This window comes from Saimiri boliviensis, chromosome 8, assembly GCF_048565385.1.
Source record: "Saimiri boliviensis isolate mSaiBol1 chromosome 8, mSaiBol1.pri, whole genome shotgun sequence".
Taxonomy (NCBI): Eukaryota; Metazoa; Chordata; class Mammalia; order Primates; family Cebidae; genus Saimiri; species Saimiri boliviensis.
The window spans coordinates 35,605,688-36,065,031 of NC_133456.1; the positions used below are offsets into that span (position 1 = coordinate 35,605,688).

The following is a 459,344-nucleotide window of genomic DNA, read 5'->3' on the forward strand; positions in this document are numbered from 1 at the left end:
AATTAACTTTTGCTGAATAATGAAAATACTTTTGAAGTTATTTTAGTAAGAGGGAGTCTTAATTTGTGTCTCTTTTGTTTTCTGTTTTTTTGTGTGTGTTTTTTTTAGATAGTGTCTCGCTCTGTCATCTAGGCTGGAGTGCAATGGCACAATCTAAGCCTCAGCCTCCCGAGTAGCTGGGATTATAGGTGCCTGCCATTACACCTGGCTAATTTTCTGTATTTTTTGTAGAGATGGGGTTTCACCATGTTGGCCAGGCTGGTCATGAATTACTGTCTCTTATGGGCTGAATTCTGCCCTGCCCCCCAAATTTATATGTTGAAGTTTTAAGCTCCAGTACCTCAGAATGTGACCTTATTTAAATATGGGGTCGAGGCAATTAAGTTAAAGTGAGGCCATCAGGGTGGGCCTAATCCAGTATTACTAGTATCTTTACGAAATGAGGAAATCTGGACACAAAGGCATAAAGGGAAGATGTGAAAAGGCACAGTGAAAAGATGGCCACCCAGAAGCCCAGAAGACAGGCCTACAACAGATGTTTCCCTCGAGTGCTGGAGCTATTGGTCCTCCTCAGAGCCTTAGGCTTCATCTGGGTTTTCTTTATCAGAGTTGTCGGTATCAAACTGAGAGGAGAGGAAACGATGAAATTTAAGACCCTAGCATGTCCAACCAACTAATGAGAAGGTGGAACAAAAACACAGAGCCATTGGACCTTGATTACTCTCATGATTTATTAATATTCAGGTTGAAAAAGGAGCCTTAGAGCCGCAGGTTACGCTAATTGGCACATTTGCTTTATTTATTTATTTTTAAAACAAACTGGGATTTTTGAATTTTTTTCCTTTTTGTTCATTCCATCACATTGAAAAGGAGAAAAACAAAAATGGTTTTGAATTCACTCAATATTTTGGACTCCTCAGATGAATGGAACATTGCACACACACTTGGAACAGAGAGAGATAGAGAGGAAAGTGGACTCCCACAGGGCCACACGCACCAGATCAAAAAACTTGGATACAGTGCAAGAATTTCCCAAATGATTGAATCATCATTACCAAAACTCGCCATAACAACACCAAGAAACAAAAAATGTTTAAGCCACACTGTTTGACTTGGGATCTTTCCTGCTTTTTTTTTTTTTTTAAATGTTTGCCACACAGAGAGAAAGAGGGCTAGTGGGTGGGAAAGGACAGACTCACAGATGTGAGCAGGACAGGAGGGGCTTCAGAGTGGAGCTGAGAAGAGGGTGGGAAGAGACAGGGCTCAGGAGAGAGGAGAGGGGACGTGGAAAGCCATTTCTTAGAGTTCAGGCATGTTCTTGGTCAGCCTCAGGTTCCTCTTCTTTACCCTCATCCTGCCGGGCACTTTCCTTAGGTTTGGTTTCATCTACAGCTTCTGAGAAAGAAAACAAGATGGAGGGCGGGGGGGTAGGGTGGGAAAGGAGAGTTAGTATTTGCCTTATCTGCTCATACAATGGTGCAATGTATTTTTTCTTTTTATGTCATTACATAAGAGCATTAAGATTAAAAGAGATTATTATTACCCCAGTTAATATAAGTTCCAGGTTCAGAAGGGTTTACCTCAAGGAAGCTGTTCGTGGCACCTATGGAAGAACTTAGGAGCAAACGTATGTGATTGACAAGGAGTCCACTTAACAGAAGTTACTGTGACTTTAATCTCTCAGCCTTACAATCAAGGTATCCACATACAGGATCTTTACACAGGGAATCAACAATAATCTTGCATTTCTGTTCTATTAGTGTCAGAAGAATTGTGGCAGATAATTTATGTGGACCATCGAGCATCCATTCCAAGTTTCTTAGCACTTGTTTCTAGTACTGGAAAGTAAAATGGTTGAATTCTCAGCTCCTGTGGGACAGTGCTAGTCAATTAGACAGAGATAGAAGTCCTTAGAGAGGGCAGAGTTGGGTTTTGCCCTTCACATTCTCCTGTTCCTGATGACTTGGATCTCAAATAATACATGGCACTGTAGCAGCTGTCTTGTGACTATGAAGACAAAAACTATACACTAAGGATGGTGGGACAAAAAGGAAAAATCATCACTGAGTGACTGTAGCACTCCTAGATACCTTTCCCTCAGAGACGAGTCACTAGCTTTTTTAAAGCACTGTAATATACTAGTTTTCAGTTTCTTGCAGCCAAGCATTCCAACTGAATACACTTATCCATAGGGAAAGTACCACTTTGCTTAACAAGGAGGATATCATGTCTTTTTGAAGAATAATTTTCCCCTGGTTTCCCGACAAAATTCAATCAACTGATTTTATGCTACATGATAGTTTACTAATGTGCCAGCTTGTGGAAAAAGAATTCAATTGCTCTGAAATAATTCCTGTTGCTGAACAATCAACTCCCCATGTCAGGGTCCCCCAAGATCACCCTTATGTTCAGCGATTCGCTAGGAGGACTCATGGGACTCAGCATTCAGTTTACTTCATAGCTAAAATCAGTGAAAGAACATACATCAAAGTAAGCAAAGAAAAAAGTTGCACGTAGGGTGAAGTTTGGAGGAAACCAAACATGTTTCTAAGAGTCTTCTCCCCATGGAGTCACCCAGGATGTGCTTAATTCTTTCAGCAGCAAATTACCGTAACACATAGAAGATGTCATCTATTAGGGAAGTTTACGTGAGTTTGCACTGGTAGTTGGTCACATAGGCACCCTCTACCTAGAAGATACAAAATCCAGATTCCCAGAAGGAAAACAGATGTTCAGCCTAAACCACATTGTCTGTACAATGATTTTAGGCACCTGGAACCACTCTTATCAGTTAAGGAATGAGAATCTTCTCAAAATCCAAGTTCCCAGATGCCAGACAGTGGTCAACTTTACAAACAGGCCTTTCAAGGACAAAAGTTCCAGGCCTACTATATCAACTGTTTTTTTGTTTTTTCTCAACCCCTGATACCAACAATGCCTGTGTCTTAAAATGAAGCTATTGTTATTGCTTGTGCTCATCTTAACACCTACTAGGTGGTTATTATTCTTGGAAAGGTAAACTGGAGTCAGTGGAATTTTGTTAGGCTAACAAATTTGTATTTAATTTGAAGATAATAGATATACTTTGAAAGCACTTGAGTGAGGAACATAATAAGCTATGTTTTGAGGAGATTAAACTAGGAATACCAAATAAAATGGATTTGCTCTACATGGAAGTTGAGATTCGAGAAATGGGGTCATTAAGGAGATCATTAAAAGAACTCATTGCTGGGTGCGGTGGCTCATGCCTGTAATCCCAGCACTTTGAGAGGCTGAAGTGGGTAGATCATGAGGTCAGGAGTTCGAAACCAGCCTGACTAACATGATGAAACCCCATTTCTACTAAAAATACAAAAATTAGCCAGGTGTGGTGGCGCATGCCTGTAATCCCAGCTACTCAGGAGGCTGAGGCAGGAGAATCACTTGAACCCATGAGGGGGTGGTTGCAGTGAATTGAGATCACACCACTGCACTCCAGCCTGGGCAACAAAGCCAGACTCCATCTAAAAAAAATTAATAAATAAAAAAGAACTCATCAAAATGTATGTCTCTTTTAATTCAGCAAGCTACATATTTACATTCAGACAAAGCTGAACATTGATACCCACCATTATTAAACACATTTCTGGAATTTCTTCTCTGAAACACCTAACCAAAAACATTCTTTTAAAGCTCTTCAGCAGCAGAAAATGCTTATTTTTTGAAAGTAGATTAGGTTTTTAGAATCTAACTAGACTAGTCTGGTAAATTAAAGTAAGAAGCTACTATGGGTAATTTTACTTTATTAATACTCACTTTTGACCAAGGTTTTAAAGTCTGACGTATGTTGTAGGGTTCATAACTCACCATAAGCTATTCTTAAAATACAGTTATTCTAGTGATGCTACCTACTACTACTCATAAGGTTTTTTCAAGGCTGTAGCTTTCCAAGGTGGCTATTATTACCTCTTGAACAACAGTGCACCTATTCAAGTTTTGCTTGAAACTAACTCAATTCCGATCATTATAATACTCTATGTATCAGCAGTATTCCTCAGGAATTATAAAAATTTTGGTGTGCTAATGAGTTATTTAATTTTCTACCAGAAGAAAGATTCCAGGTTTATTTCAGTGAAGTCCTTCAAAAAAAAAAAAAAAATCAAAATTTCTTCTGGAGAGTTTGCTTATTTCCCTAAACCTGCTCAAACATTTGTATATTTTAAGTACGTCCAAGGTGGTTTCCCATCCTTATCAGTTACAAGAAGCAATGTTTTTAGCACCCTTTTCAAACTGCAAGAGAAGTGTAATACTGATTTACACAACCCAGAAACATACAGAAAGATAGCAGTTATAGAAGCAAGAGAAAACTTCAAATCTCCTACCAAAATAAAGACAAAGGAGTTATTATTATACATGATTTGAGGGAAATTCAGAAATGAGAAAAAAGGGAAGTAGACTGAGAAAGGTGAGAACTGCATGTTTGTTGAATAAAGGGAACAAAACTCAAAAAAGCAGAAATGAAAACTGGAAACTTCCAATGGTTCTGAGATGTAGCTGCACTTTCTGGCCCTTGTTGGAATACAATCGAGTTAAATCTTCCCAAATTCTCCCACTTTCTCTTATCATCCACTGCCTCGTCCTAGGATGAAAGATGAAATTTGGCACAGATCTGTTTATTATGACAGGAAATTATTGCTGCCTTTTCCCTATTAAGAGAACTTCAATATGTATTCATTTTCTCAAATGTTTGAGGTATTTTAAATGTATGTTATAATTAATATATTTCTGCAATAAATTGTTACTGGACACCTGCACTGTGCCAGGCATTCTTCTAGGTACTGAGAAAAAAAAAAAAAGCAAAATCCTTGCTCTCCTTAAAGCCTTTCATAATATATCTTTAAAAGACAAGAATGTTAGAAATGAATGGACTCCTTAAGATCATCCAGTCACTAAACCATAAACTCCTCAAGGGTAACAGCCATACCTACTTCAGCTCAACTTTGAATCCCATGTCTAGTAGAGAACCTAATTCAGGAAAGACCCCAGTCAATATTTGTTAGGTGAAAGAATGACTTCACAGCCTCATTTTACAGGATCTGCATAAAGGATCTTCCCCTAAATCATATTGTTTACTTATGACCAAGCCAGAACTGAAACTTAGGTCTATTTGTTTAGGTTTTACGATTGTATCAGGTAGCCAAACTCATTTTATCAATTCAGCACTTGAAATTAAGTAGCTAGAGTCCACAGGCTTTTAGTGACTTAAAAAAACTTGAGATTAAAAATTGTTGGCTCCAAAGTATAGAATAAAAAACATAAAACTAGAAGTGATGAAGTTCGATTAGATGGCTAAAAAAGGAAATGTCAGTTAGCTGGAACATATAAAATTGTATATGTATGTATGCATATATATATATATGTCTGAGATTAATTTTTGATATTATTGAATATTAAGCAAAATGCTTTGTTTTAAGTGAAGGGATAATTAGTTGGCAGAAAAAAAGTGGGTCAAGTCAATGAATACAGTGAAAGTTTTATAGGCCACCAAGAAATTATGGGGAGGAAAACAAAATATGAACCGAGGAAACAATGTAAAATATCAATCTTCAACAACCTCCAAAGTGAGATAAACTAAGAACTCATGATAACTTTTTAAAAATTCTGTATCCAAATTAAGGAAACAATAGTCAGATGTGAACCATATGCCTGCTCCAGCTAGTTCTACTTTGGTAGGAGACTGCACATGAGTATGGGAAAAGTTTTAACCTCTAACAAAGAAGAACTTAGAATCCAAGTTTTATATAAATGGGTCTATTTAAGCCTGAATGCCAGAGGGAACATCTTGATATTGCTAGCTTATTCTCCCACTGATGTCAACCCTTGATAAGTCATTGTAGTGATAAATCATGTTGACCATTTACTTTATGTCTACATTTTCTTACCTGTTCTATTCAGCCACTTAAAAAAAAAACTGCCTGGAAAGAATTATTAATTACAACTTGCCTGGTCCTTTGTATAAAGTATTTAGCTATAGTCAACATTTTCAAGCTCTTACTATGTGCTCAGACCAGTGCTAAGTATACTTGTACCACTGCATTTAATTCTCACATCTACCTTAATCACCCCATTTCACAGCTGGAAAAGCCAAGACACAGGGAGATTGAATAGTTTATCTAAGGCCACACTGTAAATTCCAGCCTAGGACAGAGTTATCTCAGTACCTCTTACTTTAGTTGCTTTTCCCGGTTTTGCCTTTGCCTAAAAAGAATGGGTGATATCAGAGTGATAACTAAGGCACGGAGTCCAGTCCACAGGTATGTAGGCCTGAAGCCTACAACATTTAAAAACTGTCCCATTAAAAGCAGCTAAAAATGAAGGAAAGAATCCTGATTAGTCTTCCGTAATGTAAAATCTGGCCTTGGCACTTTCCAGCACTGATTACATGATTTGTTAATGCTAGAGATGAGTTAATATGCAATCTTTAGTATTTTGTGCAAAATCTTTGATCATCATGGTGAGTGTCAGAGACAAATGAATGGCCGAGGCCAGCCGATCACTCCAATTACCATGATCCAGTAAGAGTAAACAATCACAGTCCTCATCTGGCAGATCAACCTCCCTCTGAGACAGTTATTACTTAGGAAGAAGCTATAGAGGCTAAAAGATTGAAGTTTTCAACACCAAGTGGCATTTAACAAGTGAGTAGAAGCAATGACCTGGAGCTGGCAAATGAGGAAAGCCTGGAAGTGCGAGTGTGACTGCTGAAATCAAGCAAGGGAAAGCATAGAATATGCTTGATCTTTTTCAGTTTGCCTCTGAACAGCATTTTTACTTGTATTCAACATGAAAACTTAATATTAGTACTGTTATTTTGTTTAAGACATTACAGGAAAAACAAAATTAAATGAGCCACAGTATTATGGACTAAATGTTTCTGTTCCTTCAAAATTAATATGCTGAAATTCTAACCCCCTAAGGTGATGGCATTAGGAGCAGGAATCTTTGGGAGGTGGTTAAATCATGAGGGTAGAGCACTCATGATTGGGATTAGTGTCTTTATGAAACAGACAACAGAAGGCTAGCTAGTCTCTTCCACTATGTGAGGACACAGCAAGGTACTGAGAAAGCTGGCCCTTCCCAGACACTGAATTTGGCTGTTGTTTATAAGCCCCTTAGTTTATGGTATTTTATTATAACAGCCAAAGACACTCGGGCTCTGTGTGTGTGTGTGTGTGCGCGCATGTGTGTATGTATGTAGTGACCAATGAATGATTTTCCTAAAACTATTACTATTATCTACCAGTGATGGCTTCTCCCCAAATCCTTCTTTACCAGGGAAAAATCAATCCCCCAAATACAATTCTATTATAAAACAGAATGTGTCTAAACAAACTGATGATATGTTTTAGTTTTAGGTTTAGTTTTAGTAATTTAGGCTTTTTTTCCTTTAGGAGAAAAAAGTGTTTTTAAGACATAAATTTTTCAAATGGGACATGGTCATATTTTTAGGAGTAAACAACTTTATTTATATGAGAGGCTTAAGCTAGAGGCTCAAAAACTTGATTAAATTATTTGATTTACCCTCCTGATATGCCACATTTTAGTCTCAAAAGTTATATTCAGTCATTTGGACAGATAATGTTAGAATTTGATAGAAAGCTGTAACCTGCCCATGCCATGGCATTTTAGCCTTGACAAAAACATTGCTCCTCCAAGCCCAAAGACTGTTTAGAGATTATCATGCTCACTGGCAGCCTCCATGAATTTTGTCATTTCTGTGTTAACTTAAAAAGAGAAAGTTAACATCATCAATAGTAAATTCATACATTCTTGATGTGTCCTAGTTCAAGGATCCTTCAAAAGGAAAGAAAAAAAGTGTTCATTTATTCATTGATATAATTCACTGGATGCAGTGAAAGGAATTGAGTCTTACTATGTCGACACACTGTTCCACGAACTGCAAATATAGCAGTGGTGTCATAATAATGAAAACGCAAAACAAAAACCTCTATGTTCTTCCAATTTATATGCTAGCAAATTACTGTAATAATGTGTTGCTTATTGGAGAAAGAGTGGTGAAGGAAAGAGTAGCTAGACAAGAAGCACTCAGCCGTAATGGGCATAATTCATCCTGGGTCAGTTCTCTTAGATTTGCAAAGCTGACTAACTTGAATCAATCTCAAAAGTTTTGAAAAATGAAAAACCATAGTCGTTTCCATATTCTTGATCCACAACCACGATTCCTAAGAAAGATCAAAACCACACTAAGACAGCAATAAAGATCTAAGTTATCTCTGCATGTATTTGCAACAACGCAATGGTAGCTTTAAAAGACTCAGATTAGGGTGGACAATTTCACAATCGTCCTTGAAAGATGTATGCCAAACTTGCTCTCTGATTCTTGCTAAAATAGAGTCTGGAAGCAGTTCTTGCCTTTATGCACTCCGTTCATTTCCTCGAAAGGGTGAGAATAGCATGTCTGTGCATTCTGTTGGTGAGCAAATACCAGGAGCATATGCAGCAGCGGCTGCTTGTGCGCTCAGCCAGGCAGCCTGGTTGCAATGCTGCTGGAGGGATGGCGATGTTCCCAGCTGCCATTGCCTATGCTGAGCTCTAATGGCCCTGTTTTCTGGCTCCAGTCCAGGCCCCTCCACAGCCCTACATTACTGAAATTAGGTTGAGTGGATTTCCGAGTAAAACATTACCTCTTGGGACCTGCCCAGCTCTCCCCAGCCTTGTCAACATTGATTAAATAGAAGCTGCTATCATCCTGGGGCCATGCCCACAATTACTCTACCAATCACCAATGGGCTGGGTGTTTGCTTCCTTTCCCTTTTTATTTTCATCTTTCTTGAATATTAAGCATCATCACCTCAAACGCTCAAAGGAAAGTAATAATAATAATTAAAAAAAAAAAAAAAACCTTTGGCAGCTAACTCACACATGGTCCTTTTGTTTCTCACAGTCTTTTTCTTTAGCTATATACCAGATGTCCATCTAAAGACTGGATCATGGCTTTCCGTGGTCACTGTGATCCACATTTTGTTAATTTCATCACCACGTTTCACATTTTAAGTTTCTTCTAAAACATTGAGCCAGTATATTTCATTTTGATGTGAGGAGAATTATGCAAATAACAACTATGTCCCCATTCCTTCCTTATTTTCAAAGCATCTGAAAGAGAGAATGACCCCTTTGCTAATAACACTATATACTTAAGGATTTCAAAGAGTAACCAAGAAGAAATATCAGACAGCATGATGGGGTTCCAGTGATACATGACTAGTTTTCCCCTCAAGTTTAGGCCTAAGACCAAGCTGATTCCTACTCTATCCTTGACTCTGCCACTAACTAGTCATATGACCTCAGAGAAGATGCTTTTCCTGTCTTTGCCTCAGTTTCCCAATCTACAGATGATGTGCATATAATGCCTGCCCTACCCTATCGTAAGTTGTTTGGAGTTTGAAGGGAGGTATTTGAAACCGCTTTACAAACTTTAAAGCGAAAAATGTAGTTTGTCAGGATAGTAATCCAATTTATGGGGGTGTGAGATTTTCTGAATTTTAATTTAAACTTCAGGAAATGAAAGATTTGGGAAATCCACTCAACCTAATTCTAGCTGCCAAGTTTAATAATCTCATCCCAAGAGGAAAAAAGCAGTTCTTTCTCTACCCCAAAAAAAACTTATTTTCCGGACAGATGACTAAGAGACCTTCTCCTCTAGAATATTTTTGTAAAGTCTGACTCTGATGAGAAAATAAGGATATGAGTGACTAATTAAACAGCACTACTCAGAAAATAAAGATATGAGTGACTATTAATTAAAGACAGCTACTCTTATAAAAGCTAGGACAGAGTATAATATTTCTAACCTATAGAACAAAAGACAGTGTTTTTATCTAAATGGAGAAAAAACCCAGAGATATTTTTCAAAAATTAAAATTAAAGTCAAAGAAGGTACAAATTGACTAGCCTTGAAAACTTTTTAAAACATTATTTATAAAGAATGTCTACCAAATCATCAAAAATTCGTGTCCTATCTTCTTCTCCAGATGCAGAAACATCAATATTTATAATTTACCTGGCTTGCCTACTTGTCCTCAATAATTCTTGGAATAAGATGAAGAAAATATATTAAGTTAAATGATGTTAACTTTATTTCTTACCATTATTACAATGAATAAGTCAACTTCTAAAAGTTAAAAATTAAAGCAGAATTTAGCAGTATTCTCACTTTAGTGTAACAGTCAGATAAAGTCACTCCTTCATCCCTGCTCCCGGCTAAATTACATGCTGAGCTAGCAGTTGAATCTGTAGGTCTACTGAGGCATTGCTTCAGCTTGTTTGGGATTGGGGGGGAAGGAGTAGAATATAGAGTCAGCCTAAAGATAAACACTGGTGGCCCTATGGAACTGAGAAATTATGAGAAATGCCATGTTGGGAATAGAAAAGTAATGTGATAATGAGTGTTGTTAACTAATAGTGATGATCAGAAACATTTCAACCTAGGAATTTTGGTTTTCCTCCTTTCCGTAGGATTATGTGTGTATGTATGTGCATGTGTGTCTATGTGTGTATGTATTTAGAACGTAAAAATCCTATGTGCATCCAAACTTTATCAAAGACTTCTAAAGACTTAAGTTTCGGGAATTCTGTTCTCTTAGCATTTTCAAATTCTTATCAACTTGCCATAAAATAATTGCAAGTGGTCATTATCACAGTTGCAGTGCTAGCTCACAGCACTTTGCCTTCAAATAATTTCCTGAATTCTTTTTGAAATAAGGACTATTCTATTCTCCCAGGGTAATTCCAAATACACACACACACACACACACACACACACACACACACACACACACACAAAATGATGGTGAAGAATTTATAGTTTTAAGAACTTTGACATATGATAGAACAATGGAATCCTAAATCTTGAAAAACCATAAGAGATACTTTAACTAACATCCAATTTTTTTGATAAGAAAATTGAAGCTGTAAGAGATTAGGTAATTTCTCTATGGTCATAAAATTGAAAAGGCAGCATCGAAATCCAGGACTCCTAACTCACAGCATAGTACTCTTTCTTTTATCGTATGATACTTTCCTAGGAGACAGGTGCAGATGACATTCAAAACCCAAAAACGTGCTTTATTTTTATGCCTTGACAGACTGGATTCACTGAGACAATGAAGCTGATAATTTGCTTTAATTATTTTACCAAATGTAAGAATGGAAAATAAGGGGGAAAAAAAAGACAAAACAAAACAGAAGCTTTATGTTCTTAAATAATTTGAGTGGACATAAATCATAAAACCTAGGTTTCATTTTGGTAAGTTTCATTTTTTAACAGAATTTCATCATTAACTACTTTCTTTGACCCAGGGCCCAGTTTTCACTATGAAGGGACATTAAATAATGAAAATTTTTGCTACAAACTATAACCATGGACGAAAGCAAGAGGCTGAAGAGCTAATTGGTCTCAATAAAAAGAGTTTATGGATCCTGAAAATTTGATTCAAAACAATTTTTTTTTTTGAGACAGAGTTTGCTGTCTCCCAGGCTGGAGTGCAGTGGCATGATCTCAGCTCACTGAAACCTCCACCTCCTGGGTTCAAGCAATTCTCCTGCCTCAGCCTCCTAGCTGGGACTACAGGTGTCCGCCACCACACCAGGCTAATTTTCATATTTTTAGTAGAGATGGAGTTTCACCATACTGGCCAGGCTGATCTCGAACTCCTGACCTTGTGATCCACCCACCTCAACCTCCCAAAGTTCTGGGATTAGAGTAAGCCACCACATCTGGCTGTTTCAAAACAATTTTTAATGGAATTTTTTAAAGATTTCAACTGAACCAAATTATAAAACAGAGACCAGAATAAGCAGAACCATCTGACTAAAATTCAACTACAGAAGTACTTTTTTATACTAATTAATGAATCAGAAAAACATTGTGTTGTCTCCCTCTTTAAATACTTTACAAATCAGTTTTAAAATCTACAAATACATTTTAACTATTTTAGTTAAAATGTCTAAATTATCTCCAAATAAAATTTGAATTTAACATTTATTACACTTAGGTCAAACTTCTCAATTTCCACAGTAAAAACTAGGTCAAGGTATAGCCTATAATATTTACAGGAAAAAAAAGAATAGGTGAATAATTTTTCTAGGTTGACTTAGAATGTGATTTCCTAGAAAGCAATCTTTTGGGATACTTTTATTTTATATGGTAACCATAAGTGATCTACATTGCTTGGCACATTATAGGGAATCAGCATTTTAAACTGTAGTTCTCAAACCATACACATGAATCCGTGGGAGCCACAGTTAACCCACAGGAGTGCCAATATATATTTTTAAATTTGAGGGAAACTATCTGTTGGATACTGTGCGATATACTATTATTAAGCTCTTTGAACCTAACTACCTAATAAGCAGAGGTTTAGGGGTGCCACGAAAATGTTATTGAGCCATAAACTGAATACGGTTGAAAATGTCTGTTTAAAATTAACATTAAAATTAATTGTGCATATATATATATATATTCATGTACACTTGCAAAATGCAGTAAAAACTGAGAATTGTTTGAGATTTTAATCTGCTATAAAGAACAGTGACAATATAACTGATTATTCAGTAATACATTTTTTCATATTAGCATTTTAAAAAGTTACTTAGTCAATGTTTGTATATCACCTTGAAATGAAAAAGTGCTTTGTGATTTGGTTCATTAGTATATATTCTTTGACATGGGACTTAGAGTGAAATAAGCAAATTTATGTTATTGTTTTAGAACATGATCAATTTACCAACCTTTAATTCTAGGAGGTCAATGTTAATTGCATGTACTTAAATGTGTTCAACACTCTCAAAAGAAGTTTACAACAAACACATCAGTAATGTCAACTCTGCATCTCCCTGTTTCACTCCACAGGATCATAGCTGAGAAGAATCCCAGCTAAGTGAAAATCTGAGCTGGGATTTCAGCCTCCAGCCTTCACAAACTCAATTGCCTAAAAGGCCAGGCAAACAACATTAATGTGAAAATCTAGCCAAGGGTAAAATTGGCAGTGAGGTCTGTGGGGAACTAGAGAGTGCAGATTTTGCCTAAAGGCATTAAAAAATGCTAAAGAACTCTCCCTGGAAAAAAGAAGAGAAAGCAGGGTGTCTGGAGTAAGACATGTAAATTTGTGGACTCTGACTTAAAATGAAAGAGGTTTCCTTTAATCAAAATAAAAGGCAGTCTCCTACCTGCCTACAAGAAATAACTGTAAATCTGGGGTTCTGAATGACAGTACTGCTTTTTCTATTTTACTAAATTCAAACTACCCACATTTAAGATTTTTTAGTGAAGTAAAAATAAATAATACCTATTTCAGATTTTATAAATGTCACACCAAAGCAAAACGAGATCGCAAAATAAAAATAAATAAAATAAAAAGCAAGTTCTCAATATTATCTGTTCCCTCACTTGCCACTCAAATATTCTCTACATCTCTATATCCCTCCACACGCCTTTCAGATGTCTTACATTTCTTGTAGTAGATGCTGCTGGTGCCCCTCTCAGATCTTCTTTACCAGGTCTATGCTCCCATCCCCCAGCTGCTGTAGGTGTTGGCTGCTAACAGCCCACAGCTGCCACTTGGGTAGGGGCTATAAAATAGGAGCCATCTCAACCAAAGGTTCCTGAGGGGTCAGGCCCCTCTAGCTACCTTGACTCCAGTCTGGCACTCTTGCTTTTGGACAAAATCACCTCTGTGGTGCAATTTGTGCTTCAGAGCTCTCTACTGGATCAGGCTGAGACCATACTTCCCCCGAACTCTCATCTTTGCCTGGTTTCTTCCTCTGCCCTATCCTCTTTTTTCACTCTCTTATAGGTTTCCACCAATAAATTATATGCACAAGAGTTCCCTTCTTGGGCTCTGATTCTGGAGATTTGGACCAAAGATATCTCTTTAACCGAAAATTAAAAACTGGCGGTGGGAGGCAGACCAGCCAATGATTTCAGTGAAGTATATAGTAAATCTTCAAGGTTGACCCATTTGGATTTATATACTTATAATTCCTATGACCCAGCTCAACTATGTTTTCAACCTCCAAACCTACACCAAACAGAATTCAGCACTTCATTCTTATATGGAAATTATATCCTTTGTATTATATCATAGTTTGTGGTATCTTTTTAGTCTTCTTCAGTTGACTGTGAACTGACTTATCAAAAGAAAAGTGTACATTTGTTGGTATTTTAACTCTACAAAGGCAGAGTTTTTTTTTTTTTTTTTTTTTTTTTTTTCTGGAGACAGTTTTTTGCTCTTGTTTCCCAGGCTGGAGTGCAATGGCACGATCTCAGCTCACTGCAACCTCTGCCTCCCAGGTTCAAGCAATTCTCCTGCCTCAGCCTCCCAAGCAGCTGGGATTACAGGAATGCGCCACCATGCCCAGCTAATTTTGTAGTTTTAGTAGAGAACAGGGTTTCACCATGTTGGTGAGGCTGTTCTCGAACTCCCGACCTCAGGTGATCCGCTCGCCTAAGCCTCCCAAAGTGCTGGGATTACAGGCGTGAGCCACTGCGCCTGGCCCAGGCAGAGATTATTTTTATTTTGTCCACCATTGAACACCAAGTACCTAGAAAAATGCCTGGAAAGTATGTTTCTAGGTACTTGGGATATATGTATGTGTATATGTGTGTGTGTGTGTGTGTGTGTGTGTGTGTGTGTGTGTGTGTGTCTGTGTGAGTATACATATATACATGTATATCCCAATATATCTATCTTGAATGCTTTGTGACATGTAGATGTCACAAAAGTAATTGAACTAACCTCAATTACCTCAGGCAGAAAAACTGTTTTCCTATATTGTTACCATGATCAAAGGAAATAGCAGAAGTTTGTAAATTTAAAAATACTGGATTATAAAAAGGAACCCCAATACTATTCTGTTTCAAAGCCATGAAAATCATTATCCCATCATTCTCTATTTATTGCTAACTTTAATTTTACATCCATCTTCTAATTGTATAGCCAAGGATTCATATATAAAGAAAAACAAAGTAAGAAATAGATATCTTCTACTATAAGCATAACTATTTTTACATGCACAGAATAGTAGTTAAGAAAATTGATTCTAGAGCCAGAGTGTTTACATTTAAATTCTGTCTCTCAGGCTGAGTGTAGTGGCTCATGCCACTATAATCTCAGCACTTTGGGAGGCTGAGGCAGGAGGATCACTTGAGCCTAGGAGTTCAAGACCAGCCTAAATAATATAGGGTGACCCGGCCTCTACAAATAATTTAAAAATTAGTTGGGCATGGTGGCACTTGCCTGTGGTCCCAGCTACTTGGGAGTCTGAGGTAAGAGGATCACTTGAGCCTCGGAGGTCAGGCTGCAGTGAGCCACTGTACTCCAGCCTTGGTGACAGAGCAAGAGCCTGTCTCAAATAAAAACAAATAAATAACAAATAAATAAATACATTCTACTTCTGACACTATGACCTTGAGTAAATCCGGGATCTAACATTGGTTAATGTTTACCATGTGCCAAACATTGTGCTAAGAGGTTTCACATATAGGTAATCAACATGCATCTTTGCTGCTTTTCCATTTTTTTCATAAGTAAAATAGGAATAGGACTATTTCCCTCATTAATTTTTGATGAGCATTAAATGACAATAAAAATTTTAAAATGCCACTTCTTTGCTCACATGAATGCCTAATAAGTGAGTTATCTTCTCCCTTTTCCTCTCTAATTTATGCTTATCCACTCTTAACTCACAGCTAAAGACAACCATCTTCAAATATCTTGACAAAGGAAGAGAAGAGTCTGGGACTTGTAAAGTTTCTGCTTGTGGAATGAAAAAAATAGTTTTTTGTAAAAGGCTTTGAAATCAGGGACCAAGGTCCAAAAATGATCACAAAGGCAAAGGTGACCATTGGCCAAACTTGAAGGGCAGCAAAGAAGTCACGATTCAGTGATCCAAGAATCAAGGCTACTAAGCAGTTTCAAGGGCAAAGACTTTTCTGATATTGATGGTACTTAAAAGCAGAACAGCCTTCTCTATTTTGCATCTAAAGAGTATCAGTCAGTTAATTCAAAACAACAAAACAAAACAAAACAAAACAAAAACCTTATCTTGGAGCTTAGCTTCATTTGTAGAAAAACTGTTTACCATACTGAATGAGTGAAAAGCCAAGTCACAACCTACCTCCAGCTGTGTAGTAAATCTTGCATCCAATAGTTAAGTTACAGAGATGATGGCAATTCTCCAGGATTAAGACATTCCATCCAACTCCAAGAAAAATTATCTTGTTCAATCATAATGCTGGAATCCTATATTTGAAAGGAACCCTAAGACTTCTTTTTAATAATTAATCCCTTAAGTTTCAGGAAAATGATAAGATGCAATGAGATTTTTCAGCTTTCTTGTGAAAAAGTTCTTCTAATTTCCAGGAAGTATTGAATTTATTTGGGGACAGGCATATGTTGAAGGAGAAATCTCCAAGAAGACTGTTCTGATGGGGTTATTCTTTCTACTTATGCAAAACACTCTGTCATTCCTAGGCCTTCTCAAATAGGAAATCCCAGCAGACTTTGAAGAATAAAGAGTCGTAATAGAGTAGGAAGTGGCTGTTCTCTTGATTTCTAGGCAAAGAAATGTTGTACTACTTTTTTTTTTTTTCTTGAGATGGAGTCTCGCTCTGTCGCCAGGCTGGAATGCAGTGGCACATCTAGGCTCACTGCAACCTCTGACTCATGGGTTAAAGTGATTATCCTGCTTCAGCCTCCTGAGTAGCTGGGACGACAGGCATGTGACACCACAACCAGCTAATTTTCGTATTTTTAGTAGAGACAGGGTTTCACCATGTTGGCCAGAATGGTCTTAATCTCTTGACATCATAATCCACCTGCCCCAACCTCCCAAAGTGCTGGGATTACAGGTGTGAGCCACTATACCAGGCTCCAAATGTCATACTTCTTTCGGAATCTTGTTCAAATATGATTGGAGTTAGTACCCACCCCCAACCCCCACAAAGAATTTTCTATAATTCTTCCTGCTGCATTTTGGAGGAAGTTAATAATTTTCAAAAAAATTATATCTCATGTATTTGATGTTAATTATTTAGGTCCATACTTAAGAGGTAAAGAAAAATTAAACAAGCTAATTACGTTTGTTGGTAATTTTTTTATTGAATCTACTTTCTTAGCTTTTCCTTCTCATGGTTTTTCATATTCGCTGAACTCGATTGCTTAGGCATTATACCAACCTTTTCATAAGTTTGGGTTTTTTATGTTTAGGTATTTCTATTATACCCTTCATTTTCAACAGTGTCACCCGAGATCTCATCTAGTGAGATCAGTCATGAAAGTGTTAATGTAGTCATTCGTGTCTGTCAGACTTTGAGAAAGTTAAAGAACTATCTTTCAGTTATACTGATTTCCATTTAAAATTTTGATAAATTATTTTAAATGTTTTAATATATAATGAGTTAATATTCCTTATTATAAAGTTGGTATTTCCAATATTTACCTTTAAAAGCAGAAGCAGATCTAGGTTTGCCAAATCACACGATCTGATATTTGATTAAATGATTTAATTACCTGACACAAGGGTTAAAACACAGAAACTAAAGCCAGACATAATTTTAGCTCTGTAAGGGTAACACCAATAGTGACTACAGCTACCTAAAAGTATTTCCTATTTATATTTATTTCTTGGGTAACATTTAAATTTTTAAAATAAAAGCACTGCATTTATGACTCATATTCATTCAACTCATGCTTTGCCATGGTTTGCCATGATGTGTTTGGGTAGTACTTGAGATTAGCCAGACAATTATTTATCTTTGTTGTTTAATTTTCCCTTATGGCTGTATCTACACAGCACAAAGTAAACTAGAGACTTGGCAGTTGTCTTGTTAATTTTATCAAAGCAAATGGCTAAATCACATAAATCAGGACAAAAATACAAAATCTGTATATATTGTCACAGACTCAGCTTGTAGTTGTTCATAAAATTACAAAGTAGTGGAAGCTGAAGGAGACCTTAGAGATGATCTGATTTCAGTTCCTTATTCTCTACAAGAAAAGCTAAAGATGAAGAGTTTTTGTGACTTGTCCAAAGACACACAGCTAATTAGAATTCAGTGATTCTCCATTAGACCACATTGCCTTTCTTAGCCTTTGGGAAGGAGAGTATTATACTGTTTGATTTTAATTTGCATCTCTTCCCAGAGTCCTAAATGTACTGTCTTGCTCTACTCCTCTCTCCTTTTTTCTTCCCTCCCTCCATTCTTATTTTCCTTTAAGAAATGCAAGGTAATTCAATATAATTTTGCTTTAAGGTCTACCAAAAGTAATTTTAGATACTCTGGAGGCTTGCAGAATCATACCTAAGGTTTACTATTTTATTGAATTCCAACATGTTATATGTTCAAATTGTGGGAGGTAAAGTGGATATTTTTTGTAGAGAGGAAAAAATTAGAGACATTTAAAATTAGTAACTTAGGTTGAATAGTTAACATCGATTATCGTAGGTTTCATAGACTAAATGCCTTAGGAGTTACTGGAGAATGAAAATCCAGAGAAGCTAAAATTATTACAAATGCTATCATAGCTAAGAATTTAAGAGATCGTTTCGCTATCCTGAGGAAGAGGAAATAGAAGTGTAGCTAATTCCTCCCATCTACCACCCCCTTCACCTCCAGTGCCAGCAAAATGTTAAAAAAAAAAACCCAACTGTGAAGGTTTAACTCAGCTTGAGAGTTAATTTTTCAAATATTATTGTAACAAAAAGGCCTTATAAAGGGTATTTGTATTATATGCTTGCATGTGTGTAAATAAATGCAATCTCCATCTCTTACTGGGACAATTCATTTTGCAGTCATTGTGAGCTTTGGCTTCCTGGGGCCTGTCAAATTATGGTGCTGCCTTTGAGTAAAAAATCACTTTAGGAATCAATAGCACTCACTGGAACACAACCAGAACTACGCTTAAAAAGTGATATTAGTATTCGAACTGATTTTTCATTTTTTAGTCAAAGATCTCCAAGCTCTTTACTTATTTTTAGTGGCAAAGAGTGTTATAGATTTGACTCTTTGGGAATACTGAAACAATAAACAGTTAAAGAACAAAGAGTCATGAGAACAAAGAGTCATGAGTCATGGAGAGCCCATATTTTTAGAGGATAGCACTATAGAGTCATGTACGCTCTGCCTATCATATAATGCAGCCATTTGAAAAATCATCCCTCGCTTTTCTCAACCCAATGTTTCCTCTCCAATAAAGCCATTTTCCAAGACATACTTTACACCTAGAAACTACCTCCTATTATATATCTTATTTCAAAATCCTATTTATTTGAAAGTAATCAGAATACATACAGAAACTGCAGAGTAGAAAGGGGCTGTGGCAATCCTCTAGCAATTTCCCATCTAATACAGGAATCCCCTATAATACACCAGGCAGATGGACAGCCTCTACTTTAACAGCATTCCAGCTCTCCTGTAAATTATTCCCAATATTCAGCTGAAATTTACTCTAAGTTTTTAAGGAGTTCTGTCTTCCGGAATAACACAGAACAAATATATATCAAATATAGTCTCGTGCACAAGATAGCTGTTCAAAAAGGCCAAAATAGCTTCTTTCTTCATAAAGTTACAAACATGTCATTTTCCTCTTCGATCATCAAAGTTCACTAAATAATAAACAGGAATTGTGCCATCTTTTCCTGACCTCCTCTCCTTCCTTATTTCTCTGTGAACTGAGTTTTGGCTTTGCTGTTTCTAATAATGTTCTCCTTGATTATATATATGTACATATATTCCCAATCTTAAGGCCTTTTCTCATTTACCATTGTTCTTTATCGTTCCTTAAGTACTCGTTGACTGTTGACCTTTACCTGAGCACTGTACTCCAGGAAACAGCAACAATTAGGAAAGTACCTTAACCTTTTGCTTTCTCAAATCCCCCGCTCCAGGAAATGTACTCCAGGAAATGACTAACCTTGAAGAACACCCTTCTCCATATGACTTGTGTCAACTCTTTCTCAGGACTCCCATAAGACTCAGGGATGATCTCCTCCTTTACCTGTAACAAGGGCAAATACAGACCTTTCCTCTTTTGCCTGAACCTGCTGACAAAATCAGATAGAGATCCTCTAACTTTCCATCCTTTGTCTCATGAATGTTTACCTGGAATTAGAATTGTTTTTCCCTTTGAAATGAGCTATACACAGAGAGAAACCAATCCTCTTTAGTTGACTGGACTTCCCCTGATTGCAAAATAACACAAAATCAACTCACCTATAATTTGCCTACTCCTTCCTATGAAAGTCTAATGGAAAACCACCCTGCCAAGACATGATCTTGGAGCCTGGAGTCTCTATTGCAATAGATTAAGTAAAATCATCCCTTTAACTGTTGGTGCATTTTGCCTTTGACGCCTTCTTAAAATATTCCTTTTTTTTTGAGATAGAGTCTCTGTTGCCCAGGTTGGAGTGCAGTGATGCAATCTCAGCTCACTGCAACCTCCGTCTCTCAGATTTAAGTGATCCTCCTGCCTTAGCCTCCTGAGTAGCTGGGATTAAAGGCATACACCATCATTGCCTGGCTAATTGTTGTACTTTTAGTAGAGACGGGGTTTCACCATGTTGGTCAGGTTGGTCTCGAACTCCTGACCTCATGATCCACCTGCCTCAGCCTCACAAAATGCTGGGATTACAGGCATAAGCCACCGATCCCAGCCAAAATATTCCTTTTTCTTATCTTCAATGAACACTATGTTCTGGATTTACTTCTGCTGTTTTCTAGCTTTTCTTTTGCCATTCTGGGTCTAGTTTTCTCTTTCTGTCCCCTAACATGACCACAATCCAAGATTCAAGTCTACATTATCCTTGTAGACTCTGTATCAGAAAACTCATTCCCTCTAATGACTTCAATCCTGACCTCTATCCAGGTAACCACCTGATTTATATTACCATTGTCTTATCATTAATCCTTAAACATCACTGTAAGCATATTACTTTCTTTATTGTTAAATCTTAACTACTTGTCTCATATTCATCAATTTCCAAATTCTACTTCCAAATATTTATCTACAATCTTGACTCCACTCCTGGCTCCCATCCTACATCTTTATATGAGACATCACCTGACCATTATCACTAGAATTGTAACCAGACTGGCCTTACCATTCTCTCAGTGGTCCAAATTTAAAATCCTCTCTCTCCACATGCACCTATGTCTGTTGATTCTTCTTTCTCAGAGGCACATCTCTCTAATTGAGGCCACAAAATGGAAAGAAAAGATTTAAAAACAAGAACTGTACTAATACAATTGATTTTAAATATATCAGACTCAAAGAGAATTGAGTCTAGCAATACTACTACAGTTTGGGCATGGCACCAGTAATAGCCAATGGGAAGAAGCACAGGTGGATGGGGGTAAAAAAAATGTCTGAGGTTTATGATTAAGGGAAATAGTAAAATAGAAGGTCGATAGCAGAAGTAGTCAACAAACATTGGAGAGTGGTAGAACACAGCAACTAGGAAAGTCCAATGTAAATCGACCATGGACATTTGGGGAAATCTGTCAGCCAATAATAGAGCCTCCTAATTACAGGTCCAATAACAAGATTACCGTATCTAAGAGAATAAATGAGAATAAGGCTGGGCCTTAGTCTTGGAGAAACCAGAATCTAAAAGAGAGGATAGGAATGTAGGTAACGTAAACCAAGCAGCAGTCTAGTTAATGGAACTGTTCCCAAGTAAGAAATCAATTATTTGTGGGTATCAGTTGACTTGATGGTGAGTCAATTGTGTGTAGGGCTCTTAAAATGACCTTACCCCAGGAACAACAATGATATTGATTCCAAAGCCAGGTACAGAACTCACGTGAAAGAGAGGTGGTGAGTGGTGAGTGATCTCACAGTGGGTCCCAGAGGATATACGACAGTACCTCAAGCTGGCATTTCAGGGGGTGGTAGAGAAGATACTAATACCTGAACAAGAACAGCCATATCTTAATCATTCTGTTCCCAAGGTAGACCTCTTCACGACTTCTTCTCTGTTGTGGATAGTGGTGGCTAAAATAGTCACCTAAAGCTGACAGATGATGATATGGAAGGGAGAAGAGATGGTTGCTGCCCTAACAAATTATCTGACACCATTGAGTCTGAAATAAGGAACATAACTTTCCCTGATATTTAAGTGAAAATGTACTAAATTTAAACATTCTATCATAGTCTTACTGTCATTTGACTGGGTCACATTTGATCTCTGCTGTTGGTCTGTTCTACATGTCCTTGTCATCACTGCTAACTCAGGTAATAAATTTCTCGAAGAGTAGTAAGGAGAATTATAAACTCATCTGTGCCCTGAGGCATCTTGTATAATTATTGAGACCAAAAAAAAAAATAAATAAATAAAAATAGGAAAATACTAGAAATAGAAAAAATAGAGTTAATCTTGTTTTTTACATTAGGTTTTTATGAGGTTTCAGAGGGAGAATTAGTGAATTCAGGAAAGTGTAGCAATAAATTGGGGGTAAAGATGGTATAGAAAATATATGTGGGAGAAAATGAGAAATAGACTTTTTCACTACAGTTAACTTCAGTGTACATAAATAGAGAGAAATTCTATGAAGCATCAACCACTTACAGCCAAGACTAAAGGGAACACATGTGTGGTTGAGTACAGGTGGGTTTATCCTATTTATTCTATGCCATGAAGAATCATGAGGTGTCTCACAAGAAGGGACTAGAAAGGGCTTTATTTGGGCAGGTGTTAGGTGATGTGGAGGTGGTTTTAGGGAAACAGAACCTTGCTCTGGATTGGAATGCTGTCACAAAACAGGAATAATTTTATAATTAGGCATCTCAATAAATATAATCTAGCAAGAGGGAGGAGTAAAGTAAGCCTCATTCATATTAGCCAGGCTGAAGAAATATTCAGGCATTTTGTGGTTTGGACAATGTTCATATTTAGTCTGCTTTCAGGCATGATTATTGCGGTGGTCTTGTTTTGTCCTGAGCCATCACACAAAGTGCCCTTGTCTGATGTTGGTGTTCTGCAAATTGTTTATATTAACAGGAGAACACTAAGGCTAACTTGTGAGCTCCAGGCCAGTTCCTGCCTGTCGGAGGCTGCTTTTCTTTTTCTCAAGAGAAATAAGGAACAGTTAAACTCGACTTTTCCAGATCCGAGGTGTCATTTGAGGCCCTTTCTTCTACTTTCCTGTACCCACTTCATAGTTTCCCATCTAGTAATACTATAGGCATGTAATTCCCCTGAGCAACATAGAAAGAGAAATTACATTGATTGCCCAGACACAGCGAAAAAAATTTTAACTCAACCCAGTGCCATCAGCTCAAGCTCTATCCTGAAAATGCTTTTACTGGCTCTTAAAGATGCATATGATTCCCAATGGGCTAGTGGCACTGTTTTCTAATGTAAAATATTTTAATTAAATAAAATCCTTCTTAAGGAAGAAAGAGCAAGCCAGATCAGAATCTGTCACCTCAGTTGTCTTCTCACTGCACTGATACGACAAGACAGCAAGTTGGGGGTTTTCACCCTCTCTCATCCCCTCCTTTCTTTAATGGCCTGTCAAAAGGAAACTCCATCCAGTGTTGGCATTAATGCCTGCTGTAAATAAAAAGGAAATGGGAGGAAAGAGGAGGAGGGAAAAGAGGGGGTGTTTGATAGAAGCTAGATTTGCAGCTCAATTGCAAGGCATCTCTCAGAGTGTCTAGACACCAGCTGCCTGGTTACCATGGAAACCCACTAACTTTGGCTGATGGGCTGAGTAGTAACGACTCTCAGGAGATCTGGGTGGGAGCATGGTGGTGGGGGAAGAGGAAGGTTGGGAGCGATGGCACAGAGGATGTTAGAGCAATATCAGAGAGAACAAGTAAAAACAAAATTGTCTTTGTGAGAGAGTGGCATTAACCCTGTTACTGTTTCTCTCATGCACATCACACATGTGGTGACAAGGTACAAATCTGTCTTACTCAGCAGGTGTCAGGATGCAGGATGCTCAGGATGAATATCTGAGGTGGAATGATTGCATTCTCATTAACCTCCCGCCCATGCCAAACTACTTCCTCAGTAAACCAAACCTGTCCACGGTAAACAGACAGAATCAACAATTGTCTGACTAAGAGCAGGAGTAAGGAATTTCAATCCACAAGAATGGCTGCCACGTTTACAAGTACTCAGCAGTAAAGACAAAACACAGTCCTTGATTCCTAAGGTATCCTCCTTCCTGCTCCTCCCATTTTCTCTTGTCATATGTAAGGGTTGAGCACTGATGGAGGATGGTGGTGGGAATGCTGAGGCTGTGAGTAAGAAATGAAGGATTACCAGTTTAGGGCCAAGTTATTATGTGTACAAACGTATTTTGTTCTCTTACTTATAAACAGATTCCCATTATCAGGGGTTCTGGTCCATAGATTTTAAAGTTTTATAGTTGCTTGCTGTCATCCTGATCCCTTCCCACTTTCCTCTGGGACTGGGATTTTTGAGGTAGCACTGACACCTTCACACTCTCATCTCTCTCATCACTTAATTATGTGCTCATTTCCACCTTTTACCCACACCTTTCTAAGTTTCACCACACAAAAACATACCCCACAGACACAGGAAGCAGCCTTTTCTCACCAAAGATTGTCTACAGCTATACAAACTAGATTTGTTTGTCTCAGTGTCTTGCCTTTATTCTTACCGACCACAGTAAGAATCTAAGAGAAGACCTACTGGTTTGACTGGAGTTATCTGAGTCACAAAACTGTTTTCTAGTGCAAAGCTAATGGATGACATGAGACTTAATCCTTGGACTCTGATCATGACCAATAGAACTGGTTATGTCACACACACACACACACACACACACACACACACACACACATTCTGTGAATTTTTATTCAGTGGTTCCTTTGAAGAATTGCTCCCATATCAAAAAATGTCCTGATCACGTTGATTTATAAGCAATATGTAAGCAAATTTAACACACTAAAAAAGGGTTACTAATAGGTAAATGCTGAGTTAACTATAATTTATGGTAAGCGGAAAATTTTAATCCACCAGAGACTCTTTGTTAGACATTAAAGTTTCTATGACTTTGATTTGATGATTCAACACGAAAGAAAGGCAGCTCACTTCTAAGCAAAAGTGTGTTTTGCCATCTACTTCCAGTCTGGGCAGAATTCCCAGTGGTTTTAAATTTGCTAAAACGGTACTCTGCTTTTAGAGACATATCCTTTGCACTGAAAGATGAAACAATTTCTTCCTAGTGTCCTGGACTCCATGTATGGAGGGCTTTTGAAGCAGTGAGGTCATAACAAGGAGCTGGTGCCCTGATACCACAGACACAACCCAGTTATGGTCCCTGTCCAGTGGCCACCATCTTCTGGTCACTACAAGGATGGTACTACACATGAGAAGTATATGAGTCACCAAAGAATGTACAGAGACAAAGGAAGGTGAGGAAACATGTGCTTAGGTGGTAGAGAGGAAGTTTCTTCAGAATTGCCTATTTAATATATATGCTTGGTATCTCCTTCACTTATTGAATGAGTTGATATTTATTGAGCATTTACTGATTGTTCTAGTTGCTGAAAACACAACAGTGTACGAAATAATAACAAAACCAAAAATACCCTGTCTTCATGAAGTATATATTGTTATTATAAATAAATAAATGTAATGTATAACATAGTAGATGGCAGTCAGAGCTATGGAGATGACAAAATTGGCGGAGTGCGATGGCTCATGCCTGTAATCGCAGCATTTTGGGAGGCTGAGGTGGATGGATCAGTTGAAGTCAGGAGTTCGAGACCAGCCTGATCAATATGGTGAAGCCCTTTCTCCACTAAAAGTACAAAAATTAGCCAGGCGTGGTGGTGGGCACCTGTAGTCCCAACTACTTGGGAGGCTGAGGCAGGAGAATTGCTTGAACCCAGAAGGTAGAGGTTGCAGTGAGTTGAGATGGCACCACTGCACTCCAGCCTGGGCACGAAGAGCGAGACTCCATCTAAAAAAAAAAACAAAACCAAAACCAAAAACCAACCAAACAAACAAAACCCAAAAATAACAAAATTGGGAAAGAGAAGAGAAAATGCTGGGATGCGGGTGGGGTGACAATATTAAACGAAGAGAAAGTTGCTTTGAGAAGGTGATATCTGAACAGAGAGCTGAAGAATGTTAGAGAGAGAACTCTATAAATTTCTACAGGAGGAAGGTTTTGAGGCAGAGGGAACAGTAAGTTGTAAATGCTCCAGATATGAGCACACCTATTTGTTGGGGGAGCAGCAAGGAAATCAGTGTTTCTAGAATGGACCAAGAAATGGAGAGTAACAGGAAAGGAAATCTGAGTGGTGACCTAGTGGATATGCTGATAACATGGAGCTCTGAGGTCACTTTAAGGATTTGACTTTTACCGAAGTGAGATGGGTGTTAAAAAAAAGCGAGATGTGCTGAGATTCTGGATGTATGTTGAAGGTGGTGCCAATAAGATTTGCTCATAAATTTAATGTTGTCAAGGGGAGAAAAAAAGAGGAATTATTCAAAGGCATATGGCCTAAGTATCGGGAAATGATGGACTTGTCATTTCCTGAGACGGGAAAGACTGGAGAAGGAGTAGGTTCAGAGAAAAAAAGACAATAGTTTGGCTTTCAAGAGATTTAGTTTAAGGTACCTATTCGATAACCAAGTAGGGATGTAGAGTAAGCATTTGTCTGCAGTGGGTAGAGAGGTCTGAGCTATAAATGGGATATTAGGGCTTACCATATGGTAAACAGTATTTAAAGCCGTTAGCTTGGGGAGATCACCAAAGGCACAAATGTAGATAAAAAAGAGAATGTGGAAAATAAAAAGAAAAGGACAAACAAGAACTGAGCTGTGGGGTATCTCAATATTTAAAAATCAGGGAAATAAAAAAGGAAGGGCAAAAGAAACTGAATGGGACTAGCCAGTGGGTTAGCAAAAATAATCAGAATAGGTAACATCCTGGAAGAGCAGTAATGAAAATGTTTCAAAGAGTAGAAAGTGATCAACTATGTGATGCTGTTAGTAGGTCAAAGAAGATGAGGCCTTAGAATTGGCCATTGGGTTTTGGCAATGTGGAGGTCATTTGTGAGTTTGGCTAAAGTTGTTTCACTGGATGGGGGGTGCGGGTAGTGGGTAGGAGGTAGATGTGATTGTTGTGGATTAAAAGCAGAATAGGAAGAAACAAATTGGAGTGAGTATAGACAACTTTGGAGCCAGACTGCCTGAGTTTGAATGTGTTTCACAAATGTGATACCTCAGGCATATTATGTGTTCTCTGTTCTTTGATTTCTCCATCTATAAACTGGGGCATACTACTTACCTCACATGGTTCTTGTATATATATGATACATATAAAATGCTTAGATTATATGCTTAGTATTAAATAAAATAGTCCTTATTGTCACTTCTCTTAATTCTTAAAAAGTTGGAGTGCTTGGAAACAAGTTATATTTTCACTTCCGGAGACTAAAATAATAAAAAATGTTATTTGAGCAACTATGATGAAAATTCTGGAATTGTTGGTCTACTTTAACAGTGCTTTGTGGCAGATTTGCATTGAAACACCTCAAGGGTGTGTCACATTCCATTTTCCACTTAGTATAAGATTCCAGTTTTAAAAGGCATAGCCTAAGGATCCAGAGTATTTAATGCATTTAAGATTTTCCAAGCACTAATATTCTTAAACTCTGAAAGATCCTAAAATTTTTCTTTTTTGATCACACTGAACTTCTGTGGTAAGTGCTTTACGTAAAGCACTTTGAAATCTGTAATACTCAAAGGTGTTAAGGCACTGATATTTCCATGATGTAAAAATAGTTCATCTGATATTTTGTCAAACACAAGTCTTTATCAACTAACACTTTGGCCTACAATAAAAATTCACATTTGTATAATGATCCCAAAGTATTTTATGACCATGATTACTATACTTCTAATGTTGTATGTTTTATTATATCCCAAACCTTTCCCAATCGGAAATCCAATAATGACATGGATAGCAATTGTTAATCAAAACATTTGATAAACCAGAATGTTTCCTTCCCTAGTTACATTGGATAGCACAACATTTACTGTAAATGCGCTGTTCCTTTTCTATCTTGAGGATACCCATGTTGAATAATAAACAATAATTACACAAAGGGAGCAGAAATGAGACTCTGATATACTTATACTCACTAGCTCTGTGGCCTAAGGTAAGTCATTTAGGTTCTCTTGCTTCTGTTTTCTTATTTGTAAAAAAGGGCAATGATACCCCCTCATCATAGGATCATTGTGAAGCTTAAACAAGAAACTCCATGTGGAGCTTTTAGCAGAAAGCCTGGCACAAGATAAGTAAATGTTATCTGTGTTTTTATCATCATCAGTATTGTTGTTGCTATTGTAACTATTTTATGGCGAGGGCCTAATAAGTGAAGCCAGAGGAAAGACTGAGTAATTCAAAGCTACAAATATGCATTAGGTTGGTTTCACGTTTTAATTAAGGCTTGAGTTAATATTAGAAATATAGAGTCACCATTGTCTTTGTGAGGAAGCCTCGATTAATTATAGAAGCTCGATAAACATACAGGGCATGTGATATATTCATATGGATTTATTCCAGATAGATGGCTTTGAGGTGGAGCTGGAAAAAGAAGCTTTGCTTCAATTTCTGGGTTGCCTGTAACAGTAGCAGCAGCCACTCAGGGCTTCAAGAGACGGGTCTCACAGCTTCCTGAATGACTGCCCCCCTCCCCCTGCAAGTGATGGGGAAAAATGGCTGCTGTCTCACCACACATCTCCTCTTCCCATGTCCTCCACCCTCTGCCAGCCCACCAGGCACGTGCCAACAATGAGCTGCCTGCCTCACTGGGATGCTCAGCTCCATTAATAAGCCCTGGAAGGCTGATAATTGGGGATTCGTGGAGCCTACAGTCTTTCAATAAGCCAGGTTGTTATGGAAACCAGAGGCAGACCTCCATGTCCATATTATTGATCCTAAACAAAATAAAATAAAAGTGGGGAGTTGGAAAGAATCATTTCAATCCATCCTCTCCCCTGCCCCTCCCAGCCCCCATCATTTTATTTTCGAAGTTCACTACCAATTTTCACACAAGAGAATTCACAACTCTTTTCTCTTTTGATTTCCTTCTCAGCACTCCCCCACCCCTTTCTTAATTAAAGCAGAATGTTTTGTCACCTCTAGCAGAAAAATCAGCTGAGCAGGGTACCAAAGGAACACCAGAGTAGACACTCTAAATCGAATTTAACACCATAGCGGTAATGCTGTTTATTTGAGCCAAGAAAATCAGCAATGAATATCAATGTGCTTTCCTCATCATTAAAGTAATAATAAATAATAATTGAATAGGATTTTTAAAATGGTCTCAGAGTCTCCCCGTGGCTCTCAATACGTATTTTTCTGTAGCAAGACGGCCAAGCCACCACCCACGATGAATCCCACGATGCATATAGGCACCCTGTGTGTTGAAAACAGGGCCCAGCTCTCAAACCGTCAGAGAAAAGGGCGTCATTTCCTTGGACTACTTTTAAAATTTAGCTGACAATCTTTGTACGATAAAAATCCAATTACTCCTTTTGGTTAATAAACTCAGGCATGATGCCAGGAAGACACCTAACTGGGAGGCCTAGAGAGAGCAGCACTAAATGAATCCAGCCTAGAGGCTGCCATGGGCCCAGAATCGCCACATTGGTCTCGATGCTGAAAAGACCAGGACACTATTGTTTCTTGCTGAACTTCCCATCTCATCCCAGCAGAGGGCACCAGTGTAATTCTGTTCCCAGCTGTGGCGGCTGCATGGAAGGCAGTCACGTCACTCTCCAGGAAGAACTGACCCCAGACAAACTGCATAGCAGTGCAACAGGAACAACTATTGTGATTGGGTCCTATTTTGAAGTTAATCCTAAATCAATTTTTATTTTTTGGTCTTTCAGATATGACCAAAAACTCAGTCTAGAATTAGATTGTTAAGTTTCTTTAACAAATAAGCCGAAAGTATTAATAGTCTTTGAACTGAATTCCTAAGTGTGGATTGTGCTTTGTGTACATCAGAGTCATTCTGGGAGCAAAACTAATGTGGTGAAGTAAAAACTTTAACCACCTGCTATTTGCTGTTGGACCAAGACTGAAAACTTCTGACCACTTCAAGGTCCAACATGCCCTACCTTCTCCTCACTAACACAAACTACTAAGGCCAGTATCCAGTATCCTCACCAATGCTTCATCACAATGCTCATTTCTTTTATTCAGACCCTATCCGCTATCCTGGTCTCTGAATTCTTTTGCCACAACTATAGACTGCAGTTTGCAAGCAGTCACAAACTTACCTTGTTCTATACTGTCCTGAGTCTTTTTTGTTTCTGTTTTAAGAGCCTTATTTTTCTTCCCATTTAGACTGTAACATCCATGACAATAGATGTCACTTTTATAATCAACATCCCTCACAATGCCTGTGTAGTATGAAAATTAAACGTATTAATAAGTACAAATTAATTGAATGACAGTAGATTACAGCCCTTGTGACATCTGGGTTTATCTCCTCTATTCTGATGCTAACTCATTGTGGGACCATGGACAGATCATGCAACCTGAATCCCAGAACATGCTTCATTGTTCATTAAAACACAGGCAGGCACAACTTCTCCTGGAGATTGTTCAAGCACAATGGATCATAATATTTTTGTGCAGTGGTCCCAGTAGAGTATCTGATGAAAGACAGGGTCATTTTGCCAAGGATATCATCCATATGCACACACAGTATATATAACACGTTGCAGATAATCTTAGGAGATTAAAGGACCCTCCTAAACCCTATCCAGTTCTCAGGCCTAGGCAATTTTTAAGTTTCCTTTTAGGTCTAAAACTGTAGGATTGAAATCCAAGATGTGACAAGTTGTAGCTGGTATCTACCTGGAAAGAGTGTGTTAGCTATTTCCCTTAAGGTATCCCAAGCTTTTCTACTGAATCCCTAGATTGCAGTTTCTGAGGGACCAATTACATGAAGCCCAAATTAATAGTAACATCACTACCTGGTGGCCTTGGCTGATTTCCAGGCTCAATCATTACTGATAATGTAAGGACTTGGTAATGTTGCTAAGCTACAAGGTAGGCCAAATAGAATAGTCTCTGACTCCCAGAAGAGACTGCAAATCATTATGTGTCTCTCTTGCTGGCCATACATCATGTCCTATTTGCACGTTTAATTTCCATCATAAAATCAGTTGTAGTATCAAAGAAAAAAAAAGTTTCCCAAAAGCTTCAGCTGAACATAACAGGAACAATGGTGACTCTCTATTAGGTACTTACCATGTGTTCAATAAAATACCAAAACGGACCTTTTTTACACATGATCTACTTAATACCAACAACCACCAAGTTCAGCAATGAGGATCTTTTATTTCACAATGACAAAGCTTGTGTTGAGTTAATGGTTCTTGCTGGTTAGGGACTGGGCCATTGATTCAAACATAGATAGGTCCAATTCCAAGACCTCTCTGATATTTCTCCTGTGCTACAGGCCTCCAAGGGAGAAACTTGGCTAAATTAATGGTTGTTGCAATTCTATTTTTGCAGTATCCGTTGAATAATACATTTGTTGTATAATACAAAATAATACTTTGAAATACTTTACTTTGGGTCACCAAGAAGCCATTGTTCTCTTTATTTGCTGGATGAAATAATTTCCTCCGCTAACTATTTCACCTATAGGAAGAGGACAGATTATCCATGCTTTTACCATCTTCGATATAAAGATTTGTCCAGAGCGTCTTCGTATGGGGAGAGGAGAGTATGAGGATGAAGAGTGATTATTTCAGATTATCAGAAGAAAACTAAGGCAAAATGATATTAATTGAGGATCTACTCTACCTGGTTCTTTAAATAAATATGTTACTTCATTAAATCCTCACCCACAACTGCTTAAGGGAAACATTTTAATCTCCATCTTATAGACGAAGACGCTGAAGATTATACAAATCATTAAAATCATGCAGTGAGGAACCTGGCATTGAACCTAGAACTGCCCAGTTCCAAGATTGTTTCTTTATGAGGTGTTCAAAGTAAAAAATGTTTCTGAAACATGCCTTGTAATCCGAAACTTAGTATCAAAATAGGTCTACATTTACCATTGTGAGACAATAAAACTCAATCCTTTTCTTTTCCTGTCTGGAAGCAAGCAGAGACCAGTGCTGGCTGGGGACTGATGCTGCAGAAGGGCTCAGACAATCATGGTCAGGGTGTGTAAGGGGGTCTCCCCTAGGGGAGCAGTGCCCCATCTGCTACTTAGATCTGCTCAAAGACAGAAAATCCATTTGCTAAGGAACCCTTTAACTCCTGCTGTTTGTGAAGCTGAGAACAGACAGTGCTAGTGCTGGAAGATCCCGTAAAACGATCTTCTTTTACCAGCAAGGAAGGTAAATTGGCCTTGGCCACAGCCAGAGAGCGTGTCAGAAGCAGAGCTACTGGAAAACCACGTCCATCTCTTAGTACTCAGCTCAGTCTTCAGGGTCTCTCCAGTCCTGATACTCACTTTTTTGCCTATTATCCTCTTCCTCTTTTCTACCCGCTCTTCTTTCTCCACTTTGCCCTTGCTTAGTCTTTCCGCCTCCTCTGATCAATTTCTGGTCCCCTTCTGCTTTTTCTCCCCCTATACTTTTTCTCCACTTTCTACCCCCTTATTCTTGCCTTCTACTCTCCCTTTTCTGTATAGGAAGTGAAGAATCTCTATCCACAACCCCACCTTGTTCCTCCAAAGGGCCCACCTTCCTTTTTCACATTCTGACCAATTTTCCCTCTGAATCAAATATCCTCATTCAGACTCAGAGTGTCTGGGAGCCTGGGAGATACTTAGAAATAGGTCATGGAAAAGAAGTTGCTGATGTGTAAAATTCCAAAGAACTGGGCTGCAAGCAATAAAAATGGACACTTGCCTGAAAAAGTCTCAGCTTTTCTTGTGGGGTTTCAAATTTGAAAACCTAAATGCTTCTTTTCCTTTCAAGCTGTTTATGACAAGAAATCTCTCCATAGGTGAAATCCATATTATTGGCCAGTCAGTGGATGTCTATTGAGAGCCTTCTATATGCTGTGCTCTATTCTGAGCACTGGGGCTACTGTGCACCCTTCAAGGAAAGAAAAGTCTACTGAGAAGGAGAGGAACTGAAACAACACAGGTAAACACAGTCGTTTTAGGCACTAACAATGCTACAGAGAAAATAAATTAGGTAATGTGATATAATTGATGGCATTGGTAGGGGTGGTGCCATTCTGACCAAGTAGGGAATTCTTCTCTGTGTAAGGGACATTCAAATGGAGACCTGAGTCCTAAGAAGCAAGGGCTAAGAGGTGACCAAGGGAAGTTCAAGGAAGAAAGCAAGTGCAAAGGCCCTGGGACAGGAGTAAGCTGTATGCACTCAAGAGACCTTAAGAGAGCTATTAGGGCTAGAGAGTAGAGAAGAAGGGCAGAGTAGAAGGACATGTTATCAGAAAGCTAAGATGTGAGATCACACGAGGCCTCATAGACTGTGGAAGTAAGTTAGATTGTATTCAGGTTGCAGAAAGTAGGCAAGCATTGGGAGGTTTCATGTAGGGCTGATATGAACAAGCATAAATTCATAGCTTTGTATGAGTGTTTTTTAGAATAGTCTACTTGAATTTATAAGGAGTCAAAGCCCCCTCAAACCTAAGCGTAAAATGAGCATGGCATTATGGGACCTATCCCTTTTACTTAGCTGAGTTGTGTCTCGTTGGGATGTTAATCACCGAAGAGGCATTTAGGATGTCAGTTTGTGAAGTCAAATAAAAAACTGGCCCCATTGCCCACGCATGCTTCCCTTTGGGGCATTTGCTTCGACATAGGCACAAACAGCTATTGTCCACTAGAGCTAAGAAGTGGGAGAAAGAAAGGTGACAGATTTTTTTTTTAAATTTTTGAGAGTGATTTTGGGATTTAACCTTCTAGAAATGTTATTTTTGTCGGTATTTCAAATTGTATAGACAGAAATTTTTAAGTAGTATCCCATCAGAAGGAATGCATTATTTATACAATTACGTTGCACATTGGAGTAGAACTAAAAAATATTACAGGCAAGCTAATAAAACAAGCATTATTAGCTTGTTTTTTTAAGTTAAACAGCCAGCACCCATGGATATAATAATTTTAATAATTTGGGGCCAGGTGCAGTGGCTTGTGCCTATAATCCCAACACTTTGGGAGGCCGAAGTGGGTGTATCACTTGAGGCCAGGAGTTCGAGACCTGGCGAAACCAGCATGGTGAACCCCCATCTCTACTAAAAATCCAAAAATTTAGCTGGGCTTGGTGGCACATGCCTGTACTCCCAGCTACTCAGGAGGCTGAGGCAGGAGAATTGGTTGAAATTGGGAGGTGGATGTTGCAGCGAGCCAGGATTGCGCCACTACACTCCAGCCTCGGTGATAGAGCGAGACTTCATCTCAAAAATAAATAAATAAATAAATAAATAATTTGGTTAGTAACCCTGGGTGAGTCATTCAAATTATATTTGTTTATGATTTGCACTTCACGTTAAATTTTAGAATTTGAGCAGTATCTGTTTGTCAAATAAACAATTCAAGCTAAGTACAGAGTAGATGCCTACCTGAAAAGATGAGTTTTGAATTATGTTGAGTTTTAATCTTACCAAGGTTCAAGATATTTTGAATTTGGTCTTAAGTTTAAAACAGTAAATTTCAATTATTATTAGTTAAAATGTCAAATCAAAGTTTAACCAAGATCAGAAAATAGTTTGGTAGATGTATAGGGGATTATGATAGGACCCTACCCCTTGTTAACCTGGCCTCTGCAAAACAACCCCAGTTCCCAGAAACTGCTGCTGAGGTGCTGCTCAATGGGGCTGCAGCAACACAACTCAAAGTTCACAGACTGAGGGCTTTAGAAAATAATTTTTCCTTGGGATTATTATCTGTAAAATATCATTTAGAAAATAAATTTTGCATGGTTTTAATACCATAGGAACTAATATTAAATGGAACAGAGCTTAGTTACCTAAAACCATATTTAGAGGTTATTCAGACCAGTCCTATCTGTGATTAAACAATAGGACCATAATATGAATCAATTTTCTGTTGACATTATAAGCAATACACACAATCTACTATATCATCAATATGGGTACAGTTATCCATACTCATTGTGAAGGCCAGCTTACAATAAATGAGATTGACTGGCATTGACTATTTTGTTGCTGTCCACATGCAGACAATAAGTAGCTGAGAAATTTCTTAAATTTGCATTTTTCAAACTATACTTCAGGGCTCAGAAATGATCCATTTCGAGGGTAGGGAGAGATGCAGAAAAAGAGGATTTCTGGTCATCTTCAGTCATCTCCACTTTCCCCTATCATTCTCAAGCAAAGCAGCTTTGCTTTGGGGTTTTGTATATATATTTTAAACTCATTTGAGCAAATAGTGCCTAGGCTAACAATTTTGAAAATGTCTGCCTTCAACAATTACTCACTCATCTTATTCTACCTCTGTGAAGACATTCTTCCACAATGTTCCTCCCAGCACTAAAAACATTCTTCTCACTAAAAATTAGTATGAGGGAAGGAAATAGTCAACTCTTCCTCTGCATTAAATGTTAAATGGTTGCAAATCAATCTGAACCCTGAATTAATCTCTGAAAAACCAGCTGAGAAGAACTATTGCCTTCATCAACATGTCTATTTTTAAATTTTCCCTCTTTTCTGATGAAAGAACATAATAATTTTCAAACTATGTTAATCATGAGAAAGAGGTTTTAGGAAAATTCTAAAATTTAATATTTTGGGTTCCAAGATTTGAGAATTTTACATCTGATAATTACTTTTAACTCATGTTTAAAGTCCTTAAGTATCCATTTTATTATAACTTTGCAAATGTAAGAAATTATGCACTTTTTTAAAAAAAAAGATTAAAAGCCTGTCAATGCATTAAAAAGATAGATACAGCTCAGATCAAATTTTGAAGACAATGTACACATTCCTTCAGCAGCAATTGTTTTTCTAATCCAACACAAGAATACGAATTCTAAACTTTATTTTTTTCCTTAACTTTAGCAAGTGTACAATGCTCAACAGGAAAGACCGCAAATGTTGAAAATACTTCTCATTCCATGTACATATATATGCACATAACTATGAGATTTTACAAATGGATATTTATATGCTTCTATAAAGATACATTATTTGGAAGTTAATAATTACTATTCCTAGTATTTTAGAATTATCAAAATAAAATTAATCAAATTGCTAAAAATACAATGATTTGGGGTATGCTGGAGCTGACTAACGTTGGCTGCTGAGAGTAACATCTTAGCACCTCTTCCCAACTGCTTATTTGGAAGTAACATGTTGGTAGTCTGAAATCAGCGAGGATGGAATTATTTATATCATAACAATTGGCAAAAACTACAAATAAAGGCTTTTAGAGTCTTCTTTTATTTTTTGAAGGGCCAGTTTACCAGCATGCCACTGCAAATAACTGATAAAATCATAAAGAATGGTTTACATCTTTGTGGCAAGAAAAAGAAAACTAACTTGTATCTTCCAATAAAGGCCAGGTTCTCCTATGAATCTATTATAATTAAACCACCAGTATCAAAGGAGGAGACAGGAAGAAATCAAAAATCTTCCATCCCCGGTTTTCATTCTAAAAGGATTTGATTACACTAACGGGGAGAATGCTAAAACCACATTACTGAACTCTGCACTTTCTTAGCCCTTTAAACTGGAATAGAATTTCACAAAGTGGGGAATTTTTTTCTGTCTTTTTACCAGATACATGAGGGTTAAGTTGCAGTTTTTGTGTGGGGAAGAATCCCTTCACCCTCCCAGCGCAATATCCCTTATGGTCTGTAGTCTGAATAGCTCACAGCCCGTACACAAATTACGTTTATGCTAAGGAGTGGGAAAGCCTGTTTATTGGTCAGTGTCCCAAAACTGTTGGTTTGGGAACACATTAACAATTCACCTTATAGTGGGGCAACAGCAGGTTCAGTAGACTCTTACACATCTTGCAAAGATTACTTAATTGTGTCATATGAGGAAAAGAAGCCAAGGAACCTGGCAGACCATTTCTTCTCTGGGTGTTCCTGTCACACACTGGCAAGGGCCACCCACAGGTCATTCATGTGGCTGGAGTGAAATTAATCACCTGCTTTCAGTAAAGAGCAGCCTTGACCTCCTCTAGTTCTCAATATGTTTCTGAGTATAATGCCATACGCTTACACTGGTCTATGAAGACCTAAATGGTTTGAATTCTGGCAACTTCAGGGATGACTTACGGGCCTGAGTGACAACCAAACTCTCCAGTGAGCTCCTATATTCATTCTCCTAGGTCAGTTTAGGATTTTTTCTGCTGCATAATATTAATACTCAAATTATTGTCATAGATTCAGGAAATTCAATAATAAACACCACAGATATGGAGCTACTTTTTCCACTGAAGGTTAAATAGCTGCTGCAGAATTATAACCTGAGTCAATTTATTTGTATGTGTGTGTTAATTTGTAGGAAAGGTGGTTTCTCCAGTTTTTAAATAAATGATATCCCTTTTCATTGGATATATTTTATCCTTTAAGGTTCAACTGAAGCAACCTCTACACCAAGAACTCTTCCTGGATAATATTCCCCTAATTAGCCAAACCAGGATATTTAGGCACTATTAATTTCATCTTACATAGCTTTAGCCCCAACTCCTAGCTCTCCCCAATCCATTGTGGATTCACAAACACGTCCTGGTTACGTGACCAGCCAAGAAAGGAACATTACTCTTCACACACACCCTCAGAGAGACAAGGGGTGTTCCTGGAGCCATTCTTTACTTCTTTTTGGCCTGAAGGGTGAAGAAAATGTGGAACTTACCATTCTTCCAGATTTTCTTACAGCCTAAACTCTTGGGTAGCCCTTTCCCTACATATCGAGTGTGTGTGTGTGTTTGTGTGTGTGTGTTTACATATGTGTCTGGAAATTGGCAGAATGGTATACTTCAGGCATGGATACAGTGCTTAAACATATCTAAATTATATTCTTCACTTATACACCAGGAAAGGGAACACTTTTGTCAAGGCCGTAGAAATGTTCATTTTCACTTTATCTGAGAGACACACACATTCATCATGCACCAGTAAGAAGGGACTATTTTAGGTAAGTGGCTTCTGGTTTCTATTCCAAATTCCAAAAGATTCTAATAACTTCTACTGGAAAAACAAAACAAAACAGAAAAAAAAAGGCTTTCGAAAGTTATTTCACTGTATATGTGCCACCACAAAAGAACATTTATATTGAGTGTGATTTACAAAGAAAGGCAAAAAGCCTTCCTGGAATATTTTCTTCCCCTGAAGATATCTTAAGAACTGGACAAGGAAAATGTGGCACATATACACCATGGAATACTATGCAGCCATAAAATACTATGAGTCTGTGTCCTTTGTAGGGACATGGATGAATCTGGAAACCATTTTTCTCAGCAAACTGACATAAGAACAGAAAATCAAACACCACATGTTCTCACTCATAGGTGGGTGTTGAACAACAAGAACACTTGGACATAGGGATGGGAGCATCACATACTGGGTTCCGTTCAGTGGGGCTAGGGGAGGCCTGCAGGGGGAGGGGAAGTTGGGGAGGGATAACGTGGTGAGAAATGTCAGATATAGGTGACAGGGGGATGGAGGCAGCAAACCACCTTGCCATGTAAGTACCTATGCAACAACCCTGCATGATCTGCACATGTACCCCAGAACCTAAAGTACAATTAAAAAAAAAAAAAAAAAGAACTACAGTTTCCCTTCCGTGTCTCTACTAAAAATACAAAAATTAGCTGGGTATGGTGGTGGCTGCCTATAATCCCAGGTACTCAGGAGGCTGAGGCAGGAGAATCACTAGAATCCAGGAGGCAGAGGTTACAGTGAGCCAAGATTGCAGCACTGGACTCCAGCTTGGGCAACAGTGAGACTCCAACTCAAAACAAACAAACAAACAAAAGTTAACAATTGCTCTCTAATTTGCCTCTTCTATTATGTTCTTTAATATTTTAGTTATAGAGATACCAGATGCTTTGGAAATGCACTTGCCAAATGGGGGTAAACTAAAGAAGAATATTAAACAGGATACTAATTCTGATAAGTTAAACTTAGGGTAGCAATCGCCTACAATAAAATGACTTTCATCTGATTGAGATATGAAAATTTCAATTTCTAATTTTCAGATCCTCCTGGCATAACTGATGTATTTGATGGAGTCAGTAATATGCCTGTTAAGAACAATCAATTTCAACTGATCTTTATAGCTCTCTCAGGTCTAATAAAACAGTCCTTGGAGCATTTTTGAAATACGAATCTAAGACTCAGAACTAGTTTAATATCCCCAATAATTCTGGGGTGATGGGGCTGTGAGAGAATTATGATCAGGCATTAGGATAGTTACTGGATACCCATCTGTAAATGCAATCCCTAATAATTCCCAGAAAAGGGTCTGGAATATCCAATTATCCAAAGAAGAGTGATGTTCTTATATTATAACACATTGTTGGGGTCCTTAGACATTTCTCTTCTCTTTGTTTCTTCTGGAATAGCACTTGGATAAGTGTCAGGGTTCAACATTGCTAGCTGTCAACAATGATTCAGTGCCATAGTTACTCTAAAGGTAAGGTTTCTCCTTGTAAAAAGGGAAGGGAAAATTACACTTCTACATTACTACCACAGAGTGGTTATGATGATTAAATGAAACAATCCCCACAGAGAACTCAGCACAGGGCCTGGCAGTTAATAAATGCTCATTAAGTGCTACCTATTATTGGTCTTTTATATTTTAACCTTTGAAATAAAACCTTAAAAACCAACTATAGTAGTCCCTTTTCCTAAGGATGAGATAAATGAGGTCCAGAGAAGCAATGACTCACCTAAAATCACATCTGGTTGGTAGAAATACTGAGCCTAGAACCCTGGTCTCTTTATTTCAGTTCAAAGTTCTTTTCCCTGCATTGTATTACAGGGCAAGTAGAACAGAGAATATCCTAGTAATGTCCTGGTTGGTATTTCCAATAGCATCAGAGCATCACAACAGCTAAGATAAAAAGAAAGTACAGAAACTGAGATGAAACATAACACCTTAATAGAGAGGAAGAACTGTAGGGCCACAGTTAAGGTGAGGATTTAGACTTCTGTCAGTTAGACCTTTGTTTTGTCATTGAGTGTACTTGTGGGCAGAATACCCATCTACTTGGTCTCTATTCTTGGAATATAAAAATAGAAAGAAAAATATTATCAAATGACATTGGGATGTTGTAAAGAAAAGCCAATAAAAATGATTACTCTAGCAATATAAAAGTGCTCCATAAAAGCTCCATAAAAGCTTAATAATCAACAGTATTTAAGAGGTATACCACTGAGTATCTGACAGGGTGCCCATGTTTTATAAATAGCATTTATGGACTTCTGCAACCAAAATTTTTATTCTTTCTGAGCTGTGTATAAATTTAGGAAGTGGTTGAAACCACATTTCAAATCAAAACTGCTCAGGAGTCACCCTGCCAAATGGGTGTAAATATCCTTGGAAAATCTCACATCTAACACACAGGTTAGTAGAAGTGGACCTATCTTTTAGAAAGCTGAAAAATAGTTGATTATCTTGGGCCTCAGGGAAAATATTGTTCTGGGAAACATAAACAATTTTTTTTTAATCCAGAAATATGAGCTTGGCATTTCATTGTCTTGCATGCAATCATTCTGGAAATTATAAATTTTGCACCTATTAATTTTGTTAATAATTTGAGTATTAGGACACACATTATATAAAACATTTTTATAGTAAGCAGCAGACTGCATCTTGGCCCCTGAAGCACTGCTTCATATATATTTTGTCCAAAGTGCATTGGCATAGAGAAGGACCCCATACCTATTTTCAGAATTTAATTGAGATTATAAATATGAGTGTTTTCAATGTCATTCCCTGAATCTCATGCTACCCCCCACTACCAAGTAAGAATTCATTAAGGTCAAAAGACCATATCTTATTTTTGTTTTGTTTTGGTTTGGTTTTTCTGAGACAGGGTCTTACTCTGTCACCCAGGCTGCAGTGTCACACAATGATAGCTCCCTGCAGCCTTGACCTCCTGGGCTCTCGTGATTCTCCCGACTCAACCTCCAGAGTAGCTGGGACCACAGGCACACACCACCACACTCTACTAATTTTTAAATTATTTGTAGAGATGGGGTCTCCTTCTGTTGCTCAGGGTGGTCTCAAACTCCTCAACTCAAGTCCTCCTTCCTCGGTCTCTCGAAGTGCTGAGATTACAGGCGTGAGCCACCACACTTAACCAAAGGACTATATCTTACTTATCTTTGTGACCCCAATACCTAGCACAGAAGAAAGTCAATATAAAGGGAAGGGAAAAAAAAGGAAGAATCAAAAAAAAGGAGAGAGAAAGGGTAAGAAGGAGGGAGGAAGGATAAAAAAAGAGGAGGAAGAGAGGTAGGGAGACACTAAGTTAATTTTTCTATTCAGAGAACAGCAAGAGGAAACTCCTTTCTCTTTTCTTGATTATTACTGATGGCAACAATTTGCAAGATGTACTGAGACCTTAAAAATAAAATGCAGCCAATATCAACATACAGAACATCTAAAGTCACTCAGAGCAGCTACACTTCCTACTAGCATCATTTAAGGACCCTGTGGCAGCCACCCAATGAATATCACTGATTGATAGCCTTCTGAAGAGGTTACCTTGGTAGTGCCACGACACTGAATATGACCACAGCACCATCCTCTACTGGGGAAAATCAATTGGCTACCATAGAGAAGAGGAGACACAAAACAGAATTCCTTCACTGAGCATCAATGAGCACAGTGACACTACTCAGCAGGAGATCCCAAGGACATAATCACTAAAGGGGGCTTGAAAGTTCTCTACTCACAGCTGAATGGGGCAGTGTCCCACAGATGTTTTAAACATTCCTCTTCCTCTAAAGGAACCATTATCAGAGGTGCACTGAAATGTTTTGGTCCCAGGCACGTAAAGAGTTGGGCAGGCAGAGTGGCAAAGTAGGGAGAGGGTGACATACTTGGAGAATTTAAAACAATGACAATAATCAACCAACTTCAAAGGTCAAAATGCAAATGACATCCACCCATAACAAACAAGTTGGCAGTAAATAGTAAAAAGAAGGAAAATAAATGACATTTATAATTCATGAAACATTTCCATAGATATTAAAGTAATAATCATATCTGATCTAAAATGTTTAAGCCTGGTATTGACAGAAATTATTTTCTTAGATTCTCTCTTTGTACATATTTTGTCCCTTAACCCTATTGCACCCTCTTAGAGTGTTTCTCTATGACCCTCCAGGCAGCCATAGAAACCTAAAGCAACCCATGATAGCTACCCATTTCCAAATAGTACAGTCCAGCGGAAAATGCTGCCACTTTAACTCAGATTAAAATGAAATACAGTGGAAGATAGAGGAAATGCCGTATAGGGCACCTGGGAATTTGGACCTGATATGATGTGATAGATCTCCTTGTCATCTCTACCTTCTGTGATCCCATGAGATTCATCCCAGCAGGGTAATTTGTGCTTGTCACATAGAGTAGCCAAGGCTAATAGATACCTCAATCCAGAAAGAAAAGACGGGCAGCATTTCAGAATCTAACCAAAAGGACAATACCTATCCAACTCTAAGAAACAATGTAAATTGCACTTTGTGATTACCTTCAAGTTGAACTTCACCTATGCTTTCAATCACCTTTGAATGCACATAATAAAGTCTGATTAATTAAGATATTTTTCAGTCAGTTTGTAACATTTAGGGCAGAGAAGATTGCTGCTTGTTTTCACTGACCAGACACATTTTTAATCAAATAAATGAATAGAGTAAGCAAAGCTGCAGGAGAAATATATAAATGAATGAACAAGTTATTATCTAAATTAATAATTTTATATTATTAATATAAAATTAATAAACTTAAATTTTATAAACTTATATCCAATATTTGATATTTGTTGACCACTTACTACATATTTCATTAATTCATTTGGAGTTATCATACCCTGAAAAATAATAAAACTTAATTTATTTTAAAATACTTTTAAAATACATATCAGACTTTTTTTTTTTTTTTTTTTTTGAGACGGAGTTTCACTCTTGTTACCCAGGTTGGAGTGCAATCGCGCGATCTCGGCTCACCGCAACCTCTGCCTCCTGGGTTCAGGCAATTCTCCTGCCTCAGCCTCCTGAGTAGCTGGGATTACAGGCACACGCCACCATGCCCAGCTAATTTTTTGTATTTTTAGTAGAGACGGGGTTTCACCATGTTGACCAGGATGGTCTCGATCTCTTGACCTCGTGATCCACCCGTCTCGGCCTCCCAAAGAGCTGGGATTATAGGCTTGAGCCACCGTGCCCGGCCCTATATCAGACTTTTTACTGATTCAAGAAGTCCTTCTTTCTATCAATCCAAATCACTTGTGTATACCTAAAATCACATAAGTTTTCTGTTTCTCACAACTTTAGCAGTCCCAGTTTAAAAATATGGTCTGTGCCATGTCAGATATGTTCTGTATGTAAAAGCATGAATAATTTCTAAGATTTAGGAAATGACACATTAGGTAACTTGTCTATATGCAAAGTGATTTCCAGACATCATATCTGAGGCTCAAACCTTAAACCTAAAGAAAAGTAGCTAAGTTTTGCTTTGCTGAGTAAATTAAAACCCACATCCCACTTTTTAACATATGCCTTACCTTTTCCAGGGAAAAATTCCCATCTTCTAAACCTCAGTGTCTGGCCCCTGGGACAGTTGTGTGGTTAGAATAAAGATTCAAAATGAATCACTGGTAAAAAGAAGCATGTGATTTATCCAGAGCTGGAATATGCTAATAACAATGTTAATTAATGTAATCTGGCATCTTAGTCACAGAATTTTAGAGATAAGATGAAAGAAGAAGACCTAAAATATCTAGAATAGTCACCTGCCATATTGTGGTATCTAATTTTGGAGAAACGTATATCAAGGTAAATGTCCAATCATCACTTTCTCAATCTGACACTCAGATGCTAAACCATTTCTCAGACCACTCTCATGGAGTAGGTTTTCTCCCAGGGAGCACACTGTGGTTCAGTCCATATTTGAACCCTTGGATGACAAACATCATTGGTTAAACCCAGGTGCTTGTAAAGGAGTAAATCCAATCTTTTAAATGGACACAGATGAAACTTTATCTTTGGGGATCATTGGTTAAACCCAGGTGCTTCTAAAGGAGTAAACTCAATTTTTTAAATGGACACAGAAGAAACTTTATCTTTGAGGATCATTGAGTATTTATGAATACTTGAGGCTGGGTCATATTAGACTAGAGAAAGATCATGGAAACTGTTGGCCTCCTTTACCACTGTGGATGTATTGGGGTGAGAGAGGGATCTAGTCTCTAGGAATGAAGCTCCGTTACATTTATTTTGCTGTGGGAATATTCTATTCCAAATCTGCACAATTGAGCCATAATAGTGAAAACACTCCAACTTTCAAGTTACAGCTCCAAACTGAAGAGAATCCAGTACCTTTTTGTAATCATAGGAACCCTCAATTATTTATGCATATTGTAGAAAGTTGTGTCTTCAATAATAAAATGATTATTTATGTTTGACTTCACAGCATGTTCTGTATTGGGGGTTTTTCTTTTGTTTTTGGCAACATCAACAGACTTATTTTCCTAATTATGTTTGACCCCAATTAATGTAACAATTAACATTCTCTGAGGATACCCACATATACACACACTACTCACCAACTGATGGTGGAGAGAATGCCCAGAAACATATTGTGAGATAGGGAAGGGTGGTCTGAGATTATACTTTTGCTGCCAGCAATTCATACACTAGATAATCTGGATCAAGAAGAGGTTGGCTGTATTTATACCAGGCATTTTCTAGAGCCAAATAATCACATTAGCTAATTCCCATCCATAAAATATATGTATCGTCAGTAATTATGTATTAAACTAAGTCTATCAGCACACAAAATACTTTTTTAGAGCAGTTTTATCTAGTTCGACTGTATATATCAATCCAATTAAGATAACTGCCAGATTTTTCTAGTACTGGCTGCTACATAGACCTGCTTGAGTTCTCTCTCAGGCTTGGAGATACTTGGGCATGTAACCTTAGCTCTTAGTCCTGTCACTTTGGGAAAGTAAGCCAAGCATCCCTTGATTTCTGGAAAACACCTTCTAAACTGTTTTCTCTCCCTTGATAACCCAGGCGGCCCGACTTTTTGAATAGCAACTGCCCTCCCCATCCGCCCACTGCATCTAACCCTCGAGGTTGCTCACCTATCTTCTCTTCGGCTTGGCTGCTCTCCCCAGTCTCCGTTGGAGGCTGGGCTGTTGCCTTGGCAGTAGCATCCTCTGCAGCAGGGGTGGTGGCAGCAGCAGCAGTGACAGCAGCAGGCACATCGGCTTGTTTAGGCTCCTCCTTGGCTGGGGCATCTTCGGCCTTGGAGGACGGCGAGTTATCAGTGGAAGCTTTAGTGGCACTTTCTGTCTCAGCTGAGCCGGCCTTCTCCTCTGAGGATGCAGGAGCCTGGGGGGCTGCCTGCTCTGTGGCAGCATCACCCTCCCCCTTCTTCTCCTCAGGAGTTTCTCCTGCTTTGCCGGTCTCATCAGGCTTGGAGCCACTGGGTGGGGCTGCTTCGGTAGTAGTGGGGCCTTCTCCTTTCTTCTCTACCCCATCGGCCACAGGGGCTTCATCCTTCTTCTTACTAGCATCAGCCTCAGCAGCTTGGGCATCATCCTTCTTCTCTCCTTTGAGCTTTTTCCTTGTTATGTGTCCACGGAAGCTAGCCTGAATTTTGGTTGCGGCCTTATGAGCTTTATCTTCTGGTTTGATACCATCTTGTTCAATCTTTTGGTCCTCATCATTTTTTTCAACCTTTATGGAGAAAAGAGGGGAAAACAGGAGAGGGCTCTAGTGATGTTCTCCTCCTTTAAATCTCAGCATTCAACAATATTTATTGAGTAATTAATTTTGTGTCAGACGTTGTTTTGGTAGTTAAGAATTCAAGCCTCCTCTTTCTCCCACAATATGGGAAAAGTACTGTCCTTTGGAACCTTCCAGAATCACTGGCTTTTTTTTTTTTTTTTGAGACAGAGTCTCAATCTGTCACCCAGGATAGAGTGCAATGGCATGATGTTGGCTCACAGCAACCTCTGCTTCCCAGTTCGAGCAATTCTCCTGCCTCAACCTTCCCAGTAGCTGGGATTACAGGCGTGTGCCACCATACCCAGCTAATTTTTATATTTTCAGTAGAGACGGGGTTTCACCATGTTGGCCAGGCTGGTCTCAAACTCCTGACCTCAGGTGATCCGCCCACCTCTGCCTCCCAAAGTGTTGGAATTACAGGCTTGAACCACCTCGCCTGGCCACTGGCATGATTTCATATGTATTTCCTTTCCCCAGCTCAGTGTTGCTCCATGTCAAACTTAAACCAACAATTTTTAAAGACATACTTTGACAACTCAAATCACATTTACAGGCTGGGTGCAGTGGTTTACACCTGTAATCCAAGCACTTTGAGAAGTGAAGGGAAAAGGATCACTTGAGCCCAGGAGTTCGAGACCATCCCTGGCAACATAGTGAGACTCCATCTCTACAAAATATTTTAAAATTAGCCAGGTACAGTGCATGCACCTGTGGTTCTGGCTACTTTGGAGGCTGAAGCAGGAGGCTCATTTGAGCCTGGGAGGTCGAGGCTGCAGTGAGCTGCTGTTGTGTCACTGCACTTCAGCCTTGGTAACAGAGTGAGACCCTGTCTCAAAAAAGCAAACAAGCCAGAAACAAAAACAAAAAACAATTCACATTCACCCCAGGTTTTTATTAAAGAGCTCTGAAAGATATAGGGATTTCAGGGTTTTTGAGGAGGATTTTGTATAAAGTTTTATGGTTTTAAAAAGATATTATGCAAAAGACTAGCTTCCCCCAAGTTTTAAGCCTGATAAGGAAATTAATAAATGCAAGACAAAAAGTATAGTAAAAGTTTAAACCATAAATCCTATCAGAATTTTATGCAAAATGTAAATGAGTTCCAAGTCTTTAAGGGATTTGTTTAGAATGTGACAACTTACAATGCTGGTCACAAAATAATGTTTAACTTTCTCCTGCATGTGATCCAACATTAGTAATAAACATACCAAGCATTCAAAATCTGAATAAAAAAAGACCATTATTCTTGAATTTTAAAAAATGATGGAAACCCTGTTTCTCTTTTTGAAAAAGCAACATATATTCACTAAGTCACAATTCCGTATTTCCAAAGCAACTGGGAACCTAAAATGTGTTTACATTATCATCAATAGAGCCATCTTAGTACTAAAGACAAGAGACTAGCATAGAGATTTATACCTTTTGATGGCAACATTTGTAGCATAATATACACTGCAAATGATAATTTCCCACATGAAAATTAAATCAGAGGATAGGAACAGCAGGTATAGTTACAGAAAGAATTGTGTAGGCAAGTACACAAAATTCTATCCAGTTCCATTATTAACTATGGTGCCCCTACATGGCTACTGATAGTCTCCGTTTTAAAATCTCTTTAACTTTTGAGCATTGAACTTTTGCTCACTTTTGTGAACACCGTTCTAGGGGAAATAACAGCAGTGAACAACACAGCAACTTTCTCTCAAGAGGCCACTAATAAAAGTGTGTTTATCATGTAACATGTTCTATGCCTGGTCTCATTCTTGACCTTTGCTCCAGTTTAGGAGGTAAACTAATACAGGACAACTCAAGACAAGTTTTCCACCTGTCAAACCAGCTTCTGCTAATCATGATGTGGGACTGTTAGACATTCCTTGGACAAGCATACAGACCTCTTGCTGCACAGGACCATCAACATACCAGTGATACACAAAAGTATTTTTGAAAATGAGCTACATGTAAGAGTAAAGGCAGGTTTGATAATTTTCTCAGTAAAATTCAAGTCAATTTTTTCCTTCTTCCTTAGTTAACCATGCATGCATACACACAAAGATTAAAGGAGTATGTTAAAAGCACTTGGGAGATGCCCATCCTGTTCCCTCCTCCACTGCTCAGTTGTCTGATGCACTACCACCTTCTCCCTATCCTGCTGTTCTTGCTGACTCCTACTCAGAGGAGCATAGCCCAGGCTGAGACACGGGAGCAGCTGTCCCTGCTAGGAGCTCTCTCCTCAGGAATGGAAGCATAACCCTGTAAAATTAACAGTTGTGAATGGAGCATGGAGCCAAGATGTTGGTAATTTATTTTACTCTACCTTGAGGATTCTGAATGAAGCACCATCTTATATTGTAGGACACCTGCACTTGGGGTATTGATGCCAACTGGTTCTTTAAAACAAATACTGCTCTTTGTGAAACTAGACAAATCAATTGTTTCAGAAGGGGTAGGTGTGCACAAAAGACTCTAGTGACTCAAGAAAGCTAAAATTTTAGAGCTCTGTCTTTTCTTCATGAACGCAAAGCATAGGGGGATGAAACTCTTGAAGAGCTGAAAATCACAAAAAGAAAGAAGATGGGAGTCTACATGTATAAAGAAATAAACCACATGGGTAAAGAAAGGGCCATCAATTCTCTCTCTCTCTCTCTCTCTCTCTCTCTCTCTCTCTCTCTCTCTCTCTCGATTTCTTAGAGCATCTGTAACTTTGATTTTCTAAATGATCAGAATTTAAGCTTCTGAACACAGTATCTACGTTAAAATGACTTTTTAGAAAGGATGAGACTAGACTAGGGTACCAAGATTATGAGACAAATCTCACCTGAACCCAGAAGTATAAGAAATTCAAGGGAAGCCGGAGTAAGCAGAAAGGGGGAGAACCATGAAAAACAAGAATTAGGAGTGAGAATTAAAGCCAGGCTTACAAGAGCCAGGTACCCAAATAAGTGACTACACCCAAAGAGATGCTCAAAGTACTCCACAGGCATGTAGCTCACCTTGGAGACACTGCTGGACTTCATCATTATAGATTTAAGAAAACTAAATTTTAGAGATTAGTTGGAAAAAAAGAAGACAATACAAGCTTTTCCAGATACAGTGTTAAAGAGATAGCACACAGGGAAAGGAAAGGAGAAGAAAGGGAAAGGGAGGGCAGGGGAGATGAGGAAACGAAAGAGGGGAGGGGAGGAAAGAAACAAGGCTAAAAAGAGGTCAGACTTCAGTGATTGAACAGAGACACCCAGAAATAAAAATATTTCAAGTTAAAACTGGGTGTGAAGCTAGATAGCACGGGATTGTGTTTGTGTGTCTTTCTTTTGTACTTTCAATTGAATTTATTAATATTCCTTAAATTACAGATTATTTCCTGGTAAAATTCTTTTCACAATACAGTACTAAAGGTAAGTGGACTGGGAGTGTATTTTGTTAAGAAAAGGAGAAAGAAAATATTTCCCAAAACTGGCTATGTGGAGTAGCCCCAAGTTCTGAGAACACTTTGACCCTTTCCCCATTAGAAATAGAAGAGCTTACTTAAGACAAAGGACATTCAAGCTCAGAAACCAAAGACCACTCAGCACATTCACAACAATACTTTCACTTTCTAAAAGGGACAGCTCTGGCCCTGAAAAGTTAAGTGACTTGCCTAAATTCATACAGCAAGTGAGGGAGGCAGCAGCCCAGTTTGTGACCTCAATTCTTCTCCCTTCCCATCTACATCCAAGTCCAATGTTATTGCATCGCTGACCTGGAATAGGTTGGACTTACTTGTAGCAGATAGTCCATAAGGCCTCATGTCAGCATTCTTGTTCATTTATTCATTTAAAAATACTTAGTGCCTATGTTAAGCACTATACAAATGCTACTGAATGGAAGGATACTGAGTCTACCCACATAGAATCCTTTTGAAAATACACTTAAATCACATCATAGTAATTTAACAATCAGTAACTTCCCAGGAATTTGCAGTAGACATCTTATCTTACACTCATCTTTCCAAGGAAGGCTCACATTCTAAAACTGTGAGTTACAGATGGAATGTCTGAAAAGGGAAACCTGGCATCTAATGGCTAAGAAGTCAGCTCATAAATGTCACTAAAGATAGATTTATTTTTTTAAACTAAGTCTTGCCACAAATACTCTTTGTAATAAACTTTAATGTTTCTGAGGGAATTTCAAAATTATTTCATTTTTATATGAAATTGTTGATATCTGTGAATTAAGAGGACATTCTAATGCAGTACATTGTAGATAGGAAGGGTATCATTACAAGTTATCATAGCTTTTCAGGAATCTTTATTGCTGTGGCTTATTATGTTCTACTGATTGGTTTGAGAGCTCTGCAATTTATGAAGTGTTAAAGGAAGCCAAGAAATAGGACATCCCTGCTATTTAAACAAACATTCAAATCTCAGATGAGTATTGCTTGGAAAATGAAGAGTACCATTACATTAACTTGTTGACACTAATAAAATTTCTAAATTCATTAGATGAATGAACAATAATTTTAACTGATATTTAAGAGTTACCAATAAGAAAACCAAATATAAGAAGTAATTACTTAAATATCCAACATTGTCACTCTGGTCTTCTTTTCCTTTGGGGAAAGGAGGAATGGACAACTTAAGATTTATTCTACAATGTCCAAACATTTGCATTAAATATGTTACAAAAGAGCTCTAGGCAAAAATCCATGAATGGCTCACTTTCAGAACTAAAAATAACATCATCCATTCATCTGGGACACCTCAATGCATTTCACTTTTCCCAGTTATCATAGGAACGCCTCAACCTTCCAGGCAAATTAAAACTTGGCCCTGTATCTACTTCTGCTAGCTATAAATAGTACTATTATAATATTTAATTTTTTTAAAAAACAGGATTTAATTTTAAATGCATTACAAATCATCGATGTACACAAATTCTTCTTTCTGAGAATATGTTTCGTAAAGCAAAATATAGCCCATTTGATCAAGCAAAGTTATTTTTGAGAACAAACTTGAAAGGTTGTAGATATCCTAAACAATGTTTTTTTAAACATGCTACAGTTTCCATGCCTATCAGAATCTTGTACAGCCTATGAAGGAACCAGGATAAAATGTTGATAAATATAAATGAAATCTAGGAATTACCTACTATGGCTCACTTTATTTTTTATTAATAAACTATTGAGGTGAAATTCACGTAAAATTTCACTGTTTTTCAGCATCATTGATATTATGGCAATTGACTTTAGGGAAAACTGGCAAGTATTAAAGTAGTTCACAGTGGAGCTTCTGTACTTTCTTTAAATCTAGACAAAGATCAAAAATACAGTAAAATAACCCTTATGGAGGAGAGAGAGGACTGTGGGCCAGCCTTCTCCAGTTCTATAGATGGAATGTCTCTGCAGGTTTCTGTCCAAGTGCAAGGAAGAAAGTGCCATTTAAAAAGATGAATAAGCACAGCTGGGATATACCAGATCCCTCAACATGCAGTCGGGTTTGAAGACCTAACTAAGGGTATGAGGGGAATGGGGAGCAGGATGCACAGAGAAGCAATGAAACTGTGTAAGAAAACAAAATATCTCATACTATAAACTGTGGTAGTATGTTAACTTTTCACATAAGAACTGGTGATCAAAAGATGGGTCTTCAGTCCACTTTCATGTGTTGTTTATTCAGCATGTACAGCTTACTTGTTTCCAACACAGCATGAGGTGGTATCTTCAACATGGTATAAAGCATTATCAGGTTAGAACTCAGCTTCTAGTAGAAAAAGTTATGTTTTATTTTATTTTGTACATTTATAACCCTATTATATCCCACAAAGACATAGAAGAGGCGAAGAACATACTGCAATTGATGCCTTCAAACAGATAAAAGTCAGCCTTTGAGAAATACCTTGTCTGTTTTACTTACAACTGAATGTCCAGTTTCTAGAATGGTATCTGTTACAAAGTAGATGCTCAATTAATATTTGTTGGAGGAATACAAATTGGAGCATTTCTATTAGTGCTATTTCAGAAAGATGATGATAGGTGAAGAAATCTGGATTTTATTTTGTCAATTTTTGTTAAAACCCTTCACTTCTCAGTGGTGGAATTCAAGAGCATCTGACTACAACAGGTATTTGGTTCCCCAGTTACAGAAATTCATAAGCAGAAGTTTAACAAGGAGAGAAATATCAAAACTGCAGAAACACCATTGATCATAATAATAAACAAGCACTTGAGAATAACAATATATCTAAGATAAAGACAACTTACTCATATTTATTTATCTATTGACTTGTTAAGAGTCATATCAATAAAATTATTTTCCTCTCTCTCTCTTTGCCTGTGTGTGTGTGTGTGTGTGTGTGTGTATGCATGCGTGTGCATGCGCTTTTTCTTTTTTTTTAGACAGGGTCTTGCTCTGTCACCCAGGCTGGAGTGCAGTGGCACTATCTCAGATCACTGTTGCAGCCTCAACCTACCAAGCTGAACCAATCCTTCTATTTTGGCCTCTCAAGTGGCTGGGACTACAGGCATGTGCCATCACATCCAGTTAATTTTTGTATTTTTTGTAGAGAAGGACAACACTTCACCACGGCCTGTATGCTTTTTCACTAGAAAAGCTTGTGAAAATATTCATGGGAGATTGCTGTAGAATTGCTTCCCTCTATTTGTATTTAATCTGTGTATTGCTCTCCAAGGCTTAAGGGGAGTCGTCTGGGAATAACTAGTTCCTTAGTTATTCAAGGAAGGAAGTCTCCTTCCCTAAACTGGGGTTGGAAGAGCCCAGTGTTGCCATGAGGCCCATTATTTATGCTGGTCATGAACCAAGGCACAAGCCAGACAGAATAACTTGACTAAACTCGTCTAGAAAACTTTTGGGTATAGCAGACATAGTTAGGTATAAGTTACCTAACTGAATCAAAGGTCAAAATCACTGACATTCAGGAAAATACCTATAGGAAGTCAGCCCTGGGAGGAAGCATCTCTATTTTTGAGCAGTGGGAGCAAATCCTCTGATGAACACTGCCACTGCCAAAGTGTATGTTGACCCCCTCAAGAAGTGACATGCTCAAAGGACAGAAGGGCTGGCAAAGTGAGGGGGACACTAGATTCTGCTCTCAGAGAGGTTTATATGCCTTCAGCAGCCACTGTGAGCTAGGAAAAAAAGGGTGGAACTCCCCACCACTCAGCTAAAAAGGCTATCACAGACCAGTACGTAAGAGGGACTGCGAGGCTTCTTCTGCTAGCAACTGAAGAGAGAAGAGTTGCAGGCAACCAATGCATCAAGAAAAAGTCAGAAAGGCAGTCTACCAGCAGACAACCCCCAGGACCACCACCAGAGGTGAGTCTTTTCCAGTTGAAAGGCCCCAGGAGCAAACCACATGCCAAGCTCCTGAAGACGGTCAGAGCTTGAAATGTGACCAGGAGGAAGAGAGCCCCAGAGCCCAGGGAACTTAGCATAAAACAATCTTCCTTCCAGATAAGACACTGCAAAGTGTCTCTTGTTGGACACTCAAAAATGCGAGATGCAATAAAATAAGTATTTACTTAAATTACTATAGTTTTCCTACTATAACAAATAAGATTGTTGATCTTTTTTTTAATTAAACCCCCTTCATAAGTTACAGTCCGAGTCAGTAGGTACTTGAGACATTTTGTTCAATGAATAAATGAGTGAGAGACTTTTCTCACCCACTGTACCACACACCCTTCTTCAAATATTGTCACTCTTAGTCCACTTCTCTGTCTTTTCCCTCTTAGTTCTCATGACCATCTGCCATATGTTTTTATTTTATTATTAAATGAATCTTCCCTTGGACTATAAACAATCTGAGAGCAGAACTTTATCTGTTTTTTTTTTTTTTACAATCTTCTAAGCTTCCGTGGCTAAAATCATGCTGGCACATAGTTGATACTAAAAAATATATATATTTTTAGTTGTTGTATGTCCACATGCCATCTGTATTGCTGCTCAGAGAGTGTGTAAATGGGCAGTACTCAGCTCACTGGCTGGGTGTCCTCGCTCCAGGTCACTAATGCTGGAGCCTTCATCAAGTCACTCTCCAGAAGTCATCTTCCTCTATCTTCTTACATATGTAAGTGCACAATATATACATTTAGTATTTCAATTCAGTCTTCATGATGATCATGTGAGGAACAAACCACTGTACCTGTTTTATAATCAGCACAGATGAGGAACCAGAAAGGAGCCCCGTGTCATCCAGCCTCTCAGTGACAAAGCCCATGCTTAGCCCTGCTCCTACAGAGGTCAATATTCCCTGGTGCTTAAGAGCATGGGCTGTGGAGTTAGACATCTGTAAGTTTGAATTCCAGCTCTGCCACTTACTTGGCAGATCCTGACCTGGTGCAAGTCAGCTTTAGGTTCCTTATCTGTAGGATGGGGGAATAACAGAACTATTCCATTGGGCTAATACAAGAATCAAATGAGTTAATGTACATAAAGCACACAGCACAGTCCCTGACACATTGTACATACTCTGAAAGGGGTGGTTCCTGCCATTATTCTCATCATAATTATTGCCATCATCATTATTCTCTCAGAGTAATTTCTACAGCATCATGACACTATATTAAGCCATATTAATGAGAAAGATACCAGAGGAGATTTGGTCACAAGACAGTATTCATCCTGATGGTTGTAGGTATCTTTACTCAGAGAGTGGAAAAGCTGTTTCTTAACTCTACAGTACTACTGAGCTATCTATCCTCAGAGAGATAAGCAGAAAACCGTGCAAAATGTGTCATAATACTCAACTCTGTTCTTTCCTATCTTGCGAAGGGGGAAGATCTGTTTACGCTGTCAAAGTTAAATCACAGTCCCACTCTACTATCACCTGACATACAGCAACTGATTCCTTCTCAGTCTTGTCTACATTATCCATCACCAAAATCTTCACCTAGTACAGCAGCTTGGTGATAGAAATTCATTGAAACTAGAAATCCATTCATTCCCAAAATATGTGCTCTTCACCTGACATCCCCCAAACACACACACACACACACACACACACACACACACACACACAAACGCATTTAGCTACTATTTCATATACAGTATCAGTCCCATTGATCCAACTATATCCCTCACGCATCTAGTAAAACAATTGTCTCTGCAGGTTCTGAGAGCTACTCTACGGGCTTATGTGTGGTAATACTCAGGCCTGGTAAAAGTTGTAAATGAAGCTGCCAGACATTTTCTAAGGAACTAGCTTAGCAGCATCTGGTACTGAGGGTCCTCATAATTTAAAATTGCCAAGTGTATCCAGTGCGCCTCCGTTGGATATTAGTAAAACCCAAATATTATGTACCTAGCATATAGTAAGGATACACAATACGATGTCATCAGAATGCATGCTAAAAGTCTAGTTGGTGGGAGATAGAAGGAATTTAAGATACCATTTGCCAAAGGATGGGGTTGGGGGAAATGACAGTGGCTTAAATTTATGCATTACAGGTTATGAAGTACTTTCTACTTAAAAATGTTCCTCAGAGAATTATAATGATGTCGGCTAAGCAAGTGTTCTATTCCCTTTAAAAAATAAGGAACCACGGATTGTGGAAAGCCCCACAATTAGTAGAATGGGCCTTAAACTTAGCTCTCCAACCTCTTATATTTTAAGGAAACTAACAGAAAATTCAATCTAAGAATTCAACACTAAACACTCAAAAAGTATTATTGAATAAATGGCAATCCTAATATCAGTTCTAGGATTAATTGAAGTAGTTTTAATAACATTGATCTATATTTCAGATATTCTGAAGGGGGTATCTCCAAAATCTTTGTGTAGGAGGCATTAGGGGAAAGAACATGTTGGCAAGGGAGAGCTGAGTGATTTTTCTTGAAACTACTTGTATAGCAAGCATATTGCTTTTTTGAAGTATACCTATTTATCTGAGGGGTCTGATGCGATGATCAGCAGTAATTTGCACACACCTTAACATTCTATATTAGTCACCAGGTAACTGATTATCTTTACAGAACAGTATTTGAGAAATCTTAAAAAACAAAACAAAACAAAACAAAACAAAACAAAAACAAGCAAATACATTTCTCCCTGATTCTAGGAGGTATGTTGTTGTATTCTTCCATGTGTAGAAAAAAACAACTGAATGTCTTTTTTGGGGACTGGGGTGGAAGGGGATGGCATCAGGTACAGGGCATGTGGTTTGAGCATGCATAGATTTCCATTTTAATTAGATTTCTATCCCCAAGCTGCTGGGTAGTTTAAGGACAAATATGCAGGACCCTAGAAAAATCTGTAACTGTTAACTCTCTGGATCTAAGTTTGTTCTTGTTGCTCATGTTGCTATTGTCCATTGTTCTTATTTTCTTGACATCCTCTTCTTTTTTGGCACTGAGTTCTCTCTCGAAGATCAGTCATTGACACATATTGATTACTTGTTACGTGGCATGGTTTGTGGGTCAAAAGATCTGAGTTTGAGTCCTGGCTCATGCACTGCTTGAATGTATAGCCTGGGATAAATTACTTAATTTCCCTGAGTTTCAGTTTTCTCATCCCCCATATTATGAATCCTAGTACCTACTGTACAGATTTTTTTGAGGATGAAAAAAAATAGTATTTGTAAAATGTCTGGAAGAAGACAATACAAATGAAGTGAGAATTGCTACTTTCTGGAGACCGGGGAGTGAGTGAATTATATGGTAAAAATATTTTATAGTTTTCTTTTCTCTGATAGCTCCATAAAGGGATGTTTCAGGGCTATTTGCACTTTAAAAAAGTACCTCCCCCCAACACATATAAAAAAGCAACCTTTAAAAGCAATGACATAAAATACCTCCATATCCTTGGAGAACATAATACTAACAACAAATTTTAAAATTATATGCCCAGCACTCTTCTAAGCACTTTATTATATTTTTATATATATATATATATATATATATATCCCCAAATATATTTATTATTTATAGTTTGTATATTAACTAAGTTCTAGGACCAAAACTATACAATGGGTACTATTATCTTATAGATTAAAAGACTAAGTAGAGAGACATTAATTAAGTAATTAAGTAATTTGCTCAAAGTCATACAGCTAGTAAGTGGCAGAGCCAGGGTTTGAACCTAAAATACTTGTATAGATTACATGTGAGGTAAAATTACCCTAGGAAGCCAGAAAGTCAAGAAGCCAAGTGAATGATGAGTAGGTTGATTTGCTCTCTGAGGTTTTTCCTCAAGCCTGCCAGGCAAGGTATAAAGTGGAGTTCAGGGTGGAATAATTCAGGGCAGGACTTTGTCATCACCAATGTCTGCTGATGCTGGCCTAGTTCACTGTCTAAAAGACTAGGCTGAAGAGCTGTCACTCCAATTTTATCTTCCTGTTTTGAGATTTCTTTACAATAGAAAAGTAGAAATAAAATTTTTAAGCACGGGCTGAGGTGTTATGACCTCGTCACCCAGGTGACACGGTGACTCATTTTCCTTGTGAAGATTTTGACAGGGAAAATTCACACTTGAGATGTTGAAAACATCCCAGAACCCAGAAATATAAGACAGCAGGAAAAGCAATACTGGGAGAAGAGGGAAGAAGAGGGCATCAGGTCAGGAATTACAGCTATTTAATAAATGAGAAAAGCAATGGATCGACTAGAGTCAGCCTTACGCATGCTTATCAGAAGGACGGGGTTAAGCAGGTGGTAAAGAGAAGGTTCTGCGATTTATTCCTGAGTGTATGGATTTAAATTCAGCCTGAGTTCCTGAATTAAACATTGCTTTTTACTTGAACCAACTATTTCTGTTCCTTTTTTCATAATTGTAGTGAGGTATATAAGGAAATCCATCTAGAACTGTTTCATGCATGCTGTACAAGTTGCTCTGAATCTAATGATACTCAAAAAATACCATATTATTTATGCAGCATAGATAGTGGTGGAAAATGTTCTTTAGGTTTGATGACTGTGTGGTTCATGGTACAAAGCACCAGCACACCTCCCACTTTGTGGTTCTATGGGGGAGAAACACTGAATTCTTTGGCGCCATCAAAGAGAGAAAATTCTCTTTGTTTTGGAAACCAGGCAAGCAAATTTTATAACTCCTGAATTAACTCATATAAACCTGCATTCAGGGAATAATAATAATAATCTAATCTTTGAATGAAGGAAATTGGCTAAATTTGGGTAAAAATAGGAAGATATTGTCTAATTCTGCTGTCTTGAGGTCAATGAAAACAACTTTCTACTTGACATATACACCATTATGAGATGTGTCATAACCCTCTCATAAGTGATGTCACATGACTCAAAGGGATGTACAGAGCACTGAGTTAGCATAATTCCAACAATAGGGAGCTTAACAGATGTGTTGCTGCATGAAAAGTGCTAGAGACTTTCCTGAGTTCAAGAGGTCATGTAACCACTCTTACCAGGATTCTGATTCATCAGAAACCAAGGATTCCCCATATTACTGTATCAGCTCCAAATTACACCCAAGACTAGGAATAAATGATTCCTAGAAAAATCCAGTAGCCAACTATCCCTGTGGTTTGCAATTTGACAGTTCCTAGGTGGAAAATTTCCTAATTTCTCCCCAAGCCAAATTTGCAAGTCAGACACATCAAAGCCCAGTGAGCTGAACAAACCAAAGTTGCCTGGTACCTCTGCAGCCTTTGGTAAATGAGTATACATCTGTGTGACTATGCCATGATAGAGAAGCACCCAAGAAACATACAACAGAAGGTTTAAATCACTCCAGAGAATCATGGCAATAAGAGAGGTGGCTGGTGGCAATAGTGCAGTGGGTATGCAGGGAGGACCTAGATGAAGATTCTCCTCTTATCAAATGTGAGAAGTTCTACCTAGGAGTACTATTCTCATATTTTAAGGTTTAAAACTGACAATAAAAGCTAACGCTATAACATTCAATTTAAGAAGCTCTCTTCCTTAGTCTGTTTTCCACTCTGTGCAGTCTATTTTATCAAAGTAAGCTAAAATAGAATTATGGTTTCAGTGCAATATGCCCTTCCACTTCCCTCCCCCGCCCCCACCAAAAACAAACTTTAGATATTCCAATTTCTTATCAAGCTAAGAAGATATGCATTGCTTTGGCATTTGAGAAATTCATGAAATGGTCCCAATCTGCCCTTCCTAGTTATCTTACGAGCCTGCCTTGTGGTTTGCAATTTGACAGCTCCTAGGTTAAAAAAAAAAATTCCCTAGTTTCTCCCCAAGCCAAGCTTGCAATTCAAAGTCATACCAAAGCCCAGTGGGCTTGACAAACTAAAGCCAAGTCAAACCACACAGTTCATAAGCTCCACACTTCCCAAGTTCAATGTCCTTATTTACGATGTAACTTTCCTCAAACACCTCTCTGCCTTAAGTGTCTGCTAAAACCCTATACATTCTTCAGGACTCATCCCAATCCCCACCTCCTTGGTTTTTCTTGCATTGCTCCACTTGGACAGTCCAGGAATCAGCAACCTTTCTTTCTACAAAGGGTCAGATAGTAAATAATGTTCATTTTCCGGGCCATATGGTCTCTAAGTAATTACTCAACTATGTCACGATAATGTGATATAAGTTACAGATGATATGTAAATTAATAAGTGCAGCAATATTCCAAATATAACCTTACTTACCGACAGTAAAATTTGAATTTCATGTAATTTTAAGGTGTCACAAAATATTGTGTTTTGTTTTAATTTTGTTTCAATCATTTAAAACTGTAAAAGCCATTCTTGCCCTACAGGCCATAGTTTGTCAGCCTCTGGGAGAGTTTGACTTCATGTCAACCTCCCATTACATCCATAGTTGTATTTCTTTTTGTATTATAATTATTGGTGTGCTTACTTCTCAAAGCCTTCTCAAAGAAGTAAGTACTTACTTACTTCTCAAAGCCTCCACTATTCTGTAAACTCTTTCAAAGCAGTAATACTGTATTATTAATAATAATAGAGGCTAGCATTTATTGATCACTTTTTGCTAGGCACTGAACTAAGTATTTTACACGGAAAATCCAATAACAAATGGATATTATAGTTATAATGTATAAAATAGGTATACAATATAAAATAGTTTTACAGATAAACTAATACTTGGGTGGTTCCATACTTAATACATGGTAAAGCTAGGATTTGACTGATCCCAGAGTCCAACCTTTCTACCTCTCTGCGATGTGCCTCTGTATCACTGCTTCCTATATTAAGGTCTTAATCAATGCCTGATGAGTGTATATTATAGTTTGAACTAAATTTTGTTTCTTTCCTTGACAACAGACTATGAGAACGATTAAAAATGTGCTCACAAGGCAACTTCAAGAGCCATGGTGGAGACACTTCCAAAGCAGGCAAGCTGCAGAAAACCGAGAAATGGATGACGCTGAAGTTTGCCTGCCTTAGAAGAACCTCTGCCCTGTTATATCTTAGTGGCTTGCTCAACTCAGATGCTGCACAAAGGCACTTAGAACTGAATCTAGGCGTCACATGCAGAAGTGCAGGACAGAAGAGAGTGGTGAAAAAAACGCAGAAAAAACTTGCTGAGCTCCAGTAGAAAGGCCAGGCTGGTGAGCTAGCAACATGCCAGCTGCACTCCCAGCTGCAAGGGAGTGCAATGAGCTGCAGCTGGGAGGACACTTGTGGTGGGAAAGAGTTTTTTTAAACCATCTGAGTTGAGTAGATTGCTTATGTGTGAAAGAAATGTTTTGTGAAACCAAGTTAAATGATGTTAAATCACTAGACAAAGGATTACACCCTCCAGCTCAAGACACCTGACTCTAGGGACTATTTCTAACAATCTCAGATCTGGATGAAGACAAGGCAGTGAAAAGTACCCAGATTAGCTAAGGGAGCACAGTGACCTGGCAACAGAAACAAAAAGGGCTTCTTAAATCCCCAGGGCTTCTGCCTCAGCAAGAATGAAAGACAAGGAAGAAAGATGCTGTCTACAGCCTAGCCGTTCCAAACATGGACCAGTAACATCTGGATCACTAAGGGGAGTTTGGGCTGGCAATGCAGACTGTCACCCAGCCCCAGGCCCACTGAGCCAGGATCTGCCTTTTAACAAATCTTTTGCACATTTAAATATGAAATATACTAGCCCACAACACTCACACTAAACACTCCTGAGAAACTTACAGTTCTTTTTGAATATGTTTAAATAAAAGGACAGTTTCAGAGGTGCTCTGTTATAAAATTCACAGAAATAATTAGCAGCCAAGTAAGCAATAAAAGCCAAGGATTAATAATTAGGAGGCCAGGGCTATAGACCTCACATATCCCAACCTGACTCCAAAGTGTCTTCACTTTTCTGGGCCTGTTTCTTTGTCTGCACATTTAAGGGAGCTGACTAGGAGATTTAAGACAAACATTCAAAGTTAAGTTTGAATTATGTGCAAATGTATGTATGTTCTGTTTCCCTATTTCCCTAGAAAAGAAACATCTGAGAAGTTATCTGTCATCTTATTCTAGTATCTGGAGTGGACAGTGTCTCCCCCACATTATGGCCTGTATTGTCACTTACCTTCTAAAATTTTACATATATATGTATATGTACATCATGAGGATCACCAAATTGAGATAGCACCAAACTTCTCTGCTGGCCAGCCTCTCATGTGGCAAGACCCTTGACTCTGCACAGTTCAGGATGACTTGACCTGTATGCTTCCGTGAACTGCTAAATAAATCACCTCTACAGGAAAGCAGACACTATCCTTAGGCACCTAATTCCTACCCTCTCAGAATACAGTAACAAACCCTTCATGATTCAGCAAAAAGCTAAACATTCCCCCAAAACCTCTGCAATGAAAAAGTGAAGGATTCGAAATTTGTGAAGGATACTTCACAAATTTTAAAGCCAAGTTTTCAGCTGTGTTGAAAATTTGAATGGAACTTACTATCCTAGTTGTGGGGGAGGGGGCTGCTACAAATAAATAATCACTGTTATCCTCTATCACAGTTGGTTTCCGCCTATTTAAGAAAAAGAGGTCAGAAAACACAGAGGGAAGGTTTTAATTCTCATAAGCTTCCTACACTCCTCACTGGCAAATGCATTATTGTCTCTCTACAGCTCGTCTATACTCCTTGGTCTCTTTAGTCATCAGCTCCTAGGGATGGGGACCCATTCTGACCCTAAGAAGCTTGCTGCCTGACACCTTGCCCTTCTTCTCTTTTCTTTTTAGATTTTATTTTAATTTTTGGCTCCCCTTTCATGTGGACCCGAAGCCACTTACAGCCTGTGACAAAGCCCATCACATCGCTGTGTTCAGTGTTCATTCACATTATTGAATGAATGAACAAATGCATGCTGGTGCCATGTGTTTCCAAGCGAAGAGGAAACCTCACACCAAGTCTAAATTTGGCAACGTCTACAGTCATCTCACTTCTTTCCACCTGCTTCATTTACGCTCTTCCCCGCCAAAAAAGAAACTTGTGTGCAGTTGTCTATAGAATCTACATTTCATACTGAGAAATGGAAAGTTCAAATTAAAAAGCCTAGAAAACTTTTTAAAAATAGTAAACATAATGAAGGGCCATTGTTTTCCAAATGGAGTCTCTGGCCTTGACTCCTTAGATGTTTTTCTTTCCTGTGCTGTATTCTAAAGACAGGGCATTGCTGTTTAGTTCCCAAAGGTCCCTTTTGCTGACATAAAGAAACCTTCTTGCCGGCTGCTCTTCCTCTCCCCTGGCCCAGATAGAGAAAGAGGACAAACAGGTCGAGGGGTGCTAAAGTGCTCTTTGCCGCCTCCAAGCAAGGAAAAACTGGGCGGGGCGAGAAGGTTACTTTTAAGTGACCCAGCTTTCGCTCCTCTTCCCCAGCCGCTGCGTAACCTTGGCTGACCCAGGACTGCTCAGTCCCCGGAAGCAGGCTGCGGTTGCTGCTGCGGGCGGGAGGGGCAGCCGAGCGGGCCCAGAAGGGCGGAGGAGGGAGCCTCACGCATCGCCCCTGGGTGCCCTCCTCCCGCGGAAAGACCTGGGGCCTGGGCTGAGGCTTTTGCTCGCCAAGCCCCTGCAAGAAGGAATTATCCCCCAAACAAGAGATTGTGGAGATTGGTTAAAAGGGAACTCCCGGGTGTTCCGGGGAGCAAGAGGCCTTCCCAGAGGTCTGTGGAATTGGAGGAGCGGCCCCACGGACCGCGATCGCCGGGTGGCTGCCTCTGGGGGGCTCTAGGAGCCGCGGACGGAGGCCGCGCCACGCCCAGCAGTCCCCAGGGTCCTAGCCGCCTCGGCCCCGCCCGCAGCCCGGTCCGTGGCCCGTGCGGTGCGGGCGCAGAGAGCGGCTGAGTGACGGCAGCTGAGGAGAAACAAAGAGATGAGATCACACTGCAGAGCCGCCGAGGGAACGCCTAAAGAAGGCAGAAAATGAGACACGAAGAGGGGCTGATGGAGTCAGAACGCAGAGGGCGGGGCCGGAAGGCCAAGGCAGAGAAACGAAGCCCTGATCTGGAGAAGGGAAACCAGGCAGTTTGTAAGCCCAAGCGTAAGAAAAGAAGTGGGGAGACAGAAGACAAGCCAGAACCAGCCCTGCTTTGGGAGGAGGGGGTGTAGTTTGCTTCAGCCCTTTCCTCTGCTGCCCGTCACGTTGTTCTCCAAACTCCCACGATTTGTGTCAGTTCTTTAAATTGTATTTTGTTTTGTTTGAGTTTGGGGTCTAAGTATGGGCTTCAGGGTATCCCTGAATCGGTATCCCTGTAGTAGTATGCAGTGTATTTGGTTTATATGATTATTTCACTGTTGAATGTTCATAGCTTTTCTATATGTCGAAGGTATTTAACACCCAAAAGAAGGTTAACTGTTAGTAGGCTGCACCACTGTGGAAAAGAAACAAACAAACAAACAAACAAAAAAACGGAAAACACCGAACATGGAAATGTTACCAGGGATAAGGAATTTAGTAATACCTTGTGTCTTTGGTTAATCAGATTAATACCTGTCATCTAATCAAAATAAACATTTTTGGCTGAGTACATGACTCACGCCTGTAATCTCAGAACTTTGGAAGGCCGAGGTGGGGAGGATTGCTTGAGCTCAGGAGTTCGAGATCAGCCTGGACAACACAGGGCAATCGAATAGTGTCTACAAAATATATTATTTTATATATTATTAATATATGTTTTTTGTGTGTGTGTGTGTGCACGCGCGCGCGCGTGTGCCAGGCGTGGTGGCTCACACCTGTGATCCCATCTACTCAGGAGGCTGAGCTGGGAGAATCTCTTGAATCCAGGAGGTCAAGTCTGCAGTGAGCCATGATGATGCCACTGCACTCTAGCCTGGGCGACAGAGTGGAGACCCTTTCTCAAAAAACAAACAAGGAAAGATAAACATTTTGAAGGCAAGAGGCCAAAGGCAAGTAAGTTTTTATTTGAGGGAAGACCGAAGATTGGATTATGGAAGACCAAGGGGTAGGGAGAAAAGCCCACCAGGCACTGCCCCAAGGCATGGGCTCCAGAGAAAAAGGACTCCTGGGCCTTTTTTTGGTTTGCCTGGGGCTCCTTGAGGCAAGACACCAAAGGAGCAAGGCTGAATCTCATTATATAAGATTATTAACTAGAAAAGACTAGTTTGTTCTAGGGCCATATATGGCTTCTCGGCCTTTTGGCTAAGATCAAGTGTTCTAGGGCCATACTTGTACTGGTTAGCTTCTCACTCAACTGTAAGTTGATTAAGGGCAGTGACCTTATCTGGTTTGTCATTTTAATAGCAGCTCCTAGCATAGTCTGTGGGACTTAATAGGAACTGAATAAATATTTGCAAAAGAAATTAATGGATTACCAAGTGAGAGGTAGTCGTCTCCCTACCTCCCCCCGTGAACCGATCAATACCCAAGAGGCCCTGGATCGGTTTCACCATCTGGTGGTAACTATGAGCAATAGGCAAAATCTCACCCAGTGTTTCTTTATTCTGCTCGGGGGTGAACACACACCCAAGCAGTCTTTCTCCTTAGACCTAATCAACTCACCTCTCCTACACTTCCACTTTAGCTCATCACCTGCTTACATAAGCCAGTCATTTCCTCTTTTATTCTCTTTTTATCTGTTTTCTCTTTGCCCTTCCACCCCATGGTGTTTCTTCCAACCTTTGCCCATCATAAGAAATCATTTTATCCATTCATCTTTTCATTTATCTTGAAAATCTCATTATGACACAAAAGTACCTTATACAAAAGAGTTTTGCTATAATTTTTATTCTCAGTACTATGGGGGGGGGCAGCATAATACCTGTAGACTAGAAAGGGGAAATTATATATATACACAAATCTGTGTGTATATAGTTTTTTATGTTAACATTTTTTTCAAATAAAATTATACATGAAGAAATGGTTCTACTACACTCCAAAGCCCAGTAACATTATTTTCTTCTATGTCTCCATTGCAAATATATAGAATTTCAGTTATATTTTGGATCAATCTGAGTTTTACAGACAAGTCTGGAAATTTTATGTTATTTCTGTGGGGAAGGTGTTTTATGTTTCAAGTTTAACAATTCACCTTTGAAATACAAACCATTTTTTACTAGAAAATTGCTTTTTAAATAAACTTCTCTAAGGGGCTGCTCCACTGATACTAATACTTTTACTTTCTCTATTATTACAAAATTGAAGTTCAGATAGATTACATAATTTTCTCCCAACCAAATTTTGTATTAGCGGAAAAAGTGCTCTTTTACCTAGATCAGGGGTTCCCCACCCTCGAATATGTATTTATACCAGAAAGCCTTGGTTAACTCTGACTCATAACTTTCAGAGATGCTGATTGAGGGAACCTGGTGTAAAGAGCCCAAACTGCATTTTAGTAAATGTGCTAGTGGGCTTCATCTGTAGTCCTTAGACCTGAACCACAGTCCTATCTGGAAACAGCTTCTCTGATTTGTATCAAGCAATTCAGAATTTTCTATTTCTACCCCATTACCTCTGTACTTTTGTGTCAAGTTGATACCCAGCAGCCGCTATCCCACACAAATGACCAAGAATTCTTATTCTAAATCCTGGCATACAGGGACCCACTGCACATAAGATGCAAGGCCTAGAAGAAACCATTATACCATGTCATTTCATGGCCACTGAAACTGAGACCAAGAGAGTGAGTCAGTCAGTGATAGAGCTGGGGCCACCCTCATCACCTCCTGTGCTTTTGTTTAAGTTCCCAGGGCACAGAGTATAAGAAGTCTGAATTTTGGACAAAGTAGATAACTGAATTAGATCATTTGTGTCAAAGGGATGTTTTGGCCTAAGGCATGTGGCAGGTCTCAATTTATTATCCTCCATGCCAGGCCTGAAAAATTCAGATGAGCAGACTAGATTGTTCCTGTTGTATTTCAATCATTCTAGCATGCTTTGGTCCTCCTGGGTAATTCGTGTGGAATTATAAAAGCATAGCTTGACAAAAACAGATTATGCTTTTCTGTCCCAGAAGCAAAATTCCCAAGTTTTGCATAATGTCATTGAATATTATAATATGCAATGTAAATGCAAATTAACTTTCAGTGTTTTATCACATTTGCTAAGTTATGAAATACATATTGGTCTTATGCAAAGTTTTGGTACACGTGAAGGTATAACAGCCCAGTTCAGGAGAAATCCTATCCTTTAGGCAGACACTAGATCCCTGTATATAATATTCTGCACATACTATTTGACATAATTTAAGAGAATTGTACAGAGAGAAGACAGTGAAACTTATAGTGATGTAAATATTTGCAATAACAGACCTGTTCAGCAGCTATTCTAATACAATAAGCTGACTTTAGTATTGTGTTTTAATTTTCAGGGATAATACTGATCACCATATAGTCACATAAATATATGTCCTGAAGAAAAGCAAGTATCTACAACAAAATAAAATTATTAGTAAAAAGGATTTCACCTAATTCTTGTGTCCAAGGTAACATTGGCTTTTTAAATAAGGAGCCATTGACCCGAGTTTCAGGAACCCTGATCTCTGCCAGACCCTGTGGCAATGAGTTTAGAAATATTCTGGTGTTCACAGATCAAAGGTTTGACTACCTTCATGCAACCTAACCTCACTGAAGTTTAGTTTATATCTAAGTTACACAGATCTCAGAGGTGTATGGGGCATGAGAAGTTTCCTAATCCTACCCTCTACTTAATACATATTTCTTGCCTGGAAAACTTTATAACTGATGATTTGTTACTACTTTCTTTGGATGTGGAGATTTGTCCAGTATCACTAGAAATTTTTAAATATACCATACTATCTGAATCATTTCCTAGATGTTTCTGGACTTCCCTGCTAGATGCTCTCCACCTCTGAATTTCCATATTCTTTAAATGTCACCTCACTCAGTAATAGACACTAATGAGACCTCTGCACAGAATGTTACAGCTGCACTGCACTGTGTACATTTCTGGAAAATGGACTTGGTATTATTTTCCCCCAAGAAACCACCAATTTACACATCTGTTCTTTGTAGCAGTGGATATAATTATCATGATGCTGTTTACAGGAACATGACCCTCTGAAGGGGCACTGGCTAAACATCTGTAAACATCTGAAACACATTGTGTTTCTTTCTCAAGCAATTTGAGCAATTTTTGCTGGAGGAGTAAAAAAGCCATCTTTTGCCCAGCCAACGTTCAGCAGGATTCGCCTTTCCGAAAGTGTGACTGTGTGTGATTTGTTATGCCCCAGGAAGGCAGATTTACTGAAGCACTCTTTCCACTCAGGAACATACTGTTCAATTAAAAGAGAACTTAAAAAAAAAAAAAAAAAAAAAAAGACTGCTAAGAGAGGTGAACTGAAGTAGCATTGGGTCTGCTCATCTTTTCCTCAGATCTTCCTGGGATGAGCTGGGCTCTTCAGGAAGGACCATTTGTATTTTCTAAGTATCTTTCTTCAGAGAAGAGTTTTTCAGATAAACTCTTCTCCTTTGCTATTTCATCTACTGGATAAGTGGACAAGCATGTGACTTGCTTAAGTTTATATTGACATTGAATAGCGTAGTCAATATTTGAATCATTTGGTACTTCATTCTGAGCACCAGGCAATTCTGTTTCATACATATTGCAGCCAACTGACAAATAAAAGTGAAAAACAGTGGAATTATGGAAGCATTTTTTACACCACAGCAGAAAACTTCAAATCTGTGAGAGTCAATTGTGTTGAATTTTTCAGCTTTAAAAAAGGCAGAATTATCCTATCACAGAAGGAATGCATAAATGCCCATAGACAGTAGATTTGGTGTTGGGGCAGTGGGAAGGGGAGGTGTGGAGACTAATATTTCCTCCCTACTCTTGATCCACGTATTGTAGAAAATGTCCTTTAGGGCTATTATTATTTTTTTTTTTTAAATTTCAAATGTTAAGTATCTGAAAAGTGATACATGAATCTATCTTTCATAGGAAAATTTATTAAATATGAGCAAGGCAAAATGTTATTTTTAATATAATAGCAATACCTACATTTGGATGGAATTATTCAAACTTCAGGGCCAGTGCAGAGTGGGGGCTTCAGAGATAAGGCCCAGAGGCAAGATTAGAAAACCTAACATAGGACCAGGATAAGGAAACAGGTGGCACGTTTCTAAACAAAGGATGTGAACTAGATGGTCAAGTCTTTTTCAACTCATTAATTCTAAGAATATGGAAACTTGGTCTTAGGAGAAATAAAGTTTAGGAGGCAGAGGTTATCCTTGGTGAAATAATGGTATTTCACTCCACCACACAAAGTGGGGTCAGACACCATTCTTCAAAAACTTTTTGTAGTCTCCTTTGACATTGGAAAAAGTTCCTTATTTATTTATTTATGACAGAGTCTCACTCTGTTGCCCAGGCTGGAGTGCAGTGGCACGATCTCAACTCACTGTAACCTCCAACTCCTAGGTTGAAGCAGTTCTCGTAGCCTCCTGAGTAGTTGGAATTACAGGCACACACCACCACACCCAACTAATCATTTTGTAATTTCAGTAGAGCCAGGGTTTCACCATGTTGACCAAGCTGGTCTCAAACTTCTGACCTAACATCATCTGCTTGCCTCAGCCTCCCAAAGTGCTGGGATTACAGGTATCAGCCACCGCGTCCAGCCCAGTACTTCATATTGTGGGCAAAAACAATAAAAACGTGTATTCCCTGTTGTCAGTATTCTCCCAAATGATGTATAGAAACCCAGTCTTAAAAGTTTTAGCTCAGCCTTACCACTCATTTGAGTGTCTGCTTAGTCTGACCTAACTAGATCCTTCATCTTGTGTCATAATTTCTTTGGCTGGTAACTTCCTCTTTTAGAAGTTCTGAATAGCAGAACACATTCAGATGCAAAGGTGTATAAAACTGTACAGAATCCACTGTTAGTAAGTTACAGAAATTCTCCTGTCAGTACATTTAGTAGCTACTATTTTGTCTCAAAATGGTGGTCCAAATCAAAATTATACTTCCTATCTCTTCATTTTCATCAAAATGTCAACCCTTCCAAAAATTACCACAGTGAGAAGTATATGCAAAATATTAAGAATTTAGCTGAAACATCTTAACAAAAATCATTTATTAAACACTGCATAGGAGGCTGGGTGCAGAGGCTCATGCCTGTAATCCTAGTGCTTTGCGAGGCTGAGGTGAGAGGATCACTTGAGCTTAGGAATTTGAGACCAGCCTGGGCAACAGTGAGACCCTGTCTCTACAAAAAAGTTTTTAAAAATTAGCTGGGCATATTGGCACATAACTGTAGTCTCAGCCACTCAGGGGGCTGAAGTGGGAGAATTGCTTGATCCCAGAAGTTGGGGCTGCAGTGAGTTACGATGGTGCTACCACTGCTCTTTAGCCTGGACAACAGAGCAAGACGGTCAGAAAAAAGAAGAAAGCTGGAAAAGAATCATCCGGCATACAGAGATGTAGAAAATTATTTTCCTCAAAATAATCACTGTTTAAATATGGTAACAACAAATTAAAGAATTAAATAAATAAAAGATCATATCTTCAGAATTAAATGGGTGGTACAGTTTACATGTGGAGGAATTCAAAGGGAAAGATGGATTTTGGAGAAAAATGATGGACTCAGTTTCAGTGATAAAGGTTTGGAAGGGACAAGACACCCAGTAAGCAATTAGAAGCAGCTCAGTACAGGAAATATAAACTTGAGTGTCTTTTATGAGAAGGTGATAGTTGAAGCTATGAAGGTGGAAGAGAATTCTAATGAAGAGAATTAAAAATAAAAGATTAGAAAAACTAAGATCTTGTTTCATGTATCACCTCTATTTAGAAGACAGAGGAGAAATTAAGCCAGCTTAAAGGAGGGGAGTAACAACTGAAAAGGGCCAGAACCAGAGCCAAGAGTAGACAGTATCCTAAGAAGGCGTGTTATGCAGAGGCTGAGAAAGGTCTTTGCAAATGCAAATTACAAGGCCTCCAGGGACTTCAGGGAAAGCACTTTAAGAACAGTGGGGGAGGGAAGGAAAAACAGATTACATGTGTTTAAGAAAAGCATGGGCCAAAAAAAAAAAAAAAAAAAAAAAATGGAGAAAATTACTATATTATTTTGAGGTGTTTATCAGGAAAAGGAAGTAGAGAAACTAAAACCTTCGTTTCTATGTTGGTAAATAAAATGGAATGCAGCAAGAGAAAAGAAAAATATATAAATGTACACATGAACTGGGTTTAGGATATATTTTCTCTTGATGCCAAGGTTAAGCATCAAGAGAGGGTTCAACCTTGACTCACTCTCACTCTAGATAATTGGTAGTAAAATTTATCTTGCCAAACAAACAAACCCAAGCAACAAATTAAAAACAAATGATATACTTTTGAAATACTAACTTAACTTTTCAAACAACAGATCTTTCGTATGTGCATGACTGTGCATGCATGTGCGTGTGTGAGAGCGATAGCGGAAAACTTGACTTCACTTAGCAAGAAACTCATAATGTTGCAGAACCCCTCATTTATTCACAGAACCCCACCTCTAATGAGCATGCTTCATTTACTGAGGGCCTCCTGGCATAGGGGTTCCAAATAATAAATGTTTCTCAGTGTGACAGAACTGGATTTTACTTTCTTTTTTATTTTATTTTATTTTATTTTATTTCAGGCAGAGTCTCTCAAAAGGTGGAGTGCAGTGGTATGATCACAGCTCATTGTGGCCTCCATCTCCTGGGTTTAAATAAACCTCCCACATCAGCCTCCTAAGTAGCTGGGACTACAGAGGTGTGCCACAATACTCAGTTAATTTTTTGATTTTTTTTTTTTTAAATAAAGACAAGGTCTCACTTTCAAGGCTAGTGTGGAACATGTGGGCTCAAAAAAATCCTCCCACTTTGGCCTCTCAAAGTGCTGCGATGGCAGACGTGAGCCACCATGCCTGGCCAGATTGTACTTTCTTCCACACACTTGTTCTTTCTCCTTTACTTTTTAGAGATGGTAATTTTTTTTTTTTTTTTTTTTTTTTTTTTTTAACAGAGTCTCACTCTGTTGCCAGACTGGAGTGCAGCGGCAGGATCTCAGCTCACTGCAATCTCTGCCTCCTAGTTTCAAGCGATTCTCCTGACTCAGCCCCTCGAGTAGGAGTAGCTAGGACTATAGACATGCGCCACCATGCCCAGCTAATTTTTATAAGAAATGGTGACTTTTTAAAGTCATAGTCATATATCAAAGTTATGCTACGAGAGATGGTTAGGTTACCAAGAAAGGGCCTGTGGATCTTCCACATGTGCAGATTCTAGTGCTGACTAGTGTCTGCAGGTTCTAGTGCTGACTCTTTAGGGTAGAGCTCAGAGCAATGCACAGAACCATAAAGATCTATGTCCCACCTCAAGTCGAGGATGGAACTGGGATTGGGGAGAAGGAGGAACAGAGGAATAGGAAATGGTATGGGAGGGAAAGAGAAAAGAAAGTGGGCTCACAGAGAAAAGGGGATCACAGATAACTACGCAAAGTAAACTCTTAATGGACTGAAAGGTAATTCAGTAGAAAAAAAATACATGGTTTACATTCTTCTGAAACTTCATGTGTGCACATAAGGTTTTCTTTGGGGTTGTAGATATACTACAATGCTTTCCCTGATATTTATTTTGGACCTAACCAAGAGGGTCACTCTGGTGTATGCTGGGATGACTTGCACTCTTTGCATTAGAAATGCACCCAGTGAAGGGAGCCCAGTGATGAATTTGAAGAGACAAATAGCCACAGGATGAGAGACAACGCAGCTTTCTGCTAGGTTCCTAAGTTAGTCGAAGTTTTCAGGATGGCTCCGCCTCCAACAAGGCACTCTCGCCTGGACATTTGCAAGCATCAGAATCATCTGCAGACCTTGTGAATGAAGTGTCTCCTCCAGAGATTATTTTAAAAACCTTCTCCGGGCGACACTAAGTCAGGTGATCCACAGAACACTTGGGAAAATGCTGCCTAATTCATTCTTGTCACTTAGTAAACTCCCCTGAAGTTTACTAAGGGGAAAGTTTTTGCTTTCCCGTTTTTACTCTGAACAGCCAACTAAAGTTCTTAACTGAAGGAAAAGAAGAGGGGAGGGTTTCAGGATTTTAAATTTTTTTTTTTATTTTAGAGACAGGGTCTCACTATGTTGCTCAGACTGGTCTTGAACTCTTGGCCTCAAGCAATTCTGCTTCACCTTACCAAGTCGCTGGGATTAAAGGTGGGAGTCATCACATGCAGCATCCAAATTCAGGATTTAAACAGGATCCCTTGAATATAAACAATCCCATTTCAATACATTTCTTGTCTTCTTTTTCCTATCTGTTTCAAAGCTGTATCATTTCTCCACAAGGAACTCTGCTGAGACCTAAACATTTGAACTTACCCCTTCTTTAATGTCACATTGATTTCTTCTGTTAGCCTTTCAGTCTTTCCTTCTTGATTATTACCTCTGCTTTAACACAGGTATCTCCCCACCTTGAGAAATAGCACCCTTTTATTACAATCTCATTTCTCTTTCTCCATTTGACACTGTTATGGTTTGAATGTGTCTTTTCAAAATTCAAGTTGAAACTTAATCCCTAACGCAATTGTATTAAGAGATGGGGCCTTTAAGAGGTGATTAGGTCAAGAGGTGTCAGCAAGTGTCCTCATAAAAAGGCTTGAGAAAGTGAATTTGTTTCTTGTTGCCCCTCTGCCACGTGAGGAGGCAGTGGCAAAGCACCATCTTGGAGACAGAGACCAGGCCCTCCCTAGATACCAAACCTGCTGGTGCCTGGATCTTGGACTTCCCAGTGTACAGAACTGTGAGAAATAAATTTCTATTACTAATAACCAATCTATGATTTTTTTTTTTTTGTAACAGCAAGAATTCTCTGAGAGAAATACTGAATCTCCAGATTTGTGGTCTATGCCAGTTATCTGTATTTCTTCCACTTCAATCCTCCTCTAAGCCTCTAACCTTTGGCTTTCATCCTCAAGACTCTACTAAACTACCCACTCAGAGGTTATCAACGGTCTCTTTATTCCTATATTCAATGCTCTACTCTCCATTCTCATCCTTTTTAACCACTCTAATTTAAAATAGTACTGACCATTTATTTTAAAGCTCTCTTTTTGTTGGTTTCCCTGATTCCATATGCTTTTACTAACCACTCTTTCTGTTTCTCTTAATGAAGTATCTTCCGCCATTGAAGGGTGAGTAAGCCCTTGTCTCAGCTCTTTTTTTTTCTTACCCTTCCTCAACTAACGCCATGAAGATGAATAAGCTCTCAATCAGCCTTTGAGTTATTTGCCCCCTGTGCCTCTGCTTCCACTTCTGGACCTCCAATTAGTCACTTCTTTCTGGATGTTTTCCTCAGGCTGGCCATGCTGAAAAGAAAAATCGTTGTCTTCCTCACCAAATGAGCTCTTTTATCAATTCTGCCAATAGCCCAACCATTCCAGTAAATCTAAACTAGAAATTTTATAATCATATTTATTTCTCCACCCATGATAGGGTAAGATAGGGGGATTCACCTGGCTTAAAGGGTGCCATGGGTTTGAAAGGGAAAAATGGAGTTCAATGCTGAAGATGGTGTCCAAAGCTAGAGAATAGAGTAGGAGAAAGATCCCAGTAGACAGAGGATTCCCAATCTCAGAGGCTAAGAAAGCATATCTGATAGGATCTACCTGAAGTACTCAGAGGCAGAAAAGAAGAGATATAGAATCAGCATTCCAAGACTTATGGAAGTAAAAAGGGAATCCAAGTTCATCTGCTGAAGGGCCTAGAGTAACTGCATAAAAGAAAGACTACTTCCATGATGAGCCTTGTCATGCCGTCATACAGCCTAGACTGCAAGACAATTGGTTAGCCAAATTGAAAGGACCATGGACCATATGTATTGGCAGAGACTTTTCTTCATGTGTCATAGGCACTGAAAATGACCCATTTTTCTTCAAAATATCTGCAATCCATTTTGCATTTAAATTTAATTATGAACACGCTAGTCCATGGTTTCATTTTCTCATCTACATATGTGTTTTAAATGATAACCTCTTAACTTGCCTTCTGCCTCCAGTCTCCCATGCAATCCTGTATGCACAGGTGCATAAATGCTTATTATGTCACATTACTCCCCTAGCCAAAAGCTGCTAATGGCACAAAGTTCTTGCCATATCAGGCCTTTTTTTTTTGGCTATGGTTCATCTTATATGCTCATTTCCCTCTCCCCCCACCCCCTCAATTCTTATCATCAAACACTCTCCACTGTTTTTAAAGATGGTCCTCTCAAGGCTCCATGACCATGCCCCATGTCATCCCACTTTGCTGGAATGCCTTCTACTCTCCCTTCATACTGAGTACTTTCCTAGTATTTTCTCCCCTCCTTAAAGCTTTCAGTTTCCTCTGCCTTATAATACTTGTATATAAGTATTATGAGCTCTTATAATACTTGTATATTTTAATTACAGACTACTTTGTTTTGTTATTTTTATGACTGTTATTCCTTAATTTGTATACAATTCTTAAATATCAGCCTTCTTTCTCCTCTGTTTTAGTTCCCACTGCTTAAAAAATAAATAAATAAATAAATAAACTGGGCAACAGTAGTTAACGACAGAAATTTATTTCTCACCATTCCAGAGGATGAGAAGTCTAAGATGAAAGTGCCTTCAGATTTGGTGCCTGGTGAGGGCCTGCATTCTGTATAACAGAGCAAGACTTCTCATGTTCTCACATGGCAGAAGGGTCAAGGAGGCTCTATGAAGTCTCTTTAAAAGGGCACCAATCCCATTCTTGAGGCCTTCACTCTGATGACCTAATCACCTTTCAAATACCCCACCTCCTAATACTGAGAATTAGGATTTCAATAGAGGAAATGCGAGGGGAACAATCATAGCGCCTTCCTTGGTGGGGTTTGTATCCCTCTACCTCCACCACAATGCCCCATACCACCTCTAATGGACTTCAGTTCATTGTAGGGGTTCAGGAAATACATTTTTGTTGTTTAGTTTCCTGAAAAGAGATACTTAATATATGAAGTACAGTGAGAAGAGGGTTTCTGACACACATTTTATATTAAGACTCATTTGCAATATGGTACCAAATTACAAATGAGTCTTAATGGGGAGTTCTCTTGTGGTTGGGGCCCATTCTAATTCTAATTCTGTCTTCTCCATAAGAAATGACAATCTACTAACTTAGAGAACTGCAAGTATTTCTGAGGATTTATGTGTAATTCAAGATATCTGAAGGACTTTCCCTCTTTTGTCTCAGATTAATTCTGCTTTCCTCTATTTCTTCAGTATGATTTGAAGTTCTCTCTCTCTCTCTCTCCCCCTCTCTCTCTTGTTAGAATCCTTCTAAACCCCCACCTATCCTATTAGGCAATATTACCAATTGCCTATCAGGCAATTATCCCTGAGTCCTTGCCATATCACCAAGACTCAATGTGCAAAGTTTAAATGCTACAATCTTGAGGTCTTCTCCTTCAGCTTCTATTCTTGACCAAAAGGCACTGGTTAATTGAGCCTTTCTTGGATCCAATAAATAGAAAAAAATCTCTAGCACAGTAATAATTAGTTGTATAATAAGCAAAGCAAACCTAGGAGATGACAGCTTTGGAAGTTTCCACTGTGCATATAAACAGTTGGCATAAGCAGAGTTGCTTGCAGGAAAAAAAAAAAAATCTTTATAGGTCACAAATGTTGGACAGATTGGTGGCCTAGGCCAGACAATCTGTTTATCTAAGGCTGACTTACCCTTGGCACTGAGTTTCTGGATCCTGACAGTGAAAGAATAATAGGAGACTCTTAGATCATGGTTTAAGAATAATCTTGGGAAGAGGCATAATCCAATATGGTTTGGTTATAGAGGTATATTTTAAATTTTAAAGTTAGTCCAACACTTAATTTTTTAAAATTATTATTAAACTAAAGTTCGGATAACTGGTAATTGACCACTACCTTAAACCCAAACTAGAAATCTCAAAAATCCCTAAAATTCCAGAGTTAAGAGGTTTGTGTCTGCATATGTTTGCATGCTACACTACTTTTTATTTTGTGAGACCTAGAAATGCCTTATGTCTTGCCATAGCCAATGCTGAAAAGCCTCAAGGAAAATTTTTCTGGGGATATTTCTAGGCATTTTACAAATGTAAGAATTTCATTTTAATTCTTAAGATTTATTGCAATGCTTGATTAGTCTATGCAAACAAAACAAAACTGAGTTAAGTTTTCATTTAATAAAAAGAAAGAGTCTTCTAAAATAAATTAAGAGGTTTGGAGATTTTTAGATTTTTTTTGTTGTTGTTGTTGTTACCAAGATACTAGTATTTACTGGGTTATAAGTATGAAAATTTAGTATTTAGCTTCCATATCTGGATAAGCATAGAAAATGGCCGGGTGAAGTTTGACAGAAGCCACAACAAGAAAGCCACAGTGAAGTTTGACAGAAGCCAAAACAAGAAAATAATGTAAAAGAGTTCACTAAGTTAAGTGTTCAGCACTTCTACATTGATTCTTCTTTGGTCTCTGCATCTGACTTTTTGAATAATGAGGGGTAGACAAGAGTTAGTTGGGCCTCACTACTTTTTAAGTGAAAGCTAATTTGCTTTCATTCATTTGAGGAGTGTTCTATTAAATGACTAGCACTAATACAAAAATATTGGAGATACTACACCAAAGCCTGAACTCCAACCTAGCAAGGATGTCATGGAAAATAATTAATCCTGTAAAGGGAATATACATATCTGATTCATATATTTAGCCTATATCCCTTAATTTATAGTAGGGAATAAATAAAGATTTCCTAATGAATAAATGAATAACTCATAGATAAGATGACTTCTAAAATTTCTTCTAACTCTTGTGATACCATGAAAGCAATAGATGATCTATCTATAAGCCAAAATAATATAGGAGCCAAACAACAGATACACTTTAAAGTTTTTCTCCCTGGAGAAAGATAAAAGATTGAATAGCTTCTTTAGGCTCCCTGCCTCAACGAGACTGTTAGATGCATTCAGACCTGCTGAAGTTACCTTACATTAGCAAAGCTATGAGCTCACTTCTATCTGGCATAAAAACTCTGATGATCCAGCTTTGAGAATGCCAGGGGCATTGGGTTTTGATTTGAGATCAGGTTATAACCACAAAACTCAGTGTCTGACATTGTGCCACTTGCCATTACACATTTTATCCTTCAATTCCCACAAATCAAATTTTCTTCTGGAATGTTTTCAGAGATTCATTTTTTTATAAATTTGTCTATTTATAAGTCATTGATGCTGTGAAAAGAAATATGCAGCATTTTAACCACAACCACAACTGTATGCTGTGTGGATTCGCAGCATACTCAGTAACCATAAGGATTTTTCTTTTTGCCTTGAAACTTAAATCTTTTCTAGAAGATCTTGCTATTTTTATCTTGGAATGTTTTTGCCATGTTGACTCTTGGAAGATTAACAGTGAATGCAAATAGGGCGTGGAATGGATGTTCTATCTTATTCAGTGCTTAGAATGCTTCATGGTGACTGACTTATTTGCTATAGGTTTGTTATCCTTTTTTCAACCAGTGTTTGAACTCTTCCTACTCTCAACCATTCATCACCCTGATAGTCTTTTCCAAAGACTATCAGGTAAATACAATAATCAGTCAAAGCCAGATGGTGCCAGTGGCGAAGCAAGCATTTCCTTCACAGTACTTGCAACAAATAATAATACAGCTACACTTGACAATTTAATGAATATAAGTTTACCACAGCAGGAAAATCCTCTCCAAATATTTAAACAATTAAAACATAAAAGGAGAAATAAATGTGCATTTTGTAGTGGTGAGCAAGATCAAATTCTTCTTTCATCACTCTTGGAAATCCACTGCATCACATACCTTAGACTGACAGCTAGACTGAAAGAAATATATGGGTTGCTGCTGGTTCAGATTAAGGAACATAAATCAGGAAGGATGTGGATCCAGGTGGAAATGGATACCTTAGCTGTAGCATGTGTTTAGCTTATTTTTATAATCATATCTGAATAGAATTTAAGTGCATTCTTTTATTTCTTCACTAAATATTTATTGAGTATCTGATATGTATCAGGCACTGTACTAAGTTCCAGGAAATATAAGTCACTAAAAGAGTAATGGAGCCCTCATGGAGTTTACATACCACAGGTGCCAGCAGATTATAATAAATCTCAATGTATCTTAAGTAGATACAAGGGCTAGAGAAAATAAAATGAAAGAGAACAAAAGGGACAGATAAGGAGTGTTAGGTGGGGTGCTGTTCTGCATAGGGTTAATGAGAGATCTTCTCCTTGATTACATTTAAACAGGTGAGTTTGAGTAGAATCCATGAGTAAGGGAGCGACTCATGAGAATATGTTGCAACAAAGTATTTCAGGTAGACAGAACGGTGAGTGCAAAGCTCCCAGGCTATTGCAATAATGCAGGCGAAAAATATTAGCAGGCGAAAAATATTGGGCTTGATTTCTGAGTACAGGGTTCCATCAGTAAGATTTTTCAGTGCAAGCCATAGAACATAAAATGGATTAGGATAATATCAGAGCTCACAGTGTTAATGGCACAGCTAGAGAACCAGGCTCAAAAATTAGGCAGGAACCAAGTGAAGGTGGATCCAGGAAACACAGCCAAGGCAAAATCACCAACTGCTTAGAACATGGGTCCATAGATACCATAGTCATAGACCCTAGATACCACCATCACTGAGGATAATTTGTAATTGTCATTGCATCTTTATGTCATTCCTTGAAGATTCAAAGTGGCTGAGTCTAGTTATTGAGATGTCTACATTTCACATCCTTGCAAATGGTGAGCCTCTCTGCTTTCTAAGTAGAGGCAGCCTGAAATTTTTATTTATCCTTTATTAGCCATAACTGTAAGATAAGGCTAATTATGTCTGAGTTCTAAGATTGCAAGAAACAACTTATATTAGCATTAAAGAGTGTTGAGAGCATACGACATGCAAAGTTTAAGTCAGTGGCATTAAAAACTCATTTCTCAGTTAACCAATTGTATGCTTATTTAACTTCAGATGTGTATGTATATATTCACACAAACACACACATATACCTCCAACTCAGAAACTAGTCCTTTAAGAATCACTATAAAATGTTATTTAGATATTTGATTAGATTAATATAGATACAATATCATCATCAACAACAGCATCAAAAACAATGAGTAATAACTAATGTTAAGTGCTTACTATGTGGCAGGCATAGTTATAAGTATTGTAGGTGTATTAACACATTCAATTCTTAAAAATCCTTTGGAGCTGTGGTACTTAAGTCTTTAGATCTATGGATGATCTATTATTTATAAAATGTATTCCCCAAACCTCCAAGGCGTGTTGATAGTCATATTTACAGAAGAAGAAACATTAGTGTAAGACTATACTGGGAAACACTCTTGAACAACTAGGAAAATACTACCCGAGATTAAGTAAAATTATTTAAGAGCACATTCTAGAATACAGACTTTTAAACTGGCATACATATTTCTACTACACTCTACTATGAGCTAATTTAGGGTAAAGAGTATTACTTTAAAAAACAAAATTCTGTATTTTCAGTACCCAGCATAGTTCTTGGCTCGTGGTAGATTATTAACAAATGTTTGTTGAATGAATAAAGAATTTTCATATAATATTAGAGGAAATATTGTCTCTAAAATTGATCTTAAAGATAAGGCCTAACTGAAAAATAAGATAAATTAGAACCAGAAGGTGGAAAAACAGAAAAATAACTTCTAAGTCTTTTTTTGTAAAAGAAAGACTGGTTTATTGCTGAATCACATAAATGCTGAGTTAACTTTAGAAAGATCAGGCATATGTACATCTAGAAATTGGGAGTATGGTCTTCTTTTACCCCTCTGAAAAGAGTTGCACTGACATGGGAAGAAACTCCATCTTAGCCTTTTCAAGTTAAATGGCCTAAGCACAGAACCTCCTAACATCTGCAGCAGGAAAGATTGGCTGTAGATCAGTGTTTCAAAAACTGCTCCCCAGGCTTCATTAGGGTTTTGGAGAGAGGACGGAGCTGACCAGACAGACCTCTGGGCCACCAAACTCTGCTTTGGCCACAACACCTTTTTATCTGTTTTATATTATTGGATTCTGAGAAATATTTCAATCTGGGTCAAAAAGATTCTGTGGTTAAATAAATACAAGATAAAAAAAAAAAAAAAAAAAAAAAAAAAAAAAACAGGCCAGGCACAGTGGCTCACGCCTGTAATTCAAGCACTTTGGGAGGTCGAGGCGGGCGGATCACAAGGTCAGGAGTTTGAGACCAGCTTGGTCAAGATGGTGAAACTCCATCTCTACTAAAAATATAAAAATTAACTGGGCATGGTGGCACACACCTGTAATCCCAGCTACTTGGGAGGCTGAGGCAGGAGAATCGCTTGAACCCGGGAGGCAGAGGTTGCAATGAGCTGAGATTGTACCACTGCACTCCAGCCTGGACATACAGCAAGACTCCATCTCCGAGAAGAAGAAGAAGAAAAAAAAAACAACTAGGTAATTCCTAACTCTCTTTAGCTCTACTAGTCAATGATAATTATCACCATCAGATATAAAGACAAAGAAGGTGACAACTTTTCCGAGGTTAAATAAAAATTTAGTAGCTTTTACTGTAGACCCAGTATGTGTAAACATTACATACTGCCTTGTGAAATCTAAAACAGAGGAAACCTCAGGAATGAGCCTTTTGGCAGTCTCTAGGGAAACAGGAAAGCACTGTGTCTGTGTGTGTGTGTGTGTGTGTGTACAATATATGCATAAAGCATATAAATACACTATATATAAATGCGTGTGTGTGTGTATATATATACACACACATACACACTCCTGTGTATGTATACACATACACACACATACTTCTATGTGTATGTACACACATACACACACACACACGCACACACATACACTATGTGAGAAAAGGGGAATTACTAAGGAGGTTACTATAGTGAATGCCATATGGAACCAGACAGGGAATGAAGAAATGTTTAAAATGATTTTATGAAGAAGGTGATTTTTCAACAGAATTTTTGAAGGCAGAATGTGGTTTGATAGAATGGAGGAAAAAGCATTTCAGGGCCAGGTGTGTTAGCACTCACCTGTAATCCCTGCACTTTGGAAGCCAAGGCAGGAGAATTGCTTGAGCCCCAGGAACTTGAGACCAGCCTGGGCAACACAGCAAAACCTCATTATTTAAAAAAAAAAAAAAAAAAAAAAAAAAAGGAATAAAGCAAGAAAGAGAGAAGGAGACACAGAGAGAAGTAGGGGGAGGAGAAAGAAATAAAGAAAAAAGAAAAGAAAAGAAAATGACAAAAGAGAATGTATTTCAGGTAGAGAAAATAGTACCAGCTTTATTGTTAGGTGGCAAAAAAAGCTCATAGAGAGTACCCAGAAAACATCATTATTCCTTAATTTCCAATTTTCTTGTACCAACATGGGTCTGACCTGTTAACCCTTCATTAGAATCCAAAGGAAACTCCCTTAGTTCCAGAAAACTTGGAAGAAATTTGGTTTAATCAGAGTAACCCAGACTTGTTGGCTATTCTTGGAATATCATGTAATTACTGGCAATTTAAATGTACAGAGTGAACTAACACTACAGTGTCTCTGGGTGTCCATCAAGTGAGGGGTCCAGAGCCTTGAGGTGGAAATTGTTTTCCACTCTGTCAATACATAATTTTGTTAAGAAAACAGCCTAATGGAAAAGCCTGTGAAAACTGGAAGCAAAGGAATCTATGGCCAGATAAATGGAACAGAAAATGAATTCTCTCCTAGAAAAGGCTCCAGGTGGTTTTACCCATGACTGATGTGTCTCTCAAAATTCTACCATATCCCACCAAATCAATCTCTTCAATATTGAATACTTGCCTGTTTAACCTACTTTCTCAGCAGCCCAAACTATTCATGTATCTTCTTTACCTTTGACATAATTACCAAAATTTTTAAAGTACAATGGAAAAAAGTGACTTTTTTTTTTCAGCTAAAGTATACTTCACCTTGCTTTCCTTATGACTATCCATTCTCTAAACAGAAAAATTATATTCTTTTGGTCCTTCCTAAATTTTATTTTTGAAGGAACACTATTCCAATCTACAACTGAAATGTATTTCCAAAGTTTATTTTCCAAGTTACCAATTTGAAACTTAGACTATCAGTTCCTGAAAAAAAATAAATCCAAGAATGTATTCAAGCTTCCCATCCAGACCCTAAAATGGCATATTCAATTTCTAAGTTATTTAGCTTCAATTCAAAAAGATCTAGTTACCTAATGAGCATGGACCATTCTTTTTCCTTCTTGATTCTCTTAAATAGCCTTGCAACAAGGACAGATTTAATTGGAGATATTTTTCCCTCGCCAGAATTCTAAGGGGAAGCCCATTCCTTCCCAGCTCCATTCCCCAGGAGTTACATTTTTGTGTGTAAGAGATACAAATTAGATGTTGGGAAGTCATTCATTTTCTGGCCATTTGTTCTTTTATTTTCCTATAGGAAAATCTACTAGCATTTTTCCTGTTTATCAGTTTGGGACTAGATATAAAAACATCAGACAAATGTCCATAATAAAGGGGGGGGGCAAGAAAAAATAGCAACAACTAAGCATTATTGTACATAGTTATTTAACTAGAGAAAGTAAGAGACAGTGTACATGCAACTATAAATCGTATCATTGACAAAGGGGAAGATCTGAAACCTCGCCAGGATTCCTGTGGGAACAGTATCAGAAAATGTAAGCTTTAGATGTGAGGAAAAGCTAAATGTTTAACATCAAGCTCAGGAAGCAGAATAATTGGCTAAAAAGATATAGCTGTATATTTTACAGAGACTACTCATCCTTAGCCCAGATAATAAGAAGTTTATAGTGTCAAGGATGGCTATCTTTCAGACGATACTAAAGTATCTCTCTATAAAATGGTGGCTGTTATTTGCTGAAGCAACCAGCTGGTATCACTTGGGTGAAATCCAAGACTGTATGGTCTTAGCGCTGTGTGAAATATCTATTAGCTGCCCAATTATGGACTGTGCCAGAAGTGAACAGTTTCCATGACTGATCAGTGTGAGCTGGCCAACCTTTGCCTAAGTCCTAACCAAATTTTGCCATCTCATACTACTCACTGGACATTGATACTTGTTAATTCTTGCAGGCTCCATTTATTCTACTTGAATTTAATGAGAACCCATAGTGTGCAAAGCATTCAACTAGAGCTATACATGGACAAAAAATGAAACGTAACTCCTACCTGAAAGGAACTCTTGGTATAGCAAAAGATACAGACATACATGAATACATATAATAAAGTCTGTTGAATGTTGTAGTAGAGGTATGTACTTGACATAATGAAGGCATAAAGGGGAGGATAATTGTATCAGACTGCAGGATCAGAGAGTCTACAAAAAGAAGAAAACAACTCCAGCCGCATCATGGAAATAAACAGGAAATGTGTCATGTAGAAAAGGAAAGGGAGGAAGACATTATAGACAAAAGGAACAGTGTTTAGAAAGGGAGAAAGGATGAAATAATATGGGCCATTCATTGAAATAACACAATTGCAATAGAGTCTGGGATGTGAAGAGGGGTGGATTTTAAAGTTTGAAGAGATAGGCAGTGACCAGAATATTGAAAAGTAAATACTTAAAAAAAAAAAGATTTAGAGCAATACCAAAATGAAAAAAACAAATTGTACTTGGGCATCACTAAGGTGGGAAGGTTTCTCAAGTAAAGAGCCAGTGAAAGAGCATTCGCTGCACAGGGGGCAACACATGCAAAGGCCTTGAAGAGTGGCCATGCTTTATGTTTTACTAACTAAAAAGAGGCCAACAGACTTGGTGACCAAGAGGAGCATGCTGTTAAGTAGAAGCTAGAAAAGGAGGCAAAGCCTGGATAATGTAGGATTTTATAGGCCTTGTAATAAGTTTGGTTTTGATTCTAAGTGAAATAGGATGCCATCAAAGATTTTTAAATAGGGGAGACACACAATCTTATACATGCTTTTCAAAAGACCACTCTGACTGCTGAGGGAAGGATTGTAAAGGATTGAGGGTAGAAAAAGGTGATTATAGGGGGAGGCTATTGTATTAGTCTCCATGAAAAATGGTTGGGTTAATGCTGACTGGAGATGGAGTGGATAGAGTCAACACATAGTTCTCTCTTTTGTTTATTTTGTCACTTATATTTTTAGTATGCCCCCATCTTGCATGAATGACACATTTTTGTAAGGAGGAAAGAAAGGAAGGAATGAAAAGCTTTTTTTATGTATTTGGTTTTTACTTACAGAAACCAGAGAAAGAATAGTAGCATGTAATAAAAAAAAGAAGATACAAGGAAGAAATTAAGGGTTCTGTTTCTGAATTACATGAGTGGATGAGAAAGAAGAAGAGATTTGGGATTAAGACATGGTGACTTCCTTTTAAGGCCTGTTGAGATTGAGGTTCCTGTGGGTCAGAAAGGAGTTCCAGTAGAGAGTAAGATAAAAAGCTCTAGAGCCTAGGAAGTAGGTTTGGATGGAGAGCCTGGAGAATTTGTGACTCACTAGTCCACAAATTAGATTATTCATGGAGCTTGTGTCGAGTAAGAATATGCAAGAACAAGGATAAAATGCTGAAAATTACCAACTTTTCAGAGGTTGGTAGAAAAAAGAAGCCAAGCAGGGGAAAAAAGTGCAACCAAAGGTGTAGGTGGGAAAAGCCAGCAGAAACAAACGTTATGAAAGCCAAGAAAATAAAGAGATTCAAGAGGCAAGGAATGTTTCATGATGTCAAATGTCACAGAGAGGTAATGTATGATAGTTCTGCTTGTCTTTCTGAGAGATTATTTGGCTTGTTCATTCCCTCAGATTCTAATGCAGAGCTCATCACAGAGTAAATATCAAATCAATATGTGTTTCTTGCACTATACCGGATATCTTACCTTCAAAGGGTTTGCAAACTAGTTGAGGGAATCAGGTACGTAAAAACGCAAACAGATGGTTAAGGCTCTGTTTGATTAATGACAAGGGAACTGGACAGGTAATATGTGCTACAAAGGATCTAAGAGGCAGAACAGTTCACAGAGAACTGTGTTAGTCAGGAAAGCCCTCACAAATGCGATAAGTTTTGATTCAGTGCTTGGAGTTTGGCCAACATTGAGCTAGGCCCAAAAGGGAACTTTTCAAGCAGTGGCAATGACAATGAACAAAAGTATAGGAAAACTAATTTATACTAAGTCTGGCTGGGACAGAATATTCAAGTAAAAGAGGCATTTTGCTATAGAACATGCTTGTTAAAAGTTGGAAAGCCTTAGAGATGATTTCATTCAATACTTTCGCGTTTTATGTAAAAGGAAATGACAACTAAGAGAGAGACTAAATTTATTTAAATTCACAAGCCCAGTCAATGCCAGAGCCAGTAGGAGATAAGACAAGAATGGAAGATTGGTAACAGATTCTAAGGAGCCTTGAAACACAACCATAAATAAATGAATTAACCTTGTAAACAAAGAAAAGCCATTGAAATTTGGGGAAAGAGGGAATTAAATGTAAGATTAGTCAGCAGGCAGCAGTAGAGGTGATACTGAAAATAGAGAATTTTGGTAACTGTCCAGCCTTTTTTCACCTGGTTTCTCATCTGAACCATAAAACATGAAAATGAGTTACTATTTTCTCTTTTTCCAAGGATGGTGTATAACTGGTACCCATGTAGATGTGTAAGAGAGGGATTAACTCATTACATACATACGGACATTAGGGCCATAGGGATTAGGGGTTGGGTTTGGCTCTCTTCTGGAATGCTGGTTAAGAAAGGCTGGCAGAAGATGAAAAGAGCATATGTGAAAGACATTACAAAAAGAATTTGGTAACTGATAGTTTGACTTTTATAAGGGAAGGAGAGTAATCAATTATTTCTGTTATAAGCTGGGAAACAGAATGTGCTGGAATCTCTAAAAGATATTGTTCAAGAGTGGGGGAGTAGAAAGTCTAATTTGCAAAGAAGATAATTAGTTTAACATGACACTTTTTGAGGTAGCCACAGAGAATAAAGAGAAACATAATATTTTTAATACCTTGGATAATGGGAAAGTTAATTTTTTTATTGGTATTCCTATGGTTATTATGGTTTGATTCTTTACAGATGGAGTTTTGCTATATATTCAAGTTGAGTAAAAGTAACAATTCGGGTAAGATGTGATTAACAAAATAGACTTAAGTATGTATACAAACCAATCAGTTTTCAATGACAATGGAATGATAATATAGGAGAACAGCAGAAATTTCCTTCTGCTAAGTGAAGATAAAAACTGAATTGGGTCCTAAGTGTAGTTATGCATATTTAAGCATACTAGTGTTCACGCTTTGTTTTTTTTTTTTTTTTTTTCACCTAGTCCTGCAGAGTACTTCTTGAAGTTTTTCTGAATACTGTTTCTCTTGGGCTTATTGTGTTTTCCAGATGATATTCAGAAGTAAGGTCTGAGCCATCTGTGGTCATTAATGATCCCATGACAGTTTTTACTAGAAGGTTATGGCCCAATTCCAAACAGTAATTTTATTTTATTACTAGTTTCCTTCTCCCTTTTTAATTATAGAAATTCTCATGTCCTCCTCTATACTGGCTTCACTCAAGAGGCGTAAGGTATAAAGTTTAAGATGGAAGTAAGAATGTGTAAGCAAAGAAGGCTTGTCCTTAGGTTTTCTATGCAGTTCTCCAGTTAATTGTCCATTATTATGGATGCACATATCTGGCTGAGTTATCAAATAGCTATCACCTTGTGTCTTTCAACCAAAGGCAATCAAAGCCCTGAGGCACACTGAATTAAGAGGATTACTGTGAAAGACTTATTGAAATGAATATTTAATACCAACCTGAGTTCTCCAGAGTAACTTTTCCAGGTGATAGAGAAAACAATTTCCTTCTCTTTCATTAGGGTAAACAAGTCCTTGAGAGTTAAGAAAATTGGCGTTTCTTTAAGTAAAACAGTATCATTCTCCCTTTGCTTTTGAAACATCTCAGAAATGTTAGAAATACTGATTCACTAAAACTTAGATTTGAAATAAAAATTCTCCAAGTGCCTAGCTGAAAAGAAAATGGGGGGAGTTTAAGATGGATCACTTATGATGTCTCTTATTCCTTCCCACCTCTCAAATAGAATACTACTTTTTAAAAGTGATTTAAAGAGAAAAGACTGAAATGCAATGTCCACACAAAACATAACTCAATGCTTATTCCTTTCCCTGCTGGAATGTTAGTAGGAGTATGGACAACCAAAGTGGGCTACCCTCAGTACAACATGGACCTATAAATATAACCGAAAGTTAATTATTTAGAAACTGGAAAGTTTTTACTTTCATTTATTTATTTTTGAGGCAGGGTCTCACTCTGACACCCAAGCTGGAGTGCAGTGATACAATCACAGCTCACTGCAGCCTGTACCTCCCAGGCTGAAGCAATCCTTCCACATCAGCCTTCAGAGTAGCTGGGACTACAGGTATGTACCATCACACTCAGCTGATTTTTTTATTTTTGTAGAAACAAGGTCTCACTATGTTTCTCAGGTTGGTCTGGAACTCCTAAGTAATGTTCCAGCCTCAGCCTCCTAAAGTGCTGGGATTACAAACATGTGCACCATGCCCATTTTTTGTCTTGCTTTCCTTTTTAGGTAATAAGGAGACAATTGCCTCTATTAAAATTTGTGTAGAACTACAGAATACATCCCTTGGAAACAACTTTTATAGGAACTAATTTGGCCATTAAGAGGAATTTAATTCTCAGCTTATATTCCAAGCAGATACATTGGTTTCAAAATCAAGTAAGAATGAGAAGAGAATATGCATCTTCACAGTTTCCAGTCAAGCCCAGTTATGCTAGGAAGTTCTGCAGCCACTTTAAAAAAGCAACCAATTTCTGAGTTTGCTTAGCCTTTGGAGATCATTTTATTTATTTTTTTCTTTGCCTCATCTAGCTTTTTATCTAGTCATTAATGGAAAGATATTAGGGTCCTTCCAACTTTCATTTAAAAATTACATTTTTGAATAGTTATTGGAACTAGAATTATAAATAATGGATATAAGGCTAATGACCAATATTCTACATTTAGAGCAAACTGGTGCATATGGAGACAACAGCTCAATATTTTACAACGTGCCAATTTGCTAAAAATAGATAAATATGGAAATAATTGCTGGAATTAATTCAAGAACATTCAAAATGAGATGACTAATATCAAGGAATAGCATTTCTGTAATGTAAATCCAGTTGAGCTGTTTTATACCCATTATTGTCCAATCTTTTTGCAGAAACTAGATCTTACAACCTGAAAAAGAGAAGTTAAAGCAAAGCTACACCATTCTAAATTAGCAAGAATTTATTGTAGCTAGTATTCCTCCTAGACAGGTGGTAACTGCCGGAGTTAAGCCTCAGGAGGATGGTAAAAACCCAGTGTCTGTCGTCTCTAAGTATGAAGATTTCCTCTGACCTTTCTTTTTCAGGTGTATAAACTCATAGGTTCAGTAATCTGTGTGGTTACTACCTCCTTTTAGAACCATCAGTGATAATAACTCTACCAATAATATGTAATACAGACCAAATCGAAAATAACCAAAAGGAAAAATGAACAGTCCACTGCATTTGAGATAAGTCCTTCCTGACTTGGGTAGCTAACCTACTGTGGACAAATAGGTACATATGCAGGAGACTAATTCTCAACCAACTTACTCTCTCTGTAGATTTACAAGTGTGGGCTTCCCATAATTGTCTCTATACTATGTTACCCAGATCTTTTTCCCAGTCAGAGACATTGGCCCTGTGGCAGTAACTAGCTGACCCAAACAGAACCAATAAAATTTATTCATCCTCATTCTCTCTGTCTCTCTACCTCTGTTTCTCTCTCCCTTTGTCTCTCTCTCAGCTCTCTTTCTCTCTCATTATTTAGAATTTAGAATTGTAGCTTGGGTTGTTAATAACTGAGTCTTTTTTGAAGCAGGGACCTAGAAAGAGTTTATGAATTCCTATTACTGAAATTCTACCCTGGTTCCCATATGCTTGGTTGTTCAACTTATTAATTTCATATGATCTCTACATTTTTTCCCAATAAATTCCTTTTATAGACTCTTAAAGTTGGTTTTGGATACTTGTTCCCAATCAAAAAACTCATATATAATGGAAGTAGTGTGTCCTGAAGCAGAAGAGGGAGAAAGGAATATAGCTAAAGTGAAAGATTAAAGGTGATATTCACCATTAACCAGCTATAAATATAATTAAATGAATCATTATTTCATTCTGGACACCAGTTTATTTTCAAATTTCTAGTTAACATACCTTTCTATTGCAGTCTACATGAGCCCTTTGTATAAAAGTATTTTGGCAAAATATGTATGATACTAACTTTTTATGCTAAACTTTTGGCTTCTAGGAAAAATAGAATCTCTTAGAGTAATTTGATTCAATTATTATACATTAAAATATTTCTAAATGTTATCCATATATTTAGAAACTCAGTTTCTTTGGTTTGTATGATTCTATTGCTTATATGAGACTCTGATAACTTTTGTTGTTATAAATTGGTAATTTATCTCAGGCATAACCAGGGACACAGGAGAACTACAATGTCCTTTGTGGAGACCCTGAGGGCTCAGAAGATTACGGCATTTAGAGTTGAGTTTGGAAAGGTTTAGGATTGCATATCATCTCTCTAATCAAGGTTCATTCTTGCGGTGTTGAGGAACCCAGATGTAGTTGTGGAAATGGTGATCAACTTATCATCTTTGAAATGTGCTTTCCCCAATCAAGCTGTATCTACATTTTCAATCTCCCAACCAGCTCTGCATTTTCTCTCGACTCTTCTGCCTGACTGGGCCCTCATGTGATGGATGTGAGCACAGCATGCCTGTTTATCTTAGTGCTGAAAACTCAGTTTGGAAGTGAAGTGGGGGTGGGGATGGAAGGGTAGCGGCAAACTTAGCAAATGGAGAAGAAAAGAGATCTAAGTGTGAAGAAAAGACTATAAAAGAAAAAGATAAAGAGAAACAGTGGGTATCGCTAATGCATTTGAAGTGATCCTTTGGGTTTTATGACACTTTGAATATTGGCTTAACTAAATTCAGCCACTTAAGTTTTCAAAGGACATAATAAAGACATACTACACTCTCATCTCTTAGCATGGTTAATATTTACTCTGGGCTGGGTGAAGTGGCTCACGCCTGTAATCCCAACACTTTGAGAGGCCAAGGTGGGCTGATCACTTGAGCTCAGTAGTTCGAGACCAGCCTTGGAAACATGGCGATACCTTGTGTCTACTGAAAATACAAAAATGAGCCAGGCATGGTGGCATGTACCTGCAGTCCCAGCTACTTGGGAGGCTGAGACAGGATAATTTCTTGAACCTGGGAGGCAGAGGTTGCAGTGAGTTGAGATGGCACCACTGCACTCCAGTCTGGGTGACAGAACAAGACTACATCTCAAAACAAACAAACAAGTACTCTGAAGAGAAGAGGAGTGGTGGAAATGGAGAATGTGTGTATTTTATACAGAGAGCAAGGGTACTTCTTGTTTGCTCAGAGCCATGAATACTTTAGGGCTTGATCTATGAAATTCCTCAATTAATAATACCTTACATTTCAAAAACACATTTTATTGTTATCTCTTTAATTGAGACACACCAACCTAGTTTGCAAAAAAAAAAAAAAAAAAAAAAGGCAAGGATTTGGAGGATTATTTTTATGTGCCCACTACACAGACAGAGACCAGGCTCAGAAAGGTTAAATTACTTACCCAAGATCACATGACAAGCAACTGGCAGAACCAGGTCTAGAACCCAGGAAAAGGGTCTATTTCACTACAAAGACATGAAACAGGACATTAAACAAACAACATCTAAGAAAATAAGATCTGTAAATAATTAAGGACAGGAAATCAGGAAGATCACATTCCCATGCTAAACCCTAATGAAGTGAGTGCAAGTGTGTCTCTCGGATCTAAACAGACAGGAAAGGGAACTGAACTTTGACTACATCAATCTTGTGAGGGGGACCAATAGAGTTGAGCTTGCATTTACACAAAGCCCACTCTGAATAGGTACACAGAAGTGGTCATCTGTCCCAAAACATCTCCTCCCCTAATGGCCCATCATGATTATTCCTCCCTTCTTACATTTGTTCCTTCAACAAATATTTATTGAGAATCTAAAATGTGCCAGACATAGCTTAAAATACCTGTTTTGCCTAAAAATACTTATTTGGAAAGTTTGAAGAAGCACACCTTGTCTTAAAGTTCTCCTTCCATAGCCTCACCCACTAAACACTAGCTTGAGCTGGTATTGCTTAATCAGAAAAACTCTACCTGAGTCTGAGGGGAGGAGAAAAGAATGGAAAAACTCAATGCCAAAAAGATTGGGAACAGTGAGCAAGACATCCAGTGAGGGTATGGCAATTGACAAATACTACTGAACTTTATCAGTTGAAGACAAACTTTACTTATAAATTATTTAGGCTTTCTGCTGTTCTCCTGGACACCCCAATTTAGTCAGAGAAAATATTACTACTTAGAATCTGGCAAGAGTATTTTCATGGAAAACAGTGGTTGCAATTTGTTCCATGCTGGGCACAATAGGCATATTTCAGAAATCAAATCCCTTCAGTCTATTTAAACCTAAGAAAAATCCAATTCATCTGACACTAACATTCGTTTAACAGTCATTTGAGGTACTACTTACCATTCACCCTCCCTGTACCTCCAATCATGCTTTCTCTTTGTGAAATATTATTATGTGGATACTTCAGAGGGAAGAAAAGAAATCGAAATGAAGGTAAAATTAATTTTTGAGCACACACCCCTAAGCATAGGCCAGCACTACAGGTATTTTTTAAAAAAATAATCTTGCGGCTGTTAGTTGATTTATTTCATGGATCACACAGATGGATTTATGGTCTATCTGTAATAGTTGTGAAGCAAAGCAGTGAGTTCAAGTACTTGGAGCCTCAAAGGAAGAGCATGTGAAGATCCAAGGCTATGGTAACCAGAAAGGGTGGGGCTGTAATGCTGGCTGTTGGAGGAGGAGGACATGGAGGGGAGATAGTACCAGCTATGGGAGTTCAGAGAAATGCAGTCTATAAATGGGTTCATTTTGTGTCACTTTTATTAAAAACTGGTGGCTTTCATGTCTATAAGTCAAAAACAAGAATCACTGATAATCATTTCCACTTTAAAATTTCATGCCAACACATTTTTAGAAAAATCTAGTTATTCTATCCATTTAGATATGCTACAGCCTGTGAAAAGACTATAAACCTGTTTCCATATTTATTTAGCAAACAGGTTATTCAGGGTTAACCTCAGTCATTTCATGTACCAAGTATTATGGTAGAGATAGAACAAGAATTCTGTTTGCATCCTTTTCCCCAAGCAGCTCAGAGTGTGGACACCAGAATGTGAAAAAATGAATGTTAAATAGTGCAATAAGTGATCATAAAGATAGTACAACATACAGCACGGGCAAAAGAAGGTGGAAGAAAACTTAATTAGGAAAGTTAAGAATGGCTTCAAAGAGCTAACTCTTGCAGGGAATGGGAGAACAGTTCAGGCCGAGAGGCAAGTATAATGTGGGCAGAGTAGAGTACAAGCAAGGCACCAAGGCCTGAAATCTTGCTATGGTACCACCAGGTTAAAAAAAAGGGGGGTGTTTGAGTTTGGCACTAGGAAGGTAAGCAAAACTAGATGGTGTCATGCTGAATCATTTATATTTTAACAAGGAAAATAACACAATCAAATTTGCATTGTGTAAAGATACACAGTGTTATTTGCAAGGTAAACCAAAGAACAATGTGGTGGTAGAACCCCATGTAGAAAGTTATTGCTTTTGTAGAGATGACTAGTCATGAAAAGTCTGAGCCAAGCAGAGGATTTATTCAATCTTTTAAAAGAATCAAAGGATTTAGAAACTGGATATGGGAGTTGAAAGAAAGTACATTCAAGATTACTCTCAGGTTCCTAGAGCTCTGAGGCTGTATGGACAGTGTCAGAGCAATAAGTGTAGTGAGGAAGATCAAGTGTGATACAAAACAGAAGACACCGAGTTTGGTTTTGTGTATCATAAACCTAGACCAAGATAACTATGCATCAGAAGCTAAAAATAGACATCTGGTCCTCAGATCTGGCAATCACACAGGTGGCTAAAGCTTTGGACATGGATGACATGAGGAGATCACCTAGCATTAATGAGTCAAATGAGAAGAGAGGAATGAATCAAGATCATGATCCAGGTTATCATGGATTTTGTGGGGTGGGTGAAGAGAGCAAGGGAAGCTTATAAGGAGACTGAGCAGGGTCTTATCAGAGACGGAGAACAAAGAGAGCTGTTACTACCATGCAAGCCTAGTAAGGGGACAGTTTCAGGAAGACGGATGGACAACACAAGATGCCAAAGAGACATCAAATAAGATGTAAAATGAAAGGTCACTGGTTGAGGTGCCCTTTCACAATATGTTTTTCAGTAAAATTATGAAAACAAAAGCCAAATTAAACTAGATGGAATAGTGAATGGGGAGTGAAGAAGAGGAGAAAGTGAGTGTAGAGAGTACTTGGAACTCTGTTCTAAAGGGAGAGTGAGAGAGAGCACTATAGAGATGGGGACACAGAGTCAGGAGAGAATCCTTTAAGATAGATGAGGCAAAAGCATATTCGTAAGCTATAAAGAAAGGAGCCAGTGCAGCACAGGAAGATGAAATCTCAAGACAGACAGGGGCATGAGGGAGTGGGGTTCTGGGAGGGAAGGAGCAAGAGCACAAGCAAAAGGCTCAACTAAGACTAGAAGGAACTCATCTTTAACTGGGAAAGGTAGACTTAGCAGGCACTAGATCATCCTGAAAAACTGGAGGCTCTAAGACAAGCCTCACATTGCAAAACTTGGGGAGAAAAAATTTCTTATGCTTGTATTGATCTTTTTTTTCACATCAAGTATGTTTAAGCCCTACAAAAATCCTTACGGTGAGATCTTTTCATTTGTGTTTGGTTTTTGGTTTTTACTCTTTAATTCTACAGGAAACTGAAGCCCAACATGATGTGATTCATTCAAGATCACAGTCAGTAAGTGGCCTCCACTAAGGACTCACAGTGTAGTATTCTTCCCCACACTTCTGAAAATGTTATGAAGATTTAATTACAAAGGTACAAAAGCCACCTGACCACAGTTCAGAAATTCAAAAGGGAGAATTCCTGTATAAAATCACTTCTTTAGTTTACAACAGACACTGTTTGCTTGTCCTAATGCATTTATTAAAACTCATAGGGATGTGAATAGTTAAATACTGCTGTACCTTCTCTTGAGATGAGCTGGTTATGTGCATTTTTTGAACTATTAACAGAGGAAGACTTGTCTTACTTTATCAATATGATTGGTTAATATATATGCTATATTCTTGCCTGAAAGAACCTCAGCACCCTTCCTCATGGGGCCAGGTTAAAGTCTGAAGTCTGTGGATTAATTCAGCCCGAGGCATAACACTGACAATTTCCCTACGACAGAAGCAAAGGAGACCCCAAGCCACTGTCCCTCTTGGTGAACAGGAGTACTGCCCTTTAGCATGAAACATTAAAGGTTTCTGTAGTTTTGCCAGCTTAGCAAGAAAAAAAAGTAACTCTGCATTTTCTTATTCCAGTTGCCTCAACATGGGTTGGTAAGGGAGGGGGCTGGGGAAGAGAGTTACAGAGACTCTGTCAACAGGAGAAATCAGGGCTCATTGTATATGGGCCCTGGCACGAGTTAGAAGGAATTACAGAGTACTAGACTCACCATGAATTTTCTAAGGTTCTCTGCAAGTCCAGATAATTTGGCAAAAAAAGAAAAGGAAAGAAAAGAAAAGTGCCCCTCAAGTATTTTTTTCTGTTTAAATTTGCAAACCTGTGGTGAAAAACACTATTGAAAAAAAATATATAAGAAACTTCAATTACACTAAGTAAAATGTCTCAGCTTAATTAATTCATTAAGTCCCTGGGTGACACTGGGTGTGGCTCAGAGAGCTTTGGGAGGAATCCCATTTATCACTAGGAAGAATCGCCTGCACCAAGCAGCAAGGCAGCATCCTTCCACACTTTCCCAGCACTGCAGGAAAAGGCACAGGGAGGTCGGAATTCTAAATCACAGATCACACTCTCAGAGATAACATTTATTTGTTGCATGAGGTAAAAAGCTGATTTTGGCTTGAATAGGGGGCTGGGGAGTAGAGGGACTACTTGCTTGCATGATATTCTTTACACTTCAATTACAAACTAAAGTCATTCTTTTTTCAACAAAAGAAACACCTCATAGTTTTCTTGCTTTGCAGACAGATCATACCTTGCCAAGTTTTTAATCATTTGGAATCCACATGGCAATTAAGCTACTGAAAGTAAGCCTGAAGATATTTGAAAATCATAAGGCAGTACAATCTTATGGATTCTTTTATTTTATTCCTCCATTGCCCGCTCCTTTACCATATTCTCATCTCCACACCACCCTCATTCTCTTCTTCCTGCTATAATAATCTATAGTGGTAACTAATGGCTAATATAGGGATCATTCATGCTTTTTTTCTCATCCACTGGCAATGTATTCCAACTTAGAAATCCAAGGTTGCTTCTTTATGCTGCTCAAGTGGAAGAGGAAGGAAGTGCAAGCCCTTCAGCCCCCTCCCACATTTCTGCTGGATTTTATGGGTGTGGCAGAGTTCAGACCTTTGCAGGTTTTTGCCCTTGTTTTACTCCCTGTTAAGTATTAGGATAATGAATAGATGCCAGCAGAAGATTGGACACCACGGGATTTTGTCATAAATGGTACAGAATTTCATCCACAGGCAGGAAACCTGCGTGAAACTTAAGTACTCATGCTACATAAATGCCACTCAGTGTAGTGTGAGCCCACGCCCTGAATACACCATTTCCTTTAGTCTGATTGAATGGTATCCTAAATACTGGCTAATGTGAATGATACACGACAGTGGTATATAAGAAACATGATCATTTCACATGGGAGTACACATTATGAAATGCATGAGCAAAATAAGGACAATTTTTATACCTTTCATTTTCTCTTTTGAATACAAATGATGCTAAAACACAGGGAAGCATGTAGAAACCACACTTACACATGCAACTGTAGCATATGAAGTATGTGGATGCTGTACACATTTACATGTGAATTTCTACCACTCTAAACACACAATTTCAGCTTCATCGCTTTGCACATCAGTGTGAATGCTTGGGGTGGTTGGTGAGATAGAACCCCAGGGAAGGCAGCTGTCTTCATTTTGGAAAGGGAATTCCTTTAGCCCTAATTCCCTTTCTAAAAATCATACATGGTTTCCTTTATTAAAGGAGATGTATGTATACTTGTCTGTGTACATACAGGGTGGGAACAAGTTATAAACCTGAATATTTTTCTTTCCAAAATTAAAGCTTTTTAAGTGAATAGCTTTGGCTTACTTAGTGCTCTACCTTCCTAAATTTTATTTCCCCAGCTCACCAGTGAAGTAACCTCAGGACTTTTCTTTGACAGTGTTCTTAACCCAGACACCTGTATTTATTACATTTATATATTAAAATGAAGGAAGACAAGGAGAGAAAATGCCCTGGTTTGAAAAAAAGAGCCAATGGAAGCATCCATCTCTGTAACCATAGGGCAGTTTCAGAAGATGCTGCAAACACCCCCTCCTCACAATCCCCCACTATCCGACTTTTCCCCAAATAGCCCCATACAATCCAGGATGGCTGCTACCTTATTTATTTATTTATTTATGCATGCCAAACCTCTACACCCACTGTTCTTACATTCTGCTTCTGTCTCCCTTCCCCTTCCTGTTCCTTCTCCTTCATCCTCACTCCCCACCCTTCCTTCCAGGGCGCTGGCTAAACGTGCTAAGCTGGCAGGCTGCTTCTTCTCCACTCTCTTCCACCCCATTCGAATTCAGGGAATGTATTACAAATTGCCCAATTTCCAATACCTGCACTGAAAATAATACCCAAATTCTATCTCTTGCACTCCACCCCTAAGGCAACCAGTCTGCAAAAGGCTTCTTTGACCAAGATTGCCCCCACCACATCCCCACCTCCGCCACAGGCACGCACACGCACACACTCACCCATATCCCACACCCATTTTTCTCCTTAACCTTCGCCAAAATCACTCAAATGCATTCCAACAAATGTTTGAAAGCTTCTTTTGGAGACTGTCATGGCATGGTTGGTTGCTGCGGAATACCACACTCGTCATTCCTTCCCACTGTCACCCCAATCAAGTTTCTAAAATGTCTTTCAAGAAATAAGCGAGCAATTGGAAATGGCTGTAAAACCTGGGCAGTGGGGGAGGGAAGGAGGGGCTCTGATTCTTGCTAATCTTGGATGTGTCCCTCTTCCTGATGAAAATGAGTCACCATACTTATTATCCAGGATGTTAGCCCTTCTCTGGTCACTGACAATCCCAGGAAAGAAGCAAGGGAAGGGGAGAAGAGAAAAGACCTGGTTTCCAACAGGTAATACCGGGCTGTCTTTCCCATCCCAACGGCGCTCCTAGGGGCGTGGTCCACCCTCTCCTCCGACCAGCTGGTGCACAATCGGCTGCTGATCTTAGGAAGGGGATTTTCCCCTTCTACACGGCCAGTTTCTCCACCCCACCCCACCCCCAGCCCTAGTTGTCTTAGGTTCTCTTAAAAAAATCTATCAAATCATAGTTTCATTCATTCATTGAAAAATAAATAAATAAATAAAACCTGCACGTTTTTCCATAAATACCTGCGCCCCTTCGAAGCTCATGCATGTACAAAATCAGGCATCTTCCGCAGCACATGTGAGAAAATTGTATGTCAGGGAGGCAATACTCAGTTCTCAATATTATTTTCTCAACCCCGCTTTTTGCAAATAATATAAAGAATTGCCTCCCCATCTTGTAGGTAGAGCTCACATCATCTTCCCCACACCCCTTTCTACATCCACACCCTCAAGACCAGAGACCTCTAATGCTGAGCATTCACTAATAAGCTATATATATATATATATATATATATATATAGCCAAATAGGCATAATTTTTCTACCCTCACCCTAATTAGTAGTGGCATTCCAAAACCACAGCATGAAAGACAGAAAAGAATAAAAGCTGGGATGCAACCGTCAGTTACCATATGCTAAGGAAGCACGAGCACCATGGTCAAAGCAGAAGCAGTAAAAAAAAAAAAAAAAAAAAAAAAAAAAAAAAAAAAAAAAAAAAAAAAAAAAAACCTGTTTGCCTTTACAGGGAAATACTGTACTCTGGTTATTTCACAACAGCAAGAAGTAAAAATCTTTAGCTCTACCTGTTTGGTTCTTCTCATACAGCACAGCATGGTTGTCTCGTCCCTTGCCTTCTTCCTGCCTTCTCTCCTTTCCTTCTCTCTCTTTCTTATTCCCCCCCTCTCCACCTCTTTTCTGCTCGCTTGCTCACTCGCTCTCTCGCGCTAGCGCGCTCTCTCTCTCTCCCTCCCTCTCTCTCCCTCACACACACCAGGGCAGTTAGCAGCAACTGTAAGGTCCACAGCTATTGCTCAACGCACATGCTCTCTCTCTCTCTCTCTCTCTCTCTCTCTCTCTCTCGTGCTCTCTCTCCACTGCCTCTCTCCTCTTCCCTCGCTTCTCCTTTTTTCTCCCTTCCCCCAATATCTATCTATCTTTTTCTTCCCTCTCTCCGTCTCTTTCTCGGAATTGTTCGCTAGCTTTCAGTGACTAATCACTTCCCCTAGCCCCTACCCCCATTCTAGACAGTCACCCCCTCCCAGTCCCCTGCCAGCTTCATGAATATTTAAACACCTCCAATCTGGACCCAATTACCCACCGACTTTTCCATTGCATTGAGAGGGTAATGGGGTGGGGGCAGAGAAGCATATTCCAGTCAATCCAGGAGATATGATAGAGCATGTTTTAGGGAAGAGGGGCTTGAGGAATCCGTTTATTCCTTTAGGAACTCTTTTCCTCTTTTCCCAGTATTATAAAAGCAAAGAACAGGTATTTCTCAAGAGGAATTGTAGTCAGTCCTACACAATATAAGTCATATCTGCCATTACATTTTATGCATAGTTAATAATTGTGGAGGTTTATTTTCCTCAAAAAATGAAATAATATGTAACTATCATACACTGTTTATATATTCTCATTATACATATAACCTAAAATAAATACACACAATGCTTAGATATGCACAAGCATATTTTATGTATGTTCCAATATCCTGGGAAAACCCACATAAATACATTGCATTTTAAACATTCTAAGCACTTGAGCTCAGAAATAATAAATAATATTTAAGAATTGGCATCCACATCTCAAATCACATGGTAGGTTTTTTTTTCTTAATGCACATCTACCTGTTTGTAAATTGTGTTTTGTTTTTTTTTTTCTAATTTTACTGAAAAAGCTGAGCACATTCAAACAGGTCTGTGTAATACTGACGGTGATCAAAATGATATTTTACAATTTGGGCATGAGGGATTAAAGTAAATTCATCTGAGATGAGAAGAAAAGATATGTTAGGAAACATACCTCTTGAATTCCTTCTACAGTCTTTCATAATTTTGGAGGAGGAACACATGACTCTTAAAGTGTGTATAGCACAATTTTTAGTTATTTATTGTTGAATGAGTTGGAGTATGTTACTGAAGCTCCTTGTACCTAATTTTCTCATCTTTAAAATGGAGATAATAATGCCAACTTTGCCAACATGTTTTGAGAACTAAATGATATAACGCATGCAAAGCACAACACAGCCTCACTGAGTGTATAGTAGCTTTACTCCAGAGACTGTACTTTTCTGAAACTCGGGTGACATTTGCAAGTGAATATCTCAAAGAAGTTTTCAAACTATTTCTTGTTGTTCATTAGTGATGACAGACACCCCTATTAAACAACTCATATTCTTCATAATCCCTCCTAGACATAAACCTAGCTAATAAGTCACCACTAGACAGCTTAATATTAGGCCTATTTCAGGATCACTGAGCTCAGTAAGTGCTTAGTACATTTTAACAAAGTTTAAGGTATATCTGTTTCAAAATGGATTATCTCAGAAAACTACCTGGGGATGATGATGATACCCAGGAGGTGATGATTAAAATCAGCTTTAATTATTCCTCAGGACTGTCTTCCTGAGAATGGCATGCTTCAGATCCAGCTGACTTGGTCTTTCATTCTTCTCAGTTTCCTACCTAGTTTTCATATTTTATGGTTAAAAAACAGAATTAGTTTCTGAGTTTAATAATTTTTTAATGTTACAATGAGCCCAGTTTTGAAAGCACAGCTGCTTCAGAACAGCCCTCTATGATTTTAAGTGATAGAAGAGGACAAAGAGTGGGTGAGAAATGACTCCTACAAGAAACATTCCAGGTGCAAATTAGGAACACACTACTTAGCCTGTGAGTGGCTAAAAATAGTGAAGGGAGGGGGCAGGGAAGGTGGGGATTTGGGATGATGGAGAAGGAATCACTCCTTTTGGTGTTTAGACAGGGTAACTCCATTGGTAAGACCATTTCATTAGCTGTGTGGCCAAACTGAAAGTAGAGGGTGGGACTAACTCCTTTCCCTTTCAGTGTACTCTCTGTAGCCCTCCTATTTATATTTTTTCTCCTTTATTTTTGGGAAGGAACCTTGGAAACAAAGTGGCATAATGAAGTTAAACAAACTAGGGCTTAAAACTGAGCACAAACATTGATGAAATTTGTGACTACATATGTGAAACCACCCAGCTCAGAATCAGCTTCTTCATCAGTTTACATGCATTATTTTACCTAATGCTCAAAATGAGATAGGCACAAGCAGTAATCCCATTTTGATGGGGATGTTAAAGCTAAGGGAAGTTAAGTGCCTTGACTAAGTCACAGAACTAATAAGTAGCAAAGCTAGGACTTTAAAAGGCTCTTAACCACTAGGCTACATCAATCACCACTCAATAGGCCTCTACTCTTCATTACTTCTTGTCCTTAGGAGATTAAACTACATAGTGGAAGTTTCAATGTTGAAATGAAATCAGCAAGATCCATCTTTTAGACCCAACTCTTACCTCAAGAGCCATGGAGAATGAGCTGATATCTTTATACAATAGAGAGCCCTCCATGTATTTCTGATGAGATGTCTGCCCCTTCAACTACCCTCAGGTGTCTCAGTGTGTAAGGTTCTCACAATTTTGGATGCCTTCCTCTGGATCTACTACACTCTGTCAATGAACCTTTAAAAATTACCTCCCAATTTAATTACATGGAATCAATTATAATGCATCTTTTTCTCTAAGTAATGGCAGTTATGGGTGGCAAAAGAATAAGGAAAAGCATAAACTGATCTGAGCTTTGCAAAATAATAATAATAATAATAATAATAATAATAATAATAAAGTAACTGATGTCCCAATTTTTGCCAAGCAACTACACAATAGACAGACTAATCCTTGTATCCTTATAACTAATCCTAGAAAATGTATAGGCTTAAACCCCATGACTAACTCTTTTATGATTTTAGATTAGCAAATGAACTTATGAGAATATCAATTAACTTCCTGACTATAGGATATACAATAATGTTCTACAAAAAGATGAAGAGTGGTGGAGGCCAGGTCTCAGTTCCACTCTCAGACCTCTTTGAACTTTTTACTAAAGCAATACTGCTTGTATAATAAACCCAGAAGTTGCTGGCCTTTACTAAGGGCTCTGTCAAATAGTCTACCATTTTAGGATTATGGCTGGTACTTGAGAGAAGACAATGCCATCAATTCAGGTAAAAAATATGTTAGTATTATTTCTCCCTTATTTTTTCTTTTATTTTATTCTATTTTATTCTGAGACAGGGTTTCACTCTGTCACTAAGGCTGGTGTGCAGTGGTACAATCACAGCTCATTACAACCTTGAACTCCTGGGCTCAAGCAATCTTCTACCTCAGCCTTCTGAGTAACTAGAACTACAAGTACACATCACCACTTCTGGCTAATTTTTTAAACCTTTAATTTTTGTAGACACAAGTTCTCATTATGTTACCTAGGCTGTTCTCAAACTGCTGGCTTCAAGCAATCCTCTAACCTCGGCCTCCTATCTTACTGTTTCAGTGCTTAACCCAAGCCTTTTACTTGCTGCATTAGTTTTCTAGCTTTATTGTAACAAAATAGCACAGACTGAGTGGTTTAAAAAAGAGAAATGTAATTTCTCACAGTTCTGAAGACTGGAAGTCCAAGATCGAGGTGCTGGCAGAGTTGGTTTCTTCTGAGAGTCCTAAAGGAAGGTTCTTTCCAAACCTCTTTCCTGGGCTGGCCACCCTTTGCTGCCCCTGCACATGGCATGTGTGTGCATGTGCACCCCTGCTGTCTGTCCCTGTGTGTCCGAAGCTCCCCTTCATAAGGACACCAATCAAATTGGATTAGGGCCCACAGCTACGACCTCCTTTCACCTTTTCTCTTTAAAGGGTCACATTAAAGATCTACAAATACAGTCACAACTTAAGGTACTGGGAGTTAGGTTTCAACCTACGAATTTGCAAATAGGGGGACGTAATTCAACCCAACACCTGCTTTCTCTGTTCATACTTGCTGTCTTCATACACTTAATCTATAGTTTCTATGTTGCAAATATCATCCTGCCCTTAAGGAAAGTCACACATACATGAAAAGCAAAGCAAACACTGTGTGCACAAAATATGATTCAATGTCAAATGTGTTTGATAAGAATTCAGAAGAGGAAATAAATCACTGTAGACTGAGATAAGCCTTTCGTTTCATGATTAGGATTTGAATGAATAGAGAAAACATATGAGTTTTAGACAGGGGAAGGGGATCACCTTAGAAAAGACAAAATGCACAAATAATCACTGCATGATCAAGGGACTGGCAGGATACAGAAGTGGGGAAATTGTAAAGGGTACTGGTAAGAGACAATCTTGAAAAGGTAGGTTAAAGCCAGATTAAGAGGGATCTTCAAGATCAGGCTAAGGGGATATGCTAGTTTTCTATGCCTGCTGGAACAAATTTGGTGGCTTAAAACAACAGAAAATGATTTACTCACATTTCTGGAAACCTGAAGTCTGAAATCAGTTGGCAGAGTTTGTTCCCTCTGGAGGCTCTGAGGGAGGATACATTCCAGATCTTTCTTTTAGCTTCTGGTGGCTGTGGTCAATCTTTGGTGTTGCTTGTTTTAAAGAAGCATCACTCTAATCTCTGCCTTCTTCATGAGACCGTCCCCTCTCTGTGTCCCTGTGTCTTTCCCTTTCTTTCTTTCTTTTTTTTTTTTTTTTTTGAGACAGATCTTGCTCTGTCATCTGGGCTGCAGTGCAATGACGGTCTTGGCTCACTGCAACTTCTGCCTCCCAAGTTCAAGTGATTCTCCTGCCCCAGCCTCCTGAGTAGCTGAGACTATAAGCGTGTGCCACCACGGCTGGCTAAGTTTTGAATTTTTAGTAGAGTAGTGGTTTCGCCATGTTGGACAGCCTGGACTCAAATTCCTGACCTCAGGTGATCCACCTTAGGTGGATCCAACTTCGGCCTCCCAAAGCGCTGGGATTACTGGCATGAGCCACCACAGCTGGCCGTATCTTTCCCTTTTCTTAGAAATACATCTGTCATCAAATTTAGGGCCCTCCCTAAATCCAAGATGATCTTGAGATCCTCAACTTCATTACAAATTACATCTGCAAAGACTTTTTCCCCAAGTAAGTTCACATTCAGAGGTACCAGGAATTAGGACTTGGATGTAGCTTTTTGGGAGATGCAAGTCACCCCACTACAATAATTAGACCTAAGATCTGTGGATGGGGACATTTTAAAGAATGCCTGTGGTAATGTTGTATAGCAGCTGTCCCCAAACTACGGCCCGCGGGCCACATGCGGCTCCCTGAGGCCATTTATCAGGCTCCCCGCCGCACTTCAGGAAGGGGCACCTCTTTCACTGGTGGTCAGTGAGAGGAGCACAGTATGTGGCGGCCCTCCAACGGTCTGAGGGACAGTGAACTGGCCCCCTGTGTAAAAAGTTTGGGGACGCCTGTGTATGAAATGGTGAGAAAGATATATTGGGGCCCTGTAAGAAAAACAGAATTGTTGGCCGGGCATGGTGGCTTATGCCTGTGATTAAAGCACTTTGGAGGCCAAGGCGGGCGGATCATCTGAGGCCGGGAGTTCAAGACCAGCCTAACCAACATGGTGAAACTACATCTTTAAAAATAATAATAATAATAAAAATAAAAGAAAAACAGAATTGTTCTAATGCCTATATCTTGGAGGAACAGTGGAAGAAAAAGTGAACTATCACCTGTTAAGTGCCTAATATGTTCCCTATACCACAAATTTTGTGCTTTACATATTTTGTTTCCTTTATCTCACAGGAGAGTATCTAGGAGGAAGATAAGAATGGAAAAACCAAAAGTTGTACAGAGATTGAACCTAGACAGCCTGGAAAATGAGAATTATAAAAGTCAGAAAGGGACCTGGTTTTGTGAGAAAGGTGATGAGTCAAGCTTGAAAGTGTTCCTTTTATGAAAGCTTCGACATGTTCAAGTACAATACAGGATCAGATGGTAAGAAACAAGAGTTAGAATTGTCTTTCTATGGATCATTGTTGGAGCCATCAAAGGGAATTCATTTTGTGAGCTACAGTGTGCTACAGATAAGAGGACCAAAGAATAAACTTGGAGAAATGTTCAGGATTCAGGAACTTAAAGACAGGCTCAAGAAAAGAAGCCATCAAGAAGGTAAACTAGAGGTAACAATAGCCTAAAAAAATGCTTGAGAAAGTTTCCTTGCCTTTATCCTCTTAAAATGTCATTTATAAATTCAATTGACTTGTCATTATTTAAATACCTGCATAAGTAAGTAAACCAGGTGTCATTTTTATAAGTATCCATAGTGAGAACTATTTAAAGAGTGACACACCTCTTTCCAGAGGAAGGGAACATTCTACATTGTGCTGTCTCAAGATGTTATTTTTAAACATCCTGAATGGAAACACTGAAAATCAAAAACTGTAACAATAGCTGGTCAGAAAACGATATATCATCAAGACTCAAGATTTAAAGTAGGACAACATAAAGGTGCACTGACATTAAACTAACACCGTCTTACCTAAAAAGTAACAAAACAAAACAAAGAACAATCCAAATCAAAATCTTTACTTTTCAGTATTGGGATTCATACAGCACTTGTTTTCCATACCTTCTCAGTTATAGTGGGGCATTTTCTACAGCAGATGCCTCATGTGCATCTACCAGGTGAAGAAGAAACAGCAGTAGAAATCACAAAATTAGATCCTTGTCTACACAAATCAGGCTGCAGCAATAATTATATCTAAGAGTGTATTGGGAAATCTTCAATATTCCTGTGGAATTTTAAATACTTTTTAACAGTATTCATGGCTCAGATGACCTTGGTTTGGGACACATTTCTCAAGGTTTGTTAGCACCATACCACCCCTAAATGTGGATTCTTCATGTTTGCCCTGCTCCATGGCTTGGCACCCAGTAGTACAACATTAAATAAAATCTCTCTCAAATAGAAACTTTAGAACTAGGTATTCAACTACTTGCTGTGAATACACACAGATGGCTCATAGATCTCAATCTCAAACTAAATCTCAACTTGGCCTCTTGGCTGCCAGTGCTTATTCCTCTCCCTGTATTCCCAGTATTAGTAAGGTGCCCCATGATTCATCATTCACCCTAGTCAGCATCACCTCCTCCTTCTCCATAACAACCACCACTCCACAACCAACCGGTTTTCATTTCCTCCTAAATGTTCTGCCCATCTTTATCTCTGAAATATTCTTTTTTAAGTCTTTCTTCTTCAATTCCTCTAACGCAGGCCTTCAGCATTTCTGGCCAAGACTATTGCAATAACATTCTAATTGGTTTTGCTATTTTTGTATTTACCCACCATTTAGTTCTACCTTCCACACTGCACCCAGATGGATCTATCTAAAATGAAAATCAAACAACACTCTTCCCATCCTAAAATCCCTCTGTGGATCCCCGTGCCATAATTAGTCAGTCCCAAACTTTCAGTGCGTAAAAGAATCGCCTGGGGAACTTGCTAAAAATGCAGATTCTCTGAACCTCTTTAACAGATCATTGAACTCGGTAGACGGGAGGAATGCTTAGAATCTGCAATGTGTATAGTCATTCCTTTGGGATAAGGTTGGCACAGTGATCCTTGGATCACACTTCGAGAAAGAATGGTCTGAGGAGCAAAGCTCAAGCTCGAACTCATGACTTCTGTCACTGTTCTGGCTGTATTTTCTACCTCTCCCCATTTTACACTTTATAATATAATAAAGAAATTGTTCAATGAACACCCCATCTTGTTTCCATTCTTGAAGCCGTTCTGTTTCATATGCTTAGAAAAATTTACCCACTTCATATGAGTCTTGAAAACTCAGTAACCAGATAAATAGTAAATTTCTCTGAGCAGCATTCTCTGAACTCCCAGAAGACACTTGCTCACCTCCTCTGGGTCCCATAGCACTCAGGATACAGTATTTTATTGGCACTTACCATACTAATTTATTTACTGTCCTCACTCAGATGTAAGTTTTTGGTTTGCAGGGGCTGTCTCTTATTCATCTTTTTACTCCTAGCACCTGGCCTCGTGGCTGGCACATAACAGGTACTCAGCAAATATTTTCTGACCGGACCTGGATTGTTGCTCTGAGATGATGCTGCGAGGCAGAGCCTGCCAAAAGCTTCCAGGCAGACACGGCTGCATCTGGTTCCAAGGAGAGGCTTGCCTCTATGATATGATGTCACCATATTAATTAGGCTGATAGCATTTCAGTATGGCCTCAGTGCCAGGATTCACCCTGCTTCCTGTAGGCAGACAAGATTTCTGAAGCCAAGATCTGGATGATTTAAGGGACCCTCCAAATCTCCACCCATCTTTCCAGACTTGTCTCAAGTCCTTTCAGAGTTCCCCCTTCCAGCATACCATGGAAGCCACCTGAATTTCTGAATAGCCAATATTCTAGAACAAAGAAATTTTAGTGAGGGAGCCCTGCGCTGGTGGCACTGAAAGAGGAGATTTTCATCTATTTAGCTGATAAGCTAAGACTTAACTTGTCATTCAGCTCTCCAGAGGAAGTTTAAGATTGTCTGAATGAACAAGTCTAACTCAGTGGCTTACTAGTGCGTTAAGCAACAAAGGTAAAAAATTCCATTAAATTACACCAACACATCATCGCAGGCTGAAATCAAAGCATTCCATTGGACTTTGTTTTTGAAGTAGCCACAGAACTTTTTGCATACCTCTTTTCTATTCCCCCTTCAGTATTGTGACAGTTTGTTTACAAGCGTATACCCTGCCTAAAATGCACATTTCTGTATGGCAAGCACCATGTCTCAGTTTTTAAATTTGTTTTAAATTTAAACAACTTAAACACCAATTTGTTGTTGCTTCCAGGAGGAATATATACGGGCCTTATGAGGCTTAAAGAGTATATGATTTGGAGGGGCCCTTCTTTAATAAAAAGAATACAAGTTAACGTAGAATAAGGAAAGAAATCACATTGTATATTTTTAAACACTGATATCTATCACAAACATCACAACATTCAGAAAAATAAATGTAGTATTTTCTTTTTTAATTTAATTTAATTTTGTGTTCTGGGATACATGTGCAGGACGTTCAGGTTTGTTATGTGCCATGGTGGTTTGCTGTGCCTATCACTCCATCACCTAGGTATTAAACTCTGCATGCATTAGCTATTTATCCTGATGCTCTCCCTCCCCCACAATCCCCCTGACAGGCTCCAGTGTGTGTTGTTCTCCTCCCTGTTTCCATGTGTTCTCATTGTTCAGCTCCCAATTATAAGTGAGAACATGCGGTGTTTGGTTTTTCTGTTTCTGCATCAGTTTTCTGAGGATAAAGGCTTTCAGCTCCATCTATATCCCTGCAAAGAACATTATCTCATTCCTTTTTATTGCTGCATAGTATTCCATGTTATATATGTGCCATATTTTTTTTAATCTAGTCTATCATTGATGGGCATTTATGTTGATTCCATGTCTTTGCTATTGTGAATAGTGCTGCAATGAACATACACATGCATGTATCTTTATAATAGCATGATATATATTCCTTTGGTTATATGCCCAGTAATGGGATTGCTGTGTCAAATGGTATTTCTGGTTCTAGGTCTTTTAGGAATCACCAGACTATCTTCCACAATGGTTGAACTGAACTAATTTACATTCCCACCAAGTGTGTAAAAGTGTTCCTATTTATCTACAACGTCACCAGCATCTGTTGTTTCTTGACATTTTAATAATTGCCATTCTGACTGGCGTGTGATGGTATCTCATTGTGGTTTCAATTTGCATTTCCCTAATGATCAGTGATGTTGAGCTTTTTTCATATGTTTATTGGCCACATAAATGTCTTCTTTTGAGAAGTGTCAGTTCCTGTATTTTGCCCACTTTTTAATGGGGTCATTTGTTATTGTTTTTTTTTTCTTGTAAATGTAAATAAGTTCTTTGTAGATTCTGGCTTTTAGCCCTTTGTCAGATGAACAGAATGCAAAAATTTTCTCCCATTTTGTAGGCTGTCTACTCTGATGGTAGTTTCTTTTGCTGTAAAAAAGCTCTTTAGTTTAATTAGAACTCATTTGTCAATTTTTGCTTTTGTTGCAATTGCTTTTGGCAATTACATCATTAAATCTTTTCCTGTGCCTATATCCTGAATGATACTGCTTAGATTATCTTCTAGTATAGTTTCGAGTTTTACATTAAGTCTTTAATCTGTGTTAAGTCAATTTTTGTATAAGGTGTAAAGAAGGGGTCCAGTTTCAAACTTTTTGCATATGGCTAGCCAGTTTTCCCAGTCCAATTTATTAACTGTCTCTGTTTGCAGATGACATGATCCTATATCTAGAAAACCCCATCCTGTCAGCACAAAGTTTCTTAAGCTGATAAGCAACTTTGTGAAAGTCTCAGGATACAAAATCAATGTGCAAAAATCACTAGCATTCCTATATACCAACAACAGACAAGCAGAGAACCATATCATGAATGAACTCCCATTCACAATTCTTACAAAGAGATTAAAATACCTAGGAATACAGCTAACAAGGGAAGTGAAGGCCCTCTTCATGGAGAACTACAAATCACTGCTCAAGGAAATCAGGACACACAAATGGGAAAACATTCCATGCTCATGGATAGGAAGAATCAATATGATGAAAATGGCCATAATGCCCAATGTAAAATGGCCATACTGCTGAAAGTAATTTATGGATTCAGTGCTATTCCCATTAAACTATAATACCATTGACATTCTTCACAGAATCAGAAAAAAAAACTACTTTAAAATTCATGTGGAACCAAAAAAGATACCATATAGCTAAGATAATCTTAAGCAAAAAGAACAAAGCTGGCGGCATTACACTACCTGACTTCAAACTATACTCCAAGGTTACAGTAATATGGTGCTGGTACAAAAACAGACACATAGACCAATGGACACAATAGAGATCTTAGAAACAAGACCACACATCTACAACCATCTGATCTTTGACAAACCTGACAAAAACAAGCAATGGGAAAAGGAATTCCTATTTAATAAATGTCATATTTTCTAATAACTGCCTAGTACATCTCTGTAATAATTTTTTTTTTTTTTTTGCATTTTAGCTGTCTGCTCTTTGATAACTTCTTTAGGTGAAAATGACTTTGTAATATAATTTTTTAAGAAAGAATGAAAAGATAATCTAGTGTTTCCTCTAAAATAGTTAGATTTGGTTTTTACCACTGAGAGTTGGGAGGTTTAAAACAGACTTCATATACTGATATATTTGTTGTGTGGGGTACTAGCAGTAAAACAAAAACACAGGAATTCTGAGAAATACTATTTCAAACAATTGCTATTGAAAGAGAAAAATATGTATATTTATAGTTGTATACACAGCATTATCAGACTTATTTCTGACAAAAATAACTTTGATTTTAATCAGACTTTGGTAAGAACTAAATCTCTCCCTCACAATTTTACACAGGTAATGATCAGAAGAATTTCTCCCAGACCAGCTTCTGCTTCATACATTTCAAACCTTGATTCTCAACTTTACTATGTGTTTCCGGTGCCAGGTGACATATGACATGCTTATATTGTAATTCAACCTCTGGTCTGCCCTTCTGGTCACAATGCCCAGTGTGTTGGCACACTGCATTCCTTGAAGCCATTCCTACACCAGGATGGCTGGCAATAACTTAATTCTAAAAAGTCCCTAGTTGCAACATCAGTATATCCCATTAAACCCAATCTGCATGTAATACCAATACAATTCCTCATGTTAGCTGATTTCCTAAATTTCCCACAGCCATCCAACACAACCTAACCTGAGGGGAAATACTGCAGAGAGGAAGTTTAAATAGAAAGAGAAAGCAGTCTTAATGGATTGCTATCAAACATTTTTGCTATTTTAAATCTTATACAAAAGCAGAACCATGGACACATGGTCCATCCGAGTGAGGAGCTCTGAAGCTTAGGCCACATTAAATTCTTGGTTAATGTGATTCTGGCCTCCTGGATTGAATACAGAGCTACTGAATCTTCAATAAACAATTATGAAAGAAAAACAGGAGGGAGGGAGAAAAGAAGAGATGATGAAGAAAAAAAACAGAGAATAAGGGAAAAAAGGAGCGAGGAAGGCTGTTTTAACTAAATTTCAGACCCTGATTTTCAGAATACCCATTTGTTTCAATCTGCTATTATTATTTTGTTCTACACAAACATAGCTAGATTTCTCACCATGTCCACTCATATCTTGCATTTGTCCCATTCTAAATTTTCCTCTGGAATGCACATGGTTTGGATAAATGATAAAACACAGCCTTTCTGGTGGGCTTTAAACATGAAGCTCTCCATTAACTCCATTAAATGCTAACTGTCCTCACATAGGGTATCAGAGAGGTGTCTTTCATCAAAGCCCATATCCCTAAACCCATCACCTTTTATCTTCTCTTGTCTTATAATACCTCTTTTACTATAACACCTTATGATACCTGCTTTTCAAATACACCATGTTCTACAGACTGGGGAAGTGTTGGGAGGTTTTATATACTATATAACTTACAGTTGTGTGGTAAAAGAAATTTCAGATATATAGCATCATTTTACTTAATTTGCTTTCTTGGCTTGAGGCACAGATACATTTCACTGATTTCAACCCTCATTAAAAGAGGGAAGTTCGTTCTGTAATTTAATCCTTTGGGTTATTGTTGTCTTTCCCCACCCTTCTATAATTCGGTCAAGCCCAAAACTGAGCTTTTTTACTTAACAACCTTGGTCTTTTTAATGCCTGAAATCCATCTATCCTTCTCCTTTAAATTAAAGTTCTTCATAGTGAAGTATCTGAAACACACCTAGAATGTGTCTAATGTACCCCATCTACAGAATTTTCTTGAATAAACTTCTCCATTTTCTCTCCTTAAAGCACTGGGATAAACATTTCCGATAATCCTCATTCGATCTTCCTATAAATTGTTTCTAGTACCTATTAGTTACTCCAAAATTCTTTTGCTGGTTTTTAGTTCTCTACTTCCAAGTTCTCTACAACACGTTATCTATTCCTTTTTATCTAAAAATCCCAGCCTTCTCTAAAATTCAACCAAAAGTTGCACCATTGAGACGTTTCAAAAATTTTTTTGGATTAAAGTGTCCCTCACTGAACTTCTAAGACAATGTTAGCATCTATTAATTATCCCAAGCTATCTGCAACTGCACTATATAGCTGATTCTTGAAAAACATGGGTTTGAACTGCATGGGTTCACTTATACACAGATTTTCTTCCACCTTTGCCACCCCTGAGAGAGCAAGACTGTTGCTCCCTCTTCTTTATTTTCCTCAGCCTATTCAGCATGAAGATGATGGGGATAATGATGATCCATCCTACCTAACGAAAACTAAATGTATTTTCTCTTTCTTCAGATTTTTAAATAAAATTTTCTTTTCTCTAGCTTACTTTGTCTACAATATATACTACATATACAAAATATGTGTTAATCGACAGTTCATATTATTGATAAAGCTTTTCGTCAACTGAAGGGTATTAGCAATTAAGTTTTGAGGGAGCCAAAAGTTGTACTAGAATTTTCAACCAGGTGGGAAGTCAGCACTCCTAACCCCAATGTTGTTCAAGGATGAACTGTATTTCCAACCATACCATGGTCTCCCTAGTCCACATATGAATGTTAAGTACAAGAAGGTGATTTTATACATACATTAGATTATATTTTAAATTTACTTCTTTAGACTACACAGCATTGAAAGGTTAGAATTTTTGAAGTTGGAGCTCAAAAATATCTTCTTGTCTGCCTTCCTGCCACTAGTTACTCTGAAGTTTTACTTTCTCTTTTAATCAAGGAAGTCTCTCATTACTTTTGTCATTCTCATTCCTAATATCTGATATATTAGGAGTATCTTTCCTTCATGATAGCAAATTGTCATCTTTTGGACCTCCATCAGAGTGAACGTGTTTAATAGTCTGAATGACAATGAGGATACGGGCTCTCCCTCTTAATAAGCTTTGAAAAATTAACTTCACAGAAATGTATCCCTGCTTAACTTCAGTCATTTAAATTGCATGTGCTGAACTTCAAAGATTCCAGATTAGACAACACCTATAAGATCATCTGCACAGCTCCCCATTTGATGTTACCAAATGTTAAAACATCCTGTGCTTAAAGGAAAGCGTGTTACTTCCAAAGCTTTTCATTTTTAGCTTTTGGCAACTGTTGGGATTTTTTGCTATAAAAACTGGCATTTGTCTCCCTATAAGGTTCACCTGTTTAGTCCTGTTTGGATGCCTTGGGGCATATCTCTTTCACATCTTATTTCAGCAAGTAGTTTAATACAAATCCTGCATCCTCCCCAAGTCTTCGGATGCTACACATCTCTTGAACTAGTCTTCATTTTACAAGATTTTGAGTCTCCTCATTTTTGTTACTCTTCTATCTTCTTTCAACACATTATAATTTATTTATATCCTTGAAAATGTAGGATCCATAACTAATAATTATATTTGAAGTGAGAAAGGATGATATGGGAAAAGTGAATAAATCACTGCCATAATTAATATTAAATATTAAATAATATATCATAGAACTTTAAGAGCTGTGTTCTCTCTCTCTCTCTCTGTGTATGTGTGTGTGTTTGTGTCTCACCATCATACCAATTAATTGTGAAATTATTAAGTGGTGTGTGCTGCTAAATGTTTAACAACTGGCTTTCAGGGGGAAGGAGAAGATATTATTGGCAACATTTTTCAATTTCCCTGATGTCAACACCCCCACCGTTGACATATTTCAAGCCATGAATGTGGCATCATTAAATGCAGGCTGGAAAATGATGCACAGCATAACATTATACAGTACTTCTACCAAACAGATAAAATAGACATAAATAATCTCAAGGGCATAGATAATAGTAAAATAAAATAATTAGGAAGTGATGTATTTTCAGTATTTCTTATCATTGTTTTAATATAACTGATTTTGTGTTCATATAATTTAATTTGTAATAATTGTTTACCAACTGGCTTGCAAAATTTCTGAAAACTTAGCAATTGGCTCACAAAAAAATGACCATATTGCCAAAAGCAATCTACAAAGTCAATGCAATTCCCATCAAAATACCAGCACCATTTTCCACAGAAGTAGAGAAAACAATCCTAATATTCACATGGAACCAAAAAAAGAGCCTCATAGACAAAGCAAGACTAAGTAAAAAGAACAAATCTGGAGATATTACATTACCTGACTTCAAACTGTACTATAAGTCCATAGTAACCAAAATAGCATGGTACTGGTATAAAAATGGCATATACACCAATGGAACAGAATAGAGAACCCAGAAATAAAGCCAAATATTTACAGTCAACTGACAAACAAAAACATAAAGTGGGGAAAGGACACCCAATTTAACAAATGGTGCTGGAATAATTGGCTAGCCACGTGTAGAAGAACAAAACAGTATCCTCATTTCTCACCTTATACAAAAATCAACTCAAGATGAATCAAAGACTTTTAAACCTAAGCCCTGAAACCATAAAAATTCTAGAAGATAACATTTGAAAAACCCTTTTAGACACTGATTCAGGCAAAGACATCATGACCAAGAACCCAAAAACAAATGTAGCAAAAACAAAGATAAACAGATGGGACCTAAACTAAAAATCTTCTGCACAGCAAAATAAATAATCAAAGGAGTAAACAGACAACCCACAGGGTGGGAGAAAATCTTTGCAATCTATATATGTGATATCCAGAACCTACAAGCAACTAGAACAAATCAGCAAGAAAAAAAGAATCCCATCAAAAAGTAGGATAAGGACATGAACAGACAATTTTCAAAAGAAAATATATAGATGGCCAACAAACATATCAAAAAAATGCTCAATATCACTGATTATCAAGAAAATGCAAATCAAAACTACAATGTGATTCTACCTCACTCTTGCAAGAATGGTCATAAGAAAAAAATCAAAAAATGAGATGTTGGCATGGATGTGGTGAAAAGGAAACATCTTTACACTATTGCTGGGAATGTAAACTAGTACAACCACTATGGAAAACAGTGTGGAGATTCTACACTGTTTAAGAACTAAAAGTAGATCTACCACTTGATCCAGAAATCCTGCTCCTGGGTATCTTCCCAGAGGAAAAGAAGTCATTATATCAAAAAGATACGTGCATATGCATGTTTATAGCAGCACAATTTGCAATTGCAAAAATATGGAATCAGTCCAAATGCCCAATGAACGAGTGAATAAAGAAAATGTGGTATGCCATGGAATACTACTTAAGTCATAAAAAGAACAAAATAATGGCAATTGCAGCAACGTAGATTAATTGGAGACCATTATTCTAAGTGAAGTAACTCAGGAATGGAAAACCAAACATCATACATTCTCACTCATAATTGGGAGCTAAGCTATGAGGATGCAAGAGCATAAGAATGATACAATCGACTTTGGAAACTCAGGGTGAAGGCCAGAGCAGGGGGTGAGGAATAAGATACTACACATTGGGTACACTATACACTGCTTGGGTAATGGGTGCACCAGAATCTCAGAAATCACCACTAAAATGCTTATTCACATTACCAAACACCACCTGTTCCTCAAAAACCTATTGAAATAAATAATTTTTTAAAAACAACAACAACAACAAAAACCAACTGGCTCACAAAAGCCACCATTAATTTACTCCAACTAGAATATCAAAACATTTGTTTACACCATTCTGAAGTTTGCAGTTCTACTGTAGTTTTGTTTCATTTTTTTCACCAGGGTAAAATAATGGAAATGTATTCTTGTTTATTTTTATCTTCTTTGATAAAACCAATCATTTCACTCTGTCAATATTCTTCAGATCTTAATTCTGTCAGTCCAGATCTCTATCATCTTTACCCCTTCTGTCTGGTACACATTTAATGAGCAAGACTTACATTTTTCTACCCAAGGCATTGAATTATTTTTTTAAAATATACCTTACAGGACAGAGCCAAGGATAGAATCCTTGGTCAGGCAAACAGAATCCTCCCTCCACACAAACATCAAATCATTAATCAGCATTGATTCAATAAGGTATTTTGCCTACTCAATTGCCTTTGCATCTAGTCCAAATTTCTTTTCTCACCTTGTGCATAAGACTCTGAAGAAATTATTTACCCAGTCCATGACTGAGTCCAGAATCCCTCACTTACTTCTTTATTATGTCAGAGAAAAAGGTTCCCCTATGCAAAGCTGATCACACTCTCTAGGATGCATCAATTATGCCTCCTCACTTCTCTCTTTGCAACCTGCCTCTTATTCTACCTCTACTCTCTAGCATATAAACATAACATGTAAGCTGTGGCTGAAAATATTTTTTTTCCTCCATTCTGCCTCTTCTCCCATTTAGCATATTGCAGATTTCAGGTTTTTCCACTCTCCTTGGGCTTCCTATTCCATCTGTCCCCCTTTAGTCTCAGCAGATGACTAATACCATGACCCTGCTCCATCTACAAAGTGGATGCATTCAGGCAGGGACTCCACCCATTTGCTGCTTTGCCACCTTCAGACTTATCAGCACCCGAACCTGGCCAAGTGGAGGTGGAAGTTTCCCTTCCATATTTGGAATATCATCTCCTCTCAGTAATTCATCAAAGACATTGGTTCTCCTATTCCTTCTCTTATATCATCACCCTTTTCTTCTCAACGGAATATTTAACCTCATACTTTAGATGGCTCTAGCCTCTCTCCTCTCTTTATAAGTAAAATATTATCCTTCAACTCTAGTTCTCCATTTTACTGTACCCCTTTGTCCACCATCTGCACTTGTTCCCCTCTTCTTCAATTTTCAGCTTTCAGCAATTTGCCTTTTGAGTTCACCACTCCACTGGGTCACCAGGAAGTTCACAGCTGCAACACACACACACAAATACATGCATATGTATGCCCTTTTTATTTCTTACCTTATATGGCTTCTCTGAAGCTTCAAGACTAACCACTCTTGTTTTGTTTGGCTTTGTCTTTAATTTTCTCTTACCTTTGTTTCAATGACATCTTACTCTCCTAATTTTCTTTCTCCATCACTGGATGCCTTCCCTTTCTTTTTGTCAGGTTTGTCTTCCTCAGTCTCCACTTGCCTGGGCATTCTCAGCAATGCCCACAGCTTCCACCACCACCACATCTTTGGGTATGACTCTAATTCTCTATTTTCAGCCTAGACCTTGTTGGAATTTTGCTTCAAATGTAGATCTCCATATGCATGATTCATTCTCTGAAAATGAACATCTTTTCTTCCCCCTGCATCCTCTCACCAAAATATGCACCTCTTCCTGCAATCCTTATTCTTGTTTATAGGACTACCACTCACCCACTTGCCCAGGCCAGAAATATCCTGGAAACCTCTCTCTTCCTCTTCACCCACGTTCAATAAGTCACGAAATCTTCTAGATATCAATACTTTACATTTTTTTGTAAGATTTTTATAATGGTAGTTTTCCAGTTACTTCCCCTGCCTGCAGTCTCTCACTTCATTAATCTTTCCTCTACTTACAACCAGAATCATCTTTCTAAAACAAGATCATGGTCCTCGTCTACTTAATACCCCACAGTGGCTCTCAGTTCACGTCAGGGACATGTCTAAATGCCTCAACATCACATAACCTGTCTGCCTACCTTTCCAATGACATCCCTAAATACCTAATTTACTGCATTTTCTAAATAATCTATGTCTTAATTATTTCTATGTCTTTATACACACTGATTTCAATTCACAGAATGATTTTCCTGATTGTTTAGTGATGGAATTCTCATTTTGTCCAAGTAACAGCTAAAATAGACTATCCTCTGTGAAAAATGACATCCCTTGTATCACCATTTCTTATATGTTACATTTATTTCTTGTACAGGCCACTGTCAAGCATTTATCATGTGTTGACAGTAATTATTTGCCTGCCTAGTTTCATCATTAGATGGGAACTAAAAAAGTAACACATTTGTTAAAGGAAGAAATTAAATTGTATTTATCTTCGTACTTCTTAGTACATGGCCTATCACATCTTAGGTAACTCAGCAAATCTTCACTGAATGAACGACTTTCCTTCATTTAATACGTTATAACCCATTCAAAGAAAGAAATGTAGAAGCTAGCATGATTTGTTCTTGGTGAACAGAGGCTGGTACTTTGGGATTAGTACTTTTTTTTTTTTTAATCTATTCTCAAAACATAATTTCAATATTCAGCTCTATATTAAGGAACCAATAATAAATTCATTCATTTTATGAATAAACACTTTTCTCATTTTAATTTTTTGAAAACAGAAATAAAATTTGCTTAAACCCAACTCCCCTGCCCCAGAAATGCTACTATAAATACTCTACCATTTATATAAGACTCATCACTGTTGGGTAAAATTTTTTGGAGTGTATGTATGTATGTGCAAAAGCAGGCACAGAAGGGAGGTATCAGGAAGGCTTTAGAGCAATAAGTAACTGAACCCAATTAATAATGACTTAAAAAATAAGAATTGAAGCAGGGCACAATGCGATGCACCTGCAGTCTCAGCTACTCAAGAGTCTGAGACGGGAGTATCGTTTAAGCCCAGGAGTTTGAGTCTAGTCTGGGCAACAGAGCAAGACCTTGTCTCTAAAAAATACAAAATAAAGGCCGGGCGCGGTGGCTCAAGCCTGTAATCCCAGCACTTTGGGAGGCCGAGGCGGGTGGATCACGAGGTCGAGAGATCGAGACCATCCTGGTCAACATGGTGAAACCCCGTCTCTACTAAAAATACAAAAAATTAGCTGGGCATGGTGGCGCGTGCCTGTAATCCCAGCTACTCAGGAGGCTGAGGCAGGAGAATTGCCTGAACCCAGGAGGCAGAGGTTGCGGTGAGCCGAGATCGCGCCATTGCACTCCAGCCTGGGTAACAAGAGCGAAACTCCGTCTCAAAAAAAAAAAAAAAAAAAAAAATACAAAATAAAAATAAGAGTTGAAAGTTATTCTATAATAAGAAGCATGGTGGGAAGTAATTGCTTGCTTTCATTCATCTCATGGATGGTGTCATTAGGGACCCAGCTCTTTACTTTTGTATTGCTTGGACATCATTAACCATTGTGTGTGTGTGTGTGTGTGTGTGTGTGTGTGTGTGTGTGTGTGTGCCTTCCCCCCTCTGCCTTCCTCCCATCCAATGGGAGTTGTCTCTCATGATAAAATGGCTGCTGCAGCTCCAGGTACTACAGGTGCTTTTTAAGCAGGTAAGAGAGGAAGGGGTAGTACTAATACATGGATGGCCCTTTTGTAAGATAGCAGCAGCTTCCCCAGAATCCTCCCAGCAGACTGCCCTGTGCCGCACTTGTCAGAACTGAGTTGAACGATCATACCTGGACAGCAGGGTTGGTTGGAAAAGTAAGTATCTTGCTTTTCTCCCCACTGGGTTCATAATTGAAGAAAAGTAAGAGAGAGGGGTTTGGAAAACAGCTCCTGTCTGCCATCGGGGATAAGATCAAGTATCACTTTCTAATCATTGCTTTGTTTCCCAGTTAGAATTGTTTTTCATCTTATATTATTCCAGTGCTTTCTTAATTCAAAATTTTTATGGAACTTGTCTCTCAATAGTTTGGACATGGATTCTACTGTTTTTCTCACCTGTGCAATATCTATTTGAATAACATTTTCCCCTGATATATTTGCTGGCCTTTTTATAGCCCAAACACTAATATTTTCTACCTGTCTTTCAAGCAGTTTAGGTCCATTTATATTATTTTGTCTTCAATAAGTTAAATTTCAATATAATTTACAAATTTCACTGTTTGCTGCATATTCCCATCTAGATCATGAATATAATACTAAATATAACTAAATCAGAATGTGTAATATTGACCTTTACGTCATCCTAATGGGAACATTTCTCACCAATTTTATGAATGCTCATTTTACAATTTTTTCACATTTCTAAACGAAACATTAAGCCTTTCTGTAGAATAAATGAGGATCAAAACCAAATCAAGCTTTTGGCATTGTGCTCCAACACCCTTTATTTTGTAGTTCAGATAACTGAGACTGAAAAATTAAAAATGACTAGTTAGTGTTTGAAATAATGCTAGAAACTGGATTCTGGGGCCCCAGTTTGATGTTACTTCTACTAGGTTGTGGTATGAGTGGGTTTGGTTTGAGAAAGATGTCAGATATTAGAAGCATCAGACCAGTGGAGCAGAAGCCAAGAAAATGGAACTGTAATATTAGTTCCTGAAATGGCAAGAACAAAGCCCTGCTGAAAAACACAGAGCAAGCTCAGGCATGGTTCAGGCAATCTTGGACACTAGGTCCAATGTGGTAGGACAGAGCACAGCAGTGGGTGAGCCCTTGGGAGCCAGGCAGGTGGCAGTTATGGTTCTGGGAGATATGCCCATATGTTGCAGAATCCCCTCCAGAAGGATGAGTTTAGGCAAAGCTCCAGTTCCTGGGGTGGAACGCTGACAGGTGCCAGGTGGGGTCCAGGCTCTAGCCAGATGTACTACAGTGCAGAATTGGGCTCTGGGCATAGGGAGAGGGGTGCCTGTCTCAGGATAACTGGTCACAAGCCAAAAAGAAATAAGTTAAGCAGAGTAACATAACACAGCCAGGGCTAATTATCAGGGGGAGTACTCTAACATGGGTTACAAAGACACCTACAATTCACCCTAAAATTACAGTTTTTGGGCCAAACAGGCAGGAAAATACAGTAAGGCATGAAAAAACCCTAGCAATCACAGCTAAAATGTCAGGCCTCCAGTCTAGGTATCTAGATTTATTTCAAGACCTCGCCAGTCTCAGTAAGCACTGCCTCAGTAAGCACTGCCTCAGAATGGGAGACAGAGCTTGAAGCTCTCTTGAATGCAGTTGGGAGATCAGGACACCATAATATGCAGTTGCTGAAATCTAATTTACACTTAATGTTTGACCTAAAATTATACTGTGGGTGGAGGATGGAAAAAGACATGCCGGGATCTACTAAATCTCAATTTAATGATTCCACAGTGAAAGTTTTATCTTATAGACTTTTTGTTTTTCAAAGTATCTTAGTTGTAGGTGCTATTTTAAAATTCTTTATCTACAATGTGCTTATGGATTTATGTCTTAATATAGTTGTATTATCAGTTTATGTTCATTTCAGACCTTCTATAGCAGCAACTTAGTTTTCTGAGACTTTTTAAAAAATAAAGGCAGCATAAAAACAGCTAGAAGGACAGTATATGGATTGTAAGAATATATCCATTGAAGATGGAGAGGATGGCTGGCAGTCAGGCTTCTCCACGGTCAATGCAATTGGGTCATTAAGGTGACCAAGATCACCAGACCATGAAACACTTGGTCCAACCATTTCATCCATCTTAATGACCAAATCCAACCAACTGCTCAATGATACAATCAATTGCTCAGTAACTATCCATTATAATGGCAGAAAACAAAACAAAACAAATTGGCAGTGTTCTGGTCAGTTCAGTAAAGCTACACAGACAAGATTGCCAAGCATATGCTGGCTCCTAGTTTTTATGCCTTTTGTGGTTCAGATGCATTTCCCTCATTCCAATTTTTTAAGAAATACTCAAACCCCTAAGTTTTAATCTTCAACCTTGCTTATTACCATTAGTTTCTGTTTATTTTGCTTTTCTTAGTTTATTCTATTAGGACAGATTTTTAAAGCAATTGGTACTTTTTTTTTTTTTTTTAGTCAGCTTTCATTTTATATCCCTACTTATTTATCATGCCTTATTAGAAAACTTATTTTCTTCTGTTTCAGTTTTCTCTGCTACATTTTTATGAGCCTTCAGATTTGCTTATTTCTCTTCGAAACCATTAACTCAAGCAAAATATTAGTATAAATTACATATTTTACATATTAGCAAACATATAATAAATGCATCTGATGTTTATCCATTTACCTAAATGTACTCAGCTTAAATATATACCCACCTAAGTATTTTTGGATTAGCTGTAAACCACATCCAAATACTTAACCATCTATTCTAGATATGCCATTTCACATATTGCAAGTGGATTGGTCTGTTTTTTTCCTCATGAATTCTACCTAACTGTATAACCAGCTTTAATATTGCATATCTTTTTATAGCGCTAAGATTCCCCTGCTTTATCATGGCTTTGTACTCAACTTTTGTAGGCTGAGTGTACACAATACTTCATCAGCCAGAAGTTAAATGTTTGGTAAACTAATAGTTGTCTTTTTGTGTGAATTTGGGGGAAAAATTAACTTTATTCTGATTTAATGAAATGATTAGAATTGACTAAATGCTTAGTACATGTAGTCACAGAAAATAATTTTGTAAAACTTTTTTTTTCTGAAAACACCTCTGACTCAAGAGAATGTTTTATATCAAAAATATACCTTTCTTTCTTTAGAAAGAAAATCAGATCAGAATTATCTCCATTTTCTGTTAGCTTTCTTTCTTATAACCTGATAACTTTTTGAGTGCTGCACTATTGGTGTCTGTGTGTGTGTGAATGCATATGTGTGGGTGCATTTTTAATGGCAGTTATCATAGTTAAAACAGTAGCCATAGGGACTCACTGCAACCATGTTAGTACAGATGCAGTTGCCTCATGTTATGCTACGGGAATGGATGGTAGGTCAGATAAAGTCATTGTCAACCAATTGGAACAGGAAACTGATTATAAGGATTAATGATGGGCAGATGTGGATGTGATGGGGTCAGGGTGGGCAGCTGTTACCAAGGGTGCTTGAAGTCAGAGAGAGAAAGTTCCAGGCAAGGCGGTCAGATGGGTGCACAGCTCTGGATGTATAAGACAGCAGTTGAGACAGAATCAACCCATGGTCTGGATAGATTCCTAAAAGTAGCTTTAACACATTGGACAGCCTGAGAAGACTTTTAGTCTTGAAATCTCAGACTTCTGGGTTGTTTCTTCGAGAACAGTGGTCCCCAACCGTTTTGGCACCAGGGACAGGTTTTGTGGAAGACAATTTTTTCCATGGAGAGGGTTGGGGGAGGATGGTTCCAGGATGCAATTGTTCCACCTTAGATCATCAAGCATTGGTTATATTCTCATAAGAAGTGTGCGGTCTAGATCCCTCACATGTGCAATTCCTGACAGGGTTAGCACTCCTATGAGAATCTAATGCCCCCACTGATTTGACAGGAGGTGGAGCTTAGGTGGTCATGCTGGCTCCCCCATGCTCATTTCCTGCTGTGCTGTGAATTCCTAACAGGTCACAGAACAGTACTCATCCATAGTCCTGGGGTTGAGGACCCCTGTTCTAGAGAGCAGAACTCCAATTAGTTTAGTCGACCCAAACTCTTGTCCCTACATAGATTTCCTCTTACAATGAGTATACATTAACTAAAGAATCACATCCATAATCTAAAAGACTATTCTCATGGTAGTGAGTAAGTCTCATGAGATCTGATGGTTTTATAATGAGAAACCCCTTTCTCTTGGGTTTCATTCTCTCTTACCTGCCACCAACCTAGGCTGTGCCTGTCTCCTTCTGCCATGATTGTGAGGCCTCCCCAGCCACATGGAATTGAGTCCATTAAACCTCTCATTCTTTATAAATTAAGGGTATTTCTTTATCAGCAGCATGAGAACAGACTAACACAAGAATTATCTGAAGAGTTTAAAATTAGCTACCATGGCTTCTTCTTACAGATACGTATTAGATACCATTTTCATGCTGCTGATAAAGACATACCCAAGACAGGGAAGAAAAAGAGGTTTAATTGGACTTCCAGTTCCACATGACTTTGTCTATGCAAACCAACTTTCTTAGTTTGCTTGGGCTGCTCTAACAAAAGATCATAGACTGAGTGGATACAACAACAAATACTTATTTTTCACATGTGAGGCTGACTGTAATATCCAAGATCCAGGTTCCAGCATGGTCAGATTGTTGGCAAGGCTTCTCCTCCTGGCTTGCAGATGGTTGCCTTCTCACATAGCCTCTCATAGCAGAGGGGGGGAAAGGTATGGTCTTTTCTTCTTATTATTATTAGGTCACTAATTCCATCTGGGAGACCCCACACTTATAACCTCGTCTAAATCTAATTACCTTCCATAGGCCCAAACTCCAAATTCCATCACATTGCAGGTTAGAGTTTCAACATATGAATTCTGGGTGTGACACACGTACTCAACCCATAATACCAATCACTCTGGAGCCCACTCCCCAATTACCTCCTTTATGAAGATTTCACCTGTCATTCACTGCCCTAATCAACCCAGGGATAAATATGAGGCAACACAGGACAGTTCCTACACCCCAGAGCCCACTAAAATAATTCTGATTCTGCAATCCTAAACCTGCTTAGCCTAATTAGCCTGCCTCACTCATTTCTTACCGTGAAAACCATAAAAGCTTTTGCCCATGCTTTACCCTCACTTCTTTTGCTTCCCGAGAGAACCTAGTGCTTCCTCATGTGTCCCTGCATAGCATGGCATGCCATCTCCTCTTGACAACTGTGGGTAACCAACTGTCTTTTTAAGACATCGCTGTTGTCTTTCATTTATACTTGAATTAAAATATACACACACATATATCCCAAGTGTACTGTAAGACATTCAATGCCATTTGCTTTACATTTTTGTAGGTAATTGCTATGTTAATTATTTGTTACTATGTAATAGTGATTCCAAACCCAATGGCTTAAAACATTAATAATTTATTGACAGATACAGGCGAGGGGACGGGAGGCAGAAAACCACACTGCCATGTGTGTACCTATGCAACAATCTTGCATGTTCTTCACATGTACCCCAAAACCTAAAATGCAATAATATATATATATATATAAAACAAAAACAAAAACATTAATAATTTATTATTTCTCTCAATTCTGTGGGTTGACTGGTTCAGCTGAGCATTCTTTGGCTTCATATAATACAGATGAGGTCAGTTAAGTGGCTGCATTCAGCTGGGAGTAAGATGGGGCTGGGTGCCCAAGTGGTGGTCCTTCAGGGGTCCTCTCTACTTGTCTTCTCATATTCATCCTCAAAATTGAGCTTCTTTAAAATGTGGTAGCTGGCTTCCAAAAGCAAATGTTGCAAAAGAGAGTTCAATCTGCAAATATTGGGCCTCTGCTTGAATCATGCTTACTAATATCTCATTTTCCAAACTATTGGCTTCCAACTTCATGTGGGTAGGAACTACTGAAGGGCTGAATATCAAGAGGTGTGAGTCCTTGGGGGCCCCCAGTGTTGTTACAGTCTACCACACTGCTATATGTAATGCTATTACAAGTTTCTTTTTGCTTTGGGGGATAGCCCATGGACAATAGCAGAAAATGTATACACGCAAGGATGTAGTGAAGACAGAAGACCTGAGAAACAAGGATGTAGACAAAACAACCTTAGCAGCTTGATTTTTTTTTTAACTACTCAGCTGCAGATTTTGGCATCCTAAAGATTCATTTTGCTAGAAGGTATCTTCATTTAGGATTATTTGGCATTGCACTGCCAGTAAGCTTTTATTTAATTGATATCCCTATCACTATTACATAGGCCTACTGTGGCTATTTTTTGGACCACAAGATTTTCCTTCTAGTTATAAAAATGTTTTTCATTATTGTAATTTGTTTCTGTTCCCTTTTCCTACATAGATTCCTCTTGTTACATTGACATTCTGAGAAGAGATAGTCCTCAGCAATTAGCCACAGGGAAACATGTACTACTTATGGCAATCTGCTCTTGCTTATTTCCTGTCTTGCTAATTTTGTGAAGTTGGTTATTTATGAAGAGTCACTTGATTACAGAAATAACTTGCCTAAGCCTAGAACTGTGGTAAAGATTTGGACAATTAAGGTCATCTACATGAGTCTGAATCATTGAGATGAAGAGAGGAAAATTCAGGCTACCATCTGATTATCAAACATCTAGATACTTGGGGATAGCTTTAGAGTTTTAAGTCACATAGTAAAAGTCAAACTGAGAGTTGCTTTATTGAGATAATGAAAAATAGCAGGGCCTCTGTTCATGAGACAACTCACTCCGGAGGTAGTCCTGAGCCAGGCCTCTCTCAAATATAATTACTACTATAATCTGTACATCAACCTCTGCTTACACCTTCTATTTACCATGCATTGTCACTTCTGTGTCTCAGATTAATTTATATAACCTCTGTCTTGAAGTCCTCTGCAAGTTTTACAAAGTAGGATCCACCAATAACATGCATGGAAATTACTATAATTGTCATTTTAAAATATAGATCCCTGGACCTTGCTTCAGATTTGTAACATCAGAGTTTCTTAGGTTTGAATTCTGTAAGCTGCATTTTTGCTTTCGTATATACTAAAGTTCGAGAATCACCATTCCAAGGGAAAAGACAAAAATCAGGCCTGAAACCCAACATGAGTGAAGTAATGTCTATGTTTGGCATTGAGAGGAGGGACAAGATCTGGTCTTGGCAAAATCCAGAACTGAGACTTGTCTATGAGACCTCCTTGTCTCCCTTTCATATTTGCTCCCTTTTATTCTTCAGTAGTTCACCAGTATTGTCATTTGTCTTGCTTCTACTTTGAGGTAGGCACTGGGTCTTGGGCTTCACTAAATTCTGTGGGATAAGCAACAGTTTCATCCCTCCATTTCGCAAGTGAGGATAATGAGATCATGGTATTTGTTTAAGACCAAGAGCTAAGAAAAAGTAGAGCTGCAATTTAAACTGAAATCTGTTCCCTAGTCACCTCCTTGAGAAACTAATTCACATCAGCTTGTTAGGGGGATTAGGTTTTCAGGTCCTTGAGTGCCCCCCCATTTGCCCTCTGGCTATCCCCCATTTTCCAGGCCCTTCAATGCCAGCATCCCTCAGAAGCACCTTTCTTTTTTCTTTTTAAGCCACTCTGCAGCTTCTTGTGTGTGAGTATTTCCCAATACTTTAAAGATTAGAGGATCCCTTCCTCAGCCCTCTCTGGAATGTTCGTAGGCAAAATGAAGCCTCTTCTGTTATACAACTAGCTAAATTATCTTCCAGGAAAAAAAAAATCAGTACAGGGGGTCTTTTTGCAGAAACCTGTCTTGTTCATCCATGACTCCAAAAAGCACAAACTCCATGTCTATGTTTCAATCATTGTTCTGGCTCCAGCACCTAGAAGAGTGGTGTACCAGGACTCACTAAGTATTAATTGAATAAATGAATGAGTAAATCCATTTTAATTTTATGGTTCTCACCAGAAACTCAGAAGGTAGAATATCTTAGATCTGGATTTAAAGTTCTAGGAAGGGAAAGTTGACCTCCTAGACAGGACAGCCCTTATCCTATGCATTTACTTTAGTGAGCAACAAACTGTAGCTGTAACCTAATGTGTGGTCAAGGAATTGAAATTTCAGTTGTTTCACTAGGAATATTTGGCCAAATGTTGATGGGTGTCTGCATTAAAGCTGAGCGTGCTCTCTCTCTTTCTCTCTCTCTCCATATATATACATAAAATAGATATATATTTTATATATACATAATTTATATATATAGGGAAAGAATATATATGTATTGTTTCCCTTATTAAACAAAATGTTTATTGAGCACCTACTGTGTACCAGGCACAGTTCTAGGCACTGGGAAATACGTAAGTTAAAAAAACAAAATTCTTAGCTTTCATGGAGTTTATTATATTCTGTTTGGGGAGTGGGAATGAGGTAGCAGTTGGTAAAATGGAAGCAGGGACTGTGACTAGTCTGGTTAACAGAAAAGAACAGAAGAACAAACACTCAGACCATACATTGAGGAGGGAGGAAAAACCACTTGAGCATGATATGAGAGTTGCACAGTGCATGGTCCTTTCTGCACAGGGCTATTGCTCCAAAAAGGGGTGGGCTCTTGGGGATGAGCTTGGTCTGAGGGGGAAAAAAATGATGCCCGGAAGGTAGTTACCATGGTGATACTCTCCAGGTTCCCCTCCTCCTCTCTCCCCAATCCCCTCTTCCTCTGTAGCCTGCATTTCTATGCTGAAAATGCAAGGGTAGAAAGGCTGTTTCCTGCTCACTGTGAAGCTTGTAGTACAGGTTGTGCTGCTTTGAATGCTACAGAAATCCTGAGCTTGTGCATCAGATTCTACTGTGGAATCAGTGACACATGCAGGCAGAGAGACTGTGCCTGCCATGTCCTGGGCTAGTGGGGTGCATGAGGTGACACTGCTGGGGAAAACTATGCTTCATCTTGCTCCCTCTCCTGGGTCCAGCTGGCCCTGCCTTATCTGGGCCTCGGTGACACAGAAAAGTTTTTGTTCCTCAAAAGTCAGGAACATTTTCCATTTTGAGACCCAAATGTGCTTATTTGGGCAATCTCAAACAGAATCGGCCTGGGCTCTCCTTCCTTCTCTAATGCATATGTCTCTGAGATTAATCTGAAAATTTGGGTTTTTGTGTTCACCTATTCTGTGAAAAGAACTGGGATTTAGAGTCCCCGAATTATCATTTTGTCTTCTTCCAGAAAATATCTTGACCTACTCCTGCTTGAAGGACTGGTGTACTTTTATCAGTGTCTCACTCTTTCTTTCCCCATAAAATGCAAATGGTCAAGGGAAAGTTAAACTATTAAATTCTTAACACGTGTTCATGAATTAATTTCTCAGGTAAGTGACAAGAGAATTGAGAATAAGAAAACTGCTAGGATAGGTAAAAAGTATATATGGGTGCAAAGAGTTGGGGAATGGAAGCAAGAGATTGAAGATAGAATAAAAACAAGCATGATTCACTTACAGAGACACAGACATGGACACAACCTGAGATCACCAAAGTCAAACTTCTCTTTTGCTATTCTTGCTTGGGACATGCCCAAAGTATGGCATTTCAACAGTAAGCTGAAGGGATAAGTACTCGAGCTCTGGAGTTAGAGAAAATGGGTTCTGACCCTAATTCATTTCTTTGTATCTATATTACCTGCTACAAGTTGTTGAATTTTTCTGACCCTTAATTTCCTCATCTGTAAAAAGGGATAACTCTTATTTCTTGGGAATGTTGTGAAGATTAAACAAGATGATGCATACTGAGTGATTGGCACAGTGCCTAATACATAATAAATCAAATTAAAGGACAGTGAGCTTCAGTATACATTTGGGAGGACTCTCAGCTTTTAGGAAAGAAGTCAGAGGACCCCCAAGTTTCTTCCATCACCTCTGTTGCATTATTTTTCTGGAAGGGATTAGGGAGGGAGTGGCAAGATAGAATAGATGCTTGTCCCTTTGCTATTCACATTGGCCTAACCAGAATCAGCAAAGATTTCTTCAAACTGGGCAGCACTGAGGTATTTACTTCATCATGGAGTGCCTTCCTTCTCTAGCTACTGCTTCTCTAGCCAGCATGCAATCAGCGTGATAGTTCTTGCTGGGGCCCTGTGCTCCAGGAGATGTTAGGGTGAGGACAGGGCAGCCTTGTGGGAGAGGCTTTCTCCGTGCCAGTCCATGCTTTCTTCTAGCTGGGAAATGCTGACACTCCAAGAATAAATATAACACCCCTCCCCATTCAGACTGTTCTCTTCTTCCTGCTTCCACACAATATGCAGGCACATATCCCCTGAGGTTCTATTTCTAAATTTCATTTCACCTTTTGCTCTCAGCCTCAGGCTTTTGCTAGAGAATTTTGGAGAATAAGAGCAGAATTTGGATTCACCTTCTTAAACAGAAGCCAAGATTCCCAGAATCAGCTCCTGGCTCCCCAGGCTCCCTAGCTTTGGCTTCAGATTTTGTCCTCAAGTGGCCTGGTTCATTGACCAGGGAACTTCCATTGAATCCATGGCAATGAAGAGAATGTGTGGCAGCCCCATTGGGCTTTGAGCAGGAAGAGAGCAGTTGAAGCAATAATTCCTCAGCTTGTTACCAAGGGTGGCTAATGGATTAATCAGTGACTTCGTAGCAAGCCTTGAATATTAGTGTGAAATTAGCTTGGATAAATACCCAAGGCTGGAATGTGCATGTTCATGCATACATGAAGGAAAGGGATTTACTGAGCCTCCTGAGAAATGCTCTTTTTTCCAAGGCTTAACTTCTCCACTCACTTCTGCTCTGCTCCACCCCTAGCAAGGTCCTTGGTTTTTAACCCCATGCTGACCCCAAGTGTAAATCTGGTCCCCATGCTGACCCCAAGTGTAAAGCAGGGTTTTTGCTCTTGTCCGTTGGTAGAGAATGGTCACTCAATCATTTGGCATCTTCCATAATAATTGATGAGAAAAATGATTATGTGGGAACTGTAGAATATAGTTGCTCAAGCCTGAAATCTCTTCAGGACAATTACTTTTATGCAAATAACTAATGTAAAGCTGAGTTTCCTTCTCAATAAAATGTTGATAGCAGCATCTACCTCAGAAGGTTGCAGAAGGGTTAACTAAGCTAATGAATAAAAAGTGCCAGCACAATGCCTGGCACATAATAAGTACTTAATAAATGGTAGATGCTATTAATAATCCTCTACGTCTTTATAGCACTTAATTATTTTCAAAGGACTTTCACGCAGTCTCACATGAATCTCCTAACCAACCCATGAGGCATAAGATGCAAAGTACATAGTATTATCCTCATTTTTACAATTAGAAAATTAAGTTAGCACAGGATTAAGTGTCATAGCTGTAATCAATGAGAATCCATTCCTGTCCCACACCCTTTCCACCACTGCACAGCAGCTTAAGAAACCAGACTAGGAGAAGTTCACTATTTACATCAGAAAAAGCGGGAGACCTGAATTATAACACGTGCTTCTCATCAAATAACAGTCTCTCTGAGTCTAGCTTTTGCATTTGTGATGGTAGAGGGCTCTTTTCAGGGCTGATAATCTGTTGTCTTCAATTCTCTCTTAATAATGGGGCTGGGTCCAGAGATACGCAGTAAGGAGAGATGGTACTTCTCACTGGTCCTCATCCTTTACCACTCCCATGACCCTGATAATCTATTGCCTGTATCACAGCTACTTCTGTGGATGTATTATCTCCTCAAATACAGCGGAGTTCTAGGAGAGCAGGAGAACAACTTTATTTGATTGTGCTTCCCCTAAAGTAGCTAGCACAATACTTTCCACATAGTTAGGACTCAGTAACTACTTGTTGATTGACGATTTTATAGTCTGGAGCTCTAATTCAGGGCCTGTGTGAAGGTCAGCCTCATTATCCTATCAAGTATTTGGCATTTTTAAGATTCTAATCATTTTAGTTTGAAAACTGTAGCTTTAAATGCTGTGTGTGATGTTGTGTGAGGAGCTGTGTGTCATGTATTTGCATTGCAAAGTTACCGTTTTCTTAATATGTTAACAAAGTCTGTGGAGAGAGGTTTTGAGTTTATATAAATAGGCTGTTTCTTTTCAAACTTTCACCCATTGATGATTATAGCACCTATTGATGATTGATGATTCTTAACTGATTACCATGGATGACTAATGGTTTTATCAAGAGGGCAGAAGAGGAACAGATTTCTATAACCTAATGTACTGTTTAAAAAATGTCAGCTACTCCACAGGTCCAGAGATACCCATCATAATCCTTGTTAGTGAGAAGAACGAAAACTTTCTGGTATATACCAGCATTAGTGTTTCAAGATATTGGTTAAAAATGTGCTGCTGAAACATGTACTAGACAAAGCAAAGAACACCCTCAGTTAGGGGTAGCTGACAATCACTTGTTATATGTGAGGCCAGGGATTGCAAAGAGGAGACACATTGCCACCCTCCATCAGGGCTTTTTACTGCACGGTACTCAAGTAGCTTCACAATCTTTTGGATCACGAAGTCTTAAGCAGCCATAATAAATGAACTGAAATTGACATGCCAGATCAAATCTATTTGGCATCTCTGATGTGGGGAACACATTTATAAGGAAAATCAACTATATCAATGGCATTTCACCCCTGATGTAGACTTGGATTTCAAAGCAAATCACTTTGCAACTTTCAAACAAATTAGGTAACTTTCTCTGGACTATGATCATCAGTAATTGAGGACCTGGATCATTCTATATTTTGTAGGCAACTTGTCTTTTCTTTACAATTGAATTTCAGCATGACAGCAAAGTTGAACCGTCAACTAATGGGAAGACGGTATACAAAAATAATAAACTACTTGAAGGAATACAAACAGTATATGTTAAAGAAAGTTAATACATGATATAATAAGACATCAATATGTAACTCATAATGTATATTTAATTTAATTTTGATTCTAGCCCTGGAGAACTGTAAAACAATTCACCCAGAAATTTTTTAAAAGATAAAATTTATGTACAGTTTCTGTTTTTCAGTGTTTGGCTTGTCATCAAAGACCTTTGCAAAAAACTGTACTCCATTTTGCTTGGCACCCATATCATTCAATATTTCATTGTTTTGCTTTCCCTTTAAATTCCTTAACTTTCATAATGGTGATTTTTTGTGTTCCTAATTCTGAAAGCATATCATAAATCAGTCATATAACATGACTGCAAAGATATATGTAAAATCCTTTTTCCAAATAATTTCCATCTAACAACTTCCTTCTACATAAGAACTTCTTTTGAATCCTGGGACTGAACATTAACTTAGAAATTAAGTTTATTTATTTACTTCTTAATTACAAATTTCCATGTTGGCCTCTGTCAAAACCTAGTGACAAAAATGCTTCAAATATCATTTTGAAAATACATTCAAACAGAATACACATAAGTCTAAAAAACTTTTTAACTCATTATTCTGAAACAATTTCCAACACAAAAAAGTTTCAAGAATAATAAAAGTAGCTTTTGCATTTTATTAATTCTGATTTACCAATTGTTAACATTTCACCACATTTCCCTTTTCCCTCTTAAAGTATTTGAAATTAAGTTGTATAAATCATGCCCTTTTACTCCTAAATACTTTGATATTTCTTAAGAATAAGAACATGTTTTTACATAAACATAGTGCAATTATTTAATTGCAAATATCTGATATTTATTCAGTACTTTTATTATAAGATTCACTGTATGACCTTTCACTATTAGGGTGATCCTTCTTGTCCCATTTAGAACCCCATTTTATTTTAAGGGTTTTCTTTTCTCCCTTCTTGTTTACTTTTGTATTTCCTTACTGTCAGTATGAACTCATTGGTTCTTATTCAATGGCAATGGATTATAATAAATTACCATAATTATGCATTTCAATGCATTAATCATCACAGAAGTGATCAGAGAGAGGGTTTTCAATTTGGCCTTTTTAAGAGGTCTCCGTCTTTTGTTTAAAAAAAAAAAATCACTTCTTTACTTTGTAGTACTGTAAGATATTCTAAGTTCATCTTGTATTTTCTCTGCCCCAAACCTAGAACCAGTCCTGTGGTTTTTTTTGTTGTTGTTGTGTTTTTGTTGTTGTTGTTGTTATTGTTTTTCAATTAAGGAATGGTATTTACAAACCCAAATCTAGACATAAAATTAGATTTTAAAAGTTATTTAGTGTTTCTTCTGTTGTGGCTAAGTGCCAGTTTGGACAAATTTTATTGTCCATAGAGTCAAACAGTGGGTGAGCTATATTGGCAGACCTAGTATTATAAATCTTAACAAAAATGCAAAATACTACCATCTTTCTTCTATTTTAAGATACTAAGATGCACCATAATTTTAATAATAGCTTCTTGGAGAGCGGAAAGGGGTAAAAAACTCTATGTTAAATGTTCATATTGATTATAACGCATCTACTAGTTTCAAAAACATCAAGATGTGAAGAAATTTGCATCTAAGAATCAAGAAAATAAGCAATTTGTTTCAAAGAAAATCGTATCATGTAGAATCATTCAAATAATTTAAGGAAAGCATTGAATAATATTATAAATAGAATTGTTTATGTTAATTCTTTCTCTTTTACCCTTAACCATTCTTATATACTTGCTAGGTTGTAATAAAAATTTAGAGGACAGGTCAAAAGAAGCTATTTTATTTTTTAAAGATACATGAATGATAAGAAGAAGTTACAGCCAGGTCTACCCCTCAACAGTTGAGCTTAAAGAAGATATTACTAGAAACATGTTGATTTGTTTCATATTTTCTCACGTGTCTACATTGTAATAGGTCTGTTGTATCATCTCAATGACTTGGAAAACCAAACATATTTTAATAATAATAATAAGAATACTTTACATATGACTATGACTTAATGTTAAACACATTACAAAGGCAATCTTATTAAGAGTAGCATGGTGTACTAACTAATTAGAATTTTATTGCCTAGGACAAGTTACTAGATGTGTACCCTTAGGCAAATTATTTATCCTCTCTAGGCCTCAGTTTTCTCATCTGTCAAAGCAAGGTAATATCCTAAAGGAAACATATCCAAAAAGGTCATTGTGAGGATAAAATGAGAGAATTCAGGAAAAATGCACAGACCAGTAGAGTGCTTCGTATCCAGTAAGCCTCTCAGTCACTGTCAGGTAATGAAAAGTAGTTCAAAGACAGGGGTTTGTATGATTCTAATATCTCAAATGAATATTTTCTTTTTACATCCCTTATAAGACAATTTAGTACATTTTTCTATTTAAGAACCCAAATAGGGTCAATAGTGTAATGGCCCAACAGGTTCGCCTTGCCCACTGCCTAGACAGAGCTGATTTATCAAGGCAGGGAAATTGCAATAGAGAATTTAATTCACACAGAGCTGGCTTTAAAGAAGACTGGAGTTTTATTATTACTCAAATCAGTTTCACAGAGAATTCAGGGATCAGAGTTTTAGAGTTTTTAAGGATAATTAGGGGGACAGGGGACAGTGAGTTAGGAGTGCTGATAGGTTAGGTCAGTGATGAAATCATAGGGAGTTGAACCTGTCCTCTTGCACTGAGTCAGTTCCCATGTGGGGACCACAATACCAGATGAGCCAGTTTACATATCTGTGTGATGCCAGCTGATCCATTGCATATAGGGTTTGCAAAATAGCTCATGCACTTATCTTAGGTTTTACAACAGTGGTGTTACCCACAGGAGCAATTTGGAGAGGTTCAGAAATTTGCAGCCTCCAGCTGCATGCTTCCTAAACCATAATTTCTAATCTTGTGGCTAATTTGTTAGTCCTTCAAAGGCAGTCTAGTCCCCAGGCAGGAAGGGAGTTTGTTTTGGGAAAGGGCTGTTATCATCTCTGTTTCAAAGTTAAACTATAAACTAAGTTCCTCCCAAAGTTAGTTAGGCCTATGCCCAGGGGTGAACAAGGACAGCTTGGAGGTTAGAAGCAAGATGGAGTCAGTTAAGTCAGATATCTTCCACGGTCATAATTTTCTCAGTTATACTTTTTGAAAAGACAGTTTGAACAGGAAGAATCCTCTGAAGTTCTAAGTTAGGAATATGAATTAGGAAGCTGCAACAAGGTGAACAAGTACACCTAGCTGTTGTGGTTTAATTATCCAGCTCTTTGTTTTACTCACCACCAGCAGGTACTAGGCTGACAAACCTATCCTGTGTTCTCATCTATTACTGTCCCATCTACAGGAAAACAATGATTCACATAAGCCATTGGTTTAAAAGATTGAGCAAACATTTTTGAGACTCAGATAAGCAGAGGAAAGAAAAAAAGGGAACATACCCAAAAGGTTTAGATTGCCCTGTCTCTCTCTCATGTTGTGTCATTCCGGCTGACTCAAATTCTGTCATAGTGCTACTCATAAACAGTCTTGAGGGTACTTAACCCAGGATAATATAGCACAGATGATTAACATCAAAGAAAGAAGAGAAGACATTCTTCTTCGTCCATGATAAGGGATTCACCATTTCCCTTTTAATTCTTTAATTGGCCTTTCTAATTAAAGGGATTTGCTACTTTATTTGGCAGTAGTTGGCTGTGATCTGTGTGATTTCTGCAACACTAAGCTAGACTGTTTGCATCTTAAAGGAATTCTGGGGACTCCCTACCCTTTCTGGGATTTCTTTGATGCTCTGCGAGGGTTTTAGAGAACTGAGGTCAAGGATGATCCATTAGCATGCAGAAGGAAACTGGGAATCCACAGCTTATTTCACAGCAATTACATCACTCACTCTGGCTCAATTCCCAGATTGTCAAGTGAAGCAGTGGATGAAGCAATAAGTGTAATCAGGTTGTCACAGGTCCCCTTTCATTTGCACAGCTCTTGTCCTAGGAAGTTTTAACATTGGTTTTTTCCAAAGTTTTCACCTAACTAAAAGCTGACAAAAAAAAATTGTTTGGAAAATATTATAGCATGTGGGGGTATGTGGGAAATCAGCATGAAATATAGTTTACTAGGGGTTGTACTATAATGCTTCTTAAATGCATAAGGTTAGAACAGAAAATGTAATTATACCATCATCATAAGAAGCAATTTGTAACAATTAACTCTTCAGGGAGGCCTGTTTCCACCTTCTCTGTGGAAGCTGCAGAAGTTTTTATTTTCCAAGGGACCAAACTCACAAATGGTCAAAGTCTTTTTAAAACTGGGGAGCCAACAGCATTGAGTTTTGCACTTTACTGCTCAGGCATTTCTGCTATGTTAACGCCCATCCTGTCCCCACTTTCCCCGACCCTTATCACCTAGTATTCACTAAAGTTAGACTCAGAAGTATCTCAATTTCCAATTTTCTCTCATGCTTTGTACAGAAGCGTAATGCTTTGTAGAAGCTGGACCTGTGGCTTCCTTGTCCCCTCTAGCTACCAGTTTACTGACCATGATCTGTTTGACCTTTTGCTATCAGCCTATATCCCTTCTGCCTCAGGGGTTTTCATGGCTATTCCTGGTCTGAGATTTTCATCTTTGAGTTCAGTGGCTTACCAAAGATCTAATTCAGCAGACTGTCTGCCTCTGGCTCCTTAATTAGCTCCCGGGAGGCTTTTCTTGAAAGTCTTTCTGGATCATTTTGAAAGGGGCATTTCCTGTGTCTAAAGCTGCCTCCCCATCAGGAGGTATAGCTTAAAGCTTGGCTTACTCACCCCAGACACAGATCACAAGGCCCCTGATTATAAAAACATGCTATGAGAGGGATCAAGGATGAAATAATTTCTCTCTTTATGCCTTTGTTTCCTCAAAGGATGTTATTTGTCTACCTATTATATTTAATAAACTGAAAAGTCTACAGTGATTAATGTATTTTCATTCCGGCCTTAGAAGCAATGTACCTTCCAGAGCAATGGTTCTTTAACTTCATTGTTCATAAGAAGCACCTCGAGAGCCTATTAAAAACAAGACACTCAAGCTCCATAACTTGGATGTTATGATTCCACTATCTCAGTATAGAAGTTGTAGATGGTGGCTGGAGAATCTGTTTTCTTTTGTTTTATTTGAAACAGAGTCCAGGCTGGAATGCAGTGGCTCTATCACAGGCTCACTGCAGCCCTGACGTCCTGGGCTGAAGTGATCCTCTCACCTCAGCCCCGAAAGTAGCTGTGACTAGAGGCACATGCTACCACACCAGGCTAATTGTTAAAATTTTTTTGTAGGGAAGGGGTTTTACTATGTTGCCCAGGCTGGAGAATCTGTGTTTTGAATAAGCACTCCAGAGAACTGACACGGATCCTGTGGATTCCTAAGTGAACACAACTCTATAAAAGAGATATTTCAAGCTTATATCACCACTCTCAGGTACACAGTTCTGGAAAACAGTAGACAAAACATGGCCTATATGTTTGGTTTTCCTAAATAAAAGGTGGAACTTGTGTTCTATCTGTATAGTTTATTCTCACCAAAATACTCATATTGCTTTATATCCTTTTACCTTCCTTTCCTTTGTCACTGAATTGAGCGTTGTGTGCCTCTATTTCAGAGATGGAGACGAAGTTACAAACCATCAGTTGATCTACCACCCATTCCACAGCAAGCTGTAGCAAGTTCAGGTCTCCAGCAAGTAAACCCATCATGTTCACAACATAACAAGATAGAATTCTTTTTTAACATCGGAAAATACAGTGGCCTCCCCAAGCTCCTCTGCACATAGATTACTCAATGACGCAGAAATAAGAAACCATTTAACTTTCTCAGGTTCACCAAGCTATGGGTGTTGCCTAGGAATCTGAAAATTTTAAAAGGTCTCCAGAGAAGGATGCTTCTGGGAACCACTGTTACGGGGGAGGAATGTATAGAGGGTACGAAAGAGAGTAAGGTGAGTCTCCCCACCTGCAAGTCCCATCACGCTGTTCAACTTGGGTCCGTTAAACTTTTCGCTCATGTCTATTCTTATTCTTTTCCTACACCTAAACCTTTATTGTTTTTATTTCCCTTTAGAAATAAGCTTTCTTGTTTTTATTTCCCATTAGAAAAATATTCAGGGCACAATTATCTCTGTCTATTTGGAGCAACGATTGCTATCTTTCCATATGTGATTGCCCAAGTTCATTTATCTCCAGTATGAATGAAGCCTGTGGATTCTCTGGTGTTATCTAAATTATTCTGGTGTTAAAAGATGTACTTGGGATTATAGAAAATTGTCAATAAGATAAATATGCATGTATATGTAAATGTATGTGAGTATGTGCCTGTGTGTATGTGTGTGTGTGTGTGTGTGTTTGTGTGTATTTTGAGATGGAGCTTGCTTTGTCACCCAGGCTTGAGTGCAGTGGTGCCATCACTGCTAGCCAACTGCAACCTCCAACTCCAGGGCTCACATGATCATCCCACTTTGGCCTCCTGAGTAGCTAGAACTACAGGTATGTGCCACCATGCCCAGATAATTTTTGTACTTTTTGTTAGGACGAGGTTTTGCCATGTTGCTCAGGTTGGTCTCAAACTCTTGGGCCCAAGTAAACCACCAGCCTAGGTCTCCCACAGTGCTGGAATTATAGCTGGGAGCCACAGCTTATGGCCAAATATGCATATGTTAAATAGATGTTATGAACCTATATATAATAGATACAGATTTCAAAAATCTTTTGAAAGGTACATTTGCCATCAGTTCTTTTATTGCAACCCTTTCTACCACCTTCAACTTCAAATATTATATAAAGCTTTTCTCAAAACAATTTCTAACAGAAACACAAGGATTTATTTTCTCATCCCAGTCAGAGAAATGCTTTGTAGATGGCCATGTCTGACTCATGTCAGGCATTCTAAAACTCTGGAGAGAAGAAGTGAAAAAAAAAATCTCCATGTATCTTCATCTACATAATCTCTGCTTGCAAGACTGGTTCACAGTAAAACCATGAAGAGCACCAACATTCTACTGGGCTCCAACTTCTCTTCCTCTTGGCTCTGCTAATATTTTCCTGTTAACAATTCCTTTGGTCTATCTCAAGCATCAGCATCCTCTACCTTGATGAAAGCATGTATTTTTGTTTTTTTTCTAGAGTGTAAATGATCACTTGAGGAGAATTGGAAAGTCCTTGATAAATGTAAAAAGGTTTCAAAATCTATAGACCCTCCTCCAGTTCCTGCTTTTCCCTATGCTAGGTCTTAAGCATGGAAAAATTGTGTGACCTTGCTCATCCTCAGTTTCTTCAGCTATAAAATGAGGTTAAAAATAGTGCCTCCCTCAAAGGGGTGTTATAATGGATAAATGAGAGAGGCACACAAAATGCTTAATATAGCATGGGCTCATAATAAGTATTCGTTAAAGGTTTAATAATTATTATTGGCCGGGTGCGGTGGCTCAAGCCTGTAATCCCAGCACTTTGGGAGGCTGAGGCGGGTGGATCACGAGGTCAAGAGATCGAGACCATTCTGGTCAACATGGTGAAACCCCGTCTCTACTAAAAATACAAAAAATTAGCTGGGCGTGGTGGCGCGTGCCTGTAATCCCAGCTACTCAGGAGGCTGAGGCCGGAGAATTGCCTGAACCCAGGAGGCGGAGATTGCAGTGAGCTGAGATCGCACCATTGCACTCCAGCCTGGGTAACAAGAGCGAAACTCCGTCTCAAAAAAAAAAAGTTATTATTATTATTATTTGTCTTGGGAGCATCTGTGTTTTCATTATCAGAACTTTGAGAAAAAGAAATAAAACTTTTTATTAAGATTATCAACAAGCAAATGAATGAGGATTTGTCAGGGATGCGGCAGGGGGTGGGGGGGGTTAGCTCATTAAATGTTCTTGCTTGATATAATACTTTCAGCTTTTTTTCTTTTTTTGACAGATTCTGGCTCCATCACCCAGGTTGGAGTGCAGTGGTGCAATCTCAGGTCACTGCAACCTCCACCTCTAGGGTTCAAGCCATTCTCTTGCCTCAGCTTCCTGAGGAGCTGGGATTATAGGAATGTGCCACCATGCCCGGCTAATTTTTGGTGCTTTTAGTAGAGATGGGGTTTTGTTATGTTGGCCAGGCTGGTCTTGAACTCCTGGCCTCCAGTGACCCGCCTGCCTCAGCCTCCCAAAGTGCTGGGGTTACAGGCGTGAGCCAGCATGCCCAGGCACTGCTACCTTGGTAGTCTGGCGGCTGAATGTCTCAGGAAGTCATTGTTTCATTCAGGGGTATTTGTTCAGCAAAACTGTATTGTGCATACGCTATGTGAACTATATGTCAATAAAATAAGTTAAACACACACACATAACTATACTGTGCACTCTTCTATATGCAGAGTACTGAGATAAGTGCAAAGGATATTAAGGTAAAGAAAGCACAGTTCCTGCCCCCTGAATGTGAATGGGAAATCATCAGAGCTTTGATCGTATCTTCACTCCCCGTCTAATACATCTCTAGAACACACTTCAGCACTCAGAGAATGTGCCTAAATGAGTCAGTGCTGAAGATGGTACACAAGGTCCCCTGCTCTGAATCACCTAACAGTCCTCTAGCCACCATGGGAGTCAAGAGATGTCCTTTCTCATTTCACTTCCTTTCCTTGTCCAGCCTCGTCTCAGAGTGATCCCTGTCAAGAGTCTCCTCAATAAGAGATTGGGAAGTGGTTATTACGGCAATGGAGATGGTAAGGACCAGATGATTAAAATGGGATTTCCACAAGTGCCATGGCAGGTTGGAGGAGTGGCATGAAAAGCAAAATTGTAAATTTCCTGTCACTTTGAGTTTGAAACTTCACACAGTACAACTCCATTGCTACAATGCTGTAGAGTGCTCCAGCTAACATTTCCTAGACAGTGTGAAGCCACTTCTACCTCTTTTCTCCCATCCCTCAGGGCTTAGAAATGCTGAAGTATGAGTAGAAGTTTTCCATTGCTTTACCATTTTTTTTTCCCCAAGAAAGGAAAATGCTAATTTCCAGGCAAGATAAAATAAAAAACAGTTTGAGTAAAACAGCCAGGTCAGCAAAGAATAGTTTTGAACCAGAAATTATTCTGGCTTTATGAAGCGGAAATTAAACAAAAAAAAGATGATGACTCCTTGGCCAGAATGAGATGTCGTTTTTTCAGTAGCAGGGGAATGTTCTGTTATATAGCAGAGGAGCCTTGAGCTGAGAGTTAGTTGAGAAGCATGTGTCTTATCCTAGCTGTCATTGGTTTCTGTGATCCTAGATAAGCTGTATTACCTCGCTTGCCTCAAACACATCATCTAGAAAAGAAAACAATATAATCTTTAAGGTCTCTTCCATCTTAGACACATCACTGGTCTGTGAAATGTGACAGAGAAAGACTCTGTCTCAAAAAAAAAATAAAAGAATATAACATTACAGCTCATGGAGCTAATTAAATTACTTGGTGGTCTCATCACAATATAGACATGCAGTTATGACAGAATGTTGGACACATACTTCAAACTCTAAATCTTGCCTTTTCAAACCCTGAGCCTCAACGATTCCTAAGACTGGCATTAAATTTCTCCCAGTCAGTTATTGTGTTGGTAGCTCACAAATTAATTTTCTATACATTATTTTATGTAACTTTTATCACTACCCTGGGAGGGATTATCTTTCCATTTTACAGATAAGAAAAAAAAATGATCTCAAAGAAGTGAAATACTCTATCTTCTGCAGATGACAAGTGGCATAACTGGGATTCAGACAAAGATTTTTTTTTCCTGTTAGCTCTCTTATGCTATGTCTTTGTGGTAATACTGGTTAATGTGGAAAGAGCTATGAAGCCTTGGTTAAATAAACCTTCAGGTTGAAATACTTTTGTCATCTGTTAACTGAGGCCCTGCCCACATGGCTTCTAATAGAACTAATTAGCTGCCACCCATCCATACGAGACACTGACCGTGAAAGACCTAGAGACATTACTTTAATAATACCACTATGTGAGATCATGGCTAATTATTCTTGTCCTCTTCTATTTCTCATCTTGTTAATGCATTATCACCATTTGTGCATTACCCAAGCCAAAACCTCCAGGCATCTTTCACTTCTTTTATCTTATCTGCTATGTCTAACAGACCACTACATCTTGTACATTTTTTTCCTTGGAAATATGTTAAATCCATCTCTCTCACCTATCCCACTGTCCATTCCCGGGGTCAGCTCAAATCACCTGATCTCCTTGACTCAAGCTCTACTGTCCCTAGTTCATTTAGAACCCACAAACAATTATTTTTTGGAATAATAACTTTATGCAACTCCTGTTCCTAAGAACCTTTAATCCATAGCCACCATGACCCCTGACCTCTAAATGAGACTCTATAGCATGGCATTAACATCCTTCCTCAATGAGCTTCCAACTTAAGTGTTCTGGCCTTATCTCTTCCTTCTCCCTAATATTTACCTTATACTTAGTCCCCAGGTCCCCTCAGGAAATAAGATATAAAATAAGAGTAAAATCAAATGGTCTAATTCTAGAATCATCAACATTTAAATGTTAATTGAAAGAAGAGGAATCAGTGGAACTGAGATAAAGCAGCCTCACAAGTAAAAGGTCCTGGATTCATTAAACAACAGTGTGTAAGGTCTTTTTCAGAAAAGATCTGAACATAGCTGAAATGTTCTTGGTAGGAAAGCAGGAACTTCAGAGGGCACAAAGGAGCAAGAACAGGAGGAAATGGATCCAAAAATGGAAGGGGCTGAACTGAGCAAAAATGGGAGAGTCAGAACAGACAGCTCAGTACATCTCAGGGATAGGAAAGGAACAAAAGCACTGTGATTGGATCCCCCCTTAACACAAAAGTGTGGTTGCAATCTGACAACTTCCCATAAATAAATTATCCTCAACTGATGATTCATTCATTCAGCTAGTACTTTCTGTGTGCTTGGCACAAGAATAGGAAGTTCAGTTAAGCAATGGTGACCCAGAAATCTAAAAGGAAAAAGAAAAAGATAAAAGAAAAGAGAAGTTTGAAAAATTTCACAATCCTTAATATCAAGGAGCCTATGACCCAGGGTTTGGGACTGTCACATGTTTGGGACTGTTTTATGATTTTTATCATAAAACAATGATAAAGACAAACACAGGATTTGAGGGTAGATAGAGCCCTGAGGGAGCCAGGAAGTTTTCTTCTTATGGAAGACATTGTGGAACTGATTTCAGAAGCTTTAGCCTTAATTCAGTTCTTGGGAGTTTGACTAATTCACCTGTAGTAAAGAAGCTAAGAACTGACATCCTGTTACACTGACAGGTGGGGCTGAGAACCATCGTAACTGAGGTACTTAGGTTACTATAACTTTCTACTTTCAGTCTTTCTTTCAACATCTTCCACAGGAAGAAAATTTTCTGGATCCCTTGAGGCTCAATCTACCCCCAAATCCCATGTTTTCCTTTATGATTGTTATATTTACTTGACAGTCTCAAACACTGGGTCATAAGCTCCTTGAATATAAGGATCATGCAATTTTTCAAAGTTCTTCTCTTAGTCTAAAAGTATGGGCACATTCATAGTAACCTAAGTACCTCAATTATGATGGTTCTCAGCCCTACATGTCAGTGTAATAGGATGTCAGTCCTTACACTTCCTTACCTAGTCCTCTCCTCTCCTAGTGTCCAGGATGGTGCTGTTCAACCAGGATCCTTTGTCATTCTGGGCCTCTGCCTCTTCTCCCAGTCATTAGTGCTCTGGTCTTACCAGTTCTACTCAGTCTACAGACCTATTCCACATCTGCTGATTTCTTCTTGTGATCTGGGACATCTGACCTCCCTGGTGACTTCTGTAACCATCCCACTAACCTTGGAGTGAGACAGAAATGGGGCCAGAGGCTGCTCTTCTGTATAACATTTCATTGAAAGATGGAATGCACCCTTTTCTTTACTTTCCATAGCAGAGTAGACCCCAGGCTATGTCTTTTAATTGGACTTTATTGAAGTTCCTCGTTGACAGAAGGGACTCACAACCCATAGAGTAACATAGTTGCTCCTGGATGTGGTTGTGCTCAGAGCTCAAGGGCCAGTCACGGCACACCCAAAAATTCCTTAGGTAGTTCCTGATGAGCTATGAGGCTCCCTGCCTTCTAAGCTTTTCTGTGAGGTAGAGACCAACATAACCTCATCACCAGAAACCTACTCAAGCAAGTCTAAAATCTCTAGAACTCTGGTTCCAAAAGTTAGAAGGCTTCAAGAAAAAAACCTAGATTCAGTGAGATGTTTAGGTCCTACTTTCCAAGATCTCATTACCTCTCCAAAGGTCAGTTGTTGGGCAGGATGATTGCCAACAGGAATAATGACCTTGTCTAAGAGAATTATCACCTTCTACTCACTGGAGTGTGACCCTGTTCTCAGGTCCCAACACAGCAACACATCAGTAAAGATGATAATGATGATAATAGCAAATGGTTTTATTGTGCAAAGTGTGGGGTACCGTTCTGAGCACTTAAAGTTATTAATTAATCCTCAAGGAGATCTCAACAGGTATGTACAATTATCCATCCCTTTTAAAGATAAAGAAACTGGGGCACAAAGTAGTCAAGTGACTTGCCTAAAATCACACAGCTTGTAAGTGGCAAAGTTGTACTCAAATCCAGGCAGTCTGGTTCCAGAACTTACACTGTTACTCAGTGCATCATACTGGCTTACATCCACAGGAAATACATTTCCTAAATTCTGAATGGTTCATGTTTTTTAACTTGAGATTTAATTTACATACCCTATTATTAACCCATTTTAAATGTTTAGAGGTTTTCAGTATATTTTCCAAGCTGCATGACCATCATCACAATCTAATTCTAGAATATTTTCATTACCCTCTCAAAAACACTCATATTCATTAAGGGTTACTCTTCATTTCTCCCCTGCCCCACATACCCTGTGGCAACTATCACTTTGTCTCTGCAGGTTTGCTTATCTGGTTATTTCATATAAAGGGAAACATACAAAATGTGGTCCTCTGGGACAGGCTTAATTCATATACTATAATATTTTCAAGATTTATCCATATTGAGCATACATCAGAACTTCATTACTTTTCACTGCTAAATTATATTCTTTTTACTGCTAAATTACATTCTACTGTATTCATATGCCACATTCTGTTTATCCATTCATCAGCAGGTAGACATGTGGATTGTTTCCAGTTTGAAGTTGATATGATTAGGCTTTGTGTCTCCACCAGAATCTCATCCTGAATTGTAATCCCCACATGTTAGGGGAGAAACCTTGTGGGAGCTGATTAGATCATGGGGTATTGGGGAGGAGGTTCCCCCATGCTGTACTTGTAACAGTGAGTGAGTTCTCACAAGATCTGATAGTATTATAAGGGGCTCTTCCCCTTCCACTCTGCATTTCTCTTTCCCTGCTGCCTTGTGAAGAAGGATGTGTTTGTTTCCCCTTCTGTCATGATGGTAAGTTTCCTGAGGCCCCACAGCCATGCTAAACTGTGACTCTATTGAACCCATTTCCTTTATAAATTACCCAGTGTCAGGTATTTCTTTATAGCCATGTGAAAATGAACTAATACAGGGGTATTATGAATAACACTGCTATGAACATTCATGTACAATATTTTGTGTGGCTATATGTTTTCATTTTTCTTGGGTGTATATCTATTAGAAGACTTACTGGTAACTCTGTGTTACCAATAATTACTGTTAACTCTATGCTCATTAGCTTTAAACTGTTCAAAATATAGGTCAACAGGGAGCACAATCTAGGTAAAATTTCCACTGGTTTGCTATTGTTACCTCCTTAAAATAATTTTTACAGTGAGAAGTAAAAAATTCAACATATTGGTCTTATTAGCTTCTGGGACTCAGCTCAATGACTCAGGAATCTAAGGACACATTCACACACACACCCACATGTGCACACTTTTGTATATACACATATCCAGCTATTTAAAGTGCAAAGTCAACTTCTATAATTGAAGGGAAATTGGGGATATAAAGTTTATGTATTAATAAGTAGACCTGGTAGGTTAACTATTTAGTCACATGTTTAATACGCTTTATACTCGTGTGCCTCCCACATTACCTGGCTCATTCCTTTAATTTTCCCTTATCTTTGTATTCCTGTGGCACCAGTGCCACCCTACAGCTTCAGGTCAGTGTTACTTTCCTCAAAGCCACCTGAATATGCCCCATGTTGGCTCCCTGAAATTCTGGTTAGCAAGTATCTCTTCCTCTGGAGATTTTCCTGAGGACTGAAAAATACAAGTTTGAAAATGACCTAGTGAAACTTTCAGGCATTTTGTGCAATGGTAGAGTCTTTGAGATAAACAAGGAATGAAAATTCCTCAGCTGGGCGCTGTGGCTCAAGCCTGTAATCCCAGCACTTTGGGAGGCCGAGGCGGGTGGATCACGAGGTCGAGAGATTGAGACCATCCTGGTCAACATGGTGAAACCCCGTCTCTATTAAAAGTGCAAAAAATTAGCTGGGCATGGTGGCGCGTGCCTGTAATCCCAGCTACTCAGGAGGCTGAGGCAGGAGAATTGCCTGAACCCAGGAGGCGGAGGTTGCGGTGAGCCGAGATCGCGCCATTGCACTCCAGCCTGGGTGACAAGAGCGAAACTCCGTCTCAAAAAAAAAAAAAAAAAAAAAAATTCCTCTCACAGCAATGATTTCCAGAGACCGGATGTCAGTTACACGTGATTTCCAAAGTCACCTCAAAATTTTAAAACATTGTTGGGTAGATGCCATGTGATCTTGGTGATTTATCTAAATTTAGTTCATCAAACAGGTTTTGGTTCTACATCTGTCTTGAGCTGCTACCTCTTCTTTTCTTCTTTCCAGTCTCCTTAAATCTTTGAGTTCTAGGCTGTTCACATTAAGGATTTCTTTCCCAATAGAAATCTCCAAGAAATTTCTGGGTGAGACAGAAACATGTTGCACCACTAAAAGACTAATGATTTCCTGGTTGCTGGGTCTATCTTTTTTAAATTTTTACTTTTTAAAAATGCTACATATTCATGGGATACATAGTAATGTTTTGATACATATAATATATGGTGATCGGAAAACAGTGATTGGCATATGCATCATCTCAAACATTTATTATTTCCTTGTGTTGGAAACACACCATTTTCTCCTTCTAGTTATTCCAAAGTGTGTATTATTGCTAACTATAGTCATGTTATAGCAAAGAACACTAGAATGTGTTCCTCCTATTTAGCTGTAATTTTGTATCCTTTAGCAAATCTCTCCCCATCCCTCCTTTGCCACTATACTTCCCTGCCTCTAGTATCCTCTGTTCTACTTTTTTACTTCTGTGACAGCACCCTTTTTATTAGATTCGGCATATGAATGGGAACATGCAGTGTTTAACTTTTTATTCCTGGCTTATTTCACTTAACATAATGCCTTCCAATTCCATGCATGTGACTGTGAATGACAGGATTTCCTTCTTTTTTATGGCTGAATAGAATTCTATTGTGCGTATATACATACATATATGTCCATATATATATATATATATATATATGGACATATATGTATGTTACATACAATAGAATTATATATGTGTGTGTGTGTATATATATATACACACATATATATGTATATATATATATATATATATATATATGTATATATATGTTACATTTTCTTTATCTATTCATCTGTTCTCAGACACCTGGGCTGATTCCATATCTTGGCTACTGTAAATAGTATTGCAATAAACATGGGGGTGCAGATGTCTCTGACAGAATACTTTCCTTTCCTTTGGTTAAATTCCCAGTATTAGAATTGCTACATTATATGGTCATTCTATTTGTAGTTTTTTGAGTAACCTCCATACTGTTCTCCATAGTAGCTGTATTAGTTTGTTTACATTCCCACCAACAGTGTTCACATCTTTACCAGCATTTTTTTTTTGTTGTTGTTGTTGTTGTTGTGTGTACTGCTGTTGTCTGTTTGAAAACAGCCATCCTAACCGGGGTGAGATGATATCTCACTGTGGTTTTGATTTGCATCTCCTTGACGATTAATAATGTTAAGCATTTAAAACATATATTTCTTATCCATTTGTATGTCTTCTTTTGGGAAATATCTATTCAGATCGTTTGCCCATTTTAAGTAAGTTTTTTTTACACTTGAGATATTTGAGTTTCTTGTCTATTCTGGATACTAAATCCCTGTTGGATGAGTAGTGTGCATATATTTCCTCCTAGTCTATAGGTTATCTTTTCACTCTATTGATTATTTCCTTTGCTGTGCAAAAGCTTTTTAGTTTGATATAATCCTACCTTATTTTTGTCTTTGTTGCCTGTGCTTTTAAAGTCTTATTCATACAATGTTTTCCTACACCAATATTGTGTAGCATTTCCCATGTGTTTTCTTCTAGTATCATTCTATTTCTTCTAGTATATTTTCCTTCTTTTATCATTTCAGGTCTTATATCAGCCTTTGGTCCATCTTGACTTGATTTTTGTTTAGGGTGAGAGATAGGGATCTAATTTCATTCTTCTGCATTTTTAACCAGTTTTCCCAGCATCATTTATTAAACAGACTATCCTTTCCCTAGTGAGCATTCTTGGCACCTTTGTTAAAAAAAAATCAATTGGCTGAAAATATCTGGATTTCTGGGTTCTCTATTCTGTTCTATTGGTCTACATGTCTGTTTTATGACAGTATCCTGCTGTTTTGGTTACTATAGCTTTGTAGTACATTTTGAGGTCTGGTAGTGTGATACCTCCATCTTCATTATTTTCATTCAGGATTGCTTTGGCTCTTTGGGGTCTTTTGTGATTTACTACAAATTTTAGTATTTTTTTCTTCTATTTCTGGGAGGAATATAACTGGTATCTTGATAGAGACTGCCTTGAATCTATAGATTGCTTTGGGTAGTATTGTCATTTTAACAATATTAATTCTTCCAACTCTAAGCATAGGATGTCTTTCCATTTGTTTATATCCTCTTTAATTTCTTTTATCTGTATTAGTCTGCTCTCATGCTGTTGAGAAAAACATACCTCAGACTGAGTAACTTATAAAGAAAAAGAAGTTCCATTGGCTGGGAGGCTTCACAATCATGGCACAAGGTGACAGACATGTCTTACATGGTGGCAGGCAAGAGAGGAAATAAGAACCAAGTGAAAGGGGTTTCCCTTTATGAAACCATCAGATCTCATGGGACTTATTCACCACCATGAGAACAGGATGGGGGAAACTGCCCCATAATTCAATTATCTTCTACCAGGTCCCTCCTATAACACATGAGAATTATGGGAGCTACGATTTAAGAGGAGATTTGGGTGGCGACACAGCCAAACCATCTAACATCACTTTTTCTTTTTAATAGTTGAAGAGATTTATTCTGAGCCAAATATGAGTGACCATGGCCCATGACAAAGCCTTCAGGAGGTCCTGAGAACACATGCTTAAGGTGGTTGGTGTGCAGCTTGATTTCTTTTCTTTCCTTTAAAAAAAAAAAAAAAAAAAAAACAAGCTAACATCACTGTTTTTGTAGTTTTCCTTGAAGAGGTCTTTCACTTCTTCGGTTACATTTATTCTTGGTTATTTCTTTGCTTTTTGGTAGCTATTGTGAGTTGAATTACCTTCTTAATTTCTTTTTCAGCTAGTTTGTTGTTCATGAATAGAAGCATCACTAATTTTTATATATTAATTGTCTGTTCTGCAACTTTACTGAGGTTTTTTTTCAGTTTTAAGAGTTTTTTGGTAGAGCCTTTAGTTTTTTCTAGATATAAGATCATATCATCTGCAAACAGGAAGAGTTTGACTCCCGTTTTCCAGTTTGGATGTCCTTTATTTCTTTTTCTTGCCTAATTGCACTGGCTAGCACCTCCAGTTTTATGTTGAATAGGAGTGGTGAGAGTAGGGATCCTTATCTTGTTCTTGTTGTTAGAGGAAAAGCTTGCCCTTTCAGTAAGATGTTAGCTGTGGGTTTGCCATATATAATCTTTATTTTCTTGAGGTACTTTCCATCTATACCTAATTTATTGAGAACTTTTATCATGAATTGCGTAATGCTGAATTTTATAAAATAGTTTTTCTGCCTCTATTAAAATGATCATATAGTTTTTGTCCTTCATTCTATTTATGTGATGTATAATATTTATTGATTTGCATATATTGACCATCCGTGAATTCCTGGGATACATCTCACTTGGACATGGTTTATCATCTCTGATTTGTTGTGGATTCAGTTTGCTAGTATTTGGTTGAAGATTTTTGTGTCTCTGTTCCTCAAAGATATTGGTCTATAGTTTTCTTTTAAGGTTGCTTGATTTTGTCATCATGGTTATGCTAACCTTACAGAATGAGTTAGGAAAAATTCACTCTGCTTTAATTTTTTGGAGTGGTTTGAGAAAAATTGGTATTAATTCTTCCTTAAAAATTTAATAGAATTCAATAGTAAACATTGCTTTTTGATTATTTGACTTCTTTATCCACTTCTTAGCCGGCTCCTCTATTGAGTTTCTCACACTTGCTGTCTGCTTAGATATGTGGTTGTGATTCATTTAATTTATAAGCCACCATTATGCCCTGCCCTTCTTTTCTAGTACTGAGAGTCCAGTCTTCTTCATCACCCAACTGCTGATGGTCTATTGTTGTGTAGAAGCATCACTATCCTTTTGGTCTGTTCACCATTCTGTGGGCTCTCCCCTGGTCTCCTTGTTCAAATATCCTCCTTTATCCTCTGGTTCTATTGCTGTTGATGGTGCCAGCATGACCTAGAACATTTACTCCTATTTTATCAAGTATCTGACCTCTGCTCTGCATTAAAAGATACTTGACCAAGATGAATTCAATTCCATTCCCTTTTCTACTCTCTTTTCACTTGAACAAAATCCATATAGGTTACCACAAGAAAAAGAAAAAAGAGACAGAAAAGAAAATAGCAAAGGAATATCACAGGCAGCATTTTAAGATGATTTGAAAATTTTCAGTGAATCTGTGTAATGAACCATTGTTTGATTAAAAAGATACTGTTTCTCTAAATCTAGCATAACTTTTATTCACTGAATTAAATAAATATGAATACTATTTTTAAAAGGGAAATATCCAAGGGAAATAGAAGAAAAATAATTTAAGTCTATGATTGCCTAACATTTTAATATTAATAGACTGATTCTGAAAGCATTAGCAAACCTAGTTTTACATATGAGGCAGTATCAGATGTACTATCAGATAAACAATTGGAATGAGAGATTTACTCCATTTTGTTCAACATAGTTGCCCAATCCAGATATTAAACTAATCATGAATTTCACTGGGTTTTAAAATTAGATTGATTAGTCAAGTATTTTGACAATTATAAAACATAGGAGCTAAGATTCCTTTGCGTGTCAAGAACTGAAGTTTCATGTGCATTTCCTGATTTAATTCTAACAATAACAATATGAAGTAGATAGTATTATTATCACCATTTTCAAGATAGAAATGCTGTTGCCTGGATAAATTAATTTCCTCTCTCAAGGTCACTCATCTATTTTAAACTAGGTTTGTGATTCCTGCCCAGGCTACCTGACTCCAAAGCCAGTGCAATTAACCACTAAGTGCAGCAGTGAGAGAATTCTTTGATTCTCCTTTTTATTCTTCATGTTCCTATGCTATGTATTCTGACTTAACATGAAGGAAAACTACCTTTTTGATTTATTTGGGCTATGCTGCTTATGTCAATGGAGGAAGCAAAAGGTTAGGTCAGTGAGCATGTTCTTAAAATAAATAAAATGTCTTTTCCCAAGATATTTATTCCTCACTATCTGAGCTGGCTATTAGTACTGGGGAACAAAGAGCAGGTTATGTGTACATTTTCTAGTCTTCAGAAGGAACACATCACTCAGAATGTTCACATGCTATAATGTGGCCATTGTAAAATTTATCATTTTAAAATAATACTTCTCAGCATGCTTCATGATAACTATCACATGTTTAGTATACATGTTTAGTGTATTTTTCTTCAGTTGAATTGCCCATAGTAGACACCCTCTTTCCTTTGATAGTTTAGTAACAGCATCTTTGGCCAATCTGACTTCCTCACCTTTTCCTTTTCCTTTTTCCCCTTAACTTAATCTTGCTCATCTGTCTCTCAGACACCACTCAGCCCTCACCCTCACTATGTTTTGTCAGCATTTGTTTCTTCTGCATACTTTTTAGGCTAAACACATTCTCTTTCATGCCTTCTTTTCTTCTGAATCTATTCTCAGCATAAATTCAGCAAATGGTTGGATTCAAGTATTTTAAAAAGAAACCCATTTTGTTCTAAAATCTACTTTTTAGATGAATTAAACTAATTTTTTTCCTTGTCAAATTCTGACCTCCCTGCTCACCTGTTCCACTAACAAGTCCTCATGGTTTTGCTACCTGAATCTCCCTCTGTTTATCATGTTCACATAAAGCCCCTTTCACTCATTCCTGAGTGTCTAAGCCATCCCATCTTTGGCAGTAGGACCATCGGACCATCGGACCATCTCTGTTCCAACTGCCTTGTCCATCTAAAACTGTAGTAACCATTTCCATTTGTGTCTGTCCCTGCAGCCATCTTGTATGTTTTCCCTAAGTGGTACTCCCACCTCAGCTGACCTACCTTCCCTAGTTGCCCCCTTTACATTATCTTCTAGAAAAGAACACTGAGAGATGAGATCCATTCACAGTCTCTCCACGTTTTCTTGGCAGATCACAGGCATGATTTGTTTCAGAACATTCAAGGGATACAGAGTAGCTGTTGGATGTGGCTGCCCAAAGAGGACCACATGCCTGACATAAATCTAAAGAAAGTGTCCTGATTCTTGTTCTCTTGCCCTTTTCTTTAAGACTTTGTATTAACACTGAACAATTTTTTTCAATGTATTGCTCTGACACTGAACTGATGTATACAATCACCTGAAACTTCTACATATTAAGACTCACTATTAAGTTATGTGTGCAAAAGTAAGCTATTTTTAAAAGAAGGATGAATACTTTCCTTGCCAGTATTCATGCCAATAATTATATCGTAAAGCATTTTTCTATTAGGTTGATTTCTTTGTATAATGCATTTAGAAGGATTAGAATGAAAAGATTTGGTCAAGTTCATTATCCACTGCAGCCATTACCAGTAGTTTGCAACCAGCCCACACCAGTATCTCCAGGGACACAGTGGATTTCGGCTGCTGCATCACCAACCTGTTGCCAAGGAAACAAGAGAGGGCAAAAAAAAAAAAAAAAATCCTCAATGACATTCACGTTCAAGGCAGTCAAGATACCCCTGGAAAGGATGTCAGTAATGCTATGAAGGAAGCTGAACTAGGCTACTAATTGTAAATTCTAAGCTATCTCCTCTTATATCCAAGTATGCTGTCTGCTTAGATCTCAATCTTTCAGTCATTCTGTTTACCATCATATACTTCAGACGTCAGAATAGCAAGAGATATTTCCTAAAGAAAGGAAGAAGCAAAGGGAGAAAAGAGACAGAAGCTAGGGAGGAAACAAGTAATATTAAAGCAGTTAAATGGTGTAAGACACACTTCTAAGGCAAGTGAAGTTGTAAGCCCTCAGCAAAGTAGGGCTGGCATAAATTTCTCTATATTTGTAGGATTTTAAATGCGTTTATATTTGTGTAAAAACAATTGAGAATTTTCACACCCTTTTATGCCCATATTAGAATGTATAAACTTGGTCCAGCATTTTGAGTTTTCGATTTTCATTCAGGTACAAAATATGAAGGGCAGAACTTTTGTGCAACTGCTTCGTATGAGAGGCGTCCCTTTCCCTTCACAATATGCAGACAACAGTTTATTTAACTCATTCGTTTCATTAATGCTTGTAACTTTCAATGTTTGGGGATATATATGTAATAGTGTAGAAGAGTGTATAGATATGTAGCATACATCTTTGTGAAGACATTAATGAATCCATCACTGTGTATGCCAGTGGATATTGATGCCCTGCCCAGATACCCACACTGGGCCCTCCTTAGTGATCTATCCTGGGCTCTTGGTCAGTTTTGTTCTCTCCAGAAGCACTTAACCCACGCCTACCAACCTCCTTACCTCAGGCTCTTGTCCTTGTAGAATACAACTCTTTCAAATTCGTGGGGCTCAGAGTAATGTTCTCTGAAGATAGTAGCTGTGATATGTCCTACACCAGTGCTTCTCAGCCTTTCACTTACATATGAATCATTTAGATTCTGATTCAATAGTTCTGTGTTGTCCATAATCTCCCAGGTGATGCTGAAGATGATGGTCCAAGATAGTAGACTATACGTTTCCTGAAGATAGCAGCTGATTCTGATTAATGTCTAAGAGAGTGACTCTCTTACACTGAAACGTAAGAGATGGGAACGTGTTTTGCCACCACATGTAAACTTACTGAGACAAGAGCTTTTACCTCTATAAATTCCTGGAGCTCTAGAGTACTTGCACATGTATAATTACATATATAAATATTTGGCCAAATGAATTTTACTTCTTTTGCAGTCTCATATTGCCTGGTACAGTGTTAGGTCCATAGCAGAGTATCTATGCAATCCCCATATACGCAGTCTTAATTACTCTTTGCTCTACCCTAGCTCTTAGCACAGTGAATGGCCCATCAAAGGCACTCAATAAATACAAGTTGAGTAAATTAACAGATGTTAAGAATATTTATTGCATGGTTTCCCTTCATTCCCCTTCCATTCCTCTGCATCTACAAAGGAAATCTCGTAGATCAAAGCTTCTCCAATTCTAATGTGCACATAAATCACCTGGGGAGCTTGATAAAATGCAGATTCTGTCTTAGTAGATGTAGGATGAGGCTGGATGTCATAAGTGTGGGCAAGGCATCTCTAACTAGATCTCAGTTGATGCCCCAGGAGACTACAGATCACATTTTCAGTAGCAAGAGTATCTTCAAACCTCCCAAAGATGCAAGCTTCCATATTTAAGTTGAACCCTAACACTGAACTTCAGCACATATATTTCATAAAATGTTTTTAAAGATTCTTATTTTTCAGCCTCTTAGGTAAGAGACACTAAATCTGTATGCACCAAGATGAGAATTATATAGTCACTGAAATAACACCACCAACAACCAATCATCCACATCTGCTACATAAGTACTATTCAAGTTTAATTCTCCTCAGTCTTAGGTCTGATGAAAATATAGCCATAAATATAAGGGGGAAGCCTAGAAAGGTTGACATTTGAAGACCAACTAATGATGTTGCCACAAATTTTATGTGTATGACAAAGAAGCAATAACAACGCTGGGAGAAAATATACAGTTAGATTATCAATGAGAACGAAGGTTCCTAGCTATTGGAAAAGGAAAGAAAAAAATTTTCTAGTGCTGTGTGAGAGATCGGCTCAGCTCATTATTCATTTCTGAATTTGTCTTACTGCTGATACCAAAGAATGTTAAACTAACTGAACTGAGTGAAAGTCTTGGGACCAAGAATTTGAATGTAAATGTTTAGCCATAAGTTTGCTACAGAGTGGATAACAATTGAAAGATATATCTTGTTTTTAGATACTTTATTTCAGATGCAAATGTCTATAACTCACCATACCAAGCACTTAGAGAAATGTACTTATTAGCTGTCATTTGATGGCCTCTTATCTCCTCTGATAAAATAATCTTTTACAATTAGGGCTGCTGTCTATCCTTTAAATATTTTTAAATGCTAGTTGGAAAGCTCCATGCTATGCAAGGTAAGGCAGATAATAATAGGTGTTGCTGGTTATTAAGCAGTGCTAATGTTGTAGTCAAAAGTCAAAGGGCTCAATTTGGTCATAAAAGGATCTGATCTTTTATTTGTTGTCATTGCAGTAGAAACCATAGTATTCATCATTATTGCTACTATTCTGTAGAAAGATACTCATTTTGGAAGCTCTGAGTACATTTTCAGAATATGTAATCAAATTTACTCCACCCATTTGCAAATACCATAGAACATTTTTAATCTATTCAGGTAATGCTTTGATACTGAGTCTCATGCATGCCACTTTACACTGTGCCCAAGATGTAAATATACCATGACTATGTCTGACAGAATTTAATGGACTGTTGAGTAGAATAGATTTGGGAGTGATAAAAATTAGGTATGTCAGCCCCATTTTCCTCTCATATTCTTTATCTCTGGCCTTTAACCTCTTCCTGGTCTTCATCATCCCAAACTCCACTCTCCCATTAATGAAACTAGAGCTATGGGAGAGGAATTATGGATAAAAAGAAGCAAAAACAGGATTAGTGTATTAAGAGAGATGCTGCTGAAAGGAAAAGTGCAGGTGAGGGGAACAGCAAAAGGCAGGGAAATTTAAGGATTAGTGAAAAGGACATCTTGACTTTGAAGAATCAGAGTAGGAGAAAGAAAGTAATCTTGATAAAGAAAAAAATAAAGCCAGTTTTAATGTATCCCAAAAAGTCTCAAAACAGATTAAGACTTATAAGAAAAACAAAAACACAAGAGCAGGTTTTATTCTCTTTCACTCACTTTAACCTCAAAAACAAGTTCCTTGGGGATTTCAGTTATTGGATTAGTCATTATCCTAGACACTACTCATATTATAATTCTTGACAATTTCAATATCTATGTAGACAATCCTAATTCCTTCGCCTCTGTGCGTTGACCTTTTTTCAGTCATAGGCCTCTTCCTCTTAGACTGCTGTCATAATCACATTTATCTCTCCAGCTCATACCTCTAGAACCATGCCTGTAATGTTTTTTGGATATCACCAGATCATGTGACTTCCTCACTGCCTTTCACCTCTCTCAAGTCAATAGTGCCCTCCTTACACAGCATAATTCAATTGTCTATTGTTAGAATACATTCCTACAGTAGCAAACATTCTTTATTCCCTTTTCCCCCCTCTTTTTTTTGTAATACTAATAATTTTTTAAAAACTTCATCTCTTGTTAATTCTAACTCTGCACTTACTCTTTGCACTCCTGAGGTGAATACGGCTAGAGAAAAATACACAAAAAGCCTCACTATTATTCTCAAATAGCCCTTATTTCCCTGATCTGTTCATTCTCTTGCTCTCCAAGATGGTTATTTCATAACTTCTCCTCTGCCTAAAGCTTCTGCCACCTCCTATCCAATCTCTGTCTCATCTTACTACTTTGCTTTCCCTATTCACTGAGAAAACAGAAATAATCAGAAGAGAACTTCCGTAAGCTTGCATCACTGTGTTTAACTAACCTACTAAAGCCTGTGCCCATAAACTCTGCCTTTCTTTTCATCACTATGGTCCATATTCCTAAAATTAAACTTCCACTTGTACTTTAGGTAAAATATTTTCTTCTCTATTGAAAGATCTCATTTTTCCTTGCTATTAAATGATTCCTACCAGCCTAAAAAAGTGATGTTATTCCTTCAATTAAAAAAAATTTATTGGCCTTGCTTCCCTCTCTAACTACCTTCCTCTCTTAAATTCATTCCAAGAAGAGTTAGTTTTCTTATAAAAGAGACCCCAGAGAGCTCTCTTGTCCCTTCCACTATGTGAGGTCACAGAGGGAAAACAGCTGACTCTGAACCAGAAGAGGGCCCTCACCAGTCACCAAATCTGCCAGTGCCTAGATCTTGGACTTCTCAGCCTCCAGAACTGTGAGAGATAAATTTCTGTTATTTTTAAGCCACCTAGTTTATGGTATTTTGTTACAACAGCCTGAAAGATCAACAGTCTCTTAACTCTGACCTCCTTGTTTCATTCATTTTCCCACTATGTTTGATTCTCAACAGCAAAGTTATCATTTAAAAATACAAATCAGATGATATTACCCTGTTTATAACCTTCTGATTGCTTCTAATCTCATTCTAAATAAAAAGTCTATAATGTTTATAAGGCCCCTTGGTACTTCTTTGACTTTCTTACTATTTTCTGCATTGCTTTGCTCAACTATTCCTTCAATATTCCAGGCATATCTCACCGTAGGGCATTTATACTGTTTGTTTCTTCTGCATGGAACAGACCTCCTAGATAACAACATGATTTACTTTTTCACCTCTTTTTGGTCATATTTCCCATGCCATCTTCTTAGGATTTCTCCGGCCAATGTCAAATTGTAACTGCTGACCTCTCCATTTCCATCTCCTGCTTTTTTTTTTTCCCCCTTCATGGTATTTGTCATTATCTGATACTATTTATTATTTTTGCTTTGTTTATTATCCCTCCTCTAGGACATAAGTTCTATGAGAGCTGTGAATTTTTTCTACTTGGGAACTACTGTATGTCCAGAAATAAAATTCTAGGCCTCTAATGAGTATTTACCAAATAACAAAGTACAATTGTGGTATTTTTTTCTTGTGAGTAGCATGTAGTATAAGGAAAATCTTAACCCCAGATACTTTTGCAAGAAGATTCTAAGGTTATTAATCTAACAAAGCAATAAACTATCCTAATTAAGTTAGAACTATCCAGCTGGTTATCCAGCTGTTTTCATGGCTCACAGTAACCCATATTTTCAATCTTTCCCTTTAGTTACTAGATTGGGTTTAGGATCACTAGATTCCTGGTAACTAAAGCCTGGGTCAGAATTTCACTTTATAGGCTGAAAAACCGTAAGATCAAGGATTTCATTTATAAGTAGAAACCAGCAGAAAATGGGATCCAACATTAAAATTCCTTTTCAGTAAATTGTAATCAATTGAGTAAACAGTACCTGATTGAAATCAACCAATGCGATATCAGGTAATATATAGTAGTCACAAAAAACACAAATATGTTCAGTCCCTCAACACAAGAAATGCCTATGTGCTCAATTTATATTTGAATCTAACTTTCTTCTACATATATTTGGAAATAAAATATGTACATTGTATTTTGACTGAAAATACATAAATAATTTATGAGCATACCTACTCACTGTCAGGAATTTAGTCGGTTATCATTCTTCCTTCCTATTTTCATTGTTTGCAATGATTTTAATACTACTTGTGGAAAAAAGTAGCTCTGTGTTTGCGTCAGAATTTCAGCCAATACCAGTCAGGTGAGAGAGACTTTTGTTTGGCGTTGTTTTCAGTGAGAACCTTCTTCTTGCCTCTCCACTGATATTAGATTTGGACACTCATGTTAGTGTCCTAGAAAAGTAGCCTTAGTAACTACTTTATTTGTCCAAGGTAATGAACAGCAGTTTTCCAACTTTTTAACCTTCCTAGGTTGAAAAACAGCAGGAAGACTCTAGATTCACAGAGCTTCACATAAAATGAGAAGGAAGGGAAGATGGAAAGGAGATACTGGAATCTTTGAGGACAATTTTATCATGCTAAAAATTTCATTGAGATATTGATACTATTTATCTTAAGCAAATAGAATTTGGGCTCACGTGCATTTCTCTCTTGAGGGACTGAAAATATGTGTATTTTTAGTGGCAGCTGTGTATTTTTTAGTGACAGCTGATACATAATTGATTGATTCCAGTACAGTCAACTAGAAAATGAATTTTCATCTTATTAACATGATGCCCAAGTCCTGCCTCTCCATGTCTCCTTTACCTTAGCTCCTTGTGAGCTTGACCATTGTTTCAAGATGTCCTGAGGCAGAAGATACTTTTCCCACTCTTACTGTGGTCTGTCCTCTCCACTAGGCCACCCTGGACTTGGATCTCCCATACTCTACAGATCAGCCTTTTCCCCATAGCCTTTAACCTCAGCTTTCTTAGCCACTCTGCATTGTTCAGGAATTCAGCTGCATATGTGTGGAATAAAGTGGCTGAAGACAGCTTCAAGTATGATGTAAGAGGCAGGGGAGGCATGGGAGCCTTGGCTGGGCAGGAAGACTAGGGCAAGGATCCTGGTGCAGAGTTGGTCCAAGCCAAAGGTAATCCAAGAAAAGCAAGAAGAGGACTTACACCTTCAAAGTTTATGAGAGTCATCATTTTTTAGTAAGAAATGATGAATAACCAAAGAATGCTCTCAGAGAAAAGTGTTATGGAACATACATATATGAGTTCTAACAAGTAAGAAGAGACAAATTAAATTTCACTTGCCTGTTTAATTGTAATTGTGAGGGTTCACTGTGGTGTGCTCTGCTTCTAGAGGATGGTTAGCTTTCAGTGAGTTTTCTGGACATGTGTACTTGTTACAAACATTGTATTGAATTATTTCTCTCGTTTGTGAATATCTTGGCTAACATTACAGAAAATATCATTTCTAAGGAGAAACTGAGGTTTGTATATTTTTTTCTGTTTTTAAGATTGCGTGAAGGAATAAATGTCTGATTTTCTCTTGCAGTGCTGTATCATGTGGGTTTTTAAAAAAAACCTTCACACAGTATGAATGAAAAACCAGAATGTTAGAAACTTGCTAATAATATAGTACTAATCAGAGTTAATTATGTGTTGAATGAATAATTGGTATGTTAGATAAATAATATATATTAGTTTGAAATCAGTATCTATTCCAAAGACATCTTTTGAGCATGTCCTGTGTGTTAAGTGGTGGAGAACAAGAGAAGCATAAGATAGGGCCCTGCTATTGAGGGAAAACCCACCACGGTGATTCTTGGAGTTAGCTTATATAAGAATCACATGAATAACTGACTAAAGTAGAGATTCTCGGGATTCACCCAGAAAGATTCTGATGCAAAGAGAATGAGAATGAGCCAGGAATCTACATTTTTAATAAATATCTCAGGAGATTCTAATGTAAATGGTCTTATTATCATGCTTTGAGAAATGCAGGTCTAACAAGATAAACAAATATATGAACTGGCAAACTACAAAATGCAGTAAATGCTCTAGCAAAGAAGTCACCCTATCTAAAGAAGTCAGGGAAGGTCCCTTAAGAAAAAAACATTGGTGACAGGGTCCTGAAAGGTGAATCAGAGTTTTTCAGGTGCCAAAGAGGATGAAGAACATTTCAGATCTTGAGCAAAAGAAAAAAATGTGTGAGAAATGTGATGGTGGCATCTAAAGAATGGCATGAGACTCACTGTGAAAGGAACAATTCAGTGTATGGAGGGCAGCAGCAGAGTGAGGCCAGAAAATAGGTTGAATCCCAATTCAACATATTTGTATATTTAAAACTATAAGCTTCGGGTAATCAAATGGGACTTTTGAACAGGAGACAGAAAGAATCAAATTATGTCTGTGAGATAAATCTCTCTTTCTACATGGTAAAAGGTGAACTGGAGAGATAAGAGCCTGGTGGCCAGTAGAAAAACACAAAATTGTGGCAATAATTCATCAAGTGGATTACCTTCAAACCCTGAAATGACACCAACACCCACCCATTTGCTCATGCCAGATACTTACGAGTCATTTCTGATTCCTTCATTTTTCCCAACTACCACACACCAACCAAGAAAATCAAGTCCTATCACTTATATTGAAACATTTATGTTAAATCTACCAGCTTCCATTCACATCTGCTGCCATCAGATAGGTCAGTTTACACATCCCTCGTCTGAACTCCAACAGCCTCTTAAGGGATCACCAATTCCACTTTCCTCTTAGTGGTAAGAGAAATAATAAAGAAGTGAATTATATTACATCAATCCCTTGCTTAGAATAATTCAGTTCCTTCCAAATCTATCTAGAAGGGAATCCAAATTATTTTTCAGGACTTCAAGATCCTGCATCATCATACTATTATGTTTTTCTCCAAACTAATATCACAGTACTCTCTCCCAAGTTCACTTTCATCCAGTCACAAAGGTAAGCAATATTTTTCTACCTCAGCACCTTAGCTTATGCTATTCCCTTCACCTACGATAGTCTTTCTCTGAAGACTCTCACAAAGCTGTTTTATGTTTATCATTTAATTTATGCCCAAATGTGCCTTCCACAGAGTCCATTCTGACCATCCTATTCTAGTAGCAGATTTCCTATATTCTTATTCTTCTCCCCTTATTTGTTTTATGCATGAAAACTGTTATAATGTGTAATCATTTTCATTCATTTTCTTGTTCAGTTGTTTTTTGTCTGTCTCCTCCACTAGACTATAATCTCCATAAGGGCAAAGACCATGTCTTTTTTATGTATTCTTGAATTCCCCAGGATAATGCTTAGAAAAGAGTAAATGCTCATTATATATTTATTAAAGGAATAAATGAATGAATGGATTATTGTGATATGATGCAGAGATAGAGTCATTACCACATTTATGACAGTTGAAGTTTCAGAAGTCGGTGAGATCACAAAGCATGTGGATCTAAGAGGACTATGGACAAAATATAAAAAGAAAATTATAATATTTATGGAGTAAACAGAAAAAAAGGGGTTTGCTAAAGAGGGAGGCTGTCAGTGGCTTGAGAAAAGAGGGAGGACTGATAGAAGATAAGGGGGTGGCTGCAACATGCCACATGCTCTGCTGGATCCCCAGCACCCAGCACAATGCCTAGAGTTTAGTTTAGTAGGTACTCCCCGAACATTTGCCCATCTATGAGATGAAAGATAAAAAATAAGGATAGAGTCAACAATACCAAATGCTCAGAGGAAAGCAAGAAAGGTGAGGTGTTAGTAATTAAAGGTTACCAGCCACTTTAACAAGAACATTTACTTTCTAGCATACTATAAAGTTAATTTGCATAATCTGTTTATTTCTTTTGTTTGCTTCCTCTGCTAGAATGTACACCCCATGAAGTCAGGAAATCTTTCATTGTTTACTAATGTTTCCAAGCTCCCAGAATTATTTCTGAAACAGGCATGGAGATGAGTATTGGACTTTTCTTTAAAGCCTCAGTGTATATACAAAGAGAATTGTTTTTAAGAACCCTTATTTCTTCAGTGAGCATGGATAATAAGAACATCACCATATTATCAAATCAGCCCATTGTTCTACCAGTGAATCTGTTGGATATTAAATGATTCTAAGACTTGTGCTCAATCATCCCCACAGATTTACTGTGTGATCTTGAGATAGGTTTAAATGTCAGCAGCCATTATTTATTGTTCAATCTGCTCAATGGAAGTCAGTCCTTTAAATCTTTTTATGCAATGACAATAGCGAAGACCAGAAGGCCCTATTTTGCCTTTATCATTATGGCACACATCCCTTCCTGCTCACTGAAGCTACTGTAGATAACATTTTCTCCCCCATCTCCACTCTCCCAATTTATATAAGGCTAAAAGAGACTGAAGTTTTATGCAAATCAAGGGTTCACTACCCCAGAGAAACCTACAACCAACTTTTCTAATCAATGTGACTAGTCTCAACAATTGGCAGATTATTATATTGGCAAATATAATTATTATATTGGCAAATATAATTTATTCATGTTTAAATTTAGTCTATGCTTCTAAAGGCTCTATTTTCTTTCTTCACATTTTCCTTGAGCTTTTCTGAGAAACAGATCTGTTTTTATTTCCTGGACTCAATAGAGAAATATGAAATTGCCTTTTTTCATGTGTCTGGTGGTTGAATACTCTTGTAGTTCTGAATATGTTTTTCAATTACTTTAAAAAAATTAACTCTAAAATTGGACAAAGTTTTAAATTGACTCATGTTGATTTATATTTCTCAATGTTGAGGAAAATACTATTTGCTACTAGACTAAGAAGGTTTGGGATAGCAAAGGAGAGGGAAGGCAAGTGAGCTAGATGGTGTGAAGAAATAGTGAGTAAAAGGATGAGGAGTGATGGATGCACGAGAAATTTAGAAAATACTTTGGAGGGAGAAATAACTGCCTGTGAGAGTGCTTGTACAGAGAGGTTGAATATTTTAAGACTAATCATTTATACATCTGATTTTTGAATAACAGGTGTGTGTCATATATTTAGATGTCAAAAAACTGTTGCTACAAGTGGCACCAGAGCCAAAAGGATTGCAGTTATCAGGACATCAATTCATCAGGACTGCAGAGGAGAGGAGGCATATGTTCTGACTACTCTCCATTGATTGGTCAGCTGCTGTTTCCATAGCAATCCATGTACAACTCAGATATTTTTCCCCGTCTGCATTACCTCCATTACATAGCAAACAACATCAAGATTAATAAACAGACACATTTGGTGAATGTAATAAGATACTGCAGCCATTGTTCTTGTGGCTGATTTTCTAGCTGTAGAATAGTTATAGTATATATCACATCCCAATCACTGATGAAGCAGCAAAGGCACCTTATATTCTGTCATATTGTTGGGAAAAATTACCTCTATCTATATAGCTTCTTGGACCATACCCATATGTTTATGAAAATAATGGGGTGTGCTTTAAGCTGGAAAGAGTGAATCCACTAGGGTTTCTTCAAATTTCTTCATTTACATGTATATTTAGATTTGCATGTAGAATGAGTACATTTATTTAAGGTGTGGCTATCATCTAAACAGTTCCTTGAGACTATTTAAAACTATTCCTCTGTATTGTAAATCTGAAAAAGTAATGATTGCTAGTCCTCAGAAGCTTTAACTAGAAAGGTACTTTTCATCCAAATAGTTTGTTTCACTGTTCTTGTCTCTAAACGCAACCAAAAATTTCTGAGTCCTCATTGTAGTGGAATTTGTTGCTGTAGTTGAAGTGACCATCTGCTTTCTATTTACTCTGCTTTTGAAAACAGTACTTGGTTTACCTATGGGTAAGTTATTTCATCGTTACTCTGAGGTCATGTACTTTGAGGTTGCTAACTCCATTTCCAGCTCCAGGGGTGAGTAATAGTTTAGCTCAGAAGTGGCCTATCAGGGTCTCATGTTCTCCTAGTAATGGAGCCAAGAATGGGGCCAAGGCCAAGCCAAGAGGCAGGACCAGAGTTAATTTGAAACTTTTGTCTGAGCAACTGGAAAACAGGCAAGAATCATCTTGTGGACTTTGGTCTGAGAGAATGAATCTGGAGCAGCTAGAGAGAGAGAACCTGACTGGGAAAGAAGCCATACAGAGGAGAGCAGAAACAAGAGATAGAGAGAAAGATGTAAAATAGGAATCACAGTTGTATTTTCTTCATAGAATGCTGTGAAAGTTAAATGAGTTAATTATACAAAGTACTTAACAGTTCCTGACATGTAGAAAGTGTTCAAGAAATGTTTACTATTATTGATATTAACATTGTTTAAACCCTTGGGTCAAACTGTACCTAGAGTCAGGCCTTATCCTTGGTCTTTTAAGTTATATGGACCAAAAAATTTCTCCTACCTCATCCCCTAGGTTTATATTGGGTTTCTGGCTTTTGTAAAAAGTTTCTGTTTTTTTTTTTTTTTTCTTTCTCTCTCCGTGTGTGTGTGTGTGTGTGTGTGTGTGTGTGTGTGTAACATATATAATGCTATATATATTATACATATGTAAGAAAGGAATATACATTAATCTGAATTTACATTCTTTACCCAGCTATTCTACTTACAGGCATATATCTAAAATGTGAATAAAATAACATTTATGCACAAACACAGTCATTGTAGTGTTAAATATAATGACAAAAAAGCTCCAACTCCTAATTCGTCAAACACATAACAGAGAAGATGAAGTACCTAACGTCTCTCTATAGAATCATATATTGTGCTGTCATTAAAGTTATGGCCAGTAACTATTTTTTTTTTTTTTTTTTTTTTTTTTTTTAGACGGAGTTTCGCTCTTGTTACCCAGGCTGGAGTGCAATGGCGCGATCTCGGCTCACCGCAACCTCCGCCTCCTGGGTTCAGGCAATTCTCCTGCCTCAGCCTCCTGAGTAGCTGGGATTACAGGCACGCACCACCACGCCCAGCTAGTTTTTTGTATTTTTAGTAGAGACAGGGTTTCACCATGTTGACCAGGATGGTCTTGATCTCTCGACCTCGTGATCCACCCGCCTCGGCCTCCCAAAGTGCTGGGATTACAGGCTTGAGCCACCGCGCCCGGCAGTAACTATTTTTAATATGTTGACTAATGATGTTATGTTAAATGAAAAAAAAAAAAAAAAAAAAAGGAACACACAGCATGTATTTACAGTATGTGTGCATGATCACAAATATATGAAATAATTATATTAAAAATTCTGTTTTCTCTGTCTTGGGACTATGATTGACTTGTTTTCATTTTACTTTTCAGCACTTTATAAATTATATATAATAAGCACTTAGTATCTTATTTTTTAATCTATACATTTATAGATTTTACATAGTCCAAAAATAGATTTGCTATTATTTTAGATCTATATCTAGAAAAGGGAATTTTGACAAATGAAGAAATATACAGAACATTTTGAAATGTTCTCTAACTTCATCATTTTTATGGATTTTATTGGAAGTTCAGTCTGAGAAGTTGTAGATTACTCAACATCTCAGTATTTGGCAGACATTTAAGACTCAGAAGACATGGATGTGAATCATATTTCAGTTTTTTCATTTCTATTATAAAATTTTTTTCTGTATGCAGTGAAGAGTGGATGCACAGATCTAAATTTGCATCTGGTTTCCATAGTAACTGCTTTTCGGCTTTTAACATTAGGCACCACCTGTTGTTCTATGGACAAACCTCCAAAAAGCATCATATATTATGGAGGAAAAAAAGGATACACATACCTGTCTAAAAATAGCACTTCTCTAGTGTACTGTTTCTCACTGATAGCCACAGGGTATCATACCTGAAATATCTAACACACTATCATGTACCTTTTAACCATGTTTGTACATACAGCAACTGCAGTTTATAAATCTAAAATATTAAATGTTTACTTTTATACATTGTTATGCCAATACAAATCTCTCAATCAAGCATAACAGAACATTAAATAGCTGCAGAACTATGCTGTGTATTTTATGTGATGCTTGAAGATTCTGAAAATTACAACATAGTTAAAACTCACACAAGCTCTTTGGTTTTCTAGATTTGTACAAGAAAACACACACAGAGTCACACTTCTAAATATATCAGGTTATTTTAGAAATTGTGCAAACCCTTTTTCTCTGATTCATTTTTAGTCTTTACTGCTTGCAAGCAAACCAGCTGTTGGGGAAGACTAAAGGGTTTTCCTTAATTAAGATGATTTCTCATTGCTCTGATTTAAAGACCCTAAATTATGATAGCAGGAGTCTCCTTCCCTAAAAAGACTTGTTTTGCAAAGGGCAAAAATAATTTTTAGAGACTGGTTTACTTAGGTTTTATCATCCCTTAGATATATGTGATTAAACATTTTTTTCCTAGACATTATATTCAACCTGAATGTGATTAAACTTTTAAAGTCAGTTAGAAAAAAAACTAAAAAAACTTGAAATGCATTTTGAAAAAAAAAAAAATTATCAGCTGCTCAATGGTTTATAGAATATATTGTAAAAGAATGTGGCTCACAGTCTAAAACAATCAATTGAAACAGCATTATTTTAGCTGTAAATTGAGTATATGTATCATTTTTTATTCCTCTATTTGCTTCCCAACATGTGATTTTTTCTATCATCAGGTTGTTAACCCAGTTTCCTATTAATCCAACATCTAGGTCCGGAATTCTGACCAGGTCCTGTCAGTCTTAACCTCTTAACTTCTGACGTTCATGTTGCTTTTGTAAATGCACAATTCTCCTCCCCACCATGCCTTTTCTCCTCTTTCCTCTCCATTGTGAGGCACTGGAAAAAAGGTTATTTTTGAAGGCTAACAGGCCTAGTTCAAGTCCCAGCTTCACATGTATGTTAGTCCATTTTCTGCTACTTATAAAAGAGTACCTGAAACTGGGTAATTAATAAAGAAAAGAAATTTATTTCTTACAGTTATGGAGGCTGTGAAGTCCATGGTCAAGGGGCTGCATCTTGTGACGGCCTTCTTGCTGGTGGGGACTCTGCAGATTCCCAAGTTAACAAAGGACATCACATAGCAAGGGGGCTGATTGTGCTAGCTCATTTTTCTCTTCTCCTTCTTATCAAGTCACTAATCTTATTCCTGTGATAACCCATTAATCCATTAACTAATGAATGGATTAATCCATTTATAAGGGCAGAGCCCTCATGACCCAATTACTTCTTAAAGGCCCACCTCTCAGTACTACCACATTGGAGATTAAATTTCAACATGAATTTTGAAGGGGACAAATATTCAAACCATAGCAACATGCATTAGCCAGATGACTTGTCTGAGCTTCAAGTTTCTCTGAAGACAGAGGTAACAAGACAAATTTCACATAGTAAAGTGAGGATGAAATATAGCAAAGCATGTATTACTAAACATGATTCTTAGGAGGCACTCACTACTTTTATTTCCCTGATCCTTCTTCACTCCAAGGTTTTCCAAGAACCTCAATTGGAGGTTAAGGCAGTCAGTTCCTGGTACCGCTAAAAAAACCAGCAATTTTCCCTTCTATACACCTACTACATGGCCTTTGTCCTTATCTCCACTTTCTTATTACCCACAGAGGTAAAGCAGCAGGGTAACCCCAAGGCTTCAGAGAAATGAAATGCATTTCCTTCTCATAAACTGTTATAGCCTGCTGGTTCAAACCATGGTAAAGCAGAATATAACTTCCAGATCCCTGAAAAGAAGCAATCAAAATAGGATTAAAGGAGATGATATTTGCAAAGTGCTTAGCACAGTGCCCAACACACAGTAAATGCTCAGCAAATGTTATCTCTTCCCATAGATTATTTTTGGAATGAATGGCTAAATAGTCAGTAAGGGCACCACAAGATGTTTAGTTGAACAGTATTAAATGAACTAGTAATAACGGTGACCATGAGTATGAAACCAATTTCTGGTTATACAAGAATTCGCAGAGATGAAATTTGAGGTGAAATATAGAGGGTAGGATATCTCACTTCTCTCAAGACAGAGTGGTTGATTAAATTGAGATAGAAACCACAGCACTTTTACTTCATTCACAGCTGAAGTCAATATAGAATGACTCCCCAAAAACATTTCATCTTGGATTTTAGAAATATGATTCTGGAACATAATAATCTCTAATGTGAACAAGAGTGAGAGATCAAACTGTTCTGAACTTTTCATGATAACATCAACACTCTGCCAACTTTACCATTAAAACAGAGGAAAAAAATAGATTAAAAAGAAAAAGCTATATTGTTGGTCTGAAGGCTGTAATGATGAAAGTTACTCATTCCACCCCAAATCCTCCCACTGTAGTTTGAAGAAATATTAGTGACGAGAAAAATATCATAGCTTGTTTAGAATGATAACATTTGACTGAGCATGGTGGTTCATGCCTGTAATCTTCCAGCACTATGGGAAGCTGAGGCAGGCAGATCTCTTAAGCTCAGGAGCTCCAGATGAGCCTGGGCAACAGGGAGAAACCCTGTCTCTACAAAAAAAAAAAAAAAAAAAAAAAAAAAACCAGCAAAAATTGGCCGGGCATGGTGGTACATACCTGTATCCCCAGCTACTCAGGAGGTAGAGACTGAGGATTGATTGAGTCCAGGAGTTTGAGGCTGCAGTGAGCCACGAGTGTACCACTGCACTCCAGCCTGGGTAATGGGAGTAAGACCTTGTCTAAAATACAAAAAACAAACAAACAAACAAACAAAAAAACCAACAACAAAAAAGAAAGGATGATAACATTTTCAATGTCAGAAACATCATAAAGATACTCCATATTAGAGACTCTTAATCTGGAGTGCATGGGATAAATTTGGGGAAGTGTCTGAACCCCATGAAATTATGTACCAAATTGTGTGGTGTGTAGCATGTGTGAAGGGAAGGGGGTGTGGATATGGGGGGTGTATATATGTGGAAAGAAATAATTTATTTGTTGAAACTCTAAAACAGTAGATGTGGCAATCAGGGCATTGATTTTGCTTTTTCTCTAGATAAGACTATGGCTGAGCTGATATCATTTGCTTCAAGAATAAATAACCAATTTTCTGTAAAAAAAATTCTTAACTGGAAGCTCACAGGCTGTTAGTGTAAGATCATCAATGGAGGTAAGAGTCTTGAATATAAAAGACAATGGTAAAGCAAGAATTCTCCTCAAGTGAGATCCTAATTTGCATATGTAGTGTCATTGGCCCTTCTTAGAAACCTAGGCCCAAGAGAAACTACATTAGGATTGATTGTACCTACTTCTGCTTTGAGTGGCCATGTCATTTCTCAAATATTTTGTATTTTGGGGAAAATAAATTAGAAATCCAATCTAGCTTTGCAGAGGATGTCTGCCTGTGTACGGTCACTTTTTGCTAATCTGTAATACTGCAACATGCATAAATCTAAGAAGAGAATTTGTAGCTTTTATCAGATTCTCAAATAGCACTTGACCCAAAGGGCTTAAGAACCATCTAGCTATATGAATAAAATAATTTTACAGATATGAAAAGTGGAATCTTAGAGAAGTTAGGAGAGTTCCCTCAGAACAATTGGCGGAACCATGACTAGAAAATAATTCTATCTAGTCCCACTTCATCATTTTTGCCATAAAACCCTAGGAGAAACTAAGAACTTTAGAGGACTCATGGGTGATCAGGTGAGTTAATGTTATCACATCACTCTAAATCACGCGTCAGAAGATATTCCATGAGTTGTGTTTCTCCTTTTTCTTAGTCTTTGTTTCAGAAAGAACATGATACACCAGGGCAATCAGATAACTAGAAAACAGTCAAAGCACCAGGGACCCACAGAATCTTACACAAATATATAACCATATGAATATAGTTGAAGAACCTCTGCTGTTACTCAGAGAATAAACTCTAGGCATAAACACTAAAATTTCTCCCTCTTGATTTTAGCTGTACCATGGAATGGCTTCCACAGCCAAGACTATTCTAGTGAACTTGTGCTTCCATCTCCAAAGGTCTTGTCATTTTTATCTCTAATGAGATTAACCCACTAAACTATTTCTGGGAGTATTCCAGGGAAGGTCACTTATCACACTAACAGAACTTTTAACTCAAACAGCATCTCAGCCCAATGGTTTTTTTTGAGGTCTCTTCTTCTAACATCCTACTCTTGGTTTTGGTATCCTCTATATTTGCTTTTCTTCCTCTGATATCATCACCTCTTTCTGCTTGGGTCCATCTTTCTTGCTTCCTGTGATTACCCAACTTTCTTCACAGATTAGACAAGTATCTGACTGGGGTAACTAAATCACTACCTTGATAAAGAAATTTCTTGAGCTATTAATCAGCATGGCAACAAAAAGGGTTTTCTGGAATATAATATCAGGCATCCTATTCTAAAGTCAGACAAATGGCCCATTTTGCACGTGCTCATGTCATACAGAGTCACAGCAGGATATCTGTAGAAACACAAGGCAACTCTCTATGAAGTAAAATTCTAATGGGCAAAATATTCTGAACATTGTAAACTTCCCCTTAGTAACCCATTCTATCAGTAACAACATATAAATAATGTTTTGAGTACCTACTGTATGTCAGACATTGTGCAAGTTTCTTTAAATACATTTTCTTATTTAATTATCACAATTATATATCACAAGTGCCATAATCCTCCAAATTTTACAGATGTGGAAACCTATTTAGAGAGTTTAAGTAGGTACTAAGGGACAAAGTAAACTCAATCCAGGTCAGTAGGCTTCCACAGATGTTTTAATCATTATGCATATCACACACATACATTTAAATATCTTATATGTATCATTAGTCCCGGTTTTAACCACTTCTTGGTGTTAACAAATTCCATTTTATGACTATAGCACACACTGTTTCTGTGTGTCTTTCATGAAAGGAGTACTTTCAAATTAATAATGCAATTGATCTGGGTTAGGATTTGGTGAGTGAGTCTACATTCATCTTACCACTCCAGGAGACCCAAAATCTAATCAGTAGGAGTCCCACAAAAAGAAAAAAGGAGATGGTAAGAAATAATTTTTAAAGAAGTGATAAAAGATCATTTTCTAGAATGAAAGGACATGATTCTCAAGGCCACTGAATTCCAGGCATAGCAATTTTTAAAAAGATACGTCTTGTCATGGAAATTCCAAACATTAGGAGTAAAAACAAGATCTTCAAAGTTTCCAGAGAGAAAAACAGGTTACATGGAAAAGAACTTCAAAATTCTTAGCAGACACATGCAAGTATCTAAAAGATAATGAAGACTTGCCTTCTACATTTTGAGTGAGACATGTTTGACCTGGAATTCTTTCTAGAGCTTCTAGAGGATATACTTCACCAAAATGGGAGATAAAACCAAGAATGAAGAACACATGAAACCCAGGAGACAAGAAATGCAATAGTATAGAGGCAAAGGTAATCCCCAGGGTAACTGGCAAGGGAAGGCTCAGCATGATGATTTTGCAGCAGACCTAGGAGCAACAAATGTAATTGCAGTAGGAAGAGAGAGGACTCCAGGAGACATATCACCAGGAAAAAAAAATAGAAGTGATGGGAAATATGACAGGTTTAAACACATGGACAATTGAGAGATATTTAATAGAGCCATTGGGGGAGTGTGGGAAAACTTAGCCAGTAGACATCTTAGCATATAAAATATATCTTATATATATGGTTTCTTTTTTTACATATATTTATATATAATCACATATATATAAATATATACATGAGGCAATTGATGGCTTCAGAAAAACAAAAACATTGTATATAGGTAAAAGTGTGATAGTTTATTAGCACAACTATAAGCCATATTCATAAAGTCATAATAATAAAAATGCTAAATATGAACTAAACAAAATTAAGAAATGTGCAATACTTGAATGAACAAACAAATTTTATGAATAGAATAAAATAAGTCTTCAGTAAGGAGAGATATGCCATGTTCCTGGATAAGGAGACTGGGTTTTATTTAGATGATATATCTCCCAAATGCATCTATAAGTGCAATGCTATCCTAAACAAAATGCCAAAGTGATATTTTGAATGTAAATTTGTCAGTTGTTTCTAAATTTCCAAAAAGTAAATACATAAGAATTGCATTTAGGGTGCCTGCTCTCTAAAATATAAAAATTTACCATAAAGTGTTAGTGATTTTGGCATCAGTCAAACACACACAAAAAAGAGCCAGGGTCAAATATGGAAATTAAATGATTCATAATTAGGGTATTTAAAAGCAGAAGGGGACATACTAAATTAATAAAAGTGAAAAGAATTTTAGAGCAAACTGCTAAAGAATAGCCAATGCTAATAGAGAGAAACAGGCACTCTCATACAGTGAGGGGACAGTGCTGCAACTTGGCAATATCTATCCATGTAATTACCCTTTGACCTTGCAAAGATCATTGCTGAGGATTATTACTACAAAATATAACAAATATGGGAATTTCAGCACAAAATATTTTATTTCAGTTAAAGACTTAAAGTGGCAAAAACCTGATAGGAAGTGATCTCCAAGAAATATTTTTAAGTAAAAAAGTAAAGTGCAGAACAATATGTACACCATAGAGGCATATCTTGCTTTGTGTGCTTCACTTTACTATGCTTCGCAGTTATTGGATTTTTTATAAATTGCAGATTTGTGGCAACCCTGCATCAAGCAAGTCTATTGGCACCATTCTTTTCAATAGCAGGTACTCACCTCGTGAACCTGTGTCACATTTTAATAATTCCTGCAATATTTCAAACTTTCTCATTATTGTTATATCTGCTATGGTGACCTGTGATCAGTGAACTTTCATGCTACTTTGCAATTGTTTTGGGGCACCACGAGCAGCGCCCACAAAAGACACTGCATTTAACTGCACTGTTATGTGTGTTCTGACTGCTCACTTGACCTGCCGTTCTCCCATCTCTGTCTCCTCAGGCCACCCTTTTCCCTAAGATGCAATGATATTGAAATTAGGCCACTTAATAACCCTACAATAGTCTTTAAGTGTTCATGTGAAAAGAAGAGTCAGATCTCTCACTTTAAATCAAAAACAAGACATGATTAAGCTTAGTGAGCAAAGCATGTCAAAAGGACAGATAGCCTGAAAGCGAGGGCTTTTGTACCAGTTAGCCAAGTTGTAGAGGTAAATGAAAAGTTCTTGACGGAAATTAAAGGTACTACTTGAGTGAACACAGGAATGATAATGAAGTGAAACAGCTTTCTTGTTTATATGAAGAAAGTTTTACCAGTCTGGACAGGAGATCAAATAAGCCATGACATTTCCTTAAGCCAAAGTCTAATAACCCAGAGGAAGGCCCTAACTCTCTTCAATTCTATAAAGGCTGAGAAAAGTGAAGAAACTGCAGAAGAAAAGTTTAAGGCTAGCAGGGGTTGGTTCATGAGGTTTAAGGAAAAAAGCCACCTCCGTAACATAAAGATAAAGCAAGCGCTAATGGAGAAGCTACAGCAAGTTATCTGAATCCAGCTGATCTAAAGATCTAATATCATTGATCAAGATGGCTACAGCAGCCGGACGTAGTGGCTCACATCTATAATACCGGCATTTTGGGAGGCCAAGGCAGGTGGATCATGGGATCAAAAGTTTGAGACTAGCCTGGCCAACATAGTGAAACCCATCTCTACTTAAAACACACAAAAAATTAGCTAGGCATAGTGATGGGTGCCTGTAATCCCAGCTACTCGGGAGGCCAATGAAGGAAAATCACTTGAATCTGGGAGGCAGAAGTTGCAGTGAGCTGAGATCCTGCCACTGTACTCCAGCCTGGGTGACAGTGCAAGACTCCTTCCGGGGGGAAAAAAAAAAAGATGGCTACAGTAAACAGCAGATTTTCAATGTAGATAAAACAGACTTACATAACATTGGAAGAAGATGCCATCTAGGACTTTCATAGCTAGAGAGGAGAAATCAATGCCTGGCTTCAAGGCTTCAAAGGACACGCTGCCTTATATCAGGGACTAATGTAGCCAGCGACTTTAAGTGGAAGCCAATGCTCATTCACCATTCTGAAAATCCTAGGTCCCTTAAGAATGATGTTAAATCTACTCTGTGTTCTATAAATTGAACAACAAAACATGAATAACAGCACATCTGTTTACAGCATGTTTTGCTGAATATTTAAAACCTGCTATTGAGATCTATTTTTCGGAAAGATTCCTTTCAAAATATTACTCCTCATTGACAATGCACCCGCTCATCCAAGAGCTCTGATAGATATATTAATGGAAATTAATGTTGTTTTCATTGTTGCTAATGCAACATACTTTCTACAGTCCATGGATCAAGCAGTCATTTGGACCTTCAGGTCTTATTAAAGAAATACATTTCATAAGACTATAGCTGCTATAGATAGTGATTACCATAATGGATATGGGCAAAGTAAATTGTAATATTCTGGAAAGGATTTACCATTCTAGATCCCATTGAAAACATTGATGATTCATGAGAAAAGATGAAGATATCAACATGAACAAGAGATTGGAAGAAGTTGATTCCAGCCCTTATGGATAGCTTTGTGGAGTTCAAGACTTCAGTGAAGAAAGTTAACTGCAGATGTGGTGGAAATAGCAAGAGAACTAGAATTAAAAGCAGAGGCTGAAGATGTGACTGAATTGCTGCAATCTTATGAACAACTTAAACAGATGAGGCATTGCTTCTTATTGTTGAGCAAAGAAAATGGTTTCTAGAAATAGAATCTGCTCCTGTTGAAGATGCTGTGAACGTTTGGAAATGACACAAAAGATTCAGATATTACATAAGTTTAGTTGGTTAGGCAGTGACAGGGTTTGAGAGGATATACTCCAAATCTGAAAGAAATTCTGTGAGCAGAATGCTATCAAACAGTATTGCATGATATAGACAACTATTTAATGAAAGGAAGAGGCAATTGGTGTAGCAAATCTTTTTCTTCAGTAACCACCATCCTGATCAGTCAGCAGTCACCAACATGAAGACAAAACCCTCCATCAACAAAAAGATTATGTCTTGCTGAAAGTTTAGATGATTGGTAGCATATTTAGCAGTATTTTAAAATAAGGTATTTACTTTTCTTTGGACATAGTGCTTTACACATTTAATAGACTACATTATAGTATAAACATAACTTTTAAATGCACTCGAAAACTAAAAACTTCACAGGACTCTATTTGTTTTGTTGCAGTGATCCAAGCCCATGGAACCAAATCTATGATATCTCTGCGCTGTACCTGTACTACTATTTATAGGGAAAAAAAAGAGGCCAATTATCGGTGTACATGTGCATGTGAATGTAACTGGAAGTGTATACACAAACTCTCTCTATATAATTTGTTTGTCTATGTGTAAGGTATCCTTGGATACTGGTTACATTGGCTTCTCCAAGCTAAGGGGATGATGGATAGCTGGGCGACAAATTTGGGATAAAACCTTTCACATGTACTCTTTTGTGGCTCTTGAATTTTAACCATAATGCCATATGTAAGCCAACCTATTTTAAATATTAAAATAAAATTAATATATGATGGGATTTTTATCATTGATTTTGAGGTTAGAGTTGGCTAGTTCTTTGGTATCCTAGTTAAGCATCACTGGTAGGAAGCATTTCCTGACACAGCTGCTAGGCAGAATTAATACATGCCTTCTTTCATGGCACTTTAGACATTATTCTTTTATCACCTTTTTAATATTGTGTTATAGTTATCTATGTATAATTTTGTCTCTTCTGTTATAGTGTGAGGGCCTCTGTAGGACAGAGATAGATAGATATTCATAGATGCATTGTACTCATTAACTTATTCACTGAGTGCTAGACAAGGTGTTTATTCAACCATGTATCTTTGGTACTTGGCCTGGTCATTGACATATAAGAATTCAATGTACTGCTTTTGAATAAATGTATGAATAAAAGAAAAATGTGAGTTCAGCAATTTATTGTAAGATTCAGTATGATAATTCCATCAAATCAGTATCGTCCATAATCTTGAGGACTTCCAAAAAATACAAACCCTTCTTGCCTCAAAAATTAACCTGCAATTACGTTAACACAAATTTCAAATCTTTTGTTAAAAAAAACTCTTAATCTACCTGCATGCAGACAGGTTAAATATATTCATCCAGACACAGAGGAGACCCTAAAGTTTATTCAAATACTACTTTATTACTTTCCTTCCTGGTATATTTGCAAGTACTATAATTAAATGAAACAGAATAAACTGACATAAGCAATTAACATTTTTTAGTGTAAAATACCTTATAATTACAAATATCATGCATCACTTGGGCAAAACCTTTCCCACAATAACCCTGGAAAGTAAGAGGTGTTGATAGAGATAAGAAGATAAATGCAGCATAATTCCTACCAAGTTAAACAACCTGTCAATGCACAACTAGATTTAACCCAAATGTATCTGTGCTCTAAAGCCACAGTGTAATTAGTTTCCTCTCTCAAATTAAAAAATATATTTAGACTGAAAGAGAAGAGGTCATAGAAAAACACTGGTAATCTCCAAAGCAAACACCTCTGATAAGAGAAGATGTGTTGTTAGAAGTACTGAGTCTAGTCCTAACTGACACATACACAGGTAGGGACTGACTACCTGTGTGATGTTTGGTATTTTACTTGAAAACCATGGTTGTGAGTGGCTTTTCACAGAATTCCTGGGATCTATGATAAAGAAGATTTGTTAAAACACAAACATTCTGAAGGAGTCAAATGGTCTCGCAGCTTCCTTTCCAGAGCTCTGTATTTGCCACTGTATCTTACTACAATTTCATGAATTTATCCCTCCTCCCCTAAGAGTGCTTCTCAAGGAGATACATTATCAATTTTTGTTTTTAATCCCCAGTGCTTAACCTAGTCCTATGCAGATAATTGTACTTAATAAATATGTAGACCAAAGAATACAGTTCTTATTCAAAGTCAGTATGATATAGTAGAAAGTAGTTTGCCCTTGGCTCTGCCCCTAAGAAGTATATTCATCTAACACATGTCACAATAAATCCAGTTTCAATTTATTCTTCTAAAAACTGAGTGGGTCAGTAGTTGACTTCTCGTAATATTTTTGGTTTTAAAATTCTGTGATTTTATGTAAGTGTGACTATTGGAGCAGGAGAGAGACAGAGTCACGACGGATCAACAAAGAAATAAAATATAAAAAATAAATATAAATAAAATATATAAAGTAAAATATAAAACAGTAAGCTTATATTAAATCCTTACTATGCACCAGAAACTGTGCTGTGTGTCTTTACTTTCATTTTTCTTATGTACTCTTCACAACAGCCCTGTGATTTAGAAACTATTATAATCTCATTTCATGCATGGAGAAGTTGAGATACAGGAAGGTAAGTAACTTGGATGAGTTCACAAAGCTAGATTGACTAAGGAGTTTGGGCTTTTTAACCACAACACTATTTGTACTCTACATAATTACAGTCCCCAAAAGATGGCTGGATTTATACCAACCTGCAAAAGGTGATCTAGCCTGTCGCATGTAAGTACTTATGATAGATTCATAATTGATTATGCATCAGGAAATCTAATTTCTGTAACTGTATAATATCCTTCTCTTCCCTTTTCCCAAGACTTTGGAAGGACATAAATACTTAATCCTCTAGTTCTTTTTATCAAACTCACTGCATACTCAGATATGGGCAGCTCTGGGTGGGCTTAGTCAGCTCTAAGTATAGGTCTACAGTCAGGATGGATGAATTCAATATAATCCTTTCCATTAATACATCACTCTCATTTAAAATTGCCAAAAGTGTTTAACATAACAGAGCTTTCCTAAACTTTGTGACTAAACCTTATATAGTCTTTGAATCATCATAGCATATATGGATTTTTCTGTTTCATAAATCCACTGCTATTGGGAGGCCTACCTAGCTTAGGTACTGTAAAATATACCAAGAAAGTCACAGTCCCTGCTTTCAGTAAATTCACATCCTGCAATGACTTGTACATATGTGTGCAACTGAAACATATGTGTTGATTGAACAGGGAAATTATTCTGTAAAGTGGCAGTACTAGAACACAAATATAGATCTCTCTGTAGCTAGAGCTTAGACTTTATACGTGTGTATGTGTGTGTGTGTGTGTGTGTGTGTGTGTGTGTGTGTATGTTCTACATGTAGCTTATTGGTTGAGAAGTTCCTTGATATCAAGGACTGGATTATGTACTCTGTAATGAGGTCATAGTGTCATATACAGAGCAGAACTCAGTAAATGTTGTGGATGGTAGTATGGAATAAAATCAAACTAAACAGTGATATTAAAGAAAAATGATATTTCCCTACATAATGCACTAAAAAGAACATGGCATCATTTCAGTAGAATTCTTGCAAAGAAAGCATGACAGTGACCTGAAACTAGTCATGAGGAAACATCAGGCAGACCCAGGTCGAGAGTCATTCTGAAGATTATCGGTGTGCAACGGAACTTTCTGCATTGATGAAGATGTCCTATGTTTTTAGCTGCACTGTCAAATTTGATAACCACATGTCAAATGTGGCCACTGAACACTTAAACATTGCTGGTATGACTGAGAAGTGGAATTTCAAATTTTATTTTAATTAAATTTTATTTTAATTAGGTTATTTCACTTAACCACATGTGCTTAGCGGCTACCATATTAGCCCAGCAATAGACCCTCAACTATCTGTTGAGAACATGAAAACAAGGGAATAGTGAAGAACCCTTCACAGGTTGGAAGAGACCAAAGAGACATGACAAGTAAATACACTGAGTTTCCAGATGAGATCCTGGAGCAGAAGGAAAAACAAGTCATTGCTGGAACAGTTTGAAAATTGAGTAACATCTATGTTTTAGACAGAAGTGTGGTATTACTATTTCTTGACCTTAAGAGTAAGAAAGTATCCTTGGTTTTGGTAATGGGAGAATTCTGGGGTGACAGGAAATACCATTTGCAGTTTACTCTCAAATGGTTCATAGAAGACTAGTATTAAAAGAAAAGAGCAATAAATACAGTATGAATTTATATTACATAAGGATAATTCTGTATTACATGAAAAGAAAGCTTATTTGGAAGACTTTGTTTCAAAGGGTAGAGATAATTTTTATTTTATTTACTTAATTAATTAAATAATTAATTTTGAGACAGGATCTAGCTCTGTCACCCAGGCTGGAGTGCAGGGGTGGGATCTCAGCTCTCTGCAACCATTGTCTCTCGGGTTCAAGTGATTCTCCTGCCTCAGCCTCCTAAGTAGCTGCAATTACAAGCATGCATCACTGAACCCAGCTAATTTTTGCATTCTTACTAAAGATGGGTTTTCACCATGTTGGCCAGGCTGGTCTCAAACTCCTAGCCTCAAGTGATTGGCCCACCTTGGACTCCCAAAGTGCTGAGATTACGAACATGAGTAACTGCGCCCACCCAGGAATGATTTTTAAAAATGAAGATAGTGTAAAAGGCTATTTGTGTCAGTGAAAACAGTATCCCTAAATAAACTTCAGGAGCCTCAAACAAAAATCATGGTAAATCTCCAGTTCTTTGTCTAGCAACCTCACTCATCCTGTGCTTGAACACTTCTAGAAACAAATAAATCATTACCCTCTCTGAGGAAGCTCATGCTGTCATCAGACAGATTTAGCCTTTAGAAAATTATTCTGTATTTTACAACAAAGTCTATCTACATAAATTCCTCCAGCTTCACTCCCTTAGTCATATTTCTTCTCTTTAAGGCCATAAAAAACAAGTCCAATCCCTGTTCATCTTCTATGGCATGGTTTTCTGTATATTTTAATACAATGGACTCTTCCCTAAGCTAAATATCATAAATCTCCACTTTTTTTGAATCTTTTCAACTTAAGTTTTCCAAACATGTAAAGATTTTTCTCCATCTTTCTTCAAGTATGGTAAGCCTACAAGAGCCCAACATTCTTTGTATCATCTGACCGGGATAATATGAGTTCTGCTTTGGCAGAATTCTTCCACTGAGCTTAACCATAGCTAAGAGTGCTCTTGCTTGAGCTGTCTTGCACATCATTGTGGGTACTCGGTTTTTACAACTCAAATGTAGTAACTTAAACTTTATCACTGTTGCCTGAATTTTCTTTGAGTCCAATAATCACTCCAGCTTGCAGGGATTCTTTTGGGTCCTGACTTGACATAAAAAATATTTTATATCCCTCCTAGCTTTATATCATTTTTAATTGTAATTAGATTAGTTGTTAAGTGGTTATTATTAAAATTTAGTTATAATAATTACTGTAAAATAAATTAGAAAATGATTTATGTTAAGAGATAAATCACAAAGGAAAATAAAATGCATTATAAAAATTACTGAAAAGATAAGGGTTTGTATGAGAGAAATGAAGAGAAAGGAGTTAGAACATGTCAAAGAGAGAATCATAAAGTAAGCAATTGGTAAAACATAACAGAACAAGAATTTTACTTGTGAATTAAAAGTCACTACTCCAGAAAGACACAGGCATAATTTCACCTAAATCCTAATGTATTTAATAACCAGGGCTATTTTGCTTCTTTCTATTTCAGAAGATATTGGGACATGCCATCCAAAGTTGGTGTGCTTGAGCTATGTTGTAAATAAGGTCTTAAATCTGCTAAAAATTTTTTAATGATTTCCGCTATCATCTAAGAGAGAACCCATGGTAAGGAAAGTAACACTCTCTACATCTAGCTCAGGTGCTTTAATATCTTTCACCCTTCTTTGCATGGAGAATTATATAATATATACACATAATATATATTTTATATATTAATTATATTATTATATATATTATGTATGTCATATATATAATTTCTATGCACCCTTCCTTCCTTCACTTGAAAAACCCCTTTGCTCAGGTTTAGTTAAGGCACCGCTTACTTTCAAAATGACTATGTTTCCTCCTCTTGACCTCCATTTATTTGCCATGTGTATCTATTTTGTCCATATGATCGAAAGAGGACATCCCTTATAATTACTTCCTTGTCTCTATAAGCTACTGCAGAAGGCTAACAGAGAATTATCAGGCATATAGTAGATAGCTAATCTATATGTGTTGAATGAATGAAGAAGGAATATAGAATATCAAGTCCCCAGGCAGAGCAGCTGCCCTGAGAGATCGAGATGACTGGCTTACTCCTAATAGATCTTCAGAGGGAAAGCACTGAAAGTGGATAGAGGGAAGATACAGAAGCTAGGCTGAAGGGAGAGGAAGCTGGGAATCCTGTGCAGAGCAAGTGTGCACCAGGATTCATTCCTGGCCCCCAACAATTCTTGGGGAAGGAGTGAGTTGAACTGGCAAGGAGTAACTTGCTTTTGCCAAAGGCCTCTAGAATTCCAGCAGAAGGAGACCTTTCAACCACCATGAACACTTGAGTTGGTGAGGAGAACTGCTTAGAGGAGCAGGGGCAGCATGTAAGGCTTTGCAAAGCCCAGGGGATTTGTCGTGGGAGCATCTATAAGGAAGCATGGCTAGGGATGCCCATCCCTCCAAACTCTACTTGCTTCCAGAGGAGACTTTAGACCTAGGGGAACTTCGACTTGAACTCTGCAGGGCAATGCTGTCCATCAGATGGGGCTGGTCTGACCTGAGCATCCTTTGATCTACTGGCCTCTCCCAGGGCCCGAGTCTGGCCAAGCGTGCTGACAATGCAGATGCAGATGCCCTGGGGGCCCATATCATAGCTCCTGTACTGGCAGACTGTGCCTGACCGAAAGAGAACTCCAGCAGAGTGCCCCCCACAGCCATGCACCAACTCATCTGATCACTCTCCACCTGGAGCTTGTCCTGGGCCCACTGCTAGCCCTCACATTGCTTTGCCAGCACTTGTGTGTAACTGTGGATTTTGCCTTCCCTAACCCACCAGCATTCATGGGTATGTGCTCTCTGCCTGATTCCCCTTTCCACCTTCCCACCATTGCACTCTACTCTCCCTCCCTTGCCTTACCACCATTGCATTCAAGCCTTGGAGGGCACAGAGTCCACCAGCCCCACCCCCACTAATGTCCTGCCCCTGTACCAACACTGCAACCAGAATGAAACTAGGCAAGGAGAACAGCATCCCTCCCCAACCCTGACTAGCCACCCCAACCTGGGTAAACATGCACAAATGGCACATTCAGATCTGCTCCTGCCAGCGCTGTGCCCCTGTGCTAACACGACCACCAGTGCAATTAGGGGCACAGTCACCAGTGGGACACCTCTGACCCCCAACTGTACTGACTCTGTCAGTGCTGTGAATGCCCATAGGGAGGCTGACACTCTGGCACCTGCTTTCACTCTGCCACAGCTGACAAGCATAAGCCCTGTAGCACTGCTGCTGCTGGAATGTGTGAATGAGGATAGATCCTGCTGCCACTGCCCTACAAAATGCTTTAGCTGGCAACACCCACTAGAGTGTAGAGACCAGAAGTCTGGGAGCACCTAGACCTTCACCTCTAGTGAAGTGGGTTCCTAACCCTGAAGAACCAGAGAACAAATTCAGGACCAGTGTAAGTCTCCCAGAGTTAAAGCACACTGTCCAGAAATTGGGAGCTGAGCCTTGGCTCCCTAAAATGCCCAGAAATAAATGCAGTTGGCTGAACCCACCTTGTACTACAATCAAATCCTCAAAGGCATAAAATAAAATGAAAGAAGAAATAAAAAAACCATCCAAAGAACAGCAACTTCAAAGATTGAAGGAACACTAGTTCACAAAGATAAGAAAGACCCCTGACAACTCAAAAAGCCAGAGTGCCCTCTTTCCTCCAAATGGCTGTGCTAGCTCTCCAGCAAGGATTCTGAACTGGGCTCAGATGGCTGAAATGACAGAAATAGAATTTAGGACCAGGAACAGAGGTCATTGAGATGCAGGAGTACATTGAAACCCAATCCCAGGAAGCTAAAAATCACAATAAAATGATATAGAAACTGACAAAATACTAAATATAGAAAAGAATGTAACCAACATGATAGAGCTGAAAACACATTATAAAAATTTTATAATGCAATTGCAAGTATTTCTAACAGAATAGACCAAGCAGAGGAAAGACTCTCAGAGCTGGAAGACTGGCTTTCTAAAATACAAGAGTCAGACAAAAATAGTGAGAAAAAGAATGAAAAAAACCTCTAAGCAATATGGAATTATGTAAAGAGACCAAATCTGTAACTCACTGGTGTCCATGGAAGAGATGGGGAGAATGGAAGCCACCTGGAAAACATATTTCAGGATGTCTATCATCCATAAGAACTTTCCCTACTTAGCTAGAGAGGCCAACATTCAAATTCAGGAAATTAAAAGAAATCCAGTAAGATACTTTACAAGAAGACTATCTCCAAGACACAAAATCATCAAATTCTCCAAGGATGAAATTAAAGAAAAAATGTTAATGGCAACTAGAAAGAAAGGTTAGGTTACCTACAAAGGGCATCCCAACAGACTATCAGCAGACCTTTCAGCAGAAATCCTACAAGCCAGAAGAGATTGGGGGCCAAGATTCAACATTCTTAAAGAAAAGAAATTCCAATGCCAAATTTAACATCTGGCCAAACTAAGCTTCACAAGCAAAGGATAAATAAGATCCTTTTCAGACAAGCAAATGCTGAGGGAATTTGTTATCACCAGAACTGCATTACAAGAGCTCCCAAAGGAAACACTAAATAGGGAAAGGAAAGCCATTACCAGCTACTATAAAAACACACTGGAGTACACAGACCAGTGACACTATAAAGCAACCACATAAACAAGTCTGCAAAATAACCAGTTAACATCATGATGACAGGATCAAATCCACACATACCAATACTAACCTTAAATGTAAATGGGCTAAATGCCCCAATTAAAAAAACAAAGAGTGGCAAGCTGGATAAAGAACCAAGACCTATTGGTATGCTGTCTTCAGGAGACTCATCTCACATGCAGTGACAAACATGGGCTCCAAATAAAGGAATGGAGAAAAATCTACCAAGCAATTGAAAAACAGGAAAAAAAAAAAGCAGGGGTTGCAATCCTAGTATGTGATAAAACCTCTAAGCAATATAGGAATATGTAAAGAGACCAAATCTGTAACTCATTGGTATCCTTAAAACCAACAAAGATCAAAAAGGACAAAGAAGGGCATTACATTATGCTAAAGGGTTCAATTCAACAAAAAGATCTAACTATCCTAAATAAGTATGCAACAAACAGAGGAGCACCCAGATTCTTAAAGCAAGTTTTTTCTTGGAGACCTTCAAAGAGACTTAGACTTACACATAATAATAGTGGGAGACTTTAACAATCCACTGACAATATGAGACACATCACTGATTATGGAAACTACAATTCAAGATGAGATTTGGGTGTGGACACAGCCAAACCATATCAGGTAACACTTCATACCAGTCAGAATGGGCATTATTAAAAAGTCAAAAAATAACAGATGCTAGCAAGGTTGCAGAGAAAAGAGAATGCCTATACACTACTGACGGTAGTCTAAATTAGTTCAACCATTCTGGAAAGCAGTGTGGCAACTCCTCAAAGACCTAAAAACAGAACTACCATTAAATCCAGCAGTCCCATTATTGGGTATATACCCAAAGGTACATAAATTGTTCTATCACAAAGATACATGCACACATATGTTTATTGCAACACTATTCACAATAGCAAAGACATGAGATCAACCTAAATGCTCATCAGTGATAGACTGGATAAAGAAAGCATGGTACATATGCACCATGGAATACTATGCAGACATAAAAAAGAATAAGACTGTGTCTCTTGCAGGAACATGGATGGAACTGGAGGCCATTATTCTTAGCAAACTAATGCAGGAATAGAAAACCAAATATCACATGCTCTCACTCATAAGTGGGAGCTAAATGATGATAATACATGGACATACAGAGGGGAAAAACTGACACTGGTGTCTACCAAAGGGTGGGGGATAACAGGAGGGACAGGATCAGGAAAAGTAGCTAATGGATATTAGGCTTAATACCTGGGTGACAAAATAATATGTACAACAAACTCCATGATACAGGTTTGTCTATGTAACAAACCTGCACATGTATCCCTGAACTTAAAAGGTTTTTAAAAAGGAATATTGAGTCTGGAATCAAGTTATTGTATTATTTAGGACTCTTTAATTGCCAGTGTGAGACACCAAATCAAATTAGTGCAAACATAAAAAAAGTGAGAAGGGTATAGATTTGTAGAGGTGAAAAAGTATCTCTAAGAAAACTTGAGAAAGAGAGGAAACCTGATCCCTGCAAGATCTGAGATTAGGACCTAAAAGGATATGAAGACACTTTTATTCTCTTTTATTTCTACTTTTTTCCAGATTATCTGTTGTGTTCTTTATCATTGAAGAATAGCTTTTCTCATCCACATAACAGCTTTTGTATTTACATCTAAGGGTTTCAGCTGCATATTATGGCTGTCTCACAATCTTTCTATTCCAATTCCAAATTGAGAAGGAATTGTGATTGATCCAGGCTGAGTCAGGTATCACCATTGTCCAGTCAGTCAAGATCAGGAAAAAGGTGATATTGTGGTGCAATATGACTGGTGGCCAGGCATTCTCAGAATGAGGGAGTGGCTCCACTGAGCAAGCACCTGAATATGAGGAGGCATCTGAATGAGTATGATCTACTACAGGCTATCAAGTCTTCAAAGAATGCAGGGAACTGCAGCAAAAAGGAAAGTTTTGGTTAAAAACTTGGATTTAAAAAAAATTCTTTGGCAATTTTAAGTTGAAACAGTGATAAAAATTACCTTTATTTCTTCTTTTTTTAAATCATGGGTGATCTGGGAAAGATCTATCTTGAATATTCACTTATTAACTCAGATAATTATAAATTATGTGTGAAAGATGATGTGCCTACTTATAAGCACTTGGTCTCTGAGATTCTCATGGGACGGGCATGTGGATGTGGGGCAGATACCTATTTTTTAACATTTATTATAAGTCAGGCAGTCAATGTATTTTAACTCATTAAATGGTCATTTTAACCGTAGGTGAAAACATTTTCTTCATTTTACAGATAAAGGCTCTGAAGCTTTGAGACTAAGTAAATTGCTAAGGATCACACAGCTTATCAAACAGCAGAGTGAGACTTGGAATCCAGATCTGCTGGACTAAAACCTGTGCCCCTAAACCATCCCACAGTGCTTCCTTGCAGGCAGATACAAGCCAGGACAGAGCTTAAAATGGTCATTCTAGTCAGCGCCAAACAGTTTAGAGTTGAGTTGTTCTGTAAATGCTTTTGTGTTTGTCAGGTCTTCACATGAAGGATATAAATTTTTTAAGGGTAGTGATGGCGTTATAAATTTCTCTTGCCTCCTTCGACAGCATCTCATGTAGCTCTGGATACTGAAGAGGCCTTACTGAATACTTAGACTGATCAATGATTTGATCCCTGGTGATAACTGCATAGCATCTTAACATTGGAGTTGTAATCCTCATGAATCTTTTATTTAGAAACCTTCACCTCCTTGGATACAGTGGCAGGTACAACATAGGAGAAGATGGAGCATGTAATAATAGTAGCTAAACAACCAGTTTTATTCTCCAAACTTACCACCTCCCAGTCTCTGAATCTTTATCCTTTTTCATGTCATGCAGAGTCATTATAGGGAATGCCAAGAAGCAGTGCTTAGCTGCGTTTTCCAGAGGCTTGGGACAGCCCTAAGCTATATTGTCAGTGCTCCTACCACAGATATTCACTATTCTTTCCCATATAATTTGTTAGAACCCAGCCATGACTGAGCTGCAGTCTGACATTTGACCAATTCAAGTCTGCTGACCCCATACCTCTGCCCAGAAGCAACTGATGACTATTGCCTACGGAATTAGAAAAGTGATTTGAAGAGATCATCAGATTCACGTGAGTGTTATTGATAGCCAACATATTTTTCCAACAACAAAAATCATTCAAAATTGTCACCTGGACCAATTTCCCCCCATGATTTCTTAAAAATCATAATGCTACCATTACTAATAGCTATTATTTGTCTTATCTGCTATGGGGGGGCTTGCTAAATCATTTAAATATATTGACTTATTGAAGACTAAAGCCTGCTTCCTTAAAAAAATAATTCTCTGGGTTGCCTTAAAGTCTGTGCAAAGGAGTATAGAGGGAAACAAAGAAGGTAGGATAGAGACAACCTGTGCAGCTTAGAGATGAAACTGCTTAAAAGCCCCCAGATAATCCACACATCCTTGAACTTTTTATTTTGTTAGGACCCAGAGGCTCCTGTAAACAGCAGCTTACCTAACAACTAGGACTGTACCTGTCTTGTTTACTATTATATCCCCAGTGCCTGAAATACAGTAGCTGTTTAAAAAAATGTGTAGAATGCATAAATAAATAATTCATTAAATTAATGACTCCATGAAAGGTCTTCCTCCCATAGAGAAAACATGGGTGATATCTTAAGCTACCAATCTGAGGAATAAAGAGAAGTAACTGTAGCATTGCCTGTATCCCATTGCCTGTATCCCATGATTAGAGAGTGTCTGCTTTAAAATAGTAAATGTCTGTCTACTAGCAAAGTCGTATTAGAACTAATCATTCAGAACTTAGAGAGAATCTGGTTATCAATCCCTTTCTGCCCAGGCTGCTAGCTGAAACATGACTAGGGCCAGAGAACTCTAGGGGAGAGGGGAAGGTAGGCATGAAATTCTACGGTTCCAAGAAAAATCAGGGACAGATGTTCTGCCTGAACCATTATACTGTTACTCACTAAAGTAGGGCCCTAAGCTATAGCCGGTCCTGGGAGAATGTAAAGGCCCAGCGTGCATGAGTTGGCTCTCCAGAGGTAGAGCTGAAAGCATAACCCTCAGCTGTCCCACTGCAAATAGGGTTTCAGGCAAGCAGAATTGATCCAAAAGGAATTTCTGCCAAGAGCTGCTGTCACAGTAGCAGACAGCAGCCACTGAAAGGTCACCCAGGAGAGAATGGCTGACATCCTTTTACACCAGAGATACCCATTCTCTTTTTAACATAGCAAAATAGAGAAAACAAGAGATAACTGATAAACTACAATTCTCTCAGAAAAAAAAAAGATAATGACAATTTCCTGCTTAATAAGTTCATGAGGCAAGGGAAAGGAAGGAAGATCATGTTTTAAACAGTTTTTTGCATCTTGATTCAGATTCCGATATCTTTATCGGATAGCGAGAAGTAGGCAGACACTACAAATACCTAAGGCAGAGATTGCTAAATGTTCTCTAAATTGTGATTTTCTTTTTGATCTTGGTCCCCAGACAGACTTGAATTTTTTAGCCTTTTTTACATTCATTCTCACAAATAGTATGAATGGAAGGGATATGTGCCACTTTCAGAGTGAAGGCATTTTAAGAAGCAAATGAACTACTTCTATCCTCTCTTTCCTACTTGTATGTATCCATGGAAGATGGTAAAGCCCTAAAAAATGGCAGAGCCACAATATAGAAGAAGCCTGGTTCCCTGAATCACCACATGGAGAAAGCCATTTGCTGACAGGAAGTACCAATCTTGAACATTTGAGTGAACAAGAAATATGCTTTCATTGTGTGGAGCTACTATGCAATTTAGATGTACTAGTTAAAACAGACAAGTTCATCTTAACTAATATATACCCCAAAATACACCTTCCAGACTTACGACAATAGATGACTGAGTGAAGTTTAATGAGACAAAACCCTTGGTGCAGAAGATCTATGATCTCATTTAACAAGATCATACATGATATGAAAGATGGTCAACATCAACAAGAGTCATTTTCTCAAGTTACATTCCCTCTTCACAAGAGTACTTTGGAGACTCATTGCTGGTATCATCAGGGTTCCGGAAGTAAGTGCAATGAAGGAAACACTCAAGGTAATATAAGCACCTATAACAGGGATGTGATTACATTGCCAACAAGTAATTGCTCTAGGATGAGCTGGAAAACTGAGTTTCTAAGTTTACAAACCCAAGAATAAGACCCCAGGGTTTAAATGGAAAGCAAAAACATGGAGAACTTCAGCATAGTCAAGCTACATCTGCCTCTAGCCTTTTGATCATATCAGATGTTCACAAAGAAGAGGATGTTATATTGGAAAAAAATCGTGACTAACTGCTGGTCAACTTCCAGTCCATTTATATAAATTAGGTAGGAAACCAAATTCCTTTACATATTCAAAAATAATCTACCTGTAAAATCAAAAAAGTAGTTTCTTTTAGGGTTCTGGAGCATGAAGTAAAGGGCTGGACTTTGAGGAACTGCTAAAATCATTAAAAAATTATTGCAATATCATTTCAGGGGTTGTTTCCAATTTAGGATTTTGATCACCATAATAAATTCTCAAAAGTATGAATGGAATGAGGGCTGATGAGCTATTTCAGAATTTCAAAATGCTCTAATAAAATCCATCTATCTATAGAAGATTGTGTAGCACTTACCATTTGAAACACTATGTTCTTCGATTTGATAGGAAATATATTGTCTAGTGTGGCAGCAATGCTGGCTATCTTACATCTATCAGATAATCAGATCAACCATTTTAGATGTCTTAAATTAAAATATACTAGAAACACATTAATTGTTATTTAACAAATGTTAGATCAAACCTTTTAAAATATGGGACCATTATTTTTAAAACCACAATAAAAGACCTTTTGTAGAGAAAAAGGTTAACCAGCATCAAAGGTTAGAACTGTCATTCAGCTGCCATTTTATTTTATTTTCTGTTTTTTCAAGACAGGGTCTCACTCTGTTTCCCAGGCTGCAGTGTAATGGCACAATATCGGCTCACTGCAACGTCCCCCTCCAGGATTCAAGCAATCCTCTCAGCCTCCCAGGTAGCTGGGATTATAAGAGTGTGCCACTATTCCTGGCTAATCTTTGTATTTTTAGTAGAGACGGGGTTTCACCATGTTGCCCAGGCTGGTGTCAAACTCAACTGATCTGTCCTTGTCGCTCTCCCAAAATGCTGGGATTACAGGCATGAGCCACTGCACCTGGCTGAGGTGCCACTTTAGATTCAAAGAAAATACATAAATGTCCTCAGCATAGACTACCTTCAATACCTCATTCTATCTATCTTTGAAATGGAAGCTTCTTCAACATCTGTCTTTTTAGAGAGTATTCTAGGGAGATTGGTAAGGAAGCCTATAGAAAAGTAGATAGTAGGAAGAAAAGAACAGTGGTAGGGAGAAAGAGAAGTGTGTGTGTGTGTGTGTGTGTGTGTGTGTGTGTGTGTGTGTGTGTGTGATGTATGTAAAACCAAAAGACAAACAGGCTATCATGGATGTGCACCTCTCCCGCTCCCACTATGGAAATAAATGAAGACCACCCAGACCACCCAAATGAGAACAAGTAGAGGCCATTTATTCAGAGCTTGCTACATAACAAGAGATTCAGCCACCATCTCTGGGGTCTGGTAGAGACTCAAAGGCAGGCAGAGGAGTAAGAAAGCTTTATAATGAAAAAAAGGAAAGGTTTCAGGTATGTTCTGATCTGAGGCAAGCTGGATGCAGCCTAATTAGAAGTGAGGTGTTTTGGGGAGCATATTTGGCTTTCTCTCCTTGGTCCTGAGTTGGAAGTGGTAGAAATTGGTGGGGTGCAGGGAAAGGGAGGCAAAAATTAGGGAAGATGGTAGTCATTCACCACTTCCTGCCTGTTCTGAGTTGATTGCTGCAGAAGTTGTGGTTTGGCTTCCTGCGCAGTGTTCGCTGCAGAGGTTGTAGATCAGGGTTCTATTGTCATATGTGATCTGGCCATTGTCCATTTGTATATGGCCTCTCACCCCTCCTCCACCTTGCCTCTCATACAAATATACTAAAACCCAGTTTTAGGACAGAGGTTTTATTTTTTTCTTCACCTTCTACCACTTACTGTTTCTACCTCCTCCCTGTTTCTTGCCTCCAGCATTTTACATTCAATCCCCACAGCCTGGCTAGTCCCGTACCTTCACCAAACTATGTAAATACTATCCTCACATCATGGGCAGCTTAAGTTCCATTTCTGTCATTAAGTTTCCTTGGGCAACATTTGCTTCAAGAAATTTTACTTTTCTTTAAACTCTTGCTTCATTTAGAATTTGTGCCACATCATTAAGCACTTGATTATAACATGTTTTTAACTCATTTTCATTAATTTGTGCATGTTAATCTTTTGTCCCCAACAAAATTATAAATTTGAAGGCTAGTATTATAGCTTATGCTTTGTCTTATATTTCACAATAGTTTGCAGTGCTGAGTTCATGTAGTAAATACTCAGTAGATAGTTGCTAATTGAATATTTTCTATTCAATTGAAGGGATAAATTAGAACTGATTCATAATTGTATCCATTGCCATTCTGGATACTGATTTTACCTACAATCTTTACAATTTTCTTTTTTAAAAACTGTATTTAGTATTTTTTAGATGGAGTCTCACTCTGTCACCCAAGCTGGAGTGCAGTAGCATGATCTCAGCTGACTGCAACCTCTGCCTCCTGGGTTGAAGAGATTCTCCTGCCCCAGCCTCCCAAGTAGCTGAGAGATTAAAGGTGCCTGCCATTACTCCTGGCTATTTTTTTTAAAGTTTTTTGTTTGTTTGTTTGTTTTAGTAGACATGGGGGTTTCACCATGTTGGCCATCCTGGTCTGGAACTCCCAACCTTAGGTGATCCACCTGCCTCAGCTTCCCAAAGTGCTGGTTTTACAGGCATGAGACACTGCATCTAGCCCTAATTTTCTTGAAATTGGAAGAATTGGCATATTAAAATTTCAGAACCCAAAAGGGTTTCTCTCACACCCAGTGAAAAGGAGGAAGGATTCCAGTGATTCTTTTTCAAATTGTAAACCCTGTTTAGCAACAGTGAACCTTCTGAACATTCATGAGATGCATATTGGGTTTTCCAACAGAAAGACAATGGAGTCCTAGAGGTCAAAAGAAAATATGAAGGGTCAAATGGATCCCTGAACATCCCTGGAAGCATCAGAGCTGTGGTGGAAGAAATGAGAATTCAGATGAAGAGCTATATAAACTAGACAGTTTCCTAATAAGAATTCACATATTTTCTGAGAGGGCTTCACATAAATTAAGAATAGCAACTGGAGTAGAATCAAAGAGAAGTTGTGAATATCTTTTCATCCAAAACCAATACAAAGATATATATGGCACATATCTTAGTGTGTGAACGATGCAGCTATGTGTCTACGTACGGGAGACTATTCATTGATGCAGCTTTATCTAGATGGGAGAGAGCTAGTGGTATACTGGAGCAACTCATACCAGCTCACAGAAATCAATCATTTCAATTTTCAAAAATTTTGCTAGCTAGTTGTTAAAGCATTGATAGCTTGAAATCAGCCATGTTGAGAATACTTACACCAGGCAACTTAGCAAACTCTACAAATTAGTGTTTTTCTTTTCAAAGCACACTAATGGCAGAAGAGTGGGGTTATCTATCTTCCCTTCCATAGATTACCATCAGGAAAGAGGTGGTGATGACCTGTCAAATTCTGTATCCTTTAATTTTCAAAAAGAGTTCTTTACAGTCAGAAGTATATGATATTAGAGTTGAATAAGACTTTGAGAAACTGAAGTCCAGAAACAAGAAATACCTTGCCCAAGGTATGTATCTTGCCCAATCACATAGGAAGGCTGAAGAAACACCCAGATTTTCTTACCCTCACCTATTACTTTCAGGAAATGTAGTGTCTGATTATTCACAATGCTATACTCTTCTCCTTCCTTCCCCTCACATCAAGGAAAGGTCCTGCTGGTAAGGCCAGATCACTCTCTTTTGTCAGAGCCCAGCTCATAAAATGCTATTAAGTAAATTACTGATGACCTAATTCCCAGCTGCAGGACACATTCCATTAGAGGCAGGCTGTCTGCCAAGAAGTGTCAGAGATGACTGGATGGCAGGAGTGATTGAAACCATCCTGCCTGGGATGGCTGGGCCTCTGAGAGTGTAGTTCATGGTAGGGAGGAGGTGCTCTTAGTCTCCAACATCAGTTCTATGCTTTTTTCTGGGAACTGAATTCATCAGCTGCAAAGAGAACTTTCACAAAATAACAAGGATCACCATTGCAGGAACAATGGTAGATAATACCTCCTCTATTACAGATGTCTAGAATGACAAGCAAATTTAACCACTATCATCTATGGCACCAACTTGCAAAAGCTATCCACACCATTTCTTCTTTCTTCCTTGCTTTGTCAGGCTGTCCACTTCTCCTACGTCTGTTTTATTTTCTTAAAGCACAATGAGTTCCTAGTTGATAGTACAGTGGAGAAGAGTAGAAATAGTATGATCTATTTATTTTATTTTAAATTCACCTTATATTCACAAATAAGAATTGGGTATTTGTGGGGAAAGTATATTACATATAAAAAGTAGATAGGTCCCACGCAGGCCATTTTTTAGCTGATATTTACTTAGATTGATAAAACGGTTAAATCAGATAAAACACTTTGCATGCTGCAAATAAACAATATAAATGTAAAAATACAATACATTTAGATGTTAAATGGAAAAGTATTTAAATTTGAAAGGAACTTTGGATTCAGTCAGCTTTTATAGGTATAAGAAATGATGTAGCAGAACTATCACTGGGCTAGCAGTAAGAAACCTGGGCTCTAACCTTGCCTTTGTCTTTAACTGACTGTGGTATTAGAAAAGTCACTCATTTCCTCCTGGCTCTTGCTTTCTTATCTGTGAAATGAAAAGTGGACTGGATGACCACAGATACTTTTTAGCTCTAAAAGGTTTCTGTCTCAAAATAAGATGAGAATAAACTAGAGGATCAACATTTTGAACTGTATCCGCACCCAAATCTCATGTCAAATTGCAATTCCCAGTGTTGGAGGTGGGGCCTGGTAGGCAGTGACTGGATTGTGGGAGCAGATTTCCGCCTTGGTAATGTGTCATAATGGTGAGTTCTCGTGAGATCTGGTTGTTCAAAAGTGTGTAGCACCTCCCCCTGACCTTGCTGTCTTTCTCTGGCTCTAGCCATATTACATGTCTCATTCCCTCTTTGCCTTCTGCCATGATCGTAAACTTCCTGAGGCCTCCTCAGAAGCAGAAGCTCCCATGCTTCCTGTACAACCTGTGGAACTGTGAGCCAATTAAACCTCTTTTCTTTATAAATTACCCAGTCTCAAGTATTTCTTTATGGCCGTGCAAGAATGAATTAATACAGAAAATTGGTACAAGGAGTGGGGCATTGCTATAAAGATACCTGAAAATGTGGAGGTGATTTTGGAGCTGGGTAATGAGCAGAGTTTGGAAGAGTGTGAAAGGCTCAGAAGAAAGGAAGATAAGAAAAAATTCTGAATTTTCTGGAGACTTGTTGAATGGCTGTGACCCAAATGCTGATAGTGATATGAACAATGAAGTCCAGGCTGAGGAAGTCTTGGATGGAAATGAGAAACTTATCAAGAACTGGAATAAAGATAACTTTTGATGTGCTTTAGCAAACAGCCTGGCTGCACTATGCCCCTGCCCTAGGGATCTGTGGAACTTTGCACTTCAGAGTGATGATTTAGGGTATGTGGCAGAAGAAATTTCTAAGCAGCAAATTGTTCAAGATGTGACCTGGCTAATAACATATGCTCATATGCATGAGTCAATAAATGATGTAAAGTTGAAACTTACATTAAAAGGGAAGCAGAGCATGAAAGTTTAGAACATTTGCAGCCTAGCCATGTGGTAGAAAAGAAAAGCCCATTTTCAGGGGAGGAATTCAAGCAAATTACAGGAATTACAGAAGTAAAATGGAACCACGTACTAATAGCCAAGACTATGGGGAAAAGACCTCAAAGACATTTCAGAGACCTTTATAGCAGCACCTCCCATAACATGTCCAGAGGCCTAGGAAGGAAGAGTGGTTTCATAGACCAGGCCTATGAATGTAAGAATAATAAAAAAATAAAAATAAAATAAGTTGACTCTTGGCTTTCTGCCCCTTTTTATTTAAAAACTGCTAATATTCTGCTTTATTGCCAAAACTCTGGGAAGATGCTTTTTATTATAGGTATATTCCTCAGCCAACTTGAAAACAAGACTTTATTAACTAATATCTCAATGACATGGAAACTATGACTAGTTTGAGCATATATGGCTTCTTTTTCCTGTCTTTTCTAGAAATAATTGCCCTCCTTTAATTTCATTACTGTCTGATATCTTCCATTCAAAGGCCAAGAATTAGCCTTTGGCCTCTGTGTCCTTTAATGTATTCATATCTCCTAATTTTCTAACGAAAACTTGGTAACTCATGACCGAGCAACATGCACTAAATTCAGACCAAAAGTGTTACATAGTTCAAAAATTTCTTCGACATTTGTGATGGAGCTGTCACTCATCTCTTAATTCTTACATGCTATCACCGTGAAAATGAGCCCCAAATGGCACAAATATCTTCTTTATTTCAGCCCTATCTCAACTACAAAAGAATCTCAATTCCCTTCATATATCTATGGTTCTTACTCAGCCTAAACCCAAGTACATTTTAAAGCATTATTTCTCAAAATTCTACCTTCTGGGTTTATTTTTAAATGAAACCATGAAAGCTTGAACCTCTAATATCAAAATAAAATGGGTTAGGCAAGTGGTAAAAATGGAATAGAGGCCAATCCAAAGTTTCTTATGAATTGCAGCAATAGCAATACATTGTTAGACAGGGAAAAAATAGGAAAATTAGCTTGTTATGCCACTTGACAGACAATTTTACAGAACTGAAACTTTATATTAAATAGGCAATGGGTTAAATTTTTTCTATTCTACCCCTGCAGAACTTTTCCCTGTACTTCTCTGCATTGATTATAAAAGTCTAGACCTCAGAGACATCTAATATGAACTGCTTTTTCCCCCTCTATCTAATTAATTGCACTTTCCTTGGAGTTCCCATGATACATATTACCTGCTGCCAGGCACCATGAGTCATTTGTGAGCATATCCGCCTCCCCAACAGAGTGTATGCACCTTGAAGGCAAAGAACATCTCACTCATTTTGCACACACTTAGCCCCAAGTAGCCCTCTTCAAGTGTTTATTCAATTGAATTGCTTTCACTTTGTAAGATTAGCAGGCATTCTGATGGCTTATAATGGCTTTTTCTTTTTTCAGAGACTTCCTTTTTTGGTGCAAACTCCACGTGACCCACAGTCATCCAGGGCAGTAAGTAATGTTCCAGTGATTATAGCAGAAAGCTGAGATTCTACCAGAGCTCTGGGAGTTGCAGGGGTGATAAGCAGAATCACATGCTTAATATTTTAAAGAAGTGGCATGAACCTTTCATGGAGGTTTCTGCCATCGATCCCTTCCGAAGATTCAGTCACTCAGACACATTTAACATTCGCTAGGTCAGACGTTTATTCAAGCTGACGTCATCTGAACCCTACTGCAATTCAATCTTAGCATACATTCTGCCCAACCTCCTCCTACTCCCTCAACCTCCTGCTAGAATGTCAGCCAATAAACAGCAGTTAATCCAGACCCCAGAGCTTTTAGAATCTGTCTTTCCAGAGCGTCTATTTAGTTATGTTGCAGGTGAAAGGGTCGAGAGTGAAAGATAGAGGTGTGGCCACTCCCATAGCAGCGATGAATCTTTAAGATTTGAGACTCTGGGCAAAGCAAGAACTCTCTCTTGCTTTTTGGAAACGAAACCGAGCAGCACTGTCAGCCAGGAGGAGCCAGACACGTGAAAAGGAATTCCTAGTTGCCTACCCCTTACTCCCGGATGTCAGAAAGGAGTCGGATATTTCTCACGCACGAAATAAACACCTCTCTGCCCCCTGCTGCCTCCTCTGATTTCTCCTTCGAGATGACTGAGTAACCCAGCTGGATTTTTCTAGTCCCCTAAGGCCATAAACACCCGCCGGCTCACTTCCACCATCCACCTCTCTCCTGTTCCCTTCCTCTTGCTTCCCCTTCCCCCACTTTCCCTCATTTAAATACAAACACTTAGGTTTCCCTTGAGCTGCGGAGCTGCCATTGACACCGCAGGGTCTCCATGGAAACCAGGAGGCTCGCAGCGGGCTCCTGCAACCACAGCACCGGATTCCCAGGCAGAGGTGCGGCTCAGTCCAGAGGAGCTGCTGGAGCTCCTTCTCCTTATTAAATGTGAATCTGGGAAGGAGGAGAGAGCGTTTAGCCGGAGAGGGCATGCGACGAGGTAGAAACAGAAAAGGCTAAGGGAACAGATTATCTACTAAGAATGTTTGGTTTTAGCCTAGGATCATTCAGAGGAGTAGTCCAGACACTCCAGGGTCAAGGTCCTCTCCCTCTCAATTTTTCATACACTCAACAGAGCTCAGCTTACTGTGGAGATTATAAATTGGGGGAGCCAGTTTCCAGTGTTGAGTTACAATGAAGCAGCTGCCACGCCCTGGACTACAGCAAAACATTCTTCCAGAAAGCACTTAAAATGGGCAAGAGAACCACACCTTTGCACTCATCTTGTTTGCCTAGCCATTTTACATGTTACTTCATTTTATCTTCATGAACGTGGCATTATGGCCCCCATTTCATAGACAAGGATGCACATGAGAGGGGGGTTTATAGTTACTCTGTCCATAGCTTTACACCTAATGTCTTGAAGAAAACTCTGCACCTCCATAGTAGGAGTCTATTTTTTCTTCTCATCCTCATTCTTCTTAGGCGGTCACTCTCTGACCTTCTCCCAACTTCTTTCAAACATGGTTATAAAAAAATTCCTCTTAAAATAGGTCATAAGGTCCCCATTCCAGAAGTAAGGCCTTGCCCTATTCCTGGAAGCAAAGAAGAATTTGAATTAAAAGGACTTCCTGAATTTCCTCCATTTTATTACCATTAGAACATGGGTTTTTGTTCTCCAATCACACTTCTGTAAGGCTGTCCATAAAAATACACAGTTTTCTCTGGGGTCTTTGGGTCTTCATTTATGATGCCTGCCATGTCACATAAAGCTTTGGTTAAATAAATTTGTTATGCTTTTCTCTTGTTAATCTGTCTTTGTTATGGGAGTGTCAGCTGTAACCCTTTGATGAGTGAAGAAAATACATTACTTTCTGTCCCTTACAATTTCTTTGATTCACATATGAAAGATTCTTGTACTAGTTTCCTACTGGTGCAATACAAATTATCAAAAACTTTTTGGCTTAAAACAACACAAATTTATATTTACCTTACAGTTCTGAAAGGATGTCAGAAGTCTCACTGGTCTAAAACCAAGGTGTCTCCAGTGCTGTGCTGTGTTCCTTCTGGATGCTCTTAGATAAGAATCAGTTTCTTGCCTTTTGTAGCTCTTTGGGGCCACTGACATTTCTCGGCTCACAGTACTCTTTCTTCTTTTCCTGCTCCCTTCTTTAAAGGATCTTTGTGATTACACAGGGCACATCTGAATGATCCAAAGACAATCTCTCCATCTCAAAATCCTTAATTTAATCACAGTTGCAAAGTACTGTTTGCAGGAGGGTCAGGACATTTACAGTTCCAGGAGACTAGGAAAGAAGGAATTATTCTACCTACCACAAACCTCATGTCTTTTATAATCTTAAAAATAATGACACTTTCAAAATCTTTGTCTCTCCTAAACTGTCACTCAATTTCTCTCTTTCCTATCACAGTAAAATGTTTGTTGTTGTTGCTGTTTACAAACAAACAAAAAAATCCATTCTCGCTGTTTCCTTAACCACCATTTATTTCCATAACTACTGTTAATTAGCCTCCCACTATAATTTACTTTACTTTACTTTTTTTTTATTGCATTTTAGGTTTTGGGGTACATGTGAAGAACATGCAAGATTGTTGCATAGGTACACACATGGCAGTGTGGTTTGCTGCCTTCCTTCCCCTCACCTGTATCTGTCATTTCTCCCCGTGCTATCTCTTCCCACCTCCCCACCCCCTCGTCCCTCCCTCATTTCCCCCAAACAGACCCCAGTGTGTAGTGCTCCCCTCCCTGTGTCCATGTGTTCTCATTGTTCAACACCCGCCTATGAGTGAGAACATGCAGTGTTTGATTTTCTGCTCTTGTGTCAGTTGGCTGAGAATGATGGTTTCCAGGTTCATCCATGTCCCTACAAAGGACACGAACTCATCATTTTTGATGGCTGCGTAATATTCCATGGTGTATATGTACCACATTTTCCCTATCCAGTCTATCATTGATGGGTGGACTTCAAACTATACTACAAGGCTACAGTAATCAAAACAGCATGGTACTGGTACCAAAACAGAGATATAGACCAATGGAACAGAACAGAGGCCTCAGAGGAAATACAACATATCTACAACCATCCGATCTTCAACAAACCTGACAAAAACAAGCAATGGGGAAAGGATTCCCTGTTTAATAAATGGTGTTGGGAAAACTGGCTAGCCATGTGCAGAAAGCAGAAACAGGACCCCTTCCTGACACCTTACACCAAAATTAACTCCAGATGGATTAAAGACTTAAACATCAGACCTAATATCATAAAAACCCTAGAAGAAAATCTAGGCAAAACCATTCAGGACATAGGTGTAGGCAAAGACTTCATGACCAAAACGCCAAAAGCAATGGCAACAAAAGCCAAAATAGACAAATGGGACCTAATCAAACTCCACAGCTTCTGCACAGCAAAAGAAACAGTCAGTAGAATGAATCGGCAACCAACAGAATGGGAAAAAATTTTTGCAGCGTACCCATCTGACAAGGGGCTGATATCCAGAATTTGCAAAGAACTAAAACAGATCTACAAGAAAAAAACAAACAAGCCCATTCAAAAATGGGCTAAGGCTTTACAAAAGAAGACAAACAGGAGGCCAGCAAACATATGAAAAAATGCTCATCATCACTGGTCATTAGAGAAATGCAAATCAAAACCACATTGAGATGCCATCTCACACCAGTAAGAATGGCAATCATTTTGAGGGATTAAAAAATCTGGAGACAACAGATGCTGGAGAAGATGTGGAGAAATAGGAACACTTTTACACTGTTGGTGGGAGTGTAAATTAATTTACTTTTCTCTCCATCATACAAAAACTCTTCTGTCAAAGTTCAAAATTACTTTCAAATTGCCAATTTCGTAGACATTTACCAGACCATTCTTACTCTTACTTGTTAGGAGCCTTTGACTTTGTTGAACATTTTTTTCTTTACGAAATTCTCTCTTTTCTTGGATTCCAAGACAATACTCCTATTTATGGTCCCCCCCACCCCCCACCAACTCTCTTCTTAAATCTTTGACTTCTACTCAATCCTTTTTGTGGACTTTTTTCATCTTCCTGTCCTTAAACACAAATGTTTTCTACAGTATTACTACTTAAAGTGTGGTTTGCATACTTGCAGCATCAGTATCACCTGGAAGCTTGCTGGAAATTATGACGATTAGATCCCACTCCAAGTTTACTGAATCAGAACCTGTATTTTGACAGGATACTTGGGTGATTTGCACACACCCTAAAGCTTGAGAAACACCAGTCTTGAATTTCATACTTGATTCTTTAATATACTCCCTGAAAGGTCTGTTCTACCAAACCATCTCTGGTCTCAAATTTATATCTTCAGCCTATACAACCTTTTCAGGTTTAACTCATATATGGAGCTACCCATCAGATACTGCAACCTCCACCTCCCAGGTTCAAGCAATTTTCCTGCCTCAGCCTCCCAAGTAGCTGGGATTACAGGTGCCTGCCACCATGCCTAGCTAATTTTTGCATTTTTAATAGAGACAGGGTTTCACCATGTTGGTCAGGCTGGTCTTGAACTCCTGACCTCAAGTGATCCACCCACCTTGGCCTCCCAGAGTGCTGGGATTACAGTCGTGAGCCACCGCGCCCAGTTTATAGCAATGTTTTGAAACTGTTTCCTTGTCTACAGCAAAAGTTCCCTGAGATGGTGATTTTTTTTCTTATTTTTACCACTTTACATAATGCTTAGCCCATAATAGGCACTCAGTAAATGTTTTATGAATTAATAAATAAAATCAGTTAATCAATTAATCAAACAGCAGCCCTTGAGTCTCAGATTACAGAGCCATAAAAGTAAGAACCCCTGGACCCACTCACACCACTCAGCTTTCCACTGGCCACTTAAAATGACAGAGATCCTCAAGTCAGTGTTTAAAAGAGCACCTGAATATTGAAATAAATTCCACTGTGTAATGATACTTTCTCTGATTGTTGGAAGACTAAAGGACAGAAATATAAATGAGTGCTGCAATGATTATAATTCAGCACCTTAACTTTACATGTAAACATGTTTAAAATGTAAGAATGTGCACAATTTATAGTTACATGCTTTTAAGAGAATGGTAGGTGGGTTTCCTGTGACTGCTCATCCTAACCACTGGTTGCCTGTTCACAATCAGAAATGTGTGGCTTTCTGCATAAATAAAGACGGCCGTCACTACAGCTATCTCTCTAAAGCGGAGTACACCTCTAGTCTATGAAGCTACCATAGGATCTGCTGAGACTCACTGAGAAAAGTGCTTTTCCTCTCATGTCTGGACAAGGCAGTTCTTGGTTTCTGTGAGGAGCTTCAGGCTGCCATGGCAACTCTCAGTCCTTTCTTTACTCTCTCTGTGTGCTATTCTAGCAGGAGAGGTAGAAAGCTGTAATCTTTTCCACTTCCCGTTTGTTCCTCCCCTTTTTTCTGTACTTGGTCTAGGATGGCAAGAGTTTAACACTAAATTCTGCTGTGATTATTAATTCCTTGTGAGTCTGGTTCTGTGCAAACTGCAATGGTAAGTGGTAAAAATCACCTGGATTCTAGCTTTTTCCCTAGAAAGATGATGTTAACTCTTAATCAGAACAACACACAGTTCTAGCCCTGGCTCTTCTAGTCAAAAAGGAGAATGGGAGAAAAGGAGTCTATATGGTGGAGAGAAACTAACTGGGTAAACATCAAGTACTAGGATGAGCTTACTGGCATGCTTAATCCATTTCAATTCAAAATCAGTGGGGTCATAGGAGACCCTACAGCAGAAGTTCTCAAACAGGTCTGTATGTTAGAACCTACATCACAGGCTTTTAGAAACACAGATACTCTACTCCAAACCATACTAGATCCAAACAGGAGGTGACCCTGTATGGTCAGCACCAGAAAAAGCAGACCAACAAAGTGCCTGGAATGAAATTCTTTGAGGGATAAAAAGCAAACAAAGGCTGGTTGGAAAAACTAAAGTAGGATGTCAGGACAGAGAAAAAGGAAGTGGATTGTTTTACCAGTATCATAAAATCAAGACGTAAGAAGCCAAAAGTAGAATAAAAAGTGAATGAGGCCTTCAAACTGAGTTAGAATGTCGATAGCAATGTTGTACATACCACATACCCCAATACTGAGGCTTACTTGCTCCTCTTTCTAATGCTGCAGTGTTTTTAATTGTAATATACAATATGCTGCTTTTTGAATTGCAATTTACTCATTTATTTGTTTAAATCCCAAGGGGCTAATACTTCTTTACAACGAGAAGATTGTCAAAAAAAGGTTGAATGAGATATTTAACAATCAATGCTTTGGGTGCTGTACATGATAATGTGGCAATAACCAAAGGTCAAAAGTCCAAAATATTTACAGAAAATGAAAAAGCCAACACTAATCCTTGTCATGTAAGAATGAGATGCCTCTATACATTCTTATTAAAACCAACATGCCCACTTCTGGAAGATACTGACTATATTTGGGTTACTGTTTTGGAGACCTGAAGTCAATATTAACTTTCTTTCATTCTATCAAGAGTATCAGTAGTAACTAGAGGTATCAGTGACTTGATAATTTTATGGTAAATAATGTACAATCGTTATTCCAATTTTAAATTCATTCAGTCATTCAACAAACATTTTATTTGAGCAAGGAACTGTTCTGGTTGCAGTGAGCCAAGATCACGCCCTTGCACTACAGCCTGGGCAACAGAGACTCTGCAAACACAGAAACAAACAAACATTTGAGGTTAAAATGATCATCGTGTTTGTGTGTGTTATGGATAGATTGTGATTTTATGATCTTTTTTTAAGTGAGAAAGTATCATATATGATACATGTGAAAGTAAATATGAATATTTATGGATATTAATTTATAACAAATATAGCTTACAGGAGGTGGTATATGTCAAGTACTGTGAAGGATTCATGATTTTGCCCTACTTGCAAAATAATATGTTAGTCCACATAGTTTTATGGATGCTGACAGAAGATATGAAACTCCTGGTTCAGAGACAAAGAACTTTACTACTGACAGTACAGTAGGTAGCATGAGATTCATGTTTGTGTCAGCTCCTCATGTCCTCTAAGACTCTCAAAGGTGACATAGGTAGCTTTAGAGGAATGCTGTGGGTTAGACATAGTTGGTTTTTGTCAAAGCTGAGGAAATTTGAGCTTAGAACACCACAGCTTTTTATAGTGGGCGGCACGCAATCTACCCAATCTTTGACCTAAAGGGAGGCTGTATTAGTCTGTGCTTATGCTGCTAATAAAAGACAGACCTGATACTGGGTAAAACTTTTACAAAAAAAGAGCTTTAATGGAGTCACAGTTCCATATGGCTGGGGAGGACTTACGATCATGATAGAAGGCAAAGAAGAAAGATACGTTTCACATGATAGCAGGCAAGAGAGCATGTTCAGGGGATCTGCCCTTTATAAAACCATCAGATCTCATGAGACTTATTCACTACCACAAGAACAGTAGGGGAAAACCACCTGCATAATTCAATTATCTCCACTTGGCCCTGTCCTTGACATGTGTGGATTATTACAATTCAAGGTGAGATTGGGGTTGGGAACAAATGATATCATTCTGCACCTGACCCCTCCTAAATCTCGTGTCCTCACATTTAAAAACAGTCATGCCTTCCCAACAGTCCCCCAAAGTCTTAATTCATTTCAGTATTAACTAAAAGGCCACAGTCCAGCCTCATCTTAGACAAGGCAAGTCCCTTCCACTATGACCCTGTAAAACTGAAAAGAAGTTAGTTACTTCCTAGACACAATGGGAGCACAGGCATTGGGTAAATACAACCATTCCAAATGGAAGAAATTGACCAAAACTAAGGGGATACAGGTGCCATGCAAGTCCAAAATCTAATAAGGCAGTCATTAAACCTTAAAGTTCCAAAATGATCTCCTTTGACTCCATGTTTCACGTCCAGGTCATGCTGGTGGGCTTCCATGACCTTGGGCACCTCCATCCCTATGGCTTTGCAGGGTACACTCCTCACACTCTCCTGCTCCCTGGCTGCTTTCACAGGCTGGCACTGAGTGTCTGTAGCTTTTCCAGGTGCAAGGTGCAAGCTGTCAGTGGATCTACCATTCTGGGATCTGGAGAATGGTGGCCCTCTTCTCATAGCTCTACTGGGCAGTTTCCCAGTAGGGATTCTGTATGGGGTTACAACCTCACATTTCCCTTCTACACTGCCCTAGTATTTGTTTTCCCTAGGGGATCCGCCCCTGCAGCACATCTCTGCCTGAACATCCAGGTGTTTCTATATATCATCTAAAATCTAGGCAGAGGTTCCTAAAACTCAATTCTTATCTTCTGAGCACCCACAGAAGCAACACCACATAGAAGCTTCCAAGACTTGAGGTTTGTACCCTCTGAAGCTATGGCCTGAGTTGTATGTTGGCTCCTTTTAACCATGGCTGGAGCAGCTGGGATGCAGAGCACCAAGTCTCAAGGCTGTCTACAGCAGGGGGGCTCTGGACCCAGTCCAGGAATTCATTTTTTCTTCCTAGCCCTCTGGGACTGTGATGGGAGGTCCTGCTGAGAAGGTCTCTGATATGTCCTGGAGACATTTTCCCCATTGTCTTGGTGATTGAAATTCCATTCCTTGTAACTTATGCAAATTTCTGCAGCTGGCTTGAATCTTTCCCCAGAAAATGGGTTTTTCTATTCTACTGAATCATCAGGCTGCAAATTTTTAAAACTTTTATGCTCTGCTTTCTCTTGAATGCTTTGCTGCTTAGAATTTTCCTTTGCCAGATATCCTAAATCATCTCTCTCAAGTTTGAAGCTCCATACAACTCTAGGGCAAGGGCAAAATGTTACCAGTTGCTTTGCATAGCAAGAGTCATCTTTACTCTAGTTTTCAACAAGTTCCTCATCTCCATGTAAGACTACCTTGGCCTGGACTTTATATTCCATATCACTATCAGCATTTTGGTCAAAGCCATTCAACCATTCTCTAGGAATTTCCAAACTTTCCCACAACTTCCTGTCTCTGAGTCCTCCAAGTCTGTAGGAAGTTCCAAACTTTCCCACATTTTCCTGTCTTCTTCTGAGCCCTCCAAACTGTTCCACCCTCTGCCTGTTACTTAGTTCCAAATTCACTTCCACATTTTTGGGTATCTTTAGAGCAGCACCCCACTCTACCAGTACAAATTTACTGTATTGTTCTATTCTCACACTGCGAATAAAGACATACCAGAGACTGAGTAATTTGTAGAGAACAAGGGGTTTAATGGACTCACCATTTCACATGGCTGGGGAGGCCTCACAATCATGGAAGAATGCAAAGGAGGAGAAAGGCACATCTTACATGGTTGCAGGCAGGAGAGTTTGTGCAGGGGAACTCCCCCTTATAAAACCATTAGATCTCTTGAGACTTATTCACTACTATGAGAACAGTATGGGAGAAACCACCCCTATGATTCAATTATCTCTACCTGGCCCTGCCCTTGACACATGGGGATTATTACAATTCAAGGTGAGATTTGGGTGGGGACACAAACCATATCAGAGGCATTATTTTTATTATAAAGGACAGCAAACAATTTTGCTCTTTGCTTAGGAGCAAGACACTATGTTTTCCAAGGCTGTTTGCTATATAAACATCCTTGAAAAAGAGAGTCTAGAACAAAAATCTATCGGTTATTCTGCTCTCAAGATGTACAGTAACTCAAGGGATTCATGGAGAACTATTTTCCAATAGTATAATAATACAGGAGTGTTCACTTTGATGTGTAAAGAAGAGGGCAATTAAAAGGAAGAGGAAATTGAGAAAAGCAGATACCAAAAAATAAACACAGCAAAAATAAGAAATCGTAGGTTTAATTAAGCAAGACGAGGAGCTAGAGAAATGCAGGCAGAATGGTCGACCTATGCTTAAATCATGGAGAGAAAATAACTCAAAGGCTTTCTGTGGAAAACAGAAAATATAAGAAACTTTTTAGAGAATATAGAGATTATCTGAAAGGGCATCCTCAGGTTGCAGTGGCAGCTTGAAAAGACGTTATTTTTTTCTAAAGTTACGTTGCTAAGAAATAGTACCTAGAAAATCTGGGAATAAATTAGGGTAAAAAGGTAAAAAGAAAATTCAAGTTTATCTATGTGGCTATTACAAAGGTAGAGGCTAACACTGCTATTCTCTGCTTGTAATGTGACGACTTACAGAAAATGGGGGTGTTGGATGATCACCACTGTCCAGCTTTTTGGAGAAATTTCAAACTGGATTTTTTTAATCCTACCCTGTTTTAGGATCTTGGGAATTTCCCTTTCATGTCATTATAGCTCTTCTGTTTGAGGGGCTAATGGGTGTTCTAAGGTATTGAAAGCGGGAGGAATTATTATATGAGGGTAATAGTAGTTTTAACATAACTCAAAATCCTTAGGGGCTTAACCCAATAAAGTCCATTTGTCATTCACAAAATCCATTTCTAATGCCTCTGGTCAGGGGATATTTTAGTCAGTTTTGCTGCATTCTTATAGAAACGCCAAATCCTAGAGGCTGACAACAACAGACTATATTATATAGTGGTGGCTGCAGATGTTTTGTCTCTGCTTGATTCCATTTGGCTCTGCTCCAAGTGTCTTTTTATTCCTGGGTCCAGAATAAAGAAGAAATATCTCTGTGAGATGTGCCATTTTCATAGGAGGAGGCAGGAGCAAAAGAACTGGCAGACTTTCAGAGTGCCTTCCAAAGCTTCTGGAAGGTGATAGCAAGTATCATGTATGCTCACATTGCATTAGCTCAAGCACATCATACAGCTGAGCTTGATATCAGTAGGCTGGGGTTCTTCCAGGGAAGTGAATATACTTGTAAGCTATAATATAACTTATAATGGGTTATTGTCTTGGAAAACATTTCTTCAAACTGTTACCCAGGGATCTTTCCTCCATCTTAGGGTGCAACGATTGTCTAGGGTCTCTCCGAGAAGAAAGATAAAAGTAGTGAGTAGGAAACCTTCTAGAAAACAATAGACATGAGGTGTATGAATGGGTGGGGGGAGGAAGAGTCCTAATGCAAAAGGAAGTTCAAAATATATATATATGAAAGGAGAGAAGAGGTACCAGTGAAAACACGGCTTAGCATTTGATAACCATTACCATGCTGTGCTGAGGGTTGGGCCACTCAAGAAACTCGGGAATTTTTCTGAACATTAGACAGGAAGGAGGAACTTGCAGTATGTTTTTCTGTTTCTAACAGTTCACCAGCTACTCCAGGCAAGATTGAGTAGAGAGAGTTCCTTTCCTTTTCCTCAAGTCATTCAGTGAGGCTCTCTTAGTTGAAGCCCATTCTTCTAGTTCCCTCAACTGCATGGCCAGGTACACCTGTTTCCTTTACTCTGTAATCCCGAGTGATTCTGCTCTTAAATGAACTTTTAACTTCATATTTACTAAATGGCTAGAGTTGCCACAGTAGAGATGGAAAAGTAAGGAAACACAGTAAGCCAGGGAATCACGGTTTCTGAAAGAAGAATTTCCCCTTTATTTTTAGATAGAAGTCAATAGAATAAGCTAAACTGAAGGCAAGTGACAGGCCAAAGGCACCTGGGAAACCATCAGTCTTTTAGGTTACTCTTTCTCTGGCTGGAGTTCTACGTCCTAATTCATTATATGGGTAAATAAGAGGAATGTGTAGCTAGATTAAGATTTAAATATGCAATAGGATCTTGAGGAAATTCTTTACTCACCAGAGTCCCATTTTTATTTGTTCCCCAGTCCCTAACGAACTTCCAGCATCCCATGATTATACTCCAAGCATACAAAGGTTCATTATTCATCTATTTATTTGTTTATTAAGCTCACTTCAACATCCCAGCTTTAAATTGAGAGCCCAAAGCTGTTTAAACATCTCCATTATGTTAGTAAAATCATAGTGCTTTCAGGAACCACAGGGAAAGCTACATGCAATTGGACCTCGCACTTTAACTGAAATTACATGTGTGCATCAATGAATAAAAGAACGCCATGGTGACTAAAAGCATTGCTCATCATGTTCCCTCAATTCTTTATACCTTTTCTCCAAAAATTACTCTGTTGATTATTTGGCTATTTAAATGTCATTGCTATTCTAGCCATAAATGAGTTTTTGACATTCTGAATAAACAGTTGGCTTGTGTGCTCCAAATGGGAGAGGGAATGTCAAGAAGATGCTCCTGAGAGTGACAGAGGGCATGGGAGGACATGGTACATGAGACCACCTGAGTCATTTTTGTGAAAGGGTTGAAAGCAACAGCTTTATCTCTATTGTAATGGATAAACTCCACATCTCAGTGGCTTTGTAGTAGGGCATAAAATCCAAATGGCTGCAGAGAGGGACCCTCTTGTTTGGTAGGCTGCCTTATGAGTAGTTCATATAAGGGGACCTAGACTCTATCTGTCTTGGGGCACTTTCTTTCTCTAGAGTCCCAGGTTCCTCCATATTCAGTCTATGGATGAGGAAAGAGATAGTAGGGGATCCTAAGCCAGGCCTGGAAAATGGCATCAATCACTTATTTCCATATTCCATTGGCCACAACTCACTGCATGACCCACCTAACTGGAGGTAGGGGATGTCTGGGAAACACAATTTAGGTTAATGATCAAAATAAGTTGGATAGGAATGTAATGAACAGGACAGTTTTTGCAACCAGTCCTAAAATTAAGAATGCATTCATTCTTACTTTGGTTCTTCAGTATTTATAAATTATTGCTGAACACCTTTTCTTCCAACTTTCTGGGTAAAGCTGCTGCCTGAAAAGATTCTACAGTACTTACAGACCCCGAAGGCCAGGTCTGTCTCCTACTCACTCACCCGTGTCCCCTGCCCAACATGGTAAAGGTATTGCTGGTGACAGTGAAGTATTTCTTTGAGTGGGTGAGGGGTAGTCAACCTATTATAAAATGTTGCTTGGGCCTCTCAATTTATAATAGTACCACTGTCCACTTTTCTAGCTTCATCCACTTCCATGGTATACCAGAGCTAATTTATTTCTGTTTTCTAAGCCTACAATTGTAAGCTTATTTTGAACACCAGTGCCCATCCTCAGGATTTCCTGACCCTCTATGGGCAAGACTGCATTCCCATTTGAGGATATAAAATAGGTTTAAAAATAGCATTTCTGTCTCCACCTATAATTTTTAAGAGAACAAATATAGGAATATTCTTGTGTGAGATAAAATTGATGTTTATCCTTTGCCCCAAGCATCCTCTTTATTTTTAATTACTTCCTTCCTCCCACTGTTTTCCAGACTATCTGAACTGTATCAGTCCCAGGCATATGGAAAAGTGGGTACCACCGGATGGCTATTGTCAGTCAGGAAACAGCTACCATTCACTGTTTGCTAATGATCATATTTGATATGATAAAGTGGATATAAATATTAAATTTGAACCATCTAGGCATCATCTCAGATTTTAAAAACAGGCATGAGAACTGACAGCTTTGAATAAACCTCTTTCTTTCTATTTTCTGTTGTTCTGACATATTCACATTCCACTAAATAAGAGTGAGCACCACCACCCACCCACTCACCAGGCGTTCACTTTATATATAGCTATAGATATTCAATGCAAAACAAAGAATAAATGGATTCACGTAACATAGCATTTGTTGGGGGGGGGCGGGGTTTGAGGAAAGCAGGGGCTTAACTTTCTGTTTAATATTTGGTCCTGGTCTTGGTTCTACAAAGTTTTCTCTTAGCTAAGGCACTATACATGCTTGCATTTTGGCTACTTGTTCATTCATTCACTTGTGCATTCAATATTTATTGTTTACTATATGAATACCTGGGGCTATGCTAAGTTCTAGGGATGCAAAGTGGAATGATCTTGTTCTTGCATAAAAAGCTCAAAGTTTCATGGGTACTATTATAGAAGCATACAATAGTAATTGTTATGTCTGGGGAAGAAGGAGAGTGCTGAGTGTTTGTAGCCCTGAATGATTCTTTAAAGATGTGGTATTATCCAGCCAGGAGACTTTATTTTACATGCTTTTGTACTGAGTGCTCATCATGGTCTGGCCACACTGGGAAACTATAAATGTGATGAGACTAAAGCTGCAGAGGTTTTAGGCTTTGAGTTTTAGAAGGCCTTAGATTTTGTATATGGATTTTGGCCTTCATATCTGAAGATTTTGTGAGTAGAGAGTCATAGGATGGTTTCTTGGAACAACTTTCTTACTCACGGTCATGGTGGGGAACATAAAAAATTACATAGATTCAGAGATTATGTCAGTATTTGGCAACTCTTTTATTTGTTCATTCTTGGGTCCTTAACTTTATAAAATGAGGCATTTCAAATAGTCAGGGTTATTCACTTCCATTTGTGTTCTCACCCTGAAGACATTCCACATTTTAATTACGGTGAGAGAAAACATTACACTTAGCTGAAAGTTCTATTCTCCATTTTTTTTTTCACTCCTTGGGTATCGTGAAGTCTCTGAAATCAAAGCTCTTAGTGCTTAATTTGAGACATCTGGGAAATATAGTCCCCTGGAAAAGAGATAGGATGTCAAGGCATGTGCCTTGGATTCTCTGTAGACATCAAAATGTAGAACATGAAAAGGGAAATCATGGAAGGCCTTCACTTTGCATGCTTCCAAGAGTGTGGGCCTAGTATTTTAAATCGGTTACACTTGGTTCCAACCACAGTGTGACTCCCTGCTTGCTTTCAAGTTCTAGTTATAACTTACTGACTTCAACCACTGACCACCAACCACTCTCATCTCAAGAAATTCTTGCTCAATAGTCACCTAATTCTTGCCTAGATAAGTTAGTCTTTAGGATGGATACATTTTACATGCAACATCTGGAATACAATAATTTGCTGTGACCCGCTAAGAATGCCCACTCCCTTCTCCTTTCCCTGCTGCCTTCACTCAGATGCTCCAGTAGTCCTGAAAAAAATTAAAGCTTACAGCACAGCCTAGCATGGACCTGTTTTCTTTGCTGTCCACAAAAGGTCCATGATCTGCTCTCAAACCCCCAAGTCCTCCAGTGATATTGGGCATGGAGGACCTTCCCTGTCATATTCCCACTGTGGGTGTTCTGAACTATACCAATGAGAACTGGCTGGGTTGGTTTCCTCTCAGAAGTCAGAATCCACTGGCCTCACCAGCTGTCCAACAGCCTGTAGCCAAGTACAACAGCAGCTGACTCCAAGAAAGCCTAAATAGCTGTGTTCAAGGCCTTTCATTCTTGTTTTACTTTTGTTTCATATCAGTTCCTATGGATAGGTGGGTGGAAGGAAATATTTGGCAGGAAATAGCCACAGTTTATTCTTTTCCTTTACCTTGAGTAGTCTTTAACCATTTTGCGGACTGTTCAGTTTTTAATAGAGTTTCTCTAGAATGGAAAGTTCACTGAGAAACCCCAGCCCACACTAATGCCAGGTAGAATTATTAACAATTCCCATGTTTAAAGCTCCTTGTGCTAATATTCTCTGAGCCAGTTCTCCAGTGCAGGGTATACAGAGGTCACCTCTTACTAACCTCACAGACATTCCAGAGGGTGACTTGCCCAGCTTTTCAGTTCTCTTGTCCAAAGATTTGTTCAACAATGCTTAGACGTTAAGAACAAAGACCAAAATGTTAATTTAGTTTTGGAAAGTTGATGACCTCAACCCCTGGGAGTGGGAGGCTGGTGGCTCTGAGACATGTCATTTGCCTTCAGAACTTCTTAACCTCATGAATCTGGTATTTTTGAAGCATTATAATGCTATTCCCTAGTTAAGGTTTACATGACTCCTCACTAGCACCCTCACGAAATCTCAACTTGCTAACTGCAATAAGGTCCTTCTCCCTGACTATATTTACTACATCATCTAAGGTCCAGGGCTCTCCTGTAAAAATGAAGTCATCCTTTTTTAAGATGAATGAAGAGGGATGGATTTGTGGATCATGTTTCATGAACCTCTTAGGGAAACAATTAGAGTTAACAAACTGGGGTACCTTATAAAAATTACGTCAAAGTCACTATCCTGCTCATATATTAGCCACAAGAAACATATTTCTTGTATGATTCTACTTATGACCTTATGATGCCTGTTATCTTCTAGTCTTAATTATAAATTGAAGATTACGCTGACATCTGAAGCACCAAGGAAGAGTTTCTTTCTGTCCTTTTAAACCATTCTGTTGGCAATAAAGTGTCACATAGTATTAAGAGTGGTATGGAAAAAATACTTTGCTCTATCTGTGCTAGTGTGCCTCTGATGTAACTTAAGCCTCATCCAGACTAACATGTAAGATTATGATGAATGGTGGCTACATAAAATAACATTATCCATCTCCTACCTGCCCAGGTCAGGTTCCTCACAGCTACTCCCAAGCCAAAACTCCTTGCAAATTCCTTGACTGGTATCCAGGGGCTATTACTGGAGTTAGGGCTGTCCCTGAAGATGTTGCAAAGAAAAGTTCTTGGTGCAGATGAAGAGGCAGATCCACTCTTAACCTGAAGGCTCTCCCATAGGAAGACAGTCTTTTTGTGGAAAGAATTCTAATTCAACAAGGTTTTTAGGGGTTTCCACAGTGCCTTTCACAGCAACTCATCAACTTCAAGCCTCTTCTATCTCTTTTTAACAATGTTTATGCATGTTCTCAACAAATAATTTTTTAACACCTGGTATATGGAAGATATCATTCTAGACCAATGGTTCTCAAACATTAACTTGCACCAGAATTGCCTGGGGGGCTTCTTAAAACACAAGTTGCCAGAATCTCTAATTCAGTAGAGAGGGGTTGGACCCAGTAATCTGTGTTTATGACAAGTTCCTAAGTAATAAACATGCTGGTCTGGAGCATACCTTGAGAACCGCTGTTCTAGCTATTACAAAGAAAGAAACAAGATACACACAGAGAGATTGCTATTCTCCTAAAAATGACATTCTTTTCTATTCTGTCACAATAGCTTTCTTGGAGGATTAAAACTATAAACAGTCCAAACCATTAGCATGAGGAAAGTTGGCTTTCTTTCCTTCAGTGCAGGATGGACTGTATCTTCAAAAAGTATAATTGCTTGGTCTCCATTCCCTAGGAGATGAAATGGTTTCATCCTTTCCTACAGAGTGAGTCAAATCACTTTTTATAGTGGTATCAAGCAAAAGTTTAATCATCATTTTAAAAATAGATAAACATTTCCTTTTACATGGGTTTTTCAAGGAATTCTATTGTGAAGAGTGGATTGGAAAAAATAAGAAAGATGGGAAAATAAATTAGGAGACAATTATAGTAGGCTTGATGAATAAAAGAACAAATTCTGAGATAATACAATAATAATGCATATTGGTATTGGGATGTAGGGGCAGATAAAAGAGGGTATAGAAGTTGAAGCAACTAGACTTGGAGCTTATCTAAACTATGATGTGAACATGAGGATGATATCAGCAGTGATTCCTAGATTTTTGTGCAGGAAGTCAGTCACTAACATAACCAATCACTAATTACTAAAATCAGTAGTACTTGAAGGAAAACAAAATTGGGGAGAAGAAAGTGAATTCAGTTTTAGAGATTCCTTAGGACTTCCAGGTGGAAAAGCTCTATTGGGCAGTTGTAGTTAAAGAAGTAGAGATCAGGGTGAGTTCCAGGCTGCAGAACCACAGTTTAGACACAATCGTTTCAGAATATAAGTAGTGGCGGGGACACCCAGGATTAGAAAGCCAAGGTCATAACCGTGACACATCAATCCTAAATGAGTGGACAAAAGAAAATAATTCCACAGAGAAGACTGGAAAGAAATATCATAGAAGGAGAACCAAAAGGAAAAATTTCAGAAGCCAAAGAGAAGCCTTTTTCATTTTTTTTTGAGAAAGAGTCTCACTCTGTCACCAGGCTGGAGTGCAGTGGTGTGATCTTGACTCACTGCAACCTCCACCTCCCGGGTCTAAGCGAATCTCCTATCTATCTGTAAAAAGGCAAGTAAGTCATCTCTAACTTTTTAAAGAAGTAGGAGGCAAAGTAGTTTCCTGAGATGGAAAGGAGACTCAATAAACAGTTTGTAGAGAAAAAAGAGGTTTGGAGAAATCACTGTGAGAAATGGAAGATTCTGCCAGGGACACATGACAAAATTCAGAGTAGTGCTGAGAACCTGTGATGGCCCTAGCCCATAAATGCGTAATGATATCTTAGTCTCAACAGCATTCAATAGTCCAAATGTGGAGTGGAGATGCAAAATTGAGAGGTAATTCAATGGGTGATTTGCATCATCAGAATGACCACAGAGGTAGGAAATTGAGAATGCTGGCAAAAAAGGAACTAAATGATGGACTATGGAGTCTAGAATATTCCAAAAGTAAACAAAACCATGGATGGAATGATGGACTTAGAGAAAAGGCAGGGTTCAAAGTGTTGGAAAGTGAGAAGCTAAGAATTTAAGAGATAAGAACAATGTTCTGTAGCTGGTCCATTTATTTACTTTATATTTCTATAACATGGTTTAAGTATTATCTAATATTAATATATTGAATTCATACAACAACCATATGAATAATTATAATCATACCTCAAAATATAGATATCTCAACTTAAAAATAAATTAGAATTATACCCCAATTAAATCTGATGTGTGAGAAATGTAGTTGCCTGTGGTCACGCAGATATTAAATGGTAGAGCTTGGATTTAAACCCAGGCAATTTAGCCATAGAGGTTGTAACCAAGACTTCATGTTGCTTCCCCATTGACATCTTAGATTTTAGAGTTGCTCTAGGCCAATATTTTCAATCTTGGCTGCACCTTGGATTTTTTAGCCAGGCTGCTCTCAGAATTAAGAATCTCTGGGAAGGGAGTCCAGGAAGCAGTGTATAATAAAGCTCCCCTGGTGACTGCAATGCAAAGACTAAGTTGAGAACACTAATCTAAACCTAAATGAAGAGGCATCACAGGATCAATATGACCATATTGCTGGATAAATAAAAGTGGAGGAAACCAGAGTTGAAACACTAACAGGAAAATGCTAGTACCCAGGTAGGATCTAGTAGAATTGAGAACCTCTAAGGACAATTCAATTGTATACTAATTAAGCATTGGAAGTAAGACAAAAATCAAAATGATACTATCCCTAGAGAATAGTGATGAAATTAATGCCCTGTAGAAGAAAAACTTCAGTAAAATTACATTTAAAGGAGTTTACTTGAGCAATGAACGATTTGTAAATCGGGCAGCCCCCAGCCAGAGTAAGCTCAGAGACTTCAATGCAGCCACGTGGTGGAAGATTTATGGAGAGAAAAAGGAAAGTGATGTACAGAAAACAGAATCGAGATACAGAAATAACTGGATTGGGTACAGCTCAGTGTTTGCCTTATTTGAACATGGTTGGCCAAAACTCAGTGATTGGCACAAGTGTAGGCTATAGTCCATTTACACCTCCATTTGTTATAGTTCATGTTGCACAGAAAACCTTTAGGCTGAACTTAAAATATGCAAGGAGGCAGTTTAGGCTTGGTCACCTTCTAAAATCTGAGAGATTACCAAAACATTAGTCATTAATGTCACTATCACCATTGGTCTTGAAACCCACTGGGAAACAGTAGAACAGTGAGCTTTGCAAGATAGGAACAAAGACTGAGTAGAGGTTTACCTCCTTATGCTGGAGTGGTCTGTTTACAGGAGAAAAACAAAACCTGGCCTGCTCTAGGATCTCTGTGTTTCCTAAGTTTTAGTTTGATTATGTCACATTTAGCATGACTGAATCCATTTTGGTTTGGTCTGCTGGGGCCTAGTGCATGCACTCAATCCAAAACAATGGCTTCACATAATTTTGTTTAAAAATTCCCCCTTATTGGTAAGGTTCTCACTTAGGTGAGAGTGCGACCTTAAGGTTGTAGCACTACTCTCAGTTACTATCATTTTGGGTTTCTGGTCTCAGCATGTCATTCATAGATTACTGTGTCCTCATGATCATGCATTTCTTTCAGTTCTTGCCATTCCAGTTGAAGAGAGACCATTTGACATTCTAGAGATAGATGGCTTTATGAAGACACGTAAAACTTTTGAGACAATACAGCCCACCAGGGATACTACTATTATGACTATCAGGAGGATAGTACCAAGAGTTTGGAATATGCTCCTTACCCGGGGTCCCCAATAAGCCAAACCACCTAAAGTCAAATAGATCAAAAATTGAGCTATATGAAGATTCTACTCACTTAGCAGTCTCTTTGTTAATTTCCTACAACTGAATCTCTATAACCTACATTTGATGTATTTCTATTTCTCCATAGGCTGCAAGTGCTGGCACCTGCACAGATACTTTTCTATTTAGTCAATCTTGAAATCCTGACCTCAGGTGATCCACCCACCTCAGCCTCCCAAAGTGCTAGGATTACAGGCATGAGCCACCGCACCCATCTGTTTGGTCAATTCTATTATTTAGCATTAACCTTCACTAAAGAAATTAAAGTCTGTTGTGTAACCACAGTGTTTACAGTAGAATCCGCAATAGAGAGTATCATGAGGGATATATTTCTAATCATTGTTTCTTTTCTTTCAAATCACAGAAAAAGGAGCTATCGAATGATGACCTTCTAGAAGAGTGAAGGCCTCCTGGAAATGTTCTCTTTAACCCAGGATGTGAGTTAAGAGGAGTGAACAACGTTCTGTTTCTGACTGACTATGAGGCAACGTATGTACCATTAACATTTCTCACCTATATTGGGTCTTCATCTTTCATCTATTAAGCTATAAGATTATCCATGTATAAGGCTGGCTGCAAAATCCTTTATAAATAAAATTATACTCCATAAGAACACACAACAGAGTCCCTTTTCACTAATATTGTTCATAGAGGGATAAGCAAGGGAAAAATATTCAAAGATAAGAGTCTCATGATAGTAGAGAAGTCTTGATACGTGATCTTGGAAAAAGCCCTTCCCATCAAGGAAGCCATCTTTTTCTGGGGAGAAGCTTCCCTAGTTAGCTTTACCTTAAGGGTTCCAATGGGTGTACAATTCCAAGAGTGTGGAGGGACCCTTCTCAGTTGTGAGATTATGAACCCAAGGTTCACGTCTTGAAGTTTTGCTGCAGCGTGTAGGGCAAGGGCAGTCTCTCTCTAATGGTCTCAGAAAATCTAATCTTTGGGTTCTAGATTGTGAAAAGGTTGATGGTCCTCAGTCAGTGAACCATAAAAAGCTTTCTTTACCTCATGAAAATGCACTGTGGCATAATAATCTAGTGCTATAATATCAGTCCTCTTGCAAGGGAAATCTGTAATACAGAAAACATGCACTAAAAATGACAATTGAATGAAATTCCTCTATAAATGTTTAAATGGCCCATCAGATAGCTGTGCGTACCTGAAGATTTGATCATCTTCCCAGGAATATGGGTTTGACATACCAAACATTGGTCATAAATTATTTTAGCAATTTAGAAGTCACCACACCAATATATATTTAATTTGGATCACTTAATCTTTTCTATGATGTGTTATAAAATGAAGAACTTTTAATAACAAAAGCTTTAAAGACTTAGGAAGAACAAGGAGGTCATCCTGGTTCTCCATGAGTCTATATTTAGTTAACAATAGACTTATGTCCTTTTGAATATCAGTAGTTTCTCCAATTTGGGTACATAGCACTGATAATGGATGGGTTATCACAGATAATTTGACTTAGACCACGGAGATCATTCAAATTGTATATCTAAACCACTTCAGTATTGGCTGACTTAGCATGAAAATCTGGCAAAATGTTTTCTTGATATTCAAGTAATTTTTGTTCTACATGGGTCAGCAATTTTACAAAGCAGTCTTTTCATTAAATTTCCAGGAATTCTTACCCAGTCTATATGATATGATTCTAAAGTCATCTCCTTTCCATTCTTTCATGAACCTCCTAAAAGACACCATATTCTAGGATTTTGTGTGCTTGTGTAGTTTTCAGAAACTTCATCAGCATTAAGCAGTTAACTGTGGAAACTATTTTGAATAGTCATAGTTAAAGACACAATTGACAAGGAAATTTAGTTGTTTCTGTGGTTTACAATAATTTAACATAATAACCATTATTATGATTGATAGCATATAGCCAGACATATTAGAATTTTAGAAATCTCATAGAATTCTGGAACATATATTAACATTATTCACTAACATATACCTGAAGAAAGTTAAACATTATTTTTTATTTTGACAATGCTTTCCATGTAATTTAACATGTCAAATAATCCTGTTTACCTCTCTTTTGGATGCTTCAGGGGCCCTCTGTAGCATCCCAAAGTTAGAGATCAGAAAGGACAATTTTAAAGCTAAAACTTGATTTTGGGAAGCCTATCAAATTTAAAGGTTTAAAATGCTTGATATTATGAAATAGAATTCAAGGTCACCATAAGTCATTCATTTAGCCAAAATGATGACTCAAAAATTTTAAAAATGCAAAAAAGCCTTTTGCTCACTGACAGAGGGAAGACTTAGCTTCCCTAACCATCTATCTTTTATCTTTCCCTTCTTTTTTTTGTTAGTTTATTCAAAAGGCAAACAAAAATCTTTCATTATCCTTTAATATTACATGAAAATCTTGTTCGAGAGAGAAAGACAAATTTTACCCTTGCATTAATGTACTATTAATGTCAACCTTAATCTTTAATAAAAACTTACAGACAAATCAATCCAATCTTAATCAGTTTGACCATAAGATGAGATTCTCATAAACCTTTTATAACCCTTTACAAATTTTTGTTAAGGAGCAAATCAGTGCTCAAAGAAAAACCTGTTGTGCTTTTATTCTAATGTTCAATTTATAGAAAAACTGAATAACACCTCTTTAAACTTAGCCCTAGTTCTACACAGAATTTTTTACAGGATTGATTTTTCACAAATCTTTTACAATTTGCTCAGTTTTATCCTATCTAATTTAAAACAATCCTTGAACCCTCTAAACTAAGCAAAAATTTACATTCCCATGCCTTCTTATAATCCTTTACTAAAAGCACATTTTATTTTCCTTACGCACCTTGCAAGTAAAATTGTTTCTTTAGTAGTTTCAAGTACATGTTATGTTGTTAACTCTTAGCATCTTTTGGTGAAAAATCTGGTTAGCAAGCGACTTTAAGTATGTACTGAGTTTAGAGCCTAGGACACCAGACAGAAGTGCAAATAAGGTCTGACTCTTTCCAGCATAGCTAGGGACATGGCTAATTCCACATGTCCCCAGGCCTTACCTAACTGTAAACAGGCGAGTCGAACAAGTTGAACAATGTTCAAAAGCCAAAGAAGCAGTTTATGACCTTAAAGCATTTAGCAAACCTAGTATCTGACCTGCCTAATTTAGACCAAATGTCTTCATTTTGCCAATAATCTTTAAAGCTGTTTTTATTTCCCAAAAATTACTAAAGCCATGTCAACTAAAAAGCATTACAGTTTTTATTTTTCTAACAAAATATTTAAGTGCTTATTTTTCTTTAAGCCAATTAATTAGAACTCTTTATATAAACATAACACATACATAACTCCAAAGACAGACAGAAGATCCAGTAGTTTTAGGATTCTTCATTTGCCAGTTTGTTAATTGGTTTACTGGCTTTAGGGTGGACTCTTAGAGCAACTGGGCTAGGAAAACATGTATTTTATAGGGCCCAATAAGCAAGCACAGCTGGAAAGCAAAAACAGATCCCCAAAATTAAGGGTTCCATTTTTATATTGCATCCTGGATCCCTAAAAAGAGGAAAATGTTATGGGAGAAGATGGTACAATGCTTTTACCATGCATTTTATTGCAAAGCCACCCAAAGTTGATCAGCCCACTTTGTGATTAAGCCATCCCCCATGGGAGTGTGAGTGGTGACATTTGGCTTCTAGGTGGCCAAGAGCATGCCTCTTTGATCCAAAGGTGCAAAGAATCAAGTATTCCTTCATAACTATCATTAGCCATCCTTAACAGTGTATTTCCTCCCCCTGGTTATATGCACCAAAGCTCTCTCATTACGCAAAGTAATTTCTGATTCCCTTAAAACTCAAAACCATCAGACAACACAATGCAAAACAGAACAGAGCCTTAGATTTTGAGTGGGATCTATCCACTTTTAATTCCCGGAGTTTCATGAGGAAAACAGGGGTTTTTCCCAAAACAGGATCTATAGTCCCTCCTCTGTTTTATCCTAGGCTAATAGAAGATATCTTAAGTCCTCTCATGCATGCATTAAGAGTAGTAAAACATAATGGAGAAAAACAATTCAGTCAGATGAGAAGAAAAAGTCTTTTTCCCAGGAAAACAAGATTTAAGAAGAGAAAAACATAAAGACCTTTTTAAAATATATGTATAGCTTGGATATTCACTTTTAATTAAGCTGACTTTTAACCATAGTGCTCTCTGGAAAAAAAAAAAAGCCTTTTTAAATTTGTTATTACTCTATTTTAGCCAGGGCAAATGACCAATATTTCTGGCTTTTAAACTTGACTAAAGCTAATCACACAGGTGAAAGTGAGAAGCCTCAATGAAGGTTATAACTTAACTACAAGTGTATCAGGTATTTTTAAAGAGGTAGTTAGCAGTTTTAGAAGATCTATAACCTCCAAAGGTAGCTCACAGAAAGAAAAATTCAAGATGGTTCATGGAGGGGAAGAGAATCAACAAATGGTAAAGATCATGCAGATAGCAAACCAGAAAGGATTCATTCTTAAAGCCAGAAATTGAACCCTGAACCCAGGCCATCACTGTGAAAAGACAAAACCTTAGCTACTAAGCTACAGCACTGGGCAGTTTCCATTGCTCTTCCCAGGAGCCTAGAGCACTCACTTTTGTGCTTGCAATGGATTTTAATGATCAAGATAATTTTTACAGCTAACTATAAAATGAATCTCCAAATTCCTGTTCCCCAGATGGCAGAAACAAACAGAAAGTACCACCACGTGGTTATAATGCCAAGCTCCCAAGGACATAAAACAAGATGGAGACCTCATCCAGTTTTTTGTTTGTTTCAGGGACCTCTACAGCAAAGTTTGTTACTGACCAGTTTGCTGGACCATCTTGAACAGAAAGCTTTTGTGGTCCTAAGCCCATGTTCTATCCTAAGGTATCCCACTTCATGATAGAGCAACACAGAAAGACAAATTCATAGCACAAAGCACACCAGATTCGCTACAGCTTAAGACTAGTCTCATTAATCCTTTTTTCCATTAATTAAAACTTTGCAAAAGTTAATGACTTTTTACTGTTCCCACATCTGGTTTGCGCAGAGAGACAGCAACAGAGACAGCAGCATTGCCTGTGGCAGGGTGGGGAAGGAAGACCTCAGAGAGGCCAGAGAAAGACCCATCCATTGCAGCAATATTGAATCAAAAGTTTAGGCGGCCACTTGTTGGTTGCAAAGGGATCTTTTCCAGCAGTCCCATCAGCTCTCAAGTTTTTCCCCTTGGGGAGAAAAAGTTCTCCAGGTTCTGTGGTCCTGTACATGCTTAATCCTGCCATATATTGCTGTCAGCAAAGAGCCCAAGGCAGATTAATGTAAAAAGAATAGGGGTTAACATCCCGTAATGTCAAATCCATTTTTAACCAAGAGGGACTTTACTGAGGCGAGGGCTTCTAACCCAATTCCATCCTTTACCAAGGTAAAATGTACACCACTACTTACCCAAAGTCAGCCCAATAGGTGCTTCAGTCTATTTCCTTTGGATCAGGATAGTAACTAAGCTAAAAAGTTAGCAGATTTAACTGCTTTAATCAATTAGTCACTTAGGCTTTTTATTTTCCTTTCGTCAGTCTTTAAATAAAGACTAAAATCTTTTTAGAAACTTCTGCATATCAGTAGGTATCCCTAGATGAGACTAATTTGGGAGTACTCATTTTCAAATGCACTTTAGTTCACTGTTTCTTTTGGAATGTCCCATTGTAAGATATCTTTAGTAAGATTTTGCCATTTCTGTAAGACTTTGCTCCTTTTAGGGCCTAACACTTACTCATGTATAAGCTAGAAGGAACTCAGTTTTTCAGAAATTAAGGATCCCATTTTTGCCTCAGATATTGGCTTTGTTCTCAGGTTCCCTTGATTAAGATAACCTATGACTTTTTCCTACCTAAATAAGCAAGAAAAATAAAATGAATGGATAGAACACCAAAACCCCCCTGAGTTTCCAAAAGCTACATTTTATACCCCCTGCAATATTACCATTTACTCCCAGTTTCTTTCTTCCCCCAGTCAGATGCAAGAGGTTTCTAACTGGATCCAAGGCAGTTAATTACTGGATCAAATCAATCCTGAAGCCAGTCCAGTTTCTGCTGCGACTTCCAAATCCAATTTGGATCAGAAATTTGTTCAAAGAAACTCAGAAAGCTCAAAACACAAATCTGTGGAGCTCCAAAATCTGAGAGAGAACTTACCATGATCCCCAGCTGCTTTGAGAGATCGATGAACACAAACGGGTTCTGCAGGTAACTCACTTCATCACTCTGTGCTCCTGTGGGCCGTTAGAAGCTCTACTTCAGATCCCATATCTGATGCCATCTGATAAAAGAAAAAACTTCAGCTGAATTAAATCTAATTAATTGAGCAATGAATGATTTGCAAATTGGGCAATAGGCTTAGAGACTCCAGTGCAACTACATGGTGGAAGAATATTTATGGACAGAAAAAGGAAAGTGACCTACAGAAAACAGAAGTGAGATACAAAAACAGGTGGATTGGTTACAGCTCTGTTTGCCTTGTTTGAACATAGTTTGAACAATTGTCTACATTTGATTGGCCAAAACTCAAGGCACAAGTGTAGGCTACGTTCTGTTTACATCTTCACTTATTATAGTACACAATGTACAGAGAAACCATTATGCTGAACGTAAAGGAGGCAAGGAGGTAGTTTAGGCTAAACTTGATTTAACATGCCCGACTTCCAGGTTCTGTCCCTCAGTATAGTAGAGGCATTTATCCCCAGGCATTCAAAAATGTTACATCTGTCGGAATACTTTTAGGTGTGCAAATACTTCTAACCTTTTATCAACATTTCTCCTAAATACTACTTGTGAAAGTACTAGAGCCAATGGAAATAATATGTAGGAAAGAACAGTACATAAGCTTCCAGAACTATGACTATAATCCAGGGGTGTAAGGAGAGGAAAATCCTGGCATGGCTACTGAGAAATAAAGCTGGAAAGTAGATTAGCCAAATCAGAACAGGTAGTTAGAGGACTCTGAAAAAGATATTTTCATAAAGAAAATTGATTCTTTGTAACAAGCAGTATACACAGGAAATTTGGGGATAAAGTAAGATTATATGGTTATTTTAACAACAACAAAAAATAAAAACAATTAGAAATTTTAAAAGAAGCCTATATGAAAGTATAAAAGTCATAGTACATATCTGAAGTAAACAAAAATGAGACAGGATTTTGACCTACTGATGTTCCTCCAAGAAATATTCTTCTTTAGGAGGAATTTCTTTGGCTTTTGACCTAAAGAAAACATTACCTTCTCCACAGGTCCATTCATACTGCTTCTCTTCGGTGAATAATATTTATACAATGTATGTAATTCCAATTTTTACAATTAATCATCCCCACAACCAAAGAATAGATGTATATAAGGAACACTTATATTTTACCTTGCATGGTAAAGAGTCAAAAATAGTGTCTATAATAGACCTAGGTAGGTAGGTAACTATTACATAGACAGATGGATAGATAATTTGATAGATATTATAGATGATAGATAGATAGAAAATAGAGCTGATATGGCTTTAAAACTACTGTTTAAATTTATAAAGGTAACCAATTGAAAAGCTAAAAAAATTAAAATGTGCACCAAGAAGGGAGGGAACAGGATATTATCAAGGTGCTAAACTCTTCATCTTTTATAGTTAATAGGTAACACATAAATCTTTAAAGTTGCTAAAAAAATAGCCGAGATATATTATTTCTAGTAATGCAGATTACTAATAGAAATCTAAAAACAAAAGTGTCCACAAGTGTCTTTGAAGTGACACTATGGGAGAGGAAAAGAGGTTATTTTTATTTCATGCCTATATATGATTCTTGGATTTTTATTACCACTGCTTTTATAATTTAAAAAAACAGTTAAGATGGGCTCTAAAGTGAAATTTTTTTTCTACATAGACTACACCCAGTTTCCACAGTTGTCAGATGATCCTAGATAACCAATGTGTAGAAAATCCATAAGCCTCATTATAGCCAGGAGCTTCCACATTCTCTCCATTGTCACAATAGCTTATTTCTGTATCCACCACCAGCAAAATATAATTGATTTTTACATCTTTTTTCCCTGGCCACATACTGGGGGGTTCCAATGAGCAGCAAAAAGACCAAAAGGTAAGCTACTGTAGAAATGGGGAAAAAAAAATCTAAAGAGCTCACTGATTCTCCGACTTGAAAATAAGCCTCTGAATAATTGGGAACTGCATCAGGAAAGGAATGACTACCATAATTCAGACTTCTTCATACAATTGGAAGGAAGGATTCCTTTATGAATCCAGTAGGAAATTAATATGGCCTATCACATGATGAAGCTAATTTTAAGGTCAGTATTAGGGTATATATAATACAAAATTTTATTATCATCTCTAATAAAGTTCCAATGGCCAAGTGTGGGGAAAAACTTAGGAGGTGAACTATGGGTGCACTGTATCATGGGTGGAGCTCAAATGTACTTTTATGACTGAAGCGTAGGTGAGATTGGTAAGTGAATTCACAAACACTGTTACCATCTAAACCGTGGGTAATCGCTGATTCAGATCTTTGTATAGAACAAGTACCAAATGCCTCTCACTCACATTGCATCTAATGGTTTGGTGATCAACTGAATGGAGTGTTATGGGAAGGAACAAGAACTCCTACTGGCTAATGTTAAGAGTGCAGACAGGGAAAGCATACCTTCCCATCTGCTGCCTCTGGCACTCATTAATCACGCTGGCATTTAAGAAATGGCAGGGCAGGTGCAAGAGCAAGAGCTGGTGGGAAAGGGAAGTTATAATAAGGAAGAAAAGGAAAGAAGGATTTGTTTTCCTGAACAACCATGTTATGTGCTATGAGAAAGGAATGAAGGAAAGTGTGCCTGGCCCAATGATGAATACACCTGTGGCAAGAATATATTTGTATTTCCCAAGTTCCTGCCTCCACCCCAGAACCAGGGGAGACAAGTATATGAAAATTTTAGACAAATGTTTTTATCCCTGCTTCTAGTTATTCATGATTCAGAAATGTTGAGTTCTAATCTCAGAACAACCTACTATGGGATCAAGTACACTTTAAAAAAAAATAATTAAAGAATGGCTATATCTGGCTTTAATTTTCTCTTACTCCAAAAAAATCTCCAAACACCAGACTATCTGAGTTGATACCAAGCTCTGGAAAATCTTATTTCAGGCTAGAGTGGTGAAGTTTTTCTAGAATAATTATTGGAGTTTATATAATTTAAAACTAGAGGGAAAGAAAAATTTTTTTGATGACAAAAAGAACAATAAGGATGAGCACTGAATTTGAAGCCAGGTGGCTTTTCTCAGTACTGCTACTCTCTATAATCATTATCTCTCTGAGTATGAATTTTCTCATCCAATTTTATATTTTAAAAGATAGACTAGGCAATGTATTTCCTTACATCTCTAAGACTACATAGTAGTGTGTGTGTGTGTGTGTTTTGAAGGATAATTTCTTAAATCCCTTAATGCAGAGAGCTGAAATGTTGGAAATGTGGGTTAAAAGTGGATTCACCATAGATTATTTAATGAACAAAATAGAGAGGAGGACATGGCTGAGACTGCAGGTTTAGCTTGCAAAGCTAAGATAGAATCAGTAATTGAATAATGCATAACTTTTTTTTTTTTTTTTTTTTTTTTTTTTTTAAGACGGAGTTTCGCTCTTGTTACCCAGGCTGGAGTGCAATGGCGCGATCTCGGCTCACCGCAACCTCCGCCTCCTGGGTTCAGGCAATTCTCCTGCCTCAGCCTCCTGAGTAGCTGGGATTACAGGCACGTGCCACCATGCCCAGCTAATTTTTTTGTATTTTTAGTAGAGATGGGGTTTCACCATGTTGACCAGGATGGTCTCAATATCTTGACCTTGTAATCCACCTACCTTGGCCTCCCAAAGTGCTGGGATTACAGGCTTGAGCCACCACGCCTGGCCAACTGTAACTTTCTTAATCCAATTATAGTTCCAACTTTCCTATTCCTTTGCAGTAAAGAGAAATAGTCATGAAACTATTTCTATTACAACAGTTTTCTATTGCAATAGAAAACTGCAGGAAACAACACAAGATAGTGGTGTTTGAAAAGATACAAAAGGGGGAAAGACCTTGAGTCTTGGTGTCACATCCTTTGGAGAAGAAATTAACACAGTACAGAAAGCAGTGGCAATAAAAACTTCTACCAATAATCTAGGGAAATTTCTTTTGGCAGAGTGAAAGACGGGAAAAGTGGAACAGAAAGAGAGAAAGAGAAGCTGTTTCATCTTAATTTATTAATTAGAAAAAAAAAAGAGCAGAGGATGGAAGATTCCGAGCTTAAAATCTTTGACCAGAAGAATCATTATCTACCCTGGCCCCAACACAACTGCTATAGCTTCATTTCCAATTATTTACTACAACATGGTACTTTAAAACTTAGACTTTACCTGTGATCCACAAAAATTAGAAAGCATAGCCTCATTTCCAATTATTTATGACAACACAGTACTTTAAAACTTAGACCTTACCTGTGATCCACAAAAATTAGAAACTTCTGTTTAAATTACTCGTTTATTTTTCCTATTTCTTCTCCTACATTAGTTAGATTTTCCTTGCTCTTCTTGCCACATGAACCAAAAAAGATCTTACACTTGAGAGTCTAACATTATTTTGAACAGGTTTAAATTCTAATATAATATAATGAAATATATATTGTATCTCAAGAAATGCCCTATATAGAAATGTCACCAAAATCTCTACATTAAGAGAGACCTGAGTTGAATTATCAAAAAGGATGTACTTCAAGTTTTAAAGAATGTATATAGAACTCTCTTCCATATAACAACCTGCGGGATAGACTGGATAGCTTCCTCTGAAAAGATCAATTAGTTTGGGTAATTGTTTTGGCAGTTAATACTATGCTCTTTTAGGTCATCATTTTTAGTAGTCTTAAAGCTAATAAATCTTAAGCTATGATTTAAAGCTTTTCAGTTAAATTTCATATGTTTATATCTCACTTCCCCTATTAAGTTCATTGAGAGCAAAGGCCACTTACGCTTTCTTGTGTTAAAGAGCTCTGTACCTTGCCTTAATAGGTGCTGAACCACTAAATGAGTACTTAGGTTGGCTGACCTGTAAGTTATCTAACAACACAGGAATTCTGATTTTATCACTCTGGTGATTCCTTAATTTGATGTGTTCACATTATTAGGTCTGAATATCAAACTTGTGAAACAGCTTTAATGAACAAATGAGACTCATTTCTAGTAAACATTTTCTACTTATATGTCAACAGACAGTAAGTAGCAAAGGCCTTGAAAATATTTTCTCTTATGTAACATTGTTTACTTTATCAAAATGTTTAACAAACATGCTATTGCAGATGTTAATAAAACCGTAAATCCATGTGTTCAAATTAATACACTGTAAATTAGAAGTGGCAGAATTAACTACTTTTACTAAAATATAAATAACTGAATCAAAGGCAAGAGCATTATAATACTAATGATAAATAAGACGTTTACTCCATTTTCAATGTAGACTAGAAATTTTCAGTTTTTGAGAGCAGTGGGAGCTTTTCAAAACAAAATGTATAGAAATACCTTCAAGTAAAATTGATAAATATATGTCATTAATGTGAAAGGATTTCATAGTATCATATTTGCAACACTAACTTATAAATTCATTAATAAGCCCAAGACATTTTATGAAGACCAAAAATTAAAATTAGTAACTATAAAATCTTAGTCTCAACAATATAGTTTATTTCCATACTGTATTTTGGGTATGTGGTAGTAGGAAAAATATAACTCAAAGACTAAGAAGTAACAGTGAACAACAGAATATTTTCTTAAGGATTGTTGCTTCATCAGGATATTTCTCAATTAAACCCAATTAGAAACTTGAAAGGAGAGCAGATGAGAATATCTTTTATGTAGGAGAATAACTAATACCAACTGAACAACAGGATTATCCTGAAATGAGCTGAATGATCATTCAGTCTTAATAATCCCACTACCGTAACAACTTTAAAAACATTTGCTAAAATACAGGGCACATAATGAGGGTGTAAGTCTGACTGAAACTGACCATCAGTGAGGAGGGTTCAATCAAACATAATTGAATGGGATGGTTCAAATCTGTAATGGCTGAATTAAAAAATTACTCTCTCAGAGGCAGTGAAAATTACTTGTCATTAACTGCTAGGGAAGAGACAGTGCTCTTATACAACCAAAAGGTAGGCGCAACAAGGAAAGCTCCAGCAAGAACAAGCACATGACAGGTTGTTTCTGACCTTTTCCAAAGGGCGTTTATGTCATATTCTCTTTTGGTTTCTGCTGAAGATTTAAAAACAGATCCCAATGTAAATGATTTTGTTGCACTTCCATCTACAGACCAAGAATTTCTCAGCAAATAGAAGTTCCATTAAAAACGTATTGCATGGCACTTTCATGATGATTTAGGAAATGAATGGGCATTGCAAATTCTTATTTTGGACAGGAAAATTGATTCACAAAAAATGCTCTTATATTCCCATCACTAAATGTTTAAGATATTGTATAAAGTTTGCTAACTTCAAAAACATCCTAGATATTTGTGATGAATGTGAAAGGACAACAGTTGTTTTCAATTGTTTTCTAACCAATTTACATGATTTGCCCTTATTAATTTGCAGGTTTCTAAGACACATATTCTTTTTAAAACTCATTTATTTCTTATCATACCTTATATCTTATCTTATGAATTCAAAAGTTATTTTCTGTGGTTCCTGGCTCTGGGAGCAGACGTGTATGTGTGCTTGTGTGTGTGTGTGTGTGTACCATAGGGATGTGGTTGTATAGAAAAGGTGTAACTTTATTGTCACCCTTGTATTCTGCCCTTGGTTTCACTGGCTATGGAAGTTCAATGCTGACTCCTAAAATCAAAAGTGTTAACGGATTTTGCAGACGCCCCTTCCTCTTAAGTGCTGGGGATCTTCTGCCTGAAGTTCCCTTGACAGTACAAATGCATCTGCCCAAGCTGGTATCTTTTTTTTCCATTAACCCTAGGCCTATTGGTTAAGGTCTCCTAGCTTTTACAAACAACTCTTTCAGGCAGCATAGGTAAAAACACTATGCAAATTTCCCTAGAGTATACATACCAGTCTATGGAAAATAGTTGCACAACTTTGGCTCATCAAACCCAGCATGCAATCTCTCCCAGACACAGCTATCTCTATTTGCCTTTTGTGAGAGCAAGCAGTTCCAGATACGGTCTCTTGCTTGTGTCAAACACAAGTTCACCATGCTTCAAACTGTAGGAAAATCACTTAAGGCCTTTGGTTGGTCCCATTGATATCTCTTGCACTTACAATGAGGGGACAAAGCCCCATATTCCACCTTGGGCAGGGTAGAGGTGGTGAATTGACACGACTCGAACAACTCTCTAGGGAAAAATCTTTCTCAAACTCCCAAATTCCCTTTTCTTAACCTCTGTATTTTTTTTTTTAAATAAGCTAAAGGTATATAGTCAGCTAAGGATCATAAGACCAGTATTTTCAAGCCACCTTTGCAAACCCTTCAAGTATGATTCATCCTCTCACTTTGAACTATGAATTTGGAATTTGGCAACTTTGTTTTACTCCTGACCATTTGGGGACTCAGTGTAAACAATGAGCTTAAAAGAGATTCATTTTAACATATTGCTATATGTAAAGGTCTTTTCCACGATGATTTCCAAATCTACAAATAGTACGTAATGTTTTTCATACTCAATTGTTTGTACCCATGTGACTTCTAAACCAGAAACAGAACCTGCACCAAAGCAACGTGCCTGAGCCTTGCTTGGCCTTTAAATGAGCTCTGCAGACATGGGTGGCAGAGATGTGCAGGTATAGATTTTTTTAAAAAAAAGATTATTAAAGTTTGTCTCATCTATGTTATGTTAAACAAAGCTCAAATATATGCACAGTAATGACAGAAGATCATTATTCTGAGGATTTGCATAAAATCCAGGTCATCTCATAACATAAATAATGGGTGCAGTGTCCAATACATTAACTTATATAACATGTTTGTGTGTATTTGGTATAATTTACTATAAGATTACAGTTTTATAATTAAAAATACATTTAAAAGATCAAAATATAATGAGACATTTTTAAAAAAGGTACAGAGGAGAAGATGATGGTTCCTGGTTACTTTTATTTAACTGTTATTTTAAAATCTGCTAAGCTCTTTTCTGCATTTTTATTATCAGCATAAATAAAGAGTATTTGCTAAATTGGTATGGTAGCATCCCTAACATTACAAAAGTTGAGGTCTATAATTGTGTGAGTATATTAAAAATAAAGTACTGATATAGAGAAAATTTTTATTATTTGATTTGTGATATACATATTTGATAATGTGCCTACCACTACAACTTGTCTTTAAGTCCTATGAAATACAGACATATTTATAGGGGTCCCAACCAGTGGACAGATCAAGCAAAGCTGAACCATTCTGAAGCTGGTTTATTAAAGGAAGAGTAAAGATGGGGAGAGGTCTGAACCTTGGGAAAGGCCTTTTCTCCCAGTATTTATCCCAGACCCAGATCATCAATTAGAGTTTCACTCAGGTTAAAAAGTACAAATAATTTCAGGAATTGTTAAAGTCTAACATTTAATAATTCAATGTGAATTAGTGTAATTGAGTACTTAAACAAGAATGAAATGAACTGCATTCTGAATCTCCCTTTCCAATATGTTAAACCCCTACCCCACTGGATTAAAGTGAGAAGATAAAACAGCTTATTCAAAATAACTGAACAGTAGCCACCTGTTATTATATTCATTCATTTCCTGAGATAATTTAGCAGCCATTTATCCACTCAATTCAAGAGTTTACTTTCAAATTTTATCCCTACTAGGAGAAGAAAAAGACTAAGGTTCACCCACATTTGCAGCCATCATGAGGCTAGAAATTTAATGGGTTATTGGAGCTTGTGGGGAGCTAGTTTGTATTGTGAAATTAGCTTCCTTCAAGGCTGATTACAGAACCATTCCTGCTCCCATCCCATCTCCTGCCCTCCCTCCTCCACCCAACACATACACAAAAATCACAACTTTTTCTTAAGCTTTTATCTAATCATCATATTAGTGGCTTTGAAAATAAATTAACTTGCTGATTTACCAGGGCTATAAAAGAAATCAAGTATGAAATAATCTTTTTGAATCTACAGACAGATGTACAAATGTGTGTCTGAGTATGTATGTGGCAGCGGGGATGAAGGGTGGAATTCTGTGTAAGTTTGTTGTATTTTTCATTCAAAAGAAACATTAAGGGGATAGAGGAAAGTAGATTTGACTCCTGGGAATGAAAGCAACTCTGAAAACTGGGAGTGAGACAAATGCAAATTTGATTAACCAAACAGATTTTTTCCAGGTTTAATTATTTTAGAGGACCATATAAAATGCTGATATGGCATTTTTATCTTGCAAGCCCCCTTTGGAGCCTCTGCCATCAAAAAAGAGGCCCAATTCCAGATTTCTACCTTAAAAAGCTGGAAGTGGCAGGATTGTCATTTGTATTTTATCTCATGGATATTACTTACTGCTAAACAGCTTATGCAAAAATAAAACGACAGTGAGTTAGGGGGCGACAGGAAGAAGGAACTCACTTGTTTTGAGTGCCTGTAGTGAACCAGCTACTACGTTGGTATTTTGCATGCATGTTATCCTTTATCTTGGAATTCTTAGACTGATACAGAGCATGAATGATTCAACTAACTATGTATTAGCAATAATAATCTACAAGTGATAGTAGACATGAAAGCCTTTATGATCTTAACATTTAACATCCAGGGCAGGTCCTGCGTGGCTAATTAATAACTAAGGTCATTCTGACACGGTGAGGGCAAGTGCCTTATCACAGGTCATGGGGATTATCGCAGGTCATATATGCTGTCTCTTACCACGCACTAAATCTGTGCAAGAGCACATAATTTCCATCTTTGAAACCTTTATGTTCATTTAAAATCAACACAGTAATAATGTTTCTCTCAAAAGTAGATAATCTTACGCCAGCTTTTGTCTTACTCCTACATTTTCTACTATTTGAGTATAATTTTACTGACTTTTTATATGATATGAGGTGTCAGATTAAAAATATACTCACACATAGTTTATAAAGTCTGGCTAGAATGGCAGAATTTATGTTAAGACACTGAGCACAGTGGAGCATGCTCAGAGGGATGGAAATGGCTGATGTGTGGAAGCTGAACATAGCAGAAAAAGGATGCAGGAAGTTATTCACATGATTTAAATCAAGGAAAAGCCTTTAACTTGATAAAATAGGATTATTTTCTCCAATATAAAAGTATGATCCAATGTTGTGTTGTGTTGTAGCGATTGTGAAAAATTGTATTTCAACTTGATAATACGGTAGACGGGAAAATAAATTTGAGGAATTATGAGAATAAGGAAAGACTTCCTTTTAATACCAATGTCATATTTAATTTTTTTTTATTTTTTATTTTTGAGACAGAGTTTCACTCTTGTTACCCAGGCTGGAGTGCAATGGCACTATCTCGGCTCACCGCAACCTCCGCCTCCTGGGTTCAGGCAATTCTCCTGCCTCAGCCTCCTGAGTAGCTGGGATTACAGGCACGTGCCACCATGCCCAGCTAATTTTTTTGTATTTTTAGTAGAGACGGGGTTTCACTATGTTGACCGGGATGGTCTCGATCTCTTGACCTCGTGATCCACCCGCCTCGGCCTCCCAAAGTGCTGGGATTACAGGCTTGAGCCACCGCGCCCGGCCATACTTAATATTTTTATATCAGTTCATGCTAAATGAAAAAAAACTGTGGAAAACAAAAAAAAAGAAAGAGATTTAGGGATGGAACTAAGACTAATCATAGTCCTGAGAGCTCGTTATTAGTAGTGTAATAACAGAAACAAATGTTTGCATTGGAAAGGTGGAAACAAAGTCCAGCATTGCAAAGTGCAAAGTCAAAGTGGGTGGGGGTAGGAGGGGAGAAATGCGACCATCCTGAAGATGTTAATTTGGTGGCTATGTTAGGGAGGTTTAATTTAATTTAATTTAATTTGATTATTTTTGCTTAGACTTAGGCGAAGAAGATGAAAAGAAAAAAATTTTTTTTTTTGAGACGGAGTTTTGCTCTTGTTGCCCAGGCTGGAGTGAAGTGGCACGATCTCGGCTGACGGCAACATCTGCCTCCCAGGTTCAAACAATTCTCCTGCCTCAGCCTCCCGAGTAGCTGGGATTACAGGCACCCACCACCACGCCTGGCTAATTTTTTGTATTTTTGGTGGAGACAGGGTTTCACTATGTTGGCCAGGCTGGTCTCAAACTCCTGACCTCAGGCAATCCACCCGCCTTGGCCTCCCAAAGTGCTGGGATTACAGGCGTAAGCCACCACACCCAGCTGAAAAAAATTTTGAAAATATCATTTCTGAATGATGTCCTCTGAGGGTTGGGAGAAACTGGGGGGACTCAGTGCTTTAAATTGTGACACTATAACACTGGCATTCTTTCTCCACGAGTGCTGACGAATGGTCAGCTCCTACCTCAGCATTTCCAGGGACTGTCACATTGCTGTTGTGGTTATTAGAAAACTCCTCCAGAAACTGAGTTACAGTTTTTCCCTCTCACTTCCTATTATTAATCTTCATTCTGTCTTCCAGAGCTACACAGAATAATTGCAATCCTTTTCCACGGGAACAACCCAAACAACCTTGGAGAGAAAAGTCAAGACAAAAGAGCAAAGTGATGGGATTGTCATTATTAAGGAAGGACTGTGAGGTAATTTCTCTAACTTTGAAAGGGAAAACTGAGAAAGATGCCTAATGGAGGGAGAGGGAGCAGAAAACTAAGTCAATTTCCAAATGAAGAGAAAGTACAATAAAATAATGAGCAAAGTAGTATTCTTATAAATATAAATTGGAAGAACAGAAGTCGTTCCTAGCATGAAGGTTGTAGAAAATAATGCTTGGAATCTAATTGGAGAGACAGGAAAATAGATAATAAGCATGCATAATAATATGCACTGAAACTAAAATCAAACTACAGTAGATCATTGTCATTAAATTATGATTCATGTGGTTACTGTTGTACTTTTAGTTTTTGGAGTATAAAAAGTTGGGCTAAACTGCATTCAAGCTTCATTCTGTAGAAGGAAAACAATGAAGAGAAATTAGGCAACACTAGCAGCACCTCCAGGATAAACGTAAACCAGTGTGGCCTCTATAATCTTCACTTTATGGTATCATACCTTTGTGTATGTAATCTCCTAATCCTTGAGTGCGGGTAAGACCTGTGACATTTTTCTGATTGATAGAATATAGAAAATGTAATAGGAAGTATGTAATTATGTTATGTAAGATTGGTATGCCTGTCTTGCTGGAAGACTCACTTTACCCTGGCTTTGAAGAAGCAAGCTACCATGTTGTGAACTGCTCCCTGGGATCCTCAGCCTAGCAGTTCACATGCCACTGAATGCTGTCCACAACCATATGAGCAAGCAAACAGATCCTTCTTAGGTTGAGTCTCAGCTGAGACCACAACCTGGCTGGCACCTTGGTGGCATCCTTCCATAGAATCCTGCTAGGCCAGATCGGGATTCCTGACCTACAGAATCTGTGAGATGATAAATGTGCATTGCTTCAGCTTCAATGTATGTAGGCTGTTGTAATATTATCACATAACAATGGGTAAATAATATTGCCAGCGTAATGCTTTTCAGGCAGAAGAGCCATAGGAAGAGTAGGTAAGTATTGACAACTACACTGTGATTTTCCCATGCAGAGAGTTGTACCTCATTCTGGACTACACTAATCTGGACTTCTGCAGGAAACTTTAGACAGGTCTTTTACTATTAATACCAAATATATGACGTATTAATGCATATCTTTGTGCTGATCTGGCATATGGAATTTTCCTACTTATAAATGTTCCTTCTGAGAATGGGCTATATCATGGACAGTCTCTCTTTTATTAAATTTTGAAATCCAGCTGCTTGGGATGGTTTCTACTCTTTTTTATCAAGCTTCAAAGGACTGGAAAAGAAGTGGGCAGTAAAAATGAAATCTTTTCTTCCTGTATGGAGAGCAGAAACAACTTGTCTATCACCTGTAGTTTTCTTAGAAGCTTCAGGGTAGGGAAAAATAAGTTAAAAAGAAATTGAGTTCCAGTTGCTTCTCATCTCACACCCATGACCGTGGAAGCCTCAAAAGAACTGAGGGATAAAAAGAATAACTCTTTATTAAAGCAATAATTTCAGGAGATTGAAATAAAATATAGTAAACAATATTTAGATTTGTTCTCATTTTTCTTTAACCCACAGAAATTATTATTGGTAAAATATCACCACTAACGCAGAGAGAAAAACTGTTATTAATTGAGCTTATAGTTTAGTGTTTGCTTGCATAATGATCTGCATTAATGCATTCCTCTCTATGATAGAGACTACTTCATTCTGTCTGTAAATTCAGTTTTTTATGGGCATCCCGCACCTGAGTTTAAACGTAAAAGCAGTCCCACCACAGCTCCATCTCTTAATCTCAACCCTAATTTCAATCAAATGAGGTTTACTAGTTCTGCTGTGACTCTGGCCTTCCTTTGTATGCAAGGACTTGTTCTCTTTCTTGTTTCTTCTCACCTTCTTTACTGTCAAGTTCCTATCTTCAGTCTTCTAGGAAAGTAATATTCCCTGTTAGCTAACAGAGGCCATTTGGGAGCCTGGAATCATTACCCTGGACTCTAATGCAGGCTGATTCCCCAGTCCTCACTGCTGGCTCTTCCCAGTGACTTCTGCTCTGCCTGCCTCCTCCTTGCTGTCAGCTGTTAGACCACTAACCATCTGCCCCTAGGGTTCTCTCTAGTTGAAGCTCTCCCTAGATTGCCCAACCAGGAAATCACCACGCTTCTAGGGTGTGTGCTCATTCATACATTGCAAGTTATTCAGAGAAATCAAGCAATTCATTTCACAGCACTATTGAAAACATATAAATCCCAAATAATTTCAGATTGACTAGAGAAATTATTTTAGGTAAAGAGTGCCTCACAGAACTTAAACCATTCTCCATTAAGAAGCAGCATGATGTAGTAGAAAATTCAGTGGCTTTGAAGTCAGAACTGGATTTCAGTTTAGGCTTTCTCGTTTACTACTGGGTCTTGGCTTCATCATATTTTTTTCCCCTGAGCCTCAGTTGCATACGAGGTCAGATAATAGTTTCTACCCCTTTTACCTGAAATGTGAAAATAAAATCAATTGTATATAAGTGCTATGTGAAAGAAAGTATAAATTTTCTGTAGAATAAATTAGTCTTACTAAGAGTGATGAGTAGTATGTTGAAACAGTGTGAGTCATTCTTTCCAGTCTTTTTCTTCAGTAGTTATAACTGAGATATAATTTACATGTTGTAGAATTTTCCTGTATAATTATTAGTATAATTTATAGGGTTGTATAATTATCACCAGAATCTACATTTAGAGCATTTTAATCATGCCCAAGATACACCATGTCCATGAGCAGTAATGTTCTAGTCCCCACCCTCCTACTTCCAGCCCTAGGTGAGCAATAGTGTACTTTCTGTCTCTGTATCTACCTGTTGTGGACCTATTCTGGATATGTGGTTTCTGTGACTGGCTTCTTTCATTTAGAATAATGTTGTTGTCATTTGTTTTTTGTTTGTCTATATTGTAGACATAAAATATAACTTGAAAATATAGTTTGTCTATATTGTAGCATGTCTCAGTACTCTTTCTTTAAGTTATTTTTAAAATCATGGTAAAATACCTATGACATAATATTGAATGTTTTAACCATACTTAAAAATACAGTTCAGTGGTATTAAGTACACCCATATTGCTGTGAAATCATTACCTACATATATCTCCAGAACTTTCTAATCTTGCAAATCTGAAACTTTGTACACATTAAATAATAACTACTGATTTCTTCTTTCCCATAAGTCCCTAGTAATCACCATTCTATTTTCTGCCCCTATGAATTTGACTACTCTGTGTACCTCATCAAAGTGAAATTGCACAGTTTGCCTTTTCCCAACTGACTTATTTCACTTACATCCGAATTTTCTGCTTTTTAAAGGCTGAATAATATTCCATTGTGTGCTTATAGCATATTTTGTTTATTCATTCATCCATCAATGGGCACTTGAGTTACTTCACATTTTAGCTATTGTGAATAATGTTGCTTTTAATATGGGTGTAAGAATAACTCTTTGAGACCCTGTTTTCAATTCTTTTCAGTATATGCCCTGAAGTGGAACTGCTGAATCATATGGTAATTCTATTTTTTTATTTTTTGAGGAACTACAAAACTGTTTTTTTAAGTAGCTATATTATTTTATATTTTTAACAAAAATGCACAAGTGTTCTGATTTGTCTATATCCTCACCAATATTTATTGTTTTCTGTTTTTTGTTGTTGTCATTGTTATTTTGTTAGGATGGCTACTGCCATCCTAATCTGTATGAGGTGGTATATCATTGAGGTTTTGATTTTCATTCCCCTAATGATTTAACACAGGTTCAATAATAACATCTTTTCATGTGTTTGCTGGTCCTTTGTCTATCTTTTCTTTAAGAAATGTCTATTCAATTTATTTGCCCATTTTTGAACTGTTTTTGTTGTTGTTGTTGTTGTTATTTCTTTTGAGTTATCTGGTACTTCATTCCTAATTACTTCTTGCAGTTACTGAATTTATTGTCTGAACTCTGTTTCTTTTCAGAACTCAACAAGGCTACATATAAAGATTGGACAGAAGCACCAACTAAAGAGAATGAGTAACCCCAGAATGGGACTGACTTCTCTGTATTTCACCGGTTTTAATAAATGAATTTAGGTATTTTGTTTTCATTCTTTTTTTCTAACTCCTTTTTTGTGAATTACTTACCAACCTACTAAGAGATGCTCATTAGCTTAGAGATTGTCACTTTATCCTTCTATTTGTAATAAAAATGGAAAATATCAAAACTAAGATCAATTAATGAGCTAGTAATTATAAAAAATAATCTTTTAAAGTAATTTATGAAAATATTTTAGAAGCTAACAAAGGGGCAGGTGTTTAGATCTATATCTTATGTTCCTAAACAACTTAAATGACCTGTAACTGACACTGAAAAGAAGCCATAGGAGTCTTGCATTCCATATTTCTCCATATTTCAATATTTTCCCACAACTCTACATATTTCATGACTCCGGGACTTTCATACTGATCTCTACTTGTTGTTTTTAGCAATTGAGACTGAATTGGGTCATGATCCTCCTTACCTTTCAACCAGTGAAGACTTCAAGTTCCCTCACGCAAATTACAGAATGAATTCTAGATATATACTATGAGGAAGAGAAGGTCATCTTTTTATTTAAAAAAGCAAGCAAAATCTTACTGACTCAAAGTATGAGAGGGAAGGACAACGTGAGTTAATATACATTTGTGAATTGTACTGCATAAGGAAACCAAGTTTTATTGATTTCAATTGTCCACTGAGTCTCAAATTTAGGAACATATTGTTAAGCACGGACCAGACTGAGATGAATAAATTAAAAATTGAAGAATGTTTTATGATGAACATATCAAACCCCAGCATACGCAGTTTTGGTTTCTCTTAATTTCTCAATTATATTTATTTATAAGTAAGCTGCCCTCTCAATTCTTTTAAATGGGTAAATCATCTTTTCAGCTGAGTGTTTATTCTTGTCATTTTGCTCCCCAGTTTACTCTTTTTATGAAGAAGAAAGATAAATTTTCCTAGCTGCAGTCCGGTTCATGGAGAGTTAGACTTATTGACTTCTAAGATCCCTTGTAATACTGAGACACTGTAAGTACAGTGCGGCAAAAATTAACGAATTTCTACTGGTACTCACAATCTGAGTTAAAATATTCTTTCGTATTTGCTATGACTAAACATTTCTTCAGCACCTATTTGTGCCATTTAGAGCAAAGATTGGGAAACTTTTAAAATAAAGGTTGTTAAAGCAAACTAAAGATGGCCTAAGAAGGACTCTGTACTTCTATATTTGATGCCTTGTGGATGAACTGCCACCTAACTTCACAGGCAGACAAGATTGAAAACAGAGTATGCGTCTGTAACAATAGCTGACTCTTGGCCAATCCCAGCAGTGGTACTTCAACCACTGCTACACTGCTGAATGTTCAAACTGTGTTCAAATAAGGCAAATGTCAACTGGTAACAATCCAGCTGTTTGTGGACCTCACTTCCAAGCACTGTATGTCACTTCCCTTTTTTTGTCCATAAATTTGTTCTGACCACAAGGCATCCCTGGAGTCTCTCTGAACCTGCTGTAATTCTAGGGCCTGCCTGATTTGCAAATCGTTCATTGTTCAATTAAACTCCTTTAAGTTTAATTAGGCTGAATTATTATTTTTTTTCTTTCTTTTTTTTTTTTTTTGAGACAGAGTTTCGCTCTTGTTGCCCAGGCTGGAGTGCAATGGCGCGATCTCGGCTCACCGCAACCTCCGCCTCCTGGGGTCAGGCAATTCTCCTGCCTCAGCCTCCTGAGTAGCTGGGATTAGAGGCACGCACCACCATGCCCAGCTAATTTTTTGTATTTTTAGTAGAGACGGGGTTTCACCATGTTGACCAGGATGGTCTCGATCTCTTGACCTCGTGATCCACCCGCCTCGGCCTCCCAAAGTGCTGGGATTACAGGCTTGAGCCACCGCGCCCGGCCTATTTTTTTTCTTTTTACAAGGTCCAGTGAGTAACTATTTTAGGCTTTGTGTGCCATATAGTCTTTGTACAATTACTCAATTCTGCTAGTATAGGAGGAAAGCAGCCATAGAAAAAGCATAAAGAAAGGGTGTGTCTGTGTTCCAACAAAACTTTATTTACTAAAACAGATGATGAGCTAGATTTGTCTGGCAGGCCATAGTTGGTCTATCTCCACTCTAGAGGGATAGCCTACATAGAAAGGGAGATGCATTTCTGGAGATGGAAGTACTGAGTCAGCACTAGCCAAAGAAGAGTAAGAATAGATCATTATAATTTAGTTTCTGTGGAGATAGGGTCTCTTCATCTTTCATTACATATTGCTCCTGAAGTCTCTTCAAGCCTTCATGCAGTTTCTTCCAACTGTCTTACATATAATTCTTGATTGATTCTACAAGATTACAGAGACATTTATGATATTTTCATAATGCCAAAGTTCTCCTAAGGACTCCCAAACACCTCTGTCCTTGCTTATGATCATTTCCTTGAAGATTCTGTAAAACCTGTATGTTACAATTCAGTGTAATTGTTCTAGGGTTGTTGCAAAGGAAGTCTATCTAGGGCAAAGTTTTTTGTCAGCAATGAGAGTCTAAAACTATTTCCTAGAAGACCAAATAACAGCAGAGGGACAGGCCACAACTGAGAAAACAGGCAACAACTGAGAAAAAAAAATTTACCTGAGAATAATACAGAAGAGTCATTAATTGAGAATATTTGCAACGCAATGTGCTAACTTCATTAGCCAAGAGTATACAGAACATGACTGCTATGCTAGCCCTCAGTGGCCAAGAGTGAATGAAGCCATAAAGCATATATGTATATATAAATATATGCACTGTGCTGAATGAACTATTATGTCTATACCATTTTTGGAAATTATTTCAGCAATATTTGGTGTTAGGTCAGCATTATGCAGAGGTAAAAGGAACATATATTTTGTGAAAATCATCTAATAGAGAACAAAATCTATATTCATGGAACTTGTAATACAGAAGACTTTAAAATGGGGATAATATACTCAAATATATAAATATCTATTTAATACTTCAGCAATTTGTGGTCAGCTAGAATATAACCATTTTTAGAAAGAACCAGGTAATGTGTAGATATGCAGATCCATTTTCAGAAATGGGGCTAGATTTGAGATGTAGTATGCAGCATGGTGATAAATCTTACCCAATTTTCAGATAGGGCGATTTAGGTGACATAGATCAGAGATCAATGTATGTCCCTAGAATCCTGTAGTACTGTTCAACAAAAGCAATTAAACAGCTATAGACTATAGTTGGTTTTACTGTAGGGAGGATGGATGGATGGAAGGAAGGATGATGGATGGATGGATGGATGGATGGATGGATCCAGTTAGGTATTTTTTCCACTGAGACATACCTAAAGCACAAAAACACAGTGGGGGACTTAACAAGAAGAGGGGAGAACTCAACATAATGAACTAATACGTGCAGATTACTTGTACAATGATATTACTAAGATTCCAAAGTTAGCCTCTACAATGTGGTCATTTCATCACATTTAAGATGAAACCTCAAAGGTCCTGAAGGAAGCTAAAACTTATAAAAATTGCTTTGAACTTCTGAAAATAAAACAAGAAAACATATTTCAAACTCTGGAAGGAGTGTTACAAACTGTTCACTAGTCCTAATTTTAAAGAATAATAATGTGGAAGCAAGCTTATCCTGGTGCCCTTATCCAGGCCAAGAACAGTATATAACAGGGCAACAGATCTCCAACCAGCATACTCACCTTGGAACACATAAGACTTGATTTGTCAGCCCTTCTTTTCCATGGTTTTGCTTACATTTCCTCTCTTATAGTCCTTTGTACTGTTTTGGAAACAATATTCGCTGAATATGTATTCAACATCTGTCTTGGCATTTCCCTCCAAACCCACTTCCTCTCTCTTTCTCCCTCTTCCTCATTTTCCTTAATTTTCCCTTTCCATTTCTACTTTCTTTCTGTGTTTTTTTGTTTTGTTTGAGGCTGGAGTGCAGTGGCATGATCACAGACCACTGCAGCCTTGACCTCCTGGGCTCAAGCAATTTTCCCACCTCAGCTGGGACTACAGCTGCTCATTTTTCTGTCTCCCTTGCCCTTCTCTGTAAGTCTTTCTTTTTTTCCCTAGCTTTAAGGCTAAATAAAGAAACTGAAGTATATTTCTAATTATTTCTTGCAGTTACTGAATTTATTGTCTGAACTCTGTTTCTAATTTTGAAGTAAATGATGTTACATGTGTGTATGTATACATACATACATACAGACACAACTACACATACAGTCATTATCTATGTTATTTAGTGTTGTATACGTTCATATTATATTGTTGCTTAACAACAGGAATACATTCTGAAGGGTGGTATATTACGAGTTGATTTTGTCATTTTGTGAACATCATAGAGCTACACCAGGCGTCCCCAAACTTTTTACACAGGGGGCCAGTTCACTGTCCCTCAGACCGTTGGAGGGCCGCCACATGCTGTGCTCCTCTCACTGACCACCAATGAAAGAGGTGCCCCTTTCCAAAGTGCAGCGGGGGGCCAGATAATGGCCTCAGGTGGCCACATGCGGCTTGTGGGCCATAGTTTGGGGACGCCTGACCTACACAGACCTAGATGGTATACTCTACTATACACCTAGGCTATATGGTATAACCTATTGTTCCTAGTCTACAAGTCTATATAGCATGTTTAGATTAGAATCTATGTTTAGATTCTACATATCTAAACATAGAGAAGGTATAGGGAAAATACAGTATTGTAATCTTGTAAGACTGCCATCATATATGTAGTCTGTCATTGACTAAAGCATCATTATGCAGTGCACAACTGTGTATAAAAATGTTATGTTTTTCTTTCAAAACAAAGGCAACAAATGGAGTTAATTTTATGTACAGGGCATTCCTTTGTGGCTTTTTTTTCATATTGTTTCTTCCTGTGATTCCTCCCCTAACATGGCATCTTAGCTATTCAGAAATAACACCTTGACCTATGAATCTGCTCCTGACCTTTCAAAGATCAATACATCTCTACATTAGCCATTTTTTAATCTTTGAAATGAATGGAAACTGATGACAAACTTTCCCTTTGCAAACACAAGCATTTTGGGAAGGTAAGAGGAAAGAACTGTTCAGTCTTACATTTTGCACAATTAAGCAATCTGTCACCTTGGCACAGCACACCAGGAAAATATATACCTCTGAATGGTTCTTTTCTAATGTCATTATCTACTCCAGCCACACAGCATCCAAATACCTCCTCCAACAGGAGAGCCCAGGCCCCTTCACGTAGTATAGAGCTCTATGACATTACAACACTTGTTATCTCACAACCTATTTCTGGGCTCATTTATATGCATGCAAAAGAGGGTTTCTGTCCTCTGGAGAGCTGGCAGGCACCCTGTGGTCTGATTCCTCTTGTCCCTGAACATTAGACACTCTGTTGCCAATGAAAAGCCGCCAGAGAAATCATGTAGATCGACAGTCTTAGAAATTCCACTTTTATCTCAGTCGATTAGCATGTTTTTTTTCTTCCTACTGTCAGTACAGAAAGACGACAAGTTAAGGAAAATGTAAAGTTAATGCTGACGGAAAGGCAACTTAGAAATAGACAATTATACAACTCAGTTTTCGGGAGCAAAAAGACACATTTCTACCACTAGTTTCTCTCCCACAGAAGACTATAGAAGTTCCAGCAAATATTGCTGGAGAGTGAAATTCTCTTACATGAATCTCACCTTTCTATTGTCTTTGATTAAGAAATAGGGGGTGTGTAATACTAGAACACTTTAATTTCTCTTTTCAGTGCTAAAGCTCTTAAGCTACGGACCCATGGTAATTGCCCTTGCATTCCTGCCTGAATACTCCCTGCTGTGTTCTTACCCCTTTTGTGTTATTGAATTCTTTCTCAAGTGTCACCAATGAGTTCTTGTTTATCAGATTCAGTCTCTCCTCAGTTTACATCCTTCTGACCTCATTATGGTTTTTGACACTGTTGAGCACCTGCTTCTTCTTTCTTAGTCTTCTCTTGGTTTCCATGACACTGCACTCTTTTGTTCTCCAACCTTGGCAAATGATTCTTCTTTGTTTTTGTTGCTGGCTCTTCTTCCTCCTCCCACAACTATAGATTTCCTCCAAAGCTATGATCTCAGCCTTCTACTCTTCTTCATTAACAGTTATTCCATCTTCTCATCTTCAAACCATCCACATATGTGTGTGTGTGTGTGTGTGTATGTTGTGTGTGTGTATATATATATATATTTGTATATTATGTGCTGTATGTATCTATATACATAGTGTGTGTATATATATAGATATCTATATCTATATCTATCTATCTATCTATCTATAGATACACACTCCAATCACCAACTCCAGCGCTGCTCATCCAAACTACAGTATCTTAATTCAAACTGCCTAACAGAGCCACTAACATCTAAAATTCACCTTAATGTCAATGTGCTTAAAGATTGCCTGCTGACTTTCCCTTCTCTTCTCCCATTTGGTGCACTGTAATGTATAATTTCATGTTTTGCCTTGGCTGGGCTTAGGAACAACCAGACAACTAGTAAAATATTATTTTGCGGTATGTTTGTGAGCGTTTTAGAAGAGATTATCATTTGATTCAGTATATTAAGTGAAGAAGATCAGCCTCACCAAATATGGGCAGGCACTGTCCAATCTGTTGAGAAACTGAATAGAATAAAGAGGCAGAAGAAGAGTGAATTTGCTCTCTTCTGGAGCTAGGATATCTGTCTTCTGCTTTCCTGGGATACTGGTCTTCCAGGCTCTTGGGCCTTAGGACTTGGACTCAGATTTGCACTATTGGCTCCCCTGGTTTTCAGGCCTTTGGGTTCGCTCTGGAACTATCCCCAGCTTCCCTGATCCTCCAGTTTCAGGCAGCAGATAGTGAGACTTCTCAGGCTCAATCATCACATGAGCCAATCCCTCATAATAAATCTCTTCCCATATATCCATATATCTCTTATTGGTTCTGTTTCTCTGGAGAACCCTGAGTGACACATGTACTTTATGTCTCCCCCAAACACCATCCCCCAAAGGCAACCTACCAAACAATCTCTACTACATCCTGCAAATTACTGCCTTAGTTTGAGGAATTCTATGACACTCTGATGCCAGCTTTATAAATTCGAACTCTGGGGGGCTACTCCTAAGGCTCTCCACATACGATGTTAATCTATCTAATCTTGATTTCCATGACTCTTCAATATGGGCCATCATTGCTGATCAAGAAAGTCTCTTCAATATGCATATTTAAGAGACATTGGTAAGGCCACTCCACCAACCTCTACGTCAGTTCTGATTCTCCAGCTTTTGTTTTCTCTTTAGGAGGAACTACTTTGCCTAGTCAACATATCTATTGCCCGATTCTAATTTCTCATAAGACAGACAGTTGTGTGACAACCAAGTATCACCTGGCAATAATCAGCAGTTTTCTAGAGAGTCACTGTTTACCAGTGTTAAGAACTTAGCCTTAAGATTCAGTCAGGGTTGTGTTGAAACCCTTGTTCTGTTATTTACTTGTGGTGTGATGTTGGGCAAGTGACTTAACCTCTCTAGGTACCTGTTTTCTCATTTGTAAAATGAGACTGATATACTACCTATCACAAAGGTTATTGGGAGGAATACATGAAATAACGCATGTATTTCCCTTAGAAATAACCCCTTAGCACATAGCTCACCCCTTAGTAAGTGCTAAACAATGTTAGCAATTATCATCTCAAATGCATCTGTCTTCACTCTCTTTAACCCAATTTTATAATTCGTTTATTTGACAGATCAATTCTTTGTGGGACTGAACATAAAAACAGCGTTCACTGGAGACTGAAAACGTACAAATGCTGGATGGATATTATGAATTGCTGGAGACTGAAGGGTTATACAGGAGCAGGATGGCAGGCAGATGCTGGCACCATAGGGTAGGCTCTGTCTCTATTTTGCTGGTCATTATATCTAAGGTGGGCACAGTGATTCAAAAATGGTCAGCTCCTCATGCATATGTATTGAATGAACTACAAAGAATCCCTAAATTTGAAATTTGAATTAAAACTTAATTCCTCTAATTAATACATTTAGGGCTTCTAATTAATACATTTCTGCTAAGCCAAGGGGAGTCCCTTGAGAAACTGGTCCAGAGTTCTTTCTCATTGTGGATCACAAAAAGCTTCTCCCATTGGGTGACTGAGAAGATGGGAGGAGTCGCTGGGTTTGTGTTTAGAAAATTCAATCGCTAGCTTGGCTTCTGACTTATACTGCATATTGTTAAAAGGTACTGCTTGAAAATAGTCCAGCAGTAATGCTTTATGAATGACTGCTAGTTTCAACTAGTTTCTTAGAGAGAATATGATGCAACCACAGAAATGCATGTAATCAACCTTAAATGATTCTATAACATTTCTTTCCATCAAAGTATCTTCAACATCAAAATTTAGATAACAAGATATTCTCATTGCTTTTCTGATTATATGGAAGCAGTACTTCCTTAGTATCCTCTACATATCTTTCTGGATGCTTCTTCCACATCTTAAAGGTAACTATTTTTTTCTCTGTCTCACTCTTAAACACAGTTCTCAGGGTGACAAAAATAAAAGCCACATAAGAAATTGCCCTTGTCCAACATATTTTAGGGTTCAACATTACACTTCTTTTTTTACTCTCATATTCTTCCTTTGCTAACATCTCCCATGTTCGGCAAGAGATGAACAAAAGCAGTTATCTGATTATCATAGTAAAACCCACACATATTGAGGTATAAATGTCCAAGAGGCTCAGGATTCTCAGAGAGGCTTTTAAAATATGAGCCAATTAACACACTTGAATCTCTGACTTTTGAGCAGTTAGAATCTCAGATTTGGATATTTCAAGTAATCCTCAACAGTCAAATGACTCTTTGAAACTTTATTACAAGGAGGGAGTTTATCACTGACAATGCTATCTATGAAAGGCAAACCAATTAATTTTTCTCAGTATCATTGTAGTGATCCATTTAGTGGTGGGTGGTCACTATCAGTAAGCTACCCCTCCTCCTACATGCCATCCTATTTTTGTCAGTTCAGTTTCCTAAATGCTTCCATTTACAGAGAATTTTTCAAGGTACTGTCATACATGATTATGAAAAAACAATAAGAAGACACAATCTCTTCCTTCAAGAAGGATTAGTCAGTTTTCCATTCTAATTGTTCTAGGATGGGGATGAAGAAACACATTTTGAAAGGGTCCTGATTACAAATATTTCAGACATTGTTGGCCAAGAGGCAAAATCAAGGGTATGATGTAGGTACTTACATAACAAGAGAGAAAACAAATTTTTGCACATATTTTATTCATGAAATAAAAACTTCATTTATGAACACTGAAATGAGAATTTCAGTGATGATACTATGTGTCACTAAATATTCTTTTTATTTTTTTCCCAACCATGTAAAAATGTAAAACCATTCTTAGCTTGTGCACTATACAAAAACAGACTGAAAAGGGTGAATGGGGGTGGGGCATGGTGGTAGGAGTGCTGGATTTGGCTACAGTTTGTCAAAGTCTGATTTAGGAAATGCTTTAGGTTGCCCAAATTTATTAATCAAAGTTCATATCTTCCAAAAGAAATAAAATTTGCTGCCAAATATCTTAGAATTGGGCATCTGTGATATGCTAGGTTCAGTAAGTAATATACATGGTATATTGGTCAGGATTCTCTTTAGTGGTTGCAAATCACAAAAGGCGAAATTAAATCAGCAGAAGTGAAAAAGGATATGTATACTGGTATAAATAAAAGGAGCAATGGTGGAGCTGATGTTAGGGATGATTTCAAGTGAACCTGAGGCACTCACTGTCAGGATATTATATCCCTGTCTCCTTTCAGCTTTTCTCTGAGTATAGATTTCATTCTCTGCCACTGCAAAACAGTCTCCTCTACGCAGTGGAGAATACAGCTACAGGCAGCTTTAGGCTCACATTATGACAACTCAACCCATCTCAAGAGGATGGTTTTTCCACCCCTGCTTCAGTATATCAAATCCCATACAGGATAGCTGTAGCAAGTGCCATCAGCACTTCATCCATAATTCCTTGAGGTTAGATCCAGCTTCAATGCACATGTCTCCAACTGAACCATAACTCCCAACACCCAGCACCTGCATCGCTTTGTTGGAGGACTTGCCCTCAGACAGCTGGAACCAGCTGAGCCTGCACATACAGATTGCTAGAAAGGCCTGAAAATCTATGTCTCTGGAAGGTAGTCTTTAAACAACGACTGACAGTTAGGGAAATACATTCTGTCCCCTGCATCCAAAAGTGAGGGACAGCCTACACAGTTTTCACAGCTTTCCTATGGTATTGAGCCAAAAGTATCTTTGCAGAAAAGAGTTAACATAGCAAGACTGAAAATGCTAGCCTTAGAAAGGTCTGCTTGCAAGATTAGCCCTTGGCGGGCATCTGGGAACTTTTATTTTAGGAAGATTTCCACCATTCTCTGATAAAAGTCTCTTTTCCTAAATTATTTGTACAAATAATGTGATTTATGCTGAACACTTGCTTTCTTTTGGGGAGCTTGAAATTTTTGTACATGCTTGGCAGAGTGGTCCCTATGTGACCTTAATAAAAGCCTTGACTCTCAACTTCTAATGAGCTTCCTTTTTTGGCAACATTTCATAAGCAGTCACAATTTGTTTACTGGAAAAATTAAGAGTGTCCTGTGTAACTCCACAGGAAGAGGACCCTTGAAAGCTTATGCCTTGCTTCCTGTGAACTTCACTCTATGTGTCCTTTCTCTTTGCTGATTTTGCTTTGTAGCCTTTCACTTTAATAAACCATCACCGTAAGTACAACTACATGTTGAATTCTGTGAGTCCTCCTTGTGAGTCACTGAATCTAGGGGTAGTTTGGGGGACTCTCCAATATAGCACCCATCATAGGCCAATTCTTAACACTGCACCCTCGCATGGCTTTCCCAGGACTACTTCCTTCCGCCCCAACTTTTCTCTAGATTTTTCTTGAGAACATTTCCTATTATGTCACTTTTACATGACTCCCCATCTTAACATCCACTTTTGGGAAACCACATCTAAGATTAATTCTGATTGTTCCAAGTCTCAACTAATTACTGTGATCAGGAAAATGAGGTTCTATGACTGCCAAAATCTTTTCCATATGCTCTTAACTGTAGCCAGGATGAAAAGGACCTTGCACCAGAAGGTGGGGGAAGGAAGGGCAAGTGCTGGACTAACACAAATAATAGCTGAACCACAGGCAATATGGTCATCTTCCCAAATATAATGGCTTATTGGCTAACATAACATAATATTCTCAAGGGAATAGTCTCACCTGATAATTAATAGCTTTCTTGTCCCTTACTGGCTTTCTTTTTCACAGAGTGAGATCATATTATTTCACAAAGACTACAATATATGAAATTAGAGAAAAAACTAAAGCCTTATTGAAATGAAATGAAGGCATCTTGTAAACCTTGCTAATACATACATGACTTTCTTCCCATATACGAGCTTTTTAGCACCTAACTCAACTGGGAAAATGATCTATTATTTGCACCACAAAATTTCAGTGGAAACTCTGAATGTTAAAACCATAAAATACAAAGATATTATATTTACTTTATCAAACTAAAATTTCATTATGAGTTTATTAATATTTGTGTTTTAAAAAAAAACCCTCAGGAGGTGGAGTTTCATGTGTGCCCCATGAATCCCAAATCCATAAGCATTTTCTCAGTAGGTGTTTCTCTCCTATCCTTCAACAATTCACTCCTGAAGCATCTGCCTCTTGTTTTGGTTTTTCTTAAGAAAGATTTCTTTTATTCTTTTGTGAAAAAATCTTATAAGAATGCATTCACACTGAAAACATTCCAAAAGATATAGATATGTGCAAAATGAAAAATCGAAGTAATTCATAATCTCACCTACCAGAGATAAGCATTGTTAAGGCCTTTTAATGACTATGCATTTACTTACAAAGAAAGGATCATACTAACACCATCTTCTGATTCACTTTTTTACATTTAAAAATAAGTTAAAAATATCTGCTTAGGTCATAATATCCAGAAATCCACCTCATTTTTTATGATGACCACATAGTATTCCATGTTATCACCATCACCATTCATTTAATTATTTATCTATTAATTGTGGCATTTAGGTTGTTTCAGATTTTTTACCACCCAAACAATCATGCAGTAAAACATCATAGTACATATTTATTTATAAATTTGTGAGAGGTTACTGTAGGGAAAATTTCTGCAAGTTGATTGGCTAAATCAAAACATGTATTTTTAAATTTTTAAAAATAATTTTAAAATTGATTCAACAGAGACCAGACCCATTTTAATCCCCTGAGTAGTATATCAGAGTACCAGTTTCCCTGTACTTTCATCAGCATTAAACATATTTTAGGTCTCTAAAAACTTTTTCAACCTTGTAAGAAAAATATAGTTTTAAGTACATAGTTTGATAATTAGTGGCTTTAAGCATCTTTTCAACTATTTGTTGGTCATTAATATGTCTACCTTAATATGTTATTTTTCATGTAATTTTTCAATTTAAAATTATACTGAGCACTTTTTGCTAACAGAAGGACTTTATACATTTTGGATATTAACCCTTATAGTTCATACAGGATACAATATTTTTCTATTTTTATTCCTCCTTTAGTGTTTAATGCAAAAATTTTAAATTTAAGATTCTAAAATGTTTGTTATCTAATTTGTTCATTTTACTCTTATTGCTTTTCATTTTGTTGCCATGTCAATAAAGTTCTATCCCATCTCCATATTACAAAAATATTTTTCTATCTTTATTAAATCTGGTACAATGCATGCATCTTTCTCTTTGTATCACTTTACTTCTTCTTTGAAGCTTCACCTTTAAAATATTGTTCCTTATCATCAAATTCCACTTAATCATCACTTAATCTAGCTAAGAATATTTTTTTCCTTTCATCTTTACTCAAAGCCAATCCTCCATTCTCATAAATTCCTTATCTGAATTTCACCCAATTTACCTAATTGGTTCCTTTCTATCCATCTAAAGCTTAAGGGAATCAGTGTGCTTTTCAAGTACGGATTCATTAGTTACAGGCAGAGGATAAATTCTGCCCTTTTTACATAATGCTTTTCTTTCCAACTAAATTAATGCGGACAATGTTCTCTGCTGTATCACCCCAAAATTTCAATTTGCGCACGTCTCTTATGATTCCCTTTTAATAAATCAGTTATGCAAAAAAACTGAAGCACTGTCTTCCATCTCCTCTCTTCTCTTCACATCAATTGGGTTCCCACTCTTGGCTTTCTTACATTTATTGATAGCATCTAGTGGCCTAGTGTATTCGTTTCCCGAGTCTGCCATAACAAAGTATCACAAACTAGGTGGCTTAAACAACAGAGACTTATTTTCTCATAGTTATAGAATCTAGAATCCAAGATCAAGGTGTCAGTAGTGTTGGTTCCTTCCGAGGGCTATGAGGTGGAAATCTGTTCCATGCTTGTCTCCTGGCTTTTGGTGGATGGCTAACCATCTGTAGCATGCCTACATCCTAGAAATGTATTGACCCTCCTAAATTACAGCTGATAAACTTTCAGTTACTCTTCATTAACTATAAATAAAATGCAGTTGGTTTACCTGGTATTCAGTCATTGATTGGCCTTGGCTTCCCTGAAAATCAAAGCCTTAGACAAGGACTAGGATTCCTGTAATTTATTTTTGGAAGACATCTTAAAGAACATAACTGTGATCTAAGAAAAATGAAACCAGAAAGGAGGAAATGCCAATTCAAATTGTGTTACTGAGCAGGTTACTTACTGCTGTGGGCAACTGAGGCTTGATCCAGGCCTCTTGAGGACTCCGAGAAAGTCCATGGAGAACAGGCCCTAGAAATGTCTATCTGATAGGCAAAAGAAATGAGCATTTATCTATAAGCTCCTAACCCCCCCACCATTCCCTGTTGGTCAAAGGTTGCCCCATATATTTGTGTCAGAATGGTTGAGCAGGTTCTACAGAAGTCCTGTGAAGCCTAGGAACCCCAGATCAGAAAGTGACAGAAATGTGGTGCAGCTAATTTAAGGTGCCTTTAGGTTATAACTTTGTGCAGCTGGTTGCTGTAGCAATGTCTGGAGTACACAGGTGGGCCATTAAGACGGAGGTATTAGGGGTATCCAGCACAAGTGGGAAGAAATACAGGCTTTGCCTTGAAATCAGAGTTATGTATCTCTACAGCCTGTGTTTGTAATCTGCATGGAGACCACAGATGAAGCCACTGGAGAGGCCCTTTCCAGCACAGAAAAATGATTGCCACTTTCCTGGGGCAAAATTTGGAAAATTTTCTTGCCTAATGACAAAATTGAACATACAGAACACAGAATATGTTCCGTATGTTCAGGTTTGTTTTTATTACTGAGACAGAAAATACGTACGATGAGCCTGGAGCATCTTATAGTGCCAGTAAGTGAGGAAATGCTCAAGAAACAAAACAAAACAAACAAAAAGTCAACACATTGATGAGGGTATGTACAGGAGACAACTCAGGAGCCAGCTAAAACCTCCCAACAGCCAAAGCTGGAACAATTTGAAGTAATAAAGTAATATTAGACTACAACACAAAGTATAAAACAAATATTCATAAGTTCTTAGTGATATGAATAAATTATTGAATAATTCAATAAATAGGGGAGAAGGAGCAAATCTCCCTTCTAAAAGAACTCAAAATTACTAATGTCACTACTCTGCTCTCAAGGAGGCGCTCCATAAATCCTCACTCCCTAAGTGTGGGCTGCACATGGTGACTTCTTTTCAAATAGTACAGTATGGCAAGGAAGTGGGAAGCAACTTTATAGTAGACAAACTTGAAAAACAATACCTCAGCTAGGTGAACAAGGTCAGTAACAACGATAAATCATAATGATCCTATAAACCTTTGATATGATGCAATGAAAATAGTACTTTTTCTCTGAGGTTTTTTCCCAAAGACCCATAACCCCATGTTAAGCATTAACAGAACACCAGACAAATTCCAGTAGAGCGAATCCCATCAAACACTTAACCAGTTCTCAAAAACTGTCAGCGTCATAAAAGGAAAAACAAACAAACAAAAGCAAAGAAAATCTGGGAAACTGTTGCAGCCAAGAGGAGCCTAAGGAGACATGAAAACTATGATATGTGGATCTGATTCTTGAACAGAAAAAGACGTTTGGTAAAAGCTAAGGAAAGCTGAGTAAACTATGGACTTTAGGTAATAATAATGTATCTGCACTGGTTTATTAATTGTGACGAAAGTGCCATACTAATCATGTGAAACGTTAATAGGAGAAATCTGAGTTCAGGATACATGAAAAATCTCTGTACAATCTTGTTAATTTCTCTGTATATCTAAAACTATTCTTCAAACTAAAATCTACTTTAAAAATCTGGTTTGAGAACTAAATCTATTCCAACATGGATGATATAAAATGGAAAAAAATGATAAAATATTTTGGGAGGAAAAAAGAAGAAAATCTAGTTTTGCTAATTTTATAACCACTGAGAAAAAGATGTTGGACGATGACAGAACAAGACTGTAGTTCTGTATATGGAGAGTCAAAAACGACACAGAAAGATGTGAAGAACGGAAGGGAATTAGCAGGTGAAAAAACATTTCAGATGGAATATAACACAGAAAACTGATCTGGAGACCAGTTTGCCTGAAAAATAGTGCTACACAGTAAAGAAAACAGAAATACATTTGGACCCAACTACACAATTCTTTGAGTAACTAATTCAGAAGTTTGCTACTTTATCAAAAAGTAGTGTATTTATTCTGCATAACAATGCTATTTGTGACTAAATTTAAATCATTTTATTTTTTACTCAAATTTGGGACTTATTGAGCAGAGAGTTGTGCCTTTGATTAGACAAGATAAATAAAACATTTTGGAGTAATTTACAGAGATTGCTTCCATATCCAAAGTTATAGGTTAAACAACTGCTTCTTAAGTTTTAGAGCTAAAAAATAAATTTCGCATGCTAATATAAAAATACATAAGCTGTGTGGCTAGTAATATATCTCTTATTTAGCTATCTTTACTCTGCTGCAAGAGCATGATGCTTTTTTAATGAAAAATCAAGCATAGCAAAGTGTTATCCAGATTTCTCTTACTCCAACAAAAATCAGAAAATAAAAAAGCAAATAATTTCAAAATATTTACATAATATCTTTAAAAAGTTATCACAGAGGTAACCATACAGTGACTCAAAACAGGACATTCAAAATTACATTTGTATAAAACATCTATTTAGAGTCAAAAAGAGCTGAGTTTTAAACTTCTCATCTGTCATCTACTATCTACGTGGCCTTGAGTGAGTTATGTCACATATCTGAACTCCATTTTATCTTCTGTAAATTGGTAACAATAGATTTTTTTTCTCAGTTTTCTCATTAATTTTAAATAAGAATATAGTTATGTGATACATCTCAATCTCTTGCTCATAGTAAGCCCCAGTAAATGGAAGGTATTATTATTTAAAAATAATAATAACAAGGCACTTCATTAATGTTCTAAAACAGTATTTATTGTTTTTCACAATACTCTTCTATACATAAGTATAAATAACCTTCTTGAAAACTGAATGGATAAAGACATGTTCAGGTTTTATAAGCACCACTTAGTAAAGCTCCAAGTTTCTGAATTCTTTAGCCAGCATTCTTGGACAAACTTGTTTTCAGTTGGTCATTATGATAAAGCATACAACACTATTTTTTCCTATCTCATCCTAAAACTAAGATGCTGCTGCCTCTGCATTGCAGGATATTGGGTAGTGTGAAGTGCAATTAATGAAAGAAAATTTAAATGCCCATTGATTCCAAAAATATAAGGTGATAATTCAAGCCCAAACTTGTTTTCAAACTGTGGCACCTCAGAAATCATGAAATCATGAGCAGTGCAAATGAGAGGACATCATATCAGATGAACCCCACAGTCTTTGCCTTTTTAAAAAAAAAGTCCAGTGAAAGACCAAGTTTCCAGAACCTATGAAAAACAATGGCTTATTAATAAGAGGAGCAACTATGAGACCAGGTTTATCTAAGCCCTCTCAACCTGCATGCCTTTTTTGGGGCTTTTGAAATTCAGATTTTATTCATCAAATACTCAGAAGATTTTTCTCCCTCTAAAGCAATGACAAGGCTTGTGTGAGCATCACTGGAAATGGACATTTAAATTTTTAGTTGCAGAGTATCAGTCATACATTAATCTTAGAAATGTTTGGTATCATGGCTATACAGGTGATGATGCCTGAATACAAACATAGAAAAGGAAGAAAGGCTAAACATAATGGAAGAATAAGTCCTGTGTTAACTAAAGGAGTATTAGGAGGGAAAGAAATAAAGAAAAAAAATGGAAACATAAAATAACTGTTTTTAGAACCAATTTTTAAAATGCAACAATAAGAATATGTAACAGAAGGCTTGACATTGTCTGAGTACATGATTCCATACATGTTGTGCTTGAGGCATAATATACCAGAGGGAAAAAAGACAGTAAGAAAAGAACATGCGTGAAGGGAGAATACATTTTTAAAATTGAAGCAATAAATTACCTGGGATTTCCCTGGAGACCTGTAAATAGGAAACTGAAAGCATTTCCTTCTATTTATTTTATAAGTACAATAAACTTTATCAGCTTTTAGTATTGGAAACTTGTGCAATATTTATAGGCTACTTACATTCAATGTTATTCAGGAGATAGTCTCAGGAGGCTAATGAAAAAGAAAATTGGGGTAAGGTTAGGGGTCTTTTTCCCTTCTGTCCAACAATCAGAATTTATCGTAAAGATTTATCAGTTTGCTTCCTGGCCCATTCACCAGGGCCAACATAAAGTGCCCTGTCTAGCCTGTGATATAATTGGGTTAGCCACAGACATACAGCTTCCTGGCTCTATAGAAGGTCATTAGAGACAGATTTCTTGCACCAACATACTAACAGGTGTCCTCTATGTCTGCAATGAAGAGAAATGAATAAAGGAAAGACTGAACAAACAAGAGACTTCAGGTGGCTCTGTGTCACACATAGCCAGATCAATGGAGAAAGGTTCTTTGTAAAGCCATCATTTAACAGAAACCTTCAATCACTTGTCAATGACATCAGCTTGAGATGGCACACACCGGACCTTAAGAGCAGTCGGGGTGTAGAGTTAGAAGTGGTTAAGAACAGTTTATTCGGTATTTAAATTAATTTACATAATGCAAATTTCAAGTTTGTTGATCAAGGTCCATAAACAAAATTTTGGCACTCTCAAACTACAGAAATGAAAGTGTCTTTTAATTTCTGGTGTGTCAAAAATGTTCTTCCCATTTATGTACCTTTCATAGATTCCTCAGACCTTCCATGGGTTAAAGGGTGGTGGCTCCTTCCATTCCTGAACCTTTATAGAAGTTTGTACAGATTGGCCTGCTTTCATATTTTCATCCATTGGCCCTATCTTGCCATTGCCATCAATTTAGCAAATTTTGCTCACAATTTTGTCACAAGCTGTTTCTCATAGTTTTATAGGTAAAGATTAATCTTTTAATAAATTTAGAATACTAAGAACAAATACAAGCAACCTTTGCTATAACATTTTATATAATTGCTAGGAATTTATAAAAATAATTCAAAACCAGCCAGGTGCAATGGCTCATGCTTGTAATCCCAGCACTTTGGGAGGCTGACATGGGTGGATGATTTGAGGTCAGGAGTTTAAGACCAGCCTGACGAACACAGTGAAACCCTGTCTCTACTAAAAAAAACAAAAATTAGCCAGGCGTGGTGGCAGGCACCTGTGATCCCAGCTACTTTGGAGGCTGAAGCAGAAGAATCACTTGAACCTGGGAAAGGATTGCAGTGAGCCAAGATCGAGCCATTGCACTCCAGCCTGGGCAACAAAGTGAGACTTCGTCTCAAATAATAATAATAATTCTTCAAAGCCAACACTTTAAAATCTTAAATCCTTTGACAGACTGCTTTGGAATATTAAAACATAAAGAAACTCTTTTATAAGCGTTAAGTAATGAATATGTTCTACAAATTCAAACCAGACACAATTACAAGGGGAAACTGAGACAGAAGTCTTACTTGATATTATTATACAAACATCTGGCAAGGGCACCAAGTACCAAAAGCCTACAAGCAATGGTCAACTTTAGCCAGTTGATGTGTGTAGGAATAAAGACCACATATGAAAATTGCATAAGTCATTGGATTTCATAACTATATCTCTTTATAGTTTTCTAAATCTCACATCCCTAAGTAAAGAGAGGCTGCACAGTCAGCCAAACTATAATAATAATCCCTAATATTTTAGGAGGCAATGACAAAGTCTACACAGTACTCTTTCATGGCACTTACAACTGTAATGAGAAATAGATATTTAATGACGTTTGCTTTGATCTTGTTCTTGCTTTTTTTGTTGTTTTCATGCTATTATTTTATCTTGGGTAAACAATTGCACAAATCCCACAGTGCCCACTTAAACAACCTGAGAGACAGTGAGATTGGGAGACTATGTTATGCCTTCCACCCCTATGGTCCCATTTTAAGGTAAGATTTCCAATCTCTAGTCCATTCCAGATTTCCAACTCTCTAAGAAAATAGAATCTGAATTGGAATTTGGATCAGCTGTTTTGCAGATTATTGAACTTGGTAGAGAATTTTGTTTATATGCTGCCAGTCCTGGGAAGTCCATGGAGTCTAGTGTCATTCAAATTCTCACTAGGATGAACGCTCCAGGAGAGCAGGGAATTTTATACTTTGTTCAGTACTGTGTTCCCAGTGTCTTATGCTCAGTGAATATTTGTTCAACAAATTAATAAACCCTGTGAACTTTCTTGGAGTCTGCAAGAATATTTCATTACATCTCAGGTTTTCTGGGAATTCTGAAAAGCACCCAACACCCTGCGATGGCTGAACTGGAAAGGAAATGTTGGCGTCCAACACTATTTCACAGGGTCAGTTGCAGGCATTATAAAGAATATCATACCAATATTATAGGTCCTTGGAAATAATAAACTGTACATTTAATGCATTATGAAATTTTAGTCCATGTATCGTTTTTGTTCTCTTTGTCTTTTGGCTAGGCCCAAGAACAAAGGGTAAAATTTAGCAAATAACACGGAATAACAAGGCATGTGAAAATTAGTTCAATTATTTTTTACATGACAAACATTATCAAATATAAACAGTAAAGATGGTTTTAATGAAGCATTTTTTTGAGTGCTTATTCAAATTTCCCCTGTAAAGAATTTTTTTAACCATTGTTAGAGACCACTTTTACTAAAATTCCAATAGGCTGGGTCAAATTCCAACAAAATCAAATGTCACTAACACAAAACATACAGCAGTGTAACTGAACAAAGAAAACTTGTTTGGAACTGATTTTCCAAAATAACTATTATTATACTTAGCCATTAGCCATTTTATCTATCTGATGTTCTATTTCTATTGAAATGACAGCTAGTCACTGAATTCTTCTCAATATTACCTTGTGACTATTCTCAACCTGAGAGGCTATCATGTTTTTATCTATAAACAGAGGCACTATTCAATGACAACCTTCAATTGTTCATAAATCACATGTGAAGAACCTTAAAGCATCCTCAAAACAACTTCTGTGTCCTGAAACAAACCAGCCCATAGTAATCTAGCCAAGTGACACAAAAACACCATGTTAAAGCACAAACAATCACAACCTTAAAGCACACCTCATTTCAAGGAGAACTGATCTTCTAGATATTTGTTCTTTCTAGCACAACTTATGACTTATGAGCGTTCCATACTGCTGGACACATCCTGGTGGAAAATGAACCCTCAATAATATGTAGGTCTGCATGTGCTCTCTTGCACCAGTTTCAAATGTTATGCCATAAACTCTGAATTGGTGGAAGTGTAAATGCTTTCTTTCCATACCTGTATGCACAAATTTCTTTGTCATCACTATTGATGGTCTGTATATCTATGCTCTGTTTACTCTGTACAAATAACTATGCATAAACAAGAAATACATATAATAGAGTTACGGCTTTATGACCTTCAAAATCAGCAGAGTATCATCAGATCTGAATATTATCTGATAATCTAATATGGAAACAAGAATTGTTTTTAAAAGTCCATCACCTATCTGTTTATCCATTTAGTTGGTCAAAAAGTACAGAGATAAGCCTGTTTAGGTTTACAAAGTTTAAGATAGTCAAATTTCCAGCAACATAAAAAAGCAGATTAAGGAGGAGTCCTAATGTAAACAGTGTTTAATTGTAATGAGGCTGACTAAATAAACCTGATAAATTCAATGAAAAAGTTAAATACCTGTTTATTTGATGTGAACCAGCAATTTAGAAGCAAATAGATGTATGTCTAACTTTTTTCTAATAACTTAAAATTTGCATGTATGAATCCAAACATTTGGCTTCCTGACCGCATATTAGCATTTTAATGTCTATGGCTAGCTTTATGCAGAAATGGTCTAAGCAAGAGTGAAGACTCCAAAATGAAGGAACCATAACTTTAAGGCCCAAGTGAATTCAGAGGAAACTGATTACAGGGCATATGCTTATCCTTGTTCTGCCCACCCAATGAGATCTCAGTACAGTTCCTCCCATCAGAGCCCCCAAGCCACATGTTATGCTTTGTCATGAAACCTGTAGTGCTTTAAGCATTCTCATTTTAATCTCAGGAAATAAATGGGATCCTATCGAGGGTTTGAAAATCTGAGATTATTTTGACAGAGAAATTGCAAATGCAGCTCCTAAGTTGCATTCTGGAAGAGAAAACCCACGGGCCAACTGTGTATGACTCAGTACATTTTATTAAGCAAAATTTCCCTTTCATCTATATTTGATTAAATAAGAATCCAAACAGCTGTACCCTTTGTTGGCACAGATAAGCTGCCATATTGCTTTATCCTCAATCTCTATGGTCCCAGGAAATCACTTTATCTAATCATTGATTCCATCTACTTTCATTCAGCATTTTAAAAATGTTGATTAGAATTGCCAAACTAACTTTTTCAATTGCTCCAAGAAGTATTTGCCACATTCTCTAGCAGAAGAAAGACATTTTAGAAACCAGTGAGTAGATTGTGAAGGCTCAGGCATTCGTCACCATTTTTTACTTATTATTTGTGAAATATCTGGTACTTAGTGCAGGGATAGAGTTTACAAAATGTATAGATCTTAGCCAAGAAGCTAATGACCTATGTCAGACAGACAGAGCAATTTATTCATAAAATACATCTGCAAAAAGAAGGATCTCAAAACTTAGGTTGGAATGGTGCCTTGGATTCTTTTCAATTTGGAAAGGGTGGTGGAGGAACAATTTTAATGATAAAGCATCAATGAGGCAATTTGCCAAGGAAGTGACAAATTGAGTTCTCCAGAAAAATTGGAAATTCTTTTATGACTTTATGCATTTATGTGATTTGAAGAATTTATGACATCTTGTCCGATGATATGGTGATTATATCATATCTCCCTGCCCTGCTTCAAAGAAACACACATTACATGTGGACTTTCTGAAAATCAGGGACCAGTGCTTATTTCTCTCAGAGTACATTATACATAGCATATGTTCAGTAAGTTCTTGTTAAGTGAATAAATGAATAAAAGCTTAGTTAATTGGAGGATAATACGTATTCAGAGAGACATGGTAAGTCCCTGAAAATCAAAAAACATTTTGGTAAGGAGATGAGTTTGAGCAAGCAGAATTAGATAGCCTGTGAACAGAAAACTAACAAACAGAGCCCCATAAAGTACAGTGTAAGAATATGTTGCTCTATGCCTTAAAGTGTAACTTCTCTTGCCGTATTTTTGAGAGATTTCAACAAAAATGTAAATCACTTTTCAGTAATTATGTTGACACTGGCTTTGAGATCTTTACAAAGAGCTGGCATTGGACATAAAAACATTATTTTATTTAGGTCAGATATATGCAAATTAATTTGCATTATGCAATGTTTCTGATTTCAAAGATTATATAAAGATACTTACATAACGAAAAAAATGTTTCCACATTTTCAGACTTTGATAAGGATAGTACTGTATATGGTTAACCCTGGGCAGATTATGAGCAATAAGAGCCAAATTGGAGATGAGTGAGGAGCAGAGGAACTACGATGGAAGAAAGGACACACACTTACTTGGTTTGGATGTTTGTCCTCTACAATTATCATGTTACAATGTGATCCCCAACGTTAGAGGTGGGGTCCTAGTGGGAGATGTTTGGGTAATGGAGGAAAGAGGTCCCTCATGAATGGCTTGGTATCCACATCGCAGTAATGAGTGAGATCTTGTTCTTTTAGTTTAAGTGACAGCCAGTAGTTTAAAAGTGCAGTGGCTCCCATAGGTAATCCTAGCACTTGAGAAAACTGAGGTGAGAGAATCGCTTGAGCCTGGGAGTTTAGGCCCAGCCTGTACAACATGGTAAAACCCTGCTTCTACAAAATATGCAAAAATTAGCCAAGTGTGGTGACATGCACCAGTGGAGTGCTGGTTCACTGTTACTCAGGAGGCTGAGATGGGAGGATCTCTTGAGCCCAGGAGGCAGAGGTTGCAGTGAGCTGAGATCATGGCACTGCACTCCAGCCTGGACAACAGAGTGAGATCCCATCTCAAAAACAAAAACAGAAAAGAGGCTAGCACCTCTTCCTATGTCTCTTCCTCCCTCTCTCGCCCTGTAACATGGCCTGCTGCCCCTTTGCCTTCTGCCATGAGCAAAGGCTTCCTGAGGCCTCACCAGAAGCCAAGAAGATGCTGGTGCCATACTTGTACAGCCTGCAGAACTGACAGCCAAATTGATCTCCTTTCTTTATACTTTTTCCAGTCTCAGGTATTCCTTTACAGCAATGCAAAATGGATACATACACACATACCCAATGGAACAAATATGGAACTAAATTTTCTGTCATCTCAGTGGTTCTTTATGGTATCTCTGCATATAGAAATTGAGCTTCATGAGCTCAGATGTGTGTCTTGGTCACATGGTTAACTCCTCTGGGCTGTACTAACACCACCAGGTTCCCATGTACTCACTGAATGTCAACATTAGGCATACTTCAATTCTTTTCTGGAGTGAACTCACGTATTAGGCTGTAGAGGTGCACTTGCCTATAATATTATTCCCATATCCAGAACAGAACAGAAAGAATGAGCAGCCTAAATAATCCAGCTTGATTGGATATACAGAGGAGACCATGATGAGAACTGGAATGTCCATTGGTGGGAGGCAAGGTAAAGCCGGACTGATTTGCCTGGGACCATCACTGGCTGAGCAAACCTATTGGTAATTCATTTTGCCTATTTTGGGGAGTAACACTCTTCAGAACTCTGGAGTTGAACCCCAAATATGTCTTTCCACCTCTCCAGCTAATTTAAGTCCAACAGGTACCTTAATAGTATGTCAAGTGAATCTTGACTTAATGAAATACTAAATTCAGGTTTCTCCTCAACACAATTCTGACTAGAAATAAAATAACACTGTAACCACAGAAACACTCATTCAATGAATGGTCATGGGAGAAATGACAACACAATGCCATTTTAAAAGGAAAAAAGGGAGAATTCCTGCAAATTTGATTTTTTTCTCAACAAAAATGGCACTACAATGTGCCTTTAAGAAAGGAAGATTTAGATTTTTTTTTCTCTTTCTACAAGTACACATTTTCTCTTTTACTCATTCATCAAATATTTTTTGAATGCCAGCCATATTCCAGGTACTGTTCTAGGCACTGCAGTAAACAAAGCAGATTGAGTATCTGTTGTCTAATGAGGAAACACAAATAAAGATACCTTACATGTTAAAAAAGTGTGAGATGTAAATGAGAATAAAATGGAGAAAGGAGATAGAGCATGATGATAATGTCGAAAGAATGAAATTTATTATGACCAACAAAGACCTCCATGAAAAGGTGACAATTGTGCTGAGACCCAAAGGAAGTGAGGAAACAGAGCAGATTTCTCATATGGAACAAGAGAATAGCCTGGGCAAAGGCTCTGCAGTGGGAATGCTTTGGGCAATGGAGCAAAAGTGAAGAATACTGAAATAGAGTAAAGGAGGGCGAGAAAGTTGGGTGACAGGAGTGGGGTAGGATAGTGGGATCAGATCATGAAGGAATGCATGGTGTTATAGAAGGACTTGTAGTTTGAGTGAGAAAGGAATCCTTTGGAGGTCTTGACCAGAAGAATAATATGATGTGTCATGAGTTTTAGAAGGATTACACTAGCTGTAATATGGACATGAAATCATATTGGGGATTACATGAAAAACAGGGAGACCAATTAAGGAGACTATCATGATAATCCAGACAGAAGAAGATAGTGACTTGGGCCAGGATGGTAATAATAAAAAAGGAAGGAAGGGAAGGAGGGAGGGAGCGAGGTTTTCAATATATTTTGAAGGCAGACCTGACAGGATTTGCTGATGAGATGAATGAGAGTGGCTAGTATAGTGCATATGAATAAATAAATATTAATCAAGTAAAACAGTCAAATCCAATTTGCTTTTTTTTTTTTTACCCAGAGAAATTTGAGTTTAGAGAAGTAAAAGTACTACTTCTTTTCCTAACAATTATAACATTTTAGATTTACATAGCAGTCCTTTCCATGGTGGTTTTGTTGTTGGTTTGATTGTTTGTTTGTTTTGTCTTTTGTTTGTTTGCTTGCTTTTGAGACAAGGTCTTACTCTTGACAGGCTGGGGTGCAGTAGCACAATCACAGCTCACTGCAACCTCCATTTCCTAGGCTCAAGCCATCCTCCAACCTTGACCTCCCAAAATGCTAGTATTATAGGCATGAGCCACCACACTTGGCCTGATGGTGTTTTTGATGATCTTTTGATATGTCAATGTGTCTAGGCTACAGTCTCGTTATTCAGTAAAACAATAATCTAAGTGTTATTGTGATGGTATCTTACGGATGTGATTAAAGCCCATAATAAATTGACTTTAAATAAGTGAGATTATCCATTTGGGTAGGCCTGACTCTATTAGTTGGTTTTTACTTTTTTTTTTTTGAGACAGAGTCTAGCTCTGTCTCCCAGGCTGGAGGCTGGAGTGCAGTCAGCTCACTGCAACCTCTGCCTCCTGGGTTCAAGTGATTGTTGTGCCTCAGCCTCCTGAGAAGCTGGGACTACAGGCACATACCACCATGCCCAGCTAATTTTTATATTTTTTGTAGAGACAGGGTTTTGCCATGTTGGCCAGGCTGGTCTCTAACTCCTAACCTCAGGTGATCCGCCTTGCCTCAGCCTCCCAAAGTGCTGGGATTACAGTCATGAACCACCACACCTGGCCCCGACTCTATTAATTGAAAGGTCTCAAGAGCAGAGCTGAGGATCTTCTCTGATTAAGAAGGTGTTCTGCAGTGAGGGTCTTCCCTGATGAAGAATGTATTCTGCCTGTGGACAGCAGCTTCAACACATGCCTGAGAGTTCTTATCCTGTTCTTTCTAACATCCTGCCCTATAAATTTCAGACTTGCTGAGCCAGCCTCCACAATCACATAAGCCAATTCCTTTTGCAATAAATCTCTTAATGTAATATCCTACTGGTTCTACTCTGTTTGAACGCTGGCTGATGCAGAGCTGAGTTAAATTCTTCCAGTTTAAGTTACCAAAAGGAAATAAGTTATAAGTCACCTGTTAGAGCTCTCACTAATTCTTGTGGTCTACTCCTTTGTTTAGACATATATAAAACATATGGTTGGAAAGAAAATTCAGCCATATCCATACAAATAAGATGATTGGTAATATGTTTATGCAATAACAGAATCATAGGATTAGAATACATTTTTAGAAACTGGCAATAATTAGGCAATTTGTTAGTCTGGTTGTGTTTGAGACAGTCACCTTAATAACAGATGGCATAATTAGTATAGATTTTATGAATTATATCTCATGGACCATTTGCCTCCCTTCTCCCACAATGTAGGCTGTATAGGGAATAGCGGTCAGGAGGTAGAGGAGGAAGCCTACGCAGGTACAATGGCCAGATGATTCAATGGAGAGAGCATTGATTGGGAGAAAGAAAACTTGAGTTTTTACCTTGGCTTCTATTTTAGTTAGGTTCTCTTAATCACAAAGAACAATGTCTCATTCAGGTTATCTGAAGAAGAAAGACGTTTGTTATAACAACTGAGATACTGATTGGACCTGGAAGTGGAACTAGAGAGAGGGTAGTTTCAGAGAGCCTTCCTTCATACCTGCTACCTTTTGATGAACTATATGAATCTGTCTCTCACTGGGCCTCTGCATCTTTGCCCATCTACTTCAACCTCCTCTCCAAGCCACTTGGATTTGTTGGACCTGAGTTTAAATTACAGCCTGTGCTTTCATTGCCTAGGCTCAACCTCATGCATGGTTGACTACACAGTCTCTTTCAATTCTTCTTCCACTGCTAATTCTGCCATTTTCACATTTCCTAAATCAAATTTTCAAGAAAAGGGAGAGAGAGAATCTGTTTGTTCCAAATACAAAGAAAGTGGTTGTTAAAGGTTAAGTGTGAAAGGTCATAACATAGGTTATTGGCCACCCACAAAGGCTGTGGTTGAAGTAGAGGAAGGAGGACAGCTAAAATGTGACATCCATAGTCAAAAGCTACTGTTATCTAACCTTTCTGTGCATCAGCACCTTGACATGCCTGCCTCTCTTGGTTCCGCAAAATTTTAAGGGGACTTTTCTGATCTCCTGCCTATCTTTCCCTCTATCCTTGTAGCTACTTTTTTCCCACCCACTCTTATATATCAGTATTAAAAGGGTTACATCCTGGTTTTTATTCTCTTTTAGAGACTCCCTGGAAGAACTCTGTGTAATCAAAAGAAGTCATTGGAATAGGTAAAGCTGAGGAGGACGGATAAGGATATTCCAAGTAGGTAGCATGTTCAAAAGCCTGGAAGCAGGGAGAGTTTTCCTTTTACCTTAGGAGAAGTCTGTTTAGAAATTTAGGCAGATATTTGCATGCAGTTGGTTTATTAGGAAGTTCCAGAACAACACTTATAAAAGAAGCAGGACCGGGTAAAGAGAGAAATTGACACAGACCTATGAGATCTCTGGAGCTCAGACCTATAAGAGGTGTGGAGCTGGGATATCCCTTCAGATTTGTCCACATCAAAACAAGAAGGCTTGACTTGTGTAGTCCTGCATCAACAAGTCATTGGATTGGACTATTCTGGGGAAGGGGTGTAGACTTGGACAAGTTAGGTCTCTTTGACCAAGGATAATTTCCAGTGACTGCATTAGCTATAGACTGCCAGAAGCCAACAGTTTGGCAGCTGGGGGAGGAATGCATTAGTTCTGAAGAGGAAATCTGAGTGTTATACCACAGCATCCAATCCAATATAAGCCAATCCTTGCATCCCTTGGATTCACATGATTTTAATAAGTTTATTCAATCTAGGAAGAGTTCCTTCAAGTTTCTGGTTGATCTCTTTTTCTGGGAAACTTTTCAAAAGAAAGATGAGCAGCATAAACTATATAGCTGTTGCCAATATAGCTGGTTTTACAGCTGAAATTCAAACTCATTTTCTCCCTCCTCTACAACCTATTCCAGATGATTTTCACCCCAATTTAGCACCTCTGATGATCTAGATGGCTCACTTGGTGGGGTTACACAGACAGTCATCCCTGAGTGCCTGGGCTTCTGGTAACCACACCATACTGTGGCTGCAGTACTTGTCCATTTCCTGACAAAATCAGGAAAGTATCAAGAGATGATCCAGCAGATAACCTGACAACCAAACTTATTATTTCCAGACCCCATTGTGTAGCCCTAAATCCTCCTAATGGCCAGGATCAATTACCTCTGCCAATATTTTCTTTTATTGCTTACTGGACTCTTGACATGAAGAAACTCAAATGACCCTATAGTAGCCATAGCTTAAAGTTTAATGGGACTCGTACTGGGCCCCTGGTAAAACAATTTCCCCTTTAGAATCCAGAACTTAGTTTAGAATCCACAGAACCAAAACATGCATTGTTGAAACATTTCTCAATTGAGTCACTCACTGGGAGTAATGATAAGTAGCGCCATCCTGGACCCACTGGAGAATAGAATTATAAAAGGGTCTTTGATTCAGGGTATATATTACATCCTGAAAGATAATGCCCCATCTGTGCAAGGTATCATCTGCAAGCCAGTACCTAAGCTGTTCTTTCAAAAGTCAGTTCCATCATCTTTCAGACCTGCAACTTCCAAGTGGTACAGAATGTAACATACTCAATAGATACATGGTTATGTGTACACTGCTACAACATTATTCCTTGGTCTGAGGCTATGTTACACCATATACGGTGTGGGTAGATATTCTATATTTCTGTAAACCTTCTGATGGTGCTGGCTGAGGCCTTGTGGTAGTAAAAGGAAACTCATTCCAGAGTATGTGCCTTTTCCAGTCAAGATGGATCACTACCTTTCCCAGGATAGAAAGGTTCCAGTATAATCAACTTGACACCAAGTGGCTGGTTGGTTTCCCTGAGGGATTTTCCTGTATCAGAGACTCAGTAATGATCTCTTTTGCTAGCAATTTGGGGAATCAGCAGCTAGATGGAGTTGGAGAACAATACCTAAATCAGCCTTGGTTAGTGAAGACAAATGCCACTGAGTCCATCCCTTGGCAATGATGAGTCTCTTCATGCATCCATTAGGCCAGCACTGTGGAGGCCAATCAGATGCTGATGACATCAACTGGATGAGTCATGTTGTCTGTTTAATGCCTCATTCTTGGTGAATGTTTCCTAGTGGGTACTGCCATGAGATGCAAAGATTTTCAAACTTCCAACCTACAGCCACAAGCAGAGGCATATGCCTCTTTCCCAGATCTTTTTTTGTATGATCTTTCTATCTCTCTTCATCTTAGCCCTCATCCAATCAGCCAAACAAGAGGTTACTTCCTGTAAGTTCCTATTTATTCTTATCTCCTGAAACTCATTTTCTTCCTCCTGTACAACCTATTCCAGATGATTTTCACCCTAATTTCGCACCTCTGATAGTCTAGATGGCTTACCTGGTGGGGTTACCCAGACAGTCATTTCCGAGTGCCTAGGCTTCTGGTAAACACACCATACTGTGGCTGCTGTACTTGTGTACACTGCTAAAACATTGTTCTTTGGTCTGAGGCTATGTTACACCATATATGGTGTGGGTAGATATTCTATAATATTTCTGTAAACCTCCAGCCATAAAAATGGCTGTAACCATCTGACACTCTAAACATTGAAAGGGTTATTCCTCATTGCTGTCTCTCAGGAACACCATCAGAAGGTTTACAGAAATATTATAGAATATTTATTCACACCAAAAGTGGAACTGTAGGGTAGCAGCAGTGCTTTCTCAGCTTAGACCCCCATACAGAGCCAACCCATTCATGAACCAGGCTTAAAATTTTCTTACTTTGTCACTGGTCAAAAGGGACCCCTATGTGGCTATAGGGAAAGGCAACAGTATAGAAAGGAGCTTAGGGAAAGGTGATGGTATAACGGGGGTGAGCTTAGGAAAGGTGACAGTAGAACAGTGGTAGGTTATCTGGAGGTCTGTGTCCTCTGAAACGCACTTGTGTCTTTTGGCTCTGCTGATTCCCAATCCCTGATATATCACTTCAATATAACAATGGATTGCCATTGGTTCATCTTAACCCTATGATTTGTTAGAGGTTGGAAATACCATAAGTTAGGATGGGCAGTTCTGGCTGCATGGTCAATTGATGTCCCACATTTTCTGTCTACCAAGTTCCAGTGGCAAATTATGTAACAGAGCCCTTTTTTCGCTAGAAGTCTCAATCGAAGTTCGAAATCTTTTGTGTCACTTGACGAATGAGTTGAAACGGTATTTTCAAGTATGTAATATGCTGTCCCTAGAACCCAAAGAAGGCTTAAAACAGTGTTGCTTCTTTCTTAGGGGTGGACAATATGAGATGCGTTAGACTGTCCTTTTCTTTAGAAAAGATGTTCTGGCATGTCCCAAATGTCTACATTCCTAAAAACAGATACATCAGGTCTTTGAATCTTCATTAGATGTATCTCCCGTTCTTTGGAGTACATGTATGTGTCTTACCAAAACCTCCAATGTACTTGCCATTTATTCCTCATTCAATCCAATTAACATGATGTCATTGAGACAATGAACAAAGATAATGTTCTACAGGGAATAGAGCCTTAGTTAACATAGCACAGGGCAAAACCATTATATGCTGCCCACTTAATGTGGACACACACTACTTCTGATTCTTCTTTCTGAAAAGGATGGAAAATAAAATGCATTTTTCAGATCAATGACCACATGTCATGGATGAGGCTGTGTTAATGTGTTCTAGCAAAGACACTGCAGTACAGCAGCTGTAATTAGGGATGCTACTCCCCTGATAACTGCAAAGATCTACCTGTTTGTTTGTTTGTTTGTTTGCTTGTTGGTAGAATCTAGACTGGTGATTTGAATGGAGGATATGGTACCACTAATTAATCCATCTGATTGCTCCCAGATATGACTGTAATCTTTACGGTAAAGGAATATGCCAGTCTAAAGGCCAAAGAACAAATACAGCAGTTGTACCAACAAGTATGCTTATTTCAATTTTACATTTAAGGATCAGAGAAATAATCATCTATTGAGTCCATAGACCTAGTGAACTCATTGTGAAATGAAACTGGGGCAAGGCTCCACTTATCAATTAGTCCCTATATCCTACGTTGAGGGCTCATGGTGTTTCAGATCTCTGGATATCAACACCAACTTAGACTCTGTATAACACTACTCAAAATGACTGAATATTTCCACTTTTCCAGGGCACAACTATCCAAGGAGACATAGGCACATTGAGGAAAGACTGAAGGAGTCATTATCACATGCGTTTAACATGGGGTTGCAAGTGTATTTTTCATAGAAAACCGATCTCTCCACTAAGCAGTACGATCTGAGACTGAGAACTGACTCAGTTTCCAGAAATTGGACAAGGGATTTTGACTTTTTACTGAGGTAAGTGCCCTCAACTTCCTGACTATTTACCTTTGATTTCTTTGACCACATTCATGAGGTATATTCTTGTTGACTGCCCATAGGCACACTAAGTTCCATTAACCATCTCCATGGACTGTTACTCAGACTGATCATTTATTATCGTAATAGTGATCATCTTGCAACCAATAGTTAAATGCTACTACATGACCTCTGTTATTTTGGCATCCTCTTCATTGCTAACATGATTCCCAGTTCTATAAAAGCATCTTCTGCTGTCAATTCTGGTCTACAGAAGCCATCCACCACTGAGCTTCTCATTTATGCTAGTTCCCCTCTCAGCAGTACATTCTTCTTCTTTTTTCCTTTTCTTTTCTTTTCTTTTTTCTTTTTTTTTTTTGGGGGGGGGACAGAGTCTCACTCTATTACTCAGGCTGGAGTGCAGTGGTGCAATTTTGGCTCACTGTAGTCTTAAACTCTTAGGCTCAAGTCATCCTTCTACCTCAGCCTCCCACATAGCTAGGACTATAGACATGCATCACTAGGCCCAGCTAATTTTTATGTTTTTGGGTTTTTTTTTTCTTTGTAGAGATGGGGTCCCACTATGTTTCCCAGGCTGGTCTCAAACTCCTGGCCTCATCTGTACAATCTATATTACTCTGGTAAATGGAGTACCCTATGGACCCTTAAGAAACATGGTTAGCAGATGAGTTCACTGCTTTATGTAGTAGAGCCACTCTAGCATTACCATTCCCCTGAACCTTTTGATCCTTTCTTTTACTGTGTGTTATGGAAGTTCTGATGGTTTTAGTAAGAGCCATATCTTTTTCCAAGCTTCTAAGAGTCACTTCAATAGCCTATTAGCACTGTCAATTGGATCAGTGACAAGATACTAAAATGCTCTGTCAATAGAGCGTGTTATATAAATTTGTTCTCCTTTATTGAAATTTATGTTGTAACCCCACCCCCCCACTCCTTGATCCAGGACCTCAGGATCAATTTTTTTTTTTTTTTTTTTTTTTTTGAGACAGTCTTACTCCGTTGCCAGGCACCAGGCTGGAGTGATCTTGGCTCACTGCAACCTCCGCCTCCTGAGTAGCTGGGACTACAGGCGCACATCACCATGTCCAGCTAAGTTTTGTATTTTTAGTAGAGCGGGGTTTCACCATGTTGGCCAGGATGGTCTCAATCTTTTGACCTTGTGATCCACCTGCCTTGGCCTCCCAAAGTATTGCGATTACAGGAGTGAGCCACTGTGCCCAGCTAGGGTCAATTCTTATGTATTTTCTCCCAGTTTCTGCTGATACATGTTGGCTAGGTCCCACAGCTTTAGGATGTAGTTCCTTTTCTCCACTAGTAGACAACCAAACACTTAGCCAATTATGTGTTTACTAGTTATTGATCTAATAATCAGGAAGAAAAGTGGAAATAGGCAGTGGGTAAAGGAAAAGAGAAATGTAGCATATATTATCTTATAATATTGCAAGAAAAGGGGGAGAGAGAGCTTCTAGCAGGAAGGAATAAAGTACTCCTGTGAGTTCAGAGGAAACTAAGGATTCGAGATTTTCAAATACATGAACTCAGTTGACCCCATCCCAAGTCTCAGAGCTTCACTCCTTTCCAATTAAGGTCCTGACCTTGATGAATCAGATTTGTCAGAGCTGACATATCCTTCTTCTCTGGAGCTCTGCTATACTTTAAACCTTTTTCTGGGTTTGGTCCTCAGGGTTTCTATGCTTAGGCCTTCTGGCTTTCACAGTTTGCTCTATGTGGTAGATTAATCAATCTCGGTTCTTCATTGCTTTTCTCTAATGACATCACAGCACTCAGCCAAAGCCATCTGAATCCACAATCTTTAAAATTACTTATTTCCTAGAACTTTTCAAATGTTTGAAGCAGTACACCCATCAGTACATTTCTTCTCAGTATTCCATCTCAGTTTGCTATTGATGAAAGATTTAACATTTGCTACAGCATTCCATGAGCTATCAAAATTCACCTACCACCAGTAATGAGGTTCTCACCGCCAGCCCGCAAAAGGGTAATACAGCTCCTAAATCTCATTTTAGAGTCACTGCCTAGCACCACTTTGGTACCCACTGTTTTAGGTCAGACTTCTCAGGAAACAGACTGTGGGGTATAGATTTGAATGCATATTTATAGAGAAGACTCTTGGAAAGAAAGCCACTTGTCAGAGTGAAGGGAGCAGAATAAGGTGAAGAAAAAACAGCAGTGCAGTTCCAACAGAGGACCCAGCCAATTCTATGGGAGAAGCTCTTGAGCTGCAGTGGCCTCAGAGTTGTCCTCTTGGACCAAAAGGGACTGGGCCTTACACACTGCACCAATCAGTCATGTGTAACAGGCTGTTCCCAGAGGGTGTAACTTTGTGCCTTGTACCTCCTTCTGGTGGAGGGCAATTCTCCCAGAAATTCTCAGCTATAAGTGGGCAACAACTAATAATCCTGGCAGGTGTGGAAATGTATGCCTCGATATGAAAAGATGGATGTATGTGGGGTACAATGAGATCTACTACTGTATATGTTTTGCTGAGCTATCAGTAGTTCGGCAGAGCCCAAGTATAGAGTAAGAGAGGGAGAGAGTTACAGGATGAACCAGATGGGTAAGGCCAGACCAGGAAGGGGTTTTGCTTACAATGGCAACCTCCAAAGGGTAGTAATGCCCAGTAGGCACTTCAACATACATATATGGAATTCAAGAGAAGCACTTGATACAGAATTACCTTAGGCCTAAGACATAAAACTGAGAGTCATTAGGGAAAGCCAGGTTACCAGAGCTTGAATTCCAGCTCCACTCATACTAGAGACAGGACCATGCCAAACTACTTAGAGTTATTTGAACCTCAGTTTCTTCATCCGTAAAACCCTAAAAAGGGTTGTTATGAGGAATAAATGAGATGATTCATACAATGCACTTAAATACAGCATGGCACATTGAAAGCATCCAATAAATTTTATGTTTTATTATCACTGGCATATAAATAGGGATTGAGAGGCAAATGAAAGAATTATGGAGAATTTGTAAAAGAAAAAGAAAAAAGATGGCAGAGTATCATTAGTGATATATCAGGGAGTAAGAGTGAACTAGAGATCTGGAAAAAGGAATAAAACATAAACAACAACAACTAGAGACAAGACTTCTTCCCTGTCTCTTGGCCCTTTTTAATCCTTTTCCTGAATGTGTCCACCTCTATGTCTAAGAGGCACTTGAACTTTATTCATCATAAATCTGAATTCATTGTCTTTCCCCAGAATTGTATTACTTCCCCGGTATTCTCATACTTGGTGAATGAATACACCACTACCCTCCTGGCACTCAGGCCAGCTCCAAATTTACCTTTAGTGCTCTTCCTAGAACCTAAGAATTATAAGTTATTTTTTTCTCTCTCTCAGTTAACCACCAGTGCATGTTATGCCACCTATATAATATCTTACCTTCTGTCACCTTTAACATTGGGCATTAAGTAGTTTCTTTGCCTCTACCTTTCCAGAACCTTTATCTGCCCATTACTGAAAATATCTTTTTTAAAAATATGCATTATACACACACACACACACACACACACACACACACACACACACACACAAATCATGTCATGCCCATGCTCATAATCCTTCAGTGGCTTTCTATTGAGTCAAATTTGTGACTTGCAAGGTCCTTGATGATTTGCCACACCTACCTATGAAGCTTCATTCTTGCCATCACTTCAGTCACCAAATGTTCCAGACACATGGAACTACTTCAGGTCCTCAAACAAATTACAGTTCCTCAATCTTGATCTCATCTTTGTAGCCTTGAGGAAGCAACATTCCTTATACATGCAACACTCTTTTTACCCTCTGATCTATTTGGCAAAATCTTACTCATCTTTTCAATCCCTCCTTCAATTCAATTTCCAAACAGACAGACTTGCATTTCCCCTCTTATTACATACATAGTACAATTGTCATTTTATTCTTTCCTTACCCAACAGCAGTTTTAAAAAAATTGTTTTTCCTTATAAAAAAAGGAATACAAGATCATTGTAGAACATTTAGAACTTCCTGTTTAAACAATAACCATTAGCCATTTGTGGCTACTGAGCCCTTAAAATGCAGCTACTCTAAATTGAAAATATACATTTGATTTATTTTTCCTCTAAGTTCTGGGATACATGTGCAGAACATGCAGGTTTTTTACATAGGTATACATGCCATGGTGGTTTGCTGCATCTATCAACCCATCATCTACATTTTAAGACTCACATGCATTAAGTATTTGTCTTAATGCTCTTCCTCCCCTTTCCCCTCAACCCCTACGAGGCTCCAGCGTGTGATGTTTCCCTCCTTGTGTCCATGTGTTCTCATTGTCCAACTCTGGTTTTCTGCCCTGTGTTAGTTTGCTGAGAATGATGACTTCCAGCTTCATCCATGTCCATGCAAAGAACATAAACTCATTCTTTTTTGTTGCTACATAGTATTTCATGGTGTATATGTGCCACATTTTCTTTATCCAGTCTATTATTGATGGGCATTTGAGTTGATTTCAAGTCTTTACTATTGTAAATAGTGCTACAATAGACATACATGTGCATGTATCTTTATAATAGAATGATTTATAATCCTTTGGGTATATACCCAGTAATGGGATTGCTGGGTCTAATGGTATTTCTGGTTCTAGATTCTTGAGGAGTCTAGGATTCCATGGTACATGTATACCTATGTAACAAACCTGCAAATTCTGCACATATATCCCAGAACTTAAGAGTAAAATAATTATAAAAAAGAAATCAGATGTGTATTTTGAATTCAGAGTAGCTGCATTATAAGGGCTCAATAGCCACATTGGCTAATGGTTACTGTTTCGACAGAAAGTTGTAAATGTGATTGTGGAAGACAAAACACTGTCTTCCACAAAGGCTGAACTAATTTGCACTCCCACCAACAGTGTAAACGCGTTCCTATTTCTCCATAGCCTCACCACCCTCTGTTGTTTCCTGACTTTTTAATAATTGCCATTCCAACTGGCATGCGATATTACCTCATTGAATATACATCTGATTTCAAAGACAATATGAATAAAAGGAATGTAAACAACTGATTACTAGAGTTTATGTTGATTACATGCTTAAATAACATTTTGGATATATTGGGTTAAATAAAATATAAAATTAAATATACTTTTACTTTTAAAATGTTGCTACTAGAAAAAGTTAACCTGTTTTATGTGGCTTACATTATATTTCTATTGGACACTCCTGATATAGAATATTAAAATTTCTCAGATAAATATAATTTACAATTCTACCACTTAGGAATAATTATTATTAATATTGTGGTATATGTATTTCCAGTAGTTTTTTGGTTGTTGTTATACTATACATACTGTTTTATACATTTTTTATTTCATATATGATTTAATGTCTTTCTATGTCATTGCAAAATCTTGTATAACAATAGTATGTCACTGCATGCTGAGTATTTAACCAGTAACTGTAGTTTCTAAAAATGTTTTCATGTGGTCACTTATACTGTATATGCTTCATTTTCTATATTCCTGAGTAGACTATGAGCCCCCAGTGGGCAGGAATTGTCTTGTTTACTTGTATATCTGAAGCATATTCCAATAAATATACAATAAATGAAAGAATGAATCAACAAATCAATGACTACATTGCAAGAATATCATGTAATTACAATTTGATCATATATGTTAAATATTACTATTATGAAAAGAGACATCCACTCCTGTGTGTTGTGATTAAGATCATTTTTTTATTTAAAGAATAATGTTTCCCTTAAGCATATTGCTGCACTGTGTAAGTTTACGTATCACAGCTGTACCAGTAATTGTCTGACAAACAATAGAAGCTTATAGGAGAAGTAAATAGATCAGTGCAGAACTGGAAAACAATGTATATCATCTCTATTGGAAGTGAGCAATGGTATGAAATTAGTAGAAAAGTAATTACACTGAGAGTTTAGTACCGTAGAGATGAACCTTGCCCTGTTGCCCCCCAAAAAGAGCCCACAGCATATACCAGTGAAAATAAATAGTTTTGGGTGATGAAAAGAAGAGAGTTTGGATGGGAAATCAAGAGGCTGTGTCTGGAACATTTTAAGGGCAATTGACTGGTGACTCAGCACTGTGACCCCAGTGACTGCTAAGATCCTGAAACATAGTGGTATGGCATTAAAATGTATTGTTTGAATGAATAAATAAGTATACCATTAAATGGATTTTAAGTCTCATGTGACAGGGACCAAGTCTTCCTTGCTCAGCACAGGATCCCAGTATTTAGCACAGTGCATAAACATTATAGGTGCTTAATATAATTGGTAGAATAGTGAGTGAATGAAGGAAACAAGTAAAGATAAAGAGAGGAAGGGGGAAGGAGGAGGAAGGATATAAAAGAGAGGAGGAAAGGAAGATGGTTTTGTATTAAGCCATAATAAAACCCTGGATTAAAGTTTGAGATACAAACCTGTAATTTAACTAGCTGTATTCTGTTTTTACCATGGGATTATCTCAGTTTGGTGGAATAACTTGCACGCTAAAAAAGAGCTGAATGAGTATGTGTTCAGAGTGGCCTTATATGAGAAGGGTTGGTATAGTGGTGTAGAAGAAGAATTACAAAAGGTCAAACTTGTGCAGTCTGCTAATCAGTTAATCTGTTCATTATGCAAGGTGATTACTATGTTAAGTAAATATTCTTTTTTAAAGACTTTTTTTTAGCTGTTTTAGATTTACACCAAAATTAAGAAGATGATAAAGAGATATCCCATATAATCTCTGCCCCCACACACGCAGAGCCTCCCACATTATTAACATGAATATTCTTTTGTTTGCTGTTTTATTTGACATCAGTTAGGCTCACAGTTCCCTAACAATGTGGTGGAGTTCTCTGGGGCACACTCATAAATTCCTATCAGCACTGAAGAGGTATTTTATCTTTTCGATGGTATCATTGCTTTGCAAGGCTAGGTGATGAAAAGCAAGGCCATGTAAAAAAAATCAATGTGGAATAAGACATGAGGGTGTTAATGTCCAATCTGAATGCCAGGATTGCAAAGCTATGCAATGGAATCACACATCCCATTGGTAAGCAATTGTGTTTACTTAATAAATAAATTTTTAAAACTTTTTCTTTCAATTTATGTGTATTAATTTTAAGCAGCCACTAAGTTGCTAAGACATAAAAATTTTTTAAGTTAATTTTGGTCTAACTAGCTAATAAATTTTTATTGGCAAGAGGCATCATGAAAAACATACTAATATTGGCAAGGGGTTTCATGAAAAACATGCTAACACACAAGAGAGTTTAGCTCTTTCTGTGGTACCAGAGTCAAAGGAGAGCTCCTCAATAAAAATGATAGGGAAATAATTTAAAATGATTTTAATAGAGATATGCTTTGATTATTAAGGTATCTGTTTAAAAAAATGCAAAAGAAAAAGAGGAACTTTTTGGTTGGGCATGGTGTCTCAAGCCCGTAATCCCAGCACTTTGGAAGGCCGAGGTGGGTGGATCACTTGAGGCCAGGAGTTTGAGACCAGCCTGATCAACATGGTGAAACCTTGTCTCTACTAAAAACACAAAAAATTACCAGGTGTGGTGGTGCATGCCTGTAATCCCAGCTACTAGGGAGGCTGAGGCACGAGAATCACCTGAACCCAGGAGGCGGAGGTTGCAGTGAGCCAAAATCATACCACTGCATTGCAGTCTGGGCAACAGAGCAAGACTCTGTCTTTAAAAAAAAGAGGATTAAAAAAATTATTATACTTTAAGTTCTGGGGTACATGTGCAGAACATGCAGGTTTGTTACATAGGTACACATGTGCCATGGTGGACTGCTGCATCCATCACCCCATCATCTATATTAGGTATTTCTCCTAATGCTATCCCTCCCCAATTTCCCACCCCCTGTTATCCCTCCCCTAGGTCACCCGGCCCCCAACATAAGAACAGAAAAAGAGGATTTTTATGCTACTCCATTACATGCATTCCCCTCTTTGCATCCATCTTCTCCTTTCTTGTAATTTTCTACTCCATATTTTACCTGTTTTGGTGCTTGTATTGTTGTTTTTGTGGGTAGAGTTCTGCTTTATCTACCTGAGTATTCACTTGGCATTTAGTACTTAGGCCATGTTCATAGGATGAGAAAAGACCAAGGAATAACTTAATAATGGTCTCTGGCCTAAGAGACTGACATTTATACCAGAAACCATGGCCAACTGCCCTTCATTTATTGTGAGGGCAAACCAAGAAAACACAGATGTACAGGATTACTTGAACGAATTGGTTGGGATAAAACAAGGTCCTTAGTGCCAGAACAGCTTACTTGAGAAGATTTTGTTTTGGACAGTTTCAGCAGTCACCACCTCCTGGTGGCGAAAAGACCAGGTGCTCATTCTAAGCTCTCTGAAAAATTCTAAACCTTTACATGGCCTGCCAAACAATTCCAACATTGTTATCCAGCCAACCAAAGGATTGATCCAGGACTGACAACATGAATATCCCTATTTAACCTTTAAATATGCCCATGAAGTGTGTGTGTGTGTGTGTGTGTGTGTGTGTGTGTGTGTGTGTGTGCCTTTACTGCATCACTATTTGTCTTTTATGGTTGGAAAATGGAAAGCTGCACTGTGAATGCCTCAACAGAAGTTCCACAGTAGGATAAGCCAGGGCATGCAATTCAGATCCTTATACTCCTCATGCCACAGGGCTCCGTATCCACCACATTGATTACCTACTAGGAAAAGAAAAGGCCACTGATGTATAATGATAATCCTGCAACAGAGGAAAGGAACATCAGGGTCATCTTTCTGAGGTTGTTGCTCAAGGGTCAGGCCCCAGGTGTTGAGAAGAGCAGGTACTACAAGGTTTATTGAGAAGAATGTGACAGGGATGCATTACCAGGTGACAGCATGATGGGGTGGAAGACGGGACTGAACCTGGCCCTGAGGTCAGCCTCAGGGTGAAGGAGGCACTATGTTTGACTCTGTGGTGGGGGTGGAGAACTTTTGGTCACTTCTCTCTGGAGTGAAGAAACAATAGCTAATCAGCTTCCAGTCTAAGGCAGCAGCCTTCTTCTCTCAGGTCTGATCAGTTCCTTAAGCTTCCTTTGTTCTTGTAGCCGCTTTTTATATAAATGTTATTTCAAAAGAAAGTGTGGCCCCTAGTGCTGTGGGGGTAAAGAATACACTTACCAAAAAGAGGGAGATTGGCTATAGGCGGAAGGGGAGAAGAAGGGAAGGAGGAGAGGTGTAACTGGCAGCAACTGTCAAACAGAAAGATCTACCTGTTTGCTGAGAAGGGGGAAAGGAAGCAAGGTAAATGCAGAGCTTGCTAAATATAAATGTTAAATGCAAACTTGAACTATAGAGTAGTGAAAATAGTCCCTAATAAAAATTGGTAAATGCTCTAAGTCAGGGCTTTCTTCCCTCCCGGAAGAACCAAGTGTTAAAACATTTAGGAGCATACCACTGATAAGAAACCTTTGGAGAATTTATCAATTTGTGGTCCTATCTAAGATTCTATCAAAGATTCTAATCTAATAGGTTTGAAGTGAGATAAAGCACTACACATAATTGGCTGACTAACTATGTGATACTATTGTGAGCGGTCCAAGGTTTGTACTTTGAGAAACACCATTCTACGTGGTCAGTGCTCATCCCAACTTTAGCCCCCAGGAGCATCTGTAGGGCAAATATTAAGTTAATGCAAAAGTGATGTGGGTTTTGCCATTACTTTCAATGGCAAAAAGCACAATCACTTTTGTACCAATTTGATAAATAGATATTTGTGTGGTGGATCCAAATAAGAAACTGGGATAACAATAGTATTACCAGTGTGGACACTCCTTTTCCCTTGAGAATTTCTTCTAACCTAAGAATCTACAGGAGACAACAAAAAAAGTAGTGTTGCACATTGCAGAACTAAGCAGATATAGTTTACTGGCTGTTAAGTATAAATGCCAGTTACAAATAATATATCAAATTCAACTACTATATGGTATATGTCCTCACTACCCCTATCCCACTTATTAAGAATACTTGAATCCTTAAAGAGAGGTGGTTGGGGAAGTATCCTCTTAGGGTTCTTGTACAAAATATCTTTTAATTTTATGATTTTTTTACATCAAGTCTTATTTCTGACCTTGTTATTGAAGTCTGAAGCCAAGTGCTATAGGGAGTACAGACTAAGGAGCCAGACTGACATGGTATTGAACTTTGCCTTCACAGTTTAATAATCATGTAATTTTAGGAAATCTACATAATGTCTTTCAGCCTTAGTTTCTTCATAAGATGGTACTATTTTTGAAGGAATGATCTAAGGATAATAATTAATAAATATTAAGTTACTGGCCCAGTCTATGAGCAATCAATAAAAGCTGATTATTATTCTGCCACCTAGTAGCAGAGCTGATAGACTTTTTGCAGGCCACTTACAGTCTAGATATAATTTCTCCAAATCAAGTACCTGATGTACAAAATATCTGTCTCAATCATGCAAAGTGAAGTAATTCTTTCATTGCACTTGCTATTTCTATTCCAAATGCCTATTGCACAAATCCAAGCAATATGACAAATTTTAAGAGCTGTGACTCATACACCCAACCCCAACTCAACCCAACCAATGAATGCCTATTTCATGCTGTGGTGAGAGGGTTTTACGCAGAAAAGAATATCTTAGGAGCCAACTGCTTCCTGGAGTATTTATACTTATTACTCTAAAGCCTTTCTTTCTCTTATTGGTCCTATCTATAGATCCCTGTTCTACTAAGTACCAGTCTGCTTTAGGTTCTGAATTGACACTAACTAAAGATTATCTATCTCAGTGTCTTAATAAGTATCTAGGGATTACACTCCTTTTCCCATAGCCAGATGTATTTATACCTATTTTAACAGAACTGTATTGAACACCTATTAGGTATAAAGAGAGCTTGCTAAATATGTTAGCTGCAAGCTTGATAGCTTGTCTCTATCCACTGATAGAGACAGACATGAAGAGTGCTAGCATAAAGGAATAAACCAAATTTAAAGACTGGGAGAATCGGACTGAGTGTGGGCTGAGAATGAAGACACTGATCTAAAGCCAACCCTCACCTGGACTATTGCAAAAAATACCCAACTGGTCTCCCAGCTTTGCTATTATTCTCTACAGTCCATTTTCCACTCCTAAGTTAGAGTTATCCTTTTAAAATGTAAGTTAGATTATGTTAGTTCTGTTAAAAGCACTCTGAGAGTTTTCCATCTTATTCGGAGAAATACCCAAAGTCTTTATGATGACCTATAATACTCCTTACTCAGCTGATTTCCTCTACTACTTGCTTCCCCTTCACTGACTGTGCTCTTGGTCTTTTGCATTTATTACGGAGGTTCCTCAAACAAAACACTATGATTTGAATGTATGTGTTTCTCCAAAATTAATATGCTGTAACTTAAACCCCAATATGATAGTATTAAGAGGTGGGGCCTTTAGTAGCTCATTAAGTCATGAGAGCAGAGCACTCATGAATGGGATTAGTGCCCTTATAAGAGGGCCAGAGGGGACTAGCTAAGCCCCTTTGCTCTTCTGTCCATCCTGCCATGTAAGGACACACCATTCAACCTCTTAGGAGGATGCAGCAACATGGCACCATCTTGGGAGCAGAGACCAGGCACTCGCCAGACACCGAACCTGCCAAAGCCTTGATCTTGGACTTCACAGGCTCCAAAACTATGAGAAGTAATTTTCTATTATTTATAAATTACCCAGTTTGTGATATTTTCCTATAGCAGCATGAGTGAACTGAGACACACAGTAATGGTGCCCCTACTTTAGGGTCTTAGCAATTGGTGGTCTCTGCCTGAGATGCTCTCCATCAGATATCCACATGGTTGGCTCCCTCACTTCCTTCAGCACTCCAATTACAAATCACTCATTCAAGGGCCTTCCATACTCACCAGTCACTCTCTATCCCTCACTCTCCTTTGTTTTTATTTTTTATTTTTATTTTTTTGTTGTTGTTGTTATTTTTATCTCTGTACTTATCTCATGGAACATGCAATCTAATAAAGAAAGACATTCAATAAAATGAATAAACGATCAAACAAATAAATAACATATAAGATGACAATAAGGGGCTTTTTCAAGTTTGTTCATTTCTAGTGCACAGAAGCATGCCCAGATAATACTAGGTGCTTGATGCATACATTTAAATAAATAAAGGAATGGTAACTTCTCCATCCCACTCTCTTATCCTTTCACTCACAGCATCACTGAGACCAAGTCTTTTTGATAAGACTTGACTGAAGACCTGGATAACGAAGAGACCATAAACTTACTACAGCAGTGGATTCTCTCAGCACCAGACACTCACACCCAACCTCAGGGTCCCTTCTGCCCAAGTCCTGGCTAATGTCTATGTTACATGGCCCAATTGGCCACAACCCAGTTATTTCCATCTTTCAAGCTCATGGCCAATTCTCTAGACTCAGAAATAGGAAAAAAATTACTTCATCACCCAATTCCAAGGTTTCTTCACTAAATTCATCTCTAGGTTAGCTTTGCTCCAAGATGACTGAAAAAGTGCATATCCATTTCTCTCAGGGAAACAGCTTCTTCTGATTCTAGAGATAGAGTCCAACTTCATATTCCCCCAAAGGAAAAAATGTCTCAATAATCTGACAATGTGTTTCTCATCTGCATAATTTAGTATTAAATAAAATAATGCTAAGGCACTAATAATATAGGCCAGGGTTTATGTGCCAAGCACAAGCTGCTTCTTTCACAGTGTTTCCTTGGTGGGAGTCAGGGAGAAGCGATGGCTATCCAGGCCACATATCCCTCTAGTCCTGTTCTTCTAAGCAACTACTGAAGGACAGACACACGCAATTCCATGAGAACATGTGATAACGTATAGGCATAGGGAAGTTTAAGGAAAATTTCTCTAATGGAAATCATCTAGAGGAGTGAATTCTATAAAAGATGGCCTCAGTTTACATTACTCTACAGAAATCCTACCATTTCAGATCTTCCCTGGTTACACAAAATGTTCACATGGACATAAACCTGAAAGGGATGCTAAACCATTCTTCATGAAACAGAGGATAGTCTACTTCAAGGTTAATTACCATTTTATCCTAGAAGGCAGAACTGCTGGTAATTTTTTTAACATGAGGTTTTATTTTTTTTAACCTTCAAAAAATGCTAACATTTATTCTATACCCTATTACAGGTATCATACCAAATCCTAGCCCTAGACCACTCTTCTCACTTTCCAGAAGTACCTGGAATTGCCACACCCCTGAACTCATTCTTGAATCAATTACCATGGTCAGAGGGAAGTTGCTCTCATAATAAGCTAAGTCCTAGGTGCTCCACATCTAGAGGTCATGGCTGTGCACTCTCTAAACTAAGATTAGTAACAATGAGGTGACCATTGCCCAGAAAGTTAAAGTAATTTTTTTTTGTAATTGATTCATCATAATTCATTGAGCACTTACTATTTTCCTAGTGCTCTTGCGGGTGGTGGAAATATCATAGTAAACAACACATACAAAAATCCCTTCAATTGTAACAAAAATGCCCAAGATTTCGAATCCACAAAATTAACTTACGACTCTATTTTGAGTAATATACCTGTTTTCTGGAAATAGGGTATGTACCCAGGTTGACTCCTTTTCATTCAACAAAAGAGAATAACCACTCAGCACAACCGCCAGTTCTTTTCATTTGTAAGTTTTGCATGATGTGACTCTTCTGCTGCAACAAGCTACAATCACCCAGAGTAATCATAACGTTTCCCCTGAACTCAGAGGATGTCAGCTGTTTGTCTACGTCCCCTATCCAAGCACACGCATGCATAAAAAGGAGACTGAGGGCAGAAGCATGGATGACAGGGTCATAGCTTCCCCTAGACACCAGAGAAACTTAGCTCATGCCCTTCTGACAGAGGAGTATTCATTGCATTTTAATATAATGCTCTCCTCAGATATTTCATTTTCAGGCTACTGCAGACAAATGAGGCATCAGAAGAAAGAATGCTTATGGGATTTTGGGGTTGATTAAAAGTAAGAGAAAGGTAGCTAATAAACATTTCCCTTCCAAGGCAATATAAAAACACCCACATTGAAGATAAATAGCTTGCCTGAGAAAACACAAAGTCAAAATGAAGTATAAATAATTGATTTTTAGTAAGGTAAGAACTAACATTCCAGTTTTACTCCCATCCCATGCTCTCTAATTTCAACTACAATTTAATAGTCTCTTTCATGCCTATAAGTCTGCCCTTCAAACACCACCCAATACTTTCATTTTATCTTCCTTTCTCATTCTCATTCTCTCCCTTCTTATTTTCTCTTCTTCTCTTTCATCTTTTCTCCCCTTCTGGTTCTCTTTCTCTCACTCTCTTGCGCCCCTCTTTTTTCTCTCCTTTTTGCTTTATGCTGTATCCTAGCAACAACCATTTCAATTAAAAGAGGATGGGAAGGGCCACCAATGTTGCCAAGGTTACCAGTATTTCCTGCTGCCACCAAAGGAAGTAACCTGTGAGCTGATCACAATGCAATCACATGCTATGATAGACACCATCCTTAGCTACTCGGCTTTTCTGCTCAGCATCTGGAGATAATGAGCCTTTCACATCAAAAAGTTTTACTGAACGGTATCCCGGTGTCATAGAGTTATCATTAAGTGAGAAACAACTCTGTAGCCCAGATGCTTATAGAAAAAACTAGGAAATATAAAAATGGTAATCATGACAATTGGATGTTGACATCGTTTCAATGGGCAGTGATTCTATTCATTTTGATATACTGTCAGATTTCCAATATAAACAGCCATGTGGTTGACCAGCACAACCCATACATACTAAAATAATGCCTCAATATCAGATACATTTCCTTGTAAAAAAATACAATAACCATAGCAATTTGTACTGTTAAAGCAAACTAAATATGGCCTGAGAAGGACTCCATACTTCCATATTTGAGTCCTTGTGAATGAACTGCCACCTAACTTAATAGGCAGACAAGTTAGAAATATGCACCTGTAAAAATAGCAGAGTCTTGGTCAATCCCAGCAACTGTACTTCAACCACTCAGACACGACCAAGGGTTCAAATTGTGTTCAAATAAGGCAAATGCCAAGCTGTAACCAATCCAGTTGTTTCTGTACTTCACTTCTGATTTCTGTACATCACTTCCCTTTTTTAATCTGTAAATTTCTTCAGACCACGAGGCATCCCTGGAGTCTCTCTGAATGTGCTGTGATTCTGGGAGCTGCCCAATTTGCAAATTGTTCATTGATAAATTAAACTCCTTTAAATTTAATTTGGCTGAAGTTTTCTTTTAACAGTATATGTATGCCTTCATCACTTAGGTGTAATGCCTAATTTAAAAGGTGAAAATATTTTATACAATTTCTCTACATTATTATCATCATAATAAATTAGATTTCATTCAGAAGGATCTGTTTTGTTCACCATAAAAATACAGCCATTAGTATTCAGGAATTAATTCAAAGACTGCCCGACTGCAGGCTTAGAGCACACACATGGGGCCCAGAAGGCTTATGGCCAGCCTTCATGCATGGCCCCAGTTCTGCACTCATTCCCCAGACCAATCAGGTTCAAAAGTTTACAATTTTCCTCTAGCCTAGCACCTTACATTGGCATAATATCTTTAAAAACCCTCAGATCTCCTTATTTTGTCCCCACAGTGGCTCTCTAAGAACATATTTTCCACATTTTATAGTTGACCAAATGGAAATTCAGGGAGTTAGAGTGACTTAGGTAGTACAGAACCTGGCTCCAGACGTTCTGACTCCCAGTCATCCCTAGCTCATTGCACAGCACCTTCCTTTCACCAGGCACTGAGGCAATGGTACTCACACACAGCATCTTTCCCTTCCCTATTTCCCCTACATCTTTACAAGTTTCTCCTGGGGACATTTCCTAAATAAACCACTTGCCCATGAATCCTCCTCTCAGTTTGCTTCTGAGAACCTGGGATACAGCATCAGGGTGCTCTTTCTTCCTGGCCCCAGCTTTCACTATTTCCTCCCCTTAACCCTTCTTGCCTGGGATTGGTAACAATTCTCACTGTTGCTCTTTTCCAGTTGTGTTAGTAGTCTTTGTGGTTCCTTTTACTCTGCTTACACTGACTTTACAAGTAGTTCTTTAATTAAAATCCCATGAAATACTTTAGTTGGTTTTTATTTCATGTAGATACTATGACTAAGAAGGTCCTCTAAATGATATCACCAATTTCGCTCTTGCTTCCCGTCAACCCATTCTTCGTAAGGTAGCTGGAGTGATATTTTAGAAATCTAAATTAGATCACCACACTCCCTACTTAAAAACCATCAGCGATTTCTCACCATGCACAGATAATGTCCACATTCCCCACAGTGAGACAGGTTTTTCATGCTACAGCTGCTATTTCAGCCTCAATTCTGACTAATTCCTTTCTGATATACTGCAGCAGTACCAAACTACATCTAATTCCTGACACAGACCAGACTGTATCTCACCTCTGTGTTTTAGCTCAATTCATTCTGCTGCCAAAGTGTGGCATGCACTGTGCTCCTCCAAATGTCACTAACTGATTCCTCTCGTTCAAGCGAGTGTCATCTCTCCAGGAAGCCTGTGAGCTCCTGGAGGATAGGAATTGCTCATTTCTTAACTGTTATACTTTTAGTTTCAGCTGACACAGAATATAAAACTTGTCGAATGAATGGCCATTCAAGGAGTGGAAATAGCTACTACTATGCTAATGCACTTTGACATACCCTTATTATTGGAGATATATTTGAAAAATGAGCCCATAATGTAACAACTGCTATTTACTTGTGCCAACTCTATACCAGATGCTTGACACTTACTGTGTGTTATTATTTAATATTACAAACAAGGTATTATACTGTTTTTAAAAGAGGGTAAAATAAGGCTCTATAAAATAAGAAATATTCCTGGGTTTCACAGTTAATAAGGAGTGAATTTGGGATTTGAACTGTCATGTTTGTCTTCATTCCAAGGACCATGCTCTCTCCTTCGGGGGGAAGCTGCTGTGTCATAATGGAAAACAGTATTTCTGACCTCATATGGGCAAAGCTCTAACTCAACTTCAATTTCCAGGTTCCTGGTCATAAGAAGGATTTCACTGGTTTCATATATCCATGTTTATATTACATTCACAAAATTTAGCTGCATAATCAATACTTTATGTGTGCACCTGTTTCTGTCTTTTCTTTCTTTCTTTTTTCTTTTACAGGAGGTGGCATTTTGTTCTGGTGCACCTCATCTGAAAAGATGGTAAAACTAGAGATAGCCAGGTATTTACATGGGAAAAAGAAATCCTTAATATATACTATATATAATAAAATACTCATGGAACATTACTTCCCTGCAAGAGCTACTATTGCAGCCTGGATTCCTGTGAATGTGGTTCAGTAGTTCTCTTTAGACTCAGCAAGACCCTGATCACATGTTGATCATACACAAAGAGGCAGATTCAAACAATTAAAGCTGTGATTTGCTTTTGCTAGCCTCAGAACTTGGTAAGTCGATGGTAGCATTCGTTAAGGTAGTATTTTATAAGCAAAAGTGAATTACCCGTAGTTATTGACTAATAATAAATTAGAGTGGTTATATTCACCACAAAAAGAAGGTCTACAAATAGTAGATCGTATTATAGCATGCAAAACAGAAAGTTTGAATCAGGTTACACAAAACCACCAAATGGACAACTCAAGAAGACACATTTGCCTCTCTTTGACATATGCCCAGTTCTGAAGCTTGGTTCCAGAGTCTCTTTCACTACTTTAGGATATGGCCTCCACCACAGCAATATTGCTCTTCTCTGCACACTTCCACCTGAATTGAGGAAGCAAATTGTCTCCATTTTACCCAGGACTTTGCTAGTTTTAGCACTGGAAGTCCCACATAGTAACTGTAGTAGGCAGAATAATGGCTCCCCAAAGATGTCCATGTCCTAATCTCAGGACCAGCATGTCTATTACCTTAAATGGCAAAAGAGACTTTGCAAATGCCATTATATTAAGAATCTTGAGATGGAAAGATTATCCTGGATTATCCTGGGTCCTATCTAATTACACAGGTCCTTAAAATTGAAGAAACTTTTCCAGCTATGGTCAGAGGTAAATGTGACTCCAAAAGAATGTTCACAGAAATAGAGGAAGGTGGCCTCTGGAAGCTGGAAAAGTCAAAGAAATGGATTATTCTCTAGAGTTTCCTAGAAGCAATGCAGCCCTACTGACCACAGCCCCGTGCAATCTACATCGGACTTTTTACCCACAGAACTGTACAATCATAAATGTGTGGTTGTTTAGGCAACTGAGTTTGAGGTAATTTGTTATGACGGCAATAGAAAACAAATGCAATAATCAACTCATCCTGATCAGCTGAGGACTGTTCCACTTTTGAAACTGAAAATCCCACATCCTGGGAACCCTCGAGTCCTGGAAAATCCAATACAATTGACCAACCTCCAATTTTTGTCCTGTAGCATTGAGCTCTAGAATTCCCCATTGGATTCCAGGTATTTTTCAAGTGAAACTACATACTTGGCTACCTAGAAGATAACGCAAGCAGTGGCTCTCAAACATTAAGGTATATCACAGACTCCTGGAGGACTTGTTAAAACATAATGTTGGGGCCAGGCGCGGTGGCTCATGCTTATAATCCCAGCACTTTGGGAGGCTGAAGCAGGCAGATCACCTGAGGAGTTAAGAGACCAGTCTGGTCAACATGGTGAAACCTCGTCTCTACTAAAGATACAAAATTAGCTGGGCATAGTGGTGGTTCCTCTAATCCCAGCTATTCGGGAGGCTGAGGTGGAAGAATTGCTTGGACTCTAGAGGTGGAGGCTGCAGTGAGCTGAGCTGGTTATCACTGCGTTCCAGCCTGGGCAACAAAGTAAAACACCATCTCAAAAAATAATAATAATAAAAATAAAAACAGATTGTTGGGTCTATCCCCAGAGTTTCTCAAGCAGGAGGTCAGGAATGAAGCATAAGAATACGCATTTCTAACATGTCCTCAGGAGATGCTGATGTGCTGTCTAGGGTCCTAGAGACAAAATATTCTGGGACAACACTGAATAGAAGTTCACCTGTTCATGTATATCCCAGACATAGGTAAAAATGAGATGGGTTTGTGGCCAAGTACCAATGATCAGACCTCAACCAAACTGCAGTAAAGAACATACTCTGAAATCTCCCCCAAGATCTGCTAGAACATGTGGTAAGGGTTCCAATCCCATTCCTGCCTTTTACAAGTTTTGGGCCCCTGGGCAAGTTATTACTGTGTCAAGTCTCAGAACTAGAGCTAATCCATGTAAAATACCTTGCATGGTGTCTGGCAAAGGACATATGCTCAATAAATGACAGCCATGCATGAAGCCAAGTCTTTTCAAAATATCACTTACACAGCTCTTACAATCTAATGAGAACGTGAGAGAGAAAGGTGGATGTTTGCCTTTCAACCTTGATGTGAGGTTTTGCTTGTAACATCTGAGCTCAGCAGTATCTCTGCACATGCTAATGGCACCAATTTCCTGAATTCTCCTGATTTTTAAAAAATTCATAAACATGTTGGAAGCACCCCTTATTTACAAATGTCCAAGTTAAATGCCATGTTCTCTTTTAAATCTAGGATTCATTCACTTAATTCTGTGTTTCACAAATATGTATTAAGGACCTACACAGTGTGCCAGACATTATTATAGGTACTTGGCATTGTAGCAGATAAGAAAACACAAAATATGTCTGTTTTTTACAAAATGTATGTTTCAGGAATGTGAAACAGAAAAGAAAATATGTGGAGGGGGGAAAAAGGAGAATAAGAATTTCAGTAATGACGATTACTATGACAAAATAAAACTGGCAGGGGATTAATTTATATTAAACAAGTGGCCAGGTGCAGTGGCACACACCTATAATTCCAGCACTTTGGGAGGTTGAGGCAGGGAAGGGACTGCTTGAGCCCAGGAGTTCAAGACCAGCCTGGGCAACATAATGAGACCCCACCTCTACAAAAAAAAAAAAAAAGAAAGAAGGAAAGAAAGAAAGAAAGAAAAATTTAGCCAGGTATGGGCATAGCAGCATACACCTGCAGTCCAAGCTACTCTGGAGGCCGAGGTGGCAGTGTTTCTTGGGCCAGGGAGGTTGAGGTTGCAGTGAGCCATGATCATGCCATTAAACTACAGCCTGGGCAACAGAACAAGACAGGTGTTCTCAAACAATAAAAAACAAAAACAGGTGTTCAGAGAAGTCCTCTATAAGGAGGTGACATTTGAGTTGGGATCTGAATAACTGGGGAGAAATGATTGCAAACAGAGGAACAGCTCATATAAGTTAAGAAGCATGAGCTTGGTACATAAAAAGAGTAGTAAAAGAAAGGATAATGGGGCTGGATCGTAGAGAGCAGTGAGGAGAATATGAGACAGCAGGATTCTGTGGTCTATGGTGGTGTAGATCTTGGGTTAACTTAGTTCCTAGATTCTGACTCAGTGGAAAGCCTTATAAAGCAAAAAACAAAAAACAAACAAACAAAAAAACCCAAAAACTGATTTTTAAGGTCCATTTTTCATGCATGGGTAGTTTCTTAGGTCTGTTATTCTGATACCCAATCTGGCTTCTGCTTATTGTAGACATTTGTTGTTATTGTGAGTCCAACATCCCTTTTCCTTTTCTTCTAGCTAATAATTCTCTTCTGATTGTCACCATTTGGTTGACTGGAGTGAGGTTCTAATCAGTATTCCTGTACCCAAACAGAGGATAAATAATCTAGGCAAAACCAATCAGAAACTCTTCCTGGGGATTTTCTGACCTTTTTCATTACCTTTTTCATACGTAATGACACTTTAAAGATAAAATTCAGAGGCAACTTGTAACCATGGTTCAGCCTTAAGGGGAGAGCAGTTCTCAAACAGTGAAAAAGGAAAAAGGAGCAGAGATAAAAGATTGGGAGGTGGAGACAGACAAATAGACCTGAGGTTTTCATTTTCCTAAGTGAAGGCTGCTGGACCAACTCTACTCCTGAAACTTTCACAGTTTGGTTCCCTAACCACCTGCCAAAAAAAATTCCTCTATGGTTTAAGGTAGCTTGAGTTGGACTTCTGTAATTTCACACAAGTCCTGACTGGTACACAGTTCATGTCTCCATCTTAAACCTGAGTGCTTCCTGATTCCTGTCTTCCTTCCCCAGTCTTTGCTCACAGTCTCCTCAGATACCAAGCATCTACCTAATACAGTTTCTCCCAGGCTTGGAAAGGGAAATGGCATAGTCATTAAGGACCTGAATTTAAAAAAGCAGATTTATGGCCAAACTCCAGCTCACTTCAGCCTAACTACTAGCCTAAGCCAAATTACTTAGCCAGTCTGAATCTGAGTTCCTTAACCTGGAAGGAAATGGAAATTTAAATAAGAGTGCTTACCCAAAAGTAAGTGACATCTTCCTAAGCTGGGAAGGGACTTAAATGAGATCATGAAAGTAAGGCACTCGGCACCATGCTTGGCACATAGTCAATCTTCTATAAAAGGCAGGCTTCAATACAACTCATCATTTTATTTATTTATTTATGAGGTGGAGTTTTGCTCTTTCACCCAGGCTGGAGTGCAGTGGCGCAATCTCGGCTCACTGCAACCCCCAGCTTCTGGTTTCAAGCTATTCTCTTGCCTCAGCCTTCCAAGTAGCTGAGACAATAGGAACTTGACACCACACCTGGCTAATTTTTGTATTTTTAGTAGAGACAGGGTTTCACCATGTTGGGCAAACTGGTCTGGAACGCCTGACCTTGTGATCCACCTGCTTTGGCCTCCAAAGTGTTGGGATTACAGGTGTGAGCCACTGTGCCCAGCCACAACTCAGCATTTCAATATTGCCATAATTTCCTTTTAGCATTTGTTTTCTATGACTGGCCAAATGAAACTAAATTGCTTCATTCTACACTTCCTTTCCCATCCCAAACTTTACTACTGACTAGCTCTTAATCCATCACAGACTTACAAAAATCATCACACACACACACACACACACACACACACACACACACACACACACAATTAGGCTGTGTGCCCATGAAGAGCTAAATAAAACTGAGGTGTGTGATCCCAGTGCGGATGCTGTGTGCTTCAGATCATCAGCGCTGATTGCAGTATATTGTGTCACTGCTATGACATGAGAAAGTATGAGATTGGCTGCACACAGTTTTACAAGCTGATAGGTTTTTGGAACTCAAATATGATGCTATTCTACTATTGGGAGTGTTGACAGGATAACATACGCAAAGCATTTGGTTTCCTTGGAAGACAGGTATGAGCAAAATACAAAGTAGGATTAATTATTGATTATCTGTGGGAATGAGAAATGGGGAAGCAAAGATGCATACTTCTCTTTTGGCACATTTTACATTCTGCCTTCTACTGCAATTATTGCAATTGTATTGCAAATGGACATTAAGCTTCTCACGAATAGGGACTTTGCCTTATAAATTGTTCTAGCTCCTATAATTCCTAGTAAATAGGAGGTTTTCAACAAATGTTGGTTAAATGAATGTTGAATAAATAATTGGAATACATGGTTAATAAGAAAACATTTATTCACACATGGTACAATAAAGAATAAGTAAGAAAGACAGAAGTGTTATTTTGTGAAATGAGAACAGGCTTTGGGTTTAAATATAAGCTCTCCCATTGATCAGTTTTAAAAATCTAGGTTGATACTTATTTTAGATCTTTTCCTTTTCATCTAAAGAATGGGAACCTACTTGATACTTCGTGTAAGAATTAAACATAGTAATGCCTGGAATGACTCAAAAAATAATAAAATTATTAGTAGAATCCTAGTGCTTCAACTTATACCAATGGTGATTCTGTTTGTTTCCCTATAGCAGACCAGGTTACCTCTCTGAACTGCCTTGATAAGATGCTTCCTTAAAATAGCCTGTTCCCCTCAGTTACAAGTGGAGAATGTTGCTTCTTAAAGCATTTTTTTCCCTCTTTTAAAAAATGTAATTAAATCAACATCACAGGCCAAGTAAGAAAAAAAGATTTCACACTTACTGTACTACAACTGGGCATATCTTCTACTTTGGTCAGGCATTCCAGATGGCTGCTGCATTCCTTTGGCTGTTCCTTTGCTTGAGGTTTTTCAGAAATTGAGTTTTCGTTTTTTGCTTTTTTTTTTTTTTTTAAAGAGGCACCAAAGACCCTTGATGCAACATGGCAGGTGTTCTTTAAATTTATCTCTTAGTTAAAAAATGCATAGGAGACAAATCTGCCTGTGGGTACAACTCAAGAAGAAACTTATTTCTTCTTATACTAACCAGAATTATAGCACAGAAAATTTACTGACAAATTGCTCACTAGGCCCAGCAAACTCCCAACTATTCAACAGTCTTTTTGTTTTGACTTATGAAAGTATACAAGTGTTACCACTCCCACCCTCCATGAAGAATACTCCCTACAACCAACAAACCATCTAGTTCTTTACTCAAGGCCAATTTCAGGGAATTTCTTATGGCCTCTGGATGGAAACTTCAGGGCATGGGTAGGTAGACAGATAAGGGACATAAAGCTTCTAGCAGCCTAGACTCAGTATAGCTCATAAAACCCAATCATACATCAGTAGAAGGTCAACCTTTTCAGTAAAATGTATTTTCTTCTCATCATTATAATAAAAAATTCACTTCCATTAGCCTTGAATTATCACACAAAATTTTCCTAACAATCTTAGTGCCCTAGGTACTAGGTAGGCTTCAAGGAAGAAAGAAACCTGACTACTCTATAAATAAAATACAGAACAGTAGACTCAATCTGGATGAAATGAGAAAGAGGATTGTGGATTCCACCTCTAGATCAATTCCTCAAAAATCACTCCCCCTTAAGCAAACAACTGGCCAACAGACAAACTAAGAGAATACACTTGTTGCCTGGTTTTCGTTTTGTCTTCATAACAATGTTTTATGAAATGTTCAAGTTGTCTCTGACCTAGCTCCCTTCTGCTGCAGCTGGAGGCAGCAGAGAACAGAATTATTTGGAAGCCTTCATGGGCTGCTGCAGTGATGAACGGCATTCTCATACTATGGTGACCTAAGCTACCAGTCCCTGGCACAATGATCATGGGCACAACTAGTCCAATCTTAGCAACAGGTATCTTTTTCTAGGCAGTCTGTGGGCAACACTGCCTTCCAGTTCAGTCATCTCCCCCTCTCAGGCTCTCAAAGCTCATCTAATGTCTTCTGACTACTCAACACAGTATCCACCTCCAACCAACCCTCCTGCCATACCTGTCCAGTTCTCTAGGCCACTTCCTCCATCCTTCTTTATTTCTTCTATTCCTTGGAACCTCACCATCTGGTTTTCACGGTAAAACTAGGTAAACTGATAAACAAAAGGTATTTATCTACCCAGGAGGTATATTCATATTTTTGTTAGTGGCTTATGGAAGAATAGCCTTTGAATACTAAAATAATAAGTAGTTCCCACTTACAGTGCCTCTACTACACAGCAGTCTCCAAGAAGCAGTTTATATTCATTATTTGCATTCTTTACCACAGTCATACAAGGGATGCATTATTTGCAATTTTACAGAATGAGGAAACCCAAGCAATCTTCCTGAAGTCCTAGATCCAGTAATGCACAAAGCTAGAATGTGATAATGGGCCTATCTGGTTCACTCTGATTGTGCATCTCTAATGTGGGACTAACTCCTCAACATAATACACAACAATCACAGAGCACTTTCAGCATCGTAACAGGAGAGCCATTTCTGTTTAAATGGGGCTGTCAATGACCTTCACATCACAACTAGTCATAGTTTCCTTTATCCACCAATGCATATAGGCAGCTGTGCCCATCAGAAAGACCCTGATCATTTTACTGATCGACCATCCCAAGGTAAGCTGATCTAAAAGAAGTCTCCTGATCTCATTTCCTTGCAGGGCCTCTCTGCTTTATCCAGTTCAGAAGTGGGGTTTCTTTTTTTTAAATTTATATTTTATTTATTTATTTTGAGGTGGAGTTTTGTTCTTATTGTGCAATGGCGTGCTCTCAGCTCACTGCAACCTCCGCCTTCCAGGTTCAAGTGATTCTCCTGCCTCAGCCTCCTGAGTAGCGGGGATTATAGGCACCCATGACCACGCCCAGCTGATTTTTGTATTTTTAGTAGAGATGGGGTTCCACCATGTTGATGTTACCAATGCTGGTCTTGAACTCCTGACCTCAGGTGATCTACTGATGTGGGGATTTCAAAAGACAGTTCATAAAAGAGGAGTCTTTGGAGGGAGTTGAAAGGAAGAGTTCGATTGAAGCTAAAGACCACTGTTGAATGAAAGGTGAAGCTTTTCATGACCATGGCAATGGAACCCCAGAAAGCCCAGCTTGGTCTATTGAGGAAAAAAGGGACAAGATGGGTAAGAATGTAGGCTCTGTGAATACTCAAGAAGAAAAAGGTGTGGACCAAGAATAGCAGAGCAGTGTATTCAGAAATGTTTAATCTATATAATCTGCAAAGCTGAAAAAGCTGGAAGTTCAGCCTGGTTAGGTTATCCATTTATTTGTGACTCTAGAGTCTCACATCTTTAATAAAGCAGAGCTTATTGTACCCAAGACAATAAACATGAAAGTGGACAATGTACTCTGTTGACAATGTACTCTTAAAAGTACAGGAGAAAGAAGAGGACCACAACAATTCAAGGACTTTGGGTCCTTAATAGCTTTCCCTTTAGCTTTACTCCATCTTCTCATCCTTCATACATACATACACACTCTCTATATCCATCCCACCCTAAACAGCTGCAATTTATTGAGTACATTTTTGACAGAAGGCTCTGGGCTTGGCAACTGTCAGGAATACAAAGGTCCACAAGACATAGCTTTGGTTCTTAAGAAGCTTACACTTTAGCAGTATTTCCTAGTCCCAGAGATTCACAGAACTGTGAGTAAAGGCCTTTCAGTTGAATTGTATCAAAATCATTTTGAACTTTTGCAAGTCTCTTTAAAAAGCAATCTCTTTTCAAGGGTTCCACTGCAAAATCTACACCTAAAAATAGCAGTCACTAACATTCTGGGGCCATTTGCCCTAATGATCCCCCTCAGATGTATTCTTTACCTTAACCTTAGAAAGAGGCATTGTCACCCCTGTTTCAGATGGGTAAATTGAGGCCTTAAAATATTAAATAAGCATTGGCAAGGTTGGCACTCATACTGAGGTCTGAATCCAAAGCCCACGTTAATATCTACTCCTCTCTACCACCTCCTTCTTGCTTTCTACCAGAATGTGGTACAATGGTACAAAGCAGACACCCTGTTCTTCCTCTAAAATCACAGTTAGTAGAAGGATAGATGGGACAATCTGTTTCTCCCTCATACTCTTATAATCAAGTAGGGGAAATGTTGGTCCTTAATACATCAAATGAAATGCTAATTAAGAGTATTGCCAAGAATTGCAAAGAGGATAGACGTCTACGTTCTACAGGAAATAGCAAAATAGATCCCTGAAGCAGGTAAAGTTGCCATCTGGAAAATAATATAGAATTTTAGATAGCTGTCACAGCAATGGGGAAGGCAGCAGAATACAGTTTATTGAGTTTCAGTTCTGCCGCTTACTAGTCATGTGACCTGGGACAAGTCAAGGTCTTTCAGAATCTGTCTTGTCATCTGTGAAATGGCCATCATAATGCCTGTCTCAAGGCCTGTTGTAGAACTCAATAGAATTACAAATGCAAATCAATTTAAAAACTGCAAGTGCTCTTGCAAAATAAGTTATTTTAAGCTTTATGTTATTTCTAGTTCCATGGAGATCTCCCTTAAGTAAAATTACACATCCCTATTCTGTGTATCTCCCTGTCTTATGCTGTGCCATTTTCTCGGAAAGCCACAATTTTCAGTGTTTAAGAATCAAATACGATTTCTTTGTGATAAATCATTCAAACAAGTGGGTAAAAAAAGAGACCTGCATGCTCTAGTCAACGGCTCATGGCATGTGGGACTGACACTCACAGCAGCACCTTCTCACTGTGGGCTTCAGGAATCCTGAGCTGGATGGCAGGCAAATCCTGCTGTTTCCTTCTGGTTTTCTTCTCTGCAGGCTTGCATCAATGGAAAGCAAACTCTTCTCCACTTGCCTGAGGGAGGAGATGCCTAATTACCATGTTTCTGATTTCCCTCTGGCAGGCTGGCGCCAGGGCCTGAACTCAGCTCTCCCCAAATTCTCCAGGGACACATGCTCCTGGAAAGTTTAATCCATCGCCCTTCCCCCACGACACACACACACACACACACACACACACACACACACACACACGAGAACACAGAGGGACAGTGGCTGTCATCATCAACCCCACCTAGCACAACACCATCACTCTGAGACCAGGATGAAGACAGGAAGCAGTGGATGACTGGCAACTGCCATGTAGTGCACAGAATACCTCATAGGGCTTTGACCATGGCTGTTTTAAATACTCCACTCACATGGATATTCCACCACTGCATTGACAATTTTCCTCTGTGAGCAGATCCTGATTTTCTTACGTCTTCTTCTTATATGTAGTGAGCTTGCCTTGGAGGAAAAAGTATCCCTCCCCCATCCGGTATGGTATTACTAACTAAAGCTGTTTCCAGTCTTCATTCTCTGCCCTCTTCTTCTATTGCTTGGAGAAACTATACAGTGAAAACTCAGAAAATATTTCATGCCCCTTAGGAGAAAGCAATTTGAATGATTTAGCAGGGAAATCACTTCAAAAGCATCTGTTTCCACCCACCTCCTCTACCAGCCTGAGAAGCCAGAAAATGAAGCCATATTCTACAGTACAAATACCATCAAGGAGTAAATCAGCACCCCAGAGACTGCAACAAGGGGCACTCTATTGCATAAATACCCAGCCACAACCTGCTCAATGCAGCTGGTTTAACCAGATCACAGGGTTTTCCTCTGGACTTCTAACCCTAAGGGCTGCCTTTACTCTCATGGCCAGTCTGCAGCATATCGGTCAATTTCATGTATATGGTTTCCAGTCCTCTTTCACTAAATGGATGATGTTGACCCTGCTGAATGAGAGGCTCCAAACCAGTATTGGGCATTTGCTATTGGCATCACATAAAGCTATAGCTTGGTTGGTTCTAACCACATACTACATTGCCTATCTGGTATTATTTTTTCTTTCCTCCTTCTTTTATTCCTTTCTCTCTTCTTTGCCACCCTCCTTTTTTTCCTTAGAAAAGGTGGGAGTTAGGAAGTGGTGGAAGAGATGAGGAAGTGTAAGTACACTTAGCTGTGACCTGTTTCTTTCAGATCACTGGCTCCACTTAGTCTTTAAAACAGGACAAATCTTGAGTTCCCTTTATAAAAGATTGTGCATTTCGGTCCCTGGGAGAGTGGGAAAGTGGTCCAAGCACCAACAGTATTAGCATTACCTGGGCACTTGCTTAAAATGAAGAATCTCAGTACCCACCCTGACACACTGAACCCAGGGTCTGCAGTTTAACAAGATTCCCAGGTGATTAAAATGAAAGTAAAGGTTTGAGAAGCACTGGCCTATCATATGGTAAAACAGTACATTCACCTGCCAAGATTTTTCCTTCATTAAGTTACGTGGAACAACCTCTGCTACTGTGTGTGTAAAATTACCAAGTTCAGTGGGTCCACTGATCGTATATACACAGGATTATGCATGGGCTCAGTGAGCTCCAGGAGGCTGAAATGTAAATAATTGAAACACTGGGAGAGGCCATAGCTCCCCTTGCCCTAGAAGTCAGTGCTGTCCAGTGGCTCAGCTACAGCTGAAAAAGGCTGCCTCAAGTCTGGATCTCATCAGCTGCTCCAAGATAGCCTTTACGCTCCTGCTGACTCTGGCACAATGGAAACAATCCTGGACCAGGAAACAACAGAATTTTCATCTTAACCTGACTCCATGACTTTAGACAAGTTACTAAACTGACCCTCAGGCTCCTCATCTGTGCAGTAAGACTTAATACAAGCTTATCCTACTGCATAAGCTAGTTATGAGAATCAAACAAAATCACAAACACTACACAAACCAAAGAGGAGCCTTCAACTGACATTTATTATTGTTAATTGGCATAACATTATAGAATTGTGAAAGGAAAATCAAATCGTGGGACCCCCAAACTCACTACTCCAAAGGAAAAAGTTAAGCTTGGAAACTAAGTCACGGAAAAAATTTCCTTTGCTTTTGTTCCTAAACAGACAGCTACAAGATAGAAGGCCACATGTCTCCCCAGGTGGCCTCCTTCACCGTGACAATGTAAATTAACAGTCTGTCTTCACACGTATGGGACAAAGACGAGAACTCATCCTTCCACCCACCCAGGAAAAATATGTAATAGACTGTTCCTCTACTCACTCCTTTCACATGTAACACGTTAATTCAGTGAGTGCTAGTCAAAGCCTCACAGGAATGTGACCATTTATATCACTACCTACCTTCCCTTTCCCTTTTCACCTTTTGCCTGCTCTTTACCCTTTAAATATTCAAGTCCTCAAAATCCTCTTTGTAAAAAGTGGGAGCTCCAGATGGTACTATGGCTTATGTCTCGTTTTCCTAGGCACAGCCTCAGTGTTAATAAAATAAACCTCTAATTGATTGAGACTTGCCTCAGTCATTTTCTTTGGTTTATAGAATAGAGGTAGCTTCAGATTGGAAGGGAGTTAATAGGTTCATTTTCTTCCTTAACCAAGGATCCCTTTTTGCTATTAAAAAATCACAACTCAATTCTATGATCTCCAAAAAAGGGAAAAAATGGTCATAAAAGAATGGATGGATGGATAAATGGGTGAATGGATGGATGGACGGATGGATCAATGGGTGGATGAATGGACAGGTGAATGGATGGATTGACAGATGGACAAACAAATATTTTATGAGCATGGAGCCTGTGTTGTTTTCACATACATTATACTGATGCCCAATACAGTATGACAGCACACAGACATCCTGTGGTAGAAACCAATTATTTCACCTCAGGAATTCTTCCAGCTATTGGGAGTGATACTGCATAAAGCCCTCAATTGTCAGCCTCCGTTGGAGATTGTTTAAGCTAAAGAGAGCCACTTTGTTCCAGGCTTCATCCAATAACTGCTCCACACAAAGATATTAAGGCCCAGCCTACTTTCCCAGCTCAGGACAGCTCTGAAAATTCATCAGTGTCTTCCACTGAGACTGTGTCATAGCTTTACTTGTTCCTCTGCTCAATCCTGCTTCATTCCCTTCTATTTCATAGGGCTTGATCCCAGAAGCAGTTCCTAATAAACTACCTCCTTGCTAATCTTCATCTCAGAGCTTGCTTCCCAGGAAACCAACTTATGACATATCCTTATATGAATTTTTTTTATGTGATGTGCCTCTCTTGTCAAACACTTGCATTCACCGAACACCCTCATGGTGACTCACAGAGGAACAGAGACAATGGGAGCTGTAAGGGAACTCAGGGAGCATTTTATCCAACCACTTCATTTAATAGAAAATATTCTGAATTTAAGTAATTTACCCAAGATCACTTTCATTGTTAATGGCAGAGCTAAAACCAAACTCCAGGTCTTCTGACTCATAATCCAGTATTTTTTCTATTACACAATGATATTTTCCCAGAAATAAAAGGTCTTTGTGCACACTCGAGGAAGAATGTAACACTCTACATCAACTTACAAAGTCAAAGAACAAATCATTCAATAAAAAAAATCTGCCTACCATGGTTTTTTGTTTATTTTCAAAAGCAGACATGTCTAATATTTTGAAATACTTCTGGTTTCCTATTCTTCATTAGTATAAATAAATAGATACATCAGCTTGGTTGGGCCAACCTCCATTTTTTATGACACATTTGAGTTAGAAAACACATTAAGATAGAATCAACAGGATCTGTGCTGAGATCCTTGGAGGGCCTGCTGTAGTTCAACACAAACTTTAAAATGCTTCAAATAATTTTTGTGTATTATCATCCTCATCCTAGGCAAAATGATCATAATTTAGATCCTGAGTTAAGACACAGAGCAGTCCAGGAAGATTAACATTGAAGGCTCCAAGTGGGAGATGAAGAAAAGTGGAGACATTTACTGTTCTTCTTAGCTTATAAATAGGGCATGACAACTTTTCTTTTTGTAGCAAATCTTATGATTTCTCCTCTATATTCCCATAACACCTTGTATGGATCTTGATTTTGCGACCACAATGGATTTTTATTATCCTTTATCTCCCTCACTAAACTAAGATTTCTTTGCACTGTGCTTCGTCACTTTGTTATGGGTGGAAGAGATCAAGTTTTCCCAAGTTACTGGCAGCATATCCATCCAAGTCTGTAGCAACTTAAGTCCTTGTCCCTTCAGAAGAAAGATATCAACTGAGAAATCAAAAAAAAAAAAAAAAAAAAAAAAAAAAGACTGAGACAAGTTCCAAAGCAAGAATGGAAGTTTATTAAAAAGCCCTTAGAACAGGAAAGAAAGAAAAGAACCGTTGGAAAAGAGCTAAGTGGGCACCTGAAAGTCAAAGACAGAGAAGAAGAAGAAAGAAAGGTCCGGGGGCTTTAAGCTTGATCCTAGGACTTTGCCTCTTTCCCATGATTCTTCCCTTAGGGCGGGCATCCTGCTTGAGCTGTGCTTTCCTTAACCTTTAGAACTGAGCACAGGCAGGGTGTTTAGGACGTTATATGCATGCTCATCTAAGGCTTTCTTCCCTTTTCCGGTGGTGTGTACGGGAACATCATACTTCACCACTTTTGTCTCTTAACTTGCATGCTCAGGAAGTGGCTGTTCCCTTGGGACTGAATTCAAATAACATTTTGACATTCACAGGTAGGAACCATGAGGAAATGGCCTCTCCCTGGTGCTGCCAAATTATAATTTTTAGAGAGGCAATGTGATAATTGCTTAACCATCACCTGACATTGCTGGTGGGGTATAGGGGAGAGGTCCCTCCTGCCCGGCTCATTCCTATCTACCTGTCACAACTCATTATGAACGAATCAGTGCCTAAGTCTCATTAGCAGTGATTAAATGTTTGCCAAATGCATGAATAGTTGGACGCATGACCAATGTTGTGGTCTCCTCATTCTTTCCTCAAAATATCTTGCCCATAGAAGCCTGCCTTTTGTAGGGCCTGGGAATTCCTCATGGGAATCAGGAGCAGAGAAAAATGTTAAGAATTATTTGATGTTATTGCAACACATTTTACATATTAGAAAAAGATGAGAGAGGACTGAAGAGATAGAAGAATTGTGAACTTATGATTGTGACCTTATGCTATCAAAAGATTGCATGTTGTGTGGGGTCAATGCTTCAGAGAAGTGAGCAGGATCCCAAAGTATATGAGTCCACAATTTTCTCACCTCCCCTAGGTAAGCATTCTCAGTTCTTATGTTTTAAACCTCTTCCTTTGAAACCTACAAATATTCCTTCTGGTCTAAACCTCAGGATAAAACTGGAGAAACAGAGCCCCAAATCACATGCATAGGCCTCAATCTACAGAGTAAGGGCCTTCAGCCACTAATCCTTCTACATATGTAAAATGGGAGGGAGCACAACTGGGATGCCTACCTCAAGTCTTATTAAACTGGGAGCTAATCTGATCAAAGGCCCAGCTTAACTGAGGCCAACTGTATTTCCTCAGGGTGTTTGCTGTCCCTGAGGAGGAGAGGAGTCAAGACACAGATCAGAAATACAGTATAAGTGCTTTCACTGAGGCATGCCTATATTTGCAAGTCAATTCAGAAAGAGAAAAAAGAAGACGGAACCGGCTACCAGTCTGAAGCTAAATGCCATGGGGTCACTGGGTTCCTTAGCAGGAGTGACTGTTCAAAGGAACAGGGGGGTCATGGATCTACGGCAGGGTAAGAAGCATCAAATGTATTCTCCGTCACTGTGGAGAAAAAGGGGCCTCCTGGGAAATAGGGAAGATTGCATCACCAATTTGATTAGCAGAAAGAGCCAGCAAGGACTAGCTGGGGTAATCCTATGCACTGCAATTTTTTAAAAACACCTCTATCATGTACTGTTGTTGCTTCTGATGCTGCTTATTAAACAGGCTATCAAATCCAAGCAGGGAGGCACTGGATAATCAGAAATATCATCATCCTCGTTGTATTATTGTTTTTGTTATGTTAACTAGGTTCTAGAAATGTGCTTTGCATAAAAATATTTTTTATTGCTAGGATTAATGAGATACTTCTGAGGAGCTCAAAGCATGGAATTACCAGCAGGTCACTGAAGGTACAGCTCAGAACACAGGCAGGCTTAATATACAGCAGAGGCCAGGCACCCCAAGAGAGCATGAGCCCTCAGCATTAGAAAAATTAGGAATTATGCAACTGGAAGATGAAAGAGAAGTAATAGAGAATTACCCACAAGCCTACATTTGGATTAATTTAATGTGAGAAACAATTTAGAAATGATTTGTACTCAGACTGTCATTTGATAAAGAATTAAGTGGCATAACTTGATTACCTGGTTATTAAATCCAAGAGATGAAACATTATGCATACCAGATCAAATGTATATCTGATCATAAAACTGGAGAGACCAGTGTTAAAAAGCTCTCTGCCTGGGATAGCGTAGGGCTGTAAACTACACCTTAACTCTATCCTATGGAGCCAAAATGGCATAAACTACAATAATCTCTCTTTACTTGGGCAGGATATGATACATGAAGTTTCCAGAATGTATACCTAAATAAGACAAAACAAGTATAATAACCTTAGTTATGCCTAACATCTTAGTGATGCTTTATATTCTTCAAAATGGTTTTGTGGACTCTTTAATCTTGCAGTAAGTAAGACCAGTATGGCAGTATTATGATGTCCATTTTGCCATTTTACCTCTTTTCCCTTAACTGTCACATTAATTAGTGAGAAAAACTAAATAGGCAAGCTTAGGGAGAAGATTGGCCAATTTATTCCATGGCATTAGTTTCATGATAACGGAAAGTTCAGAATTCTATTTTAGACATGTGCTTCTGATATCCAGACTAGATTCTATGCACAATGGAGAGTCTGTCCACCATGATAGTTCATCCTGGGAAATAAGGAGTCTCAGGACATCTGTCTACTATCACCATTGATCAGTTCAGACAGATAGCTGCAATTAAATACAGCCACAGGAACCAAAGAGGATCACGAGTGTTTCAGTCCAGGAGTCAAAATACAACCAAAGGAAATTTGTACCATGTTGAATCAGTCCAAATGGAGCACATTAGCCTTCATCAGTGAGCTTTTGCAAAAGCAAAATGACAGTCCTGATGAAAAGATAGGGAGGTTCAAGGGGAAGGAACAAAGGTTCCCTAACCCTATTTCTATTTTATGTGCCACAAAATAGAATTAATTTCTAGAACAAACAATTTAAAGGGTCATCAGCCTTTAGACCACCCAATATGACTCCTGTTATCTTTGAAAAGATCTCTAAAACTTGCTGAACATGGTGGCATGTGCCCGTAGTCCTAGATACTTACAAGGCTGAAGCAGGAAGATCCCTTGAGTCCAAAAGTTTGAGTCCAGTCTGGGTAACATAGCAAGATTTCATCTCTTAAAAAGTCTCTGACACTCTTCTGATAAATTTAATCAATATTAATTTTTTTTTTTTTGAGATAGTGTCTCACTCTGTGCCCAGGCTGTAGTGCAGTGGTGTAATCATGGCTCACCGTAGCCTCAATCTCCTAGGCTCAAGCAGTCCTCCCACATTGGCTTCTGGGTCATATGGTAAGCCTCTCTTTAATAGATAATAGATTTCCAGACCATCATTGGGATTTCAGACTTTTAACTTTATATTCAAATGCCAATTCTGAGAGTAAAACAAAATAATGTTACACTATGAGTATCTTTTGTCTTTTCAACATTTTGAGAGATGTATGAAATAGAGGAATAAAATTTTAGCAGTTCACAATCTTTCTGTTAAATGACTAATTGAGGCAAGAATTGGAATAGAACACTAAATGAGCTGTAGAGTATCATAAAATGCAGCAAAGTTTGAAGAAGCAAAAACAGTGGTAGGGAAACATTTCAGGTGAAGGAGAGCTAGATGGAGAAGAATGGATCTATGATGGCTGAGCTGTCCAGTCACACAGGCCCCTCAAGAAGTAGTATTTACAGTAACAAAGTCACGAAAATAACAGTTCAGGCCCACAGATGTGGGGAATAATATTGATAAAGTATTGTCAAAGTAGGCATAATTCTTCACTATGGTAAGAGAAATGCTAAAGTATGAGGATGCTATGCAGATATCACTTCTGTATTTCCTGGCTTGAAAGCTGTAAAATTTCCAACCATGATAATGCCTATTAATGGGAGGTTGGAAGTTAAATAAACATAATTTGAGTAAGCCAATTCTCTGGCATGCTTTCTGTAATGGGTAAAAGCTAACTGAAATGATTAGTCATTGTAGAAATAAGGCATTGATCAGATAATAATAATACTTGTCTTCCAAACATCATTTATATAACATGAAGCACTTCACGAAAGCAATCGAAGATATGTCAGTTAGTCCTCTTAGCGGCCCTGAAAGGCAAGAAATATATTATTGTCCTAACGTTGTAAATGAGATGCCTGTGGCCCAGGGGAATTCAATAATTTGTTTATTATTTTACCTCTACTGGAGAAATTCAAACTAGAATATACGTCTCTTGGTTCCCCACCCAAATCTCTCACTTAATCCAGTGTTAATTGTATTTTAATGCCTAGAAAAAGAATTGACCTTGAGAAAGTTGTGAGTTTAGTGACTTCTAAACATCAATTTTGGCCAACGTCCTCTTTAGCTTTCATATCCCCTTAGGGGTAATCCCTCTCACTCAGCCCCTACCCCATTCACCATCTGACCTGCCATGCTTTCTGAAAATTGCAACTGTGTTTTTACCTTTGGAGTAACCAAATTCAATTATAGTTTCTGCCTTTGTGTTTCCTCAGCCTTTTTTCCTGCACAAATTGATGGTGACAGCAGCGATACCAATTCAATTATATACCATCTTCTGGTTCCCAGTAATGATTCTGAGTAGGTCAACAGAGACCAGCTAGGCACTAGAATGACCATGAATTAAAAGGAACTGATAAGAAGTCAAAGCCTGAATTAGAAACCCATTTTCACTTATTGAGAAAATTTAAGACAACCTCTCCAATAAAATAAGCAGGGTAAATTATGGAAAGAGAAATACGCTGGTCAATTTATGCAAGAAGATTTCTAGAAAGGATTAGAGAGCTTTACAATTATACTATCTAGATGAGCAAAACAAGAGGGATACCAAATCAAGCAGCATCCTATCAAATGACTGGGTCTTACAACAAACGTCATAGAAGAGTCAAACACATTTGGCATTTGAGTTTATTTAACAGATATTTATGTATTGAGCTCTTACCATGCAGCAAGCTGTTGTACGTTAGAGAGTGGGTACTGCAAAGATCAAAATAACAAAGCCCCTCCCTGCATGGTAGTTACATTCCAAGGAAGAAGACAGATGGGATTGTAAATGCTATGAAGAAAAAGAAAGAAAGATAAAAAGACTGTTATAATATGACAGGTACATGCTATTTAAGTAGAGTGGTCAATGAGGGCCTCTCTGAGAAGTTGACATTTTAAAAAATGAACAAATAGAAGCACAAACATAGGAAACACTACCTTATTCCTTGAGGACCAAACAGTAATGAAATTTAATTATTTGGTTTCTGTGTATATATATATTACTAGCACAGACTTTAAAGTTGACAATTTTTACAACTCTCACTCATCCTGGAAATGACTCTAAAACACTAAACAAATAATTGTTGTCTCTCAAATGCTAAAATAAATCCACTACAAAATGGAGCTAGTTTACCAAATTAAGTGATTTTTTTTAGCATCCATGATAATCCTTTAGAAAATTACATTCTAAATAATCTTCCTCTGCCTCTTGCTCCACAACACGTTACCTGGTTGTCTGCTCTTGGTCAGCTACCTATCTTTTTGCTTTTTATAAGCTACTTTTCATGGATTTTCATATTGTTTTACATAGAAAAAAGCCTAAACAAGCAACAATTTGCTATTTTTTCTAAATCAGACTTGATTTACATTTAATAAACCAGCTTGTACTACAGATTTAAGTCAATCCAACAAATAGTTGTGGTAAGACACTACTAGCAAAATAATGCATTAAGAACCAATGGGAGGAAAAAATTCACAAAACACTATCCTTGCACTTAGACAACACACAATGTAGCTCAGTAAATAAGCACACAAATAACTACAGCATGAGGAAATACTGGGGTTCTGTCTCAAAGAAAAGAGAATTTCTTCAAGTTGAAAGAGGTGTAAATGAGGAACATAATTTTAGGGAGGAGGTGAGATTTGAGATGAGTCTTAAAAGCAGGGTAGGATTTCAAACTAGAAATAAGAACCAGAAGCCATTTCAGACCAAAGGAATATTATAAATATATTAATGAAGGTAGAAAGAGGTAAGGCATGTGTAAAGAAGGGCAAATACTCTGGCTTGGTTTAAATGCAGGTCATTCAAAGGAAAGCAGTGAGGAATAAATAAAATAGTGATTAATAGACTAGGGCATAATAGAGAACCTGCCATGCTGGGAGGCAGAGAAAGCCGCCAAGGTGTTTTAAGTTGGAAATGTCTTTAAGTGTGTCTACTATGGATGAGAAAGAAGTAGACATGAGACGAGAGACCAGCTAGGAATGTATTTTGCAGGTATGAGGAGAGGTAACAAAAGTCTGAAGTAGAAGAATGGCATTGGGAACAATAATTTTTGAAGAGAAAAACAAGTTGTGATGGCTGAATTAATGGGTTTTGGCAACTAATTAAATGTAAGGCAAGATAGGAAGAAAAAAGTAAATGTATACTAAAGGAAGTCATCTGCTGATGACTGAGTCACCTTGGCTCACCACAATCTCCACCTTTTGGGTTCAAGCAATTCTCCTGCCTCAGCCTCCTGAGTAGCAAGGATTTTAGGCATAAGCCAACATGCCTGGCTTATTTTTTTGTTTTAAGTAGAGACAGGGTTTTACCATGCTGGCCAGGATGATCTTGATTCTCTTGACCTCAGGTGATCTGCCCACCTTGGCCTCCCAAAGTGCTAGGTTTACAGGCGTGAGACACTGCACCTGGCCAGGAGATTCTGTAATGACAGTGGATGCATAATTGAAACAACCCACCATGCCTTATAGACTGGAGAGGGAGGCATGTGAGGTCAGAGCAGAGCTTACAGAAAAGATGAGTTGAGGGCCTGGAGGTCATAGGGACAAGGAACAGGTCATGCAAATGAAATGAAAGGAAAAGAAGGATCGGAGTTGAAATCTGGAGCTCAAGATCATGAGTATGTGACAATTTTGAATGAAATAACAAGACTTGAAGAAACAAAAGTATGGTGTATGGTGCCAAGGCATTTATTATAAAGTCCCAACCACATGAATGGCTAAGTCTTGCAAAGGACTAAACCATGAGAAATGTGCTAGACAAAAATAAATAAACAACAATTGTGAGTCACATATTGAACTTGGAGGTGAAAGGTTTCCTAGCTATGAGTAGATTTCTTAAAAGGAAAGAAAGAACAGAGTATAATCAAATGGAAGAAACTTAATGAAGATGATGTTGCTATAGGAGAGTAAACTGAAAAGTAGCCACAGGGAAGCAAGGCTTGACTGATCTCTTCTCCTGGTCATAAGAGACAGGGAGTTAAAAACTGGCCAGTTTCTATCAGGGAGAGTTGGAAGAGAAGTGGTATCCCTTAGAAAATGCCAAATGGCTAAGACTTTGAGGAAAGATTTGAAGACAAAGAGAAATTTATCCACAAAGGACAGAGGGGAAGGAATTGGTTGAGAGATGGATAGAACATTTTTATTTTATTTTATTATTTTATTTTATTTTTAAGAGACAGGGTCTCTCTCTATCTCCCCGGCTGGAATGCAGTGGCACAATCACAGCTCACTGCAACCTTAAACTCCTGGGCTCAACAATTCTCCCACCTCAGCCTTCCAAGTACATGGGACTGCAGGTGTACACCATCATGCCCAGCTAATTTTTAAATTTTGAGATAGAGTTTCACTCTTGTTACCCAGGCTGGAGTGCAATGGCACGATCTTGGCTCACCGCAACCTCCGCTTCCCGGGTTCAGGCAATTCTCCTGTCTCAGCCTCCTGAGTAGCTGGGATTACAGGCGTGCACCACCATGCCCAGCTAATTTTTTGTATTTTTAGTAGAGACAGGGTTTCACCATGTTGACCAGGATGGTCTCGATCTCTCGACCTCGTGATCCGCCCGCCTCGGCCTCCCAAAGTGCTGGGATTACAGGCTTGAGCCACCGCACCCGGCCAATTTTTAAATTTTTTGTAGAGACAGGATCTCCCTATATTGCCCAGGCTGGTTTTGAACTCCTGGGTTCAGGAAATTATCTTACTTCAGCCTCCCAAAGTGCTGGGGTTATAGACATGAGCCACTGCTCCTGGCCTAAAAGGGCCTTTTAGATGCCCACTGCTGAACTGAATAGGGAGGCAGATTTAGGGAGGAGGATTTGCATACAAGCTTGGTGCAGAACAAAAATTAGAGGAGCAGGATTAGGAAGTAGGCAAAAGGAACTTCTTAGCAACAGAGGAGGATAGGTGCCAAGTAAGCAGTGATTAATGTAGGCAATTGTAGAACTAAGTAGCCCCAGCTTTCTAATAAAAGAAGTGAAGCAATGGAGAAAGGAAAACTGATGTTTTATAAACTTGCCTCTCTTAAGTGGTTCATCACAATGATAGAAATTCATACCTCTTGCTGAGATAGAAAGATATATGTTTTTTTAAGAATCTGAAGAGAGCCACACAGCTATTTGATGAATCAAGTGACTATGTTAAACAGGGACAAGACAACCATTCAGAGCCTCACTTCAGAAACCTCACTTTCAAATTACTTCACTATAATGTTTTTCTTCACTGACCTTATCACATCTAGCATTTTATTTACATTTATTTGTTTGTTCATTATCTGTGTTTCCCCACCTCACCCCCCAACCCAAAACAAGCTAAGTGAGGTCAGGAACTTTGATTAATTCACAGCTGAATCCCAGCACCTAGAATGGTACCTAGGAAACAATCGTTGGTTGTGATACATAAACAAATTAGACATAGCCCCTGCATAAAAGGTCTTGTAGATTAGAAGAAGAAACAGGTAAAAATATATATATATTACTATAGAGGCATAAAAGAGAACATAATCAATTCTGCCTAAGTAGGGATTATCCTGGAAGACGTTGCAAATTAGTGAAACTGGTCTACCAAATTTAGTGCTCTTATCCCAAGAGACATAAGCCAATTCATAGATGTGAAAATAAAACTTGGAAACTTGTGGTTATTTTTTATTTCTATTTCTGTATAGATTTTATAATGTATATATAAGTCATATATATATATAATAGTACAAGTATATAACTGTGAATAAACAAACATACCTAAATTTTGATTGCATACTCTTAATTTTTGGCTTATGAGGTACAAAACTGAAATGACTAGTCAGCACTGTATGAAGAAACTAGAGCCTTAAACTGCATCTTGAAGGATAACAAAGACTATCTCTTCCAGAATGATGAGGCATTCTAGAGTGAAGGTAACAGCATGGATCTATGAAAATCCAAGGGAATACTGGGAACCCAATGAGCACAGGGATTTAATAGGAAATAAACTTAAGAGCAATTCTTTTGAAAAAGGGAAATTACCAATAGAGCTATAAGTAAAGAAATGGTAAGATGAGATTTTCATTTAGATTATTCACCTCAATGGCAGATGAATTTGAGGGGTAAAAAACTGGAGATGTGAACACCAGTTAGGGATTATTTTAGTAATTTGAGTCAGAGATTAGAGTCTAAACAAGAGCTGGGTTAAAAGGCATGGAGAAAAGGAGACAGATTTGGAACATAGTTTGAGGTAAAATCAGTAAGTCTGGGTATAATTAGATAGGGGTTTTATATTGCTCAGGTTAAGTTCAACTGTGAGAACAGAAGCCTGAAAAAAACTAGTACACAAGAAGGAAATGTACTTCTCTCCATATAAAAGAAGTCAGGCTAGGACTGCCTCTACTCTCACTGGGGACGCAGCTTCTTCCATCTCTTCGTTGTGTCTTCCCTGATGTGGTGCTTACTCTTCACAATCAAAAATGGCTACTGGAGTCTGAATCACTGTCTTCATGTTACAGGAAGAAGAATGAAGGAAGGGATAAACTACTCCGCCCCTCGTCATTAGAGAAGATGTCCTAGAACACTTCTGCCTACATTTCAGTGGCCAAAACTGAGACACATAGTCAAGCCTAGTTGTGAGGTAGGCTAGGAAACACAGGCTTTATTCCAAGTACCCTAATAAACATTTTGGTCCTTTATTATAAAGAAGAGGAGAATAGCTCTTGGAAGACAACTACCACTCTTGACAAGGAGTAAAGAAAAGTAAGAATCATAGATAAATTCCAAGTTTCTAATTCAAGTGACTGCATAGATGGCAGCGACACCAAGTGATTGACAGACTGTAAAAGTAGGGAGTTTAGGGGAAACAGTGATATTTCATTTTTTGAATGTTGAGTTTGCAGTACAAGACATGCAAGTAGAAATGTTTCACTAGGAATTAAACAGCAGGCAATGACTTAGATATTGTTAATACATGAGCTGGGATTACCAAGAAAAAATGTTCAGAATTAGAACTGTGAGCTAAGGATAGAATCCTGGTTGATGGGCAAAGTGGGAAGAGGTTAGCAGTATTACAAGGAAAGGAATCTATGAAGAAGCCAAAGAAGCAATAATAAAAGTTTTGAGGAAAATATGTTGTACATATTCAAAAAAGAGAATAAGCCACTCTGTGAAATGAAGCAGAAAAGTAAAATAAAATATAAGCCCTGACAGAAAAATTAGCCATATACTCTTAGAGCTGGAAGTCACTGGGCAGTACTGAGATAATTTTCATAGGAATAGAGCAGGCAGAAGCTAGATGGGGTATATAATCAGAGCTGAGGAGGTGGGAATAATAACTAAAACCAGCACTTGCAAACTTTAATGGGCATGCTTATTTCCTGGGCATCTGGTTAAAAATGCAAACTAAAAGGAAGGACTCAAGAGTCTTCATTTTTTATCATTCTTAATGATTCCCCTGATGCTGATCTGCAAACCACATTATGGGAAGCAAGGTTGTGGGCCAGTGATTCTGTAACATTAATTTGCATCAAAATCACCTGGAGGACTTACTAAACCAGATTTCTGTATACCACTCCTAGAGGGTCTGGTTAAGTAGGTCCATTGGCGTGGGACCTGGGAATTTGCATTTCTAAAAAGGTCCCAGGGGATGCTGCTGCTACTGGATGGGGGACTACACATGGAGAACCGCTGTTATGACTTCTTCTTTTGGTTAACAGATCAAAAAAGGCTGGACTACAGCTAGAGAGATGGTATCAAGAGAGGGGAGGGTTTGTTGGTATTTCTACCTTCATTTTATTGTTGGTAATAGCAGTGCCAATGCATTCACACTCTCATCGGATGAAACACAAACATCCACTACAAGCTAGTCTGATACACATTCTCAAGTTTTCTCCCTCCATATTTTCCGTACGTTAGCCTACATTATAGACATACTGCAATTCAGCCAACCATCTGTACCGAGTTTCACAGTCTGTGCATGAAATCAGTATGTAATACAAAGAAATTAAAATATTCTAGTATCTCTAGCCAACAGCCTCCTCATCATAAAGGTATATTTTCTTCTTAATTGGAAAAATCAGCCTACTCCACTCAATCTCTTATTTGTTTTTGAAGTCAAAATTATTGGGTTACCTACTGATTACCAGAACTGGCCAATTAGTCTGATTATCTCATCACATATTTTTAACTTCTCCAGCTGTGAGAGTTACTTTTTATGTTGACTCTTTCAATGAAGAACTCCCCAAGCTGAGATAAATGATGAGTAAAGTGTTAATTGCCCACCAGCAATTTAACCTGAATACTTATTTAGAGTGGTATGAGTGGTACAACTGAGCCATGGAGTAGAATTTAGGGAATATATCGTGGTGCTATATTTTGAGGCTCTGAGGAAGTCCATAGCTCCAGGCACATAAAATTGGTGCTAATTTCAAATTGAATCCTCTTACTGTTGTGGTATATATTCATATGAAAATGGATGCAATTACTTTGGGAAAATGCTAAATGTTACTCCTAAACAAAGATTTACTGGTGTTTGGAAGTTTTTATTAGAGGGGTAGTAATGAGAACAACAAGCCAGCAAAGAAATAGGATATAAAAATGAATAAGATGAGCCTCCTGCACAAGAATGTATAATCTAACATTGCCCCTTATTCCTACCTCCTCAGGGAAAGACAGTGATATAGATGAGCTGTTTGTGTTTTTCCATAGTTACCTTCTATACTCGGAGAGCAGCAGGGTAGATGATATGTCAAAGAAACATCACAGTTCCAGTTTCTTCCATACGGTCTACTTGTCTTCAATGGACAAAGTGGTTATGTTCTGAAAAGTCACCAAAATAGAGAGCACTTAACCTGTTATCTTAAGTCTAATGTGAGCCACTTCTTTCACCATGGCCCCTTCAGGCTATATTCTTTGATTAAAAAAAAAAAAAAGTCACCTTAGAAGTTCCAGGGGAAAAGAAGGTTACTCTTAAGGATAGGTTGGAAAGCTCAAAGTGTCTCTACCATTGAGACCATGCCCCCATTAGCAAGATAGCTGGCAGCCATCCTATGTCTATTTCAAAACCTGCCTTCTCTCTAGGCCTCCTACCTGTTCCCTCCAGCTTGCTCTCTGATCAGTGAGATTCTCCCTGTCTTTTTGTAAAGGTCATGAAATTCTAACAGCTGCAAAACATACTGAAGGGGGATTAACTAGCTTGATTCCTACCTACTGGCTCAAATACATGACTCAGAATGAGAATCCCAGATTAGTACCACAGATTATCATCCCAGACACTAGGAAATCCAGACACCTCTGTAACCTCTCTTGGAAAACGGCTACTAATATCATTTTTCCAAAGCTCTTGGGAAGAAAAAAAAGTCAATCATAAAGTACTCAAAATTCCCTCATGGAGGTGTTCAATTTCAGTCATGAGAGTTGTAAAGACAACTGCAAGGACCAAAATCCATTCAGTTACACAATGTCTCTTAGTTTTTAGAGAATACAGTTAAGATCAATGTAGCAAGAGACTGCATGTGGACCAACTATCCACCATAGCCGCCCCTCTACCCCGACACAAACACACACACACACAATTTGCTAAATTGACTAACTGAAATAAACACATAAACCAAAGCTGGTTTCTAGTGGTTTAGACAAGTCTATGAGCAAGAGTGGAGCAGGCAATTTGAAGTTTAGTGTAGACAGGAAGAGTTTGAGAGTAGCAGCATGTTTATTTGTTCCTAAATAGAAACACAGATAGCTAGTCCAAGCAAGAACTTCCTCCACAGAAAGAAACTGCAAATAATCCAATCCCTGGCTGCCAACTTGAGCTTATTTTAGGCAGAGTAAGTGGCAACAGCCTGCCTGGCCAGTCCAGGAGAATTTAGAGGTGCTCCTCCCACACACCAAGCACTCATTAGCATGTCTACTCAGTTTCTTAACCATGTAACAACTGCAAACAGACAATAGTGGGAAACTGTCACAGAGAAGGGGAAAAAAGTACTGGAAAATGCTGTTAATTAAGAAAAGATGGAGGGGGATGATTTCTTTAGAAAGAAATGGAACTCTTGGACAGCAGAAAAGGTTTAACAACAGTTTTGAGGGAAAGTAACTCCAGGACAAGGAATCATAGCAAAATATAATACTTGCTCACAAAGTTACCACCATAGTCACTTGTTCCACAAGCATTTATTGAGCACTTACTGGGTACAATGCACCAAGCTGAGTTATATGAGTGGGAATAGATATACAATCAGATAACTCCTACCCTTAGGCAATTAGCATTTACTTGTGAGGCTAAAATACTTGTATAGACAACAGCTGTGCAAAATCATGAGTTGCAGACACTTCTGAAATGAAATACAGTATATCAGGTTCAGAACGCTCGTCTTACCAGACACATTTCTAGGTGAGTTTGAGAGGATGACAACTTAAAATGCCACCCTTGATTTTAAGGAAGGAAAGGAACGCAGTCTATAGAGTCAGGATGATTGCCTTTTGTTCACTTTCCTTAAAACCTAATGGCTCAGGAAAGCATCTCTAAATTTACCGGCAGCTCACCTGCAGCAGAGAGAGAGTTCAGAGCCACTGTCTGGAATGGAGGTATCAGAAACCTTAGGGGATGGAAACTTGAAAACAGCCAAACAAGCCAGATAAAAGCCAACTCAAAGCAAACAGAATCATGAAAGCACGGCAAAAAAACAAAAAACAAAAAACAAAAAACAAAAAAACAAAAAAAAAAACAATACAGAAGTAAAAATAAGATAACATTTTATGAGAAATGGAGACTAACCATTTATAATTTAATTATTATTACCGTTGATCATGACCCTATGAGATGCCAATAGGAATTTCATTTAATGGAAGTAACAGACTTGAACAGGTTCACAAACTTACTGTAGAGCAGAGATAGCACATTGCACAATCAGAGTTTAAACTTACCAGTGAGCTAACCACTATGCAATAGGGACTCCCACTATGTGGAACCTGCAAATAGCAAAAGAAATGGGTTCCTGAGATTCCATCCTATGCCCGTGTTTCTTCTCTTACCATAGGTTTTAGGTTGGGCCATGTGTATCAAGCTTCTGTATAGGCAATGAATAGCACAGAATCTAAGCGAATGCCATATTCAACTGACAACACACAGCGACACTGCTGTGTGCCATCATTTTCTCACCACTCAATTCCATTATGTCCCTCTTCTGGAAGTGTCATGTAGAGTCTTTGTTCTTTTAGGTAGGCTAGGATGACCTGAGGAAAATTAAGCTCAGCAATCACAGAATGCCCTAATAGGCAGAGACCAGGCTCACACCTTCAAAAACAAAGTCCTTTCTTCAGAGCTGCATCAGCTCATCCAGCCCATAGCTGCCTGCTCCTTTTGTCTCTGCAGGAAAGAAATCAGGATCCAGGGCTCAGGCAGACCCTCAGTTCATGTGAATGGGCAGCCAGGAATTTGGGGTGAGAAGTACAGCATTCAAATGGCGCACAATGGTCAATGACTAACTTCAACCAGCTAAAGAAACAAAGTTAAGCACTGAGTACAGAGCATAATGAAAAATATCCTAGTTTCTCGCATTTCTTATGGCTGACTCTGAAGTGGATCTGCTTAGTGTGTGGGTGTGTATACATGTTAATTGTTTGGAGCAAATCCAGGAACTGTGGTTCAGTTTACTATTTCATTGTTGCTTTTAATCTCCATGCTGAGCTTACCTTCTAACACATCCAGTGAGTGTACCTAAGCAGGAGGCCAAGGAGGGTGCCAATGGAGCAGGGATGTGCTTAATGCAGATGCCATTAATAAATCACTGATAGTTAAGATACAGATTGGCTGATGGGCAGCAGATGGGAAGGAGGTACATCAAATTGCTTTTCTCATATAGATTATTGGATTAACAAGGAAGCAGCAGGCAAGTGGCAAACTGGTGTAACAAATTACTATCATAAAAAAAATTGAACTTATCCCAGAATGGTAATAAGGCTTTGTCGGCCATTAGCCCTCTGGAGAGGTGCTTGAAGCGGGAATGTCCCTCTGAGATGGTAATACAGAGAACACTCTCCATTTTCCTCCTCCATTATTGTACCTAAGTACATCCTGGTGAGGGCTGGGGGATGGGAAGAAAGCCGAACTGCAGAGGCTAATTAATTAATTAATGTGCCTATTAGCAGGCTCTTGCCCAGCCCAATAAGTGATAAGTGAAGGTGTCTATCACAACATTCTGGCAACGAGTTCTGCTTGCAACCAATACAGCTTCATTTTTTTTGTGCTCTCCTTTCTTCATCCAACTTTTTATTTTGAAAAAATTTGAAAGGTACAGAAAAGTTGCTCTAGTAATGCCATGAATACTTGATACTATTAGCCTAGACTCACAAATTGTTAGTATTCTGTTACATTTTCTTTCTTTCATTTTGGTGCACTATTAAGTCGTCTCCTGAGAACAAGGTCTTTCTACTACATATCCACAACAGAACAGATCATTTTCAGGAAATTTTAACCTTGATTTGTACCATGCCATGTAATATACATTCCACATTCAAATTCCCCAACTTGTCCCAATAATGTCTATTATAACTTTTGAAAATCCAAAATCAATCAAGAATTATGCACTGCATTCAGTTGTCATGTCTCTAGTAATTTTAAATCTAGAACTGTGTCTAGCCTTTTCTTTCTTTCTTTTTTTTTTTTTAACATTTAAGACATTGGTGTTTTTGAGGAATCAGTTTCTTTAGTTGACTAGTGTAGTTTCTTTTGTTGTTTAAACAATTTCTTAGCTTTTGTGTTCTCCATATTGTTTCCTTTCACAAATGTTTGCATATATGTAGGCGTGTATTCTTAGTTGTTCTTCTTTCTTACAAAAATTGTACCTTACTATTTGTTTTGCAGACTGTTTCTCCATTTGGATTTATTTAATTGCTTCTTCATGACTAGAATGAAGTTAAACATTTTTGGCAGAATGTTATGTCCTTTGTAGTGCATCACATCAGGTGGTATACGTTGCCAGTTTGTCAAACTTGGTGATTGTAAGTATAATCATTTAGTTAAGGTGATGCTGCCAGATTTCTCCATTGTAAATGCACCATGTCCCCTCTGAAATTAATACATAGCTAATTAATTAAATGATTATAAAGACCAATATTTTATACAATAGTTTTAGTATGCTTTGATGAGTTTGTTTGAATTATTACAACTGTGATTGACAGACTTAGAAATTTATCATTTTACATTCTTTCTACATTTATGATTTGCTTTGCTTCTAAAGAGATGAAGTTTCCTTTCTTCTCTCCATTCACCACCTTTGTTTTTGGTACCATTATGGGCTCACTCACAGTTTTAAAAGCAAATCTATGACTAGGAATCATTCGATTCATTCCTGCCATTATTTGTTTTGATACTGCATTTGTCTCAAATTTGGCCAGTGGAAGTCCTTTCAATCTGACTTGTTTGTTTTTGACATTTTCCTATCAGTGTTTGAGCACAGCTTTACTTTTTGGTGCAACTCAATGCTCAGGCTCACCTTGAACTTTATTAGCCCATACTTAACATCAAATAGTTTTCCAGGGGTCCTTGGTTCCTTTGGGAAATGGTAGTTAGAAACCAAGATCAGGATAATAGGTACATTCATTGCTACTGAGTGTGACTGCTTCTAAACTTTTTCAGTGTAACCAGCAAGTAAATATGTTTTCATAAAGTCATGAGTTCATACACATACCCCCAATTATAATCCAATACAACAGAGTTCTCTTTCTCTCTTTCCGTATTTGTTTCTTATTCTCCTAAAATAAAAGCTCCATTCCCTCAAAACACCAGAATACCTGCTCATTTGTTTACTTCCTACAGTGCATACAAAATAATTTAAAACCATTTTACTACCAACAACAGTTTCTTTTTTTCTTTAGAAAATATCTCACTGAAGGTGAAATGCAGTTAGTATAGTATCTAAAATTTACTTGAATTAATTATGGGTTTGCTTTTTGTGTTCATATTATCAATTTGATCTGAAATTTGAGGCACGTTTTTCTATTTGTATTCAATTTTGGGAATGAATACTTACTAAATTAATTTTTATTATGTAAAATATTAATATAGTTTTAAAATAAAAGCTATATTGAAAGGTAAACTTAGAAAAGTATCATTCCCTTTATTATTGCTTCTACCTTATAGCTACCCATCCTTAATAATAAACCTATTTAGTTTCTGTGTTATCCATATTGTGTTTGTCTATAAGTATGTGTGTATTCTTATTTCTTATTCTTTCTTACAAAAATTATACCATACTATTTGCACATTGATTTTTAAATCAATTTGATATTTTGATAATAGAAGCTGCTTTCTAAATTTTCTAGTTCTATTTTATTCAACTTATTAGGGAACAAAATAAAATCTCATCTCTAGGTAAAATGAGTGGCTAATGCAGAAAAAAAAAGGAGTAAAGAATATGAAAAAGGTAGATGGTGTCAGCTTTGTAACTGACACAGGGATTTATGTGCCAATATCTCAATGAATGTATTTCTAAGTGTGTTTCAAATGAGCTTGAATCAGATAGAGGTGCTCATTAAAAATTCTTATTTCAAGACCCCACTCCCAAGCTAGTAGATGGAGCTAGGGAACCTCCATGTTAAAACTCAGGTAATTCCATGGACCTTCAGAGGAGCTTGTTATAAGTGGAATAAGTGACTGGGAAAGCCACAAGAAAGACTTATTATCCATGATCAATTATTTTAACCTGAGCAATTATTTAACCTAATCAATTATTTTAACCTATTGCTTTTCCTCTGAGAGCACGGATTTTTGTTTTGTAATAAAAAAGTTCGTTTCTTTGGACATCAGTTCTGAACCCATGTCCTCTGCCCGGGTAAGTCTGGTGGAAAAACTCTCAATCCATCTCAGATCTTTGAGATAAATCAAATTACATGGCATATTAGAACGATGTGGTTCCTTCTCTATGCTCCAAATATCAGGGTAGTTTCCAAGGAATACAACAGTCATCCAAATGTTCATAGTAGCCCAGTTGTTGCTACATTTTCACCACTGAAAACACATGTCATCTCAGGGAAATAGGCAGGAGGAGGTAATTTTAAGGGTCATAAAATTCCTAACATTTCCATTGCTTTTCCCATATTCCCTAACTCTTTCATGTACTCCAAAGATATTGTGATTTGAAGATGCTCCAGGACATACTGCCCAATCTAAAATTAATTGTTTTATAATATTACACAAGATATTCTTGGTGGGACAGTAGGCAGAATAAATCATCTAGTTCACTTCGAAGCTATGAACATTAAGATGCAGAAAAACAGTAGGCATGAGAGGACAGCTGGCTGGATCAGCTTCTTGACATTAGGAGGGCCCTTCACAGCAATATGAAGTAGGTAAGCCTTGCCTTTAACAATCTCCTCATTTTCAGTAGCCAGTGTTTATCAAGTACCTAGTACAAGCAAGAACTCTGCTATGTGCTTTACTTACTTTAGCTCATGTAATCTTTACAACAACTCCATGAATCAGGTACTTTTATCATCTGTCTGTTTTAAGTATATAAATCCCAATTTAAAGATGTTGTTACTTGCCCAATTCACATAGCAAAGCAAGAGTCAAGTGTATATTGCTCTAACCAGAATCTGAGCCCTTAATTCCTATGCAACCAGAAAACTTTTTTTGTGAGTACCAACCTAGGTGCTCAGTGTCTTGGCCTGTCGACTGCCTGCCCAAGAATCTCCATCTAACATCAACAAGATCTATCCCTCAAATTCCAAAGAGGCAAAATTCAGGAAACTTGTATATTATCTTAGCCACACCACCATACTTTGTGAGGGGTTAGTATTATCATTGTGCAAAAACAACAGAAATGGGTAAAAATTTACATACACACACACATATATTTCTGAGGTCTCTGTCATTTCCCGATAGCCTATAATCCAAAAGCCAAATGCCTGATTCATATATTCACACTGAAACTTAAAAAATTTTTGTTTTTCCCTCTCTATTGTTTAAATGTTACAATGTTACAACCCTTTTTTCATTCCCAGCAGCATTTCAATTCCAAAAGAGATCAATGTATTAACCAAAGAAGTGAATCTTTAAAGTGGAAATTTCCAGGCAGAGGATCCAGTGATTGTTGGAAAGATGCTGTATCCTGATTACGTTTCTTTCCCCATTTAAGGATGATTGTGTTCAGAGAATGCTCTCTGAGATAAGGCTAGATAAAGTGGGAACGGGGCCCAGCTCTCCGAAACAGGGTTGGCAGAAATAAGGTGAGAAAACAGGGCCCACGAGCCAACTGGCGTGCATGGCAGAGGTCCCGCCCATGCGGCAGAGATTAGGGAGAACCACAGAAACCATATGGGAGAGAAACCCTGGCAGAAGCAGGATTGCATATCAGAATCCTCTGTGCATGGGGGTAAATCCCCAGAGCTGCAATATAATGGAGGTTTCCAGAACTCCTGTCTTCCAGTACAGAGGGACAGAAACTCCTTTGCACTGCACCCCCGACAAACTGACTAATGAAGCAAGAACCACTACTCTTTCCCTCTACCTTACCCTGGGTAACCTCTCCTGATTCAAGGACCCTTCAACCAGCAGTGGACTGACTAGTAATGACCTGTGTTTCTCTTCTACCCAATTGTAAGCTGATGAGGATAGGATAAACATTATTATATTTTGGTATTCCTCACAGCTTGTTGCTCTTCTACAGAGTAGGTACTGACTGCATGATGTATCAAAGGAAGAATAAAGAATGAAGCCAAGTGTCCAACTTGGAGAAATCCAATTGTGAAATGGATGACTATGTAACCCTGGTTCTTTTTAATATTTTTTTCAATTCATTCAGTTATTCAACAAATACATCAGGCACCCTACTGGCAGCTCGGGAGGCAGTACTAAACAAGGCAGATACAAAATCCTTCCCTCTTGGAGTTGATTACCTATTGTAGGAAGGCAGGAAATTAACATGCAAGCAGGTAAGTAAGAATCCTAGACAGTGATAATTGTTATGTGTAAAATAAAACAGAGTAATTTGATACACAATGATTAAGATAAGGCAGAGGAAAGCACGTTAAGCATGGGAATCAAGGAAGGAGAATGAGGGAAGGCCTCTGAATAGGTGAAGAGGTAAGAAGTAATTCTGAGAATGCTAGACATGACCTCTTCGTAGGAGGGCCTCATTAATGCTTGGAAACTATTTCTAAATCTATCAACTACTTTTGGTAGTAGTTATAAAGGCAATACATACACTTGCTAAAGCATTTTTATAGCGTGGTAGCATATAAAAAAGGTAGTATCTACCTCTACACTCTACTATTCAAGGCGATACTCAACCATTTTCTTGTGTTTTTGTCTAAATTCTTACTTTTATTTTCTTTTTATTTTCTCAACTTTTGTTTTAGGTTTGGGGGGTACATGTGAAGGTTGTTTACATGGGCAAATGGCATGCTGCTGAGGTTTGGGGTATAAATGATCTAAGAAGCAACTCCTCCTATCACAGGCCTGAGGCCTAGAGGAAAAGAATGTTTCCAGGGTTCACAGCTCCCTACCCCCACTACCCTGTGCAGCCTCAGGACATTGCTCCCTGCATTCAAGCTGCTCCAGCTCCATCCTCAGCTGAAGGGCCCCAGATATAGCTTGGGCTGCTGCTTCAGAGGGTGCAAGTCATATGCCTTGACTGCTTTCATATGGTATTAAGCCCGTGGGCATGCAGCGTACAATAATGAAAGAGGTTTCACAGCTTCCACCTACATTTCAGAAGATGTATGAGAAAGCTTTGATGCCCAGACAGAAGCCTGCTGCTAGGGCAGAGCCCTCAGAGAGAACATTTACTAGGGTAGTGTGAAGGGAAAACATAGGATTGAATCCCTCATAGAGTCCCCACTGGGGCACTGCCTAGTGGAGCTGTGGGAAAGGGGCCACCGTCCTCCAGACCCAAGAAATTTAGATTCACCAGCAGCTTGCAACCTGCACCTGGAAAAGCTGCAGGCACTCGACTGCAACCTGTAAAACCAGCCATCCGGGCTACACTCTTCAGAGTCATAAGGATGGAGCTGCCCAAGGCCTTAAGGGGCCCACCTCTTGCACAACTGTGCACTGGATATGGGAGATGGAATCAAATAAGTTAATTTTGGAGCTTTAAAATTTGATGACTGCTCTGCTGGGTTTTTTTGTTGTTGTTGTTGTTGTTGGTTTGTGTTTTGTTTGTTTTGTTTTTGAGATGGAGTCTTGCTCTGTCACCCAGGCTGAATTGCAATGGTGCCATCACAACTAACTGCAACCTCCTCCTCCCAGGCTCAAACGATTCTCCTGCCTCAGTCTCCTAGGTAGGTAGGATTACAGGTGCCGGCCACTAAGCCTAGCTAATTTTTGTATCCTGCTGGGTTTTAAACTTACCTAGGGCCTGAACCCCTCCCTGTACTCCCTTTCTTTTGGCTGATTACTGCTTTTGGAATGAGAATGTTTATCCAATTCCTGAACCCCCACTGTATCTTGGAAGTAAATAACGTGTTTTGATTTTATAGGCTCACATAGAAGAAAATAAGTCTCAGATGAAACTTTGGACTTAGACTTAAGACTTTTGAATTAATGCTGGAAGGAGTTAGGATTTTAGGGGATTATTGTATTGGGAAGGTATAATTGTATTTTGCAATGTGAGAAAGACGTGAAATCGGGGAAGCAGGGATGGAAGGATATAGTTTGAATATCTGTCCCCACTTAAATCACATGTTGAATTGTAATTCCCAGTGTTGGAGGTGGGGCCTATTGGGAGGTGACTGTATCATGGGAGTAGATACTTCAGGGAACAGTGCTATCCTTGCAATAGTGAGTGAGTTCTCACAAGACCTGATTGTTTAAAAATGTGTAGTACCTCCCCTTACTTGCTCCTGCTCCCACCATGTGAAATGCCTGCTCCCCCTTCACCTTCCACAATGACTGTAAGTTTCCTGAGGGATCTCCAGAAGCAGCTGGCAAAAGATGCTAGCACTATGCTTCCTGTACAGGTATTTCTTTATAGCAATGCAAGAATGGACAAACACACATCTGTTTTTGCTGTTTTACTATAAAAATACGCAGCAATTAGTATCTTTCAACACAGATCTTTATAATAGAATGATTTATATTCCTTTGGGTGCCCAGTAATGGGATTGCTTGGATGAATAGTATTTCTGTATTTAGGTCTTTGAGAAATCACCACACTGTCTTCCGCATTGTCTAAACTCATTCACACTTCCACCAACAGAGTATAAGTGTTCTTGTGCATGCATATGTTCATTGCAGCACTATTCACAATAGCAAAGATGTGGAATCAAGATAAATGCCCATCACTGAGAGCCTGGATAAAGAAAATGTGGCACATATACACCATGGAATACTATACAGCCATAAAAAAGAATGAGATCATGTCCTTTGCAGGGATATGATGGAGCTAGAGGCAATTTTCCTTAGTAAACAAACACAGAAATACCACATTCTCACTTATAAGGGGAAGCTAAATGTTGAGAACACATGGACACACAGAGGGAACAGCACAAATTGGGGCCTATTGGAGGCTAGAGGGTGGAAGAAAGGAGAGAATCAGGAAAAATAACTAATGGGTACTAGGCTTAATATCTGGGTGATGAAATAATCTGTACAACAAACCCCCATTACATAAGTTTACCTATGTAACAAACCTGCACTTGTAGCACTAAACTTAAAATAAGTTTTTAAAAATTATATGCAATTGACAAATATATATATATCTTCATGCAAGAGTGAGTGCTTGTTTTTCTTGAACTTAATTACATTCAATACCTAATTTTAATCTATGCCAATCTTATCAAAGAAAAATGGCACTTTGTTAAAAATTTTATATTGTAATTGCCTAATTACAAGTAGGTTCAGAATAATTTTATACCTTTACTCACCACTTGTACTTGTCTATAAACTTCCTGTTGGTATTCTTTACCCTTTTACTATTACGCATTTGGTCTTTTTTTTTTTTAATTGATTTGCTGAAGGAAATAAACTCTTTTTCACAAATTTTGCAAGCATGTGTCTCTGTGGTTTTGATTTGAAATAATTTAATAGCATTTTCTGATTCAATAGTTTTAATTTGCATGTAGTAAAATTTACTCATCTTTTCCAATAAAGCTTCTCGGTTTCTTGTCATGATTATCAAATTATCAGCTCTAATCATATTTTCTTTTTTATTTCAACAATTATTTTAGCTTTGGGGGTACATGTGAAAGTTTGTTACCTAGGCATATTGCATGCTGATGAGGTTTCGGGTACAAATGAGTCTATTACCTAGACACTCAGTATTCTCAGAGTAAGCCCTTATCTTATTCACAACTCTAGTTTCTTTTTCCCTCCAATATTTTGAGTTTCATCTGCAAATTTATTCTGGTATATGTAGTAAGGTTATGATGTCAGTTTTTTTCCCTGATGAAACTGTCCTCATCACTTTTGAATATGCTATCAGTTCTACTAATTTTGAATTTCTCTTTTATAAAAGACTAAAGCACATACATCTATGTGACTCCATTTCTGGACTTGATATTCTATTCTACTGATTTATCTTGGTATTCTTCACTGATACCAAACTGTTTTGTTATTTTAGATACATAATCTCTTAATAGCTAATAGGAACTAAACTCTCAAATTTTTAAATTCTTTTAAAATTCTCTTCTTTCTTTAAGATCTGACTGGTCACTCATTCATGTTTATTACTATATTAGTCCATTTTTACACTGCTGATAAAGGCATACCCAAGACTGGGCAATTCGCGAAAGAAAGAAATTTGTTCGACTTATGGTTCCACATGGTTGGGGAGGCCTCACAATCATGGCAGAAGGTGAAAAGCATGTCTTACGTGGTGGCAGACAAGAGAAGAGAGCTTGTTGTGCAGGGAACCTCCCCTTTCTAAAAACTATCAGATCTTGTGAGACTTATTAATTATCATGAGAATAGCGGATAATTCTCACGATAATTGAATTCCCACGTGTTATGGGAGGGACCCAGTGGGAAGTAATTCAATAATCATGATTTAATTACTTCCTACTGGGTCCCTCCCATAACGCGTGGGAATTCAAGATGAAATCTGGGTGGGAGCACAGACAAACCGTATCAACGACTAATATTACTTTTTAAACATTATTTTCCACAAATATTCCTTGCTTTGTGTGAGTAGCTAAAATTTTAATTCAATTTTACTTTTATTTTACTAGGTAAAATTCAGCATTATTTTAAACTCTTACCCCAAATTTTTCTATTTAAAATAGGATTTAATTTAAAGTGGAATTGAACTGGGCTTCTAGAGTAAGCAAGTTTTTCATATTATACTATGTCTTTATAAGATGTTACCATTGGTGTAAAAAAAAAAAAAACTGGGTAAAAGGTACATGGGCTCTCTCTGCACTTTTTTCCTACAATTGCATATGAACCTACAATTATCTCAAAATTAAGTTTTTTTTTTTTTAAAAAAGAAACCTAGTACAATGTCTGATATATAATAGATGCTCAATAAATATTCCTTTCCTGCTTCATTCTCTGTCTCCCTTCAACATAGTATCTTACATGTATTCCTCAGTTTATGGGTAAGCACTCATAAATATGACTGTAAGGTAAATAAAGTTTAGCTTTGAGTTAAACTGTAAAATTGGTGTTATGCTCCCACATCTCCAGAAGATTGATTTGAAAAATAGCGATAGCAATTAAGAGAATGTGCACTAAATCATAATAACCAACTTCTGGATCATGGGAAATTTTCTAGCAGGGTTCTTTTGATCTTTGCAGGAATTCTTATTTTTAACCTTTTTTCTCACTTTGTAATTTCTCTACAAGCCATCAGTACCTTTTTCACTTCCCAAACTGTTAAGAAAGACTCTGTATATGTGAATGCCATGTAGCTTTTCTTCTATGTTTTTCATGAACAGAAAATCTTCATGCTTAGCATTTTCTGGGCAAGACTAGCTACTAACAGGGCTAGTCTCAAGAAAAACTGGGATGTAAATAAAACTTGCCTTGAATCCAAGCCTCATCTCCCTTTCCAATACTGCTTCTTCCTCAGCTCCCACAGAGTTCCTAGTTGGGGCTGAGGGAGACTACAGTTTCCTTGTGTTTCTACATTTATTTCTACATAAAAATACTTCAAGCTTTGAGCTGTTTTAAAACTGGTATTTCTCATATTGGCCAACAATAAGTTCAAATAGAGCACATTGCTCTAGATATAAAAATATGAAATATGAGCTTGTCCATCTCTGTCTTATTTGAATCCCTTCTAACCATTCTTGGTTCATTCAAAACAGCTCTTGGACCGTCATGTTCAGCATGTATTTCTTCACCTGCCAAACTGTCAAAACTTTTCTTCTGTCAGAAAATCTTGTTTCCAAAATAGTGTTTTTTGTCCAAAATATTCCATGTAAGACATAAAAACTTACATAAATGGAACCAGTATCAGTGTGAAAACAGCTGCTGTTAGCAACGATCTGGTAGGTTAATGGCCTTTCTACTATTATATGTATATCAAATTTTAAATGTTCTAACTAATGAAGAACATTGTTGTTCTATACTTCTAAAGGCTCAGAAGGAATAAGTAATAAATTTAGCAGACATGTACATTGGGAAATCCCTTTAGCATCGAACAGATAGGAGATTTATTCCTAACAAGATCAATAGTTGTTTCTGCTCCATCTCACAAAGTGATTTGGTCTTTGGTCAGAAAGAGACAGAACTGGAAAAGAAAAAAAAAAAAAAAACCCTAAGATTACTGAGTGCACAATAAGGCAAATGGCTAACAGAAGCAGTTCTCTAATGCTGACAAAAAGTTTATCAAGAGGTATCTTAGAGACAGTGATACAGAAAATAAAACCATAGGCTCCTAAAAGAAAAAGCCCCATGTACCTTTGACACTAAGCTAATCAAAGCTAAATCTCAATCAAATTTCAACAGTAAATTAGATTCAGATCCAGAAAAGCAATCAGATCAAAGCCTATGCACTGGGTCAGGAGTAGATTAACTACGCTTAACAACAGTTAAGAGAGTGTAGGAAAGGCACTGTTTTGTTTTATTAGCATTTGCTTCTATATAAAAAGACTTCAAGCCTTAAGCTGTTTTAAAGCTGTTACTTCTCATTCAAGCCAACAATAAGTTCAAGTTCTTATTACAGCACATTGTACTAGATATGAAAATATGAAGTACAAGGTTGTACATCTCTATCTCAATTAGCAAGGCCAACTCTTAAGCCCTAAGAAGACATGGAAAAATAAAATCATCTCAGAAATAAAAAACCTTGGTTTTAAATCACATCTTAGCTCCTAACTAACTATGCAATCATGAGCAATTTACTTAGACTATCATAGCCTATTCTGTAATTTGTAAAATGAATACTGTATTACTCAAAATAAGATTTGGGGAAAAATCAGAGATAATAGATGCAAAATAGCACGATGCCAGGCACACACACAGGCACGTAATGAATGGTCATGTTTTTATGGCCTTGGCACGTTTCAGCCCCTGATGGCCAGAAATTTGATTCTAAGTTCAGCTTCTCTGAGTTATAAATAAACATATTTTCCAAATTAATTCTAAAGCTTAAATGACGATGTTACGGAAAATGCCACAATTTATCATAAATGATCATCTGCTTTGCAACCAAAAAGACTAAATTCCTGCTGACTTAGTCATGGCTTCATGAGTTAGTCTTTCTTTGGTATTTTATCCAGGAATTCTAATTAATTCATTCAACAACCTACTATGGTTAAGGAACACATGAATTAATAAAATTATCCCTTAGTCCATTTTGTGTTGCTAAAACAGAATAACTGAGACTGAACATATATTTTAAAAACAAGGTTTATTTGGCTTATAATAAAACTAGTTGGAAAGTCTAAGATTGAGTAGCTGCATCTGGTGAGTACCTCATGCTGCTTCCACTCATGGCAAAGCAGAAGAGTCAGTGTGTGCAAAACGATCACATGGCAAGAGAGGAACCAAGAGAGAAACCAAGGAAGCCAGACACTTTATAAGAGCCTACTCTCATAGAAACTAATCCATTGTCAAGAGAGACTGAGAACTCACTCACCCCCATGGAAGACATTAATATATTTAGGATGCATCCAGCCTCCCCATGGCCTAGTCTCCTCCTACTGAGCCCCAACCCTCAACATCACCACGTTAGATATCAAATTTCAACAGGAGTTTTGGTGTGGACAAACTACATCCAATCCATGGTTTTCAAGTAGCTCATGAGAGTTTACAACTGATTTACCATAAAGAGAAAATTAATTACAGATATTGATTAAGACGTTTGCTTTCTATTAACAAATAAAAATAAAATTAAATAACTATGTACATATGTTTTAAAATAGATTCATATGTCTTACACTATGATTCTAGTTAAGAAAATAAATGCCATGCCAGTTATTTTAATAGAGACAACTTTATATAGGGATTCAGTTAAACAGGTGGTGGAACACTAGAAAACGGAAAGAAAGAACACTGTAGTAACAAAAGTAGTAACTGCAGAATTCAACTGCTGGCCATAGGGCTGGGATGACAAACAGAAATGACTGGGGTTATTAGAACAAAGAGCTTGGAGAAAGGATAGTCCCAGAGAGCTGAGACCCAGAATTCTGAGGAAGAGATGCTGTCTGGCTGATGCTTATGGCTCAGGAGCTCAAAGGAAAGTACGAGTGGAGTTGGTGCAGGCATCTGTGAGAAAGAGTGCTTGAGTATCAGATTATGGAGAAAAAAATTAGGAACTGAAATAAATGGTTTGCAGCCACTGCTGCTGAGGTGTAGAACCACTGCTGATAGTGACCCTAACAGAAAACCAACAGAAAGGAGCATGACCCTGTCTTTCCTTCTGCCTTTCGGACTCTCTCTAGTATCCTCTATCAGCAGCTCATCATGAAGCAGGCAGGCAAAGCAGCAATGTGGTCTACAGGGTCCCAGCCACAGCATAACAGAGAAGAATGTAGAATGGCAGGTTTGAGAAATAATAGCTTGATAACCAACTCACTACTTGTTTTTAACAAAATTTATTTAACCAGAAATTTTGCTCACAGGGGTCTTGGGCTAGAAGTTTTGGTCAACCTCAATAATGACATCTATTCATGTATCCATGGAGCTATGTGACAAAGGAGACATTTTAAAAAGACCGTCAAGAAAACTTGACTCTAAGACTTTCTCTACCTGTATCTGGCATTACATTTTTTAAAGAAATAAGTCATTTTTTTAACTGTTTGGAAGGAATCATAAAGATTACCTAATCTCATCCTTTTGTTTCATAGAATATTTTAGTAATTTTTATGTAGAAGTTCTTTACTATTGATATGCAACCTGTTTTGTTTTTTATGAAATATGATGGTTAGATCAAATGACCTTGATTCTGAGTCCAACTTATGGTTTCTCTATATTACCACTCTGCCAGCATCTCCCCTCCTAGCCATACCTAATCATTCAGTAAATATATCATTAAAATGTTAGGCATTGTACTAAGCCCTGGAAACAGAGTTTCTGTCTTTAGGAATATTATAATTTAGATGGAATATTACAGTTTAAATATTACAACTTAGAGACAGAAAGACACATAGCAAATTATAAGACACTGTGTAAGGTGTTCTGAGAAAGGTATGCAAGGTTATGAGGCAAGAAGGAGAAGGGGCATTTAATTCAAACTAAATGTGGAACTTGAGTTGAATCTTGAAGAAAAATGAGAATTAGCCAAGGAAAGGAGCAAACAGGAAGAAAAGGAAGAAATCAGGAGGCCATTTCCAGTACAAGGAATAATATGTGCAAAGGTTAGGACATAAGAAGAAACTATTTACCATCCCCACCAAGACAGGCCTAAAGCCAAGGAAGATTGCAATATGTGTCATGAATGCTTTCAGTTGCAATTAAGAAATTCCTAGATAACATTTTCAAAGCACTAGTACTTCACATGACAAGAAATCGGAAAGAAGGCAGTCCTGGAATTTGTTAATTAGGTAGTTTAGCAATTTCAGCAATCCTTCCTTGTGATTCTTTGTGGATGCCCCCTCTTTTGTGATTCTCTGACTTCTTTTTTTCATAGCACCTAGCATGATATTTTCAAGATCATGTTCAAAAGTGATGAGAAAGGGCAGAACTTTCTCCTTGTACATTTCTCTCCTTTTAATCATCTTTCCCAAAAGTCTTTGAAGTAGCCTGGGTATCCCAGAAATCAGAGCCTTGAGTAAGAAACTGCATGGAGGTAGCTTTTTTGGGGAATGTGAGAGGGAGACTGGAAGGGGTGACACCAGAGAAAAGAAAAAGGCAATTTATTGTTAAGCTAGCTACCACCATAGAGAATTGTGGCTTTGTCCCACAGAGGTCTTCTAAAATAACATATAGACTGAACTTCAGGGTTGGTTCAGACCAAGAAACAGAAGAAGGGAATTTCTGTCTGCCAGTCCTCCCCTCCATTAGATGAGTTGTCCTAGGGAAGTTAATTTTTGCACTTCCAGTATTATGGATGCATGATATGGCTGAGCACGTTTCCAAAGGTGTCCCACAGAAATCAGCTGATATGATCCAAACTAGAAAGCAATAAAGGCATGGAAACAAACTTTAGTGGGCTACATTTTGATACATATTTATTTGTTGTAGCAATGACAAAAGCAAAGAGATAGGCTGAGAGAATAAGAAGCAAGTCTGTGATTTCTAATACAGAACACATCACCCAAGCCAACTTTTACTCAGGCTCCACTAGTAAGGTCTATACCTTGGCTCATTATATAACTATAAAGGTGGTAGGGAGTAGGGATAAAAGAGAGCTGAAGATTTGCCATCCACGGTTTGGATCAATAGATAATACCTAAGACTAAAAAAAATAATTAAAAGATTAATTAAGCAAAATATAGGTGTGTTAGAGATACAGAAATAAATTACAAAAGAAAGAGCTAAAAGTATTGAAAAGAATTTGTCTATGTAGAGCAGGAAATGGGAATGCAGAACATTGTTAATGTTTTTATGTTGTAGTCTTTGACTTCTCAAACAAAGTTCATATTTTGATTTAAAAAATGAAATCTAGAAATCATATATGGAAACTACCAGACATATGAAACTTACATAATTCATACATTTTATGCCTTCAGATGTCATGGGTGGCCCTTGAAATGTTTGCTTGTTGATAGGAAGAGCAGAGTAAGGGAGCACTACTGGAGTGTAGTGCCTCATTTGTAGCAGAGTCAATAGATGCTTAAGAAAGAAATGGAAAGAGGGAAGGAAAAAAGGGAGAGCTGAGGAAAGATAACTCTTAGAAGAGAAAACTCTGACTAGCACTGCCATAATGACTAACTCACTCTATGGTTCAGTGGAAAGCTACCCAAACACAGTACAATCATCTTGGAGCTTCCAGTTTAGTCTAATTGTTATGTTCCTTTTTGTAGGTGGATAAAATTAAATAATGGTATAATTTTAGAGTCTAAAATGTCAAGGTTGCACTAGGTACGTTAAAGAGCTCCACTGATAAATACTTACTGTCCTAGACAACGGAATAGCAAACAATCATCCTTGCTAGATCTTATTTACTCCTCAAATGCTGCTATATAAACTCTTTAGTAATTATTAGGTGAAAAATGGAAAATATGACAATTCTCTCCAGTAAAAACAGTCACTGGATTTCTGAATTAAATATACTTGAATATAAACTCCTTTAAGACAATATGTTAAATATCATCTTTATGTCCCTAGTGCTTACTAGGATGTCTTGCATGTAGGAGGTACTTTATAAATTATGGCTGAAGTGAATTAAACTGCATTAAATAATGGAATTTATTTGGCATGGTTCCCAGTTACTCTAACCTATATTTACCCTTTCCTTTATTTATTTCTTACCCTTGTATGCATACTGGCAAGTTTTTTGAATCACTTATTGCAAAATTCTGTGATGAGGGAAAACAGAAAGAAGAAAAGGAAGGAGGAAGGTGAAGGGGAGAAAGAGAAGAAAAGGACAATGTGGAAGGAAGAGGATGGAATAAAAGGGAATTAAAGCTTTGAACCGGGTCTTTTAGAAAGACTTGGCAGTGGCCGGGCGCGGTGGCTCAAGCCTGTAATCCCAGCACTTTGGGAGGACGAGGCGGGTGGATCATGAGGTCGAGAGATCGAGACCATCCTGGTCAACATGGTGAAACCCCGTCCCTACTAAAAATACAAAAAATTAGCTGGGCATGGTGGCACGTGCCTGTAATCCCAGCTACTCAGGAGGCTGAGGCAGGAGAATTGCCTGAACCCAGGAGGTGGAGGTTGCGGTGAGCCGAGATCATGCCATTGCACTCCAGCCTGGGTAACAAGAGCGAAACTCCGTCTCAAAAAAAAAAAAAAAAAAAAAAAAAAAGAAAGAAAGACTTGGCAGTAAGAGAAAATGGAACAAGGGTGATTAAAATTGCTCTCTTAACGTTTCTCAACCCGTAGATTGAACCACACTATTTCTTTTCACTCTTACAACTTTTTCTTTTTTAAAATAACTTCTCAACACCTTCAAATTTTCCCCACCACTCCATATTCATTTTGAAAAATTTTTTCAGTGGAAAGATTTTTACCTAAAACATTTTTTCAAACCCAATTATATTCTTTAAATTTCAATATGGCTATGTCTCAATTTTCTGCCTTATTTTTCTTATTCTTAACACAAAATTGATATCAAAGAGGTTGGTGTATTAGTCATATTAGTCAGTTTTTTCACTGCCATCAAGAAATACCTGAGACTGGGTAATTTATAAAGGAAAGCAGTTTAATTGATTCACAGTTCCACGAGGCCAGGGAGGCCTCAGAAAGCTTACAATCATGGTAGAAGGTGAAGGGGGACCAGGCACCTTCTTCACAAGACAGCAGGAGGGAGAGTGCTGTGAAGGGTGATCATTCATACACTTATAAAACCATCAGCTCTCATGAGAACTCCTTCACTAACAAGAACAGAATGGGGAAACAGCCCCCATGATCCAATCACTTGTCCATAGGTCCTTCCCTCAATATGTCAGGATCATGGAGATTACAATTCAAGAAGAGATTTGGGTGGGAACACAGAGCCAAACCCTATCAGTTTGTTTAGGTACCATGAAAAACAAGGCTTTATTTTTCAAGAGTGATTGACTAGATTAAAATATTACAGGCTGGCATGATGGCTCAAACCTGTAATCCCAGGACTGTGGGAGGCTGACACAGGCAGATCACTTGAGGTCAGAAGTTCAAGACCAGCCTGTCCGACGTGATGATATCCCATCAATATTAAAAATATAAAGATTAACCAGGTGCAGTAGTGTGTACCTGTAGTCCCAGCTACTCAGGATGCTGAAGTGGGAGAACTGTTTGAACCTGGGGGGCAGAAGTTGCAGGGGGCTGAGATCATGTCACTGCACTCCAGCCTGGGCAACAGAGCAAGACTCTGTCTCAAAAAGAAAAAAATGTTATGGTCAGCAAAGTGAAACACAATTCAGCAATAAAATACTCGGAGCTAAAATGCTAGGTTTTAGATGATTGAAGCATATTACATTGAATTGGATTTTAATCTTTTTTCTATTTTTAATATTTGTCAATCTGTAGTAAAGAACTATTCAAATTTTGGTGGTACAAGTAGGATTGGGTCCTTGGAGAAATTCAAGTTGACAAAAACAAAAATGATTCCAAAATAGTGGAATGAATATAAATATGACATTCCAAATGGCTTGAAATTATGTTTTAAAAAAGAAAGGGGAAGAAACATATGAAAAGTTAATTAGTCTTTCAAATATTACTGGATAAGATAGGAGTGATGGTGGGTAATTATTTTGTGTTCCAATTGAGAAAATAACAAGTGGTAATAATCTTTAGTAGCAAGAAAAATGATATAAATTTGAAGGAATCTCTTCAAGGTGTGAAACTCTAGGCATATATATATATATATATGCCTAGTTATATATACACATATATGTGTATATACATCTATATAGATATAGATATATAGATATGCATGCTATATCAAAGCCATCAGGCCACTCTCAAATAAAAGGATATCTTCTGGTGAAATAGTGTCACAAATGTGGAAAGAACTAAACTTACTTTTGGGTCACAATTGTATTTTCATATTCCATAGTCTCTAAGAACTATATTAGCCTGTGGTTTTCTTATTTAGCCATGTTATAGAGAAATCTGCCTTTCTATAGACTGAGAAATGTCATCTTGATAAAGTAATCTTGGTATCCAGCTAAGTCATTACATACAGCTAAACAAGGCATAATTTTGGAACAGTGAATCTTATAAATCCAATCTCTTTCATTGTTAGGCTCTTAGCCAATTCATAGTCTAAGTTCTCATGGATACTCTGTCTTGCTAAGTTTCAGGCATAATTCCAGTCCGACAACTGGAATTACTGATAACTGAAGCTTGAGTTACATGTACCCTTGAGTTTTGTACCCAAGATATCTTTTAGTAAGCTTCCTTTTAGTCAGTTTTCTTACTTGGATCTTCCACCACAGACATTATCTTCCTACTCATACATAGAGATCACCATCATATTCACCTATTTTTATTCTTTTGTGTTTTAATGCTGGTTAGGCTTATGAAATTGGCATTCAAAAACCCAAAATTTTATCAGCATGCTTTAGATAATTCAACAGACAGGAGAACAACTTACAATCAATGGGAAAGTAGGAAAATTCATCAGAATGGCTGGCATTCTTCAAGTCTCCATCTTGGGCCCTCTTGTTTTCTATTTGTTTGTTTGTTTGTTTCCAGATTTAATGAGGTATAATTTAATTGATGAAATTGCACACATTTTGATATATGTATATATTATGAAATGATTACCACATTCAAGTTAGTTAACACATTCATCACCTCACATTTTACCAATTTTATGTTTTGTATTGAGAGCATTTAAGATGTACTCTTACAAATTTCAATTACACAATACAACATTATTAGCTATAGTTACCACGCTGTGCATTAGATTCCTAGAACTTATTCTCTATAATTGGCTATTTGTACATTTTGACCAACATCTCCTCATTCTTCCCATCCTCCAGACTCTGGCAACTTCCATTCTGCTGACTCTTTTCTGAGTTGGCACTTTTTAGATTGCACAGATAAGTGAGATCATACAATATTTATCTTTCTCTGGCTGACTTATTTCAGTTCGTAAGGTGCTCCAGGTTCATCTATGCTGCTGCAAATGGCAGGATTTCCTTCTATTTCATGCCTGAATAACATTACATTTTATATATATACACACACTCATTATATATATAACATTACTATACATATTATGTATATATTATATATAACATTACATCCTATATATAGTATAGTAATATTATACATAATATAATGTTGTATATAATATGTATGTGTGTATACATATGTTCATAACATTTTCTTTATTCATTAATTTATCAATGGCTACTTTGGTTGTTTTCATGTCTTGGTTATTCTGATAATGCTACCGTGAACATGGGAGTGAAGATATATTTTCAACATATGGATTTTGTTTCCTGCAGATATATACCCAGAAAGAAAATCAGCTCATATGGTAGTTATGTTTTTAATTTTTAAAGAAACTCCTATACTGTTATAAATAACATCAGTACCAACTTACACTCCCAATACCAATGCACAAAGACTCCCTTTTATCTACATCCTCCTAATAAGTTATTTCTTACTTATTAATAACAAGTGTGAGATGTTATCTTATGATGGCTTTGATTTGAATGTTCCTGATGATTAGTGATGTTGAGCACCTGTTTACATACCTGTTGACTATTTGTATGTCTTCTTTGGAAAAATGTCTGCATAGGTCTTTTGCCCATTTTAAAATCAAATTATTACCACTTTTACTATTGAGTTGCATGAGTTCCTTATATATTTTGGTTATTAGTCTCTCATCATATATATGGTTTGCAAATATTTTCTCTCAATCCATAGGTTGCCTTTTCATTTTGGTTTTATTTTCTGTATGAAGCTTTTAATTTTTTAAATTTTTTCATTGACGTCAAATATACAAATATAATTTACCATCTTTACCCTTTTAATTGTACAGTTTAGTGGTAGTATATATATTTATATTCCCTTTTTTTCTCCCTTCATCTCCCACTCCCTTCCCTTTCTGGGCCTCTGGTAACCACTAGTTTACTCTCTATCTTTGTGAAATTCATTTCTTTGTGAAATCCATTTTTTTTTTTTAGCTCTGACATATGAGTGAGAACATGTCATATTCATCTGTCAGTAACTGACATATTTTTTCAAATTTTATTTTAGATTCAGGGAGTACATAAGCAGGTTTGTTACAAGGGTATATTGTGTCATGCTGAGGTCTGGGGTAGGACTTAACCTGTCACACAAATAGTGGACATAGTACCTAACAATAGGTAGTTTTTCAATACTTGCCCCCCTCTTTCCTTTCCCCTCTTCTAGTCCCCAGTGTGTACTGTTCCCATCTTTATGTCCACATGTACCCAATGGTTAGCTCCCATTTATATGTGAGAACATCTGGTATTTGGTTTTCTGTTTCTGTGGTAATTAACTTAGGATATTGGCCTCCAGCTGTATTCATGTTGCTGCAAAGGATATTCTTCCATTCTTTTTTATGGCTGTGTAGTATGTAATGATGTATACATATCACATTTTCTTTATCCAATCCATCATCTGTTTACTCTGTTTATAGGTACTTCTGCTATGCAGAAGCTCTTTGGTATAATTAGGTCCCATCTGACAATTTTTGGTTTTGTTGTAATTATTTTTGAGAACTTAGCCAGGAATTCTCTGCCAAGGCCAATGTCAAGACAGGTATTTTCTTGGCTTTCTTCTAGGACTTTTTCCTTCAACTTTTATTCTAAGTTCCGGGGTACATATGCAGGATGTGCAGGTTTCTTACACAGGTAAAAGGGTGCCATGGTGGTTTCCTGCACAGATCAACTATTCACCCAGGTATTAAGCCAAGCATCCATTAGCTATTCTTCCTGATGCTTTCCCTCCCCCTAACCTCACCCCTGTCAGACCCCACTGTGTGTAGTTCCCCACCATTTGTCCATATTTTCTCATCATTCAGCTCCCACTTATAAGTGAGAATATGCAGTGGTTGGTTCTCTGTCCCTGCATTAGTTTGCTGAGGATAATGGCTTCCAGCTTCATCCATGTCCCTGCAAATGACATGATTTTGTTCCTTTTTATGGCTACATAGTATTCCATGGTGTGTATGTACCACATTTGCTTTATCCAGTCTATCACTGATGGACATTTGGGTTGATTCCATGTCTTTGCTATTGTGAATAACGTTGCAATGAACATATGCATACATGTGTCTTTATAATAAAATGATTTATATTCCTTTGGGCATATATTCAGTAGTGGGATTGCTGGGTCAAATGGCATTTCTGTTGCTAGATCTTTAAGGAATCACTACACTGTCTTCCACCATGGTTGAACTAATTTACACTCCTACCAACCACGTGAAAACATTCCTTTTTTTCCACAACCTTGGCAGCATCTGTCTTCTGAACTCTGTGTTTGAGCAATCCCATTGGCAGGGATGTGGTGCCACTGCCAAAACTTGTGTGATGGTCACTGTGAGCTTGACCCTTCTTTTTTGTTCATAATGGGCCTCAGGTGGTCTAGCCTTGCCAATTCCCTTCATGTTTCCCAGGCAGAAAGAAATAAATGAGCCTCCTGGAAATGATGTGGAATGCTGAGGAAGCTGAATGTCTGCCTTTGGTCATTTTTTTCTACTGATGAAAGAGTAGACCCAAGTGAAGCCTCTTGGTGTGGCATTGTGTTTGCCTGGAGGAGGAGCAATGTGGTCAAAGTGAAACTCTTGTTTTCCCCTATAATGTAGCTTTCCTCAATCTCAGTGGGCCAATGGGATTCTTACGCTTCACCCTTGGCTGAGGGATTTTCATAAAGTTATTCTTATCTGTGGATATTTGCCAGTTAGTATTTCTGTGAGGGAGACTGGAGGGAGCCATCTTGCTGATGTCACTCCCACTCGGATCCTCTATTTTTTCTACTCAAGTTACATGATTGATCTTTTCTGCTCTGATGGCCTTACTGTTTATTCAGTGTTCATTCTCAAATCTATATCTTCAAGTCATACTTATATCCTGCATTCCTGATTATAACAGTCAACTGTATATTTCTACCACATCTCAAATCCAACTTGTCCAAATTTAAGTGATTTAGCTCCATCATCTTCACCATTATTTGCTTCACCTCTGTGTCTTCTACCTAAAGAAGTGTTCTAGCCTTCTCTATCTAGTTTTTTAATGTAAAAACTTGGTATTCATGTTGCATTCCTTATTTTCTTTTTTCCCACCTATATAAAAATCATCAACATCTCTATCAATTTTACCTCCTTAATTGCTTTCAAATACATTTTCTTCTCCCCATCCTCAGCATTATTAATTTAAATAATTATTGCAACAGTCATCACTAGGACTCTCTGCCTTCAGATATGCCTATATAAATCCATTCATGTCCTGAAACCATTCATTCACTCAACAAATACTTTCTAGGGGCCTACTATATGTCTAGCTCTGCCTTTGTATCTGATCTTTATATTGAATTCAGTGTGAGACTCCTAAAATGCAAATTTAGTCAAATTATGGTCCTATTTCGAATATTTTCTTGTTTCTCCAGTGTCTAGGGTCTTTTTTTCTTTCTTTTTTTTTTAATTGTACTTTAGGTTCTGGAGTACATGTGCAGATCATGCAGGACTGTTGCACAGGTACATACATGGCAAGGTGGTTTGTTGCCTCCATCCCCCTGTCACCTATATCTGGCATTGTTCCCCATGTTATCTCTCCCCAACCTCCCCACCCCACTGCTCTCCCTCCCCTACCCCCGCAACAGACCCCAGTGCATGATGCTCCCCTCCCTGTGTCCATGTGTTCTCACTGTTCAACACCCACCTATGAGTGAGAACATGTGATGTTTGATTTTATGTTCTTTTGTCAGTTTGCTGAGAATGATGGTTTCCAGATTCATCCATCTCCCTACAAAGGACATGAACTCATTATTTTTATGGCTGCATAGTATTCCATGGTGCATATGTGCCACATTTTCCTTGTCCAATCTATCATCGATGGGCATTTGGGTTGGTTCCAGGTCTTTGCTATTGCAAACAGTGCCACAATAAATATATGTGTGTGTGTGTCTTTATAATAAAATGATTTATAATCCTTGGGTATATACCCAGTAATGGGATTGCCGGGTCAAATGGTATTTTTATATTTAGATCCTTGAGGAATCATCACACTGTCTTCCACAATGACTGAACCAATTTACACTGCCACCAACAGTGTAAAAATGTTCCTATTTCTCCACATCCTCTCCAGCATCTGTTGCCTCCAGATTTTTTAATGATCACCATTCTAACTGGCATGCAATGATATATAAATGCGGTTTTGTTTTGCATTTCTCTAATGACCAGTGATGATGGGCATTTTTTCTTATGTTTGTTGGCCTCATATATATCTTTTCAAAAGTGTCTCTTCATGTCCTTTGCCCACTTTTGAATGGGTTTGTTTGTTTTTTTAATTGTAAATCTGTTTTAGTTCTTTGTAGATTCTGGATGTTAGCCCTTTGTCAGATGGGTAGATTGCAAAAATTTTTTCCTATTCTATTGGTCGCCAGTTCACTCTGATGATTGTTTCTTTTGCTGTACAGAAGCTCTGGAGTTTAATTAGATCCCATTTGTCTATTTTGGCTTTTGTTGCCAATGCTTTTGGTGTTTTAGTCATGAAGTCTTTGTCTATGCGTATGTCCTGGATGGTTTTGCCTCGGTTTTCTTTGAGGGTTTTTATGGTGTTAGGTCTTATGGTTAAGTCTTTAATCCATCTGGAGTTAATTTTAGCATAAGGTGTCAGGAAAGGGTCTAGTTTCTGCTTTCTGCACATGGCTAGCCAGTTTTCCCAATATCATTTATTAAACAGGGAATCCTTTCCCCGTTGCTTGTTTTTGTCAGGTTTGTCAAAGTAGATGTGTGGTGTTGCCTCTTAGGCCTATGTTCTGTTCCATTGGTCTATATCTCTGTTTTGTATCAGTACCATGCTGTTTTGATTACTGCAGCCTTGTAGTATAGTTTTCAGTCAGGTAGCATGCTGTCTCCAGCTTGTTCTTTTTGCTTAGGCTTGTCTTGGTTATGTGGTCTCTCTTTTGGTTCCATATGAAGTTTAAGGTGGTTTTTTTCCATTTCTGTGAAGAAGGTCATTGGTAGCTTGATGGGGATAGCGTAGAATCTATAAATTACTTTGGGCAGTATGGCCATTTTCATAATATTGATTCTTCCTAACCATTAGCATGGAATGTTTTTCCATCTGTTTGTGTCCTCTCTTATTTCCTTGAGCAGTGGTTTGTAGTTCTCCTTGAAGAGGTCCTTTACATCTTTTGTTAGTTGTATTCCTAGGTATTTTGTTCTCTTTGTAGTAATTGTGAATGGGAGTTTGCTCTTGATTTGGCTCTCTGTTAGTCGGTTACTGGTGTATAGGAATGCTTGTGATTTCTGCACATTGATTTTGTATCCTGAGACTCTGCTGAAGTTGCTCATCAGTTTAAGGAGATTTTGGGCTGAGATGATGGGGTCTTCTAAATATACAATCATGTCATCTGCAAATAGACAGAGTTTGACTTCCTCCTTTCCTAAGTGAATACCCTTTATTTCTTTTTCTTGGCTGATAGCTCTGGCTAGAACTTCCAATACTATACCCTACACAGGGTATCCTTGTGTAGTGCCAGATTTCAAAAGGAATGCTTCCAGTTTTTGCCCATTCAGTATGATATGGCTGTAGGATTGTCATAAATAGCTTTTATTATTTTGCGATGTATTCCATCGATACCTAGTTTATTGAGAGTTTTTAGCATAAAGGGCTGTTGAATTTTGTCGAAGACCTCTGCATCTATTGAGATAATCATGTGGTTCTTGTCTTTGGTTCTGTTTTTGTGATGGATTACATTTATCGACTTGTGTATGTTGAACCAGCCTTGCATCCCCGGGATGAAGTGTACTTGACCATGATGGATAAGCTTTTTGATTTGCTGTTGCAATCGGTTTGCCAGTATTTTATTGAAGAATTTTGCATCTATGTACACCATGAATATTGACCTGAAGTTTTCTTTTTTTGTTGAGTCTCTGCTGGGTTTTGGTATCAGGATGATGTTGGTCTCATAAAATGATCTGGGAGGGATTCCCTCTTTTTGTATTCTTTGGGATAGTTTCAGAAGGAGTGGTACCAGCTCCTCTTTGTCTGGTATAATTTGGCTGTGAACCTTTCAGGACCTGATGTTTTTTGGTTAGTAGGCTATTACTTGCTACCTCAACTTCAGCCCTTGTTATTGATCTATTCAGGGTTTCAACTTCTTCCTGGTTTAGGCTTGGGAGGGTGCAAGTGTCCAGGAATTTATCCATTTCTTCCAGGTTTACTGGTTGACATGCATAGAGTTGTTTGTAGTAATCTCTGATGGTAGTTTGCATTTCTGTGGAATCAGCAGTGATATCCCCTTTATCATTTTTTATTACAGCTATTCGAGTCTTCTCTCTTTTCTTTTTTATTAATCTGGCTAGTGGTCTATTTTGTTGATCTGCTGAAAAAAAAAAACAGCTTCTGGATTTATTGATTTTTTTGAAGGGTTTTTTGTGTCTCTGTCTCCTTCAGTTCTGCTCTGATCTTAGTTATTTCTTGTCTTCCACCAGCTTTTGAGTTTTTTTGATCTTGCTCCTCTAGCTCTTTCAATTTTGATGATAGAGTGTCAATTTTACATCTTTCCCTACTTCTCATGTGGGCATTTATTGCTACAAACTTTTCTCTATTCCAGTGTCTAGAGTCTTTAGAATAAAATTGAAACTCCACAATGCAGTTTACTGGGCCGATGTATTATGGCCCCTTGTCCTTGTTATCTACCTTGTCCTTGTTATTTTTTCACATTCCCCTTTATCCCTATTCTGACTCTGTTTTTCCACCAATCCTTAGCCATTTGCAATTCCTCCACTGATCCAAGGTTCTGATCACCTCCTGGCATGGAGGTTCTGGCTACTGCTCAGAATGCCCATTTCTTCCACTTCAATGCCTAATTCACAGTTGTCCTTCAATACTCACTGGTGATATTTTCTCCTCTGAATATCTTTCTTCGACTTTTCCTACTGCCCTATCTAACTTAGGCACTTCTCATCTACTTGCTCCCATATGTCCAGTAATTTTTTGGTGGTTGATCTCATGTGTCAACTTGACAGAGCTAAGGAATGCCCAGATAGCTGGAAAAAACATGATTTGTTTATTTGAGGGTGTTTTAAGAAGAGATTTGCATTTGAATTGATAGACTGAATAAATAAGATCACCCTAACCAACATTAGCAAGCATCATTCAATCCATTGAGGATCTAGCCAAATAGAACAAAAGCTTGAGAAAGGGCAAATTCTCTCTTTCTCTCTTTGTGATCTGGGTCATCCATTTTCTCCCGCTTTTGCATATTATAATTCCTGGTTCTAAGGCCTTTGAACTCACCAGGAACCCCCATACTTCCTGGTTCTCAGGCATTCAGTTCTCCTAGTTCTCAGGCTTTCAGAGTCAGACTGAATTATACCACTGGTATTTTTGGCTCTGAAGCTTGCAGACACCATATCATGCAATTCTTGACTGCTATAATCACATGAGCCAATTTTCATAATAAGTCTCCTCTTATATATCTGTATATATCCTGTTGGTTATGTTTCTCTGGAGAACTCTGAATAATACAATTTACCTCTGATATATCCCTTTTACCAGCTATTTGTATTTGTCAGTTTGCATGCCTATCAATTCCCCCTAGATAGGGAGCTCAATATTGGAGCATGCTTTATTTGCTTTAGCATCCCTGGTGCTTAGCACACTGTAGATGCTTAATAAATATTTATTTGTTGAATTGTTGGATAGTTGGAAGGATGTCTTTAAAAGGAGATTGTGAACATACCTCTTCTCTTTAAAAGGGAAAATGCAGCTTTTGGGGATAGTTTTATAACAGTGAGAGATGTGAGCAAAAGTAGACAGAGAAAATGAAGCCATTGAGATTTCTTGCATTTTTTAATTTAAAAGGAAGTCACAATGTTCTTGTGAAAGAGGAGGTAGAGAGAAGGGAGGTCTAAAATAATCAGAAAATTCAAGGCATGGATGTTGTTATAGCCTGGGGGGTAGATGATATTGATGTTGTTATTGCTTCATATATATTGAGAATGAAAGCAAGTGATTAAGTTACCAGGTTATGATAGGTGCCCCCCAGGAAACTGACTATAGTTTCTGCTATATTAAGTTGGCATAGCTGAGCACAATGAAGCTGTTTTTTACTTCCTGCCATGACTAACAATTTGCTTTTAACATTCTGAAGACTGCCATTCCATAGAGGCACCTGATTAAGTGAGCAATAAACAAAATGAGATAATGATACAGCATGCAAATGAGTCACTAAGAATTTAACCAAACCACAGTTCAAACCTTAGGAAAATTATTTGTGACAACCCATATTTATGAGGAAATGGGGAGGGATAGGAAATGCAATATAATAATCAGTGTTCAATGTGATTGTGTTATTTTAGACAGGAAAGTCTTACTAAGGGTATCAGAAATTTCATCACATTCAGCATAATGTCAGTCTACCCTGTCTATTTTAGTCAGTTGATTCTGTAAGGCTCTAAAACCATGGAGCTGAAATAGGCTTCTGAGATATCCTGATCCAATTCTCTCATTTCATAGGTGAGGAAACCAAAGCCTAAAAAATACTTAAAAAAGTGTTTACTTGAAAAATAATCTTCTTATATTTCAAACAGTCCAATCTTAGTTGAGCCAGATAGGACAGCCCAGTTTACAAAACCTCTCAACTCAGGAGTCACTGTTTTCTTTGGCAACACCACAAAGGCTACATTTCCAAGCCACCACTTTCATCTGACAGTCATTATATATATATATATATATATATAATCAGATTAAATAATGAGATGCCCCAGGTGTATTCACATGTGTGGGTGTACAAATCAGTATGTTTAATATAGATAGTTATTTTTCTTGTCCTTGAGGAAGTCTTTACCTTCAATGCCTTAACCTGGTTAGCTTTTGTTACTTAGAATGAATGGCCGAAAGAAAAAAAAACTTTGAAGATAAATACATGAATCTGTGAGGGCCACAGTGAAATTAACTCTAGCATGAAATCTTCAGAAAACTAAATAATAGCCTTTCCATAACTTCTGAGAAACAGCTACAATCTAAACAAAGAATATATTGGGGTCAGAAATAAATGTATGAGGTTATTAAAATAATTTCTTTCATGTTCTTCTTCTCTTGGACTGTGGCAATATACTTTCAGGTAACTGAGAAACAGATGCCAATTTCTTAACTTTCTTCATCTTTTTAAAAATGTAGTCTGAGGAGAAGAATCCAGGCTGACTCTTGCTAGATTAGCACACCCAGGAAATCAAATGTCTAGAGTTAATGGAATATACAAAGTTCATCCTGACTGGCAATGAGGTTCAGGAAGCTGCTCAAGCCAGAAAAGGCAATTTGAACTTCAGATTCCACTGTCTGTCCAGGTAGTTTTCTTTTCTGCTGAATCCAGAGAATTCTTTCCAATTTTGGCAAACACAGTTTGTAGTATGGACTTCTGCCCAGGAAAGCTGGATGGCTACCAACTCCTGCCTCACAGAGAGCCATCTATAGTTCTGAGAAGCTGTAGCTCAGTCATTGATATAGTTTGGATGTTTGGCCCCTTCTCATCTCAAGTGGAAATGAGATACCCAATGTTGGGGGTGACGCCTGGTGGGAGGTGTTTAAGTCTTTGGGGCACATCCCACATAAATGGCTTGGTGATTTCCTTACAATAATGAGTAAGTCCTCACTTTAATAATTAATATGAAATCATACTGTTTAAAAGAGTCTGGGACCTCTTCCCTCTCACTTGCTTCATCTCTCACTATCTGACACTCCAGCCCCTCCTTCACTGCCCACCATGACTGTAAGCTTCCTGAGGCCCTCACTAGAAGCAGATGCTGGCACCATGTTTCCTGTGCAGCCTGCAGAACTGCAAGCCAAAATAAATCTCTTTTCTTTTTAAATTACTTAGCCTCATGCATTTCTTTATAGCAATGCACAATGGCCTAATACAGTCATGAAACCCACAAAGTAAAGTTGGAAAGAAAGTTTCACATGAAGAAAACTATTCCTGAAAAAAGTTACCAATGGCATGTCTAAAAAATATGGACTACCAGGTGACTTTGACAAGCTGGATCAATTCAAAAAAATCACTGGGGAGAGGACAAGGTAGGGTGGTACAGGGAGAGGTGAGATTTGCCTTGATTACCTCCTAGCTCTGCCATTTTGTCATTACTTATTTTTGATAATGTGATAAAATTTTTTTTAAAGTTTATTAAGCTTCAATTATATCCACAGTGTGCTAGACACAGCATGCAGCTCTAAAGAGGTATAAAAATAAATGCCACACTCAGAAACCTTATTATATAGTTGGATAAAAAAGACAAGAAGGCAAGCAAAGAAGAATGTGATAAATACCAAATGAATTCTACAGAATAAAGGTAAGTGTTTTATTGGCTGAGATAACTTATGGGAGACTGAGTGTTTCAAGAAGAGAACCATAGTACTTGAGCTGGAATTGAAAGAAAGTGTGGTAGAGATGTCAGTTGCCACTCAATAGCTGTTCTCTTCTTTTTCCTAAGAAAGCTGATTCTCTCTCTCTCTGTATAAACACACACACACACACACACACACACACACACGCGCACACACACACGTATATATACATTCCATGCTCATGGTTAGGAATAATTAATATTGTGGAAATGACCATACTGCCTAAAGTAATTTATAGATTTCTCTCTATATAGTACAAAATTATATAATCATACATTATATGTATAATTATATATAATGTATGATTATATAATTATATATTATATATAATTCTCTTTATATATAGTATTGTATACTCAGCTATATAGAGAGATTATTTTATATTATAGTCTATATAGTGTATACACACACATACGCACGCACGCACGCGCGCACACACACAGTAGAAATGGAATCTCTTTATGTTGCCCAGGCTGGTCTTGAACTGTTGGGCTCAAGTGATCCTCCTGCCTTGGCTTCCTGGTGTGCTGGTATGAACCACTGCAACTAGCCACTCTGATTCTATTTGTATGGCAAACAAATTAAAAACATTTCCCAATATACCATAAACCTAGCAATGGCCATATGATTAGGTTTTGGCCAGTAATATGTAAGCAAAAGCGTTGTGTGGACAAATGGAAAGCCTCCTTAAAAAGACATAAATCAGAAGGCAGAGGCACCAGTTTTATACTTTAACGCTCTCTTTTTTGACCTGGAACTTTAATGTGATGTCTGAGCTGTAGCAGCCATTTTGAATCAGATGGTAATCTGAAGGATAGAAATCACATTCTAGGATAGTGAAGAAATCTAAGAGTGAGCAAACCTAATGGCCATGGAAAGGTGAAAAGGTTTACGAATATGCTTGCTCCACAAAAGTACAAAATTCAACAAAATTGTCTAAAATAATCATTTTGGAGTCAATGGAAATTGGCCACAGACCAAAATTCAGTTGAGAGCCATTTATTACAAAGATTTTTAACTTATTTATTAAGGTAAAAACAGTGATGATCTGTGGCTTTTGCCTCTAGGGTCATTCTCATTCCACCACCACTTGTACCCTTCTTTTTGCACCCTACCTCCTATTTTTTTCAACCAAGAATGTTATTTTTACCCCTAAGGATCTGGCAAAAGAAACTATCAACTTTTCTGACAAAGGAAATTGACTTCATCTAGGTCAGTGGGCAAAAATCCATGACAGCACTGACAGTAAGCAGCAAACTTGAAAGGAAACAAAACCCATAGCTCTGAAAACCTGTGGCTTCAATCTCATTTCACATAAGCAATGTCCAGATAGAAACAAAATGAGGAGATTATGAACATGAGAGGGCCAGAGAAGGGCTAAATAAGCTCTCCACATCCCTGGTTGATTAAAAAACTATACACACACAGAGATCTAAGGAAGTCAAGATGAAAGTGAAAGCCAAGATAAAATTGAGAGCTAGCTGAACTTTGCATGTTCATGTAATGCTTCCCAAAGCACACACAGAGGCTCAAGTTGTTTAAGAACAAATACTGTGCCAAACATTAGCTGAATGTAAAGCTGTGCAGATGATAGAACAAGCACTAAAATAGCCAGATTTAACGCAACAATAACAACAAACAAAAATAGCAAAAAAACACCAAAGTTTAAGTCTGGAAAAGTTACTTACCATAAAACACTTAGGCCCAGCATGGGTAGCATGCAACTGTAGTCTAAGGTACTGGGGAGGCTGAGGTAAGAGGACTGCTTGAGCCCAGGAATGTAAGTTCAGCTTGGGCAACATGGTAAGACTCCATCTCTAAAAAATAAAAAATCAATCAATCAAAAAGAATGATCAGGAAAAAAGTCAGAAGCCAAAGTTCCTAGAAGGCACGATGTAAATATTTCAAATTTAAACAATTAAAAAAAATACCAACACATCTTATTTTTTGGCAATTAACCTTATTGCACTTGGCAGATACACCACTTTTTAAAAATTGAAGGTTTGTGGCAACCTTGAGTTAAACAAGTCTATTGGCACCATTTTTTCCATAGCATGTGCTCACTTTGCATCTCTATGTCATATTCTGGTGATTCTCTCAACAGTGCAAACTTTTTCATTATTATCTTATCTGTTATGTTCATCTCTGACTGGTGATCTTTGATGTTACCATTGTAATGTTCCACGCACCAAAAATCACACCCATATAAGACAAGGAACTTAATAAATGTGTGCATTCTGACTGTTCTGCCAACAGTTCTGACTGTTCCCTATCTCTCTCCCTCTCCCCAAGCTTCCTTATCCCTTGAGATGTAACAATACTGAGAGCGTATCTATAATAACTCTACAATAGCCTGTAAGTGTCCAACCGAATGGAAGAGTACATCTCTCACTTTAAATAAAAAGTGGAAAATGATTAGGCATAGTGAGGAAGGCATGTCAAAAGCTGAGACAGACCAAATGATAGGCCTCTTGCAACAGTTAGCTAAGTTGTGAATGCAAAGGAAAAGCTCTTGAAGGAAATTAAAAGTGATACTCCAGTGAACACGTGAATGATAAGAAAGCAAAACAGGCTTGTTACTGATATGGAGAAGGTTTTAGCAGTCTGCAGAGAAGACTAAACTAGCCATATTTCCTTAAGCCGAAGACTACTTCAGAGCAAGGCCTTAACTCTCTTCAATTCAGTGAATGCTGACAGAGGTGAGGAAACTGCAGAATAAATGTTTCAAATTGCAGGGGTTAGTTTATAAGGTTTAAGGAAAGAAGCCCAACATAAAAGTACACGAGTAAGGAGCACAGGCTGATGTAGAAACTGCAGTAAGTTATCTAGAATATCTACTTGAGATAACTTATAAAGGTGGCTACACTAAACAACAAATTTTCCATGTAGATAAAACAGCCTTACACAGTATTAGAAGAAGATGCTATCGAAGACATTCATAGCTAAAGATTTGACTGGCTTCAAAGCTCTAAATGACAAGTTGACTCTCTTGATAGGTGCAAATGCAGCTGGTGGTGACTTTAAGTTGGAGCTAATGCTCGCTTACTATTCTGAAAATCCTAGGGCCCTTAGGAATAATGTTACATCTACTCTATCTGTGCTCTATATATGGAACAAAACCCAGATGACAGCACATCTGTTTACAACATGGTTTGCTGAATATTTAAAAGCCATTGTTGAGAACTATTACTCAGAAAAAAATTCCTTTCAAATTACTACTGCTCATTGAAAATGTACCTAGTCACCCAAGAGCTCTGCTGGAGATGTATAGAAGATTAATATTTCATGCCTACTAACACAACATTCATTCTGCAACCCATGGATCGAAGAGAATATTTTCACTCTCAAGACATATTATTTACGAAATACACTTTGTAAGGCCTTAGCTGCCATAGATAGTCATTCCTCTGATAGATCTAGGCAATGTAAATTGAAAACTTTCTGAGAAGGACTCACCATTCTAGATGTCATTAAGAACATTTGCAATTCATAAGAGAAGGTCAAAATATCAAAAATAAGAAAAGGTTGAAAGAAGTTGATTTTAACTCTCATGGATGACTTTAAGGGATGTGAGACTTCATTGGAGGAAGTAACTTCAAATTTGGTAGAAATTGTAATAAACTAGAATAAGATATATGAAGCCTGAAGATGTGACTAACTTGTTGCATTCTTGTAATATTAATAAAATTTGAACAGATGATGAGTTGCTCCTTATGGATAAGCAATGGAAGTGAGTTTTTTTTTAAGATGAAATCTACTCATGAAGATACTATAAACATTTCTGAAATAACAACCAAGGATTTTAGAATATTATCAGGTTGGTGCAAAAGTAATTGCGTTTTGCCATTATTTTCAATGGCAAAACCCACAATTACTTTTGCACCAAGCTAATACATAAACTTTGTTGATAATGTAGTAGTAGTATTTGAAAGGATTATATCTAATTTTGATTAAAGTGTTATGGATAAACTGCTATCAAACAGCATTGCATGTTATAGAAATCTTTTGTGGAAAGAGGAGCCAATTGAAGAAGCAAACTTCATTGTTGTCTTATTGTAAAAAACTTCCACAGTCACTCCAATATTCAGCAACCACTTCTCTGATAAGTCAGCAGCCATTATCATTGAGGCAAGACCCTTCACCAGCAAAAATATTATGACTCTCTGAAGGCTCAGATGCCTATTAGCATTTTTAAGCAATAAAGCACTTTTCAGTTAAAGTATGTATATTCTTTTTTTTAAAGACATAACGCTGTTGTACATATAATGGACTACATTATAGTATAAACATAACTTTTTAAAATTTGTAAATTAATTTTTATGGGTACATAGTAGGCATATATATTTATGGAGTTCAAGAAATGTTTTGATACAGGTATGCAATATCAAATAAACACATCATAAAGAATGGGTTATCTATCCCCTTCAAGCATTTATCCATTGATTTGCAGACAATCCAATTGCATTTTAAAGTTCTTTTAAAATGTACAATTATTATTGACTATAGTCACCTGTTGTGCTATCAGGTAGTTGGTTTTATTTATTCTTTCTATTGTACCCATTAATGATCTCCACATACTTCTCAACTCCCCACTACCCGTTCCAGCCTCTAGTAACTATCCTTCTACTCTGTATGTTCATGAGTTCCAGTGTTTTCATTTTTAGATCCCACCAATAAGTGAAAACATTCAATGTTTTTCTGTATCTGGATTATTTCACTTAACATAATGATCTCAAGTTCCATCCATGTTGTTGCAAATGATGGGATCCCATTATTTTTTACTGCTGAACAGTACTCCATTGTTTATATGTACCACATTTTTCTCTCTCCATTCATTTGCTGATAGACACTTAGATTGCTTCCAAATCTTAGCTATTGTGAACAGCATTGCAACAAACACAGAAGTGTAGCTATCTCTTCAATAAACCGATTTCCTTTCTTTTGGGTATATCCCCAGCACCGGGATTGCTGGATCATATGGTAGCTCAATTTGTAGTTTTTTTGAGGAACTTCTAAACTGTTCTCCATAATGGTTGTACTAATTTACATCCCCAACAACAGTATACAATGGTTCCCTTTTTTCTACAACCTTGCCAGCATTTGTCATTTCCTGTTTTTTAAAAAGTCATTTTAACTCGGGTGAGATAATATCTCATTGTAGTTTTAATCTGCATTTTTCTGATGATCAGTGATGTTGAGCAGCTTTTCATGTACCACTTTGCCATTTGCATATCTTCTTTTGAGAAATGTCTATTAAAATCTTTTGCCCATCTTTTGTTCAGATTATTAGATTTTTTCCTATAAAGTTGTTTGAGCTCCTTGTATATTCTGGTTATTAATCCCTTCTCATGTGGGTAGTTTGAAAATATTTTCTCCCACTTCACTTTGTTGATTGTATCCTTTGTTGTGCAGAAGCTTTTTAACTTGATGTGATCCCATTCTTCCATTCTTACTTTGGTTGCCTGTGCTTGTGGGGTGTACCTCAAGAAATTTTTGTCCTGAACAATGTCCTGGAGATTTTTCCAAACATTTTCTTTTGGTCTTTTCACGGTTTGAGGTCTTAGATTTAATTCTTCACTCATTTTGATTTGATTTTTGTATACAGCAAGAGACAGGAGTCTAGTTCCTTTCTTCTGCATATAGATATCCAGTTTTCCCAGCACCAATTATTTAAAAGACTCTTTTCTCTAGCATATGTTCTTGGCACCTTTGTCAAAAATGAGTTCACTGTAGGTGTGTGGATTTCTTTCGGCATTCTCTATTCCATTTCACTGATTATGTGTCAGCTTTTATGCTAGTACTATGCTGTTTTGGTTAGTATACCTCTGTAATATAATTTGAAGTCAGGTAATGTGATTCTTCCAGTTTTGCCCTTTTTGCTTAGGATAGCTTTGACTATTCTGGGTCATTTGTGGTTATATAAGTTTTAAGATTGTTTCTTTTATATCTTTGAAGAATGTCATTGGCATTTTGATAGAGATTGCATTGAATCTGTAGATTGCTTTGGGTAACATGGACCTTTTAACAATATTGGTTCTTCCAATTCATGAACACAGAATATGTTTCCATTTCTTTTTTTTTTTTTTTTTTCGAGACGCTTAGTACGTTACATTTAATATCCTGATACTTCTAGGAAAGTTACTGAGTGAAGTAGTTCCAAAATATTAAAGAACATATATGTTTCCATTTCTTAGTGTCTTCTTCAATTTCTTTCATCAGTGTTTTTATAGGGTTAATTATAGAGATCTCACTTCTTTGGTTAATTCCTAAGTATTTAATGTTGTGTATGGCTACTGTAAATGATATTACTTTTTTAAATTTTCTTTTTCACATTGGTGACTCTTGGCATCTAGAAATGTTACTGAATTTTGTATATTAATTTTGTATGCTGGCACTTTGATAAGTTCACTTATCAGTTCTAATAGTTTTCTTGTAAGTATTTAGGTTTTTCCAAATACAAAATTATATCATCTGAAAATAAGGGTAATTTGACCCCTTCCTTTCCAACCTGGATGCCCTTTATATTATTCTCTCGTCTGCTTACTCTAGCTAGAACTTCCATTACTCTGCTGAATAACAGTGGGGACAGTGGACATCCTTGTTGTGTTCCAGAGAGAAAAGACTTTCAGTTTTTCCCATTCATTATGATACTATCTGTGGGTCTGTCATATATGTCTTTTATTAAAACATAACTTTTACATGCACTGGGAAAAATATTTGTTATGAGTCACTTTATTGTGATATTCCCTTTATTCTGGTGGTCTGGAACCAATCCTGCAATATCTGCAAGGTATATGCCTGTATATATTTTCAAAATAGCAAAGCTTACTTCTCAAGGCGCCAAAAGAGTCAATAAAAAACTGACTCTAAATAGACCCAGATACAGGATTTAGCAAACAACATGTGTCAAAAAGCTATTATAAATATATACAAAGAATTAAAAAGAACTATGTTCATAATATATGACAGTGACTTGACAAATAGGAAATTCAGTACAGAAACAGAGTGTATATAAAAGAAGCAAGTCATGCTTGTGGATATGTAAAATAGTGTGGCCATTTTGGAAACAGTTTGGGAGTTCCTTAAAAGGTGAAACAGAATTATCACATGACAAAGCTTTTCTGTTCTTAGGTGTATGTCTACACAAAAACTTATTTACAAATATTGTTAGCAACATTATTCATCATAGTTAAAAAGTAGAAACAATGCAAATGTTCATTAATTAATGGATAAACAAAATATGGTATATTGATACATTTTTCAACAATAAAAGGAAATTAAGTACTGCCAACATGCTGTAACATAGATGAACCTTGAAAACATTGTGCTAAGAAAAAGAAGTCACCCATAACATAAACAAATGAACAATGTCCAGAATGAACAATCTATAGAGACAAAAAGTAGATTCATGATTGTATAGAGTTTGGAAGAGCTGTTAAGGAATGACTGCTTAACAATATTGGATTGATTTTGATATAATAAAAATTTCTAAAATTGATTGCAGTAATGGCTGTCCAACTTTGTGAGTATATTAAATACCATAGAATTGTGCACTTTAAATGAGTGAGCTATAGTATGTAAATTATATTTCAATAAAACTTGCCAACGAAGGCTCAAATGGAAATTCTAAAATTGAAAAGTAAAACAATAAATGAAAACTGATTAGATGGGCTTAACAGCAAATTTGAGATGACAAAAGAATCAATGAACTTGAGGAGAAATTAATGGAAAAAACAGTGAATAAAGAATGAAAAAAAATAAAAAGCATACAAAATCTGTGGGATGACAGCAATCATGTCAATATATATGTAAAAGGTTAATCCCAGAGGGGTAAATGCAAAGAAATCTGAAACTTGAAATAACACACTTAAACTTAAGAGAGACTGAGAGAGGAAAAACTGTTTATTAAATATAGGAACAAGGACATATGATCACTCTCTCATCAGAAAGAATCAAGGCCAGAAGAGAGTGGAATGGTATACTGAAAGGCTTAAAGTAAAACAAACAAAAACACTTGCTGGCAAGAATTCTATATCCATCAAAACTATTATTCAAAAACAAATGCAAAATGAACTTATTTCTAAATACTTACTTTTTGAAAATAATTTGCTATTAAGAGATTTTTACTATGAGAAAAAAAATTAAAAAGTTTTTTAGGCTGAATGAAAATTGTACCAATTTCTTGAATCCACATGAAGAAATAAGAGGCATCAGATACGCGGGCAAATTTTTTTAAGTATAAAAATATTTTTATCTATCCTCTTATTTTCTCTAAAATGCATTAACACTGAATAAAGCAATAAATATAAAACTGCTTATATGGAGGTACAGTAATAGCAAAAATCAAAGAGAAGAATAACATAGGACTACACTGGGACAAAACTATTATATTTTACCAGAATTGGCCTGAAATAGATTGTAATAATCTATTGTATTGCCTGGAACAATTACCAAGAAAATAACTTTTAAAAGATAGTTAATAATGAACGGAGGAATCTAATAGTATACACAAATAATATCTAGCACAGAAGAAGGGAGAAAGTGATGAATAGAGAATTAAAAGAAACATAAGACATTAAAAGAAATGGTAAGAAATAAAAAGAAAAATGGTAGATGCAAATACGACATATCCATAGCTACGTTAAATATGAATGAACAGAACATCCCAATCAAAAGGTTAAATTGTTAGGCTAGGTTAAAAAATCAAAACCAAAGTACATGTTTTCTATAACAGACACATTTAGATTTAAAGACAAAAGAGAAACAGTTAAATGATGGGAAAAGTTATATAATGCAAACCATAAATATAAGAAAGCTGGAATGGCTAAATTAATAGCAGACAAAGTAGAATTTAAGACCAGAAACATTACTAAAGACAGACAAATAAGGAAATTTAGTAATAAAAAAAGATTCAATACTTCAGTAATAAATGAAATTATAAATGTACCTAACAAAATCTCATGATTACAAAGCAAAAATGTCAGAATTAAATGGATAAATGGCCAATTCCATAATTATATAGTTGGAGATTTCAATACTACTTTCAGTAACTCATCGAACAACTATAAATATAATTAGTAAGGATATAGAAGACTTGAATAACAGTATCATACTTCTTGACATTTATAGACTCTATATCCAAGAACAGCAGTGCACACATTATTATGCAGCCCAAATAAAACACTCTCAGACCAAATGTTAGGCCACAAAAAAACTCAATTAATTTAAAGGATTGAAATTATACAAAATATGTTATTTACTATAGTAAATTTAAATTAGAAACTAGCTACAGAAATACATCTAGAAAATCACCAAATATTTGAAAATTAACACATTTCTAAGTGGCCAATAAGTCAAAGAAGAAATCATAAGGAGAACTAGAAAATTTCTTGAACTGAATGGAAATAAAAACACAAATGACAAAACGTATGGAATTATTCTGTGCCAAGTGCTTAAAAGATGACTAAGTACATGAAGAGACGAATGCCACTGAAAGAAAAGTTTAGTGTTACTCACAGTTCCCTTAAATGAGATTCATGGCTTGCTAGAAATGACTACAGAAGGAACATTAAGTTTTGGTCAGGAAGTAGAAGAAGAAATGAAGGAGGGGATTGCATTCGGTCAGAGCCTTTCTTGGGGTTTCTGCAGGAAATGCAAGGTAAGGAAAGGTGAACGATCTAGGATTGGCTCATTTGAATATTTTGGTGAACTCTCAACCCTAGAGGTAGTCCCTGGTTGCCCTGTGCCTGGCCTTGGGATGATTAAAGTAGAGAAATATTGTCTCCAGAGATGTTAGGGCACATAGAAAGCATATAGTTCCAGATAGGTTAGTTTTCACATTAAGGGCATGATCCAAGCCTAGCCCTTGCTATTTCTAGAACTAAGATAGCCCTACTGAGGAGCAGTATCTTTCCAACTACAAAGATTTTTTTAAGATGTGAAAGCATCATAATATACAGAAAATTAAAAGGATATACTATGCAGTCATGTAGCTAATTTTTGCTTAAAGAAAAATGTATAGTGGTAAAGCATTATATTGGAAAGAAAGATTTTAACATTTTCCACTGTAAGAATATAGAAAACAAGAGAAAAATTAAACCAAAATGAAGTAGATTGTAGAAAATAATAGAGATCAGAACAGAAACCAATTATGCAGAAAACAAAAAAAAGGGGAAAGAAACAGTTAAACTAAAATATTATTCTTTTATTAACAAAATTGATGATAAAATTTTAGCCACTCTGACAAGAAAAACAGAAAAAAGAAACAAATGACCAAAATCAGGAATAAAAAAGAAAACAACACTAGAGAACCTATAGAAATTCAAAGGATGAGATAGGAATATTATAACTAACTTCATGACGACATGCATAAAGTCATGCCAATGCAAACATAGCTGGCATTACCTCACTTAATACCTTTGGATTTCAATTCTAATTTCTAAATTAAACAAGAAATGTATATTTAATATCCTATAAATATAATTTTAGGAATCTTAAGTTTTTTGGTCATTATTTCTCCTAGCAAGATCTCTGCCTCTTGCACTTTAAGTGATGGGAAGACTAAGGACTAGAGCACCAGAGTCTTGTTTTCTTCTTGTTTTATCTCCCATAAGTAAGGAAACAACCAGGAGTCTCAAAAGTTCGCAGACCCTTTAAAATCCAAATGCAAGGATGTAACTTCCCTTCTGACTCAGGTAACACAAGTTCCAGGAAGATGATGAAGCTTTCTAATACATAAGAGTTCTCACTCATTAAAGACATTCACCATTTATAAACTCATTTTTTTCCTCATCTTACAGTTGCTATAATGTAGCCCCACAGATAAGCTAGAGCTTAATTCTCTGAGGTATACTTATACAGAAGATACCAGCATATGAAAGGAGCACAAGAATAAGTAGAGAATCTGCAACCTTTCGAAATTAAAAGACCAGACCCATGGTTTCCTAAACTGCGGTGTTAATCAAACACAAAAGATTTATCAAAATAGAGAACAAGTATTTATTTGTTTTCAATGTAAAATTAAAATTTCCTCCTCCATTATCATTTAATATGAGAAAACATTTTAACATTAAAAATAAGGCACAGTCTCATAATAATCATAAATTTAATTCACTTTACAGATAAAAAATTCACATATTATTCATATTTTTTACTTCAATACAGATGCAGCAACAATGCTTTTATAGATCAGGAGAACATAAATGTTGGGATTGCTCCAGATTTTAGAAATTTTATTCCAGAGCAATAATTTCCCAAGATGATTTTCAGTGGTACATGAAATAATCTTGGGTGATGTCTTACTTTGTTTTGTGTTGCTTTAAAGGAGTATCTGAGGCTGGATAATTTATAAAGAAAAAGTATTTATTTGGCTCATAATTCTATAGCTGGAAAGTTCAAGATTGGAAATCTGCATCTGGTGAAGAGTTCCCAGACTGTTGCCCAGACTGTTCCTACTCATGGTATAAGGTAAAGGAGAGCCAATGTGTGCAGAGATCACATGGCAGCAACGGAAACAAGAAAGGACGTGGAAAGTGCCAGCCTTCTTTAAACAACCAACTCTAAGAGGAAATGACATAATAAGAACTCACTCACCTTTGAGGGAGGGCATTAATCTATTCATCCATAAGGAATTCCGCCTTATGACCCAAAAAACTCCCATTAGGCACTACATCCAACATTTCCCTCAAATTTCAGCATGAGGTTGGAAAGGAGTAAGTATCCAAACCAGTTGGTGTATGAAAAATGTTCATACATGGCTAGACAAGGCAATAAAAATGTCATACCATGGCTAGACAATGCAATAAATATCATTGAATCATATAATGAAAAAGTTGTGGGTCTTCTAAATTTTTTATTTTTATTTGTTTGTTTGTTTATTTATAAGTCTCTCTTTATAGCCCTCACAGAGTTAGGTTTTTATCAATGTGCATTCATCAGTTGTAATAAATACATCACATTAATTCACGTTGTTAACAATAGGGGAAACTGTGGGAGGTGAGAACTACATGGAAACTCTCTGCTCAACTTTTTGGTAAATCTAAAACTGCCATAAAAATAATCTATTTTAAAAATTTTGTTTAAGTAAAAGAGTCACACAAACACAAATTTAAATGTTTAATAACTCTCCTCCCATTTTCTCCCAAATTCACTCCAGGTTCATTTTTAAATCCCCACCTCTCTACTGACATTGCCCTTATCAAGGTCACCTAAGACCTGTCTTGTTACATTTAATTCTCAGTCCTCATCTTACCTGACTTACTGATAGCATTAGACACATTAATGCTATACTCCTTTGTATACTCCTTTGCCTGGCTTCCAGCCCAACACAGTCACCTGATTTTTCTCCCTCTGCTCTGGCCCCTCCTGTTTAGCCCTTGCTGGTTCTTTTTTCTCTGACCTCTTAATGTTGGAGGGCCCCAGAGGTTAGGCTTTTTGACTTCCTCTCTTCATATATCTCATTTCTTTGGAGATTTCATTTACTCCAATGACTTTATATTTAAGTTATATGCTGGTGACTGTCGATTTTTTATCTTTAGATTCAGTCTAAACTCAGACTAACTATTAAACATCTTCCACCACTCAGGGTTCTCCAGAGAAAAACCAGCAAGAATAAATCACTTTGTATTGGGATTTACAGACAAGGTGCAGTGGCTCACGTCTGTAATCCCAGCACTTTGGGAGGCCGAGGTGGGCGGATGACCTGAGGTCAGGAGTTCGAGACTACCCTAGACAAGATGGCAAAACCCCATCTCTATAACAAATACAAAAAATTAGCCAGGTAGGTGTTGTGGCTCGTGCCTCTAGTCTTGGCTACTTGGGAGGCTGAGACAGGAGAATCACTTGAACCTGAGAGGTAGAGGTTGCAGTGAGCTGAGATGGGGCCATGGCACTTCAGTCTGGGTGACAGAGTGAGATTCTGTCTTCAAAAAAAGAAATAAAGAAGGGAGGGAGGGAGGGAAGGAGGGAAGGAAGGAAAGAGAGAAAGAAACAAACTTGCAGACCCAGGAGAGCTGATGGTGCAATTCCAGTCTGCAGGAGGTCTTCTGGAGAATTAATACCCCCTTTTTGAGGAGGACAGTGTTTTTGTTCCATTCAGGCCTTCAGTTGATTGGAAGGGGCCAAACATATTTGGAGGCCAATCTACTTTACTCAAGGTTCACTAATTTAAATGTTATTTTCATCCAAAAACACCCTACATGTTGGCATGGGAGATTAACCATCACACATCTCAAATACAATTTGACTATATATGTTCCACCTGTTTTTTTCCCCCAATTCAGTTAATGTGAACTTTTTTCCACTTGCTCAGCCCAAAAACCATGGAGTCGTTCTTGGTTTGTCCTTTCCTTCACACCTCACATCCAGCTTTTCTTCTCACAATCACCACTGGTCCATGCTATTACTAACTCTTACTGAGTATAGCAAATGCCTCTTATAGCAAATGCCTGTTAACTATCCTAGCCTTTTTCTCTTAACCTCCTCCTCAGTATATATTACTGTTTGTCAAGCAATATTGTGCTGAAAAATTACCTTGGGATCTTATTGGAGGCAGATTCTAATTTAACATATCTGAGATGGGTTCTAAAAGTCTTCATTTCCAACATTGCTCTAGAAAATGTTGACACTCCTGGCTCACAGACTACACTATGAATAGCAGAAGTCAGGTGATACCTTATTTTAAGTTTTATTTCATCTTTAATTTTGTTAATTACCATTTCTTGCAACAATTATAATGCTCCAACAATGATAAATGATCTAAGCTCTCCCCTTATCTCTTTCACCTTTATCTTCTACTATTCCTCCCTTCAGCCAAACTAGTCTTGTCAGTGTCCCTCAAATAGGTCTTTATACTAGCTCTTCTCTCTGTCTGGGAGGTTCTTTTCCTGAGAGCTCCCTCTCATTTGAGTCCTGGCTGAATTGTCACACCATCAGTTGAGTCCTACCCTAGCCACCCTGTTTTGAATTGTAAGCATTCTCTACCCTAGCACTTTCCATCCTCTTTGCCCAACTTTATTTTTCTCTACAGTACCTTATCACCTTTACCATACTCCATAATTTACTTGCTCATTAGCTGTGCTGTCTTTCTCTCTCCGCAAAGTATATGCTCCCTGATGCATTAATTTTTGTCTGTATGCTCACTACCACACATCCCTGTCACTTACAAGTATCTTGCGCATGGTATTTAGTAATCATGTATTAAATATGTGACTTTTAAAAAGTAAATGAATTACAAATGCTTATTCCAGGACATGAGACTGTATCTCCAAAAATAAAAAATTTATCTTAACGAAGCTTCAAAAGAAACTGATTCAAATGAAAGTCCTCATATAAGCTATATCTAAATTTAGATATGAATTGATTTTGATTCAGAAAGATAAGCCACCAATGTAGTGAAGTGCAATGCAATGTAAACAGTGTGAGCTTGATCTTATTAAAATAAACTCTGAATAGAAAAAGAGAAAGGAAGAAATATTAAAGGTTAGCAGTGGCGAGTCATGAGTAATACATACTCCTGTATTTTTTTATTTTTAAATAAAAACAAATTCATATTAAAATTTTAATCTATACAATATAATTGTATTTTTCTACAATGTCAAATTTTAAATGCATAGTTTCATTGATGTGTGCTAAAATGGAAATAATGCATTTACCCATCTTTTTTGTTGCAAATCTCAGAATCCATCTATATATTTCAAGCAGAAGATAAATTGATTGAAGAGGAATTTCATAGAATATCCGAAAGCTCACAGCCAGAAAACCAGACTGAAGCTCAGCTCTGAGGTTGATTAGCCTAGACTAAGAGCCGGGTCACTCTGTTTTTTTCCCTGAAGATGTGACCTACCCACAGCAGGGTGCACTGAGACAGCACAGTTCTCACAGGACAGGAGACCCAGAAAGCTACCATAGGAGCAGCTTACCACTACCTCTGACTCCCCATGTCCCTCCACCACGTTCCACCAATCCTGCCAGGGAGGGAGATTTCAAGCAGCACCTTCTTCTTAGGTCCTATGCCTGTGTCTAAAGGCAAGGGAGCTAGGAGAGAGACTTATGGGACTCTAATACAAAAATATTTAAAAAGTATTTAAGAGTTATTAAGCACCACAATTATGACAAAGTTCTGCTCTGTGTCCCAGACTCAGCCCAAAGACCCTTAACACTGTTAGGTCTCTGGACTCAAAGCAGTGGCGTCCTAGAAAATGCTTAATGACTGTGTCTTTGGGTAGGGGGACACCTGTTTCCCAGCATTTGCTAGTTTCTGTGCTGTAAGTAATCGCACCAGAGCTGGTCGCTAGCTATCAACATGGCATCACTGAACACGGAGATGCACAGTAGCCCACATAGTATCTCCACCATACAAATAAGTCTAAGTTTCTTTAAAAGCAGAGCAAATAAAATCTTGTAAAAACAAGTAGGAACTGATAAGTTTGAAGTATTCATCAACTTTGCTTTAGTATAATTTACTTAAAGTTGAAAGTTATCTTAATCTGTTCAGACTGCTAAAAAGACGGTGGCTAATGAACAATAGAAATGTATCTCACAGTTCTGGGTGCTGGGAAATCCAAGATCAAAGTGTTGGCAGATCCTGTATTTGTGGAGGGCTTTCTTTCAGGTTAGCAAATGGTGCCTTTAGCTGTGTCCTCACACAGCAGAAGAGACAAGGGAGTTTTCTGGAGTCTCTTTTATAAGGTCACAGATCCCATTCATGAGGGCTCCACTTTCATTACCTAATCACCTCTCAAAGACTCCACCTTCAAATACTCTCAGATTGACGATTAGGTTTCAGTAAAGGAATGTGGGGAGTGAGGAACAAAAACATCAATCTATAGTAAAAGAATGTACAATTTAATTTTTAATAATAAATGTTTAACAACCAACTCTCAGGACTTTTGAGTGCTTAAGAATTGATTCTCAAGAGCTAAACAGCCAACTTTGGCACACCACAGGCTCAAAGTAGATGATATTATTATCTTCTTACATAGCTGATACCTTTAGTCTTGATTTAAAAAACGATACAGGTCTGGTTTCTCTAAAATAATGAGATACCTTTTGATTAAAGATAAATATTCCTAATGTATTGTTTTATAAGGGAAATGGAATTCACATTAACTTCTTTGAATTCTCATTGTCATGGGGCAACTGCCTTTATTTTTGAATGTCTAATCTAGGGCTTCTTCTTAAATCTTCAGCTATGGAAGCCTCACTCAGTCACACCTGTGACTGAGAGTCTATTTTGCCTATTAAGGTCTCCACCTAATCAGAGATACACATAAACCAGTTAGGTTTTCACTTTTGGGTAATTGATCACTGTATTTAATCTCTCAAAGTAAGGCTGTGCATACGGGAGACTTCTGTTGCTGGGTTAGAGTCTTTTATCCCCCTTAGTATCCTCTTATCCATTTCCCACTGCAGACATCACTCATTCAAAAAAAAGAATTCTGAGCCTTTCATGTCCTAATGCAGCCCCAATGAGAAGTCCCTTCTCTGTGTTCCCACAGAAACCTACACTTATCTTTACTATAACACTGAGCAGGACACTGATCATAATTTTTTTTTTTTTTTGGAGACACAATTTCACTCTGTTGCCCAGACTGGAGGGTAGTTGCATGATCTTGGCTCACTGCAACTTCTACCTTTTGGTTCAAGCAATTCTTGTGCCTTAGCCCCCCTCAGTAGCTGGGGTTACAGGCACTCGCCACAATGCCCAGCTAATTTTTATATTATTAGTAGAAACAGGAGCTGGGATTACAGGCACTTGCCACAATGCCCAGCTAATTTTTATATTATTAGTAGAGACAGGGTTTCACCATGTTGGCCAGGCTGGTCTCAAACACCTGGCCTCAAGTTGCTTTGGCCTCCTCAAGTGCTGGGATTCCAGGTGGGAGCCATAGCACCTGGCCAATTTTTGGAGACTATTATTTTACCTGTCTGCTTTTACAATCACTTTAAGGGCAGGGATCCTGCTTTCCTGTCTTTAAATTCCCAGCTTGGTACAGTATTACAGATGCAATAGATAGTTCATTCGTTTATTCATTCGCTTACTCCACACACATTGAACATTTACTATATGTCAGACACTGTTTTGGGTGACAGAGATGTAACAGTGAAACAAATCCTGCAATTACAGAGCCAATATTATAAAGAAAGTATGAGTAACATAAACTATGTTGGATGATAATAGGTGCTAAGAAGAAAAAATTAAAATTATAGTTTTTAAAAGTTAAATTAATAAGGGAAGGTTATGGGGCAGTGGCGGTGGGTTTTAAGTAGGATTGTTGAAGAAGAGCTCATTAATAAGTCGACACAAAAAAGACAAGACTGAGGTGAGGAGGCTAATATGAATAGCCAAATACCACTAGATCCCTCTCTATGTTCACAGGGCAATATAAAATGGGATCTTTCTTGGCTGTTTCAGACATAGGCTTGTTGGATTCTAGCAGGCTCCAAGCACCACCAACCTCCAGGGCAGTTGCTATCTCCACTGCCTCCAATGTGTGGACATTGAAGTTTCCTTTCTCTTCCTCCTACTTTTCCATTGAAACCTTAGTTCCTCTCACTCCTCTCTGACTCGTCGGCTTTTTTTTTCTTGGTCACATTTCTGTGTTCTGACTCTCTCAATTCTAATCACTGAGGATTTACTTCCTGTGTGGCCAACAAAATGCTAAGTGAGAGGAAAGATTTCAAAAAAGCACAAGGCCCTTGAAAACCTTTTGTCTAAATCCAAACAAAGGACAAACAAGTCCCTTCCCTCCACAAATGTCTGTGATGATGTCTTACTATCTATAAAGTAATCTCTATTTAACAAAGACAATACACAAGATCAAATAAAAGGGAATGTATATGACAAACATCGAATTGGGAGAAGTTTTATTATCAATGCCTGTATCTTCTAATTATTTCTTAAATTCAGGTGTTAAAAAGGACTTTTTAAGTAAACAGGTAGTAACTGGATATACATTAGGCATGTACTCAAAGCATTTGTATTTATATTTTAGTGAAATACTCACCTCTCTTTGATATCACACTGTAACAATCATATGGAGGCTGAAACAAAACTGGGTTTTTGTTGTTAAGCAGTGAAAAGTTTATTTCTATTGATTTTAAAAGAACATGCAAATTTGTCCAAATATTATTTTTTTAATTTGTTCATATGTTTCTAATTTAAAGAACGCAGCGTTTTGCAAACAGAGCTGTATGAGAAAGAGTACTTCTAGCATCTTGGTTTGGTTACAAAGAAAGAAGGGAAAGTTTAGCAACTAAACACATGCTTGCTGCCAGGTACTGCGGCAGGTAATTTCTGATATGTTACCTTATTTAACATATGCCATCTCACAATATGCACCCAAGAAAGGGTGGAAGGAAGGTAGTATTACTAGCCTCATTTTACATAAAATGAAATTTAGTTACTGAGAGTTTGAATAAATGTTCCAGTGAGACATAGCTTGTGAATGGCAGACGGGATTCTAATCAAGGTGTGTCTGACTCTAAGAGCCATGGTTTTTCCACTCTCCATGCTTCTCTCAGATAGGAGCATTATGCTGATGAGGCCAAGTTCATGAGGTCAATCAACCCCTTATGATGGCTTTAGGCCAGGCTATCCCCATTTCTCCATATTCAGGTTAGATTTTCACAGATCAAAACTATCATCAAAAAATATATCAGAAGAGAATGTATAAACTGAATGGATAGAAAGCCATCTTGACCACTGGATAAACAAGGCTGAACACATGTATTATTGATAATGGGCTATTAATGCCATCTCTGTTGTGTTCAAAGACTACAACAACCTGGCCTTTCTTTTCTCATAAATCTATGTCACTCCTCATTCTTTAAACGACAGGATGTTATCATTCACCATGTCAAAAAAAGGGAGTTAAGGATTCCAGCTGTCTAGATCAGGAGAGAAAATGGTCAGATGCATTTTGACTAATCATAACCTTCTTAGTGGAAGAATAACCAGCCAAAAATTACATGTCTGCTAATTCACTGCTTCCCTTTCACTGGGGAATCATGGTTATGAAACCTGAACTCCAGTCTTGAACACTGCTGCATTAGCTGTAGAAAATAATACGCTGTGTGTGTTTATTCTGATACCTGGATACACACATCGCAAGGATTGGAGTGGTTAATTAATAACATAAATTGAAGGAGTTCTAGGGCTCCTGTAGGGGAGATAAAATGAATCTGAAATCCAACAAACAATAAATCAGTGGCCCTCAATCTGTGCTGTAGTTTATCTGGCTGCCAAATTTTGATCAATATGTAAAACTTATTTTTATAGCAACTGAGTAAACACATGGATTAGTAATATGTGTCAAATGGACTATTGAGGTGGGTAGATTTTAACACATTTTGGAAAAAGAGTTACATTTAATGCCAAATGAAAGATAAGAGATACATCATTAAGTCAAGTCTGCTCCAAAGACAGCGTTTTTTTACTGGAATATGTAGAAACTCTATTTTGTGAGTGTGTAAGACAGTAAGAGCAGTGACCTGTACCAATATCCAATCAAGGGCTGTTCCTAAAAAGGAACAAAGGTAGAGCTTAGGAGTGATAGGAATAAATCCAGAACCTGCTTCTAGGGACTTGGCTTTATTTATTTATACATCCATTAAATCTATCAACAAATGTTACTGAGTACTTACTAAATGTGGTAAACAGTTCTAGGGAACTACTTCAAAGGGGACCAGTGACAGATAGAAAAACACTAGTAGTCAATGACTACAGAGCTCAACCAGGGCCTTAATTCAAATGCAAAGAGCATCATAATGCAGTTCCAGCTCAATGTGTGTTTCTCTCTCACCTATAGAGGACCCACTGGGGACCTGCAACATCTTTTAACTTTTAATTGCTGGTGAGCCTCTGGCAAGTGTGGCTTTCCCAAATGAACTGAAGAAGTATCTATTGCTTTCAGTTTTGTCCAGAAAAGTGCTCCATTCAATGGCAAACCTCTTTAATTGGGCTTTTACCAGGTCCTTCCCTCAAAGCAGGGATGACTACTGGAAAGAGAATCAGTGTGGGTTTTAGAGAGTGCTGACACGTGTTTCTGAAAATGAATAGAGGGGATGGCTTCTTTTGATATCATCAAAAAGCACTTGCTAGAATGAATTTGATATGGATCAGCCACAAGGGCTGTTATTGATGGATGACACAAATGAGTCTGTAGCAGCAGCTAAGCCTATTGATTCTATCTCCTGCATATTTTGATTTTTTTTTTTTTTTTTTTGAGACGGAGTTTTGCTCTTGTTGCCCAGGCTGGAGTGCAATGGCGCGATCTCAGCTCAGCGCAACCTCTGCCTCCTGGGTTCAGGCAATTTTCCTGCCTCAGCCTCTTTAGCAGCTGGGATTCCAGGCATGTGCCATCATGCCCAGCTAATTTTTTTGTATTTTTAGTAGAGACGGGGTTTCACCATGTTGACCAGGATGGTCTCTATCTCTTGACCTCGTGATCCACCCGCCTCAGCCTCCCAAAGTGCTGGGATCACAAGCTTGAGCCACCGCACCTGGCCTCTCCTGCATATTTTGAAAGTGCTATATGGCCAGTAGTCCAAGCCTTTGTCTCTGTGCAGGGAATTTGGGAGAAAATCGACTACTGCAGAAAATGAATGTGCATTTGCTCACTTTACTGCTACAAGTACATTAGTTTCCTACAGCTGCCACAGGAAAGTATCATATGCAGCATGACTTAAACAATCGAAATCTCTTGTCTGGAGTTCTGGGGATAAAAGTCCAAGATCAGGGTGTTGTCAGGGTTCCTCCCTTCTGATGGCTATGAGAGAGAATCTGTTCCATGCCTCTTGCCCAATGTCTGGTGGTTTGCTGCCTATCTTTGGTGTTAATTGGCTTGTAGAAGCATCACCCAGATCTCTGATTTCATCTTCAAATGATGCTCTTCCCATGTGCATGTCTATGTCCAAATTATCCATTTGTATAAGGCCTGGTTATTGGCTTGTGAACACCCTACACAGTCTAAACTTCTGTCAGCTAATTACATCTACAAGGACTCTGTTTCTCATTTGGTCACTTCAACATTCAAATTTGGGGGAGATGTGATTCAAGTTATAAAATTTGGGCTGGGCACGGTGGCTTATGCCTGTAATTTCAGCAAGAGAGGAGGCTGAGGTGGGTGGATCACAAGGTCAGGTGTTCGAGACCAGTCTGGCCAACATAGTAAAACCCTGTCTCTACAAAAATATAATATATTAGCCGGGTGCGGTGGTGTGCACCTGTAGTCCCCGCTACTTGGGAGGCTGAGACAGGAGAGTTGTGTGAAACTGGGAGGCAGAGGCTGCAGTGAGCCAAGATCACATCATTGTACTCCAGCCCGGGTGACAGTGTGAGACTCCATCTCAAAAGCACAAATAAGCAAACAAACAAACAAACAAAAATTTGGGAAGGCATAGACAAGGCCTATATCCTGTTTCACGGAATGAACATATTATCTAGTGTAGAACAATCCCAGAAGCCAACCAATACTGGTATTCCATAGAGAAGTCTCATTTGCAAAACTGAAAATGTGCTCCTTTCCAACTTTGTCAACTCTGTCTTGTGGCCTTTTATCTAGCTAGTTGATTTATTTATTAAGGCTTATAAAAAAATAGGTCACTGAGGTGGAGTACTTTGCTTTAATCAAAGTAAAATTTCTATTACACCCTATTTTTCACATTGGTCCTATTGTGTACCATAGGCATAAATAAAAAGTACAGAAAATATTTTTAAACATATTTCTCATAAAAATTTGTATTAAAACAATAACAAAATAATCACAAAAGTCTAGTAAATTTTAAAGAAAATACTAAAATGAATCTTTAAAATAATGCCTGATACCCTGTGAGGAGATCCATCCGCCCCACATAGACATGCCCTTAGCAATTTGGTTGAGATTGGTACTAGCTTGTATCTATACTAACATTTCTTCCTTTGCATTCAAGATAAATATTCTATTTTAAAAATTTTACTCCATAGTTTGAACTTAGTAGTTCTGCCTGATAAGACCTGTATAGTTAGAATAGTCCAGGTTGAGGAGACAATAAGATCAAATTTGGGAGTTGAAATGTTTGATCCTTGCTTATCATTGGAGCTCAGCCTAAAATCTAGAACATGTAGTTGTCTAGCAACCAACTAATGTCCTATAATGATCTACAAATTGATGCCTGTGCTGAATTAATGTTCTAGTCCAAACCCAAAGCTTTATATAGTTAATTAAAAGCTAATGTCCTCATTTGTAGCTGCTGGGGAGGCTCAACAAGTGTGGTCTGCATGTGTTAAGTGTTGAATATTTATTAGACATAATGTCTAACACAAAGTAGGAGGAACTGGACCATCCATCTGTTGATGACTATGTAAATAAACCGGTGGTTTGGAACTGCTCAATCCATAAGTGAGTTCAGAAGAGCTTATGTCTGCTATACCATCCACCTGAACTGCCTAAATCTACACTGTGCTCTCCCAGTTCATGCCTTTTTTCTTTACCTGAGCAGAATTTCTGTTATTGCCAAGTCCAGACTACTCCCAGTCCAGCAGGTGTAGCCCAGACTGCTTATTCTATTCTCTGTCAATCACTTTAGTTTATCATAAAGTTTGCGGGAAAAAAATGAACCTTTGATATCTATCAGGCTTTTTTGAGACACTAAAATAAGGGTAAGCTTAAAATACACTAAATGTACTAAATGTTGAGAAATTTATGTTTGCTTTAATTTCTGCTCACATAACTACTCGCATACAGGAGTAATCCTGACATCCTCCTTTGTTTTCTTTTTGGTTTTGTTTTTAATCTCTTTTTTAAAGATATTGCTAATTTAAGAAAATTTTCTAAATATCTATAACTAAAACAGTTAAGTGACTGGTAAATTGTTAAGCTGACATTCTAACCATCCATTATGAATTTAGGAGTTTGCCAAATTCTGAGGGTAATAAAAGAGAAGTATTCTAAGCAATTCTTTTCCTCCATCACCAAGGAACCCACTTTCTTATTAAATGTCACAAACATAGAAACATTTCTTTAAAGAAGTAGGATTCCTAGTTGTATTCCTTTTCTAACCAGTTTTCATAATAAACCACTCCTTTCACAGCAATAACACAGAACTTGGTTCTATTATTATTTCCATAATAGCCTTATTTACTTTTGTCTGCTCTGATATAGTATTCTTAAGGTTAAAAGCAGTGTCTTCTTGTTTGTGCCATGTGGACCTAGACTGAGTGAACATACTGGCCATAACATAGTAGATACTCAATGAATATCTGAGAATAAATAAATGTAACTTGATATTCTCTCATCCAGTTCCCAGGTCTACTAACACACATCCGTGGTGCCTCGAGACACACCTAAGGACATCTCCTTGGCCACTAAATAAAGACATTAATGGCCTAGGCTCATATCAACATTCTGCCTTTTTAGTAACCTCAGCAAACCAACCAACTTAGATATCTAAAAAGCCCATCAGCAAAAACAAGTATATTTTTGGGAGCTTTATACATTGGCATTGTCCAACAGGACTTTCTGCCATGATGTACGTGGTCTGCACTGTCCAATACAGTAGCCACTGACTATATGTAGCTAGTATGATTGAGGAACTAAATGTTTCATTTTATTTAATTGCAGTTAATGTAACTTTAAATAGCCACATGTGGCTAGCAATTATCACATTGCACAGCACGGTACTACATGGTTCAAAATGTGAATGGACATTAAATCCCTCCCAGTGTGTTACCATAGTTGGTAACACAATCTGGCTTCCTGACTTGTGGTGTTTGGTCTGTATTTCTAGTATGTTTCTTTGCTTAATGACACAGAAGTAGACAAAGAGTGAATCCAAGTCTAGCTTTATTATGGGAAATTTTCATTCCATAACCAGAATTTAACATTAAATGTACCATACCAATTTCCCTTCTTTCCTGATGCCATTAAATAACACCCTTAATTTGATAGCAGCTTTTCCGGAAAAAATAAAGAAAAAAAGAAAGAAAATTTTGACTTTTTTCAATATGACATTTTAAATTTCAGAAACATGATATGAAAAAACTGTGCATCACAATTTTAAGATAGAAAATTACTCAGGCTTCTGATGTAGAAAACACTGATAATCCCACTTTTGTCTATTGTTGTATCTAAAACTGTGAGTTGCAACAGGCACTAAATTCCTGAATAGAGGTATGTGTTCCTTTCTGGAAAACAATAATGTTTTCAAACTATGTGTGTTTCAAAAACATAGGCTTTTTAAGTTTTAAATTGCTCACTTTATTAAATGTGTTGATTTTTCAAACTCAGAATTTTGGGAAGCACTGATGTTACTCTCTTTCTCCTCATCCTTTTAAACCTCTCATACTCTCCTTCACTAAGTCCCTACATTACCTCCATTTACACAAGTGTATTTTTGCTATTAACTGCATAATTTAATAAGAGCTTTGTTCTTTGCTTTTAAGTTGATAATTCTTTCTTTCTAAAAACAACTAGCTGAGCACAGTGGTGCATGTGAGGATCTCTTGAGCAAAGGAGTTCCAGGTTAGCCTGGGCAACATAGTGAGATTTCATCTCAAAATAAATGAATAATTTAACTGCTTTTTAATCCATATCATTGCCAATTAATTTTGTATTTTACCTCAGTAGCCTACACTTTTTTAAAAAAACGTGTCTTAAAAAGTTCTTTTATAGTGAAGTATTATAGTGTAAAAATTTATACTTTGCAAATTTAGAAAGAAGACAATTTACTTCACTAGAGTAATAATTTGCCAAGGCAAGAAAGATATTTTTTAGGCATGGCAGAGCATCTTATGATTTTCTTAACTGATTCCTTAGTCTAAATAAAAGTACCAAAAGTTACATCTGGCAATGAAGCTGTGATCTCCTAAATAAAGGAAATAATAACACTAGTAATAAAATAATAACATACCTGCTATGTGTCCCAGGAACTCGACTAGAAATATGACATATATTATCCCATTTAATCTTAATTATCTCTTTCATTATCTCCCTTTCTCTCACACAACACACACAAAATGCACACACTGCCAAAAGATGGAAAAACTTCAAATGCCCTTCAACTGATGAATGGGTAAATAAAATGAAGACGTGTCCATACACTGGAATGTCATTTAACAATAGAGAAGAATTAAGTTCCAATACTAATGGACCTTGAACACATAGTGATGAGTGAAAGAAGCCAGTCACAAGAGACATTTTGGCAATTATAAATAAAGCTGCCATGATATATGTGTATGAGTTTTATATAAACATGTTTTTATTTCTTTTGGATATACACCTGGGAGTAAAATTTCTCAGTCATATGGTAACTCTATGTTTAACACTTTGAGGACCATTTAAACTGTTTTACAAATGCACCATTTTACGTTCCACATGTATAAGGGTTCCAATTTCTCCATCAATAGAACCTCTTCTTCCATCTTACACATCTTCCAGTTTAGTAAAGGGGCATCTCACACAAACATAAAACCCAGGAAAGGTTTTCCTAAGGTTAATTTGTATTGGTGTTGAATTTTCTAGAATGTAAAAGGGAAATGTAAAGAAGAGTTCACTGTAGCTGATAATTGAGCTGTTTGCATCCTGGTCTCTTGGCTTGGAGAACATCTTATCTAAATACCAATCTGAGGTTCTTTCTCAATTCCAGATAACCAACTAGAAGTGTCTATTTCATTGAATTTCATGCACCTATCATTGCATATGATTTCCTTTTGCCTAGAAAAGGACATTAGTTTTGGTTTCCAGGCTAAGCATGATCATTAACAACCAAGTGTAAAGTGTTTCATTCATGGACTGGCACATAGAAAATGTTCAAAATGTATATAATTATTAAAGTCATTGATTTTTTTCTAATATACAAAATATAACAAAAACTGCTGGTCATTAACAATGCTGGAAGACTGCATTTCTTTCATGGTCTAACCAAAAGATGCTCTTCCTATTTAAATTTTCTGAAATTCTGAAATTTCAACCATGATCTCCATGTTTGCCTATAAAAACAAACGAGCAAACATCTCCAAAAACTGCAATATTTTCTGTACATTATAAGGCTATGTAACCTCTAAAACTTCGAATTTTTTTTTATTTAAATGATACAGTATATTCCATGGAGCGTAGCAATGTGCTAAATACACATTAGGAACTTAGGAGGTACTTACTCAATGAAGGAGAAAAGGAATGACGAAAAAGTAAAGGAAAAAGGAGGCAGGGATGAAGGAAAGTTAACTAAGAATTTTTAAAATGCTCCTGTAATATAGAAGAATAGTTATTCATTAGAGGATAAGAATATGCAGAAAGCCAGGATCTGCATAAATTAAGTACCTCCAAAATGTGTTGTGTAATACCATAATATGTAAGGCTTTGTGAGTATTTGCCTACTTATGACTAGAGATGATTCTAGTTGAGCTTAAGTAAACTGGTAGATAGATGTCTCAATGACTAGACAGAAACTTGGGATCTAAAAGAATGATATATTATTGTTTGCTCTAGCGGGAAAACTTACAGGAGAAGATTGGGCACCAAAATTAAACATATAAGTATAAGAAGGTTGTTAATGCCAAATGGGTTAAAGAAAAATAATGTTCTAAAAATTGAAGCCCCTGATATTTGGCTGAAAAATATGACTTTGCCAACTAAATTGAAATTCCCAGAGATTAATCTGAGAGGTTTCAACAGCCATTGCCTTCAGTCTTTAGAAAGTTCTCACCATTAAGTTTAAGCTGTGTAAAGAGAAAAATATACATAGAGGCACAATGATTAAGGGGTTAAGAGACATGAGAGTAGAAGCTGGTTATCTTAAACACTGGAACTACAAAGCAGATACCATGTGATAGTAGGTGCAGCAGAACAAGCTTTTCCCCCAAATAGCAGATGCCCACATCCTTTTGGCCACTCTTCTCTTCTATCAACCTTCCTTCATCTAGAATTCAAATTGGAAATAGTTTTATCAGCCAATCTGTATTAGGTGTTACATTTACTCCCAAGTGTATTTGTATCTTATTTAGGTCTAGTACCTCCTGGCCAAAATAAATGATGCTCTACTGGTATGCTCCAATTTGTCAGTGGCAGTCAGACAAGGGATATATTTTGGGTAGATGGGGAGAAAAGCATGAGGGAGGCAGAGAAGAGGACCTCATTAGTTCCTAAGAGCATACAGCATATAGTTAGTTACCTCCACCACCATTTGCTAAGTAAACATCTGATTAGAAAGGGGAAAAAAGATGCATATTAAGCTGATATTGAAGCTATCAATTCATTGTATTTTGTAGACATGGTCTAATTTTAAAGGACTAAGGACAATTTAGGAAGGATAGAATACAGACAGATGGTCCAGAAGAATACATGATATGAATTAGTTTCTGGAGATAGGCATAGAAAACATAGAATTGAGTCCAAGTGTGGCACAAAGTTTGTATAATTCATTTTTTCTTTTATGTTTTCTTATCTATAATATTAAAACTATTTTTAAAAGTAAGATCATATTATTCATGCATATGTAGAATGAAAATGGACTCAGAATTTTTATGAAGGAACCAGTATGAATAACCAATTGAACAAAGAGCTCCGTGTTGTTATACATTGTAGTTAGATAAGGAATGCATAATTTACCAATGCAAAACGAGTAAAATTGACCTATATCCAGAGTAATAATCCATTTTATTCTACTGGATGCATTTCTGTGGTCAGGAATTATTAGCAAAGACAATAGTTAGGGCACTATTGGGAAAAACTCAAAACCATTTTTCCTCTGCTCACATACCAAGAAAACAACAGTCAACATAGAAGACTTCTTTGACCCCAAAGTATTAGGGGATATCTCCCCACCATCAAGGGAGCAATCAACTCTGTAGCAGACACCAACTGGGTGTCCTTCAATTTAATTGACACTATCTATCTGGTGATAGTGTCAGATCCCACAGGTTGATGATCCAGTCCCCAAGATTGCCTCCTCTCTCCAGCTTCAGACCAAGAACTTCTGACCAAGCAGCTTTAAGTAGAGGTTCCCATGACTCCTATTTTGGGTTTGATTAATTTGCTAGAGTTGTTTACAGAACTCAAGGAAACGCTAGCAGTTTATTATAAAAGATTTTACAAAGAATACAGATGAAGAGATGTATAGGGCTAGGTATATGAATAGGGGCATGGAGCTTCCATGCTTTCCCCAGGCACATCACTCTCCAGGAACCTCGATTTTTTTCAGCTATTCAGAAGCCCTCTGAAGTCAGTCCTTTGGGGTTTTATGGATGCCTTATTAAATAGGCATGACTGATTAAACCATTGGTCATTGGTGATCAACTTAACCTTCAGGCCTGAAAAAGGTGGTGGGGCAGAAAGTCCCAACTCTCTAATCCTGCCTTAATTTTTCTGGGTACCATCCCCTATCCTGAAGCTGCAAGGGGCTGCCAGCTACCAGTGAATCATCAGTATACAAAAGGACGTCACTTTGAAGATTCTAAGGATTTTAGGAGTTTAATGTCAGGAAACAGGATTGAAGATCAAATATATATTTCACAATACAACAGGCACCCACCAAATTTTTGTCCTTCACAATTTTTCTTTATAAAATATTGGATGATCTCTTAGTCCCCTTCTAACTCTTACATTCCATTAGTTTTCACAATCAATAAAGAGAAAAGCAGAAAAAAGAAAAAAGGATAAGAGAGACAATGAATTGAAAAGTCTGAAAAAAAAACTTATACACTGGCAATCTAGTCTTGTCACCAATAACCTTCCTCCTGTCTCACATTCCAGAATTGTGTGCTTATTATTAATAGATACCATACCAGTTTAAACAGAATGAGGGAAAAACATAAATCACAAAAGACTCTAAATTTATTATACCCGTGGATAAATGGCAAAGCCTTCATTGTACATTCACTGGATGCCAATGAAATACCATGATCCTTGGTTGAAGTAAAATTTGTTCTTGGTTAGACTGACAAGGGTAATTAATGCTTCTACAGAAAAACCCTGATCCAGTTACTTTATGTCACATGAAAGAAAATTCCCCTATCCAATCCTCCCTCATCTCTGGTTAATATTAAGTTATGAATCACACAATGACAGCCCTGCAGAGACAGGGGGCTGAGCTAACCCTGGAACACAAAACACACAGCCAGTACCGCAGGAAATAGCACATTTACCCTCCCAGGGCAGAGCTTCATAGGTTATGGCTCAAGAAAAGGATACCAAGGGGTCTTCTTAGGACACTGGTTATATTAGTATCTGTGTTATTTAGTCAGGTATATTCCCTCTCCTACATGCGCGCACAACAACTTTTTTTCACTCTTTCATCAGGTCAAGTCATTCAGAAGCAAGTGACACTACTAGAGTTGTGGCTGAAAGGAACAATCAAATGGAGCACACACAGGAGTCACTCAAATTAGAATGTCTAAATTTGTTAACATTTATCGAACACTTCTTCTATGTCAGACACTTTACATTCATTACGTTACTTAATCCATCCAACAAGGCCATGAGGTGGGCTCTGATATTATTCCGTCTTGTAGGTGAAGATGAATTCAGTAATTAGCCTAAAGTCCCATAGCAAAGTCAGGGCTTTAATAATAGCAAAGTCAGGGCTTGAACCTGGATCTAGTTGATACCAGACTACATAGTCTTACATAGCCTCAACCCAGCAGTCCTCCCAACTGACCCCTAATTATACTCTCAGGCAGGTAAAGAGTGGTTCTACTTCCCTCAGAAAGATGAAATACAGTTTTTCTTTAATACTTCCCCATGCTGAGCATGACCAGACCCCCTCTCCAGGCTGTGGTAGTTTAGATCCAGAGGACATAAGAGTGCAGGGAGAAAACAAAAGAGACCAAGACTGCATAGAAGAGGTAGTTTTGCACATCCAGTTCACTGCTACTTTGTTTTTGTTTTTTATTTTTCAATGAGCCCTCCCTAATGAAGTGAGAGAAGCAGGATTTGCTTATTACCAAAATTTGTTCTGGGCAGTAAGGATTTCCTTGAACATAATAAGTAAACCCAATTTGATCTGAGAGTTCTTTTCAAGACCTCTCAACCCTCATCTATTAGAGTTCCATAAATCCCATTATTAGAATTTCTGTCTATAAAAATTATTTTCTCAAAGACAAGCATTACCAGGAAATGAAGTTATATCAGAATTGGGAGAAAGATGAATCTCACTAACATCCTTTACTAATTGGGTAAGTTCCTGATCTCCTTTGAGCCCACTTTCCCATTTGTGAAAGGTAACCCAGTGCTCAAGAATAGTTGGTTGATTACACTTCCACTTTTCAACGCAAACTTGCCCCAAATCACCACCATTTTATTGTGATTTCATTTAAAAAATAATCTTTGTTTTCAATATACCTTGGAAAAATGGTTGTGCTGGGGAAAAAAAGCAAAGAGAGAGATCCAAAAACTAAAAGACTAAACATTAAAAAGAGGGCATGAAAAGCACCAAAGATAGAGTTTCACCAAATCACAAAATCATCTCAAGATGCAAGTCCTTTTCTTTAAAACCTACATCACAGTTGGTAAACACCTAAGTATGGGAAAGGACATTAATATAAAGGATGTGACAATATGAAAGGACACTAAAGCAATATGTGTATTGCCAGGGTAAAAATCTTTTCTCTGATGGTGCAATATTGCCTTAAGGCTTTATACACATCTTAAACACAACAGATCTTCAGGAGTGCACAGAGCCCTAGGGCAATATTATGTTCAAGTAGTCATTACTGTATCTTTAAACTGTACAAAATGGAGATACTGCATTCATATTTCATTTGTTGCTCACTTACAGGAAACAACCCCTGCCACATCAACCAACTAGAAGAAAAACATAGCTGTGTGTCAACAGACTAACCACTAGCTCATAATATTGTTTAAGGCTCAAAAAGGAATGTAGGAGTAATTACGTACCATTGACCCTTCCAGCCCTCTTTAATACCAATGTCACTCCCACACACACATGCTCATGCCCAGTATTTTTTGTAAACTTAACAAAAGAGTAGAAGATATGACTAAACTATGTGTACAACTGTATAGCATTCACTTATCTGTTAATTAAGGCTGGTGTCTTGCATTGTAGGATCCCCAGGAATTCCCCAAGGCCTCACCTGTCACTAGTTCTGCATCATTTCTCTTCTACTGCTCAGTATCTTTTCTCCCTGTTGCCCATATTGGAAATAAATTTCAAAATAATTTTAATGGATGAGTCTATTTTGGTTGTGCTTCAAAGACCTTCTAGGAACAAAGCCCATAGAGAAAGAACATTACTAGAATGATTCCACATTTAGCTGAGAGATCTATGGACTCCCAATTGAGAAAAATGGACTAAACATCACAATGAATATTTATTGAGAACTCACAGGTATGTTAATGTGGGCTTTTTGTTATTTTCCTGGGCAGTCACACTTCAGACAGATACAAAGGCATCTTTTTTTTTTCTTTTGAGGAAAAGGATGCAGGAGTAGACGTCAAAAAGACAAGAATTCTGCTCAGAATCTGATAGATTCTGTTTGAACGTCCTTTGAGTTCTTTTCTCTGAACAGGATTTACCTGACTGCTTCAAAGGGTTATGATGAGAATCAAGAGAGTTCATGTAAAGAAAAGTACATAAAGCCATTATATTATACAATAAATACATTCTGAGACTTTAATTAATCAAGGTGAATATCACTACTGCAGTTGATTCCTCCTACCTTATAAAACCTACAACAGCAGTGAGTAACAATAACAACAGTAAGCACAAAATAAATGTTTAAATAAAGCTTTCACAATCTGTGTGGTTAGCTATGCTCACTCACCAACAGTGTGTCACCATTGCCCTTCAATCTCTCAGCACACATGACTCAAATTCATGCTTCAGCAAAAGCACAACAAATATAATTTTTCAGTATTGTTTATTAACATCAGAAAGTGTAATGTGAAACCCCCCTATGTCAAACAGCTAAAGTATGATGGCAGAGTGGGTATTTCAATGACAGGTGTAATTAACACAAAATGCCAAAACCTTTTCCAAGTTACTTTCTCCTGGCCTATCAATTTTTGTTCATCTCACAAGTGTGGCATAGCATAAGAGTACTTGGAGAACAGGGAGTGTTTCCTACCCACATCCACATTTCCAAGGCAAGAAGGTTAAGTATCCTATTATTGGAAACATGTTAAAACTATTGAAAGTAAATAAAACAATATAAGCTGTGGTTAAATGTATTTAAATGGAGGCATCGAAAATATAGAAGAAAAATAAAATAGATATTAAAATTTTTAAGAAAAATAGTTAAAATAGAAAAAAAATAAAATGCAAAATTTTGTTTTATGTTAATATAATAACTGCCAATAACACTTTAATCACTCCCTTTCCACCTCATTGATATTTCTCATGCTGTCTATACTATTGTTGATACATGCCAACATTCATCATTTTGCCTCACTTGTGGCATAGACTCATCTTAGGGTAGCTGGACATCTCACAATAATAAGAATTTCTCTGATAACTAGAACCAGTATAGTCATGGATCCATAAGCTATGTTTATTGTATGAGTATAGTCCTTAGTTTGATTGATTCAAGGTGGATTCCTATTCCTAAATTCTCTCCCAGAAATTTATATTTTTGAACTGTGAAACAAATTACTTTAAGCCAAGCATTGGTGCTGTGGAAAAATTACTATTAACTGAGGTCTCTTGAGCTTCCCCAGGATTTACTCTTTCCAAAGGCTAGTTTTTCAATTCTTCCTGGGAATCTATAAGATAATCTAGCATATGTCCAATGAGTTCCATTTTAACTTCTTATTTATGATTGACCTAGCTACTTGCAATCAAAATGATTTTAATCTGGAAATTCTTACACAAGTTTATTTTTTCTTTTTCATTGTAGTAGACAGAATTCTAAAATGGCCTCCAAGATTCTACTTCTTAATGTGCACAACCTATATAATTCCCTCCCCTTGAGCGGAGGCAGAACCTGTGAATATAATGGAATAGCGCTTCTATTATTAGGTTACTAACAAGTTGATTTCAGGTTAATAAAAAAGAGGATTGTTTTGGTGGGCCTAACTCAATTAGGTGAGTTTCTGAGGATGATGAGATTCTTTTTGAATTTATAAAGATTTGGATAAACATGTGACAGGTAACTGTAGGCAGCCTCTATGAACTGAGAGTGGTCCCTAGCTAGGCACCAGCAGAAGTGTGGGGACCTCAGTCCTAAACTACAACAACAGCGTTCTGCCAAGCACCACCTAAGCTTGAAAGAAGACTCCAAGCTCTAGGAAGGAAAGCAATTCAGTTAACACATTGATTTTTGCCTCATGAGACTCTGAAAAAAGACCCAGCTAACCTGTGCCTACATTCCTGACTTATGAAAATTGTGTTAACTAATTTGTGCTGTTTTAAGCCACAAATTTTGTGGGAATTTGTTATGCTGCAATAGAAAATTGATAGAGTTATCCGATTTTGTCAAGATTACTTGTGGCTTCCCCCCACCATCTTTGAAATTATTTGCAAATTGTCACAGCTCTTAGTGGCTATTTCACTGGAGAAATCTCTTAATTCCTGCTCCCTATTTTCTATCCCTTTCTCCCATTTTTCCTATCAACACCTCTGCCCAAACCTGGTTCAGCATTCCTGAGAGTTTGGACAAACAGGCAAGCATAGGAGAACTAACCAATTATAGTTCGGAACCTTGGACAGCATTTCTCCCCATGATGGCCTATTGATCCCTCCCTTGACACCTGTGCTTTCCATCCATGGCACCCTTGAGCACATGAATTCAATTATTTTGTCTGTCATTCTTCCAGTTTGGTGCTATATTTCCTAAGCACCTAAAGTCAGTAACCAGTGGAAGAATAAAATTTCTACACAGGTCAATGTTTGCTTTTGTCCCTCATTTATATCCCCTTTCTCCAAGAAACTGTCTATACTATTCTAGACTGCCTAATTCCTCTAACATACCATGTTTCACAGTATTTGCATATGCTTCATACAGTTCACATAGATTATGTTAACTTCCCTATCCCTATCTAATGTTCTTTCTTTCTAATACGATTATGATTAACCTAAATGAAGGAATTGTATTTTGTACATTAATACAACCTTAACTATTGATCAATATATTTGTATTGGTTGAAGAGGCCATGGAAAATACCATCAACTTTAGTCTTGGAAAAAAATACTTTTAAAATTGATGAGAATGGATTATCACCCTCTGGTGCATACTGCCCATGTAAGAATCTTCTACCCTGAATGTAGGCAGAACCTGTGACTATAATAAAAATTAAGACACCAAACTGATTTCATGGCAAATTCATTTATCAAATTTTACCTTAGACCAGGCCTAAAAAGAGAAAATCTAGATTTGAGGAAATAAGAGGATAAAACTCATGGACATTAACCAGTTTTATGCCCAAGCTTTCTCAAAAATCAAAATAATATGAGAACTACAGAGACAAAGGGTTATATCAGAGACAAAGCTACCTGAGGCCCCTTTCTGTTTCTCAGGTGACAAAGTTCCTGAGGACCCTCCTTAATTAAAGTGGTGTGTTGGCCAGCAGTCAGCATGAGGCAAGGAGCCAAAGAGATCAAAGTATTCAAAACAAGAGTCTCCAAAGATTTTACCTACTGCCATGCAGGAAGGGCCACATAAGTGTCTAGAAATAACCTATGCTTCCATGCAAGGCAATAATTATGCTTCTTGACAAGGAACATTAAACAGACTCATTGCAAGGGTTCTGGGCACCAAAAGTCTTGCTTCTGTGATTCCTATATTTCAGATTGTGCAGCTTAAAAAAAAAGTCTAAACCTGCACTGCAAGAACTAGGAATTTTCTATTTCCATCAATTTAGGGGCTTTTGGAGGACAGTCATGGCCATACTCTAATACACCTTTAAAGAAGTCAGTTCTTTTGTAGCTATATAGTCTTCTGGGTATTGACCAAAAGAAAATAAATAGAAAATTGTCTCTGAAAGAAAGCAATATATGTAAACACATAATTATAATAAAACATGAGAAAGTGACACAATAAAAATATGAATAAATTGCTTTGGTAGAACAGAAAAAAAGGAACTAATTCTCACTGGGGAAGGTTTTAAGTTGTAAGATAAATTCCAACAAATTGGAAAGTCATGCAAACTGATGTTTAAACATTTAGATATTTGTACAAATAACACAAAGCAGAAAACAAAAACCAAAAATTTCTGAACTGAGACAGTTAATGTGGGGGAAGAACTCAGAGCTCAGTAAAAAGACTTCATGTGCCAAGCACTTACGAAAAACACTGAGGGTAAAGAGTCATTGTTACTGAGTTTGGAGTCACACGGCATTGCCTCTCTTTCCCCAGATCTTCTTCCATGTTTTATGCTCTATGGGATCAACTTTGAATGGTGCTTTGTTTACATGTCTGCCTGGGATAACATTGATCCAAGCAGATACCAACACAGAGTTACGGAGGGAACCACACTGAGTCAGCACTGGGAAACAAAGACCAACAAAGGTACAATGGAAGTCATCATGTGCGGAGGTACAATGGAAGTCATCATGTGCGGGAAGTATATGGGCATAGGTGTGTGGTGAAAGATATCAGCATGGTGAGTCAATGCCTGGGGACAGTATGGACACAGGGAAGGTGGGTACATATACAGAGAAGACAGAGGAAAAGGGATCAGTGTGTGGAAATTAATGGAAGAGAGACAAACTAAAGTGCAGATGGTAAGTTACAGAATACAGAAGGAGAAAGAGAAAGAGAAATAAACAGAATCCAAGAAGTAGATGTTAGCAGAGGCTTAAAAACAGAGAAAGAGGTAAGGATACGGGGCAGAGATGGACAGATTACTCACAATGCCAGCTCAGTAGAGTAGAACTTCACTGGTTGCCTTTCAGTTTCACAAGACTGTCCATTCAGCATATTCTATGGAACGCCATGCCCTAGAAATATATTTTCAGGGCAAGAAAAAGCTGCTTTCTTTCCTTCTACCTTGCCTTTCCAATGTCAGGTTTCAGCAATACTCCTCTGTATTACATGTACACATGATAAGTAATCTATTATGACCATTCCAATCTATTTTTAAAATTTCATGATTTTATGACAAGGAAATTGAGAATTATAAAGGGAAATGTTTAGCCAATTATTTAAAGGCAACATGCCAAATGGGAAGAGAAGCACATTAATTATACTCCTGTGATCCAGCTACGATCCCAATTAAAATAGCCAAGAGCTGGGCAGGCAGTATCTCTGGCTACATTTAGCTAACAGCCCATTTCTACTTTACATTTCCAGCCCAGTCTATAAAGCCAATGAGAAATGTAATAGCAGCAGCATCAGGACTCCTGAAAGCAGCCACAACATATTGCTGTGGTCAAACCTAAGAGATCTTTCTGGTCTTTGAAGACCTGCCACAGGGGAGGTGGATACCGAGCAGCACGCCTTCTTGCTAACAAGAAGAAATTTACTCCAGTATAAAGAGAGAGGGACAACAGAAAAAATAATGTTTTCCCCTTCTGATTGCAATTTCTGTAGTCACCTTCTCTCCCAAGCCCTTATTAGGAAAGTCTGTCTGCTTTCTCCAAATACTATAAATTCATAGTCTTCCAATTATATGAACCTATCTACAAGGGCAGTTTGGCCCAAGATCCTACTTGGAGTGAAAACTCATCAAATAGAAAAGAAAAATAGCCCCATTATCAGAAAGAAAAAATGGTATTTCTTCATTTGGTAATTACATTTATGATAACATATATGCTAATTCTTCCCTAGATGAGCAGTTCCAAGCTGGAGGAGAGTGACAGGAGGCTGGGGTGGACTCTGGGTGAGTAAAACAGACCCAAGAGAGCTCTGAAAAAATTACAACCCATGGTGAATCTAAAGCTTAGAGCCAAGCAAAACCTTAATCCAAAGAAGCTAGGAAGAGAAGCATACATAAAAGAGGAAGCAAAATAGGAACCAAGAAAGTAGGGCCCATCCTAGGATACTTCCTGCGTACAAGAGGGGGATTCAGGGCCTTCCTGCAGAGCTCATCGTACTCATCCACCTGAGCAGAGGGAGCTCTAAGAGTAAGACTATGTGGCACCACATCCCTGACGAGTAATTTTCTAGACATTCCTGAAGTTCTTGCAATAGTCAAAATCTCACAACTTTACTAAGCAACCCATTTCAATGCTGGACATCTTCAGTTACCAGAAAAGATGATCACAAGACCTGATTCAGGAATTTCTGCCTTCTATCACCCCACTATCTCTTAATGTCACATCAGTCTTTCTGCAGCAGCAGACCTCACCTCTACTTCACACACTTCTTCCTTCAGTCCAAGCCCTTTGTAACGTTCTTGGTTTGAGTTTTTTAAGTACACTACTGCTGGACTTGTGCTTTCCTTGACTGTTTTCCTTGGTGCCTGACACTCTTTTCGTATTCATTTTTGATGCTCTTCCTGCTGTCTTCACGTGGGTCTATCAATAAACTGAGTTTTTAGGTTCTTCCTGTGCAGCCACTTTAATTTCTAAGTAGATCTCTATTTTTTTCTTTTCTAAATTATTCACCATTGTATTTGGAATTGTACTTATTTTTCAAACATCCAACTTTTTGAGCCACAGGATAGTATATTATTAGAGTGTTTACTGTGGAAGCAAAGATAACATATCACAGTGAAAAGACACACTATAGATCCTGAGGTGCACAGAGGGCATGGATTGATGTCCATATGAATACTACAATAGACATCCCCTTCTAGACACCCCTTCAGGAGAGTTATTGCATAGATCAGGAGAACAACAGCACCACATGGGAAGTGGATGCTAAGCTGGGCCCACTCACTGGCTAAGTGGTTTGTTTCTGTTGACCAGGCTTTCATCATGAGTGATTCTAATTATTGCTTCAACAAAATCATAAATCTCAATAAATCATGAATATTGGGTGGTTTTACAGTAGCTAAAATCACAGATGTCAAATTGACAAATGTTAAAAGCCTAAGGCAGGAATCAAAACACAAATGTTTATAGGAGCCATACAGGAAATGAGCAACTCAAGATGAATGGAAGACAATAGTGAGTTGCAAAAACTACATTTAATTGGGAAGAGATGAAATAACAGGCAGAGCAAACATTGATATAGCACCTATTTTGAACCAGGCATGGTTTGAGGAGATTTAGAGATACTGATTTATTTAATTCACACACAAAAAAAACTGTATCACACAGTTCCCTTGTTATCCTCTAATTTAAACGTAATTTACAAGTAGAAAAGCTAAAACACAATGAATTTAAAATATGAGCACATACCCCATATAAGTGGGGCATCTGCTACTCAAGTCCAACTAATTGTTGTCTTTAATATCAGGGATTCAATGTTGTCAAATTTGATTTTATAGAGAAGCTCGGAATTCAAATCTGTGTATTAAATCTTAGTTTAAGATTATGACTTGTAATATTTAAATATATCAGCCATGCATGGTCAAATATTTCCTGCACTAAGCCAAGGACACTAGTTTGTGTTTCTAGTATATAGTTAGTACACCTTTATAGAGATCTTCCATAAGAATGGCATCTCTGCAGTTAACACTTTCTGCATTTCCTTTCTGGAAAACTCAGGAATAACAAGATAAAGGATTCCTTAGTGATACATACACAAAATAAATGGAATTTCTAGCCCATAAGTCCTTTGAGTAGATGCACACACCCCACTGTTGCTATATAAGACCACAGTTTCTTAATTCCAGAATGGCAGAAAAAAACTATGTGTAGAGCTGGTAAAAGTAAATCCAACAGCTAAAAAGCATCTTCTGGCCAGGTGCAGTGGCTCACGCCTGTAATCCCAGGACATTAGGAGGCTAAGGCAGGCAGATCATGAGGTCAGGAGTTTGAGACCAGTCTGGCCAACATAGTAAAACCCATCTCTACTAAAAATAAAAAAAACATTAGCCAGGTCTGGTGGCGTGTGCCTGTAATCCTAGCTACTTAGGAGGCTGAGGCAGGAGAATCACGTGAGCCCACAAGGCCCAGTCCAGGTGACAGTGCGAGACTCTGTCTCAAAAAAAAAAAAAAAAAAAAAATGCATCTTCTATAACCCAGGATTCCCTGGGTTCGACCCTTTTATAGGGTAGGCCCTCGTACTGGGCTTGCTTGCCTGCTAAGAATTGGCTATCGGGGGGTCAGAAACCTGTAATATGTTTGACTAATAGTATTTTGAGGCATTTTTGTACACACTACGTTTTCTTATTTCTCTTTTGGTTTTCTCTGGGTTCTTCAGCAATGTTTATTTTCTAAAATTAATCTGGTCTTGGCTTTAAAAAGGCAAAGAGCATGATTTCCCTAATACTTGTGTTATGAAGAAAGGGAGAGCAGGAGCATCAACAGAAATAAAAATAAAAGAACCTCAAGGGTCTCTATACCTATCCTTTGAAAACCAAGGAAAAACCGGTTAAAGAAGATAGAAACAAGATTTATCATCTATCTCCTCAATTTTTTTTTATTTTTAGCACCTTCTTTAAGTCTTCATATTCACAACCTCATTCAGAACCTTATCTTTTCCATTTCATTATCTCCTCGCTGGCCTCCCAGACTCCAAGCCTCACCAGCATTTTCTAATCCATTCATCATGCTTTGGTACGAGCTCACTGAAAAATTATTTTATTGCTGACCAAGTTAAGGTACAGTATCATTGTCTTACTTAAAACATTTTTTTTTCTTTTTTTTTGGAGACGGAGTTTCGCTCTTGTTACCCAGGCTGGAGTGCAATAGCGCGATCTCAGCTCACCTCCTCCTCCTGGGTTCAGGCAATTCTCCTGCCTCAGTCTCTTGAGTAGCTGGGATTACAGGCGCACGCCACCATGCCCAGACCAGGATAGTCTCGATCTCTTGACTTCGTGATCCACCCGCCTCGGCCTCCCAAAGTGCTGGGATTACAGGCTTGAGCCACTACACCCGGCCTACTTAAAACATTTAATGCTAAAACGGCAACTCAAACACTATTAAAATAATCCTTTAACATTTTCTATGAGGTCAATATTACCCTGATATCAAAACCAGGCAAAACTATCACAAGATATAAAAGTACAGACCAATATCCCTCATATATATAGATGCAAAAATTATCTGTAACAAAATATTATTAGCAAACTGAGTTCAACATATAAATAGGATTATATACCACAATGTGGGTTTACCCCAGAAGAAAGGTTGCTTCAATGTATAAAAAGCAATCAATACAGCACATGAATCAAATACGGGCCAAAACTGTATTATTATCTCAATGGACAATGAAAAAGCATCTGTCAAAATCCAACAACTTTGCATGATATAAATGTAAATTAGGAATAGAAGATAACTTCTTTAACTTGATAAAGGACAACTATGAAACACTCACAGCTAACATTATACTTGGTGAAAAACTGAATGTCTTACTCTAACATAAGGGAGACAGGGCTATACACTCTTGCTACTACTATTCAACATTGTACTGGATATTTTAGCTAGGAAAACTAGGCAAGAAAAGGAAGTAAGATCCCAGCACTTTAGGAGGCCAAGGTGGGAGGATCATAACGTCAGGAGATCGAGACCAGCATGGCCAACATGGTAAAAACCCATCTGTACTAAAAGTACTACAATTAGGTAGATGTAGTGGTACGCACCTATAGTCCCAGCTACTCAGAAGTCTGAGGCAGGAGAATCACTGGAACCTGGGAGGTGGAGGTTGCAGTGAGCTGAGATTGCACCACTGCACTCCAGCCTGGAGACAGAGCAAGACTCAAAAGAAAGAAAAAGAGAGAGAGAAATTGAGAGAGAGAGAGAGAGAGAGACAGAGAAAGAGAAAGAGAGAGAGAGAGAGAGAGAGAGAAGGAAGGAGGGAAGGAAGGAAGGAAGGAAAGAAGGAAGAAAGGAAGGAAGGTAAGTTGAGAGGCAGCCAGATTGGAAATGAAAAAGTAAAACCATGTTTTTAGATGACATGATCTTGTACATAGAACATTCCAAGGAATCCATTAAAAACTATGAAAACTAACAAATGACTTTGGTAATGTTGCTAGATACAAGATAAATATGTAAAAAATTAAGTGTATCTTTATACACTAGCAATGAGCAGTCTGAAAAAAAAGTTGAGCAGACCAATTTTGAAATGGCATCAAAAAATACTTAGGAATAAATTTAACAAAAGAAGTACAGGACTTCTACACTGAAAACTATAAAAACTAATAACTATAAAACATTGTTGAAAGAAATTAAAGAAAAACTAAATAAATGTACAGATAGCCCATGGATCAAAAGACTTCATGTCGTTAAAATGGCAATAAAGTTTCCAAACTGATCCACAGATTCAACAAAATACCTATAAAAATTCAGCTGTCTTTTATGCATAAATTGAAAATGGATCCTAAAATTTATATGAAAATGCAAGTAAAAAGTTTTAAAATGATCAGAGAACTCATGCTTCCAACTTCAAAAGTTACTATAAAGCTATAATAATCAAGATAATGTGGTACTGAAATAAGGTGAGATATATAGATCAATGGAATTGAATTCAGATTCCATTTTAGAAAGCCTTCAATTTATGGCCAGCTGATTTTTAACAAGGGTGTGAAGATCATTTAATAGTGCAAGAATAGCCTTCAACAAATAGTATTGGGACAACTGGCTATGTACTTGCAAAAGAATGAAGCTGGAACCCTGCCTCATTCCATTTACAAAATTAATTCAAAATGAGTGAAAGGCCTAAATGTAAGATCTAAAACTACTCTTAGAACAAAACATAGGAGTAATTCTTTGTGACCTTGGGTTATGCAATGATTTCATGGATATGGCACCTAAAGTACAAGTGGTGAAAGAAAAAAACAGATAAATTGAACTTCATCAGAATTTAAAACTCTTCTGTTTCAAAGGACATCCTCAAGAAAGCAAAACATCAACCCATGAAATGGGAGAAAATATTTGTAAATATACACATCTGATAAGGGACTTGTATCCAGAATATGTGATTACTCTGTAACTCTATAATTAAAATGACATATAGACCAGGCATGGTGGCTCACACCTGTATTCCCAGCACTTTGGGAGGCCAAGGTGGGCAGAACCCTTGAGCCCAGGAATTCAAGACCAGCCTGGGCAATCTGGCAAAACCCTGTCTCTATAAAAAAACACAAAATTAGCTGGGTGTGTGGTGGCTCACACATGTAGTTCTAGCTACTCCTTAGACTGAGGTGGGCGGATTACCTGAGCTCAGGGAGGTCGAGGCTGCAGTAAGCCATGCTTCCATCACTGCACTCCAGCCTGAGTGACAGTGAGACTCTGTCTCAAAAAAAGAAAATAATGTATAATTTAATTTAAAATGGTGTTTCAGACTACATTTTGTAGCTCCCAATATTATATTTTGCAGGCTTAATGTCTTATGTCACTTTATTTGGAGATATGTAGTATAATTAGGTGATTAAGGTTAAGTGATGTCAGAAGGGTGGAGTCCTAATCCAATACGATTTCCTAACAGGAAGAGATTTGAGGTCCATGGGCAGAGACCAAGTGAGGGCATGGTGACAAGCAGTTATCCGCAAGCCAAAGAGAAAGGTCTCAGGAGAAACAAAACCTGCCGACACCTCAATCTTAGACTTCCAACATCCAGAACTGTGAGAAGATAAATTTCTTTTATTTAATCCACTCAGTCTGTGGTTTTTTATAATATGTCTGGCAGACTAACACAAATGAATTTGAATAAACATACAAATGACCAATAAGTATGTAAAAATCTCAAGATCAGTAATGATCAGGGGAGCACAAATCGCAACCACAATAAAATACCACTTTACACTCACTGGGATAGTTGAAATAAAAAAGATGCTAAAGTGTGTTTCTAAAAATACAGAAAAATTGGAATCCTCATTTATTGCTGGTGGAAATGTAAAATGGTGCAGCCACTTGAGAAAGGAGTGTGGCAGTTCCTCAAAAATTAAACATAAAGTTATCCATAAAACCCAGTAATTCCTCTTCTAGCTATATACCCAAAACAAATATAAATATAGGCTCACACAAAACTTGTATACATATGTTCATAGCAGCAGAATTTGTAATAGCCAAAAAGCCAAACTCAAATATCAAGCAATTGATAAATGAATTTAAAGGTGTAGTACCTCTGTGAAATGTAACATTATTCAGCCATAAAAGAAATCAAGTGCTGATACATGCTACAACATGGATGAACCTGGAAAACATTATGTTGAGTAAAAGAAACTTGTCACAAAATATCACATATTGTAAAATTCCATTTATATAAAATGTAGTGATTATGTTCCATAGAGACAGAAGTAAATTGGTGATTGCTAGGGGATGGGGATGGGGTAAATGATGGGCAAGTATTAATGGGTACAGAGTGTTTTGGAGAATAATAGATATTCTGAAATCACATTGTGGTGACATTGCATAACTCTGTGACTATAGCAAAAACCGCTGGATGAACACTAAAAGATAAATCATCAATAAATCTCAATAAAGCTATTACTTTTAAATGATGCTTTGGCATCTCCCCTTTGCCTGCAGAGTTAAGTCCAGGCTCCTTCATTGGACCTCTTTAATCTAACTTTACTTATTTTTCCAGGGTTGTTCCCCACTGCTTCAATATCCTCATCTATTTTCTTTTAACTGAAGGTACTCTGTTTCTTATCTCCCTGGAAATTCATGCTCATTCTTTTATACCAAGCTCAAGGGTCACTTCCTGTCTAGTTTCCCAATCAGCATATTTGATTATTCTCCAGTTTGTGCCTCTGGTGTATATTTTACATATTTCTGAGCACTTAGGTTTTTTCCAAAGAATACTAGGAAATATTTCCTGTGGTAGTAAAACAAATCTTGGGATTTTAAAAAATAGTTAAAGTCCACCATTTAAAAAATCATGATATGTTTAAAATTAAATGAAATACCATGGTGTCTCCCATTTATTGACAGTGGGCTACAAATGATCAGTTCATGATATGATGGTAACTTACCTCCACAATAAGAATGGAGAGAATGAGCTTTAATGGAAGGAATGGAAATAAATCTGTCAGAGACTACTTGATTTTATGAAAACATCATAAACTTCATTGAGAAAGTGCACATGCCACTGAGTAGAGAGAAGTGTGTATAAGCTGAAAAAATGTTGGAAAACTAGGACATAAAAAAATGGCAAATAACATGTAGTTTTAAGAGTTTTGTTCCATCACTCTCTTTTGGTTCCTGCAGATGCTGATGCAACAACCCCTGATCATATGTTGCTTTGCCATACTCTTAAGTTCAAATAAATGAGTAATTTCCATGTTTCCATTTTATACAAAGTTTATTGCACTTCTTTAGTGTTTCATTATGTTTGCCACATCTTTTAGGAAAAGGATGTACACTACAAAACCTAAATTTTTGGTATGACAGGTTGATAATGTAAAACTCATTGCTTTTGTGTCAGTACATTTTTATATTTACATTTAATTTTAGGTAAATGATGAGGGAGAACATATTAATACATTTTTCAATGGAATTAAATGAAAATCTTTCAAGATATAAATAATGAAGTATGAGTGGTTGAGTATATGGAAAATAAGGTAGTGATTAATATAGGAGAAATCAAAATGAAGAATAGTAATAAAGTTTATTTTTCTTGTTTTTCTTTTAAAGTAAGAATTTGAAAATTGTTTTTTAGGCAAGAAAAAGAAATAAAGGGTATCCAAATTGGAAAGGAAAAAATCAAATTGTCTCTATTTGCAGATGACATGATTGTATATCTGGAAGACCCCATCATCTCAGCCCAAAATCTCCTGAAACTGATAAACAACTTCAGCAAAGCCTCAGGATACAAAATCAACGTGCAAAAATCACAAGCATTCCTATACACCAGTAATAGACTTCAAGAGAGCCAAATCAAGAACGAACTGCCATTCACAATTGCTACAAAGAGAATAAAATACCTAGGAATACAACTAACAAGGAACGTAAAGGACCTCTTCAAGGAGAACTACAAGCATTGCTCAACGAAATAAGAGAGGATACAAACAGATGGAGAAATATTCCATGTTCATGGTTAGGAAGAATCAACATCATGAAAATGGCCATACTGCCCAAAGTAATTTACAGATTCAATGCTATTCCCATCAAGCTACCAATGACCTTCTTCACAGAACTGGAAAAAAACACCTTAAACTTCATATGGAACCAAAAGAGAGCCCGCATAGCCAAGTCAATTCTAAGCAAAAAGAACAAAGCAGGAGGCATCACACTACTGGACTTCAAACTATACTACAAGGCTACAGTAATCAAAACAGCATGGTACTGGTACCAAAACAGAGATATAGACCAATGGAACAGAACAGAGGCCTCAGAGGAAATACAAACATACCCACAACCATCTGATCTTCGACAAACCTGACAAAAACAAGCAATGGGGAAAGGATTCCCTGTTTAATAAATGGTGTTGGGAAAACTGGCTAGCCATGTGCAGAAAGCAGAAACAGGACCCCTTCCTGACACCTTACACCAAAATTAACTCCAGATGAATTAAAGACTTAAACATCAAACCTAACACCATAAAAACCCTAGAAGAAAATCTAGGCAAAACCATTCAGGACATAGGCGTAGGCAAGGACTTCATGACCAAAATGCCAAAAGCAAGGGCAACAAAAGCCAAAATAGACAAATGGGACCTAATCAAACTCCACAGCTTCTGCACGGCAAAAGAAACAGCCAGTAGAGTGAATTGGCAACCAAAAGAATGGGAAAAAATTTTTGCAGTCTACCCATCTGACAAGGGGCTGATATCCAGAATTTACAAAGAACTAAAACAGATCTACAAGAAAAAAACAAACAAGCCCATTCAAAAATGGGCAATGGATATGAACAGATACTTTACAAAAGATGACATACAGGAGGCCAACAAACATATGAAAAAATGCTCATCATCACTGGTCATTAGAGAAATGCAAACCAAAACCACATTGAGATACCATCTCACACCAGTTAGAATGGCGATCATTAAAAAATCGGGAAATAACTGAGGCTGGAGAGGATGTGGAGAAATAGGAACACTTTTACACTGTTGGTGGGAATGTAAATTAATTCAACCATTGTGGAAGACAGTGTGGCGATTCCTCAAGGACCTAAAAATAGAAATCCCATTTGATCCAGCAATCCCATTACTGGGTATATATCCAAAGGATTATAAATCATTCTACTACAAGGACATGTGCACACGAATGTTCATTGCAGCACTGTTTACAATAGCAAAGACATGGAACCAACCCAAATGTCCAACGATGATAGACTGGATAGGGAAAATGTGGTACATATACACCATGGAATATTACACAGCCATCAAAAACGATGAGTTCACGTCCTTTGTAGGGACAAGGATGAACCTGGAAACCATCATTCTCAGCAAACTGACACAAGAGCAGAAAATCAAACACCGTATATTCTCACTCATAGGCGGGTGTTGAACAATGAGAACACATGGACACAGGGAGGGGAGCACTACACACTGGGGTCTGGTGGGGGGAAATGGGGGAGGGATGGGGGGTGGGGAGGTGGGAAGAGATAGCATGGGGAGAAATGACAGATACAGGTGAGGGGACGGAAGACAGCAAACCACACTGCCATGTGTGTACCTATGCAATAATCTTGCATGTTCTTCACATGTACCCCAAAACCTAAAATGCAATTAAAAAAAAGAAATAAGAAAATAAAAATAAATTAAAAAATAAAAAAAATAAAAAAAATAAAAAAGAAAATTGTTTTTTATTCAACTATTAAAAAGAATGGATATATAGAAACTCAGTTACTTCTTCTCTTTAAAAGTTATGTTGGCAATGGAAATATAACCAAGCCATTACAGGGACATTGTGAATTCTATATATTAGGCCCAAAGGCAGGTACAATTTTTAAGGTCTCACAATGTCAAGGTAAACATAATGATGATAACGCATTCATATTGAACTCGCAAGTTAAGAAATCACTTTCACAAACATTATCTCATTTCAGTCTCATAACATCCTCCGGAGTAATGAAGTCAGGTTTTATCCCCATTCTATAGGTGAAAAAGCTAAAACCAGAGAGATTAGATAAATTTTACAAGATTAAAAACTCACTCACAGAACCAGAACTCAAGTTTCCTCACTCTTTTACTGAAGCTTTTTAACTTTTTACTTTCCCATTGCTAAGCTGCGGAACTGTGTAAAGGAGATGCCAAACTGCTAAGAATATTAGGATTAAGAAACAAAAGCTAGAGATTACACTCAGGTACAGGGTATAGAGTCCCTGTGATTCATTAGTTTCTGTGCTGGGTGCTAGGAAAACCATGAAAATAAGCTTTTAGGTTTCCTTATACAACTTAAAATGTGTCATGACAGAAGTAAGGAAGCCGTGGACTCAATGACAAGTGACATTAACATATAGAGAATATTCACAGAGTAGTTAAGAAACAAAACGTAAGTCAGTGAAATATGCATAGAAAGACTAACTTTGTGCAAGACAGAGAGAGAGAGATTAAAGTACCTTACACTTAAGCCCGTTGTGGAAGGACAGAATTTCCATTTTTGACCTACTGCTACAAAAATAACTATAAACCTTAAACTTTATTGATGTTCTGCCTACTAACAATATATGACTTTGTTTTTCATGATCTACTGTTAAACCTGCTTCTTTTTAATTCAAACTGACTTCTTGGACTATTCAGTTTTATAACATTGCTACCTTTTCTGTGACACATTAGAAGCTATCATTTATTGAAATTACCAATTCATGTTTAAAAGATACTGTCTAAGTCTGCAAGGGTTGTCATAACAAAATATCACAGACAGCATGGCTTAAACAACAGAAATTCATTTTCTCATAGTTCTAGATAGAGGATAGAAGTCCATGGTCAAGATGCCAGCAAATTCAGAGTCTAGTGACGGTGCTTTTCGTGGTTTGAAAACAGCTATCACAGGGCCTTTCCTTGGTTCATGAATTGAGAGAGAGAAAAAGGGAGAGCAGAGGGCATGGGAGAGAACACTCTGGTGTCTCCTCTTACAAGGATGCTAATCCTGTCAGATTAGGGCCCCACCCTTATAACCTCTTTTAACCTTAATTATTTCCTTAGAGGCCTCATCCCCAAATACAGCCAACCTGGGAGTTAGGGCTTCAAGATAATGGATTTTAGTGGGACACAAACATTTAGCTCCTAACACACACTTCCTCTTAAAATATGAAACCTTGGAAAGAAAGTATATGTACATCTACTTCTTCTGTTCTTCTAATTTTAAAGCCTTTTATCTTATTTGATATTTATCATCTTTCCAAGTGGGAGTCCCAAGATTTCTCATGTTCCCAAGTCCTTTTGATCAATTCAGCATCCCTTCTCTAGACTTACTGAGTTTTTTAAAGTCAACTTTATTAAGATGTAATTTGCATACAATAAAATTCATCTATTTTAAGTGTCCAGTCATGAATGCTGCCAAATATGACAACCATCACAACCAATAAATAGAACATTTATATGGCCCATACTCTTGTGCTCTTTCGCATTAATCACCACACTCATGACACCAGACAGCGATTGATCTGCTTTCTCTCACTATAAATGAGCTTTGCCTACTCTAAATTATTCCATAAATGAAATAATATAGTATATGCTTTTCTACCAAGCCTATTTCATGCAACATTTTTGAGACTGACCCACACTGGCGTGTATGTCAGTAGCTCCATCCACTTCATTACTGCATAGTGGTGCTCCACTGTTTGTGTGCATGTGTGTACAATTAGCTTATCTACTGACATGTTCGTAAATGTTGAATTGTTTCCAGACTTGGGCCATTACAAATAAAGCTACTCTGTCTATAAATCTATGTGAATAGCTGTATGTAAATCTTTGCGTGAACATATGTTTTCATTGTCTTGGATAAATATCTAGAAATTGCTAAGTTGCATTGTAAGTATATCCACAACTTTATAAGAAACGAGCACACTGTTTTTGCAAGTTGGCTGTGGTATTTTATATTCCCACTAACATGAATGAGAGTTCTAATTGCTACGTTCTCCACAGCACTTGTTACTACCACTCTTAAAATTTTTGGCCATGGTAATGTATATGTAGTGGTTTCAGTTTTGCATTTCCTGAAGGTAAATGATAGTAAACATTTCACATATTTATTGGCCATTCACATATCTTCTTTTGTGAAATATCTGTGCAACTCATATATTATGCACATTTAATTTATGTAAATATTTTCTGCCATTCCATGGATTGACTCTTTAATTTTTTTATTCAATGCAGGAATTTTTAATTTTGGTTATGACCAATTATCACTCTTTTGGTTCATGCTGTCATACCCTAAGAAGCCTTTGCACACTCTCATGTCATAAAGATTTTCTTTTATATTTTAGTAATGTTACAGATTTATGTGTTCTAGAAGTTTTATGGATTTATCTTTATGTTTAGGTCTCTGATCAATTTGTACTTATTTTTTATACATTATGTGAGGTGGGAATCAATTTTATTTTCAAATTAATATCCAGGTTTTCCATCACAATTTGTTTAGAAGTGTCCTTTCTCCAAGTGAATTGCTTCAAGATCTTTGTGGAAAATCTATGGAGCATATATATGTGGGTCTATTTCTAGTCTTATAATCTGTATATTCATCTGCACACCATAATACACAGTGTTGATTATTGTTGCTTGATCGTTAAGTTTTTTTATTGAAATCAAAAAGTGAAAACCTTGTCACTTTGTATCTTCTTTTTAAGACTTTTCCCCCATTTTAATTAGGGTTTTTAGAAACTCATGTCTGCCTGTTGAATTTTTTCAGATTATGTTTCTGTAACTATTATGAACATGTGTTTTTCTAATGTATTTAAAGGATGAATTGCATTGATGGATTTTTCAAATGTGAAACAAATTTGCATTCCTGAGATAAATTCTCTCTTGTCATAAAGTATATTATACTTGTATATATGGTATTTTATTCAACTTGTTAATATTTTGTTAAAGATTTCTGCATCTGCAATCATGAGAAATATTGCCATGTAATTATTTTCTTATAATATAATTATGGTATCAGAAAAGTGTTCCCTCTTCTATTTTCTGAATTTTTTTTTTGGAACTGGCATTATTTCTTTCTTAAATTTTTGGTAGAATGTACCAGTGAATCCATTTGCATTTGTGTTTTCCGTACGGGAAGGTTTTTAACTATAAATTCAATTTACTTAAAAGACAGATCTTGATTTAGTTAATTTATTCTTGAGTGAGTTTTCAGTTTTTATCTTACATGGAATTTCTCTACTTCATCTAAAATGTATAATTTTTGACATAAATTTGTTCATATTATTCCCTTGTTATTGTTTACTCTCTACAGGAACCAAAGTGATATTCCTGCACTCATTCTCAACACTGGTTGACTGATTTTGCTTCAGTCTGATTCAAAGTTTATTAACTTTTAAATAGTTTCAAGGAGTAAGCTTTTGGTCTCATTGATTTTAAATTGTCTTCCATTTTCTTTATTTCTTTATTATTTATTATTGTCTTCCTGCTGCTTGCTTTGAGCTTAATTTGTTCTTCTTTTTCTAGTATCTAAAGGTGTAACTTTAGATTACTGATTTAAAACATTACTTCTTTTCTAATACAAATATTTCATACTCTAAATACCTCACTAAACTTTCTTTACTTGCATTTCACACAATTTTTTTTTTTTCAGAGACACTCTCTTTTTCTCCCAGGCTGGAATGCAGTGGTGTGATCACAGCTCACTGCAATCTCCAATTCCTGGGTTCAAAGTAATCTCATCTCAGCCTCCGAAGTAGCCAGAGCTACTGGTGCACACCACTACTTTTGGCTAATTTTGTTTTTTCTTCTTATTTTTTTAGAGATGGGGTCTTGCTATGTTGCCCAGATTCTAGGTCTCAAGTGATCCTCTTACCTTGGCCCCCCGTGAAGCTCTGGGATTAGAGAAGCCAGCCACCCATGCCCCATTCCTTCCACACATTTCTACTTGCTGTTTTAATTTTTATTTCATTAAAATTAGTTTCTAATTCACCTTAAGGTTTATTGCATAACCCATGAATTACTTAGAAAAAGACTGCTTAATTTTCAAGTATTTGATTATTTTCTAGGTACCTTCCTGTCATCAAATGTCGTGGTCCAGAAATACGTCTTGTATAATGTGAAGCCTTTTAAATTTGTTCAGATTTGTTTTGTGTTCTCAAATAAGATTTATCTTGGTAAATGTACCAGGTGCATATGAAAACATTGTGATTCTGCTATTGTTATTCCATAAATGTCATTTAGTTCAAATTGCTTGACAGTGTTGTTCTGGTCTTTCACATTCTCATTGATTTTCTGTCTACATGCTCTATTATTATGAATTTGTGCATTTCTTCATTCAGTTCTATCAGTTTCCCCTTAAGTATCTTGAAGCATAGTTGTTTATATACACACATTTAGAATTGTTTTTATAGATTAATTAATTTATTATTGTGTAGTGTCCATTTTTACTCCCAGTGATATTCCTTGTTTCAAAGTGTACTTTGTTTTTTATTAATATAACCACTCCACCCTCTTTTCATTAGGGTTACCATGGTATATATTTTTTCATCTTTTTATTTTAACCTAAACATGGCAGTATATTTAAAATGGGTTTTTTGGGCCGGGCACGGTGGCTCATGCCTATAATCCCAGCACTTTGGGAGGCGGAGGCAGGTGGATCATGAGGTCAAGAGATCGAGACCATCTGGTCAACAAGGTGAAACCCCGTCTCTATTAAAAAAAAATACAAAAAAATTAGCCGGGCGTGGTGGTGCACGCCTGTAGTCCCAGCTACTCGGGAGGCTGAGGCAGGAGAATTGCTTGAACCCAGGAGGCGGAGGATGCAGTGAGCTGAGATCGTGCCATTGCACTCCAGCCTGGGTAACAACAGCGAAACTCCGTCTCAAAAAAACAAAAAATAAAAAATAAAAATAAAATGGTTTTTTTGTATACAACCTATAATAGTGTGTTGCTTTTTCATTAGAGTTTTTACTATTTTCATTTAATGTAATTATTGATATGTTGTATTTGAATATATAATCTTTCTGTTTTCTACTTGTTCCATCTATTTTTCCTTCTTTTATTCCTCTTTCACTGTCTTCTTTTGGATCAATTACGTATTCTTTTAAAAGCAGTTGACTTAAGTGTTGACCAACCTGCAGAATTATGATGGACACCCAACCAAAAATTGCTTCGGATAGTAAGACTAACAGTGACACACAGACACCAAAAAGGAAAGAAAATATTATTATTCATATTTAAGGCTATCTGCAGGAAGCTCCCTAGAAAGTCTGAAAATTATTTGGGGTTTTTGTGGTGGTTAGACGGTGGTGTTGGGGTAACAGTTCCTGCACAGTGGGCAGGGCTTGTGTGGGTTTGAACTTCCCAAAGTGCCAAAGGAGGGAACAATGCACTTGTTTCAACCCCAGAATTAGAAACCTATTGCTCATTACTAAGCATTGGGCTTGTATTAAAGGCACAATTTTTTTTTTTTTTTCCTCCATTACCAGAGTCCAGACTATGTCTTAGGCAGGCTTTGTTTGCCTGGGCCTATGATGTCAAACGTTCTCTGCTCTCTTCAAGCAAACTCTAATTTGTATCTTTCAGAGTGTTTTATATTGCCCCCACTGTGATATCAGTGTAGAATCATGTGGCTAGGAACTTTTGTTTCTATGCCTCCTTCAGAAGCAGTGTATCTTTACCTGAGTCCAGGGTCAAAGAGTTTTCTATTCTCCCCCAGAGCTGGCAGTCTTGTCCTTTACTCTCCCTACCAGAAGCAGTGGATCTTTACCTGGTCCCTTGGAGAAAGGCAGTTTTCTGCTCTCCACCAAATAGCCTTTGCTTCACAAAACAGAAAGGTCCAGGCAAATTGGTGGGTTTTATATTTAAAGGATCTCTCTCTTCTCACTTGCCTTGCTCCCAATGTTGAGAATCCATGCAGGTCCACGGGAAAGAGCTTGTAAATGTGTACAGACTTCTTTTGTATCTGTGGCTTCCAATTAATCTAAACTACCATTCTAGCCCAGATTTGACCTTTAATATTTTTTTATCAATTGCAGTATCTTTAAACTATTTGTATGTCTTTTTTCCCTCTAATTGTCTATTTGATTACAGTGTGAGGGAAAGTCTGAAATAAGTTTCTCTGGCATGGAACAAACAGGTGTTTCTTCAATTTGCTATTATTTTTAAAATGTACACAGAGTAATGTGGCATTGACTGATTAATACGGTGAGATGGAACTTCCTAATTAAAAGTCATTCTTTTCCAGGTTATACCCGGGACACCTTTGAAATCTTTGCCTGAAAATTATGAAAATTTCTTCAAAAGACTGTTTGTAGTTCATATTTTACTTTTTAAAGCTAGAATTTATTTTAAATTATTCATGAAATGGAATGATCCCAAAGGGGTTAAACTGTGATTCTTTCTTACAGTGGATAAGGAGGGGAAAAAACCTTCAAAACTCACTGATAAAGTCTCCCTTTGAAGGATAAAGCCCTTGACTCTGAAAATGGCCACCTTTAGAAGCATAGCTGAGGAAACCACTGCTATGTGCTATGTTTTGAATGTTTTTCCCCTCCAAAACTCATGTTGAACTTAATCTTCAACATGGCAGTAGTGAGAGGTAGGGGTCTTTAAGAGACGATGAAGTGGTATGAGGGCTCTGACATCATGAATAAATCAATCAATTCATGGATTAATGGGTTAATGAATTAATGGGTTACCATGGAGTGGGCTGGTAGCTTTACAAAAAGTGGAAGATAGACCTGAGCTAGCATCCTCAACCCTCATATGTGATGCCCTGTACCAGTTCAAGACTCTATGTAGTTCCTCCCAGCAAGAAGGTCCTCACCAAATGCAGTTCCTCAACCTTGGACTTCTCAGCCTACATAACTATAAGAAACAAATTTATTTTCTTTACATATTATCCACTTTCAGGTATTTTATTATAAGTAACAGCAAAAGGAATAAAATTGTATGACCATATTTGTGCATCACAACTACAGCACACATCATATTACCTAGAGACTTGAGTAGTTTTACTAAGGATGTCATAAGGAAAGAGTTTCTCTAGTGTATTTTTATCTACTTAAAAAAAATAAACTGGCCACAATGGCCCATGCCTGTAATCCCAGCACTCTAGGAGGTGAAGGCAGAATTACTGTTTAAAGCCAGGAGTTTGAGACGAGCCTGGGCAGCATGGCAAGTTAATACAAAAAAATTAGCTGGGCATGGCGATGCAGGCCTGTAATCCTAGCTATTGGAGGCTGAGACTGGAGGATCTCTTGAGGTCAAGAGTTCAAGTCTGCAGTGGGCTGTGATGATGCCACTGCACTCCAGCCTCGGTGACAAGAGTGAGATCTTGTCCCAAAAAACAAAAAATAAAATCATTCAGTTAACACAACAAATTCTGTACTATCTTTCTTTAGTAGCTCACTACAGAAAGTTATCTTACAAGAGTTAGCTTTTGGAAATATCTTTCTAAAGTAAAAAATGTATAATTACATACAGTACAATGATGCTTATCATAGTAATCTATTATTTAATTTCTGCGATGATTTTAGCAAGGAGTCTGTCTATACTCCCTGCTGATTTTTCTTTAAAAAAGCTGCTAAAACTTAATGCTCAGAGATCGCTGTCCACTTTAGTGAGAAAGAGATACCTAGTGTGGATAGATTTTCTCACATTTCACTTGTATGTAAATGACTTCGTTGAGCATCACGGTTGTTAAAGGATGAATGGTAAAAGGGATTCAATGATATTTTGTATAATCTTAATTTGGCAAAAGAGTATTGCAAAAATGGCACAGAACAGTAATACTGTTTTAAAATAAGGCTCTGATCAATAAAATTAGCATCAGTATATTAGATACTCAGAAGAAAAATGTAAATCAGATTTTTAGCATTTACCCTGTTTCAACTCTGTGCATATTATTTTCAAATGTTTGTCTCCTCCCATGATATCTTCCCTCAGCTTCAAATTTATATGTTCATATGCTACTTAATATGAGTAGGTATCTAACAGAGACCCTAAATTTCATGTGTCCAAAATGAAACTCTCTTTCTACTCCTGCCTTCTCCAGTAGTCTCCCCCATGATCCCTACTGCTCAAGCTAAAAACCTAAGAGTCATTTCTCAACTTTTTAGTGGACTCTATTTAACATAAAATTATTCTAAAACTATCCCCTGCATTGCGTTTGGCACTTGGTTGCCTCTTTTTTTAACCCTAAAAATGTTCAAATCCAATTTGAATTCGTTATCAAAGGGTAACAACAGAGTGAGTCCTCTTCTAATAATGAGGAGAAGATTTCCCATTTTCAAGACCACAGTCAGGTTCAAAAGGCTTTTGTCCCCCATTAATTCTATCAAACTCCCTCAGCTAAGTCAAGGCATTACTTTAGCAGCACAAACTTCGTAGCTTAAACAATAGAAATTTATTATTTCACAACTGAATAGACCAGAAGTCCAAAATAAGTTACACTGGGCCAAAATCAATGTGTCAGCAGGGCCACCCTCTCTTAAGATGCTCTAGCTAGAAACCTGTTCCTTGCCTTTTCCAGCTTCTGGGAGTTCCAGGCATTCTTTGCCCTGGAAATGCTTCACATTTGGAGTGAATGCTTCACTCTAGTCTCTGCCTCTGTTGTTACCATTGCTTTCCCCTCTTCTGTCTGTGTCAAATCTCCCTCTGCATGAAAGAATTTCCTCATGAAGGATACTTGTGATTGCATCTAGGGCCCACTTAGATAATCCGAAACAATCTCTGAATCTCAAAATCCTTACTTTAATCTTACCCCATAAAACTGCTTTTTGCCATATAAGGTAACATTTGTCTGTTCCAAGTATTAGGATGTGGACAGCTTCTGGAAAAGGGCATTATTCAGCCTACCAAAATCTTACAGTACCTATTTCAGATAGTGACTTTAAATGTGTCACTGATTGGATGAAGAGACATAGAATCTGATTACAAAACCAACTCCAGTCATTTATTTGCACATCTATAAGTTAAACTGATGTCATCTTCTCCTAAACAGTAAATAAGAATAAAAGTCTTATAATTTTTTTCTGTCATCACTATTTATTATTACCTACAAGACAGTTACAAATAACTAGTGCCTATATGGATTCCTACAAATAATTTATTCTTTCTGGATTATTCCAAGACTTGTCAGCTGCTTGTCACTGAAGACATACATTTTACAGTCTCACCTAATGAGTTAAAAATCATATTTGTCTTGTCTATGGAATGTCTCACAGTTTATATTTTTTGTTGATTTTCTACTGTTTTCAGAGAAGAGAACTGTACCCCAGATATGGTTTCTTATACCACCTTTCATTTATGTTTTTCAGGAAACTATAGTGATTTATTTTTATTTCTAGTCATTTTGTGACCAGATTTTTCAGATGTCCATATCTGAAAGAAAACAGTTGAAAATAGATTTTTTTTTTCCCACCTGACCATTAAGTTTAATGTCATGGATTGAGAAAGTTCCAGGTTAGTGGAAATATCCCAAAATTTGTAGTCATAGAACCAGGGTTTCTGTTCTGACTGTACCATTCCCTCAGCTCAAGTTCTTTATCTGCAAAATGGGAGTTGTTATAATAAAATCCACAAAAAAAGTTGTTAATACAATTAAAGTAAATAAATACATATTGGGAACTGTAAAATACCATTCAAGTTATAATTATGATCATCTGAGATGCTTCTCGTAGATTTTTTAAAAACTGGGTGTTATTTCAAATGTCTCTGTTTATTAATTTATACTTAATCATTCATTTAACATCTACAGAGTAGCTACTATATATCAGATGCTTGTCTGTGCTAGGTACACAACAATAAATAAAGCAACTAAGTTACTGCTTTAATGGCACCTACGTTCTAGTAGAGACCATTAAGTGCTGAAGTACTATCTTGAGAGGCTATTGCTAAGAAACTTACAGATGTCTGTTGTATTCTGGTTTATGGGGAAGTTCTACATGCACTCATTTTTTCATTCACTCAGCAAATCAATGTGCATCTACAATGTGTCAGAATTGTTATAAATGCATTTATCAAAATGAAAGTCCCTTAAATGGTCTAATCCAGTAGGTGAAATAATAAACTGGCAATGGTACCAGAAAGAGAACAGAAACAGTACAGCATTCTATAGGAGCTCCTCAAGAAAGCATCCGGCCCAAGGCAGGAAGTCATATCTTCTCAGAGTTAGTAACATCTAAGCTGAGTCTTAACAACTAACAAGATTTGTGAGGGGAGGTCAGAGAGACATTATGGCAGATAACTATCAAGATCAGCAGTTAATGTGGGCTTCAGGGCAGTCTCAGGTGAAAACATTGTGGCTAGTGTCTATTCAATAGCAGGGCAATCAAATAATATCCTCTACAAATTTTAAAAGGATTCTCTTTCCCATCCTCCCCAATGATAAAGTACAGTTGCCCCCTCAGTGTCCATGGGGTTCCAGGATCCCTACAGATACACCTGTGGATGCTCAAGTCTCATATCAAATATATTTGCACAAAATCTATGCACATTTTCCTGTATACTTAATTATCTCTAGATAATCTCTAGATTCCTTATAATACCTAAGACAATGCCTGCACATCACTTTATTTGCTTGGATTCAAAGAAGTACTTTGTGCACGGCACATTCAGATTTTGCTTCTTGGAAATTTGTGGATTTAAAAAAAATATTTTTGATACATAGTTGATTGAAGCCACAGATGCAGAACCCACATATACAGAGGGCTGACTGTGCTTAATCGTCTCATTTTTACATTCCATATTATCAGTATTTGATCACTGTTTGTTGACATGCTAAGGAAATTCCCTCTTAATATTCTAATTGGAGAACTGAATGGGGATTTAAAACATTCTCAATTGGCTAGGTTGGAAAGGCTTTTTTGAAACTATCTTTGCTTGGTAAGATCAGACAAGTTTTTCACTGCAGAACTGTCTTTGACATTTGTCTTGATACATGCTTCTAAGTAACTGGCGTATAGTTTCTTGTAATTTCCTTGACTATTAATATAAACCTAACTAGGGCAGAGCTAAGAATGCTGATGGAGACTAAATAGATTCAGCCATGAGTTTTGGCAGCCATTGGACGAGGCGTCAAAATGGTCAATTCTGGTGCTGTTCACTCATCAGGTATTTTTTATTTCCAATTTATCCACCTGTTACTTGGAAAGCTGCTGACTGGGCTTGTATTAATTGAGCTGAATATTTATTTGGGTAAAATATTAATACTATTTTTGTATCTTTGCCCCAAACTTATTTTTGAATACTTTGAAAAAGTCATTGGATGAGTCCTCTTCAACTTAAACTAGTAATTAATAATAATTTAATACCATGGGGTATCTTTCATGCTGCAGAAAGCCAGATATTGTAAATGGTCTGTACAGTGACTAAATTTCTACATAACCAAAGTTTTTTTTTGCATTATGTCTGGATTTTATGTTATATGGTGGCTTTCCAAATTAAATATATTTTTTTATGATGGTATGTGGTTCTATCTCCCTTTCATGAGCAGTTTATGTTGTACTGAGGATTCTTGAGAGTGTGGTGTTGGTAGAAATCTGACAGTTTTATTCCCATGCTCACAAAGAGGGTATTATCTCCTTTTTTATGGGAACATGGGTGGTGATTACCCACTGGCTTGCTGTCTGAATGTAAAACATGTCTTTATTATGACTTCTGGCTTTTGTGAAGGTGTCATCTTTTGATTCAAACTCGAAGGGCTGGACCAAGGTAGTTAAACTTGACAATAAATTTTTGAATAAATTACAAACCCCATAAAGTATTCAATGATGGAGGTGGTTCTATGACAAGACACCCCCCTTTTCCTCTCTGTGGAGATGATGGTTATACCTTCATTTGAAGTATTAAAAATGGCCTTGGTTGTTTGGGTGATTTACCATGAAAAGAATTGGTTCTTAGTGCTCCATCCATTACCCCTCCTCTAACATAAATAGGCTCAACACCTCACATTTCACTTATATAATTTCCCCATCCAGACTTCCTCTGAAACCACTCTGTTTGGGTTTTTTTTTTTAACTGAATGCCTTATTTTCCCAAGAGGATTTCAAATTTCCCTCCTATTGACATAGTGCACCAAGAGCTATGGTGTCAGAGCACAGGGCTCTTTAACACAAATTTTAAAAATGCAGAAAGTATTTGTACTGGGGAGATAGAGAACTACAAAACGCTATAGGTAATTCTAGCATTTGGAGGAAACAAACCCTTCGGCACAAACCATCTGATGAAATGCCAACACTGAAAAGCTGATATTCCACCAATTAAAATTTAGCATAGTGCCAGTAATAAGGGCACTGAAACAAGAATTAGTTATGCCATAGTAGAACAAAATGGAACAAGAGCAACATAAGACATGCAGAGGTGGGTTTAAGCTAGGGGACAGTTCTTTTAGCCCCAGTAGTTAATGGTTATCACCTGTTCCCCTCTAAGGAGAAAGCAGAAATTTATACCAGCTTTTATCATATGTCCTTTCGGTTTTTGTATATGGGTATGTTTGTTTCCCTTTGATGTTGTCATAAATGAACACAAACTAGGTTAAAACAATGTAACTTTGTTATAGAACAGCCCTGGAGATTGAAAGGCCATGGCTTTGTTCCCTCTAGAAGCTGTGGGAAGGACTCCCTTTTTCAAATGCAGCTTCTGGAGGTTGCCCACATTCCCCAGTCTCCACATCTTCCTGTTTGATTACGACTCTCCTGGGTCCCTCTTATACAAATGCTTGTGATTATACTGGGTACACCCAGAGAATGCAGGATAATTTCCCCATCTCAAGGTGCTTAACATAATCACATCTGCAAAGTGCCTTTTCCATGTAAGGTAACAAACTCACAGGTTCCAAGGATTCAGATGTAGATATCTTTGAGGTGCCATTATTCAACCTAACACAGTGGGGGACAGGGAAACTCCTCTCAGCAGTTCTTTTCAGAGATTGTTACAGTCAACAAATCCTTCACGTCCTCTGTTTAGTGTGTGTCTACCTGACTCAGACTCATCTGTGGCATCCAGGAGTCAAATCTGAGTAACCAGCATCCGACACAAAATTGTCTAAGTGGGATTTTGTTTTACATATAACCCATGTGTGCTACGTAGTACACAATATATTCCTTCATTCAAGTCACCAGTATACATTTTGAACTGGATAATGTAAAGGACAGAGCCATTTTCTAGTAAATGAAGACTTCCCTCCTTTAATATTGAACAGTAACTGTTAGACTGGGAATTATTAATTCACTTACAAATCTATTAAGTGTTGTTTTACCATTTTACTCTAAATAACATCAAAAAATTATCAAACCCTACTGAAATCAAGAGGTGCTAAAGCAATTATTCTTCCTTAAATTACCATCAATCACTATTTTAAAACGATATAAAATCAATGTGGCTTCACTAGTTCTTCGTGAATGTATATTGATTGCTAGTGATCATTGCGTTCTTTTCCAAAGGTTCACAAGCCTTCTATTTTAAAAAGTCCAATCCCAAATGCTGATAAGAGGTTAAAATTAAGTTGTTTAGTTTATATTTTCTGGCATTGCCATTATCTCCATTAAAGAATTAAAACAGCATCTGTAAGTCTTATGTTTTCCTGCACCTTTCTTAGAAGCCATGGACATACAATTTCTTCCTATTCTACATACTTAAAATAATCATTTATACCATCTTTTTTTCTTTCTCTCTGTAGCTTACCTCATTTGCCTCACTTGTCCTTTAATATTCTTGGTGTTTTTTTTCATATTCCTTTCATACTGTTATATTTCTCTTTCATTATATATCTCTCTTTATACCTTTTGTAAAAGTCTTTTATGAACCTGGACTTAGAATGAAATACCTATGCAACCGAATTATTTTCCTTAGATGTCTTCCTTTTGCCTTTCTCATTGAACTATTCAAGATGTTTGTACAATCAGAATTTTACTTGGAGAACTTTCCACCCTTCATCATCTATTTCCCTTTTAGAGTCTCAAGGAAACTTTTTAGCAATTGGCTGTCAAAGTCTATGGCACATGAATAAACAAACCAGGCTTCTCTTTCTTTATATTAGGTATTTACTGTTTCTTTAATAATCAGTTTTCCTTCTTACTTAAAATCAAGTCCAGAATGGTATTTACCTATGTTGATTGTCTTACTCTCATAATAAAATAGTCTTTCAAAAGTTTATCAGATCCCCTTTTTTCAGCCAAATTGGACTTCCAACAGATTTCAAAAAAGCTGGTTTCCTGCAACACAAATGTTTATCTTTATAATCTGTCATAGAGAAGCATATTTTGTCTGTTCAAGAAGACATGACACAATATAGTTTCAACCCAACTCTCTATATCATCCAACTGCCTTCTGCCATGCTTAGAAACTCAAGTTCATAAATTTGTATACAGTCAGCATATTTTTTCAGGGAGGAGCTACTCACCAACTCTTTTTTTAATTTATTTCTAATTGCCATGTTCCTAACAAAAATCTAAAAACACAATGCTTAGTAATGCCTAAAATTGTGTTAACTCCTTGACAATATTTTGGGTTCAATTTATCACCCATTTTCTGTGGGCTAATTATGCATCAGTGTGTGGCCTAAGTATCTTTCAAGATTGGTGTCATGTTATTTTCATTTGATAATTCCTGCTCACAATAATTAAAAAAAAAAAAAGAGGGGAGGGCTTGACATCGTGGTTCACTCCTTTAATATCAATGACATCAATGCTTGGGAGGTTGAGATGAGGAGGACTGCTTGAGGCTTGGGGTTTGAGACAAGCTGGGGCAAGATAGTGAGACCCTGTTCCTACAGAGAATAAAAATTACCCAGGTGTGATGGTGTGCACATGCAGTCCTAGCTACTTGTGAGGCTGAGGTAAGTGTATGACTTGAGCCTAGTAGTTGGAAGTTGCAGTGAGTTGTGATCACATCATTGCACTCCAGCCAGAGTGACAAAATTTTTAAAAATGTTACTGCTGCATACAGCTGATATTGAACAGAAACTATATCCCCAAAGGCTACCAATGAAAACTAAATATACTTTGACACACCAGCACAGAATATTATGACTATATAAAATAAAATGTTGATACATGGAAATAACTACAGCCCAGCATATGGGGAAATGTTACAAGAAAGAAGGAAACCAACACATCACATTGATTCTGACTTTGTGAAAATGAATACATATAAATTAACAACCATTATAAGATCATTTGGAGAAGGTAAATAGTGGTATCTTCAGTAGCAGTTTGAGGTGTCAAGAAATCAAGATTTTAAAACTGCAACGAAGTAACCAAATAGTCCAAATTATGTGTGTGTATGTATGTGTGTGTGCGTGTGTGTACATACAGACAACTTTATCCAATTGCAGTCTACTTCCGTGTTGTCATTAGCTCAACCAGATGTAAAAGCTGAATCCCTGGGATGCATATAAAGCAGACTGAGATCAAAGGAAAGGAAAAACATAATTCATGTGCTGTTTTTAGTCTCTTCAATATATCCAGAAAGATCAAATATTTTAATTGGAAGTTTTTTGAGGTCCTGTGTTTCTCAAAATGCAACTAAAATTAACCTGCATCAAAAGCATCTAGCATTTTTGTTAAACATGCATTTTCTGGTCCTTATCAAGGCCTATTCCAATTATAAGAACTAAAGCCTGAAGCCTGACACTCTACCTTTGTTGATAAGCACTTCAGCTGATTCATAGGAATCCTAAATTTTAAGAACCATACCAGCTGAGCATGGTGACTCATGCCTGTAATCCAAACACTTTGGGAGGCTGTGAGTGGATCACACAAGGTCAGGAGTTTGAGACCAGCCTGGCCAACATGACAAAACCTGGTCTCCACTAAAAATACAAAAATTAGCCAGGTATGGTGGTGTGCCCCTATAGTCTCAGCTACTCAGGAGGGTGAGGCAGGAGAATCAGTTGAACCTGGGGGGCAGAGGTTGCAGTGAGCCAAGATGATGGTGCCACCGACTCCAGCCTGGGCAAAAGAGCAAGACTCCATCTCAGAAAAAAAAAAAAAAAGAGCTATAGCATTCTTATGAAAGACTTTAAGAGATCCACAAATCCCCAAATCCTGAATTTATGACAGTTTTTCTGGGAAAAGGATTCATTGCTGTCATGAGCTTCTTCACAGGTTCATGACTCCCAAAAGGTCAATGGAACCCGAAATTTTGAATGGCTCTCCCATGACATACTTGCCCACCATTGAGGCAGACAATATAATAAGTTTTGAATGATCCAGCATGCTTTGGTTTATTGGGTTAAAAAATAAACTCAATTCTTAACTTTTCTTGAATAGCTAGCTAGCTTTTTAATAGCTAGCTTGCAAGGTATACTTAGCACACAATTCCTTTAAATTTTTGGCTCAAATAAGATTTGTTCATGGAATAAGCAATCTGAAACACCTAACTGCCACACTAATTGATCAATTTCACAATTTTATTTGACATTAGCAGGCCTGGGATTTTCTATAAGGTAAGCCCTGGTGTTTAATATGATAAGATGTGAGCTATTCCTATAGTCTTTATGGCAGATTTAAAAATGTTTCTTTGATAGGTATCTTCGAATATAAAAGTCACCCAGAAAAATCAGGCAAACCCTATACAGAAATTAGGCAGTAATCTACGTCACTGAGGACATCAGAAGAGTTCATATCTTGAGAATGGCAATTCTTAGATGGTAGATGTCCTTGGTACAACCATATTTACGGCAAAGGAAACAAGTTCTATTCTAAGCTACAATGAGATTCCGGACTTTAAGCTTGATAGTAGTGCTATAATGGGAGTAACTCTGTGGGGAGGGGTGGGATGGGGCATGGGTAAGGGGACATGTTTTGCATTTGAAAACCTGAGAGTAGATGGTGACAGAATGAAAAATTTAAGTCACAATATTTTACAGTTCTTACTATTAAGTGCTAGTTTATTTTCCCCCACCCCCTGCATCTTAGTAGTCTGTTTTTAATAATTTCCTTATTTATAGAATGTAGCCAATACTTGAGTCTGAGCAACAGCTTCCAGATTCATCACCTCTTGCAATACTACTGCTGCCATGTAAAAAAGCAGCTAAACTACTGAATGAGAGATAACAGGGAGAGAGAAAGAGAGACATGTGAACAAGGCCACTTAGACTCTCTATCCATGACTAAGAGGGAATAGGCCTAACATCACATGAATGACTTCTGGCAAGACCAATAGAACAATCATTCAGTTTAATTGATGCCAATACAGAGAATCATGAGAAACACTAAATTATTACCACTGTAAGACACTAAATGTTGGAGTGTTTTATTACGTAGCAGTAAGTAATGCATGTTGCAACTTGGCCAGAGATTTTATAGAAGTAGAAATAAAAACATGGAAATCATTAGAATATATTTTGTAGATAATATCTTATTGTGGTGGACAAGAAGATGTGCTACCTAGACCTCTTTCAAGGAATGACTTCCTGCCTGGCTATGGAGAATGCAGTTAATGCACAGCCCCAACTGGTAGCTCCTTTAGGTGCCAAGAATGGCCTCTCCCAAGGTCATGCCACATTTAGTGACTAAGTGAGGCTGGAATAGAGAGGCCCACCAATTTCAGTCTAAACAGTGACATGCTTATATACAATTCTTGCTAAAGAGCTCTCCACTAGGTTGGTCAAGGCTTTTTAATATATTGATAGGAATGGTTGTACTAGGGACAGTTTCCTTGGGGTTGTATGCTTGGCAAGCATTAACCTATGTAAATAAGCTATCCAAGGCAAGCTTCTAGGTTCATTCTAATGAAGACTCCCATCAGTATGTTTCCTGCAGACTGCTACTGTCAGTTATGGGAAAGTAATGAACTATGTCTGTTACTATCAGTCAGTGACTCTAATAAATTCCTGCTGGTCAAGCAAAGTCTGTTCTCAGCACTTACCAGGATTCCCTGGACTTTTTAACTTTTTGTAAAAGTACAGGATAGAAATGATAATAAATCATTTTTGATTTATTATCTTGAGACTTTCACTGATTTGTTTTAAAAACTAGATTCGTTCATCTTACTATAGTAGTATTAAACTACATACCCAATGTTTTTCAATTAATGTTACAGTGACCCAATAAGATGAATATATTATCCCCCGATTAAAAGTGAAACTGAAGCTTAGTTACTCAAGGTCATATAGGTAGTAAATGACTGAGAATGATTTAATCCTAAATCTGGGTGACTCCTAAGCTCATGTTTTTTCTGCAGGTTCACTGTCTTTTATGGAGCTAAGCATTGATTGAAATAGAAGGAAATAAAACACAACTGTTTAAAGGGTCACGGTCTAAATTCCTACCATGTATAATTTTCTTTGACACAACTAAGAAAGAGAGAGACAGAAAGAGGGTATGCCAGAAATTAAAGGAAAAAAATAATTAAAAACAATCAACACTCCATGGAGGAAGAAGAGAGGAGTAGTGACCACATAAAAGGCTGGATAGAAGTCCATGAAGACATAGAATTTGAAGACAAGGAACATGAGAGTCTCAAAACTCTGACATGTAAGAGTTTACCTCCACCTTCTGAAACTTGAAAGGGATTAATTTTGTGACAAATAAGAAGTATGATTTTACACAGCATTGAGTGAATTTAAAGAATTCATTATCTGATAAAGATATTACCAACTAAAATCACACAGGGTTATAAGAAATTCTTAAATTATTTCATCAGCACCAGACCCTTAATGGTTTGCTGAGAAAACAAAGAAAATCTGGGGTTGGGGTGGAAAGAATAACCCATGACGCTGAGATCCCAAGCCCTTCTGTGGTCCCCTGTCATGCGCAGAGTTCTAGGTGGGCTGGCCCTCACCCTGCCCTACTTTTAACACTTCTTATATGCATCTGCTTGCTTCTGGGAGAAAAAAAGATGCTACACTGACAAAATTATGTCTGGACAGGGCTTTGGATTCAATTTCCCAAAACTGAACATAATCTACCTTTTTTTCTCCCTTAAAGACAAAGCTTGATTTTTGTCTTGGGGGTCACCTGAATGGTAGGGAGTGGGGTGGTGGTATGCCAGGGGCAGCTGAACGCTTGTCTCCCAGAGCTGATACGCTGTAAACCCAAAGGTACCTCTTACTTGGGACTAACCCTTGGATTTCTTGAGTACAAACCTCATCTCTGCCCCTAAATTGTGCCTTTGGTAAAGGCAGTTAATTTTTTCATTCTCACTCTATCATTGGTAGTTCAATAGATTTTTACTCTCTCTTCATCTCCTACCCCTTCCCTCTAGGGCTAAAGGCTTGAAGTTTAAGTCTCTCTTGAAGAAACGGCCATGCTTCATTTAATCCTGCTGCATCTAGACTGCTGTGGATGTCATCCTTCTGATGAGACATTAAATCAAGGTAAATATTAATCCCCCAGGCCGGAGAATCTATGAAGAGAAGAAAAATGTGTCTTCACCTCACAGGAAACACCACAGCCAATCTAGACCCTCTATGTTGCCTCCAGACCTCACACACTTGGAATTAATTAGAACATTTTCCCTCTGGAATATATTATAAGCTTTGTTTAATTTGATGGAGAAAATATTTTCAGAAATCTTGCCTGAATGCAAATGCTTCTGAGGAGTAAAAAATAAGAAAACATATATATATTTGTGCATCAAAACAAAGTACTTTTGCTTTCAACAAAGAAGGTCAATATAATCTATATTTTTACATGACCTAGGTGGAATACATTAAGATGCAGATTATTTGAGCAATATTATAATCCAGTTAAATCACCTCAAAAGAGCAAAGAAATCTGAGAAAAGATCAAGAAGGTGCTAGGTCAATATCCCCATTTCAGACTATCTGCCCCTAAATGTTTTCTTTTTTTTTTTTATTTATCAGACTGCAATCTAGTTCATCTGGAGTTTTGATATTAGGTAAGGATATAATTTCATTTACTTTTAAGCTAATTTTACCAGCACAATTTATTGCATAATTCCTTTCTTACACATATGTAAAACATATGTGGTTACCTGCATCTCGGCTGTTCTTGTTGATCCCGCGTCAGGACCAAACTGATTTGATTATTATAGGTTACTTTATGTTTAATATCTTATAGGACCAGTCCCTTTATTCTTATGAGTTTTCAAAATATTCATGTTCTTATTCTGTTACAGCAACAGGAAGAAAAAATATTTTCCCATATATTACTTCAGTTACAAGTTCACTTTGTTAAGTTTGAGCAAATAAATCACAATGGAGTTTTCAGTGAAATTAAATTAACTTGGGGAGGAATCAACATACCCTCTAAAAATACATCTCCACAGAAGTCCTTCAACATATGTGAAGGACTCCATCTATATTAGTCAAAACTCTTTCATTACCAGGAACTGAAATTCAATTTAAATAATCTTTAAAAGGGGGAAGCAATGTATACAAGAAGTAACCCCAAATTGATCATAATTCTACATGCGAAATCTAAAACTATAAAGTACCTAAGGAAAAAAATGTCAATTGTATGTCCCTGAATTTAGCAAAGATTTTTTAGATGGCTAGGACACAAAAACCATAACCTATAAAATAAGATAAATAGGACTACAAAATTAGAAACTTCTGCTCTTTGAAAGACACTGCTAAGAAAATGAAAAGACAAGTCACAGACTGAAAGCAAATATTTGCAAAACATAAATTTCATAAAAGACTTGTGTCCAGAAAATGTACTATCATAATGAAATAATGGGAAACAAACAACACAATAAAAAATGAGCAAAAGATTTGATCGGACACATCAGTAAAAATATGTGGATGGCAAATAAGCATATGAAAAGATGCTTGACATCATTTTTTCATTGAAACCACAATAAGATAACACTGCACACCTATTAAAATTATTCATTTAAAAAAACCCATCAAATGCTGGTGAGAAAGAAGAGCAATGGGAATTACTGCTGGCAGAAATGCAAAATGGTACAGCCACTTTGGGATTCAGTTTGGAAGTTTCTTATAACATTAAAAGTATATTTACTGTATAACCCAGCAATGCTACTCTTAGATACTCACCCAAGGGAAATGAAAATATGACCATATAAAAATTTGTATGCAATTACTTACTGTGGTTTTCTTCATAATTACCAAAATCTGGAAACAATTCAAAGGCCCATGAACTGGCAACTGCATAAACAAACTGTGGTACAGCCGCACAATGAAATATTACTTAGCAATAAAAAGGAACAAACTACTGATACTAGTAACAACACAGATGGCTCTCAAATGCATTTTGCTAAGTGAAAGAAGTGATATATTCAAAAGGGTATATACTTTGTGTTTCCATTTACAAGATATTCAGTAAAAGGCTAAAATATAGGAACAGAAAAACAGATTAGTGTTTGTCAGTGGATAGACCTGGAGAAAGGGATTAATAACAGAGGGGCATGAGGTAACTTTCTGAGGTGACAGAAATATCCTATGTCTTGACCGAGGTAGTAGTTATGCAATCTTTATGTACTGACCAAATTCACAGGACTAGTCACCTAAACAGAGTAAATTTTACTGCGTGTAAATAGATCTCAATAAACCTATCCTACAAGGGGGAGAGGTGTATATTGGCTCATCTGTTTGAAATGTCTGGGTGTTTTCTGGTTTCAGGCACATCTGAGGCCAAGGGAATAAAAACGTTCTTAGTCATGCGTTTACTCTTGCCCTTTTTTTCCTTCATATTGGTACATTCTTTCCAAATAACAGTGTCCACCAGTCTCTTCTTCCTTGCAATGATCTTTAGAGCTCATAAACTCAGAAAAAGATCTTCTCTTTCTTCATGGAACAATTTCCCCCAAAGGGCGCTGATAAACCCTACATAGATCTCATACCTCCCCCGACACAATCAGTATCTAGGCCCTGGAGAAAGAGATACTCTGATTGGCTATCTTCAGTCTTTTGCCCACCCCTGTGGCAGGAGGGACGGCCACATAAGAATCACTGGGTACAGTAGAGAAGCAAATTCCAAAGGAAGGAGAGCCAAGCAGACAAAATAACAGATGTCCTGACATCCTCATTCTTGATTACTGCATATCATGGTCTGTCTGCCGCTCTTGTTGCTCAACAATATCCAGCCAGGGCTCTTCCTTCAAGCTGTGTTCCAAGGAATTTTTACAGCATGTTTTCCAGATTTCCATCTTGCAGCTTTACTCATTCACTTAAATACAGCAGCTTCTATGGATACTTCTCTTAACCTCCTCTTTTTTCCATAGAAGCCCAACCCAGTATATTTGAATCAACTCTACCATACTGAGAGATTGGAATGCATTTGACTCTTCGGTGGATTATTTGATCTGCCATTTTGGTGATATTAGTCCTAGGAGGTCAGACTGCTGCCCACACTTGCCTGATTCTTAGCTGATTGCCTCAGCAGGTGCCCTGACAAAGCAAGAGAGGACAGGACCAACAAGGACAGGACTGACTTGAATTATTAATCTGTCCTTACCGGCCTAACCCATGTACAGTGCTGTTGTAGCTCACACTGAATTGCAGAGACTGATCACACTGTCTGAAATTTTCTAGTTTTCTCAGGAAGCAAACACTTACATTCTTTAGAAGAATCCTAAGAACCTATCTAGTAAACAGTTTAATTTTACAATAAAATAACAGAAGCCCTGAGAGCTGCTGGCCCAAGAGCTGAAACTAAAACCTTAACCTCTTATCTACTGGCTGTTGCCCTTGCCACTGTTTTCTGATGCTTCTCTTATTCTCAGATTTCCTACTGGTTAGTGATTTGTCTATAAACGTTCCTACCACTAATGAATATAAGTGTTTTTGAAATGCAAGTAAGTCAAGGTCAACATCTATTTGGTAGATTATGATGTCAGAGAGGATATAGAGCTTAGTGAGGTTTGGATTCAGAAAGGTTCAAATTTGAGTCCTGGTTTCAAAAGTATTAGCTGGGTGACCTTGGCAACTTACTCAGACTTTCCTCACTTATAAAATGTGGATAATAACAGTACGTCTTTCAGAGGGATATTGTACAGAATAAATCAGATTTTGAAAACATTTAGCAAAATAGCTAGCAGTCTACTCAGCAAAGACAAGTAGTCTTGTCTTAGCTGTTTCATTAGGTTGCCTGTTTGGTCTATACTTTTGCACTAGTCAAAAGAAAGGGTTTAGGAAGGAGAGCAGAATAGAGAATTTTGCAAACACCAGAGCCAGTAGTACTGAAAGAGGGATTTCATTTAATGCTTCTTAAGAAAATATTGTTTTCTTTATGAAAATATCCCATATCGCTGTGAAGGACTTTCAAACAGGGAAAGGAGGATAGTAATTTCAAGATAAGAAAAGCAACCTCTGAGATTTTGCAAGCCAATGTTGAAATTTGCATCAGTATCTTGATCTCTTAAAAACCTGTGTGGAAAGGAAGTCAAGTCAGGTTTGGGCAGCAAAATGATAGGGTAGAATAGGGAAGACTAATCAAAATGAGACTGCAGTAGAAGGAATACAGCTGTTCTTAGATAAGGCAAGAAAAAGGAATTGTGAAGGCATCTTGGGATCAGGCAGGCAAAGGATCAAGTTTAGGAGATCAGCTGAACAGTTGATATAGTTCAAGGCAACAGAGGGTCCAGTTGCAAGAACAAGTATTAGGAATCAGGAAATACTATAAGAATCTGAATCCCACTCTAAGGAGAGAGATAGGACAATAAAACATTGGATCATAAATGGGAATTACTAGCAAGGGGCTTAGTTTCTAAGAAATGAAGTCACCATTGCCACTGAGGCAAAGATTTCACACATTTCCTGTCCAGGAGTAGAACTAAAGCCAGAGTACTGCAAAGTACATAGCAGGATCATGCAGGGAGATATTTTAGGCCAGAATGGGTAGTGAGGAACAGCACCGTTTGTGAAGGAAGTCCTTCACACTCTTTACAGGCTTTCACCATCCATGTAACTTGAAACAGACATAAAAAGCAGGGAAACATAAGTACAGAATTTACAGAGATATTTTGGTACATGTGCCCAGAGGCATTTGAAAATATGGCCTTAGTTTGCAAAATTAAGAGAATAAACAGAATACATTAAAGATAAAGATGCTATCACATGAAAACTTAGCTGATACATCTGTAATTTTTTCTCAAGAGTTCTCTAAGGCCCCTTAGTTTCAGGTTTCATCAAATAGGAAGTATATTTTCAAGTAACTTCAATTGTTCTCTGGAATTTAGAGCTAGAAAGTCCTACAGTCAAATACTGTGGGAATTTAAAATTTGTAAGGATGAAAAAGTCTTCCGAAAGGGATGTCTCGGTTTTTCTTGATACAGAAGAGCATCTATGTGGGGAGCAACGAGTGGGGACTGAGTAGAAGTATGAAGCAAAGTGTGGGTGTGGGAACAAGTAAAAAAACTTGAGGGACCAAGTGCAATTAGTAAGGCCAATCAGTAGTTGTAGAAATCATCTAGTGGTTTCCTAAATGTGATTTATACAGATCCCCAAAACTATGGAGTCCAAGAAAGCTTAGTCAGAAGCCTCTATATTCATATCAACCAAAGTGATTCTGCTTTTCTTTCCATTTTTTTTTAAGTTTAGCACCATTTATTGAGCAATCTCAGCTGTTGTAGCTGCAATGTGACAGCCTGTTCTTAAAACGTAAAATGCTCTTTTAATTATCTTGGCCATGACAGAAGGATCTTCCAGGTAGCATGCCAACAGAACAAGAAAACTCTAATGGCACCAGCTTCAAGGATAGTGTCACCCAGAGAGGGAGAGGGTCATGGCACATTCAACCACAGCTTTCAGAAGTTTTGAAAAAGGAGACTTTGGGGGCCAAGGCTTCCTGGCGTTTTGATGCTGTCGGTATGAGTTTTGCATTTCATAATAGTGTTGGGAGCTAGGTTAAGCACTCACCGAAGTGTATCCCGGATTCAGGCTGTGGTTGCTTGGTCACTGACAGTCTTTTCCATATCGAAATTCCTGAAAGCAAAGAGAGACCACAGCCCCACAGCTCTCCTCCCCAACCATAAACTGTTCTTCAACATGGCCAAAATGAGACTCTCCCAGCAATGGGAGATCAAGTTCTTTCACAATGAAATAAATAATCCACTTGTCACCATTTTTATTTTGCATTATCCTCCCACTAGGGTTTAATTCTTCCTTTGGAGAGATAGAAGTCACTGTGGCCTATCAGGTCCTTTGGACATACCATGTGGCTATAAAACCTCCAGAACTTTCCACAGAGGCAAAGGTGCCAATCTGTTTAATATTCTGTTAACAACTTTGTAAGCTGGTGGGATAGCCAGGGGTTTTCCTGCAGTACCAGAAAGTGTAGCAGGGGATGCTCTGCCTATCCAGGAACAACAGCCTTCCTCTTGTGACAATTATGATACTTGTCCCATTTTTTTTTTTTTCTTCTTCTCAGCATCTTTCTGTGTGCTGTCTTCTTCATTCTGATCATGGACCCCTGTCATCATCTTTCAAAGCATCAAATTTGTTGTTCATCCTCTTTCCACTGCTGTCGCCACAGCCTCACTTCTGCTTTTCCTATGGGCTATAAATTGAGATTCCATAGAATATTTTGTTTGAGACAAAGGACTCCAATACTTATGTCAGAAAAACTGAAAAGGATATTGAAATGGACAAAAATAGATTACTTGCCATTCTGTCAAGCACCTCTTTATCTTTATTTCATTCAGAGAAGCCTGAACCTTTTATTGTCTTTAAGGTATTTTACAACTCTGTAAGTAATGAAAATGATTTTTATCCATAGAAAAACAAATGATTTTTTTTCTGGTGAAATTTTGCCTAATGGACATTGACCAGTTTTACATGTGGTTGTAAACACACTTCTTATTATCTACATATGTGTGGTCTTTAAATGATTTTGGGAACTAGTTGTCACATCTTACTGGTTTTCTCATTTATTAGTTAGTTAAATAAAAGTCTTTACCAAAAGAATGAAACAGAGCACGTATCTCTTGCCATATACAAAAATCAAATCAGAATGGTTTAGAGACTTAGATCTAAGATCTCAAACTACTAAACTACTAAAAGTAAACACTGGGGAAACTCTAGAACATTGAAGTGGGCAAAGATTTTTGAGTAATACTCTACAAGCACAGGAAAACAATGCAAAAATGGACAAATGGGATCATATCAAGGGAAAAAGCTTCTGCACAGCAAAGGAAACAATCAACAAGGTTAAGAGACAACCTACAGAATGGGGGAAATAGAAGTGAAGAGAAAACACACAGAATGGGAGAAAATATTTGCAAACTATCCATTTATCAAGGGATTAATAACCAGAATGTATAAGGAGCTCAAACAACTCTATAGGAAAAACATCTAATAATCTGATTTAAAGGGGGCATAAGATTTACATAGACATTTGTCAAAACAAACAAATGGCAAACACGTACATGAAAAGGTGCTCCATATCAATGATCATCAGAGAAATGCAAATCAAAACTACAATGAGGTATCAGCGTACTCAAGCTAAAATAGTTTTTATCCAAAAGTCAGGCAATAACAAATGCGACAAGGATATGGAAACAAGTGAACCCTTGTACACTGTTGGTGGGAATGTAAACAGTACAGCCACTATGGAGACTATTTTGGAGGTTCCTCAGAAAAGTGGAAATAGAACTACTATAAGACCCAGCAATCTCACTCCTAGGTATGTTCCCAAAAGGAAGGAAATCACTATATCAAAGAGATATCTGCACTCTCAAATTTATTGCAGCACTGTTCACAATATCCAAGATTTAGAAGCAATCTAAGTGTCTATCCAACAGATAAATGTCTAAAGAAAATGTGATACATATGTACAATGTAGTACTATTTAGCCATCAAAAGAATGAGATCCTGTCATTTGCAACAACACAGATGGAACTGGAGGTCACTACATTAAGTGAAATAAACCAGGCATAGAAAGACAAACATTGCACATTTTCATTTATTTGTGGGAGCTAAAAGTTAAAATAATTGAACTCATGGAGATAAAGGGTAAAAAGATGGTTACCAGAGGCTGGGAAGGGCAGTGAGGATGGAGAGGTAGTGGGAATGGTTAATGGGTACACACAAAAAAACAGAAAGAGTTAATAAGACCTAGTATTTACTAGCACAACAGGTTGGCACTAGTCAAAAATAATTTAATTGTCCATTTAAAAATAATTACAACAGTAAACTGGATTGTTTATAACGCAAAATATAAATGCTTGAAGGGATGAATACCTCATTTACCCTGATGTGATTATTATGTATTGCATGCCTGCATCAAAATACCTTATGTACCCCATAAATATATACAACTACTATGTACCCACAAAAATTAAAAATTAAAGGCTGCCTCACAGTCCTTAGAAAGAACCAACCCTGCTGACTGTGTGATCTTGAATATCTAGCCTTCAGAACAGTGAGACAATAAATTTCTGCTTTTTATAGCTCCCAGTTTATGATACTTTGCTACAGCAGCTTTAGGAAACAAATATAATTCCGAGGCAGTTGCAGTTGTCCTCAAGGAGATGGGCTCATGTCTATTTATCAGGTAAGATGGCTCTCTCTCCTGAGAGTCTAAATATTGAAGAGAATTAGGGGTTACAGGGCCAACATGAAACCAGTAGCTAGACAGTGATGGCCAATTAGTACTAATTCAATGGAAAATAAAGGAAGAAAATCAGATATTTTATTATGTATATCCAAAGCACATTAAAATAATGAGAGGGTTGCCAACTGCTTCTAGGGTTCAGAATTCTATTTCTGACAGTGGGAGGTCATTCAAGATGGAATATGAGATAAGCGCTAAAAGTCAGGCTCATCCAGCAGCCTGGTTCTCTCTCTACAATGCTGTCAATAATCTGAGTTCCTGCAGCTTGAATGCTAATTCTCTGGATACAACAAAACAAAATTTAAATGCATGTTTTTTTTAACTGTTCACTCTGAAAATGCAATCAAGTTTAGATAAGTTTTCGTGGGTAATGAATGAAGAGTTACCATGTTTGCTCTCATAGAACTAATGTCCTTTATATGTCCATGTATGAGTCCTCCTCACACACCTTTCAAGCATGGAGAAGTGACAATGTAATTACTGAAATTGTAGATTTTAAAAAAATCAAATATGTATAAAAGTCCAGGACATACAAAGAGCATACAATGATTTCTAAAGCTAGAAAATACTAAAAATAAGAAAGAAAGAGACTTCAGATTGAAGCAATGAAAAATACATTCAACCATCAAAAGTGTATGTATCAATGAAGTACAAGAACACTTTTATACATGTAAATAAAATGAATTGGGAAATGTCACATCAGATTGTTAGCCAGATTGACTACACTGAGCTACTATATTGTTATATGAAAACTTCATGCTATTCCTCTGGTCATCCCAGAATCTTGCTTTCCCACAGCAGTTCTTTACTATCAATAAGATGTGGCTACAATTGCCTTACATCAACCATGGTCAGTAGCATCATAGAAAGCAGCCATAAGGGGCATGCTATTCTGCCTTGTAAGTAAATATGATGTGATTTTCTTGACCACCAGTTGCCATAACTGTGATTACCAAACCTGTGTCACAATTCCAATATATGACATTCTTTTTCCAAAAAAAAAAGATACTCTAATGTTAATATCCTTTATCCATAGCTTAATAAATAATTGGGGTAGATATGTCTTTTGAAGGCAGGGGGACAGGTTTCTTCTTGATGTCTTCAAACATTCATAGTCCTACTCCCATCTTTAAAAATAATTAAACATTGGCAATCATTAAAAAATCTGGAGACAACAGATGCTGGAAAGGATGTGGAGAAACAGGAATGCTTTACACTGTAAATTAGTTCAACCATTGTGGAAGACAGTGTGGCAATTCCTCAAGGATCTAGAACCAGAAATACCATTTGACCCAGGAATCCCATTACTGGGTATATACCCAAAAGATTGTAACTCATTCTACTATAAAGACACATGCACACATATGTTTACTGCAACACTATTCACAATAGCAAAGACTTGGAACCAACCCAAATGCCCATAAATGACAGACTAGATAAAGAAAAGTGTGACACATATACACCATGGAATACTATGCAGCCATAGAAAGGATGAGTTCATGTCCTTTGCAGGGACACGGATGAAGCTGGAAACCATCATTCTTAGCAAACTGACACAAGAACAGAAAACCAAACACTGCATCTTGTCACTCATAAGTGGGCGTCGAACAATAAGAACACATGGACACAGGGAGGGGAACATCACACCCTGGGGCCTGTTGGGCAGTGGGGAGACTAGGGGAGAGATAGCAGGGGCTGGGGGCTTTGGGGAGGGGTAACACCAGTAGAAACACCTAATGTAGGTGTTTAGTGTAAAAATGGGGGGATGGATACACAAACTACCATGGCATGTGTACACCTATGTAACAATCCTGCACAATCTGCACATGTACCCCAGAACTTAAAGAATAATAAAAAATAATAATTAAACATCCCTACTTGCCCATTTTCATCTCCTTTATCTTCCCTTATTCTTGCTGCTTAGTCACTTTTGTCAAAAGAGCTTGAGACTGGAAATCAAAAACCCTGGATGTAAGTCCAGACTCTTAAATTTTCTTGCTGTATGGAAGGAAAGTTGATGAAAATTCTTCAACATCTTAGCATTCTTGCCTATAAAATGGTAGTCATCAACCCTGACTACCATACAAGGTTACTCTAATAGAAGATTGCCAGAAAAATGCTGATTAGACTTCAGTTAGAAGAACAAACGTATGATTGAGACGTCAAACATTTTATAATCCTGCCTGAGAGGCGTCCCTGTGAACAAGAGATAGGTGAACTGAACCTAACCTAAAAGCATCAAAAGCAGTCCAGGTAAGATGATAGTGAGAAAAAATTGCTGACGCAAATGTTAACATTTGCGAGAATAAGATTATCTGAGGACAGTTTGAGGAGGATGCCATTTGCTCAAAACAAATAAAAGCTTTTGCTCCTGTCCCTGTCCCTCTCTAGAATTCTATCCCCAATTCTCTCTTATTGAGCCAAACACTCTGATAATTCCAGACAATTTTTTTTTTCAGTGCATTTGCTGTTTTTATTTTGCTATGCAGAAACATACATTCACCGTGGGCTGTGATGCAGGTGACTGTGTAATGGAGAATCTCTCTTTTTGAAGACTATTTATAACACTAAATAGTTTTAATTACAGTGAAAATTCTGTACAGTTTAAGGCTCGGCTCTGAACTAGAATGGAAATATGGACCAGATTTGAAAATAAAACACTTTCAAGTAAAAGAAGAAAAATCAATTAAAAAATACAGAGAAAAAGAAACTAAGAAAACAAAGCCACAGGAAGCCCAACAGGTTCTCTGAAGTGAAATTTCATAATACTGTAAACTAACAAAAATACAGGTTTTTCTTCCCAAAATAATGACAATTTACATATTTAGGACTGGTTAGGGAACTCTGAAAAGCTCTCTGGATTGAACACAGACCAAAACAAACAATGAGGAAGAAATCACATTAATATGCTAAAATCAGTACTACCTTATAACAAATTAAATGAGATACACAAAGCAAGATTGTAAGCGTTAAATATTTCCAGAGGGTCAGAGCACAATACTGCCCAGAGCACAATCTGTACTGTTCATGTAGGCCCTTAATTAACAGGTAATCGCATACTGTCTTGATTTCTATGTATTTTTATGTGTTAATATTCAATGGTTTCTTAAAGGTGATTTATACAAATCTATAGGACTGGATGCAGTATTAGACATATTAAGTGTTATTTCATCCATCTACCTTTGCATCTTATCCTACAATGCTTTCAGATTTACGCTCCTCTTTCCTAAAGGTATTCTTGTATTTTCTTAACATTCAATTTTCAGCCAGGCGTGGTGGCTCACATCTGTAATCCCAGCACTTTGGGAGGCCAAAGCAGGCAGATCATGAGGTCAGGAGTTTGAGACCAGCCTGACTAACACGGAGAAACTCCGTCTTTACTAAAAATACAAAAATAAGCCGGGCATGGTGGTGTGTGCCTGTAATCCCAGCTACTCAGGAGGCTGAGGCAGGAGAATTGCTTGAACCTGGGGTTGCAGTGAGCCGAGATTACGCCATTGCACTCCAGCCTGGGCAACAGAGCAAGACTCCACCACCACCACAAAAAAAAAGGCAATTTTCTAAAATTTTCTCTAAATATTGCTAAATCATTTTCAAAGATTTGCCTACCTTTTCTTTCAAGACTTCAAAATACTGTTATTTCCTTTGTGCTGACTAGTCCTACAGAGTCACCATGTTGTCTCTCACTCCCTGTACTTAAGCACTGGCTGAATCCTCTTCTTATATATAGGACTGATTTGGGTTGATGTCTACAACTGTTTTACTTGGATTTCCATGAACTTCTACTGTGCTAAAATGACCCATTCCTGGCTTTCTGATACTCTGAACAGTTCATATATATTATAACCCACACTCTACTTGCCCTGTCTCTTTTCTCAACCATATTTCACTTGTAGAGACTAGACTTACAATTCCCCTTCCTACCTTCCTCATTACTTCCACCTTCTTTTCTGGTGTTACACGTTTTTAACCAGATATAATAAGTGGGACTGAACAATGAGAACATGTGGACACAGGGAGGGAAACAACACACACTGAGACCTGTTGCAGAATAGGGCGGGGGAGGGAGAGCATTAGGAAAAATAGCTAATGCATGCTGGGCTTAATACCTAGGTGAAGGGTTGGTAGGTGCAGCAAACCACCATGGCACATGTTTACCTCTGTTACAAACTTGCACATCCTGCACATGTACCCCAGAACTTAAAAATAATAATTAGAAAAAAAGAGAGAAGTCTTCACAATAATGTGAATATACTTAATACTACTAAAATGTATACTTAAAAATGTTTGAGATGGTAAATTTATGTTAGGTGTTTTAAACCAGAATTTTTTTAAAAAGAGGTTTTTCAAAAAAGAGACTGGTATTGATTGGTAACAAGAAAAGAGAAAAGAGGAGAAGACAGAATGATGGCTACCATGAAAAAGCAACAAATAGGTGTTGAAGGGGTCGCCCAAGTTTTTATCTGAAACAGAGCTAGCTTTTGTGAGTCAAGGAACAGACCATTAGAGTTGAAGGTAAAGAGAAGGAAGATCTTCCTAAATACTTATAGAGGTAAGCCATCAGTGATGTCTTTCAATCTAGTTCTGAAGATCTGTTAGTTAATGGAAAGTACCACAGATTTCAGCAATAAATTGATTGTCAGTCACCATTTTCAGTGTCACTGTGACTTTTTATCTTTTTCTCACCTTCATAGGTATTTTCATAGGAAGACATAACAGAACTTTATTAGAAACCACTAACAAGGTGCTGTTTTGGAAGACCATTGAAAGGGAAGCTCATTAAATAAATATATTTCAAGTCAATTTTCCCTTTGTGTTGAAAAGATTTTTACCTAAGGAAAAGAAAAGAAAAGAAAAGAAGTAGCAGCTTAATTCCAAGTCCCTGAAGATTTTAGAAACTGATTAGAAAGGGAGAAGAAACTATGAAATATAAAGACTGGAAGTGAGAGGTTCTGGGCATTTTCAAACATTTAAAGCACAGCTTAATAACATGGGAAAAGAAGACATTATGAAAAGCCATCCTGGTAAGCTGGTTGCAAATAAAATGTTTTTACTTAAGGAAGTAACTGTCTTAGTACTGGCCTAATGAGGGATAGACTGTTCATTAGCATATACCCAACATTCTGGCACAATTTCTAGCTATGCAGGAGACCCAAAGAAGAAAGAAAGCTAAGCCTATTTTCCAGAATCATCAATTGGGCATAAAGCTTATGGATTTCACACAAAAGAATCACTCATCCCACAAATATTTGCTATATACATAGACCCTGGTCAAGTCCCTTAGATGAGCAGAACAAGCAGCTGCGTCTACGTGGTGTGATAACAGACTTTCAAAGCTTCATATATTACTTAAAGGCCTTCTCCACCCCAAAGACAATGCTCCCATTAATACCAATCTTCCCCGTTAACACTAGGCTTTTCTCATATTAACTAGGTGCTAGCTTCAGAGGCAGGAAGAAGGAATTCAATCTAAAGGTAAATTGCAGTAGGAAGAAACATTTAAATTACATTTATTTTATTTAACTTGGTTTTACTATATTCCTACTATACAAAACCACCATGCTTGGCATTATGCAATGGGCAAAGAAGAGGCATTGTTATAGCCATCAAGGAAGCTTTATAGCAGAGGGGAAAACATCTTAGACCAAGAGCCTAAGGTAGAAAACAAAAATAAGCGACAGTTAGAGAGTGAACTAAATATGGGAGAAGCCAATCTCAGAATTTAGCCAGTGTTGCTATCCCATCACTTTGAACTTGTTCTAATTCGCTGACTACAGAAAGGGCTACACAAAGGGGCTGCATTTAAATTCAATTCCAGCAGTCTCACACACCTGAATGAAAGTATGAGGGCTCTGGAAAGGTCAGATCCTGGATAGTTAACACTGGAAAGTGGGAATAGTCCTTGAAGTAAGAAAATTGCATCAATTTATTCGTTTTTCAGGAACACAGATCTGCTTAACACACTTGTCTTTAAGTGCAAAAGAATACAGCAAAGGCCTTAAAATAATGCAAAGTTACATAACTGGTCTTGAGGAAAAATAAACACTGCTATCCATTTCCTGACAAATTGATTCATTCACTCACTCACAATATTTATTGGGGATTTTCTGCATGCCAATCATTAATATAAGAAATGGGTATATATGTAAGATGGCATACAATAATTCAGTCTAGATGACCAAGCCCCAAACATTCAAAAAAATATCTTAAAAATGCCTTGTCAGCCATGTGCCTTGTCCTTACAGGAATGCATTAAAGCGAAAACTGTCCACATCTCAATGATTTTGGCCTATTCAGTCTTTCACCCTTAGTTTTTTGTACTGGCAGAGACATTAAGGATTCTTCAAGATATTCACTTGAGGCTACCTGTGTTATGAGAAACCATTACAGTCAGAAAATTAGAATTCATTAACAGGAAGATAATGTGCTTGCTACTATGATATATGGGACTATGTTTATCCTGCACAGTGTAACATATCTGTTTGATCAGTGCAGGAACAGGATGATCTTTCATCTGGATGAAATAGCCTTGAAAGCTTCGTCACCGCAGTGGAGCAAGAAGCTACTAAAATGGTTCTTCCTAGCCTCTTTCTGCTGATTTTAAAAAAAAAAAAAAGAAAGACCGCACCACCTCCCAAGGGCTTCAATGCAGTTGCTATGGCAACACTATATCTGAGTCAGAACTATTAACAATCACCATGGCAACAAGTGTCTCACTTGCCATTTCCAGAAACTCATTGCGTTTGGACTAGAATCATCACACCATGGAAAAAGAGGTGGAGTTTTCTTCTCACTAGGAAACAGAAATACTTTCTCCAAATAACTTATCCCAAAAATGTTCTATAAAATAAAATTAAAGGACTTATAAAGGAATCATGCTATCATCAGTTAATTATCCTTTTTTCTGAAATATTAACTTTGATTAAACAAATGACAATGTTAATTGATATGGTAGATTTACTTTTTTCCAATATGATCCAGTAAAATCTTTGGTATGAATAACATTACCTCCTATTTTGTAAATTCCAGTAACTGTATGTTTTCTCTCTCTTGCCCGGCCCTTTCTTTCTATGCTTAATTTTCCTTCTTTCACTCTGTCAGACACCCTTCTGAATATTTAGCAGAACAGAATTCTTTAGAGGGTTGCGGATCACACTTGTCAAGTTAGATGCAACAGAAAGCATGACACATATTTCTGGAATTGTACTAATAATAGGTTGTGTGGTGCTCTGTGGGACGTAGTCATGGTGGGGCTTGAGGGCCCATTTTATTTCCCTTCTTCCTTAAACACAAGATGGTAAGATGGTAGAAATGGGCAGTGTCCAGATTTTCATCTAGATTGTGACCTCCCCAAGGGACTGTACACTAGAGCAGAATTGAGACACAGCACCGCCAGTCTCTAAGACTTACTGGCTCATCTTCGCTCTTGTGTCACTCTCCCTCTCTACATGTCCCAAGGCACCTCTGCACCCCCTGATTCTAGTACCCTCATCATACCATGTCATATCAAACAATGACATTTTCTTGGAATTTTTCACCTGGATCAGGGTTTCTAGGGCCAAGTAAGTTTGCCTAATAGCTTTCATAATAGGTTCTCACATGCACTGACAATAAAAAGGTACAAAAAGAAAACAAACCTTCATGGAACAAAAGCCAATTTAAATCAAACTACAAATTTATCTCTCTTTCTTGTCTAAGTATCCTGCTTAGTGAAAACCAGGATTCTGTGTTCTCAAATGCCCTTTCTTCTGTCAGAGCTTACTGCTAGCAGCATGAAGGCAGGCTCCAGAACAAGCAAATTTCAGTGCAGAGAACACCACTTCAACAGTGATGGGAGAAGGGAAACGGAGATGACCTCTCTTTTCACTGTGAACTTTGGTTATTCGGTTCTTCCTGCCCAGTATTTATTTCAAATACAAGTAGGTGATGGGGAGAAGCAGGTGCAATTAATTTGTCTCACTGATCCAAAGTAAAAAGAAGTCCTTAAGGAAAGGCTCTCCAACTTGCTGTTGAGAGGTAAAAATGATTCCAATGTCAGGATGATATTATACAGAGATCTGAGTGCTCTCTTGTAGGACAGGGCAGACATTCAGAAAAAAAGAAAAAATGAGAGGAGTCTCATTTTATAAAGAACCCAAATCTGAGTCTCCCACAGTGCTGCCCTGTCCCTGGACTACCCTAGAAAATGGGAACTAAACTTTCTCCAGAAACTGGAAGTGACACTGGAATGCTCACTTTTACGAAGTTTTCTCTTAACTTCTATAATTTATCTACTGGTTGCCTACATGTTGACTTTTCAGTAAATATTTTTCCATGTTCTGAATGAACTCAAACTGAAGGATTTCATTTTTCCAGAGGTTCCTCAAAAAAAAAAAAACAAAAAAAAACTGGGGGCCTTGTGTGGATAGTCAAGGTAAAGTGTGCACCTACTTAGTAGTCAATGTAAAGCATTTCAGCTGAGACCTTCACACTCTGATGGGTATTTGCCACGACTATTTGTGTATCAAACTGTAAACAAATAGCAGCAGCAGCACTAGGTTTGTATTCAAATCCTTCTCCCTCCCTTAACTAGCTGTGAGATAATATGTGACTTGAGAACACTACACCACGTTTTTTCATCTGTGAAACAGCACTAACAATAATACCTAGTTCATAGAATTATTTTGATGATTATGTCAACCAGTATACATGAAGCACCTAGAACAGTGCCTGACACTCAAAAAAAAAAAAAAACAAACAAACCCACTATTATTACATTACTATTGGATTCAATTTGGCTGTATGCTTATTACTTGCTACTCAGAGAAATACAAAAGATATTTTTATCTTAAGGATTGCTTATTAATTTTATATATTCATTCATTCATTCAGCCAATATTTATCTCTGAAAAGCAGAGACAAGATGTAGACCTTGCCTCATAGCAGTTATAATTTACTAATGTTAAAAGGACTAGCAGGGAAGGGAAAGTATTGCAAATGATATTTCAGTTTCACAACCAAACGAGAGATTTTCCCAAATGGGTGCGGTGACCAGACATTTATTTTCTAGTGTGAACTGCTCTCCTTCTCCACCACCATTTTTAATAGGTAAATATACCCACAGGCTTTTGTACTCCATTTGTGAAGCAATAGTATAGACTGTCCCAATACTGCCATTAAAATTGCCTAGTATAAAGTGTGTGTTACTCTTGGCTATAAAAATAAAAGTTCCCTATAGACTGGAACTTGGCCAACATTGATTAGGTTGGGCTATTTTTATTTTAGGCTCAGAGGAAGGCAACATGCCCTAGTGAATCAAGCTGTTTTGAAGTCAGATGAGACTTCCCATTCCAATGGCGACATTAAGAGATATATGTGGAAGGTTCCTTGGTTTCTCCCCATTTGAGAACAGTGCAGAGTGGTTTGTCTCCTATATTTTATTACAATTAAGGTAGTAAAAGGGTTAAGTGTTATGAATCCTAATTCTTATTTTTTGTTTGCTTTTATTTTTTATTTCCAACTTTTATTTTAAGTGCCCATGCAGGATGTGCAGGTTTGTTATATAGATAAACGTGTGTTATGACGGTTTGCTGCACAGATCATCCCATAACCCAGGTATTAAGCCCAGCATCCATTAGTTATTCCTCCTGATCCTCTCCTTCCTCCCATACCCCACCCTCTCACAGGCCCCAGTGTGTGTTGTTCCCCATCATGTGTCCATGTGTTCCTATTATTTAGCTCCCACTTTTAGGTGAGAACATGCAGTGTTTGGTTTGCTGTTCCTGTATTAGTTTGCTAAGGATAATGGCCTCTGACTTCATCCATGTCCCTGCAAAGGACATGATCTTCTTTCTTTTTATGGCTATATAGTTTTCCACAGTGTATATGTGCCACATTTTCTTTATCTAGTCTGTCATTGATGGTCAATTAGGTTGAGTCGATGTCTTTGCTATTGTGAATAGTGATGCCATTAACATACATGTACATGTGTCTTTACAATAGAACAATTTACATTCCTTTGCATATATACCCAGTAACGGGATTTCTGCATCAAATGGTATTTCTGTCTCTAGGTCTTTGAGAAATTACCACACTGTCTTCCACAATGATTGAACTAATATATACTCCTACCAACAGGGCAAAGTTGTTTCTTTCTCTTCACAACCTTGATGGCATCTGTTTTGTTTAGTTTTTACATTTTAATAACAGCCATTCTGACTGGTGTGACATGGTATCTCATACTGGTTTTATTTCTCTAACGATCAGTGACATTGGGATTTTTTCATATGTTTGTTGGCCATATATATGTCTTCTTTTGAGAAATGTCTGTTGACGGTCTTTTCCCATTTTTTAATGGAGTTATTTTCTTCCTGTAAATTTATTTAAGTTCCTTATAGATGCTGGATATTAGACCTTTGTCAGATGCATAGATTGCAAAAATTTTCTCCCATTCTATATGTTTTCTGTTTACTTTGTTGATAGTTTCTTTTGCTGTGCAGAAGCTCTTTAGTTTAGTTAGATCCCATTTGTCAATTTTTACTTTTGTTGAAATTGCTTTCTGCATCTTTGTCCTGAAATCTTTGCCATGCCTATGTCCTGAATGGCATTGCCATTTAGGCAACAATGTTTTTCTTTCAGTATTTTTATAGTTTTGGGTTTTAAATTTAAGTCTCTAAACTATCTTGAGTTGGTTTTTGTATATGGTGTCAGGAAGGGATCCAGTTTCAATTTTCTGTGCATGGCCAGCCAGTTCTCCCAGCACCATTTATTAAATAGGGAATTCTTTCCCCATTGCTTTTGTCAGATTTGTTAAAAATCAGATGGTTGTAGGTGTGTGGTCTTATTTCTGGGTTCTGTATTCTGAATCCTAATTATTTCTCATGCTGTCTCAGAATGTGAACCTGGAAAAATACCGATTTTACTGGTTTCTTATTCGACAGAGTAAGAGCAAGCAAATATAATTAATTTAGCTGAGTTAGCCACATGCAAGTAGACCTAGTAAATATCAGAAATTAGACTTTGTCGCAAATGACCCTTCTAAAAGGATTCAGACATGCTTGGCCACAAAGAAAGAACATGTGAATAGAGAGGACTACTCAACTCCTGAGCTACAGTTCAAATATTTTGTTCTGTTATTTGTACATCACTATCAATTTTTCACAAATTTCCTCCTCACAGCAATTTACAACTTGAGGAGAGAAACTGCTTTGTGATACACTTGACTTCCATTGCTGCTTTCAAGGAAGCTAATAGCAAACAGCAAACAGATGTTTCTCTTCTCTTTGCCACTCCACACCCACCCCCCCACCCCACACCTATGGCTAAAGTCCTCTTTGGCAGAGGCCATCCTGCATAAAACATAAAATCAGCTGCATTACTGGCCTTAAGAAGCAGTGACACCATTCAGGTCTACTGGGAGCTGTGAAATCACCTGGTTACTGAAAGTGAACAGTGATTCTCAAAGAAAAGAATTCTACTTTTCTCCACAAAGTCTTCTCAACCATCTTCTTTTTCTTCTTTTTTTTTTAGATGGGGTCCTGCTGTGTTGCTCAGGCAAGGGTGCAGTGGCATGATCTTGCTCACTGCAGCCTCAACTTCCTGTGCTCTTCCTGAGGGTGAGATCTTCACACCTCGGCCTCCCAAGCAGCTGGGAGATAGCACTGAGAGCTATCTACAGACATGTTCCACCATACCTGGATACTTTTTTTTTTTCAAGATGGAGTCTCACTCTGTCACCCTGGCTAGAGTGAAGTGGTGCAATCTCGACTCTCTGCAACCTCCACCTCCCGGGTTCAAGTGATTCTCCTGCCTCAGCCTCCCAAGTAGCTGATATTACAGGCACACACCAGTATGCCCAATTAATTTTTTATATTTTTAGTAAAGACAGAGTTTCACCATGTTGGCTAGGCTGGTCTCAAACTCCTGACCTTGTGATTCGCCCACCTCGGCCTCCCAAAATGTTGGGAGTACAGGTGTGAGCCACTGTGCCTGGCCGATTAATTTTTTTTTAAAAATATTTTTGTTGATATGGATCTTGCTATATTGCCCAGGGTGGTACCAAACTCCTAGGCTCAAGTGACCATCCCACCTCGGCCTCCCAAAGTGCTTGGCCTTCCAAATTACAAGTATAAGCCACTATGTCCAGCATCTATCTTCTTTCTCATAGAACTTCCTAGTTTGTCTGGCAATGTCTCCAGAGAAGCTATGTGCTCTCTGCAGACAGAAACAGTACTTTATGTTTGATTCCCTGCAGCAGCTAAAACAAAAAATTGTACATCCTAGTTAGGAAATATTTTGATCTTAGAGTTCTGTAAAGACAAAAATAATGTTTTAAAAAATTACTTTTGAGCCAGCCTAACTCTCTGGTTGTTGCTTGGATATTGACAAGGAAAACCATTCTCCCTGGGCACAGTAGGTGCAGTTTTCTTTGCAAACTTCCCTATTGATTATAGATTATGCTTTGGGTATACATTGAACCAAGATTCCATTAGTGATTTTTATTTTATATGTTGGGTCTTACTTGGGCCAAAAAGTGCAGGTGGCTCAACTCCATCCTAATTAATCAAACTGAGGAGACAAAGTAGAGAAAGACCTAGAAACATGGCCAGAAACCAATATTTTGAGATCTTGAGATTATCCTTATGACTTACACAGTCTGAATATTTTAATTCTTTATTGAAATTGACCTTCTTACTACTAAAGAGCTACCCAAAACATGGTGGTTTCTCTGACTCTCTGCTCTGGTAAGAAGTAGTTATCTGTAGCATTTCAGGTAGAATTTAAAAACTGTATTAATTAAGGTTCTTTGGTTGCTAGCAACAGAGGCAAAGTCTACTTAATTTGAGCAAGAATTTTATTACTAGGAAGCTACTGGACAATGTACATGATCATAAAAAAGACTGATGAAATCATCAAGAACCAGGTAGCTTCTGAAGGTCTCAGCGGTATCTCAGTGGACATCCTCTTCTAGAATGATTGGACTCTGCATTTTGTTTTGTTTGTTTTCTAGGAGAGTGATTAGCTATGTTTAAGGTACATGTTTGTTGCTTGCCTGTCATGGAGCAGTAAGAAAGAGAATTTGACAGAAAGAACCTCAGGAAAGCCCATACTTCCAAAGAGACAGGACAGGTACCTGAATTCGCTAATCCACCAAGACTGTACTCAACGCAGGGAGAATCCACTCCCTCCTACCCCCAAAATAGCAAAAACCTTCAAGAATTTGGAAAAGGATATTGGATGCCTCAGAACAACAAATATTTACTACCACCATCACCCTCCTTTACCTTCCGCTACAGAGACATTCTTGATTTATTCTCTCCAAGCCTGTAAGACCTTAATTTTAAAAGTGGGGAAAATATGTGTGTCTGCTGTTTAGAACCTTGCTAATAAATTTATCCCATCAGTTAGCCTAATTTTCCCAGGATATTGCATCCATATAAACTTCTAAAATAAAATTTCTGCCTATTATTTTCTGTTTCTATGTAGCACAGCATGTCATCCAGGTGCTCAGTTTAGCAACATTTTGCAACATTAATACTATCCCCACCTAATTTGCTAAGACTATGAATATAAGCAAAATGACACTGGTGGCTTTTAATATTTTCCAAGCTTAATAAAGGAAGAAGGATTCTGTAAAATTAACATACAGTTATACTGGAATAAGAAGCTAAAGCAACTGGCTGTGCAAGGTTTATAATGTCTGAACTCCCACCAAGCTCCTATCATCTCTCCATATGTCTCCTGGTCATTGGGAACCAAGTTTAGGATTTATAAAAATCAGGGCAATGCCTTTCCTGGTCATGGTACCTGTAAGTGAGCAAATGATTAAGATGACCTACTACTTACTAAATCAGCATGATTAGTAGCTGTCATCCAAAAACCATGCCAGAGAGCCAAGACAGTACTTGCATTCATACAAGGCGTTAAAAGAAAGATTCTGCCTGTCCATGTTCTGGTATTCCTCTCTAATATTTACATGTTATAATATGACAACATAACGTATATTTTCTCTGATTACTAGGTCATTTTCACTTCCCAGCTCTTTGGTTGATAATTGCTATTCACTGTATTCCTAAATGCTAAACGATGAACACGCTGGTGCTGGTGGAAGTTGTATGTGCCATTTTAGCACTGTGCCAGGAAAAGAAGCTGGGCATAGGGTCCCAACTGCAAGGCCTTAGATTGTACTGACCAAAGCATAAGCCCTCATTTATCCATTCAACATTTTCGAAGTTGTAGCTGCAGTTATGTATTTAAATCACTGAAATAATTTTTGCTATTTATTATGCCATTGCTTAGCCAACAAAGTCCAAAAGATCCCGAATTATCTATGTTTTAATTGCTTCCCTATAATGAATATGCAGTTCTGATCACTGCCAACTTCTTCTTCTAGACTGTAAATTTATAGGCCAAATATTGTTCATGTTGGTTTTAAATTACTTCAGATGTCTATACCAGCTATAATGAACATAGTTCTACCTTTTAAGAAATCATCATTCTCAGCAAACTGACACAAGAACAGAAAATCAAACACCGCATGTTCTCACGTATAAGTGGGTGTTGAACAATGAGAACACATGGACACCAGGAGGGGAGCATTACACACTGGGGTCTGTAGCAGGGAACTAGGGGAGGGACAGCGGGGGGTGGGAAGTTGGGGAGGGATAACATGGGGAGAAATGCCAGATATTGGTGATAGGGAGGAAGGCAGCAAACCACATTGCCATGTATGTACCTATGCAACAATCTTTTATATATACATATATACATATATATGTATACGTGTATATATATATACACATATATATGTATATAAAGAAAGAAAGAAAAAGAAACAGTATTTCCTGCCCAGTAAAAACCCTTTGAAAAACTATGCCTCCTAAACTCCAATTTTAGATGCATTCTATCTGCAACCTTCCAGGCCTAGGCAAAAAAAAAAAAAAAAAAAGGAGAAAGATAAAAGCTGAGGATATCATGCCTGGCTTTGTTTCCTGAGGTTTGAGGAGAAGATCAGTAAGAGTGTTGGCATTACCTAATGAGTTTCATCTGTTCTGGCTTCAGGAAAATGTAAGTTCAGACATAGGTTTGCAGAGTCATGTGGAATAAAGAAGTCAGAGTCTAAGGAGTTGAAGCAGAGAGATGAAATCATGTTCCTCTGTTAATAAAGCTCTATGCTCACTTGGTTTACTGTAGCCTTACTTTCTGTTCAGAGTGTTATACTGACATGAGGACCAGTAAATAAAGGCAGACAGGAGGTGGGGAACCAAAGCCAGGCTTGGTGTTCTGCAAGTTTGTTCAAGGTAGGCTACAGAATGTATAGTTAGACCCAGTGCTTGTCCCAGGGGTTTACAATTTAAATTTGGCAATCATTGCTGGGAGCTAATTACAGGTGTTCCATCAAAACCTACAGGGAAGTTTGGGGGTTTCTGATTATGGATATAGAGGTACCTTGGAAGGAAAATATAATGGAATTTTTTAAAGTCATAAAGGAAATGAGAGACAGTAAACAAAATATATTCTCGAGAATAAGTATTATGTCACACATATATTTTGAAAAGTTAAAAAACAAGGAATGCCACTACCAGTGATAACAACGACAAAGCTGTTGTACAGCACTATCTTTTATAACTTCCTCGTTTTGTCCATGCTTTCTACTTTCATGTTAACTTTTTCACAGGATTATCTTTTTTTGACATACAGATTATAATTACAAGGTAGCGTCTACCACCATTCACTCTATTTTGAACTCCAAATATTTCTGGTGGGCTTAGGTTTAACCCTTTGTTTGTCTTTATTGTTATGGTTTTTTAGTTTAAAACTTCACGGAAAGATAACTGGGCTTGAGTAAGAACATCAAATTTCAATTCTTTTCTTACAAACTAAACAAGACAAACCAAAACCCTTTGGGCCTTAGCATCTTCATTTGTAGGATAATATCCACCATGTCTAGTTTACAGGATTATTTCAGGAATCAAAAAAGATAAATATAAAACATACTTTTGCAAAGCATAGGCTCAATGGGAGTTGATATTTTTTAACATATTTTTCTGATTTTAGATGATTTGGAAAATAAAGAAATTTAAAAATGAAAAAATTTCTTCCTTGGACTGACAGCTGTAAGTCATGGCTAGAAAGTCCAATTCCTCGTTTCTGTATAGCTGTTTACTTCCCTCCACTAAGGTGCCAGCACCTCTCACATTCTTCTCTTGATTTCTGATTCCCTAAATCTAGAAAACACATGGGAAATGGCTGAGTATATTCCCAGCATATACTGCTACCAAGATTCTTTCTACCTTCCTTTAAGGATTACATCTTCCAAGATGGAATTTGTCACATTAGTCTACATACACAGATACTTCCTGTTCTGATGTTTCATTGATTTCTGGATGCTGTCTCAGAATGGCTGTGGAAGGACTGCTGGGAAATTGTGATGGCAATTAAAACACCACAAAAACAGCATGCCGTCATGGATGCAATATCTTTGATTTACGGCAGGCACAGATTTTGGTAATTGATGGGTATCTTTCTTCAAAACTTCTCTTGTCTGGTTCAGCCATCATGTTGTCGGTTGGTTGGTTGGTTGGCTGTTTTTTCTCCTTCTGGTTCCATTTGCATTGTAAGTCATAGCGAGTGTTCCCAGACGTAAGTGTTAAAAAGTTATTTAGTGTCAGTGTGTGTTTGAGTTGTGTCTTCATCCTTTCCTGTGCACTCCATATTTTATCACCAAATTATGATGTAGTATTTTAATTAACAAGCAAAAGTCTTGCATATTGATGCAGAAGTGTTTTTTATCCATTGATTTTCATCCTAACATAACTGGATCTGTAATGCCACAGCCTCTTTGTCCATGAACATCCTACATGATACCTGGACAGTATAGCTAAAGACAGTCTTGGAGTGGTGGATAAAAAGAAGAGCAAACACAAGATTCTTAGCAACTGCCCAAAGACCTCAAATACAGCACCCTGTGCTAAACTCCTGGCTCACATTCCAGAAGGAGCCAGTCTTGAGTACCCTCTGTAATACCTGGCTCTGTTTTCCACATGTACTCATCTACCAGGTTTTCTGATCTGAAAGAGGAATTTTAGAGTAATAAAAGCAGTGAATGGTGAAAGGCCTGATAATTATGCAGAAGGCAGGATGGATGATGGTGGGGAGCCAGTACAGGATGAGCCCTTGTGAGCACTTCTGTCTTTCCTTGAGTAGTGGAAAGAGTTCAATTGCATTCATCAAAGATTAAAGTGCTTTGAGCTGCCCCTCCAGAGCACTTGGAAAGAGTCGTTGCCTTCTTCTCTCTCATCTAGAAACAGATTAAGTTTTCCAACTATCTATTAATTTTCTACATCTGGTACGGTTTTTACAACTTTCCACCAGAGTGTCCTCTTTAAAAAGCATTGGTCATTCCCAGACATCTATTTCTCTTTCCCTGAGGAGGCTTTGGGAGGCTTGAGGATCAGAAAGAGGAGAGGATACAGTCAGTCTGTGAAAAATGTGAAGATAGGTTTTGTTTTAAGAATCCCTAGTTTCCTGTTCATATATCTGTAGAAATGGTTCTGAAAATTAAATGGAATGAGTTGTGGAAGCAAACATGAGTTATTCAATCCTGAGAGAAAGTGTGAGCCTGGATCAGGTTCAACTCAATTCAACAACTATTGATTGACTGCCTAGGATGTGGATCACAGGGTTAGCAGGCTGAAAACCAGAAAACTCACAGTAAGGAGACTGATTAAGGCACTTTTGTATGTTGTACTTGGTGTTATCTGTTATACCTGAATCTTGACCAACAACTTAACTCATGAATTGTAGGAAGTTTTTGTGAGTTTTACTTTATAGTATTCATTCCCCTATCCATTCTAATAGGATACTGCTTTTTCTCAAGAAGCATCCCCTCACATTCCATCCATGACATCCAGATAAAATGGATTCAATCTCCAGTAACTAAGAAAGCTATATACCCAGGGTAAGGCGATCAATATAACATCTTCCCCTGGCTACAGTGAATGGTTCAAGGAAGAGCACATAATGATATTAGAGCCAATCTAAGCTAATCCTGAGACTATTTTCCAGAGTCACCACAAGAGAGACACCCACTCTATGCTAGAGTTTCTGAAAGTACAGATTAAAGGCCTGAAGCTGCTGGCAGCCATATTGCCATTAAAAGAAAGAGTGTGCCTGAGAAAAGACTTAATACAGAGTAAAGCAAAACCAAGTACTAAAAGGTAAAATTGTAAAGACAGTTTAAGCCCCAACTTTTCTTCCTTTCTTTTTTTTTTCTTGGAAGGCAAAAAGAGGTTTTATTTTTTATTTTTACTTTTTTATGTTAAGTTCCAGGATACACGTGCAGAATGTGCAGATTTGTTACATAAGTATATGTGTGCCATATACAGTGGTTTGCTGCACCTACTGACCTATCCTCTTAAGTTCCCTCCCATCACCCCCTACCTCCAACAGGCCCTGGAGTGTGTTATTCCCCTCCCTGTGTCCATATGTCCTCATTGCTCAGCTCCCAATTATGAGTGAGAACATGCAGTATCTGGTTTTCTGTTCCTGTGTTAAGTTTGTTGAGGATGATGGCTTCCAGCTTCATCCATGCCCCTGCAAAGGATATGATCTCATTCCTTTTTATGGCTGTGTAGTATTCCATGGTATATATGTACCACATTTTCTTTATCCAGTCTATCATTGATGGACATTTGGGTTGGTTCCATGACTTTGCTATTGTAAATAGTGCTGCAATAAACATATGTATGCTTCTGTCTTTACAGCAGAATGATTTATATTCCTTTGGGTATATATTCAGTAATGAAATTGTTGGGTTAAATGGTATTTCTGGTTCTAGATCCTTGAGGAATTGCCATACTGTCTTCCACAATGATTGCACTAATTTACATTCCTACCAACAGTGTAAAAGCATTCCTATTTCTCCACAGCCTTGCCAGCATCTGTTGTTTTTTTAAATGTTTAATAATTGCCATTCTGACTGGTGTGAGATGATACCTTACTGTGGTTTTGATTTGAGTTTCTCTAATGATCAATGATGTTGAGCTTTTTTTCATATGTTTGTTGGCCATGTAAATGTTTTCTTTTGAGAAGTGTCTGTTAACATCCTTTGCCCACTTTTTGATGGAGTTGTTTTTTTCTTGTAAATTTGTTTAAGGTCCTTGTAAATTCTGGATATTAGATCTTTGTCAGATGGGTAGATTGCAAAAATTTTCTCCCATTCCATAGGGTGCCTATTCACTCTGATAGTTTCTGTTGCTGTGCAGAAGGCCTTTAGTTTGATTAGATCCCATTTCTCAGTTTTGGCTATTGTTGCAATTACTTTTGGTGTTTTCTTCATGAAGTCTTTGCCCATGCCTGTGTCCTTAATGGTATTGCCTAGGTTTTCTTCTAGGGTTTTTATGGTTTTAGGTTTTACAGTTAAGGTTTTATTCCGTCTTGAGTAACTTTTGCATACAATGTAAAGAAAGAGTCCAGTTTCAGTTTTTTACATATTGCTAATCAGTTTTCCCAGCACCATTTATTAAACAGGAGATCCATTCCCCATTGCTTGTTTTTGTCAGGTTTGTTGAAGATCAGATGGTTGCAGATGTATGGTGACATTTCTGAGATCTCTGTTCTGTTACACTGGTCTATATGTCTGTTTTGGTACCAGTAACATACTATTTTGCTACTGTAGGCTTGTAGTATAGTTTGAAGTCAGGTAGCATGATGCTTCTAGTTTTGTTCTTTTTGCTTAGGATAGTCTTGGCTATACAGGGTCTTCTTTGAGTCCACATAAAATTTAAAGTAGTTTTTTTCTAATTTTGTGAAGAATATCAATGGTAGTTTGATGGGAATAGCATTTAATTTATAATTTACTTTGGGCACTATGGCCATTTTCACAATATTGATTTATTAATTCTTCCTATCCACGAAGATGGAATGTTTTTCCATTTGTTTGTGTCCTCTCTTATTTCCTTGAGCAGTGATTTGTAGTTCTCCCCGAACAGGTCCTTCACATCTCTTCTAAGTTGTATTCCTAGGTATTTTATTCTCTTTGCAGCAATTGTCAATGGGAATTCATTCATGATTTGGCTCTCTGCTTGTCTACTGTTTGTGTAAAGGAATGCTTCTGATTTTTGCGCATTGATTTTATATGCTGAGACTTTGCTGAAGTTACTTATCAGCTTAAGACGTTTTGGGGCTGAGATGATGGGATTTTTCTAAATTTAAAATCATATCATAGACAGAGACAACTTAACCTCTTTTCCTATTTGAATACCCTTTCTTTCTTTCTCTTGCCTGATTGCCCTGGCCAGAACTTCCAACACTATGTTGAAAAGGAGTAGTGAGAGAGGGCATCCTTATCTTGTGCTGATTTTCAAAGGGAATGCTTCCAGTTTTTGCCCATTCAGTATGATATTTGCTATGGGTTTATCATTAAATATCTTTTTATTATTTTGAGATATATTCCATCAATACCTAGTTTATTGAGAGGGTTTGTTTTTGTTTGTTTGTTTGCTTTTTGAGATGGAGTCTCACTCTGTGGCCCAGGCTGGAGTACAGTGGTGCAATCTCAGCTCACTGCAGCCTCAACCTCCTGGGTTCAAGCGGTTCTTCTGCCTCAGCCTCCCAAGTAGCTGGGATTACAGGCATGCACCATCACTCCAAGCTAATTTTTGTATTTGTAGTAGAGATGGAATTTCACCACATTGATCAGACTGATGTCAAACTTCTGACCTCAAGTGATCCACCCTCCTCAGCCTTCCAAAGTGCTGGAATTACAGGTTTGAGCCACCATACCTAGTTAATTGAGAGTTTTTAACATGAAGGGATGTTGAATTTTCTCAAAGGTCTTTTCTCCATCTATTGAGATAATCACGTGGTTTTTGTCTTTGGTTTTGTTTATGTGATGGATTACATTTCTTGATTTTCACACGTTGAACCAGCCTTGCATCCCAGGGATGAAGCTGACTTGCTCGTGGTGGGTAAGTTTTTTGATGTGCTGCTGGATTCAGTTTGCCAGTATTTTATTGAGGATTTTCACATTAATGTTCATCAGGGATATTGTCCTGAAGATTTCTCTCTCTCTTTTTTTTTTTTTTTTTTTGTTATGTCTCTGCCAGGTTTTGGTATCAGGATGATGCTGGCTTCATAAAATGAGCTAGGGCAGAGACCCTCCTTTTCATTTGTTTGGAATAGTTTCAGAAGGAATTGTACCAGCTCCTCTTTGTACCTCTGGTACAATTCGACTGTGCATCCATCTGGTCCTGGCCTTTTTTGGTTGGTAGCCTATTACGTACTACCTTAATTTCAGGCCTTATTATTGGTCTATCCAGGGATTCAACTTCTTCCTGGTTTAGTCTTGGGAGGATGTATTTGTCTAGGAATCTATCCATTTCTTATTGATTTTCTGTTTTATTTGCATAGAGAGGTATTTATAGTATTCTCTGAAGCTAGTTTATATTTCATTGGGGTCAGTGGTAATATCCCCTTTATCATTTTTTATTGTGTATATTTGATTCTTCTTTCTTTTCTTCTTTATTAGTGTAGGTAGTGGTTTATGTATTGTTAAGTTTTTGAAAAAAGACTGCTCATGGATTCATTTTTTTTTTTCAGAAGAGTTTTCATGTCTTTCCTTCAATTCTGCTCTGATTTTAGTTATTTCTCATCTTCTGCTAGCTTGTGGATTAGTTTGCTCTTGCTTCTCTAGCTCTTTTAATTGTGATGTTAGGATGTCGATTTGAGATATTTCCAGCTTTCTGGTGTGGGCATTTAGTGCTATAAATTTCACTTTTAACACTGCTTTAGCTGTGTCCCAGAGATTCTGGTACATTCTTTGTTCTGATTGGTTTCAAAGAATTTATTGATATCTGCCTTAATTTCACTATTTACCCAGGAGTCATTCAGGTTGTTCATTTTCCATGAATTACGTGGTTTTGAGAGTTTCTTAATCCTGAGATCTAATTTGATTGCACTGTGGTCTGTGAGACTGTTTGTTATGATTTCAGTGCCTCTGCATGTGCTGAGAAGTGTTTTACTTCCAATTATATGGTCAATTTTAGAATAAATGCCATGTGGCACTGAGAAGAATGTATATTCTGTTGATTTGGGGTGGAGAGTTCTGTGTATTTCTTTTAGGTCCATTTTATGCAGAGCTAAGTTCAAGTCCTGAATAATTCTTGTTAATTTTCTGTCTCATTGATGTGTCTAATATTGACACTGGGGTATTAAAGTCTCCCACTATGATTGTGTGAGAGTCTAAGTCTCTTTGTAGGTCTCTAGGAATTTCTTTTATGAATCTGGGTGCTCCTGTATTGGGTGCATATATATTTAGAATAGTTAGCTCTTCTTGTTGAATTGTTCCCTTTATCATTATGTAACGCCCTTATTTGTCTTTTTTTGATCTTTGTTGGTTTAAAATCTGTTTTCTCAGAGACTAGAATGGCAACCTCTGATTTTTAAATTTTATTTATTTATTTATTTTTTGCTTTCCATTTGCTTGGTAACTATTCTTCCATTCCTTTATTCTGAGCCTATGTGTGTCTTTGCAGGTGATACGGATCTACTGAATATAGTCCACCAATGGATCTTGACTCTGTCCAATTTGCCAGCCTACGTCTTTTAACTGGGACATTTAGTCCATTTACATTTAAGGTTAGTATTATTATGTGTGAATTTGAACCTGAGATCATAGTGCTATCTGGTTATTTTGCACACAGTGGATGCAGTTTCTTCATAGTGTCATTGGTCTCTATATTTTGGTGTGTTTTTGCAGTGGCTAGTACCGTTTTTTTTGCTTGTTTGTTTCTATATTTAGCACTTCTTTCAGGAGCTCTTGCAAGGCAGGCCTGGTGGTAACAAATTCCCTCTGCATTTGCTTGTTTGGAAATAATTTTATTTTTCCTTTGCTTATGAAGCTTAGTTTGGCTGGATATGAAATTCTGGGTTGAAAATTCTTTTAAGAACGTTGATATTGGCCCCCAATCTCTTCTGGCTTGTAGAGTTTTTGCTGAGAGGTTCTCTATTAGTTTGACTGGTTTTCCTTTGTAGGTGACCTCGCCTTTCTCTCTGGCTGCCCTTAACTTTTTTTCCTTCATTTATACCTTGGAAAATCTGATGATTATCTGTCTTGGGGTTTCAGGGTTGATCATCTCATGGAGTATCTTAGTGGTGTTCTCTGTATTTCCTTAATTTGCATGTTGGCCTGTCTTGCTAGTTTGGGGCAGTTCTCCTAGATAATATCCTCAAGTGTGCTTTCCAGCTTGTTTCTATTCTCCCTGTCTCCTTCAGTTACTCCAGTCAGTCATAGGTTCACTCTTTTAATAAAGTCCCATATTTCTTGGGACTTAAAAAACTTTGTTCATTCCTTTTCATTCATTTTTCTCTAAAAACCACCTTAAACTTCACATGGAACCAAAAAAAAAAAAAAAAAAAAAAAAAGCCCTCATAGCCAAGATAAGTCTAAGCAAAAAGCACAAAGTTGGAGGCACCATACTACCTGACTTCAAACTGTACTACAAGGCTACAGTAATCAAAACAGCATGGTACTTGTACCAAGACAGAGATATAGACCAATGGAACAGAACAGAGACCTTGGAAGTAATGCCACACATCTACAATCTTTGACAAATCTCACAAAAACAAGCAATGGGGAAGGGATTCCCTGTTTAATAAATGGTATTGGGAAAATTGGCTAGCCATGTGCAAAAAAACTGAAACTGGACCCTTTCCTTATGTCATATGCAAAAATAACTCAAGATGGAATACTCACCTCCCTCCAGCTGTATGCAGTAAGGCATTAATCAGATTCCAAAAGAGATCAGTAATTCTACTCACCTGGTCTAAAAGATCCTGGGACAATATCAATCTCCTTTTGTAATATCATAAAGCCCACCATTTCAATAAATCTACTTTTCATTACAGAATGTTTTCTATGTGCTAGTCACCAAGCTGAAAGCTTGATATGCCAAACCTTTCATTGAAACCTCACAACACCCTATTATGAATCCTATTTATTACAGGTTAGGCAAATGAGCTTCCTGCAAATTAAGCATTTTGCCAAGGTCAGCTAGAAATACAGCCCTGGATTTTTAATCATGCCTGTATGATTTCAAATTCTGTGACCTCAGCCACTATATTATTTTTCAGTTCATCATTTTCTCACAATCCTATCCCTTGTCCACCATCATTATGACCAGAGCTCAACAGACTCTGGAGCCAACTAACTCAATTTTCTGAGGTTCTAGCCCTGTTCTTTCCCACACTGCCCTCTTTCCTTACCTCAGTGCTAGGATTCCCCAACTCCCCAAGTTCCCAGGATTCATCTCAGGAAGCAACTACCCAGAGAGATTAAGCTTCAGTGCAGGAAAAGAAAAAGAGAGCATACGAGGAATCCTCAAGTTCTTTTTAACTGGTATGTCCTAAAACAAATTCTTTAAACCATTTTCCTCTTTAAACCAACTTCTCCTCCAAAACAAGTAGCAAATCTCAAGTTATTGGGACAGCTTCTTCAAATGTGGTAGCCAATGAATTGCAAACTTCTTCAAATTCCTCCTTCAAGATTATTCCTTTCTAATTCTACTTATAATATTTATGGTTATTACCTTCTCTCCTTATTGTAAGTTCTTCCTACCCTGTTTCTATGCCTCTGATTTCTCATTCTCTGATTCCCCTTGGAGAATAAACTAAAAGAGTAAACATTTTGTCCCATTACTTACCATCTCAAAAAATTTTATCTGCTCCCAGTATTTGCTGAGTAGACTCAAAAATTTTAATACAGCTTCCAAGGACTTGCATAAACTGGTCTCTGCCTACTTTTCCCTGTCTGTATCTTTCTAGTTTCTACATAAGCTACTCTAAAGAATTCTGGTTGCTGCCCCCTGAACTCAGCTTGCTTTCTCAACTTCATGATCCTTCATGATCCTATTCACATTGTTCACTCAGCATGAGATGTATTTTCTCTTGTCTTTGTCCACAGTGATCCCATTTTATTCTGAAACCCAGATCACATTCCCTTTGTTCTGAAACCCCAACAAGAAATTGCTCCTCTTCCTCTGAACACCTGAGGTGCTTACCGACATCACTACAACCTTGCTATTTGTGCTATATTACTTTGTACTGCAGTTATGGGAGTGGATGTTTCACCCGTTTCACCAAGTATTAAATTTTAAAGAGCAGGACTTACGACTTTCACATCTTTATGCCCCACTGCAGCACCTGGCCTAGTGCATTGGCTATAAATGATACTGACAGACGCACTGAGTAAATGAAATATATGAATAGGTAAAAATGCTAGGTTAGTCAGCATCTAAGATGGCCCCAAGGATTCTAGCCTCCTGGTATTCATGTTTTAGTGTAGTCTCCTTCCACACTGAATAATCAATAAAATATTGCAAAAGTGATAGAATGTGACTTCCAAGGTGAAGTCATTAAAGATATTGTGGCATTCCAATCATATGAAGTGGTTCACATGGTGGGAAACTGATACCTCCCACCAACCACCAGCACACACTTGGTTACTTGAGGGAGCCATCGCAGAAATGGATTCTTTGGTCTCAGGCAAATTTTCGGATGGCTGCAATAACAAATGACATCTTTACTACACTTTTTTGAGAAACTCTGAGCCAGAATCACTCAGCTAGAAGTTGCCAGAGATAATGTAAGTCTTTTATTATTTTAAGAATCTAAATTTTAGGGTAATTTGCCACACAGCAATATGCAACTAATACAGAAGCCCATTATAATAGCTATAACCACAGGCATTAAAAAGTCCAAAAAACTTACACTGGGTTTGAGAAAAATAAAAATAAAAACAAAAATGAGAAGTTATAAAGAAATAAAAGACTTCAAAAAAATGAATACCTGAGCTGTGCATGTAAGGTATTTCTGTTGCTAGAAGACTTTGAACGAGTGCTTTCAGGCTCCAGGTCTCTGTTATGTTTCTGATGTGTGAGTCATCATCTTGTGGTATGTCTGTAATCTTAATGATCAAGCATACAGTAAGTATTAATAACTATCATTTTCTTAGCATTCCTATGTACTAGAAACTGTTCTTAGACCTTTCCAACAAGCCTAGAATACAGATACTCCTTTATTCCCATCTTACAGAAGGTTACTGAGTCCTACAGCAATTAAGTAACTTGCTCAAGGTTTCAGAGCTGGTAGTTGGCAGACTAATTTTGCATGCACACAGCCTGGATTTACACCTTATATTCTGAATCACTATGCAACATTGAAACATCGGCCTTCCTTTAAGAATTGACATTATAGCCAACATTTCAAGAAATCATTTAAAATACTAAAAATTAGGTTTATTTAAAATCAGTGAGTATAACTAATTCATAGATTGGCTCTAGCAACACTCACTTGGTTATAAGACCTATTTACCTTGCTTCTTTTGACAGTTAAAACCATGAAGTAAAGCTGAAAGCTGAGAAGCTATCTTATTCTATACACCATCAAGAGACATTCTTAAAATCTTGAGTGTATTTACCTCCAGCATAGTGGGAGTTGAAGCATCTTTTGACTCAAGTTGGGTGCATCAAACAGTGATGTTTGAATCCAGACTGCAATTGTTGATTTTCTAAGTACGATAAAATCCATTTTACTTTTTTTGTTGAGGTCTAGAAGGAACATGGCAAATAAAAAGAAAAGTATAATTTAAGGGATATTTTCATTCGGACTGTTTTCAGAAGCTGTTCAAAATCTTGAGGAAGATACGAAAATCTCTAAGACCCTGTTCCCCAGGAGGGTACACTTCCCTCCCCTTCCCTCCATCCCTACTCTCCTAAGCTAACCAGTTTAGGTCTCTTTCCATATTTTTCCCTATGCCCACACAAATATTTGCAAACAGAAGTACTATATGTATATATTCATTAATCCTACCTGGGCTGCAATGCCTTTTTAATTTATAGGCTTTATTTTAAAAATCCATTAATTTTAAAATTTTCAATTCTCCTCCCTAAGTTTGTTCTCCTGCTCCTTCCCATTGGTTAGGTGTTGATTTTCTGGTTGTTTACCCCATGTTTCTGAGCTTTCCACTCACGATTTCTCTCTCCGTTTTTACCTTGTTGAGATAGATGTCCTACCATTGGCTCTCCCAATTCACAAACTCACTTTTAATAGGTAACTATTTTCTATTTTGGCAACAATTTTTAAAATATCTTCTTTTTATAGAGCATTGTTTGTAGTCTTCCAACATCTCTCTGAGTTTTATTATGTTTGTTTTCAAAAGCATCTTTGAATTCTTCCATTAACTTTAGTGGAAGCCATCTGTCAGAGCTTATCCAGGAATGTTTCTGTGAGTGCCTTCTAGTGAAGATCATTTTTGTGTTTTCCTGCTTATGGTTTCATGCCTTTTCAGCAGCCTAGCTGTCAATGTGTCTTAACCAGGGACAGATCGTCAAGTGGGGACTTGATTTAGATTCAAAGGCAAACAAACACCACTCATTACAGAATCATTTAAAAGATAACCTCTTCTGGCCCATTTTGTTTCCAAAAAGGAGTATGTTACAAATAATTTTAATGTTTAAAGGCAATTTATTATTATTTCAATGTGGTTTGGGGACTCATGAGTTTTAAAATGATATAAATGTTGTTAAGAGAAAAACATTTAGTATCTAACTATTATTCAGTAGAAGGTGGTAAAACTAGTTGAGTCTCTGTGGCTCATGTACACAATGAATTAATGTCACTAGCTCAGGATATTGCTCAAACTGACCTTTTTCATTTATAAAATACTTCTAACCAAATGAGAAAAAAGTTAAAAGCAACCTGATGACAATTAAAAACATAAAAGGAATTATCAACCTTTATCGTCACTGTATTTGTAGAGAAGAATTTTATTTTCTTTTTTAAAGTGCCATCTAACCCTGTTTTTACTAAAAATACAAAAAATTAGCAGGATATGGTGGTTCGCACCTGTAGTCTCAGCTACTCCGAAAGCTGAGACAGAGGAATAGCTTGAACCCGGCAGGCAGAGGTTGCAGTGAGCCAAGATCATGCCACCGCAGTCCAGCTTGGGCAACAGAGCGAGACTCCATCTCAAATAAATAAATAAATAAATAAATAAATAAATAAATAAAGTGCCCTCTAATAATCTATGATGGATTGGTATTCAAAAGAAAAGGAAACAATGAGGGCCAGACGCGGCAGCTCATGCCTGTAATTCCAGCACTTTGGAGGCTGAGGTGGGCAGATCACAAGGTCGAGATTGAGACCATCCTGGCCAGCATGGTGAAACCCCGTCTCTATAAAAATACAAAAATTAGCTGGTGGTGTGACACCGGCCTGTAATCCTAGCTACTTAGGAGGCTGAGGCAAGAGAATAAGTTGAACTAGGGAGGCGGAGGTTGCAGTGAGCCGAGATCACCCCATTGTACTCCAGCCTGGTGACAGAGCAAGACGCTGTCACAAAAAAAAAAAAAAAAAAAAAAGGAAACAATGAGGAAAAATATTTCAACCTGGAAAACTTTGCCAGTCCTTGCATAGAGGAAATCATAGCCTGTCATTGATCTGTATGAACATTTCTGTTCCAAATTGGAACACTAGGCTGCATTGTTCCTTATCTCCCAGTATGCTAAGAAACCAATTATGTTAAATAATATTGCCTTAAGGGATTTTTCAGAGCTGCTGAAAACAGATCAGTGCAATAACCTAGGACCTTAAATGTCAATGTTTAGTTGTAGGATTCACATAATGTTCAAAAACATAGTTTTATTTAATATTATTTTTTCAAAACATACTAAACAATTAACATTTTACAACAATATTTTTTTGTAATCCTTTGGTGAACAGCATTTGAAGAATACAGAAGGTTAAGCAATAAAATAAAAATATCAAATAGTTACTAAAGCAATATTTCATGTAAAACATAAGGCTCTTATCATATCAATCCAAATGAACTTAACTGACGACAACCTTTGATATAACTATCAATCAGATGGGTTTGATATTCAGTTCTTCCACTTTCCACACAATGCAAAAAGCTACACATTTCTCTGACTCACATAAATAATACATTGTCCTTTGTAAAGAGATGAGCCTTTATTATTTGATCCCTCAATCAAAATGGAAAACCATATTCCCAGGCAAGAAAGAGGTGCACTTCAGGAGATACGGGATTTAAAACAAAATTAACGTTGCAAAATAAGAAAGACAAGATTGAAATATATATCAGGACAATAATATCTAAAAAGCTTAACATTAGCAAGGGATCCTGTAAAAAAAAAAAAAAAAAGCTATTTAAAGCATGTGTGTAGAACTCACCACTGGCAGCATTTCCTCAAAGAAAAGGGAAAAGCTTGATCTAGTCAGGGCACTAACCCTAATGGTGAAAGCTCTGGACCCTGTTTCACATTATGCCACAGAAATTGCTATGAAGATCTGAGCCACATATTGTATCTGTTGTTGGGTCTTAAATATTTTTCATTCAAGCCTTCTCAATATTCATCCACAGAATCTATGTCATAATGAACCCAGAAGCATAAACACTTCAATAGCAGAGTTACTAATAGAGGATATCCAACAAATAGGGTGTATTTCTCACATTTTCATTATGCCAAGAAAAACAGAAGATCGCTGGAAAGCATAAGGTAACTAATGACCTATTTAAGAAGCTTCGAGGTTGATGGAAACATGGTCAGTTCCCCTCTACCTATGTTCTTCATTGTATGCTTTCCTCTGCAGCCTTAAATAGGAAATGGGCTGAAAAAATTGGTAAATAAGAGGACACACACAGCTTCATTTTCAAGAGTTGAATATTTTGGAAGGAATTAGAAAAGGCCTTCAGTTTTCTCTTGGACAGGTATTGTTCCAGGATTTTGAAGATATCAGATACAACTCAAATATTCACACCCTCATCCATTTTACTTTGGCATCAAGGCAAAGGTCTTATGACACTGCATTTCCTCTAATGCTCAATGGTGTATGAGTCCAAAATTGTAATATCCAAACCCAGGTTTCAGCTGGAAGATGAAAATGAAGTCAGTGAGCTTTTTAGCCTCTTTGGTTTTAGGTCATTCAATATATTTTGTTTAAGTGAAGGTCTTCTCTTAAATTTCTAAGACAATATATGTCCAGGCAAATCGGTCTTTGGAGTTTGTGTTCAAGGCTCTAGCAATAACAGTATGTTAATTATCCTTGATTTGTCTCTTCTATGGAAAAATTCTGGGGGACTTTCCAGGTTAGAATAGCCAGTAAAGATCTGGATGTAGAAAATCTGGGTATCTTGTCCAAATACTATCATAATGCTGATCTTAGTAGCATAAAGGCATAGCCACTTGTTCATCATGTTGATATGACTCTGCTGTTACAAAAGTACAAACTACACTGTCAACATTTGCGCAATATAAATCCTCTACGAGTTGTGGTTTGAGTCTACTACTGTCTTTGCAGTGAAACTAGTGGGTATGCATTAAGTAGTTTCTACCTGGATGGAGAACTACTCTGTCTCTGTACCTTTTGCAGAGTAGGCAGACTTCCAGGGGTGATGTTTTTTGGCTAAGACCATGAGGCTTAAAACCATGAAACTTTAAAAACCATATCAGCATTCAATTTCGGAAAGGGCCAGGCTCAAGGGGTCAACTTTAATGTCAATGTCAGAATTCACTCCTCACAAGTTCTGGAGATCCAATGACCTCTTCCAACCTAAGTTGATTCCAATACAACCTTGTAAGATCTAGTTAGGACAAGGATTTTCAGATCCTCAAAGTAATTCAAACTCCCTAAGGTATCCTCCAACCTTTCTTTATCTTTTGAGGATGAGTGGGACTCACGGACAACTTGGGCCAAGAGGATCTTCTGGATTAGTTGTGGGTTCTGTGTGCTTTACCCATACCTGGTCCTAACAACTACCATCACCAGCTCTGAAGATCATCCCTCATGTCTGTAGCCATGGAACTTTACCTTCTGGGGATTAGTGAAGTCTGTAATTTTTGCATGACAGTATATTTTTAACTAAAACCATGGTGGCAAATCTGTACATTTTAAAGTTATATAGAATATATGATAGCCTTCTTTTTAATTATTATTATTTATTATTATTATTATTTGGGACATAATTTTGCTCTTGTTGCCCAGGCTGAAGTACAGTGGCCTGATTTTGGCTCTCTGCAACCTCCACTTCCTGGGTTAAAGTGATTCTCCTGCCTCAGCCCCCAAGTAGCCGGGATTACAGGGACCTGCCACCACCCCCTGCTAATTTTTGTATTTTTAGTAGAGATGGGGTTTCATCATGTTAGCCAGGCTGGTCACAAACTCCTAACCTCAGGTGATCCACACACCTCGGCCTCCCAAGGTGCTGGAATTATAGGCATGAGCCACCACACCCGAACATATGATAGCCTTCTTGACAACAGTAGGACACCTAAGAAAATGGTCACATTAGCTAACAATATGTCCACAATCAACTTAGCCTTTTCTAGAAAGTCATATAATTGCCAATCTCTTTCTGACACCACCTTCTCCACCTGTTTTTTTTTTTTTTTTTTTTTTTTTTCATTTTATATGCAGTGGATACATGTGCAGGCTTTTTACATGGGTACATTTTGTGATGCTGAAGTTTGGGCTTCTATTGATCCCACCACTTAAATAGTGAACATAGTACCCAAACCATTGCCTTCTCCCCTTTTGTAGTCCCTACTGTCTATGTTTCCCATCTTCATGTCCATGTGTACCCACTATTTAGCTCCCACTTATACGTTAGAGTATGCAGTATTTGGCTTTCTGTTTCGGCATTAATTCACTTAGGATAACAACCTCCAATTGTACCCATGTTGCTGCAAAGAACCCAATTTCATTATTTTTCATGGCTGCATAATATTCCTTGGTATAGATATATCCCATTTTCTTTTCCCATTCCACTCTTGATGGGCACCTAGGTTGATTTAACGTCTCTGCTATTGTAAAAAGTGCTGAAATAAACATACAAGTGCAGATGTCTTTTTGGTAGAATGATTTCTTTTCCATTGGGTATATACCCAGTAATGGGATAACGGGATTGAACAGTAATTCTATTCTTAGTTCTTTCAGAAATCTCCAAACTGCTTTCCACAGTGACTGAACTTATTTACACTCCCACCAGCAGGGTATAAAAGTCCCGTTTTCTCCATAACCTCACCAAAGTCTGTTATTATTTTTAACTTCTTAATAAGAGCCATTCTGACTCCACTAGTTAATCTTAAATGCAAATTATATCACCAAATTTCCATCACTGAAGTTCCAATGTTTTTATAACTCCGGTCTAAAAGTTGCTGGAGGGAAGTCAACATCCCTGCCACCAAATAGAATTTCTATGAAAGTCAACTCCAACTTTCTCTTGAGTTCATAATTAGAGAACCAACATTCCCTTTCTCCCGTATGGCAATTTGCTATGGTCTCCAAGTACAACTTTTCTTCAGCCCAGTCTCGTAGTTCTTCATCCTGCTCCCCAAAACTTAGATATTATGGCTTCTTTTACTATCCTGCTTTCTGGAAGACTCCAAAAATCAGCTCCTAGCATTATCAGTTCTTCAGATTCTAAGGGTGGAGATCAATGTTTGCAAGAATTTTCTCTGCTACACTGCACACTTCTTTCCATTACCCACCCACAATAACAGTAACGAAGTCTCCTTTTTCCTTATTACTTGGCTTTCAAGTCTGTTGGCTAACCCAGTCATTATATTCTGGCCAAAGCTCGGGCCTTCTTAGCCTCTCTTGAGGATATGCATGTCCCTGCTAAGCCTTCAAAGGGAGCTTCACAATCATTCTCTTTGATGTCACCAGAAGAAACAACTGATCCTGGCATTACATATTCTCACTTCCCCATATAGGTGCTCCTCCTCTGGATACTGATACAACTATAAACCTATTGCCCTTCTTTAGGTTAGAGCGATTCTTCTGGACTACAAAGGTGCCTTACAGGACACTATATAGTAGAGTCTTTTGCTATTTCTTGGCAACTTCCCAGTCCAGATCTCCTAGTGGCTTTGCAGCAAGGCCTTGTAGCCAACTTAGTTGTCCCAATACCTGCTCTCCCTTTCCCTTTCTTCCATAGTAGTGGTTTAACGTGAGTACCAGCTACCTAATTTTTATTTTTATTTTTTTAGGAATAGGATCTCACTCTCTTACCCAGGCTGGAGTGCCATGTTATGTTCATAGCTCATGGCACCCTTGAAATCCTGGACTTAAGTGATCCTCTTGCCTCAGCCTCCCAAAGCTCTGGGGTTATAGATGTAAGCCACCATGCTTGACCCCTGGCTATCTAATAAAAGACCTTCTTAAGACTTGATTCCAGCTGAATGTGTTCATGTTACTGACAAGTGTAATGTGAAAGAAAGTAATATGTGCCACTTTCAGGACTTATTTTTAAAACAATTAAATATGTAATGCCCTGATTTCTTTTCACCTTCCCATTTGCTGTCTAAAAGATGAAGATGAATGAAACTGCTCTCTTGGACTCAGAGATAAGAATCCAGGTTGAGGCTGGCAGAGACCCCCTACCACTCTGGACTGTTACATGAGAGAGAAATAAACTCTGTTTTGTTTAAACCACTGCATTTTAAGCTTTAGTAGTGACAGCAGTTTTAGTCTGTATCATATCTAGTTCACCTCTCATTTATCTTTATATATATATTCCCGAAATTTCATAGGTTGTAGTATTCCAAGATAAATAAGTAAATTCAGCTCTAGTAATAATTCTTGATTATATAATTCTATCATAAAGCCTCTAGAAGGAGACTATTAATAGCTTTATAACCCTCTGTGGTCAACAAAGACATAGTCAATACTGCATTTAACTATTTTTATCTCTATTCTGCATGTCAAACTCAAGAAGTTTTTAAGAGCCCCATATTCTTCTTTTACATCTGATCTAACTTAATATCTATTCTATGATAGCAGAACTATCCAGGAGTTTTCCTCACTAGATGTGATTATCTGAAGAAAAATAGCTATGACTTCCATTAAAAGAAACATAGGCAAGACTCCCAGTGATGCATTTCCCAAACAAAATATGAAAAGAGGAATTTACCAAGCACTTATGAAAATTGTCCCCATATAGCTTCTGAATTATTCCTTTGCATCTCAGGTTGAGTAGTAAGGTTGACCCCCAAAGGGTGATAGCTGCAGTGTTGTTCTGTCCCTTGGTGATAAGGGATGACATTTTCTCTCTATGGGTTAATAAAACAGTGTTAAACACACACTCTCAACTGAAGTAATCATCCGTCTCAAGAAAAATGAGTTCATGCCTCTTTATCCTTTCTACTTCCTTCCTAGAGAGTCCTGAAGCAGCACATCATGTTAAATAAGTCATCTCAAAAAAGACCCATAACAACTTTTGAGCAGATCCTTTTGGAAGTGGAAGAAGAAAACATAAGGGAACTTTTAAATCAGTCATGATCCAGGGACTATTATGATGGCAACTCTTTAGGTACATATACTCATTCCCCTGCAATATTCTAGAGGATCCTAAGAGCCTGTTTGAGAGTCACTACTCTAAGGTTTACAGATTATCAATTTCATTAACATCATCATCGTCACTGCCATTATCATCAATCAAACATTACCATTAAACATTGTGTGAATTTCAATCTCTGTATTAGGAATTGTGATTGGAGAGAGAGAGACAGAATAATTCCTTACCAAGTAACTTTCAAAGCAGAGAAAATGAAATGAAAATTTTTTCTACGTATCTTAACATCTGCCTTCAAAATTTGAGATGCCTTCTAGGAACATGCTAGCACACTTTCATCTCTCTTAATCAACTTACTTGTTATCTCATAACAAGAACTTGGAGTTCTTTATATCATTCCACATATAATTCTATAGAAGCCACCCCTCTCTTTTCCTGTTCTTCCCTCCTATTGCCTCCAACACTATCTGTATTGTACAAGTAGTAATCTATAGATTGATCTGAAACACACCTTTCTGTTTCTGTGCTGTTCAAGCTATACTAGTAAGCCAATAAACATAGATTCCAATATGCTCCACAATCTGTCATACATATGCCATTTTACTAAACATGCAGAGTAAATTGCAGTAAAAAGTGGTACTTTTTAGTATTGAGTACAGAATAACAACAATTTTTGTCCTTTTGTTCCTTTTGTTATGGCTGACACAAGACAGAGATAAATTAGTACTTCTCAGAGTGGCAAGACACATTGGGATAATTTCGGAGAAAATACAACCATGTCAGTTCACCAATCCTCTTTCATTGCTATTAAACACTAAGCCTTTGGAAGCAGACGAGTTTTCTCTTTTTTCTTTTTTTTTTTTTCCTGTTTTGATGTACACTCCTTTCTGATTTAATTGCCTTAGCCTAATCATTTTAATAAAATGTTCCAGTGGATAAGAGATTTGTGAAACCAGTAACTTCACTAACACCACAATTGTTATTGTATCCAATCTTATTATTCATTATCGCTTAAAGTCAACTGATAAATAATCAACTCCATAAAATATGTGAGAATGTATGTATTAACACTCATGCTTACAAACTTACAGGCTTCTTGTATTATTCACCCGAGGAGCAATTACTGAGCATTTATCATGCACCCCTTCTCTCATACCAAGTAATACACTCTGCTAGAATACAGAAACACTACATTTATTTGGTAATACCAAAGCAATGTCATCAGACCTACATCGTGCTCTTTTGTTCATCTCCTTTTCAATTCAGTTGCGTCTGAACAGTTCAGTAGATGACACCTAAAGAGAAAAAAAAGAACATAAAATTTCTTTGTTTGAATTGTTCTCATAGTTGGTTTATGTAACATAAAAAGTAATGATCCTAAATAATGTGTATTTTATAATACTATGATGTTGAAAGGCTCAATTCTATGCTGAGACACAAAGGACTAGAATATAAAGTGTTTCCGGTAGAAAAATGAAGAGAGAGACAGAACAATGTTTTGCTGCTTTTAAATAAGCCAGTCAAATAGTTCAGTCTAAAGGCTGTGTGTGTGTCAGTGTGAGATAATCCTGCCCTCTCCCTTCCTCTCTCCCAGTTCTCCAGGGAAATGAGTCACACCTGCTCACTGCCCTTGATGTGATGTTTGATATTCTGAATTCCCATCAGCCCTGCACAGCTAGGATGATGTCAGCACAGTTGACATTGTTAGATCCCTGCTCTGCGTACATCAACTCCCTATCGTTCAGGCGTCAGCTGCGTGTGGTGAAGGGGAGGAGGCATCATCTTCTTAGCAACCAAGCCCACGTATCCAGGATCCAGAAATGGCATCTGGCAGTTTGCTTTGGGGATTTCCAGCACTTCCCAGAATTTTAGCCAGATTAGAACACTTGCTCTGAGTTAAAAAGAAATTACTCATCCTCTTCCCATCAGGATGTGTGTGCTTTTACAAAATTTCATATCAAAATGTGTCACCAAAGTATGTTTTACTGAAGTCCTCATCCCATTTTTCCTCAATTCCTTTGGAATATTCTTTACTGACTTTTTAGAAATAATCTTGCTTCTAGTTATAAAAACAGAAAAGCTTAAATGAGACCCTTCTGTCATCCTTCTATCTCAAGTCAAAAATATGTATAATATGAAGAAGCAAATTGGATAGAAAGTAGGTAATTATGCTAATGATAATAATAATCTTCTAAAATGTCTCCACATAAACGATGGCAGTATTTCTAGGCCTTGTTTTCAAATTATACCCATTTAACAAAAAATACGGTAACACAATGAACTCAGACAGTTGCAACACATAGACATTTAAGCCTCTATTGATTATCTGGGAAAAAAGAAAGAGGGAGAATTTAGGGAAAACACCTAAAAGGGTATGTATTTCGGAAAGTGTTAGAGTAGAAGAACTATGGTAGTACTACGCCACCATGCCATAGCTGTCAGAAGCCCCAGCAATGGAGACTTAATGTCTACTTTTCCAGAGCAGGTTTTCCAAGTTATTACGGGGATCTTGGCTGCTTCATATAAATGGTCCCAGTTATTTTAGTTATCTTACCGCTCCACTTACTTATTCCCACAAACATTTCTGAGTAGAATCTCTGCCTCCATGACATGTAGAATGAAGTGGGAGATTAGGTATGTACTGTGGTCAGAACAACCCTTCAAAATTCATGTGTTGGAAGTTTAATCTCTAATGCAACCGTGTTGGGAAGTTGGCCTTTTGGGAGGTGTTTAGGTGAAGAGGGCTTCTCCATCACGAACACATTAAAGCTCTTATAAAAGAGACTTCAGAAAGTGTTCACCCAAGTTGCTTTCTTGCCCTTTCACTTTCGGCAATGTGAGGATGCAGCAAGAAGGCCTTTAAAACGTTGGTGCCTTGATCTTGAACTTAATCAGTCTCTAGGCCTGTGAGAAAATAATTTTCTGTCCTATATAAATTACACAGTCTCAGATATTCTATTATTACAGCACAAAACAGATTAACCAATAAGTAACCAGACAATGACAGTACTGGGTGATTAAGAGCTACAATAAGAAATAAACCCAGGGTGCTGAGAACAGAGAGAACCAGAACCCAACTCAGCCTGGAGTTCAGACACAAGAAGTCCTCAGGGATGACTTCCTTGAGTCTTCATAATTCTTTTCTCAATTATAATGCAATTGCTTTTTATAAGTTCCTGATACTTTGTCCATCAAACACTACTAAAAATTTTAATAAGCAGCTCCACTCAGTCCAGGCAGCTTATGTTTTTCCTGACATGCCTAAAGTACCCTGAGCATCCACATCCCACAAAATGAAAAACAGGTATTTCATTTGGCTTCTCTTAACAGGGAAAATGAGAAGAGTTCAGAGAGCTCTCTCTTTCAATCTCAAGATCAGAATGGGTGAAGGCTGGTGGCTATATACAACACTTTCTGGTTCCCCTTCCCATAGTAGGTTATTTTCCATGCTGTATTGTAACTGCTTATTAGCTTGTCCTTCACCTTCAAGAAACCAAGTTTTTTGAAAATATAGTTCTTTATCTTATTTACCCCACAGTACCTCCCAGCTATCCCCAGTCTATCCTAGATCCTAGAACACAACAAGTGTTCAATACATTTTACTGTTGAATAAATATTTTATGCTTTTGCCTCTCTTTCTGATTTTAATCCTAACTTTACTCCTATAGTTTGGAGCAGTGTTTCCTAGCATTTTTCACATATTAGCCATATAGAAAATGAAAAGTATTTTTAAGGCACACTTAGGTAAATGAGGGAAGCTGCTCCAGGCTGCAAGCTATAAGCCCCAGAAACTGCCTGATCCCCTCAGAGCCCACCTTCCATACCACACCCATACCTTCCACTAAACATAGGGGATCCATAGAAGGACATATCTGAAACTCATATCACTTGAGAAGCTCTTCTGATGTTAAAAAGTGAGAATGAAACTGGTTAACTTTCTTCCACTCAGCTTTCTGTAGCCTAGCTCTCCTTCCCAATATTTTGCAGTGTTTTTGCTATTAACTTTCAGTTCTTAAGGTACCTTCTTTGGAACCCTTGCACATTGCTGATAGGAATGTAAAATAGAGCAGCTCCCACGAAAAACAGCATGCAGTTCCTTAAAATATTAGACACAGTATTATCATGTGATCCAGAAATTTCACTACTGGATATATACCCAAAAGAAGT

The 459,344-nt window shown here is 37.7% G+C and overlaps 1 protein-coding gene and 1 pseudogene across 4 annotated transcripts; both read right to left on the bottom strand.

Annotated features, from left to right (window-relative positions):
• Positions 1-713: 713 nt before the first annotated feature.
• On the bottom strand, positions 714-456,472 carry GAP43 (growth associated protein 43). Of its 4 annotated transcripts, XM_074404331.1 has the most exons (10): positions 456,409-456,472; positions 454,797-454,935; positions 447,282-447,411; positions 446,651-446,768; positions 348,076-348,204; positions 313,572-313,678; positions 297,236-306,696; positions 222,742-222,865; positions 45,354-45,951; positions 714-1,395 (listed from the first exon to the last, which is right to left on the bottom strand). In XM_074404331.1, the coding sequence occupies exons 8-10, from the start codon at positions 222,742-222,744 to the stop codon at positions 1,307-1,309; spliced, it is 690 nt and encodes a 229-aa protein (XP_074260432.1). In that variant the 5' UTR covers positions 222,745-222,865; positions 297,236-306,696; positions 313,572-313,678; positions 348,076-348,204; positions 446,651-446,768; positions 447,282-447,411; positions 454,797-454,935; positions 456,409-456,472; the 3' UTR covers positions 714-1,306. The 4 variants fall into 4 exon arrangements, with proteins under 4 accessions (XP_074260432.1, XP_074260433.1, XP_074260434.1 ...); XM_074404332.1 differs by lacking the exon at positions 297,236-306,696; XM_074404333.1 differs by lacking the exons at positions 297,236-306,696; positions 313,572-313,678.
• Positions 397,663-432,085, bottom strand: LOC141585362 (eukaryotic translation initiation factor 4E type 2 pseudogene; annotated as a pseudogene).
• Positions 456,473-459,344: the final 2,872 nt, after the last annotated feature.

Bases quoted from the DNA above. Each gene is read 5' to 3' on its own strand.
- GAP43 (XM_003935433.4), bottom strand. From the start codon at position 98,639: ATGCTGTGCTGTATGAGAAGAACCAAACAG. The intron at 45,952-98,609 runs GTAGAGCTAAAG...TTCTCCATAAAG, and splicing joins GTATGAGAAGAACCAAACAG to GTTGAAAAAAATGATGAGGA. The intron at 1,396-45,353 runs GTGAGCAACCTC...TTTCTTTCTCAG, and splicing joins CCAAGCCGAAGAGAAGATAG to AAGCTGTAGATGAAACCAAA.